The 476,922-nt window shown below is 44.2% G+C and overlaps 4 protein-coding genes and 2 long non-coding RNA genes across 11 annotated transcripts; 4 read left to right on the plus strand and 2 right to left on the minus strand.

The window, feature by feature from the left end:
* Positions 1-171,618: 171,618 nt before the first annotated feature.
* RNF38 (ring finger protein 38) lies at positions 171,619-367,765 on the plus strand. 3 transcript variants are annotated; one of them, XM_038402385.2, is made up of 12 exons: positions 171,619-172,016; positions 269,027-269,097; positions 319,048-319,241; positions 324,333-324,546; positions 327,784-327,951; positions 339,474-339,644; positions 343,279-343,440; positions 346,956-347,062; positions 349,094-349,178; positions 351,259-351,380; positions 352,546-352,645; positions 364,203-367,765. In XM_038402385.2, exons 1-12 carry the CDS (start codon positions 171,899-171,901, stop codon positions 364,263-364,265), a joined length of 1,575 nt encoding a protein of 524 aa, XP_038258313.1. In that variant the 5' UTR covers positions 171,619-171,898; the 3' UTR covers positions 364,266-367,765. The 3 variants fall into 3 exon arrangements, with proteins under 3 accessions (XP_038258313.1, XP_038258316.1, XP_038258314.1); XM_038402388.2 differs by lacking the exons at positions 171,619-172,016; positions 269,027-269,097 and adding an exon at positions 283,239-283,519; XM_038402386.2 differs by lacking the exons at positions 171,619-172,016; positions 269,027-269,097 and adding an exon at positions 283,595-283,735.
* A 3,001-nt stretch (positions 367,766-370,766) lies between these two features.
* Positions 370,767-401,709, minus strand: LOC119855743. Of its 4 annotated transcripts, none has more exons than XR_006281317.1 (5): positions 396,582-401,709; positions 387,950-388,145; positions 386,458-386,620; positions 385,932-386,010; positions 370,767-371,315 (listed from the first exon to the last, which is right to left on the minus strand). XR_006281317.1 is itself a non-coding variant. In XM_043514504.1 (5 exons), exons 1-5 carry the CDS (start codon positions 396,608-396,610, stop codon positions 371,174-371,176), a joined length of 645 nt encoding a protein of 214 aa, XP_043370439.1. In that variant the 5' UTR covers positions 396,611-396,624; the 3' UTR covers positions 370,811-371,173. The 4 variants fall into 4 exon arrangements, 1 of the variants encoding a protein (XP_043370439.1); XM_043514504.1 differs by lacking the exon at positions 386,458-386,620 and adding an exon at positions 383,006-383,197 and having other exon boundaries at positions 370,811-371,315; positions 385,932-386,017; positions 396,582-396,624; XR_006281318.1 differs by lacking the exons at positions 370,767-371,315; positions 385,932-386,010; positions 386,458-386,620 and adding exons at positions 381,275-381,571; positions 383,006-383,197 and having other exon boundaries at positions 400,775-401,709.
* Positions 401,710-404,622: 2,913 nt separating this feature from the next.
* On the plus strand, positions 404,623-447,004 carry TRIM14 (tripartite motif containing 14). The gene is made up of 7 exons (XM_038403701.2): positions 404,623-404,640; positions 406,623-407,180; positions 416,077-416,172; positions 419,462-419,695; positions 421,263-421,425; positions 424,281-424,373; positions 445,577-447,004. The coding sequence occupies exons 1-7, from the start codon at positions 404,623-404,625 to the stop codon at positions 446,110-446,112; spliced, it is 1,698 nt and encodes a 565-aa protein (XP_038259629.1). The 3' UTR covers positions 446,113-447,004.
* A 2,074-nt stretch (positions 447,005-449,078) lies between these two features.
* NANS (N-acetylneuraminate synthase) lies at positions 449,079-463,665 on the minus strand. Its single transcript, XM_038402389.2, has 6 exons — positions 463,413-463,665; positions 461,527-461,742; positions 454,091-454,190; positions 452,574-452,728; positions 451,111-451,377; positions 449,079-450,344 (listed from the first exon to the last, which is right to left on the minus strand). Exons 1-6 carry the CDS (start codon positions 463,542-463,544, stop codon positions 450,135-450,137), a joined length of 1,080 nt encoding a protein of 359 aa, XP_038258317.2. The 5' UTR covers positions 463,545-463,665; the 3' UTR covers positions 449,079-450,134.
* LOC122460192 lies at positions 451,333-453,159 on the plus strand. Its single transcript, XR_006281320.1, has 3 exons — positions 451,333-451,470; positions 451,592-451,884; positions 451,977-453,159. It is a non-coding gene; the product is annotated as an uncharacterized LOC122460192 (long non-coding RNA).
* Positions 458,039-458,386, plus strand: LOC122460193. The gene is made up of 2 exons (XR_006281321.1): positions 458,039-458,086; positions 458,291-458,386. It is a non-coding gene; the product is annotated as an uncharacterized LOC122460193 (long non-coding RNA).
* Positions 463,666-476,922: the final 13,257 nt, after the last annotated feature.

Consider the following 476,922-nt stretch of genomic DNA (forward strand, 5'->3'; position numbering starts at 1 on the left):
GCATATTAAAATCATGTCATTTTGTTTGTCCATATTCTCGGACTTTCTCACCAGGCTTCGAGCAGCCCTCCCTAATGATCCTTTTTTAAACTTGTAACATCATCCAAGGAGGGTCTCCCCAGTACCATCATATGCCAATATTCCTGGGTCCATGACCACCTTCATGTCAACAGCAGCCTATATTTCCCAACAGTTCCCCAAGAGTTGAGGTGCTGCACATGTACCATGCATCCTGGGCAGATCACTTTGGACAATCCAAAACTTCGTATCCTGTAGCCTGTTCATTTCAGTGGCCACAAATGTGGGATGATGTCTGATCCTATGTCAGTCCTCCAGCAGCTGTGCTCTAACACAAACCCCCTCAGACAGAGGCCAATTGGAATGAGTCAACCAGGTGCTCAAACAATACCTGTGCTTCTTCCTGAACCACAGTCAAGATAACTGGTCTGCATTACTCCTGCTAGCTGAATTTGTTTACAACAACACAGAGCACACCTCTACCCAATCCAGCCCCTTCTACTTCACCTATGGTTTTCATCCTTGTTTCCACCCCTCTATACCCTCATCCATAACGGTTCCCACTGCCTCTGATTTGGTACAGTGCATTCATGAAACCCAATCCACCTAGCAGAGCACCTGGAAGTGGCCACCTCAGCCTACAAACACCATGCTGACAAGCACCACCAAAAAGCCCTGCCTCTAAAAGTAGGCTAAAAGGTGTGGCAGTCCACAAAACACCTACAGACCAGTCAACCTGCATACAAATTAAATTATCAGTATGCAGATCCTTTCACCATCACTTAGCAGATCAACCCAGTGGCACATGCATTACAGCTCTGCCAGTCCTGGAAGGTCCATCCTGTATTCTACATTGCTCTCCTAAAACCTTTCCTTGACAATCTGTTCCCTGGCCAGCATGCACTACCTCCACCCCCGGTTCAAGGACAAGGCCATGAGGAGTACATCGCCCACAACGTTCTGGACTCACAAATGCAGAGAGGGACCATCTATTATCTGATTGATCAGGAGGGTTATGGGCCTGAAGAGCACTTGTGGGAGCTGGCTTGATATGTACACATCCCTGACAAAGTCCAGGCATCATCCTGAGAAGCCTGGGCTCATGGCATCTGGGGGGAAGTAGGTGTCAGGTGCCACAGGTCTCAAACCTAGGCTTGTGGGGTTGCTAAGCAAGAGACTTACCCTTTGTGTCATAGCACCACAAGGTCAGATGAGGGAACTGCACCTAACACTCCACCGCCAGAGGCTGGACTCACTGACTCAGCTGGGTCAAGTGACTAGCTGCAGACTGATGATTGGATACCACCAGGCATGAAGCTTTCTGTGCATGTCCTACCCCTTGTCTGAACAACTATTTGCTAGGCCTGCTGCTGACCAGACCCCTGAGACCACGTTCCTGCCTCCTCGCTTGGTTCCTACTCCTCACTCCTGTTACTGCACTTTATTCCTGCTTCCTCGCCCTAATTCCAGTATCTGCCTCCAGCTTGACCCTTGGCGAGACTTGTGACTCTGATTCTGGCTTAATCTGTGGCATGCTTCCAACTCCAACCCTGGCACTGAGCATTGACGTGGCTCCTGATTGACTGGATTGACCCTTGGTGTGACTCCTGACTCTGACTCTGGTTTGCCCTTTGGTGTGACTTCTGACTGCAACCATGACTCCACCCCCTGGCTCTGACCACTAGGTCAGACTGCCCTGTTACTGACCCTGACAAATGCACAGAGGAGAACGGTAGCTATGTAGAATGTTCCCACATGTGCACAGGGACAGGGGAAAGAGTCAGCAGAATAGCTGCTGTTTGTGTCATGTTCCCCTGTAAGACCTCCAGTACTTACAATGGTTAACACATTGCTAGAAGCAACAGTAACTCCCCCTCTGTGCCTTTTTATCACAGCACACAGAGGTTCTGTGGCATGAGGAGCTGGGTGAAACATGTAGCAATGCTATCAAGGCATGGAGGCAGGTTTCTACAGTGCCACAGGCCAGGGATACATGGGGTTATCCTACTAAATCTGCTCCCCAATTGCCCTAGAGGGAACAATGCAACGGGGCAGCAGCAGCTCAGGAGCCATGGGGCAGTCCTTCCTTTCAATGCCCCTTAATGTGTAAAAAGCAGGATTTGGCTCTAAGTGACCACTGCAAGCTGTTGCAAATGAAATACTCCATCTAATTTGCAGGTCTCTCTTTTCCATGTTCAGAATCTTTGCAGGTGTGTTACCAGCAATGGCCTCACTAATTAAAACCTTGGCACAGCCCATAAACCTGGTTGTTCTCCAGTAAGGTTTGAAAAGCGTGGTTAAAAAATAATCCAGCCGGTATTGAGAACATGTAAGATGCCTTTGAAAATGTGTGTGTTTGCCAGTATACCGGTTAAATCTACTAGCTGTATTTGATCTACTCATAATGGAACTGCCCTTGCAAAGTAAGATGTCAATCCAATTAAAAGGGAAATGTCTGGCTGATCCATCTCCTAAACAATTTAGCATGTTTCTTTGAAGCTAAGCAGGCATTCTGGAGAACAGCCATGTGTCCTTAACTCAGGGTTGTATTGTACCTCACTGGTAGCAGGATTAATCCCACTGATGTTCCAGGCCAAGAAACCAATTGATGGGGCACTTGTCTAAATATCTCTGGTATAATGGGGCAATTATTGCTGCTTCATCACCAATACTAGCTGATGGTTCAGCATTTCTCACCACCCTGTGGGATGTTTTCACTAACCTCTAATTATCTAGCAAACTTAATAAATGACATAAGTCTCCATGAAAGAACAGGAGTCACAAAATGTGGGCTATTCTGTTCAGCAACCTAAGATGCTTTTTCTTCTCTGAGTATAAGTACTTGAGTGAAAGTCCTGCACCTGAGAGGATGAATGCCCCCAGGATTTTAGATTCTTTGCTTAAATAATTCCATACCGACATTCTGTGTGTATAAAACTTAAGACTTGGTTAAAAAAGCTTTAAGGTTGCTGTGATGTTGTTACGGTTCAAAGCGTTTCAGTGGTGTCCAATCAAAAGCAAAAAATATAATTAAACTCTCTTTACTGAAAATCTACAACTTAAAGAAAAAAATTAAAAATCTGGAAACTTAGCAGTTCCGGGGTCCAGCCAGTGTTTCATTGCCATGTAATTCTTCACCCCTCCCCATCTAATCCCCAGCCTGACCCTGGTTTTGTTCTGTAATATACTGTTGGCTTTGTATGTTGGTTTTTTTAAGTGTGGGGTAAAGATTTCCAAAGGACTCTAGCCCCAGCTCCATTAAGAAGTGTAAAGGTGCGCACATTTTCTCAGTGTGTGGCACATGGGCGAAGGAGGATGTTTTTACCAAAGGAAATGGAATGACTTATGGTACAAGGCTTGTTGATTATATGGTGTTGGAAGGGCGGGTATGGGAAAGGATGTGCAGCTTTCAAGGTTTTATTTCTATCTCTGTGACCTCTGGGACTGAATGCTGTGTTTTGTACTGAGCACTGTTGGGTGTGTAAGTGCTGTAGCACACTGGAAATAGATCCCTGGATTAGGAACAGGGCTAGTACTATGTTGTTTTCAACTTTGCATATATTTTTGCACATTTTAGGGGCAAAGTTAGGTTTGGTAGGAGCTACTGAAGAAAGCTGTCTGTAGCTGTCAAATCCCACAAGGGGATTGACAGTAGCTCACGGGCAACTGGACTGTCCATGGAAAGGCCCCCCATCACGTCAATGGATCGGGCTCAAAATCAGCAAGGTGCCCTGATTATTTATTTGCTTAGGGTTGTCTACACCACAGTGGGAGGGTTGATTGCAGCTCATGTAGACATACTCGTGCAAACTTTAATCTTGCTAGCACAGCTAAAAATAGCAGTAAAGGCATGCACTTCATCATGAGTTTCAGCGCAGGCATTCAAGCACACCCGGCACCCTGGGTATGTACTTGCATCCCCAGCCCACAGGGTCCATGCCTGCATCTTCACTGTTATTTTTAGCTGTGCTAGCTAAATTAAAGCTAGAAAAGGTAGGCCTATCCCAGCTGCAATCTCGCCTCTGACTGTAGTGCAGAGAGAGACTTAGTCTCATTGAAATAACGGGTTGTTTTTATTCATTTTTATCATTTTAAAAGCAGTTACCTATGAATAAATGTCTGATTCTCAGAAAAAAATCAGACCAAATCTCACTATAAAAAATGTAAAAGGATCAACCACTTAATAACCTTATGAAAAAGTCTGATAGAATCTACCAGCAATTACACCAATATATTCTATAGAAATTATTCAACCTCTAGGATTTAATATATTTGCTATGAAATTTCTAAATCACCCTCTAGAATTTAATAGAGAATCCCTGCTATAGAACTGTATTGCTTAGATTGAAAACTGCACAGAGAAGTTGTTATTCCCTATGAACTGAAGTAGGAGTTTCCCATAAGAGGAAGATAGACAGCATCAACACTGGAAAATGACAAGTAACCTCAAGAAATACAGAAGCAATAATAAATCAAACAAGTCTTTGGACTGAATTCTTCTCTTGGATTGTAATTGCCCCTCCCATTGACTTGAATGGCAGCCACATGCACTCAGCCACATTGTTTCTTGACTTTAGCAAAGCTTTTGACACGGTCTCCCACAGCATTCTTGTCAGCAAGTTAAGGAAGTATGGGCTGGATGAATGCACTATAAGGTGGGTAGAAAGCTGGCTAGATTGTCGGGCTCAACGGGTAGTGATCAATGGCTCCATGTCTAGTTGGCAGCCGGTGTCAAGTGGAGTGCCCCAGGGGTCGGTCCTGGGGCCCGTTTTGTTCAATATCTTCATAAATGATCTGGAGGATGGTGTGGATTGCACTCTCAGCAAATTTGCGGATGATACTAAACTGGGAGGAGTGGTAGATACGCTGGAGGGGAGGGATAGGATACAGAAGGACCTAGACAAATTGGAGGATTGGGCCAAAAGAAATCTAATGAGGTTCAATAAGGATAAGTGCAGGGTCCTGCACTTAGGATGGAAGAATCCAATGCACCGCTACAGACTAGGGACCGAATGGCTCGGCAGCAGTTCTGCGGAAAAGGACCTAGGGGTGACAGTGGACGAGAAGCTGGATATGAGTCAGCAGTGTGCCCTTGTTGCCAAGAAGGCCAATGGCATTTTGGGATGTATAAGTAGGGGCATAGCGAGCAGATCGAGGGACGTGATCGTTCCCCTCTATTCGACACTGGTGAGGCCTCATCTGGAGTACTGTGTCCAGTTTTGGGCCCCACACTACAGGAAGGATGTGGATAAATTGGAAAGAGTACAACGAAGGGCAACGAAAATGATTAGGGGTCTAGAGCACATGACTTATGAGGAGAGGCTGAGGGAGCTGGGATTGTTTAGTCTGCAGAAGAGAAGAATGAGGGGGGATTTGATAGCTGCTTTCAACTACCTGAAAGGGGGTTTCAAAGAGGATGGCTCTAGACTGTTCTCAATGGTAGCAGATGACAGAACGAGGAGTAATGGTCTGAAGTTGCAATGGGGGAGGTTTAGATTGGATATTAGGAAAAACTTTTTCACTAAGAGGGTGGTGAAACACTGGAATGCGTTACCTAGGGAGGTGGTAGAATCTCCTTCCTTAGAGGTTTTTAAGGTCAGGCTTGACAAAGCCCTGGCTGGGATGATTTAACTGGGACTTGGTCCTGCTTTGAGCAGGGGGTTGGACTAGATGACCTTCTGGGGTCCCTTCCAACCCTGATATTCTATGATTCTATGATTCATCCAAGGACAGAATTTGGCCCTTTAAAAGGTCAGAGTGAATCTAGTGTGCCAAGGTGCATTTAAGATGAGATATTAAAAAAACCTCCCAAACAGTTAAATGACTTTTTAAATGCCAATCATGGTCCAAATTCTTCCTTCACTTGTGCTGGTGCAGCCCGACTGAAGCCGATGGACCTACAGACAGGTAGAATTTATCCCTGTATCTGTATTTCCTTTCCTAAGCAGATACAGATCCACTTCCCATTCCCTCAAACTTTCTGGAGGTTTGGATCCAAATTTAGATTTGGATACAAGCTGAATGGTTCAGACCTGTCCCCATAAATTGGCTCAAACAGAAACTCCTTGGGGCAGATCCTCAGCTGGTGTAAATTGGCATAGCTTCACTGAGATGCTAGGAAAATGTACACCCATTATGTATAGTCAGCTCAAATCTTTGGAAAGCTGTGATTCAGATCTGACTCCATATCCAACTCTATGACTTGTGCCTATTGCTAGTCCTAAATATCGTCTTGAATCTACCTAAGAACATATATACAGAATGGGTCTTTATGATCAGAGACATGAACCCAGTCTGCGATGCACAACTACAACTACGAGAGAAAGAAATTTGAAATGAGGTGATTTCTTTCGTTCTTACAAAATTGCCTCCTAGCTGCATTTATTGTTATTACTATTTGTATTGCAGGAGTGCCTAGGAATCCAGCCAGGGACCAGGACTCAGTTGTGCTAGGCGCAGTACAAACACAGGGGAAAAAAGATCATCCCTGTCTCCAAGAGATAGCAATGTAAGTATGGGTCAGCATTTTGTGTAAGTGCTACCAGCCACAGTCAGTAGGCTGATGCCGGGTCTTGGTAACACAGTGGGAAACCTAGCTCTGAAATGAGATGAAGAGGAAGGTGTGAGTTTGGACAACAGGAATGCTCCTGGGACTATCCAAGGAGCAGCCTAAGAAGCTGCTCACCTTCCCTAAATAATCCCAAAGCAGGAAATGAACTGTATTATTTGATTTAATAATGTTACATTAAATGACTTTAGTGTTTACTCTCTTTATTATTCCCCAAGCCGCACCACATTAGAGTCTCACTTTAAAATAAAGTAGCTGAGCTCTACACACACAGAAAGCAGAATGAGTTTCCCTAGCAACAAAAACCATGGGAAAATTCTGAACCCAGATCTTGCATGCTCAGGTTTCCATTCATTGCAGTGTATTTTTTATACTGGCTTGCCTGAGAAAACTGGAAACCTGGCATCCTGCACAACCTCAGCAGAAAATCAAGAGTAGAGCAAACAGTTGTGCAATCCATTCTCTGTGTGCCATGAGGAGCAGGTGATGCTGTTGTATTGACTGTGGTGCTGTGTGTTATGTTTCTGTCGCAGTTGGCCTGCTTTTCACCTGAAGGACACCTATTAGCTAAGTGAAAGATCTGAAGCTGAAGTGGATCCTGTGTTGTAAGAAGCAGAGCTAGGAGCCTCTTCAAAACCAGTGCAAAAAAAGAAAAGAAATCCCCAGCATTTCTTTCCAGCACTCCTCATTTGCGATATAGCTCTGCTATCAGTGTACAGCCCTTTTGTACACAGGAAAAGCAGAGGGTCTGCTCATCTAGTCTGGCAATGCTTCCTGCTGTAGACAGCATGCTGTGGCCCTTTCTGGGATCTATGAGCTTTAGGAATGTAGGGTTGTTTATTGAATGTTTCAGGGCTAGATTTTCAAAGCAGCTGAACACCCAAGAGTTCACAGTTTGGCACATTCTTCTTTCTTCTAGCTCTTATAACATGAGTTCTATTTCAGCTTCAGATCTTCTCAGTTAAATAAAAAGAAAACCCACAGCAGTGCCGCTGATTTGAAGGTATACATTGTCCCCAAATGTGAAATAGTTATGGGTGAGGACAAAGTCACAAAGTTCAGCCACCAGGTTTGCCGTGACATTATCGGGGATACTGTTCCTGACAGCTTGTAGCCCATCTTTGTGTGGAATGTTGGTATAGAGGCTTCTACATCCATAGTGGCCAGGATGGTGTTTTCAGGAAGATCACCGATGGATTGTAGTTTCCTCAGGCAGTCAGTGGTGTCTCAAAGATAGCTGGGAGTGCTGGTAGCGTAGGGCCTGAGGAGGGAGTCTACATAGCCAGGCAATCCTGCTGTCAGGGTGCCAATGCCTGAGATGATGGGGCGTCCAGGATTTCCAGGTGTATGGACCTTGGGTAGCAGATAAAATACCCCAGGTCGGAGTTCCAGGGGTGTGTCTGCACAGATTTGTTCTTGTGCTTTTCAGCGGCACTGCTATGGGTACTCGCATGACCCCACAGTATGCCAACATTTTTATGGCTGACTTAGAACAACGCTTCCTCAGTTCTCGTCCCCTAATGCCCCTATTCTACTTGTGCTACATTGATGACATCTTCATCATCTGGACCCATGGAAAAGAAGCCCTTGAGGAATTCCACCATGATTTCAATAATTTCCATCCCACCATCAACCTCAGCCTGGACCAGTCCACACAAGAGATCCACTTCCTGGACACTACGGTGCTAATAAGCAATGGTCACATAAACACCATCCTGTACCGGAAACCTACTGACCGCTATTCCTACCTACATGCCTCCAGCTTTCATCCAGACCACACCACACGATCCATTGTCTACAGCCAAGCTCTACGATATAACCGCATTTGCTCCAACCCCTCAGACAGAGACAAACACCTACAAGATCTCTGTCAAGCATTCTTACAACTACAATACCCACCTGCTGAAGTGAAGAAACAGATTGACAGAGCCAGAAGAGTACCCAGAAGTCACCTACTACAGGACAGGCCCAACAAAGAAAATAGAACGCCATTAGCCATCACCTTCAGCCCCCAACTAAAACCTCTCCAACGCATCATCAAGGATCTACAACCTATCCTGAAGGACGACCCATCACTCTCACAGATCTTGGGAGACAGGCCAGTCCTTGCTTACAGACAGCCCCCCAACCTGAAGCAAATACTCACCAGCAACCACACACCACACAACAGAACCGCTAACCCAGGAACCTATCCTTGCAACAAAGCCCGTTGCCAACTGTGTCTACATATCTATTCAGGGGACACCATCATAGGGCCTAATCACATCAGCCACACTATCAGAGGCTCGTTCACCTGCACATCTACCAATGTGATATATGCCATCATGTGCCAGCAATGCTCCTCTGCCATGTACATTGGTCAAACTGGACAGTCTCTACATAAAAGAATAAATGGACACAAATCAGACGTCAAGAATTATAACATTCAAAAACCAGTTGGAAAACTCTTCAATCTCTCTGGTCACTCAATTACAGACCTAAAAGTGGCAATTCTTCAACAAAAAACCTTCAAAAACAGACTCCAATGAGAGACTGCTGAATTGGAATTAATTTGCAAACTGGATACTATTAATTTGGGCTTGAATAGAGACTGGGAATGGATGAGTCATTACACAAAGTAAAACGATTTCCCCATGTTTATTCCCCCCCTCCACCCCCCACTGTTCCTCAGACGTTCTTGTGAACTGCTGGAAATGGCCCACCTTGATTATCACTACAAAAGGTCCCCCCCCCCGGCTCTCCTGCTGGTAATAGCTCACCTTAAGTGATCACTCTCGTTACAGTGTGTATGGTAACACCCATTGTTTCATGTTCTCTATGTATATAAATCTCCCCACTGTATTTTCCACTGAATGCATCCGATGAAGTGAGCTGTAGCTCACGAAAGCTTATGCTCAAATAAATTTGTTAGTCTCTAAGGTGCCACAAGTACTCCTTTCCTTTTTGCGAATACAGACTAACACAGCTGCTACTCTGAAACCTGTCAGTTAAATAAGTGTCCAGATTTTCAAAAGAGCTCAACTTCAGTTTAGGCACCTAACTCTGAACCAAGCAGCTCCCATGGGGAATAAAGGAGGATCCCTGCCCCTGTCCCTCCCACAATCCAGTTGAGGACAATAGGAGCTGCTTGGTTGCTGGGCTCTTTTGAACATCTGGCCAGCACTGTCTCTTTTGTTTTGGTTTTGGTTTTTATTATCTCTAATACGCAAGTAAAAGAGAAGATACGGTTTCACAGAACAGGATCTGATGATGAAGGGAAGAAATATAATATAAATATATTTATATTGAACACTTTATATTACAACAATAAATCCCTTATGCCTGTTTTGTATGGCTTAATTCTATTTATTGCACCTTCTGTATAAGGAAGGTGGAAGAAGTAGGGCCCATCATTATGCGACATGACATTAATTAGTTATCTTCAAGATTTAATAGTTTCCAAAAGGGACTTGGATTATCTTCAGATGTCTGAGCTGTTTTGTAGCCAGTAGATTAATCAGTCACAAGTTGCTGCTTCTGGTAAAGCTGTAATCCATTTCTCTGCTGTAGAATTCTTCCCTTATCTTCTCAACATCTGAGCAAATTGGTTTCATGATCACAACGCGCATTGCTTCTAAAGTACAGTATAAAAGGAAGCACATATGGTCTCTCTTTCATACTTCTAGACATCTGAGAAAGGAACAGTATGAGATTCAAGTAGCTTGCAGCCCACTCCATTTATACGCAGCTCCTAGATTTTGCAGTACATAAGCTTTATGCCACCTTTGCAACACCTAGATTCTGTGGTGCTAGGGGCCAGTTCAGTCCCAACCTAAATCACAGCATCCTGGGGATTGATCTAATTTATGGTGGCCCCCCCCCAAAGCTGCCTGCAGTGTTCTACAACCCAAAACGGCCATAATGCTGAACACTATGACCATGCCCCCTCTGGCTCCCCACCTCAGATTGGTGCACTGCCTCTGCTGAGGGTAGTGACGTGGGGTGCTTACACTGGCTCCATGCAGCATCTGCTTTGGGGGAATTCACTCCCGGTCCTTTGTAGCCCTTTTATGGCCCCTATACACTGCTGCAGATTAATATAGGGCCCAGCCTCCTGCTCTATAATGAATATCACTAATGATTAGAAAGTTACTCTGGAGGTGTGCAGAAAACTTCCCATGTGTGTTTGTATTGAAGTGCTACATGCCCAGAGCCTCTCTCACCCCTCCTCTTGTCACCCTCCGTGGAACTGTTGCCTCTGAAGGCGCAGCAGCGTTACCGAGGTTAAGCAGCAGTGCAATAGCTAAGAGCCAAACCCTAAGTAAGACGAGCAGGGTTTGGTCCCAGGAAGCCACAGCCTGGGAAGTAGGCTGCAGTGCAGCTGAGCTGCTGGAAGACAGTGCTTCTCCTTTGGCTTTTACAGCTATCATGAGCTTCTGGGGCTAGATAGCCCAGGCCAGTGTAATTATTACCAATTGAAGGGCCTGGCTTCTGCCTTGGGCAGGAAAGGAGAATGTTCACAAAAACACAGGATCAGCCAAGCGGGTGTGGGTTAGCATAACCCCACTGCTCGCTGTGCATCACATGTCCCCTTCTGTGCCCGATTCACTGTGGAGATGAGTGTGTTACAGCTGCTAGAACAAGAGCCTGGCTCTTTAGCTCATGCAGTAGTGATTCAGGCTCCCAGTTCAAACCCGTGTCAGCCAAGATGGTGGCCATCACCACTGCCCACAGCCTAACATTGGAAATTTGTCCATGGGGCAATTCATGCTCACATTCACTTATTCGCTGTGCCAGTGCCTTTCTCTCTTCGTGGCCCTCCATCCTACCCAACATGTCATCAGGAAACCCTGGGGTCTCTTTTCTCCCTCCCTCCCCCTGAGAAATGCATGGTGGGAAAAAAGAAGGGGCACAGTAGTGGTCCATTTCTCTCTGCTGTCCCCACAAAGTCAAAAAACGGAAGAGGAGAAGGCAGAGCGGGAGCCTGTTCATGTACGACAAAGCCAGCCAAAGTAGCTCCCAAAGTGCTGGCCTGTCTGGAGAGATGGGTTGTTTCCAAATTCCATGCAGTTCAGCTCCAGAAGGAAGCAAGAATCAAATCACTATAAAGTAACATGAACCAATACAAACAAAAAGAGAGAGGGAGAGAATCAAAGAGTAAGTATCCCAGGAGATGAAATCATCCAAGGAGCAGATTTACAGGTAAGTCATTTTCCCTTGGACAATCATGCACCCTGTTTGTAAGCAAAGGCAGGGCCCCATGCCACTACTACAGTGGAATCATCTCAAATGATCTAGTTTGCAATATGAAATATCCTCTTAGCTGCTCTCTGATTGTAGTTTGTGTAAGAGCACAGAGGAATAAGGTGTTAATTGTTTAATGTCTTTTTGTCCTGTAGTGGTAATGATGTAAATTTCCCCTTTGTGCTTTTAGAAGAGTTATTGTCCAACCACAGGTAATCAGACCCACGTCTATGGGTCTATGCCTCAGCACGCAGAACATAGAATTATTTGACATGCCCACCCTGGAGAATGGCTTGCCTGCAGGCATCTAGTGTTATAATAAAGGGTGCGTTCGCAAATGCTTGAGAGTAAATTAAGATTCTGTAATTTAGAAAGAAAGAAATGTTATATGTCAATTCTGAACCTCAATGGACATGTAAAGTCAGAATCAATAGAAAGAACTTTAAGCAGTTCAGAGACCCCTTTAACTTTGTGCTGAGAAATTTTCACCCCCCCCAACCCTCCCAGAAGCATCTAATAAGCAGTCAGAGTGACCTGCAAAGAAATACTCTGTACCTCTTTCTCTGTGCCTATTGTATTTCTGGGGTGCTTGTCAGGGGACCCCTGCGCTATCCAGATCAGCTTATTTAGCATTCAGCATATCCTCAGCTTTCCATGGTTCCAAGTTTGGGGGATTTTTTTGGTGGGGGGGAGGAGTCTCTCTCTAATCCCCCATTTTCTTCTTTCTGCTACTCTCTTCCTCCACCGCTCATTATTCTTTTAAGTCCTGCTGCCCTTGTAGGATTTTTGATCTTGGTGACTTTATCAGGGAGGACTTTAGCAAAGAGGTGGGTCTTGCAACTAGATCTGAGTCAGGCAGTGGGTGGGTGCGAGGGAGGGGCTGGGGTCAATGGGGCAGGTGGAGGAGTTAAAGAAGGATAGGTGAGAAACCAAGCTCATTACAGGAAAAGGAGGAAGAGGAGGAGGGAGATCACAATAGATCATGTCTTCCTTTGAAGAATCTAAGGAAGAGTGAAGGCCGCAGGGCTGGGAGCCTGCAAAGCAGTAAAGCTGTTCTTATTTTAGCTTCATTTTGAATTGAAATGTCCATTCTGCTTTGGTTTTCAAAACCCCAAAATATTTTGCTATTCCAATTTTGCGTTTTTTCTCTTTCTCTTCCTTTTCTACTGCTTTGCCCCTTTTCTGGTGGGAAAATAAACCCAAATGTCAAGTGAAGAAGCTGAGGAGGAGAGAGCAGCTGGCCAATGCAGGCGGTGGCAGTGGGCAGAGGTCAGGAACTCAGAGACTGGCAGATTAGAGGAGGAGCAGTGTTTTCTGAAGGCAATGGGTAAAATCCTGGCCTCGTTGAAGTCAATGGCAAAATTCCCATTGGCTCAAATGGGATCAGGATTTTACCCAGTGTTGGGTGAATGGCCATTGTGATGAGTAGGAGAATAATCCAGGACTGAAACTCAAGGAGGGAAGTGAGGGTAAGAAGCTGATGGGACATCAATGAGGAAGTTGAAGTCACCCAGGCTAAGGGCGAGGGATCATGTCGAGCAGAAGTGGGAAAGTCAGCTGCCTATATCAGTGCGGCATGTGATAGGGGAGGAGCTGAGAAAATAGAAGGTGACAGCTACACAAAATTGGATTTCAAAATCAGAGATGCTGTTCGATGATGTTACAACACATAAACACTGCTGTTGTGATGCACAGACATTTCACAGACTTTAACCTAGCAAATGTCTATTTGAAAAATAATACCTTGATCCCAGCTTCAGACTTGTCTGGTAGCTTCGAGCACAAAACAAGTTGTAAACTCCTGAAAACTAGATCTTGTCCTGTAAATGATGATCTTAACTATGTGCAGACTCTGCAACCTCAAGGCATGTGGAGCAGTCCCATTTATTTCACTGGAACTATTTGCATGAGTAAGAATCACTTGCGTGAGTAAGCGTGGTAGAATTAGGACCTCAGACCTATATCTTCAAAGGTATTTAGGTGCCTGACTCCTAAATAACTTTGAGGATATGGGCTGAAGTCTCCAGCGCAACTGCAAAAACATTTTATTTAAACAAGGGACATATATTATGTAAGGGTTTTTCTTAACCCTGTGGTTTCTTGTCCAGGTTATGACATCACAATCAAAATGACCTTCTTAGTGTCATCACTAATTTCCTTAGAATAGACCCTCCCAGCACAGTGTCTGAGCAATGGCCCTTGATTAGAGTGGGAGAAGAGCTGATCAAAAAAGAAATAAAAATTGTACATTTTGTTCAAAATTTTCTGGGGATTATTTTTGTGGAAAATTTTCTTAACAGATTTACTTTTTGTTTTGAGGCGAGGGAGGAACACTTCTAAACTGTTTTCCACTGGAAAAATTGAGGAGGGCAGTAAAGTGCTAGGGGGAAGTGATGGTTGGGTTTGTTTTTTTCCCACCACAACAAATTTTTTCAAAAATCTTTAGCCAAAAATGTTTGACTTGGCTGCAGCATATTCTTGGTCTGAAAAAAGAATGTTAATGGCAATTTTTTTTTTTTAGCAGCTCTGTGGCTACATCTATACTGGCGCTTGAGGTGTAATTTCCTGCTCAGCTTCACATACACACACCCTAGCTCTGACCAGGCGAGCACGCTCAAACTAGCAGCGTAGCTACTGCAGTGCAGGCCACGGGAGAGTCTAGCCCCCCTCAGTACAATCCTGCCTGGGACCCTTGGTACGTACTAGGGGGGCTAGCCCATGCTGCTGTTTTTAGCATGCTGGCTCAAGCAAAGCTAGCACATACGTCTACCTGCGCTGGAATTACACCTCCAGCTTCAGTGTAGATACCCCTTCGCAGAAGTTACTTGCCCCCCTTTGCGGGGGGAGGAGGGCAGAATCAGGTCCCTTGTAAATAAAACTGGCGTCTCCTGCATAGCAACCTGACAGTCCCAGTATGCTGGTTGAGACAAGCTCCCATCCCAGCCAGGAAGGGGTTAACAAGCTCCTGTGGGTGCAATCAGCTCAAACCAGCACTAATGGGCTTGTTCTGCCTGCAGAAGTGCAGCTCCTTATAAGGAAGGCTCCAAACCCGGGGAGGAGCAGCACTCAGAGGGAAGTAAAGGTAGAGCGCAGCCCTGCTAGAACCCACAGCATGGCGATGGCTGAAACTAAAGCTGCTGAGGCCCCTCTGCCACCTAGACTATCGCGCAGGAGAGTGACCATCTTTACTTCATTTCTTTCCTCTTCGGGTCAGGGATGCTCCCCTGGACTCACCCGTGGCTCAGAGGTTAGTACTCCGTAAGCTGCACAAGAGTAGCGGGGTGAACACAGACTGCTTAAGGGCAACAGGACTGTTGTCCTTTCCGTGTAGATTACCAATAGACCTCAGAAGACATGGAGGGAACTGACCCGAGACTTGTAGCCTGAGGAACACGCTCCCTCAGCGAGCCAACTCTGTAGTAACACAGAAGGTGTTGGGGACAGTGTAAGTGCATAGCTGCACCCCCAGGGGGCGCTCTCAAGGCACGGCCTATGACAGGCCATATAAAAGGACAGCAAAGATACCAAGATACGTGACTGTGCTCGAAAATATAGTCCATAGCTTAACGCCTGCTAAAAGAAGAATTCTCATTCCACATCAAACCCCTCAAGAACAGTGCTACACAATTGTCTGGTGCATTATTTAGTGGGAGTAAAAGAGGCTGTCATTTTCCACTGAAAAATCAGGTTGACCACAGGACGTTGGACTTGTCACGCTGCTCTAGTGTGACAAATACAATTGTTGAACACTTCAATCTACCTCATATATCATGTGCCCATCCTGGTAGCACCTGATAAAACCTTCCTGCATGTCTGGTCTTTTATACAATGGAAATTGTCCTTGAAGTTCTTTCCCCCAAGATCTTACAGTGAAAGGCACCTCTTGTCTCGCAGATGTGTGCTGTGCTACCCCAATATAAGGTAATTGCAGGTTTCCATATTCAGAATTACATTGTGGGAAGTGGGGAAAGGGGCGATTTCCTTGTAATTGGAACTTGCAAATTGACACATTCCATTTCCAAGGGCTACTTATTGGCAACAGCATTCAGACAACATCATCCTGCACATTTTGTCCTGTGTCGTCTCTCTGACTGCAGCCTGACATGCAATCCTCCCCGTTGCTTTTCTTCACTGCCAGCCTCCAGCACGGAAACCAACAGCTATGGACAGTCACGAGGTGAGCTTGGCAGCAGCCTTAGCCAGATGTCAAGCCATGGAATGTATTTTTTCTAGTACAGACATTTGTATCTTGGTATCTTCCCTGCCCTTTTGTGACGCTTCTTCTCTGGCTGTGTCCTAGCAGCTAGTTAGCTCACGTGAACTGCTTGGAAGGGAAACAGAGAGGAGGAATGAGGCAGGGTCACTTTGTCTCATCTAATCCTCCTGGAACCAATTTGCTTTTAATCACCCGGCGCTTGAGGGCAGTTTTTCATGTCAGAGTTGTGAAGATAGGTCTGTAAAGCTCACGTGGACCATGCTTAGATGTTCCGGGTTAGTGGTGCTCATCTGTTTTTGGTATAAATCTGCATCTGATAGCCTTGGAGCTACGACTACATCTGGGGCGTGTCACGCTTCTATTGGGGAATCAGGAGCTTTGGTGGCATGAGCTAAGAGGAAGTCCTTTTTTTCTTTCTTTTAGAAAGGCTTGGATAAGGCTTATCCAAGTCTTTTCCTGTTGGATGATGCATGAGAACGACAGGCAGGGATGGGGAGGGGAGGGAGTCCATAAGGTTAGATGATTTACCAAGGAAAAAGGATGTTAGTATTTAGGGAACAAGACCAACTGAGTTAGCATACATTGGCCAACTTCACAAAAGCTTGGCATTTACTGTACATGGTATGGACAAAATCCTAGGGACCAGAACCTCAGCTGGTGCAAATCAACAAAGCTCCATTGGGATCACTAGAGCTCATTTATTCCACCTGAGGATCTGGCCTTAGGAGTTCAAAACTCGGCAAGCTTCAAATAGAAGTTCTGGGTTTCACTGTTTGACCCCAAGCCTCTCCATATGTACCAGCCCCTCTCCTGGAGCCACTCTTGTGTGAAGATCCTTGACTCCCTTTCATCCCTGGGGACAGGAATGGGGGTGCCACTGTTCCCCTCATAAACAACATCTCTCCTGACCCTCTTCTCTCACTGTACCTGTGATGTCTTCTGGGGAGAGGGGGGCCAGTGCCATACAGGCTGCACTGCACAAACGCACAGGAATGGACAGCGCCTGCCACAAGTGGACACAGCAGACAGGAAGGATTGTTATCCTCCTTTTACAGCTAGGGAACAAAGAGATCAAGGGGCCTGCCCACAATTGCACAGGAAGGCTGCTGTGGCACCAGGAGGAGCAGAGTTCCAATTGCCAGCATCCTGGTCCACCGCCTTAGCCACAAGACCAGAGCTCCTTGGAGCTATCATTTTTTGGGGTGGAAAACTGCTCCTTCCCATCTGCTGTCACTGAAGAGTTTGTTCCCCCCACCGCATCCAAAGAGAAGGCCTCTTGGGACCTGGAGGTCTTGGTGGTGGTTTCGTCCTGTTTTAATAAACATCATAGTTTTAAAAGTATCCCAACGCCCTAGGCAGGACACCCACCCAGCGGGTGAACACAACTGCCATTCACATGTCAGTGGCTCTGGAACTGCTGAGGGGCTGAGGGGGCATGCCATGGTTTCACTGAGTTAAGGGGAAGCTGTGTCCCAGCTCAGTGGAAACTCGTCTCAGCTCTGTCTAGAAGCAGGGCGTCAGGACCGTGCCCTCTTGCTGGCATAGAGCACCCTCTTCAGGCCGTGGTGCACTGGCCATTGTAGAAGCAGGGTACCCTCTCAGTGCTAGATGGAGGTTCTGCCTGGGTGCTGCTCATGTGCCCTCCCGCCCTTCCCACCCTCCAGTGCAGAGCAGGTTGTGGCACATAGCATGGAGCCCGCCCCCTGGGGACCTTTTTATGAGGTGGTTGTGGTTCACCTACACTTTTAATGAACATTTCTCAGTGACTCAACCAAACCTGAAATTCATACCATATCTGACACATCAGTGCTCTCTTGCTGCCCTACATGCAGGACACTCAGAAACCAAATGAAGCTATGGTGTAAATGGGAACAATTCCACTGATTTCAAATCAGTAACATTTACAATAACTTACAGGATTTCAGGGGCATCACAGCCCCTTCCACCAGAGCTACTGCTTAGCCGAAAGAAAGGTCTTTGATTACTGAGTAGAGTACCAGAGTCAAAAGGAGATTCCAGAGGAGTCATGCAGAGGTAGAAGGGATGACTAAGGTCTTGTCTGCATGGGCAAGTTTTTCTGGCATAACCTAATATGTGAATTTAAACCACTCCAGTGATACCTGTATGACCCCTCCCCGCCACACCTATGTGAACACTGCTATTCCAGGTTAGCTGACATCACTTGGGAAGGGGTTTAAGCTAAACCAAAAAAAGACACTCTAATACTGGAATAAGCATATCCACACATCTGTATAACTATATTTGGTTTACTGGTTAAATTTTACTATGCAAGTAAGCCTTGTGGCCTGTAGCCCTAAAGCTGTGGTTTTCAGCCTGTGGTCTGCAGAACCCGGGGGGTCCAAAAACTATGTTTAAGGTTTCAAAAGGGATCTGCATCTCCATTCAAAATTTTTTAGGGGTCTGCAAATAAAAAAAAGGATGAAAACCACAGCCCTAAAGAGTAGAGAGCTCACTACTGACATCTATTGGTGGACAGGAAGAAGAGCAGGGATCCCTAGGGGCAGGAGCTCTCTACTGGCCCCTGTTGGTGAGCAACAGGAAATGATTGCATGGGGCAGGACTTATTTGCATTTCCATTATGTGACAGTTGGGGGAATTTTTGTTAAAATACAGTTAAGGTTTGAGGGCAATAAAATGCTATTATCCCTGTTGGGAAATAAAAGGACAAGAGAACTGCACCAACTGTGCCTGAAGTCAGGGGTCATCCTGACTGGGCAGTCGGGCAAAGTTGGGTAAGGGAGCCTATGGTGAACAGAAAAGGCGTTTCTTCCTTTCTGTGGGGAATGGCTGTTTAGTGGGGATCGTTAACATGTTCTATAGGTGTCTGATCTTTCTCAGAAGACTCAGAACAGACTCAGCTTTGAGACAGTTGACAGCTTTAAGTGGTCAGGGGAGCTGAGGTAGGTGGAGGTCCTGAGGGGGATTTGGCTGAAGCCTTGGGGTTTGTCTACACTGCAGTTAGACATCTGTGGCTGGCCAATGCTAGCTGACTTGGGCTCGTCAGGCTTGGGCTGAGAGGCTGTTTAATTGTGGTGTAGGTGTTCAGACTCTGGCTGAAGCCCAAGCTCTGGGACTCTCCCACCTCGCAGGGTTGGAGCCCAAGGTCCAGCCTGAGCTCAAATGTCTACACTGCAATTAAACAGCCCTGCAACCCAAGCTCTGCGAGCCTGAGTCAGCTGGCATGGGTCAGCGGCAGGTGTTTAATAGCAGTGTAGACAGACCAATGGAGAGCAGCAGCCTGCCTGAGAGACTCTAATAAATTTGTTAGTCTCTAAGGTGCCACAAGTACTCCTTTTCTTTTTGCGAATACAGACTAACACGGCTGCTACTCTGAAATCTGACTACCCAGTAATCAAAGCTGAAATCAGCTGGGTCAGGCGGTGGAGCCCCATGAACAGCCCGGGCAGTAGTTCCCCAAGGGGCACAGGAGACTGGACCCAGGAGCAGGCTGGGCAGTAGTTCCCTAAGGGGAATGGGAGACTGACCTGCCAGAATTTTGGACTTTTGCAGCTCAGGACAATAAACTGTAAGTAGGGAGCCAAGGAGGAGGGAAATAGCTAGAATGCATCAGCCACTCACAGCTGCCAAAGGAGAACTGAGGTTGGGGCTATTATCAAGACATCTGGGGGAAGTTTTACCTCATAGAGTTTGTTGACTTATTACTTGCTGACTTTCCCAAGCTTATTCTGTTGTCTCCTCTCATTAACTTCTCTTTGTTTAAACTCCTGGATTCTGTGCTCGCCCATGGAGAGGTATTGACTACCAAGATTTCTGGATGAGGGCTCAAGCTGGTGTTCTTTCACTTTTCTGATGGAACACCTAGAAGATGGAACCCAGCCTCTTTTTACTGCCAGCAACACCTGGCAGAAGGTTTACAACTGTGTAGATAAGGCCTAAAGCACCTTGGAAAAGATCTGTATGCCCAAACTTCGGAAGCAATCTGGGAACACAAAGCAGTGCTGCCCTATCCTGCAGTGTGGGACTAGGGCTGGCAGAGCTTTCCTCCAAGAATTTGCCTTTCAAAGGATTCAGGCTGGGATTGCCAAAGAAGCCAAAAGCAATTAGGCAGCCAGCTCACACTGAAAGCCCCTTGTCCCTCTTTTAAAAATCTGAGCTGGCAACTTTTAATATGAACGATAGGTGTGGTGTATGAAAACTATGTTAAAATGAAAAGGTGTCACTTTAAGAATATGGGGTTTGCTGGTCCTGCGTGCAGGCTAGGGGGCAGGGAAGCATGCAATCTGGGCCTAGCAGCAGGCAGGCTGCAAACAGCCAGCGTATAAATAGGTTGGGCTGAGCTGTGGCACTCTTTTCTAGGAGCAGCTTGCTTTGTGTCTGTCCGCCTGCCTTTGGGTTCTTGTGTGTTAGGGTTCTGGATTCTAAGAACTAAAGTAGTGTTACACTGCAATCTTCCTTCAAGAGTTCTTTGTATTTTTATCTAACGTGTGTGTGTGTGTGTGCGCGCGCGCGTGCGCGCTTGCCATGAACTTGACAATAGGATTCCCTCTTGGGGCAGATAAACTCTGCCCACTTCTGAGCTGTGCACTGTGGCTCTTTTCTTAGCCTCCTTTAGAAAAAAGAACCCAAATTGAGAGGGAACTTAAATACCAGACAGGGCTCCTGGACTGAAAATTCTGACGTGGAATTTGACCACCCTGAGGCTTCTTTAGGGCTGGGGTTTGGAATTTCAAGACAATTTCTAAGAAATATAGGGAGAAGGGAAAAGGAAGAGGAATTCCCCATGATGGACATTAACCATTTGAGAATTCATTATGAGAAATGCTCTTCTCATGCATGAGATTGTCACTATCTGTATGGATAAAGGGCACATCAGACCAAATCCCTTCAGTCCTTACCCAACCCAAACTCCCATTGATTAAGTGAGAGATCTGCTTGAATGTTAGAGAGTACTGACTAAGAGTTAAAGACGGCAGGATCTGGCCTGTGATTTCATCCTTAGGGATCTGTTCTGTCTAAGGTGACCAGAAGCAAGTGTGAAAAATTGGGACAGGGTGGGGGTAATAGGTGCCTATATAAGACAAAGCCCCTAATATAGGGACTGTTCCTATAAAATCAGGACATCTGGTCACCCTTTTTCTGTCCTGGTTTACCCTGTGTTTATTTCTGTAATGTTATATTAAACACAAGGAGCCAGTCTCGACCCTCATGCATAACTTGTGCAAGACTGGTGACATTGACAATCCCAGGGGTACACCCTAAATCAGATTTATGCATAGAATCAAAATCTGTAACCTGCCTGGATAAAGTGCAAGAGACAGGGTGATTCTGTTGGTGAAAGAGACAAGCAAAGAGGAGCTCTGTATAAGCTGGAAAGCTTGTCTCGCTTGCCAATAGAAGTGGGTCCAATAAAAGATATTACCTCACCCACTTTGTCTCTCTCTAATATCCTGGGACCGACATGGCTACAACAACACTGCAAAGGACAAAGTGAGTTCTGTCGAGCATTTCAGTCCCATGGCAGGTTACACAGTAATTGGCATCAACTGGTGTGGCCAGAGGCTGTCACTTTCTTTGCCTGTGTAGAGTGAGGCTCGGGTGACTATGGCATCCTTTACTTCCTTTGCAAACATCACAGACAATGAAATATTTTCTATTCTTATTCTCAGTAATCATTATAGATCCAGTCTTGCTCCTGCTGAAAAATGGTGAAACTCCCATTGACTTTAACGGTGCAGGATCAGACCTTAGAAGCAAATGCATCAGCCCCAATAGGAAATGACTTCAGGAATCTTAGATTTGAGTTGTGGAGCTGAATAATCTTCCTACATGGGAACAGCTACAATTGAACTCTACTGTACATACAGGATAATAATGCTAAACTACTCATTTCCCTTCACCAGGGTAATTCCCCTATAAACTAGAAAGCTTTTGTTATTCCATATTAGCAGCTGGGACTTTAGAGTATTACATTAATGAGGATTTTTGGAATGTGAAAACAGGAGCTCCGGTGTGTTGTTGGATTAAAACAAACAATGGCACCTTGATCCAGAACATGAAATATCAGAAGGTTGAGATGGGCTTTTTGACTGCTCCTGTCCACAGTCCCCTGGTGCAGTACAGTCTGACTTGTCACAATGATTGCAGTCAAAGGTCTTTGCCAAACTAATGGGAAATAATCTGCTATGATTTTTAACTAAGAAAAAGAACTCCCCTGAATTGTGTTTGGAGTTCTGTACCCAACACTGGAGAGAGGAAGAAAGGAAAACAGTGTTTGGGATTTCTTGATAGCGTCTCTTTTATATACTTCTCCCACCTCAACCCAGGAGGATGGATTAAAAGGACGACTATATTAAGTAACAATTACTTGAAGGAAGCCTGGGTTACAGCTGTGAGATCCAAGGTGTTATCACTTTTAGATGTCAAAATATGTGTGTGTTACACTTTAGATGAGCCTGTCAAAACAGAGCAATATTGCAAAACTGACTTGGCTTATAAATTTGCCGTGGTACTCATGCTAATGCAGGCTCAGACGTGGCGGGAGCTGAGCTGGACAGCTTTGCACCAGTCTAACAACATGACTAATAAAGGTTTATAAATATCTCCTGTTACTGGGCTGTGCATGGAGACCCTGAGAGTTCCTCATTATATTTCCTGTTTGCCCTAGCAGACTGAACAGCTTTCAGGCCTGTCCTCAATAACAATATGAACTCTCAAGGATACTGTGCCACATCCCATCCCATTTTCTTTCTTGAGATGTGGAAGAAATTTAAAATACTTCTCTGATCTGTGCCCAGGAATATCTGAGTAGAATAAGAAAGCCATGGGGACAATCAGGCCAATGATTATATTTTACCAAACCTCATTTAAATGCCATGTCCTCTCCCTACTTCCTTTCCTGTCAGTGTTCATTACTGAGAGGCTGTATTTGTATGGAAACAGATGCTCTCTTTTTTTCTAATCAACCTAGTACAGTCGGCACTGCCACCCACCATCCAGCGTCTGTTACATCACAATCAGTTCCATGCTGCTATAACATGAAGGAAGATTGATAAATACAAAAAGGAAGTGGGTTTTTCCTTATGCGTTTTGGGCCAGAGTCTGCTACCCATAGTCACATTTCATAGCAATGTACTCCACGAGTGCTAATCAAATCAACTGGACTTTTTCTGGAATAAGGTGCAGCTCAGTGTGAGTAAGAATACTAGGATCTAGCCCTTCACATGTATGTAAGTTTGGAATCAGTGCTGCAGTTTGCAATAATGCAGTGAGTGGAGCTGGTTAGAAAACTGACAAACTTTTATTTTAAAAAAATATTTTGCCAAATATTTTCCATAGAAATTTTTGGCAAAAAAAAAAGTGAAAGCCAAACGTTGCTGGCTGAAAACTGAGCACTTCTATTTGGAAGTGCTACCGCATTGCCTCATAGGCATTGGACTTCAAGTGCCTATTCTCCTCCATGAGCTAAATTTTCTGCCCCTACCCTTTTAATTTTGATATCAAAACCATTGAAAATGAAACTTTCTGAATGATTTTGATGGATCTTTGCTCCAAAATGTGCCAGGCTCAACCATGGGTGTAGTTTTGGGGGGGCAGAGGTGGTGTTCCCCCCCAAACTGAAAGCCTCAGGCAGGTGTGGAATTTGGCACCCCACACACGGCTCCGCTGGCCTGACTGGAACTGCCCCCCCCAACACCAAGTCATTGAGTCTGAAACCCTTGTGGACTTACACCCTTCTGAACAATAATTCCCCCTCTTCCTGCAGGAATCACTGGGTGACCAGCATGGGCTGTGTTATGTAGGATTCTCACAGTGGTCCTCTGGCCTTCAAATCTATTAATCATTTTTGCTGGGGGGGGGGGAAATGTTCACATCTTAGCAAAAAATGTTGTACTAAATAGGCTCATTTATGAGTCTGTAATTAAACTGTAATTAAACTAAAAAAATATGCTGTTTAGGAAAGACAGAAATAAAGGTAAAGGTGGTGGAGTAGCATTGTATATCAATGATGAGGTAGAATGTAAAGAAATAAGAAGCGATGCAATGGATAAGACAGAGTCTGTCTGGGCAAAAATTACATTGGGGAAGATAACTAGTAGAGCCTCTCCTATGATAGTTCTTGGGGTGTGCTATAGACCGCCGGGATCTAATTTGGATATGGATAGAGCCCTTTTTAATGTTTTTAATAAAGTAAATACTAATGGAAACTGCGTGATCATGGGAGACTTTAACTTCTCAGATATAGACTGAAGGACCAGTGCTAGAAATAATAATAGGGCTCAGATTTTTCTAGATGCGATAGCTGATGGATTCCTTCCTCAAGTAGTTGCTGAACTGACTAGACGGGATGCCATTTTAGATTTGGTTTTGGTGAGTAGTGAGGACCTCATAGAAGAAATGGTTGTAGGAGATAATCTTGGTTTAAGTGATCATGAGCTAATTCAGTTCAAACTAAATGGAAGGATTAACAAAAATAAATCTGCAACTAGGGTTTTTGATTTCAAAAGGGTTGACTTTCAAAAATTAAGGAAATTAGTTAGGGAAGTGGATTGGACTGAAGAATTTATGGATCTAAAGGTAGAGGAGGCCTGGGATTACTTTAAATCAAAGCTGCAGAAGCTGTATCCCAAGAAAGGGGAAAAAATTCATAGGCAGGAGTTATAGACCAAGCTGGATGAGCAAGCATCTTAGAGAGGTGATTAAGAAGAAGCAGAAAGCATACAGGGAGTGGAAGATGGGAGGGATTAGCAAGGAAAGCTACCTTATTGAGGTCAGAACATGTAGGGATAAAGTGAGACAGGCTAAAAGTCAAATAGAGTTGGAGCTTGCAAAGGGAATTAAAACCAATAGTAAAAGGTTCTATAGCCATATAAATAAGAAGAAAACTAAGAAAGAAGAAGTGGGGCCACGAAACACTGAGGATGGAGTGGAAGTTAAAGATAATCTAGGCATGGCCCAATATCTAAACAAATACTTTTCCTCAGTCTTTAATAAGGCTAAAGAGGATATTAGGGATAATGGTAGCATGACAAATGGAAATGAGGATATGGAGGTAGATATTACCATATCTGAGGTAGAAGCGAAACTCAAACAGCTTAATGGGACTAAATCGGGGGGCCCAGATAATCTTCATCCAAGAATATTAAAGGAATTGGCCCATGAAATTGCAAGCCCATTAGCAAGAATTTTTAATGAATCTGTAAACTCAGGAGTTGTATCGAATGATTGAAGAATTGCTGAATATAGTTCCTATTTTTAAGAAAGGGAAAAAAAGTGATCCGGGTAACTACAGGCCAGTTAGTTTGACATCTGTAGTATGCAAAGTCCTGGAAAAAATTTTGAAGGAGAAATTAGTTAAGGACATTGAAGTCAATGGTAAATGGGACAAAATATAACATGGTTTTACAAAAGGTAGATCATGCCAAACCAACCTGATCTCCTTCTTTGAGAAAGTAACAGATTTTTTAGACAAAGGAAACGCAGTGGATCTAATTTACCTAGATTTCAGTAAGGCATTTGATACTGTGCCACATGGGGAATTATTAGTTAAATTGGAAAAGATGGGGATCAATATGAACATCAAAAGGTGGAAAAGGAATTGGTTAAAGGGGAGACTACAACGGATCCTACTGAAAGTCAAACTGTCAGGCTGGAGGGAGGTTACCAGTGGAGTTCCTCAGGGATCAGTTTTGGGACCAATCTTATTTAATCTTTTTATTACTGACCTTGGCATAAAAAATGAGAGTGTGCTAATAAAGTTTGCAGATGATACAAACTTGGGAGGTATTGCCAATTCAGAGAAGGATCGGGATATTATACAGGAGGATCTGGATGACCTTGTAAACTGGAGTAATAGTAATAGGATGAAATTTAATAGTGAGAAGTGTAAGGTTATGCATTTAGGGATTAATAACAAGAATTTTAGTTATAAGCTGGGGACGCATCAATTAGAAGTAACGGAAGAGGAGAAGGACCTTGGAGTATTGGTTGATCATAGGATGACTATGAGCTGCCAATGTGATATGGCTGTGAAAAAAGCTAATGCGGTTTTGGGATGCATCAGGAGAGGCATTTCCAGTAGGGATAAGGAGGTTTTAGTACCGTTATACAAGGCACTGGTGAGACCTCACCTAGAATACTGTGTGCAGTTCTGGTCTCCCATGTTTAAAAAGGATGAATTCAAACTGGAGCAGGTACAGAGAAGGGCTACTAGGATGATCTGAGGAACGGAAAACTTGTCTTATGAAAGGAGACTTAAGGAGCCTGGCTTGTTTAGCCTAACTAAAAGAAGGTTGAGAGGAGATATGATTGCTCTCTATAAATATATCAGAGGGATAAATACAGGAGAGGGAGAGGAATTATTTAAGCTCAGCACCTATGTGGACCCAAGAACAAATGAGTATAAACTGGCCACCAGGAAGTTTAGACTTGAAATTAGACGAAGGTTTCTAACCATCAGAGGAGTGAAGTTTTGGAATAGCCTTCCAAGGGAAGCAGTGGGGGCAAAAGATCTATCTGGCTTTAAGATTCTACTCGATAAGTTTATGGAGGAGATGGTATGATGGGATAATGTGATTTTGGTAATTAATTGATCTTTAAATATTCAGTGTAATTAGGCCTAATCCCCTGAGATGGGATATTAGATGGATGGGTTCTGAGTTACCCAGGAAAGAATTTTCTGTAGTATCTGGCTGGTGAATCTTGCCCATATACTCAGGGTTTAGCTGATCGCCATATTTGGGGTCAGGAAGGAATTTTCCTCCAGGGCAGATTGGAAGAGGCCCTGGAGGTTTTTCTCCTTCCTCTGTAGCATGGGGCACGGGTCACTTGAGGGAGGATCCTCTGCTCCTTGAAGTCTTTAAACCACGATTTGAGGACTTCAGTAGCTCAGACATAGGTGAGGTTTTTCGTAGGAGTGGGTGGGTGAGATTCTGTAGCCTGCATTGTGCAGGAGGTCAGACTAGATGATCAGAATGGTCCCTTCGGACATTAATATCTATGAATCTAAGTAGTTTTGAATTTGATTGCAAATACTTCATGTGTAACTGCTCTGCATCTGTCTTCCTCTTTCACACCCAAACATTTTTATTTCTCTTTTACTTTATGTTAAAGATAGGGCTGGCCAACGATTAAAATAATAATTGCAATTAATTGTGAGATATAAAAAAAGTGGCAATCACACTTTTAGTTGCATTGCTTTATATTTTGATTACAAATATTTGCACTGTAAAAAAGATAAACAAAAGAAATAGCATTTTTCAATTCACTTCCAAGTACTGTAGTGCAATCTTTTTATTGTGAAAGTGCAAATTACAAATGTTGAATTTTTTTTATACATAACTTTGTTTTTGAGTGCAATGTAAACTTTAGAGCCTACAAGTTGAAGCATCAAGGGGCATATGAATGTTTAGCATATCTAGCATGTAAATATCTTGCAACACCAGCTACAACAGTGCCATGCGAATGTCTGTTCTTACTTTTAGGTGACATTGTAAATAAGAAGCTGGCAGCAATATCTCCTGTAAATGTAAACAAACTTCTTGTCTTAGCAATTGGCTGAATAAAAAGTAGGATTGAGTAGACCTGAAGGCGCCAAAGTTTTACATTGTTTTGTTTTTGAGTGCAACTACATAAAACAAATGTAGAATTATTATTTTTTTCAGTTTCACTTTCATTAAAGAGTGCACTACAGTACTTGTCTGAGGTGAATTGAAAGTTCTATTTTATCTTATTTACAGTGAAAATATTTGTAATTAAAAATAAAGTGAGCACTGTACACTTTGTATTCTGTGTTGTAATTGAAATCAATATATTTGAAAATGTAGAAAAACATCCACAAATATATTTATAATAAATTTAAATTACTATTCTATTATTGTTTAACTTGTGATTAAAACTGCAATTAATCGTGACTATTTTTTTAATCTAGTTAATTTGTTTTGCATTAATCACGTGTGTTAACTGCGATTGACAGCCCTAAGTAAAGAGATATGGTCTGAGATTCAGCCCAGTTTGATTGTATAGTAAACAAAAAAAAATGAATCTGTGCCTGCTTTTTAATGGTATGGTCTCAGGTATCGCTGATGTGAAATATCCCAAGGAGCCATCTAGAATGAGATGCAAAAAAAATGACTGCATTCTTGTCTGTGTAAAATCAACACAACTTGTGTCAACAGCATGGCTCAGTCCCTGGCCCTTCAGTGCTGAAAGCATTAGCCTCTTCCACCTATATTAGAGGAGTGAGTTTTTTAGCTGGCACCTGATTAACCTTTTCTGTGCACCAGCCACTAGGGGAGGACAAAGACCCACAATCTCCTAGTGTGCACTATGCACCCAAGTTTCATGAAATGACTTTCTCCTGGTAAATGTGCACACCTCCTTGACTTCATACTAGGGAATAGAGATGTGTGAATCTGCAGCTTGTGATGCAGAAATGAAATCTCTGCCCAGTGGCACATGACAGCAGACAGAACTATAAAAGGAAAAATATTTCTTCCTCACTTCGTATGTCCTTTATAGTGAATGTGCTGTCAGTGCAGCTGGCAGTTCTGAAGTGTTGGTGGTGACTATTTTCCTAGGAACCCATACACCAGTATTAGGCACTGTATCTCATTAAGAGTTACATTGAAATAGCCTTTATTCAGCCAGGCCTCCTGCAGTATGGTGAGTGGAACTGGGAAAAGAGGGTCAAGTTTCAGGAGGGACTTCATTTGGTGGGCCACTAGGAACTCAGGCATATAAAGGGGGGATAGGGCTCGTGAGACAATCACAGCATGTAACACAGGCCTCTGTGCATGCGCAGTACAGATTTCTCTCCTATAAGTCTGCTTGCCTGCTACATATGTTATTGCTAAGGAGACAGCTTTCCCTACTCCACTGCTCAGGTTGTGACTAGCTGCAGAGGGGAGGGAGAGCCAGGGCAACTCATCTGAAACTGCCCCCCCCTTGCAATGAGCAAGTGGGTAAGCTGAGGGCAGAGAGGAGTAATGAATGGGAGGCGCCCTGGCTGCACCTAGGGTTGCCAGCCTCCAGGATTGTCCTGGAGTCTACAGGAATTAAAGGTTAGTTTTTAATGAAAGATTATGTCATGTGATGAAACCAGCAGGAATACGTCCAACCAAAATTGGCAACCCGAGCTGCACCCCTTTACTAGCCTGTCGGAGTAGAGCTGGCGTGGCAAGAGGAAGCTCCGCAAGGAGTTGTCAAGTAATTTACACACACCCACCCAGCATGGGGCTAGCAGTGGAGGGACTATGACTAGTCACCATATGTTCTCCAGGCTGCTCCTAGAGCAGTTTAGCTCTGCACCACTCCTGACTGCGGCCAGATTGTCGAGTTACCACGTAGCCCCAAGACAAGCATGCCCAGCAATTGATTGGTTCTTCCCCAGCAGAGTGTAAAATATTCCCACAGCCTGGATATAAACAAATTGCAGGGCCACAGTTAGAATGAGCCACATTGGCACACTGGTTTAAAAGGGTTAATGTTGTTAGTCTTTGTCAGGTGAGAGACAAAGTAAACTGACTTGTTAGTCTCTAAGGTGCCACAAGTACTCCTTTTCTTTTTGCGAATACAGACTAACACGGCTGCTACTCTGAAACCTGACTTGGTAGTGGTAGGCTGATATGGCGAAGAAAGCAACTTTTCCCAGGAATGGGGAAGCTTTAGCTAAACTCTTCCAGGATGTAACTATTGATTCCTATTTGTAGTCCCATTCAATCAGTGGCTCAGATACTCTGTAATGTTGCACATCACTAAGGCCTCACCGCTCAGATTAGCTAGCAGATAAAGCATCAGCATAAGCCTTGGACTTTCTCTATTCATTTTTCAGATCAAAGGGTTCTGAGAACGCACCTCTCTGTGTGGTGGCCGATGTGTCGAAAGCAGATTTGCAAGGCCACATTGCACTACCGCTTTTGTGACAGGTGGCCTTCCAGATTAATTTTATAGGATTTCTTCAGCCCAGTTGGTCTCTTGCCAAATGTGTATAGGAACATCTTGTCCTTACATGAATTACGAGAGGCTTTTAGTAGAGTGGCATCTCTTTGATTTTTTTTAAAGAAACTAGAATTATTCCACATATTAATAGATGTCTTTTTAAAATCCAGATTTACCTATGTTCCAGCCTAGAACAAAGATGGTTTACACCTTTGTGTGTAATGTTTAGTCAACATGTCGAAGGCAAGTTGCCTGAGGGAAATCACAATATGTTGTTAGTTGCATGAACACTCAGCTCAGTCCGCTCAGGCCTATGGGAACGTCGAATTCACATTGGGCTTGCTCACAGGGTTAACTGATATTAGCCCAGGGATTCCAATACTATAGTTTATTGTCTCATTTGCATAGTTACTCTGGTAACTTGATACCCGTTCTTAGGCCCCATAGACGTTCAGATGGACTGCTGCATATAGTATATTCTAGTATTTGTATTGCTGTAACTCCTGGGAGCCCCACCATGGGCCAGGACCCAAGTTGTAGATGCTGTGCAAATACAGAACAAAAAGATCATTCGTGCCTCAAGAGGTTTACAACCTAAATATAAGTCAAGAGATGACTACAGACAGGTGATGGGGGGAGTACAAGGAAAACAACGAGACAATACTGATCAGCATGATGGGCAGTGATCTCTGCATAGCAGCCATCTAAACTGTTGTCACAGTTTTTTGTAGGCATTCCAGCAAAGCAGGGTTTTGAGGAATTATAATATTGATAGATTCTTAAAAGAGTGAGAAAGGTTGCAAAGTTTTGCAGCGGGAAGAATTAGCTGCTAACTTTCAGAGCTCCAAATGTTTACTGACAGAACTAAATGACTTCTTGTTTGCTCTTTTATGTAAAATGGGCCTTATTGGTCATTTTATCCTATTACACAGACTATTTGCAGTCACGTCTGCCTAAGCACTCCGAAGAGTTCTGCATACACTGTGTGATGCTCAGCTCTCCAGAGGTACTTCTATAAGTTGCACCCTTTCCACTTCACTCTCTTGTCTGATTATAGAGCCCCCTAGGCATTATGGTCTATACACACCCCAACAATGAAGGGTTTCAAGCGGGAGGCGTGGGTCATCACAGTTCACCATATGCTGCTGCTGCGTATCTGACCTTCATATCATCCCCACAAGCCACTTGAAGACTGATACTTCCTGGACACTGTTTCCTGGAAAATAATCAAGCTTCATTTTACCAACCTTCAGGATTCACCAATAGGCAGAGCCTATAGAAAGAGAGTTAAAGGGGGAATATTAGCTATTGGGAGTTTGGGTCTCTAATAACCGGACTGCTTTGTCTCAGCTCAATCACGAGCCACTCTTTCAGAGGTGTCGGATGGAGCCTGTCACACTACGTGCTCTTTCTTTCTCTGAGTTTCAGATCATCGTGCGAGAGATCTGAGCTGGGAACTGTGCACGAGAGTGAGTGTTTTAATTGCAGCATGTCTCCGTGCAGGGTCATGCAATGGTACTTAAGTCACAATGTAAGGCTTCTGCTAAGCTACATATGGAACTTAGGGAAAGCGCCTGCTCTATTGTTTAGTCATCACATGGGAAGCAAAACCTTTCAGGGGAAGGGTTTTCAGGGCATTCTCTACTTTGCTGACGCTCACTGTTGAATGAGATCCCAACACTCGCTCTGCCTCTGGCACCTGCTAAGAGCTGTACACCTGCAGGAAATGAACCACTGTATGGACTCCTGGCTTGTGCCAAGAAACCTATCTTAACATAAAGCACTGGAGGGATAGCAGCTGCCCTGTGATTTCTGAATGGCATCAGGAAATCAGCAGCTGTTTATTGACAGAAAGGATTAGTTATAATGACACAAGGAGCCCAGACGTTTTCTAGCCAGTGCAGCAAATTTACATTAACATAATGGGATGTCATAGCGCTCCAGGTTATGTGATCCTTTGGAGTTTACATATTTTCAGGGAAGGGGATGTTAATTTGTTATTAACTGTTTCTATCGGGGTGAAATTGATCCCAGGGGTAGAGTGTTAGCACGAGTCTTATGCCCCACGAGTCCTTGTACCTCTGCACAGAAGAGGGAATTTCAACGTTGGTCCCTGTTGCACCCTTTAAAAAAGTTTGCACCAACCTCCTTCCTGTAAATTCTCTTTAATTGGTAACATGACCCCCTTTCCCCATGTCTCCATTCCCCTGTCAAATCAGGATCCTGCTGCGTCTTCATTCTCAACTATTTGATTGTTTGAATAAGGAGTGCAATGATACAATAGCGGCACTATAACCTTGCCACAAGGTGATAAGTGATCAGCCAGTTAATGATGGCTTGATCAAGGGGCAGATGAGGACAACTGATACTTTATAAATTGTACCTATTTATTCCTTTGTCCCTAACTTTTTTGTGTGTTGCTTGCCTGCATTGTCCCTTTTGGCCAATATTTGGGGCCTTTTAGGTTTGTTTCCATTAAGAGGAGAAATGGTGTATTTTGGGGTGCAATACTGTTTATTTCTGAAGGATGTGTTTGCCTGAATGCAGGAATAACAAACAGCAGATAGTTTCCTTGCTCACAATTTCCAACCCTGCCCCTCCAGTCAGTCCTGTGGCCCAAGGAGCTCTGTCTCTAGTCCCTCTCAGGGCCACACTCACCACTGTTTCCCTCCCTGTCGGCTGGCTTTTTCCTGGTTTTCTTTTGGCTTTTTTCTTCTCTCTCGCACATGCACACACATGTATATGTGGATAGCCAAACAATCCCAGCCTCTGTGTTTGCAATTAGGAAACTCCTCAGCCTTAGCATCTTGCCATGAACCCAAATGCTTTGGATGTTGGCTTCTGTTTCCAGCTATCTCACTACATAAAGGGGTTTAATTGCTCCAGCTGTTTAGCCTAAAGAAGGATGATTAGCACATACCATGTTTTTAACCAGGTCTGTGATTGTCTATAGATCAAGACTTTCTTGACAGCAGCCATTAACATTTTCCAGCATAACATTGCTCAGATTGCAGGCTCCTTGGGGAAAGCACCTTGTCTTCCTCTATAGTTGTATAGTGCTTAGCCTAGTGGGGGCTTGATCCCAGTTGGTGCCTATATAGACATTACTGCAATATAAATACTAAACTGAACAACAATAATCAATAATGGGTGATAGATGCACTCAAAATCTTCTAAAGACAAAGTCATTGCCCCAAAAAGGCACTACCCCTCATCATCATGGCAACACTGAAGGGTGTGGCCTCCTTGGAAAATCAGTCTCTGGCAAGGTGGTCTCAGTGGTCTGACTGTATATTCAATTTATGTCCATCACTGGCAATCTTGTCATGCCACCGGCGCTTTTGGTGCCTGTGTGATCATTGGTTCATCCTTGGACCGCATGCTTCAGGATTCGTTAGTCTTTCATTCTAATAATACGTCCACACCAAGAAAGCTGCCGAAACTGAACCAGTGCTGATGGGGGCACCTGCTGAGTTTGGCTTCGAATATCCTCATTTCTGATCTTGCCCTGCCATATGCTAGGGAGCAGCTGATGGAGATCATGAGAATCTGGTGTTCTTCAGCCTTCCTCAGTGCCCACATCTCTCTTCCATGCAATAGAGTTGGTATAACTGTGGTTCTATAGACGGGCAGCTTCGTAGCAAGCTTGAGGCACTGTATAAAGGAGCTTAATTGCTCCTTCCTTTTAGCCTGAAAGAAGGGTTTCACTTGGGCAGCCACCCATGGAGGCTAGACACTAACTTTTTTGTTCATTAAAGAAAGCTGAGATGCAACCATGTCTTGATTCCAGGAGCTGGGGCTTTAAGAAAAACACCCAGTATTGCAAGATGTGGCAATGCTAGGAGGACCAGCTGGGCCTGGCAATCTGCAGCTCTGTCCTCTCTCCCCGCGCACATGTAGGAGGGGATGTGGCAGAGGGACTGCGGATTTAAGGAAGCTGGGATTGGAGCAGCCATTTGCAGTGTTTTGGATGTATGCATAGGTTGAAGCCAGGATTCAACCGATATGTGGAGGACATGCAAAGGATGCCCCAGTGGCTAGAGTGGTAGCCTGGGACTCAGAAGACCTGGGATCAATTTCCTGCTTTGCCATAGACTTCCAGTGTGAGGCAGGCAAGGGCACTTAGTGTCTCTGTGGCTCAGTTCCTCAGTTGTAAATGGAGATAATAATCCTGACCTGCCTTCCCAGGATGCTGTGAGGTTGAACATCATGCACATGCGCAAATACAGTGATAGTGAGATGCTCAGATACAGTGCTGATGGGGGCCACATAGGTAGCTGAGGTAGGTGGGAGACCAGATTTTCCAAAGTGCTCTGCATCCAACAACTCCCACTGAGGAACCTAAAATGAGCAGACAGATTTTATAAGAGCGCCACTCCCAGGCGTGGCTGATCAGCTGGTCTGCGGAATTTTATGGTGCACATAAATCTGTCTTTTGGAGAATTTGGTTCAGCAATTTAGGTTATATCTGTGCTACACTGGGATGCTGGGGTTTATTGTGGGGGTGCTGAAGGCAGAAACCATGTATTTGGATTGTTAATACTACTTCAAGCCAGGGGTGCGGTAGCACCCCGGTTCCAGGATCTATGGCGGTACAGTGAAAAGTCCAATAGTCTGCATATCTTCCAACAGAGCCATGCTATCTCCTGATGGAAAATTTGATGGCCATGTGTGTCTCTCCACTGTAAGTGTGTGTGTGGGTGGGTGGGTAGGTGGATGGGTGGGTGTGAGCTGGAATCAGGATATGTCCCATAGAAACCATATCGATTACAATGACTCTGACCTCTGGGCTCCTTTCTAGAGGCCAGTATCTGACCATTCATATTTGTGCTTTATCAATGAAGTGTCACTTACACCTGTGCAAAGCAAAGGCCTTGTGGGTGTGGAGTTCTACCATGATGGTCTACAAGCATGTTGCATATGGGTGTAATTGACGACACAAAGTGCAGGGCAGTGGAGAATCAGATCATCTGTTCTTACTCCAGCGGGACCTTTGCCTTAGGACCAAGGAAACACTGGGTCAGGAATTTAAGATTTGTCCTGAAGTTAGTGTGAGAGTGTGACGTCACAGCTGTGTTAATATCTCTTCAAGCTGCTCAAGTTTAAAGCCAAACTTAATGGAAGATTTTTAGAAAGGTATAAATAGAAAACCTCATGCACATGTAGAGTATGTTTTAAGGAGCCACTATGTGAGTGTGAATGCTGCTCTGTTCTGCTAACAACTTCTATTTGTTGATAGAAACAGAAAGCACGTACAGAGAGAATCACAACCATCTGCATTCAACCATCCTGCATGCTAGAGGATTTGCTAGGGCCTGCAGTAAGGGTGGGGCTTACTTTGGGGTTTCCTGTCCTCTGAACCTGGGATACTTCTCCAAACCTTAGACCTTTTTTCCTACTTAAAAATAAACAGGAAGGTCTCTTGATTTTATAGAAAGTGTGGAAGCTACTTAGACACCAGGCCCGTCTTTATTATTCTTCACCTTTAAAATTCAGCCTGACTTTGATGCTCATCAGGGGCTCAGTTGTTTTCAGGTTCTGTTCCCATGGCGCAGAGCACTGGAGACTGAGGCCCTAGCCTTTTACCGATTTGCATGGCCACCTTAGACATATGCATTGCAGCTTGACTTCAGCAGGAGCACAAGTGGGCTAACACTGTGTGCTTTTGAAAATCCCACCCTAAAATATTAGTGCATCTTTTATCTGCCAGGTGTGAGCCTATTTGGAGCACAAAGATACACTGATTTGCAGCAATAATCAGGGTAGCTGCACATGCAGATTGCCTGTTAGATCCATGTATGCTCATGTGCTTGATTTGCATATGCACGCCTACTGGCCTGCCACCATCTTTGAAAATCAGACCTATCTGTTTGAGCTGTCACATCTGAGTGAAAGGAACAGGAACACTCATTTGTGCCCAGAAACTACATCAAGACACAGCCCAGCTTCTTAAGAGTGTCCTCGGTTCCCTTGACAAAGATGGAACTCCGTGGGCTGAATATCTCCATTGTCTCCATCTGCCTGTGTCCAGAATCCTCCAGGTCTCCCACAGGCCAAACCATGGCAGAGTGCACCCAGTGATGATGAGTGGCTGTCAGTCACCTTGATTCCTGCCTCATACTGAACTAAGGGAAGCTGTGATTGAATTTTGTGGGCTGTGTAAGACATAACCCTCAGCCCGCTTACAAGTTGGGCAGTAGAGGAAGTCTTGGAGGGGAGATGGTTTGTCTTGGGTGGGGAGACTACCATCACACACTCACCTCCTTTCTCTGAGCATCTCCTACCCTTTGGCTCAAAATATATAGGCCTGGTTCTGACTGACCCAATGCACCCCACCCCTCGGTGCTGTCTTTAAGTTAACTGGTTTACAGTAAGATAAAATCAAAGGCCGAATACTTTCCAACACAGTTGAATGGCGGCAGCATACAGCCTTCTTTCTCCTTCTGAAAATGCCATTGGCTGTTCAATAAACTTAAAGAAATAAGTGGTTACCTTTAAGAGTGTTGCTGGTAGAATTGTTTGTTCGTTAATATTTACCATAATCATTAATCTCCTATTTCCTCCCATGCCTGTGTGTCTGCTTAGCTTATCACAACCTTGGGAACAGTGCCAGAATTTGCACTTACCCTGACCCTGTGAAATCTCTCTCCTTGCTTGCCTTGCTTATTGCAAATTCCCTCTTTTATGTTCTTCCTGCATCCCAACTTTCCAAACTGCGCAAGGCCAGAATATTCTAGGCAGCACTGACAGTGACACCCGTTGTAACTTTGCTACATTTAACCATTTGGGCCAAAATTTTCCATGCCGGGTGTCTGCCTCAGAATAATTTTTTTTTTTAAATTTCTACAAAAATGGGTCAGCCTTTTCCAAGGAGGCCAGGATAGAATACATTGTTTTACCCATGTTAAAAGAATTCTCACAACTATTTCATTGAGAAGCATTAGCCCCTCCATGCTCTGAAGCGAATACATGAAATTTGGTAGCTGTTGCACTGAGCTCAGAGAGGTGCCTTTTGCTGTCCCTGTGAAAATTATTTTCTTTTTGGCTGAATGATAAGCCTCTGAACTTTTTTCCCTTTGCATGTGCTCTGTTGAGCTGGTTAGATGCTTGCTGCTAAAATGTTTGGCCTTGCTATCCGCACTAAGCATGCTCCAGCCCCAAAGGGCCACCAAACTGTCAACTGCACTAAGTATGTTCCTCACCTTTGCTGAGCTCCCGGCAGGAAAGGCACAGGAGCAGAACTCCAGATGTGGGGGCACAATCACACCTTTGGCCTGGGGAATGTGCTTGAGGTTCAGAGCCAGGAGGAGACCATGAATTCTTGTCTCAGGTCCTCCAATGGCTGGTGTTAATTCTATACACTTCAGAGCTCTTATTACTGAGCAAGGCCCCACACCTGTACTTTAGGAGACAAGCAACTATGATTGGTTCATTTTACAAATAAGGTAATGGAGAGTCTCATTCACTCAGCCACGCTCCCTTTCAGCATGAATGTGGCAAATATATGTGCTTAGCTGTGCCACTAGATTCTATAAGCCACTCCCCTCCACAGCCAATAGTAGAACACAGGATTCCTGATTCCCAGCAGTCTTCCACTGTCAAAGTATATGTTACATTGCCCTCTAGTGGCTGGTCCACAAAGAGGATAATAATCTTCTACTACTACCTTTTACTCTTAGCTCAAATGATAGAGGTCTGTGCTGTGAATCAAAAGGTCCTTGGTCCCAACCCTGTTGATGCCCTATTTAGGGGGTCACTGTGGTTCTATATGATGCAATTTCTGTTTTTCTAGTTTGCTGCTTTTTTTTAAAAAAAAAGAATTAAAAGAACATTAAGGCTGCAAAGTGAAGCACTCCAAAGTTGCCCGTGTGCCCTGAACTTGGCCCATTTGTGCACTTGCACTATGCTACAGTCTTCAATTATTTGATCACATATTGTTTATTCAACAGGACCCTCTGCCTCATTCAGTGCCCAGGATGGACAGTGAATGAGGCAGCTGGTTTCAAGAAGAGTAAAGATGTGGTCTTGCAACTGAAGCACTGGCCTTCAACCCACCCACTGTTTTCTCGATATTGTTGAGGGTCATTTCTTCACATATGCAGGCTCATCTTGCAGATTCCTTTCCCCATGCATTAGTAAGTCATTTCCTCTCTTTAAGTCCCACCTTAAAGCCTTCCATTTGTCTTTATTTTATTATTATCTTTCACGGTCCTTTGTGGGTGCTCCCCTTGCAGGGTATATATAAAAATTTACGTTTTTCTATTCTGCACCAAGTTTGTTGGAGCTAAGGAAGTCATAGGTAAAGTAAGTAACTGTAAGTCCCATGCTGTAGGGCGTTTGTTGAACAATTTTGAATGTCTTTGTTTCAGCGTGAGCAATAAACAAAACTCAAATTTCAGACAAAGCTCTTGTTAAATTCAAATACCAGACTCACCACTCTGGAAATTACCATGGGAATTTTATTGAACATCTACACGCTAACTTTCTTTAACTGCATTTGGCTGGGCAGAGCTGTAAAACAAGGATATTTCAGACTCTTCACAATATTGTGCAGATTTATAAAACTGGCCACCTAAACTGCAGCTGTAAACTCTATCTCTGTGTGTGCAAACAGGTATTTGCATGTGCAAAATGAGTAATTGAGCACCTAACTGCCCATTTCTATACACAAGTGCCTGTTTGCATGTACAAATGGGTGTTTGGTGGGTGGAATTTTGCTGTCCAGTTCTGAAAACCTTAGCCTGTGAATTTGCACAGGGGGAAGGAATCAGGTGACAAGTGTTGCCACACCAAGGTATATCAAACATGTGTTGACCCATCCTGTCTGGACAAACATCCTCATAAACAGGGACACCATGCTGCTGACTGTCTCATCCACTGCATTATTATAGTATTGGAGCTGGATTCTTATTGCAGTTGCATGAGTGTAAACCTGTGTGACTCCATTATACTTTGCAGACTTACTCCAGATTTATACCTGTGCAACTGAGATTAGCATTTGGCTCCTGGTATACTCAATACAAAGCAAACCCTTTGAATCACTATTGGGGCAATCCCCTTTAAGTGAGATCACCCATACCCTGCTCATTAAATGAATACAAATCTGTTGATGACTGTAGAAGGATTGTACCTGTTTTCTGCCTGTGAGGCAGGGTTCTGCAGCAATTTAGAAGGCAAGATGTGGCACTGAATTGACTATGTTTCATTCTCAAGCAGAAAAGGATGTGGCTGACTACCTTGAACTATTGGCAATAATAAAAGAGCTAATTTTCTTAACACTAGCTCTCCCATCCCCTCACTGAGCAACCAAATGAAAATTAGCTAAGTGACAATCCAAGGAGGGGCACAATGTGAGAAATGAGACCTAACGAAGTGTGGGAAAATGTTTTTTCTGAAAATAACAGTTTTGTTCCTTTGTTTAATACTCAAACATTTCCCCTGTCAATGATGTACAGGGCAAGAAAGGGGAAACAATGGGAGGTCTGTCTCTGGACATGGAAAGGAAGCAGATCACTCATAATTAAGGGCTCTGGAAATCACAGAGAGGCGAGGAGGCACAGTTGTTACGTTGATCATGGCCAGAAATGGCAAAGTCCACACAATGGGATAGGGTAATTAAAAACACCAACAAAAATGGATGTTTTTCATCTCTAAAAATATATTTTAATAGCTGACAACATGACTTCAGAGGCATATATAAAACCTGAACTCATGAACAAAAGCCAGCATGAAATTTCCATTTTAAATGAGGGAAAATTACTATGACATAATACCAGTACACAGCCCAAGCTATGCTTTTTTTCCTTAGGCTCAAATGACATATTTCCATGAGGTTTAGTTCAAACCGACCCCAAAATTACCTCCTTAGGATCTTGATTTATTTCACATACTTATTATATAATTGAATCCTCCATGTTTTCTTCACAGAAAACAAAGATAGCTTTGTCTGGAGGGTTTCTGCGATGAGACTTAGATGGGCCTGACTTTTGATGAAAAACAGTGGTGCTTTAACAGCACTTTCTTAAAAATAAAACTGAGAGGCTGACGAGGAAATTGCATTTTAAATATAAATACTCGGGGTTAAAGATTTATTCAAATTCAGTAGCGAGGGTAATAGGAATTGAGAGCTGGTTTAGTCACAGTATTCCCAAAACAAAGACACATCCGCATTTCAAAGGGGAGCGAGAGGGGAAACGAACATACAAGCATGTCTCTTCCTCAGTCCCACAATTCAATGACTTTCACGTTCTGCAACAGCTTTCCCATTGCAGGTGAGACTGAGGCCACGTCTGCCAGGACACCACCCCAGCATTAACCCAGAGAGTACAAGCCTTCTGGTTTTGTAGATTTAGGGATTCAGGGTTTTTTAATGAAGTTTCTAGCCTTCCAAGTGTGAAACAAAGTGGTGTTGCCTTACTGAACCCTCTGCATAAAGTAGCAGGGAAAATAGGTCTGAGAGGTGTTAAGACACACGGAATTCAGGCACCTGTTTACTCTGAAACATAATGATCATGGAAATATTATCACCAACTCCTAGCATTTAAAAATCATTAGTAAGGCCACCCTAAATCATTTGATTTGCTTAAGAATCATGCCATTTTAAAAAATAACAAATGTTGGATTCTTTTTATGGGTTTTGAGCCTTCAGGGCAGGTGTTACATTTCAAGCTTTTTTCTGTAACCACGAGGATGAGAAACTTACTTTTTTCCCACCCAAAGGAATCTGAGATTCTCATGCAATCACAAGACTCCAGGAGCTTGTGCTCTGAGGAAAAAGCCAACAAATATCACGAGGCTCAAAATAGAATAATGAGAATTGGCAACACCAAAAAATGAACACTGTTAGCTATTGCTGTGCTGATCATTTCAGCAGAACCATCCAGTTATTCTGGAGTCATGGGGAGAGCTTGAATGAACTGATACACTTTCTTTTCCGTTCAATCTGACCAATGTGCACAGTTTGTGCTCAAAGAAGAGGTCCCGCTCAACATACTTTTGAGTGAGATCCTCCATTCCTCCTTGCCAGAGGATGGGGGCGAGGACAGAGGGACAAGATGTACATTTTCATCAGCGCCTTTCTATAATAAGGGGGGGAGAGTGCAAAATCAACCAAATTCCTCTGCAATGTCTGAGGGCTTGTCTACATGGAGAAGTTATACTAGTATAAGGTAAGGTGTGAATTTAAATGGCTATAATTCTACTGGTATAACTCATTGGGTGGACACTCTTCTTTTGGTGTAAGAGTGACTTTTTTTTTTTTGCTTTTGTTTATGTCACTTTGAAAGAGGTTTAAACTAAACCAAAATTAGCCACTTTTATTCCTTAAGAGTGTTTACATTGTGAGATATAACCAGCATAACTGTATCAGTTTCACTATACCAGTATTACTGGTAGACAAGGGCTGATTCTTTTCATTTGAAATCTGTAACACACTATGGTTTTGTTTGCATTTTCCCGCCCTGCCTTTACTTCTGCAACGTTTCAATTAAGGCCTTTCTAAAAAGATAGCTAGTTATACCAATGTGGAAAGTCCAGTGGGAGTCTGAAAAGGAGAGTGGTGAATAGAGGTGGGTGAAATATTTGGGCCAAAACTTCTTTGTGACTGAAAAATGCAGATCTGGATTGACTGAAACATTTCACAAATTCATGTCAAATTTGCCAAATTGTCTTGGTCCAAAAAAACCCCCAAACTTAAAAAATATTGAAACTTGTCATTTTGACATTTTCTAAATTAAGCATTTTGACTTTTCATTTTAAAATGTATTTAAATTTCATTAAAAAAATAAAAACACCTTTAAAATCACTTAGGGTTGAATAAAACATTTTTGTTTGACCCAAAACAATTTGTTTAATTCCATGTGGCCAACAAACCCAAAAGTCAGTTATTTGCATGCCTCTGCTGGTACATAAAAGGCTGGTCTGTGATAACTCATGTCAGGTTCACCCTTGCAACAAAAGCCAGCATGAACTTTAAATGGTCCTATAGGCACTGAATAAAATCCACTAGAGCTTATTTTAAGGACAACTCTAGGCCTCGAGACAGCTCACTCCCAATGGACTGTAGTTCATAGCAAATAAATGGGAATCCATCTACATAATAACTCTATTGAGTGCTTTGCCTCAGGACTGACCGAGCCTGGAAACTGAATCATGTGTCATTGCTAAAAGGGGTATTTTCTGGGTCAGGGTAGAGGTCAGTGATGCAGAAGCTCAAAGAGCAGCTCCCACCATCCTCCCCGGCTTGTGCATAAACCAGATAGCCGCTTCTAGTGCTGCTTTCATCAAGCAAAGCAAAGGAGTGACATAGTCACAGCCTCCTTCAACCCATGGGGCTTTGGCAGGTTTTATTGTACAAGGAAAGGGAGTAATGGGCTTTAATGTGATCTGATTTGTGTCAAAGCAGATTTAGGGGAAATTGTGTATGGGAGCAGGAAGCCAGGCATAGGGTTAACATTGGTTAAAGATTTCTACCCTGGGCCTTCAGTCAGCAAAGCTCTAACCTGCAAGTTACTAGGAACAATAATGGCTCATCTGGATCTGCAAAGTCAGTCTAGACTGTGACTGTAAGATCCTCTGGGCAGGCACTGGGGGCAGATTTTTAAAGGCATTTAGGTGCTTAATTCCAACTAATAACTGCCTTTTAAAAATCTGGCCCTGGGTTGTTGCTGTATTGCAGAGCACTGTGCACGCTGCTGGCACATAAAAAATGGTGAGAATAGTGCACTACTACTACTACATTACTGGTACACTAATAAAAGTAATTAGAATTTTTTAAACTCCAATTTTATTTTCATTTTGATTCCAAATTCCCAGGAAGCAACAGGCCAGTACCTATTGGGCCCAAATTTTAAACAAGCGGGGTATGTTATTGCATGCCTAATTTGTGTGTGCAATTATTATGATTGAGCAAGCACAATGGGAAAGTATGTCTGCAAATTATCATAGTTAGCCATTTGCATGTACTGGAGCAATGCCTGATCTGCCTACTTAGGCTCACTGATTGTTTAAAAATCAGCCCATAATATGCCAAGTGTTTAACATGTGCTGTAATTGAATAAACCATGTTTGGATTATCCATGTATAATTGGACCTACGGCGCATATGATGTATCCTATAAAAGTAGGTTCAACGCAAACACCTTCCTGACCACCATCTCCCTTTCCATTACTCATAGTTCATTGTGCTGTGTTCTGTGGCACTGCATTTACCTACAGGTCCATTACACATATGGCCACATAACCTTAAGAGGAAAGCTGCTCTATAACAATGGTAAACCACAACTATCTGTGGCTTGAGGCAGATCTTCAGTTTACTGAGAATACTGTACACATAAGCCTGTGTTTATCCCAGTTTTGTCTTTGCTGATAAGATACATTTACCATAAACCCCAAGCAGTTGTGAGCCTTGAATTTTGCAACTGTCACATACAGACATTAATCAACTAAGCTTCATAACACTCATATGAGGTAGAAACTGTGAGTATGATTATCCCCATTTTACAGATGAATGAATTGTGCCAGCAAGAGGTTACTAATGTACCAAGCTCTTATAGAGCACTTTGCTTCAGCAGATCTCAAAGCGATTTACAAAGGCAATCAATAGCATTACCCAGTTTTTACTGATGGGGAAACTGAGGCAACTTGACTTGCTGTGTGACCACTGGCTAAGCTGGGACTAGAACCCAGCACTTCAGAATTCACTCCAGTGTCCTATCCCCTAAGCTGCTCCGCCAGGGACTTGCACAGCCCTAGACAGCAAGTCCACAAGAAAGTGAAAAATAGAAACTGGGTCTCCCAAATTCCATTTTGTTTGTGTATCTAATCTGGTTCCTCTGGATGAATAGTACTTTCGCTTCAGTTTCTCACACAATAACATTTAATTATCAAGGGTCCTGTGCTTCCCATACGAGTAGCTCCCACTAAAATCAATGGGCCACTGAAGCCCAAGATATTTACTAGTATCCTGTGGTGAAAAAGGGGGGCCCCTTCAATTTCCTTATGAAATTAATACTAAGTAGTTATAACATATGGCAAGCCATGAATAGAAATAAATACAGAACAGGACAAACTCACTGCTGGCATCGCTCCATTGGCTTCATTTAGAGTTAGACCCATAGAAAAAGATCTGTGCACTAGTAATTGTGAGCAAATGTAGAATGCTAAGCACACTAATCTGTGTGATGACCACATGGTAACCACACTGGAACTGTCCTGTGCTATGCTCCAATAGTGACAACCTGGCTTCATTGACATAAATAGCAAAACGTACATTGATTTCAGTAGAACCAAGATTTCACCTCAAATATTTAAAGAATATCACAAGATTTTTTTTAACCAGAGAAAGATGATTTTATGAAGGCACACATAGAATGTTACACACACCTTCATATTTATCATTCAGATTATTGTAGAGAAAGAGAAAACCCTGATTTACCCCCAAACCAGGTCCATCTATGTACTGAATGGATAAGGTCCTGTGGAGAACAGAGCATTTGTTCATGTAATTAAAGTTTGCATCGTAGCACATACGCACAGAGGGGCAACTTAAGGTCATACAGGCATCCTTAATTCTGGCTTTTCCTAACTTTTGAGTGTTTGACTTTGCATCGTTAATAATGTTTTAAAAGTAGTTTTTGTGTGCGTGATTATATATATATAGTGCTTCACATTTTCCACAGCAGCTTACAAACATTAACCATGTTAATTAATGTTATTAATATCTTTTGTTAGAGCTAGTTAAAGGATAGTTTATAGGGCATGTAAGCATTTAACTATATTCATGTTACACTAGATTGGCCCACAGAGAGAGAAGAAAAATATTTAGAACTCATAAGTAGTTCAAAAACAAAACCCCTCCAGTAATCGCTTCCTTTTCAATCTTCAAATTCTGTACTTTGTCCAAGGCTGTCTGGAGGATGGGGAGGGAGTAAGAAATCTTGCAGCCGTAGAGCAGAGCACGTCTGATGCTTCTTGGGACAGCCAGGGCTGTGAGTCATCTTGTTGCCACCTGCCTCTTAGAGTGAGGGCATCTTGTCTGTGCCAGCTGGGTGTTAGCTCTTAACACAACCAGCCTGCAAGGCACTCAAGCGACCGCCTCTGGTCTGTATCAACCTGGCCTTTGACTTGCAGGTTGTCAATAAATTCACCCCAACCCCCAAGTCCCTTCCAAATTACCAGACCCTGATTCCCTGGTGATTCACTTTCACTCCCAGACCATACGGATATCATTTTCAATCTAGTTACATTATTCCTTCAGTATTACCCATATACCCATGTAACCATGATTATAAGTATCGATGAGTTACAAGCTTTCAGCAGAGACCTCACATGCTGTCCTTCGTGGATAAACACCATGAACACAGTGTACTGGGTGTATAGGAATTGCTTGTAATGAACAGTCAACACGTCGCCAGTTGGCACCATTGGGTCTCTGTATCACAGCATGTAAAACCCAGAACACTGAGTATGGCTGATGAATGATGGCTGTGTGATCTAGTGGGTAGGGCACTGGAGTGGGAGTCGAGACCTGGGGTCTGACTGAGGTAGGCACTTCCCACCTCGTGTTCCCCTTTCCCCCTGCTTGACTATTTTGTGAGCTCTCTTTGACTGCTTCTGTATGCCACCTCCAGACCAATAGGGGCCCATCTTGGTTGGGGTCTCTTGCTGCTACTGTAATACAAACAGATGATGATGATGTGAAAAGTCTTCTTGCTGCTTTGTTACAGATTCCATTCTGCTACCATGCCAGCTTTACTTAAAACAGTGTTTTTGTGGGTCTACGTTTGTTCATTTTATCTGTCATATGTCGTCTCAGTAACAGTCCAACCATGTAGATAGCATCCTTTAGACTACGATGCAGCCATATGCTGTTGTGTCAGGGTGGACCCTAAAAACATAGAAGAGTGAAAGTCACGTTTTATGCATACTCTGGCCCCAATTAAAAGTTAAGTAGCTCTGAGCATAGAGTGGCCTGAGAGAGGGAATATAGTCTTGCTGCCTAATTGGTCCTGCATATCTTTGTATCAAAAGATCTCATGACTGAGGGAAGGATGGGAGTGCAGGCTGCTATTGTCTAATGATCTCGGTGGCTCTGGGACCCTGAGCTACATTCTAATCCATGCGTGTGTGGTCAGAGTCCAGCAATGATCTCCTTATCGCCTCTGTCACCAAAACTATATGTGAGAAGCAAATGAAGACAGGGCTCAGTTGTACCTGCCTGTTGCCTGCGAGTTCCAGGAGTGGGAAGCTACCTTGTTTTTCTCTGTGAGAGCTACAAGAATAAGATCCCTGCTATTAACATTCAGCTGAAAGGGCCCGTGGTAAAATTTCCAAAAGCACCTTAGACCCATTTTCAAAAATGACTTAGGCCCAGATTCTCAAAGATATTTAGGCACCTACCGCCCATTGGATTCAGTGAGGACCTTTGAGGAGCTGGGCCTAGCACTTGGGCTCTTAAGGGCCAGACTTTTAAAGGTATTTAGGTGCCAAAGGATGCAGATAGACATCTAGTGGGATTATCAAAAGCACCTATTGAAATCAATGAGAATTAGTGTCTGGGTTCTCCTGAAAATCCCACGAGGCCCCTATCTGCATCTTTATGAACCTAAATACCTTTAAAAGCCAGTCCCTAAATCCCGTTGAAAGTCAACAGGATTTAGGCTCTGAAGTGCCTATGGGTTTATCTACATGGTACATTAGTTCGCAGCAGATGGGGTGTAAATTCTAGTCCTCCCCAGCATGTTGCACATCAGTTGTCAGTATGAACCCTGCTGGCACACACTAAAGTTCCCTAGTGCATGTTGATGTAGAGACTGCTGGGATTATATCAACCCGAACCAGAAATCTTTCAGTGCGTGCCAGCAGTGTCCACATGGATAGTTGGTGTACGACATGCTGATGTGCACTAGAATTTGCACCACAGCTGCTGCACACTACCCCACCATGTAGATAAGCCCTAAAATCACTTTTGAAAATGGGACTTAGGCTCCTTGGTCATACAGGTGCTTTTGAAAATTTTACCCCAGATTATAATTTATTTCTATAAAACATTGTTTAGTGACAGACTGTGCCACTCTTACTCCCCACAACTGGTAAGAAGTTACTCGTGTACTACTTGTGGTGTTATTATTATAATTATTCATTATTAGCTATTAATTTAACATATATATTGTGGTTGTACAGAGAGGCCAACTTCGTCAAGCCCCTAATGTGCTAGGGGCTGTACAGACACATAGAGTAAATGCCAGTCCCTGAGCTGAAAACCTATACCCTAAAACAGGCATAACAGGAAGAGCACACAAACCAGCAAGTGGGTGGGGGAATACAGGATAACAAAAACAACGTGATGTGCACAATTCTTAGCCATTCAGCCTCAGTTGTCCTGTAAGATAGTATTTAACATGAGTAAGGATCTCAGTCTGCCCTTTTTTTTACTCAGGCAACCACCCTTTGAAACCAATAGGAATTTGCCTAACAAAGGACTGAGGAAAAAGCAAGTATGAGCCTCCAGAATTTGTATAAGTTAAAATATTATCACACTTCTTGTGCCACAGCTGGCTGCAGATCAGAGTCACCATATTGCCCAGCCCCAACTGTTTAATCGTCGTGAGTCAGCACCCCCAAATCATGAGAGTGGCTTTAAAGTCATGAGTTTGGGTTTTTTTAAAGAACACGTTGGTTTCTTTTTCTTTGCCTGTTGGTTTTGAGCTGCCGGGGTTCACTCAGCTCATGTTCCCAAAGCTTTTCTCCACTGCCCTGAGGACTAGAACTTACCTTCTGAAGCATTTCTCCAGGTGGGAGAGGAGCAATTTCAAAGACTGAGATGAGCCAAAAGGAGGTGGCTGAAAACAGCCCTTTTGTTCTGCCTGCGGTGAGCTGTCACTCACTCTAACAAAGAAAGAGGGAAGACCACCAAGGATGCAGCAGCGTTGGCATGACTAGCTCAATGGAAACTGATGGGCCTCCCCATCCAGAGAACCGTGAAGCCAGTGCCAAAGCACTTCACTTTGTAGACATTAATAAGCTTATCCTTGTAAATGAAGGGCTGGGTCCTGCAACATGCTGGGCACCTCATCTCCAGTGGGAGTTGCAGGAGACTCGCAGCATCAGGCCCTTAAAAAACTGGGCTTCATCAAAAGTACTCCATGTCACACCATCTGAGGATTTCAGCTATGGTTTTAGGGGTGGGCCCCAAGCGGCGGTGTGTGGATTTAGATTTCAAATCTCTGAGTGCAGGAACGTTCGGACCTGGAAGTTTGGTTCATCCCATTAGAGAGCTATGGAACAGCTGTAAAATTGGGATCCAGACCCAGGTTCAGATTCCAACACCCTCTAGTGTCTGGCAATGATGACTTTTGGTTCAATCCCATCTTTAGTTAATAGGAATTGTGATGGGGCAAGGCCAGATGGCTATAGAAAAGTAGTGGAAGATAGATATATTAGCTCCAGGCTAAACAAATCCCTGGTACCAGGATAAGTGAAATGGCAGCTGCTCCAGGTCAATTAAGACACCTGGGGCCAATTAAGAACTTTCCAGAAAGCAGGGAGAAGGCTAGGTTGATTGGGACACCTGAAGCCAATCAGGGACTGGCTGAAACTAGTTAAAAGCCTCCCAGTTAGTCAGGTGGGTGTGCATGTCAGGATCTGTGGGAGGAAGTTGCGCTGTTGGAGAGGCTGAGTAGTACACACGATATCAGGCACAAGGAAGGAGGCTCTGAGGTAAGGGTGAAGTGGAGCTTGAGGAGGTGAGGGCTGCTATGGGGGAAGTAGCCTAGGGAATTAGACGAAGGTTTCTAACCATCAGAGGAGTGAAGTTTTGGAATAGCCTTCCAAGGGAAGCAGTGGGGGCAAAAGATCTATCTGGCTTTAAGATTCTACTCGATAAGTTTATGGAGGAGATGGTATGATGGGATAATGTGATTTTGGTAATTAATTGATCTTTAAATATTCAGGGTAAATAGGCCTAATCCCCTGAGATGGGATATTAGATGGATGGGCTCTGAGTTACCCCGGAAAGAATTTTCTGTAGTATCTGGCTGGTAAATCTTGCCCATATGCTCAGGGTTTAGCTGACCGGTATATTTGGGGTCAGGAAGGAATTTTCCTCCAGGGCAGATTCGAGAGGCCCTGGAGGTTTTTCGCCTTCCTCTGTAGCATGGGGCACGGGTCATTTGAGGGAGGATTCTCTGCTCCTTGAAGTCTTTAAACCACGATTTGAGGACTTCTATAGCTCAGACATAGGTGAGGTTTTTCGTAGGAATGGGTGGGTGAGATTCTGTAGCCTGCGTTGTGCAGGAGGTCGGACTAGATGATCAGAATGGTCCCTTCTGACCTTAGTATCTATGAATCTATGAATTGTACATGTCATGTTTCTAAAAGGTCAGCTACCATAGCTGATATTAGGGTCCCTGGGCTGGAGCCCGGAGTAGAGGGTGGGCCTGGGCTCCCCACTACCACCTTTTCCCCCTGATTAATCACTGAGACTGGGAGACAACAGAGACTGTGCAAGGAAGGATAACTTCTCCTCACCTCCCTCGCTGGCTTATGATGAAAATGGCTCAGTAGACTGTGACCCTTGTCTCTAGAGAGAGAAGGGTTACATGCAGGGTCATGGTGAGCCTGTGAGGCTAGCAAAATCCGCCAGGAAATGCGGGACCCACGGAGGCAAGGACAGAGCTTTGTCACAACTGCTGTCAGGAGTGGGACTTCGTACACAGCGTGGCGAAAGAAAGAGATTTTAAAAAAAAGTGCACTGGGGTTTTGGATTTTGTTTTTTATTTGGTTTGTTTGCTTTGTACTACAATAGAGGAGGCGGTAAGAGCTCTGGTACAAGCCATGGCAGCCCAGCAGGAGGCCACCCGGGTTCAGGCAATGGCACAACAGGAGTCTATGCGGCTACAGCAGGAAACTAATCAATTATTGATGAGCCAGGCGACCCAAGATCGTGCCCTCTTGAGAGAGGTGGTGGACCAGCTAAAGATCCTCACCACCCAGGCCCGGGGGTCCAACGGGATGCGAACCCTGAGGGCCACTGGTTGTCTGCCAAAGATGACGTCAGAAGATGACGTAGAGGCATATCTCCTCTCATTCAAAAGGACTGCTCAGCATGAGGCGTGGCCCCAGGAGTAGTGGACCAGCATTCTCGCCCCTTTTTTGTGTGGAGAGGCCCAGAAGGCCTACTTTGACTTGCCTGCCATGGATGCCACTGACTATACCCATCTGAAGGCAGAGATCCTAGCATGATCGGGGTAACGGCAGCGGTAAGGGTCCAGAGGTTCCATGAGTGGAAATACCAGGAGAACAAACCCCCGAGGTCCCAGCTATTCGACCTTATACACCTCACGTGGAAGTGGTTACAGCCCAAGGTGTGCAGGCCAGAGGAGATTTTGGAGACCTTGGTCATAGACCATTACATGCGGGGACTGCCGCCAGATCTCCACAAATGGGTAGGCCAGAACAATCCATCCACGTACGACGAGATGATCACACTGTTAGAAAGACGGATGACAGCCAGGGAACTGACCCGACTACTCAAGGAAGGCCCCTTTCGAAGCAAGCACCCAACCCTGGAAGGTTGGGCAGCCAAACCCCCGGGGAGTCCTAGGTGGAAGAAGGCGGGGGGGGGGCTGAAAACCAGCAGGAATCCCAGAAGGAAGGGATTGGCCTGAGTGGGGGGAACCCCAGGACTAAACCCCCTAACCCCTGGGATAGGGGAGTGATTAAAAGCAATTATAGATGTTATGCATGTGGGGAGTGGGGACACATAGCAGCACAGTGTCCCAGCACCAAGGAGCCTATGCAATGTAACTTGGGGGATTGGGAGGTCCCATGCTCCCTTATCCGCCTCGCGGGGGTCGCATTAGCCCTGCATAATTATACCAGGTCAGTGAGGATAAATGGAGCAGAGACTACAGCGCTTGTGGACTCTGGGAGTGCTATCACCCTCATATCGGGTAAGCTGGTAAAAAGTAGTCAGCTGCTATGAGCCAAATGCGTAGCATTGACGTGCGTGCATGGGGCTGTGAGCCATTGCCCCACCATTCCAGTGGAGATAGAGGTTCAGGGAAACCCCATTGAGGTGACCGTGGGCATAGTTCCTAAACTCCCATATCCTGTAGTCATTGGGAGGGACTATCCAGGGTTTGACAATTTACTCCCCCCAGAGAGGCTGGAGGGAGGTGGATCCCTGAGGACAGCGACTCGTCACCGGGGGAATGTCAACCCCCCATGTTCGCTGAGATTTCTCAGGATCTGTTCTCAGCCCCCTGAAAGACCCGGAAGACAAAAAAAGAGAGGAAGGCCGCGAAGGCTTGGGAACCTGGATCCTGACCCAAGGCCAGAAGACCTCCCTAGTAGGCAGATGGATGCAAGCAGCCAATAGAGAAACTTCCACCACAGAAGATGAGCCAGAAGCTGCCCCCAGCCATGACGGCAGTGAGCCATTGGAAGAAGCAGAAGCCGGCCCCTGGGAGCTTGGGCAGGTTAGTCCCGGGAGAGAGACTTTTGGGCGGGATCAGGCGGAGGACCCCAGATATGATAATGCCAGGAAAGAGGTGGCTGAGATTGATGGGATACCCGTGGATGGGAAGATCCGGGGTCCCGGACCTTACTTTATAGTGAAGAAAGATTTCCTGTACCGCATGGTGCAAATGCAGGAGCAAGAGATACAACAACTTCTGGTGCCACGAAAACATGAAAAAGCCATATTGAGTCTCACCCACAGTCACCTGTTTGGAGGACACCTAGGGGTAGAGAAAACACAGGCACGGATCCTGCGGAGGTTCTTCTAGCCAGGAGTACATGAAGATGTCCGGTGATACTGCATCTCTTGTCCGGAGTGTCAGTTACACAGCCCTCGCCTGCACTTGCGGGCTCCTTTGATACCTCTTCCAATAATAGAGGTTCCTTTCGAACGGATAGCCATGGATCTGGTAGGGCCCCTAGAGAAGACAGCTCGGGGCCACCAACATGTGCTGTTGGACTATGCAACCCGGTACCCAGAAGCTGTTCCCCTGCGCAACACAGCTTCCAAGACAATAGCTAAGGAGCTAGTACAGATCTTTACCTGGGTTGGGCTACCCAAGGAGATATTGACTGATCAAAGGACACCTTTCATGTCCAAGTTGATGAAAGATCTCTGTTCATTGCTCCACGTACAAGCCCTATGGACCACTGTATACCACCCGCAAACAGATGGCCTTGTGGAAAGGTTCAATAGGACCCTCAAGCCCATGATTAGGAAAGTGGTGAGCCGGGATGGGAAAGATTGGGATACCCTATTGCCTTACCTCATGTTCACCATCCGGGAGGTTCCGCAAGCCTCCATGGGTTTCTCTCCATTCAAACTATTATATGGGCGCCACCCTTGGGGCATATTGGATATAGCCAGAGAAGCCTGGGAAAAGGAGCCAAATCCCGGAAGGAACATAATACGCAGATGAGAGATCAGATAGCCCGAGTTACGCCCATTGTACTGGAACGCTTGGAGAGAGCACAGGAGACCCAACGAACCCATTATAACCACCAAGCGAAGCTTCGACGGTTCCAACCAGGGGATCGGGTGATGGTACTGGTGCCCACAGCAGAAAGTAAACTGTTGGCCCAGTGGCAGGGACCCTACGAAATAATCAAAGCCGTTGAAGAGGTGAACTATAAGGTGCGGCAGCCAGGCCGCCGGAAATCGGAGCAAATTTACCACATCAATCTTCTAAAACCTTGGCATGATCGAGAGGCATGCTTAGTCATGCTGGAGACTCTTCCCCAGGAGGATAACTTACACGAGCAAGTGAGGATATCATCCAACTTGATGCCGATCCAAAAGATCGAGGCAGCCGACATGATTAATCGCAACCGAGATGTGTTCTCTACAAAACCAGGGTGGACAACTGAGACCTATCACCATATCCGCACGATCCCCGGAGCCAAGGTAACATTGAGACCCTACCGAATCCCAGCATCTAAAAGAGAAGAAATCAAGGCCGAAGTAAAGAAAATGTTAGAATTAGGGGTTATTGAAGAATCTTACAGTCAGTGGTCCAGTCCCATTGTTCTAGTGCCTAAACCTGACAGTACCATGAGATTCTGTAATGGCTTTCGCTGATTGAATGAAATATCCCAGTTTGATGCGTACCCCATACCATGCATCGACGAACTGGTTGACCGACTGGGTAGTGCCTGATTCTTGACTACTCTGGATCTGACAAAAGGGTACTGGCAGATTCCTCTGACCAAAGCAGCAAAAGAAAAAACAGCATTCTCCACCCCAGATGGGCTATTCCAGTACACCGTCCTCCCTTTTGGGCTACATGGGGCCCCAGCCACATTCCAGCACCTCATGGATAAGCTGCTGTGCCCCCATGCTAGTTATGCAGCTGCATACCTAGATGATGATATCATCCATACGCCAGACGGGGGAACCCACTTGGAGAAAGTTGAGGCAGTATTGCACACCTTAAGGCAGGCTGGCTTCACTGCTAATCCCACTAAATGTGCCATAGGGCTAGCAGAGGCTAGGTACCTGGGATATATTTTGGGAAGGGGCATAGTGAAGCCCCAAACGAATAAGCTAGAGGCAATTCAAAACTGGCCCAGGCCGACCCGAAAGAAGCAGATCCATGCGTTCCTAGGCATGGTAGACTACTACCGATGTTTTATTCCCCACTTCACCACTAGGGCAAGTCCCCTAACAGACCTGGTGAAGGCCCGAGGTCCAGACATGGTAAAGTGGACTGACACAGCAGAGGGGACATTTACAGACCTTTGGACGGCCCTCTGTAATGACCCCGTACTCATAGCCCTGGACTTTAACAGGGAATTTATTTTACAAACAGATGCTTCTGAAGTGGGGTTGGGAGCAGTTCTGTCGCAAATGGTGGGAGAAGAGGAACACCCAATCCTCTACCTAAGCAGAAAGTTTCTCCCAAGGGAACAGAAATATGCAGTAGTTGAGAGAGAATGCCTTGCTGTCAAATGGGCTATGGAGACACTGCGTTATTACCTCTTAGGCTGGCGATTTACTCTTGTGACGGTACATGCACCCCTCCAGTGGATGCAGAGGAATAAGGAAAAGACTGCAAGGGTCACCAGGTGGTTCTTATCCCTCCAACCATTCCAGTTCCACATATGGCACAGGGCTGGATGCCACTATGGCAACGCTGATGGTCTGTCACGAGCATACTGCCTGGCGTCCCAAGTTGCCCAACTCTATGGTGTTGAGCAGACGGGGGGGAATATGTGACAGGGCAAGGCCAGATGGCTATAGAAAAGTAGTGGAAGATAGTTGTATTAGCTCCAGGCTAAACAAATCCCTGGTACCAGGATAAGTGAAATGGCAGCTGCTCCAGGTCAATTAAGACACCTGGGGCCAATTAAGAACTTTCCAGAAGGCAGGGAGAAGGTTAGGTTGATTGGGACACCTGAAGCCAATCAGGGACTGGCTGAAACTAGTTAAAAGCCTCCCAGTTAGTCAGGTGGGTGTGCATGTCAGGATCTGTGGGAGGAAGTTGCGCTGTTGGAGAGGCTGAGTAATACATACCATATGAGGCACAAGGAAGGAGCCCCTGAGGTAAGGGTGAAGTGGAGCTTGAGGAAGTGAGGGCTGCTGTGGGGGAAGTAGCCCAGGGAATTGTACATGTCATGTTTCTAAAAGGTCAGCTATCATAGCTGATATTAGGGTCCCTGGGCTGGAACCCGGAGTAGAGGGTGGCCCTGGGCTCCCCCTCCCACCTTTGCCCCCTGATTAATCTCTGAGATTGGGAGACAACAGAGACTGTGCAAGGAAGGATAACTTCTCCTTGCCTCCCTCGCTGGCTTATGATGAAAATGGCTCAGTAGACTGTGATCCTTGTCTCTAGAGAGAGAAGGGTTACGTGGAGGGTCACGGTGAGCCTCTGAGGCTAGCGAAATCTGCCAGGAAATGCGCGACCCACGGAGGCAAAGACAGAGCTTTGTCACAGAATCTTAAAATTATCCGCTCATTATCCATCTACAGTATTTAACTCTATGACCTAATGAATTCACAAGCTGACTACTCACAGTGCAAAGGAGTATTTTCTGTTATTTAATTGAAATTTACATACCATTAACTTCACTGAATGAATCAATGTTCTTGTAATATGGGCCATTGTGAAAAGGAGGGACTGATTCGTTTTTACTGTCCCCATCATAGGCTTATACTCCCAAATAACAATCTTTTTAAGAAACAGGTAAGGAAGATAACATGTTGCTTTTAAAACAATGTTAACAGGCTATTACAGTTGAGGGGGGGAACCTCAGGACATTTGTGCTACCTCTTTCAAAATTGTTAATTCCCAAGTAAAAATCTTTGAGATGGATTTAAGATAGAGAATACAGTATAGAAAGTTTTTATAGTAAATATAATAGATAGAAATGAAGGACATTCAGTTAATGCTGAAGGTCTCGTCTCCACTCTACCTGCTGCCCACCTACAGTGAGAAAACCTCACCAGTTAAAAAGCTTGAGACCCCAAACGAGATTGCGCTACATGTTGTACACACACATGATCTGAGCTAGTCCCTGTCCCCAAAGACTTTGAGATTGAAATAGACAAGACAGAAACAGAGCAGGGAAGTGACTTATCCAGCAGCAGAGGTTGGAATAAGGTGCCTGATACATTGGACCCCACTGAATTTCCGCCATGGCCAATAGGGGTTTGGTCCAAAGCCCGTCAAACTGAATGGAAAATGTTCCAGTGAGTTCATTTGGCTTTGGCTCAAGCCCTAGATGAATTTCAACGGTATGCTTACTAGTTGTATGATGAGAGAATATGCACCTAGCCATCACAGCAGGAAAATACTTGAGTTTCATCCAATTGCCTGCATTGCCATCCATGACTTAGGACGTATGATGGATATGCCATTTTAAAAATCTCCACCATGCTGCTTTAAGCCTCTGAAATAGTTCTCTGTGTAAGACTAGAGACAAGCCAGGTGTAGGGTGCTAGCAGCTTGAATTTCCTCAACATTCAGGGTGGTACTTCCCTTTCAACAATAACTTGCATGGGAGGAGGAAATAACTATGTGTGTATATTTTTGCCAGAACTTCTTGTATCTTTTTTAGCATTATTTTCTTTTCTACAGTAGAATTTATAACTGGATGCAAAACTTACATGCAAAAACAATATACAAAAAGCATAGCAATGTCATTGTAACATCCTTGTAAATTTGGTCTTACTAAATAGCACTGAAACTTGGAGACGTATTAAGGCCTTACTATCAAACCTCCAGGTTTTCATCAACAGCTGCCTTAGACAAATCCTCAGTATCAGATGGCCAGAAAAAAATCACAAATGAAAAACACTGGAGGAGGACGAAACAAAAACCAGTAGGACAGGAAATTACAGAATGAAAACGGTGATGGCTAAGGCATACATGGAAGAAATATCTGAACAATGTAATAAGACAGATATTATACTTGAACCCCCAGGGCAACCAGTGACAAAGTCAACCAAGAAAATTGTGGAAACACACAACAGAAACTGAACTGAAAGCTAAGACTGATCAGGAACAGTCAGCATGGATTCATCAAGGGCAAGTTATGCCCGACTAACCTAATTGCCTTCTATGATGAGATAGCTGGCTCTGTGGATGAAGGGAAAGCAGTGGACATGTTATTCCTTGACTTTAGCAAAGCTTTTGATATGGTCTCCCACAGTATTCTTGCCAGCAAGTTAAGGAAGTATGGGGTGGATGAATGGACGATAAGGTGGATAGAAAGCTGGCTAGATCATCGGGCTCAATGGGTAGTGATCAATGGCTACATGTCTAGTTGGCAGCCAGTATCAAGCGGAGTGCCCCAAGAGTCGGTCCTGGGGCTGGTTTTGTTCAATATCTTCATTAATGATCTGGAGGATGGCGTGGATTGCAACCTCAGCAAGTTTGCAGATGACACTAAATTGAGAGGAGTGGTAGATATGCTGGAGGGTAGAGATAGGATACAGAGGGCCCTAGACAAATTAGAGGATTTGTCCATAAGAAATCTGATGAGGTTCAACATGGACAAGTGCAGAGTCCTGCACTTAGGAAGGATGAATCCCATGCACTGCTACATACTAGGGACCGAGTGGCTAGGCAGCAGTTCTGCAGAAAAGGACCTTAGGGTTACAGTGGATGAGAAGCTGGATATGAGTCAACAGTGTGCCCTTGTTGCCAAGGAGGCTAACGGTATTTTGGGCTGTACAAGTGGGAGCATTGCCAACAGATCAAGGGATGTGATCATTCCCCTCTGTTTGGCATTAGTGAGGCCTCATCTGGAGTACGGTGTCCACACGACAAGAAGGATGTGGAGAAATTGGAAAGAGTCCAGTGGAGGGCAACAAAAATGATTAGGGGGCTGGAGCACATGATTATGAGGAGAGGCTGAAGGAACTGGGATTATTTAGTCTGCAGAAGAGAAGAGTGAGGGGCTTTCAACTACCTGAAGGGGGGTTCCAAAGAGGATGGATCTAGACTGTTCTCAGTGGTACCAGATGATAGAACAAGGAGTAATGGTTGCAGTGGGGGAGGTTTAGGTTGGATATTAGGAAAAACTTTTTCACTAGGAGGGTGGTGAAGCACTGGAATGGGTTACCTAGGGAGGTGGTGGAATCTCCTTCCTTAGAGGTTTTTACAGTCAAGCTTGACAAAGCCCTAGCTGGGATGATTTAGTTGGGGATTAGGTCCTGCTTTAAGCAGGGGGTTGGACTAGATGACCTCCTGAGGTCCCTTCCAACCCTGATATTCTATGATTCTATAAGACTGCAGCAGGAGACTGGCAAAGATGGAAAGCAGTGGTGAAGGCCCTATCCTCCACATGGAATAGAGAGGCATGAGAGAGAAGAGAGTAGCTCCAGTTGGAGTTTGCCACTGGAATGTTTTTTTTAGCCCAGATCCATAGTACTGAATATAATAATCTGCCCCAGAACTACAGTAGAAGATAAAAGAAGGGATGTCAAATGACCGTGTTGGTGTTTGAATCACCAGGTTTCACACCAGAGTGTCTCATAGGGTGTGTATACAGATTTGGGGTGTTTCATTGCTTCCTGAGCTCAGAGTGCAATCCCACTGGTTAGTAAAGATTTATACAAAATAAATAAATATACAAAGTACTAAATGATATTTTTAGTTTCACATCCATTTCACTTCTTAAAATTTTAGGGCCAGATCCCCTGCTTGTGTAAATCGGCAGAGCTCCTTTGGAATCAATAGAGTTGTGTTGCTGCTCTACCTGAGGATGTGACCAGTAATATTTATATTACCATAGCACCAGTAACGCCTAGAGACCCATTTATATGCAAATACCTGAAGAGGCTCTGCTGAAGTGCTCACCATTTAGGAAGGTAGCTTATTGCATACCTCTAATATAAGAGTATAGATTAGCTACAAAGTGTAAGGGAATAACATAAGATCACAAATTTAGGAGGAGGAAGGTATTGTTACCTGTAAAGGGTGTTCTCTGAACGGGTAAATTGTAATAAATCTGTAGTCTGTTCTCTCAATGCGTGCTTGGCAGGAAATCCCATGACATCAGAATTTGGAGGCCAACTATTGTCCCTTCTGTCCACAACACAGCATATGCTTCACTCCTCCCCAGGAGTCTAGCAGCTATTAGCGTCCCTAGCTGTCAGTTAGTTAGCAAGAGTGTTAATAGATGTAAACATGTATCTCCAAATCTATAGGGAAGGTGTAATACTTGGACAACTTGTATCTTTGGAGGACAACAGTTACAGATAAGTAATTACCTCTTCTCCAAAGGTGCCGATTGTAATAGAACCCTGCTCCTGACCAGAGATATCTCCCTAGCAGAAGGGGGACACACAGAAGGTTGGACCAAAGAGAAATCTCCAGACATGGCTCTTAAACAGCATACTGATATGCAGATCCCTGTGTGCCAAGTGCCATATGGAAGCAAAGTATCACAACCCCATGAGCTAATTAGAGAGACATTCCTCAGCCTTGAGGCATGTGAGGGCAGGAGAGCTGGGCACTTGGCCTGAGCATTTGCTGAGGAATCCGAGAGGGCAGCCTGGACTGGATCCAGAAGGACACGTCTGGATCGAAGAGAAGGGTCTGTTTGACATCATTCTATAGCACAGCGTTCTATCCAGGAATAACAGCACATGCCGGCTCAGTGACTGACGGGAGGTGGTTTGCATCTGCTGGGGCCTAGATTGGCCCCTAGGACAGGCTAGGTTAGCCCTGACAACATCCCTCCTTCTGGGGTTTACAGCAGCTGGCGATAGACAGAGCGCAGAATACATTTTCCTACTCCAGCACTCCCACCGTCCACCCCAGAACTCCCCTGACATGAGGGTTGCAGTGGGGGCGTCCCCTGCACTGGCAGTGTTCTCCAGGCAGGATTCTCACCCACAGGACTCCAGGAACTGGGGCTGTCAGAAAAACACCCAACATCATATGACTCATGAGAAAATCACGAGAACTGGCAACTCTTCAGCCCATCTCAAGCCCTGCTCATAGAGAGCAAACCCCAACCACCTTCTCCCACCTTCTGCTGTCTTGGTCTCCTTTTACTCAGTCCCCTTTTATTTTCTCTCTGGACCGTCTTGTCTCCATTTCTCACACTCCTGCCCCAGCCCTGCTCCCCTTGTTCCCGTTCTCTCTCTGGGGAATTGGTTTATTTCCACTAGAGTTGGGCTTGAACCAAAACCTCCAAGCTATTTGGAGGAAGATTGGGCAAGCCAGAATCCAAACTTAGATCTGGATCTAGTTTGCATCAGTCCCCTGTTATTATAAAAACCTCATGTTCTGAACATGCACAAGCTTGAAAGCTAGCTCCATATTTTGTGATTTCAGTACAATCCTCAGTACAACAAAGCTGATCTTTGTTTTCCTTTGTGATCTTCCTTTTATCTTTTTCCAGCCTTAGTGCTTTAACCTTCCTACGCTATTGCTTTGCAGTCTTTGAATATTGTATCTTTGCTCATTAGTTATATTACAAATACCTTTTTCTTTGCCTTTTGTTTTACTTATGGTCTTATCCTGTCAGTTTAGAACTAGAGGAATAGCAAATCATCCAGAACGCTCCTTTCCCCCCTTGTTAGCTGAGTGAGCCGGAAAAATATGTAAGGCGGTCCAGAGTTTTGTTTCCTTCACTTGCAGCCTTGCTGATTCCAAAGGGTGGTGATTTCAGGAAGTGCATCTTAAGGGACTGACCAGATTGTAGCAGCAATGCCAAAGTTACACTGGCTGTCAGGATATCTATGAATATTATAGAGGCCACACGTTGCAAGCCACTGAGCAAAGGATCTGGCAGTAACAGCTAGACACCTGACAGAAATTATAGCAGCAAAAGATAATGTCACACATCATTAATCCAACCTCATTAGAATTTTGAGATTGGAACCTTATGAGCCTCCCAAGATAAATCCTTAAAAATGAAACTAAGGTTCAAGACAGGCACTGGTTTTCTTATCCCTCTTCCTTGCCTTATTTCCATTACAATTGGATCTGCAAGGACGGACTCATGCAGTTGCACATTTTCAGTGGGGGTCCAGGCTGGTGAGGGAGGCCATCTGTGTGACCCCATATCAGGACCCAAACTGGGCAAGAGATGGTTTTCCCCTGAATGTTTTCAAAAGTTTGAAATCTTTTTCTTCCTTGAATTGGAGAAAAAAGTTGAAATCTTGAAAACTTTGCAAACTAAAAAAAGATTTGTGTGTTTGTTTCAGGCCAATTGAAACATTCATTTTGATGTTCACCTCTTTTCTTTTTTAATCTAATTTTAGTCTAATTGGCTTAAAGTTTGAAACAAACTCATTTTGAACAGGAAAAGCAGAATTTTAGTTTTCAAAATGTCAAAACCATTTCAAAAGACATATTTTGACAATTTTGAAACTTTTTGTCTCTCTTTTTTCGAGTTTGGAAATTCATTGAAACCAAACCTGTTTTGCAAACAGTTTTAGTTTCAATGAATCAGCACATTTAGATGAAAAATTGATTTGTTGAAAAATTCCAACCCAGCTGTCGTCAGGATCAGAGTCTTAAATGGTATTTTCCAGTTATTAGCGATTGTTGATTGGTGATTAGTTTTGACTAAGATGGCTGGGTCAAGTGAGATGACAAGATATAAGATATGTTGGCCAGAGAGTACAAGAACAAGTAGTCACAGGATAAAGACCACAAGGGCGACCTAGAAAAAGGTGGTTCGAGGTACTGAAGGCAGACATGAAGAAGGCTAGTGTCCATTTGGAAGACACACTTGGCAAGAACTCTTGGAGACAAAGAACAAGAGCCGTTGACCCCGGTTGACATGACAAGGCGAAGAAGTGTGGTGATAAGTTTCACAAGGAGACCTAGTTGGTGCTGTTGGTGGCTCATCACTTGGGATTTTCAAATGCCTCTATGGGATTAGGAGCACAAGTCCCATCAAAAGTTAGAGATTTGTGCTCCTAAATCACATAGGAGCTTTTGAAAATCACACCTACAGTCACATAAGTAATAATTAGAATAACAAGGTCAGGTTTTGATCCTCTGACTCATCTTGAATAGCACCTTTCTCTGCAAATAATCCCCTCAAAATCAATGGGACTGATCCAGAGAGAGGGGCTTGTGACCTGGTGTGCCTGGGGCAGCTCTCATTGGAAATGCCAAGGTCAGGGAAGTCGGCAAAAGGGAGAGCTGATATTCCCAAGACTGGTGGGTAACACTGAAGTTAAACACCCCAAACAGTCACAAACTGTGCTTCTGATCCCCACCCTGGTTATCAAGAAGCAAAAATAAAGGAATCACACAGCCCTCTTATTGCACTCCAGTTCTCTGACTCTCAGTCAGCACATAGGTCCAGTACAGTGAGAAGTTATTTAAAATACTGCTCACTATACAAAATGTTCTTCTGACCCCAAAGGGCCAGCCATATTGCCAGCTCAGTATTAGATTGGAAATACACCCAAAATACCATGCTGCCAACCAATCCTTTAGTGTCTGTCAAGATTCCTTCCCCACTCTGAACTCTAGGGTACAGATGTGGGGACCTGCATGAAAATCCCCTAAGTTTATTTTTACCAGCTTAGGTTAAAACTTCCCCAAGGTACAAACTATTTTACCTTTTGCCCTTGGACTTTATTGCTGCCACCACCAAGCGTCTAACAGATATAAACCAGGAAAGAGCCCGCTTGGAAATGTCTTTCCCCCCAAAATCCTCCCCAAGCCCTACACTCCCTTTCCTGGGGAAGGCTTAATAAAAATCCTCACCAATTTGTATAGGTGAACACAGACCCAAACCTTTGGATCTTAAGAACAATGAAAAAGCAATCAGGTTCTTAAAAGAAGAATTTTAATTGAAGAAAAAAAGTGAAAGAATCACCTTTGTAAAATCAGGATGGTAAATACCTTACAGGGTAATCAGATTCAAAACATAGAGAATCCCTATAGGCAAAATCTTAAGTTACAAAAAGACACAAAAACAGGAATATACATTCCATTCAGCACAGCTATTTTATCAGCCATTTAAACAAAACAGAATCTAACGCATATCTAGCTAGATTACTTACTAAGTTCTAAGACTCCTTTTCTGTTCCCGGCAAAAACATCACACAGACAGAGAGAGCCTTTGTTTCTCCCCCCCCTCCAGCTTTGAAAATATCGTCTTCTCATTGGTCATTTTGGTCAAGTGTCAGCGAGGTTATCCTAGCTTCTTAACCCTTTACAGGTGAAAGGGTTTTTCCTCTGGCCAGGAGGGATTTTAAAGGTGTTTACCCTTCCCTTTATATTTATGACAGTGTCTAAAACTAAAGGTTTATTATAAAGAAAAAAAAGAACAAGAAGAGAGTTGTTAAATGGTAAAGCAATCACATGCATACAAAGACTTCAAAGTCCATATATATCAGGTTCTTAGCAGTATTAGTGAGTCTGCTGGCTTGAAAGTCCCTCTGGAACACATCCACAGCTTGGATGAGTCATTCAGTCCTTTGTTCAGAGCTTTGGTTTGTAGAAAAGTTATTCTGGAGGTAAGAAGCAGGATTGAAGACAAAATGGCGATGATGCAGCTGCCTTTTATAGTCTTTTTCCATGTGCCTTGTACTTCCTGTGTCCCAAACACAAGCTGCACAGCACATGGCATAGAAAAGCCTTAGAGTTCTGTCCACTGGCATGCCCCTACTTGTCTTGCTGACTCATAAGACGTAGTCCCTGGCATTTCAATGGGTTCATTGTACCGCTGATAGCCCCTGATGAGACATCGAACAGGCTAGGCAGTGTTGATGCCAATCCGTCTGGAGGACAGAAACACAGCACAAGTTTGGAAATACAGATATACCATCCATAACTATAACTCACAATACAAAGGTGATACAAACATATTAGCAAGATCATCAAACTTGGCAAATCATAACATTTTTGCAGATACCTCACACGGCATATCTGGCACGATTCATTGCAATTTTATAATACTGATATCAACAGTATCATAAAGTGTCTCTCATATTCCATACAGTGTCACAGGGCTATCCAGTGTGAGTAGAGGGATCTGAATCTGGCCCTTGGTTTTTAATGGAAAATGCCAAGATAAGGCTAAATCTCACACTCGATCCCTGATGTCATTTGACCTCATCTTCTGCCCATCTCTTTTCAATGTGATTTATTTTCCTGTATGCTAATTTTGATTATCCTAAGAGTAAGTGCCTGCACTCAGCAAATCCCATTATTTGGATTTCACTTTTTAATGTCCACCTTTAATTTTCTATGGATGAGTTTTCTATTTGCACATGCTTGTAAATCTTGCTCGTTTCCAAGTAGCCTTCTGTCACATTTGAAGTTAAATTGTGTTTAGATCATCTCCAATGCTGGATGAGCTGTGGCCAGTCCAGTGACTCTAACAAATTAGCAAGATCTTATTTGTATGCTCAGCTGCACTTTGTTTTAGTCATGTTTATGCTAATACGTGTAAAATTTGCTGGCCTCTGTCCCTGAATATCCGTGGTATCTGCAACTACTTTAGCTCAACATTAATTCTGTTTGCACATATTAAATTCTAATGTATTTTCCTAGTGTGTTTTCAAATTTCAATTACTGCCTACACTGTCCTATATTGCTTTGGCTGTAGCTCAGATGTCTTTATAAATGACACAACTGATTGCTGAGCAGAGCTCTGATTTCTGAGACCCTTTTCTGCAGAAACATGTCAAAACAGAATAAACCAGTAATTTTATATTGTAAAAAAAAATCCAACATTCTATTATTTACTTGTTTCTCTTGTGTTATTTACTTCAGGAGGAGAGAAACAAACAGAGTTAGAATTCTTACATAGTCTATTAAGGACACCGTGGCAATGTTTCTATCAGAGTAAGGGCTTGAAACCTGATGTTTGGACCAAATTCCAGTTGTAATGGATTACATTCTGCCTACATCCCCCCACAGTTTCGATGGGATGAGATAGCCCTGCACTTCCTGCCGTAGGTTGTTTGGCTAGGCTGATGTGCATAATTAAACAGCTGCCAAATTCCACTGCAGGCTACATTTCAGTTGAAGTGATCCTTCCATTCTGTAGAGTGCAATGGAAAGTTCATCATTAAGAAGTCAACGTTTGTCACCTGTCACCATGCAGCGATACCTCAAATCACCGCCCAAGTTTATTTTCCAGCTATATCTACACTACAAGCAAAGGGTGTGATTCCTGGGCTCGGGTACACATGCTCATGGTAGCTGCCCTCGAACTAGTGCGAGTATAAATAACCATGTAATCACAGTAGCAGGGGTAGCAGCAGCAAAGGCATGGCTTAGAGGGGGTACATACCCATCAGTTTGAGGTGGGTTTTTCAGCATGGCTAGGCCGTGCCTCCATCATCAGTGAGGGGCATTGTGGGATGGCTTCTGAAAGCCAGTAATAGTCAATGTAAGCAATGCGGTGTCTACACTGATACTGCATTGACCTAATTACATCATGGAGTTGGAGTTATGAAGTCGGCATAGCAGGCGAGAGTGAAATTTTAGTGTAGATGCTCACATGGTTAGGTTGTCGTAAGCAGCCTTGTGTCAATTTAACTCTGGCCCTAAAACAAATGGTGCCCCCGGCGAAGAGCATCTTCAGAACGTCCCCTTCCATTTGTTAAATTTTTGGATCCTTACAACACCCTGAGCCCAGCGTCCCCAAAGCCTGGCACCCTAGGCAGTCACCTGGGTCGCTTGCCCCTAAATCCAGCCCTGTCTGTTGTGTAGACCAGGGCTTATACTCATGCTAGCTATACTCATTGAGAGCTAACATGAGTTATGAATACATGAGCCTAGGAATCACACCCCTAGCTCATAGTACGGACATAGCCTTACATAAAAGCTATGCATTCTACCTGCCTGATAACCACAAATAGCTGATGGCTTTTTATTAGAACTGGGCAAATAAATGATTTTTCCATTAGGCGCTGAACTGAAAAACCAAAACAAACAAATTTCAGTTCAGTTCAAACAAAAATGGGACTTTTTCAATTTTTCTCACAGAAATGAAAAAACAAAAAAAAATCATTTGGGGTTGAATTAAATGTTTCAGTTGACCCAAAATTAATCTTTTAAATAAGTATTGCTGAATTTTCTAAACAAAACATTGTTTCAAAATGAAAAGTCAAACATTTTAATTCAAAGTGATCAAAACAAACCATTTTGACTTTTTTTTGTGGGGAAACAAAAATGTTTTGTTATCAGCCAAATTGTTATCAGCCAAATTGACCCAAATTCACAAATAGTTTCAGTGCCCCCCAAAATGCATTTTTGGGGAATTTACCATTTGCCAAAAAAAATGCACCCAGATCTACTTTTTACTGGCTTTTGGGGTAACTTGGAAGCATGTTGGAATTGCCATGGGTGAAAAGTGCTAAATAATTGCAAAATCATCACATCCGTATGTTTCCCTATATATGTTGATTGTTGTGACAAATAAGAAATTGTTGGCATCCATAGATATTTTATTTCTACAGCAAGGCAGGAACTCCATTTAGATCCATGTGCTTTTTTGAACTGGCACTTATTCCTCCAGGTAAAGTACGGTAAGCCGTCTTAAAATCTGCTTAGGTGGCCTGGCCCTTTTATTCCATATAATACCTACTCTGCACTTAAGGAAATTTCACCTAAATTCCTCTGCAGACTGACCCTGACATACTATAGCTTAAGTGCTTGTAACTGACAGAAGCTTAAATAGACTTGCGGCATGCACAGCCCATTCTTTGTTCCTTTCAGGATCTTACGTATTTCAATAATCTCCCCCTTGGTGAAGAATGCAGACATGGTTTCAATAACTTTTAGAAATAGCTCAGATCCTTGACTGCCTGACACACGGTGAGGGCTCTTTGCTGCAGCTTTCCTGACTTTTTAGGTAATATTTTTCCCTTTTGTGAGCAGAATATATACACAATATTCCAAATGTAGGCTCATTTGTCCCATGTACAGGGCTGGGATATTTCTGAGGGTTTTCTAGGATCATTCTGGTTTCCCCCAATCAATGCTTAGTGTCATACTAAGCTGTATGTCCCGGTGTGGCCTGGTACCTACCTTCCTTGGGCACTTTTCAAAATCCCAGTCCTCCAGATCCTATCTGAAGGGGGTTATTTTTAGTGCAAGATGTTTCTCCTTCACCCGTACATTGGTATGTTGCCTTGTAACGTAAACCCATTGTAGTCAACAAAGGTTCTTCCATTAATTTAACTGGGTGTTTGTTAACATTAATGCCTAGCTCTGACATAGCCCGTTTCACCAGCAGAATGCAAAGGCTTTACAAAGATCAGTATCATTATCTCCATTTTATAGATGGGGAAACTGGGGGTGGGGGGAAGTGACTTGCCCAAAGTCACCCAGGAGGCCAGTGCAGAGCTGGGAACAGAACCAGCATCTTCTGGTTTCCAGTTTAGTGATCTCTCCACTAGGCAAAACCGCTTCTAATCCCAGGCCCTAGCACAACTGAGAGAGCCAAAATTACTCTCACCCATAACAAGCTGAGCTCTTTTTCCCCCCACCACTAGAAACAGAGGCAGGTTCAGGTTGGTTTAGGGATGAAGACTGGATTGAGCTCTCATGTTATCCAAACCAACTCTGCCTAATTCCCTCATACATATATGTATTAAATTTACAGCCTTTGCTTTGCTTTGCAATCTTTTGTAACTGACTTAATTAACAATAGCATACATAAAAGGCACTGAGGAAATAGAGGAAATCAGATAAACACCAACAAACAATAGAATTTAATGTAGCTTCTGTGGAGGAATCATCAGGGAGAGAACGTTTAATACTATATCAAACCAAGTTAATTGAGTGTGAAAGATAATTATGATGAAAGGGGTGATGGCACTGAGCAAAGATCATTATCCATATAGCTTCAAAACCATGTTTTTAAAAGGATAAATGTCAAATGAAATCCAGTTGGAGAGTCTAAGGGCCCATCAGGAACTAATCCTAAAATTAAATCTCTTTCTCAAGATAAAGTATCTGGGAATTTGAATATTAAGGGTAGACTGTCTTGTCTGGTCTTCTACAACTGAGTAAAGCACCCCCTCGCTTGTTTGGTCTATCTGGATTTTGGCTCCAAGATTGGTGTAGAACACAGCCTTGGCTTTCAGGACAATCTGCCCTCTGTGAGAAAGTGGGCGGGAAGAGAACAGGTAGTGGGTGAGGCTGGGCTCCACCCCCTCACTCACTGGCTAGAGCTGGTGGCTAGGTGTCAGGTTACATTTCTTTGCTGTTGTTTTGCAGATCTAAAGGGGATCCTGGGCGTGTTCTCCTCTGAACCGCTCCTTTGGATGGCCCGCATTCACCCAGAGGGATAGAGATCCACCCTCTAGATAAGACACCCATAGCACAGAATCCAGAGGATGATGGCTTTAGTTCTCTTAAGCTTATAAATCCTCCCTGGATTTTACAGAGTGCAAAGACAAGAGTTTTTCTTGCATATTACAAGCACCAAGAAGAAGAAGACAAAGAAGAAATAAATGAAGGAAATGCCTGATATAAATTTAGATTAGATAATGTAAGTAGACAGGTGTGTGTAGATAGATATTCTGTATGGATAGAGGGTAAGGCGCTGATTGTGCATTTTGTTGTGCTCAGTGGACTTCAGCACTCTGCCTGTGGGTTGCTCATTGCACAGAGTAAGGCTGGCAAGATCAGACTTCAAGTTCCATAGCTATTAAATTACAGGGCATGCTTGCAATTTGGAAATACAAATTGTTCTCGTCCACCTTGGTCTTCCCAGGACACCACATAGTCACAAATGTTTCCAGTTGATTATTTCTCTAGCATATAAGCTTTTACATTTGAATGTCAAGTAGGGAATTTGTCCAGTGATCAATATTTAATGGGGAGAGGTGCTCCTGGTGCTGTAGAATGCTTTTTATAGCAGCATGTGAGCTATGAAATATCGTGTGCTTTTATTTACTTCTTCTGCAATGCTTGTTGAATTGAAGCCAGATCCTGCCACCCTTACTTGTGTTGAGTAGCATCTTACTCCACATGATACTGCTCAGTGTGAGTAAAGCTCGCATAATCTGATCCTTAAATATTAATGATGGCAGAATCAGTATCAGAGTTGCTGTTGTAATTATTCTTCATATAATCTCCTTCCATCCCCTTGTAGATAGGCAATAGCATTAGTAGTAATACGGTGATGCAGACCCCCAGTCAAGACCCATTGTGCTAGGCACTGTATAAACACATCATAAGAGACAACCCCTTCCACAAGGAGCTTACATTCTAAATAGGACAGAGAAAAGATAGGTTAGACATTACAGAGAGGAAATTAATACACCAGGAGGGGGAGAATAAATCTGAAACACAAATATTCATTGTGAATGCCATTCACTTGGAAACCATTAATGCTGAGAAAGACATAGGTGTGTTGAGGCAAAAAGGCATATGACACTGTGGGGTTCATTTACACATGACAGGCCAGGAAGGTGATAGTTGAAACTGCAACAGGTCTTCAAACAATAAAAATCATGCACCCTTGATACCACGTGTGAGCAAGAGCATCTACCAGGAGGCTCTACAAACACAGCCCAGTTGTGTAGGCTCCAAGGTCATTTACTTCCAGGGGGCTGGCTTTATCAACAAGGAAAACACCAAGAAGATATAAAGATCAGCTCCAACTTTCTCCTCTGACTTGATGCTCCGAGAGCTCCTACCAAAGGACTTGTCAGCCCATACCCTAGATCCTCTGTCCCCACAGAGCCATTCCCACCTCCCTTATATACAGGAGGATTAATGAGCAAACTGCATCAGTACAATCCATTTAACCCATTCCCAGTAAGATCAGCAGGATGTGGGGAGGGGAGGGCGGGTGTTTCAGGCAAAGGCTGTGAGCCTGTTACAAGGAATTATAAAAAATAACAAGTGGTCACGAGAAGGCAAATCAGACACTCCTCTTTCCCGCACCTCTCTGCTGTGTCTGGTGTCATTTAGATGAGAAAATCTTTGGAGTGTAGATGCTGAGCTGTATCTTTGTACGGCGATGTGCCTAGTGTTCTAGCAGGCACTGTGAAATAATCAGGCAAGCAAAAGCATCCTTTGTAAGATGAAGTGAATGTGGCACTAGCACAGCACCTGATTGGGCAGCAGGTGACAGTGCACAGTGCCATTGCCTTGTCATACCTGTGTTAGGAGGAAGTGACTCCAGCAGAGAATTTAGCACAGGTTCATAATCATCTCCAGGCCCAAACTACATACTCTTCTGGCAGGCCTTTACAGACCTTTCTGCTGCTAGCTGCAGATTCGCAGTGTGAGCTGGGATTTGGCCTCAGTAGGCAGAGCTGCCTCAGCCCTAGGATTCAGTGGCTTGGGTCTCCCAGTTCCTTGCTAATACATTCTCATGCCAATCCCTAACATCTTGTCTGTGGTGTGTGTGGGACTTCAGGGTAATGTTAGTGGGAGCTGAAGGAGGAGAAGTGTATTGCGGCTGGGCTGGGCAGGGAGTTCTGTGGATGTTATTCCACTATATATTTTTGTATGCATATTTTAAAATGAACTCTGTGCCTGGAGCTCTGCATAGGTACTTGGGAGAGGGCGAGACAGAGAAAGTTAATAGATGTGTCGTGGCGCTCTCTGCTCCCGTTGTCTTCGCTCTCACACAGACTGCTCAGTGACCTTCCTTTTGAAGGTACCACGTTGCATGCAGCCGTACCATTCACACAGTCATTCAGCATAACTACCCCTTCTCCCAAGGGGTATGGGTGGGGAAAGTCTCTCTGCACAGACAGCTGCCTTTATCAGGCCCACCTTCTCTTTCTCTCTCTCTCTCTCCTGCTTCCTCCCTTGCCCCTCCTTCCTGTGCTCTTTTATCCAATCCCCTTGTTAATGGGCTAACTAGCTCATTAGCTACTCATTACCCCAACCTGATCCGGTGACAGGAACTCCTCTCCTTATTCAGGCCTTCCGCAGGGACCTACCTGGTTAAACGGTGGCCAGAGTGTTGGGTCAGTTGCTGATTCCCAGCACCTCTGCCACAGACACGTTCTTCCAGTTCCATGCCCAGCACCTTTCAATCCACATTATCTCATGAAGCAAAACGTATGGCCTTGATAATGCATCCACTTAACTCCGAGTCACCAGAGCTCACACAAGGCCTCATTCAGTCTGACTCCATCATTGGACACAAAGGACCATGTGCCATGACCTATGTACTGTGCAGCTTTTGGCATACATTTGGCACTAGGAACATAGGCACGGCCAGATGGGATCAAACCTGGGGTTCACCTCGTCCAATATGCTCTATCTAACCATGACAACACCAGATGCTTCATAGGAAGGTGTGAGAAATCCTGCTGAAGCCAGTGATGGGTTAATCTGCCTACCAGAGAAGCTTCTTCCAAACCCTCAATACTACAGGTTGTCTTAGGCCCTAAAACATGGGGGTTTGTGGTTGGGATTTTGAAAGGGGTCTAATGGAGGTCAAGTCAATGGGAGTTGGGTGCTTAACTCTTTAGGCTGGATTGCAAAGCCCAGCCAAGATCCTTCCCAAACATCATATTTTAAACCCCTACTATCATAATTCTGGATGGTCCCAGTGTCCAGGCAAATTTTGGATCCTTTCTGGAACCCTGCCAATGACCTCTTATGGCAGGGAGGTCCTCTGTATAAATGAAATAACAACATGTTAGGGAAGACAGCAGATGCAGATCTTCATGCACTGTACATTGGCCATACTGGCCTCCTGAGAGAGACATGGCTGTTACAACATACCTTTATAAGACACCTACAAAGAGCACAAAAGGACAGATTTTTAAAGGTATTTAATTCCCATGGGAGTTAGGAGCCTGAATGCCTTTAAAATTCTGGCCTTATGTGTTAGCATTTGCTATATCTGTTCATAAATATCTTTCCCCCAGAAAATCAATAGTGCCACACCAGAGTGAGCGGAATCCCCTTTTGCACATCTCTGCCAAATCCCCAGTGCACTGGAAATTTCATAGTTGCTAGTTTGATGCATTTTAGCCTCTTCTAGAAACGGCTCCCCTTCAAAAATGTAAACAAATAATGCCTCATTTTCTTTCTTCAGCTACAGGTAATCCTACCGTAACATTCAAACCCATATAAGGCTGCAAATGTCCTGGGATTACACCACATTATGCATGTTGAAGCCAGAATCAATAACTGGTAAAGGCAAAGTGTCATACATGAAATCTGAAGACACACTGAGACTAGTTTAATAAGGTTTGTGCAACAGCTTTACTTGAGGAATTTCAAGACGTAACACATAAGCGGCTGCCTGCGGAGAGGCCCAATATAAACAAGCCACTCCTCTCCCTGAAACTGAGTTTATTAGCTTGGAGAGCTGTAGTCTAAGAAGCGAGAGAATTTTTTTTGGAATGCTCTCAATTAAGTGACAATCTAATACCCTCAGACTCGCAGCAGACAGCAGGGAAAGCTTCACATGAAAAACCCCCCTGATAATAAATGTATCATCAGGCAGGTCTTTGGGCAGGTAGGCTTCATGGCTGACTCTATCTTTGCTCTTTGAGTGGGCTCTACAAAACAATATGGTAATTATGTCGATGTTAACACTTTTCAGAGTATAATCTTAGGGTCTGTGCTACCAGTAACAAGCAATTTCCAAACACAAATTGACATAGAAGACCCCCAAACTAGGGGGCCTGTTCTTCCACACTGTTGGTCTGGAAGAACAACCTGGCAGTCTGGCTCTGAGATGGGAAAACTGAATCTGCCCACGTGCACTCCAAAGCTCTGGCTTTATGTGGGTGGAGTGGATTTCACCTATAGCAGGTAAAACATTCCAGCCCCATAGTGCATGTCTCTCAGGGACATTTGATTCTTTATTGCAATTACATTGGCCTTTATGACACATGATATGAAATCACAAAAGAAACCAGAGGATCTTTAGGATAAGAAATGGTCTTGGAATGGTCATGAAGTCTTAATTTTCTTGTGTTTTGGGCCAATGTTGGGCAGAATGATTTGTGCCTGCTTTGGGGAAAGGGGGATGCATATTAACAAAATGTGTCAAGTATCAGAGGGGTAGCCGTGTTAGTCTGGATCTGTAAAAGTGGCAAAGAGTCCTGTGGCACCTTATAGACTAACAGACATATTGGAGCGTATTCGTGGGAGAATACCCACTTCGTTGGATGCATGTAGTGGAAATTTCCAGAGGCAGGTACAAATATGCAACAAAATGCGGTGCAACATACTTAATACACACACCTCCGGTGTTGGACATGACCAGGTGTCTACTTCTCTATGATGTCTTCACAGTAATCAGTAGCCACTAAATGATGCTATATTTGACTGATGTACCAGGTGACTTTCAGCTGCTAGGATTCAGTGTGTGTTGAGTTTCTTCAAAGTCTGTTTCAAACAGGCACCAAAGAAATGGACATCACTTAAACTAACACTATACACAATCTTTCCTTTCCAGTAATTCTAGAAAAGCTATTAGAATTAGATTAGAGCTGGTCAGAATGTTTAGTTTAAAATAATGTAATGACAAAAATGGCTTTTTTAGCATAATGAATGTTTCTGTGGGAATGTCTGGTTTTTGACTAAATTTGAGGTGTTTTGTTGAAAAATGAAAATAAATTTTTTTAAAAATGTAATTGGGCTTCAGCAACTGAAAATCAAAAAAAAAATCTGTCAGAAACTAAAAAAATTTCATTTGCCAAAAACCAAAATATTTTTGGTTTTTTTTCAATGAAAACGTTTGATAAAAATTCTTGATGAAAAACCAAAACATTTTTCTTTTCTGTCTTGATTCCCAGGAACAAAAAACTTTCCTTGAGCAGAAGTGTGATCTTTTTTCAGTTTCTGCTTTAATCAGAGTCAGAGCTGGAGCACTAGCAGCAACAATTGAGGGTTCTGATGCATTTCCAAATGTTTTCAGTTGCTCACAACTTTCAGAAATTTTCAGGCTTTGTGCTGAAATTTTCAAGGCCTGGTCTCTGCTTGGGGGTGAATTTTGTCAGAAATTTGAGTAAAAACACTTCATCCATCTTCATGATGATATGGAGTTACAAAACAACAACAAAACCTTTCCACGCTAGTAAAATCATTGCGATATTTTTGGACCAGCTCCGGTGCTGGAATGGGTGAGGCTACAGAGTGAAATTTGGCAAGGGAATAGCTCCTGGATCGGACAGGTGCCTTGTGCGCTGGTGAAAATGAGTTTGCATTTAGCCAAGTTAAGAGCATTTGACAACCAGTTTTATGTAAAAGTGCGGTAGTTTTGCTTTGAGGGCTGCACTGAGTACTGCACTGCAGCACGTTGCCAATTCAGACACAGATCAGGGACTCAGAAGTCCTGTTAACCTCATTCCTTGGCCACCTGCACTGTGCATTTAAACCTATGCAATGAATGAGATGGTTCCTGTGCAAATTTGTAAGCCTGCAAGCATGTCATTAAAGGCAGCCTAATGAACAGGCATGGGGGGGAGAGTTGAGGTAGCATGCAGCCTTGGCATTTCTTCATTTTGGAGTGCTTGGCTTTGCAGTCTTCACCGTCTCTGTAGCTAGCCTTGTCTCTGAAATTAGATCAGCCTGAGACATGTTTCCTGCCAAGAGACAGTGGCCTTCTCCCCTTCTTCTCCTGCACAAAGCTTTGGAATGCTGGGGGTTTTCTTCTCTTTGGGGGCTGAGATTGGTGAATAGAAACCCTGAGCCTTATTGTCAGTTGTACTTAGGCCTCCTTGCATCATTCTGGCAACATAAAGGGGCCTTAGAGTGTATAGAAGTAACCCCTGAGAACTTCCCCAGTGCAGGGGGTCCCCCTACCCAGTGTAGGGCTAGTAATAAGAGTGCCCTGCTCCCAGTTGGCATATGGAATTCTCTGTGGCATGTCAGGGATGGCTGGAGTGCACTGCTATAGCTCGTCTCTGCTTCCAAGGGAACCAAGGTTAGCAGAGGATAAAGCAGAGCGATCCTGAGGCTACTCTAACTTATGCTAGGGGTCAGGTAGGCCCCAGCCCAGCCCCAAAATACAGGATTGCAACAGCATCTTTACACCCCCAGCGCGGGAGCAGAGGGACTTAGAATCAGCCCCACTAGAGTTTACCACCTAGCTGTAAGCCGTGACCAACCCAAGGCCTGGTAGGAAAGCAGCTTGGGGAGCGTATTATGGAATAGTATTTGCAGGCACCAGAGCTAAGCTTGAGTCAAATCAAATCAAATCAAGGTCTGGTGCCTCCCGACATGGGACTGGAGCATGCCACGGGAGTCACTGTGCAGAGGAGAGCTCCGCACACAAACCACCCCTGCCTGGGCAGTGGGGACAGACCCTTTCACACTCACGCAAAGGTGCCCTGTGGGGCCAGAGATCTTCAGGGAAGTGGAGCCACTGGGGGGACTCCCTGCATCCCTTGCCAGCCCTGTGGATTCCCCTGCTTCCAGCCCTGTCACCCTTCCTCAGAAGTAGAAAATCCCAGGGCTGGGACCTGTCAGGGGAGCCTTTTGGAGTCACACTGACAGAACTGGGACACGGCTGTGGGTCTCTGACAAGAGCCCTAGTCCCTGCACATCAGCTGGATGGATCCATGCAATGATCTGGGGCAAGCCCTGGGAAAAGAACCTGGTTGCGTTCTCCTCCCTCTGACCCCCACTTCCCCCACAGTCAGGGCAGCAGTGCCTCACTGCGCTCGTTAGCGTCTCATGAAATAGCTCCGGTACAGTCCCAGCAGCTACCACGCACCTGCCACCTCCAAACCAGGCTGTTCAGGCTCAGCCAAGTGGCCTCTCTGTCCCAAGGGACTGCCTTTGGATCAAGTCCCGAGTGAGTGGGCGCCTTTGCTTCAGAATCCGCTCTGTGTTGGAGCTGATCCCTAGGTCACAACTCTGATGGGCAACTTCCCATCCTCCATCAGTCGCCACCTCAGGACACGGGCAACTTTTCTTTCCTGTTAGCTTGAGATTCTACAGCATGAGACTAGGCTCATTGAAGCCTGGGCTGCACATGAGACGCGATTGGCTTATGGTTCATATTGGATTATGGCACATAGCACAGAGCAGCACTTTCTACTCCCCAGGCATGGGCCATTGGTTTTTCAGTGGCGGGGGGAATGAGGGAGGCTTACTCTCCTGTTAGCAAACCTCAGAGAGACGTGCTGGTGACAGGGTTTGGAGGGGAGGAGGTTAAACGTGGGGGTGATGTATTGTAGAGGTAACACAGGAACAAAGCTCATGCAGACCCTTAGGGCTGCCTTTCTTGTCTGGCTGGAGTGAGTGGTGTGCTCTGAAACCCCATTAGCAAAGAATAAATAACAATAAGAGAGCACGCAGCAAAGCGATTTCATCTGCAGGCCACATCTCAGCACCAGCCAGCCCCTTCACTGCTCTTCTGCCCTGTGCCCTCAGGAATCAGACCCAGCCTCAGGGAGCCTCCTGAGGAAAAAGCAAATAGTTGCCCCTGTGACTTCACAGGACATATCCCCAGAGGCCCTGAAGCAGCAGCCAGCACTGCCTTAGAAGCATGATGTGTTTCCTACTTACTCTGCCGCTGATAAGTCCAGTGTCTCAAGGGGAATTGTAAATCTAACAACAACCAGTGAAGGACAAAAGGGTGTTGGTGCTCATCACCAAGCCAAGCAAAGCAGCAATAAAGCATAGCCGTGGAGTGTCACATAGACAGTTGCAGTTTTGCTTTTGATAGCCACAATCTTGGCCCGCACCAGGCATTGTACTGGGAATCTCCAAGATCTCCGCTAGAGCTGGGCAAATAATGAACTGTCCTGTTCACTGGCAATTCCCCAAAATCCCAGGTCCCACTCCCCCAAAAAACAAGTTTTGGGTTGACCCAAAAATGAAAGTTTTCAAAGTTTTCAGCAAATTGAAAAGCTGAAATTTAACCTTGTTTTGAACAAAACATTTCCCATGGATTTTGAGCATTTTTAAGGGTTTGTTTTGGGGATGGGGGTTAAAAAGGTTTAAAGATAATTGAAGGAAATCCAAGTGGCAAGTTGTTTTAAATGGAAAAATCCAATCATTTCCTATTGAAAGTGTGGACTTTTTCCAATTTTTTTTTTCCAGTAGGAACAATTCAGTGAAATTGACATGAATTTGTGAAGTGTTTCAGTGCTGCCAAACCTGCATTTTTCATCCAAAAAAACCCAGTTTGGGTTGAAAAATGTCTCCTGGCTCTAGTCTCTGCATCATGACCTAACAAAAGCCTCTGTCTCGGGCCTGTTCACCTCCTCGGGGAGCATCAGGTATACAGGGGGAAACGTCACAGACCCTGACCGGGGGACTGCAGCTGCACAAGGGAGGACAGGGTGCAAGAAGTCTTCCCCTCCTGTTCCTCTTCCCCCGCCTTACACCTATAGCCTCTGCTCCTCCTGTGATCAGTCAGGGTATTCTGGTTTGTGGGCTTGGTCTGGGTCAGCCTGTGAGATCTCTGCTCCTATTGGTGAGCAGGTACTCAGTCCTAATGACTGGGAGTGAGAGTTCGGTCTGGCCTGTTCTAAACACTCCTAATAATAAAATTCACTCATGAAGTTAGAACATTGCTAGGGCTTTTGTGGCAGGGGACAAGCGGTCACCACATGGGATAAGAAAGGCATTTCCCTTCTGGGTGTGCACCCAAGATTCAGAGCCACCAAGCTATGCACATAGATAGCCTGTTTATGCACGCCACCATCTTCCCTTCCCTTCCTTCTACCCTCATTCTCATTGTTGCACATCTTACATTAGATTGTAAGCCAGGGACGGTACCTTCTGATGCGTTTATACAGCACCTAGTGCAATGGCGCTCCGATTCTGATTTGGGCTTCAGTGTGCTCCCAGAATATAGATAATAAATCATATGATAATATCTACTATTATTATTATTATTGATATATTGTTATTAATAGTAATAATTGATATGTGCATTACTGTGGGATGGGTTTGCCTTCCTCCAAACGATCAGTTACTGGCCACAGCTGCAGGAAGGATGCCAGACTGGATGGATGAATTGTTCTGTGTTCCTGTGGCTGGTAAGCTTCAGGTTCCAGCATTTGTTCCAGTGACCCTTCCGGTACTGCGCTGAACTATTTCTAGCCCCCATTTCTTCTCTGTTTTGGCTAAACACCTCCTCTTTCAGGTTCCCCACTCTGGGGCGACTCTGCTGATTTCAGACCTGATGTAGGGTTGGTTGGAGGTACTCTCCACACAGTGCATTCAGTAACTGGTGATGGATTCCTCAATAGAGGCCAAAGGCCATGACAGCAGTAATCCATTCCCTCCATGGTCCCAGCCCTAGTTACAGCAAATGACTTGGCAACCGGTCGAAAGGCAGCTGATGATGACTAAAGAGCCAGACAGTTACCACAGTCTAGATGGTGTCCAGTTACATAGCTAAATAGAGGGGATGAGTGCAGCCGACATGAGACTCTATAAAAAGAGGGGTTTAGGATGGGCCAGTCCTGGGGACCCTGACTAGATCAAAATGAAAGAGCCAGAGAAAGAAAGGAGCATGAAAAGCAACAATAAAAACCCTCAAGAGAATAACTGGGGTTGCTTCCCAAGGGAAAGTGACTTACTGAAAGTAAGTGACTTACTCTGCACCGAACCCCTGACTCATCCTCCCCAACTGCTTATTTCCCGGTGATCTTAGGACTCTGGGGTCTTCAGCAATGCTCAGCTCAAGATGCCAGTAAATAGAAGATTTTAATTAAAGAGTTAAAGGGCTTTCTTTCTTTCTTTCAGCAGAAAAAGAATAAATGGGCCAAGGGAAGCCATGGAAGAAATCAGCTTTCTGAATGCAGAGAAACAGAGCAATTAGAACCTGTTCCCCAAAACTTAGCCTAGCCTAATATAAAGAGAAAGCATTGTGAAGGGGTTGTAAAAATCATTGCTCTCCTAACATTTTGGGTGGGGTTTTCCAAGGGGTTTAGGAGCACAAGGCCCAGTGACTTTGAATGGGACCTGTGCTCCTAAGTCAGTTAGGCCCTTTTGAAAATCCCACCTGGCTTTGTGTCTTTGTCCGTCAGTCTCCACATCTGGGAGTGTGACGCCCCTGCACTAGAGCTATAACAACAGTTACAAGGATGACTGTCATAGTGCGACACTGTCTTCCTCCCAACCAGCTTGCCTCAGCTTCAGACTAGTGCAAGGTCCCTGGGAGTTTCTTCTGCCCCTGGAAAAAAGTGATGTGAGGAGCAAGGCAGGTCTTAAAACCCCATCTCAACACAACCTTGCCTGTCAATCTTTTGGCAACTTCACCAGGAACTTAGTGGGGGGGCCAATTCTGATACCCTTCTTCATACTGCATGGCCTCCGAGTCCCTGCTGATTCCAAATTACGCCTCTACATGAGCAAAGATGGAGGAATCTGACCCTTAATGTGCATATAATTTATCTCTTGCATGCCTGCCTTCTTCCGTAGTCCCCTCTCCCTCCCCACCAACCCACACTACCTATTGATTTTCCTGATTTGCTTGCCTGTGATTACATTATACTCTTTTTTTCTTCTTTCTCAGTCTGAAGGAGATAAATTAGACTCTAAAAGCCAAATGAAACACAAGAGAATAGATGAAATACAACAAAACAGAGAGTGGAAGGAAAATTGTAGGCTTGTTTCTTTTCCTCTTGATATATATGTTTTTATTTCATTGTTCTTATTCACACCAGGCATATATATTCTCACTGCAGCCCACACAACAGTACAAATGGAGTGAACAATAGTCTCAAAATCCTTCTGTAAAGCACTTGAAAGTCCTTGTCGATTCTTTAGGGCATCTAAACTGGTCGGTTAGTATCCATCCTAGACTCGGGTCACACAGGGTGCTGTAATTTTAGAGCTGGGGGGCTAAGCCAAGGTAACATGACCTGCTGCACTAAGAAGTGAAGGTTTTGTTAAAGTTTTGGGAAGTGCCGATAAAATCACAGCCAGAAATGGAACAAAATACGTCTGTCTCCCACTTTCAAAACCAAGGCACCTGGAATGTGAAAGAGAACTCACAGAAGACCTCTTGGGGTTGAGGGAGATGATCTTCTATCATTCAAATGCTACTCTTCAAATGTTAACTTTAGACCTGCCAAAACATGGTATATAACATTTCTCTGGATCAAGGTGGGCCGAGGTGTTAAAACAAGGTGCTAACAAATGTAGGCAGGGCATCTGAGAATGAAATGATGGTAAATTTACTATCTGAGAGTGTACGGTTTTCATAAAAAGAAAAGGAGTACTTGTGGCACCTTAGAGACTAACAAATTTATTAGAGCATAAGCTTTCGTGAGCTACAGCTCACTTCATCGGATGCATTTGGTGGAAATGTACTCCTTTTCTTTTTTGCGAATACAGACTAACACGGCTGCTACTCTGAAACCTACGGTTTTCATGTTTCCATGTTGTTTCCTGACCCCATTGATCACATCAGGAATCATGATATGGCCTCAGCAGGTTTTGCAGGCTAGTTCTTTAGGTGAACCCCTAGGGAACACATGGTCCAGTAAAAAGAAAAGGAGTACTTGTGGCACCTTAGAGACTAACAAATTTATTTGAGCATAAGCTTTCATGAGCTACAGTTCACTTCATCGGATACAGTGGTCCAGTAACTAAGTTGCACACTAGATAATGCACAATGAGTTGCTCCACGGGTAGCAGAGTGAATTGCACTCGAGTTGCAAGGAGCAATTTTCAGAGCAGTGTCACTGGAGGAACTGAGAGAGAGGGATCTTAAAAAAACTCAAAGGAAGATATTCCGGAGCGCATAGATTTGAAAAACAGAGCGTTCTAATCAGTGATATCTGCAGCAGGCCTGATTCCACTCATATGTGCACAATTGTAAATCAGAACTCCATGAAGTGACACCTGGACACAGGGAATGGGGACTCCTGGGGACGGCACTTTAACAGACTCAGGTTCCCTGATATTGTGAGAAATTCTGGCCAGGGACCTGTTTTTGGGTCTGGAATGAGTAAGCAAGAGGGACACAGAGCAGGGAGCTAGGTATATATCGCATATGTCCCTCACTTCAGGTATTTTTATCTCAGGGTTTCACTCAAATTAATGTTGACAATGACTTACTTACCCTAGCAATGCAGAATCATGGAGTAGAGGTTTGAGAGAGAGCTAGTTACATCAAAGGAAGAATTCCCGCATCACATGACATTCCCTGCAGGAATCATTTTGTGTTCCCCTCATCTGGAGATTTTCTCACACCTTGGGTCTCACTTTGGAGTTTTGGCAGGGCGAGGTTACATTCGGGTCATGAGCAAGCTGCAGGGACACCCTCACAGTTGCAGTGGCATCAGTTCAGTGGTGAGGCGGCTGGGAACAGGTGGCTGACTTTTTATCACCCAGATATTCTCTTATGCAAGGGGAATCCTTGGCTGGCTCCTGAAGTGAGATTTTGGCCCATTTTTTGCCACAGACTTAAGGCCAGAAGGGAGCAATATGATCAATACGTCTGACCTCCTGCATAACGCAGCACAGAGAATGTCACCTAGTAATTCCTGCATCAAGCCCATATCTTGTGGTTGAGCTAGAGCCTCCATTTCTGCATGTACAGCTGGCATGCACCAATCATTTGGGTGTGCAGTTTTGTGCACTATCACTTGTGCACCTAAATGATGGATTTTGCATGTGGAAAACACATTCATGCTACTGCAAGTAAATTGTCATGCATATAAATCCTATCATTTGTGTGCACAAATGATAGTGCTCCGTAGTTACATACGTAAATGAGAGAGATTTGGCCCTAAACACCTTGATGATTATCCAGATTAATACATGCATATGCAAGGTCAGTGTGCTGACATGTTAGTCACTGCAAATGTATAATGTGGGATTAAGCACATAGGGCCTGATTCTCCAATGCCCCGCACATTCTGTGGTCATTTATATCTTTGCAAGTTGCAGTAAAATGATACCAGAGCAGACCAAGAGCATTTTACACCTGCTGTGAGCAGGTATAAATGACTATTCAAGGAGCAGAGGGGTGGAGAATCAAAGTCCCTAAATTGGATTTATTAGAATCATAGAATATCAGGGTTGGAAGGGACCTCAGGAGGTCATCTAGTCCAGCCCTCTGCTCAAATCAATAACCAATCCCCAATTTTTTCCCCAGATCCCTAAATGGCTCCCTCAAGGATCGAACTCACAACCCTGGGTTTAGCAGGTCAAAGCTCAAACCACTGAGCTATCCCACCCTAGAAACTAGGCAACACCTTTTGAAAACATCCCATAATGAAAATGCAGAGCCCCAGCTATATCAAAGTAAACCACAGTGACTTTGCTTGTATCTCTGTCCAGTTTGTGGCATTTGGTCAGTGACACTGTTTTAAAGATGTAAAGTTTCTATATGATAGACTGAACAAGGAGCATATATAATCTAACATACATTATACTGGAACTGACAGAAAGGCTTTAGGAAGTAAAGTAAAGGCAGTTTAAAGGATTAGTAATTTACTTGCTCCAAATCAGGGGTGGGCAAACTATGGCCCTCCAGATGTTTTAATCTGGCCCTCCAGTTCCCGTTGAGGAGCGGGGTTTGGAGCTTGCCCCGCTCCAGTGCTCCAGCTGGAGAGCAGGGTCGGGGGCTTGCTCCTCTTCGTGTGGCTCCTGGAAGTAGTGGTATGTCCCCGCTCTGGTTCCTACGTGTTGAGGCAGCCAGGGGGTTCCACACGCTACCCCCTCCCCAAGTGCCACCCCCCCACAGCTCCCATTGGCCGGGAACCACGGCCGATGGGAGCTACAGGGGCAGTGCCTGCGGATGGGGCAGTGCGCAGAGCTGCCTAGCCGAGGTCCGCATAGAAGCCGGAGGGGGGACATGCTGCAGCTTCTGGAAGCTGCTTGAGGTAAGCGCGGCCTGGAGCCTGCACTCCTGATCGCCTCCCATGTCCCAACCCCCTCCCCAATCCCTGATTCCCCCTCCCACCCTCTGAACCCCTTGGTCGCAGCCTAGAGCAACCTCCTGCACCCCCAATCCCTCATCCCCAATCCACCCCAGAGCCCGCACCCCCAGCCAGAGCCCTCACCCTCTCCAGCACCCAACCCCCAATTTCATGAGCATTCATGGCCCACCATACAATTTCCATACCCAATTGTGGCCCTCGGGCCAAAAAGTTTGCCCACCCCAGCTCTAAATCATGATCTACATACATTCATTTTAAAATGTTATTTTCTTGTAATTATTTGTGACAATTTTCAATTCTAATTTCAAAATATACTAGCACTTTCCTCGGGTCACACACATTTTCCCCCTCTGATCTCAGTAAAGCCAGGGGAGACGGGGAGATTAATCTTTTAATCATGCTATTGGCATGTTTTACTGAAAGAGGGTTCATGCATGGGAGATTTATTGTAAACTTTTTGCTGGGCTTTAAATGGCGATGCTTTGCTACTAAAGAAAATATAACCAAATGCAAACAGAGAGCGTTAAAGAGAAATGACATCTTTGAAACCCACATTGCCTTTCATCTACAATCATCAGGAATGAGCCAAATTATAAAATAAAGCTTTTTATTTTATATTCCCTGGATTCCTTTGCTCCTACAATATTCCAGCAGTTAAAATGCAGTCCTGCTGCTGACACTTGGAAGACTCATTAATAAGTCATATGAGGAATATTGTTCAATGACTTCCAGTTTCTCATTAGTAAATCAGAATCTGGTGTTATTCTGCCTGGACGGAGGGTGGGGGAAGGGGGAGGGTATGTCAGAATAAGCAGCCTTTGGCACATAAATCAGGTCACATCTTCTAAATGAAACCTAGAACAGCAGTCACTCACATGATTAACATTCTTCTCTGCACTGGAGGCATGAAAAAACATTAGGGCCTAAAGCATTAAGGTAGCCACCGTGCACATTTGCAATTTGTATTTTGCAAAGAAAAGCACTGTGCGGCTGAGTCCATATTTAATGAGGAGTGGGGGTGAGAAAGATTGGGAGCTGCCATGGGCAGAACAGACTTCTGTCCCAATTAACAGTAAATGTGGCTGCTCTTAGGCAAAAGCTGCTTTAAAAAAAAAAGAACAAGATGTTATTTATAGTGGAAATTTAAGATCTTATGAACAGTTTTTCCATATGTATATGGGCTCTATTCGCGAGGAAAGCCATGCAACTTTTGCTCGTTCAGAAGCCCATTGGAGAGGGCATGGTGCTGCATATAGCTCTCCCTCCTCCCAGCCTATTTAATGGAGGCTCAAGCCAGGCTAAGAACTCTGTTCTGGTGAGTTCCTCTGCTGGTTTGCTCTGAGAACCCCAAATGGGGGTGGAGACAATGGCCAAGTCCCCAGATGGCATATATCAACATAGCTCCATATGCTTCAACCCTACACCCACTTAGCTGTCCTCTACTATGTCTCGCATGACGAGGCCAAAGCGTCTCCTTTTGCAACGTGCAGGATGGTTGGAAGAGAAGATCCCTTCAGTTTCTTTGTCATTCAGCTTTACAGTCCTACCTGGACGCACAGTGAGCATTTTGTTCTCAGATTTTCTGCCGCCTTCCCAAAGAGATGCTCAACAACTGCATTTTCTAATAGACATGACTTTTCTTCTTTCTTCCTCTCATTTAAAATAATTTAGGGGCCTGCTTTGAGGACATGTAAAGGGGCCAGGATTTCAAAGGGTGGGTGCTCAGCAGATGGATTTGGTGCTCAGAACTGCTTTTCTGGCCACACAAATTCTTCCACTTATTTCCACTTCACAGTTAGGCCATTTTCATAGCTTCTTAGCGTCTAAGGCCAGAGGGGATGATTAGATCACCTAGTCTGATCTTCTGTGCAACATGGTCCATGGAATTTCTCCCTGTTCCTCTGGCACTGAGTCCAGTAACTTGTGTTTGACTAAAGCATCTCTTCCAGAAAGGCAGCCAGTCTTGATTTGAAGACATGAAGAGATGGAGAATCCATCACTTCCCTTGGTGGTTTGTTCCAGTGCTTAATCACCCACTCTGTTAAAAATGTGTGCCTGATTTCTAATTGGAATTTGTCTGGCTTTAGCTTCCAGCAATTGGTCTTGTTCTGCCTTTCTCCGCTAGATTAAAGAGCCCTGGAGTACCTGGTACTTTCTCCCCATGAAGGTCTCATGCATTGCAATCAACTCACCTCTCAATATTTGTTTTGATAAACTAAACAGATGGAGCCCTGTAAATCTCCCACTGTTGGGCATTTTCTCCAGCCCTTTGCATTGTGGGGAGTGACCATGGGCCCAATCCATCCCTAGTGTAATTCCATTGACTTAACGGGGTTACACAAGGCATGAGCTTGGCTCCGTAAGCTTAGCTCCAATTGCACAGCTTTGCCAAGGAGCCCGTCGTTAGTGACAACCTTGCCACATTAGCACTGCCCTCCTCCACGCCCTTCTACTGAAGAAACACCTGAGGTGTAAAGGATCAGGAGACACAAGGCTCATGGGCAGTAGAGGAGAGACAGCCTGGGACTGGTGGGGAACTCATAACAAGCTCTGGAGGGTGGCCAGCTAGCCCACAAGCTGTCAGGGCCAGGGAACCAGCAATCTGGCTCAGCGGTTAGAACCAGACTGAGGGGGCCAGGAATCAGAGCCAGGGGCCAAGGGTCGGCGCCAAAGACAGGAACCAGAAACAAGGACTGAAGCAAGAATCTGGAACCGGGAACTATAGCCAAGGTCAGATCCGGAGTCAGGAACCCGGAAGGGGACAAAGGCTGGAGCAGGCCAGGAGCACGAGCAATCATAGGTGGGGAATAAGCATTGAGCAGGCCTGCTGGCTCTCTTCAGCCAACCAGGCGGTCCTACAGCAACCTTCATCTACTTGGAGGCTGGCCTGGCTAGTCCTCAGACTCAGCTGGAGGGGCCTCGATCCTAACAGCAGCACTCAGTGTGAGAGGGACAGCAGGGCAGGTAGGCGATGACAGTGCTGCTGAGTGCATTGTAGCCCCGTCTCGTGCCATGGCCCCAACCCCACCCACCCTTGTGGTGGCAGAGACTGCTCAGATGAAAACTGTCTGCTGGGAAATCCGCCACCACGCCTCTTTGCTCAAACTCGACCTTCCCCCTTCCCACACTAGTGCTCCCTGGAGAGCTGGGATCTACCCTGGACGAAAAAGGACTCAGCTCCTACTTGTCCAAACAGAGAGCTCTGTGTGTAGGTCCTCTCCAGACACCACTCTTGCAGAGCTATGACAGCAGTCGCTGCTATTGGGGTGTGGTAGGGCAGCCCCAAAGCAGCAGATTTCAGCGCCAACAACCCACGAAGATGAATGGGATAGGTCACCCCTCTCAGAGAGATTGTCTCAGGCTCTCTGCAGACTCAGGCAGGTGTTGCATTGCTGCATCAGTCACATTTGGATCATGTTTCAAAGCTCTTCGTACCACCCACTAGGGCTAGAGACAATCTTTAAATGGAAGCGGAGATTCTGTTGTTATCGTGTAACTGCAGGAGTCGGGTCCCTAAGCATGGGCTGATAGAGCCTATGCCTTCATCCGGCCAGAATGGAAAAGTCATTTGAGTGTATACAGCAAGGAGTCCAAAGGCCATCTCTCTTAATAGCTTTGCTAGCCTCTCTCCAGCTGATTGAAAAGCAAATTATTTTTTGCTATCCGCTCCCCAGAGACACTTTCTGGTTTGGTCCCTCTATGGTGTCACCCTTGCACCTTAAAATGCAGACTTGAATGGGTGCATTATGCACTGAGTTGTGTGTGTGAGTGAGAGAGAGAGAGAGAGGGAGAGCTCTCACTGATTTGATCCAATGGACTAGTTTTTGAAAGGGGCCTTGGTCTGGCCTCCCATTTGCAACAATGAAGCATCCAAGACACGCAGCTGCAATTACTGCAATGTAGCTTTCTAATTACCAAAGTGTGCCCTTAGATCAGGCAGTTGTCTTTTTGTTCCATGTGCAGCCCCTAGCACAATAGGGTCCTGGTCCATGCTGGCACTACTGCAATACAAATAAATAAAGGATACTAATAATGAGTAAAGGACATCAGTGGTGCCTGTATTTATATGTGCCCATAAAACTGCAGGCACAAAGTGAGAGGATGCCTCTTGAAAACAAAAGCAGACCCTAGAGATAGAGATCTTTAGATATGTTGATATGCCACCCACCCAGGGGTTACTTGTAGCGCAAGAATGTTTTTGAATTACTGTGAGAACTTTGGGGAAATGGAGGGCCATGGACACCTATCACCGCTGTTGTTCCAGGTGAAGGGTCTGATAAGCATCTCAAAAGCATGATCAAGGAGTGCTTTAGTTTTACTAAAGTCTTTGGGCTTAATATAGTGGTGTGTGGGTGAAAATTAGAGGCCTGTGCTATGCACTAGGTCAGACTAGCTGATACAATGGTCTCTTCTAGCCTTAAAAGATCTATGAAACTGAGTGGAACATGGACTATGGGGTCTGTGATCCATCGGCAGAAGATTTCACCGTGAAACCATAGATCCACCCCAAATCTGATTATTTCGTTTAGTTTTGCAGGTTGTCACAATCCCAAACTTATGGCATTTAAACCTTCATTATGGGTGACAGAATGTGAAAACATTATTTATGGGACGTATTTAGTATAATAGATGGGATTTAGTTTGTTCAGAGAGGAGAGATGGTTTTGTGGTTCAGACACTAGCTGGGATTCAAGAGATTCTGGGTCAAGTCCCATCTCTTCCACAGACTCACTGGGTAACCGTGAACATGTCACTTAAGTCTAGATGTTTAAAGGTGTATTTAGGTGCCTAGTGTCCATTGAAATCAATGGTAGTTAGACACCTCATTACTTTTGAGGATTTGGGCCTTAATCTCTGTGCCTCCGTTTCCCATCAGGTCTCCCATCCTTAGTTTGTCTTATCTAGTTAGATTGGACGATCTTGGGGGCAGGGACTCTCTATCACTATGCATCCTTCAGTGCCTAGCACACTGAATGTAAACAGCAATGGTAGAGCTCGCAATGCTCTTGTTGTTTTTGAGTGGGCTCTGCCTTTCCCCCTCCTTTGCTCCATTCTCCCCACCAATCTGTGTCTAGCATGGACGATAAACACTGGAAAGGAGGCAGGGTCATCACGATGTTCTGATGTGGTTGTCTTTGCCTTGTGCATTTCCTAGCGGCTGGGATCTAATTTTGCAGCCTATATTGTCTTCAGAGATGTTCTAAATATTTTGACTGAACAGTCAAGACCTCCTGAAGGTCAGTGCAAGGGGTGACATAGGCTTCTGGGGCTGTTACCCTGTTGTGAACTGGGGCAGCATTCCTCTTGCCCTGTCTGCTCTGTCTCAGTGAATGTTCTATCTCGCTGTCCTGTGTCTTGTTCCAAAGCTCTCTATGGTTCAGCCCAGTGTGGGTTGCTGCTGTCAGGCCTGCTCTGGGGGGGCACAGCATTGTGGAATGATTGTTGCTTATGCTGGGACTTAATCACTACTTGGCGTACCAGCTGCTCCATGGGATGACAGGCTTCTCTCCAGGGATGCCTCCTTTTCCAGCACCCGCTGTTTATCTCCCATCCCTGCTACTAAGCATTAGACAGCCGCCTTTCCTTTATCTATCTCTCCCAACATGCCCTACTGCTGGGGGAGGGGGGCTTTTCTGCCTCATGCCAGTGAAAAAGGGCAGCTTCTTCATCACATTCACTGTGGCAGGAGCTCAACATTTTGCTCAAGGCAGGTCAGGAGCCTACTCTGAGCTTTTTGCCTCTCAATAGTGCAGCCCCATTTCACCAGCTTCCTACCTTCTCCTAGTAGTGCCTGGCTTGTCCAGCAGTTGAGCAGGTAGCAGTCAGCTCCCCGCATGCGCAGTTTGGTCTCACAGGTGTATTTTCTAATATAACAGTATTCTTATTTTCAAAGACATTTTTAATCCATTGGTGTATTTTTAAAAGCAAAACAACAACCAACAGCACAACATTACACAAGCTGCTCTTGGCCTCCCTGGGCATGCTTCTGTCCATGCAATTGATCAGTTGCTCAGGACAGACACTGGGGAGGCAGCTGAGAGCTCACGTCCCCACTGGGGTCTCTGATGCTTTTTCCTACATGGCCAGGACAAAAAGCAATCCCACACATTTTGTTTTCTCATAAAACCTCCCTGCAAATTGCATCAGACACGTTGTGCAGGATGTTCTACCCCTTCCCCAGCCACCTCCATGTCTATCTTGTCTCCACAGACAATAGTGTCTCATTGTTTCCTTGCACTCCTCCATCTGTCTGTATCTATCTGTTGTCTTTTGACTTATACTGAGTTTGGCAGCTCTTTGGGGCAGAGACTGTCTCTTTGTTCTGCGCCTAGCACAGTGGGGTCCTGATCTATGCATGGGGTGCTGCAATACAAATAATAAAGAGCAATTCAATTCAGAGCACCTCTCTTTAGTTGTCTCTCCCATTATAAACCATCAGACTGATCTGCTTCCATTCTACTCCTACTATTCCTGGACATCAAATTGTGGATGCAAAAGCTAGAGTTTGCTTTCCTATACCAAGCAATTAACCTCATGCCAATAGTGCTATTCTGCCTGTGTGAAAAATAGGGTGTCCATCCTAATCCATTCTGGTTTCACCTTTGACCTTGCATGCATCGCCAGAACAAGCAATCCGTGTGCATGAGCCCTAGAGATGTGCCTGTTCATTTGTCTGCCTGATGGTCCAGAGAGTCAGAAGCATCTGCGCTTCCCCATTTGTATTTGTAATATGTCTCTAATAACTGAATTTCTTCTCCAGTCCAGTGTCTGGGGTTCTGGCAGGAGTGGGTAGCTTTTGGTTAGCAATGAGGACCTGAGTAAAGCAATTCCTATTCCACTGCTGCTTCAGAATAAACATTCCTGTTTTATGAGCAGCACTCTCAGCCACTCTGAAACAGGGGCTCTCCTGGAGAGGGCGTATGCCAAAGATTGGGGGCAGGGGAGAGCTCTCCATGCCCTAAAGAGTTGCATGGAATCTGGGACGCTCATTTCCCTTTTTTTTAAATATGTCCCTTTTCCCAGCTTCATCACAAGACAAAGCCTTGTGAAATCAGGGAGTTTGATAACCCTGAGACTGCAGAGCCACTCTGCCTCAGCCTGGCACGAGAGTGACGCACGCGGTATACACTCCATTTCCCACCCTTACCACCATCAGGTGAGAATGAGAGCATGGCCTCCAGGATTCTCCCAGCTGCTGCTGACACAAAATTAAACAGGAAGCCAGATCTCCTTTGTAGCTGTTTGATACATCAGCTGACATTAAATAAGGACCAATGTGTGTTTAGTCATAGAACACACATACACACACACACACACATACACATACCCAAGCACGCACATACACCCTTTCCAACACAGCCCCTCTTGTGAACTTGTACGCAGTGCCTAAGGTGAAAGAGTATCATGAAGCTGTGGAATGATTAACAATATACTCTTCTAGTCCATCAGTCAGTCATCTGTCAAGCCGTTCTGCTTTTATGGGTGCAAATCAGGGGGTTTCACAAAAGCCCATGGAAAAGCTTTTAAACTCTTTTTCTGCCAGCTATTTTCAAATTAAAGCATAAAAAGTGCTGATAAAGTCAGAAATGACATTTCACTTTGTTATCTGCTGAGGAATCTATGTCCTTTGCTAGGCACTGATCATCTGGGCCCAGCCAAGCGTCATGGAGAGGCCTCAGTGGAGAAAGACCAACAACTTAGTCAACTTAGTTTTGACAGTGACTCTTATTACTGCCCTAAGGCACAGGGGCGAGCAATGGAGAATAGAGAAAATGTGGCATCGTTGTGACCTCATCCATCCAGAAAACCAAGCCCTTGGAGTGAGATCTGGCAGGGCTGCATTGGCTAGAAGAGAAAGACACCCCAGGCAAGGTGAAATTATAATATAAATTAAAGTCAGAGTGGGACTGCAACAGAAGGCGTCTCTTCGCCGAGTCCAATTCTGGCACCCTTACTCAGGCTGAATATAGAACCTGGCTCCATATGCAGTTTCTTTGAAATCAATGTAGCTATTCACAGAGTCAGGTGTTACTTTGAGTAAGGGTGCTAGAATGTGGCCTTTAAGGATTATGTCCCAGACAATATTGTATGCCTTGCTGCTGACTTGCTTACATGCCTTGATTGATATGAGTATTTCCCATCATCTTGCACACCAGAGTTTCGTAACAGAGATATATATTTTACACTCAAATATGTGCATGTGCACTCTGATAGATTTCATATCAATGCTATCAATAGACAGAGCCATGCACATGCATTTACAGTATGCCCATCACCATAGTATGCAGAGGGCATGAGCCAGATCCTCAGCTGGTGTGAATGAGCCCAACTCCGCTGCAATTCATGCCAATCTACACAGCTGAGGATGTGGCCCTCTGTACATCATTAAGGAATACATCAGTTCCATCTGAAAATGGATCGCTCCGCCTCGCACTGCTTCAGTGATAGCTTGTTCTTTGTTCAGTGGAGACAAGGAGGTTGGACTCAAGGATGCACACACATGGTTGTTATCCATGTATGGGGCTGACTATCGAGGAACTAATGACGAGGGGCCTGATTGAAAGCCCTTGATATCAATGAGAGTGCCACAGGCTCAGCCTGGCCTCTGAGGATCAGCCACCCTCCCAGCTGAGCCTGACCAGCTGGGGAGCAGGTAGCCTTGGGTAATGACTGGGCCCAGTTGAGAGATCTCAGCTGCAGGAGCTGTAGCAAGGGGTCTACAGCTTGGGACTGGCCTAGGTGGATGAGGACAGCAGGGGGGAAGGAGGCCAATGAGAGAAGGCCACCCATGGGTAGAAGGGAGCTGAGGATCCAGAGTAGCAGCGAAGACTTGTGATGGACTAAAGTTCAAGTCCAGGAGGGATGGAAGTGGTTCCAGTTTGTACTGCTGTTTGGGATTTGTTGGAGAACTCCTGATGGGGGGAGTCCTGTAAGCCATGGCCCTGAAGGAAAGGTGAAGCCTGATACCTTGGGGAGCCTGAGAGGAACACAGGTACACAGTGAGCCCAAGAAGGGGCTTTGGAAAAGGCCTGTGGACAGGTGGACATAGGGAGAAGCCCAGGAAGGAAGCAAGGAGCCTGAGTAGACAAACCTCAGCGACTTACTACAGGGTCCCTGGGCTGGAACCCAGAGGAGAGGGCGGGCCTGGGTTCCCCTCTTGGCCATTGGAAAAGGTGGTGCAAAGACCCCAGAGACCAGGGATGAAAGGACTGTTGGCTTGGGACTCGGGCCAAAGTCTTGGCAGGAGGCTGTGGGACTATTGTGTGCTGGACTTTTTGGTTACCCTGGCAGGGAAGGGACTGAACATGACCTGGCTGGAGGCTGGGTAATGAGATGAGGCAGGGGATGCTAGATGATGCCACACGGAGCCACAGGGGGTGCATTCTACAGGGAACCTCTGTGGGTGGTAATGGACTTTGAGTCAGGCCCTGTGTGTGCTGGAAGTGTGGATATTAGATATCCACAGCACTCTTACAGTGGAAACGGAGTTGCTAAAGCACTGACCTGACTTAGGTGCTTTTGAACACCCTCCGTTCCCTATCATTATTGTGAGAGATGCACACATAGACTGTATCTGGCACCAGAATTTATCCCAGTCATTGCAATAGATACTCTTGGTTTGCCTCGAAAGAAAACTACACGGATTTCCTTTCAAGGCAAACACCTTTGCCAGATCATCTTCAGCACTCCTGTTGCTTCTCTTCCTGGCGAGGTTAAAAAGGAAAGTTTAAGGAGGTTTTCTGCATCACCAGAGTGCGCAATCTCTGCTTGTCTATATGGCTCAATGACTCTTTTCACCAAAGTGACTCAGTGTGCCATGGAAAAATACATGTAGTTCCATGAGATTTACTGATCCATCAAGCAAGGACATCAATGTCACTCTTTAGATGATGCCTCAGTGGGTGGCTTTTGATTTTAGTGGCTGAGTGGGTGATTCCACTACTACTCGCTAAATATTCCCACCCAAAAGCAAAGCCCGGTCTCCCCAGAAGATGGGAGTCTGTGCTTGTCAATCCTGGATGTTCTCACTTTACAGACACCTGGTAAATTCTCTCTGGGCCTCAGACGTACGCAGTAAGTGATGATGGGGTCTGTAAGTGAAACCAATTTGAAAAGATTTTATTTCTCCTGAGAAAGCAGCGATTACCTCACTGTGCACTGACAGAGAACCACCCCCCACACCTGTGAAGGATAAAGTTAGGCAATCAATTATGTTACTTGGGCAAAGTATAGTAATAATATCCACTGACTCTATAACTCATGATGTATTAGTAGAGTCTGCCCTCTTCTCCTCTGTAACTATTTTTCAGTCACTGTGATTGACGGTCCCTCTGTTCCTAATCAAATTGCCATTTTTTGCTGGACTCCATGCTCTCGCAGTTCGCTCTCTGCCCTTTCATGAATGTACATCACTATTTAAAGGCAGACTTGCAATGGAGCATTGAAAACTGACCCTAGTGCATACAGAATGTTCCCATTAACCAGGCTCAGGGCCCTAAAAATGCATATAAACTAATCTTTCTAAAGATTCTTTATACGACCTTGCTTGATTCCATATCTGCTGTTGATACCATAGAATGCAACGTTCTGGGGTGTCACTAATATTGGAAAATTTCACAAATTAGAGATGGGCCCATGGCATCAAGTTTGGATACAGATGTGGATCCCAATTTTCCCACAGTTCCAAGGGGTTTGGATCTAGTGTTCTGGTTTGGGCCCATCTCTTGTAACAGGGAACATTTCTTCTGCACATGGCCTGGTATAAATGAGAGCATTTGTGTAAACATGCTGCTGATCTGGGGCTCACGCCGGGAATGAATGCTGACTTTGCCCACTAGACCCTCTTCCATGGCTCTATCGGCATCATCTCCAATCCAGGGACAGATAGAAGATTCCAAATGAGTTCTGCTGGCCTGCAGAGGTATGCAGGAACTCAGGTCACCTGAGGGCAGGCCTCCCTGAGCACAAGAATTTGCCATAAGGCTCTGACACTTGTAATCCACCCAAACCCATACAGCATGGCTGTGCTGGGTTCTTGTGTTGACCCAACTTGTTGACCCAACTTGTTAGCAGGTGTTAGAAACCTGCATAAAGCTGCTAGCTTTCCCTTTGTCTGGCTCTTTGTAGCACATTTATTCCCCTTTCATACGAACGAAGTAAGAATTGGGAGATGGAATTAGGGAGTTGGGACAGGCAAGGTCTTGCAGAGAAATCCTAGGAGAAGATAAGCTCCAGGAGGAACCTTAGACTGAGGTTTATCTTGTGGTTTTGTTTGTGGATTGCCAGAAAAGCTGAACCCCGGGGAGGGAGTAAATTTGGGCACAAAATCAGCGTCTGAGTACTCTGTTGACTCAGCCCATTCACACCATCCAAGATAGTGTGATTTGAAATTGTTCGCTATAGGTCCTTCCTTTTATTAGGTTTCAGAGTAGCAGCCATGTTAGTCTGTATCCGCAAAAAGAAAAGGAGTACTTGTGGCACCTTAGAGACTAACAAATTTATTAGAACATAAGCTTTTGTCAGTTACAGTTCACTTCATCAGATGCATTCAGTGGAAAATCTCCGATTGAAATGCATCCAATGAAGTGAGCTGTAGCTCACGAAAGCTTATGCTCAAATAAATTTGTTAGTCTCTAAGGTGCCACAAATACTCCTTTTCTTTTTCCTTTTATTATTTAGCAGAGGAGATATTCACAAGCTCTGTGTTCTTTTCAAGGGATTTGGTAACACAAGCTGCATTCATGAGTGAGCTCAGCATCATTGTAATGGTTTCTTAAAACTTTTTAAGACACAAACTTTTTTGCCAATGGGATCAGAAAGGACCTCTGAGCTGTCCATAGGGAATGCGATGCACTTCGCTATCATGGTGAGATGATGGGACACGGCAATTTTCCCCAAATATCAGTGGGCACTAGAGCTGGTAGAATAGCGTAAAATTCTGCTGGGAAACAGTTCACCATGTTAGAAACTGGGTTCAGGGCAGAGTAAAGGGTTTTTCTCTATGGGTGTATTTTCACTAGGAACAAGTTGTGTTCTTACCTTGTGTTAACTAACACGAAATAAACTCCTCATTAAGACAAGGCTGTTTGTAGTTTTAATACATTACCTTGTCAAGGCAAAGAGTATGAGGGTGTCTTGGGTTTCACAGGACTTGCTCACCCATATTAAAACTACAGGCTGCCCATCACACCAAATGTTCATGCCGCTGCACTGTTTGTTCCAGATAAACAGAGCAAATTTTGCCCAGTGCTGCAACACATCTTGAACAAATATCTTGTAGCTATCAAAAAACCTTTTGACTGATTGAAATGAAATAATGGGGCATTTCAGATGTCCTGAAAGAGTTTCTGGGACACCATATAAAAACCAGGACTGCCCCCCCCTAAAACTAGGGCATATGGTCCACTTTATTTGGATGGCATACTCCTGTCAAAAACAAATCTCCCCGCTCCACATATCACAAGCACAAGAGATTTCATATACTTGGAATAAGAAATGAACAGGGGCCTCCCAGATGACTGTCAATAAGGGGAGTATTTAATTGCTCTGCTGAAATCCTTGCTCAGCAGATTCAATCAGGGAACACATTCAGTGAATCTCATTGAAGACATTAAGGCAGATGAAAGCTCCTTTTTATCATCTTGTTCGGATACTTTGTATAGCCTCACTTTAGCTTTATCGCCAGCTGGCTGAAACCAGGTGTAGATCCTCTAGGGTACGGGATAGCTTCTATTGTAGTCTACCAAAGAAACAGTCTCTTACACTCTCATCGCTGATCCAAGTGCACTATCTCCCTACAGACAACATGATAGTGCCTGGACAAAACACTGTATGGCCTAACACAGCAAACCAAGGGTCAGATCCTCAGTTTTTCCGTGTCACTACACTGGCTTCAGTGGAACTACACCCATTTACACCAGCTGAGAATCTATATTGTGAGCTACGCTACATCTTAGGACTTTACTTCTTATCTCCTGGGATTCTCTACTGGCTCAACCCCTCCGCCCCCAGGATGGGTAGAAAGCAATAGAACTAAGACAGGGGGAGGGAAGTTGCCTTACCATTGCTTGCTCTGTGCCATGGGGAAGAAAACAATGATATAGCTCTAATGATGAATAGCAGTATTTTACATAGCACTCTACCCTGTCCGGAGCCGGCACTAGGCATAAGCAGGCTAAGCAATCGATTAGGCCCCGAGCCACGCAAGGGGGCCCCTATTAATTAGTCGTATGTGTTGGGGGGGGGAATATTCCTGCTTAGGGACTGGGAAATGTTCACATCCTCGCTTTGCAGATGGTCGGACAGAGAATAGGAACGACTTATTCAACATCATGTAGTAACTAAGTGTCCCAGCCAGGAGATGAGCCCAGTTCTTTTGATTTATTAGTAATAGAACTAGTCAAAATATTTTTACTTAACAATTTTTCATTGAAAAACTGAACTTTTTAAAAAATCAAAATGAAAAATGTTGCTGTGGGTTTTTTAAATTTTTTTATTTCATTTTTTTGTTATTTCCCCACCCCCCTTTTAGCCCCTCCCCGTCTCCCTTTTTCCATTTTTATACCCAACACAACAGAATGAGCAATGTCCAGGCAGGTAAAGGAGTTCTTGGGGTTTTCTCTTTTTTGTTTCTTTTGCCATTCTGTAACTTTTGAGAAATTCCTCTGCTTTGGAAACATTCCCTAATGGCCCAGGGAAAATGAAAAGAATAAAAAAAGAAATGATGGGGGGGAAAAAAAAGAAAAAAGCCCAGACTTCATTTGTTCTGTTGTGTTCAATAGGAAAAGGGAGGAGATATATTTGATGGGTGGGTGGGTAAAGAAAAAAAACAAGAAAAACCTACTAGGGCTCTTCTCAAAAGGGCACAACTATTTTAAAACAAAGAATGTTGGTTTTCATCCCCATTCTCCACCCACTCCCAAACGCCTCCTTCTGGTAGAGTCTAGAGACCAAGTTTGGAAAAGTTCAGGTTGAAGGTAGAGTGACCAGATGTCCTGATTTTATAGGGACAGTCCCTATATTAGCTGCTTTGTCTTATATAGGCACCTATTACCCCCTAACCCCAGCCCAATTTTTCACACTTGCTATCTGGTCACCCTGTCTGAAGGTGAATACTATGAGGGACTGAAAACAGGGTCACAATGGAAATGCTTGTGCAACTTTATCCTTTGGCATCACGATTAGCTCTCACTGGAGTATCGGGCTCTTTTATATCTGTAGATCTCAAAGCACTTTCCCAAAGCTATGGAATTATTATCTCCATATTACACTTGGGGTAATGAATCCACATGGAAGTGAAGGGATTTGCTGAAAGTGACAAAGAGCGGCAGTGGCGGAGACTCTTGATTCTGTTCCATCCTCTAGAGCACAGCTGTCCCTCTTAGCTTGTGGTTGACATTAAAAATGCCTTCCGTTTCCTCTTTATCTTATCCTAGGTGCTTCCATAACTTGGACTGCAGGAGGCATCATCATAACTTAGACTGTATGTTCTTTGGGCAGCGACTGTCTCTTTGTCCTGTGTTTGTACAGCACCTAGCGTGGTGTGTCCAGGTCCATGACTGAGAATTCTAGGTGCTACTGCGATACACATTAGTAATAATAATAACATTAAATATTTATCACACTTTTAAATAATGATAATAATAATAATAATAAACTAATTGTTTAAATAATTTTATCTGGCAGAGTTCAAAATAAGGTAACATGGTTAAACAACCAAGCCCCTCATTTGACCTGCATCTCTCTGCTGCAGAGAATCTCTCGGAGCTCTGAAGTGCAGAAAAGAACAAAAACAGAGAAGCCCATGTCACGGGCAGGCAGTGTTCCCCTTGCCAACTGTGCTGTAGCTGACCATTTGCCTGGTGACTGGCACATGGCCAGCTAACTAAGGCCTCTTTGATCACAATATCTTTATTTTTTCCACAAGAGTAGCTAAAAGCTTTCTAAGATTTGAATCTGAGCAAATGGGCAGGAGTAAAATGAACGATTGCAAACAATAAAAAATACCTGGTGCTTCAGCTCGCATGTTGGAAAGCAGTAGGGGCTTCTCAGTTTGTGTGGTATGGCTGATACAATTAGCAAAAGAAGCAACAAGAACTATCAAACTGTTCCATTTCTTTCTCACTCAGTCAACAGTGGTTTCCCCGTATTAACCATAAGCTGTCCTGTTTGCTGGCTTATGCAATGGAATGCATGCTGAGAGACTATTAATGAATATTATTATTAATATTAATTATAATTTGTACTAAGGTGACACAGAGAGGCCTCAACCGAGCTGAAGGCCCCTCTGTGCTAGATTCTCACATACTAGGCTGACCAGATAGCAAGTGTCAAAAATTGGAACAAGAGGCAGGGGTAATAGGTGCCTATGTGAGAAAAAGACGCAAAAATCGGGACTCTCCCTATAAAATCGGGACATCTGGTCACCCTATCACATACCCAGAGTGGGCGAGTCCCTGTCCCAGTGAGCTAGCCATCTACACAAACAAGACAGAAGACCGACAAAGGAAAGATTGAGGAGTACTTGTGGCACCTTAGAGACTAACAAATTTATTTGGGCATAAGCTTTTGTGGGCTATAACGCACTTCATCAGATGAAAGCTTATGCCCAAATAAATTTGTTAATCTCTAAGGTGCCACAAGGGCTCCTCATTCTTTTTGCTGTTACACACTAACACCACTACCCCTCTGAAAAAAAGAAAGATTATCACCTCCATTTTACACATGGAGAATTGGGACCCCTGGAAATTCAGCGAGCACTTGATGTTCGGCTCCTTTGACCATTCCAGCTGACATGGTCATTTGGTATTATCTGTTGTCCCCATCTTTTCACACAGGTCTTCCAGGAGGCCATCCAGAGATAGTCAAAACATACCAATTTTTTTCAAATGAAATTTGGAGGGAATTTTTAATTTCATTAAAATTTTTTTAATGAAAAAAACTGAATCTGAAAACCAAAAAATGTTTGTTTCTCAAAAGGTGTTTTCCTTTAAACAAACACACAAGAATATCAGTTTTCAGTAAAAATATTTAGTTTTCAAAAACCTAAATTTTGTTGTGCTGAAAACTGAAAATTTTTACCAAAAAACAATTATTTTCAGTGAAAACCATGAAAATTTTTGACCCAAAATGAAAATGTTGATTTTGGTAAAAGAAAGTTCTCAGTTCAAAAAAATGTTGACCAGCTGTGAGGTTATCCCTGCTTTGAGATCACGCCTCCTCCTGAGGTAGCCAGGTAGGCCACAGGAATGCTAGCAGGACAGATGGGTGGATAGCGAGGGAAATTCTAGACCCCTAGTTTTAAATCTAAAAGAAAGAACACAATGTACTTGGGGGAAAGCACTTTGCCAGACAGAGCTGTGTACTTAGTTATTGTTATTTAATTACATCTCCGAACAGCTCATCTGTGTTTGTTTAAAACTGAGATGTCCTAAGTACTACTAATGCTATCAGCACTCACCAAAGGGCCTGGACAGACTATTTCAAGACATCAAAAGAAGAGTGGGAATTAACTTTTCGGTGGTTGGACAGTTCTATGACGAAATTACTTGGCTCAATACTAAACCCAGTTTTTCTTCCATTCTCTGCAAATCCAGGATTTTTCCTGGCTAATTTCCAAGAGGTAATTTTCCCATTCCAGGGAAGCTAGTGTGCTTTTCAGGGCTGATCCAACACTAATTTAAGTCAATAGAATGGCGCCTTTTAACTACAGTGGGTATTGCAATTTGACCACATTGTTCCTTCCTCCCCAACTCGTCCCTTTAAAGACACAAATCCTGCTTTCATCTTTCGTTTGAGGCCAGCTAGAATGAGGTGTGCGCTACAAGCCACTGAGCCACAGGACATACAGGCAGATGCCAGAGAACCTGAACGAGTCTATGAGGCTACTGGATGGTGTTTGCTGGGAAAGGATCCCCTTAGAAAACAGGTAAAGTAGGGAACAAAGTGATTTTGGAAGTGAGAGCTCATTCTGGATTATTTAAATAAAAAATACATTTCCTGGTTGATACCAGGCAAAGCTACACAACAGAATAGCAACAAATACCTCAGATGCCTGACCTGTGCAAATGTACCTGAAAGTGACATAAAGTATATTGACAGGTTTCAGAGTAGCAGCCGTGTTAGTCTGTATTTGCAAAAAGAAAAGGAGTTCTTGTAGCACCTTAGACACTAACAAATTTATTTGAGCATAAGCTTTCGTGAGCTACAGCTCACTTCATCAGATGCATTCAGTGGAAAATACAGTGGGGAGATTTATATACACACACAGAGAACATGAAACAATGGGTTTTATCATACACACTGTAAGAAGAGTGATCACTTAAGATGAGCCATCACCAGCAGCATGGGGGGGAAAGGAGGAAAACCTTTTGTGGTGATAATCAAGGTGGGCCATTTCCAGCAGTTAACAAGAACGTCTGAGGAACAGTGGGGGGTGGGGTGGGGTGCGGGGGAGAAATAACATGGGGAAATAGTTTTACTTTGTGTAATGACTCATCCACTCCCAGTCTCTATTCAAGCCTAAGTTAATTGTATCCAGTTTGCAAATTAATTCCAATTCAGCAGTCTCTCGCTGGAGTCTGTTTTTGAAGTTTCTGAAGTTTTTTTGTTGAAGGATAGCCACTCTCAGGTCTGTAATCGAGTGACCGGAGAGATTGAAGTGTTCTCCAACTGGTTTTTGAATGTTATAATTCTTGACGTCCGATTTGTGTCCATTTATTCTTTTACGTAGAGACTGTCCAGTTTGATCAATGTACATGGCAGAGGGGCATTGCTGGCACATGATGGCATATATCACATTGGTAGATGCGCAGGTGAACGAGCCTCTGATAGTGTGGCTGATGTGATTAGGCCCTATGATGGTGTCCCCGAATAGATATGTGGACACAGTTGGCAACGGGCTTTGTTGCAAGGATAGGTTCCTGGGTTAGTGGTTCTGTTGTGTGGTGTGTGGTTGCTGGTAAATATTTGCTTCAGGTTGTGGGTCTGTCTGTAAGCAAGGACTGGCCTGTCTCCCAAGATCTGTGAGAGTGATGGGTCATCCTTCAGGATAGGTTGTAGATCCTTGATGATGCATTGGAGAGGTTTTAGTTGGGGGCTGAAGGTGATGGCTAGTGGCGTTCTGTTATTTTCTTTGTTGGGCCTGTCCCGTAGTAGATGACTTCTGGGTACTCTTCTGGCTCTGTCAATCTGTTTCTTCACTTCAGCAGGTGGGTATTGTAGTTGTAAGAATGCATGATAGAGATCTTGTAGGTGTTTGTCTCTGTCTGAGGAGTTGGAGCAAATGCGGTTATATCGTAGAGCTTGGCTGTAGACAATGTATTGTGTGGTGTGATCTGGATGAAAGCTAGAGGTATGTAGGTAGGAATAGCGGTCAGTAGGTTTCCGATATAGGGTGGTGTTTATGTGACCATCGCTTATTAGCACCGTAGTGTCCAGGAAGCAGATCTCTTGTGTGGACTGGTCCAGGCTGAGCTTGATGGTGGGATGGAAATTGTTGAAATCATGGTGGAATTCCTCAAGGGCTTCTTTTCCATGGGTCCAGATGATGAAGATGTCATCAATGTAGCACAAGTAGAGTAGGGGCATTAGGGGACGAGAGCTGAGGAAGCGTTGTTCTAAGTCAGCCATAAAAATGTTGGCATGCTGTGGGGCCATGCAGGTACCCAGCGCAGTGCCGCTGATTTGAAGGTATAAATTGTCCCCAAATGTGAAATAGTTATGGGTGAGGACAAAGTCACAAAGTTCAGCCACCAGGTTAGCCATGACATTATCGGGGATACTGTTCCTGATGGCTTGTAGCCCATCTTTGTGTGGAATGTTGGTGTAGAGGCTTCTACATCCATAGTGGCTAGGATGCAGAGTAGCAGCCGTGTTAGTCTGTATTCGCAAAAAGAAAAGGAGTACTTGTGGCACCTTAGAGACTAACAAATTTATTAGAGCATAAGCTTTCGTGTTTTTAGGAAGATCACCGATGAATTGTAGTTTCCTCAGGAAGTCAGTGGTGTCTCGAAGATAGCTGGGAGTGCTGGTAGCATAGGGCCTGAGGAGGGAGTCTACATAGCCAGACAATCCTGCTGTCAGGGTGCCAATGCCTGAGATGATGGGGTGGCCAGGATTTCCAGGTTTATGGATCTTGGGTAGCAGATAGAATACCCCAGGTCGGAGTTCCAGGGGTGTGTCTGCACAGATTTGTTCTTGTGCTTTTTCAGGGAGTTTCTTGAGCAAATGCTGTAGTTTCTTTTGGTAACCCTCAGTGGGATCAGAGGGTAATGTCTCATAGAAATTGGTGTTGGAGAGCTGCCTAGCAGCCTCTTGTTCATATTCCGACCTATTCATGATGACGACAGCACCTCCTTTGTCAGCCTTTTTGATTATGATGTCAGAGTTGTTTCTGAGGCTGTGGATGGCATTGTGTTCTGCACGGCTGAGGTTATGGGGCAAGTGATGCTGTTTTTCCACAGTTTTAGCCTGTGCACATCGGCGGAAGCACTCTATGCAGAAGTCCAGTCTGCTGTTTCGACCTTCAGGAGGAGTCCACCCAGAATCCTTCTTTTTGTAGTGTTGGTAGGAAGGTCTCTGTGGGTTAATATGTTGGTCAGAGCTGTGTTGGAAATATTCCTTGAGTCGGAGACGTCGAAAATAGGATTCTAGGTCACCACAGAACTGTATCATGTTCGTGGGGGTGGAGGGGCAAAAGGAGAGGCCTTGAGATAGGACAGATTCTTCTGCTGGGTTAAGAGTATAGTTGGATAGATTAACAATATTGCTGGGTGGGTTATGGGAACCATTGTTGTGGCCCCTTGTGGCATGTAGTAGTTTAGATAGTTTAATGTCCTTTTTCTTTTGTAGAGAAGCAAAGTGTGTGTTGTAGATGGCTTGCCTAGTTTTTGTAAAGTCCAGCCATGAGGAAGTTTGTGTGGAAGGCTGGTTCTTTATGAGAGTATCCAGTTTTGAGAACTTAGGCTTGAATAGAGACTGGGAGTGTCATTACACAAAGTAAAACTATTTCCCCATGTTATTTCTCCCCCGCATCCCACCCCACCCCCCACTGTTCCTCAGACGTTCTTGTTAACTGCTGGAATTAGCCTACCTTGCTTGTCACCATGAAAGGTTTTCCTCCTCCCCCCCTCCTGCTGGTGATGGCTCATCTTAAGTGATCACTCTCCTTACAGTAAAAAGAAAAGGAGTACTTGTGGCACCTTAGAGACTAACAAATTTATTAGAGCATAAGCTTTCGTGAGCTACAGCATCCGATGAAGTGAGCTGTAGCTCACGAAAGCTTATGCTCTAATAAATTTGTTAGTCTCTAAGGTGCCACAAGTACTCCTTTTCTTTTTGCGAAAACAGACTAACACGGCTGCTACTCTGAAACCTCTCCTTACAGTGTGTATGATAAAACCCATTGTTTCATGTTCTCTGTATGTGTATATAAATCTCCCCACTGTATTTTCCACTGAATGCATCCGATGAAGTGAGCTGTAGCTCACAAAAGCTTATGCTCAAATAAATTTGTTAGTCTCTAAGGTGCCACAAGTACTCCTTTTCTTTTTTATAAAGTATATTGTCCTTGATTCATGCAGACACCAACTACTGGCACCAGTGGCAGATCTCACACTGTTTATCTCTAACTTACACATTGTCACTGAGATCCAGACTTTTACCTGAGAGTCTGAACTGAAATGGCGAAAGGTCTGTTTCTCTAAGAGTCATATAATATCCTTGATCTGCACTTACAACGCCTGCCAATGTCATTTCGTGTGGTGCACGTGAATTTAGCTAGAACCTCAATATCTCCTGGGGTTCCCCCAAAAGCAGTCTGGCTTCAGACATCCCTCTGATGGGTGTCCACCCCACACAAGGCCTGAAGGGGTAAATTAGGCCCATTAACCTTAGGCTGCCCTTGGAGGAAACCTAGGGCGTGCTAGGTCTAAATGAAGATGAAGTCCCAGCTGCAGGGAGGAGCTGGGCAGGATCTAAAAAGAGAGGAAGTTGGCCGGCTGGGGGAGGAAACCTGAAGTTGCACACCCTGATACAAGGGGGAAGAGCAGGAAGCTGCAAGGACAGAGGAGGAAGGAGCAGTGAGGACTGGGAGAGTAAAAGCCCAGAGCTGCTGGGTGCAGGGTCCCTGAATTGGAACCCAGAGTAGAGGGTGGGCCTGGTTCCCCTACTAGCCATGGCAGCGGGGAGTGGACTGCCTGGACAGTTTGCCTCAGAGGACTTGCGATACCCCGGAACGGGGAAGAACTTTCATGTGACTTAGCCAGAGGGATAAGCTATGGAGAGGACAATGCATTTAGATCCAGGAGACTGGGGGGTTCAGTTCTCCACTGCCATTGTTCATGTGAGGGTGTTGTGTTACAGCCTGGGGACAGCCTGGAAGAAGGCATGAAGACGAGAGTGGAAGAAGGATAAAAAGAGAGCAGGTCAGCAAGAGGCTAATGCTGTGTAAAGTGAGATCTAACTAGCTCCACCAGTGGTCCACAGCCTGGGGAACTCTCTGCCACTTATACTCCTGTTCCTGCAGAGCAGGGAGGGCTTTTGTGTTGGCTCAGGAAATACTGGCTTGATCACTGGCTGTGTATTAGCAGGTGTGATGATTTGGGGAAACTGTCTCTGTACAACGTACATTGTTGTATGCAGTGTAGTTGTAGTTGTGTTGGTCCCAGGATAAGAGAGAGATTAGGTGGGGGAGGTAATATCTTTTATTGGACCAACTTCTGTTGGTAAGTGAGACAAGCTTTCGAGCCACGGACAGCTTTAGATATTACCTCACCCATCTTGTCTCTCTATGTACAATTTATGCATTCTGAGGTATTTTTATGAAATTGCTGTATCACTGAATGCGTCGGTGATATAGAGTCAGCCATATGCTATCAGGGCTGGTGCCACTTTTCTCCCAGACTAGGAACATTGGTGAGTCATTAACATGAGTGGCTCCCATTCAAATAGGAGCACCTTAAGACAATGGGATGGCTGAAGCCTAGGGAAACCAATTCAGCCTAAATTGTCTGCAAGGAGGGAGTTTGGAGCAGTGGAATTTCCCCAGAAAGGGGAAACAAAGAAACCAGGTGTTGGCTAGGATTTATAAACTCAGAGGAAATGCATCCGATGAAGTGAGCTGTAGCTCACGAAAGCTTATGCTCTAATAAATTTGTTAGTCTCTAAGGTGCCACAAGTACTCCTTTTCTTTTTGCGAATACAGACTAACACGGCTGCTACTCTGAAATCTAAACTCAGAGGGATTCAGAGAGCCACAAGGGAATCTTGGAGCAAAGAGAGAGGAACAAAAGGACATGCTTTTGTAGTAGAGGAGACCTTTTCTGACTATGGGATTAGACAAGGAAGCTGTGTGCACAAGAGAGAGATTCCATGATTTGGAGAAGCCCTGTTGCAAATGGGAGAAGAGGATCCTGGATATCCTAAAGGACTCTACCCAAACCTCAAAGAATGCTCCAGAATGGTGAGGAAACTGAGACAAGGAAATGTGTGTATGTGATTATTATTTTGTCTGGATCTGTGTAGCTCTTGTGCTGTCTAAGTAAAGAGTTACTGTTGTTTGGCACCTTTGGAAAGCCTGTATGTTAGACGCTCCCACTATTTCATGTCCCTGGAGCCATCAATTGTCAATCAAAGCGCCCACAAAGTTGGTGTTCCGGGCAAGGGTGTGCTTACACGACTGGGTGGACTTAAGGGGTGTGTGTCCTGCACTGGTCTAGGGATGGAGAGTGAGAGCAGCTGGGCTTCAGGGTCCTACTTCTGTGAAGGGGTAATAGACAGTCCATGCCTGGAAGTGTGCCAGAGATTCCAAAGAAAGAGATAGAGCTGGAGCCTACCAGATCCAGGGAAGTTTAAGAGCACACAGGTCCAGCTGTGTGGGAAAACACAGTAGCCTGGAGGGTAACCAGCCAGGGGAGCTTGACCAGAGCTGGACAGCAGGACACATCAGATCCCCTAGCTCAAAAGACTGAATGTTTTAAATGGCCCCTATTTCTAGGTTAAAGGATGTGAAGCAACAGTGAATACGCCAGCTGTTAGTTTCAGTCTGGTTCAAAATATTCAGCTCTGGGTCAGTGGATCCCTGGCTGCTCTTCCAGTTTCACCTTTCCTGTCGTCACAAGTTGTCACTATAGTACATGTGTTTCATTGCAGCATGCTCCTCTGGCTGGGGACCCCTTCCCACTCCAAGGGGCAACAGGGACGCCAAGTTTTGAAATGCATCCGATGAAGTGAGCTGTAGCTCACAAAAGATTATGCTCTAATAAATTTGTTAGTCTCTAAGGTGCCACAAGTACTCCTTTTCTTTTTGCAAGTTTTGAAAGCTGCCCTGTTTGGTCACAGGTAGGAAAATTCACCCCTGTGCAGCTCTTACCACCTAATTAGAGGGCTAAGGGATGTAAGTGGGACCTGAATGGTGTGAAAAGTTTGGCCACCTTCTGCACAGGGATGAATTTAAACCAAAACTGAATCCAATCCAGCACACCCCACATGGCTGTGGCCCCAGCCGGGGCCCTGACCTCCTTGTGGTGGCAGTCTGTGGAATGTGGCAGTTTACACCTCTTCGGGCTATTTTTTCAGGCTCTCTGCAGACTCAGCCAGGCATTTTTCAATCATTTCTTGGCATCCCAAAGAGCTACAAACATTTTGTTCACTGAAAGCTGAGAATCTGATATCATCACATTACTCCAGCAGCTGGGGCTCCAAACAAGGACCTTTGAGGCCTGTAAACATAGTCTAGCCCTGATGTTACCCATGGAATAAAAAGAGTGGCATAGAAAACAGCCTGAGGGAATGGACTTGGCTAGTATATTTTTCGATGGGCAAATGGCAGGAATTTGTAACTTGTCAGAACCACTGGAGTGGAGGATCAGGCCAAGTAATAAAAGACCTTTCCAGGCAGTATAGACAGAGAGTCTGATTCAGGTCAGAAGTGTAAAGCTGGAAGCAGAGTGTAAAGAAGCCCAGTAAGAACAATTTAACATAAAACCTGATAATAAGGGCATTTCATCAGACTACAAGACATTAGTGTATGAGGCAGGAGAAAAGGACAGAGAGAAAAACAGATGTAGTAGCACTGCCATGTAATACGTAGCTGGAGGAGAAAGTGGGAGTATTACAGGAACATATGGCCCATGAGATGGATCAGCTCTTAGTCAGATTTGAAAAATTAAATAAGCAAAATGTAGAGGACATACAGCAGACAACATTACTAGATACATGCATGGAAACTGAACTCAATGAGATCATGCACACTAAGACTGGATAATTTGTGCACTGCACTATCTAAAAATTATTATACTTGAAAGAAAAATTAACTGTGTCTTTATTTTACTGCAGTTAATGAGTATAAACAAACAGAATGGGGAGATCACATGACCTTGGGAATCCACACACTGCAGTCCATGTTAAAATACACTCCTAACCTGCCAGCACGATTGGAATAGTGTGGGCAGCATAGTCAACCCGAGGCAGTCACAAATCATGAATCAGGCCCCCAGTAGTCATGAGAATGATGTAAAAATCATGAGATTGCTAAAAGTGAGACATGTTAGCATACGCCCCGACTCCGTGGGGGCTCCAGCCCTGGAGCACCCACAGAAAAAAATAGCAGGTGCTTAGTACTCACTGGCAGCCAGCTCCCCCACTACCTGCCAGCACCTCCCGCCCGCTGGTGGCCCTACCGGTCAACTCCTTCCCCTCCCTCCCAGCGCCTTCTGCCTCCCAGCAATCAGCTGTTTCACGGCATGCAGGAGGCTCTGGGAGGAAGGGGGAGGAGCAGAGATGAGGCATGCTCCGGGGAGGGGGCGGAACTGGGCGGGAAGAGGCGGGGTGGGGGTGGATTCTTGGGAGAAGGGGTGGGGTAAGGGAAGGGCATGGGGAAAAACGGGCGTGGGATGGGGGTTGGGTCAGGTAGGGGAGAGACCTGGAGCAGAGCAGGGGTTTGAGAACCTCCCAGGCCTGGAGGAAGCTAGCGCCTATGCACACACACACACACACACACACACACACACACTGTCTCTCATACACACACACACACACACACACACACTGTGTCTCTCTCTCCCACACACACACACATACACACACATCTACCTCTGTCTCTCTTACACACAGTCTCTATGTCTCTCACACATACACACTGTCTGCATTACACACACACATGCACTGTCTCTGTCTCACACACATATACACACGCATAGTCTGTGCCTCTCTCACACGCACACAAACACACACTGTGTCTCACACACATACACATACTGTCTGTGTCTCTCTCTCACACACATACATACATACATACACACACACACACACAGTCTCTGTCTCACACACACACACACTGTCTCAGTCTCTCATACACACACATCTATCTCTGTCTCACATACAGAGTCTCTGTCTCTCTCTCTCTCTCTCTCTCTCTCACACACACACACACACACACACACACACACACACACACACAGTCTTTGTCTCACACATACACACACTATCTGTGACACACACACATACTGTCTCTGTCTCACACATATATCCATGCTGTTTCCATCTCTCTCTCTCTCTCTCACACACACACACACATTGCCTCTCTCTCTCTCTCACACACACACACACACACACACACACAGAGTCTTTGTCTCTCTCTCACACACACATACACACTGTCTGTCAGTCATACATTCTTACAACTACAATACCCACGTGCTGAAGTGAAAAAAACAGATTGACAGAGCCAGAAGAGTACCCAGAAGTCATCTACTACGGGACAGGCCCAACAAAGAAAATAACAGAACGCCACTAGCCATCACCTTCAGCCCCCAACTAAAACCTCTCCAACACATCATCAAGGATCTACAACCTATCCTGAAGGACGACCCATCACTCTCACAGATCTTGTGAGACAGGCCAGTCCTTGCTTACAGACAGCCCCCCAACCTGAAGCAAATACTCACCAGCAACCACACACCACACAACAGAACCACTAACCCAGGAACCTATCCTTGCAACAAAGCCCGTTGCCAACTCTGCCCACATATCTATTCAGGGGATACCATCATAGGGCCTAATCACATCAGCCACACTATCAGAGGCTTGTTCACCTGCGCATCTACCAATGTGATATATGCCATCGTGTGCCAGCAATGCCCCTCTGCCATGTACATTGGTCAAACTGGACAGTCTCTACATAAAAGAATAAATGGACACAAATCGGATGTCAAGAATTATAACATTCAAAAACCAGTTGGAGAACTCTTCAGTCTCTCTGGTCACTCGATTACAGACCTAAAAGTGGCTATCCTTCAACAAAAACAGACTCCAGCGAGAGACTGCTGAATTGGAATTAATTTGCAAACTGGATACAATTAATTTAGGCTTGAATAGAGACTGGGAGTGGATGGGTCATTACATAAAGTAAAACTATTTCCCCATGTTATTTCTTCCCCCACCCCACCCCCCACTGTTCCTCAGACATTCTTGTTAGCTGCTGGAAATGGCCCACCTTGATTATCACCACAAAAGGTTTTCCTCCTTCCCCCCTCCTTCCTGCTGGTAATAGCTCATCTTAAGTGATCACTCTCCTTACAGTGTGTATGATAAAACCCATTGTTTCATATTTTCTGTGTGTGTATATAAATCTCCCCACTGTATTTTCCATCGAATGCATCCGATGAAGTGAGCTGTAGCTCACGAAAGCTTATGCTCAGATAAATTTGTTAGTGACTAAGGTGCCACAAGTACTCCTTTTCTTTTTTCTCTCTCTCTCTCTCTCTCTCTCTCTCTCTCTCTCACACACACACACACACACATACCCACACACAGAATCTGTCTGTATGTGTGTCTCTCTCACACACCACTCGGTCTGTCTGTCATACACACACACACACCTATCTCTGTCTCTTACACAAACACACACAGTCTCTATCTCACACACACATACATATACAGTCTTTGTGCCTCTCACACACACATACACACACTGTCTCACACACATACACACACTGTGTGTCTCTCTCACACACATATATATTTTCTTGACACACACACAGTCTCTGTCTCACACACGCACACACACACACACACTCTGTCTATGTCTCTGATACACTCACTTCCCAACACATACTTCTTGTTGTTGTTACTTCTTTGTACTTCCTGCAATGCACATATATTATACTCTGTAATTTTATTTTTTCAAAGTGCTTTTATTTCAGTTTTTTGACTAGTCTATGCATTTCATAATTTTATTTCTTTCTTATGCTTAAATTTAATTATTTAAGTAATGAGTTCTAAAATGCCTAACCTATCTTGGCTGGAGTAATTATCCATATGGTAACTTTTAAAAAATATATATTATATCTAGGTGTTTTGTTTCTACTGGTGGTGCACAACCGCACTTACCTCGATATTGGTGCAAATAACAAAATTCATTCTGCACATGGATGGAAAAAATTAGAGGGAACATTAGTGCAGTGGCTACCCCACTGCTTCTGTGGGTGCTCCTGTTTTACCCCTCTTTAAAAACCTGACCGTGGGAGTCCAGTGGGAGAAAGCTCACCGTCTCTTTCCCTCCATTTATAAAGCTGGCAACCATATAGTCCTGATTCTTGCTGCCTGGAACTGCTCCATGAACCTTATCCAGGAATGGCATATATTCATGTGAAGAGGCACCTTGTGTCTGGTACGATAAATATTCTGAAAGTACATGCACTTAAATGTAATGTTATATAGTGATAATAATTCTGAGATTACCAAGATAAATTCAGCTGTATTGTGTGTCATAGTGTCCCAGAACACTGAGACATCATGTGACCTACCAGCAGGCACACACTATATTAAAAATATTAGGTATGCGAATGGGGATGCACTGTTTCAATATTTGGACCATCAATTGTAGTAATGTTTGTAATGGGAAAGGACAAGCTCTAATCAAATGTGATGTATAACATAAATACTGATTCATTTTTAATTGGCAGTCATAACTGTGACATTAGAAAGTTATATCTGGCACCACCACAAGCCTGCTGGAGTCAGATAGGATCATTTTGCTCTCGAAGGGTTTAACTGATAGAAGGATAGATGATAAAGACAAGAGAGAGTCAAATATCTTTGGAAAGACTGAAACCAGAGTCTTACAGAGGGAGAATATTTCCCCTGAGTACTTTTCCTAAGAAGACCATTTGAATGTGTGATCTTTGTATGTTGCGTTTTTAGACTAAAGATGGGGTGGATTTCACAGGGAACCCATCGTCACCACCGTTCCTTCCACATTTTAAAAGATTATTCATTTAACTGAGTGTAAAATTAAGCGGACTTATTTTTAAAGGGTAAAAGCCTGGGATCATGCAGAGGCCCAGCATCTCAGCGAGTTTTAAGTGGGACTGAAAGGGTGCATAAGCCTCATGCTGACCCTCTGCATGGGGTGAATTTCTCCCTATGTGACATTAGTGCTGCTAAAAACTCCTGACGGACAATGCTGGAAATGGAAGTCTTGTGTTTAGCATGGAGACAGTGCAGACAGCATTTTAGGTTTTTGCAAACAGCCCTCCAACGTGTCCTAACCTTCCTGTCAAGAGGAACCCAGAATGGGGTAAGAGTGAAGTTTAGCACAACCTAGTACAAACAAAAGCGCGTGTGTGTGTGTGATGTAACACTATAATTGAGATTTTAGCCCTCTTCTGTCCCCCAAAAAGGACATTCAAACTTCTGACTCTAACATAGTCCTACTCCAGCCCTTTGTACAAGTGTGATGCTTTGTAGCATAGTGTTAACTTTCAAAGGAGATAGGGAGGTTGCTTTTCCACCTGCTAAACTCCCCCTCCCACCTTACCTATCCAACAATAAGTCATACAAATGCATGCCTGCTGCAGCTCTCTCTTCCTCTCCCCCATGCAGCTGATAGAACTGCTCCAGTCCAATCTGCGGTTGTCAGACAGAGAGGGGCAACAGTTTGTTCACCACTGTGGTTAGCTCTGATGAGCAGGCTGGACCCAGGGTGCTGGCTCTCCTTTTTGTTTTCAGTTAGAATGCAACCAAGGACACTCTAAATATTTTCCAGTTGTGACTCTTCCATGAAAGCAATTGCTGTTGCTGCTATGGGGTTGATATATGATGGGGAATGGTCCATCTGATGTGATGCACGTGTGGTCCATGTTGCAAAAATTACTATTTATTCATTATATGTACTGCATTAGAACTGCAGGGATTAGGACCCACTGTGGTAGATGCTGTAAGCACAACTTTGAGAACTGCACTTCAGGACATCAAGGAGCTGCAGGCAGGCAGGATATCTTAGTGGTTAGAGCAGTGAACTGAGGCTCAGGAGACTTGAGTTCTGTTCCTGGTTTTGTCACAGGCCTGCTGGGTGACCTTGAGCAAATTAATTCACTGCTCTGTGCCTCTATTTCCCCATCTGTAACAATGGGGATAACGATACTGACCTCCTTTGGCCAGCACTTTGAGATCTTCTGATAAAACCTAGGGTTTTGTATTATCACAGAACGTGTTGCTGCTGGTTCAGTGGGCATATTCTTCCCTGTAAGTCAATATTGAAGCGATAAGCTAAATATGGTACTGTGTAAAAAGGTTTCAGAGTAGCAGCCGTGTTAGTCTGTATTCGCAAAAAGAAAAGGAGTACTTGTGGCACCTTAGAGACTAACAAATTTATTTGAGCATAGGGCCATCTTCAGATGAGACTTAAAACTATGGTCCTGATTATGTGTGGTTACTTGAAATATCCCAGAATCCTTTACCCTTTCCTTTTATTCTGCCATGACCTCTTCCCTTGTTTCCATTGCTCATCTTAAATCGGAGGGAGGCCAAGGTTTTCAGAAGTCACTAGTGATTTTGGGTGCCCAACTCGAGACACCATAAAGCTGCCTGTTTTTCAGAAGGTCTCTAGCACCCACCCCCTGAACATGGTCTCACGTTGGGCACTGCCAGCCTCACTAGCTGCATGTTGGCTTATGTTCTTCCTTCTGCTGCCCCTCATTCCCCTCCATGCCAGAAGGCCCTTTAAATCCAGCGCATCCATCTTCATGGAACAGAGCACAGCTGGCAAAGAATCCAGCATGACAACTTCCTTTATGGCTTTGTATTTGCCTTCTCCCCAGTTCACACTGTGCTCTTTGCAGCAAAGCAGTGTTTGTATCAAGTCCATTTTATCTCATTCACAATTAGAGTTGGGCATTTGATCTGTACAAAAATAATTGATCAATTGGTAAAATGTTGGTCAAACATTGGTCCAATATTGTGAAATAATGTCAAATATTGTCAAATACTAAATATATTAGAACAGGAACAACAGGACAAATGAGGAAGAGTTTATGGTCTCAATGGGCTTAGTCTTAGATACTCAAGCCTAATTATAGAAAAAAAACAAGTTACTTAACTGAAATTAATTTAAGTCAGAAAAATGCAAAACACATTGAGATGAAGTTCTAAAAAGCGAAAAAGTGGCATCATGATGCAATCAGAAAGGTAAGCTGCCATCTGTATCAGTGCATTCTTGCTGGAATGTTTGACAATATTTGACCATGGTCAAATAATAGACAGTCAATTGACGGACTTGCCAAGTTTATTTCTCACATATATAAGATAGTCCCTATGCTTGATTCTCTCCTTTGTCTCACTGACTATCCAACTTCTCCAATGTCCTGATGGAAACTTTACCAACAAAAAGAAAAGAAGTACTTGTGGCATCTTAGAGACTAACAAATTTATTTGAGCATAAGCTTTCATGAGCTACAGCTCACTTCATCAGATGCATTCAGTGGAAGTTTCTGATTCTCAAACTCCAACCTCCTCCTCCTCCACCTCCTCTTCTTTCACCATCCTCAACCACCATTGCCACCTTCCCTACTGCTGCTTCATTCTGTTTTCATGCCCTTGCTGCCATGTGACACCTCACACCTTATAGTCCTGGCCGTATCCTAAGGCTTATGACTCTTGTAAATCACTAGAGTGCCATTGAAGGCAATAGAGCTATACTGATTTACACTAGTTCAGAATTCCTCCTTACTACCACCTCTTCTCCCTTCTGTCACAACATTTGTCATATCTTCCCTTGTTTTCAGCTCTGTCCCTTCCTTCTTTCAAAAAGCTGGCCTTTCTCCTAGCCTTAAAACCCTCCTCTGGATCACACCCTCTATGCCAATTACAACCCTATTGTTCTCCTCCCGTTCCTTTCTGAAACCTAAGAACAGCTCTGTGTATTCGCACATTCCCCTACTCAGCATTTTCTCCTTGATCCTTGCAACCCAGCTTTTGTTCTAGTCATTCTACTAAAGCAGTCTCATTGGAGCTATTAATGACTTGCTTGTAGCTAAATCCAAATGTCTTATTTCTGTTCTGATCCTTGTTGAGTTAGCAGCTGTTTTGACACTGTGGATCACTCTGTTCTTCCTAGTCTCAGCATGTCTGCTTTCGCAGACCCTGTACTTCATTGCCTGTCTTCTGACTTATTTGATCAATCTTTCAGGGTAGACTGCTACAATAATCTTTGTCTCTCTGGCCCACTCTCATTGGGTGAGGTTGTCTCTTCTCATGGCCTAAATTATCTCTTGTACAGTGATCCCGCTCACTTGTTTTCCTCATTTCCTTCCTTTTCACTGTGTGACCTGACCTGTTTCATATTTTCATTTGGATAATTAATTTAAATTAGACAGGGCCAAGAGTGAAAATTCAGTGGGTGAAATCCTGGCTTCACTGAAATCAGTAGCAAAATTCCCATTGACTTCAATGACTTCAAAATTCCCATTGACTTTCACCCACTGATTCTTCTCTTTTCCACTTCCTGCATTTCTCCCCATCAGCAAGGTTCTCATCATTCCATTTGTCCCCAGAACCTTGATGTTGTTTTTAACCAGAAACTTTATTTCTCAGGTTGTTATATCTTGCATTTTCTAACCTCCTCATGTGTATTACTTTGGATACAGCCAGTTCCTGGCCCACACGTTGATCTCATGCCTTGATTAGTGCAATGTTATCTATGGTGCTTTTCTGAAAGCCCCTTTGCAGTCACTCCAGTCGGTCTCAAAGGTTGCTGCACAGAGCTGCCCATTGAAATTGCATCTCCTCTGTGCCCTTCACTCTAACCACTTGCATAGGACACAGTACTTTATGTCCATTTTAATGGGGAGGGGTGAATTTAGGGCCTCATCCAGCTGCCATTAAAGCCAATGGGAGTCTTTTTAATTACTTTAATGCAACCTGGATCAGGTCCTCGGTGCTTATGAAAGGTGCTATATTTACAGAGCAAGGGATAAAGTTTTCTGCTACACTAGAAGATCCTGAGTTACTGCTGATTTCAGAAGAACAATGACTTCTGAACTCTGCGCTCCTGTCCACAGAACAGGCACAGAAAGGCAGTAGCGGTCAGTGAATGCTTCCCACATGTCTCTCCACGTGTCTTGCCCTGACCTGGAGGGTCCGGTTCTTGACAAAGAGCTTTGTGAGAATGCAGATGGGGAAAAGGAATGAAGTAGATGCTCCTGAAAACTCCCTGGAGGCAGAGAAGCAGTTGTCTAACCCTACTTTCTGAGAAGGGAGCCATTTCAGCCTACCGTGTCTCTGAGGCAGGATAATAGCATACTAACTATCAAATCTGGTGGGTGGGCCCATAACCCGCGTGTGGACATTCTGCACCTGTTCACCTGCAGCAGGAGGTCCTCTGTCAGTGTAGCCAGCAACCTTCCCATTTGGTGTCTTGGTCAGAAGCCCAGCTAGGAGGAACCAGATGATTGCAGATTGGGCAGATGTAGCTCTAAGAAGCATAGAGCTAGCTTTACAGTTGCCTTATGGATGGGTGGTAGTGGGTGATGGGCTAAAGGACCATTAGAGAGATGCTTTCACTACATTCCCATGTTCCCTCTGCACCACAGTGCTCTCTGAGTCTCCTTCATGCACATGCGTATTATGGAGGCAGCTTTGGAAACAGTTCCTAGCAATTTTTCAATGAACTTGTGGAAAGGAGAAAGCTATTAGCTAAGGTATAGAAACCAGTTATTCACTGTCTGTCAGGGAAGACTCTTTCTGTGAGTTACGATGTACTTTGTGGTTCACTTGAAAGTAAATGCATTCATGGAGCATTTTGTATTATTATTGCATTATAAGCAAACTATTGTCTTTTGAATTATGGGCCAAAAGTCCATTTGCAGTAAACGATAGTGTGGCAAGAGTTCCAAGTGAAACTGGTATTGCAACAAATCAAATTTGGATGCCAGTCTGTGTCCAGTTGTCTGTAAGGTTTGGGTATTTGTTACTAGCTATTAATGGGCATTACACAAAGAAAACATCATTTAAAAATATTGTTGCCAGGTTGCATCCCAGTGAATCTGTTCAACCCTATTGTTTTGTTAAATGTTTCGTCTCCTTGCTCCTGTGTTCAGTGCAAAACCTGTCCACTCAAAACTTCCATGCTCCAAACCGGGATCTGTGCCATATACACATCAGGGACAGTGGTTTGTTTTGTTTTTAAAAAGACAAGGTGGCTCGATCTAAAAAGAACAATTTTGCTTCAGTGTATACCAATTCCATATTTTCCCATATTAAATGTGGCCAAATAGCAGGCTGTGTCATGCTGTAAGGCACACAAGGTATTCTGAGGACAAATAGCTGCTATGAAACAGCTACAGCAGAAGCCAAGCCAGCAGGGAAAAGATGGACAGTGTGTCCTATACCCATATGTACACATACAGCAAATGAGTTAATGGAAGCTCACAGAGCAATCGCTAGCAACCCAGAACATCATGTGGAAGATACATATCCATATTTGTAGGAATAAGTAATAGGTTGTTAAAGTTAATTGTGAGTAAAAACAGAGCTCTAAAAATTAAAGGGAGCAGTTGGCGCTTTGGGAGAGAATTATAATAAGAAAGAGAAGGACAGCAAGGAGGGCATTGGCAGAACAAAAAGGAGAAAGTGTCCCCTTTTGGTTGCTGTATGATATCACTCACATTGCAGAGAGCACAATCCAGAGTAACTAGGATAATACATGGAATCAAGGGGCTTAGATCTGATGGAAAACGATAAAATTGGGCTTATTTCTTCTTGAGAGAAGCCAATTAAGAATTCTCATGAAGTATTTCAATTAGCTGGCAGTTACTGTAGAAGTGTGCTCAATGCTTAAGGTCTTTGGAGAGATCAGAACGAGATGGACAAAGGTGTAAGTGAAGAGGTAAGACAGATACCTGCACAGAGGGTGGTGAGTAGGTGGAATGGAATCCTGTTGAAATGGGGGAGCCATGTACTGTTCCTGTATGAAAATAGAAGCTGGATGGGGTATACTCCAGTGTTGCACTCTCTATGGGAATGTTTTGCTGTTAATGCCTTTTCCCTCCCTCCCACCGGTGCCGTTCTTGTTGCATTGTGTTTGTCTGGTTTGCACGCTTGGTTTTTGTCAGCCCCTGGCGCAAAGCATTACATGTTGCAGATGAAATGATCTGGCACAGAGATGGCTGAGTCAGCATCAAGCAGTTGCAGACATGGCCTGCTTGTAGCCCTACGCTGCCATATCACCAAGGGTCTGACAGAGGCGCAGGCAGTGGGACTGTCTTGCCACCTGATGACGATCCTGCCCAGGACCCGAGGTATTCCGGCAGCTAGCCTGGGCTGCCGTGGCTACACCACTCTCTTTAGCGAGCTAGCTCCAATATCTCTACACGTGCTGTCCTGATTGCAGTGTAGACAGATCCTAGGGACTAGGGTGGGAGAAGAGAGATCAGAATGAGATCTACTGGCCTGCCGATATGCAGAGACCAGAAAGAACTGAGAGAAGTACTTAGTCTCCACTGATTTGAATCAAATAATAACTTCATAAACTATAAGAAACTGTTGTTTTTCCTACTCATGAAAGCAAATACTGAAGCTTTTTTGTCTTTCAAAATATTAGGCAATGATCCCAAATTCTGGCTTAATTTGTTCTTCCAAAATCAGGCTTCAGTGGTGCAAAGTGTCAAAGTTCTACTGGCTTCAGAGACTTGGACAGCCACCCTCATGCTGTGCCATGTAATCAGCAAGGGCCTAAATTGAGCTGGGCTCCCTGATGTGCCCTGCCAGTACTTTTTTTCCAGCTGTACATACAAGGGATACTGCCCACTCAGTGAACAGCCAGAGAGTGTAGCTTGCTCTGTGCTAACCGCAGAGGAGTGCTCCAATTACTCTTGATTACCCCAGCCAGAAGAAATGTTGCTTCTTCCAGTGCCCACCAAAGATCACCAGCCCTTCCATGTAGTGGGGTCTATTTACAGGGAGTTGAATGAAGGGGGCAGATCAGTCCCCCAGGACTGAAATCCTGCTATAGGGGCTTTTTGCTCCAACTGCAGTTTTTTGGGATGGTTATAATCCTCTTCAGCTCAGTAGTTCCAGACACTCCACAGCCCCTTGCTGAGCCCCCAGATGGAGTGTTCAGAGCTGCAGCCTCTTTAAAATTCTTCCTCAGATGATGGGCATCTGTCAGCAAAGAAATCACCCTGGTGTTAGGATCCGGAGCGCTCTGACAAGCTCAGTGGAGTCCTTTGACTCCCATGTATTGAAAATGGGCTCGGCAACATTTGTGACTCCCCTGCTAGGAAAGGGTAGCTACAGGCAGCCATATCGGGTCACCTTTGTAACTTGGACTATGCCCTCCATGCAGGACAATGTGAGACAGTAAGGCCCCTCCTTATCCTCCTGCGTGGGCTACCCAGATCTTGGGCCCGGCATGCAGGAATAAGTGATACAGCGTGCAGGGATTGGGGGAGATGCCTTGGCTCTACTCCCCGCTTGCTAATTACAGCCTCTGAGCCAGCCTGGGCAGGAGCACAGTAATTTGTTGCTGGAGACGTCAATCGCCCCCACACCCCACCCCCGAGCAGGGGGACTGTAACTCAGAGAGGTGTCTGTGTGTCACAGTGCCTCCAGGAGCTGCTCCTAGGGTGGTGCTGTTTATGCATCACTCCTTGCACACAGAAGTGTCTAAAGTAACAATCTAGCTCTTTATTATTTGTACTGAGGTAGCACCGGAGGCCCCAATCAGAGAGCAGGATCCCATGTTTCCAGGTGCTACACAGGCACGTAACAAAGAGTCTCTGCCCCAAAGAACTCACAATCAAAAGAGGCATTATGCAGTTGCTGGCAAGGGCATTAGGATTCTGCAAGGCCTAGCTGGCTTATTCCGTTCTGTTCTGCGTAGGTTCTTACACCGCACCCATCACGGGAGTATCTGAGCGCCTTCCAGCAGTGCATTAAGTGGTACGACTAATATCTGTCACACGGGTTCTCTCATCCCTCTCCAGGATGGGATGTGTGTGCAGAAGAGTGTCATGTGTTTTGGTGGGGCTGTTTTTCACTATGGTGGTTATTATTTTTAATATACACGTGTTGCTGTGTATTTATGTTGGGGATTGCAAGGTGAAAGAAATGAGCCTGGCCCTTGGAGTGGAAGATGATGAGGTTTGGGATGATACTTGGTTCCTGGAGGAGTTTGTTCCACAGTCCCAGACTGTCCCCTAAAAAAAACTGTTTCCCGCACAGATAACCTTTGCCCTTTGAGTTGGTGTGCCAGGAGATAGAGATTAGCAGCTGCAGATGCTGCTTTTCATGGGAAGCAGGCCCCAGTTGTTGGAGGACATCAGTACACAGGAGTATAGGAATTGCCAGGTTGGCTCAGCCCCAAGGTTCATCTAACCCAGTATCTTGTTTCTGGCAGTAGCCAGCACTGGCTGCTTCAGAGGAAGGTGTAAGAACCCTGCAGTGGGGAGATGCAGGATAATCTGCCCCCCATACTAGGTCTCATCCTGGTCTGGTAATAGTGATCATTTTAGGCACTGAAGCTAATATCTATAACATCTAATATCCCTTCTGAAACTTTATCGTTATTATTATTTAGTACTTTAATTCCTGTAGTAGTCAGCTATAGTGCATAATCCTTTACAGTGAAAGGAAATGTGGAGGATTATAAAGAATGACCTCATGACATTTATTTTAAAATGGTAATAGTTTATTATTAATTAAACTTATCCAAACCTCATAAAGAGAGAGTTTTATACGAGTGTGAAATTACTGCAAGTTGCCCTTTTCACCAGGGAAGAATATCTTTAAAATATCAGGGCCTGTCTACAGATTAACGTAAAATCTAGGTAGTAATTAAAAATATTTAATTTTAGAGCGGGAGAGTATTGTTATAATTTATAGGGAAGATAAAAATAATGCAAATTTGTGACAATGCCTTCCAGTGGCATGTAATGACATGTCACTGCAGAGATGTACAGTACAGAGTGGTAGGAGTATTCCTGTTACCAGAGCATATGTTTAATTTGAACCATTTGGCTGTTAATTCTGTTAAACAGTTAGAATGGGATAGAAAATATTTCTTAAATTACATGGATTTATTTTATGACAAGTTTGTCATTTATTGATATGGTTCAATGTAAAGAAGTTTTATAGGCCTTTTTGGGGTGTGGATTCCAACCCCTTAAAAGACCTATGAAATGAACCTTTGCCTGCCTAGATGGCTTTCTAATGCAATGGTCAGCTAGCGTACAGACGATGATGGAAACTGGGTTGTGGATCCTGGTCCACTAAGAACTGGACCTAAGGTCTCCTCCTGTCCCTGGAAGCCAATAGCAAAGCTATCATTACTTCAGTGACACAGGCTCAGGGCCTGAGGCTACATGTTAATGTCACACAGGTCACTGAACAGCTGCCAGATGGTAACTCCGCCAATCTGGACTGGATTCAGTGCCCTAGAGGTGAAAGGCTGCCTGTTTCATTATCAGCCCCCAGAGCCATCCACGCCCCAACCTGATCTGACAGTCAGTGCACATGTGTCTCCTATCTTAGTTTTTTCTCCCTTCAGTTAGTATGTGAACAAACTGGAGGAGTCCAAGCCAACTAGTAGGGAAAGAGATGTAGCTCTGTGTCACCTGGCCTGAGCACTTGATAACCCTCTCATACTCCAAGGCTACATCTACAGAGCATACTTCTTTCAGCGGCACGTAGTGTCCGTGGGTGTGTAAACCCCCTCCCAACTCAGGTATAAATAGCAGTGTAGACCGTTTGGCATGGCTTAGATGAGTGGAGTTAAAGACATGCCTGAAGGGGGCGGATGTGTGCGAGTACATACCACACATGCTTTCTACTCGCCTAAGCCCCACCTCCCCGTCTATGCTGCTATTTAGCCACGTAGTGTCCCTCGGCCTTCCATTGCTGGAGCCCTTCCCTGTTGCGGTGAAAGACTGTAGGAGAAGGGGTGGGCAGACTACGGCCCGCGGGCTGGATCCGGGGAACCGCGGCCAATGGGAACTTCGGGGAGGTACCTGCAGACGAGGGCCGTGCATGGAGCCCTCTGCCCCTCCTCCCCCAGGGGCTGCAGGGACGTGGTGCCAGCTGCTTCCGGGAGCGACGTGGGGCCAGGGCAGGCAGGGAACCTGCCTTTGCCCCGCTGCACGCTGCTGCCACCCCAGAGCCACTCCAAGTAAGTGGCGCCAGGCTGGAGCCCAAACCCCGAACCTATCCTGTACCCTGCACCCCAACCCCCTGCCCTGAGCCCCCTCCAGCACTCTGCACCCCCTCCTGCACCCCTGCCCTGAGCCCCCTGCTGCACCTTTCACCCCTCCTGCACTCCAACCCCTTTGCCTGAGCCCCTTCCTGCACACCACGCCCCCTCCCACACCCCGCACTTCTTCTTGCACCCCAACCCCCCTGCCCCAGCCCTACATTCATGGCCCTGCATGCAATTTCCATACCCAGATGTGGCCCTCGGAACAAAAAGTTTGCCTACCTCTGCTCTAGGAGCAGAGAAAGGCTCTGGCAGGGGGAGGCAGCGGGGAAAGGCTCTGGTAGTTCCCCATTGCTGGAGCCTGTCCCTACAGCAGGGAAAGACTCCCGCAGCAAGGAGCTCCCAAAGCCTTTTCCCATTGCTTCCCCTTTGCCAGAGCCTTTCACTGACACATGTAGCTACACACGGCAGTGTGGACGCAGCCTGCTTTTCACTGTGGCTACATGTATCCCCGTGGTGTGTGGCGTAAACGTAGCTTGAAGGTATTAACAAGAGAGTGTTGTGCCAATCAGTCTACGTGCACAATCCTGAGACATGTTTGGTGTTGTCTCGTTGACAGTGGGTGATATTCCTTAATGGGCATTGCAAGGGACATAGCCTGAGACTAGCTGGCAGTTAGGGATGGAAAAGTGGGAGATGAAACCCAGAATCCAGAATCCCATTGCAATGCTCAGATTGTGGGTGAGAACCTACTCCCCGATCTCCTTTTCCATTCCCCCTACCCCTCCCCACAGGCTGTTGTTGGCTAGTTGATTGTCCACCCCTACTCTTCATGTTCTTGGGACCAAGATCCTCCCCCTTACTCCTGCTTCTGCACACTAAGCAATGTAGAAAATAGGGCTTGTCCAGTGCTCAGTGAAATTAATGGAAAGACTCACTGGCCTCTGAGCATTGGAGGGTAGCAGCATGTAGGAGATCTTTCCTCCTAGACAGTCTTGTAGGTGCCCCATACATCGCTTTATTGTGTTTGTATAAATTTGTCTCCAGTAGAAGGCTGGATCGCTGTTCTGAGAAAATACATTGTGCTAAACAAGGCCAGAAACAAAGATTTTCTAACCTACTTGTCTAAAATTAAGCTCCTAAAGCCACATTTTGGCATCTAAATAAAGTTTGATTTTCAAAAAAGTGTTAGTCACCTACCAGAGTCTCGAAGTGAACAGGGACTATGGATACTCAGCATCTTTGAAAATTAAGATGCTAATCTAGGTGTTAAAATATGGGCTTCGGAGTCTAACTTTAGACAACCAGGTTTGAAAATTTTGCCCTACATTTTTACTCCTACCATTTATACAGTGCAGGATGTGTGTGTGGGGTCATACAATGAAACATGTGAAGCACAGAATAGCTTCCCTGTTCCGAACAGCTTTCGAGTTTGAGGCCCCTATTCAAAAAGCACTTAAACACATGCTTAACATAAGTGCTTTCCTGAAAAGGGATATTTACCTGAACGGGGTCATACATCCAAAAAACACAGTGTAGAGGAAATGGTGGCTGGCAGTTGTTATAGCTGGAGCCTTCATGCAGATTCTAGATTATTATAATACAATAAAATTGGTGTAGCACTGGCATAGGGTGGCTGGCCCCTGTAAATGAAGTAGGTCCAGTGCCCCTGGGCCACATCAGGTGCTCCCATTCTGGCCAGTGAAGAGGGCAGGGTGGCCCCTGGGGCTATAAAGGATCAGGGCACCAGGTGTGGGCAGAGGAAGGGAGAGACTTGGTGAGTCAAGGCTGCCAGAGTGAGTCAGGAAAAGGCAGAGGAGAGCTGCCTGGTCAGTCAGAAGGGGCAGATGAGAGCTGCCAGAGACAGATGGTGTTTTCTGGGGGAAGGCTGAAGGCAAGGACAGAAGCCAGAGGGGTCTGCTGGCTGACTTCCCCGAGCCAGGGCTGAAGGCAGGAGAAGCAGCCGAGGGAGTTGTCTGCTGGCTCTAAGCTGGATTAGGGATGGGAGAGGACTGAAGGCAGGGAGCTGCAGAGTGGCTTACCTGATGGGGCACAGTGAGAGGGTGGGGGTGGGGTGATGGGTGCTCGCCTGGTGACGATGACCTCCCAGCGGAGAGGCTGTGGGGGTTCCGGCTGGGAAGAGTGAGGTTGCGCTCCAGCTGGAAGAGCTGCGGGCAGCTGTCTTGGCAGGAGGACAGAAGAGGACTGACAGAGTCTGGGTGTGGCAGAAGGTGCTGGCATGTGGTATGTCGGGAATTGAGGGATGAGATGTCTTGGGATTCTAATGACTACTTGCACTGGGTTGATAAAGGTTTGGGGACTCTTGTTTTGGACTGTCTTGGTAATAAACCAGCCCCAAGGAGGGGTATTACTGAGTCAAGAGAGTCCTTGAGTTCCCTGAGAAGGGAAACTGAGGAAAGTGCACCTGTTGTGTTGCACCTTGCACAGGAGGGTGCACCAGAAAGGGCCACCCTCTGACAACTGTACAATCACATCTGTCTACAGAGCATGCTTATTCCATAATGGTAATTTATTGTAAAGTACAGAAAGTATTTTCCCAGTGATGAAGCGTACAATGTAAATTCATTGTCCTGCTAGACTTTTTGTCTGCCTATCAAGGTTCGAGCTATCTGTCCTGAAATGTGTTTTGTGCAATGAGAAGGCAGAGTTAAGGAGACTGTCATAGCCTTAATTCACTTTTTTTTTTAAAAAAAAGGTTTGTTTGTGTCTTACTTTTGAGAGATTTCCCAGCTAGATTATGACACTGTCAAGGGATTTTTCATTGTTTGCAAAACCTCTTTCCCTTCTTTGAGTAGCGTCCCTGTGGGTGCTCCAGTTTAGGTGTTGGTGCGTCCCTGCACCGGAGAGTTTAGGTAGCAGTGCTCGGTCAGGGCACATGTGCGCAGCAGCCGTCTTGCGGTGCTGTTGGTGCCTCATGTAGCACACGCACGACCTGACCCCCTCAGTTCCTTCTCAACCGTCCTCGGCTGCAGATGGAGCCCAATGAGAGTGCTGCCTCTCGAAAATCTTTAGAAAAGAAAATCGTTTACATCCTGGCTTTAGTGTTAGAGCTCTTAGGTGGTTTTAATTAGATTTTCCTTAGCCAGTTATTTTAAAAAAAAATTTTTTTTCCTTTTGGTTTTGGTTCCTTAGCTTAGCAATAGAAATAAAGTTTCCTTTAACCAATTTCTATATATTTTTTTCATCTCCCTTTCCAGTTGGGAAAAATTAACAAACGTAATGCCGGGCTCACCCAGTTTTAAGGGATGCAACTCTTGCCTCTGACGGCCATGCATCTTTTGTCGATTGCCTGGGGGAAACTCATATCCCTCAGAAATGTGCTCACTGTAGCAATTTAAAGCCGAGGGCACGGCGGGACAGAGATCTTCACCCTAAAACGATTTTGATGGAAAAGTCTATCCAGCCTCCTCAGAAGAAAAGAGCAACTGAGTCACAGAGCAGCAAAATTTCTAACAATGGCAATGCTCAGCCTTCCAAAACGAGCCGCGACCTCCCCGAAATGGGATACTCAGAGAAAGAGGAGTTCCCCTGCGAGGTCTTTGCCCTCGGTGCCGAGCTCATCCAGAGAGAGCACCTACGAGGCCCTGGGAACCTCCGACACCGTCCCCTCGCAGACCTCTGCCGAGCCCGACGCACCAACTCTGAATCAAGATGCCGTGTCTCCTCCACGGCACCAACCACCCTGGTGCGGAACCCAGCGCCGAAAGCACTTCCAACACCCATGCCGCCACCACCGGCACCGACTCATTCGTCGGCACCGACAGTCAGAGCCCAAACAGCACCAACTGCCACCACAAAAGCTGACCGCAATACAAAGGCACCAGCACAATTTTTGCACCAGAGGGACATAGCAGTCTCCTCGGTTCCGCAGTTGCCACTACTCAGCAGCGAACAATCTCCGGGCCAAAGAATGGAGCAGCCCCCCCGCATCTCCCGCCCCTCAGTGCATATACAGTGATGAGGAAGGGGATGCACAGGGCAGCCATTTCTCCTCTCAACACTCCTCATTGACAGAGAGGAAACCTCCATGGGAGGCTGCCAGTACCAAGCCTCACCACTCTGGACAGATGCATCGATGGTATGGGCAACCCTGGCCCTGTCCACCACTACCCTTCCCAATGCAGTGGCCTCCCTGGATCCGTGGGCTGCATATAGAGCCCACTACACCCGATCTCTCACCCCAGCCAGACGGGAAGTCAGATCACCTCCACTTTCACCAAGCAGGGAAACATCTGAAGTTCCCAAGGGAGGGATAGAGGAGCAAGAGCTGATTTCAGAGATTGAGCAGGAAGACACGTCACCTGCCCACAACTCATCCTCCTCACCTGATGAAGCCGTTATACCACCAACTCCAACGACATCTGATGACCTGAAGCAGTTTCAAGAACTCTTGAAAAGAGTGGCGGTGTAGCGTTGCGAGACTCACCCCTGTGGCGCCTCCTGCTAGGTCATCCAGGGAATTAGCTCACCAGCCTCCGGAACGCCTCCTGCTGGTGTCTCGCCTGTCGCTGGCCTTTATCTGGGGTTCTGCCCCAGCAGTATCCCCCCCAGGCTCTGGGTCTCCCCTCTCTGGGGAACCCCCAACCCCCCTAATCCCACCTTGCCTCAGCCTATGGGCTACTGCCAGTCACCACCTAGCCCCCTTTCACTGGGGCCGACTGCAGTCTGTATAAGCCAGTCATCACGGGGGGGGGGGGTGTCAGCCCTACTGCCTCTACCCAACCCCGGGCTGCCCCTTTGCAGCCTCGGAACCTGTTTAGGCCCGGCACAAGGCCCGGCACAAGGCCCTGCAGCCTCGGGGGTTTCCAGGCAGGAGGTCCCCAGCCCCTCTTGCCTTCCCCCAGCGCTGCCTCATCTCAGGTTCCTATTCAGCTCCCAGGCAGCAAGGTCCTTCCCTCTCTGCAGTCAGGGAGAGACTTCCTGCTCCAGGCCCACTGCCCTCTTATAAGGGCCAACTGGGCCCTGATTGAGCTGGTCACAGCTGCGGCTGCTCCCTTACTCAGTCTGGGCTTTTCTCCCAGCCCCTAGCCCTCTCCCAGAGCTGGCTTTAACCCTGTCAGGGCTGGAGCGGGTGACCACCCTGCTACAGGCCGCCAGCCAGGAGATCACATTAGAGGAGGTGCAAGAGAAACAGCACAAGCTTCTTCAAATCCTCCAAACATCTACCTCAGCCAAGATTGCTCTTTCAATCAATGAAGCCATAAGGGAGCCTGCAGAGACCATATGGCAGAGACCTGCATCAGCACCACCTACCAATAAAAGGGCTGACAGAAAATACTTCATCCCAGCTAAAGAGATGGACTTTCTTTTCTCCCACCCACAGCCCAACTCCCTAGTGGTGGAAGCTGCCAATCACCACAGCAAGAAACCCCAGTTCCGCTCAACATCATAAGGCAAGGAACATAAAAGATTAGACCTCTTCAGTCATAAAAGATACTCCTCAGCCACACTCCAAATTCAGGGTTGCCAACTATTCCACCCTCTTGGCAAATTATAACTTCTATAACTATGGCAAACTGCAGGAACTCATAGAGTATCTTCCAGAAGAGAAACGTCCCCAGCTCAAGGCCATCATGGACGAGAGACAGATAATAGCCCGCACTGCTTTACAGGCCTCAATGGATGTGGCAGACACAGCTGCACGAACAACAGCCACAGTAGTGGTGATGCAGAGAGCATCCTGGCTGCAGGCGTTGGGAATCCCGAAAGAACTGCAGCTGAAGGTGGAGGACCTTCCCTTTGACCACGAAAAACTCTTTTCCTCTAAAACAGATGAGGCCTTACATACAATGAAAGACTCTTGGGCCACATTACATACCTTAGGCATTTACACCCTGCCTAATAAACGACACCAATACACATCATATCAAAGAACAAGAGACATATCTTTCCACTGCCCACAACAGCAGCGTTTTGACCCTAACCAGAATAAACAGCGCTCTCAAAGATGTAGAGCCCCGCAAAATCAGGTCTTGTCTTCTCAACCATCAACAACCAAACCTCAATTCTGAAATCTTGGTTGAGGGTCTGGACGACCTCATCCAGACTATAGTGCTCTCGGACACTCCTACCCAAACTTTTGGCCACCGCTTATGCCCATTCTACCACGCTTGGGCAGCTATAACAATGGACCAATGGGTGCTGGAGATCATAAGATCAGGTTATGCCATCCCCTTCCTCTCCATCCTGCCCACCCTTCCCCATCCCTCTTCAGGGACCCCTCTCACGAGCACCTCCTACAACAGGAAGTGGCCCACCTCCTACAGCTGGGTGCCATGGAACGAGTTCCAAATCAAAACAAATACTCAAACTATTTCCTCACCAAAAAGAAAAACGGTAGATGAAGACCCATCTTAGATCTTTGGAAGCTCAACGAATTCGTATGCAACCACAGATTCAAAATGACCATAATCATCCCTGCGCTAGACAGGGGGGACTGATTTTTAGCCCTCAACCTCAAGATATATATTTTCATATTACAATACATCAGGTCCACAGATGATTCTTGAGATTCATGGTAGGACCCAACCACTACCAATACCAAGTACTAAGTTTTGGCCTCTCCACTGTCCCTCGAGTTTTTTTCAAAAATACTTGCGGTAATAGCAGCAAACTTACGATGAAGAGGGATGATGATCTTCTCATACTTCGACGACTGTCTACTGAAAGGTACGAACCAGGAAGAAGCAATGCACACAGTACAAACAACCACAGAACTATTCCACAAGTTAGTGTTGCAGATAAATACAAAGAAATCTACTCCAAACCCGACACAACACCTGGAGTTCATTGGAGCCTACCTTGGCTCCGTACAGGCCAAGGCAATACTACCAAACCCCAGGTTTGTGACAATGAACACACTCATGTCAATGGTCACCACCAGTCCACAAACCTCAGTGAGGACTTGCCTTCAGCTCCTGGGACATATGGCAGCCATGACGTTTGTCGTAAGGCACGCAGGACTCCATATGCGCTGTCTTCAGGGCTGGCTGAGCACTGTGTATATGCCCAGCAAACACAGCTTAAGCAAAAGAGTGACATTGCCCCAAAGGCCATCACGTCACTACACTGGTGGACAAAACCAGAAAATGTCTGCACAGGGATCCCTTTCAACAGGACCCTCCATCACTCATTATCACAACAGATGCATCCCTGATAGGTTGGGGTGCTCATTTGGATCACCACACCATACAGGGCAAGTGGTCAGGGATGGAAACTCAACTTCACATCAACCTCCTAGAGCTCCAAGCAGTACACAACACAAGCTGTCACTTACTTCCAATCATATAGAACAAATCAATTTGCATACTAATCGACAACATAGCATGCATGTTCTATATCAATCGACAAGGAGAGGAGTGCTCTCACTGTCTTTGCACAGAAGCCCTGAAGTTATGAATTGGTGCATCCACAATAACATAAACATCACAGCATTTTACCTACCAGGGTGCCAGAACACAACAGTGGACACTTCTCAGAGGAACATGAATGGGAAATACACAACAGTGTCCTCAAAATGATATTCAAGAAATGGGGCTACCCATCAATCGATCTATTTGCATCAGCAACAAACTGCAAGTGCCCACTCTTCTGTTCCAGAGCAGGCCTAACACCCAAATCACTAGGGGATGCCTTCCTCATATTGTGGAACACATCACTCCTGTATGCATTCCCACCAATACCCCTAATCTTGCGAGTCATTCACAAGATACTAACCGACAAAGCACACATCATTCTGATTGTCCCCACCTGGCCCAGACAGACTTGGTTCCCTCACCTGTCACGCCTAGTAGTGTGTGCTCCACAAACGCTTCCCTTGCAGATGGATCTTCTGTCACAGAACAGGGGCCGAACACTCCATCTGAATCCGGAGAAGCTCCTCCTCAAAGCATGCTTCCTATGTGGTTCCAGAATGGAGAACTAGACTGTTCAGAAAGAGTGAAACAGGTATTATTAAACACCAAATGATCTACCACTAGAAATACTTACCTCCAAAAGTGGAAGAGATTCTCGCTATGGTGCCAACAAAAACAAACAGATGCAATCACGGCACCTTTACCAACTATATTAGATGACCTACTAGAACTGAAAGAATCTGGCTTAACCATAAGCTCGGTCAAAGTACATCTAGCGGCCATTTTGGCCTTTCACCATAAGGTAGAGAGGACATCAGTCTTCGCTCACCCAATCACAAGACATTGCCTAGTGGGTATATAGGACATGTATCCGGAAATTCGACAACCTACACCACCATGGGACTTGGATCATGTACTCAAATGCCTGACCAGACCACTCTTCAAGCCATTAGCTTCCTGCTCTCTCCTACGTATGTCAATGAAGGTCTCATTCTTGGTGGCAATCACGTCAGCCAGAAGGGTCCATGAAATAGGAGCACTGATGGCCGGACCTCCCTACACGTGTTCACTCAAGACAAAATCATGCTACGACCACACCCAAAATTTTTGCCAAAAGTAGCTACATCCTTCCATGTAAACCAAACCATACACTAACCCAAGTTCTACCCTAAACCACACAGGGATTCTCAAGAGGCCTCTCTCCACACACTAGATGTCAGGCGAGCCATAGCATTCTATTTAGACAGAACTAAACCCTTCCGTAAATCACCAAGACTGTGTATCTCCACAACAGAACGATCCAAGGGTTGTGCGATATTGACTCAGAGACTATCTAGATGGATCTCCATCTGTATCCAAACCTGCTACCAACTACACAATAAGAGCCTCTCTCGGGCATCAGATCCCATTCTACACGGCTATGCCTACATCAATAGCCTTCCTAAACAATCTCCCTTTAATAGATATATGTAGAGCTGCCACCTGAGCACAACTTTGCTAAACACTATGCCATCACCCAAAGCACTGTCAGACTAACTATGTAGTTAGCCTTACCATGCTCTCAACCACTTCACATATAACTCTGAAGCCCCTACCATCCACTGTGGGGCACTGCTCTATAGACACCTAAGGTGGCGCACCCACAGGGACACTACTCAAAGAAGAAGTTAATCACCTTGTGCAGTAATGATGGTTCTTCAAGATGTGTGTCCCTGTGGGTGCTCCACTACCCACCCTCCTCCCCTCTACTTTGGAGTTCATGCTCCTAGGCTCCGTGGTAGAGAAGGAACTGAAAGGGTTGGGTCGTGCATGCTCTACATGAGGTGCTAACGGCACCATGAGACAGCTGCTGCACACGTGCACCCGGTCCGAGCACTGCTACCTAAAATCTCCGATCTCTGACACAGGGACACACCAACACCTAAAGTGGAACACTCACAGGGACACACATCTTAAAGAACCATTGTTACTCTGCAAGGTGAGTAATTTCTTCTTACTCGCTATTGCTCATAGTGACTTTATGGAAACTTAACATTGAAAAGTGTTTTCTTTTAGTAATTTCTTTCCCATGACTAGGAGCAAATGCTGCTTTGTGGCTGTTGGGTGGTGGTGGGGTTTTATCAAGTACAAAGACTACATATACTGGAGCTGTCACTCTGGGCCTGTTAATAGCACTGGGGATCAAGCACACACAACAGAGGCAGCACTGTCCTTGATGTGTCAGTTCACACATCTCTGGGTGTGTTCCCTTTCCCACTTTTATCACACATTGCGTTTTCACGCTCCCTTTAAAAAAATAGGTAGAAAATAAATGGATTTTTTTACAATTGCATGAGAAGGACGGAGAACAGCAGTGGGCTGGCATCATGCCTCTGGTTTCCAGTGCCTCTCACACTGTTACGGGCAGTATTGCCTTGGAGTGGGGTGCAGCTGCATTATAAAATTACTCTCTTATTAATAAAGCCAGCCTGTCCAAGCCCTCGGGACAAATGATGGACAATCGCCGCCATCAAAATCATTAAAACACTGTAAAGCACGGCCTAGAAAAATGAATATAAGGGGTCTGTTAGCCTCTTACTAAAACACAGTGGGCGGGTTTTGGTTGGCTAGCTCCCAGTACCAAAAGAAAGGGGAAGGGTTGATGGGAAATCAGGACCCTGAGACTGACAGTCGCCAGGAGCAATGGCAAGACGACAGTGCTCCAGGTCAGCCTGATTGACAGGGCAGGCAGACTAATGAGGGAGTCAGGAGGCCGGGGGGGTCCTGTCCTCTGTAGGGTGACCAGGTGTCCAGTTTTCACCGGGATCACCCTGCCGGGTCCAGTCAGCACCGCCGATTGGGCCATTGAAAGTCCGGTTGGTGGCGCTGTGGACTGAAGGCAAGCTAGTCCCTACCTGTCCTGGCATCGCGCTGCACCCTGGAAGCAGCTAGCAGGTCCGGCTCCTAGGTGTGGGGGCCACGGGGCTCCGCACGCTGCCCTGAGCACCAGCTCTGCACTCCCATTAGCCGGTTCCCAGCCAATGGGAGCTGGGGGAGCGGTGCCCGCAGACGAGAGCAGCGCGCACCTTGGAGCCCCCCCACTGCCTAGGAGCCGGACCTGCTGGCTGCTTCTGAGGTGCAGTGCAGTGCCCCAGGACATGCAGGCAGCCTACCTTAGCCCCCCCGCTGTGCCACTGACTGGGAGCTGCCTGAGGTAAGCCCGCACCTCAACCCCGAGCCCCAGTGCTCTGTCCCAGCACTAAACCTCCCCCACCCATAACCCCATGCTGCACCCCAAACCCCTCATCCCTGGTCCCAGCCCAGAGCCCACACCCCCAGCCCAGAGCTCGTACCCCTTTCTACACCCCAACTCCCTGCCTCAACCCACAGTCCCCTCCCACACTCCAAATCCTTCAGCCCCACCCCTCCCCAGCCTGGAGTCCCCTCCTGCACCCCGCAACCCCTCATCCCCGGCCCCACCCCAAAGCCCTCATCCCCAGCCCAGAGTCCTCAACCCGCAGCCCCCTCCCTCATTCCGAATCCCTCGGCCCCCATCCCCCAGCCTGGAGCCTCCTCCTGTATCTCAAACCGCTCATCCCCAGCCCCACCCCAGAGTCTGCACCCCCAGCCCAGAGCTCGTAACCTCTCCTGCACCTTAACCCCCAGCCCTGAGCCCTGACATTCCAGAGACACTGGTTGTGATGTCCCCGTGCCACAGAGCGGGGAGACGCGTTTTCCTTTAACCTTTCCCATTTTTTCCTTATTTTTTAATATTGATTGCTGTTTAATAAATTGTATTTGCTTTGAACTATATGTGATGATCAGGGGGTCAGGGAAGCGTCCAGAGCAGAGAGAGCACCCCAGAGTGGGGACACCCTAGCTCCTGCCCTAAGTGGCCACAACAAGATTGGGGGTTGAACCCCTGAGGAATCCAGGGCCCAGCCTCTGCCACATAGGAGAGTGGAAGGGGAGCCCTCGAGGTCAGGCAGGCCTCTGGGTAAAGGAAGTGGGAGCGAGGACTCAGATCCTTTCACTAGCCCATTCCACCGGGGTAGTGTATAAGCCAGAAAAGTTCCCTACAATAGTGGGACCATTCCCCCTCTTAAAAAACCAAAGCCCTATGTCCGCAGAGAGCTTGCTGAGCTCCCAAGCACTTCTGGGTGTGGTTGGCAGACAAGGATCAATGAAAAGGGGCAAAGGGCTCCAAACCTCTGCCCTAGACAGGGCCAGCTCTAGGCAACGGCAAAACAAGCAGGTGTTTGGGGCGGCGCATTTCTAGGGGTGGCATTCCGGCGCCAGCCATGCCGCCCCTAGAAATGTGCCCCCGCTGCCCCAGCTCACCTCCACCTGCTCCCCTGAGCGCACCGCCGCCGCTCCGCTTCTCTCCTCTCCCTCCCAGGCTGGTCGCGCGCGAAACAGGGCAGGCAGGGAGCGGTTCCTCTACCTCCCCCCCCGTTACTTCCTGCGCTCCCCCCCATCGCTCACCTCCGCTCTGCCTGCTCCCCTGAACGCGCTGGGAGGGGGAGGGGGAGCGCGGAGACGCGGAGCGGTGTCGTGTTCAGTGGAGCAGGTGGAGCGAAGGTGAGCAAGGGCTGGGGGGAGCCGCAGGAAGCAATAGGGGAGGGGAATGTGGCACACCCGGGGGCTGGGGATTTGGGGAAGGGGCGGAATTAGGGCGGAGCTGGGGGCAGGGGGCACAAAAAAAGCGGGGGCAGCCAAAATTTTTTTTTGCTTGGGGCGGCAAAAATCCGAGAGCAGGCCCTGGCCCTAGAGCCTTGTAGATGCCCTTCTGTGCACAGACCATGTGCTGGGGCTCAGACCCTCAAAGAGGTGATTTCAATGGAAATTAGATTCTCCAAGGGGATGGAGGTGCCTGGGCCTATTTTGGGGGGCGGGGTGGAGGGGAAGCAGATTGGGGAATTGAATTCTCTGTCTGATGTGCTTCCCTCCAGAGCTGGCAGATCTCAACACGGAAACCCACGTGTAGGCACTTCCATGAATTCCCCCTCTGCCTGCACATCTTCCCAACCTGTGGCTATGAGGCAGCTATGGCTTAGGGGAAAGAGCCTGCAGCCATATGGTTCCTGATGATTCATGCTGCTGGAGGGGCGAACGAATGGAATTGAAAGCCTGCCTGTCCGTGCAGAGGTCCACAGGTGCACACCCAGGTTGCCTCATGGACGCTGAGGTGTTGTGTGTTGCCACACAGTTTGAAGGCTGCACCCTACATGCTGTCTGCAAAGCCCTTTCTTATCCTGGTGGCAGAAAGCCTCTGAAATGCCACCAGCTTTAACTTGCAGAGTTTCCAGAGCACTCCTCCCCACTGAGTGGCTTCTTCACAGGAAGGGAGCATTTCACCCTAATAAATCAAGCCTTACTACTAATTAGACAAGTCCATGCCAATGTCTGGCCACCAGCTGGCAGACACAACAATACACACACACACACACAGGCATGGCAGAAAAAAAAAGGAACTGCTGTTCATTTTGGTTCTTTGATACAAATTTTGGAGATTGCTGCTACATATTAGTGCTCAGATATTCCTCTTCTTGTAAAAATACAGACGGGAGAGCCCCTGGGAACCAGGCCAGAGTTATATGTGGGATAAATGGAGACACAGAACGACATTAAATCTGGGAAATGGGAGCTTAAAGCCCTTCTATTCCATTCAAAATCCTAGCCTAAGTCACAACTCGTCAGTGACAGAACTGAGAGTAGCATCCTACTCTCCTGCTACTGCTTTGTCCCATTAGACTATGCTGCTTTAAAGCATAAATGCAGGTCTGGATAGTTATTATTAGAAATAAAATGGATGAGCCCCCAAAATTGGGCATGTTCTGTGAATTTTAATTAATTGATTTCCACATTCCTGACATGTTTTATAATAACTGTCTTTAACTCATCAGCAAAGAGGGGAGAAAATTATATCCTCCTTATGTTTCTTTCCTTCCTGTTCTCATACTATGGCAGGGTGTCTACTCCTGTGCAGAGATCATTTTGGTTTAGCTTTGGAGGACAGCCTACTATGGGGGGAAACAGCAGGACATTGGGAATTCCCAGTTTCCTTCTGCTGCTCTCGGAATCAGCCTTTCTGTGCCTGAAAAGGAAAGAGGAGAGTGGAATATTTTGGAAATAGTGAATTTTATATCACCTGCTCTCTAACAAATGTCTGGATACACCAGGCCCCATAGTGAGCTGCAGCTTGCGAGCATGGCATGCATGGGTTGCGGGAAAGGTAGTTTTCAGTCACCTTTGTGCCTTAGTATTGTGGACTCTGTTATGCTCACAGAGAAGTTAGATTAAAATAATCAAATATTCTTGCTGGAAGGATGCAATGTAGCGCAAATAGTTCACTTACTCGGGGCTACAGTCTATGGAATGAATTCTCCCAGGAACTCAGGACTATCACAGTCCTCCCAGTCCTGGTGCAAGGTGCATTTCTTTGACCAGCCTTCTCTAACAAACATGGAGGAGCATGTGCATTTAAATAAAACCCTACCCAAACCACCCAGTGTTAGTCGCCCTGATTAATGCACTGCACGAAGGGGCTCAGATACTGTGGTGATGGGGTGGGAGGGATAAGAACCTACAGAGCACAGATTTGGCCCCTGAGACCAACTTTAATCTACATGTTACATTTTTACATAAGCCAAAATACTGACTCATTTCAAGATGTTATTTTACTCAACTAGGAAAATGTTCATTGTAAACTGTAATAAAAAGGCTGAATTATTTTCCTATGAAAAAATATAATTCCTTAATTGCTGAATTTTTCAGTGTTCTGAATATGCCAAGGATTTGTTTTTAATCGACCTCTTTTAAATAGGATGGTCTTTCAATGTGGCAAAAGAATTCGCAGTGTAGCATCGCTCACTGAACTGTACGAGAGGGAGGGTGTAGATGTTGCAGATTAAACAAAGGCATTCTTTCTCATTGCATTGTTCCATCCAATCCCCTTTAAAAGAGAGTCTGCATCTTCTCGGTCTCATTGAATATTGGCATGGGACTGTAGTTGAGACCACTGTGTGCTCCATTTCAGATCTTGTTTATTGTACAAGGTCAGAATGGGAGGTCAGGTGCCATTCTTCTCAGAGAGAAAGTAAAAGGCTCTCTTTGAAGGGAGTTAAGAAACAGTGATTTTTTTTTTCACATCTTGCAGACATCAGCTGATAAAGGGCAGGCACAAACCTCCAAGAAATCCCTGGATGCTCCAGATCCTTTCCTCAGAACAGCATTTGGGGTGAGGATAACATAGGGGATGTGGATCGAGGGGAAACAGACAAATCTGGATGTAAATGATCTCCATGAGGAAAAACACTAGGGGTCTGAACCAACTCCTATTAAGGTTAGTTGTCAGACTCCTATTGACTGCCGTAGGCATTGGATCAGGACACAGAGAGAAGTGCTACAGAAATATGCTCCCTCTTTGTCCCCCAGCTCCTTTTTCCACCCGCAGCAACTATTGTGAAAACACAGTTTGGAAGGGACGCAAAACTAGTAGGAAAAGACTGAATTTGCCTTCTTCAAAAGCAGTGAAGACTGGACAGTTCCCTCTCATATACGTGGCTACTTCTGTGAATGCATTTAGAAAATGTGTTTGCAGGCATAGGTGCCAACTCCATGGGTGCTCCAGGGCTGGAGCACCCATGGGGAAAAAAACAGTAGGCGCTGAGCACCCACTGGCAGCTCCCCAATCAGCTCCTCACCCTCCCTCCCAGTGCCTTCCACCCAAGGGGCAGGCGGGGGCAGGTAGAGGCAGGGCAGGGGTGGGGCTTTAGGGGAAGCAGTGGAGTGGGGGAGGGACCTGGGGCGGAGCAGGGGTCGAGCACCCCCCGGCACATTAGGAAGTCGATGCCTCTGTTTGCATATGATTGAAATGTAATGGTTTAAGAGCTTAATCCTGTTCCCTTGGAAGTCCATAGCATAACTCCAGTGCTGGATCAAACCCTCAGGGCTTGTCTACACTTAAAATGCTGCAGTGACGCAGCTGCACCACTACCTATGTCGATAGGAGGGGTTCTCCCAACCTAAATTCTTCATGTAAACCAGGCCTAGGTCTCCCAGGATTTGTCTTGACTAGGAAAAATGATGACGTTTATGTTGGGATTAGCTAATGCACTCTAGCTAAACTTGGCCTCCACCTGTTCTGCATCTGCATTAGGAAAAAGGTTAACACCTTGAACTCAACTCTAGCTGGTCATAGTCTAGTCTAGGCAGGAACTTATATTACACGGGAGTCACACAGGGTGCTCTCTCTCATGGAAACATTACCTTTGTTCATTCTTGTTTTGCTATTTTCCTTAATCTAAAATAAAAACCACTTAGATCAAAAGTATACGATTATTATTATTTATTTTTTTAGGCTTGTTCTACTCCATAATAAAAATGTCCAGCCCAGACTCCATACGGGTCTAGTCAATCTGTTAAAGATACTCTATTACAGTAAATAGACTGTCAATTACCCTTGGATCCTGGGAGTAACATACATAAGAACAAATTTAGTTGAACTTTCCCCAACAGAATCCCTTCAAAAGTGCCCCCACATGCTTCTTCCCAGCCAAATTCGCTACTCACCTCTTTACAAACCAGAGAGGAAAGCTGGACCTTTCAGTGCACCTGAAGGTTTAACAAACTTAGGGTACTATGGAAAAACATAACACAAATAAACAACACATGCAAATCAGCAATTGCTCTTGAAACACTCCAGCCTATCTGCTTCTCACTTGTTTCACTACAGGTAGCTGTATTTTTTGACCAAAATATTTTTCCTATCAAAGAATGGAGTTTGTTGAAAATGAAGTTTTTCAGTAGAAAATGGTTTTTGATCTTTTTTTTCAAAGGAAGTTTCTAAATGAAGTGAAAGAAACACGTTTGTTTTCTGTGAAACTGAAATTTTTTGTTCACTTTGTTTTTTGAAAACTGAACATTTTTTCAAAATTCTGAGACTGAATTTTTGTTTGTTCTCCTTTCCTCTTTTTTTTTTTTTGGCCCCTCTGCAATAGAAAGAAGGCTGTCTAGGGTGGAAGACTTCCTTTTTTCACTCTGTACATTTTCAAAATTTCTTCTATTTTGGAAAAATGACAGAGGAGCAAAAGGAAAAATTAAACTCTGTAGCTCTGCCCACTCAGATTTTCTCCAATATATTGCACACAGTGGCAAAAAAAAAAAAAAAAAGGGGGGGGGTGGGAGGGTGTTAAAATTTGCCATTTCAAACACGATTTTATTTTTGAAGACCAAAACAAAATGAAAATTTCAATATGAAATTTGAAAACTTGTTCTTCATTTTGAAATTTTCCAGTGAAAATTTTTGAATTAAAACGTTATCTTCAAGCCTTTCCTCTGGAAAAAACTAGGGTTTGGAACCTGCTCTGTTGTTCACCTTCTGAACAAAAATCTCATTTGTAGTACTCTAATGGCAAAATTCAGTCCCCCACTGGCTAGTGGTTAAAAACTGACCCTGGGTCTGTGGTGGGGTGTCTACCCACACACAGGTGATGAAAAGGATAATGTGGCCTTCAGAGCCCAATTAACTTTCCTGGGGTTAATTGGAGGGTGGGCCAAGCCTAATTAAAGATGAAGCCCAGCTGAGGAGGAGCTGGGTATTGCTAGAAAGAAAGTAAGTCTGGAACAGAAGGGGCTCTAGGGAGAGATGGAGGAACTCTGCAGTCGCTGGTTTGGTTATAGAGTGATGTGGGGAACTGGAAGCCTCCTATAGACTGAGAAAGCCGGGAGTGGTAGTAGAGAAAGGCACTGTATTAGAACATGCTCCTGTGGCTGACCCTGACACAAGGGCACTAACCAGGTCTCTGGGGAGAAGCCCTGGGATGTGTTGATTGTTATGAAGAGCCTAGGAAGGGGCTGAGGAAAAGGCCTGAAGAAAAGCTAATAGTCGGCAGGAGTTGAGGGAGGAAGTGGCAAGGTGTCTGATGGAGAAGATCTTGGCTGTTCATCCTAGAATTCCTGGACTGGAACGCAGTGTAGAAGATGGGCCTGAGTTCCCCTGCCAGCCCTTGGGAGGGTGGCATGAAGTCCCTGGACATGAGCATGGTTTAAAGTCCTGAAAGAAGGGTGTATGGATCATGGTGCTGAGGACCAGATGTAAGTACTCTGGAATTTTTTTCATTGGATGTTGTGTTCCCCTGTAAGGGGTGACATTAAAATGTGATCTGGCTTGAGGGCTGAGTCATGAGAAGAGGTTGACCACTGCAGGGCCAAAGCAGCAATTGACAAGGGATGCTAGACAAGGGAAGCCTGATATACCACCCCCAGCTACATGCCAGCTGAGAGTTCACTCCACTACAGGGCACTGTCTTAGGATGTGGGAGACCGAGGTTCAATTCCCTGTTCTGCCATGGCTTGTATATGACCTTGAGAAAGTCACTTTATGTATCTGTGCCTCTGGTCCCTGTCTATAAAATGATAATGCTCCCCAACCCTGCTGGGAGGCTAAACACACTAAAAGGGTGAAGTGTTTTTGAGATCTACAAATGAAAAATGATGATCAATAATACAAAAAAATCTTATTATTGCTTTTATTTTATTATTTAATCCCTTCCCAAAGCCAGAGCTGCTCTGAGGCCTGCTACAGACGCAGAAGGTCTGACTGTAAACTGATTTAGGTATGTCTACACTACGAAATTAGGTCGAATTTATAGAAGTCGGTTTTGTAGAAAGCATTTTTATACTGTCGATTGTGTGTGTCCCCACACAAATGCTCTAAGTGCATGTAGTCGACGGAGTGTGTCCACAGTACCGAGGCAACCGTCAACTTCCAGAGCTTTGCACTGTGGGTAGCTATCCCACAGTTCCCACAGTCTCCGCCGCCCATTTGAATTCTGGGTAGAAATCCCAATGCCTGATGAAGCTAAAACATTGTCGTGGGTGGTTCTGGGTACATATCGTCAGGCCCCCCCTGCCCTCCCTCCTTCCATGAAAGCAAGGGCAGATAATCATTTTGTGCCTATTTTCTTGAGTTACCTGTGCAGACGCCATACCACGGCAAGCATGGAGCCCGCTCAGCTAATCGTCACTGTATGTCTCCTGGGTGCTGGCAGACGCGGTACTGCATTGCTACACAGCAGCAGTTTATTTCCATTTGGCAGCAGACAGTGCAGTATGACTGGTAGCCATCGTCGACGTAGTCCTGGGTGCTCTTTTAACCGACCTTGATGAGGTCAGGGCGCCTGGGCAAACATGGGAGTGACTCAGCCAGGTCATTTCCCTTTTAAGTTTCGTCTCTTGGCAATTGAGTCCTAACGGCAGTGCGCTGTCTTTTAATCAGCAGCCAGCAGAAGACGATGGCCAGTAGTCATACTGCACCGTCTTCTGCCGAGCACCCAGGAGATGACAATGGCTAGCGGTCGTACTGCACAGTCTGCTGCCAGCAAGATGTATAAAGATAGATGAAGTGGCTCAAAACAAGAAATAGACCAGATTTGTTTTGTATTCATTTTCTCTTCCCTCCCTCCGTGAAATCAACGGCCTGCTAAACCCAGTTTTGAGTTCTATCCTTGAGGTTTTGAGTTCTATCCTTGAAGGGGCCATTCAGTTTCTCACAAAGCCACCCCCTTTGTTGATCTTAATTCCCTGTAAGCCATGTCGTCAGTCGCCCCTCCCTCCATCAGGGCAACAGCAAACAATCGTTCCGCTCCTTTTTTCTGTGCAGACGCCATACCACGGCAAGCATGGAGCCCACTCAGATCACTTTGGCAATTAGGAGCACATTAAACACCACACGCATTATCCAGCAGTATATGCAGCACCAGAACCTGGCAAAGCGAAACCGGGCTAGTAGGCGACGTCAGCACGGTGAAGAGAGTGATGAGGACATGGACACAGACTTCTCTCAAAGCACGGGCCCTGGCAATGTGGGCATCATGGTGTTAATGGGGCAGATTCATGCGGTGGAACGCCGATTCTGGGCCCGGGAAACAAGCACAGACTGGTGGGACCGCATAGTGTTGCAGGTCTGGGATGATTCCCAGCGGCTGCGAAACTTTCGCATGTGTAAGGGCACTTTCATGGAACTTTGTGACTTGCTTTCCCCTGCCCTGAGGCGCAAGAATACCAAGATGAGAGCAGCCCTCACAGTTGAGAAGCGAGTGGCAATAGCCCTGTGGAAGCTTGCAACGCCAGACAGCTACCGGTCAGTCGGGAATCAATTTGGAGTGGGCTGTGGGGGCTGCTGTGATGCAAGTAGCCAACGCAATCAAAGATCATCTGATATCAAGGGTAGTGACCCTGGAAAATGTGCAGGTCATAGTGGATGGCTTTGCTGCAATGGGATTCCCTAACTGTGGTGGGGCCATAGACCGAACCCATATCCCTATCTTGGCACCGGAGCACCAAGCCAGCAAGTACATAAACCGCAAGGGGTACTTTTCAATAGTGCTGCAAGCACTGGTGGATCACAAGGGACATTTCACCAACATCAACATGGGATGGCTGGGAAAGGTACATGACGCTCGCATCTTCAGGAACTCTGGTCTGTTTCAAAAGCTGCAGGAAGGGACTGTATTCCCAGACCAGAAAATAACCATTGGGGATGTTGAAATCCCTATTGTTATCCTTGGGGATAATCCCTTAATTCCATGACTCATGAAGCCATACACAGGCAGCCTGGACAGTAGTCAGGAACTGTTCAATTACAGGCTGAGCAAGTGCAGAATGGTGGTAGAATGTGTATTTGCACGTTTAAAAGTGCGCTAGTGCAGTTTACTGACTCTGTTAGATCTTATCGAAACCAATATTCCCACTGTTATTACTGCTTGCTGTGCGCTCCACAATATCTGTGAGAGTAAGGGGGAGACATTTATGGCGGGGTGGGAGGTTGAGGCAAATCACCTAGCTGCTGGTTACGCACAGCCAGACACCAGGGTGGTTAGAAGAGCACAGGAGGGTGCGGTGCGCATCAGAAAAGCTTTGAAAACCAGTTTCATGATTGGCCAGGTTACGGTGTGAAAGTTCTGTTTGTTTCTCCTTGATGAAACCTCCCACCCCTTGGTTCACTCTACTTCCCTGTAAGCTAACCACCCTCCCCACCTCCCTTCGATCACCGCTTGCAGAGGCAATAAAGTCATTGTTGCTTCACATTCATGTATTCTTTATTAATTCATGACACAAATAGGGGGATAACTACCAAGGTAGCCCAGGAGGGGTGGTGGAGGAGAGAAGCACCGGGAGGGGTGATGGAGGAGGGAAGGACAAGGCCACACAGCACTTTAAAAGTTTAAAACTTAATAAATGCCAGCTTTCTGTTGCTTGGGCAATCCTCTGGGGTGGAGTGACTGGGTGGCCGGAGGCCCGCCACCACATTCTTGGGCATCTGGGTGAGGAGGCTGTGGAACTTGGGGAGGAGGGCAGTTGGTTACACAGGGGCTGTAGCGGTGGTCTGTGCTCCTGCTGCCTTTCCTGCAGCTCAACCATACGCTGGAGCATATGAGTTTGATCCTCCAGCAGCCTCAGCATTGAATCCTGCCTCCTCTCATCACGCTGCTGCCACCTTTCAGCTTCAGCCCTCTCTTCAGCCCGCCACTTACTCTTTTCAGCCTGCCACCTCTCCTCCCATCATTTTGTGCTTTCCTGCACTCTGACATTGTCTGCCTCCACACATTTGTCTGTGCTCTGTCAGTGTTGGAGGACAGCATGAGCTCAGAGAATATTTCATCGCGAGTGCGTTTTTTTCGCCTTCTAATCTTCGCTAGCCTCTGGGAAGGAGAAGATCCTGTGATCCTTGAAACACATGCAGCTGGTGGAGGAAAAAAAAAGGGACAGTGGTATTTAAAAAGACACCTTTTATAGAACAATGGGTACACTCTTTCACGGTAATCCTTGCTGTTAACATTACATACATAACACATGTGCTTTCGTTCCAAAGTTGCATTTTGCCTCCCCCCAGCACATGGCTAGCCCCTCCTCCCTCCCCTTGGCAAACAGTGGGGAACATTTCTGTTCAGCCACAGGCAAACAGCCCAGCAGGAACGAGCATCTCTGAACGTCCCCTTAAGAAAAGTACCCTACTTCAACCTGGTGACCATGAACGATATCACTCTCCTGAGGATAACACAGAGAGATAAAGAACGGATGTTGTTTGAACGCCAGAAAACATACACTGCAATGCTCTGTTCTACAATGATTCCTGAGTACGTGCTACTGGCCTGGAGTGGTAAAGTGTCCTACCATGGTGGATGGAATAAGGCTGCCCTCCCCAGAAACCTTTTGCAAAGGCTTTGGGAGTACATCCAGGAGAGCCGTGAATGACAGGGCAAATTAATCATTAAACATGCTTGCTTTTAAACCATGTATAGTATTTTAAAAGGTACACTCACCAGAGGTCCTTTCTCCACCTGATGGGTCCGGGAGGCAGCCTTGGGTGGGTTCGGGGGGTACTGGCTCCAGGTCCAGAGTGAGAAACAGTTCCTGGCTGTCGGGAAAACTGGTTTCTCCACTTGCTTGCTGTGAGCTATCTACAACCTCCTCATCATCATCTTCCTTGTCCCCAAAACCTGCTTCCGTGTTGCCTCCATCTCCGTTGAAGGAGTAAAACAACACGGCTGGAGTAGCGGTGGCTGAACCCCCTAGACTGGCATGCAGCTCATCATAGAAGCGGCATGTTTTGGGGTCTGACCCGGAGCGGCCGTTTGCCTCTCTGGTTTTCTGGTAGCTTGCCTCAGCTCCTGAAGTTTCATTTGGCTCTGCTTCGGATCCCTGTTATGGTCTCTGTCCTTCATGACCTGGGAGATTTTCACAAATGTTTTTGCATTTCGAAAACTGGAACGTACTTCTGATAGCACGGATTCCACTCCCCATACAGCGATCAGATCCCGTACCTCCCGTTCGGTCCATGCTGGAGCTCTTTTGCAATTCTGGGACTCCATCATGGTCACCTCTGCTGATGAGCTCTGCATGGTCACCTGCAGCTTGCCACACTGGCCAAACAGGAAATGGAAATTCAAAAGTTTGGGGGTCTTTTCCTCTCTACCTGGCCAGTGCATCTGAGTTGAGAATGCTGTCCAGAGCGGTCACAATGGAGCACTCTGGGATAGCTCACGGAGGCCAATACCATCTAATTGTGTCCACAGTACCCCAAATTCAACCCAGCAAGGCCGATTTCAGCGCTAATCCCCTTGTCGGGGGTGGAGTAAGGAAACTGATTTTAAGAGCCCTTTAAGTCGAAAAAAAGGGCTTCGTCGTGTGCAGGGTTAAATCGATTTAATGCTGCTAAATTAGACCTCAACTCCTAGTGTAGATCAGGGCTTAGGCATAGTCTACACTTAAAGTTATGTTGGAATAGCTATATCAGTTGTGGGGGAGGAATCCCATCTCAGACTGCTGCTCTCCCAGTCTCCCCCATCTGAGACACCAGAATAAGATGCCACTCAAAGCAGAGCGTGCAGACCACAACAGGCTTGCGTGTTGATGCAGTTATGCTGCCATGACCAGTTTCTTTTGTAGAATTGGTACAAATTATACTAGCTAAAGAATTCTTGCCTGTATAAGCTGTATTTCCACTCGGAGGGTTTGCTGGTGTAGCGATACCAATAAGGTTATCACCGTAAACCCTTTCTAGTGTACACAAGGCTTGAGTTAAACTAGTGCATAATCCACTGTGGAGACACTTAATTCAATATAAACCTGTCATAGTGGGTACAAAGGTGCTTTATACCAGTATAGCTTATTCCCAGCTAAAGGTGCAGGTGTCAGCTGAACCAATAGTGCTAATTCTAGGAACACAGGAATGGCCAGACCCATGGTTCACCTAGCCCAGTGTCCTGTGTCTGATAGTAGCTGACACCAGAGACATCTGATGAAGGCTCAAGAAGGCCTATGTTAGCCAGCTGTGGGATAATCTGCTCCTTGGGGGCAGGGAGGGTATCTCTTCCTAACCCTGTAAATATTGGCTTAGATGCTGAAGCATGAAGTTTTCTCTCCCTTCTAAAACTATCTTCTTTTCTAATATTTACATAAATGAGTCCTGATGGGGCTTTGCTGCTGGGTTTGTGGTGTTAACTAAACTGGTTTCCAATCTGGCTTCAGTTAAACCTGTGCAGCTTCCTTGTATAGATGCAGCCCACGAAAGGCATGGATTTGAAGGTAGGGTTCTTTGCTTGGTGTACAGAGATACCTCAGATACTGCCTTCCTGGACTCCTTCCTACCATTCACCTTACGTCTGAAGGCTTCTCTCAGGCCTGCTCTACACACGGTTTTGTCAGAGGGGTGATTGTTTTATTTTAACCAATATAGTTATATCAGTACAACATCTAATGTGGACATGGTTATACTGGTGTAAAGATGTCTGATATCTGTATAGCTTCCTCCCATAAATTTAAGCAATACTGTTAGAAGTGCCTTTTTCTGTTGTTCTAGCAGCATCCATGTTCAGGGGCCAGTATTGCTTTAACTACCCAGGTTTCAAACAGATATAGTGAAAAAGGTACCGAGCAGATAAGTCCTTATGTGCTTTCATCTTCTAAGGAATAATGTGTGCCATCATGGCCTAAATCACTGCTCTTTGGAAGCAGGGCTGTGCAGGGGGGAGAGAGGAGATGTGCCACCCAAGCTGTGTTAGGAAGGGGTAAAGGCAAGTGCCCCATCCAGATGTCCCATCTCCTACGCTGTTAGCCATCCATGGACCATTAGTCCTTACCTCCACGTGTATTCTCCTCCACAAGCAGCAAGCATGTGGCTGGCTGCCTGGATGGGGCCATCTCCTGTGTCTAGCACACCTCTGCAGAGGCAAGCAAACGTGGCCCCATGAGCATGTGCACTCATACATGTGCACTGACTGATAGAGGAACCGTGCTCAAATATAAGGCCCCACATTCTGGTTGCACTTTGTCTGAACACGTAGAAGCAACTGATGTGCAGTTTTACTGGTGGATGCTGGTGACAACAGGGGCTAGTCCCCCCAAAACTTCAGTCAGCTGCACTGAGCCCACAACTTGCCTGGAAAAGCAAGGCTGGTTGATGAGCAAATGGCAGGCACTGGGGCACAAACAGGACATTTGATAGCATTGGGAGGTAGCTAGAGTGAGACATGCACTTTGACTGAACCCAGCAAGAGGCTGGTTAACAAGGGGGGCCTCAGCTGGAGCCTTAATTACTCTGGGTTTCACAGCATTTTCATGACTATCTGTCAAAGGGGCACGGAGTACCACTGTCTGGGCATAGGGCCCAGTTCTGCTTCGGTTGAAGTCAATGGCAGAGAGCCCCTAGACTCCAGTGGGAGCAGGATCAGACCTCTCGTGAACGCTGCATGTCACCCCAAATACACACGCTGCTAGCTGCAGATGAGCAGGGTTCAACAAAATTCCAGTGAATGGCAGTAAGTTGTTAAGCATGGTTCACTGGTTAAGATCTTGGGAGACCCACGTGTGATTCCCTGCTTTGTAACGGGTTTCCTATATGAGAATCTGGGCTTTAGCGCTTGTCTAGGCTTGAAATGCTGTGCCCTTGTAGTGGTTCAATGTAGACCCTACCTATGTCGACAGGAGGAGTTCTCCAGCTGGTGTAATTAATTCACCTCCCCGAGAGGTGTTAGCTAGGTCAGGGGAAGTATTCTTCTTTTGACCTAGCAATGTCTACCCTAGGGGTTAGGTTGGCTCACCTATGCCGCTATGGGGCATGGGATTTTCACACCTTTGTGCGACATATATAACCCAACTTCCTTTTCTAGTGCAGACCATGCCTCTGTCAGAGGTGAATTAAAATATATTGGGGCCATGGACACAAAGAACATTTGGGCTGCCCACATCCCCTCCCCGCCATGGGGCCCTGGTCCACCTCTTCCTCCTTCCCCAAAGTTCAAACCCCTCCTCCCCCCAGGCCTGGACAGAAGCCAGGCCATGGTAAGAGCTGCCCAGGGAGCCTGGGCCACTGTGGGGAGCTCTGGACCCTCCACCTGCTTTGGGGGGCAGGGACATGGGCTGGGGGCTGGTCTCGGGCACTCCAGCCCCCTGCCTGAGGCAGATGCAGGGTCAGGGGCTCTCCACAGCTGCCTGGGCTTCCCGGGTAGCTCTTACCACAGGCTAGGGCAGTAGTCCCCAAACTGTGGATGCCCCCTAGGGGGACACAGAGGAACATTCGGAGGGCATGGCAGGGCCCAGCCTTGCCCCCAGCTCCACTCTGGTCCCACCCCAGCCCTGCCCCTAGCCCCAGATTGTGCTCTACTCCTGGCTGCACCCCCTCTCACAGCCCCGACTGTGGGCCCTGGCCCCGCTCCTGACCTGGCTCTTGGAAGGGAAGGGGGGGTGCAGAACTGGTAAAGGGGGGTGCGACAGAAAAAGTTTGGGGATCCCTGGTCTTGGGTGACCATATGTCCCCAGACATCCCAACCTTTTTGGCAAAACTGGGCATTTGTCCCATTTTTCTCTTCTCAACTGACCACCAGTTGACAAGAGCAAATGGAACAAATGCCCAGTTTTGCCAGAAAGGAGCTGGGGGAGGGGGTGAGCAGTGGGGCTTGGGCCAGCCCTGCATGGGGGAGCAGGGGGGACTTTGGCAAGTGGCTCTGGCCAGCTCCACAAGGGGGAGGGGAGAGGGCCAACTCTGTACATGTGGGGGAGGGAGAGGGTTGGGGGATCCTCAGCACCACACAGGCAAAGGGGCTCAGATGAGCTCTATGCTGTGGGGTGGGGGGAGTGAGGGAGAGGGGCTCACTCAAGTCCCAAGCAGGGGGGGCCCTTGCTCCAGCACTGTGCTGAGCAGAGGGGAGGCCCTTGGTTGAGGGCTGCACTGTGCCGGGAGGGGCCTTCATGAGCGTGGGGCTTGGGCACGCAGTGCTCAGCATAGGCAGCTCTGCCTGGGGGCAGGAGGAATTGCTCACCACCTCCACCGGCTTTTCTGGCTGGGCTGGAGGAAGAGGAGGAGCAGAGGCTGTGGCTAGAGTTCCAGCTGCTCCTGTGGGGCCCCCCCAATTGGTCAGGGCCCCTGGGCACGGGCCCCGTTGGCCCATATGGTAATCTGCCACTGCTCTCAGTGCCTCCATTCCCCAATGGGGATTATAGTCCTGCCCTACCTCACAGGGTGTTGTGAGAGGAAAAATACATGAAAGACTGTGAGGTGCTTTCAGAGTAGCAGCCGTGTTAGTCTGTATTCGCAAAAAGAAAAGGATGCATCCGATGAAGTGAGCTGTAGCTCACGAAAGCTTATGCTCTAATAAATTTGTTAGTCTCTAAGGTGCACAAGTACTCCTTTTCTTTTTGTGAGGTGCTTGAATTCTATGGACATGGGGCCAGATAGAGAAGTTGTTTCCTATGCAGGGGCACGTTTTTGCTCATTGAATGCAGTTTTGCATCATCAGGGATGTTTTTGTGCCAGTTACTAGAGTCCTGATTTATAAATATAGCTTTAGAATAGCCTTTTACATCAGTTTGTAACAATGATACAAACCATGACGACCCAAGAATAAGCGCTGCTATGTCTACTAGCAACACAGCTTCTTATACGGCAGGTTCTCACCTGCCCCAACCCAGAATATACCCAATTTACAGCCATGATCTGCCCAGCACTTACATGTGTGAGTAGCTCATTTGGGATGTCTCATAATGCGTAGGGTCAACCGAGTGTAAGTCTTTGCAGGAGCAGGCAAGCCCCAAAAGTACCCCATCCCACCCTCCTGTACCTATCCCCATTCACCCCAAAAGGCTAGGAAAAGGGCTTTTCAGGAACCGATTTGAGCTGTTTCACACCAAGAGCTGGGGGGAGTTAGTAAATGTCATAGAAGGGGGAGCCCTTCACTGAGAATTCTCTGCTTTCCCTTCTTTCTTTTGAATCCAAGGGGCAGCAGCTTCAGCATCTTCGCTGATCTCTGATAGGCACCACCCAGGCCATTGAGTGCTTTACATGTCAAAACCAACACCTTATAAACCCCCAGAAGCCACTGCAGATCATGGAGCACTGGTTGCATGTAGTCAGAATGAGCAACTGCACTACACAGCTGTATTCTCCATGTGCTTCTGTTTGAATGGATTCAAGGGGTAGTGCAATGCAGATGCCCGGCTCTAATCTAGGCTGTCTCTCAGTGATAAAGGCATGGATCACAGTAGCCATGTCTACATCCAAGAGAAGAGGTCGCAGCCTCCTGGCCAAAGGCAAATGGTAACCATTGTATAGGTTCACTTCACAGGGACTGAGGATTCAACAGTGACCCCTGCCTGCTAACACAAGTCATTGGAATGCCTGAGGGCATTCTGTGCCATAAAATTAAATTCTGTGCACAATATTTTAAAATTCTGCAAAGTTATGCAAATTTTATTTGTCAGATAAATGTGGAGGCTCCAGCATGCCAGTGGGGAGCCCAGGCCACTGGCTGCAAAGAGGTGGGAGATCACCCTGCAGCTCACCCTGGGACACGGACTCAGCGATGAGGCGGCACCCAACCCTGACACAGCGCAAGGACCGGGCCTGCCCCAGAAACACCCAGGGGCCCTGCCCCTCTGTGCCAGGTGTGGGCAGGCAGGCTCAGCAAGGCAGGGTCCACGTGTGGAGGGGTTTTGTGTGGGGGGATTCAGGTGTAGATTGAGAGGGTTTTGTGTGTGGCAATCTGGGTGCAGGTGGCTCCGTGGAGGATCTGAGTGTGGGGGGGATCTGGATGCACAGAGACTCGTGGGATGTGGGGTTCTGGGTGCAATGGTAATGGGACTCTGCAGCTGAAGGTGGTTGGGACTCAACAGGCAGGGTCTGGGTATGGGGGGGTAGAATTAGGCTGGGGAGTCTGGGTGTGGGGGGCTCAGTGGGAGGGTCCAGATTCTGGGGGAGTGGGGATCAATAGGGTGGGGATCCAGTTGCAGCTGGTTGGGGCTTTGTGCGGTGGGGATCTGAGTACGGGTGGCTTGTCAGGGTGGTGCAGGTGGGGTGCGGCTCATTGGGGGCAGTTCTCAGTGCAAGGGGATGAGGCTTGGTGGGAGGGTCTGGGTATGAGGACGTCTGGATGAACAGGGGTTGGGTGCATGGAGCAGCAGCTCCCTGTACAGAGATCCCTCCCCCTGCAGCTGAGGACAAATGGGTACAGGAAGTGGGGGTGGGGGGAGAATTTGTAGAGCTTCCTGCAGCTGGGGGAGAAATCTGGAGGTGGGTCTGACCTGGCCCTGGATGCCATGCAGGGGAAGAATAAGTCCCGTCCTGCCCAGCCAGGACTAGCAGCTAAGACCAGCACAGGGTAGGAGCCACCAGCCAGGTCTTCCCCAGTCCTGCTCCCTGCCCCACAGTGATTTACTTCTCTGCCAGCTTCCCTGGGCACCCGAAACATACAGCTGAGAAGGGTCACACGACTGCTCTTGTGGCTTCCCTTTGCTGCCCCGTCAGACACTCATTTTTCTGTGGGGAAGCAAAGAAATCGGTGGGGGACATAAATTCTGAGCATGCGCAGTGGTGCAGAATTCCCTCAGGAGTAACTATCTCCAAAAGTCACATGGCAACAAAGAGCAGAGACATCAACGCTCAGTGCTGCAAACGCTTTTACTATATGTGAGTGAGTTGTTCCCCTGACGTCTCTGGGACTATTTATGTGCATAGATGTACTCGTGCATAAATGTTTGCAGGTTGAGGCTCAAATGTTAAAGGTTTCTTCCATTAGTAAGTAGTCATCACTTCCTCTCCTCTTCTGTGTATTTCTGTTTCTTTGTTCGTCTCTGTCCTTCAGACAGAATAGCAAATCTGTGTACTTTCAAGGGCATTTTGCTGAAGCATAGCAAATAAAAAAATTCCCTTTAAAAAAGGAGATGGGCACAAAATGTGATATCACGTCTTGTTTAACAATATGTCATGTTACAGGATGTAATGTTGCACCTTAAAAGTGACCTGCAAAGGAGAGAATTTAGTCTTGTGCCCTTTTTGTGATGTATAAAGACCTGCAGGTCTTTTTTCTTCAGAAAGGTTTCAGAGTAGCAGCCGTGTTAGTCTGTATTCGCAAAAAGAAAAGGAGTACTTGTGGCACCTTAGATGAAGTGAGCTGTAGCTCACGAAAGCTTATGCTCTAATAAATTTGTTAGTCTCTAAGGTGCCACAAGTACTCCTTTTCTTTTTTCTTCAGAAAGATCTTTCTACTCATTTTATACACTAGAGATGCAGGTCTGTACTAACCTGGAAGACTCTATTGGCTTGTCAACACTTGCAAATTCTGCAAAGGCATTTAGCCATATGCAGCTGTCACAGTATTACTGATATTTGAAGCTGTACTGTAGGCTGGTGCTATGGATTTTAATACTGTGTCAGCTAGCCTAGGTCCTGCTTAGAACTGGCTAGCACGGTATTAGTATTAGTGACATGTGCATCCCACATACACTGTAGCTTACAATGGCACCAGTACCCCTGTACTTAACAAACTAGTAAAACGGGTTCCTGTAGATGGAGCCCACTATGGTGAGTGAGATAGTGGCATGGTGTAAGTGAAGCAAATGAGGGTCTGTCTTCACTGCAGAGTTAACTCAGGTGTTGCCCCAAGCCCCCGTTTGTCTAGTCACGAACACCCCTCCTGAGTGTGGTGGTGCTTTATACCCAGGCTAGCTGGCCCAGCAGGAGCGACAGGCTAAAGCCCAGGTGCTGCTCTTACTTGGGCTGGTAACCCGCATTGCAGTGAGGTCACAGGCAAACCCACTCCAGTGCCAATAGTCCTCCAGTGCCTTTCCACAATTCCCCTGTGTGCCCAGAAGGACAGACAAGTTCTCTTATACCCCAATTCTTTGGGAAAGCAACATAGCGTGGCTCGGGTTACTGTGGCACAAAGAACCATGGGCTGCAACCCCCAAAGACACACAGGTGAGTGCAGAATCGGTGAGGACACAGTAACTTGGGTAGGGCTTTGTAAGGTGGCTGGCCACACCAGGGCCAGGCTAACCTGCTTGCCAATCATCTGAGTTAAATCTGCAGCATAGATGACCCCTCAGAGGGGAAGGGGGTTTTAGTCCAAATTTTTTTCAACTCTTCATTTTGTTTTTCCTTTCTTTCTGTTAACACTGATTTTCAAGTCTACAACAGCCTATCACTTGGAGGAAGGAAGTCTTTTTTGGAAGGTTTAGCACCTGCACACCTATTACTGAGGTCTGAGAGCTAACAATACACATCCTCTGAAACTCCCAACAAGCATTCCCGTAAAATCTGGGAGGAGGAGTTGGCACCAGTTTAACTTGTCTCCCTCTTCATGTTGCACGTGGTGAAAGTCACATATGACACATTTTTCCTTTCGCTGTCCCATTTTGCTATCTCCTCTGCTGCTGTACTGTGCAAGCACTGTGGCCCTACTCCAAAGCCTATTCAATCTTGACTCCAATGGAGTCTTTCCATTCACTTCGGTGGGCTTTGGCTTAGCCTCTATGTGTGGCATAGACTGATCCCTTTCTTCCCTCTACACACTGGGGGTGAAACTTGAACCAGTGGCCTGTGCACTTCATCCTCACTTCAGTCCTTAATGTGGTGTTTCAGAGCTCCATAAGCTCTTATTGCAATTTTTAAAATGTTTACAGTGTCCTACAGTGTACTAGGTTCTCTACAGGACAAACCAAAAGCTTGCAATCTAACTCTAAACATGACACAACGAGTGGTGATACCAAACAGCAGGTAGTGTATGGAGGAAGAAGGACAGGGTTTGCAGCAATAAGATCATGTGGTTCTGGGCTGGATTGGCAACCTGACGCTGGCGGCTAGTTCTGCAGAAGCTACATTTTTACTGAAAGGGGAAAAAAAGGAGTCTCTCTAGCCCTTATGGTTGCAGAGAAAAAGTTGAAAGCTTGACCCGAGTGTAACCAATGCAGAGAAGCCTGCCTGAATCTGCAGAAAGCCTGAAACAATAGCTCTGAGAGCTGTGAACTGCCCTGTTAATTGAAATGGGGCTAACTCAGCTGCCCACTGATGAGGAATTTAATGACCTTAACTATTTCACTGCTGATCAGTGTGTAAAAGAGGAGAGGGAGTGTCAAATGTGTATAATCTACTGTGTGTGGCATCTGTTTGGTGCGTCAAGATTGGGCTGGGACTACCCCCCTTTTCTTTCCAATCTGACATGTCACCGTAGGAGGAAGAAACAGAACCTGGGGGTGAATGTGAGCACTACCAATGGAAGGCTAATCCCACCTTGCATAGGAGGCCTCCCAACCAAGCCTGCCCTATTTCGGGAGCAGCAGGGTCAGGTCTGCTCTGGACATGGGGATGGGATCAGATAGCTCTTGTCCTGGTTCTAGTGACTACTGTTCCTCCCTTTGCTGGGGTTGTCTGCAGATTCAGGCAGCCAGCGCTGCTTTGGTTATACTCAATTCATGTTTTCAAGCTTTTCTTCTTAACTATGAGGACTAGAAACAGGTGGGCTTGGGGAGGGGGAGTTGAAATGATAGCTGTCATTCTGATGTGATCACATGACTCTGGGATCCAGGACCGTAGGCATGTGCACACTGTGCCAGTCCCTTAATCAGGCCCTGCCCAGGGGTGTAGCCAAAGGGAGGACATGATCAGATTTTGAATGTCTGCATGCTCTGGTTTGAGTGGCATCTTATTTTGGTGTCTCAGATGGTGGAGAGTGAAGAGAAGGGCCTCGTGCTCATTCTCTGAATGGAGGTGAATTTCACCCTGGGGAAGGCATCTTGGTGCAGCTGGATCTAGGCTCCACGCCTGGGTCTGCCACGTGACCTGAGGCTAATCACTTTACCTTTCCATGCCTCTGTTTCCCCTTCCATCCTCTCTCGCATCTATTTAGATTGTACAGTACCTAGTACAATGGGGCCCTGATGTCAGTTGGGTCCTCCAGACCACTGGTTCTAGACCATGGCGGTACGCAGAGGGCTTCCTGGCGTAGGTCAACTGAGCTAGATATTTGCCTAGTTTTACAACAGGCCACTTAAAAAGCACTAGCCCAGTCAGTCAGAACAAACTAAAATTTCATACAGACAATGACTTGTTTATACTGTTCTGTATACACTACTCTGTATACACTATACATAGTGTAAGTACAATATTTATATTCCAATTGATTTATAATTATGGTAAAAATGAGACAGTAAGTAGTTTTCCAGTACTAGTGTGCTGTGACACTTGTATTTTTATGTCTGATTTTGTAAGCAAGTAGTTTTTAAGTGAGGTGAAACTTGGGGTATGCAAGACAAATCAGACTCCCACAAGGGATACAGTACAAAAGCGTCACAGCAAGCTACCACTGAAAAATGGCTTCATTTCTCATTTTTACCATATAATTATAAAATAAATCAATTGGAATATAAATACTATCATTACATTTCAGTGTATATATAGAGCAGTATAAACAAGTCATATGAAATTTGTTTGTACTGACTTAGCTAGTGTTTTTTATGTGGCCTGTTGCAAAACTAGGCAAATATCTAAATGAGTTGAGGTGCCCCTGGAAGACCTCTGTGTACTGCAATGGGTACACAAACTCCTGGTTGAGAACCACTGATCTGTGCTTCCTTGTAAATAAACAAAATTGAATCAAACAAATAACTGACTCTCACCAATTTGTCCTCCTAACTGGAGCAGCTTATAAGGTGCTCTGAATTTTTGGCTAACCGCTTGGATCAGAAAGGATAACCATATTAATTCTACACCCAAATGAATGATCTTCAATTGCGTAATGATAGGAGGTTCTTAGGACCCTGCAGATGACAACAGATGGACTCTAAAGAGTAAATTATGTCATGTGCTGCCACCCATAAATTAGTTTTTTCCACATCCACAGGCAAAACATTTCTCATCACCTATGTTCCTTGCTTCTGTTTGTTTACTAATAAACAAGTAATTGTACATGCTCTTCGACTGTGATGTTGCACAGCTTCGCTTTTCTTTTTCATTGCCTTACATGAGATGTTGCCACTTAGTGAAATCTGTTTCCTAGCTTTACATTTTTTTGTTGTTGCTGTTGTTAAAGATGAGTGTAGCTACATTAGATTGAAAATAATTAAGCTCAGCACCAGTACGTGAACCTAGAGAAGGGAACTGTAGGGTAGGCTACATGTGGATGTTCAAAGACTTCTGTAAAGCAGTTCAAAGTTAATTTGTATTAGGAAAATGTTGTCTCATTGGAGAGATAAGGACTCAAATACAGTTACATGCAATACAGCTGCCAATATTTGTTTCCTGCAAAATCTGTTTCCTTGAGTGACTCCTGAGGATCCCCCATTTTCTGGTCTCCACATTTCTAATTCTGCCCTTTGACTAGCATTCTTCCAGCTAAGGCCTATATGGGATTCTCCCTTTTGGAACTCATTAACACAGCTCCTTGTGGGCCCAATCCTGATGTCTGCTGAGTGCTTTCATTTCCTTTCAACCTGGAGTTGAGAATGTTACACGCTTGGCAAGATTGGGCCCTCACTAAACAATGACTAATCACCCTGTCTCTACAGTGAGCATAAGGGGTCTATGGGAATGGAACATATTGTGACAAAGTTCCTGCTTTACTTTGGTGGGTCTTGCGCTTATTGGCGGATTTGCTCACCTTGGAGTTTCACGGCAGCCCTCAGCGTGGCCATTTTTCTGAACCCACAGTCCAGGTCGACTCCTCCTGTGTCTGACCAGGAGTTGGGAGGATTTGGGGGGAACACGGGCCCACCCTCTTCTCCGGGTTCCAGCCCAGGGCCCTGTGGAATGCAGCTGTCTAGAGTGCCTCCTGGAACAGCTGTGCGACAGCTACAACTCCCTGGGCTACTTCCCCATGGCCTCCTCCCAACACCTTCTTTATCCTCACCATAGGACCTTCCTCCTGGTGTCTGATAATGCTTGTACACCTCAGTCCTCCAACAGTCCACGTTCTCACTCTCAGCTCCTAGTGCCTCTTGCTCCCAGCTCCTCACATGCACACCACAAACTAAAGTGAGCTCCTTTTTAAAACCCAGGTGCCCTGATTAGCCTGCCTTAATGGATTCTAGCAGCTTCTTGATTGGCTGCAGGTGTTCTAATCAGCTTGTCTTGTCTCCAGAAGGTTCCTGATTGTTCTGGAAACTTCCCTGTTCCCTTACCCCGGGAAAAGGGACCTACTTAGCCTGGGGCTAATATATCTGCCTTCTATTACACTCCTATAGCCATCTGGCCTTACCCTGTCACATATCGCCCCCCCTCTGCTCAACACTACGGGGTTGGGCAACTTGGGATGTCAGGCAGTGTACTCGTGACAAGCCATCTGAATTGCCATGGTGGCTTCCAACACGGTGTTGTATGGTTAATTGGAAAGGTTATAGGGATAGGAACCATCTCGTCACCCTTGCGTTCTTCTCTTTATTTCGCTGCATCCACTGGAGAGGTGCATGGTCGGTCACAAGGGTAAACCGTCGTCCCAGAAGGTAATAATGTAGGGTTTCCATGGCCCATTTCACAGCTAGGCACTCTCTTTCTTTCAACCATGGCATACTTCTGCTCTCTCGGGAGGACTTTCCTGCTGAGGTAAAGAACACCCAATCCTCTATCTCCGACCATCTGCGATAGGACAGGTCCCAATCCTACTTCAGATGCATCTGTTTGTAAAATGAATTCTTTGCTGAAGTCTGGGGCTATAAGCACAGGGTTATTGCAGAGGGCTGTCCGTAGATCCATGAATACTTTCTCTGTGGTATCTGTCCACTTCACCATGTCTGGACCCCAGGCTTTTATCAGGTCTGTCAGGGGACTCGCTCTGGTAGCAAAATGGGGACTAAATCTTCGGTAGTACCCCACCACACCCAGGAATGCCCGGACTTGCTTTTCTGATTCGGCCAGGGCCAATTTTGGATAGCCTCTAGTTTGTTTAGTTGGGGCTTGACCATGCCCCTTCCTACAATGTAGCCAAGGTATTTAGCCTCAGCTAGCCCTATAGCACATGTGGCTGGGTTGGCTGTGAGGCCAGCCTGTCTTAGCGTGTCCAGAACCACTTCCACCTTTCCTAAGTGCGTTTCCCAGTCGAGGGTGTGAATAATCACATCATCCAGGTGTGCCGCTGCATGGGGCCATAGGAGCTTGCCCATAAGACACTGGAAGGTAACAGGTGCCCCATGCAGTCCAAAAGGAAGAACAGTATATTGAAACAGACCCTCTAGTGTAGAGAATACCGTCTTTTCTTTCACATCTTTGGCAAGGGGAATCTGCCAGTATCCCTTTGTTAAATCAAGGGTGGTCAAAAAAATCGGGCATTGCCCAGGCGGTCAACTAACTCATCGATACGGGGTATGGGGCATGCATCGAATTTGGATATCTCATTCAGCCGGTGAAAGTCATTACAATACCTAGTGGTGCCATCAGGTTTGGGCACCAAACACAAACGGGCTTGACCACTGACCGTGGGACTCTTTGATGACTCCCAGCTCTTGGTCTGCCTTGATCTCCTCGCCTTTTGCTGCTGGGCCCGATAGGGCCTTAAAGTTACCTTTGCCCCAGGGTCTGTGATAATGTGGTGATACGCGTCGGTGGTCCAGCCTGGTTTGGTTGAAAACACGTCCTAGTATCGGTTGATCATCTCAGTTACCTCCTTCTTCTGGTTTGGTGTCAGATCAGTGGATATCCTGATCTGCTCCTGCATATTATTTCCCTGGATTGGGGTCTCTTGGGCCATTACACACGCCTCTTGTTGGTGCCAAGGCTTTAAGAGGTTAATGTGATAAATTTGTTCTTGTTTCCGGCGTCCTGGCTGCAGCATCTTGTAGGTCACTTCCCCCACTGGTTCAACCACCTCATAGGGCTCCTGCCATTGGGCCAAAAGCTTGCTTTCTGCTGTGGGTATCAACACCATCACCCGATCCCCTGGTTGGAACTGTTGGACTTTTGCCTGGCAATTGTAATGGGTTTGCTGGGCCTCCTGCACCTTTTCCAAATGTTCCTGTACAATAGGGGTGACCCGGGCTATCCGTTCTTGCATCTGCAACACATGGTCAATTATATTTCTCCCCTCATTGGGTTCCTCTTCCCAGATTTCTTTTGCAATATCTAGTATGCCACGGGGTGGCGTCCGTATAATAATTCAAAGGGGGAAACCCAGTTGAGGCCTGAGATACCTCCTGGATTGCAAACATAAGGTAGGGTAGTAGGGTGTCCCAATCCTTCCCGTCTCAACTTACCACTTTCCTTATCATTGCCTTGAGGGTTCAGTTAAACCTTTCTACCAGCCCATCGGTCTGAGGATGATAGACTGAAGTTCTCAGGGTATGTATATGGAGCAGCGTACAGAGGTCCTTCATTAGCTTCGACATAAATGGGGTACCTTGGTCTGTTAATATCTCCTTTGGTAGCCCCACTCAGGCAAAGATCCCCACCAACTCTTTAGCTATCGTTTTAGAGGCCGTGTTCCGCAGGGGGACGGTTTCTTGATAGCGAGTAGCATAATCCAGAACAAGAATATATATGTGGCCCTGGGCTGTCTTCTCCAGGGGTCCCACTAGATCCATAGCTTTTCGCCCGAAGGGGATCTCTATGATGGGAAGGGGTACTAACAGTGCCCTCAAGTGGGGAAGGGGACTGTGCAGCTGACACTCCGGGCAGGACGCACAGTACCTCCGCACTTCTTCATGTACTCCAGGCCAGAAGAATCATCACAGGACCCGTGCCAGGGTCTTCTCTACTTCCAAATGCCCCCCAAAAAGATGACTATGGGCCAGACTTAATACAGCATGCTGGTGTTTTTGAGGTACTAGGATCTGCTGTACATTCTTCCCCTGTACTGGTGCAACCCGGTATAAGAGATTCTTCTTCATTATGAAATAGGGTCCTGGTCCCTGGGTTTTCCCTTCCATGGGGACCATCTATTTCGGTTATCTCCTTCCTAATGTTGTCGTACCTTGGGTCTTCAGCCTGGTCCTGTCCAAAATTTCCTCTCCCAGGGCTAATCTGCCCGAGATCGAGGGGGCCAGTCTCTGTTGCCTCTACTGGTTCAGAGGTGTTAGGGTGTGGGTCAGACTCGGGTGCTTCTCCCTCCAGGATGGCCTCCTTTTCAGCTGCTTGGGTCCACCTACTTACGAGAGCAACCCTCTGGGGCCAGTATTCGGGTTCCCAAGGCCTTAGCTGCCCTTCTTCCCTTTTCCTCTTTCTACGCTGTCTGGGAGTGGAGAACAAATCTGGGGATATTTCAGAGAAGGTTGGGGGTTGACAGTCTACTGTGGATACCTCATTACTTTCAGGGCTTCCCCCTTTCTCCAATTCCCCTACCGGCAGTAAGTCTCCCAACCCTGGGAAGTCCCTCCCTATGAGCACTGGGTATGGGAGTTTAGGGACTACACCTGCTGCTACCTCAGTAGTGTTCCCCTGAATATCTATTTTTACTGGGATGGTGGAGTAATAACCAACTGTCCCATGGACGCATGTTATCCCCGTATGCTTAGCCCACAGCAGCTGACTATGCTTCATGAGCTTCCCCGAGACAAGCATGATAGCACTCCCCAAATCAAACAGTGCTGTAGTCTCTACCCCATTTAGCTTCACTGGTGTAGTGTACATATGTGGGGTTAGTGAGACCCCCACAAGGTGGATTAGGGAGCATGGGCATCTGCCCAGTTCCCCAGGTTACACTGTATAGGCTCCTCAGCATTGGGACACTGTGCAGCTATGTGTCCCCACTCCCCGCAGGCGTAACATCTGTATGGAGCCCTAGGCATTCCCTGGTCTCTTGGTTTGGATAGTCTAACATCACGATCCTCTTCCCCCTCAGTGCTCCGACTCTTTGTGGCTACTGGTGGGCCTTCAGCCCCTTTCTTTTTCCACCTGGATTCTCCTGGTGGCCCAGTCACCCAAGCTCTAGGGCTTGGTGCTGCTAGTTTAACCCAGGTTGCTTCTTCCTTAACTGGTCGGGTCAGCTCCCTCACTGTCCTTCACCTTTCTACCAGCGTGACAACCTCGTCGTAGGTGGAGGGTTCGTTCTGGCTTACTCAGGTGCGAAGGTCTGGCAGTAGTCCTCTCATGTACCGGCCGATGACCAGAACCTCTAGTATCTCCTCTGCACTCCGGGACTCAGTTCGTAACCACTTTTGTGCTAGATGGATGAGGTCATATAATTGGGACCGTGGGGTTTTGTTTTCCTGGTACTTCCACTCATGATATCGCTGGGCCCGCACTGCAGTCGTTACCCCAGATCTGGCCAGGATCTCTGCTTTCAGCTGGGGGTAGTCTGCCGCAGCCTCTTCAGGCAGATCATAGCAGGCCTTCTGGGCCTCCCCACACAGGAATGGAGCGAGGATGCCAGACCACTGTTCTCGGGGCCAAGCCTCCCCCAGGGCTGTCCTCCCAAAGGCCAGGAGGTATGCCTCTATATCATCCTCCTTTGCCATTTTCTGCAGCCAATTGCTGGCCTGCATGATCTGCGTCCCATCATGGCCACAGTTCAGCTCTGTAAGGGCCTTTACCTGGTTTACCAGTTCCCACAACATAGCCTGGTCTTGAGCAGCCTGATCCATCAGCAGGTGATTAGTCTCTTGCTGCAGCCGCACTGCCTCCTGTTGGGCAGCTGCCTGGACATGGGTAGCCCCCTGCTTGGCAGCCGTGGCTTGTATCGTGCCCGCACTAGCTCCTCCATTGTGGTGGAAAAAAAAATAAAAATAGACCCTCTCCCCTTCCCCCCCCCCCCCCCCCCAAACACCCTCCTTCTTCTGCCGCAATGTGGACACCAGATCCCACTTCTCACACCAGTTGTGACAAAGTTCCTGCTCTACCTTGGTGGGTCTTGCGCTTATTGGCAGATTTGCTCACCTTGGAGTTTCACGGCAGCCCTCAGCGTGGCCATTTTTCTGAACCCACAGTCCAGGTCGACTCCTCCTGTGTCTGACCAGGAGTTGGGAGGATTTGGGGGGAACACGGGCCCACCCTCTACTCCAGGTTCCAGCCCAGGGCCCTGTGGAATGCAGCTGTCTAGAGTGCCTCCTGGAACAGCTGTGCGACAGCTACAACTCCCTGGGCTACTTCCCCATGGCCTCCTCCCAACACCTTCTTTATCCTCACCATAGAACCTTCCTCCTGGTGTCTGATAATGCTTGTACACCTCAGTCCTCCAACAGTCCACGTTCTCACTCTCAGCTCCTAGTGCCTCTTGCTCCCAGCTCCTCACATGCACACCACAAACTGAAGTGAGCTCCTTTTTAAAACCCAGGTGCCCTGATTAGCCTGCCTTAATTGATTCTAGCAGCTTCTTGATTGGCTGCAGGTGTTCTAATCAGCCTGTCTTAATTGTCTCCAGAAGGTTCCTGATTGTTCTGGAGCCTTCCCTGTTCCCTTACGCCGGGAAAAGGGGCCTGCTTAATGTGGGACCCACACCTCTCTCTTTGATTGCTCTCCTGCATCCCTCTGGCCTGGATGGAGAGGGCTGATGTTGGTGCTGCTGCTAGGCCCTGGGCTCTGCCTATTGCTACTGCTGTAGCTGATCCAGCTGCTCCCCTGGCTAGGCTAGATACCACCCACACCCCTTCTCTGCGGTTCACCACAATCCCAGACACCTGCCCCTTTTGCGGCGTGAGGGATACCCTGGCACATGTCTACCTGGAGTGTGCCAGGCTGCAGCCCCTATTCCGGCTCCTCACCAATATCTTATTACGTTTTTGGTTGCACTTCTCCCCTCACCTTCTCATTTATGCACTCCCTATCCGTGGCCCCACAAAGTCACGGGATCTCCTGGTCAACCTCCTCCTGGCCCTAGCTAAAATGGCCATCTACAAAACCAGAGTGAGGAGGTTGGCCGACGGAGTCTCCTGTGACTGTAGGGCCTATTTCCGATCCTCGGTCCGTCCACGTATCCGGGCAGAGTTCCTCTGGGCGGCGTCCTCTGACTCCCTTGACGCCTTTGAGGAGCAGTGGGCTCTGTCCGGGGTTCTCTGCTCGGTGTCCCCGTCCGGTTCCCTTCTTTTGACCCTTTGACCGCACTCCTGTCCCTATTATTTTATTAGTTGTCCCCTGGAATTTTTTGGGCATCTAGGTCCTGTGGATCCCCCTTTTAGGCTGGGGGAGATCCTTTAGCAGTGGACGGGCTTCGCCCGCCCACTTCCCGGATCCCAATAAGACACCCCTTCTCTGCTACCTGGTTGCTAGCTGGCTGCTGGACCCCCTCCCCGGGTGCTGCTACTGTTCCAACTGCAGCCCCGGGGGGGGGCTGCTGGCAAGAAGGGGGGAGTGAGGGACCCCAGCCTTTGCTGCTGTGAACACCACCACTACCACCTGAGAGGGGTCCTTTCTGCCTGCCTGGATCACCACCTGGAGTTCCTGGAGCTGCTGCTGCTGTGGAATCTGCTGCCTGGAGCTGCTGAAGCCCCAAGGAGGAGAAGACGGGAACCATCTGCCAGTGGGGGAGCACCTAGAGACTTTGCAGACCACTGTGGAGGGGGCCTTAAGACTGAGTAATTTTCAAACTGTGCTCTTGTGGTGAGGGTCTTGATTGTATTTCTAGGGACACAGGGGGTGTGGTGTGGAGCTGTCCCCCGACCCGATCCATCTGTGTGTCCCCCCCACCCCCACCTGTACCACCACCGCTGCCCCTTCCACCACCTGCCGCTCCGTCACCACCCCAAGCCTCTACCTCACCCGCCACTGCCAAACCACCTGCTCCTGCTGGGGCGCCGGCAGTGGCGGGCACTGGGGTGACCTCTGTTACTGCCATGCCTCTCACCCCCTCGGACTCCGAGGGAGCCCCCTCAGCCGGCGAGAAGGGCCAGGGGAAGAAGAAGGGGAAGGGCCCTGCCAAAAAGACCAGGCCCTCCATGGCAGGGACTGTCCCCACTGCCACGGCCCCGCTACCGGTCGTGGCGTCCCTACCCATTGCTCCCTCCACCAGCTCTGCGGGTGTCCCTCCCTCGGCCCCCAGGACGTATACCCAGGTGGCAACGACCCCCCGCCTGCCACTACAGCATCTCTCCCGCCCACCACCGCCACTACCATCTGTAGCGGCCAAGGCCCCTTTCCCACCATGACCAGGAAGCATGGCGTCCGTTGCTTCAGACCCCAGTTTGTGGGTTTTCTCCGGGCGCTGTACGCTTCCGCAGAGTGTCTGGTCAGGCTCAACTGGACCATGACTGAACTGGTCAGCTTCGGGCGAGGAGTACGGCAGGGGTGCCCCCTCTTGGGCCAGCTGTACGCTCTGGCAATTGAGCCCTTCCTCTGTCTGCTCCGAAGGAGGTTGACAGGGTTGGTGCTGCGGGAGCCGGAGCTACGGCTGGTCCTGTCGGCGTACGCTGATGACGTGCTCCTCGTGGTCCAGGACCCAGGCGACTTGGCGCAGATGGAAGCTTGCCAGGCCATCTATTCGGCAGCCTCTTCCGCGTGGGTCAACTGGGTCAAGAGCTCTGGCTTGATGGTAGGGGACTGGTGACAGGTGAGCTCCCTCCCACCCACGCTTCAGGCCATCCGGTGGAGCGTGGGTCCGCTGCTCTATCTCGGCGTTTATCTTTCTGCCACACATCCCTCTCCGCCGGAGAACTGGCAGAATTTAGAGGGTGGGGTGATTAGAGCGGCTCCGGAAATGGACAGGACTACTCCGGTGCCTCTCCCTTCGAGGGAGAGCGCTGGTGCTTAATCAATTGTCCATGCTCTGGTACCGGCTCAACACCCTGGTCCCAGCACCGGGTTTCCTGACCAACCTCCGGACATCGATTCTGGAGTTCTTTTGGTCAGGACTGCACTGGGTCCCTGCAGGGGTTCTCCATCTACCCCTGGAGGAAGGAGGGCAGGGCCTGAAATGTCTGCTTACTGAGGTCCATGTCTTCTGCCTCCAGGCCCTGCAGAGGCTCCTTTATGGTGCAGGTAGTCCGGTGTGGAGCATACTGGCGCACGCCTTCCTGCGCCACTTCCAAGGGCTCCATATGACCGGCAGCTCCTTTATCTCCATCCGAGAGGCCTTCTACGAGACCTCTCCGGGCTGCCGGTCTTCTACCAGGACCTCCTCCAGACCTGGAAACTGTTTTCAACGACCAGGTCCGTGGCGGCCACTGAGGGGGCAGATCTCCTCGCGGAGCCCCTGCTACACAACCCCCAGCTCCGTGTGCAGGTGGCGGAGTCCCACTTGGTGCGCCAGAGCTTGGTCCTGGCAGAAGTCACAAGAGTCGGAGACCTCCTGGACTACGACTGGGGAGACTGGCTGGATCCCCTGACACTCGCTCAGCACAAGGGGCTCTCCAGACCTTGTACTCCCCGGCGCATACTTCAGGAGGTGAAGGCCGCTTTGCTCGGGTTTATCTCGACCGAGTCCTGCACGAGGGCACGCTCTACCTACCCTCTACCTCAGGCCCGCCGGATCTTTTAATTGGACCCCTGCCCCGTGGACCCAACCGACCCCCTCACCCCTTCACTGTAAGCCGGCTGCACGAGATGCAGCCGGTCTGCTTTCAAACCGCGCCAAGAAAACATCTATTCACGCTTGTGCTCCACACCCTACATGCCCTCACCCTCGTGTCCCATCCCGATACAAAATGGTGGGACCTCCTGCCACCTTTGGAGGGTGAGGAGCCCTGGTGGGCCAGCTTATATTCCACCTTAGTCCTGAGGCCCGCCGGGGATATCAGTTGGCGGCTCCTTCACGGAGCCGTAAGCACAGGCGTGTTCTTGGCGCGGTTCACCTCAATCCCAGACACCTGCCCCTTTTGCGGCGTGAGGGAAACCCTGGCACACACATACCTGGAGTGTGCCAGGCTGCAGCCCCTATTCCGGCTCCTCACCAATATTTTCTTACGTTTTTGGTTGCACTTTTCCCCTCACCTTGTTATTTATGCACTCCTATCCGTGGCTCCACAAAGTCACGGGATCTCCTGGTCAACCTCCTCCTGACCATAGCTAAAATGGCCATCTATAAAACCAGGGTGAGGAGGTTGGCCGATGGAGTCTCCTGTGACTATGGGGCCTATTTCTGATCCTTGGTCCTTTCATGTATCCAGGCAGAGTTCCTCTGGGCGGCGTCCTCTGACTCCCTTGATGCCTTTGAGGAGCAGTGGGCGCTGTCCGGGGTTCTCTGCTCGGTGTCCCCGTCCAGTTCCCTTCATTTGACCCTTTGACCACACCCCTGTCCCTGTTATTTCATTAGTTGTCCCTGGAATTTTTTGGCATCTAGGTCCTGTGGATTCCCCTTTTAGGCTGGGGGGGGGGGACCTTTAGCAGTGGACGGGCAAAGCCCGTCCACTTCCCGGATCCCAATAGGATTACTCTCCTATAGCCATCTGGCCCCACCCTGTCAGAATATATAATATAACCCCTTGTAGTAAGTTATATTAGGCTAGTGCATTTAGCTCCACTGCCCATGCAATATACTGGAAAGGAGAATTCTCTGTCTTGCACATGATGACAAATCAGAGCACATCATTGCAAGAGTTGTCAGTTCTTTAATTTCTCAAGTCTTCAACTATTTTAATTGGTGGTGGAGGGATTACAACGCTGGTTGTGCATTTCCCCTGGGGAAATGGCCCACCTTCTTTATTTGCCTATGGAGTTGAAAAATCTCTGTAGAGATGGGGTTGCTAATGAACACATTCACCATATCTTCTGGTTGTTTTCCCCAGCCTACCAGTGTCACAGCAGGGTTGGAATGAAACATTAACCAGACAGCCTTCATCCATGCCCCCCTCTCAGCCTGGACCTTGCAAAGGCATTCAATAGCACTAGCTGGGTCAGAGGATACAGATAATTAAAGCATTCAGGGTTAAAATCACCCAGTGCAGAGGGTTTACAAAAGGCCTTAAGCACCACTTGAGTCTTTATCATGGGGCTTAAGTGATACCTAGGATAGGTTCTTCTATGTGGTGAGTTTAATACTCAGTGAAACAATATCTAATATAATCATTTCCTATAGTGGATTACATTGGGAACAGTGAAAAGCACATTACAGATAAGATTCTGATAGAAGGTTGGGGATTTTTATTGATTTTATAGGACATATACTTCACTTTGCTCAATTATGTTTTTGTTTTTAAAAGAAATTTGTTAAAAATAGTTGCTGTGAGGAAAAAAATAACACACCAAATAATTACTCCCGATTTGTAGCAAAATTTTTAACATAAAATTTTCATTCTTCACCAAACCGATTAGCTTTGACTGGCTTGAAACTAAATGAAATGTTTAATATTTAGATTGCCATGGATTTCTGATCACTGCAGTATTGAGAGTGAAAAGGGGATTACATAGAAAAAGACAGACATGCTATCGCATTCTGGAGTGCAATCCAGAACAATGAGGGGTTGTCATTACCTGCCCTCAACCTGGGGTTGCCTCACAATGCTTTGCTGTTATAGATCCTAATCTGGGGTGCTTGCAAACATCCTAACAGCATGCATGTCACATCCTGAGTCTGTGTACAGCTACAGACTTGGTCCAGCAACTCTGACCCCTGCAGTCTCTCAGCAACACACTAGCCATGCTCTGGCTTCCACTAGCCTTGGTTACTACCTGCAGGGTGACCTCAACACTCCAAGTCCCAGATTTCCCCCCACAAACGTATATTGCACTGTCCAGCCCTCTCCTGGACAGTTCAGATATAAAAGGTCCATTGTCCCCTGTAAGGGGTCAATATCCAACAGTTTGGTAACTCCAACTGAAGTAGGAAACAATTCAATTTAAACATGATGTTGGATTAGTTTTGATTGAATAAGCTTGTTTTATTTTTTTAACTACAAACATAGATTTTAAGTGAGTACACGTAGTAGGCATTACAGAAATGGTTACATGAGAAAAAGAAAATGCTTTCTAGTAACTAAAACTTAACAAACTAGACTTTGGTTCTAGGTAAAATCCTTACCATGTGTTTGTGATGTTACACCCCATATTCTTTATGGAACTATGCTTATGATATGGCATAACTGAGATATATTTTAAGCAAGATGGGTCTTGTAAGGTATCATTAGAAAGGTTATGATTTACTGAATGTGATTATCCAATTTGTATGCATGTATCACTTCTGTATCTGAAGCTGGGAATATTGACTTTGTATCAATTACAACTGGATGTATATTTGGGGGAACGCCCACCAGACAGTAAGCAATCAGCCTGGATGAACCATTTAGAAAGGATAATAGAACTTTGGAGATACTAATCTCCCACCATCCTTAGGAGTTTCCTGGGATGTTGCTTTGACACTACAGGGTCATCTGATGATGTCACTTGGTACAGAGTCACACCTTGGTCACTGCTGGTACTTTTCCACTGGAACCAAAGGCTTCCAGCCTTATGTAAATTCTATTTATGGCTGGGAAGGAAGGCATTCCTGGCTCTCCATTTTGCCTGTCTGCCCAAGAAGAGGGATTGCTAAAAACACTAAAGGGAAGGCAAAAGGGGAGAGTCCAGACTGAGACAGAGATCCAGTCTGTAAAGAGAAATAACTGGAACTGTAAGCTACAGAAACTCTGCAACCTGCCTAAAATAACATTTAGGGTAAGAAATTACACTCAAGAAACAGGTTATAAAATGTATTAAGCTTAGCTCATGTATTTTGTTTTATTTGCTCAGTAATCTGCTTTGTTCTGTTTGCTATCCCTTATCACTTAAAATCTGCCTTTTTATAGTTAATAAACTTGTTTTTGTTTATTAAACCCCATTTGTGCAATTTCTATTGGGGGGGGACAAGAAGCATTGAGGGAAAGGGCGGATTCTTATGAGCTTGCACTGTATAAATCCCTGTACAACGCAAGACAATATACCTTTGGGTCTGGACTCCAAGGGAGGTGGGCACCTGAGTGCTGGGGCGTCCCTTAAGATGAGTCTTCCCAGAGCTGATCTCAGTGTCTCTTTCTGCAGCTGGGTGAGGCCCTGCCTGCATGAGGAGGCTTAAGAGCCTGGCTCAGCAAGACAGCGTAAAAGGGGGCCCAGGCTGGCAAAACAGGTGGCCCCAGTGGTATCCCAGTACATCAGGTGGCACCTTAAAGGGGGGCAACCCATCACAGTGTTCCCAACAACACTGCTAACCAAATTTAGCATGTCAGGATCCCTCCCAAAGTCAAAGGGCTGGTTCCTTTGTCATCTTAATTGAAAGGGAGAGAAAGAAAGAGAGAATACCTGGGGTGTTTTTTGCTCCTTAATTTTATAGTTGTCACTCTTTGAAATGCATTTCCCAAGGGTTAACCCTACATAAAGTTCCTTCCCACTGTGAGGACGGACACATAGACTCTCGTGGTGAAAGAGGTTCCAAATTGTTAAAATACAGATGAATCTGTTCCTGCCCGCCTCCCCTCGCCATTGCCAAAGAACGGCCACCTCACTGGTAAGTGCTCATCAACTTTGACAGCTGCCTTGAGGCATCAGCTCATCCTTTGTCTCTGACAAACAGGTTTACCCCTCCCTAGACTTGTCTGGTCAAATATTTCAGTCATGATTTCAGCTCATATTCATAACTTTACACACAACGTCGTTACACACATTTCACCATGTCACTGACCAGTGAGTCATTGGTTTGCAACGGATACCTCACAAGGCATATTTTGTACAAAGATTATTACTAAAGCATACAGGGTCTGACTATAGGGTGCATTTGGTCACATATTGCTTAGATCAGAAAACTATTGATAAATGGACCCTGTTAGTACCATTTTGTTAAATGGTGCATGGTACCAGTTGTCTTCATCTCAGAAGTGGGAAAATGTCTTTATGTAGCCATGCACTGAAAAAAGCCAGTTCTAACCCAACAGTTATATTATCTTAAAAAGTCTTGGCTTAAATTTAAACTAACTTTGTAAGGAAACGCAACTTAACTCCAGTAGTAAATAAACCATCATGCACCAGAAACTTTGTGGTTTTACAGTTCCATAACCTAGACCCACATATTAAAAGTACAGCTTGCCCTGAACTTCCAGATGGTCTGTAGTCTCCTCATTTCTACTGGAAAGACAAATATTTGAGTGCACATTAGATAAATGGCCAAAGCAGCTTGATAATGCAGAGCTATCCTTTCTTTACCTATATGTGGAGGTAAATTAATGGAGTGAGCCCCTTTGGAAACTTTGGTCTGTAGGAAAGAAATCCCCTAAGCTTTGACCCTACTCATTTTTGGAGGGCTTGTGAAAGGGTGAATCTGTGCTATGACTCAGTAATATGTAATATTGAAAGCACAGGAACAATTTAAAGCAACTACCCCAGAGGAATGGACTGGAAAATGTCGTCAATAGCTGCCCTCCACATTGTCCTTCCTTCTTTTGCCCTTCCTCCATAGTCTTCATGTGGTGGTGTGGATTGTGAAGGGGCCTGCTGGACACTTGGTTCTCAGCATTAGGCTGCAGGAAGCAGTAGTCCTGTCTGGCAGATGATGTAACTGTTGCCATACTTTAAAACGAAAAAATAGCAGAAGCCTCTTCCTACTCAATATATTGTACCATGTGTTGTGTAAAGATGGCATTGTTACAATGCAGTATGCAATGAATAAGATTTTGGTAAGTTTAGATAAAGAGCCAAAGTAAATGTCCTCATTAAAATACACAATGAATGTCTGCTTCCAGGTAGCAAATGTCATTCCTTTTTTTTCCTCTTCTTCTTCTTCTTCTTCAGTAAAATATCACTTTTTCATATTATTTTCTTTACTATCCCTGAAAACTGTTTTTTGAACTGCATAACATTGAAGATGTGTGCATTTGCTTTAACATACACAAGGATTTTTATTGCAAGGAAAAAAATACTCTCTCTAACCTCTTTGTATCTTCATGTATAAGGATTAAGATAAAGATGTTTTGTCATTGATATGTTACCAACACAATATGCTGTATATTGCAGAATACAGTCACATATTATAATTAAAGCTTACTGATTTATTAAACTCTCTATATAAAATGGGAATATCAACTTAATCCCTAGCACCAAGAGATAGTAAAGTGCAGGTTTGGAGAATTCTACTCCTTCCAGAACTAAAACAGTGTTTTTGGAAGCAAATCAAGGTAATTTAAAAGTCATGTTTTAGCCTGGCCAAACATTTCAATTTTATGTTCTTAAACAAAATTAACTGTTTGTCTTTCCAGACACCTTTCCTGATTGATTTTGACAGCAGAATTGGACATCACTATGCTAATTAAACATCTGGGATTATTAAATGAAAATTAATCTTCATGGCAGGAGCCTGCATTGGTTGAATGTAACCCCCATGAGAATTTGAAGTCCTACTGCACTCTCTGCGGATGAGAGAGCTCTTTCTTTGAAGGTAACAGTAATTGACCTGCGAGTCAGGCAAGAGGGTCTGAAACCACTAAGCGATTAAGCACACGCTTCTTCACCCTCAGAGGGAGGAAAAATTAAAAAGGGTGAGTTTTCAAGATTACTCTTTAGTCCTGAAAACCCATGCACCCCTGCCTTGCACTATGAAGCCACAGCAAAGTGCAAATTCTTCTATACGCACCACCACCCACGCCCCCATTAAAAATCAACCTTATAGTTAATTTTCTGTAACAACCCTGTCGGGCTAAATGCACTTTTTCCAAAGGGTTGCTCCCTGCCCCGGGTGCATGAGCAACACAAGACTCCTACGCCGCTAGGGGCAGGATTTCACAGCAGCGGGGCTCAGCGCCATGCACACCCCCCCGCGGCAAGACTCTCGGTTTCAAGGAGCACCCAGCAGTGGGGCAGGTGCTGTTCATTAGTTGGTGGCAGGGCGGCGGCAGCAGAAGCCAGCCAGCCCCGACCCGACCCTGATCACAGGCAGCTCTGTCCTCAGCCCCCGCAACAGCTGCTGGGTATTTGTAAATCATTGCTTCCTTCCCCTCCCCCACCGTCCCCGGCCCTGGCCCTGGCTCGGTCCGGTGGCTGCTCGCCCAACCCTGCCCAGCAGGCTGCCCCCCCCCCGCGCGTGACGGATGGAGAGCCAGCCCCGGAGCTGAGCAAAAAGCCCCGTGCAATCGCCCAGCCGCCCAATCGATCGTAGCAGCCGCCGCCCGCCTCCCCAGTGCGCCCCTGCAAAGCATGCCAGCTGCATGGGGGGAGGGCATCAGGCACAATGGTGCTGCAAACTTGCGGAAAGCAGCAGCTTTCGTGCATTGCACGCGTCTCAGGGCAGGGAGTGCCAAAGCGATTCCCTTCAGCTGTGCTCACTCACTCCCCCGGAGATGCTGGGGGGGGGGGGGAGGCCTTTAAGGGCTGCGTGTGAAAAAGGGGAGAAGCGAGAGCTGGCTGAGCACAAAAAGCTGCAGGCGGAATAAGCAACAGCCCGGGCTCCCCGGGCGGTGATTCCCTCCCCCGCACGGCTGGGAACAAAGGGGGGAAAGTGAACGGGGCTGATGATGATTCCGGGCTCTGCGCGTTTGGTCTGCTCAGGGCTTTCTACTGCTATTGATCTCTGCACATTTCTCCTCTCTCCCCCCGAGCAGTGTGCGCGCGCGCCTACAACTTCTCCCCGGGGCCCGCGTGCCAGCGCTCACCTGGGCGTGCAAAAGGCCCATGCCTGGAAAGTCTATGACTACGGGTAGCCCTCTGTTGTCCCCATCCCCTTCCCACCACTCAGACCAGATTAGATCATTGCATGGCGAGGCTGGGTTTATCACACACACACACACACACACGTGCGTGCCTGCCTGCACTACAGTATCCGAGGTCTGTGTACACGCATCTAGACCCACGCGTGTACAGATACCCACAGGCCAGCACACTTCGTTTTGTTTTGCCCTGGAGCTTTTTTAAAAGGGCGAGGGGGGAAGAAACATGACAAGTAGCTCTGGGTTCGTACCAGTGTCCCCGGCCCGGGCAGCTCGGGGGTTGGGCCAGTGCCCCCCACCCTCCTCGCCCCCGGCCCGGGCAGCTCGGGGGCAGGGCCAGTGCCCCCCACCCTCCTCGCCCCCGGCCCGGGCAGCTCGGGGGCAGGGCCAGTGCCCCCCACCCTCCTCGCCCCCGGCCCGGGCAGCTCGGGGGGTCACTGTGTGGAGCAGGGGGTGGGAAGCCCCAGCAAGGTTCCCGCCGATCCCCCCAGCAGCAGTGGGCAGAGCGGGGCGGGCTGGGCTGGACCCCGAGCGGCTAGCGCGGCCCCCCACGGAAGCGGCGAGGCCGAGCAAGCAGGAGCCGTGGGAGAAAAGTTGGCGGGTTGGCCGGAGGGGCGCCCCGGGCAGTGCCCTGGGCTGTGCCGGGGGACGCTCTGCCCCCTCGCCGGCGGGCCGGCTCCGAGCGGCCGGGCTGGGCACGGAAGTGGGACGGCGCAGGGCTGGCGGCGAGCGAGCCGAGCGCCCCGCGGTATAATTTATGCGGGGCGGCGAGGCCGGGCGGCGCCGCGGGGACGGAGCCAGCCCAGAGTTTCTTTCCCAGGGCGGCGGCGGCGGCAACTTCTCCCCGCGCCCGGGCGCGGCGGCGCCCCCCAGCAGGCCGAGGGACGCGCACACAAAGGCGGCTGGGAGCCGCGGGCGGCCAGGGAAGCCAGCCGGGAGTAGGCGCCGCCGGGAGGGGCGGCGGAGCGGCCGCCCCCTGCTCCTCGCCTGCCCTTCGCTTTCGTTTCCGCGGCGCGGCGGCTCGCAGGGAGGGGGCACCGCGGCCGGGCAGCCGCCTTTGTTTTCTCTCGCGCGCGGCTGAGCCCCCCCCCACCCCCACCACCCCACCCCCAAACCGGGCGCGGCCCCCCCCCCCCCCGCCGCGCGGCTCCGCTGCAGCCCCTCCCCCCCCCCCCCGCAAAGTAAGTTTCCCCGGCGGGCTCCTCCTCGCGCCCCGGCCTCGCCGGCCGGGCGAGCCGATGCCGATCGCCGCCAGCTCGCAGCCCCGCGCGGCGCAGCCCGACGCCCGCCTCTTCCCCCCGGCCCGGCTGCGGGAGCGGGACCCTGCCAAGCAGGGGGCCGCCGGCGCCGAGGAGCCTTGGGCCACCGGGCGCCTGGATCCCCCCGGCCAGGCCGGCGAGGCGGCCCCAGCCGCCGGGCTGAGCGGCAGAGCGGCGGCTCCTCCCGCCGCCCCCTTCCTCCCCTCGCCGCCGCCGCCGCCGCCCTCCTTCCCCTCCCCGCCGCCGGCCCCCGCCGCCTCGCCGCCCCCGGCCCCCTTCCTCCTGCTGGAGCCGCCCCGCACCCGCTCCCGGTCCCGCTCCGGCTTCCTCACCCTCGCCATGAGCGGGGCCGCCGCGCACTTCCAGCCGCCGCCGCCCCTCCACGGGCCGAGCCTCCCGGAGCAGGGAGTCCGCAGCCCCGCCGGCCACGGGCACCCCCGGGCCGCCCCCGCGCCAGGTAACGGGGAAGGGGAGCCGGGGGGGGTGATTGGGATGCAGGAGCGGTGGGGGGAAGCCGGGGAGAGGGTGTGTTGGGGGGAGTAGCGCATGCGAGGGGGGTGATAAGGGGTGTAGGGGGAGTAGGTGTCGGGCGGGGTGCAGGGGAATTAAAGAGAGGCTGGGGAGGCATTGCTTGGGCCATGCGGTGCTGGGGGCCTGGGCTATGGGGCACAAGGAGGGCTCCAGGGACAGGCTGCTGGGACTTGGGGTGATGGCGGGGGGTTGTTACAGGGACGGAAGAGTTTGGTGGTGCCGGGGGCTGCCGTAAGAGATCAGAGGAGTAGCAGCCCGCTTTGTTTTCCCAAAGTTGACACAATCTGTAACACTTCTCCAGAGTTGTTCAGCCTTGGCTCTTCCAAGCAATCGCTCTGTCTGTATCAGTCCCCAGAGGGAAGATGACATATGTCTGTCTGTCTACAGCGTCGTGGTGGGTGGGTGTATATAAAATCAAGGCATTAAACATGCTTTCTGCTTATTTGTGGGAAGTTTGGTGCAGGGAAATGGAGAGACTTCGTGTGTGGAGGCATTTGGCTACCCCGCACTCAACATAAATTGGGGGGCTTTTCTGTTTGTGCCTGTCCCATTTCTGCTGGGGGAAACCTTGATCTGATGAGGAGTTCAGCTCTGAGTTCACAGTTACTTATGGATACAGTGTTGTCACACAGACTGAAGCTGTGAGGTGATAAGTCCCCAGGATGACATAGTAGCAGCTCATACAGGGAGAAGAGAAGCTCAAGTCCCTAGGAAAATGACTTTAAAGGAAGTATCTTGAAAGAATACAATAAAGTAAATAAACTGGTTGTGATTTTATTCAAGTTTTGCCTTACGGTAACTTTCAGAACAACTGGAACTTTTATGACAGGTTTCAGAGTAGCAGCCGTGTTAGTCTGTATTCGCAAAAAGAAAAGGAGGACTTGTGGCACCTTAGAGACTAACAAATTTATTAGAGCATAAGCTTTCGTGAGCTACAGCATCCCATGAAGTGAGCTGTAGCTCACGAAAGCTTATGCTCTAATAAATTTGTTAGTCTCTAAGGTGCCACAAGTACTCCTTTTCTTTTTGAAACTTTTATGTTAATCAAAGTGAGAAATAGACTGGCCAAGATCATTGTGGATCTATGGAATCTGCAAGACTGCCCGGAGGAGATATTTCCTCTCCTTCTTTACATATGTACTCCCAATATTTGTGATGCTGGAATGATTGAATTGTCTGCCCAAAGGATACTGTTTAATTCTCTTGCTGCATATACTCTGTTGGGGTAATCTCTGCCACGTAGATTGTATTCTAAAAGTTAGGATATAAGCATTTAAAATTATTCCATCGTTTGTGATGTTTCAGGGTTTTTTTCTTAGTGTCAGATGCAGAATTATAAATTATACTATTGTGGTAGAGATTCTGTAGTTGAAATAGCACATCTGTTATTAATATAGTAATATATTGTCATCTTTATTTTTTCTAGCCTATAGCTATAGTAGGTCTTTCAATGTACTTGACATTACTTTCTCTTTACATTGGCTTCAGCTGTGGCTATGCCCTCATACAATATTTTGTTAAATATAGACTTGGAATCCTTTAACAGAACAACAGAACTTTGATAATACTACTCATAGGATATCCACTGAACATGAAGAAAAGGAGGACTTGTGGCACCTTAGAGACTAACAAATTTATTTGAGCATAAGCTTTCGTGAGCTACAGCTCACTTCATCCGGTGCATTTCTGCATCATGGTAGCCATGTGAGATTCTGAGATTGTTCATGGTGAGCGCGGACTACTGTGGGAAAGAAACAGCTAGGTAATAAAACTGAATTAGTGTTAATAACACATGTAAAATACTCTTATTTAATTTTAATGAGTATTTGTGACTGCTTTAATTTTTGCTGTCCAACAGTTTTTTGTCTTGGCATCAGAAAATCAGTTTTCCTAGGAATAGCATTTTGACTTTTATTCAATATAAATATTGAAAAAATGACAATTTTGGGGGAAAAAGTGACAGTCAGTTAGCAGTGATGCTTAGTTTTGAAAATATATGGGAGAGGACTATGGTGTCTATGTGTAAATCCAAAACAGAGGCTAACTCTTTAGGTTATCTTTCCCTCTTTCCTTAACTTCTAATAAAGATGCCAATTAAAATGGGTGAGTTCTTAAATTCTTGTATATCTTCGTAATGTGGAGATTATTAGAAGACATCCTTATTCTTTTGGAAACACCATCTGCCTGCTTAATTACCACTTTATATTGGGCATTTGACACCTGACATTTTAAAAAGTATTATTTATTTATTTATTTATTTGAAGAGTCGTGTCTGTTTCCTGTTAAAAATGGCTACGCAATATTACCCCAGTGAGGAATAGTTTTTGGCTGCTCCCTTCAACTTTATTTTGATGCAAAAATGTTAAGGCCTTAAATCTGCAAACACTTAAAAGCATGTGAGTGGTCTCCTTGACTTCAGTGGGACCCCTCAGTGTTTAAAATTAAGCATGTGTGTAAGTGTTTACAGGATTGGGGCCTATGATGTTTTTTCTTCTCAGAGTTGTGTATGGCAATAGGCTTTTTTTTTTTATTAGCCAAAACCTCTTGGTTAGATACTCATTTAAGCTATAGTTGCAGAGTTGTTGCAGTGAGGAAAGCTTGTAGGACCTGTGTATAAAAATAGTACTTAGAACTGTGTTAAGGCCAGATTCTTCAAAAGAGATTAGCTCCTATTTAAGGAGCTGTCTAATTGAAGCTGTTTTATTTTTTAAAAATCTGGCTATTTATGTTTACTGATCAAGACTTTGGTGGACAACTGATTAGTCTTACAGAAATACACTTTAAGGCCCCAATTATGCAAACATTTATGCACATGCTTAATTTTGCTACCATGTGCTGAAGCATTTGCAGAATCAGTGCCAAAATTTTTTGTTTTACAGTCGATAAAGATTTTCTGTTAGTCACATTATTGAAAGTAATAGTTTTCAATTAGTTTGCTCTTTAATCAAGTCTTTGTTCTCAAAAAATTGAAATAATGATATTATGAACTTCTATTTAGATTTCAATATTAAGGAAACTTAGTACATTTTACAGACTGTCAGAATCTGTCGCAAACCATTACTGCGCCCCCCTCCCCCCCAGTGTCTAGTGAAGTTTGATTTTTTTGTTTCTCATTTGTGTTTTCCCATTAAATATACATGCCAACAGATGCAAAGGGCTTTAGTCAAGATTGTCAAATTAATAAATGGGTAGTGGAATACAAAACATAGAGCTGAACTGCTGACTCTTCTTTTCATCCAGGAAATTGATCCTGATCTTAAGAGGCACTTTCAGGCAGAACTAGAGGAAAGTGCGTTACCTCTGTCACTGTAGGCATATCTTGTAATTGAAAAAGCTGAGAACAGGTAGAGACATGGTTGTCGGTTGTCAAGAGAGGTGTGGTTTTAATGGAAAATTTCAGTCCTCTTCACCTTCAGTTTTTTGTAAGCTCCCATCTGTAAAATTATTTTTGTTATTGTGGTATTTAGGGAGGAAGGAATCTTAAAAACAATATTAGAATAAAGTACTTTCAGTGAGTGGTAGACTAAGCGTTTTAAAGGTGGCTTTTCTCTGAAATGTTTCTACTTAGGAAAACTACGTTTTGGCTGACTCCTCGTAGCTGCACTAAAATCAATTAATGCTGCTTGCAATTTTCAGCCTTGTTGTTTTTCAATTTTAGATGGAATAGTTTTAAAACTACCAATTAATGATGTCACAGAATCACATCAGTCACCAAAGAATATTATTATGAGGGGTGGTGGGAGATACTTGTTTGGGCAGATAAGTAAGCAGCTGCTAAGAGTTTTAGTCTGGAGGAATTGAAACGGCTGATCAAAAGATCAGTGCCTGTTTTCAAACATATGCAAAACTGCAGGGTGTGAGGGGATGGACTTGCTTGTAAGAGTGCTGCCATTATTTGTATTGAAGTGAGTTGGAAAGCTCTTACAATTCATAGCAATTTTGCCTGATGCAGCTGTATATGCTAAACAGTTGCAATTTAACTACTGAAAACTCCCAATAAATTTCAGATTGTCACATGTGATTTTTTTTATGCCTTTAGTAGTTATCTGTGTGCAGTACGTATGGTTCTATTTTTGAATTGAATAGCAGTTACAGTGATTTTTATGGGAAGCATCATGCTTAAATCTTGCATACTCAGAGATATGGGTCTTCTTACTTGGTTACACTGGTTCCTTCACAGCTTTATGACCCTCTTAAGTAGAGCAAGATGCAAGGATATCTCCTTAGTAATAATAAATGAAACACGTTCAATACTTGGATTTGGTGGATAAAAATCTGTTCTTGCACCTTTTTATATTCAAGGCTAGTGTATTTTAGGTGAAATGATTGTAGTTTGACAGCAGTCCTTAGTGAGAGCTTGCTCAGAATTGTAAACCCAGAGTGTGTAATACAGCCTAATCTTTGGGTAGAAATTAGCTAGCTTGAATACTAAATTACAATTTACCTTTTGGGTTCTCTAAATTATTTAGTGAAAACCTTGGGAAGTAGGATGGGGTTTTTTTTTTAAAATCTTTAATTTCCGGTGCTTGTTATAAACAGCTTTTCAATAGAAATAAATTAACCACAGTATATGGAATTACCCATTTCAAGGGTTTAAGCATTTAGTATATTTTTAAGAATGTTAATGCCCCTAGCCAAAGGGAGATAGATTTCGGGATTGTTTTGGGAAATGTACACATTCATTTGTACACTTGTTTTTCATGATGATGATTGTTTTCAGATAATATGCACCTTTCCATAAGAGTCTCCTATGGATCATCTTGATAAGTTTCTCACTTAGCTCCTAGTTTCTTGAGCAAATTAAATATTTATTAATATATGGTGAATATAAATATGTTCACTCCATTGGGAAAAGATTCTGTGAAGACATGGTATACTAGGCCAGAGATATGCTATGTTGCTTTGTTGGAACATGTTAAGTTGATTAAAAGGTACAGTATGGAAGAGAGGTGATGGCAGTTGCTTGGGCTAGTTACTGCTGCTTTCCGATAGCAAACAGAAACTACTGACAAACTTATGTTTTTCAGGTTTATTTCCCATTATTTTGTTAGTCTGATAACAAGATGGCTCTACTTTAGGGTGCATTCTTTTTAAAACTGCAAGACAAATAACTGTAGAGACCCTTCAGGTTTCAGACAAACATAATGACATAAACCATGCTATTGCTACAGTTACTGGAATATGAATACCCTGAAAGTAATACTTGCTGGGGTAGAGTAGGGAAATCTTTCATAATTAAGAAAAATCTCTCTTCTATCCCATAGGACATACTCCTATTTAATATTGGGAAGGGGAAGAGCAAAAGTATTTAATTTTAAAATACATCTTTTGCTGTGCAACATCAATTTAGATTGCTTAACAAGTGAAAGCCTAATCCAGCAAGGTGCTGAGTAACCTCAGTTCCCATTGATTTAAGTAGGAGTTGAATGACCTTGCAGAATCAGCCTCTAAAACAATAGAGGGGCAGGCTCCTTGGGTGCAATGCCAAGCTTGCCAAGGCACAGGACAGGGCTGTGGTGTGCTGGCAGCCCATTTTGGATGGTACAAAAAAGGTCTCTTCTGAATATTACTAGCTATTTTAGCTAAAAACATGAAAACTGGTTAGCTGTAGAATATATAAATAAATTCGGGTTGCTGTATTTACCTATGGTGTAAACCCCCATCCCCGGATCTTGGCTACACTTGATAAAAGACTGGGTCAGGTGCTTAAGTCAACAAGGGAACTATTGCAAAGCTACATGTGAAGGTAATGAGCGTGAGTCTTCTCTTACACTTGTTTTATACTGGTGTAACTACATAGACTTCAGTGGAGTTATGCCTGCTTTACCACCATGTAAGTGAAAGGAAAATCAGGCCTAGTGTCTTATAGTTGGTATTAATTAAACGGCTCTATCCTTTTTGGTTTAAAAACTAGTACTTCCAATTAAGTTGAAAAATACAAAATTATCAATTACAAGTCATTTAATGAAATACAGCACAGCCTCAATGAAACAAAAGGTTTCAGAGTAGCAGCCGTGTTAGTCTGTATTCGCAAAAAGAAAAGGAGTACTTGTGGCACCTTAGAGACTAACAAATTTATTTGAGCATAAGCTTTCGTGAGAAGTGAGCTGTAGCTCACGAAAGCTTATGCTCAGATAAATTTGTTAGTCTCTAAGGTGCCACAAGTACTCCTTTTCTTTTTAATGAAACAAAAGTATCTGAAAGAGGCTCAGGCCCACCCAATGTCTAATAGCAACACTGAAAAATGCCTTGATGATTGAATGACTAAATTCAGCTATCCATAATTGTTCAGTACCCCTTTTGCAATTGGATAGTCATGGGTACATTCTTTAATTTAAGTATCGGGTTAGCTGTGTTAGTCTTTATCCACAAAAACAACAAGGAGTATGGTGGCACCTTAAAGACTAACAGATTTATTTGAACATAAGCTTTTGTGGGTAAAAAACCCACTCCTTCAGATGCATGGGAAACTCCTTGTTGTTCTTTAGTTTAGTTTATGAAACTTCCTTTTTTCCCTGTATGCAATTTAATATGTTTGAAATTCTGGTGCTCCAAAGTGTGTGTGTGTGTGTGTGTGTATGTCTGTCTTGTTGCTGAGACATAGTTTGTCTGAAGAGTGCATGTGCTGCTTGAATTCCTAGCTAATTCATTCCAGTTTCATATTACCTTTAGAAAATAAACCAGCAAAAGGTTTTGTACTTTTTCTGGTTTATCTGTATGTTGTGCTTTGGGCAGGTGGAGAGACAGAAATATTATGGGTGATGCTCTGCTTGCACATACTTAAGGTGAAAAATAGTATTGTCACCAAAGGGAGCAGGAAGAAATGCTTTAACAAGAGTACTAATAAGCATGTCTGTGAACATTATATAAATCCTTAGGGGTGGAGGGGGGGAACAGGTTCAATTTTTAGAAAGATTTTGCTTACCTCTTTATATTTTTAGTCTTGCCACTTCTCACCCACAAGATTATCTTGGCAAAATGAGGTCCTTATGCATACAAAATCTTTTAATTCATGATTTGATATGAAAGATGGTGTTTTAAATCTTGTTCCACTAATACCATTGCAACCTCAGCTTCTTTCTTAAAATATCTGAAACATGAGAATTACAGGTGGTTTCTTGTTTAGTTTCTAAAATGAATCAGAAGTTTAGGTGAAGAGAGTTTTGACTAAAATGTCAGTTTGCCCAACCTGAAAGGTGTAGTACAGAAGGAGGCGGGGACTGTATGGAACAGGTGAGAATACAAGATATTAAAGAGCTAGCCTTAAAAAGTTCGTGGTCTTTAATTAGTAACTAAATTATACTTTCCTCCCTTTCCATGCTTGTGGTTTACTATTGTGATACTTTGTTGATGCAGTTAGAGGTGAGATGGAACTTCCATTCTGTGCATATTTTTTCAGTGGCTTTTTATTTGCTCTATAGATAGATACCTTTTGGTTGAAATCTCTCATGCTTGTTCTGAAGTACTCTTTCTGTCTTGTGTGCACAAAGCATAATACATATCCATTTGGTTGTTTGCGCTACCTGAATGTGGAAAAACATTTTTTCAACTGGTGAGCAGTATTGATTGGTCTTTTTGTGCTCTGATAACTTAACAATATAGCTTTCTTTTAGCACTTATTTGACATGTAATGTAGAATGAGAAAATGCATGCTCTCTGTCCTGTTTGGAGGGAGGAGGGGGAAGTGGTTTTGAAATAGCAAAGTTATAGGTATTTTAAGAAGTATTTTGAGCATGCTGAGTGTTTTGTTTTCTCAACTTCTGACACACATGCATGGTCTAGTTGTTCACTTTCTTAAAACATACTCTGCCCCCACCTCCCCAACTGAAGGAAGTGAGCTCGCATCTGGCATCTCCTGTAGTTGCTGCTACCAATATGCCACCTTCTTATTTGGGTTGCTCTTCAGCCTGCTCACCAAGGTTCACTTGTGGCTTCAGTTTTGGCCCAGTGAAAAGGGATGTGTGTCATCAGCATACTGGTGACATAACACTTTCATAAATCATAGAATATTAGAGTTGGAAGGGATCTCAGGAGCTCATCTAGTCCAACCCCCTGCTTAAAGCAGGACCAATCCCCAATTTTTGCCCCAGATCCCTAAATAGCTCTGTCAAGGTTTGAACTCATTACCCTGGGTTTAGCAGGCCAATGCTCAAACCACTGAGCTATCCCTCCCTCCCAAACTTCAAAACATCTTGCTAATTTCTCCTGCATCCAAGCGAAGATAACCCATGTTCACCAGGCTGTCGAGTACCTGTAACAGTCTTGTTGGGAATCGTTCTTTCTTAGATGGACCAATAATGTGTATGTGGAGGCTTTTAGGCACATAAGAATGGCCCTACTGGGTCAGACCAAAGGTCCATCTAGCCCAGTATCCTGTCGTCCGACAGTGGCCAATGTCAGGTGGCCCAGAAGGAATGAACAAAACAGGTGATCATCAAGTGATCTGTCCCCTGTCGCTCATTCCCGGCTTTTGGCAAACAGAGGCTAGGGACAGCATCCCTGCCCATCCTGGCTAATAGCAATTGATGGACCTATCCTCCATGAATTTATCTAGTTCTTTTTTGAACCCTGTTATTGTCTTGGCCTTCACAACATCCTCTGGCAAATGGTGAAGAAATACTTCCTTTTGTTTTTTATGTTTCAGATCTTGCTTAATAATAGTGTTTGATTTGATTCTTGCTTAATAATCAGCTTGCCGTTATTCTACTGAGGGTTGTAATCTTTCAGCTCTCGTAAATTAAACCATTGGGCTTGGTCAGTAGTTGCACGGGAGACTTCCAAGGGAAAAACAAACTAAAAGGAGCTTTTAATGCAGCGTTGCTTGATTCTAATTGCACAAAAGTCGGGTACACTTATTTTAAGGTTTGCGCTTAATCTCCATTCCTCCTCCTTGTGTATATATATGGATTATAATAGGGCTGGGTAATGAATAGATGGACTGCAGGCCAAATCGATGCCATCAGCACTTTTGATCAGACCCCAAAATCTTTTTATTTGCTTACTATTATTATTGGGATTTTTATTACTCTCTCTGGAGTTTGGACCTTGACTGGACCTTGACTGAGAAATTTGGATCTTGACAAAAAATAGGCTACCTCTGCAATAGGGTCTTCCCTTGCATGATTGCACAATACTGAACAGAGCAATATGTTACATGAATGTCGGCAAATAATAAATACTTTACAACCGTTCAAAGAAATTGCACTGTAATAGTACGTGAATGTATGTAGTATTTTGTATTACAAGATATATCATGATCATGTCTTAAAGTACACTATCTTAATGCAAATGTACAAGGGACAGAATTTAACTTTGAATTTCATGACTTTTATTAAATTTCAGTTCTAGCTCATGGTCTACATACTCCCCTGTGTAGGCTTCTTTTTACATTTTTTTAAAGGAATAGCCTAAGATTGTGTATGTTATATACCATGCCATCCAGGTGTGGAGGGAGAATGGCTATGTAACCCGTAGGGGTTGTGGCCAGTAACACTCATTTAAAAGATAGAATTGCAGATTCTGTGCTGGGAAAGTTACAGACCACTTCATTACTACATGTGTGACAAAATTTGTAGTAAGTGACGACACGTAGCAAGGTGCAGCAAACTATTCCAGGGCTCTGGCAGTTCTTGGTGAAGTACTGCTCCCTCACCACGGTTTACAGCTTGCCCTGTGTCTATGAATGTCAACTGAGGTGTGTATGTATTTTTCCAATAGCAAGTTACTGCTGTTCAGAGCATAAATTTACTGTTTTCTGTAGTAGCTTAGTCTCTGATCCTATAGAAACTTTATTAATGTACTTTATGGATGGGAGTGGTCCCATTGATTTGGCTAAGAATCTGTGCAAATGTTTGCAAGATTAGAGCTATACTTTCTTTTCCCCTGCGGTAGCACGTGTTGTATTTTTAGCTTCTTCCTTACATAATCAGACTATTTCGCCTTTCTGGAGTTTGCAGATATTCTGGTGGATCTCTTGTGTGGGACCACTTTTTCTTCTCTTATAATTTCGTATGGCTGAAAGCCAAGCAGGAAGAAATGGTTTGTGCATGGAATTTGGAGGCAGGTTCTGTAGTAAAATGCTGCACTTTTTGGCTCACAAGCCATGGGAGCATATGGATGCTTCATGGTGCAGAAACTGTGCGTGTGTATTTTTAATACATGTATATTTATATTTCAAGCAAGGTTTTGATTTTATATTTAAAAAAATGTTTACAAAATTGATAGGAAAACAAGTATGGGCAGATACTATAATTCTCTTTAAATTATGCCTATGGATTAGGGCGTTTCAGGATTTTCAGAAATTCTTAATGCTTTATTTTTTAGGTGAGAGAGAAAGCTCTTAACCAATTAAGAGAATAGTGTAACAAAACTATCAAGAACATGTGACAGTAACGTTTATATTTGTGAAGAAGTTTGTTGAACAGTATGGTAGAAGCTGAAGTATCAATTTACAAATAAACAGGAAAAATATATATTGGATGTTCTTCATTGATGTCTATTACAGCTAGTAACAGAAATGGGGAAAATTCTTTCCTCTTTTAATGAAACTTTTAAATGTTTGTTGAAAATTTCCAGCCTGGTCTTGTCTGTTATGTCTTGCATGCTTTCACTACTCACTATGTAGTACATATATAAGCTTTTAAATTGTATTACTGTACTTAGATATATTCAGTAGGGTGTCCCATTAGTTTATGTTCATTTCTAATAGAAGAAAAGTGTTTTTACAAGTTGTTTTTAAGACACTTCATGTTCGGTGTATTTTTTAATATTCTTTATTAATTTGTGATATAACAAAACAAACAGTTCTTGGTTTCCATGATAATACTCTTGTGCTCCTTAATTCAAAGTATTGTGAGCATATCCGTGTGTAAGATGACAAAGCAATAAAGCACAAAAATGCAGGGTCAGCCAGATAGATCCCCTTTCCTGGGGAAAATTTTATCTCTTGGTCTCAGAAAAACAGATAACAAACATAAAAATGTAACACACAGATGTTTCTTGGCTCAGAGTTTACCCAGTCCTGGGTCAAAGAACAGCCTTCTCTCAGGTGCATCCCTTTGTTCCTGGAGCAGCTGCTTCTATGCAGCACCTGCATGAACCTGAGTTGCTATTAACTCCTCCTTTTCCAGGCACAGGGTAGGGTCTCTGAACCTGGTAATACTATGCTTTGAATATCAACCATATTTAGGAATCTGCTGCCAACAAAGGAGTATGTTCTTATTGCCCATTCAGTAGCAAATCTGAGCGCATGATGTCCTAATCCTCTGATGTCCCATCATTTGCAAAAAAAAAAAAAAAAAAAAGTCTCCTGTGTGAATAAAAGCTGCTTCAGTAAGTGTAGATAATGTCAATGGAGTAAAAAGAAAAGGAGTACTTGTGGCACTTTAGAGACTAACAAATTTATTTGAGCATAAGCTTTCGTGAGCTACAGCTCACTTCATCGGATGCATCCGATGAAGTGAGCTGTAGCTCACGAAAGCTTATGCTCAAATAAATTTGTTAGTCTCTAAAGTGCCACAAGTACTCCTTTTTGCGAATACAGACTAACACGGCTGCTACTCTGAAACCTGTCAGTGGAGTAGAACAGTTTGTAAACTGGAAACTCCTTTTTGCTGAATTTCAGTAGATCAAAAAAAGTTGATAGGTTCCCCTTTCCCACCCCTCTGTTTTTCCAGTTGCAGAGATAACAAACTTTGGAAATCTAGTCTGATGATACTTATGCTGTGTTTTCCTATCGTATTTTTAGTTGCATTTGCATAAATGACCATCTGAAATTGTTTTAATATCTTTGTGTGCCCTTTCCTTATAGAACTTGTTTTCTGTGGCAGGCTGGGATTGAGCTAGAAAAGTGTCTGGCAGATGATGATTCTACCTCCAATTCTTCCTGAGGCTATGACGCTTCTGTAACAGGGTGGTCAGAATAGGATTGAAGCTGGTAACAAAGAGTAGTTCTCTTACAGTATGAGAGGATAGTGATCTTAATTTAGTAACCTAAATTAAATATACCATTTTGGCATACCATAGGCGAAACAACAAATAAATACATATCAGTCCCTAAAATTGACAGATAAGTCAGATTGTCATTCCCTTATTCTTAAGGGTGTAGCATAGAGTCTCCAGTAGGGAATGCTAAGACTCCTTTTTCCTGTGATAGCTGTAGTTTAAGATTACTGACCCAAATAAATAAACCCACAGGAATTGTTTAATGATTTGTCTGGGTATTTTTGTAATTGGCTGGCTGGGTCAGGAGGACGTTTTTAAAAAAAGTGGTAAGGCTTTAAATCATAAAAAGGTATAATAATCTTGACTATTCGCTGTCTACAGATGGGTTCAACTTCTGAGTGCAAGAGAGAGATTTGCTAAACTGACTGGATTGTGTACGTGCATGTGGAGTCTCTTTTTCATTTATTTTTTAAAATTGTTGTAAAATAGAGTTTAGCTATTCAGAATAGGTATTCCCATATTTGAAAATCATATCACCCATTTTAACTGAAATTCTACTTATGGTGATTTATTTATTTTTGCATGGGAGAGTCCATTTACTTTTCTCTCTGTCTATAGGAGTAGTCACTGATCTACATAAACCAATTTAGACTCCTCCTAGACACTATTCCTGTTATTTCAGAAGTACCTGTAACAAGGGTATGGTATCTTAAAAAGCATTCAGATAAGTAAGTCAATCTCTTGTCTGTGGCTTCCTATCTGAATTCATGATATTTTGTTTTGAACTGATGGCTATGGCTAGAAATTCCATTACAACAGAGTGTTTTGGGCAGGAATGGGAGAAAGCACAAAACATAGAACACAGACTGCTTACAAAAGACCATACTACTTGTGCTGCAATTTTGCAAAAGTACTTCCTGGCTCCAAATGGAATGGTTGTGATATTCCAGCAGGGTCATATAACTGTTCCAAATGACTGATTCCAGTCTAAAGAAGTGTGGTGAAAGGCAATCTGTTTGTTTTTTCTAAACTTAGGATGTTTCAGAAGAGAGAAAATTGCCAGTCCACAGAATTCTGTTGCTTTAATTGAAGATCTTGTGTACTATTATTGATTTTGTAACTTTATAATACGCTGGCTGCTTATGATTTGACAAAAGTACGACCGGTACTCCTATTTTTGAGATGCTATCAATGATTACTACCACTGCCACTTGTGTGTTGTGATCCAGAACAATAATCTTGAGGGGTTTGTATGTCAAGCAAAATTTACCAAATGGGTTGTCCTGTGTTTTGGCTGCTCCTATTGAATGAGGAGATTCAGAACAAATTAATCTACATAAGAGAGCAGCAGTGGCAGATGCTTATATTGCTAACCAGTGATTGGCATAGTAAACTCAAAGGATTAGAGAAGAAATTTAGGTAAATGCTAAAATAGCAGAAGAATGGGGCCTATTACTTTCAGCTTCAGGGATCCCTGCATCAGCCACAGGTAAGTAGAGATGAGCTAGTGCTATGTAACTGAAATACCCCAGCAAGTGAAAGTGGTGGTGGAAGCTCTGATCTGTTCAGAAACCTGCCAAGTGTGATTTTATTTTAAAGTGGAGTTTCAGTTGGTATCAAAACTAATTATTTTGAAGAGAGACCAAGAAAGACACATTTCTTTTAAACACTGTTTGTATTTAGAGGTTTGCAGAAGGTTGGGTTGGGGAGGGAACTGGTGCTATCTCTCCTCCCCTTTCTTTTTCCCTTCTTCTGTTTTATGATGTATAAAAAGATCCTGAAAGGTTTCCTTCTCCCAGGGACTGTCTGTGTGGGGTGGGAGTGTTTTGGTTTTTCAACCTTAGATGTGTCAGGAATGTCAAGTCTCATCTTCCCGGTTTTGCTGGGGGACTCCCTTGGAGGTCTGAGAGGCAACCGTGGAGCGCTTGTACCCCTTAACCAAAGTGGCAGGGATGTTGAGCCTAACTGCAGCGTTCCAAATTTCTGTCAGTTGTTTGAGTTAAATCTGTGCAAACAGAAAAAAGAAAACTTTGAGAGAGGAAGCAATTTAATCAGTCAATCCTCACTTGAGCGATATCTGTGACATTATATATCTTCTAGTTATCCAGTCATCCATAGAGTTTTCCAAGTAAAGCAGGGTAGACAAGACTTGGTCATTTCTTACTTCATAAATTCAGAACAAAAGAATTAGGATTCTGTTTCTCATAAACAAAAAATGCACCCTTTTTTCCCTTGCAAAAAAACCCGTGTGAGTGTGTTAAAAGATGACTTGCAAAAGAAAAGGGGGGGGGGGTGGTGTGAATTATGCAATATGCCATATATAGCTAGACGTGTGGAAACTGGGCATGTTTTTGTCTGTGTGTGGAGGGGTAAGAAGAAATGAAAACAAGGGAAGAAGCTGAGTTTTCTGGAGAGTTTGAATCCTAGATTAACGTGGAGCAAATGTAATCTTAAAACATTTTGATGCCAAGAGACTTGCCGGTCTTCCCATTGCTTCACTTTATTTTATTCCTCTACATTAAGAGGAAAGCCCCAAATTTTTTCTATCAATTATGTCTTGGGGTTTTTTTGATGTAGCATTTCCTATCTGGCACTAACAAGAGGAGCATTTATAAGGGCATTTTCCTTCTTTTCATGTCTCTACCTCTCCTGCTGTTTACCTTCTCTTCCGGCGTTAGTCAGTCTTCCTGACAGCGTGAGGAACTTGGATTCAAGTTTAATAGTAATATAAAGAGAGACTACATTGTCCAGTTGCAGCAAAGAAATCTAATAAGATCCTGGGCTGCATTAAAAGGAGTATTATAAACAAGACCTGGGAAATCTTTATACCATTGTGCAAGGCTATGGTGTAGCTGCACCTTCAGGGCACTGCATCCAGTTTTGGGGCATTTTACTTCCATAGGGATATACAAATTACGGAGAATTGTCTGGAGAAGAGATACTAATGGGCAGTTCAGAACGTTTTAACTACAATACTCTGAAGAGCTTAAATCTATGCAATTGGAGAAGAGGTGGCTGTGTGGTTTATTGCTCCTATAAAGAGGAACCAAAATAATTGAGCAAGGATTTAGCTATCTATTCAGGCAGCAACAGGAAAAAAACAAAACTTCTTAAACAATTAAAGTTTATCAAGTACTGGCAGAACCGGTGGTAGTTGTGGAGGTTTTTAAGACAGTTTGGTATTGTGAGTGTCTTGGGTTATAATTTGTGATTTAGGGCTTGCCGGCACTAGAAAGGTTTGCTGTTTTAACTATACTGGGAGTTTCAGGAAGTGAAATAAGTGATAGTGGTATAAGGCACCTTTTATACCAATATAACTGCATCTATAGTAAGGTCTGTACTTTTATAACTGTATCAGTCAAAAATCCCACCCCCAGTTGACAGTTACATCAATCTAACTTTTCTAGAGTAGATCAGTCTTTAGATGTTTACTGTAATTGATTCTTGCTCATGTTTGCTTTGTTTTGGATCAAGAAGGAACTTTCCCTCCAAGTATATTAGGGCTCTTGGAGCTTTCCTCCCTTTCTCTGGAGCATTGAGCATCCTCTCTTAGAATCAGGTGGGTGAATCCCAAAGATATTCTCCTCACTCATTGTTACTCTTCTCCAGTGCCGCCTCTTTTGTTGTTGACTGGCTTCTCCTATGCATATATGTTCCTCTCAACTTTTCCCCTCTCCCCTGCTCACCTATCCTATGGGACAGGCTAGCGTACGCTGCTGGAATGGTCCATCTTGATGTGCATCATGTGTGTTGAAGGACAAAGTGATATCTTGATTCAGCACAGCACTTTCTTGCTGATTGACAGGGAGCCCTGCAGTCAGCCAAGATGTCGGTGCAGAAGTGAAGGCAGATGGCTTGAGGTTTCCTAGGCTATTGCCAATAACAAGGTTCTAAAAGGTATTCAAATTTTGCTTTAGTGAGTTGCAGCACAGTTTTAACACAGATGATCTCATGCCAAAACATTTTAGTTGGGATAGTTTAGTGGCTCTGTAGCTCAAACTGTAGCAGCTTGTGTTTTTTTTGATGTTTTGAAGGCCAAGACTATAACAGGGTTGAGGATAGGTCCATCAATGGCTATTAGCCAGGATGGACAGGGATGGTGTCCCTAGCCTCTCTTTGCCAGAAGGTGGGAATGAGCGACGGGATGGATCACTTGATGATTCCCTGTTCTGTTCATTCCCTCTGGGGCACCTGACATTGGTCCCTGTCGGAAGACAGGATACTGGGCTAGATGGACCTTTGGTCTGACCCAGTAGGGCCATTCTTATAGCAATGTCCATTGAAGTTGTTGGAGCTCTGGATAAATGCTAGCTAGCTAACTGCTACTGCAGCACTAGCATGTCTTTGTGAAATGCACAAAAATAGTGGCTGTTTTATTCTAACTTTCAGTGGTGGTAAATCATTTTTTTGAGAGAAAGAGACTGCTTCCCCATCTGCTAATCATTTAAAGTTGCATCAAGTTTTGAACACTTACATGAGAACATAAGTGTGGTCTGTCTAGCCCAGTATCCTGTCTTCTGACAGTAGCCAGTGTCAGATGCTTCAGAGGGAAGGAATAGAACAGGACAATTTTGAATGATCCTTGTTGTCCAGTCCCAGCTTCTGGCAATTAGAAGTTTAGGGACACCCACAGCATGGGTTGTGTCCCTGCCCATTTTAGCTAATAGGTCCATCAATGGTTATCTCCCATGAATTTATCTAGTTTTTTTTTTTTTAACCCAGTTATACTTTTGGCCTTTATAACATCCCTTTGCAATGAGTTCCACGGGTTGACTCTGCGTTTGTGTGAAGTAGTACTTTCTTTTGCTTGTTTTAAAACTGCTGCCTATTAATTTCATTGGGTGACCCTTGGTTCTTGTGTTATGTGAAGGGGTAAATAACACTGTCGCTGCACTATTCATGATTTTGTACACCTTGATCACACCCTACCACAGCCATCTCTTTTCTAAGCTTAATAGTCCCAGCATTTCTCTCTCCTCATTTGGAAGCTATTCCATGCCCCTAATAATTTTTCTTGCCTTTCTCTATATCTTTTCCATTTCTAATGTCTTTTTTGAGATGGGGCGACCAGAACAGCATGCAATATTCAAGTTGTGGCCATACCATGGATTAATATAGTGGCATTATGATATTTTCTATCTTCTTATCTATCCCTTTCCTAGTGGTTCCTAACATTGTTAGCTAATTTGACCGCTGATGCAGATTGAGCGAATGTTTTCAGAGAACTATCCACAATGACTCCAAGATCTTTCTTAATTCATAACAGCTAATTTAAATCCCGTCATTTTGTATGTATACTGGGGATTACGTTTTCCAATGTGCATTACGTTGCACTTATCAACGTTCAGTTTCATCTGCCTTTTTGTTGCCCAGTCACCCAGTTTAGTGATCAGAGGGGTAGTCGTGTTAGTCTGTATCCACAAAAATAGCGAGGAGTCCAGTGGCACCTTAAAGACTAACAGATTTATTTGGGCATAAGCTTTTATGGGTAAAAAACCCACTTCTTCAGACAATCTTCCACTGGACAATCTGAAGAAGTGGGTTTTTTACCCATGAAAGCTTATGCCCAAATAAATCTGTTAGTCTTTAAGGAGTCACCGGACTCCTTGCTGTTTTTCCAGGTTAGTGAGATACCTTTATAGCTCTTTGCAGTTGGCTTTGGACTTAACTATCTTGAGTAATTTTATGTAGTCTGCCAACTTTGCCACCTCACTATTTACTCCCTTTTCCAGATCATTTATGAATGTGTTGAACAGCACTGGTCCCAGTATGGAACCTTGGGGGATCCCGCTATTTACCTCTCTCCACTATGGAAACTGACCATTTATTTCTACCCTTTGTTTCCTATCTTTTTAACCAGCTCTTTTTAAGTTCTACAGAGGACTTTCCCTCTTATCCCATAACTGTTTACTTTGCTTAAGAGCTTTTGGTGTGGGACCTTGTCAAATGCTTTCTGAAAGTCCAGGTACACTATATCCACTGGATCACCCATGTCTGCATGCTTGTTGACACCCACAAAGAACTAATAGATTGATGAGGCATCCTTTACTAGATTTCCCTTTACTAAAGCTCTTTTGACTCTTCAACATATTGTGTTCATTTTCATGTCTGATCATTCTGTCCTTTACTGTAGTTTCAGTCAATTTGCCTGATACTGAAGTTAGGCTTACTGGCCTGTGATTGTTAGGATCACCTCTGGAGCCCTTTTAAAAAATTGGCATAACATTAGCTATCTGCCAGTCATCTGGTACAGAGTTTGATTTAAGCGATAGATTACACACCACAATTAATAGTTCTGCAGTTTTACATTTGAGTTTGTTCAGAACTCTTGGGATGAATACCATCTGGTCTTGGTGATTTATTACTGTTAAATTTATCAGTTTGTTCCAAAACCTCCTCTACTGACACCTCAACCTGGTACAGTTCCTTAGATCTGTCACCTAAAATGAATGACTCAGTTGTGGGAATCTCTCTCACATCCTCTGCAGTGAAGACTGATGCAAAGAATTCATTTAGCTTTTCCATATTGGCCTTGTGCTCCTTTAGCACCTTGATTGTCCAATGGCCCCACTGATAGTTTGGCAGGCTTTCAGCTTGTGATGTACTTAAAAATTTTTGCTGTTAGATTTTGTGTCTTTTGCTATTTACTTTTCAAATTCTTTTTTGGTCTGCCTAATTATACTTTTACGCTTGATTTGCCAGAGTTTGTGCCTTCCTATTTTCCTCAGTAAGATTTGACTTAGTTTTTCAAGGATGCCTTTTTGCCTATAACTACTTCTTTTACTCTGCAGTTTAGCCATGGTGGCATTTTTGGGGTCATCTTACTGTGTGTTTTGATTTGGGTATACTTTTGATTTGACCCTCTATTGTATTTCTAAATAGTTTCCATGTAGCTTGCAGGCATTTCACTCTTGTGATTGTTCCTTTTAATTTCCATTTAACTGGCTTGCTCATTTTAGTGTGGTTCCCCTTTTTTGAAGTTAAATGTTACTGTAGCGGTTTCTTTGTTGTTTTTGTTTTCTCCCCTACAAGTATGTTAAATGTAATTCCGTTATGGTCGCTGTTCCCTAGCGGTTCAGGTATGTTTACCTCTTGGACTAGAGCCTATGCTTCACTTAGGACGAAACCAAGAATGGCCTTTCTCCTTGTGGGTTTCAAGACAAGCTGCTCCAGGAAGCAGCCATTTATGGAGTCTAGAAATTTAATCTCTACATCTCATCCGGAGGTGACATGTTCCCAGTCAATATGGGGATAGTTGAAATCCCCCAATATTATTATTTTTTTTATTTGTTTTTGTAGCCTCTCTAATCTCCCTGGGCATTTCACAGTCATCACCACCATCCTGGTCGGATGGTCACTAAAAGATTCCTGCTGCTATACTCTATTCAAGTGTGGAATTTCTATCCATAGAGATTCTGTAATACAGTTTGATTCATTTAAGATTTTTACTATATTTTATTCTGCTTTCTTCCGTATATCGTGTTACTCCCCCACCAGCATGACCTACTCTGTCATTCCTATGTGTTTTGTAATACCATGTCCCATTGATTCTCATCCTTCCACCAAGTTTCAATTATATCTATTTTATTAATGTCTCCATTAAATGCCAGGGACTCTGATCACCCACCTTAGTATTTAGACTTCTTGCATTTCTATACAAGCACTATAAAATTTTGTTGATATTCATTTGTTTGCCTTCATGTGATGTAATTAAATAGGACTTTTTCGTTTCACTCGTTCTCTTCAGTTCCTTCCTGTACTTTATCAACTTCTATCCTCTCCTCTTTACTAGGATATAGAGTATCGCCTTTAATAAATCCTCCCCTAAGAGGATTGTCTGAACTGTGTGCTCCTCTGCACCTGTCGGCTTTCTTCCAGCCCTTAGTTTAACACTCCTCTCTGGCCTCTCTAATTTTATATTCCATCTGTCTGGTTCTGTTTTGGTTTAGATGGAGCCCGTCCTTCATGTATAGGCTCCTCCTTTCCCAAAAGCTTCCCCACTTCCTAATGAACCTAAATCCCTCCTCCCTAGACCATCTCATCCACGGATTGAGACCTGCAGTTCTGCCTGTCTTCCTGGCCCTGTACATGGAACTGGAAGAATTTCAGAGACTGCTACCATGGAGATCCTGGACTTCAATCTCTTACCTAGCAGCCTAAATTTAGTCTCCAGGACCTCTCACCTACCTTTTTCTATGTTGTTGGTACCTACGTGATTGTTGGTTCTTCCCCAGCACTGCACATAAAGTTCATCTAGATGTCTTGAAACCTTTGCACCCAGCAGGCAATGCATCATATGGTTTTCCTGGTCATCACAAACCCAACTGTACATGCTTCTAATATTTGAATCCCCCATTACTATTTATTCAGGGGTATTCTCGGTGTGAGAGGAAACTATGACCTCATCGGGAAGGAGGGTTCCAATCATGGGAACATTTTCCTCCTCTCCAGCTTGATGTCCTCCTTTCCTGAGACTGTCGTGCTCCTCAGCAGCTGTCAGAGTAGGGGTGGGTCCGTTCTACTGTGTCCCTGAAAGTCTCGTGGGTGTACCTTTCTGTCTCCTTTCACTCCTCTGGTTCATCCACTCTTGTCTCAAGAGCCCATACTTGGTCTCTGAGGGCCATGCATTCCTTGCACTGAATGCACACATAAGTCCACCACCTGCCCATAAGGCAGGTAATCATACATGCTGCATTCAGTGCAATAAACTGGTTAGCCCACACTCTGCTACTGGACTTCTGCCTACAATATTTTTACTCTTGCACGGTTTTTGTTTTGTTCTTTGTTTTTTCAGGGGGTTATTGGCCTAAGTTTGTTAGGTGTATTTACCTCATGTACTCCCTTGCAAAACTCTCATTTGCTAGCTTCTCTGGTGCTGGCTTTTAAACCCCTGTTCTCCCAGAGTATACAGTCCCGTCCATGTTGAAGTGTCCCAACTTTGAAGCATTAATTTACAGTCTGCCTCATTTCTTTTTAAATGAAAGGGGAAGGGTTTTGGTGAAGTCTGGGTTACCTTTCATGTCTAGAGGATTTTTTAGTACAATAGACTTTATCTGACCCAGACTGCACATAGCATTTTAAGAAAAGGAGTACCCGTGGCACCTTAGAGACTAACAAATTTATTACAGGTTTCAGAGTAGCAGCCGTGTTAGTCTGTATTCGCAAAAAGAAAAGGAGTACTTGTGGCACCTTAGAGACTAACAAATTTATTAGAGCATAAGCTTTGTTAGTCTCTAAGGTGCCACAAGTACTCCTTTTCTTTTTACAAATTTATTAGAGCATAAGCTTTCGTGAGCTACAGCTCACTTCATCGGATGCATTTGGTGGAAAAAGCAGAGGAGAGATTTACACACACACACACACACACACACACACACACACACACACACACACACACACACACACACACACACACACACACACACACACCACACACACACACACACACACACACACACAGAACATGAAACAATGGGTTTATCATACACACTGTAAAGGAGAGTGATCACTTAAGATAAGCCATCACCAGCAGCAGGGAGGGGAAAGGAGGAAAACCTTTCATGGTGACAAGCAAGGTAGGCTAATTCCAGCAGTTAACAAGAATATCAGAGGAACAGTGGGGGGTGGGGTAGGAGGGAGAAATACCATGGGGAAATAGTTTTACTTTGTGTAATGACTCATCCATTCCCAGTCTCTATTCAAGCCTAAGTTAATTGTATCCAGTTTGCAAATTAATTCCAATTCAGCAGTCTCTCGTTGGAGTCTGTTTTTGAAGCTTTTTTGTTGAAGTATAGCCACTCTTAGGTCTGTGATCGAGTGACCAGAGAGATTGAAGTGTTCTCCAACTGGTTTTTGAATGTTATAATTCTTGACGTCTGATTTGTGTCCATTCATTCTTTTACGTAGAGACTGTCCAGTTTGGCCAATGTACATGGCAGAGGGGCATTGCTGGCACATGATGGCATATATCACATTGGTAGATGCGCAGGTGAACGAGCCTCTGATAGTGTGGCTGATGTGATTAGGCCCTATGATGGTGTCCCCTGAATAGATATGTGGACACAGTTGGCAACGGGCTTTGTTGCAAGGATAGGTTCCTGGGTTAAAAGAAAAGGAGTACTTGTGGCACCTTAGAGACTAACAACAGAACGCCACTAGCCATCACCTTCAGCCCCCAACTAAAACCTCTCCAACGCATCATCAAGGATCTACAACCTATCCTGAAGGACGACCCATCACTCTCACAGATCTTGGGAGACAGACCAGTCCTTGCTTACAGACAGCCCCCCAATCTGAAGCAAATACTCACCAGCAACCACACACCACACAACAGAACCGCTAACCCAGGAACCTATCCTTGCAACAAAGCCCGTTGCCAACTCTGTCCACATATCTATTCAGGGGATACCATCATAGGGCCTAATCACATCAGTTTTTTCCACCAAATGCATCCGATGAAGTGAGCTGTAGCTCACGAAAGCTTATGCTCTAATAAATTTGTTAGTCTCTAAGGTGCCACAAGTACTCCTTTTCTTTTTGCGAATACAGACTAACACGGCTGCTACTCTGAAACCTCTGATATTCTTGTTAACTGCTGGAATTAGCCTACCTTGCTTGTCACCATGAAAGGTTTTCCTCCTCCTCCTCCCCCCCCCCCCCCCCCCCCCCCCCCCCCCGCTGCTGGTGATGGCTTATCTTAAGTGATCACTCTCCTTTACAGTGTGTATGATAAACCCATTGTTTCATGTTCTCTGTGTGTGTGTGTGTGTGTGTGTATATATAAATCTCTCCTCTGCTTTTTCCACCAAATGCATCCGATGAAGTGAGCTGTAGCTCACGAAAGCTTATGCTCTAATAAATCTGTTAGTCTCTAAGGTGCCACAAGTACTCCTTTTCTTTTTGCGAATACAGACTAACACGGCTGCTACTCTGAAACCTGTCATAGCATTTTACTCTTTCTAGTTCAGAATCTGACATTTAATGTGTACCAAAGACGTATGTGTTTTGTTTTGTTTTTATTTGACAAACTGCAATTCAGTTCAGCACCTGAGAGCATTTATTGAGACCTTTAGAGAAGGGTCACCCAAGTCTGTAGATCTTTAAACGATGACGTGTAACATTGCCCCCTATTCACGATGTAAAAAGTACAGTCATTGGGCTGGGCTTGAACAGATGTGACTGGGGCCCCTCTTGCTGGCATTTGGAAAACCTTTTTGTAACCCTGCTAAAGAGAGAGCAGTCTCAAAATCCTGAACCAGCCTAGGTGCAGGCAAGCATTTCAGACCGGGAGCTAGTAGAACTGCACAAACCTATGTATCCTACTTAACCTATGAGTTGACAAGTTTTATGTTTAAGTACATATGATTCTTCAAAAAGAGAAGGGAAGTGGGTTGCTTTATTTTTAATGTTTGAAAGAATGCGAAAAAGTAGTAAATGCATCCATTTTGATTTTAACACATCGGAATTTCAGCAGTTTTCTGCCAGATGTTGCATGTATTATGTTGCAAGAGTTTGAGTTTTGAGAAATTAAATCCTTAAATTATTCACTTAAATTTGTGTAGCAGCTAGCCCACAAACGCTTTTCCAGGAAGTATTGTGGAAAGGGAGCAGATGCGGTCAGATTTTGGGTGGAGGAAGGGAGAATAAGGCTGGTACTAAACTTGTAAATGTTTTTCTGCAAAAACTGTCCCTTCTTCGAGTGCTTGCTCATGTTGATTCCATTCTAGGTGTGCGTGTGCCCATGTGCACAGTCGGAGATGTTTGCCTTCGCAGTATCCGTAGGGTCGGCCGTAGCGCCCTCTTGAGTGCTGCGCTCGTGCACTGGTATATCAAGTGCTGCTGACCCTGCACCCTCTCAGTTCCTTCTTACCGCCTGTGACGGTTGCTTGGAGTGCCTTGTCTTGCATTGCAAGAGCGTTAGTGGTTCTTACTGTCCATTTTTCTGTCTCCTTTATTGTTAGTTGCTAGGTACTTAGACCTTTAAGTTAAGTGTTAGTGTAGTTGTTTAGAGAGTCCCAGCTGGGACTTCACCTCGGAGCAGGGCATGCTCCTTTCCCCAGGGTTTAAGCCATGTCCATTGTGCAGCCGGCCCATGCCCATTAGTGACGCCCTGTTTAAAGTGTTTGGGGGAGTCCCATGGAAAGAGATAAGTGTAGGATCTTCAAAAACTTCTGCCTTTGAACTCGGAAGGAGCGGGATATCCACTTGGGGGCCCTCCTCAGGGAGGCTGCACTTCGTCCTACCTCGGAGCCCTCTCGATCAGACTGCATGCTCTGTACCTCGGCATCGGCACTCAGCGCACCACCAGCACCAGAACCCTCCCAGCACCGTTTCCCCTCCCCAGTGCCTAAGAACTGGTCGAAGTTGATGGGTCTGCCAGCACCGCAGAAAAAGGGGGATTCAGGCAAAGGACCTGTGTCAGGCCATGTGCCCACCCTGGGGCTGCTCAGGGGTATTGCTGTGGGTCAGGCCTCCATGTCCAGCCAGGGATTCACTTCTGACTCCTGGGAGAGGCAGGGGGTCCGGGACCTAGTAGGGTCATTATAGCAGAAGCAGGCCCGGTGGCCAAAGTGCAAGCAGGTCGACTGACGCCGCAGACGCCAAGTCAGGTGACGTTCCTGGCCAGGGCCCCGGCATCTATGGGTAACTGGTTATGGGACCATCCCCTAAAGCAGCGGAGTGTCCCTGGACTGCAGGTATTGGTCCCCATCACCGCAGCCTCATAGCCCAGCACCTCAGCCTTGGTCCCCAATTAGGGAGTCCCTGTTGCCAAGGTCTCAGCCTGCAAAGCACAGGACACCTGAGTTGCGACACCAATCCTTATACCTATGGTATCATCAGGCCTCCTGTCTCTACTGACTCGGTAGACCTCCGTGGTGGTCTTGAGGTGCATCTCCTGGTTACAGTCACCTGGTCTGTCCCAGGAGATGCAGACTTCCCTTCAGGATCTCCTGTTTGACGGAGCAGGGCTCTTTTCAGAGCTGACCGCTGCACGGCTCCCTGGCTTTAAAGACTCCCATGCCACTCTCCGTTCCTTGGGCCTGCACACCCCTCAGCAGGCTAGAAAGACTTTGTCTGCCTCCGTTGAGGTCCTGGTGTGTCCCCCCCCAGTCTAGCTCCTACAGAAAGAAGGCTAGAGACAAAGGATTTAAATGGCGTCACCCTTCATCTTCCCGTTCCTCCATCCAGCCTGGTTCTTCCAGAGGCTAAGGAAACCAGAAGCAAGCGTTCGGCGGATGTGCCTGAGGATGGTGCCCCAGTCGCTTCCCAGGATCCACCCCCCTGTTCTCTCCTCAACCATCTGAAGCCCCCATTCTGGTTGGCCTTATCACAGCTGATCTTGGGCTGTTGGCTCAACATATCTTCGGGCTACACCCTGCAGTTTGTGGCTGACCGTCCCTCCCACCCCCATCTCTCTTCAGGGACCTTTCTCACGAGCAACTCCTCGTTTAGGAAATCGAGACCCTACTAAACCTGAGGGCGGTAGAGGAGGTCCCTCCAGGTCCCTCCCACTATTTCCTAATCCCAAAAGCAAAAGGGGGCCTTAGACTCATTCGGGACCTGTGCCACATCAAGAAGTCTCTCGAGGTTAAAATTTTTCGCATGGTCTCTCTGGCCTCCATTATTCTCTCCCTGGATACGGGAGACTGATACACCTCCCTTGACTTGAAAGACCCGTATTTCCATTTTCCCGGGTCACAGGCGTTTCCTCCATTTTGTGTTGGGCCACTGCCATTTTCAATTCACAGCACTGCCCTTCGGTCTCTCATCAGTCCAGAGAGCGTTTACAAAGTGCATAGCACCAGTGGCTGCTTACCTGAGGCACCGAGGGGTGCAAATTTATCTGTACCTCGATGACTGGCTTGTAAAGGGCCAATCCTGGGATCAGGTGCAGTGGCATCTTGATCTGGTTTGCTCCATCTGTCGCGAACTGTGGCTGTTGATAAACGAGAAGAAATTTACCTTAATGCCTGTACAACGCTTAGACCGCATTGGAGGAGCAGTCCTCAACTCTACTCAGCACAGAACCTTCCTCCCTGAAGCTCAGTTCCAAGCCCTGGCAAACCTGATCTTGTGCATGCAAGCCCACTCTCTCACCATCATTCACATGTGCCTACAATTGTTGAGCCACATGGCAGCCTGCACTTATATGGTCTGGCACGCACAACTCCACTTCGACGCCAGTCACGCCTGTAGGGGCCTGGTCTACGTTCCCAACAGACACAGCATGGACCATGTGGTCAGGATCCCGGGCCACGTACTGTCATTCACATGGTGGTGGAATCCTGCATCGGTGTTGGAAGGGTTCCCTTTGCGGCGCTGTCCCTGTCGGTGACCCTCGTCTCTGATGTGTCGAACCTGGGGTGGGGAGCCCACCTGGGCAATCTCAGCATGCAAGGCCGTTGGCCGAGTCATTATTAGTCCCTACACATCAATGTCAGGGAGCTCAGAGCAGTTGGCCTGGCCTGTCAAGCCTTCCTACCTCACATAGAAAGCAGGATGGTCCAGGTCCTGATGGACAATACAGTGACTATGTTCTATATCAACAAGCAAGGCTGGGCCAGGTTGTCTGCCCTTTGCCAGAAAGCCCTCAGGTTTGGAACTTCTGCGTACAACACGGCATCCATCTCATAGCTGCATGCCTCCCCAGGGCCAGGAACGCTTTGGCAGATTTGCCTCAGCAGCACTGTCTCGTCTTGCCACACATGGTCCCTCCATCTGGAAGTGGCCAGCTTCATCTTCCAGAGGGGGGGAACTCCTACCTGGACGTGAACAGGGAACTGGGAACAGGTAATGGCACCTTTTCTGCTCGATTAGGGGGATTGACAGAGACTCCCCGTTGGACACTTTTCTGCTCTCATGGTCGGGGCGTCTGTTGTACCTTTCCCTCTGGTGCCGCTGATTGACAGTCCTCATGAAAATCAAGCAGGACAGTCCTCATAGCGGTGGCTTGGCCGCGCCAGCACTGGTTCAGCACCCTGCTGGATCTCTCCGTGGCTGCTCCATTATAGTTGCTCCTCAGGCCAGACCTGCTATCCCAGAACTATGGCAGACTTCTACATCCAAACCTGGCGGCACTGCACCTGACTGCTTGGCTGCTGCATGGTTAAATGCGGAGGAGCAGGAGTGTTTGGCTGCTGTCCAGCAGGTCCTGTTAAGCAGCAGAAAGTCCTCCACCAGAGCAATGTACCTGGCCAAATGGAGGTGGTTCGCTTGTTGGTCTTCAGATAAAGGTATTCGGCCTGAGCGGGCCTGGCTGCAGTTGATCTTGGACTACCTTTTGCATCTCAAGCTCCAAGGCCTTTTCCTTTCATCTGTCAAGGTCCACTTGGCTGCTATTTCAGCCTTCCATCCGCTGATCGAGGATCACTCGATTTTCACCCAGCACATGACTGCCAGGTTCCTCAAGGGAATCGAGCGCCTCTACCTGCACATCCGGGACCCTGTTCCACCATGGGACCTGAATCTTGTGCTGTTACGGCTCATGGGACCCCCCCACCTTCAAGCCTCTGGCCTCCTGATCTCTCCTCCTCTTGTCCTGGAAGGTTGCATTCCATCTGCCCACTGGGTCTTGAAGATTAGAGCGCTTATCTCAGAACCGCCCTATATGGTCTTCTACAAAGCCACACCCAGCTTTTCTGCCCAAGGTGATCTCTCAGTTTCATACAGGCCAGGACATTTACTTTACCTGTCTCCTTTTTCCAAAGTTAGAGGAGGAGCACAGGTTGCATTCCCTAGACGTCGGGAGGGTGCTAGCCTTCTAAATTGAAAGGATCAAGCCATTCCGCAAGTCGACGCAATTGTTCGTTGCGGTGGCCAACAGGATGAAAAGTCCTCCAGTGTTCGCCCAAATAATTTCTTCTTGGATCACTGCCTGCATTCGCTACTGCTGTGATCAGGCAAAGGTGCCACTTCCGGTGACCATTCAACTAGGTCGCAAGCCTCCTCGGCAGCTTTCCTAGCCCAAGTGCCTATCCAGATATGTAGTCGTCTGTCCACACGTTCATGTCCCATTATGAAGTTACCCAGGAGGCCTGGGATGATGCTGGCTTTGGCAGAGCAGTGTGACAAGCCACTAGACTGTGAACTCTGAGCCCACTTCCGAGGATACTGCTTCTGAGTCGCCTAGAATGGAATCAACATGAGCAAGCATTCGAAGAAAAACGGTTACCTACCTTTTTGTAAGTGTTTCTCTTTGAGATGTGTTGCTCATGTCCATTCCATTACCTGCCCTGCTGCCCCTCTGTTGGAGTTGCTGGCAAGAAGGAACTGAGAGGACATATAGTTGGCAGCACCTAGTATACTAGAGCATGAGTGCAGCACTCAGAGGCACCGCAGCTGACCCTACGGATACTGCTAAGGCAAAAAACTCCGATAACTGTGCACGTGGGTGCGCACAAACCTAGAATGGAATGGACATGAACAACACTTCTCGAAGAACAACAGTTACAAAAAGGTAGGTAACCGTTTTTTCATGATTCTACATTGTGAATCAAATATAATGAGAACAGAGAGAGCTGGGGAGCTATTGATCTCAGTTTGCTGATTTCATGTGTTGTGCATATGGTTAAAGCAGGCATATCTGTTTGTGACGTGAGATGTGTATTTGTGGGGAGGGGAAGGAGTTACTGCTCATGTAGACCTCCAAGAACCCAATTGCAGATCTCACTTACATGGTTTTCCTTTGGCCTAGGGCTCAGTAAACAGAAGGTACCACAGGAAAAAAAGCAAAGGGTAGTGTGCTGAATGAAAGATTGATATCCACAGGTCACAAAGCCATTTTTCTTTCAAAGCCTGCTTTAAATAAACATTTACATTTCTGTTGAATAGTCAATGAGTATTTTCCCCTGCCATTATTTAGTGTGCTGCTAGCATACTGATGCTCTCAAAGAAGGGTTAAGAGTTCAGAACATGCACAATGATGATAAAATCCAGCTTCTTTGGGGTCTACATCTCTCCTTTTCTTGCATCTGTTTTCAGTTGTTCATTTGATGCTAGAAACAAACACCCCATGCATATGGAAACATTTGCAGGCATGCACACACAGAGTACATCTACAGATGCAGCCATCTCTGAATATTTTGGATGAATCTTATAGTTTGGCAGTGGTAATGTTTCTTGATTTCTAATCACCTCAGTGCATTATTTAAGAGAAGAGCGATGAAAAGAGTTACCATTGAGGAGGGAATTAGCTCTACAGCATCCTGGATTTACGTATCTGTTAAGTGCATTGTAAACTTTATAGGATTCTTTGTGGAAATGTGTAGGCTATATAACACTATTTGCTGATGACTACTGCTGTTAGGACTGGCTGCTGGAGCTGGTTCCATTTCAGTTCTAAAGACTACCTTTGCAAGGTCCTTTTAGCTCTTTGCTGCATTTAAAAATGGCTGTACTGACCTTTTTATTTATTTTTTAAAGTGTGCACGCATAACAGTTAGAATTACAGAGCTATGTGCCTGCTGTATATTTTATCTAATCCAGAATACTTCTCATGTGTACAACAAAAGCAAAATAGCAAAATAACAACCCACAAAGACATCTGTGAAAGCAGCCAGAGTCGTAAAAGGTTAGCCACTGATGTGACATGTTAGACCAAATATAATTAGAGATACCTTGCCTTCCTGTTCAGAGTTCCTGTGTATCCCTAAAGGGTTTAATCTAATATGGATGTGTTTATCACTATTGCATTTTCCATAGTTAAACTCTTATTGCATCTAAATGCTTTTTTGGTACCTTCTGTGGAGGGGATATGACACTTAATTTTAGAGGATGATGATCCAATTTCTAGCTAACGGGGGTTAGACGGAAACTTTCCCTAGGGGCAGGTTACTGCACAGTTGCCTACTGCCGTGTGTATGGCACCTTCCTCTGGGACTGCTACTGCTGTCGGAGGCAGGGTACTAGACTAGGTGGACCGCTGATCTAGTCCAAGTGGCATTTCCTCTGTTCACGTGATACAATTATTTTAAAATTTTAGATAGTAGCAAGACTCCACTCAGCTTGTCAGGTCTTTGGGGGAGGGCCAGTTTTGTTCAGTGTTTGTACTGCACCTAGCACAGTGGGGTCCTGGCCCATGATTGCAGCCGGTAGGCACTACCGCAATGCACATAATAAATCTATAAATGCACTGGGAGTGGGGGTGGGGTAGAGTGTGCGGGGCATGGTGAAATGAGTGGCAAGTGAGGGGGGAAACTTACACACGTTAATGAAAATAATACAAAAATTAAGAAAAACTTTGGGCCTAATATTAGCCACTGAATGATGCATTCAGTTTCAGTAATGCAGTGGGCACATTTTAACTGATGTGAAATTGAAATCTGCTACTGAATTCCAACTGTTAATTTACGTCCTGTGATTTGGATGCACATTCCCTTGTTAATAAACTTCTAGATAGAGACTACTCTTATGCAAAACTTATTAAAAATACTTAGCCCGGTGGATGTATAATGGGACACTGTGGAGTGATGCATCTTCCCCGCTGCATGCACATGGCTTGCTTTCTGAATAGCATTAATGTTTACAAGGGAGGGGATGGAGCATTGGAAGGGTGGGAATTAGGCATTTAGGGGGAGAGTGTAGTGAGAGCCTGTGGAGGAGGCTAGAACGGGATAGTCAATAAGGAAAGGTCAGTAGTAAGCAGGGTACAATCAATCAAGTTGGTAGACAAAGTTAAAAGGAGAAGAGTGAAAGAAGAAAGTAATAGAAGTAGGGAGACAGCAGGCACAGAGAAAGAGAAGACTAAGAAATGAATAAGCTCCCGGGTATTACTCTGTAGCTCTTACTTAGTAGGGAGGTTTTATGAAAGGCTTGAACTGTCAGCTGGCGTTTCCGTTTCTCCTCCCACAGTGGAACATATCATTGTCTGAGCTTGATCCTGCTCTGGCATAAGCAGGCCTGCTCTCAGAGTATGTCCTGGAGCAGGCCATTTGTGCAACACTGCTAGTGTACAAACAACTAATGCAGGTGAGCAGAGTGAATTCAACCACCTAGATTGTACTGCATGTGACTCCTGAGATCTATAGCCAGGCTATAGAGAATAAAACAAGGATGTGGTCAGGCTCTGGAGCAGGCTGTCTGGGCTCTAGGTCTTGTATCCCAAATTGAAAACAAGCTATGCAGCAGCCATATTGCAGATGACTAGTAGTTCCCAACTGGAGCTGGAATTACTGTGTACATGCAGAATTTGCTAAAGTCAGGTTTTGGATCCTACAAAAGTTCTTTCAATTCTAAAAACTATCAGTCGCCTAAGGTAGGTTGCCAACCCTCCAGGTTTGGCCTGGAGTCGGCATCAATCTCCCGGTGACTAGTGAAAGCAACCCAGGAGATTTTAATAGGCTATTTTAAGAAAATGACATTGTCATGTTGGGGCGTGGGGGGGAATCTCCCGGAATAACTTCCGTCAGAGATGGCAACCCTAGTCTAAGGGTCTATGCTCCATATGTTGAAATATCTTTATCATATAAAAAATCTTGTGTCGAACAAAAAATAGTGATCCATTTCAGAGGGGGTGGAAATATGAAACGTGAAAAGCTACATTTTAGAGATCCCCCAAAGACATGGCTTTTGGGTTATATCTATGGGAATTCAGGGTTTTAATTTGCCCCCCTGGAGGGCTCCAGAACAGCTCTTTCAGAACAAAAAGCTTCTCGATGGACTTATTCTGTTTTATAGGCTTTTTAAAAACAGTGATCAGAGAGAGATTGTTTTAGTTCATAATAAAGTCCACTTGCATGCAGTTTTTCATGAAAATCACAGCTGAGCTACTGTTCTGCTTCTTGAGGAAAATGCCACATTTTACCTATTAAAGTTTTTGTAAGTACAGAATCTCCTAATTTTTTATTTATTTATTTATTTTTAATTTACAGTGGAATCCTCTAATAGGAATTGATTTGGGCAGTTCCTGCCTTGATGGTTAAATATCAATGATTGTTACATCCAGATCCATAAGAGTGACTTTCTCAAAGCTGTCACATGTATATAAGCAAGAGTTCCATCATGCAAGGACAGAAGGAGCTCTGCTAGGTGTTTTAATGCCAGGCCAGGTCAGTCAAGTTATAATTGGCGCTGTCAGTTGAGTAAAAGATAATATCCTTCACCTATACCAGGTGACACTCAGAAATGTAAAAGGAGTACTTGTGGCACCTTAGAGACTAACAAATTTATTAGAGCATGAGCTTTCGTGAGCTACAGCTCCCTTTATTGGATGCATCCGAAGAAGTGACCTGTATCTTACGAAAGCTTATGCTTTAATAAATTTGTTAGTCTCTAAGGTGCCACAAGTACTCCTTTTCTTTTTACGGATACAGACTAACACGGCTGCAACTCTGAAACCTGTCAGAAATGTGTGAAATCCTTTTCTACCTCTGGGGTTATGAAAAAAAATTACTTCCAGTTTGATCTCTCTGCTATAAACAGAGCAAATGCATTTGCCCCAGTAGTAATTGATCCATAGAGCTGAATGAATTATGATTCCAAGTGAGGGGTCATTAAGGATTCATCTTTATTGTGTTTAAAAAAAAAAATCAACCATATGCCATTTTGGGGGAACTGTTACAATGCAGTTATCCCAAAGCCTGGTTTAAACACTGTTCTCTCTTGTATTGTAGACTGGACCATAACTGTGTTCCTGTCTCATGTTAGCTTTAACGCAGTTGAAAAGATGTTTTGAAATATGATTGAAGTCCCTCGACACTATTGTGTTTTAATTATGTTGTGGGTAAAGTGCTGTGACCAGGTCCATAAATATGGTACATGGTTGATTTCATAGCAGAGCTGGGCCCTAAAGATCTATTCTGCTGTGATGTTTGAGAGAGAAGGTCTGCTCCGGGGGGGGGGGGGCAAGAAAAGATGACAACATCAATGATTAGTGATCTCTGATGATATGCCAGTTACTCCTTTCCAGTTCCAGTATTGGTTATGGCTTTGGAACTTGTTCCAGCAGGCCAAGGGAGGAAGCTAGAATTCGGACCTTCGGGACATGCTGCAAGACTCCCTGTTTTCCTAAGTTTTCCTTGGGGAGATTTTGACTGACATCAATTTTGGCAATGGCATCGCTTTTGTCAAAGAATATGACAAGCTTCCCCTCCCCCCCCCCCGCTCCCTCCTCCTTATTTTTGACCATTTCAGAGAATCCACAAACCATTCAAGCTTCCTTGCCTACCTATTTCTGCACCATTTCAGATCCAGTCACTCAGATGAAGCAGGCATTAGTCCTGTTAGCAACAGCACGAGCACAGGTTTTGCCTGTACCAAGTGGTCCAAAGAGAAGTACTTGTTTGGGGGCTCAATCCCAAGGCTAACACACCTCTCAGGATGAAGCAGAGGGGTTTCTAACACTTCTGTTTTTCAGTCTGTTCTTTGCAGCCACCAGCATCATTGTAAGTGACATCACTTTTTTCCTCTGCCTGCATAACAGTTGGGTCTCTTTGAGGCATGGGATATGGTGCTGGAAATTGGGGGGGTTAAGTATGAGCATCTTTTATTGGTAAACTGGAAGTAATTTTACTGTGAGGAGGGAGTCTGTCAGCTTTGGGGAACTATTGGGAAATATATGTTTTGGACAGGCCCGAAGAACTAGATGAGTGCTTTGTAAATGTGCATAAATATTAACTGTAACTTTATTATGTGCAGCTTGGTTTTTGATTATTACTGTGACTCTGTGTGGGGAGCAAATATACTGGTAAGACCGGAGGAAAAAAGTCTGATTTCCTGTTGGCCTGCACCTCGTTTACACTAGTGTGAAGTAAATGTAAGACTCTATACAGGTGTGAATTGGGCTGAAGGTGTGGGTAGCATTTCCTCAGCCTGCCAGTTAAGAACAACATAAAACTGTGGTGGTGTGGTTGGATTGCTCTTGACTTCTGCACATATTTAAGTTCTGCTTTGTGCTGGATGGTTTTATGGAAAGGTCGCTCTTCAGGAGCCTGAAGCTATGGAGAACAGTGCCACTGAGGTAACATTTTATTACAAGATTACGTTTTTTCATCATTGCTACCAAAACCACAGACTTCAGGCCGGTGTCTGCCAGCCCACAATTACTAGTTGTGATTGTTGTAGCAATCTGCTCTATGACTTGTCAACGCTTTCAATAGGCCCTCATGGGTATGCTAGTATTTGTGTTGCTTCTGTTCTCACAGGCAGTTATCAAGTAGTAGAAAGTGCATTTAAGGAAAATGTTACATGAATTTTAGATGGCATTTCAATATTACTGAATAAAACACAGAAAATCTGAATATTGTTGTTGAGCCCCCCAAAGTGTGGTAGGCACTTGACAAATAAACATGATCAATACAGGCCCTGTCCTAAGATAAATCTCTGTCCGGGAAGTTTTTTTGGCTGATCTGTTTGTTAACATCATTCCACCATCACAATTGTTTTCAGCTTAACACACGCTCTGACAAGCTCTAGCACAGTTGCCAACATTGCCAACACAATTTCCTGTTATAATTGGGATAATTTCCCATCAGGAGAGAGTTGCTTCTGTTATGAAAATAAAATAGGATAAAACATTGGCAAATAGACACATGAGGATCTGTGTGTAGAAATCTAGAGCACAGCACAGTCATTTGACTTGAGGGACTAGCAGTGAAATGCTGTTTGAATCAGGTTGCTGGTAGTGCTTGAGTCATAAGGGCCAAGTCCTGCTTCTCATCCTCAAGAGATGGATCTCAAAAGAGGGAAAAGTGAGACCCAGGACAACTGAGGAAAATTAAGCAGGGCCATCATTGTTTCTGGTGGCTTCTGAGAGAGTTCCTGCATTGAGTGCACTTACTTCCTTTTCATCTCTGCTCTGAGATAGCAGGACTGGTCCCGTTGGAGGATGCTCTTGTGTGCTGCTACTGCTGGCTCATTTCATGGGGGAGGAGAGGCCGCATTTAAATGCCAGTGCCTTTTTAAGGCTGAGGCACTCACTTCAGCTTCTTCCTTCCCACATGCAGTCTTGCTACTGTTTCACAGGTAACTCATGCCATTCGTGTTTTTTATCCTACATTATGTTCCCTTGCATTCCACTCCCCCCACCCCCACTCCTTTCCCTGTAAGTGTTTCAGCCAGAGGGAACAGCAAAAGAATAAAAGGAAATTATTTGCAAATGACTTGTGCCCTTTTTCTTTCCCTCCTCCTCCCTAAAGTATGGATGCAATAACCAGAGAGAGAGCCCTGAGCCCAATAGGCTCTCCTTAAGGACACCTACCAAAATGGAAAACAGACTGAGCCCCTCACCATGTGCACCAGGTTTCTTCCTCCTGCCCCTCAAAAAAACCTCCAGCACTATACTACTCAGGTCCCAGATGTGTGTCAGTTGTGCCATTTTACTGGCTTTGGCTTTCCAAGTGCCTGAACTGTGAAGCCAGGAAGATGGTACATGGCTGCCATACTCCAGGCATGAGCAATCCAAAGAAATGTCAAGTTTTCCCCTCCCCACTAGAGATCAAGACCAGCCACTTGGTCCTGTCCCAGGAAAATCATGGACTGTGTAGGCTTCTAAAATGGAGTAATGTCTCTTTCCCCCTGTGCCATTGCACTCCATATGCTTTATGGAAACATGCTTATGAATATGACATAACTGGAATATGCTTCAAGCTAAATACCCCTTGTATGGTGCCAGTAGAAAGCTTGTAATCTACTAAGTGTGTTCATCCTATTTGTTTGCATGTATTTCTATATCTGGAGTTAGGAGAATAAGATATAAACTTGTATCACTGATGTAAACATATTAAGTGGAGGCCAGAAACAATCGGTTGTAAATGGCCTTAGTTACTTGAAAGCCTTCCTGTGTATCTGTGGGCCAGCCCATGGGGAATGGAGACTAGGGGTCTTACAGTGACATGTGACCATGTCACCTGATAATGAAATCCATCTTAAATGTGGTACTTTTCCATTTAGAAAGAGGGGTGGAGACCCAGAGAGAGAAAAGATGCCCGCCTTGTGCCAAAGCTATAATGGGGGTGGAGCAGGACAAAGAGGGGAAGTCATGAGAAAAACCCCTGCTTACCATCTGAAATGTCTGCTGGATCTAACAAAGACTGTACCAGGGGAAAAGATTGGGCCCAGACTAGGAAGGAGTCTAGTCTGTGAAAGAAGCTAATTGGAACATCTTTGAGGGTGAGAGATTGCCGATTAATCAATTTCTTAATGTATTAGGCTTAGACTTGCGTGTTTTGTTTTATTTTGCTTTGCAACTTACCACCCACCCTGGTCCAAAGCGGGCCAGAGAGAGGAAATGGACACTCTGGTGTCGGTATGCACTTCTTTCAGTGACCAGGACCCACGCTCTTTCTGGAAGGTCGGAGGCAGCAGGGTAAGCCTTGTCCCTGGCCGATAGAAATAGCGGTCCTCCCTTAGTGGGGGTACCCTGAAACATTCGATCGTCTGACCCATCCTCAGAGCAGAATGGTGTGCTGAGTCATCCTGGGTCAAAGCTTTCTCTCTCATGGCAAAGGGAACATGGAACAGATTCCTTCATGAATATCTTAGTCTTCCCACTAGCTTCAGGTCATAGCACAGAAGTCATGCAGGCTGCATGGTTGGGCAGCCTCCTCGCACCAGTGGACAGAGGTGAAACAACATAGATTGAGTAGCAAGAGCAGCCAGCCACTGCTGGTACCGTTAGTCTTGAGAGACGGCTGACGCACCTGTGAACTCTAACAGACTTGCAGTTGCATGAAGGTGTTTGAGTTTGTTCCTTTCCATCAGGCCCCACGAAGTAATGATGGGCAGCTGCCTCTCAAGGGCAATGGCTTGCACATCCTAAAGACTGCTTTTCTGTCACCACTTTTAACATCCAGGTGCAACTGCTAAGGGATTTCCAAAAACATTGCACACTACAAAGCCAGCAATATATTGAGGACCTGCAGCTCCGTGTCCTCCAGTTCCATCACAGACATCCAGTGTCTCAGTGTGTGTTAGCTATTAGAGCATGGCTTATGCTGGACCTAGAAGAGACTAGAGTAAGGCTGGTTGGAAGTGGGCTACTCTTCTAAGAACCAGTGAGCCATGGTTGTGAGTCATGGTCCTCTCTCTGTCCCGTTTCTTATAAGCTTGCCATCTTCAGATCTCACTGGAAGAACTGCCTGTTCCCCAAAGTATTCTCTGAGGGCTCACAGCAGACGTGAACTTGGCACTAATGTAGGAAGCATGGTTTAGCTGAAGAGTAGGATGGAGAATTGAGGATCTTGTAACCCCTGTAATGATTCTAGATACCTCTGTGAAAGATGCTTTAGAAATACTTAGTCAGATTAATTTGCTGTGTTCCCATTTCAGCCTTTGTTGTAGTGCCTTGCTCTAGAATTGTTTTTTTAAATGTTTTTTTCTCTTTCCCCAAACCAAAATAACCCATTAGTTCCTTGAAAGACGCAAACCCAAGAAATAGGACTTGAGTCTCAATTCTCTTTTCCTTTAAATAGAGACCAAAGGATTAGTCTCTGTACAGTAATGATCATTGGCGCAGTGTTACTTTTTTTTTTTTTGAGTGGGTGGTTTAGATAAGGTTCACAGTGTACTACTGTGGAAACGTGTCTCCTGAGTATATGGGATCTGGCAGCGGTCTATTATAGGTAGTTCTCTATGATCTGAAAGCTGTAGCTTTTGGAGGTAGAGTGACCTTTGTGCTGGTGATCGGTTAGTATGTTCACAAACTTTCAAAGGCGTTAACAGTGGTGGGAGTTCTGTTGCCTCTCTCCTGCTGTGAAAGGCATAAGGCAGCTTTAGAATCTTGATCTGGAAGATAAGAGGTAAGAAGGGAAGGTGGAAAAAGTTGCAACCAATAAATTGCTGGACTTTCATAAACATTCCTGCCATGGCAGTCTTAGCTGCCAAAGGAGCCTTCTCTGGAGATCAGAGCCTGCTGGCGCACAGCAGCTAGAGTGAGCATTGGAAGAAAGGCCCTAAAAAGTATTGCAATAAGAGCAAGGGGGGCTAATTTTGGATGACCTGAAGAAGAGCTCTGTGTAAGCTCAAACGCTTGTCTCTCTCACCAACAGAAGCTGGTCCAGTAAAAGATATTACCTCACCCACCTTGTCTCTCTGATATGCTGGGACCAACATGGCTACAACAATCATGCGTACTTGGATGGGTTAGTGGCAGATTTGCTCATCAAGGTTGTGAATGCTCAGAGGTTTTTGGCTGCCAATAAATCATACTGCTAAAGCAAGATGTTGAGTAATAATTAGTGCATGCTTCACTTTGGAAAATGCACAAGTTACCATTTAATACTTTGGGAGTTAGTGCAAACTTTGCTGTAGAAGGTTCAGTATGTTTCAATTTTATTTCTCTTTGGTTCTTGCTAAATCTATCTCTGAAGAGTATCCCTTATTGACTTATCATGGAGTGTCATGCTGATTGAGTAACGGGAATGCTAGTTAGTGATTTGACAAGCTGGCTTACGTGGTGCCAAATGGCCAGTCATTTGGGAAAAGAAGCTGTTTATGAAGTACTGCCAGTTTAACTCTGCAGTGGGTGGGCTGCTTCGTTAAGGTTTCATGATGTTAATAGCTTCAACAATTCATATCAGCATACTAGTGTAAATACTAGCTTTGATTTCTCTGGGTACCAAAAAGATTTTACAAATATAAGAATTGTGATGCAAAATACAAATCCATTTTCCCCCCTTTCAGTTGTTCCCCCTCATATGTTCTTGCTGGTATAATCTTTTCAAAATTTCCCTCCTAAATCTTAATAATTGTCCAGTGACCTCCGCATCTCTGTGCCCTCATCTTTCTATTTGTCACTCCATTCCCCATACTTTTACAATAAAATTCTTCCCCCTCCCACAACTACCCTTTTCAGCTATTTTCAAATCTCATCTACCTTTTCAGATGTGTGACACTTAGCTTTCTTGCTGATTTCCCCCAGCAAAAATAGTTTAATACAAAGGTGAAGAGTGTATGAAACTTCCTTAGTTTCTGAATGATGCTCCTATGCCTCTGCATAATTAAATTCAACTTCCCGATCCCCTAAATTTGCTCAGTTCTCTCTGAAATTTGGCCTTTGTTCCTCTTCCCTCCACTCAATCCATGTTTTTACCATATGTCGAGATGCCACTTATGAATAGCAAACTCAGTTTTGTTGGTATTTGCCTGTACAGTAGAACGTCAGAGTTACAAACACCAGAGTTATGAACTAAACAGTCAACCACACGCCTCATATGGAACCGGAAGTGTGCAATCAGGCAGCAGCAGGGACAAAAGAGAAAATGCAAATACAGTACAGTACTGTGTTAAATGTAAACCACTAAAATGCTGCTTTCCCTTTTTTTTTTTCTTTTTCTCTTCTGCATAGTAAAGTTTCAAAGCTGTATTAAGTCAATGTTCAATTGTAAACTTTTGGAAGAACAGCCATAATGTTTTGTTCACCGTTACAAACATTTCAGAGTTATGAACAACCTCCATTTCCGAGGTATTCGTAACTATGAGATTCCACTGTAATTATAAATCCTTGTATGCTACTGAATTATTTGCACCATTTTTTTTGTACTTTAACATCTATTAAAATAATATGGAGCATGGTATAAAAAATTTTAATTGCAGCTTGTTTTCAGTTTTGATGCAGGCACTTCAGAAAACGGCAACCTTTCCTAGGAAACTAGTTGCATCAGGATTTTGAGTAGAGTAGTTTAGACTGCCACAAGTTGCTATGTTCTAATGAGTTGCTCACAAGGTTACCTTCCACAGAATGCAAATGGCAATGACAACATACAGAGGCAAGGGGGGGGCGTAGAAATGCAGTTTCATTAAATTAGCAATATTTTTTTTAAGTAGAGTTAAACTATGATTCATAAAAGAAAGAGAAATCAATACTTTACTGTCTATATGAGAATGTACATATAAATATACCTAAACTTGTGACTGCACTGACTGTACCATGTTTTCAGCTTTGCTAAGAGCCTTAATCATAGTGACTGTCAATACAGACCATACCAGGTTAGTGAAGACCGAAGTTCTGTGCTATCCTCGTAAAGTAATTGGATATTGCCAATAGAGCTGACAATTTGGATTGCGAGAGTGGAAATAGCTTGCGGTATATAAAATATGTCCTGACGGTTTGTTTAGAGTTAATTGATTTTTTTGTGTATGCACTTTTCTGCTGCCATTATAGGTCCCGGTGTGGTACTTCACAGGGTTGATTTTTTTCACCAGAGAACAGGTTTTTTTAATAAATTTTTAGTGTCCCCAACAGTTGTTCATTGCATTGTTTGAGCTATATTGTCCTTGAATTGTAAGCATCTCAGAGCAAGACCTTTGTCATCTTTGGACAGGTCCAGGCACACTGTCAATCTGTAAATTTTAGGACACCTTTTTTGTGTTCTTTCTCTGTATTTTATGGACTTAAAACTTGAATCGGGATGTTCATGAGAACTTACTACTTGAGTCAGGGTACAGGGACATCTACAAATGCTTAGAGGGCTTGTATACTGAGCTCTGTTCTCAAAGTCTGTGTCTTAATTTCTAGTACAGCTAAGGGGTCAGAAGTTGCAGTTGAATGGGACACCAGTTTGCGAAGCATGTTGCAATGATAAAGCTATTTGTTCTTCACAGTGACTACCAAGAAAATTCTTGGGAGAAAATTTCAGCCACTTCATGATTGCTGAGTATAACCACCATTTTATTGTGTTTTATGGAACCATCATGTGAACGGAGGTGCCAGAAAAAGTCTGTAAAAGCAAAAGTAAGGGTGATTTCAAAAGGGATTGTTAGAGACTGTTGTCAACTTGAAATCTAATCAATACAAAGAATGAATGCATAAAGGAGGGTGAACTACTTCCCCTGTCAAAAGGTGTAATTTTTGCAATCCTCCTTTATTCCCTTTTAAAAATAAATGTTTTGCCTCCCCTGTTCCTGTGTGAAAGGCTCCAACAATGGAGGAAGCTGACTGTCATTTTTCCCCTTTGTAGTTGAAGCCCTGTCATAGGTTCACAATAAAATGGAGAAATACTTTCTCGAATTTCTTTCAATTGTAGGCTTCTTAGTGTTACAGGTAACAATTGGAGGTTTTAAAAGAATCAGGCAGAGGTGTGATACTACTTTTTAAGTTGATGATGCCTCTTCCTAACATGCATCACTTATACCCTGTTATGAGTCGTGCTTGTTGGGATGTCGTCTTGCCTCCACCTTCCCTGCCTCTCCCTGTGCGTTCCACTTCGTGTTGTTGTATCTGCCAGGGTAAGGTCACCATTGAAAGAGACTGAAATGAATAGCAGCAGAACAGATAGCTAAGTTCTCTGGAACAGAATTATGAGTTTTAAAAACCCAAATGCAACCTATTGGGAAAAGCAGTTCCTCAGACCAATTTTCTATTTTCTTGGAACTTGAAAAGTATGTTAATGAAGCACAGAGTACAACAGGTGAAAGCTACTTAATTTTATTTTAAATACTTCAAGACATCCGAACACATACAACATCTGTTAACAAAATGTTCTTGAAATCTTTAACTATTATAGACACAGGCTTTATAACAGGGCTAAATGCTGCTTCAGTTATTTTATAATTGTTTGATTTAAGACAAACTAAAACTTTGGACGATCGTTTATTTTTAAAATATATTTCACAGTTTTGTTTTTATGCTTCTCCCAAGATTTATAGGAGATGTAGCAGTAACTCCATAATTTAATTTGACATGCTTTATACTGTAAGTCTAACTTTTAAAAAAAATCGTATTTACAATGTGTAAAGTAGGTCATAAATGTGTTTTACCTCGTTCCCTCCAACTTTATCACTAAAGCTGTTCTGTGGTTGAAATTTTGCATGCTAAATCTTAGTTCAGAAGAGTTTATTATTTAATTTTAAGTTTACAATAGAATTCTTCTGTTCAGAGCTCTCGGAATATTTTTGGTTTGGGTGCGAGGGGAGGGGGAATCATTTTGGGTCAAACCAAAGTGAAAATATTTCAAATATTTTGGCAAAATGAAATGTCAAGTTTTTTTTTCATGTCAGCCCCCAAAACACATTCTGTTTTGAGGATTTTTTTAAAAATGTTTTAAAATGTTTTTTCATAAATTTAAGTAGGGCTGTGGATTAATTGCAGTTAACTCATGCGATTAACTAAAAAAAATAATTGCAATTAAAAAATTAATTGCAGTTTTAATCGCACTGTTAAGCAACAGAATACCAACTGAAATGTATTAAATATTTTTCTATATTTTCAAATATATTGATTTCAGTCACAACACAGCATACCAAGTATACAGTGCTCACTTTATATTATTTTTGATTATAAGTGAGCACTGTATACTTGGTATGCTGTGTTGTAATTGAAATCAATATATTTGAAAATGTAGAAAACATCCAAAAATATTTAAATAAATGGTATTCTATTATTGTTTAACAGCACGATTAATCTCGATTAATTTTTTTAATTGCTTGACAGCCCTAAATTTAAGGGGAGATTCCTAAACAAAAAGTCAGTGTTTCATTTTGGAAGTGCTGAAACAAATCATATCAACACAGGCAACCTTAGTTCAAACCTTTCCTAATTCTTGAGTGCTTCACTTTGCAATGTTAGCATTGTTTTATTGTTCTGTGTTATAATGGGAAAATACTATGGAGAAACTGGTGAATCCATATAAAGTATAAGGAAGCTTATTAGAACTGGCTCAAAACTACAAAAAAAAAAAAAAAAATTCACAGAAAACTGTTTGTTTTTTTCAAACCCTTCTACTTGCTGCTTATTTTGATACCCCTTGCACATAAACAAGCTGAAATAAAGTGCATGGGGTATGGTCGAAAAGATTTAGCTCATATTTAAATATAATTATCCTTTTTTTGTTTTGTTTTGTTTGTTTGTTTTTTGTTTTAAAAAGGGATAATTCTGAGGTTGGTTATACTTAAAATTGTCTTTTTTTAAAAAAACATATGCATACATATGCCACTTCTCTGCAGTGTTTGTTTTTAATTTTTATGAAACAAGAGTTCTTTTCTTGAAGGGTCTGTACGCTTGTGAGGCATATGAAGTTCAGAGTCTGTCAACTCTGTCAGGGTCCTTAGATTTAAATATTTTCTCTCATTTTACTAGACCTATTATTATTTAGATTGCATCAGAACATAGGAGGCCCAGTTATGCACCAGGACCTCCTTGTGCTCTACATTTGTGCAAATGCATAGCAGAGAGATGGTCCTTGCCCACAGAGCTTGCAATCAAAGTATAAGGTTTTGTACTAACAGCTTCTTCTGCAGAAGTCACTTCCCGTTCGTTATTCAAGGAAGTCATACTCTTGACTTTGCATTCCCTAAGAAACAGATTTCCATTCTATAAACTGAGAAAATCAGCTTTTATGATTCTTGCCAGAAAATCCACTAGCTATTGTTTTTTTTAAAAATTCATATAAAATATATGTTCTCACACATGCCTTTTTTTACTGTAGTATGGAGGAAAAGATGGGACTCCAGTCTCTCAATAAGCCTTCACTCGCTTGGCAGGTGATCTGCTGGTAGGTTAGCAGGTGTGAAAACATTTAGAAAACTGTTAAACAGTTTCCCCTGTGTCTTAAAGACTGCCCATTGAATGCTTGACCTGCAATGTTATGTATGCTGTGCACCTGCAACCACTTCCTGACAGGTACAAAACAGAATTGTTAGGAAAGTACTGCACCTTGCACTAAGTTCTGTTCTGTTCAAAAATGTATTATATGTATATTAATAGGGACAGGGTCAGCTCAAAATGGAGTTAGTTTTCCTCTCTTTACAAAGATCTATATGTTCATGCTTCCAAAATAAATTAGTTTAATGCTATTTTTGTTAAATTGGCATCAGTGGCTGAACATGGTTTATTATAGCACAGATACTAATGTAATTTAAGTGTGATTAAGGAAACAAAATCCATTAACTGATCTCATTTTCAGGCTTCTTGGTGGCAGAGGTAAATAAAGGAGAAAAATTAAAATCTTTGTTTGAATTATGGGATAACTTGGAGACCCCAACCAAGATGGGGCTGTTTTGTGCATTTGCACACTGCCTAGCATACTAATAGACAGCATTTGCTTTCAACCAGACAGACAAGAAGTACGAGAGAGGATGAATTTTGATCCTTATTATATAATGTTGTGAATTGAGGCATGCAGTTTGTTCTGGCTTGCCTAGTCACTCAGGAAGACTGTCAGGACCAGCAATGGATCTCAAGCTCTTTCCAGTCTTAACTATGAGACCTCCTTTTTTTTCACATCCATGTCCTCCTCCTTTTTTTTTTTTTTTAGAATGAAATATCAGGTTTTTTTAATTATTGGTATAAAGAGTTATTTACAAGTTCCAGCTTCAGACACATTTTCAGCAATTAAAAAAAAAAAGGAGAGTGCAGATGGCAAGAGACTTTCTGTGGGGTTTTACTTACTAAAATGCCCTGGATATAGTTTCACTTTCTGTCTTTGCTCAATATTGATTATCATTCCACCTGCCATGAAACAAGAACTGCAAGTTCTGTTCTTTGATAAACAGGGTGGAAGGCAATCCAGTTTCTCTGTAGTATAGGTAAGTACTTCAGGAACATCTGCTGAAATACTCAGATGTAACTTTTGCGATTCACTGAGTATTGGACTAAAAATGCCACCTCCCAGGGAAGGATTGTCCAGTGGTTAGGGCATTAGTCTGGCTGGACTACTAGCTATACTCTTTATGAAGTGGTAAATATTTTTCCTCTCCAGACCCTCCATCTTTATTCATAAGAACAAAATGTAATTCTTTGCAAAGGAGGGTAAATATCTCCATTTTTGAATGGGTAAACTTGGGCACAGGCTGGTTAGGTTATTTGCCCAAGGGGGGACAACAAGTTGGTGGCAAAGGTGGGAATAGACCCTAGGACTTCTAGGACAGGCAATTTCCCCTCTCTCTCTTTGGAGTGTGAACTTAGTCTCCACATTCCTTTCCTACAAAAGCCATCATGCATAGATTAGATGTGAAGAAGGTGCTGAAGTTTTTCCTTATCAAAACTTAAGAAACCAAAAATTACTTTTAGGACAGATCAATGCGATGCTTATCTTCCGGCAACATCCTACTAAGTAATAACATATGTGGTGTAATGCAGGGACGATACATTGCCCTTTCTCAGACAACTTTGGGCTCACTTCACCAGCTGTGTGGCAGCTGCCAAAATATGTTTGCACTGAGTTTCTCTAGCTGATGTCTCTGAGGTAGCCAACTGGGAGGAGTTTTGGTCACCATAACTATTCAGACTCGGAGGGTAGGTCACATACTTAGGTTGGTCAATTTCCCTGACTATTCACTGCAGAGCCCTCCCCCCCCTTTTTTTTTTAGTCTGTGACTGAGATTCCATGAAGGCAATTGAGAAAACAAGCTTATTCAGCTGTAATTGGAGTCTTGCAGATATATTGCTTCCAGAGCATGACACTCCACCCTTGCTTTATCTTTGGAGTTCTACTCATGACTCCTGTTTATAGATGCAGTCTTAATACCTCCTAGTGAATGCAGTGAGGTATGCAACCCCTGGAAGGTTTTGAATTTGTGCAGATTCATATGCTGTTCCAGGAGGCATACACTGTAAACACAGTATAGTCAGTGAATCCAGCTGTATAGCCTCTTCATGCACTTGCAGTGCAGATGCTGTATACAAATGAATATTTGCGCCTTGATAATTTTGCCTCATTAATTGTACAAGGTTTTTCTGATGTGGGGGGAATTTTGAAAACATACTGTGAAAAGTGATTCTGGAAAAGTGGCACAATTGGGTTTTGTGTTTGTGTGTCAGTGATTTCCTTATCAAATGCACTCAGTCCAGGGATGAAGAGAGATTTGCCTGACTTCCAACCCTGCAAAGTCAAAGTCACCCTGAGCTCTGACATCCAAGCTGGGTTCTTTCTGCATTTTACTTAATAACCAATAGTAAAGGTCCTGTAGGCCAAATTGTGCCCTTAGTTACACACATGCGGCCTTGTTACTTTTCCGTGGTTTTGCACAGGTGTAACAAACTGGAATTTAGTAAACGATTCTGTTGAGGATTCACAAGGGGTAGAATCTCTGCCACTTCTCCCTCTCTCTGAGCTGTGTTGGCTCCATGTTGCTAACTTGAGTAAAAACGTTTTTGTCACTGAAGTTAACAGTAGTGACTCAGCACACAGGAAGCAACTCTGTTGAGGTGAGAGTGTACCATTTTTATATAGATTTCAGAGTAGCAGCAGTGTTTGGTCTGTATCCGCAAAAAGAAAAGGAGGACTTGTGGCACCTTAGAGACTAACAAATTTATTTGAGCATAAGCTTTCGTGAGCTACAGCTCACTTCATTGGATGCATTCAGTGGAAAGGTATATAGCTACACTTCAAGGAAATGGTGGACCAACCCTTAAACATTCATTTCTAATATGTTAGTCTTGAATTTAGAGCACCACATCTAATTACATGGAATCCGTACTTTGAAGCTTTTGGTTTTTGAAGGCAGAATGCCAGATAATTATTGGTCAGTGATCAAATGAATTCCTTAAAACAAGGCATAATTTATTGGTATGACTCTGCAGTAGAAAATGTGTATGTGTATACTTTTCACATTGACTTGATCTGTGGTTGTACACCTTAAAGTCTTGTGATCTCTTACAAGCTATTAAAAAGAAGGGCCAAATAAAAATCTGGTGATTTTATTTCTAAATGAATGTTTTACTCCCCTCCAATAAAAAAAAAACCCAAAAGAGAGCTTTTTTTTTTTAAAGGCTTTATAAGGTTTCCAAGTTCTTGTGAGTGAAGGCTGCCTTCAGCTCATAGTCCCTTCTAACTTTTGTCTGCAGAGCAGCCAAAAATAATAGATTCTGCATACTTAGAATTGTGGGTCTAGAAGTCTTACCACAGCTCAGCAAGGTCAGCAAGTTTCTCACAAATGGTGCTCCCTTGAAGTCAAGACTTAAGAGTTCTGTATGCACTACAGCTATGGCTATCTACTAGCGTTAATCTCCACAGGAATATGTAAATCCCCCTCCATTTGCTTTTGAGGGCTGGCTATCTGTAATTGGAGGAATGTTTTGGTTGTGCATTTGACCTTGCTTCGGTATATCCCTGCTCATTTTCTTCCTCATTTGGATTATAGGTTTTATGTATGCTCTTCAGTATATATAGTTATATATCTTACCCATCTTTTCATGTGCTGTAATACATAGTTATATATATATTACTTACTGTATTTTTTTCACTCCATGCATATGATGAAGTGGGTTTTAGCCCACGAAAGTTTATGCCCAAATAAATGTTAGTCTCTAAGGTGCCACAAGGACTCCTCGTTGTTTTTACCTTTCTCTCTCTGTTTGGTGTGAGGAGGTACAATGAAGGAACCTAACAAGCCGAGGGAAGAAATTGGAACTGCTGGGTTTTCTTCCCTGTTTTCCAAATAGGGAGATAGCAGCATTAGATCCTCAATTGTTTAATCCTCTCCCCCTCTCAATCTAGTTCTATCTTGTTTCTTTCTGGACTCTTAACGTGCTGCTGCGTCATCCGTGGTCACCCACTCCCCAGCTCTCTGTCGCTATTCACGGGTTGTGTGCTTTTTGACTAGAAATGGCTGGAACGGCTAACAGAAAAAGATGGAGTTTGGCTATGGTATTCTTCTCTTTTACAAGGACTTGCTGTCCCCCAAGGAATTGGTAGTCACACTGGACCTATTCTTTTATACTCAAAAGACTGGCAGCTTCTCACTCCTAAGGGAGGTGAACCCTTTAGCTCTAACAAGCCATACAGGTCCTTCTTGTACCCAGGGCTGGTTAGCTTTTTTTAAGGCATTTTAAAGAAGTCTCATTGTTTGGAATATGGCATTCCAGCACTTTGGTCTAAACACAAACAGGTGCATAAGTGCTGGAGAGGTGGATTTGAAATTCTTCAAAGGTCACAGGTGAAGACTAATTCAGGTGTTAGATCAGAGTTTTCCTTCTGGAGCTGGTGAGCATCTTCCAGACTAAGAATAGTTTCCTGCTGCTTCTAACCATGAGCAGGTAAAACTCTGTAACTAGTGTTAGTCAAAAATTTTCAACAGAACAGCTATCTATCAAAAAATGCCGTTTCACCAAAATCAACACCGTTCGTGGAGTTTGTCAATATTGACAAACTTCATTGGTTAAAAGTCTGAACAAATCATTTAGACCAGGGGTGGGCAAACTTTTTGGCCTGAGAGCCACATAGAGGTATGGGGATGAGGGGTTTGAAGTGCAGGAGGGGCTCCAGGCTGGGACCAATGGGTTCAGAGGGCAGGAGGAGGAATCAGGGATGGGGCATGGGGGAATGTGGGCTCTGGGGTGGTGCTGGGGATGAGGGGCTTGGGGTACAAGAGTCAGCTCTGGGCTGGGATCGAGGGGTTCAGAGGGGGATCAGGGCTGTGGCAGGGGATTGGGGCATGAGGTGGCTCAGGGGTGCAGGCTCTGGGCAGCATTTATCTCAAGCAGTTCCCGTTAGCATTTTCCCCCCTCCGGCTCAAAGGGCCTGGACCAGGGTTTTTAGCTGCGTGGATGGATAGAAGAGGCTGTAAATTAAGTATTCCCTTGTGAGCATTCTGGGCTAGCATTTCAAAGAAACCCAGTATTCTTAAACATCTGCCACATACCACAGAACATCTAGAAGCTATACTGCACCAGAGATGTCAACTGACTCCTTTTTCAGTTGAATTTCTAAGTAGTTCTTTACTCCGAACTTTGAAAACTCACAGACATCCTCAGCCGTGTTCGTCTTCCCCCACTGCATGAAGCAGGAGTATTTGACAAAGGTCTTGTGTCCTTTTTTTTTTTTTAATGAAAGGCCTCAAATTTCTTCCAGAAATGATCTCAGGCTCTTTCTGTATCTAGATGTTTGGTTTCTAAATGTTGTAATAACTTAGAAGGCTTCATGCTCAAGCTGCCAGCATCTCAGAGCACAGTATATGCTTTGGTTTCAGATTTGTCAATGAAAAACTATTGTGTATCTCTCACCATTCAGTTTTTCCTTTCTGAGCTATCCCTGGAACAACTTGATACTGTAATATCCACACAATGATTTATCTTTCCAAATTGCCCATTGGCCACAACTGAGTTTGTTTGTTTTTTTTAGCAAAGACTGAACAATTGATGCAGTGCCATCACGGAGGCTCAACAGTACCCTCAAAGCCTTAGCAATTACAGCTAATATGTCCACTGTTCCAATTCATTGACCTGCGTGTGGATGCTACACTTAGTTTTGTCCATACTATAGAATGGTTGTAATGGTGAGTGCACTGTTTTTATATGTGATATATTCAGGCATATGCACAGGTACAGGTTTGATACTGACTTTATTAGAAGAAACTCTGGTAGCCTGCTGCACACACACATGTCCTGTGCTATTGTGCTGTGGCCCTTTTGCTAGGCTCTCAGATTACAATAATATGGTGACTTTAAAAGGACACACTTCCTATCCCTTTTTAATAACCATATAAAGTCTATGGAGTTCCTTTTTCATTCCTGTGCAAACTCCTGGTCCCTCCTCCAGGACACCGGTCATATCCCACGCTTTGGGAAATAATTGCTCTCATTGTCAAAACTCTCAGGAAGGTTTATCAGGGGGGAAAAAGGCAGTTTCTGATCCACATGTCTCCAGATCTCCTGCTTGTATCAGGTCAGGGCTCTTCCTCCTTCCTGCTATTCTGAACCTTTTCTGGCAGAGTGGCCCATCTTCCATAGCAGCCTAGAAAGAGGACAGCTTGGTTTGGCATATGAGAAGAAATATGTGAAGAATTTCCTTTTAAAGGGGAATTGTACTTGTGTCACCTTTGAATCTTCCAAATTTTCTTCATTGTATGGGACATTTTCTCTAAGAGCCTGTCTACATAGGAAGCTTAAGCCAAATTAACTAAAGCTGTGAATTCAAAGTGCATTAATTGAAGTGTGTTTAAACCCCTGTATGGATGCTCTAATTCAGATATAAAGTTGCCTTGCTTTAGCAAATGTGCTTTAACTAATGTGCTTTAAATTCACATTTTTAATAAATTTAGTTTCTTTCCCCAGTGACCCTGTATAGCCATGCCCCCAGTGATCTGCCAGCTTTGACCACTTCCAAATCGTGTTCATTCTCAACAGTGCCACTATGTCTTGAAAAGGGATCAGGGTAAGGATTTGGGACTTCAAGTTCTTGGTATTCTTTAAAACTGTGCGCTGAGTGTTAAAGGAGCTTTTGGAGGCCTTACAGATTTTTCTGTAGGTTATCATGCAGCTTTTTCCTGTTTCTTGATATCTGTAGCCAGGAATAGACATCATAATTAAGGTTACCACTTCTTGGAATTTTAACATAGTTTGAAAAAATTGATTTTGCTTCTCTCCCCGACCCCCCGCCCAGTTCCATACTTTGGTTCTTTTTACTCTCAAAGATGCATGGATTTGTGGTGATGGTACAAGTATGCAGATGGATAGCTATCTCCATTCACCGCCTGACTAGAGCTGTGTGTCGATAAGATAACTTTGTTTTGCAAAGGATTTGATATTTTGAAATTTGGTTTAGTTCCAATTTGGACCAAAACCCCCAAACTTCAGAATTCTACAAAAGGGAGTGGCGCCCCAGCTCTGGGCCGCTCTGCCGGATGGGCTTCCCCAGAGCCGTGGTCTCTGACTTCGGCGCAGTTTGGCAGGCAGACTGCTGAGGAGCCAGTGGATGAGCTGGGAGGAGATGGGTGGTTTCTGTCAGAAGCTGCCTTGGGTTCCCTCCAAGCTTCATAGAAATCCGAGCTGTCTCTGTGACACACTTGTTTTGATTTTTGACAAATCACCAAATTCCAAAGGGGATGGGTGGAAGATTTCAAGGGATTTCTTACCAGCTCTACTTGTAACCTTCAAATTAGCCCTTTTGGTCTGTTCCCCAATGCAGATCTTCCCACCTTCCACTATATATCCAGTAATAGAACCTGAAGCTTCTCCATTAATTTTCCTGTGCTTTCCTGAGCGACAGTGTTGTGACTCCAGAAGGAACTTTCTAACTGGAAGGCTAGTCTCGTTGTGACTTTTTTGAGAAGTTTCAATTCTTAAAGTGCTTCTACATTTCTATTAATGTTCTCTTTTACATCAAAGTTTATATTTCCATTCATTTAAACTCTGGTTTAAATGATTAAGACTGGGACTTTCAGCTGGGAAAAGAAATGACTAAGGGGGGATATGCTAGAGGTTTATAAATCATGACTGGTGTCATGAGAAAGTAAATAAGGAAGTGTTATTTACTCTTTCTCATAACACACAAATTAGGAGTCATCAAATGAAATTAATAGGCAGCAGGTTTAAAACAAACAAAAGGAAATATTTCTTCAAACAATGCACAGCCAACCTGTGGAACTCTTTGCCAGAGGATGTTGAAGGCCAAGACTATAACAGGGTTCAAAAAAGAATAGATAAATTCATGGAGGATAGGTCCATCAATGCCTGTTAGCCAGGATGGGCAGGGATGGCATCCCTAGCCTCTGTTTGCCAGAAACTGGGAATGGATGAGAGGGAATGGATCAGTTGCTGATTCCCTGTTCTGTTCATTGGCCACCGTTAGAAGACAGTATATTGGACTAGATGGACCTTTGGTCTGACTCAGTATGGCCATTCTTATGTTCTTATGGTTATTGTCACTGTTTAGATAAAGTTGCTGATATCTTTAGTCACAATTTGAGTCTTAAATTTGTGGGCTTTTTATCTTCTTACGCTCTCTCCTGATGTCTGTAACCTTCTTGTGAGTTAATGAGTTATTTTAAGCCCTGAGGTGAAAAAGGGTTGTGTATTGCTCTTGCTAATTAGAGAAACACTCTTAAATTTCTATTAACTGAAATTATTCTGCAGAGGGTAAAAGCTTTTTAAAAACATTTATCTATAGAGACTGAATAAGATGGGTCATGTCAAAATCTTTGTTTTCAAAATTTCCTAAGTTAAATATCCATGAAAGTAATGATTCTATACTATTGTGTAAAAATGTTGTTTTTCTTTGGAAATTGTGCCACAGAAAGCCATTGGAGATGAAATACAGGCTCATTAAAGGAATTTTTGCTGCACGGGGACCACTCTCCTGTCAGAGGTGTCATGTTATTGTCCTGCCCACAGGGCTACCAAGTAAGCTGTAGAATGTGATGGTAGTAATTTCTAATATTTCTGAATGGAAAGTGATAGATACTCCCAAAGTGCTGGTAACGCAGCTTCTGCTGCTTTATGCATATTCTTCAGGTGCAAACAATGGGAGCGAACACTGACTGACTCAGATTCTCCTGGGACCAATACACTTGTAAGCAGAGAACAAACCAAATGCAGACAGCAGAGTCTAAAAGGGCACGATTCAAACTTTCCAAGCATTGATGCATTGGTGCATTGATTAAAAAATAATAAATATTCTTTGGCACCATCAAATACGGGTTCTGAAAAATTGTTAAATATACTATCTTACAGTGTGTGAAGCAGCTGCCAGGGGCAGTCTCCCTGGAGGAACTGATATTCTTAAGCATGGCTTTGCAAACTAATTTTACTCCTGATTTGTATTTTGCTGCCCTCTAAGCCTCTTAGACTTCAGCTGTGTTGGGAAAATAGTATCTTTTCCATATCTTGTATCTTAAAATCTCCAAAAGGAAAAAAGACAGGACTACGTCACCTGTTCTGAGAAAAGTGGTCTATGGTGTATCAGACTAGATTCCAGATTCAACTAGAATCACACAGGCTTAAATAAACTTCTCTGTTCTGGATGTATGGAGTTGGTGTTTGTTGATCTATTATAAGTTATTTGATAGTGGCTCTTGGTGTAGTATTTAAGCCTTTTCCATCTGCTGTTTCTTTCTTCCCAGACATACTAAGGCCCCATGAGAGCTGAGGCCATTCAGCCCCTTGCCTGGCTTTGATGTAAGAATGCTGTTTAATTAGAAGAAATTTTTAGTTTTTGTTAGGATCCCCTGCAACTCTTAGCTGCTTCCCCATCCCTTGAAAACAAACGAATGTTGGGTGATGAGGGAGCATGGCAGAGAAGTGGATAACTCTGAGCCATGTAGGGAATAGCTGGAACCTCCTAAAGATTCCAGAGTTTGGGTTCATCCCTGTTGTAATGTTAATTCTTCTCTTGCCTGATGTCTGTGTCAGGTTGATTCTGTATGTTGTGATCTGAAACCATTTTTTTAACTTAAGCTATTAGTGATCTATTTTGTTCGAAACAGTACTTCATTTACTGGTCATTTGATTCGGTTTATTTTATAATATGGTGAATTCTATGTAAGAGAGTCCTATGGAAAAGTTTTCAGAAACTAGATGGAACTGATATTTATTTGCCAGATGTCTTGTTCTTTAGCTGTCATTGTCATTTTTTCCTCTCTCTTTCTGTAATTCACAGATATTGTATGGATTTATAGAAGTCTGCAAAAGATAATATGATACATTAGGTGTCGTGGTTAGATTCCCTCAACCTTACCTGAACAGAACTCAGGAAGAAGCATCATATGAATTCAGAATTCAGATCTCTGAGCAGGTTCTGTGTTGCATCCTCTTAAATTCCAGATGCTAATTTTAAGATAATTGTAGCTAGTCCTTCTTTTGGAGAGAGATAGCTGCATGTTCCATGCTGGGAACATATACATTAGAAGTAAGGCTGTCTGCCAGTTTTGGTAGTTTTGGGGAGAGGGGGCTGAGGGACATAATTTGGGGCCAATTGCCCTTGAAGGTGTGCTTCAGAGGATATTTAAAAAAAAAAGTGTTGTCATTCTTTTACCAAAACATCCTGTAAACAGGCGTGGGCATCAGGTTTTGGATAGGTTGTTAAAGTATTTTTTCATGCTTTGTTTTTTATCTTCATAAATATCAGGAATGTCAAGTCCGGTCTTCACTGGTTTTCTTGCATGTCTTAGAGCATATTGTGCTATCCTACTTTAAGTGACAGGATAGAAGTTTTGCGTCTGAAGAGAGACTTTCTCCAGCAGTCTGACTCAAAAATTCCCTCCTCTGTCACATGCTTACCTTTCATTCTCCTGACTCTGATGTTACTATTTCACTTGTTCTTATATCATCTTTTTTTTGTTTAACGTGTCATAAGTCTCCAACGTTTTGGGCCTTTTTGCATGTCATAAAGAAGCAAAAAAGGGGCATAAGCTAACTACTTTTCTCTGTTGCTTGTCATCTTTAACGTGATATTTTAACAGTGTATGTGTAGGGGGTAGACCTGTAAGTCTTTCAGTAGCTCTTGGGGTGAAGGCAAATTTTTTCTGTTCCTTGTCCAACACAAAGGAAGCCAAATTAGTCAAATCTAAGTTAGATAACTGGTAGTCTCTCAGGGAATACGGTGTTTTAATTCCTCAGGCTCTCAGATTTAGGAGATGAAGTCAAAGCTTCCTGCAGTTGTGGCTTTCCAAATAAGAAACTGATCACTCACACAATGTTTAATTTGTTTGATTTCTGGGATTTTTTTCGAGCCTTGCAATCACATTAATTTTTTTGGAGTGTGTCCACGAAATGTCATAAATTAGCATTTTTATTAGAAAACTTTAGAGTTAGAGGGACGTTTGTTAGCTCTAAAGAAAAAAAATCACACTTCTGTCTGAATTTTAGTTACTAGTACAAGTAACACACACAATTTCTAGACCTGGAAAGAAAGTACGGGTGCTGGGAGAAGTCTGTCTTTCTGTTTTGTTTACTTTGTGCATTTGAGAGCACTTAGTGTACAATCTTGTTTGTTTTTCCCCTCTCTGGTCTGTTGGTTTCCTGTGGATTTTGTGTGTGTGTGTGTCTTTCACACAGCAACAGTAGAGGGTGAGAAACGCATTTTCATATTTAAGAAAAAAAATAAAGATTGCAAAACCACATTTCGCAGGGATGGGCTCAGGTGTACGTGTTGGGAGTGAAAAATAGTTTCAGGTACTCTTCTGAAACTGACTAGTTTTAAAAATACATTTCCCCTGTGAACCCCTTGCAGAGATTCTTGGGCATCATGGTGAAAAGGGGAGAGCTATGATGCTGAGTAAATGAAAAAGTGGTTCTTTTCCCTTAGTTGGAAAAGAAGTTATTCAAAGTTTCATTATTGCCCTTGTGTAAAGAGGTGATGACTTGTGTAGTTTTCAAGTATAACTTTTGTAATTTCTGATTAAATTAGATCAAATAGAGATTGTCACCTGCATCTTGGGCAGTCCAAACAGAAATTGAAAGCTGTTGAAAGGAACTACAGTATCTTCCCAGGTTTTGTGTAGAGTATCAAGTAGTTTCCACATGGCTTGATGATGATTTTTCTAATATCATGGACAAGTTCAACCCTTGGCCCATACAGATATTCCTATAGTCAATATGTGCATAACCTGCTGTGCGATTAAAGGCTAAGAGCCTTAGCCTTTCCTTGTCATACTTGAGAAGATTTGTTCAAGCAGGTACCACACTGATGTATGGTATAAATGTCTAGATAATGTCTCTCTGTAGGCTGTGAAACCCTTCTTGAAGGTTGATGGGAGTTTTGTTTTGGAAGAGTCGGGTTGCACTCCAGCTGGAAGAGCTGTGGGCAGCTGTCTTGACAGAAGAAGACTGACAGAGTCTGGGTGTGGCAGAAGGTGGGGCATTGAGGGATGAGATGTCTTGGGATTCTAATGACTACTTGCAATGGGGTAACAAATGGGCTATGTGTTGGGTCAGGAAAGGCTGATGGTGTGGTACAAATATTAGCCGATCAGTTAATACCAAAGCGGCGTGGGTTCCGTATCTGGATTGGAATGAGTGACAGAATTCTGTCTTTGTCTCTGCCTAGAACCCTGATTACAGTAGCAACAAACTGAGGTTATGTTTACTAGAAAAGCAATTCTTAATGTGCCTCCCAAAATCCCAAGTAGACCAATGCAGTGCATGAGACAGAATGCTACATTTAATTTATATTTCTCCTCCGTGTTCCTTCGTGGCCATTTCTTCAAGTACATATGCTACATTTTGAACATGTGCAGGGAAAAAAAGAAGCATGTTTGCATGGGAGTGCTGCTGCAGAGTGGGTCTCATTTCTGAGGGGGGGGAGCCTAACATCAGCTCTGTTCTCTGCCTTGCCTTACCTCCCCACCCAAAAAGTCCAAAGCCAAGGAGGAGGCAATTCAAATCCTACTGAATTGTTTTACATAAGTCTTCAGCTTTTATGTTGTACTCTTGAATAACTAGCTACAAATATTTTGTGCCTCTTTTTTATAGTTAATTGGCAAAGGGTAGCATGAGCCTCACCTCCGATCTTCCACACGACCAGCCCAGGTGCTATCCTTTCTCAGATGAGCTCTCTTGCTGGCCTTGCCCAAGGCCTCCCCCACTGATAAAAACAACAAGGATGCTGCACCAGAAACTGTGTTGCTCCTACCAGTTAGTTCAGACGCATTGATACCACTTTGTGATGACAGTGCCCTGCATAATCAATATTTATTTCTTGTAAATAGAGAATTGTACCCTTCAAATATGATTAAATCGCCACTTTGAATGTACTGCTGAAGCTGTTTGCCCCCTTCGGGTGTTGCAGGGGCGTGATACAACCACGCCTTTGCAGATGCTTGGTAGCAGGCTATGTGCATTTAGTAATAAAAGGAGCCTTTGCCCTTGCACAGAGAGAAGAGAGGGTAGTTTCTAACCAAGTCCTTAGCTGTGTATTCAGGTATTGAGCTGCCTCCCCTAGCACTTTCAGGTCTACTTTCTGGGAAGGAGATGGTGTTGGGCCCTTGGTCTTCCAGCCTATGCTTGTCTCACCCTTGTGTATGCTGGACATCAACTGTTGGTCATTTTGGGGTGCTCTGTGCAATCTCCCTGCTCGCCGACTGCATTAGTGGCATGGAAGTCTGTTTGGTGGCTGCTCCTGTGGGTGATCCCCTCCTCTCCAGATACGCCATCAGATATCTTACAGCCTGCATGCCTGGGTGACACTCCTCCCAGCACCTTTTCCACCCTAACTCTCTCACTGCTCATACCACTCTTCCCTCAGCTGCTGTCTGCATCCTGTGTCACATTTAAGGGTATTCACATCGTCCTCTTGTAGCTGTTATAATGCATTCCCCAGTGTGAACTCTGTCATTACAGCATTCATTTCACTGGCCCTTTCCCTCACCCTCATGTGGCTATAATTACTCACATAAGCAAGTGCAGTCTGATAGCAGCATGGAAGAAAGACCCTCCAAAGAATTATACTGAACTGCGTCCTGATTTGTAGCTTTCTTTGCTCTCTGTTGCCATTGTTTTGTGGGGTCTTTCCATTTGCTCCCTGCTCCGTTTGTACCACATGGCCCTCTCTGCCCAACCCACTGAATGAGTCTGCTGCAGCCTGAGCTATTAACTCTGAAGGTTCTTGGTTCATTCCCTGGTGTGTTGGCCAAGATGGCATCCATCATGTGCACAGCACAGAATCATGCCTGGTTTGGGATTATGTATGTGCAATTAGAGATTGAGGGGCACACTATCGTAAATCGGCAAATGAATTGAATAAACACAATTTAGCGGGAATCCCAATCTTTGAAGTGTCGGAGTGTATCAGAAATCATGGCTCTAGCAAATTCTGCTTTGCTGCCGTGTCTGGATGTAAAAGACATAATGAAGAGCTAAACAACCTGTCAGTGCACCATAAGAGATGTTGCTACAGTAAATGCCTATCTAGACCCATGTCCAGGGTATTGGTATGTAATCTGGCCACACAAGACACTCAGCAAGACAGAGCAGAAATTGAATGACAGCTTTAATTACGAAATTCCTTGCTTCTGAGCGTGTTAGACTTGTGGTGAGATTTTAACATTTAGTCTAAGCATAGCGTTTAGAGAAGAAAAATGTTTCAGTCGATTTATCTTCTTACCAGTTCTGTCCTATAGCTCTATCAGATTAGTCTTGTATATGAATATAGTTACAGTTGCACTATAGCTTTAATCTCAAATGGTTTTTTGTCATTTACATGGAGACACTACCATTTACATAATTTTGAATCCTGATACTTCTATTAGTGTCAACTGAGCCATCTTAATTTCATTGCAGTATGGTATGTAATGGGAATCCTTCAGATTCAGAGTGGTCCAACCTTTTTCAGTACTGTGGGCCAGATGCTAGTTTGGGGGCACTTCCACAGGCCACATACAGAAATATAACCTCAGATTTCAGAATCAGATTACTTTTTTTTAGGGTTTAGCCTTTAAGGCAATAATGGGATTAAGAAGTAATACAATTAAATTAAGATGATAGCTTGGCTATTAATGAGAACCCTGAGGAAAAAGGCTTTTTTCCACACAAGTGTTGATATCGATATTAATAGTGGCAAGTCTGCAGCTAAGAAACTCCTTAGCAGGGGCCATAGGTTGGCCAGCGTTCAGACCCCCACTTAGTTCCTTCTGACAGAGACCGAAAATCAGAACTTCAATGACGTATCAAGGGAGAGGCGCTCCTACAAATTTTTCAGTGGTACGCATGCTCCTCCCCTCCTGGACCAGGGAGGAGATTGGCAACGGGCACACTGTGATCCGGGTGTGTGCTGAGACCCTGCTGCACAGGCCACGGGAAGGGGTGCCATCTGCACTGACCATAGTGGAGTGAGGAACAGGGGCACAGCCTCCTCACTCGCTCCCTTTGGCCAGCTCAGCAGAGACCCAGCAACCACTGCCTTCCCTCCTGGCTGTGCCCAAGACAGCAGTGCGGGCAGCCCTGCAGCCAGGGACCCACTGCCTGCCCAGGAGGTAACAGCCTGGGGCACCTGCTGGAATCCTGGCTCTCTGTGCCGGGAGGGGACTGGAGACCCCAGCACTTCCCCTGCCCCTGGTGGAATAGCTGTGGGGAGTTGCAGCCTGGATGCTGGGATTTGGCACCAAGTTTATTTAAGCTGCATACACAGTGTGTGCACTTGGCCTTCTCTGCTTTATTTCTGCAAACCAGGAGGAGATTGAAATTGACAAGAATCCTGCTTCCTTGAGCAGTGTGATAAATATCTCTCCTTTTCCAGAGCTGGGGATTGTTAACCCCTTCTGTGCTATGGCTCAGTGTATGTAAAACATTTGTGTGTTCTTTGGCATAGAAGTTAAGTGAGCTTGCTCTGTGTGTAATGCTGCCGTAAATAAACGAGGTATATTTGAATATCTGATACCAAAAAATTCCAGCAGTGAAACTATATATTCTAATTTAGTTATTCTTACATCACTTTCATGTGAGGATTAGTATTTGGATTTTGTACAGTTTGTTCCAGGTGGTACCTAAACACCTTATTTCAACCTTAAAGTGCAGGTTACTCTTGCTTTTTATTTTTAATAGAATTCTGGTTGGAGTGAAAATTCCTCTCTCCTTTAATCCTTGTAGTACTTAATTATAGGCAGAAGTCCAGTGGATATACCAATTGCAATCCTGGAGGCTGTTGTGCATCAAGGTTGTTTGCTAGCAAGTCTGTCCTCCATTCTGAGAATCTCAAAATTAATCTGACGGCCCTGACTAGCAGTATGTTCGCAGGTGTGTGGAGAAAATTTCTGGCTAGCAATGCTATAATGTGGGGAACCACTGATAACTTTTCCCCTTCTGTCAGAGAGTTAGTTTTAGTCCAATATCTTGGGAACATTGGTTAAGTAACTGTTTTTCTTGACGGGGGCGCTGGAGCAGTGTGTAGAGTGGAGGGGGATGGCTGAGAGCCATTGACCCAAACTGCAAACCCTGTATATAAAGGAAACCACTTCAAGCTAGGGGTGCGGCAGACCCCTCTCCCCCCACACCCCAATTCCAGTACCTATGTTTCTTGAGGTCTGGAGGAATGGAAAACATTTGTTTGTAAGGAGACTACTATGTGGGTGCCTAAACTTGACTACACAAAGACACATTAGCCACTTCAAGAGCATCTGGACTGTACTTGTTTTGAATCAGAAATGCCTGGGCCACAGTATTGCTGGCTCTTGTATCGTTCTTGGTTGTGGATATAAATTGCTTGTGTCTGTTTACCAGCAACAAAAAGCAGCAGTTGACCAGCTTTGTCTTCACCCTGCAATTACAGGGAGAGGGCAGCCAAGAATCCGCCATATATCAGGAATCTGTGGGTTGAATTTGGCCCTCGGGCTGCATGTTGTTCATTCCTGGTTTTATCGCTGACAATCTTTCAGTGAAGTCTCATTTTATTGGGCGTTTTGAAACAGGCAGAATAGAGAGTTTGAGAATCGCTCCCTCTGTACTTCATTCAGTAGGTTTTAAAATGTGAGAAAGTTGGGGAGGGAGTGAATCTTGGGATCTAAACTGTATGTGAAAAGTAAAACAAACCTACTTAGGACATTAACATAAACATACTGATCCAGTTGTAACATGTAAGAGAGGCACACCTGCAGAGTTCTGAAAGGAGACCTTGCAGTGACTTGAAATATGCAGATGCAGGTCGTGTGCCTATTTGTATAATGGGAGAGATTGTTTATCCCGAGCATTAAAAAATTGATAAACAGATTACCTCTGCTTGCAAAGTGAAAATATACTTGTGGTATGTTGCGTGTGTTTGCTTTTTTTTTGGCAACTGGAAGCTAAGTAAAGATGGGACTACAGGTAAAAGTGATTTTCAGTTTCCTTGGGAATTCTCTGTCAAACGGGAGGATCCCCTGCCCGTTTTCACTAGATGCTCGATGTCATGCCCAGCTTTCTTCCAACAGAGGACTAGCTGGAGTTCCTTCAGTTGGCTAGAGAAGAGGTGCCCCTGAGCAATGTAAGGCCTTGAATTGTCTGCACATGATGGCCCAGAGAGACTAATTTTTACCTTTGTAAATTCATGGTTTCTTTACAACAGTTGAGTAAAGATTCTTAGATTTAGTGAGACCCTCCTGCCACATTCAGAATTTTAGTCTGTCACCAGTGGAGCTTTTGCCAAGGGTGCTTTTCTTGGCACTTAAAGGCGCGTTTTCTTAATATTTCAGATTGATCTAAGATGCCCTTGGAGATTTTTCTAGCTTTCTCACTTTGCAGCTCACAGTGAAACTTGCTGTCTAAAATGGTTTTTCTTAACTTTTGTCTTATTTTAGTGCAGTTCAGTCTTGTTGCAAAAATGATTGTTCCAATACGTGGCTGCAAGTGTGCTAAGTCTGGCTGTGTTCCTCCTTAGCCGTGAGCAGATGAGATTGTTTGCACCCATCCCTCCTCTTCTCTCCCCTCTTGCCGTATGACAATTCCCCAGTTGCTTTTTGCTGCACAAGCACTAGGCATGTCTGGCTGAGGTTGGCCTTCTGGCCTATGATTCTTGCTGCTTTTGCCAGATGTAGGCCAAATATGCAGAGGACCATTACTGGAACAAAATGGAGCAAATGCCATGATTGTAACTTGCCCCTTCAGGCCTCTGTTTTAATCTGATTTTTCTCTCTCAATAAATTGGTTTTAATGAGACCATTTGAGTCTTGGATTGTATTTGAGGGTGAGTTGAGGGAAAAGGTGGTTTATCATGGAGCACTCAGCTGATGCAAGTTGCTAAGAAAAGTGCTTCTTAGTCACTGGGTGCAGTCAGTAGGAGCTCAGGGGAAGCCAGCTGACCATGGTGAGTGGCAGGATTAGAGGACCTCAGGTTGCCTGCCATCTGAAATCGGATTCCTGGCTCTTCCCTTCAATGGCACCACCCTTTTTAGAGTAATAATAAATTCTGCACTACCGGAGAATAAACCTTGGAGGCTTGTTTGCAGCCATGTCCCAGAAAAACCAATGTTTTCTGCACTGTGCTGTAGCTATGTCCCAGAAACTTACTCGGAATCCTCATCCGGCGTCAGTCACTGGCACAATGACTAGTAATAAGTGGGTTAGAATGGGCTAACTTTTGAGCTTTCAAATTTTGGAAGCTCTCAGCTGGGGAGCCAACATGGAGGGAAGAGGAAGTGGGAGTATAAATCTCCTCATCTGATCACTTGCCTTCTGAATGGCAGCTAAGGAAGAACATACCCAATACCTGCGTCATTTTGGCTGTGTCCTGGAAAAGCATTACCAAGTAAGAGAATTGGGTTTTTGCAGTGAGAATATGTTGAATTCACTAATTTCCTATCCCTGTATATTTTTACCTCCTGTAGAACTGATTCCTCTTGATGGAATTACTGGTTGGATAATGCATTTAGTGGGATAATGAATGTCTAACTTGGAATTTGTTTGGCTTGCCATTTATCTTTTCGTTCAGCTGTGCCTGTTACAAAGGTTTTCACAGGAGCGCAGTATCATTTTGCTTAAGTAATTTGCATTCTGAAAACTTAGTTTGTAAAGAGTAAAGTAGCTTGAATGCTTTAAAGGCAATGAGTATTGGGAACAGATCATTCAGAGATGATATTGCCACGGAAGCCAAAGAGACTTTTAAGTATTTGGCAATATTGAGAGTACTCGAAGTTTCAGGTAAATAGATTCCAACATGTTGACATGGAACAGTGACAGCCTGTTGTCCCATTTGTCTCTGATCAGCTTGTAGAATGTTGTTTATGACAAATGTTTCAGTCAGTGGCTATTCATCCACATCTCTCTTCTCTAATACTATTCCCATTAAGAGTTTGTTTATGGGGCCAAATATTCCCTGTGTGTCCAACAGTCTGTCTTGAGGGAGAGCACAGATACAGCTGAGCATGCCCAGGTCATAAGAAATCCTTTCAGCTCAACACACTTGGGATCATGCTTTACTGCTGCTTTCAGAATATGCCACTCACTGGCTGGTTGTGGTGTTCGCTGCTGATGGTAGCATACATGATTCTTGACTTGGCAGAGAAGCATGTCTCTGTCTCCTTTACATCAGAACACACACCAGAATGTATTTCTTAACACCCCTTTGTGTACCATGGTTGAATTCTGTCTAGCTGTATAAAAATGTACACAATCCACTAGAAGTGTGGATTTGTGGGGATGTGCTTCATTTCCTCCCTTGCACAGCACACAACTAAGGGGAAGGATTTAGTCCATAGTTTGAGAAATGAAAAGTATTTCAAAATAACAGTCTGGCTTAAAGGATCCTTTTGAAAAACTACCTGCATTTTGACATAGACCCAGTACAAGGTGAGTACTATAGTTTCAAACGATACCATTCAGCGAAACATGGTAGATGGAATTAAATTCTCCTGGGTATCTTCTGTAGTTTCTTTCTTGGTTCCTGTGTGAAAACACAATGTGGAATCTTTAGTCATCAAAATATTTTTCTAACTCTTCTTACTGCTTCATTGCTGTCAGTGTCATCTTTTTTTTAATTGTACAATGACAATGCCTTGACACTGTGACTTCGCAGGAGTAACATCTGGAAAGAGGCAGTGACTTGTGTGGGAGAATTCTTCCTTTGAAATTGCATTACATTTCGGGGGGAACATCCTTGGTCATTAACCTCAGATCTCAAAACAGGGTTTTACTTTGTGATCCTTGTTTAAAAGCTGCACCCATTAGTAACACTGCAGTTAGAAATTGCCTAGGTATGTCCATTACAACCTCCTCTATGGCAGAATTAATGACTTTGTGGCATACTCCAGGCAGTAGGAACTTGGCATTCAGGGTCTGAATCCAAGGAAATGTTTTTTTTAAATTTGGAAATGTGATCCTACTTTGATTTATAGGTGTGTCAGGTAATAGCAGTATAGTGTTTTGGCCATTGTTTGTGGTTCCTATAGCAGTGTTTTATTTGTGTAATAATTGCTGGGTCATTAATTCCATAATATGATCTAATTTGTTTTCATGATATGGACACAGTGTCAAATTTTACTTGAATGTTTGCTATTAGTTATTTTAAATCAAGTACAGGTAAAACATTTGGGGGATTCTTTGTTTTGACATATTATATAATTTTAACATTCTCTTGGGCTGGCTGATCTGCAGAGGTTGGAGGATCCTTTGCCTGCATAATTAAAATAGAGTGAGATGTGAAAATTTAGGGCCCAATCCTGAAATCAGCGGCACTATTTGTCTGAGTAATGTTTACAGGCTCAGGCCACTATTATGTGAACAGATATCTTGGTCAGCTTGTTTGCAGCTGAATCTGTCTGTTAGTCTGCATTATACTTTGCACATGATTTTTTTTTTTGATCAAGTTATTTTGCAATTGAAAGTTTTTATATGCTTCTGACTTGGCAGACATTTAACCTAGATCATGTTGCTCGTGTCCTGTACGCTCTAGCTTGGTATGGTGGTGTGGGAATATGTGGCTAAGGGGTGTGGTGTCAAGGAGGGAGTCAAGAAAGAGGTAGTGGATGGAGATTAAGGGAATATCTACATAGCAAAGAAAAACCTATGGCTGGCCTGGGCTCCAGCTCAAGCCTAGAAATCTATACAGCAATGAAACAGCCCCACAGCCCAAACTCTGCAAGCTTGAGTTGGCTGGCATGGGCCAGTTGCGGGGTTTTCTTTGCTGTGTAGACGTACCCTTAGAATATGACTGTTACTGTAAAAACAAAATTATGCTTTCCCTGGACATAGGGGTTCTAGGACTAGTTCTAATTAACTTTTTTTAAAAGTAGTGAGAAATCAGCTTTTTTTCTTTGCATTCAAATACTGTACTATTCCTGTATATGTCATGCTTAGAAGCTCTCTATCCCACTAGAGTCTGAATCATACCTAAGACCCTACCAAATTCACGGCCCATTTTGGTCAATTTCACGATCATAGGATTTTAAAAATAATAAATTTCATGATTTCATCTATTTAACCCTGAAATTTCATGGTGTTGTAACTGTAGGGGTCCTGACCCAAGAAGGAGTTGGGAGGGACACAAGGTTATTGTAAAAGGCGGGGGGGGGGCCTGCGGTACTGCTATCCTTGCCTCTGTGCTGTTCCTGGCAGTGGTGCTCCCTTCAGATCTGGGCAGTTGGAGAGCAGCGGCTTTGGGCCGGGAGCCCAGCTCTGAAGGCAGAGCCACCGCCAGCAGCAGTGCAGAAGTAAGGATGGCGCAGAAGTAATGAAAACATGGGCTGGTATTGCCACCCTTCCTTCTGTGCTATGCTGGCGGGGTGCCGCCTTTAGAGCTGCGTGCTTGGCCAACAGCCATCGCTCTCTGGCTGCCTAGCTCTGAAGGCAGTGCAGAAGTAAGGGTGGCAATACTGTGACCTCACAAAATAATCTTGTGGACCCCCCCCGCAACTCCCTTTTGGGTCAGGACCCTCAATTTGAATATTGGTCTCCCCTGTGAAATCTGTATTGTATAAGGTAAAAGCACACACAAGATCAGACTTTGGGAAGGAGGAGACCAAATTTCACGGTCCGTGATACGTTTTTCATGGCGGTGAATTTGGTATGGCCCTAATCATACCACAAAGCCTGCTAAGCAGCTTAACAGATATTAAATCAATATGGTTGTATACCGAGTAAATTGGGACAGACTATGGCCCAGAAACTGCAGTGGGATAGCGGTTCAACTACCCAAGAAGTGAAGGTGTTATGCTTTTGACCTAATGCCTCACAACATACCTAGTGCATACCCCAGTTGCTCATTAATGCAAATCGTAGGGCTAGCATCGCTGTAGTGGCACAGCTGTACAGATGTAGCAGCGCCACTGTAGTGCTGCTAGTGCAGATGCTCTGTGCCAATGGGAGAGAGCTCTCCTGTCAGCATAATTACTCCACCACCTCGATCAGTGCAGAGCTCCTTCCGCCACCATAATGCTGTCCATACTGGCATGTAGGTCAATGTAACTGACATGACTCAGGGGTGGCTTTTTCACACCCCTGAGCGACTTAAGTTATACCAAAGTAAGCGCTAGTGTGTACAAGCCCTTAGTTCTTAGATGTAGTGCTGGGAAACATATCCTGGCAGAACCCATGTTGTATGTGTTCTGTGGATAAATAGGATTTTGGCCTCGAGCTGCCAAACTGGCACCTTTCTCAAGGGCTAAATTATTCTGGAAATTTTTTAAAGGGATGATTTATCAAGTAATTGTAGGAGACGCTGAAGTAATGGAATTAGGAGAGCTATATGGGAGATAAGTTTATTAAGAGGGTGGATTTATCTAGATTATAAATTCATCTAGATATGTAAACTCTTCAGGCCAAGGTTCATGGTTTTTCCTGTGCCAACTGCCCTGTTGGTGCTTAACAAATAATCATGTTGAGATTATTTGTTAAATTACTTTTTATGGTGCCAGCAGGCACTTGACAGAGGCATAATGAAAAGCTCCCTACCTCATTCCACCTACCATAGGGAGTTTACAGTCTTAACACCTGCTTGATTGAGAGGTTTTGCAAGGGAGCTTCCATTTATTATTGAACTTGATAATCTTAGGTAGGACATGCCTTCCCACCCCCTTTTTTGGAATAAAAAAAATAAGAATTTTTTAGAGTCTGGCTTGTTTTGCCCAGTGACTCTCTGCCAACTCTTCGATGATCCCCTTCGGCTCACAGGAGATGGGGCGGAAGGGGGAAATGTTGAACTATGGGGGTTTATAACTGCTGGGGGGAGAATTGGTCTGAGGGAGGAGGTAGTTATGCTGCAGCCGCAGAGGGCAGCAGAGAAGGGAGATGCACCCAGAATGAGACTACAATCTGATGAGTGAGAAAATAGGGATGAGGCTCCAGGAGCTTGTGAGCAGGTGACAGTGCAAGACAACCAGGCTCCAGTTTAGGGCAGCAGGGCATGTGAGTGGAGCAGCCCTGGAGTTCGTCAGACAGAGATGCAGCCACTTACATCGGTGTGGATGAGGGACAGGGATGTTGCAGGGCCAGACTACTGGAATTCAGAGCACAGAGTGTGATAACATCCAGTCAGAGGCCATGGATGGAGGAGAGTGTGACCGGGAGTCAGGAAGAAGTGGGTAGATGGCTACAGGTAAACAAGAAGAGCAACAGGGAGTTCCTTTCTTTCATTAAATCTGGGTAACTTTGAACTAAGCCCCCATCAGGAGCAACACCATTCCTTGTTTCACAATGGAGGTATGGGGATAGAGACCCTGAGCCTGAGTGGGATTAGCTGCTGAATTCAAGGGGAGCTGAATACTCAGCATCTCTTGGAGTCAGACCCATGTAGCAAAGGGGTGTGTTCGGGGTGGACTGGGGATAAGGCTAGTGTAGCATGGTGCCATCTTGTCGTCCCTGCAGATACCAGACAGGAAGTGAGCTTGGAGAGAAACATTTCCTTCAGAATTTTATAGCTACGATTGCCTAGAAACACGTTTTAAGTGCCAAGATTAAAGAAGCTGGAAGCACCTTTATTAAATAAATCTTATACGAAGTAATAACATGAGTCTGGTTTGGTCAGCCTCTCTTTCCTCTTTGCTTGACCCTTTGGTACCTCTGTGCACTTACCCTCAATAGCGGGTTAAGGCTGATCAAATAGGAACCCTCCAGCAACTTATGGAGCATCTTCAACTCTTATTGGCTTATGTGGTAGTTCAGCCTGCTCACTGCTTCACGAGACTGGTTTTATATCATGGCAGTCCAAGTTCCTGCCAAAACTAAACAGTTTGTACATGGTGAAATAATAATAATGACTAATACTTAGCACTTGTATAGCGATTTCATACGCACTTAGCAAAGGTGGGTAAGCATGATCATCTCTATGGTATAGATGGGTAAATGAAGCACAAAGAGTTGAAGTGTCTTTCTCAAGGTCACAACAGACAGAATAAGAAGCAATGGTCTCAAGTTGCAGCGGGGGAGGTCTAGGTTGGATATTAGGAAACACTCTTTCACTAGAAGGGTGGTGAAGCACTGGAATGGGTTCCCTAGGAAGGTAGTGGAATCTCCATCCTTAAAGGTTTTTAAGGTCAGGCTTGACAAAGCCCTGGCTGGGATGATTTAGTTGGAGTTGGTCCTGCTTTGAGCAGGGGGTTGGACTACATGACCTCCTGGGGTCTCTTCCAACCCTAATCTTCTATGATTCTATGAACAGGCTAGTATCAGAGCTGGGAATAGAACCCAGGTTGCCCTCACCTAGGCCTTGTCTTGAACCCTGGCACGTTTCCTACAATATCCCCCTGGTGGGAGTACTAATGTATGGGCTCTTCGTGCCACAAGCATTTTTCCTGCTGTGTTGTCTAAACCCCTGGGCACAGTCCATGCTGACTTTCTCACCATTGCTAGCACAGGCTTCCACACACAACACAACGGTGGGCGATTTTATGAAAATGTGTACGTTGGCAAGGCCTGGTCTGTTATCCTATCAAGACCCTTACTGCCTCGCATAGCTAATAAGAGAGGACTTTCATTGCGGAAATGCTGCATAGGCTGTGCTCTTGTTGGTTTGTGGGGCTATCTTGGCTGAACAGCGCCACTTCAGTATTTCCTGAGTGGGCTGGAGTGCCCTGCTGCCTGCCCCCATCTCTGTAGTCAGCAAAGCAACTAGCTGGCCATGGCAGCTGGGGAAGGTGGCATGCATCTGCCTGAGGATGTAGGGTGCCATCATGCCTCATCGGCACATACATAGATTCAGCCTCTACCTTCTATATGCCACTTGGCAGTTGCAATTAAGTATTTCTTGTATGAGTTTGAAAGGGGTGGGGAAGTAAATTTGAAGGCTTCACAAGCTTTTGTGGTGTGAGCTAATTAAATGTTTGGATTGTTAAACTATTTATTTAATATTTAAACTATGAGCTGCTCAAGTTAGTGAGTCTGTTAGGTAGGATCAGATTTTATAAATCAGTCTATATTACCACTTAAACATAACAGTGATTTGTATTTTTGTCTTTAGTTATAATTGCACTGTTGCACTCTGTTAAGGGGTTGGTGTTGTATGTTCTGTGCTATCAGCAATTTTCTTTTCCTCCTAGAGAGAGAATCTAAATTTAGCAATTCGCACTTTTTTTAAAATAATTACATTGATGTATTGTTGGTTAGCGTATTTTCTATTTACTTATCTATGTGTCTGATCTTGCATCTTTACTTTTGGCTTTAGAAATATTACTGTAGATAGGATTATGATGGACTAAACTGCATTGCCAGGTCAAAGGTTTTGAGATTGGGGCTGCTAAAAATCTGAGAATAAAACTGAACCATATATTGCATGCATGGGGGGGGGGGGGAAGAATGCTCAAGTCAAGATCTGCCAAATTAATCTTCCACTCACAAATTTGTCTTCCTTCCCTTATGCTTATGCATTACAGTACACGCTTTAATTTATATGATCACAGTAGTTCTCAAATATAACATACAATTTTTATAGCCTTGCATACACGTCTAGCATCTTAAAGCACTATGATCTTTCTGTGTGTCTGTCAGCTCATAATGTCATTTATCTTAAATTTACTGGGTAGTTTTTTCTTGCATGACACACTTCAGATTAAGAATAATAACCTTAAATAATAGTGGACATTTTGCTTTAGTATATTGACTAGTTAGTTTTTTAGTTAACTGCTTTATTGTGAAATTGTGCCCAAGGAAGGCCGTTCTGCTGGTTGAAACAAAGATTTATAATGTTGCTAACTGAATTATTAATGTACATACCTTAGAGAAAGAGTTTATCATATTAAAATGTCTTATCAATAAAGAGACACTTAAGCATTAATAAGTATAAAAGAACGGGAATAATACTATGCATGTACTTGTGGTTGGTTGTAAAAAAACAAAAAAAAGGAACAGAAAACCTTGTGGTGTCTGTTCATACATACCTGGGTGGAGTTAAGTTTGCACATATATTAACTGTTTCTTGATTTTTTTGCAAAAAGAAAAGCAGTACTTGTGGCACCTTAGAGACTAACAAATTTATTAGAGCATAAGCTTATGCTCTAATAAATTTGTTAGTCTCTAAGGTGCCACAAGTACTGCTTTTCTTTTTGCGAATACAGACTAACACGGCTGCTACTCTGAAACTTGATTTTTTTGATAAGTACTTCACTGTGGAACTTCAGTGTCTTTGGTGAATGTGTTTTGTATGGAATTTCCTGGGTGTGTGTGTGTGTGTTTGTTTTTTAAAAGAAAAAAGATGGAGGGGAAGAAAAAGCATAGAAAGGAACTTTTTTCTAGGATTGAAAAACTCTTTTATAGCTTGTAAATATTGCATGTCAGTTCCAGATTGTGGAACTCTATAGCCAGGTACAATGGAAATACCTTTCAATGCCCCCAAGAGGGTGTCCCCATCCTGCAGACCTTAAATTAACAGGGGCCCTGCCTCCAACTCTTCACCCCTTACAAAAGCAATGGAGACCCTTCCCTTAGCTTCAGTTCTTACCAATTTTATAATAAATAGTTGACTGTGATATAACTTAGCTGCGCAGCTCAGCCTGCCTTAGTTATGCACTTCACAAACTTGGTACAAAAAAAACAACAACAAAACAAGAACAAAAACCTGCCTGCTGTAAATGCTCAGTATAGAGATTTCAGACACTCAAGAACTCTGGCAACTCCGAAGGATATCCAAGAGATCATGGCCAGGTGCTGCTCCTCAGTAAGAACTAGCGCCAGGCCAGATTTCAGTTTTTGAGTCTCATCTGTTTTGGCTGCTTAAAACAAGCAATTTTTTTTTTTGGTAACAGGGGGAAATGTATTTTCTTCTTGTTCAGAAATGGCTGAATCTTGTTTTCACTTGCCCTTTCCGCAAATTTTTCTCTTGGGTAGAAAAGAATCTTAGAAAATGTCATCCTGAATTGTGAAAGCTTCAGAAAGTTATGAGCCACTGCATACCAAATGGGTGTGGGGAAGGAAGATTTCGTATAGAAACCAACCTGTAGCCTTTAGCAGGCCTACTGCGAGTGCTACCACTAATAACTGACATCTAACTACAATGAAATATGTTTTTTAAAACAATATATATGTATTAGCTTCTACTTCTGTTTTAGTATTCCAGTTTACAAAAGTAACCCATCTTTCATGAGCTGACCTGTTTCTATTCTGTATGCTCTGAAGATTCTTGTATTGCACCCTGTTATCTCTGCATCTAATTTCTTTCAGGAAATGTTGGGTTCTTCAATAACATGAATTTGTTTTTCAATTGATAAGGTTTGGTAATGAGTGGAAGCAGGAAAGGCATGCTAAAGAATTACTGCATTTTAAAATCTAATAGGCAGCAGGATGAAGAAATGGAAAATGACTTAAACATGCTGGAAAGTTGCCTTATTAGTATTCAGTAACGCAGAGCAGGACTTTCTTTGGCACAGGAAAATAAGTCAGCTTAAACCCTATCTTTTCTCCCCTCTATCCTAGCATATGTATACTTGTGGGCATTTTTAGAGCATGCGATTGAGAATGATTTTATGCCTTGTAATGTCAGTGTGGACTCTTTATATAAACTGTAAACCATAGAGGACAAAGTGGCTGGACAGAAGTAATGTGTGGCTAGGTAAGGCATTAAGTTCTGAAGTGTGCAGTAACTATGAACATTGACAAGTTGCTCTCTCCAGTGGGAATGGTGGAAACTCAACTTTGTTGTTTGGTCTGGAATTCTTAACATAATTTAAATGGATTAAAAAATGAAAACCAGCAGAGGCTACTAGAAACAAAAAAGTAAATAGCAATTGGCAGTGGTTTTTAAAAAAATATTTCAATGTGGTTTGGGAAAACGTAAGTTGTGCACATTGTCAGTTAAACCATGTAAGCTTGTGATCTTATAGGTGGGACTGGTAGCACCACCTTTTATTAAGGTTGCCCAACACTTTCCATTACAAGACCCCGTTTTCAGTTGCTTATAACTTTGCCAAATTTTAACTGTTTGGGCTGATGTTTTCTATGCCAGATGTCTGTCTGAAGCTGATTTTTGGGGGAGGGGATATTTCGTATTCATCCACTTCTGGGAATGAGGCTAGGGAAAAATTCTGTGCACTGAATGAGGTGATGTCCTATGCAGGAAAATGCGCTCATATAATTTAAAGATAATTCATCCTCATAGTGCATATGCATTATGAGATTAAGATGGCACAGGCAACCATTTTTTATCTTTTCTCCCCAATATGTTGGGCATAATTGTCTCAATTTGATTTTGCTTGTTCAGTGAATTAAAATATTTCTGCAGGTTTGATGTTTAGTAGAACTATAGTGTCTAGTTGCTGATGGCCTTTGTTTGTGGGTTTAATAAAAAGGGGAAGGCAGAAGTAAAATGCTGAGTGTGAACATGCCCTTCTTGGAAACAAGTCTGGGACAGATGCTCACTAATTGGAGCGAGACCAAGAAAGATAGGTAGAGAGAAAGTTAATTTATGTTTGACGGGCCATGAAATAACTTTCTCATTTTGTCCTAGCAAGTCAGTCCAACTGATTATTAATGTGAGTTGCAGTAATAAGCACTTCATCTGCTGTAGGGAGATTGGGATAGGGGAGAGCTCTCTACATGGTAACAAAATGCTACTTAATATTGGTCCTTTTGGAGTAAGACTAGTTTTAATTGTATTTAGGGATGTGCCATTTTAGGAGACTAGCCATATTGAGATAGAGGTTGAGAATTTCCTAAAGATGTCCCTTTTAAAGATCTGATCATGCAACATGCATGGTAGTAACCCTGTTTCACCAGGTAGTCCTGTTGTTAATCTTAGGTTAACAAGGTCTTAGGCTGGTTCTGAAGGAAGCACTACTGCTTGAACAACGATGTTATAATCTTCGAATTTTCAAACTAATCACAAAGCAACAAAGATACATTTATTCTCAATTTTTGTCTCGAGTTTACTGACATTTTTATTATAAAAATAGAAAATTGGGAAAAATGGTCACAAATGTGCATACAGACAAGAGTTGTGTACTTCACTGGTTTAAAAGCTGTGAGAGTCAGCTAGAGTATGATCTTAAACATTCTCTTCCTCTCACACAGGCTTTGTGTGGTAGCTTTTTATAGCTTTTATTTTCTAAATAGATGTGTGCGCATATTCTAATAGGCAACATGCAAAACAAACTGAACGTTGGTGCAATGATAAAGGTAGCACTAAAAAGTCAAGAAGATGGTGAGTTAAGGTTGAAAGCTCAAGTGTAACTCTGCCCCCTTGTGCTCTATCAGTTAATATATGATCTCTTCATTATAAATAACTTGTCAATTAATCCATTCTACAGTTTCTTGTATAGCTTTGTGTAAAATAAGTTGCAGTACAGTACATACAAGTCTTTCTTTGATCAGGTGTCAGTGAGAGCTACAAAACAAGGTGAGGTTGAAGAAAAGTCAGTTCAGTAGTTTGTTATGAACATTTTAAAACTGAATGGCCTGGAGTTCAAGGCAGTTCTAGCTTTTATATAATTACTCACTTCTGTCAACCCAGTGACCATGACAGCCCAGTGTTAAAGTCATTATATTTAATTTGAGCTTAAAAAAGGAATGAAAATATTTTAAATCTTATTTATTTAGACCATCATAACTTTAAAAGTATTGAACACTGTTTTTGTTTTCAAACTAAGTTTACAGAGACTGAAGTTAAGAGTAAAGAGTCCCGAGTTAAAATCCTCATGTTGCGAACGGCTGACTGTGACCGTGAATAAGACATGGAACGATATTTACCCTCTTCCAGTAGAGATGTTCTGAGGTCTAGCTACTGTTCGTAGAGTGCTGTGTACATATCAAAGCGTCAGTGCCACTTGTGAGACTAAAGTTCTGTAGTTCCTTGTTCTCAGTCCTGTAGTAATTCCTTTAGTCTGTATGGGTCATAGAGGTTGGCATTGCTACTGCTGTTCCAAGTTAGTAGTTTCCCCGCCAAATTCTGAAAATGTAAATTTTGGAAGACTTTAAAGTACTTGTACATTGGGAGCAAAAGCACTTTGAGTTCAATCTTAAGAATTTCTCAGTGTCTCTGATTTTCTAAAGTTCTTAAGAATCTAACAGCAGATGCACCTGCAAATATATGAAAAACTTGTAAACACTATTAAATCAACTTACTTCAAAGTTAGTTTGTTCCTTCCAAATTAGCTTTTCTTGATGAAAACTGTAAAATAAGCCAGGTTCGAACGGGATTGGTTCGATCTATTGAGTTATGAATATGCAAATCTGTTTGCATCTTCTGAGAAGTCCTTTTTAACCCTACAAAGAAATGGTTTAAAGGATTATGCTCATAATTTATACACCATGACACATGCACAAATCGTCTTTGGAATTTATTGGGATGTTCTGAGTAGCTGAAAAAGTAGGTTTTAATAGAAGGTGGAATTCAACTTTGCTTATATATTTTCCTGCTTTGGAAGCTGTAATTAACTATATATGCATCCAAGTAACAGGAAGATGTGCGAAGTGATAGAAGACAGGAGAATGACAGTGAAAGTCCTCTCGTTTGGTTGTGCCCAGGTTTTGTGGTGTGTGTTCTAGCCATCATCACCTTCATGTTCTCTAAGTTAGCTTGATGATAATAAAACAGAATTCCGTGATGAGACCAAAAGTAAAATATTAGCTTGACTGGCAACTTTTATTTTACTTCCTGGACCTAGGGGATTTGGTTTAATTAAAACATAGCACAACTGTTGCTGAAATATCTGGTTTACAGTGTTTCAGTGTTTATACATGAGCATGAGCTTTTTTAATATGCATGTGTATCATCTAAATCTTTGGTCACTGAGACTTAACGGATGTTTAGTGAGTTGCTATTTCCTCTTGCGGATGGAGGCAGCTCAGCTGGAAGAAGGGGTAATAATACCGCCTCAGCAGCTATTAAACTTTCCAGCAGAGGGCAGTGTGCATGCCTGATTTGAAAGCCCCTTGCTACATGTTGGCCTTTTGGTAACCTTTCCCCCCAGAGCTGCTTTCTGTTGTGGTCTGCCCGAACCAACTACTGCAATTTATTTCTACTAAAATAATTAGCGGGCTTCATTCTGCTGCTGCACGGCATGTACACCTGTGTGTGCTGCTCTGAGGTCTGTGCGTGTCCCACATGCTGCGGAGTGAAACTGCCAGTAAGTTTCACTGTGGTACTTAGTGCAGAGAAACCACAAAGTGCGGTGGCACCTGGGACACATGAAATGGGTTGTAGAGGAGGGCAGGCAAGAAGGGGACTGACCTCGGGAGACAAGAAGCTGCAGCAGAACAAGTCTTGGAGGAGGGGCCAAAAGTAACAAGTTGGGGATGTTCTTCTGGTAAATGGTAGGTGAGAGAGGCCAAGTGGTCTTCTACCAGCCCTTAGAAAATACAGCATCAAGACAGACTCCCCTGTCCTGAAGGAGAGTATTGCAGAATGTAGTACTTCTGTAATACAGACTGGTTATGCAGCAAGTTATTACATTTACTTACTAATCTTCGTTTCCTATCCCTCCCTAGCTGCACATGGTTGATAAAAATCCCACTGTAGGAGCTATGAACCATGTGCAGTGGGGAAATGCGGAGGCACAGAGAGGAAAACATCCATGTTCATCTGAAAACTTCCTTTCTTTAAGTATTAAGGCCCTCTGATTTAGCTCACGGTGGGTCTGACAAGGGTTTCATAGTTTGGTAGCTCAGAGGAAATGCGCGCTCATGCTTTATGATGGGTATACTTCAAATGACAGTTTAAGTTGATGTAGGTCAGTTGAATACAGTCACAGTGGGCTCCTGTCCATGGAGATGCTGTCAGTAGGTTGGCTCCTCAGGAGGACAGGCTAATTAATCACTGTGCTAGTGTGTGACAGGTTTGGTTTTGATCCCCAGAGCTCCAGTCAGATTGCAAGACCCCCTGTAGGATATGTAGACCCTATTTCATAGAGAGAGGAAATCTTTGGTTAAGCAACGGAAACATTTTCCTAAAATGTGCAATGTGGCAAGTTCATCACTCTGTAAGAATCTTAACTCTGCCATTTTAAAGTATTATATATTTTTAATGTGATTAAATGATTCAGCAATGTTCCTTGACTGGGCCAACTTTTGATTATTTTTTTTTTAAATGACAAGGTATATGTTAAGTCACTATTCAGCATGTGCAGTAACTTGGTTTTCATGGGGCATTTTACTGTGTACACTGTTGGGTTTTCAAAAATTAAATATGAACTCTGACTTTAACAGTTCTTTAAATGTAGGGTTTTGTATGTTCATTTTATTTGGAGCCTTACATTAGCTGACAGTTTGCTCCAGGCAGGCTAGCTAGTACAGTTTATGCATATAAATCTTAAATGGAAATAGTTATATCAAATGTTGTTGTTGAGTTATTATGTGCTCATTAAAAGTCTTTGCTTATCCAGAAACGCTGAAATCTCTGGGGGGGAGGGTGGAATTCTTTTGATGTAATACTAGACATTTAACTTTAATAGCATTCTAAAGATTTAATTTTGTATAAATCCCCAAACCGTATTTTAAAAAAAGAGGTGGGAGGGGGGGTTGGAAGAACTAGAATCATTTTGGTCTCAAGGCCAGAGCCTTGCTAGATCGGTTTAATAAAGGGAAATGAAGTAGACGTCTGAAGACCAGCACCACTAAGGTCTTCGCAAGCATTTCAGAATAATGTATGACATTAGTACATTGGAAAGCAGCCTAACAAAATAGGGCCCAATCCTGCAAACACTTATGCATGTGAGAAACATTGACTTCAACAGGATCGCTCGCATGCTTAAAGTTAAACACAGAGTAAGTATTGCAGGATGTATTCGACCACGTAGCCCGGAATGACGCGCTGCGCCCAGAGTGTCTCCGCCCCCCTGCCCTGTGTTGATGAAGCAGGTGTCCTGGAAACTGACTATATGCCCAAGTAAGTGATGGCCAGACTCTCAAAAACAAAAAACACAGCTCCTGGGAAAGACTGCATCCCTACAGCCTCCTGAAAAAGCGAGATCCCAGCTGCCTGGTCCTCGCCACATTCTTCAACCAATGCAAGCGATTCTGCTGGACTCCCAGCTCCTGGAAGAAGGCCATGACGGTACTGGTGTACAAGAAGGGCGAGCGGGATGACCCCAGCAACTGGAGGCCCATCTCCCTCTGCTCCATGATATACAAGCTCTATGCCAGCTGCGTGGCTTTGAGGATCACTGAGTGGTCGGTGAGCGGGGGAGCCATCAGCTCTATCCAGAAAGGCTTCATGTCCTCAGAGGGCTGCTATGAACACAGCTTCATTCTCCAAACCACCATCGAAATGGCCAGAAGGGCGTGGAGGCAGTGCATGGTAGCGTGGCTCGACCTGGCTAACGCCTTTGGGTCTATGCCCCACCATCACATCTTTGCCACACTCCAGGAGTTTGGGATGCCAGAGAACTTCCTTCGTGTGATCCGAGAGGTGAATGAGGGATGCAGCACCACCATTCGCTCGGTCAAAGGGGAGACCACCGAGATCCCAATCCGGAGCGGAGTTAAGCAGGGCTGTCCCCTCAGCCCCATCATCTTTAACCTCGCCATGGAGCCATTGCTGCGAGCGATTTCCAGTGGTACAGATGGCTTCAACTCCACAGTGAGAGGGTGAGCATCCTGGCTTACACAGATGACCTGGTCCTGACCACAGACGACCCAGAGAGTTTCCAACGTATGCTAGATGCCACCAGTCGAGCCGCTGATTGGATGGCGCTCCGCTTCAATGCAAAGAAGTGCGCAACTCTCCACATCGACAGCAGCAAAAGGGACTCTGTGCAGACAATGGGGTTCCAGATCCAGGGCAAGCCCATCATCCCCTGGCAGAGGGGCAGGTGTACCAGCACCTCAGCACGCCGATGGGTTTCCCTGTCCAGCAGAAACCCGAGGACACCATCCAGGAGGTCTTGCAGGACACGGCCAAGCTTGATGCCTCCCTTCTACCGTGGCAGAAGATAAACGCCCTGAACACCTTCCTGATTCCCCGCATCTCGTTCGCCCTAAGGGGATCCGCCGTGGCGAAGGTACCCCTCAACAAGGCAGACAAGATCATCTGACAGCTGGTGAAGTGTGGCAGTTCCTTCCCCAGAGAGCCACCAATGAGCTGGTTTACATTGCCCACAGGCATGGCGGTGCCAATGTCCCTCGCATGGGCGACATGTGTGACATCGTGGTGATCACTCATGCCTTCCGTCTGTTGATGTGTCCCGATGCCCTGGTAAGGAACATCGCGGCAAAAGCCCTCCATGATGCGACAAAGAAGCGGATCGGCAGAACCCCCTCCAACCAAGACATCGCCACCTTCCTGAGTGGTTCCCTGGATGGTGAATTCAGACGGGACGGGCGCGACATCGCTTCACTGTGGTCCCGCACTGGCAATGCCACACATCGCCTGGGGAAGCACATCGGCTGCAGCTGGGAATGGTGTGAGGAGCACCAGGAGCTGGGAGTCCGACGACAACACCATCATCACCCCGAGCGCCAGGGGCATGCTGGAGAGGACCCTGAAGGTAGCTACCTACTCACTGTACATGGAAACCCTGAAGTGTAAACCAGACCAGGGTAAAGCCTTCGAACTGACCAGCAAGTGGGACGCCAGCAACCACTTCCTTGCCGGAGGTGGCTTCACCCATTTTGCTGACTGGTGGTTCATCCACCATGCCCGGCTCAACTGCGTCCCGCTCAGCGGAGCCGTCTGCCACGGGAACCGAGACAAGCATTGCAGGAAGTGCGGCTACTCCGAGACCCTGTCCCACGTCCTGTGCAGCAGCAAGCACCACTCCAGAGCCTGGCAGCTGTACCACAATGCCATCCAGAACCGCCTGGTGAAAGCCATTGCACCGCGCCTGGGAGAGGTCGCCGTGAACTGCGCAATCCCCGGTACTGACAGCAAGTTGCAACCTGACGTGGTAGTCACAGACGAGGCCCAGAAAAAGATCATCCTCATCGACGTCATGGTCTCCTTTTGAGAACAGGATCCCGGCCTTCTTACGAGCTCGGGCTTCACAGCTGGAAAAATACGCCCCCCTGGCTGACACCCTGAGAGCAAAGGGCTATGAAGTGCAGATGGATGCCCTGATCGTCGGAGCCGTGGGCGCTTGGGACCCCTGCAATGAGCGTGTGCTGCAGACCTGTGGGATTGGTCGACGCTACACATGGCTCATGCGGCGCCTCATGGTTTCAGACTCCATCTGATGGTCCAGGGACATCTACATCGAACACATCACCGGCCACCGACAGTACCAGGAGGTGTGAGCTGGTACAACATCGTGCATCAAGTATGAGAAAGGGACCAAGAGACTTTTTCCATTGGAGCATATGAACTGGAACCATAAACTCACTGAACATTAAATCTCACCAAATGAGAGTAAATCCATCCTCCTTATCGTATCCACTCCTTATACTCTACACGTGAACATAGCCATTATATGAACAATACCACCCCCATATCTCAATGTCTGTACTTTGACCCATTAACCTTTTACCCCCAATCAGGAAGATTGCAGATTATGTATTCCTTACGCCACCCATTCCTAAACCGAACTTTGCACCCCTTGATAATCTGTACCTTATTCCTTATTCCCTCGTAACCAGAAACTTCTATGCTTAAACTCTGTACTGTTTTCTTTTTATTTTAATGTCATCTTAATAAAATTATTAAATATGTTCTTAGAGGGTAAAGGCATAAAACAGTAACTTCTCCACAGAAAATAAAACTATAAAAAGAATGAACCAATGCACCTGAAGTAATGGGTTAAAAATTGACCTGATAGAACTTTACTCATACCAACTGGCTTAGTAAGGCAGATGGATAGAGCTGGTTTCCACTGCAGTGAGCTGGGAGGAGCAGTTGAGACAAAATGCCTCCTGTACTTGGAAAACAAGGTATGTGCTTGTCTACATGTAAATGGAAACTGAAATAACTAAACTGGTTTAAATTCATACCTTTAGCTATTTTGCGCAAGTCTGTGTGTGGATGCTCTTACTTTGAATTAAGAGTGTCCTGTGTTGAGTGAATTGAAATTGGTAAATAACTAAGTTCAGTTGAAATAAGCTGCTCTTAATCTGCAATAAATGTCAGATTTGCACTGAATAACTAAAGGTGTGAAATAAAACCAATTTAGTTATTCTGATTCTGGTTTGTGGGTGAACAAGCTCTCTGAAGGCTCAGTATTCAGCGTTCTTTCTCAGATAACTGCTCCCTTTTAAAAACTTTTATATATATTTATTATTTTCATTACATGTTAGTTTTAAAATCCTAAATATTTCTTTTTGCTTTTTTCTTGAGCTGCTGTGCTGATGCCACTCCATGGGAAGGGGGTGGAGATATTGGGGGAGGGGAGTGTCTCGGGTTTACCTTACCATTCAATGCAGGGGGTGCTTTCCAAATCCCCAGCTCATTGGTCATCTCATTCCCACTGCCCTTGTCATTCCTCTTCACCCCCCTCACTTGTACATTTTGGGCAAGCAACCTAATTACCAAATCAGTGCTGAGTCCCAGGTTTGGATGCTGGCATTCGCAAATCCCAGCTCCTGCTGGGCAAGGCCCAGTACTGTTGTTATGGCTTTGGAATGGTAGCAATAAATATTTGTTACGTTTGAAATACTCTTGTTTAGAATGGTGCTGCCATAAATCGCTAAAAGCCATCAGCAGTAAATAGCAAATGGTATTTTATGGTGGGAGGAAAGGCGGTGGAGCCATATCAGAATCCAAGAGTCTGGGGCCAGTGATGGCATCACTTGAGAGAGGGCTGGAAAAACCCAGGAGGAGGAGTAGCATGCCTGCATGTGCATGATGAAGGGCAGCAAGGGGAGAAGAAAGGGGAGACCTGGACTTGACAAGTGCTTCCCAGACTTAAACTATGTTTAGCCCGATCCAGCAAAGAACCCCTAGCTGCAGCGGAGAGGCAGCATCAGTTACTTGGCATCTGGGTAGGGAGGAATGTCTGGGATTAAATGTATAAGTAGTGTTCTCCAGTAACCCCAGGTTGTCCCTGGCAAGGACTTGGCGTTTTGATTGTTTGAGCTGAGTTCTGGACTGACATGCCGATGCCTGCTTTCTGGCTCTGCGCTGAGAGTGCCTGAAGGGGTGCTGCCATCAGACCATTTGGAAACACTAGCTGTGTAACAAGCACATACCACTTTCCCACCACTTTTTTACTCCATCGGGTACTTGTTTTTTTTCTTTTTGGGCAAAAATTTGAAAACTGCTTTTCATCATCCCCTCGTAGCAATCTTCTCCAGGACGGGGGTGTTGAGGGCATCCTGGAATGGGCTGTACTCTGTTCCTGGGCTGCGTAATGGCCCCTTGGGGTGCTGTCAGCCAATGTAACTTAGAACAGCCCAGAGGCTGCTTGCTCAGTTGTGCTGGGGACTGAGCTGACCCTTGGCTGCATCCAGGATTTGGTACCACAAAGGTGGGTTTAAACCAAATTTCCCCCTTTCACATCAGTCCAGACCCAAGGATCGGGCCCCCAGTTCTCACCAAGCTGCCATTAAGTTCCATGGCTGCATCACGATCCAAAACTATTTGGTGGTGCAGGAAGTCAGAAGCTGCTGAGGTCTGGGTTAGGGATTTCTTCCCTGCTGACCTCCCTCCCAGGTGAGAGAAACCCCCACTGAGCTATTTGTAGACTTCCTCTCCTCCTCCTCCTCCTCCTCCTGAGGCATATTCTTGCAAATCAACCACTTCAGAAAAGTAATAGAAATATATTTTTTTAAAAGAAAAGAACCTGCTGGAAAAGCATCTCTACTGCCAAAACTAGGTTGGATTGCTTGGAGTCTCAGAGCACAAGCTTTAGCCAGTGCACCTGTGCATCATGATTCATTATTTCTCTCCCCTCTGCTCACCTCCTCCTAAGGAGTACGTTTTCAGTGAATTGTGTTTGAAAACCTGTCCAGTGTCTGCAGTGTTGTGCTGGATGAAAGAGGGCACAGGTGAGCTTGCAGGATAGCCAGTCCATCAGTTGACACAGTGTAGATGGGTTTCAGAGTAGCAGCCGTGTTAGTCTGTATTCGCAAAAAGAAAAGGAGTACCGGTGGCACCTTAGAGACTAACAAATTTATTAGAGCATAAGCTTTCGTGAGCTACAGCTCACTTCATCGGATGCATTTGGTGGAAAAAACAGAGTGTGTATATAAATCTCTCCTCTGTTTTTTCCACCAAATGCATCCGATGAAGTGAGCTGTAGCTCACGAAAGCTTATGCTCTAATAAATTTGTTAGTCTCTAAGGTGCCACCGGTACTCCTTTTCTTTTAGTGTAGATGGGGTACATGTGACCATCTTTGACCTTGCACTTCAGGGTCATATTTTGTTACTATTTTTTTTTCTTTCCTTTTGCTATAGAACCTTAACAGGCACGATGGAAAGACAGTACAAGTATCTGGAAAAGGTCTGAGGTTTGCCATAGGCTCTGCTTTTGGTAGTTCCCTTAAAGTGTGATCATGTATGTATTTTTAAATGGACCAACATTACTTGGTCTCACTCCAACCCTGGAGATTTCCAAAGAGCTGTACTTTTTGGCAAACATTTGAAAATCGCTTTGCATCTGGTATCTGATGATCTTCTGCTGTGGCCACTAGATAGTATTCTTGAAAAATACACTTGTTGAGGGAAGGGTCTGTGCACCCTTCCATTACTTAAAGATGGGCAGCACGCTTATGAATTTATCATGGGATAGATTGTCAGAGTGGTGCACAAGGGTTTTAGATGGGCAACGCATGCCCCACCCACAAAAAAGTATCCTCCATGACCAGACATCTAGAAACTCAAAGCACCAGTATAAATTTAAAAAATGATTTAACTGAACTTTATCTCATCATTTTTTGCTCTCTGTAGTTTTTATATAAAGGCCTCCCAGGTTAATTCTGTCTCTGGTGTGATGGCCAAAAAGCCTTCAGCCCTGGGGCAAGGAGTTAAAAAGCTTGGTAACTCTGTTTTTCATGTCACCACCTTCTCTGTAAACCCCATTTTCCTATGATTTTTAGTGTACCTATTAAAAGTGCCATGGAGATTAATTCAAAGTCCAAAGTTAAGAGAGTTTTCTTTCTATATATGCTATGTATAATATATAAAGGTTTTGGAGTCTAAATGAATGAGAACAAAGGATTCAAGATATTTTGGATTTCTTTTAAAGTGAAAATATTTTTATTTTGAAACTTTGACCAAGCAACTTTTCTCCTACTTTGCAATTTTTTTTATTTATTTATTTATTTTAAAGATACTAACTGCTTGGATCAATGTGTGTGCACAGCAGTTGGATTTATATGTCTCATGGAATCATGACCTGATGAGCCAATAAAGATGGCACTATTGATTCTTGCAATGAAATGCTTCCTTTTCAATGGGATGAGTCAGAAAAAAATTCATTTCACAAAATATGGTTGGATGGGGGGAAATGTACAACTTTCAAATATATATATTCTTGTCAAAATAAGCATTTTGTTGACAAATCATAAATCCTTCCTCTATTGAAGTAAGTAAAATAGTTACCTGAGTAGAAAATTATGCTTTTAAGTCTCAATACATATTTACATGAGCCTAAATATAAGTTTTATCCAGGGGACTGGAAAATCGCTAGCTTATGTAATTTAAAGACAAAATTGTTTTTCAGTTGTTACTTGACAATAGCAGACAGGAAATGAAAGATTAGGACTGATGCTTCAATCTAAAGCTAACAACAGTGAAATGATCTCTCTCTCCCCTCCCCCACCTTTCACAATGAGTTGAATTAAGAAGTGTGTTCATGCTCACCTTAACACTGAATGTCTTGGATCTGGTTGTTTCTATCACAATCATAAAAAATCCTCAGAAGAGCAGTTGGTGTGTTCCCCCCAAAGGTGACTTAGCCTTTAATCATCTCCCTCTACACTTCATCCCTGAGAAACTTGATTGGAATACGTAGATTTAAAGATGACGTGCTCAGGAAAAAATTCTTTGCTCCTTTTTGCTGCTTGAAGGCATGGGAGGAAAAAACTAAAGAGAAGCATGGGGTGGTTTTTCTACTTGTTTTTTTCTTTATAGTTATCATTAAGGATACAATTCAGTCACAGTGGTCCTGAATTCTGTGACTTTCCGGGACTGCTTCTGGGGCAGGGCTGAAGCAGCAGCTAAGGTTGGGTCAGCACCCTTGGGGCTGGAGCAGCTGCTGGCAGTCAGCCCTGGTGTTGCTGGAGCAGGAGCAGCATCTCTTGGGGCCGCCTGAACAGCTGACCAGTAGCTAGCCCAGGGTCACTGGAGCTGTGGGGCTAGAGCAGCTGCAAGCCTTTGACCGTGCTCTACTTGTCCCCTTCCCAGGTATTTTTAGTAAAAGTCAGGGACAAGTTGTGGGCTTCCGTGAATTTTTGTTTATTGCCTGCAACCTGTTGCTGATTTTTAGAAAAAATACCTGTGACAGAATCTTAAACTTTAGTTTTCATGGATGTCAAATGTGGGTTTTTTTGTTTTACTGGAGGACTTGTTAGAGATCTTGGAGATGTGGAACATGAGTTTTCTCCTCCCTTCATTGAAGGGGTATTTGAATATTTAACAGGCATCTTTTCTCCTTTTTTCAAATACCCACTTCTTCTATGTAGCTTATTAACAGTACCTAATATAGGATAATCATCAAGTTACATGTATTTAGTCTTGCAAGCAAATGCAATGTTGTATTGCCCTTGCCCTATCCCCCTGCCTGTGGGGGGTTGGCTTTTCCTACTTTCAATTTTACTGAGACTGTGAACTCATCTGGGCAGGGACTTGATCTATTCTGTCAAGCAGCATGCATATTTGTGCAGCTCTGTAAGTGAAAAAAATAACAGAGCTTTGGAAAGAATTCTGCTTGCGAGTCATATTTTCTGTAGTCCCTTTTTTGTTACTACGGACACTTTGTATGAAAATATCTTGTTTTTCACTAGTTCCTCTGCTCCTCCTGGCTGTTCCTTAACTGAATTCATGTTACCTTTCCAGCAACTGGTTGTAATGTCATAATTAAACAGTGGATTATGACTTCAGATGGAGGATAAACTGCAGGAGCAGATGAATTATCAAGAAGCTAAGATTCTGCTTTCTTGTAAATGTCTCCAGAACTATAAAACCAGGAGAGAATTATTTGTAAATAGATTTTGTTTTTCAGTTTTAATTTCATTTACATGTTACATGCCGCAAATATTCCATCTGTGAGAAAACGTTTATCTGTAAATTGAAAGTAACAGCACAGATTTCTTCACGTAGCAAGCAGGAAGAAACGGATATAACTTTCTTCATGCTGAATTTTAATCCCTTTCCAATAAGCAGGATTGTCAGTGTTAAAGGTCAGGTTTCCCATTGAGAACATCCAGCAACAGACTCTCACAACCAGCCTGTCACAAGTATTGATTTCCCCCCCTCCCCCTTTTCCTCCAGCAACCAGCTTTGAGAGTATCTTTTCGCTGACACTACATAATGACGTTGGAGAGCCCAGAGGAATGTACTATTTTAATGTACTAAGGGGTTTCTTGTCCGTTGTAGCTAAGAATTTTCAAGGACCAGTACCAGCCACCTTTCCCCAGTAGCAAAAATCCAAAACAGCTTTGCTAAGAATTAAATGTACAGATGTGGCCAAAAAAGCATCTCCTATTGTAACTTGAATTCGCAGCTTTGAACATACTTGTATACCTATTAGGCCAAATTTAGCCCTGGTATAAGCAGACACAACTTTGTTGACTTGAACAAATTTGTGCCTGCGAACACTAAGGCTGAGCTTTATCCGTATTTATAAGATCACATTGGGAGCCATGTTGTTTTTGCATTGCCCTAAGGGGGTGTTAATGTTTTTGCCATTAATTTAATATTGTTGGTACCCAAGGTAAAATAGCCACAAAACTGTGAGCCTGATGACAGGAGAAGTAAATAAAAGAATTCATTATAATGTGGTAGTTCTAATTGCATGAATTTGGGATGGCCCTATAATGCACTTGTGGTTTTGCTGAAAGTGAGTAATGTAGGTTATCTCAAATGAGTGCCAAGAAAACCTTTTATACTCTCACCACACTCATGTGTTCTTCGTTTGCTACATACTTTACCAAACACATTTTAGAAATGTTAAAAGTGTAGAAACATTTTTGCTGCTATTTTTCATTTTCCACTTCCTATAAAGATCAGAGCGCCTTCGCTATTATGAGTCTGATTGTACCGGAGAACAGTTATAACTAATAAAATGTAGAAACCCCCTAAAATGACCTAAAGTAACTTTTTATATAATTACACTGTGACTTTCAGTACTGCCGATCCAGAGTGCTGAAAAATGGAGTCAGACCCCCCCAGAATCATGAAACTGGCTTAAAACAGTGAGATGTTTAAACAGTAATAAATGTTGGTTCCTTTTCTTTGTCTTGTTTTGCAACCTTTAGTATTCATTCACATCATGACTTCAAGCTTTTCTCTTAATTTTTTTTATTTTTGTTTTTTAAATTATAGCTGTGATTCTGAGGTGGTAAAATCACTCCGGAAGCTAGGTCTTTAAGAAAAACACCAGATTTTGCAAGGTGAGACAGTAATATCACCAGCACAGAAGTAAGGATGGCATAGTATGGTATTGCCACCCTTACTTCTATGCTGCTGCCTGCAGAGCTGCGCCCTCAGTCAGCAGCCACCACTCTCTGTGGTTGGCATCTCTGGACTTCTTGGGTGTGTTGACATAGCAGGTGAACGTGAGTCTCCCAGCCTGGGTAGATGGACTCATGGTAGCGCCGCTAAAAATAGCAGTGTGGCTTGTGTCGCAACTTAGGCTCTCAAGCCCCCTCAACCTCCTGAGTTTGAGCTCAAGTGGCTGGCCTTAGTCTGCCAGAGCTGCCATGTCCACACTGGTAATTGTAATATGCTATCTCGAGCCCTGCTAGTATGAGTGTGTCTGTCCAGACTGGGAGGCTTGCTCCCAGCTGCAGTGTAGACATACCCCTAAGGTATATTACCTCAGGATCTACCAGGGCTACAAGTAAGTTCTGTGTGTCCTGTTGGAAATTCCTGAATCTTCAGTTTTCTATGGTATGGCACCCATTTTTAGCCCTGATGGGTCACCAGATATCTGATCGCAGACCTGTTACTGACCCAGGAACTCACTGTTGTAGTTCATGGGCCTTGGGGCAGTCTAATTTGGGGGAGGAATTCATATTGGGGAGGAAAACAGGACATCTTCTCTGGCAGGCTATTATTTTACATTAGATGTGATAGCTGTTTGCAGCTACTCAGAGGCTCCATCTACCCTTAGAGCTGGGGTATGATTCCCAACTCAAGTAGACATACTTGCACTTGTTCTCATTGAGCTAGTGTTCTAAAAACAGTAGTGTGGCCATGATGGTACGGATTGGCTGCCCCCAGTAGAAATCCACCCGGACCCCTGTGGATGTACTTGGGTAAGGTAGCCTGTGCTGCTGCTCATTGCTGTCCATGTCACATTGTTGTTTTTGGTATGTTAGCTCAACGAGAGCTAGTGTAAGTACGTCTACTCGAGGTGGGTGTGTCTACTCCCAGTGTCGATATAGCCAGAGGTTTGGAATGTGAGTCGTCGTCTGTCGTCTTGGGAAGATGAGTTGGTCAGAAGTAAATGATAAATTTATGATGCAGTTTACCACATAACTTTGCAAATTATTACATGGATTGGACTTTCACCTAAGTGAAACATCAACATACAATAGCTTTTATTCGTAATTCTGTGTGTGGACAATAAATATCAGACTGTGCTCCCCGTCCTGTCAAGAATTACTGTTTTGTTAGTAAATTACATATGCATGAAACTGCAATTATTAAACTTTTCCAACTAAAAGAAATGATCAGGTTGTTGATTTACTAGTGTACTAGTGCTTTCAAGCTGTTTCTCAACTGGTAGCATGTTCTTCTAGTGAAAGGTGACTCCCCTCCACCCCCCCATGAGAGAAACTTCAACTACTCCGAGTACTGCATGTGTTAGAAAATGTGCTTGTTGCCCTGTTTTTTTATTTCCTAGGACTCTGCATTTAATGTGCAATGTTCTCTCACTTGTATGGGGTGCGTATGCCATGCCATCAAGGACGGAAGATTACAATAATTAGGGGCTACTATGAATTATCACTTTAATTCTCTTCTGCCTCCTCCCATGTTTTTTATCACGTCATAAAATAAATGGCATAATAAGTTTAATGTATTATTAGCAGTAACATCCCTATTGTGTATGTGCATGTTTCTCATCTCTGCTGGACAAACTGCAGCCAGAGGACTTCTTTGCAGGAGTCAGAAGTTGCAAATACAATGTTACCGGGGGTGGGGGAACCAAACCAAACTTCTGTGTAGCTTGGGAATGGTGTTTTGTGGATTGCCTCTTGGTTAGAAACAGATTTACCATAGAGGCTTATGACTAGATTGTTCTCTTCTTACTTTTCTCCTCTACTTTTATCCCACCTCCCCACTCCTTTATGCTCTGAGCTATAAAAGCATTGGTTAAATAGTCAGTCTTTCTCACTGATTTTAGGGATACCAGAATATTCTCAGTGCACCAGAGTTGTGTGGTTTATAGGAATTTTTCAAGTGCATTTGATCTCATCTGTAACTAACATGAAGTGCTATATATGTTCTGAGATTCACCAAGGCCAGTTTCTGAGGCACTAGGACGTGGAAAATAGGAAAACGTGTGGGCCTTTTGCAGCAGTGATAATTGCAGGTCTTCTGTAGAATTCTACGGCGCTTGCTTTAGCTTTCATCATTCCATGACTATAGTATTGCTCCCTGGCTTCAGAATTTATTTAACCCTTCAAGTATATTTGGACAAATCCCTCAGTCTCTGGATTCTTGTGATGCATGTGCAGCAAGCAAACAAGGATTTACGGTGCCCCTGGCTAGTGCATTTTTGATGTTGATCTTGCATATGAGATTTCTGAAATGTTCCAGTAGTATCACAGTCCTTTAGCCTGGAACTGTACCTGTGACTAACTGCTCTTAAATGAAATACACCGTAGGCCTGGTTCTTAACTGAATCAGTTCACTTTTTTTTTTTTTTGGTGGTATTATGAATCCTTTTTGCTGATTCCACCACAAATTATATCATTACATAATACATGGTAGTACAAAAGTGTGTGTGTAAATGGAATATCAAGAAAGCCAGGCTACTTAGTGCCAAGTTTCCCACAGCATTCTTAGCGCTGTCCGTTTGCACATATCCATTTGTCAAAGAAAAAGGGGTAAACCGTGAAGTGGCAAAATTTGCAGACTACTAGTAGTTTGCAAAACTACTTAAGATAGTTAAGTCCAAAGCTGACTACGAAGAGTTACAAAGTGATCTCACAAAACTGGGTGACAGGGCAACAAAATGGCAGATAAAATTCAATGTTGATAAATGCAAAGTAATCACATGGGAAAACATAATCCCAACTATACGTATAAAATGGTGGGGGTCTAAATTAGCTGTTACCACTCAAGAAAGAGACCTTGGAGTCATTGTGGACAGTTCTCTGAAAACATCCACTTAACGTGCAGCGGCAATCAAAAAAGCGAACAGAAAGTTTGGAATCATTTTAGAAAGGGATAGATAAGACCAAAATATCGTATTGCCTGTATATAAATCCATGGTACACCCACATCTTGAATACTGCATGCAGTATGTTGTTGCCCCATCTCAAAAAAGATATATTGGAATTGGAAAAGGTTCAGAAAAGGGCAACAAAAATGATTGGGGTATGAAATGGCTGCCATATGAGGAGAGATTAATAAAACTGGGACTTTTCAGCTTGGAAAAGAGACGACTAAGGGGGGATATGGTAGAGGTCTATAAAATCATGACTGGTGTGGAGAAAGTAAATAAGGAAGTATTATTTACTACTCCTCATGACACAAGAACTAGGAATCACCAAATGAAATTAATAGACAGAAGGGTTAAAATAAACAAAAGGAAGTACTTCACGCAACGCACTGTCAACCTGTGGAACTCTGCCAGAGGATGTTGTGAAGGCCAAGACTATAACAGGGTTAAAAAAAGAACTAGATAAGGTCATGAAGGAAAGGTCCATCAATGGCTACTAGCCAGGATGGGCAGGGATGGTGTCCCTGGCCCCTCTTTGCCAGAAGCTGGGAATGGGCAACAGGGGATTGGTCACTTGATGATAACCTGTTCTGTTCAGTCTGTCTGGAGCACCTGGCATTGGCCCCTTTTGAAAAACAGGATATTGGGCTAGATGGACCTTTGATCTGACCCAGTATGGCCGTTTTTACGAGGGTCTTTTGTTACATGATCATTCCATACTGGGCAGTATGGCATGTATATATTTGGGCTGACTCTGTGATGGTACTTGTATGTCAATTGATGAAAATCTTTGAGAGGTTGGCTAGGAAGTTATCCGGGGGAAGGGTATGGGGGGAGAGTAGAGTTCAGCCTGCCAAGCGATATTGTGTGTGACAGTGTATATGCATGCATATAAAATAGAAAATTTCTAAATAATTAAACACACAAGCCTAGAGTAATCATACATACAATAAAAAGTTCATTTTAATATATAAAAATCTAATGGAAAAGGATACTCCATGCCTTAGACTTGACCAGGTGGGAACTTCTGTCACTCAGCCTCTGAAAATAGTGGCTTGTATAGTTATTTAAAAGAGTAAATGTAAATATGCTCAGTAAGCTAGATTGTCAGATCTGGAAATTGAAGTCTCCTAGCTATAGAACTGGAGAAGTATGGACAGCAGGAGGGCAAGCTTCACTGCCATTGCCACGTGCTGTGTATTCACCCTGACCTGCTTAGTCCACATCTAACTGGCCTTGCCAACAAGGATGCCAGGTGTTCTTGGTGGGCTTTGCAATGTGAGCACACATCCTCTAATAACTAGAGTAAAAACCACTAATTCACTTTACGCCAGCTGCCAAACCATCCTTGGAGTGGTTGCCAGGCTAGGCTCGACAAGAACTATGAATAGGGCCCCACCAAATTCACAGCCGTGAAAAATGTCACAGACCATAAAATCTGGTCTTTTGTGTGCCTTTATCCTATACAGATTTCACAGGGGAAACCAATGTTACTCAAATTGGGGGGTCCTGACTCCAATGGGAGTTGCAGGGGGAATCGCAAGGTTATTTTAGGGGAGGTCACAGTATTGACACCCTTACTTCTGCGCTGCCTTCAGAGCAGGGGGTCCTCAAAGCGGCAGCTGTTGGCCAAGTGCCCAGCTCTGAAGGCACAGCAGTGCAGTAGTAAGGGTGGCAATACCATACCATGTCAGCCTTACTTCTGTGCTGCTGCTGGCGGCAGCTCTGCCTTCAGAGATGGGATCCTGGCCAGCAGCCACCGCTCTCCACCAGCAGCACAGTCGTAAGAGTAACGGTACCACAACCCCCTCTACAATAACTTCGTGACTCCCTCACAATTCCTTTTTGGGTCAGTACCCCTACGATTACAACACCGTGAAATTTTAGATTTAAATATCTGAAATCATTACATTTATTATTTCTAAAATCCTATGACTGTGAAATGGACCATAAATTTGGTAGGGCCCTAGCTGAGCCTAAAGCTGGAAGGTTCTTTATGCCATTGTCAGTTCCCTGAGAGACCATTTCCCCTGTAAATATGCACTAAAAACAACAAACATTACTTGATTTTGTGTCACATTCAGAATATATATGACAGTTCAATATGTGGAGGTGAATTTCTTGCCTTCTTAAGTAAGGCTGTACTCTTATTTCATCCATATCACCTAGACAGGCCAGAATATTATCAACAAGGAGTGTGAATTTAGGATCACTTCAAACCCTGCTTGTGAGCACAGTTGCTAATAGTCTTAAATAGGCTCTTGCAGCTGGGTCACGTTTTTAATTCGGATTCTGAGAATCAACTGCCCCGCCCCTCCCATCTCCAAAAGGTAACTGGTGCCAACTGTGTAAGCTCAAGCCCCCAAAAAAGTGCTACTTTGACCCTTTTATCTGGGATTAGTGGTTATTAATTAAATTTATGTGCTGTTCAGTCTGTATGAAATAAATAATTTTAGATATGGTAGAACTATCATTTTTTGCAGAACAACAAGGATCCAACACATTTATTTTTTTTGGACCGCCTCTTCCCCCTCCCACCCCCCCTTTTTTTTTTTTTTTTAGTAAATTTTGGGAGAGAAAATTGCAGGATTATTTAAAAACTTGACTACCATTCAACCTGTGGACAGTTCTCCCATCCTGGAACTAGTTTGTGTGTACATGTGTGTTTCAGTCTTGCAGGAAAATATTCCCTGGACCATGTGCACATTCCAACTTGTTGCAAGGGGGTGGGTGTGTGTAATGCTCAACAGACCTTGCTAAATTTTTTTTATTTGAAAATTAAGAGATAATATTTTCAGGTGAGATCTTTGTAACTTACTCTGATGCTCAAGACACCTGAATAAAATAATAGTCATTAGCAAAGTAAAATTTCATACCAACGAACTCAGGCCTTGATCCTGCAGCTGGATTTGCTGAGGTATAAGAGGTTATCGGCTTGGTTCAAGTAGCCAAATCAGGGTCTTAATTTTCACTTGAGTATAGGGCTGTCAAGCGATTAAAAAATAGAATACCATTTATTTTAAATATTTTGGATGGTTACTACATTTTCATATATATTAATTTAAATTACAACACAGAATACAAAGTGTACAGTGCTCACTTTGTATTTATTTTTGATTACGAATAATTGCACTGTAAAAAACAAAACACCTTTTTTTTTTAATTCACCTCACACAAGTATTGTAGTGCAATGTCTTTTATAATGAAAGTTGAACTTACAAATGTAGAATTATGTAGAAAAAAACCTGCAGTCAAAAATAAAACAATGTAAAACTTTAGAGCCTTCAAGTCCACTCAGTCCTCCTTGTTGGTCAGCCAATCACTCAGACAAACAAGCTTGGTTACAATTTGCAGGAGATAATGTTGCCTGCTTCTTGTTTACAGTGTCACCTGAAAGTGAGAACAGGCATTCATGAGGCACTATTGTAGCTGGCATTGCAAGATATTTGTGCCAGATGCGCTAAAGATTCATATGTCCTTTCATGCTTCAGCCACCATTCCCGGGGACATGCTTCCATGTTGATGGTGGGTTGTGCTTGATAATGATCCAAAGCAGTGCGGACTGATGCATGTTCATTTTCATCATCTGAGTCAGATGCCACCAGCAGACGTTTGATTTTCTTTTTTGGTGGTTCAGGTTCTATAGTTTCCACATCAGAGTGTTGCTCTTTTAAGACTTCTAAAAGCATGTTCCACACGTCATCCCTCTCAGATTTTAGACAGTACTTCAGATTCTTAAACCTTGGGTTGAGTGCCGTGGCTATTTTTAGAAATCTCATCTTCTTTGCGTTTTGTCAAATCTGCTGTGAAAGTGTTCTTAAAATGAACATGTGCTGGGTCATCATCCGAGACTCCTATAACATGAAATATATGCAGAATGCAGGTAAAACAGTGCAAGAGCCATACAGTTCTTTCCCCAAGGAGTACAGTCACAAATTTAATTGACTCATTATTTTTTTTTAATGAGTATCAGCAGCATGGAAGCATGTCCTCTGGAATGGTGGCTGAAGAATGAAGGGGCATACGAATGTTTAGCATATCTGACACGTAAATACCTTGCAACGCCGGCTAGAAAAGTGCCATGTGAATGCTTGTTTTCACTTTCAGGTGACATTGTAAATAAGAAGCAGGCAGCAGTATTTCCCGTCAGTGTAAACAAACTTGTTTGTCTTGGCTATTGGCAGAATAAGAAATAGGACTTAGTGGACTTGTAGGCTCTAAAGTTTTACACTGCTTTGTTTTTGAGTGCAGTTATGTCACCAGAAAATATTCTGGTTTCAGAGTAGCAGCTGTGTTGGTCTGTATTCGCAAAAAGAAAAGGAGTACTTGTGGCACCTTAGAGACTAACAAATTTATTTGAGCATAAGCTTTCGTGAGCTACAGCTCACTTCATCGGATGCATTTCGATGAAGTGAGCTGTAGCTCACGAAAGCTTATGCTCAAATAAATTTGTTAGTCTCTAAGGTGCCACAAGTATTCCTTTTCTTTTTTAGAAAATATTCTGCATTTGTAAGTTTCACTTCCATGTTAGAGAGAGAGCACTTCAGTACTTGTATGAGGTAAATTGAAAAATATTATTTCTTTGGTTTATCATTTTTACAGTATATATATTTGTAATAAAAAAATATTAAGTGAGCACTGTGCACTTTTGTATTCTGTGTTGTAATAGAAATCAATATTGAAAATGTAGAAAAACATCCAAAAATATTTAATAAATTTCATTTAGTATTCTATTGTTATAAGTTGTCTTGGCTTCACCACAATTCACCACAATTAATTTTTTTTAATCATGATTAATTTTTTTGAGTTAATCGCGTGACTTGACTGCAATTAGTTGGCAGCCCTACTTGAGTATAAAAATGAAGCTAAGTAAATTGCCTTCTAGACTTAAGAACTGAGTACAGACCTGGAGCTTGCCTGTTTTACAGCACCTTTAAAAAAGATATTTGTGTACATAATGCATTAAAAGTAGTTCTGCTGCTGTTCTACTGAGTGTATTTAAAGTTTACTGTATAGCTTTTGATATACAATGTTAAGAAATATGTCAAGTTTAAAAGAACATAAAAACACAAATGTGGAAAAGAGAAATTATAAGCATATGACATTTTTGGACAAATATTTAACAATACTTTTCAGAACATGGGCTTTTCAGAACATAAGGTGAGATTGGCATGCTAGCAGAATTTTCTTGTGGATGTAGTTTGGTTTCTTGCAAGAATGTTAGGTTTGGTTTGGTTTTGTGGTGGTATAAGAACACTTGTTAGAAGAAAAAAGTGTTTTAGGTGGTGAGGAAACATACTTTGAAGTTTGTCTAGATTAATTGAATTCAGCCAGCATGTGCAACTTTAATCTTCTGGACAGCAAAACTGGAAATTTTATGAAACTTGGAAATCCCCAGGCCAGCATTTAAATGCAGCCATGACATGAACTGTTTCCCAGTAGGTGTGATAAAGTCGGATAGTCTGAAAGTGGTGTGATTCAAGCCTAAAACGATGCAAATTGGCTGTGTTCCATCAATGAACAACATCCAGAGGCCAACTATTGGATAGGGCTCAACTGTTTTCACCCACTGTTAGGGTAGTGGCTATATGATACCACACTGTGTTTTCCATACTCTTTGCTAGATCATAAGAAAAGAAGAATATGTAAAAACAGTAGAAAAGGAAACCTAAAAACCCCCAAGTTATTAAAATTCCTGTGGCATAATAGCAGTAGCAATTGCTGTGGAAATACAGACCATTATATATTCTGGGTGCACAGCAGCATAAGCTACAAGAACATACTCTGCTTGGTTTAAGAATGTGGGAGAGGGGACTAACTCTTCTTCAGTCTGCTTTTTCCTCTTCATGGAAATTTCTTGTTTTTTCTTAATGCAATGTGAAAACTCTCTTGAATGCAATTAAATATTGTAAATGCTTAAGCAAGAGCAAGTAAAATAGTTACAGTAATGAAGAATGAAACACAAAAATAAAAGATGGTTATTCTGAAAAAGTTGTGATAATGGGAGAGATGTTTAGAGAGGTCTTGCAGTAGTAGTCACTTCTTGCTAACTTCCTGTATTTGTTAAGCAGGCTTACAAGCTTTCAGAGGGTTCGTCTTATGGCTGGAGCAGTGTGTGGACTTCAAAGCTCTATTAAACACTATGGTTGTGAAATGGTTTATAGCTTGGAGTAGTCTTTCAAAGTGGGAATCTGTGCGCTGTCCTTCAAAACTACAGCAGGAAAAGAGGGAGGAGAGGGGCTGAAAGAAGTTCTGGTCTGAAGTTCTGCCCAGGAAGCAGAAAGACAGTAGTTTACAGATGAGATTTTTCCATATTTTAATAACGTTTCTTGTTCCATGTTGGGAAAAGCAATTTTTGTCCATTGCTATATGACATGCAGGCTCAGTACATGTATTCATTTGCATGTTAGTTGATAACTGTTTCAGGCCTCTAATAATTCTGATTACGAGCTTGGGTTTTTGCCTACTTTGTTTCTAACATGACTCCGCAGTTCTTCAGATTGCAACTGGTAAAAAGTAAAAACCCAATCATCTGTGCCATCCCAATGTAGCTGAGAGTCCCAGTTTTCCAATGGTATAAACCCTGTGTATCTCAACACCAGCAGTTCCTGAAAACTGCTGCTAAAATCATGTTGGAATTGAAGATGACAGGAGGAAAAGTCGAGGCAGAAATCCGAATGGGATTATAAAGGCTGATGTGTCATGACCTATATGAGAAATAAAACACTTGCCTGGACCAGAACAAATTATTTTGGGACTAGTAAACTTTGCCAAACTTTTATCCTAGGTCAGTGATCAAAAAGAAAATATTCTGGCACTGTAATATGGTATGTTCTGATAGAATAAAATCCTTTTACCTTAAATAAATAAATATCTGGTAAGGCATACTAGAATGATGTCACTCTAGGGATGGTAATAGAAGAGAATGGAAGGGAAAGGTTTGCTAAGCAGGTAAATGACAGCCTTCATTTGTATTTGAAAAATGAATATGTGCTTGTGGGCTCGTGAGTTAGAGCAATTTTTAAAATAAAATTGGGTTTGCATGTTAGTCACTGTGTTGCACATTTTAATTTGGCTTTGTTAAACTCCAAAAAATTGAAAGGGAACATCAGCAGAGTCTCTTCTCTCAATTTGCTACGCCAGATTGCTTTAGTGGGGATATTACTGTGCCTTTTTCAGGGAGGAAACAAATGTATGAAATAAATAAGACTTTACAAAACGTAGCTTGCACTGTAAAAGGATTTAAGATTTTAAGAATTTAAGATTGCGCACATAAATGCGTATTAGGGTGAACTCCAGTAACTGCCATCCTTCTTATAAACAAGTCTTGTGGTCTTGCACAAGTTTAAGTCCTTGCCAGGGTTGATCTGCACCATAACCTGCCACATACAAGAATATGGGTAGGAAAGACTTGCACAAAGCTCTTGGGGGGGGGGGGGGTGGATTCCAACCTGAACAAGAATCAGAGTAGCAGCCGTGTTAGTCTGTATCTGTAAAAAGAAAAGGAGTACTTGTGGCACCTTAGAGACTAATGCTCTAATAAATTTGTTAGTCTCTAAAGTGCCACAAGTACTCCTTTTCTTTTTACTGAACAAGAATGTTACCAACAAAATGATGATTCTTTCTGCCTCTTGGTCCTAGATATTCTGTTGTTTGTCTTAGCAGAAGGAAGTATTCTATTTCTTCCCCAAAGGGTTAACTACCCATTGTGTTAATAACTGGGTAACCTAGTAGAGGGGGGACGCTACTGTAACACAGTGTGTGTAGCTGTTCTTGACTTATGTTTGTTGTGTGTATTTTGCTGCTTTATGGCATATGTTTGTTTTGGATTAATGAACAAGTACTAATTTTGTTCTGTTTAAATGTTTAAAAAAATCTTGGAGAAGATATTTCTGGTACATAGTGAAAAATGTCTCTGCTGCTTATCCCATCATCAGAATTAAATACAAGAGCTGACATAGATGTTTGGCAACTAAATCTCTCTGCTGTGTGAAAAAATTCTGGCTCCTACACTTGTCTGTATTTATTTTTAGTATTCCTAGGGATTGGGTTTCCAATTCTAATTATTTTTTTTTCCTGTCCCCCCCTCCCCTTTTCTCCTGTAGGTAGTAATGGTGCTTCCTTCCAATGCCAGTCAATCCATCAAGACCACATTTGTAATGATGACAGTGATAAGGTGAGATCTGTGTAAATTTCTCCTTTAGGGAAGGTGCATGTCATTCTTTTGCAGATTGCATTGCTTTTATAGACTAATGGTTGTTTTCCAGAGCCAAAAGCTAACTTTATATGAAATACATGTTACAATCTGAAATATCTCTGGTCTTTTAAGAAAAATGTATATTTAACTCAATATGATCTTTTAGTTGATTAAGGAGACACTAGTCTTGTAATCTATTTTTTTTTCTGCTTCCATTCCCCCATTGTTCTCAATTTTTCTGGTTTACCACACTGACACCCACAGGTAATAATGGGTGGTGATTCCCCTATTGGCTTTGTTATATACAGCAGTAATGTCCTATTACTTGTCATTTTGTGACTTGTGAAGTTTGAGCTAGCTTAACATGCTGAGAAGAATATTCCATGTGTGCTGTAGGTTTTCTCAACCTATCTCGTGTTTTAGAGATAGGAATTTATTTTTTCACACTGCAGCTTCAAAATATCAATCTCTACCTGGCAGCGTGCAAGTGTTTTCCTAACCTTTTGGCAAGAGATTGTGTTCATGCACTAGCTTTAAGTTAATAAAGATGTTCACTGATATTTTTTGTTAGAAATGTTCTGTGAGGGGTTGGATTAGTTATATAAATGATACAAATACAAAAAGAAAAATTTCAGATTGGATCATTCTCAAGTCAGATGGGGGAGCGGGGGGGTTCCTTAAAAATTTTAATGTCCCTTTCAAAGTAAATGAACGATGGGCCACTACATAGTGCATGTAAATGGTACTTTGTCATACTTGTAAATACTGTATATAAGCTCCTGTCTGGATAGGAGTTGGATGGGAGATGTACACTAAATTCAGAATTTAATTAAATACAAAATTTGGTAGGAACATCCCAACTCTAGACAGGCCTGTTTGCTCAGCTGCACAGTTTAAAGGATATCGGTTAATGTGGTGCTATTATGTACAAATGTAGACTCATAGTCTTCCTAGCAAGGGAATTTGCATACAAAGTCCTGTCTGTCTTGCTAGTTGCATGTCCCTCAGTGTGATCTGAGTACTTGGGCCAATCTTTAGAGGTGTGGTACAGGTAAGCCTCTTCAGAATTATGCAAATATTGGACAAAAGTGCTCAGCAGAATATGCCAGGATTTTCTAAAGATTCCGTTTGGTTCTGCAGTCCTGCATTAAAGTCAAGTTAGCATGGTTATTTTCCCTGACTTCTTTTTCAAAGTTTGTGAGCTCCCTTTAAAACTAAAAAAGAGACATTTTAGTTTAACAGCTTTACATTCTGTTGATATCTTGTCTCCTCCCCTTTGTTATAGATGGTTCTATCCTTCATGCTGCTGCTGGTCTATCTGTTCTCAATGGGAGTAGGAGAAGGAAGTATATAGAGCGTTCCAGCTTAGCCTTCTGCAGCTGGTACATTTATTTGTTCTCTATGGAATCTTTAATGTCCTCTTTTTGGACCAAGTTCACCAGTTGCACAGCCTGAGAGGAACTCGCAGGGCTGGAGGGCATTTATAATGATGGAATGACAAAAGTGGTACATAGAGGATTCATAGGAGGAGAGGGAAAGGGGGACTACTGGAGTTGGAGATGTCTTTCAGTGTCTGATATGCAGCCAATACTCACCAGTGGGTCTACTAGTGCTGTTTCTGTGGGCAAACAACATAACAGTGGTTGTTTTTAAATCTAATCAATCCTCTCATCTCCTTTAGTCTCATAGCTCACTCTTACTTCTGGTGAATCTTGGCACCAGGAGGGTCTATGGATGGGGAACAGACAGTGGTAATAAAGGTTTCAGAGTAGCAGCCGTGTTAGTCTGTATTCGCAAAAAGAAAAGGAGTACTTGTGGCACCTTAGAGACTAACAAATTTATTTGAGCATAAGCTTTTGTGAGCTACAGCTCACTTCATCGGATGCATTTCGATGAAGTGAGCTGTAGCTCACAAAAGCTTATGCTCAAATAAATTTGTTAGTCTCTAAGGTGCCACAAGTACTCCTTTTCTTTTAGTGGTAATAAAGTTCCCTTCCTGTGTACCAATGTCTAGTGGCTAAGGTACAGAACGCTTTCTTTACATTGCTTCCTCCCTTCTGCTGCTGAAAGTGAGTCCCCCAGGAGTGACCGCCTCATGGGAGATAACCTAATCTGTAACAAGGAAATGGAGACCAAACTGAAGGATGAAAACACACAGAGTAGTTAAAAATGTTCGACAGTTGTTTTAAATGCAGTTAGGTGTTTTGCTTTGAAGGTGCTTCGCAGCTGTTTAAATTGCAGCCGGGAAAGATAGCCTGTTAGACTCAGAAAGGTTCATGACCATTTCCAAGTCACAGGATGTGAGGCACCTCCACAGCATTCAGGGAGAACATAAAAATGTCCTGGCTCTGTTTGTCGGGCTGGGTTAGATGGGGAGGCTGGGGGGGGGAAAGAAAGTGGGAAACCATCCCTCCTCTGTGTATTGCTCCTATGCAAGATTAGACCTCATACTTGTAAAAGTTGAGTGGAGTAGATCTGTTCCAAAGAGCATGATGAAGTGTGCTATTTTGGAAGCACCGAGGAGAAATGTTTTCCTCCAAATGACAGTCTTATGGAGTGGGGTCTTTGATTGTTCCTCCAATTTCTAAGCGCTCTCATGGAACCATCTGCCTTGCACTTTGTGTTAGAAACTGGTAATCATGTAGTAAAATGGCTGCTTGTTCAGGAAAATTGTGAACATCCCTGACAATGCACATCTGTGCCAATGCATACTGCATCCACCTTTTTATTTTTATAGGGAGGATGAAGAGAAAGCACTGGTTCTCAGTTAATGGCATTGAGGAGTATGTGTTAAATTTACATCTTTCCTTTGTTATAATCATTCATAGAATTTTTTTATGAACATATGTGGTGCTTTTTTTTTTTAAAGTTGGTTACATTATTACTTTTTCCTTTTTTTTAAATACATCCTCTAGCACAAATGCATGAAGTGACAACTCGGATTTTTGGTTTGGGGGGATTTTTTTTAATGTGTTAGATTCTGATCCAGAGCTGATGTGAATCAGTTTGAAAATAAGAGGTCTGATTGCACCATCATTCGGTGGGGGTAACTCCAGTTAACAGTGATGGGAATATCTCTTGAATGCAGGATCTATCCTTAATTTACAAGCAGAAATACTACTCATAGTAGACTGGATACAAAAAGTAGTTTTTTATTTTTTTAAAATAATATATAAAAAAGAATCCCCCAGGATAGCCGTCCACATCTTCAACTTCTGCTAACTAATGCACAGAAGTCTCAGTAAAGTCCTACACTGCTCAGTCTTGTATGTGATCACATCACCAGTCAGTGCACTATATGAGAAACTTAGGGTATAGCAACTGACTGCCAGTTTTGTATGTGCATTTTGCAGTAGCTTCTCCACAAATCCTGGTATACATTTCTTGGAAAGCAGGTGATATAGGAAATGTTCTGTGCAACATACACTAAATGAATGTTGCAAATTTAATGAAAACTATTCCCAGGCTTCCAACCCAATTATTTGATTTTTGTTGACTTGGCTACATAGGAATCTTGAATACATGTTCAATCAGATCAGCAGGAAACCAAAGACTAGAATTTTTCAAGTGTGGCCTCACTGTATTAAAAAATGAATAATTGGCTAGAGCGTTATTGGTAATATTAAGAATCTGTTTAACTTTACAGGTTCAAAAAGAAGCATTTTTGCCACTTCCGATAAAATCTTTACTTCAATCTGTGATATACTATAATTTCCTTTTTATATGCAGTTTTAAAATGACTATTATGGAGACAAGTCTTAAAATAATTGCTGTTTTGGGGGTGGTTGGGGGAGTTGAAGTGTAATGTATAAATCAAAGGCCCATTTTTTCATGTTAGTAATGTCTTTGATTCTTAGAATGACTAGTCATTCATATTTAAACCATTAATGTGCTGTTCATTTAAGAATGATTGGTGTGATTTTGGACTAAGACTGGAAGTGTTGTTACTAAAGAAACAGAATTTTGTAGTCTAAGCTGTTCAATCAGTTCATGTGGGGGAAAATATTTCAAAAAGGACCCTTTATTACTGGAAACGTTGCTGGTTTTGTTTTAAAACCAAACAATGATTTCCCCTTGAACACAAGAAAAATGTTCTTCACAGTGCATTTTCAACCATATTCAAAGCTATTTGGTTTTTTTTCTTCTTGCCCTTTATTCAAAAGGATGCACCCCAAGGTAAGATGAAGTGTGTGGTCTCCCTACTTACAGACAGCTTGTGTTAATGAAAGAACAGGACCAACCTGACTTGAGGTTACCTGTTTTTTCCTTGTGTTTGCAAGGGTTTGTGCTTTACAGCATGAAGCGAATCGTAAAATGCAGCTTGTCATGATCATCCTGTGTTTACTTAGACAATGTAGCACCCAGTCTTCAGAAATCCACTGCGGCCTGGCAAGTTGAGAGAGGTTTAATTTTTGTAATGATATGGAAATATTTAGGTATTGGGCAATGATTGATTATTTATTACATATATGTTTAATTTTTTACTATTCTTATTTGTAAACAAATCATCCTCCAAACCTACAACTTGTAATGCACAAACTCTACTTGTGGGAAATCTCCTAAGAGAACTGACCCTTTTATCAATCCCCCACTCCCTACCCAAATAAAAACAAATAGACTAACCAGGAATAGTGGGGAAAAAAATAAAACTGTGAGAGTAATCTTATGCAGGGGTTCTTGCAATAAAATTTTGGTGGCCTCAGAGTGCGGCCACCAACTTTTGCTAGTGGCCGCTCTGACAGTTTTTCTAAAATAGTTAGTTTAACCTTAGGAAAAACAAATAAATATGCACATATACATCTCCAAATCATTGTAACTTATTTATGTAGGGTTGGGGTTTTTTTGCAGACTCAATAATAAAAACAATGTACAGTTGTTGCTATTCTTTACTGGACCTAAACAGAATAGAAACACAATTTGCATGTTCTTGTCTTTTTTTCTTATTGTTTCTTTTGCTTTTTTGGTTGCCTTTTTTTTTTTATTGAAGATTTGCTAGCTACTAAGTCTGCTGTGAAAAGTGATATTAACAAACACACAAATGTCACTTTTCACAGCAGACTTACTCAGCCCTGGCAATTATGGGGACAAATTGAGCCCTGGATGGGGAGGTGGGTATGGAGGCAGCGGGAGCCAAGGGTAATGGGAGGGGTGGTGAGCTTGGGGAATAGAGCCCAAAGCCCTGTGGCTGGAGCCTGCCACCCCAGGCTGAAGCCCGACCCCACTGCCCCTTGAAAGGTGGGGAACTCACTGGCTGCCTGCTCCTCCAGCTTTTGTCTCCAGAGGGGCCACTGCTTTGCCCTCCCACCAGTAACCACCCAGAAGGTTGTGGCCCCAAGAAAAGCCCCTGGTGGCCGCATTTGAGACATGCTGACCTAGTGGGTCTGCCTGCATTACAGTCTGCAGAACCAGGCCCTAAATAAGGGACAGATCACATGCATGCATATGAAAATCCCATTGGAGAAATCTGGAAAGCAGCCTTCAGCATTTTCCCTATATTATTTATTGGTTGGAGGAAAAGAAGTGTTTGGATAAGTTTGCTTTCCGACAGAGACACACCCTCTTTCCACCCCGCCTTCCCCTGGAGAATCCATAAAAGGCAGAGCATGCACACTCCTGGAGAATCCAGAAAAGGTAGGGCATGTTAACTCTGAAGTCCAGGGAGGGCAATTTAAATATTAGCATTTACTATTTCATGCTATTGGCAGTGTAAGTTGTACCTGTGTTTGGTCGCAAGATCCACGAGACAAGGCGGGTGAGGTAATTTATTTTATTGGTTGAGCTTCTATTGGTGGAAGAAACAGGCTTTCAAGCTTACACAGCATTCCATCACCCACCTTGTGTGTGTGTGTGTGTGTGTGTCTCTCTCTCTCTCTCTCTCTCTCTCTCTCTCTCTCTCTCTCTTTCCTATTCATTGTGTAAGAAACGTCCAACCACTTTGGGATTGTCAGTAGTGTAGCTCTGCTCCCTCCTCAAATCTGACCCTAATTGAGAGTATTTAAATGCTAATGTTAGGTAAGAGCTATTCATATTTTTCTTTTTTTAAGAAACAAAGATCTGAATAACAATGCTGCTGGAAAACATTACTACAATATTAAGTCCCAGAAAAATGTGTAGATGGACAGTATAAAATTTAAGATGTCATAAGTAGTAATTCATCTGTTTTGAACATATGCCATAGTTTCAATTCTTTTTTCCAGTTAAATGTTTACATTAATGTATTACTGTTTTGATGTAAAATACATACCATGAAAAATGCAGAAAGTGCTACAGTCAGGTTAGCAGTGGAACCTTAACTTTTGCCTTTCCTTACATATGTGGCTTTGACTATCCAATTTTAATGTTGTATTAATGTAGTTTTGTGCATGTGTTAAGCTAATATTTCTTAGTGCTTTATCTTGTATAGTTTTAAGTATCCTCCGGAGTGGTGCTTATGAAACTTTTATGGAAACCTTTCCTATAGTTATATACATCTTACTATTGGAAAGGAATATCCTTGTGTCCGGTTAGTCACACTAAATTTTCCCTTCCTTGAGAACTGAATGAAATCCTGCTTTATACCCTCTCATACCACCTAATTAATTTTTCTCCCTACTTGGTGCCTACATCCTTCAAATATCTAAGATCTTATGTCTCCCAAATGATACCTAATCTTTCAATCCATTTTCGAGTGAGTTCTCCAGACCTTAAATAACTGTTGTTGCTCTTCCCTGCACTTGCTTCAGTTTACCTATCTTGTGGTACTGAGATGCCCAGAAGAGAGAGTTTTCTGGGGGCCATATCTTCCTCGTTGTGCATTTTAAAAAAGTGTGGAAATGGAGATTTCACCAGAAAAAGCTCTAAAGCGTCTAATCAAGAATATCCTCCATATTCTACCTTGGTGGAGCAAGACCAGGGGTTAAGCTAACAGAGCTGTGCATCGCTCAGGCTTTAAAAAGCAGTTCAGGAATCCATTTCAGAATCCTAATTTATTAATGGACCTACTTACTTATCTGTAAAATAGGAATAATTACACTTACTCACTTTCTGTGAGGTGCACTGTGATCTACTGATGAAAAGCAATATATAAATTCTAAGTATTATTTTTATTCTCTGTCTAGTATTCCCCTTCCCCCAAATTATCATTATAAAAGCTCTTCCTGTTCTACTTAACTCATCCTCTTATTTTTTGCTCCTCTTATCTTTTTCCTGCAAGTCTTAATTGACTCTATATTATTGTTGGGTTTCCTTTTCCCTTTTCCATTTCCTATGCAGGTCTGGCAGATAGTACTCTGCTCTTCATTTATTGATTTGACCCTCTTGCATGCTGTAGTGAACTATTGACTACTGTTGTCATTTTAATTTTGGATATCCTCCAGGGTTTTTTGTTTTTACGGGTTGCACGCAGATGTAAAAGCTGAGGAGTTTTAATGTTCACCTCTTATCTGTGACCTGGGTTGGTTGTTGTATCAGTTGCTGGATGCTAGCTTTGAATCCTCAACAGATGGGAACATAATGGTCTTCAATAGGTGCTTGCTGCCTGGCAGTGTTTGCCTGAGAATCCTTCTCTGTTACCAGGTGACGATCCTGCTAGAAAATATTTGTTTCATTGACCCACTGTTAAAAGTGCTCCTGACCCTGTCTGAATATAAGGGAGATGGGAGTCACTCAAGAGAAAGAGAAGACCTAGGTTGTGAGCTGAGAGGAACCTTGAGAGGAGCCAAGAATAGAGAAAAGGCTTGGATTGTATTTTGCGTTGTTTCATTTTGAGTTCCTTTTTTAATAAAACCAACCCCTAGGAGGATGATATGCATTTTGAGGAAGAGTTAAGGTTGAGTGAAACTTTAACAGAATTTCCTGACTTTTGGGTGATTGAAATAGCATTCTGTGTGTCTGTGTCTGTGTATCCAAAAGTCAGGAAATTCTGTTAGTTTCACCCAACCGTAATTCTCTCTACATTTATTCCTCATAAAAGACATGGAAGGAGTTAGTTGTTGTGCCAGACTCTCTGGAAGATGGAGATACGCAGCGTTGCATAGATATAGCTTTTGAGGGTGATTTTTAGTTTAGTTGCTGAAGCTCATTTCAGTTTACATATAATATAAAGAGTTTTTTACTGAAAGAAAGTGGGGAAATAACTGACAATGCTGTTTGAGCCCCAGTTCTATGGGCCCAGTCCTGTGGATTTTGAGCACTCCAGATCAGTGGATGCATGTAGTATGCAGGACTTTTCTTTAAAAAAAATTTTTTTAAATGGATTTGAGGAAGAACAGACCAAGAATGATATAGAAAAACCTCTATCACAGACCTAAGAGTGGCTATACTTCAACAAAAAAGCTTCAAAAACAGACTCCAACGAGAGACTGCTGAATTGGAATTAATTTGCAAACTGGATACAATTAACTTAGGCTTGAATAGAGACTGGGAATGGATGAGTCATTACACAAAGTAAAACTATTTCCCCCATGGTATTTCTCCCTCCCACCCCCCCCCCCACCCCCACTGTTCCTCTGATATTCTTGTTAACTGCTGGAATTAGCCTACCTTGCTTGTCACCATGAAAGGTTTTCCTCCTTCCCCCCCCTGCTGCTGGTGATGGCTTATCTTAAGTGATCACTCTCCTTACAGTGTGTATGATAAACCCATTGTTTCATGTTCTCTGTGTGTATGTATGTATATAAATCTCTCCTCTGCTTTTTCCACCAAATGCATCCGATGAAGTGAGCTGTAGCTCACGAAAGCTTATGCTCTAATAAATTTGTTAGTCTCTAAGGTGCCACGGGTACTCCTTTTCTTTTTATAGAAAAACCTGTAAAATGGTTTAGCTCCTACTAACTACCAGGATATTTTCCCCTCTATCACATCTATACTGATTTTTCTTGGAACTGCATACGCAAGAACGTGGCAATTGAAGAGTAACATTTACCGATGTGAAAAGAAACCTTGAGGGAAGAAAAAACATTTCAGTGTCTTAAAAGAAATGATGGAAGACTGGGAAAATGAGATTGTCTATAACAGTAGCTTCTGGCACCTTATGTCTTCACTTGACTTATTAAGTGTTCTGACATTTCAGTATAGTGTAGAGCTGAACTATTACTGTCCCATAAAATGACTTGGGTCTGTAAATGAAAAGGCTGTTTTGTACATCTTTCTAAATTAAATGACTTACCTGTGTCAGAGGCAGGTTTCATTGCCTTGTGCTTTGAAAGATGAAGAATTTTTTTAAAATACTGTTTAGTAATGTTCCCTGGGAGTGGGAGGATTAGGAAATATTGTATATAGCTAGTGAAAATTACAGGGTTTTTTTTACATTAGACTGAAGCACATTCAACGTTTGCTATGTATTCTGTGTGAGAGGCAGGACATGTATGTCTTAATTTAGTGATAGATATAAACATCTTCGTATTGTTGTACAATGCTTTCCTGAATGGGAGCATAGCGAAAGCGATCTGTTAAGTCAATGTTTCCCAGACTTTTCAAAGCTAAGTCATCTTTCAAGAAAGCATAACCATTCTCATCCCTCACATCTTAATTTATACATCATCTGCATCCTCCCATTTAGTCCTTCAGGCCCCACAGTTTAGGGAACGTTGACTTAAATGCTCCCATGCATATGAAGAAGTGGATTTTTTACCCACGAAAGCTTATGCCCAAATAAATCTGTTAGTCTTTAAGGTGCCACCGGACTCCTTGTTGTTTTTGTGGATACAGACTAACACGGCTACTCCTCTGATACTTAAATGCTCCCAGTTCTCATAGCTGATTGCTGCTGTGTTCTTCATACAGTGGCTTGATCTGGTAGTGACCATGCTGTGAATCAAAATTATGTGATGCCAGTGGACTGGAGGGGATGTCCCAACAAACCATCATGTGAAATACTGGACTGTGAGAAAGGGGAACAAGAAAATGTGCTGCTGTGGAAACTTGGAAGTGTAGACTGACTTAGTTTCATTTCACTCTCCATTCAGTCAGCACAGTGAGATGTTGCGCTTTTGATACAATCAGGTGCCTATTCATTCAGTTCAAAACCCCACTAGTTGAGTCAATAGAAGTTACCTCTTTATAAGACAATGCTAGTTATCTTATGTAGCTCCCATTCTTTCTTCAGGCAGCATTTTGAGATTTAATTAAATCAAGGCTTTAATTTTGTTGTTTTAGGAATGGTCTCTGGTATTTTATTCTCTCATCCCCAAAAAGTCCCACAGATACATGGGGAGGAGAAACAAGAATTTTAATGTTTACACCTTAGATCCCTCTTTTCCCTCACTTGCCCCCTTTTCCCCCTAGGTCAGGGACGGTCGGTCGGGGAGGAGGCCAATATGCAAGGTTATTGTGGTTTGTAAATGTCAGAGTACTATAGAAGTTCAAAAAATGATAAACCCCAATAAACACAGTAAGTTGGGAGAGGTGGGGAAGACCATTAAATTGTCACAACTGTACTTGGAGGGAATAAGCAGTTTCTCTGCAATGTCAGGTCAGCGCTTTGCCTTTCCTGGTGTCCACTGCATAGTACAACCCTCTTTCTTCTTGTCTAGCATAGGTACCACTGGTTCCCATTGAGACTGGCAGATGGTTGTAGATGCTCATTAGCAGCTGCCAGGAGAGGCAGGTCTTGCAGAGAGCTCCCTGCAAGGTTCTCCATCTCCAGTCACCAGAAAGGAGTTGAGGGAGAAGACTGCCTGGCCAGCTGCCAGGCTGCTATAGGGTGTTGGGAATGCAGAGGAGTGAAGTATGAAGTCCAGCAGCATTCAGCTGGGGAGAGTGATTGCAAAGGCAGGCTTAAAAAAAAGCACAATCACTGTGGCAGCAGGCTGGTTTCAAAGCCCTAGTGTTGATCGTCAGTGGCTGCGATCAGCACTAGTTACTTTGCACTACCCCAATACTCAAGAGAGGAGTCTCTAACCAGAGGTCACCATCTGGCATCTTGTCAGTGACTTGGGAAAATGGCACAGAGCAAGCAGTGATACTCTCTTGATGCACAGTGGTCAGCCTTTATTTGGCTGACATGAAGAATAGACTTTAGGAAGGCTTCAAAGAGTAACGATCTCAAACATTTTGTTGGTTTCTTTCCAAAATGACCCTTCCTTAGATCAACTGGGGGGACATGTATGTCAGCCATTTTTTCACAGCTACCTCTTCTGTCAGTGTAAGAATAGAGGTAAATAATTTGAATGGCTCTGCCTAATAGAACAGTGGAATGGGAGAATCTGTAAATCAGACAGGAGCAAGAAAATAGCTTTTTGCTGTGAGATTATTTTTAACTACCCCCAGAAAATGGCCAGAGAAAAGGAATCCATCCAATACATTTGCTCTCTCTCCCACACAGTTACTTTCTGTGCTTGTTAATTTTTAAAAATGATATGGGTACCAGTTAGAGAAATCTGGAGTCAGACCTTCACTGAGACTACTTGAAAAGAACCCTTTCCACTGCACCACAGATGTTGGGAATTATAATGGCTTTGGCTATCAGTGCCTTAACCAAATATTGTAATACTATAATCCTTCAAATTTACACAGTAGATTGTCATTACTTCAGAGATTTCCCCCCATAATACAGTGGAAGTGAATGAACATGTATTTTGAATATACATGTGGACTTTTGCTCTTAACTGAAGTTTTTTCCCACCAAAATCATTCCTAGTTCTTAGATTCTCCATCACTGACAATTATTAAATCCAAGATTGTTTGTTTGTTTTTCTAAAAGATCTGCTCTAGAAATTTTTTGGGGGAAGTTCTCTGGCCTGTGCTATACAGGCAGTTAGACCAAATGTTCACAATGGTCCCTTTTGGATTTAGAATCTGAGAGTAGCTAGACTGGTGCATTGCTCAAGTCTAGTGAAGTAACTGTTACTGTACAGACACAAATGAGTTTTTAGGATTCTTTACTGTGGTGGGTTTGCAACTCGGTAATAGAAATCCTTCTGTTGACTTCAGTGGATGTTAGATCATGACCTCAATTTTCTGAACAGAGCAGGTCTACTTTTCTGAGATATAAAAAAAAATGAGGAGTCCGGTGGCACCTTAAAGACTAACAGATTTATTTGGGCATAAGCTTTTGTGGGTAAAAAACCACTTCTTCAGATGCAACAGGTATGTCTGAGGTAAGTCAATCTCATGCAGAGCAAGAGATCTGGGTAACTAATGGTCTTGTATTATTAATCATTGCTGAAATTAGGTTGCTAGAACAAGGGAGGTCACACTTATTGGGCCTGATTCAACACAACAAATATCCATTTTCGACAGCATCCAGGCTATTTTTTTCATTTTTGGAGAAATGGGGAGGAACTGATCTTCTGTAACATATGGATGTTGGACATTAAGCAGAAAATGTCTTATTCAGCATAAAACAGAAGAGATAAAAAGATGCGATACCCAGGAAAAAGCTTTAATATGCTGAATCTTTTGGCTCCCAAATACAGGTGGAGGATATTGGATCCACTTCTAGAAAACTTTTAGGAAAAAAAAAATCTGGCTTGATTTAAATGTCTAATATGTGTGAAGGGTATCATGATTGTATTCCTCTGTTACATTTGCACATTTTCTACCTTATGGAAAGCCAGAGTAATATAGTCTCTTTCCTGAGGTCAGACAGCTTTTTTTGGATATATTATTTCCTCTCTGTGATTGACAATAGGTTTTGGTCAAAGCACCAAAATGTTAAGTGGTTGTCCAACTTTCAAAAAAGACACACCAACCTTCCTCCCCATTCTTTACTTTAGTCACACTGAATGGGGGGAGGGGAGAGTATGTTAAGTGTTGTATTGCCTATTTCTGGCTAACCCTGGGTTTTGCTAGGAAGACCAGTTGGTTACCCATGAATACATTCTGTCCCTACTGTCATTGTCTTCTGTGAATCATGACTGCCCACACCACAGTTATCTTCTGCACCTGCATATGCTATTGTGCCCGTACAGTGCACTGAAGCAGCTTGTAAAAGAGAAAATGTTCTCTGTTTACTGTTCTTGATGGGTAGAAATTACATCTAGTAGACTTTCCTTCATAGTCATGCAGATTTAAGACTTTTTCCTTTTTTTGAAAAAGGAATCTGAAATCAGCTCAACCCCAAGGTCTCATTCTTTTGTCTCTTGAAAGAGAGTTGCTACTTTTGTGCCTTGTATGAGAGATTCCTAATAAACTCTGGATTTTAATTTTTTGAATCAAGTTGAATATAGGAAGTTGACATTCCTTTCTGTAAAAGTGCAGTAACCCAAGAGTAACTTTTTTTCAGTGCAGATTTAATTTTTTTTTTTTTTTTTTTTTTTTGGAGGAAGCCTGGTATACACTTTTCTGTACCAGTTGTCCATCTGCATTGAATGCCATAATTGGACAAAACCATGGTTTCTTTAACTTTTTTTAAAATAACATTTAAAAGGGTATGCTAAGTTCTATGTTTGTTTCTCAATGCTGACTGCGTTTTTCATTTAAATGACAGTGCCACTAGGCATTTAGGGCTACGGCTAGGGGTCTGAGAGTCAAGCAGCGTATTTTAAAAAGTTGTGTGTTGTCTGAGAAGTAAAAGATGTTCCCAGCCACTGACAAGTCCTTACAGGCTCAGTCCGAGGGAAGCGGTTGCTGTAGTTGATACAGGCCTGGCTCAGGCAATGATCCTCTTACAAGGGGCAGAGACGCTGGCTCAGCCTGGGGGGAGGGGGGGTGCACAGGGCTGGGTGAATCTATGGGGCCTGTGCTGGTGTTTCTGGCAGTGGTGCAGCTGCTCCTGGAGAGGGGAGAGGTCTGTGTGTAGGAATGTCAGAGAGGGTGTGAAAAGAAAAGGAGGACTTGTGGCACCTTAGAGACTAACAAATTTATTAGAGCATAAGCTTTCGTGAGCTATGACTTGGGCCACTCCTGGGGCTTGAGGGTGGAGAGACCTGGAAGTGTGACCCCAGGCCCAGGTCCTGGCCCCAGCCCCCTATGGGGGGTGGGAGGAGCCTAAGTGGGGGTGCTGGGGCTGGATCAGGACCCTGGGGAGGTGCAGTGAGCAGGGAATGGGGTCCTAGCCCCCTGCAGGGCGCCCTGGGGCGGGGGTCCCTGAAGTGTGACACCCCTTCCCCCAAACTGGGCTAAGGGTCCCGGGGGCAATCAAACTCAAAGGGGCGGAGCAAGGGCTTGTCCCTCAGGCTCCGCCCCCTTCTCTTAAAGCGGCAGGGCAGCCGTCCGACGGACACCAGCCTGGTCGCGGTCCGCCCTCACGCGCAGGCCCAGGGCGCCTTGCTGCTGTTGGCGCGTGCACCCGCCCTCCTTCAGCGTGCTGCTGTGGAACGCGTTGACGCCATCGGTGTTCGCACGTCGCTGCGGCGCGCCCCCCCCTCCGCCATCGCACGCCTCGAGCGAAAACAAAGGGCGCTCCGCGGCGCTTGCGAGGAAGGGGGCGGGGCCCGGGTGGCCCCCTCCCCGCGCCCTGATTGGCGGGCGGGGCAGCCAGGTGGGTGACGCGCCGCCGTTGCTGGCGGGGCGGGAGCGCGAGCGCCCCTGCGATGGCAGGAAGGAGATAGGCTGACGCTCCCGGAAGCGATCGCGCGGCGGCGGGGGTAGGCGGCGCAGGCCCGGGGCGGGCGGCGGCGGGGACCCGGACCATACGCGAAGAGGCGGCGGCGGCGCGTTGGCGGTAGCCGTGGGGCGGGCGGTGGAGCGGCCGCAGGTACCGAGCTCTGGGCTGGCGGGGGGGAGGGGACGGCTCTGCTGCGAGCCCGGAGCTCGGCGAGTTCCCTCCGGTGTGTGCTGCCGGCTGGGCCGCGCGGGGTGGGTGTGAGGTGGAGGGCGCGGCGCGGGGCGGGGCCCGGAGCGAACCCTAGTGCACGGGCCAGGTACCTCAGCGGGCGGCGGCCAGGCTGGAGGTGTCGCTCGGAGGGTCTCGGCTTGTAGCTGGTATTACAGAGCTGGGGACCTAGCGCCCTGCTCCTGTGCCCAGCGTGGAGTTCCCCGGGCCGTGGGAAGGGGGGGGGACAGAGCCGCTCTGGGAAACAGCCCCTCCCCCCCCGTGACCTGTCAGCTCTGGGGTGCGGTTCCCCTTCCCTCGCACCGCACCCGCTCTTGGTGCGCCTCTCCCCGCGTAACTCAACTGGCATTTCACAAAGCAACGCGTGTTTAATTGAGGGGGTGAGGAGAGAGAAACAATGAACAGGGAAAAGTATCCCGTGAGGCAATAGAAGGGAGGTTGGTGTGTCGGTGATATAAAGAGTTGTTCGATGGTTTCTGCAAGGAATATGGATCAGTTACACAATTTTCCTTGCTCGCGTACTGCTCCGTTTAACTGAAAATACACCTGTACTTGGGGGGGAAAAAAAGTTAAATCTTTAATTTAGGGGGTCTTGTTAATTGAGATGATCCATGTGATCCCGAACTTGTCTCAGACCCCATAGAGCTGTAATAGGGTAAATGCACCCGTGCAGTTTGCATAGTATATATTGAAGTGAAGCTGTAGCTCACGAAAGCTTATGCTCTAATAAATTTGTTAGTCTTTAAGGTGCCACAAGTCCTCCTTTTCTTTTTGCGGATACAGACTAACACGGCTGCTACTCTGAAACCTGTGATTATGCAAGGCACTGAATTTAGCCGTATAGAGTGGAAATCTGTCAAGGATGAAGTGAGCTGTAGCTCACGAAAGCTTATGCTCTAATAAATTTGTTAGTCTCTAAGGTGCCACAAGTCCTCCTTTTCAGTTTGCATAGTGTCACTCTAACATGACTTAAAGTGGATTTTTAGAGGAGAAAGATATAGTCATCTGAGAAACGTATGGATTTTTTTTTTTTAGAACGTTTTAAAATTGCTTCTATACGTGAGGCAGATGCACCTGGTTAACTAATGGGTCTTGATAGCAAGCAAACTTTTTTGATGATCTTTGCTATTTCCTGCCTATGCATATCTGGTATGAAAATGGACTATAAAAATGGCATTGTGAGCTTACAGATTGCTCTCAGTGATGTCTAGATCAACTACAGTATGTGTAGGCATGGAAAAAATCAATTTTTTAAAATAATTTTGACAGATATATTTATATTTAAGCTTTTTTTCAATTTTAATCAATTTACTTTTATCACAGTTGCATAAAATTATGGTGGGTCAGATAATTAATAACAGTAGATGTTGAAATTGAAAAAGTTAAAGCTTTGATTCCATTGAAGTAAAAATTGTCAACATATGTCAAAATATACAAAGAAAATGACCTTAAATCACACTCGTGAGTTCTCAAGCACCAATTTTTCTTTTTGTCTATCTGTAAATTTTAGTGATCATTGATGGAAATATTTTTGTCGGTATATGTATGGTAAACTGGACAATTATCAACATTTACTGATAAATCTAATCTTTCCAACCCTAAATATATGCTGTTTTACGTACACAAATACTTTTGCTGTCTTCCAGCCCAGCAAACTCACTTGGAGATCCAAATCTTGCTGTGTTTTTTTTTTCTGGCTCCTATATCTTCAGTAATAAAGATTCAGTGAGCCAGATTCTCTTCCCAGTTATATCTGTGCAACCTTATTCTCTTCATTAATTTGCACAGGTGAAACTGAGGCAAAAATATGACCATTCAGTTGGAACTTAATTAACATTTCTGTTCATATGGAAGACAGAATATAGTCAATCTTTTCTGATGTTCTAATTACTCTGCAGGGCTAATGAGTGCAAATTTGTAAAGCTTTTTCATCACTAAAGGAAGCATTGTTGCCACCATTAGGGACCACAGCTCCATAGGAGAGGAAACTGCTGCTTTTAGAGCTACCACCATGAGGGTTAAGGTTCTCCAGTGGAAGAGGAATATCCAAGAGGATGGGAATCGGGCAACAAGTGCAAGGGAGAGAGGAATAAGGGGATCAGTCTGCTGAACGTGTGCAATTGGGAGAGAGAAACTGAGTAGATGGAAAGGAAAGTGAGATGAAGAGCAAAGGCAATGTGATAAATATCTTTCACTGAGGGGGAAACACCTCTACTGTATTTAATAGTTAAAATGGTATATATAAATATTCCAAGTCATATCTGGAAAATAATATGATCAGTGGTAGTTGCCACAAAGATGTAACCTGATCATGAATGGGGATCATGGTTGGGAAGGGAGGTGGCTTCTGATAGATTATCACTTGATGTCATTAAATCAAGACTGTGTAACTTTTTAAAAGATAACCTTGCCCCATAACTTCTGCTTGAGTCAGAGTGTATCTAGCCTGTGTTATGCAGGAGGTCAGACTGGAGATCTAAATGGTCCCTTCTGGCCTTAAAAAAAATTTACAAGAAGAACTCTTTAATAAGACAGGGTTCACACTGAATTGAAGTTTGAGAACTTTTGTTACAAAGTGTATTTTCTTTATCTCTAATTGTGGATGGGATTCCTATGATTTTTTGAGGCTTCATTTAAAACTAATAAACCAAAATCATCATCACCTCTGGGCAATACAGACCCCCACTGTTTACAATACATGGGTTTTCATTAAAAAATGCAGGCTGAACAGCTTTTCCTCTGTATCTGTGTTGATGCAGTGATGGTAGGAGCTGTTGTCTCTTGAAGCTACACGTTTTTATTTCCCTGGGAGATATTGACCCAAGTGGGATAAGTGTCATTGGAATGACAGTGACCTTGGTGCTCGTTTTTAAAGCTCATGGATGGTCTTATCTAAAATTGTTTTCATATGTTATGGTTTGCATAAGCTCTGAAGATGACTTTGCCTGTGACATCACTTTGAATTATAGACATTAAGTTGCTTTTAATTCTGCTGTAAGAGAACACTTCATGAATGATATGGATTCTAGCCCAAAAAAAAAAAGTTTCAGAGTAGCAGCTGTTAGTCTGTATTCACAAAAAGAAAAGGAGTACTTGTGGCACCGTAGAGACTAACACATTTATTTGAGCATAAGCTTTTGAAGTGAGCTGTAGCTCACGAAAGCTTATGCTCAAATAAATTTGTTAGTCTCTAAGGTGCCACAAGTCCTCCTTTAAAATAAATAAATAAATTATTTTAAAAATAAAAAGGTGTTAGTACCGTGTAAAAGTTGTAGTTAGGCTCACAGGTTGGGAAATAACACCTGGCTCTTATGTATCACTTTTCATCCATAGATCTCAAATGAGGATTACAGTTGAACCTTACACAGTATGGTCTCCAATCACATGACAAGACTACTTTTAAGAATTTTTTGCTCACATACAGCTAGTAATATTAAAACGTAGTTTTTGTATAGTGCTTTTTGTCAATAGATCTCAAAGTGCTTTATGAAGGAGGTTAGTATCATTATCCTGTATGGGTTAAGGGGCTAATGGATCTAGGATCTTTGTGTGTAAGTATATGTGGGATTGATGGAGGGTTTATCATTTAATCTGTCTCCTGCAAGCATTTTTCTATTTCCAGATGCAGGAGGGTGAACCACATTTTAAAGTAATCTATGCAGTCTGGAGGACCGGTGTACTGAATTAAGAATGGGGAAATAGTTGGGGTTTCTCATAATTGGGGTTTCTCATAATTGACAGTCTCGCACACAAGTGCAAACACACAGTTCCACTTTTCCTTTGGTTTCAGAGTAGCAGCCGTGTAAGTCTGTATTCGCAAAAAGTAAAGGAGTACTTGTGGCACCTTAGAGACTAACAAATTTATTAGAGCATAAGCTTTCGTGAGCTACAGCTCACTTCATCGGATGCAAGTCTCTAAGGTGCCACAAGTACTCCTTTACTTTTCCTTTGGTCACTAGGTAACTCTGCAAAGTACATTCTGCTTTAATAGGTTTTTCAGTTCCAAAATTTTCCTTCTGGTATTTGTTTTTCATCTCTCTTGAATGCTGATCTGGAAGTTTACAAGTTATATAATTTGCATATATAATTACAGTTGTCTTTTGTCTGCAGACAAGACCAGCATCCTACCACGACCTCTATCTATGATGGCTTTATAGGTTTGGTTCTAAGAGTCTTTAAAGCATGATACTTTGCTTGCAAACAAAGGAGACAAATGTAATACACAACCAAAATTATTTTCAGAACATCCGTAATGGGTGTTACTAAGCTATGGCTCAGTCTTCCTTGGGCTGGCTTCCTGGTAGGAAATTACCTGCAGGGTCAGGGTCCTACTCCCTTTAGGCTGCAGTTTGCAAACATAGTTTTCTTTTGGTAGCTTATTCAGGTTTTGCCAGAAGCTCAGAATGGGTGACTGTTCTGTTCATTCCCTCTGGGGCACCTGCCATTGGCCACTGTTGGAAGACAGGATTCTGGGCTAGATGGACCTTTGGTCTGACCCAGTAAGGAAGTTCTTATGTTAAGTGAGATGATGGCTGTGCTCCTCATTTGTTTTGTTGGGTTTTCTGGGATTTTTTGGAAATGCCACATCTAATTTTGTAGTTTACTTTTAAACTGCTGGGCAGATATCCCCTAATTTTAGATCTTTTTGATCTCATCTACTGTTTGCAAGACTGTTGTTGAGATAATACATTTGTATGCAAAACGAATATTAGTTAACAGCTGAAATAAATTTTATGGTGGTGTTTGTGTAAGGTGAATTTCAAGTTTTATTTCAGGAAAAGGTTCCAAAGAGAGAACTGTTCAATACAGTTTATTATCATCATCTGATTTACTTTTTTATAAAAAGGAAAATGTTGACACTTTTGTGAGGAATTGCTCACAATTTCCTAGAAATGTCTTTTGTTGTACAGAAGCCTTCTATTTATTTTGAGAGCATATAGGACAATTTTGGTATTTTGGTAACTTTTACTGAAATACTGTACCTTACTGCTTGAAGTTGTTTGCATATTTTGACCGTATGTATAGCAGAGAGTCAGATTTAATATACTTGTAATTTTCTGATGTTTGATTCCTGTTTCTTGCTTCTAAAATACCATTATAACTGAATCTACTTTTACCACAGTTTATAGCTTAACTTTTATTCACCTTGTCAAAAGGGAGTTTGATACAGAAGGGAACAGATGAGTTAGGATTTTGGAAATTCTTGTGCTTGGGACATTTTTGCTACAAAGCACTCCTAAAACTGATGATGTGGTTCTGTTTTTTGCAGCAAGTATACTGACATGCATAAACCTCATGTTTATAAAAAATAAACATTTTTGAAGCATAAATACAAATCTTCTTTGGAACTAACCTCTACAGGAGGGCCATCTTAGTTTATGCTGGTGTACAAACATAATAGTTTCCGGCAGGTAAGACTACATGATTTTGACCACTAAATTTAGGGGGGAAATTGATGCCCACTTATCTATATTTATTTATTTGTTAAAACAAGAACAAGATGTCCTCATTATTTAAAAGTACAACAAAAACTGATACCCAAATATAACAATGCATTATAATTCTATCTCCAGCAGTTCCAGTGCCTGAGGGAAAGTTTAGCTTTGCAGTTTGCTGACAAGGTTTTGGGGAGTAAATGCAAAAGCCAGAGGCCCTCACGGAAAACACCTAGTCAACAACTCCTTCCTAATGGGGCTTCAGCTTGAAAATCTCTTCTGACCTTCATTGGGGTGGGGAGGTGCAAAGAGAGAGAGAGGTGGTCTCAGGTAGGTAGATTCAAAACTGTTCAAGCTTTGTATCAAACCAAAATCTTAAACTTATCAGCACTAATGCTTATGGGATTGCCAGTTGAGTGGAAGTTCATAGATTCCAAGGCCAAAAGGGACCATTGTGATCAAATCTAACCTCCTGTGTAACACAGGCCATGGAACTGCCCCAAAATAATTCCTAGAGCAGATCTTTTAGAAAACTATTTAGCCTTCATTTAAAAATGATCAGTGATGGAGCATCCACTATGACCCTTGGTAAATTGTTCTAATGGTTAATTACTTTCACAGTTAAAATGTATACATCATTTATGGTCTGAATTTGTCTAGCTTCAACTTCCAGCCACTGCATCATGTTATGCCTTTCTCTGCTAGGTTGAAGAGCCCATTATTAAATATTTGTTCCCAGTGTAGATACTTATAGACGATAATCAAGTCACTCCTTTACCCCTGTTTGTTAACTAAATAGGTTGAAGTCTTTGAGACTCTCACTGTAAAGTATGTTTTCTAATCCTTTCATTATTCTTGTGGCTCTTCTCTGAACCCTCTCCAATTTATCAACACTCTTCCTGAATTGTGGGCACTCAAACTGGACTGTAGTGACTGCACCAGTGCCAAACAGAAGTAAAATAATCTCTCTACTCTTACTTCAGGTTCCACTGTTTATGCAAAAAGTTTGAATATACTTGTAGCGAGGTACTCTGCTTACCGAGTTGGCTGTTGTATTCAATACCAGGTTCAGTTTCCTGATAGTTTTAAGATGTATCCTTACTTAGAGTGCATTGTAATGTCTTACCTTGAGGTAACAAAGGCATGGATCAGTAAACAATGGTCGCAACCTCCTGGTAACACATGAGTGATATCCTAACTTGATTAGATAGAAGCTGGATGTCCAGCCAGACCCCTGATTTGTGAATGTGACCAATAAATGGCAGACTTGGCTCCCTTTCAAACAGGCAGGTAGTATTCTTGCCTTATTTTCTGACTGATTTCCCCAGATAGTCAGCATCACTGTAGTTTACTCTGGATTAAGCTAGTTACTTCCCATTCATGCCTCAGTCTTACCCAAAGACTGAATAAAGCTATTCAGTGATTTGGCCAGGTCAGATGAAATGGAGACATAAAGTAGTGTATCGTAAGCATTCTGAAGACACCACAGCCTATGCCCTCTTTAATTCTCCCAGTGCCCTGGCCCTGCCATTATATAAACAAAAAAAGTGACAAAATCAAATCCTGTGAAACTTCACATGAGCTTTCCATATATGTGGCATTATACATTGGGCAGGTTGTGCCAAAACAAGTAAGGTTGTGCCCAAAGAGCTTTGTCTGAAACCAGTGTTTAATGCATATCTGCATGAACGCATTATAGTACTTCCATTTTTTTTAAACTGTTCCAATTTGGGGATTTGATATTGCCAGTAATTTACAAGGGAAAAGGCTCAATTTTATTTTAATCACAATTTTTGTGAAGTTTATAGTTATTATACTTTGTTTATAGTTATTAATCGGATTATGCAATCCATTATTATCTCACTGGAATTAATCATGCTGGGGTTAATTTCAGGATTGTTTCTTCCCTCCCTCAGACTTTCAAGTGTGTGTGTCAGTTTGATTTTGTTACCGCCCATATCCATTTAATAATTTAGAGTTAAAAACAGAAAATTGTAGTAAATCTCCTTCCAAAAAAAAAAAATGGTACCCATGTTCTGCCCCTCTTTCTCTTAGGTTTCTGTTTTCCATTGCAGGTTGGGTCTTTTTTCTTATATTTCCATATTTGTAGGTTAGTTCCTTTCCATTCTCTTGCTTTTTTTTATTGTTTGAGCATACTTTCTATTTCAGGAGTATTGCGTTTCTTCCTGATGCATGAGTTTTCCCATCTCAGTGTTGAGATTAGTCTCAATAATTAGTGTTGTCCTTGTATGCTGCTTTATGATGTATGGAGAGAGGCCTGAAAATGTGTGTTGAGTGGTTGAATGTCAAATATGGTCTTACCTTGGTTTTGGAAGATTTATTGTGGATCTGAGGTGTTCACAGTGGGCTTTCTTATACTCAACAGTCTTCAATTAAGTTAAGCCTAGGGAAGAAGCTAAATTTTAACTTGACTAATTTAGCACATGCTTATGTATGGCTTGCCTTGTCTTGACTGGCATTTAAGAAGATGTTACAACAAGCTAGCTAAAATGACCTAACATTACGCATTTAAATCCCAGTCTAGACAAAGCCTAAGGGAACAAAGGACGGAGTATGGTCCACATGCTACCATGAAAGCCTTGCCCACTCTCTCTCCCTCCCCATTCCACTCTTCTCTCCACAGAAGGACAATGCCTAGGCTTCCTGCATAAATGCTTCTGTACCCTTGAACTCCAGTTGGGAATGGATGGGTTTCTGCTTTCCTCAGATGCCAGTAGATCATTCTAAGCAAGTCGCTTTGCCTGATTTCTTGGTGCCCTCTGCTCAGTCCTATCAAGATGTACTAGAAGTGGTTGTTTTTCTTCTTCTCAGCAGTGAAGCTCCAGTTGCAGCAGCTCTTTAAAGACACTCACTGAAAACAAAGGGTGGGAAAGGGAATGGAGCTGAAAACTCTCAGTACCTCCATCCTGTTGGTAACTACTTCAGGACCAGTAGACTGGGGCTGCTGGGACTGCCTTTCACCTTGAATGGAAGAAGCAGAGTTGTGGGGCAACTTCTAGCCAACTCACCTGGTCTCACATCTAGAGGCTTGGCTTTTCAGCAGCAAAATGTCCAAGAAGGCAGTTTTTCTCTCAGCTTGACACACAGGACTACAGAATTCAGTATCATCAGCCAGAGCCTTTGTCTCTGCTTTTCTTCCTAAAGTGATACTTGCTTTGCCTAGGTCTTTGGCAGGGACCAGGTGTTAGTTCAAAAGGGCTAACTCAAGCTACTGCTTTCTGAACTCCCCCTACTGTTAGCAGTATGTCCCAGGTCACACCAGCTCCAGTCATCTCGCTCCTGATAGCTCCCTTGGTTTTTTCCTGTGGGTTTCTCTCATCCAGTCAGTCATCATGGTTGCACAGGATATCGCTGTCTCAGCTGCAGCACTCTATTCACCCCTCACTCCTGAAATCACTGTGTTCTCCTTTGTCCTAACTTTCTCCTGGGCATACTCAGCAGACTGCAGAACTGCAGCTCCCTTCCCTTTCCCAGAGCCTTTCACCTCAGTCTTGTGTATGGCCCCTTCAGCTCCTTCAATTTCTGGTCCTCCCCTCCATGATCTGGAAGGTGGAAGAAATGAGAGCAAATTATTCCAAAGGGGACAGTAAGCATGGAGAGAGCAACTCCTGGTGTGAGTTCTCGTCGTCAAGGAGGTGGAACATCTGGGAAATCTTCAGCACTGCTCTGAGGAAAACGTGCTCTCTGAAGTGAGTGCAGAAAATAAGACACGGTGGGGGGGTAATAGGAGCCTATATAAGAAAGAGACCCAAAAATCATGACTGTCCCTATAAAACCAGGACATTTGGTCACCCTACCCTTACAAGAAGCAAAATCTCAACTAGTATCTCTTTTGCAATTTGCATTTTTGCACATTTTCCAGTTATGAAAAAGTGTAAGAGTGTGTGTGTGTGTGTGTGTGTGTGAGAGAATGTGAGTGAAGAGGATTCAGGGGGCCATGAGGGCTTGAGTGAGTCTGGGATTCTAAGACTGCCTAGTTTAGAGCTCTCTTCTTCCCCCTCCCCACTAATGCTAGGGAGGGGGAGGCTTTCTCTTTCTGTCCATGTCACTCCATACATCTGTTAGGTTTGTAATATAAACTTAGTAAGAGGTTGAAAAATTTACTTGACTTCCCTTAGCCTGAGAATGGATCATATTCACCAGAGTAAAAAGAAAAAAAATCTGTTCAATCACACGCCCTCACAAAGCACATCCCTTCTTGAAAGTTAGAAGACCTGCAGGTGATCCATTTTTCAGGGTATGACCCTCGTATTCAGTGCAGATCCACCTCTGCGTTATTTAGTTTTGTCAAACCCCATGTTTTTTACTTTAATTTTAAAAAGTGACTCTGATACTTTTCCCCAACTTCCTATCACACTTTTTACTTAAGCATTGCTGTAGTGTCTTGGTTAAAGATGTTATAGTGTTGCCTCCCAGCGCAGGTTATGTGGGAACAGCAAAACCAATTCAGGCTGCAGCCAGTGATTAGCATGTTTGTAGTGATTATGTCACTAATTCTCAGAAAAAGTCCCAGGAGCTACTGAGGGCAAAGGGTGTGTCCAAAAAGCAAACTGGAAGGAAGAATAAGACTGATTTAAAAAAATAAATAAATAAAATTATTCAGGCTAACACAGTGTCTTTAACATTTAGGCCGTTACCTACAGCTGATGAACTCCAAAAAGAGTGAAACCCTTTAATATAGGTCCTGTAGTACTGGCCTGAAGACCTGCTTTCCAGATAGGCTTTGTCTACATGACAAAACATTACCATGTTTAAATGTGATTTTTTTTTTTTAATACAGCTGGGTAACACAATTGTGACTGTGCCATCAGTGTAGGCAGGAATGGGGCTTGTTCAGCATAGTGTAAAGTCTAACCATGCCTACTGGGCATTCTGAGGATTACTTGTGGTCATCTGCACTGACTGCAAAAGTTGTCAGCATCACATTAGCCTACTTAATTATGAAAAATTGTTTAAAAATGTCTTTATGTAGACAAAGCTGTAGTATGGTGGGGATTGGGAGAGAAACAAAGGAAAAGAATTTGAGAGGATAGGATGAAAGGAAAGAGGAATATGAGAACAGGAGAGAGAGAGAGAGAGAGAGACCTAACCTGACTCCTGATCTTGACCCCTTATGCAGGTCAGCTCCCCAGTCTGCTTTGTAAGTCCAAATGTGAATGCAGTCTGTCAAAATAGCTGCGTTGGTAGCAATATGCCAGTAGAAGTCTTGTTGGTAAAACTTTCTAGCATAGACAAGCCATTATTCCACATGGGAAGGAGAATAAGCTGTACTGGTTAAAAGCACCTGTATGGTGGTGTAATGTGTCCATCCTAGGGGTTGTATTGGTATACTTGCATCGGTTTAAAAAAACAACAAGACCTAATTGAAATAGTTATATTATTGCAAAGCCTATGTGTAGACCAGGCCTTAGAATGCAAGTAACTGTCACGCTGCTAATAAGTGTATTTGCCCATCCTGCTGTTCCATAGTTTGGAGATATGAGGAGTCTAAAAGTAATTAGAACGGTTCTCAAAATTGAATGTCACCTTATTCTTTTGAAACCCAGTGTCTCTAAAACACTTTTCTACTCCATACGGCTAAATTCAGTGCCTTGCATAATAACAGGTTTCAGAGTAGCAGCAGTGTTAGTCTGTATTCGCAAAAAAGAAAAGGAGTACTTGTGGCACCTTAGAGACTTAACAAATTTATTTGAACATAAGCTTTCGTGAAACACTTTGTTCTATTTGCACCAGACTTCCCTCCTTCCCTGCTCCTTAGGGAAAAAAATTACCCTTGGGAAAGATGTGCAGTGTAAAATGTTGAGCTAGATTAGTTTTTAATAATATTAGCAAAGTTACCAGGGAGCGGCGTCAGTAATACTTAATGGTAAATTAGTTTTAGCCTTAACAGAGAAATGACCACACTCTCCATAATAAATTATAGATTTTATTTTAAATTGTGGAAATTTAACTTTGTCCTGACGTACCAGAATTGGAATTCAGGATTCTGTGTATACCCAAGAACTACTGTTAGCATCATCTCCTCTGTATTGGTTTAGGTGGTGGTGATGTCAAAAAGGTGGACACTTGAATTCCGATCTTCGTAGATAACTTGACGATGAGCTGTTATATATGAGCTCCAAACTGTAAATATAATTACACAAAAACACGTTTTGGTAACTTTTGCTGTATAGCTTTTAAAACTGCAGTTCCTTCAGAGAGAGAAATAGTTTGTAAGTATTTAATGGTGAGATGTCAAGTGTTGCTTTCTAGCATAGTGTGTTTAATTTTAATTTTTCAGGAAGTTCTTGCAAAAGGTGCAGTTTTTGTTTTCAGACTATTTAGTTTACATCATACCATCCACATCATACTGAAATTGATTTAAATGTTTCAAGACTGAGACAATAAATTGAGATTTAAAGTTGCAAATTTAGCCAGTCTTCATAAAAACAGATTGCTTGCCTTTCTTTACTGTTAATCTTGGTTTTTATTATTATTAATATTATTAGAAAGCAGTGTGTTTAAGGAAGTATGGTTGATTATCCAAATCACAGTAATAAAAAGAATAATTTATGGAAAATACTAGGTAATAGTCTCTAATTAGAAAAATCCACCTTGATGTAACATTAAAATAAACAAACTTTACCTTTTGTTTCTGTTTAGCACTATTGAAATTGGTTTAATTCATTTCTTTGAAAAAATAAGGAATGCAAAATATTTTTATATTTCAAAAGATTTGAATTGCTGTTTGCATGCAGCAATTTGTATTTAAAAGGAATCCATTCAGTGTTCTGTCTTTGACATGCAAATACCATTGAAATTCAATTTGAAGAACTTTGATGAGATTGCTGTGCTTTTCTTTAATTCTTGTAAGTTGCTTTAGCATTAAAAAAAAATAGTTGCTTCAGATGTAATGCATGTGTTCCATCTTTATATGTAGTGCCCTTTTTGTTGTACGAGTATATACATGGAAAATTATTAAATACATAACTTTGGTGATTACCATTTGCTGATTCTTTTTTGTTAAGGATATTTATGCATTATACCAACAAATGGCAATCACAAGGTTATGTATTTAATATTTTTCCATGTATATACTGAATGGGAAACTAAATTTTTAGATTAAAAAAATTTAACAGTTCCTATGTTGTCTCACCTTTCTTCACATGCAGCAATTAAATATTCTAGCTTTTAAATGTAAAATAACTGACAATCAGGAAACCATTTTTTAAAATGTTAAAAATGTTACTATAATGGACCACTGCCCTAAATGCTAGTTATTCTTTATTTTTACAGTAAACTTTTTAAAAAGTGTATTTGGTTTTGAATTATAGTTAAATCTTGAACATGCAGTTCAATATAACTTGCAACTTATGAAAAGAATTGGCACTGTTAAAGCAACAGCAATGCCAACAGAAATCCAGATAATATTCAAGGTTTAATAAGTAATACAATTTGTATTCAAGGTACCAGGGTGTTCTGATAGTGGGTGAAATGAGGGGGGGCATCTCATTTTACCTTTTTGGAATGCTTGTTTGCTGTAGGAGGATGAGTGTTGGTGCTGAATGTCTTATTTTGTTAAACATTTTTTAAAGAATAACTGTGTTCCAGAATATTAAAATGCTAAATTGACATTTTTATGGGCATTTGAAAATGCAGTGTTAGGACCAGCCAGCAGAGGACATCAGTCCTTATGCTCATGACCCGAAGTGTCAGTAAATCTCAATTTAAATATATAAACTAAAAAAGCTCTGTTAATGAGGCACAAAAAAGTAGATACTTTTGAGCTTTCTTGATATAGCTGATCAAAATGTGAACAATGAACAGTTCAAATTTTGAAATGTAAGTGATGCTACAGTATGCATCAAACAGAAAAGGTTCTGTATTTTTAAACCACATTATTTCTTTTATTATATATGTAAATTTTCACCTATTTTAGTATCAAAAGATTTTAATTCATAGAGATTAATAAGAAAAATGGCACATGTAAAGTGCTAACAAGGCACAATGAACTTTATATTTAGACTATCTGTAATTAATATTGTAACTTGATTTCCATTCCGAGTCTGATTTTTAACTTCATCATAACATTCTGTAAGCAAGACTTCTTTCTAACTACTGTCTGTTACATGTATTCCAGCTGGGGCGGATCTCTCAATCTGCACATATTTTTATGCTTTTTCTGTGCAAGTCCTGCATGGGAGTTGCCATTCTCCTGCTGCCTAAGAATAAGCCCCAGCATGGATGGAGAAGCCATTGATTGGGGCTTGATTGCTTCTGCACTATTAATAATGAACCTGATTTGTGTAGCTTTTCCTTTGGTAGCACTGCAGAGTGCTGCTCCCAGTGATGGATAGTCTCAATGTGTGGTAATGGCCAACAGAAGTGCTGAGTAAGTGGCCTGGGAAAGGAAGAACAGTTCAGAATTGGCAGGAGCCACAAACATGCTTTGCAGAGAAGTACCAACATTGCTAAATCATATGGAACCTATGTCTACCCTACAAGTCATACAGCTACGCTGCTGTGCGTAGACACTTACTCCAGCAATAGAAGGGATTTTTCTATTGCTGTAGTAAATCTGCCTCCCCTCAAAAGGTGGTAGCTAGGTTGATAGAAGAATTTTTCTGTCAAAATAGCTGCAGGGGGGTGAGTTTGACCTAATCACGTCACACAGGGTATGAAACTTTTTACAGCTTTGAGCAGTGTAGATAGGTCAACCTATGTGTGATAATCTGTTCATCCTTTTTACAAGACTGATAAATTTTGTACAAAGTATGCCTTGAGGTATTTGAAAACACATAATCCGCTGAATATTATTGTCCTAGTAAAATGTGTTTGGGGACATTGTATGTGAAGTCATAAAATTCTACTGTATGAGACATGTTCCAAGTCTGAGAAGAAAGCTTCAGACGAGTTCCCCAGAGACAAAAGGCAAGCCAGCACCTCAGCCAGGTGTCAGCATAATCAGATTGACTGTCACCTGATTAAGTAGCTATTCTTTGGCAAGAAGAAGGTTGTAAACGAGAAATTTACATCTTGGCAGTGGAATAGCTGGAGGTTCCCATATAAACAGTCTGGCTGTCGCCCTGTACCCCAGCTGGAGATAATTCTCAAAGTGGAGGAAAAGATGAGGAACAGAGGCCCCAAATCACCTCTATCCTCCCTTTCTTTCTACCCATAGCATCCACAGTGCCTGAAGGACAAGGAAACGAGCAATGTACTCAGGGAGGGGTCCTTGCTGAAAGGTATTCAGCCAATAAGACTGCAGAAGAACATGAGAGCGATCCCTTTGCTTTAAGTTCACTTAGTTTAGCATCCACAGTGCCTGAAGGACAAGGAAACGAGCAATGTACTCAGGGAGGGGTCCTTGCTGAAAGGTATTCAGCCAATAAGACTGCAGAAGAACATGAGAGCGATCCCTTTGCTTTAAGTTCACTTAGCTTGTTAAGTTAGGTATTAGTTTACATTTTACCTTTTATTTCTTTGTAAGTGTTTCTTCTGACTTTTATGCCTCATTACTTGTAATCACTTAGAATCTATCTGTAGTTAATAAATTTGTTTTATTGTTTTATTTAATCTAGTGTATGTTTGGATGGGAGTGTTTTGAGAAGCTTCATTTGAGGTAGCAGGATTTATGCATATTATTTTCTATTAATGAAATGGTGGACTTTTTATGAGCTTGTATTGTCCAGAAGGAAAGAGCTGGGCAGTTCAAGACGCACGTTTCTGGGGACAAGTCTGGGACTGGGAATATACTGATGTCACTCTGCAAAATAATTCAGGACTGGCTAGCTAAGAGCATTCAGATGAGTGAGCTGGGAATAGTTTGTGCTAGAAGCTATGTGAGAGCAGACCAAGAGTGGTTGGTCGCACAATGAAGCAGCGTAAAATGCTCCCCAGGTTGGAGAACTGAGGGGACACAATTGCCTAAAGTCCAGATTGTACCCTAAAGAATGTCACCACTATGTTTTAGGTATAGATCAGGCCTAAATCATGGAGGAGAAAGGGTTCGTTGGGGGATGGGATCCTGAGGTGTAAGGATGGGGGTGACTGGGGAATAAGTTGCAAGATAAAAGAAAATAAGCAACCACATAAAGAAGTAAAGCTAAAATATGTTCCTTTATCAGACAATCCTATACCAGAAACAAGCCCAAACAGACACAATTCCAGCACGCTCTTGTTGTAAATCAGAATCTAATATTATTGCTGCTACTCCCCCGCAACCAAAGTCCTGTTGGGATTCAGTGGTGAAGTTCCTGTCCCTTTCAGCTGAAACAGGATTCCCTTTTGTACTTAGGTTCTCTTTGTGATTGGTTACAAATCTTTGGAGGAGTACATTAGAATTTCTTTTTTCTTCAGTGTGCCCCCTGCTCCTCCAGATCCCTCAACTTTACCTCTCTCCATGTTCACCTCAGGAAACAGAACAATTTAACACTCAGTCAGCACTCAAAAAATGGGAGCCATCTCCCACTTCCCTCTAGTGGGGACTGGGTGTTTGTTCTAGATGGCTTATTCCTGGGATCCAGTGGGCTGTGGTGGTGGAGGACTGAGTATGCATGTAGCCAGTTTGGCCCGAAGTGGCTGAATTGCTTCGTAAAATACCGGAAGTTGAGCATGCAGTATCTCAGTTTCACTTAGCAGCCATAAATCCAATAGGACTATCTTGTTTGTGTCTGTCCTGAAGGAAGCATACTGTATAAGCCTAGAAATAGTCACTTTATTCACAGACTCCCAAACTTGCAGTTTTATCCACTATCACAAGAACCTTGCTTTTAAATTTAAGTTTATTGCATATATTTGCCTTTCTTAGTAGCTCCTTTTAAGGCTTATTTAGGGCTAGAATTTTGAGAGCATATTAAAAGGAAATGTCTGGTTTTATTTATAGATCCCAAGAGCTTTTCACCTATCACGCTGAGATTTAATATGATTGCACTTTTTTTGTTTCACACCCACAATAAAGAAAAAATTAGTAATATTAATAAGAACATTGTTTTACAACCAAAAAAAACTTTTATTTCATTTGGTTTGTAGAAAAGGTGTATATATTTAAAGTCGCTGGCAGTGCACTCTGGTATTGTTAGATGTGTGATGGATAGAAAACGGCTGAACTTTGTTCTTTGTGGTGGGCCGGAGGGGACTGACAGCTTATATGCAGTAAAGGGGAAACATTAAAGAAAGACATGGAAAAATAAGAACATTGAGTTACATTATGCAGACTAAAAATAAATAAATTGGGAATACAGACCTTTATGCTTCGGGATATAAACTGCTCATGAGGAAAGCTTCTTGCTAACCTCATTTGCAGTTGGTTTATTTCATAATTGTCCGTGATATGATTTCTTATTCCAGCTATGTCTACACTGGCAATAGAACGACAATTTTTTTTGTCTTTCAGAGGAGTTAATACCCCCACTCCGAAGACAAAAGTTTTGCCACCACAAGTGCCAGTGTGAATAGCACATTGTCGACAGGAGAGTGGGTACACTGTGTGATTGATTTTTTTTTTTTTTTTTTTTGTAGCACGGCTGTGGCAGCACAGTCATGTCTCTAAAAGCTGTGTAGTGTAGACATAGCCTCCTTCCTCTAAGGCACCTGGCACTGTCAGGGACAGAATAGACCCCTGGACTGGTGTGATCCAGTATGACACTATTCGTTGTTAATGGATACTGATCCATAGTGAATAGCCTTATTCTACAGATTTTTTTTCTTGAGCTAATCTTCACAAATATTTTGCTGTTTGCACTAATGTTGTATCCATGTAGGTCCCAGGATATTAAAGAGACAAGGTGGGAAAGGTAATATCTTTTATTGGACTCAATTCTGTTGGCGCGAGAAATGAGCTTTCAAGCAGTTGGCTGTAGAGGTGTTAACTGCTCACTTCACCTTGTATTTAGGTGTGACATTCTGCGTACCTTTCCCAGACCTGAAAAGCTCTGTGCAAATTTGAAATATTTTGCTAGCAGACCACTGTTTTCCTACAATATTGTTTTCAAAGACTAGTTTGAACAATGTTTTCCATATATCAAAACTGTCTCACTTCTCAATGATATTTTACCTCTTGGGAGAGAGAACTGCCTTTCTCCATCTTTCTTCTCCTGTTGTCCCTCTGTTCTAATAGTGAGATCACAAGATCAAAAAATTTTGCAGGGACATGTTACTGGCATTAATATCAGTAGCCTGGTTTGTTTATAGACTAGTTTTTTCCTGAGCTGTGAGAGCTTGGCTTATCTTGTTGCAGAATTATGCATGTTGACCAATACAGGTGAGCTGCCAAAACAGGACTGTCTTGCCCAGAGGAAAAAATGCACTCAGGTGTGAATCCTAGAAATTTAGGTGAAAAAGACCTGTTTAGGAGGGGTCTGAATAATCTTCTGAGCATGTGATCATGGTGGCCAATGTGCCAGACATTAAGGGGTTTAAACAGTTGGGTTTCTTGCTGTGAACCCATGTTGCACTCCAGCTTTCCCCACTTCCTCCATCCTCAAACTCAGGAGTACATTGACAGTAAAGGGGTACTTAACTAGTGGTAATGTAGGCCTCACTGGGCCATCATGGCAGGTGCATGGATGTTAAGATAAAGTGGCCAAGAAAAGTGATGATGCCATATTTTCAAAAATATCTGGACTTATCAAAAGGGAACTTTGTTCCCCACTGTGGTTTTGGGTGACCCCCATGTAACTACTTTTGCTATGGTTCATGAAGCCAAATAATTAGATGTTGTCTTTTCAGCCATACACACTGCAGATGAGGGTGGTGATGCAGTTTGCTTCTTGAGACACAGGCACCTGCTCCTTAGGCTTGTTATATGGATATTTTTCCTTATCCCTGTGTCACAGAGGCTCCTTTGAGTGTGTTTTAAGATTCGTCCAGCTCTCACCACTGCACATACAAGATGGTGCACAGACATACAGTTTCTCATTTTCTGCTTCTGTATGGATGGATTTCAGAGTAGCAGCCGTGTTAGTCTGTATTCGCAAAAAGAAAAGGAGGACTTGTGGCACCTTAGAGACTAACAAATTTATTTGAGCATAAGCTTTGTTAGTCTCTAAGGTGCCACAAGTACTCCTTTTCTTGTATGGATGGAGAAGCTAGGGGTTCCACTTGTGATTCTCCCTCACTCACCTGAAGAAGTACTTTATTTTCTGCCTCTGGCCTTGCATCAGTACCAGTAGGGGGAAAGGTTTGTAAAGGGTTTTGGAGAGAGAGCCAATGTTCCATGAAGCACTCAGTGCTGAAGTGGAACCCAGTGCTAAGATCAAAAGGGGGGTGGAGGGGACGACTCCTGATATGGCGCAGTACGCACTGTGACACTTCTTTTTTCCTCTCTGAAATCTATAAAATCAGTAGCAACAAAACAAAGACGACCTTCAGGTTCCAGAAGTGAACTTTTTGTGGCACAACCTTGCTTTCTCTGTGGAAATGTCTTGACTCGTGATGACAGGTCAGAGAGGAATATGTAGCCACTGAAATATTTGCCAGTTGCAGTTTTGCATAATATAGGTAGAAGCAAAAACAATGTTCTACAATGGAGTTAGGGGCAGCAGGTCTTGACACCACTTAAGTACAGTAGGCCAGACAAACCGTTTGCATGTGGGCTATTGCTTCTGTTAGCACAGCTTAGCTGTTAGTGTGCTGTATACATTAAAAATGCTGGGCACATAATTTCAAAGTGATAGGGGCAAATTGAGGATGGATCATGTAGATCTGCAAACTAAATATTACCAGTTGTGTTTTTGTGACGGCATTTCTTGTTACCGCTTTCTCTGTCTTAGATGTGAGCTTTATCAATTATCCCGTTGACTTGATTTGTATGGTGTGGTAACTGCATATATTGATGGGGAAATAATTAGTAATTGCAGCTTCATGAAGTATCTGTGCTTTGGTGGTGGACTTCAGCTGTTTATGTGCTAGTTTCACATGATTTATTAACTTGTATTAATTAGGTTGAAGGAGTTTAAGGTCAGTACAGCAAATCGCATCCCTATAAAGAAAACATAAATTATACTGTATTTTAAAGTCTTTCAGAATTTACTTGTATAATAAACATGGAAGCCAGCTGTAATGTCCAGTTAGGATAACAGATTTGGCCACAGTGGCAGCAGGGGTTGTATAATAAGAGGACATAATGCATGGCTTGGAGATTCCAGTTTTCTTTTCCTCATCCATGTAATGCGTTGGAATATCTTTGAAATGGGCATAAGTGAGCTGGAAGGTTAGGGCAGTCCAATATGTGGTGGTGGTCTAAGTCAGTGGTATATATTAGACAAGTGGTGGAAGAACAGGTGAAGGGCCTAGCTGCAGGGACAGTTGTGCAGTCATATTTCCTTCAGCCTTTACGTCATTAAATATTTCTCTCTGGAATTCAGTCCTCAATTCTGATATCCCTCTTGTTTATAAAATAACATACGCTGGACTATCTTCCTGTCTGAACCTAGCCTGTTTACAGAAGGTCTGGTCTTGTCCTCCCTGACCTGTAGCATTCTGTTGGACTTTTTGCCTCTTCCCTTGGATGTCCAGGAAAAATTCTTGTCGGTTTTTTAGTTTTCCTTGCTCTCTGGCCAGTGTTCCACCACTTGGCATCTTGTACCCGAGATCCCCCACGCTCTTCCCTGCTCCACGAATTCCTTGATGCAGTACTGGTCTCTACAGTGAAAAATAGAGGATGTGGTGTTAACTATAGCACTGACTTGTCAATACTTTGAAATACCAAGGAATGCAAAAAAAGTAACCATTTCAGTTCTTCTCAGTTTACATACCTTCCTACAAGATATTTAATTAGAGATTGATTAAAATTAGATTTCTCTCACATGGGTAACAAGTGCGGGCTATAAAGGCAGGAGGGGGAAAGGATTACTGTGAGTGTAGCCAGTGGAAGGGGACATTTTTGAGTCCCAGAAAGGGAAGTCGACTTTCTTTGAAAGTGAAGAGGGGAAGGCTGTTAAGTTTACATTCATGGGCTTATATCAGAGGCCTAGCTCTGGGAATGACATGGTTGTGAGAGCTTCTGTGGGAGTGTACTGAAATATGCATTGCCCCAGATTTGATGGGCAGGCTAGACAACTGGCTTTTGTAAATGATTTGCAGACACAGATTCAAGGCCTGGGGGAAAATAAGGGCTAAGATTAATTGATATCTCTGAAGAAATCTAGCATTCCTTTGGTGTCTGGCAGCAGGTAGGAAAGGTAGTGCAATTATACCTTCAACCCTTGTGACCTGTGTTGTACTGTAGTTTGCTATCAAATTATACCTGGCTGTTTTTCATGCATTAAATAGAAAGTTAAGGATGAAATATGATTGTAGGTAGATAAGAACAGCATGCTAATTAGATGTCCCAGTCAGGTGCCGGGATTGATGGATAAAATATCATGCAAATGCTTTGTTCATAGTGGTTTTGTGCAATAAAATTCTCTTGTGTTCACAGTTTGCACATTGTGTATACAGCTTTTTATTGTGGGGTGATTCTGCAGGGATAGGCACTGGGGAACATGTTTGGGGTTCGAATGAAAACTTTTGCCCACATGCAAAATGACATCCACCCATTTAACACTGATAATGCCAAGCATCAGTCTTTTCAGCATTATTTTTTCCCAGATTTCTCCCTGACTCCGCATGTATGTACTTAGGATTACGCTCACACCGATTTTTTTTCTCTTACATTTTTCCAAACTAAATCTCACTTTATTTTATACCCACAGTTTTTTGTGTGTCCTTTTGTATTTCCATTGTAATGGATGTTAACAACTTTCTAATTTAGTAACATCTGCAAATCTTATTGTATGTTTACTCTTTTCTCCAGATTAATAGAGAGATTTTATCAAACTATTGCTGACATCAATCCCACTGGTACTCCACTGTATGCTCCCTAGCACCCTAGGATTTTTCACACTGCCAACCAAATGAAAGCTTAGTAGGAAGTTTGAGGGGCTCAGTTACTATAATGATGGTGCATACTACAAGTACCTAAACAGATATTGTCATTTATCATTTTTTGTCTTTTAGTCAGTTTTCAATCTATACAAGTGATCCTACCCAAACCAGTATGAATTTATATTTTAATTAAGATTTTGAGACCATATCAAATGCTTTATTAAAATACAAATGTAGGACATCTGTTGGTCACTTCCTCCACTAATTTTGTTTTTAAAAATCAGTCTTATCCTCTCACTTATTATTTTTATTTGTTTACTTATTTGGCAAGCACTTAGCTTTTATGTTTTTTTTGTTTTGTTTGCGGGTTTTGTTTTGTTTTGCTGTCTGTATCTCCTACATACAGGTCCGAGTGCAGTTTGACTCATTTTTATCCTTAACTACACTTTTAAAATGTAGGATGTTCCTTACAAGTAAATTCCCCTTACTCCCCCACCTCTTCCCCTCAAAAGAAAGTTTTCTGACTTTTCCAGGTTCTGTGTCCTCCAAGTTGACCTATTATTTCACCTGGTCAGTTGCTCACTATAAGATGTGACAGAATTGATTGCCTGGGTTACTGTTTGCATGGCCCTGTGGCCAATGAGAAAATGCAAGCAGGTATTGCAAGGAAAATGATTGTTCTTATTCTTGTGTGCATTTCAATGGCATGCTTTTTAAAATCTTATTCTTCAACTAAGCCCTAAGTTATCCTCCAGAGGGACACTATATTCAGAGGGTGAAAATGGTGCAGTGTTGTTCTTTGTTATGCAGCTTACATTTATTTAAATTAGTTTATATGTTTCTGAGAGATATGACAGTATTTGAGACTAAACTAAAGGTGGGTGGAGATTTTCAGGGAAGGGAACATTTTAACACTTCTGGAAAGAGTTGTAGAAAGAACAATAGATGTGTTCTAAAGGAGTTGAAGAGGAGCAGACACCCTGTAAAGTTGTCACCTGTTGAAAGTTTTGCTAGATCGCCCTTGTCTGGGGTGGGTCCCAAGCTGAAAATACTTTCAGGCTGACGGAATATCTTTTTTTGTGTCAGGACTTGTCCCTGCAGGAAAAACTTCTAAAGATTGCAGTTTGAGAAAGCAGAGTGAATAGAGTGAAGGGAGAGTGACACGGTAACAGATACAAATAGAAGGGGCATCTGATCTTGTTCTCTGTTTTGAACCACTTTTAAATTAAAGTCCAAACTTGGGTCCTCCTTGTGACAACAGAAATTAGGAATCCTGCAGAAGTAGCGCCCTTAACCCATGTGGAGAAGGATGTGCATTCCACTGTTCTGTAGTGACCACCTCAGACCAACTAAATATCAGAATTAATAGGTTCAGAAGCAGCCTCATAAAGCCCTTTCCAGCTAGCATAAAGGTTTACATACTGCATGATCTTTATCTAGAATGGGCTATCCAAGAGGAACTCCCTGATAGCCAGGGTAAGCCCCCTGGTGGGCCGGGCCAGTTCGTTAATCTGCCCTGTCCGCAGGTTCGGCCGATCGTGGCTCCCACTGGCCGTGGTTTGCCGCTCCAGGCCAATGGGGGCTGCGGGAAGTGGCGCGGGCTGAGGGATGTGCTGGCTGTCGCTTCCCACAGCACCCATTGGCCGGGAGCAGCGAACCGCTGCCAGTGGGAGCCACGATCGGCCGAACCTGCGGACGCGGCAGGTACACAAATTGGCCCGGCCCACCAGGGGGCTTACCCTGGAGGGCTGTGTGCCAAATGTTGCTGATCCCTTAGCGAGGCTGTTCTCAGGGGTGACAGATGACAGAACAAGGAGCAATGGTCTCAAGTTGCAGTGGGGGAGGTCTAGGTTGAATATTAGGAAAAAACTATTTCACTAGGAGGGTGGTGAAGCACTGGAATGGGTTCCCTAGGGGAGATGGTGGAATCTCCATCCTTAGAGATTTTTAAGGTCCGTCTTGACAAAACCCTGGCTGGGATGATTTAGTTGGGTTTGGTCCTGCTTTGAGCAGGGGCTTGGACTAAAGACCTCCTGAGGTTTTTTTCCAACCCTAGTCATCTGATTCTTCTGTGATTAAAATCTACCTTTTATAGTTGTTAAATTTATTTCTTGTTTAGAATATAATCCAGTTTGTGTAATACATAATTGGGGGGAGGAGGTGGTAAGAGGTTGTGCATACCTTCCTCCACGTTGAGGGAAGAGGCGGATTTCATAATATACCTTTGGGTCTGCACTCCAAGGGAGATGGGCACCTGAGTGGTGGGGCAAATCCCTTAAGCTGAGTCTTCTCAGAGCTGATCTCAGTGTTTGTGATGATCTGCAGTTGAGTGTGTCCCTGCCTGTGTGTGTGCTGGAGAGGGCTTAAGACCGTGGCTCAGCAAGACAGGTTAAAAGGGGCCCATGCTGGCAGAATAGGCGGGCTCAGTGGTATCTCAGCACATCATGTGGCATCTTGAAGGGGAGCAACCCATCACATCTTCCTTAAAAAAAACTGATAAAAAGAAAACTTCGGTAAAATTGAGGGAAAGGGGATAGAGGAAGGACAGGAAAGACGGTAGCTTTAATATTTTGCTGGCTAGTAAGTCAGATACCAGGTCATTGGTATTTCAGTAGTTTGATATGATCACTATATTTTCCTCACTACTGCGCCCCAAACATCCAGATAATGTTAAAACTTCATAAAGGAGCTCTGATAACAGTATTGCCATATGATGTTGAATATCTGCAAACACAAGACACTTGCTGTGTTAACTTTATCTTCCTGGAGTAGCGATATCTTTTTTTTAAATTCAGATTTAGTGCTTCTAATTTTGTACAGAAAAATCTGAATTTGGAATATTTAGCTGTTAATTTCTTAAAAGCATCTGATTGCCTATAATCTTCATAAACTTTATTTTTTAGTCGCTGATACAGATTGCAATTTAATTACCAAGACCTGCTAGGTTATGTGTTCTGATGGTTTAGTGAAGGCTGTGCTGTAAGACTATGAAATACAAGTATCTTCAACTATGCAAAAACTGACATAAATCAGTTTTATTTTGTAAAATTCCATCCTTTCACTGAATAATTAATTCTTTGTGGAGAATAAAATAAATATATTACACTATATTTTTTGTAAAAAGAAAAGGAGTACTTATGGCACCTTAGAGACTAACAAATTTATTAGAGCATAAGCTTTCGTGAGCTACAGCTCACTTCATCGGATGCATTTGGTGGAAAAAACAGAGGGGAGATTGATATACACACACAGAGAACATGAAACAATGGGTTTATCATACACACTGTAAGGAGAGGTTTCAGAGTAGCAGCCGTGTTAGTCTGTATTCGCAAAAAGAAAAGGAGTATTTGTGGCACCTTAGAGACTAACAAATTTATTAGAGCCTAAGCTTTCGTGAGCTACAGCTCACTTCATCGGATGCATCCGATGAAGTGAGCTGTAGCTCACGAAAGCTTAGGCTCTAATAAATTTGTTAGTCTCTAAGGTGCCACAAGTACTCCTTTTCTTTTTACTGTAAGGAGAGTGATCACTTAAGATAAGCCAGCAGCAGGGGGGGGGAAAGGAGGAAAACCTTTCATGGTGACAAGCAAGGTAGGCTATTTCCAGCAGTTAACAAGAATATCTGAGGAACGGTGGGGGGGGGGAATAACATGGGGAAATAGTTTTACTTTGTGTAATGACTCATCCATTCCCAGTCTCTATTCAAGTCTAAATTAATTGTATCCAGTTTGCAAATTAATTCCAATTCAGCAGTCTCTCATTGGAGTCTGTTTCTGAAGCTTTTTTGTTGAAGGATAGCCACTCTTAGGTCTGTAATCGAGTGACCAGAGATTGAAGTGTTCTCCAACTGGTTTTTGAATGTTATAATTCTTGACGTCCGATTTGTGTCCATTCGTTCTTTTACGTAGACTGTCCAGTTTGACCAATGTACATGGCAGAGGGGCATTGCTGGCACATGATGGCATATATCACATTAGTAAATGCGCAGGTGAACGAGCCTCTGATAGTGTGTCTGATGCGATTAGGCCCTATGATGGTGTCCCCTGAATAGATATGTGGACAGAGTTGGCAACGGGCTTTGGCATCCTAGCCACTATGGATGTAGAAGCCCTCTACACCAACATTCCACACAAAGATGGACTACAAGCCGTCAGGAACAGTATCCCCAATAATGTCACGGCTAACCTGGTGGCTGAACTTTGTGACTTTGTCCTCACCCATAACTATTTCACATTTGGGGACAATGTATACCTTCAAGTCAGCGGCACTGCGATGGGTACCCGCATGGCCCCACAGTATGCCAACATTTTTATGGCTGACTTAGAACAACGCTTCCTCAGCTCTCATCCCCTAATGCCCCTACTCTACTTGCGCTACATTGATGACATCTTCATCATCTGGACCCATGGAAAAGAAGCTCTTGAGGAATTCCACCATGATTTCAACAATTTCCATCCCACCATCAACCTCAGCCTGGACCAGTCCACACAAGAGATCCACTTCCTGGACACTACGGTGCTAATAAGCGATGGTCACATAAACACCACCCTATATTGGAAACCTGCTGACCGCTATTCCTACCTACATGCCTCTAGTTTTAATCCAGATCATACCACACGATCCATTGTCTATACAGCCAAGCTCTACGATATAACCGCATTTGCTCCAACCCCTCAGACAGAGACAAACACCTACAAGATCTCTATCATGCATTCCTACAACTACAATACCCACCTGCTGAAGTGAAGAAACAGATTGACAGAGCCAGAAGAGTACCCAGAAGTCACCTACTACAGGACAGGCCCAACAAAGAAAATAACAGAACGCCACTAGCCATCACCTTCAGCCCCCCAACTAAAACCTCTCCAACGCATCATCAAGGATCTACAATCTATCCTGAAGGACGACCCATCACTCTCACAGATCTTGGGAGACAGGCCAGTCCTTGCTTACAGACAGCCCCCCAACCTGAAGCAAATACTCACCAGCAACCACACAACAGAACCACCAACCCAGGAACCTATCCTTGCAACAAAGCCTGTTGCCAACTCTGTCCACATATCTATTCAGGGGACACAATCATAGGGCCTAATCGCATCAGCCACACTATCAGAGGCTCGTTCACCTGCGCATCTACTAATGTGATATATGCCATCATGTGCCAGCAATGCCCCTCTGCCATGTACATTGGTCAAACTGGACAGTCTCTACGTAAAAGAATGAATGGACACAAATCAGATGTCAAGAATTATAACATTCAAAAACCAGTTGGAGAACACTTCAATCTCTCTGGTCACTCGATCACAGACCTAAGAGTGGCTATCCTTCAACAAAAAAGCTTCAAAAACAGACTCCAACGAGAGACTGCTGGATTGGAATTAATTTGCAAACTGGATACAATTAACTTAGGCTTGAATAGAGACTGGGAATGGATGAGTCATTACACAAAGTAAAACTATTTCCCCATGTTATTTTCCCCCCCCCACACCCCACCCCACCCCACCCCCCACTGTTCCTCAGATGTTCTTGTTAACTGCTGGAAATAGCCTACCTTGCTTGTCACCATGAAAGGTTTTCCTCCTTCCCCCCCCCCCCCCCCGCTGCTGGTGATGGCTTATCTTAAGTGATCACTCTCCTTACAGTGTGTATGATAAACCCATTGTTTCATGTTCTCTGTGTGTGTGTATATATCAATCTCCCCTCTGTTTCTTCCACCAAATGCATCCGATGAAGTGAGCTGTAGCTCACGAAAGCTTATGCTCTAATAAATTTGTTAGTCTCTAAGGTGCCACAAGTACTCCTTTTCTGTTTGCGAATACAGACTAACACGGCTGCTACTCTGAAACCTATATTTTTTGTGATTATGTTGGGGTCTAATACAGAAGTAGTAGTTTTCTGTAGTTTGATAGCACTGAATTTGCAGGAGGAGGAAGATTCAGGATCTGTTTTAATCTAAGATGTGGGATACATTTCTTTTAAAATAAAAAACTGAAAATTTTGTAAAATACAAAACCTTATATTAAAGTGACACTTGCTAAACCTCCTTGCCCTGCTCATAATTGACAAAGATGTCAGCATCCGTGTTGCAGTCCTGTCAGTAGCATTTTTGGCTCCTATTGGTCTGTGAGATGAGCAGTTCTCCATGAGCAGCAATGATGGATATCTGCTCAAGTAGAAAATCCATGTATTCCAAGGCTTTGGGGTTTCGCGGCAGGTTTCCCACAGTTTTTGCTATGTTCTATACGAGCTAAGCCGGGGTGGCCAAACTTACTGACCCTCTGAACTGCATATGACAATCTTCAGAAGTTTGAGCGCCAGGGTGTGCCTGCTGCGGTTAGGGGCTTCTGCCCCACAGGAGGCATCTGTGGGGCTCGGGGCTTCAGTCCTGCTCCTGCTGAAGCCCCAAACCCTGGCAGGTGCATCCCATGGGAATAAAGCCCTGAGGACCCCCCCCCTCGGTAGAAACCAGTACCCCACCACCCTGCTGCAAGGCAGAGGTCCCGAGCTCTGTCTCTTCTCCCCCTTCCCATCCCAATCTGTAGGTGGGGAATGGGGGGGGGGAGTAGAGGGGGTTCCGGGAGCTGCACTTTAACTGTAAAAGAGCCGTATGTGGCTCACGAGCCGCAGTTTGACCACCCCTGAGCTAAGCCTTCATTTTAAAAATTTGTAATTTCTGATTGTAACATCAGGATACAAATCAATGCAGTAATTGTCTTGAGTCTGCAGGCTGAAAATGAGGTACAGATGTCTCAATTTAATTCAGTTTAACTGGTTGTCAGAAGATCAAAATCAGATTCAAAGTTCAACATAGTTTTGAACTTTTTCATGTCATGTTTTCCTGTAGGAGAAACACCTAGCTCTAATGGTCTTTATTCATTAAACCTAGACATACCTATCACATTTTTGATTCCTTTTATTTGAAAGATCTTTCTTTAGGAAGACGTTTCAAATTTTGAATGTATAAATATTTATTTATTTGAAGGCGTTACAGTGCTTAAAAACTAAGGTAAAATGATATTTTGCTGTATGTCATCAGTTTCTTTAAAAAATTTTCATGGGACTCTGCGACTTTGTGTACAGCATTGTATAAACTATATTCAGAAACATTTATTCCATCTCTAGTCTGTCTGCATGCCAGTGCAGGCCTAAAAAAAGTACACTCAGCAGACTCAGGTGGGCTCTGACCCCATGACATCTTGCAGCCTAATCAAGGATTGTGCCCCTAAACCTACAAACCGGATAAGTGTGGTCCAAAAACAACAATCAGTCTCTTCTGTTAGGTATTGCCTCCCTCCTTTACTGCTCTCAGGAATTCACTCCCAGCTCTTCAGCCTTCTTTAGTCACATGGCCCTAGGAAGAGTCTATGTTGATCTCGTTCCCTCCACCTGGGGTCCCTTACTGTCTTATTCTGTGGGCATTTGGAGATGGCTCCCTTCTGCCTCCTAGCAGTGTCTGGGATTATTGCTTTAAGAACCCTCTCAAGCTGGCTCAACTGCAGCTCTGTCATCCGTCTGCTCTGGGATGCAAAGCATTTATCTCACTGGTTCATTCATTGACTCTTCATGCTGCCAGTTCCGTTATTGAGACACATGGGTAACAGATCCAGTGCATAAGTGCACCCTGGGGTGAATAAATTATCGAAGTTTCAGTGATTCTCAATAGCAGGTGCTGCAGTGCAGGTTTAGGGGATGGAGAGAAGGAAACAAATGGACTTTCCCTGCCATCCCCATTCTCTCTTGCAGCAAGTAAATTTGAAGCCTCATTTCCCTGACACTAACTAAAATTGAAACCAAAGACTTTGTGGAGAACTGCAGGATAGACTCAGCTCACACACTCAGAAGCCAGGCCTGAGGGTTGTGGTGCAGGGTTTCCCTTCTGGGTAAATCTGTAGTACCCATCTCTGCTGGTATGTGCAGGGGATCAGGGAGGGTGAGGCATCTTGGACCTTGTCTAAGTTTTGTAACATTTTCAAGCTGTCACCTGGCGCACATCGCACACAACTACTAAGATACAGAAAGCTCCACATAACCTTTACAACTTAAGGGGGAAAGGAGGCTACATCAAATATTATGACAATATTATTGTCTTGGTAAAAACTTCTGCTTTTATAAAAAGCCTAAACTAGCAACTTATCCTTTCTCATAAGAGCACAAAGATGAGCAGCGTTAACATAAATTACTCAGAATGGCTATAAAACATATTCAAAAGTATAACGAATGGTCACGTCAACAATGTATCAGGATTTCACTCCAATTCATACTAAATAGTATCAGAGAAGGACACATTTTACAAATGGGTTTAATTCTTTGCTCAGTAGTGACATGGCTTGCTACTGGTGTCTCTATGTGATAAGGTATCATAGTGCACGGCAACAAGGGAAGGGGTATAGATTTGCTAGGGGAACATTAATTGTGAATTTCCTGACTCTTGTGGATTTAATTTCAACCCTAATTCTGCCTTGGCACTAAACTTCATCTTCTTTCAGTGGTAACATGGGATCTCTATCTTGAACTCTTTCTGGCATTGGTGCTTTGACCTATGAAATGTTATGTGTTTTGTGCAGATGTTGCTTGCTCTTCTAGAAATTCATGTTTGAATCGATGTCATCTTTTAGTTCCTGGCTTTTGTCAAGTCAATTTTTAATTTACGTAATAAAAATAAACTGGATCTTCCACAGCTATCAGGCCCTCATCATTCTGTTCTTGCTGCTTGTTTGGCAGCAGCAAAATCAGACAACACAGAATGGCCTGTCAGCAAAGGAGGTAGTTCAAGGACGCTGAGCTGGCCTGTTGAATATTGGCATGAAATTTGGGGAGATGTAAATGTTGCAACAAATGTACAAATATAGCAATGCATTTGCCAACTTAGGGTTTTATAGACTGCAAAATTATACTGTTTGTGATAGTCTCTGCCATACATTTCGTGTAATTGAAATGTAAATAGATCTTAATTTGTATGGGATTTGTTTCTGCCACTAATTCCATGTTACTTTTTGCAATATGCTCTTGTAACCCTGTTACAATCATTTTATGAGAATTGGTTTCTTAATTAAAGCCAAGAAAAAGTACCAGTTTTTTTCTTAATGACACTAATTTATGAAGAAGTTAGGATTTAGCTTTAGGTTATTTTTTTTTCCAGTTCAGAGAAACATAATTAGGTTTTAAACTCATTCTTTTATATGTAGTTCAGAAAATGATTTTATCGTTATTTTCTTTCTAATGGCAGACAAGTTGGAATGGAAATACTGTTGCTTAACATAAAAGACAGTTAGCATATGTTATGGAGTTTGGAGTAGATGTACTAAATAGTAATTTGGAATGATGAAAGGTAACCGCCTAGCAGCTTGTTAGTTTGATACATCTCTGCCATCTCCTATGAGCTCATGAGCTGTTTTGTGTTTGGAGTGTATCTCTTCAGAGACAAAATAATCAAAAGAACCAGTGTTCCAGGATAAATATGCTTTTCTGGACATTTGGTAGGGGGCGGGGTAGGAGTATTTAAGAGTAAATTTAGTGCTAAGGAAAGGTCCAGACACATGGCATTATCAGTCAAAGTTTGTTAGCCAAACAATAGCTTGAAAACGCCTCTCTGTCACCAACAGAGATTAATGCAATGAATACCTGTTACCATTCACTAGGCTTTGCCCCCTCTGCCAGCTCACTGAACCCTTTTGTCTCATCCTCCCATCTGCACCTGTTCGTTTTTCATATGGTACTCTATAGCCTCCAAGTGTGCCTGGCCTTTTTGCACTATTTACTTGTCGGTACATATGTCTCTTGGGATCTGACCCAGTCACCCGAAGCATACAAGTTCCTGTTTCCAAGACTGTCTTTGAAAACTCTCATTTTAGCCATCAACCATAGAACCCTGCCTTCATGGCTTACTTCATTCTTCACAACACGTTAAACATCAAGTTAAAAATCAAAGTAGGCACTTGAAGCATGTCAGAGGTACTGCTTACTATGCTTTTATGCTGCACCCTTTTCTCCTTTCTTACCACTAGTAAAGTTAGGCTGTTGGTGGTTTGATCTGGAAGAGGGTTTTGAATGTACAATGTTGAGGGAGATCAAAGAAGCAACTAACTCAGTGAAATGGTAATAATGGGAAACGTCAATTACCAACATCCAAACTTTTAAAACATCACAATGGGGCAACGTTTAGGGAAATGGTTGCTTGATTTACTAGAGTACTTCTTGAAATACCTAGTCCTAAAGCACACAAGAAAGAGTTTTTTCTTGACTTATTTCTAACTGAGATACAGAAGTTGGTCAAAAAAGTAATTACATGTTAACAGCTGTTGGTGATTATAATTTAAGTACTGCATCCTCAGGGAGGAATTTCATATAAAAAATAAACCTGTCACTATGCACTTAGCTTTAGAAAGGGGAGATGGGGGGAAAAAGGGAGCTGATCAAAAAGGCCTAAAGTAAAAACTTAGGAAAGTAAAATCCTTAGCCTAAAATAGATACAAAGACTGTGCATATCCCTAAACTGAAAAGGAAACAGGAAGGTAAAAGAGATGTGGTTAATTGTCGGAGATGAAGAGTATTCAAGCCAAACCAATATTCTTCCAAAAATGGAAATGCAACATTAGTGAAACTAATAAAAAAAAAAAAAACCCATAAACCATGGCAGATGAAATATATACATATGTTTAATTTATGAAGACAGGGATTTTTGGTTGGTTGAGTTCAGGAGTTGAGTTGGTTGAGTTCAGGATCCTGACGCAGGGAAGAAAGGTAAGCAGCAGGATACGGACCCTGGACTTCAGGAAAGCAGACTTTGACTCCCTCAGGGAACAGATGGCCAGGATCCCCTGGGGGACTAACATGAAAGGGAAGGGAGTCCAGGAGAGCTGGCTGTATTTCAAGGAATCCCTGTTGAGGTTACAGGGACAAACCATCCCGATGAGTCGAAAGAATAGTCGAAAGAATAGTAAATATGGCAGGCGACCAGCTTGGCTTAATGGTGAAATCCTAGCGGATCTTAAACATAAAAAAGAAGCTTACAAGAAGTGGAAGGTTGGACATATGACCAGGGAAGAGTATAAAAATATTGCTCGGGCATGTAGGAAAGATATCAGGAGGGCCAAATCGCACCTGGAGCTACAGCTAGCAAGAGATGTCAAGAGTAACAAGAAGGGTTTCTTCAGGTATGTTGGCAACAAGAAGAAAGCCAAGGAAAGTGTGGGCCCCTTACTGAATGAGGGAGGCAAGCTAGTGACAGAGGATGTGGAAAAAGCTAATGTACTCAATGCTTTTTTTGCCTCTGTTTTCACTAACAAGGTCAGCTCCCAGACTGCTGTGCTGGGCATCACAAAATGGGGAAGAGATGGCCAGCCCTCTGTAGAGATAGAGGTGGTTAGGGACTATTTAGAAAAGCTGGACGTGCACAAGTCCATGGGGCCGGACGAATTGCATCCGAGAGTGCTGAGGGAATTGGCGGCTGTGATTGCAGAGCCCTTGGCCATTATCTTTGAAAACTCGTGGCGAACGGGGGAAGTCCCGGATGACTGGAAAAAGGCTAATGTAGTGCCCATCTTTAAAAAAGGGAAGAAGGAGGATCCTGGGAACTACAGGCCGGTCAGCCTCACCTCAGTCCCTGGAAAAATCATGGAGCAGGTCCTCAAAGAATCAATCCTGAAGCACTTAGAGGAGAGGAAAGTGATCAGGAACAGTCAGCATGGATTCACCAAGGGAAGGTCATGCCTGACTAATCTAATCGCCTTTTATGATGAGATTACTGGTTCTGTGGATGAAGGGAAAGCAGTGGATGTATTGTTTCTTGACTTTAGCAAAGCTTTTGACACGGTCTCCCACAGCATTCTTGTCAGCAAGTTAAGGAAGTATGGGCTGGATGAATGCACTATAAGGTGGGTAGAAAGCTGGCTAGATTGTCGGGCTCAACGGGTAGTGATCAATGGCTCCATGTCTAGTTGGCAGCCGGTGTCAAGTGGAGTGCCCCAGGGGTCGGTCCTGGGGCCCGTTTTGTTCAATATCTTCATAAATGATCTGGAGGATGGTGTGGATTGCACTCTCAGCAAATTTGCGGATGATACTAAACTGGGAGGAGTGGTAGATACGCTGGAGGGGAGGGATAGGATACAGAAGGACCTAGACAAATTGGAAGATTGGGCCAAAAGAAATCTAATGAGGTTCAATAAGGATAAGTGCAGGGTCCTGCACTTAGGATGGAAGAATCCAATGCACCGCTACAGACTAGGGACCGAATGGCTCGGCAGCAGTTCTGCGGAAAAGGACCTAGGGGTGACAGTGGACGAGAAGCTGGATATGAGTCAGCAGTGTGCCCTTGTTGCCAAGAAGGCCAATGGCATTTTGGGATGTATAAGTAGGGGCATAGCGAGCAGATCGAGGGACGTGATCGTTCCCCTCTATTCGACACTGGTGAGGCCTCATCTGGAGTACTGTGTCCAGTTTTGGGCCCCACACTACAAGAAGGATGTGGATAAATTGGAAAGAGTACAGCGAAGGGCAACAAAAATGATTAGGGGTCTAGAGCACATGACTTATGAGGAGAGGCTGAGGGAGCTGGGATTGTTTAGTCTGCAGAAGAGAAGAATGAGGGGGGATTTGATAGCTGCTTTCAACTACCTGAAAGGGGGTTTCAAAGAGGATGGCTCTAGACTGTTCTCAATGGTAGCAGATGACAGAACGAGGAGTAATGGTCTCAAGTTGCAATGGGGGAGGTTTAGATTGGATATTAGGAAAAACTTTTTCACTAAGAGGGTGGTGAAACACTGGAATGCGTTACCTAGGGAGGTGGTAGAATCTCCTTCCTTAGAGGTTTTTAAGGTCAGGCTTGACAAAGCCCTGGCTAGGATGATTTAACTGGGACTTGGTCCTGCTTTGAGCAGGGGGTTTGGACTAGATGACCTTCTGGGGTCCCTTCCAACCCTGATATTCTATGATTCTATGATTTTTGAAGAGTAAATAGCCACAGAGAGAGACAATAAATGTTTTAAATATATGTGAAGCAGAAAGCTTGCAAAAGAATGAGTAGGTCAACTGGATTATCAGAGAGTAAAAAAGAGAAATTGAGGCAGACAAGTCCATAGCAGAGAAGCTGAATTTTCTCTGCATCAGTTGCCTTTCCACAGAAGATGCTGGGAGATAATTACCCAATACCTATTCTGTCAGGTAATAAAATTTAAGGTGGTGTCAACTCAGGTGGTACTGGAGCAATTTGGCCTCCTATAGTCAATTAGAATTCTTTGTGTCAGAAAATTTTAGGTGGTCAGATCAGGAAAAAGGTATCCAACCAGATAACTTTTTAAAGTAAAAATTACATTGATTTAGCTGATGCTTTTGTCAAATTTTTTTTACACTTGTTAATTGCCAGTCTTGCGCTTACAAGTTAAAGGACAAGAGACGCATCTGAGCTGAGTTAGCAAAACTAAAATTGGCTGCAATACAAATCAGATGTCTAATAAGCTGTATAGTGAGCATCCTCCTGGTGGAATGGGGTGCACATGCTGAGCTCGAACTCCACATGGCAGACTATTTAATGATTGACAAATATGGATCCTATTAGCATGAAATTGGTGCTTAGCCAGTAACATTTTTTGAAGATCCCATACATTTTAAAAAAAACCTCACTCTCTTGAAACAAGCATTTTTTAGCTTTGTATCTCTGGCAACTTTGTTTCTCCCACAACATGAGAATTTTTAAAATATTGCACTGAATTCTGTAATAAAAATGTATTTGGGATGGGGACGCCATAAAATAATTGTAGAATCCATTGCCTTCATGATGTGATAACTAGACATTTAACTTCATGTGGTGTTTTTGTTTTGAATGTATATGGTCTACTTCAGTTTTTTCCTCCACAGATGTAAACTGCAGTAATAAAACAAAACAGTGTGTGTGGGGTATGACTCACTCAGGTGCGTTTATTTTTTGCATTTGCATAGAGTGAAGACAGTCCGAGTCCTAAGAGACAACGCCTTTCTCATTCAGTCTTTGACTATACAGCCGCATCACCAGCCCCATCACCGCCAATGCGACCATGGGAGATGACATCAAATAGGCAGCCTCCTTCAGCTCGACCCAACCAACATCACTTCTCAGGGGAACGATGCAACACACCTGCACGCAACAGGAGGAGGTAAATGGATTAGTCAGGTTGTGGAGTGGTTTCTTGCTAGCCTGTCTGCTGATTCACGCAAGACCTTTTTCAAGGCAGCAGTGATTCATTAGCATTAGAAGTGAAGTATTCCTAGCCGAAGACTGCTAGTTATACAAGACTATATGATAAATACTAATTTTGAAAAATTTGTTGATAAATATTTGCTATTATCGCTGCTGAAAACTGGTATTGGAAGTAATTAATGAGGTCAATGAAGTCTTCCTATAATTTTGTGTGGACATGTGCAGTTTGAGAGGGTGGTTGCTCCTTAGCATTTTCAGTCAGAATCCATTTATTTCTCTAATACTGCACATTACATTAGTGTGTCAGAAAATCAACCAAAAACTAAAGATTCCTATTTCTGGACAGGCTACTACTACTAGTAGTAGACTAATTATTTTTATAGTGCAATAAACGTGCATGACACTTACACAACTTACAACTTTGTCTTTCCCTAATAAACGTGCAATCTAATTTCAAATTATACAGAATCATAGAATATCAGGGTTGGAAGGGACCTCAGGAGTCATCTAGTCCAACCCCCTTCATGAGAATGAATAAAACTGACAAGGTTGATGCAAGTAGTATCATGTGATTGCTTAGATGTGTGGTGAATGTATTGCAAGGTTTTTTACTTTTTTATCTTAGTTTAGTTTTGGGCTATGGTTCATAAGCCTCTTTGAAGCAGAGTTTTTAGAATAAGCTCAATTAGTCATGGAAGAATAGAGTTTTGGGTGGCTATGTTGAACTGGTGCCTGCACCAGTGTGTTGTAAAGCTTAAAAATAAAGACCTCTTCACTATTCCAGTTAATTATCCAAAACACAAGCGTTTGCTCCCTCACAATAGGTTTTGGAACTGTTTGTCACCTAATACGAATTTAAAACACATTTCCCTATGTTTGCTTCAGAAAAAAGTGATACTTTACATTCTCCAGCTTTAGGAGAAGCCACACATTTTTATGAATGCAAAAACCAGGATTTGAGACCAGAAATAGACTCTCTTCTATCCCCAAAGTTAAAAATTGTCAACTGGCATTTTGTTAGTTTACTGAAGCTATAGCACATTGTTACTTAATTTAAAGAAGTCTTTTAGGATCACAAATCCTGGAAGCTTCGGGTCACAACTTGCAAAATTATATTTGTTTTCATACAACCAGCAATCAAAACTAATAATGCAAGTCAATGAGTTGATTTCTTGGATTATTGCATAGAGAGAGGCAGTGGGGTCCAGTGGATAGGCAATTGTCTTGTGATTCTGGAGACCTTTATTTTATTTTCAGCTCTTTCACTGACATTCAACTGTGAACCTCTGTTTTACTCTCTTGTTTTCGGTCTTGTCTGTTTAGACTGTCACCTTCTCAGGGCAGGAACTCTCTGTACGGTGCCTAGCACAGTGGGCCTCGAACTTGCTTGGGGTTTCAAGGCACCATTGTAATACAAATAAAAAGTAGATTACTAGTAAAATAAGTTCAATAGGCTTTTACATAATTCTGTTTAAAAGTGAAGTTAATTTTCCCTTCTTCTGATGAACTTGCTTCAAGTTTTATCAGGTTTAGTCTCTGTCACTATGTATATCCATTAATCTGTTACCATTAATCAAAACTGGTGTGTGCTCTGACTGGAGACTGTTTTAAAGCTGTCTGTCACCAAATGGCTAGCAAATACATCAGTATTGCCAACACCAAGCATTTAAAAAAAAGTTAGACCCCAGAAAATCTTGATTCAAAATAAGCTTTCTTTGTTACAGGTTTCAGAGTAGCAGCCGTGTTAGTCTGTATTCGCAAAAAGAAAAGGAGTACTTGTGGCACCTTAGAGACTAACAAATTTATTAGAGCATAAGCTTTCGTGAGCTACAGCATCCGATGAAGTGAGCTGTAGCTCACGAAAGCTTATGCTCTAATAAATTTGTTAGTCTCTAAGGTGCCACAAGTACTCCTTTTCTTTCTTTGTTAGTCTGCCTTCTTCCCTCTACAGGCTCAAAAATCAGCTGTCATCCCACTTTGTGATTATTTAGGTTCAACATTCACCCGTACATACACAGTGGAAGCAAAGGTGGACTTCCCTCAGCTGCAGGGAAAGGGTCTGCACAGTTTGCTCTCTACTATTTGGGAAGATGGAGCTTCTGTGTTTTCCTCATCCATCCTTTCCCTGCCACACTCCAGCTTCCATCCCCATTCTTCATACCTCCCCTGATATGTAACACACCACCTTCCCTCTGCCTTCTTAGTCTTGTACCCTCATGTTCCTCCACATCTGCTCCATGGCAGTAACTCTGGTACTCTACTCCCTGATTGAGAACATTTAAAAAATTACTGGGGGAAAAAAGTACTTATGTGAACAGCTAAATACAGAGAACAGGAATCTCTAGTTACAGACAGTTGTGATTTGTTGTTACTGGCTAAGACCTGCATGCATCTCGTTATATTTAGTTTTTGCTCCGTTTCCTCAACCTTTGTTCATTTGTTTGGTCCACAAATTATGCTTTGTCTTTTAAGTTTTTAGAGACAGACTGTCATTTACAATTTTTTTCTATTACCCAGCACAATGGGGCCCAAACTGGTTGAGGCCTGTGAGCACTACTGCAATATGAATGTTAAGTGCAAGTTGTGACTACTTTGCATGAGACATTCCCAGTAATTCCAAGTTAGTCATCTGCTAGAGTTACACATCTGGAAGTTATCTCAGAGTTTCACCTAAGGAAAGGGACATTTCTTTGCAATCTGACGTGTATCTGATCACCTAGGAGAAGTCTGTTTTGCATCAAGTTCTGTTTTTTCCAGAGTACTACGTTCTGTGCTGCCCATAAATCAGTATATAGAAAAGTGCCCAAAAAGTGTTGACAGTTTTTGTTTTTGTTATGCTTTGTTTCCTTCTGGGTATTTAACAGAAGTAAAGCTTGACCTTTGGCACTACTTGTGGAAAGGTAAAGGCAGAACTGAAGCTAAAAATGCTACAGTGTCTAAAGATAAATGGCAGGGGAAACTAAGGCATCTCTGCTGGGTTTAGTTTTTTCAAAATGTTGAAACTGCCATCAGTGACTTTAACCACTCCAAGAACTTTTCCAAACCCAAGTCCTTCCTTCATATGATGTTATAGCTTTGCACTGATGTTAGCTGAGGGTTGGATATGTGCTACTGTAAACAGTCTGATTTATATATGAAGTTTAAAGGTGCATATAAAGGAAGTTTAAATCTGAATTCACTAAAACTGAAATCTTGCTACGTGCATTAAAGTTACAAAAATTATATAGGTCTGTCTTATCTATAATGATGTACAACCGCAAACAAGTGGATTTTAGTTGTAATGCAATTTTTAGACATTTAAAAGCAGTCACTAACATAAAGCATACTTGAATATCTTGGGCAAGTTGATTTATATTGTAACTGACTGTGACATAGTACTGAATGTATACAACCTTAAAGCTAGATTTGTATCTGTGCAGCTTTATTTGATTGTCTTGTGTGACTATGGAAAGCACTGGGGGTAAATCTTTCCAGATTACACCAATAATAGCTATGTCAGCATAACTTTATTATTAGTTATGCAGAAATTAACAAACACACTATAATAGATTCCTAAAATGGAAGAATACAAGGGAAACATTTATCTGCTTATAAGATTTAAATCAGCAAAGCTCTCTGATACTATAACACAAGTAATTACAAGCAGGGTTGGTAACAACACTTATTAAGGTTACCTGACAGTTCCCATTATAAGACACTGTTTTCAATTTGCCAAACTTTAATAATTTGAGCTGAAATTTTCCATCCTGGAAAAGTTTTTGTCAGGGTGATTGGGGGGGGGGGGGGGGGCATTTCAACCAAAACAGTTTCAGCTGTTTTTGAGAATGAGAGTAAAAAACGTTATTTTGCCCATGTTAAAACATACTGGTGTCTTTTTCTTTGAGAAAAAGTACGCCATGCTTTGCAGCAGAGACTTGAAATTTGGCCAGAGGGTGGCCTATGTCAAATGTGCCTTTTCCTGTTCTTGTGAAAATCTGCCCAAATTTATATAAGACTTGGAAAAATTGCAGTTTGCATATGCTCTGTAGAAACTTGCTAGAGCACAGCTATTTCCCAAAGATTTCATCTGCAATGGGCATGCTGCAGTGACCAGGCAAGTCATCACTTAAACTAAACTTCTTACAGGTAGTCATTAATTGCTCAATTTCTGGGTGCTGACTTCAGACCCTGACATCTGATTAGCAGAAGGCCTGAGCGCACTCAGTTGCAAATGAAGTCAATAGAGCTGTACTTTGATCACCAAAGAGCTATGTTATGCTTCTTAATCAGATCTTAGGTGTCTCAAATTGGGCATCCAGAATGAGTGGATACTTTTTATATTAATCTGTCATAGTTCCACATCTGTAAAATGTGGATAATACCACCACCTTAGCTCACAAGGGTGGTGTGAAAATAAATGAAAATTGGTGAAGCATTCAGCTACTACAGTAAGTGCCATAGAAAAAGCTCATGAAGAAATTAATAATTCTATCTTCAGAGTAGGGTTTGAATAGTGTGCAGTAAATAAGGCCTGGGCCTACACATTGAATAATGAGGAGAAAACAAAATATTGAACAGCTGCTCATTTAGTGAGCACCATCCATTCTGTGCGCTGAATGAGTCAGGGCTCCTGTAGGGGGGAAAAAAGTATGTGATCATATCCTTGTAGACTGTATCTTCATGCATATATACAAGATTGCACAAGCAACCATAATCCTGGCATTTTCTAACTGTTGACTGCTTGACTTGGCAACCTTCATATTCTTTTAATGTATCTTGTGTCTACAATATCTGTATAAAAGTGCTTATGTTAATTTAGCTTATGCTGGTTCTCCTGATTGACATATATTGGTATAGTCACTGTGTATTGAAATAATTGCATGTGTACTAAGGCTTTTATCAGTATACTACTGTCGGTTTAAAAAATAAAATCACATCTCTAGCCGACATAATCTTGACAGAACTATCTAGTATAGACTTGTCCTCAGTATTGGATTATGTATGACATTGTTTGAGAGAGGGGCCTGTGGCAGTTTGTGACATGTCTTCCCATTTAATGTGTTCCCAGTCCTCCTGTTAGACGCCAGAGAGCGAGAAGGGATCGCCTGTCTCGACATAATTCCATTAGTCAAGACGAAAACTATCACCATCTCCCCTATGGACAGCAACAAGCAATAGAAGAGCCCCGAGCCTTCCACCCACCGAATGTATCCCCTCGTATGTTGCACCCAGCCGCTCATCCGCCACAGCAGAATGCAGTGATGGTTGACATTCATGAACAGGTGTGAGAATGTTGGGTGAACTCACTAAGGACACTGATTTCTCTAAGACTTTTTCAAAAAATCCAAGTAGTTGGCATTGAAGATAGAACACTGTGGTAACTACTGCTTGCCATTTGTTGTGGCAATTTCTTTCAAGAGTCATAATGGTGCATTAGTAACATACAGCAGTGAAAATATCATAAAATATTGGTTATAAAAAAAATCAAATAAAGCCTAACAGAGAGTGAAAGTTACCGATTTGGCCAAGGCAGCCATCGGCAAAGTTCCAAAGCCTTCATATCACACTTTTGAAACATAATTTTTCTGCTTCTGAAGTGAATTTAGTTTGAGAGGGGATGTGGTAGTTTATGAAGTAGTCATTCATAAACACTGAAATAAAATGCATATCTTTAGCTCTAGGTACTTTTACAAGATTAAAGTAGATAATATAAAAATAGAATTCACAATGCATATAAGCGACTGCCTTCATGTGGATAGGATCTGATAGACTACTGTTTTCAGCCCCAAATCTGTTACTCTATCCCTAAGCCCACTTCCTCCCCAAATGCCCCAGAAAGAAGTTAATTTTGCAGCATATCCCAAAAATTAAGTTTTATATTGTGAGATCAAGAGGTAGAGCAGTTTCCAGAATCAAGGACCCTCTGGAGAAAATGTCCCACTCGCATAGCCCCACCCTCTTCACATCAAAGGGCCTATAGCCCAAGTGCATTTGTTGACTGCAACTGCATAGCATCACATGGGGAGGGAGTTGGCCTGTCAGGTAGCCAGGTCGCAAACAGTTTAGAGCTTTATGTTAAAATTAACCTTTAAAACCTTTAAAACCTTGTCTGTAAACTAATGTGGTCAGTAATGGATAATGGATTGCTGTGCAAAGTTCTCCTCAATAAGCAGACATCTACATAGTGCACCTGTGAACTTTGAGTGTACAAGTTAACAGTCCTTTTGGCTGTCTCAGAATTTTTTTTCCTTATGTCTGAAAAGTGATCAGTTTGCTGGAGCACCTGAAAATGAAAACCAAATTTGTCCTCCCACTCTGGATGATGAGATTACATCAGCACATGTCTGGGGGAAAACAGATCCCACAGCACTGCTTCTGTGTCCTCTCTGCATCTTCTATGACCGGTGTGCCAATGTTGCCAAGGACTAGTCGCCATGGTTACTTGTGGGTCCTTCATGCTGGTCCTTGACACTGACTACTTCAAGGAAGGGATCACTTTCTCCTGGATGCCATGGTTGGTCTGCTCCATGAGAGAAGTAGTCCTCTCCTGACTCACATCTGGCACTGCCGTCAGTGCCTAGCAGGCATTGCGTAGAAACCTCTGCTAACCCTGCTACAAAAAGTCTGCAGTAGTGCCAGAGCTAAAGGCCAAAAGGCCACTTAGACTATCTCCCCGCAATGTTTTTGTCATAGAGGTATGCAAGACTGAAGCTTGGAGTTCTATTCAGTCATCTGTATAGTGATACTCGTTTGGTTCTGTAGCAGATCAGGAGAGCTGTTGTCTTTAATTTATATTAGGGCTATCAATTAATTGCCGTTAACTCAAGCAATTTAACTCAAAACAAATTAACTTGATTAAAAAATTGTGATTAATTGCAGCTTTAATTGCACTGTTAAACAATAATAGTATACCCTATTTATTATAAATATGTTCGGATGTTTTTCTACATTTTCAAATATATTGATTTTCAGTTATGCTAATGAAGCATGAAAGGGCATACAAATGTTTCGCATATCTGGCATGTAAATACCTTGCAATGCTGGCTACAACAGTGCCATGCAAACGCCTATTCTCACTTTCAGGTGACGTAAATAAGAAGTAGGCAGCAGTATTTTCCGTAAATGTAAACAGACTTGTTTGTCTTAGTGATTAGCTGAACAAGAAATAGGACTGAGTGGACTTGTTCGCTCTGAAGTTTTACATTGATTTATTGAGTTCAGTTACGTTAAAAAAAAATTCTGCATTTTTAAGTTGCACTTTCATGATAGAGATTTCACTACTGTACTTGTATGAGAAGAACTGAAAAATACTTTCTTTTAAAGTGCAAATATTTGTAATAAAAAATAATACAAAGTGAGCACTGTACTTGTATTCTGTGTTGTGACTGAAATCAATATATTTGAAAAATGTAGAAAACATCCAAAAATATTTAAATGGTATTCTGTTTAACATTGTGATTAAAACTGGGATTAATTGTGATTTCTTTTTAATCTTGCAATTAATTGCGATTAATTTTTTTTAAAAATTGAATAATTTTTAATTTATTTTTTAATTTTAATAATTTTTAAATAATTTATATTTATTTCCACCTGTGTACTGGTTTGTTCCTGCTTGTTAATTCCCCAAGAGCAGGATCCAGACAAGTAATTCATGAAGGAAGAAGAAGGGTTTTTCAAGATAATTGCCTTTTATGGTCCACACTCCTTGTCTCTCATTCTTTGGAGTCTTTACTGGAGATTTCTGATATAGTGTAAGGAAACCAAGCGTGGTGGGGGCCCTCTGTCTTTGGTGCCCTCGGGTTTGAATGTTGAGTTCTATTAGATGTTGCTGTTTCCCAGCCCTGGGCATTTTCAGACCAGGGGTTTGGGTCCTTATTGGCAGTTACCTCAAAGCACCACAATTACAGGTATGTAATCTTTCCCTTTCCAGCTTTTAAATTAGCCTTTGGTTTTATCCACTGTTCTGTTACGTTTATTTTAGACATTGCTTGAGCTTTCACCTTTGAGTGGGAATATGCAGAGATGGTTATCTTGGGGGAGAAAAAATTATCTGCATTTTTTTCTTCAATATCTCTGTGGAAAATCATTTAGTCACTCTTCCCATCAGAGTTTGGAAGATTGTTTAGCTACTTGTCCGTTTTTCCTTCTGATTTTAATTGGCTTTTATGTGGGAGTTACTGCCTCCTTTTGGAAAGGAACTAATCTGAACGTGAAGGGGCCCTACAGAACCTGAGATATACTGTTTGTGTTTCGGAGGATTTAATGTTTTGAGTTGAGAGTTCCCTCCCTGGCGTTGTTCAGGAAGCACTGATGTAAGAGCAATAATCTATTGAGGAGGATATTTTTTAAGAACAGGAATTACAGGTTTGTAACTTTCTTTTATACCCTCAGTGTAAAATGTGATTTTTCTGGTATTGAGGTGAAAGTTTGCCATTTTTAAATGGCAAACCATAACTGTTCAGAACCCTCTGAATTGTGTAAAGTAACAAAATTACTGAAAATTGTTTGTTTCAATGCAGATCCACCAGGGCACAGTCCCTGTTTCCTACACAGTAACAACAGTGGCACCACATGGGATTCCACTCTGCACAGGCCAGCACATACCAGCTTGTAACACACAGCAGGTCCCAGGATGTTCTGTGGTTTTCAGTGGACAGCACCTTCCCGTCTGCAGTGTGCCTCCTCCAGTAAGTAGGTTTATCTAATGACCCAAGCTTTCATCTCCAGTGTGTGGGGTGGGCCGCCTGGAGCTTCACAGCTAATGTGGTTTTTCAGTTTGCATCAGAGAAATCCACTCATCACTGGGGCAAAGTGTGGGTGTATAAGCAGATCTTTTAGCTTGATGTAGAGTTGCGTGTTTTATGTTTATGTACTTTTTTTCATAGTGGTGTAGTATTTTCTTATATTAACCTGTTTTAACTAAAGTCAGAACTAGCTTAGGCTCCAGTCTCTGGACACTCATCCATAGCTTCACAAAACAAGTTCAGAAATTTGGAGGAAAGGGTTTTTAAGTTAATCAAATAGTAGGAAGCCCACTAAAATAATTGACAGGGTGTAAGAGGCCCCCTCCCCTCAGAGGGTGTGCACGCATATACAAAATCATCCCTTCCAGCTATATCTCTAAAATCAATAATTTGTGTAAATACTAGCAAGATTTAAAAAAAAAAAAAAAAAAAAGACTAACACAGGCCAAAAAGATATCTCAACTATTTGGAAACACATTAACAAAGAAACTGTCAAAACATCCTTGTTTATCTAATAACCCTGAATCTCCCACATTGCTGGGAGCAGAATAACTGACTTGCCGAGATAACTCTTTCCTGTCTCAGACCTGAAATGGTACGAAGAGTTCATCCAGATACCAGATGAGGATAATACCATCCAGCTACATTAAATGCATACCACCTTGCTGTCAGAGAGAGAATTATCATTATGTAAGTGCTGACAGTGCACTCAGTATTGTACAAGAAACAAATTAAGTAGACGCCGCCCTGAGGAGTTCACACAATTCAGAAAACTGCCTTTTCATGTGTGTTTTTAAATAAGATAATAATGGAAAGAAACCATATGTTGTGTCTACACCCCAGTAATCATTTGGGACATATAGACTGCAGAGACACCTTTGTGTGGGCAGATGCATTTCTCTCAGTACCAATTCTTCTGTACCAGTCACACTACTGTGCACTTCTCTAGCCCCCACTTCCGTACTGATTCATTTTTTTTTCTACACAGTTAACTTTGCTTCGCAGTTCTAGAAGTTATGAAAATGGGGTGACTTAACATCGTGGTTTAGGGTGTGAACTAACATTGTGTAAGAACCTTAATTTTCTGAGTAAAGCGCTTTCCTGACTTCAGAGTTGATTTCTCAACTTTAACAATGCATAAATAAACCTTTGAATATGTAATATTTTTATGAAGGGTATATGCAGAAGCATATCAGTCCATTTTGCAACATTTTTTTAACATATGAACGTTGACAGCCCCAATTCACACCAGTATAACTTTTTTTTCCTTCCTTTTCAAACAGAATATTCATTCCCTTTCTAGCTCCTGTGTGCTTCAGAGTCTGTTTGAGCAGTGAAAATTGCTCATATAATTTGTAAAAAAAAAAAAAAAATTATGGGCTTGATTCTCATTTACACTAAAGACACTCTACCTTGTAAATTACATTCACAGCTATTTCAAGACCCTTTACACTGCCAGAGCAATCTATTTCAGAAGCTGCTGATGCATCTAAGTTGATGGACCAGGGACAGCAGTTTTAATTCACTTTATTAAGACCCCATTCACTCCCCATTGGATATCATCTTCAGCTTTCTGGCATTCTGTAATTTTCAGATGCCTGTTGGTAGCAGTTCGTCTTCATCGTTGTTTCTTTGCTGCGGCACCTCAATCCTATGCAGGGAGTAGGAGCTGTCAAAATTGAGGTAATTTGTTACATGGTCAGAGTGCCAGAGAAGCAGAGAGGAGAACTCTCCTACAGCCAAGCGCTACGATATAACTGCATTTGCTCCAACCCCTCAGACAGAGACAAACACCTACAAGATCTCTATCATGCATTCTTACAACTACAATACCCACCTGCTGAAGTGAAGAAACAGATTGACAGAGCCAGAAGAGTACCCAGAAGTCACCTACTATAGGACAGGCCCAACAAAGAAAACAACAGAACGCCACTAGCCATCACCTTCAGCCCCCAACTAAAACCTCTCCAACGCATCATCAAGTATCTACAACCTATCCTGAAGGACGAGCCATCGCTCTCTCAGATCTTGGGAGACAGACCAGTCCTTGCTTACAGACAACCCCCCAATCTGAAGCAAATACTCACCAGCAACCACACACCACACAACAGAACCACTAACCCAGGAACCTATCCTTGCAACAAAGCCCGTTGCCAACTCTGTCCACATATCTATTCAGGGGATACCATCATAGGGCCTAATCACATCAGCCACACTATCAGAGGCTTGTTCACCTGCGCATCTACCAATGTGATATATGCCATCATGTGCCAGCAATGCCCCTCTGCCATGTACATTGGCCAAACTGGACAGTCTCTACGTAAAAGAACGTATGGACACAAATCAGACGTCAAGAATTATAACATTCAAAAACCAGTTGGAGAACACTTCAATCTCTCTGGTCACTCGATCACAGACCTAAGAGTGGCTATCCTTCAACAAAAAAGCTTCAAAAACAGACTCCAACGAGAGACTGCTGAATTGGAATTAATTTGCAAACTGGATACAATTAACTTAGGCTTGAATAGAGACTGGGAATGGATGAGTCATTACACAAAGTAAAACTATTTCCCCATGGTATTTCTCCCTCCCACCCCACCCCCCACTGTTCCTCTGATATTCTTGTTAACTGCTGGAATTAGCCTACCTGCTTGTCACCATGAAAGGTTTTCCTCCTTCCCCCCCCTGCTGTTGGTGATGGCTTATCTTAAGTGATCACTCTCCTTACAGTGTGTATGATAAACCCATTGTTTCATGTTCTCTGTGTGTGTGTGTATAAATCTCTCCTCTGTTTTTTCCACCAAATGCATCCAATGAAGTGAGCTGTAGCTCACGAAAGCTTATGCTCTAATAAATTTGTTAGTCTCTAAGGTGCCACAAGTACTCCTTTTCTTTTTGCGAATACAGACTAACACGGCTGCTACTCTGAAACCTATATAGATTAAGTCACAGTGTTAAGAGCTGCTAAGGAGCAACTGATTGGAGGTGCACACACCTATTTGCCCTCCCATTGAAGCATCTCTGGGTTTTATGCAGTCTTGTAAAACCCATGAAACAGCAGAGGACAAAGAGGGAGAAGTCCAGCTGGAAAGCAACTACTCCAAGGAATTAATTTTCAAGGAACCCTCCAGAATGTTTCAAAATCTGACCTAGGAGAGCACAGAGAAGAAAATCTTTAATTGAAAAATGCTCAGAGTGGTGTAATCTGATTGGAGAAGCATCTCTATAGTCCCAGTGCACACGTTGGATAGAAGATAATTATATGGGTTTGGAACCATCTTTACTTAAACTGATTGCTGCCTTATCCATGACATTTTGTTACAATACTATTTTATATTCAAAACATAACAAATTTGCCCATAAAACAGTCATAAAATATTGTTTAATCTGCTCATGCAAGGGGATACATCAGTTTCATCGTGTATATTCAGTTCAGTGAAATCACTATATTAAAAGAATGTAACATTCGCAGGGAAACATGAATGTGAGGAAATGGTTGTCTCCCCATATTCAGCCCTGCCCTCTTGTGCTCATACATTACAGTAATTTTTAATCACATGACATCATGGTATTATTTCCACAAGACTGCTCTCGCTCAGTGCTTATATCTGTGACCAATCAAAACAGATTTTTCACCTGACAATCAAAATGTGTTGTCTGTCTCAAATTTCAGCTTTTTAGCTCCACCTGTAGATATTAGAATTGTTCCCAAAAAAGGTGGTTGTTTTTTTTTAAATGTTAAGTCAGCTTTTCATTGCCTTCATGTAAGAAATGAAAGAACTATGTTGGCATACTTTTTTTTTTAAACCACCTTTGGGCAAAGATGAGATTTGGAAATTTTTCAGCCTGTAAAATTAAAGCTTAACAGCTTCTGCAAGGCATTTGACTTGGTACCATGTGGCATTTTGATTAAAAAAGAGAAAATTATGCAAAATTAACAGCCAGTTTTTAATCCATTTAATGTGTGCTAACTGAAAGATCTCAAAATGCAATGCAAAGAGGGAAACCTCATAGAGAGCATGTGGTGATTCTAGTGAGGTCCTGCAGGGATCGGTTCATTGCCCTATGCTATTTAATATTTTTATCAATGACCTAGAACAGGGGTGGCCAACCTGTGGCTCTGGAGCCACAGGTGGCTCTTCAGAGGTTAATATGCGCCTCCTTGCACAGGCGCTGACTCCGGGGCTGGCGCTACAGACACCAACTTTCCAGAGTGCCAGGGGGTGCTCACTGCTCAACCTGCTGCTCTGTCCCAAGCCCTGCCTCCACTCCACCCCTTCCCCCAACGCCCCTTCCCCGAACGTGCTGTGCCTGCCCTCTTGCCCCCTACTCCCCAAAGCCTCCTGCACATGCAAAACAGCTGATCACAGCAGGAGTGGGGGAAGGGGGAGGCACTGGAGACGAAGAGCTGATGGGAGGGCTGCTGACATATTACTGTGGCTCTTCAGCAATGTACATTGGTAAATTCTGGCTCCTTCTCAGGCTCTGGTTGGCCATCCCTTCCTAGAAGAAAACATAAAATCATTATTGAAAGTTCGTGGATGACAGAAAACCTAAGTGGTAAATAATGAAGAGGACAGGTCACTGATAGAAAGCTACTTGGATTGCTTGGTAAGCTGGGCGCAAGCAAACAATGTGCCTTTTCATAGGTCCAAACGTAAATGTGTACATCAGGGAACAAAGAATGCAGGCCTGTACTTGCAGGCTGAAGATTTTATCCTGGGAAGCAGGTGATTCTGACAAAGACTTGGGGGGGGTCACGGTATATAATCTGCTGAACATTAGTTATATTACCTCTGTGTTTGGTACTTGTACTCGCCATAGTAGTGGCCTACTTACGCAGAGGGAGAATAATGATATTCCCGTACTTGGATGACTGCCTGCTGAAAGCACCAACGCTGCAGACAGCCATAGATACCACTCAACGTATGATAAAACTCTTCACCTCCTTAGGACTTTAAATAAACTTACAAAAGTCCACTCAAACAGCTGTCCAATGCCTGGAATTCATTGGAGCGAACCTCAACTCCCTCGAAGCAACTGCCTCCCTTCCAACAAAACGTTTTCTGACTCTACCACCTTAATCTCAACAGCGCAGAACAGCCTGCAGGCGTCTACCAGAACTTGCCTGCAACTTCTAGGCCACATGGCCACCACGACATCTGTCGTCCAACATGCAAGGTTACACATGTGGTGCCTTCAAGCCTGGTTACGGACAAATTATGCTCCCCACAGGCACAGCGTAAACAAACTCCTCGCCATGCCCAGTGTGGTCAAGGACTCCCTGCAATGGTGGACCAATCCAGACAACGTCTGCAGGGGTGTGCCGTTTCAGCCGAATCCACCAGTGCTTACCATCACCATGGACATATCCCTCCTAGGCTGTGGGGGCACATCTACGGACACCTTCTGTACAGGGGCCCTGGTCTCCAGCGGAGTCCCAGCTTCATATCAGTCTGCTGGAACTACAAGCGGTTCAAAATGCCTGTTCTCATTTCCTACCACTAATCCAAAACAAAACGGTACCGATCCTCACGGACACTGTAGCCTGTATGTTCTACATAAACAGGCAAGGGGGAGCTCAGTCACATTCCCTGTGTGTGGAAGCCATATGTCTTTGGCAATGGGGCATCAAATGCAATCTCCATGTTATAGCTGCCTGAACAACACAGCAGATGCCCTGAGCAGGACCTTTTATCAAGATCACAAATGGGAGCTGAACACACAGGTCATCCGAGATATTTTCCAAGTGAGGGGGTTCCCAATGATAGACTTCTTTGCAACTGCCCAAAACTCCAAATGCCCCCAGTTCTGCTCCAGAGCAGGACTCGGTTGACACACTCTGGGTGACACCTTTCTCATCAAGTGGAGAGCCCCCTTCCTGTATGCCTTCCTGCTCACCTCCCTCCTAGCCCGTGTACTCCACAAGATAAAACAAGACAGATCCAGAATGATCCTAATAGCCCCCACATGGACACGACAAATGTGGTACCCTTACCTTCTCCACATGTCGGTCTGTCCCCTATGCATGCTTCCGCTTCTGCCTCGGCTTCTATCTCAAATAACCTCCGTTACTGCACAAGGTGAGTAGCTTTCTCATCTTTAACGGTGAGAGTAATTAACTATCAGAACAATTTACCAAGGGTTGTAGTTGATTCTCCATCACTGGCAATTTTTAAATCAAGATTGGTTGTTTTTCTAAAAGATCTCCTGTAATTCAAATAGGAAGTAATTCAGGGAAGTTCTGCTTTGTGTTATACAGGGGGTCAGATCAGAGGGTGGGCTGGGCATGCAGGGTCTCTCTCTCTCTCTCTCTCTCTCTCTCTCTCTCTCTCACACACACACACACACACTCTCTCTCTCTCTCTCTCTCTCTCTCTCTCTCTCTCTCTCTCTCTCTCTCTCTGCCTATATTTCTGCCCAGAGACGCCGTCCTCAGGGCAGACGTGATGCATGGGTGGGGCATGCAGGGTTAGCCCTCTTCTCCCCTCCAGAATTTCTGCCCAGCAGGAATGACAGGGCCAGGCCCCAGTTCCCTAACTGGGGAGGTGGGAGAGCCCTGCAGGGAAGCACTGACTGACGGGCTGGTGCTACATCCTGGGCCTGCGCCAGTTGCCCTGCCACTGTGACAAGGAGCATACCGCTGCCCCCCACCTTGAGTGTGAGGCTGCAGGTACCCCCTCCAGACCCCCCCAACAGTAGCCCTCCAGCACTCCCTCCTTTCCCCCATTTTGTTTCAGTAAATAGAGTGGAATGCTTTGGGTTAGTTTTTAAAGTGATTTTGGGCTATTAATGCAGTAGAAATCTGGCAACCCTGGCGCTGGTCCCTGAGACACCTGACTCCTCAGAGTGCAGGGCAGAGGCTGGGGGCTGGCTGCTGCTGAGACTCACTGCCAACTTCTCCCCTCCTCAGACAGGCCTGGGCTCAGCAAAACTGCCACGGAGCTTCCCCGGGTGGGCAGGGCACAGCAGCGGAATGCAGGGCTCCCTGGCCATGCTGCGGAGGATAGAACACTCGCGCCTGCTTTCTTCAGCATCCACAATGCCTCTCCCCTGCTCACCTCCCCTGCACAGCGCTGATTCCTGCCTCCTCCTCCCAGTACACAACTGGCTTTAGCCCTCAGTGCCCCATGTCTGCCCCTCACCTCCCCTGTGGAGCTGGCTCTAGCCCTCAGTGTTCCACAACAATACAATATTTTTGTATTAATATAAAGCATATCTGAAATTTCTGAAATCAACAACTTTAAAAATCCGGAATTACTATTTCCTCATTGCCGGAAAACATTGGCCCTAGATATAAGCAAATGGAAAAGGCCTATTAGAATGGAAATGGCCAAGCATCTTTACCTGTAATGATCACTACACACTCCAGCTTTAATATGTAAATATAATAAAAACACAAAATGAAGTAAAATAGTCTGAAGCAAGAGGGGGGAGGGATAGCTCAGTGGTTTGAGCATTGGCCTACTAAACCCAGGGTTGTGAGTTCAATCCTTCAAGGAGCTGTTTGGGATCTGGAGCAAAGATTGGGGATTGGTCCTGCTTTGAGCAGGGGGTTGGACTAGATGACCTCCTGAGGTCCCTTCCAACCCTGATAATCTATGATTCTATGATAACATGTTTTCTCAGTGTATTGTGAGGTAAGCTATCAAGATATTATTCTCAATAGTGAATAATAGTGGTTGTGTGTGGATAAGATCAATATTCATAGGTTTTAAGGCCAGAAGGGACCATTATGATGATTTGTTACACAGGATGTTAGACTAGGCCATAGAACTTTACCCATTAATTCCTGCATCAAGGCTGTAACTTCTGTTTGAAGTTTTCTAAAAGCTTGTAATAGGTATCTAATATTTATTTAAATATGTCGTCACTGAAGTCTGTTTTAATATGCTTCAAGAATCTCCACCAAACTGTTGTACTATAGTACTTAATGTTGTAGTATATAAATTAATCTTCGGTTATTCAGAGAACCAATCCTCAGTTTATGGTATACAATAAAATTTCATTTGCAGAACAATAACCTCTTACCACAATATAAGACTTTGGGCTACCACATAAATTGCATTGCAGTAGATGCTGGTGAATAATCAAGGACAGTTAATAGTACATTTCAGGGGAAACCAAAATTCAGCTCAAACTAATCTCCTGGAGTATATCAGCCTCTAGTAAACATTGATTTTTGGGAGGTCATGACCTCAGTGATGCCTACACAAAACTTGACAAAGGTTAGGCTGCTAGAGTACAAAGACCACTGCCCATCATGCTGACCACTATTGTCTCATGTTTACTTGTACTCCCCTGTTCCTAGCCATCTGTTTCTTGTCTTATACATAGATTGTAAGCTCCTTGGGCCAGGGACTTGTCTCTCTTGTGTTTGTACAGCACCTAGCATAAAGGGGTCCTGGTCATTGACGAGGCTTTTGAGCACTATGGTAATACAAATAATTAGTAGTAGTAATAGAGTGAGGTTGATTACACCTCCAGTACTGGCATTTGCTCATAAGCGACATCTCTTTACCACCTGCAGAGTCAGTATTGTCAATATATACAGTGTGTTGCGTGTTGACATCACTCCTGGGCCTGCAGAGGTGGAAGTGTGTTGGAGGCAATGTTACTGAGCCATTGGGGACCGATTCATGGCACCTTCTAGCAGTTCCCCTCCAATCAGTAAACAAAGTGCTGTTTGTTTTGCACATATTTGTATTGAGACAGAACTGTCAGTTGTACTGCTGTACTGAAAACCTGCTTTTCCTCATTCTTAGGTTCTCCTCCATGACCTTGCCTGCACAGAGCCATACTGCAGGAGTTGTGTGCCTCGCCATGGCACCTTTTTAAAAAACCTTTGGCAGTTCAGGGTGTATATGTGCTCCTTTAGCCTTGTATTCTATTGTGCAGGGGTATGAATACTGCAACCCTTTCAAGATGTCCCTCAGTTCCTCTCTCTGCCATCTAGAGCATTCATAAAATGTTGTAAAAATTGTATGTAAAAGTAGAAAGGTTTTTTTTGGTAGTTTTAAAAACTTTGTAGTTTGATTTTATTGCAGTTTTCTTCTTCCTGACGATGGCCCCCATTAACATAACAGCAGAGCACCTCAAATCTTGAATGTATTTATCCTCACAGTACCTCTGTGAAGTAGGGTAGTACGATCATCCCCATTGTACAGATGGGGAACTGAGCCACAGAAAAGCTAAGTGATATGCCCAAGGTCATGCAGGAAGTCTGCTTCCTTTACATTTCTGAAGTCCCAGACTATTGCCCTGGTCCCTAACCACCAATCGTCTTTCCTCTGGGACAACGCTTGTTCCAGCAGAAAGACTGGATTTTGTACCCAGCGCTCAAACTGCTTCACTTGACAACATGATGGGTTTCTAGGTCAAGGTTACTTTCTTCTGTTGGAGTGTGAAGAATCTAGGACCCCTTTCACTAGAAAGTGTTATGCTTCTAAGTGCAATTGGTGTTGAAGAGACTTCCTCTTCTTTGATGTCTTGGCAACAGTTATGACTTAAGAAAAGGAGTACTTGTGGCACCTTAGAGATTACCAAATTTATTTGAGTATAAGCTTTCATGAGGTACAGCTTGCTTCACCGGATGCATCCAATGAAGTGAGCTGTAGCTCACAAAAGCTTTTGCTCAAATAAATTTTAGTCTCTAAGGTGCCACAAGCACTCTTTTTCTTTTTGTGGATACAGACTAACACGGCTGCTACTCTGAAACCTGTCAGTTATAACTTTAGTTATGGCTATTTCTGCAAACAATGTTTTTAAGAAAGGAGTGGCTTTTTCCATTCCCTGGCGTAACAAGTTAAAGGATTTTACAGTCATGACGCTTCCCATCTGGAAGCCTTCTGATTCCTGTGACTTGAATTTGGTTTCCACTAAAACTACCATGAGTCTTTCTGAGTCCATAGGACCTTTCTCTCTCTACCCCTTTTCCCCTTGTCTTAGGACTGTCTGCTCAACCAGGAGAGTCTTGGAGCTGAATTCTGATGGTAGTCCTGCCCTGTATAACCTTCATGTCTGTCTCAAGGCCTGTATTTTTCCAAAGCCCCATAGCCATACTGAGGGAAGTGAAGTCACTTCCCGTGGATATCAAAATTTCTGTCTCTCCTTAGGAAGCCTAGCAGTCCGTGGCCTCTGGAAAGCTAAAGATCAGGCCATCTCAACTGAAGGGCTGTCTTAAATGCATAAGACTGTGCATGTGCTCCCGATAGAAGCTGGCCTACATTTTGTATCTGATTTCCCAGGGTTCATTCACTAGGGAGTATGGCTGCTTCAGTGGCAAGTATCCACAATATGTCCTTAACAGAAACCTTATGGGATTCCTCTCTGAAATTCATTCCACACCTTCACAAATGGGGATTCTCTCAATCCTGTGTCCAGACTAGATGCTTGTTTTGGGAGGGGGCAGTGCTTTGATCGCTTTTCAGTTAGCAGTGCTCCTTAGCCCACCTCCTGAGAACGGTCTGAAAAATTCAGGGGAAAAGGAAAACTTTGGACTATTTTTTTTTTCCATTTTAAGATGAACTGTAGAGCTGGTTAAACTTTTTCAAATTTAATTTCCATGAAATGTTTTCCTTTCCTCAACCTGCTGCCCTTCTCCTGAGAGCATACTAACTAGTGTCCTGTAGCATGCCCTGGACAGGCAATTTCAAAGGAGAGAAGAGGGGCTACCTTTTACAGAGCTTAGGGTTTGTTACCTTCACAGAGCCACAATGACACTTTCCTCTCCTATGCTTCAGAAGTTAAGGATTCTAGAGGTAGAGAAGAACTGAGCAATGCTTGGGGTTGGAATATTTATACCTAGAACTTGAGACAAGTTGCTGCTTAACTGTTATAGCTGTGTTGATCCCAGCTGAGTGAAGTAATACCTTCTATGGGACCAACTTCTACTGGTGAGAAAAACAAGCTTTCGAGCTTACGCAGAGGTCTTCTTCGAGTGACCTGATGAGAAGCTCTCTGTAAGCTCTGAAGTTTGTCTCTTTCACCAACAGAAGTTGGTCTAATAAAAGATATTACCTCATCCATCTTGTCTGTCCCTTAAAATGGTTGTGTAATCATGTAGTTAGGCATGTGGTTCTGAGGAGGCAACACGTATGGAGAATAGAAGCTACTGGGGTAAGTAACCCCTACCCTTCTTGTATTTCAGTCAGAAGTCCTGCCTGATCCTGCGAGATGCGGAGCACCTTCAACTCCTTACCTTCATCTGAAGTGAAGGGTACTCAGCACCTTTCAGGTTTTGCCTGTGATATCAAAGCTCTGAAATAAATCTCAGTTCTTGAGTGGAAGTATCTCTTTTGCCACGTTAGGGTTATATAAAAAAATCAATGCATTCTGAGGCAAGTGGTACATTTCCTTTGAACGCCACTTTTAGTGAACAACGAAACTATTACAAATTAAAGGAATATTCAGGTTAGAAGCAGAATTGTAAAATTGTAAATGTGGTCTCTTCTTTTCTTTTACAGATGCTTCAGGCATGCTCAGTCCAACACTTACCAGTGCCATACGCAGCATTTCCACCCCTTATTTCTAGTGATCCATTTCTTTTGCATCCTCCTCACCTCTCTCCACACCATCCTCCTCACCTGCCACCGCCAGGCCAGTTCGTTCCCTTCCAAACACAACAGTCACGGTCGGTATGTATCATATTTTACTAACTAACTTTCCTAGAATATTTGCTGTTATCATTCATCTGGCTTTATGGTAGGGGAAAGTGGGTGCACCTGACACGCAGTAACTCTTACAGGTTTTTGATGCAATGGCAGAGCTTCCTAAGCAAAAGTCCATGGCCCATAAGAATATCAGATGCAAGAAATTACAATCACCTTTGTCTTAATAGTATTTCCCAGGCCATGTACTCTCTTGTTCCTCCTTTACTCCTGTCAGGAGAGCCTAAAATAATGTTCACCTTTTTCATAGATTTTCTACTGCTTCTGCAGTTTTTTCTTCTCTCCTGGGAGCAGAAAACAAAGTCTAAGTCGAGCAGTGGTCTTGGCGGAACAAAATCACAGGTTGCTTCCTAGAAAGAAATAGGAGAATGTGAGGAGGAATTTTCCCTTTCTCCTCTCCTTGCCCCCATCCAGTTACCTTAGACAGATTTTTTTAAATTGCGAATTTCGATGGAACAAAGGAGAAAAGCATAGTGCCTTGTGTCCTTGAAAATGCATTCCAGAGAACCTAGATATTTTTTGGATATGGTTATGGAGCCCTTCCACTCAGGGAAAGCTTAGTGGAAAGGGTAACAGCTCCATGATAGGGGTCCATACAGAAGTGGCGCTTAGGTGACCTTATTTTACATATTTCACCTAACAAAAAGTGAGACTTCATAATCCCCGTTTATTAACTCTTTGGAGATTGTGGACAGGCATCTATATCCTCCTAAAGGCTTGTTTGGCTGGCACTTTAGAAGATGCCAATATTTCATTAATACATGAATACAAAAGAGCAGTTTCAATACGATCAAGTGCTCAGGCCTGTGCCTGCCCCTTATGGCTGAACCTCTGAATCAGGTGTGGTGTTACACTTAGATCAGATGACTCCAGTATGGTAGGGCTTGACAGCTCCTATGCCATGCCCACAGGGTTACAATGAGTGCCATAGAAATGCCTACAGTGTAAAGTTTTGTTCAGCTGAACAGGGGACAGAATTTCCCATTCCCTTTGTTTCCACACAGTGATTTCCTCTGTTGTGTTTCGTGAAGTGGGTGGAGCTATCTACCTGCAACCAGGAAATAAAGAGGCAGTTAGTAAGACAGTAGGGGATTAAGAATTTTTAAAATGTTGAGACCAAGATTGATCTGATCATTGGGCTGACCTTTCTTAATAATAAAAGTAATATATAATATAGCAACTCTTTAGATTAGCATATCTAGCCTCAACCGCTGTTATGCACTATTTATGAATTCCTCCTAAAATTGTTTTTTGGGCTGGAACTTACGATGCTGCTTCTCTGCCCGGAAATAATTTAAAACAGAACTGAAAATCTGTTGAATTTATTACCAGTGTGTTTGTGGGGGGGGATGGGTAAAATAAGGGGTGCCTCCTACTCTTGACAGTTTCACTTATGGTCCTTTACTTTGTTGTTGCTGCCAAAGAAAGACCCACCGAAGCAGATTTATTTCCCTTTTATAGGTAGATAATTGACTGGCTTCTGAGGTTAAATGCCACAAAGTATCGTTGCAGGGCTAATATTAGCGTCTTTCTAATTAAATGATGTCGCAAACAAAGCTCACCATTGTGAGGATTGCTGACTAGAACTTGTATACATTCATTGGGTTTAATAACCTGGGCACCCCAAGGGAGGATTTTGGTGCCCAAGTGCAAGGGGTGGGGAGTGGAAGGGGGGGGAGTGGAAGCCTCTTATTTAACAAGTGATCTCTTTGTCACTAGGTAAAGGGAGTGTTTTTAAAATGCCTTATGTAAAAGCGATACAAGATTGACATGGTTATGAAAGCAACCAAGATAAGACACAAGCTCAATACAGTGTGTCCATACCCTGTGTTTTAGTGGCAGGGGAATGGGGTTTGGTGGAGGAGGCGTGGAGGGAGGATAACAGTTCTTTCTTCACGTGCAAACAATGAGCTTTCCAATAGGAAACATTTTTAACTTGCTCAGGCACATAGCGGAAGCTGAAGGCATCTAGAAATATGTAGATAATGGATTTTATAAGGAAATAGTAGAGAACTGGAACCATTTTTGAGATAATCTATGGATTAGGCACTTCTTTGTACTAAAGGAGTAGGGTGTTAAGATATTGCCCACCAATATGTAGCCTACTGATTCAGAGGACCATTATTAAAGTATTTCTGGATTCCAGTAGTGATTTTACGTGATTCATTTGAATAATCTGTTTATTTTAGATACTTACCTGGCCCCCACAGCACCTCCCACTCTTCAGTGTATTTATTTTCACAGCCTTCCCATGAGGTAGGGGGAAGTGCAGTTATTCCCATTTTATAGATAGGGAGCCAAGGCACATGGAGACAGTGGATTTCCCCCAGGTCACACAGGATCTCTGGAGCAAAGAACTGAGCATGGGTCTCCTCTGAGTCCCAAGCTCACATCCTGACCATCTATCCACTCTAAGTCCTTTACTGCAGTGGAATATTTTTTTGAAGAACTTGCATTGACTGAAATGTTTCTGTATTACTGCGTACCCTTGTGATTTTCTGTGTACCTTCGTGAACCTCTCTGGTTGCTGATTTAAAGGGGTTATTTTTTACTATAGATCAGGGGCTCTCATCCTATTTACCATTGTGGGCTACATATGCAGCTGTCTGTGTTGTGTGCCAAATCCATGCAATATATATACTACTTGTATGACCCTGAGGATGTGACATGGGCTGCAGCTGTGTGCTGATTGTGCCGCGGTTGAGAACCATTGCTATAGACTGTGGCCAGAAGGACAAAAGAACTCGGAGCCTCTTGCTAAAAGTCTTTCATTTGACGTTTCACAGCTAGTTTTATTCTAGTGCGTGAGGAGAGCAGTCTGCTGCTCATATTCTTAGGGAATTACAGTAATTTTCATGGTTAATTGCCAGTTTGCAAATGTCCTGGCCTCTGAATGTGACTAGCTGGGAAATGTTACTATATACTAGATCATGGGTTCCCAAACTGTGGGTACGTGAGACATCTCGGAGGAGGGGGTACACGGGAGAAATTGTGTAATGGTGGGTTTTATTAATTTTATTTTTTGCATTTTCATAATAGGCTACTCAGACAAAGCTTAAAACTCTGGGAATTTGTTGTATAAAATATGGTAGTTAATTTACTTCAAGATGTACCTATGAGAACACAGATACAGAGACGCTGATGTACAAAGTCCTCACCTCCAGTCACCGTACATTTGCCCAGCAACTATGCAAGTTAACTGAACTCAGAACTTAGGTTTTTTTCAGTTGTATACATTTCTCTATATCTGTATATAACAGTGAAATATGGACAGATGGTTAAAGACAGGTAGCGTTAAGAAGACCTCACAAAGTATCAGTGATGAGAAGGGTAGGGGTACATGGGCATTTAGTATATCTGAAAAGGGGATGCACTATAAGAAAAATTTGGGAACCTCAGTACTAGATCCTTATTTAACCCCTTGGGGGATAGCTAAATGGTTGTTTTTCCACTAGTGTTGAGGACAGAAGCCATGAATCCAGTCAGTTCTGTTTGTTCTGTAAAAAGATGACAGCAACCAGGGAGCACAAAGCTGTAACCTTGTCTCATCTGTGGGGAAAAATTAACTATCCTAAATACAGCAAACACTATTTCTTCTTAGCCACTTCAAAGGATAGAGAACGAAGTAGAACTGCTTGGAGAACACCTTCCAGTAGGAGGTTTTACCTACCCTCCCTCAGCCCATCCACCAACATTGACTCCCTCAGCCCCTCTCCAGTTCTTAACGCACGACCCTTTACACCAGGAGGTGTCCTTTGGAGTAGTAAGTATTGCTTTCAGCACTTCCCTCTTCCTCATGCTATGCTTCTCAATTCATCAATACCCTGGCATGGGTGGTGGTTGTACGTCACAACTATTTTATTTAAAAATAAAATCAGATTACTGGGTAGAATTTTGTTAGAGGCTGTCACTGCATAATGAAATTTGTTTAATCTCCATGTCTAAACAAGTCAAAGGTAATTTATTAGTGACATCATGTAATGGTTTCTGATAAATATTAACTGTAGAGAGCCTGTCATGCCAGTTGCTTAGAAAAGGTTTTCTGTTCCAGCACAATCTGCTACTTCTACTATACAACCATAGTGTTGAAATGCTGCACTTGTTTTGTAATGAATTTTTATGACACTTAGGTATGTCTGCACTGCAGTTGGGAGTGTGCTTCCCAGCTCGGGTAGGTAGACACATGCTAAAATGCTTAAAATAGCAGTACAGTTGGGATAGTCTGGGCAACGGCTTGAACTCACTGCCTGAGTGTGCACCCAGGTGCTCCAGATGGATTTGTACTCTGATGGTTAACCTGAGCTGTTGCGTATGCTGCTGTGGTTACACTGCTATTTTTAGCATGTTAGCTCAAGTAGAACTAGCATGTGTCTAATCTGCCTGAGCTGGGAAGCACACTCCCAGCTGCAGTGAAGACATGTCCTAATTGGTTGGGTATGGACATGTTCCACAGCAGGGTGGACAAAAAACATTTTTCAAGTTAAATCATGTTGCTAGTTCATTAATTCCCATTTTATCCTCTTGAATTGCTGCTGTCAGTCATCTTATGCTTGTTTGTTTTAGTTTTCTGGTGGTTAGGTAAAATCTGAAATTCTTTAAAGATTTTTTTTCTGCTAAGAAATTTCACGCTTAAAATGCTTACCTATACAGAAAAAGGCAAGTCCATGGCCTCGTTAATATCTTTATTCTGAGACCTAATCAAACATTAAATGGATAAGCAAATAGTCCATGCTACATTCACAACCACTCCCATCTTCCAATACGTTGAACATCCAGTAGTTAAGAAAGCTAAAATGTTTTGGCCAAGTTATACTCCTCTGTCAGGGTTTGTAGTCTGAAGTCAATCGGAGTTGTGTTCTTAAGTCACGTAGCTGCTTTTGAAAACCTTGCTCTTGGGTGCCTAAAATGGGCTTTGGCCTTTGTGTATAAAATGTTCACTATCACTTTGTTAATGTATTGAAAGTGTAAATAATTTTTCACTGTTAGCACTGAGCAGTTTTGTTCTGAAATAATATTTTAATAAAAACACAATTTAACCCTGGATCCTGCAACCATATCTGCACATATTTATTTTTAAGCACATAAGTAGTTTCATTGAAATCAAAGGACTATTCATTAAAGTTACATATTTTTGTAAGTGTTTGCAGCATCAGGGCCTTCATTTTCAGTATCTTTTTTTACCTGTAGTGCCTTGATTTAATTTGCTCCACCCTGTTGCCCATGCTACTTCATTTATGTGTGTTGGCGGGAAATAGGGTTTTCTCAAGTACAAAGCTCAGCTTTGTACAGTTGAGGAGGGATGGGAGCAGGGTGATTGTTTTTGATTAGCAAATTATAGAACTATCAGTTTTCCATGAGACTTTAGATTTGTTGATTTGTACTGTTTGGGACAGGGAAGAGTAATCTTTGACGCTTTATGAAAAATGATAAATGACTCCTAAATGTTAAAATTTATCCAGTATTTTTCATACTGATTTATTGAAAAGTTAAAGTTTGATGCTACTTATGTGAAATAGAAAAGAAAATGAAGTATTAAAAAGTAATTAGTCAATGGTGAATGGCTCTATTTCTGATTTTCTTGTATTTTCTTGACTTGGAAATAAGAGTAAATGAAGACACACACAACCCATTTTGATAGTGTTGGTACTTGTACTTGGTACTAGGGAATAAAATGAAAGCTTATTGTTTTGGAGTAGAAGTCAAGTATTTAAGGTGAAGTATTTGTGGGAAAGAATGAGAGATTGCTATTATGTGTCAGTGTGTCAATTTATTGTCATAAATTTTGGGTTTTAAGTATGCATTATATATTTATATCATTTGTTTTAAAAAATTTCTCAATTTAAAAAAAGGAGGATCAGGTATTTTTAGGGACCTTCTACTAATTGTAGTTCATTTGCATGGATGGCACAAACATGAAGGATGACTGACAAAGTGCCATCAAAATCCTTCAGTGATCTTTCCCTTCAATAAATAAATTATTCAATACTCTTTAAATGTCACTTCAAAATAAGTGGCAAAATTTTACCATGTTTGCCCCATTTTAATAGGCAGAGTCAGAAATGTTTGCACAATGGTACCGAGGACTAGCCTATTCTCATTCCCATTTGGGAATAAACTATACTATAAGTAGGGACCTACTAAATTCACTGCCGTAAAAAACACATCACCACCGACTGTGAATCTGATCTCCCCTGTGAAATCTGGCTATTGGAGGGGAAGCGCAGGGCTCCAGCTGCTAGTCCTGGCCAGGCTGGGGAGGGACAGGACTTCCTCTTTCCCTGCAGGGGCTGCTTCAAGAGCTGGGTCAGACCCACCTCTGGGAACCTCCGCTGCCTGCAGGAAATTCCTTGGCTGCTGGTTGGGACAGCACCTGACCCGGACAGGAGGCTACAGATCCAGCTGTTAGCCCCTGACCCGGACAGGAGGCTACAGATCCAGCTGTCACCCCCGCACCTGGACAGGAGGCTGCGGGTCGAGCTGTCAGCCCCCAACTGGTAACCTGCCCCTCACATACCTTGGACCCTCACTTCTGCGCTGCTGCTGGCAGTGGCACTAGCTTTAGAGCTTGGCACCTGGCAGGCTGCCCAGCTCTAAAGGCAGTGCCCCTGCCAGCAGCAGCGCAGAAGTAGGGGTGGGAATTCCACGACCCCCTACAATAGCACTGCAACTCCCCACCCTCCTTTTGGGTGGGGACACCCATAGTTACAACACTGAATTTCAGATGTAAACATCTGAAACAGTGAAGTTGACTTTTTAAAATGCTATCACTGAAATTTACCAAAATGGACTGTGAATTTGGTAGGGCTCTAACTGTAAGGAAACTCTATACTAGTATAACTGTGTCCACACTAAGGCTTGTGCCAGGGTAACCATATCAGTAGGTCGTAAGATCACAACTCTAACCAAGTTTCAGAGGGGTAGCCGTGTTAGTCTGTATCAGCAAAAACAACAAGGAGTCCTTGTGGCACCTTAGAGACTAACCAAAATAGTTATTCTAGTACTAACCCGGTTTTTAGACCAGGCCTTAGAAGGATTTTAAAGACTATTTTGCATGGGTTACCCGTGTACGTTGTATATCTCAGCCATTTCACACAGAATGATGGAAGCTGCATAATTAGGAATTCTTGTCTTAACAAAATTGTTTGTGTTTGAATAAACATTTTAATTTTATTTGGTAATGTGTTTTAAAAATCAGTTCTAATAGTCCAAATTTCAGTTAATTTAAATATACTAGTAAACTGTGCAAGAAAATACTGAAGCTTTTCTTCCTCCTCACAGCCTTATCCACCCTTTATGCCTCGAAGACTCACAGGGCGCAGTAGATATCGATCCCAGCAGCCAATACCACCACCCCCTTATCATCCCAGCCTGTTACCATATGTGCTGTAAGTTTTGTGCAGCTTTTTGTAGCTTGTTAAATAACGTTTTTAATATACTTTCATTTTTAAATGATCCCTTTAACATAGGCCTTATCCTGTCCTCAGCCCAACACTGTTCCCTTTCAGGCATAGCACGTAGCAACACCTGTCCTTAGTTTGCCTCAACATTCCCATGTTTCTTCTTTCAGTTGCTTTTTTCAGTTGTTTTTAACTTTCTTACATGTTTACCTTTCATATCCAAATTTCCCACATTTGGGCTTTGCCCACAAGCAAAAACAGTTGAGCCACTTTCAAGGATGAACAGAGTCAAACACTTGCTATTATATTTTTTTTTTTTAAGTGTTTGCATCCTCTTGCAAACAGCGCTAGCGCTTCAACAAGCAAATGGTAGAAATGTGGAATTGGATGGGGACATAGTCCCAGAGTCACTCATGGGTCTCTTCCTGATTCTGTGGAAGGCTGTAGAGAGTTGGTCCACCTGTAACAGTATATAAAATATACTTGTATGCTAGGTTTTTGTACTTATTTTTTGTTATGCGGGTACATGTTACGTTCTGCAGTGTCCTTACAATGGGATAAAAACTTAAGTGTTCATACTCAATTCAAATCCAACAGTCTTTATTCAGGGATAAATTGCTTTGCTTAGTTTGAAACAGTTTTATTGAAAAATAATGGAACATTACATCCTGTTACTTTTTCTTATTGACTGAACTGCTAATCTGTTGTAGATGCTGAATTTCTGTCCTGAATCCAATCAGCCATTTCTTTAAGAGGGTGGGGAAGAAACAAAATTCAGGGATTGTGATGGGCCTACAGAACTGGGTAGGGCCCCTTTCTGCTGGAATCGGGTGGATCAAAAGTCAGATTCCGCGTGCTTTGTTTGTTCTGTGGATGCTGCTTCTGTTTTTGAGCTGAACATAAAATGCTTGGAAAGAGAAGATGAATATTTGTATTCTTTCCTATATCTGAAAGACAACATTGAAAAAGCTCATCGAGTTTCAAGTCTTTTGTTGGATTCCCAAACTTCCAGTTTCTTTCACTATGAACACTCTGCTGTTCCAGTCTCTGCTAAATTACATTTGAATAAATGATCCAATGAACTTGCAAAGCTTTAGATCACTTTTCTTGTAGAACTTCCCCAGATGCTGTGCCCTCCTGACTTCCCCATCCCTGGTGACTTAGCAAAGTCGAGAGACTGCTGTAGTCTGTCTGAGCCCAATGAGACCACATTTACAGTGCTCTAGAAATCTTAACTTGTGAATTTCCCTACTCTCTGCTGTAAGTTTTAAACTATAATGATGAATTTTCTTAATTTTTGGAATATATATTGCTTGTTTTTAATTTAAAAAAAGAAAAAAATTAAGAACAGAAAAATGAGCACCCCAAGCTTGATCTCATTTCCCAGATGCAGAAACCCCTCTGTCTTCTCCCTGGTCTAAATTCCTGTAATATACACATGTATTTGTGAATGTGCAGTGGGAGCTATTCTCAAAATGTGCAAATGAACCAACTTGCATACTTATTTACATGTATTTGTGTATTAGAGAACTTAGGCTTTTTGCATTGCAGAGCCACATCAAGTTTGGGGTTACTTGTCTTTGGTCATTTTTTTGATCTATTTTAAAAGCTGAACAGATCGAAACCAGAAGTTCTGTTCTGAATTTTAGTTATCAATGCAATGATACTAGTTAGGAGGTAAGGTTTCTATGGGAACATTGACTCGTAGGTATCTGAGACATATAATCTTATAAATAGCAATTGAAGATATTCTACTGTGTGTCTCATGTGCCATGTCTTGGAGTTAACTTTGCTGTGAGTACCTTAACTGTTGAATTGCCTGAATTCTAATCCTTTATTTAATGCATTAATTTAATATTTCCATTTAATTTCTAAAGCATATTCATTTTAATAAGTTAACAAGATTACAGGTGAAGAACATTGGGCATAACTTTCTGAAAGAAAGTAAAAGTGTATTGTTTTGGCCAACTGTTTAATTTTATGTATAGTAAATCCTATCCCTGATTGATCTTCCTGCAGATCAATGCTTCCAGTGCCACCTGCAGTTGGACCAGCTTTCAGCTTCGAGTTGGATGTGGAAGATGGAGAGGTGGAAAACTACGAGGTTGGTTTATGATGTGCAAATATGTTTGGGGAACAGTAGTTAACTTAAATGATGAATTTATATTGACTACCAATCTTTTTTTTTGGGGGGGGGGGGGGGGAAGAGGGCTTCTAAATAAATGTTATGTCTGAAAATAGAATCTAGAAACACTACTTTATGCCTGTTGTATTGGATGTTAAAAACTAAGATGTTACACTTTTATTTTGTTAATATTTCTTTTCAGAACCCTCCCAGACTACTAATCATTAATTGCTCAGCTTTTCATTCTAGATTTCACTTTTTTCTTGCATTTTAATTGATTTTTAAATATTTTACAGAAGTAAAGTAATTACATTGTGCCAATAATGTCATGTAGTGCATTTTACATGACTTGCTAATCGATGTTAGCTTTACACATTAATGCTAATATTATAAAATGAATTCAGCTAAATGTGGAACATAATGCTTACAAAATTTCATCATGCACTTTGTTGCCTTAATATTAAGGGTACTGTCATAAGTAACAAGTATTGGAAAAAACATACCAAGAAAGTTACAGGTTAAAAATCCTAACCTTTGAAATATGGAAATAAGGTATAAAAGGTGTGAACTGGAAGAGTATATAAATATGCAAATATCATTTCAGTTGATGCATTCTCTAATACAAATATTGATGTGAAAATAAAGCAGTAAACCATCATAGGGTGTGCACTTAGATGGCCTGTTGGTTTAGGAAGTGCACTGATAACCTAATGTACAACTTGAAGTAGCGTATTGTTGTTGGAGTATAGCTTCGTTCTTTTTAAAACCATTCTTCTATCTCAGTCCTGGCACTTGGGTTATAGTTCCTCCCAGCTAACAGATGGACAGTGATATGTCTTAAGTTTTTCCTTTCTCTTCCCTCCCCTTCCTCCCTGCTCTCCCCCAGTTCCCTGAGCTTAGAAACCCACTTCTCCCTTTTTCTGTTCCCCAGGAACCTTGCTGCCTAATTAGTAACAGATGGTGACCAGACAGCTACTTTAAGTTTTCGGCGACTTATTGAAACAGTCAGGCTGCAACTCTAGTGAGGGTTTTTGTTTGCTGCTGCTTCCCCCCCCCCCCCCCCAACAGAAAGTGAGAGCTGAAATGGCAGCTGTGCTGAGGGGGAGAAGTAAGAAGGCAGTTAAAAGTTTTCTCCTCATCTGCCTCTCCTTTGCAGCTCTTCCCACTGCCTGCCTCTCCTTTCCCTTGATCCATCACATCTGTTCTGCATCCTAGCAATGGTGCAGTATTTCCAGTGTGATATGTGTGAGCTCCTCTGGAGCCGTTGCCGTGCAAGTTAAGAGATTGGATGATCTTGTGGTTAAGACAGTAGGCTGGGCTCAGGAGATCCAGATTCAGCTTTCACTTCTGCCTGTGTGAATGACTCACCTAATTTCTCTGTGCCTCAGTTACCCTGATGGTGAAGCTGAGTTTGCTGCTTCCTCACTTCCCAAGGATATTGAAGATAAATCCATGTACATGGGAGAAGTGAAGTGTTCTGATATCGTGCTCCATAGTGAAGCCTATACATGAATAAAAATATTCTACTGAAAGAGTCTGCCCAGTTCAGTGTGACTTCATCATTCCTTGGAAGCTCAGCACATAATCTCCAGATTTGAACTCAGCTAGGCAAGAAGTGGGAGGCAGAGGTGTTGTCCCTTAAAAGTATAGGTCAACCAGGTAGCAATATACAGTCAGGTTGGACACCTGTTTCCTCTGATTATTCATACTATTTCAGTTTTTTTCTGTCTAAAACAAAATATTTATCATGCTGTGAGTGCAGCTGCAGGATGGATTAAGAACTGGGTCATGAAGATTTAGATAACCCAAACAGAGCTTTCTTATACAGTTCAAAAAGTACTTACCTGGGAGCAAACTCTGAAAGGAATGTTTTCCAAGAGCCTGTAATGTAAGGGAAGGGGAGATAAAGATTCTCAATCCCTCTTGCTAGAACTTTGGATGAAACTGTATGGTGGGATAGCGATAACATTTTATGTCAAAAAAAATAAATTGCAGTTGTAGGGGAACTGGAGTTCCTTTGAACAATGAGTGTAAAAAGCACAAACTCCTCTTTCTGCAGGCACTGCTAAATTTGGCAGAACGATTGGGAGAAGCCAAACCGCGAGGACTGACAAAAGCGGACATTGAACAGCTTCCATCTTACCGGTTCAATCCAAACAACCACCAGTCAGAACAGACTTTGTAAGTGCATTACTTTGGCCTCTCAGTTTAAAATGCATTATCGGTCATTTTGATCCTTAGGTTGGAGTCCATGGTAGCCAGTATTGTAACACAAGTGCTCAAAATGCACATCAAATCGTATGTGCCTTTTTAAATTTTCCAACCCAGATAATAATTACCCTAACTTTGGAATTTGGGATGTTTTAAGGATTAAAATGATGAGTAGGTAAAGTTGGAACAGTTTTTAAAAGTTGCTTGCTACATTAAAGGGACATCGTCAACTTGAAATTTACCCTATATCAAAAATAGTTTCAGGCACTGTCCCTACCTCTGAATGCCCTTGCCAGTTTTTGTGGTTTATGCATTTTCCTATTAATCTGTTTATCTGTTCTATTTGGAAGACCACACAAACAAAAGGAGAAAATGTTATACATGGGAGGCAGTGAAAGTGACCATACACAAAGTGCTGTCAGATATACGAAGTAAACAAACTGGAAGGAAAAAAAAATTGCCTTTTTTTCAGTCTTCTAGTTACAACAGTCTTGGGTATTATTTGTAACGAGAAGTAAGGAATAGATTTTCAGGTAGAAATGTGATTGTTTTTTGCTTTAAGTTGACGATGTTTCAACCATGATTAATCTGTTTTGAAAAAACATATGACTGAACAGAAATATAAATTAAAGGGAGAATTTCTAAAAAGAAGTAATCCTATCCAAAGTTCACACTTTAAGAGGGGAAAAAAAAGTGGCAGCTCATAATTAGCCTTTTTATATATAAATATTTTAAAAAAAACAAAAACCTATCCTAATATTAAAACTGAATGAAAAGTACTTAAGGGATTTGCACTGACTAATCTTCAGCAGCTCATTGCAAACTTTAATATTCTTATGAATCACTGTAACAAAATCTTGCTAGTGCTATTGATTGGAATGGTGAAGATCCTGTGTGGTGGGAGCGTTAGCCCTTCCCTATGCTGAGGTTTGAAGCAAAAGGTACACAGCATTGGATCAGCTTTGTTTACACTGGCACAGCCAGTCTACACTAGAGGTTTGTACCCATGCCGCTCCATCAGTGTAGCTACCCCTACTGAAAACCCCACTGCAAGCACAACCTATAAGTTGTCTATAGAATGTCAATTTGTTGTTTGAATAACAAATAACTTCAAACTCTGCAATCTTTTTTTTAGGTGCGTAGTATGCATGTGTGATTTTGAGTCAAGGCAGCTACTTAGAGTCTTACCTTGTAACCACGAGTTCCATGCCAAGTGTGTCGATAAATGGCTTAAGGTAAAAAAATAAAATAAAATAAAATAAAATAAAATAAAAAAAAATGTTTGTGAGAATTTATAATAGCCTAGTTTGTAGTTGTATTTATTTTCAGTTGCGTTTCATCTCTTATTTTTCCTTTCTGATATTTAGGCTACAAAAGCCAACAGACTAAAAGTGCTGCCTCCTTTTGCAGTAGCATTATTTTCTAATAGTTGATGAAGGGAGATTATGTGAACTCTATATCAAAACTAGTGTCGTTAAAAAAACTGACATGAAGAGAATTATCTTGACCAACAAATTTAGTTAATTTTCAGTTGGACGTAACCATGCCTGTATTAATATAATTTTATGATAAAGTAGGAAAGTTTAAAGTAGAGTATGGGATTTGTGAGTAGTCCGAATACTGCTTATGACTCTTGCTTAAGCAGAATTGATATTAACCAAAAGTGAAACTGCCAAAAATCTTTCTATATCTTTATATAAATGTAAAGTCTGGGGGCAGGGGAAAAAATGCATAACTGGTCAAATTTCTCACCAAATTAAGGCTTTACACATGAGATAAGATATATATCTTTCAAAACAAGTTATTTTAAAAAATTTGATGAATATAAAAGCAGGACACCACCACAAGATCAGAGATTAGGACAACACCATACAGAAGGTGCAAAGTGTGGGTACTGTTAGTTAGGTAGAAGATGATATAAAGAGACAGATCTCTGCAAGCTGCATTATCCAGACCTACTCCCAGCAAGGTATTATTTCCCATCTTGTCTCACATTTTTAGTATTTTGTTCTATTTGGATTCATTTATTCTCTATTTTAATCTTTTCCATTATATATCTCTGGTTACAGCAACCCAATGAGAGAGAGAGAAATAAATATGAAATAATCATTAGAGATAATACAGCCACTGTCTTATATTGTATCTGTTTTAAGATGCACTTTCTTTAAAAACATGGCGCAAGTGTCTAAGCGGTCTTTTTGCTTTGCTGACAAGTGCATTCTTAGATCATACACAGCCTAACATAGAGAGAGTACTACATTGGTAGGCTTCTGAGGGTCAAGAAAACAGCTGCTTTATCATGCTTACTGCAGAAAGCTTTAGTGTGGTAGTCAGTAGTAGTCTAGTTGATGAATCTACCTTTTCCTGAATAATGAGTTCAATGGTAAACAAATGTGCATGAATAAGAGAGACTGGGATTTAGAGGCATGCTACTAGATCAGATACTCGTGCTCTGAGATTGTGGAACGGGTGCCCTAAATTAAATTTAGGGCCAAACGTAACTTCAGGTAGTCTAAAGCTTTTACAAAACCTAAGACCAGTAAAAATGTTTCCATACATTTATTTAAATTTCTAGTGGAAACCGTTTGTATGCAATAGATGTTCTGCAATATTCTGAACCCAAACGTTGCAGCATTATGAACTAGAAACTTAAGTATAAATGACTAATGTTTTTAGCAGCACACTGAGAAAAATGCAAAGAATAAGGGTTGTGCCTACACTAGATGTTTTTACTCAGGCTTCGTCTACACTTGCAGATGGAAATACTGCACCATTGCCAGGATGCAGAACGGAGGTGACTGATCAAGGCAAAGGAGACCAGGCAATGCAAAGAGCTGGAAAGGAGAGGCAGATGAGGGGAAAACATCCCTCTCACTTCTCCCTCTCAGCACAGCTGCCCTTTCAACTCTCACTTTCCGTTGGGTGGGGGGGAAAGGCAGCAAACAAAAACCCTCACTAGAGTTGCAGCCTGACTATTTCAATAAGTCGCCGAAAATTAAAGTAGCTGTCTGGCCACTATCTGTTACTAATTAGGCAGCGAGGTTCCTCGGGCTCGCACATATCAGCCCTAAGAGACAGCAGCAGGGAAAGCCCTGCCGTTTGTTCACGCTGTCAGCTCTAAGCGCAGTGGCATGTCCACATTAGCAGCTCTTGCAATGCCACAGAGAGCAGTGCATTTTGGTAGCTATCCCAGTGTGCAAATGGCTGCAGTGTGCTTTGGAAGGGGTTTGCAATGGCTAATGGGGAAGGCACAACATCATATGATGCAGGTTTCCCAATCCCATTGTTCCTGGGCATCCTACTAGATTGCCAGCTGCTTTTCAAATGGGGGATGGAGTGTGACAGGGAGTATGTTGTGTGTATGTGGGGGGAGAGACTGTATGTTTTGAGGGCAGTGTTTGTCAGCATGCTGTCTTGTAAGTTCAGACAGCGGCAGGGGGAAGGGGAAAACCCCGACATCAGACCTTACCCCCCACCCCTCTCTCTCTCTCATACGCACACATGCCTGCCTCTGCATCAGGAGCTTTCCCCAGTAATGGTTTGCTTTGTGTCCCAGAGCAGATAAGCATGCCAGCTGTCAGAAACGGAGCTTTGAAAGGAGATATCTGCATGCCTGTAGGCAAGTTCAAAACAATGATGAGTGGCCACCTGACTTCAAGGGATTATGGGATGTTTCCAGAGGCTAGTCACAGCACAGTAATGCAACACGTCGTCCACACTGACACCCCAGCGCTTCAACCTGGGTGCAGAAAGCTCTGTGCTTCTCGTGGAGGTGGATTACCAGGGGCGCTACAGCCACAGAGTCCAGGTGCTCTAAGTACCTTGCCAGTGTGGACTCCTCAGGAGTTAGGGTGCTCGGGGTTGATTTAATGTGCTCTAACTTGCAAGTGTAGACAAGGCCTCAGTGTTTGACAATTAACTGGAGATACTTAACATGTTTGTACGGGCACTCCCCATATATTCCATCCCACTCTTACCAGTTTTCATGCATTTGTAGCCTAGGCCAAATGTGTGGGAGGTGTCAACACCAGCCTTTGCAAATGTGTTAAGTACTTCAGGTTAGTTGGCAATTCAATTGTCTAGTGAAGACAAAGCCCTAAGAAAACAGTATAGTGAAAAATCAGATTTTGGAAATGTTTCCAGTAGCAATGATGTAAGGTGATTTATTTACTGTAGATAGGGCCCCACGAAATTCACAGCCGTGAAAAATGCGTCATACAGTGAAATCTCGTCTCCCCCTGTGAAATCTGGTCTTTTGTGTGCTTTTACCCTATACTATACAGATTTTATGGCGAGACAAGCATTTTGCAAATTGGGGGTCCTGATGCAAAAGGGAGTCACCGGGGGGGTCAAAAGGTTATTGTAGGGAGGGTTGCGATACTGCTACTCTTACTTCTGTGCTACTGCTGGTGGTGGAGATGCTTTCAGAGCTGGGCGACAGGAGAGCAGTAGCTGCTGGCCAGGAGCCCAGCTCTGAAGGCTGAGCCGCCGCCAGCAGCAGCACAAAAGTAAGGGTGGCATGCCATGCCAGCTGCCACCACTCTCCAGCTGCCCACCTCTGAAGGCAGCAACACCACCAGTAGCAGTGCAGAAGTACGGGTAGCAGTACTGCAGCCTCCCCATACAGTAACATTTTGACCCTGGTCCCTCCCACAACTTCTTTTTGGGTCAGGATCCCTACATTTACAACACTGTGAAATTCCAGATTTAAATAGCTGAAATCATGAAATTTACAATTTTAAAAATCCTATGACCAAAAATTGACCAAAGTGGACTGAGAATTTGCTAGGGCCCTAACTATAGATAAGGGGATTTGATGATGGTGTCCCTTAAACAACTTAAAAATCACTTCAATAGAAACTTTTGTACCTATTTTTTTTGTTACTGGTAACATCTCAAGGTTGGTCTACGTTAGAAAAATGTTACTAGTCAGTGTTGGTTAGGACTGTGATTTTTTTTTTTGATTTTTTTTTTTTTTAAAAACCAGTCGTTCTACTGGTATAGACCTGAATATGGATGCAATTATACTGGTATAAAGATGTCTTATACCATTATAGTTTGTCACTTCCCAAACTGGAATAAGCTATACCAGCAATATAAGCACTTTTATGCCAGTATAATTGCATCAACACAGGGTGGAGAGATGGTGTTGCTTTAACTGTTCCAATATAATTAAAGCAGCAAACCTTTTTAGGGTAGAGAAGCCCCCAGGTGGTTATAACTGGAAGAGATCAAAAATTAAATATTTTCCTTTTGTCCATTTTATATTCTGTGTGCATTTGACAGCTTTCTTTGTATGTTGTCAGTTTCACTGTGTTCTTTGAGTAATGGTCCCTATTGTGTTTCACTGAGGGTTATACGCATGCATTTGGAGCCAGAGATTTTGAAAGTAGTACTGTCTGTTGGTCCGCACATGCACCCTTGCTCCGCCTCATGGTTTTGTCTAAGATGATAAAGGGCAGAGTGGACCGACGGCACCCCTCAGTTTTTCTCACCGCCACATGGTTTGAGTCGGAGTCTCTACTGTTCTCTTGCCTCTTGTGACGCACTTGACTAAAAAAAATGGTTTTATCCTGTGTATAGTTAGTATGTTACTTTTTTGTAATAATTTTAGTGTTAGTAGTTGTTTTTAGGATTTTAAGGACTTTGGAATGCTGTTTTACCGGTCGCCGCCACCACCCCCCTCCCCCCCACCTCCATGCCTAGATACTGCCAAAGATGTCGAGGTTCAAGATCTGCACCTCCTGCCCTACCTCATTTTCAACCAGTGTTGAGCACCTTTACTGATGCCTTTACTGCTTGGGAGAAGCCCCGGTTGCATACAGGTGCAGTATCTGCTTCTCCTTCCCAAGCCGTACCCAGGAAGGCTGGGCTCTCCGCCTCACGAAGCACTCACGGAGGTTGTCATCAGGCTGCAGTCAGATCCAGGCCGGGGAACACCAACTCTCCCCTTCCCTGTCCATACACCTGCCTGAGCAATCTAGGAGTGCGCCTCCTACTGCAGAGCACTATTCTGGTTCCGCTGGTACCTGTGCTATGAACCTGTCCTGGGGCCTAGTCGTGAGGCAAGGAAGCATGCGCATAAGCATGGCAGTAAGCCTTTCTCCAGGCCCAAGAAGGATACTGCTCTGTCCACCAGTTCCCAGCCATGCAGAGGTGGCATGTTCCAAGGCTCAGAAGCACAGTAAGAAGCCACACAGAACGTCTGATCTGCCCACCGAACTGCAGACTCCTTCCAGATCAGCACCGCCAAAGTCAAGGGAGCCTTCGGTTCCTAGGCAGTTCTCCTTTTCAACACCCGTTCTGGCTCTGGTTCCAACTGCAGAGAGCGTGTCACTGACACTGGGGAGACTCGAGTCTGCTCCCGAGTCTCATGAACTCTTGCTTTGGCAGAGGCAAGGTCTCCACACCTTCAAGTGCCATTTCCTCCTAGGAGAGTATGCTTCCTCACATTAGACTTGCCTCTTTCAGGCCACGTTCCCACCTGCTCCTCAACGGCTCCTGCGGTTCCAACAGCACCGTCATTTGAACCGGGCTCTGATTTCTCTGCATCAGAGAACTCGGACAGAAAGCAGGGTCTGCCCCTCCTCTATCATCAGTATGCCTACCCTAAGGTCCCGCCGACTCAACGGTAATACCCTCCCTTTGCCCAGCCCCGGCGTCACTAGTATCCCGCTCCTAGGGACTGAACACAACAAGCACTGGATCCACCTGTTGGCCATACTGGGGATGGTGGCCGCAGTATCTGCCATTGGAATCTTCCCACTCTGCTTGTGAGGAGTCTCCAATCTCGCCCCTTTGATAGTCATCGAGCAGGTTCAGTTCAACTATTGAAGGATGCACCACTTAGTCCAACTCCAACGGTACTGTCGGAACTGGAGTGATTTCCCTCGTCATCCCCTGATGCCATGGTGTCTTCGACTCCCTCTTTGTCCCTGGTTGACTACCTCCAATTTCAAGAACTGCTACATAGGGTGGGGATTTCCTTCCACATCCCACTGGAGGAAGTACAAGACAGGCATCACCAGCTTCTTGACATCGTACACGTCTCAGTACTCGCCAGAGTGGCTCTACCGATCAATTATGCCATTCTTCAACCAGAACAGACTGCATGGCACACTCCAGCTAGCTGCAAACCCATTCTCAACGGGCGGAAAAGCGGTACTATGTGCCTCTGAAGGGGTCTAATTTTCTCTTCTCTTGCTCCTCAGCCAATTCCCTCTGTTGTTCAGGCAGCAATGGAACAGGCTCAGCAGCAACACGCATGCTCCACCCCAGCAGAGAAGAAGGGCAAGCGACTGGACCTTCTAGGTTGCAAGTTCTTCTCCTCTGTTAGCATACAATTCCACATTTCCAATTACTTGGCTCTGTTCATCAAGTACTGCTTCCTTACCTACAGCAAGTTGGCGGACTTCACAGAAAACTGCCCCAGCAGGATCAAGCTCGCTTCCAGGCTGTCCTACAGGAAGGGAAATTGGTTGAGAACAACACTCCAGGCTGCAGAGGATGTGGTGGATACCTTCTTCATGCACAATGGCTACAGGGATCGTCATGCATAGGGAGTCATGGTTACGTTTGTCCAGTTTCGCAAGGGAAGTCTAGACCACCATAGAGGATCTCTCTCCTGTTGAGTCTCGTCTCTTCTCTTCAATCAGAAGACTGACTCCCTCAAAGACTCCAGGGGATCTACACATCAGCACTCAAATGCAAATTTTACAGCCCACCTGTGACGCAGCAATGTAGAGGTCCCCAATTCTTCCTCCAGCAGTCTTATGAGTCTCCTTGCAAATGGCAGAAGACCCAGTGAGCTGTCATCCTGATTCATCTTCACAACCTTCAGCGTCTCAGACTTAATCTTTGCAGAAGCATTATTTCAGCGTGCAACCAGAGATCCATCAACTACCCTGTCTCACATTGTGCACCCAACCCACCCCCTTGTGGTGACATCTAGCATTCTTTTTACCAGCTTGGAGTGTGGTAACAGACAAGTGGGTCCTGGATGTCCTTCAACATGGCTATACAGTTGAGTTCACAACACAACCTCACCCACATCCTCTGCCCCAGCCGTGCATCAGGAACCATTTTCACTATAGTATCCTTGCCCAGGAAGTGGACTCCCTATTGCAATGAGGAGCGATAGAACCTGCAATGTATCATGGTGGTGGGTTCTATTCCACCTATTTCCTGGTCCCCAAGAAGAAGGGTGGGTGAAGGCTGATCTTAGACCTCGACCGTCTCAACCATTTCATATGCAAGCCAAAATTTCGTATGGTCACCCTAGCAGCCAGCATGCCTTCCTAAGAAGGAGGCATGTGGTGTATGGCTCTTGATATGCGAAATGCTTCCACGTGGATATCCATCCTGCCCACAGTTGTTTCCTGAATTCACAGACTGCCTTTGTCACTTCCAGTACATCTACCGTTTGGACTCACCACTGCTCCACAAGTTTTCACCAAGGTTTTCTCGGTAGTGGCGGCCCTCGTCTGGTGCGAAGGGGTCCTTACATTCCCTTATCTTGACAATTGGCTGCTGGCAGCAAGATCAAAAAAGAGAAGCTTGAGCCTTGACCTCCATGCTGCTCACACTCCTCTCCTCGCTGGGAATGAGTGTACATGTCAATAAATCAACTTTGGATTCACACAATTCCTAGAAATCCCATATCAATGTGATCTCGGCACACGCCTACCTGCCGGAGGACAGGTTCCAGACCCTACAAGAGCAATTTCCATGGTGCTCTCCAGTTTTTTTGTTCTGGCCAGGACTTGCCTTTCTGTTCTTGGCCACCTGGTGGCTTGCACATATGTGACTGCCTTGGCCTATCTCTGCTTCGGCTGTCTACAGGTTTCAGGGAGTCTGTTCCCCCACATGCTACACCATGGACTTTCTGCTGTGGGTTCCCAACGATATCTCATCCCTCCAGTGGTGGATGGACTCAGGCCGGATCTACACTGGGATGCCATTCTTTGTGCCGTCCCCATGAACAACAATCATCATGGATGTGTTGCTTGTCGGATGGGGCGCTCACATGAGTGAGCACATTGATTCAGGGGACCTGGACTGGTCAGGAATTTCGGATTCACATCAACATCCTGGAACTTCTGGCAGCATTCCTCTCATCTGTCTATTCCAGTCACGTTCTCACCATGTTGGACAACACTACCAGCACCGCAGTTTAGTACATCAACAAGCAAGGCGGTATGAGGTCACCCACGCTTTGCGTGGAGGCCGTTTGTCTTTGGGATTGAGAAGCCCAACCTGAGTGCACCTGGATGACTCAGAAATCAGAAGACAATGAAAAAGAACCCACGTTATTTTTTCCAAATCCCATGATTTTTAAGCCACTCATAGTATATTTTGTTTAGGCCTGATTCCTGATTGTTGAACACTTGGGTTTGGCAATACTATGTGTTATATTTTTAAAAATCCCAAACCATAAATAAATAATTGTAATCCATCTTGATTCTGGTGACATTATCAAAACTTCTGTTTTTGTTACAAGGCTTTCACAAAAAGCCCTTAGGTAGAACTATTCAGTTTTAAATAAATGGTATTTAGAAGATCTCATTAGAAAGTTTCTTTAAAATAATTTTGAGGAAAGCTACAGTACATCATTTAATGTGAATGCTTATGTTTGAGAGAATTAATTTGCCTCAAGTAACTGCACATTAAGTGAAGTTTCCATTTATAACCTGCACTTCAGTATGCACATCCAGTTCCTACTTAAATCATTGAGAGTGATGTTCAAATAAGGAGTAAGGGGACTAAATTCCATGAAACATATGCATTTAACTGATTCATTACAGTAGAGAATCCTAAAACATGGGAAAATGCTCTACTGCTAAAATTTGTAGAGCTGTTAATATAGCATTACAGGAACATGAATAATTTGACTTATGTTGATATTAAGATATTAGTTATTGTTTGTTATAGAATTAGTTTTCTATAATTTGCTTTCAGTAAACGACAGTGTATTGATACTACCACTAGATGTCCTATTTAATAGTACAAATAGCCAACATTGAAATATAATCTTGATGAGTATATCTGTTGTTCAGCTCTCAAACAGTATAATCTAGGAAAAGATGACAGTTTCATTCTAAATTAGATGGATTAGTTGCATTATATCTAGAATAGAAGGGTGGAGAACAGATACTTGCTCTGCTATGCTTAAAATCTATATTGACATAGTTGTGTCAGTCAAGGTTGTGAAAAAAACACCTCTCCAGTGACAGTGATGCCAGCAAGGCCCTCAATAGAGAGAGAGATGCCAGCACAAAACATAAAAGGGGAGGTGGTGTTCCCACACTGACAGGAAAAACTCCTCTATTGGTATAGGCTGCATTTATGCTAAGGGACTGGGCTGACATAGGCTCTGCAGTGTACACTTAGCCAAAGGTAAGGTGACTGAATTCCCTCAAATGGTTATGAAACCATAATGATACAGGAAGAAGTGCACTTGGGTTTTGTGTCTTCAGTTTTCAGCACCGTTTCTCATTTTCCCCCTAAAATGTCAATGACACTCTGATACAAGAAGGTGTAGGACAATAATGGTTACTTACAAATGTGATGGAGAGAAAAAATATATATATTCATTTTTGGTTGCACTAAGAAACGAACATTTTTCTACTAATTATGAAAATACTCAAAACTTGACCACTTTATAGACATTATTGAAAGTCCAACAGTTCACTAATCATCAACGCTGCTGCTTTGATTAAAACCTTAGTGCACCTGTCTAAATACTGTAGTTCAAATTGCAAATATCAAATTGGAGAAGAGTGTCTGGGAGTCTAATTTCTCTTTTTAGGGAAGATTTTAATTGCAGACGTGATCTGCAGAGTATTTTTGCAATATTGGCTTGCCTCTTTGTAAAGACAGCCTGAAAGTGTTTTTCCCTTCATTGTTAAAATTTCTTCAGCAGTATCAGGAATGTGAGTCTGAACAGTGATGAGCTGCTAAAATCTTAACAACCGGTTCCCTCCTCACCCCATGAGGGGGTTGTGGTCCGCCCCCCGCGACTCCTGCCCTATCTAACCCCCCGTGTTCCTTGATGCGCCCGAACACTTCCCCATCCACCCCGTCCCCTGACTGCCCCCAGAACCGGGCAGGAGGGTCTTGTGGGCCACCATAGTGGGTGTCCACCTTGCCCCTGAGAGCCAGAGGGACCTGCTGGGGGGCGAGGTGGGGAGTCCCGGCAGTGCTTACCTGGGGTGGCTCCCGGGAAGCATCCGGCAGGTCCCTCTGGCTCCTAGGGATGGGGTAGCGTAGCTGGGGGATGAGCAGGGGGAGTGGCCGCTCCCCCCACTGATCACATCAAAAGTGGCACCTTTGGCGCCAGCTCCGTGGGTGCTCTGAGGCTGGAGCATCCACGGGGAAAATTTGGTGGGTGCAGAGCACCCACTGGCAGCACCCCGCCCAGCCCCAGCTCGCCTCATCTCTGCCTCCTCCCCTGAACGCACCGCCCTGCTTCTTCCCCCCTCCCCTCGGCTTCCCACGAATCAGCTGTTCGCGCGGGAAGCCTGGGAGAGCTGAGAAGCAGGCGGCGGCTTCGCGCTCGGGCCCAGGGAGGCAGAGCGGAGGTGAGCTGTGGCAGGGAGTGGTTTTCCTGCCCCCTCCACCCCCCCGGGTTACCTGTGGCCCTCCTCGCCTCCGCCCCCCCAGCCCCAACTCACCTCCCCTCCACCTCCCTGGGCCTGAGCGCAAAGCCACGGCCTGCTTCTCAGCCCTCCCCGGCTTCCTGTGCGAACAGCTGATTCACGGGAAGCCAGGGAGTTGGGGGAGCACAGCAGGGTGGCGGGTTCAGGGGAGGAGGCGGAGGTGAGGTGAGCTGGGGGCAGGGAGGGGAGCTGCCGGTGGGTGCTCTGCGCCCACCAAATTTTCCCTGTGGGTACTCCAGCCCCGGAGCACCCACGGCGTCAGTGCCTAAGATTGCCACTTTTGGCCAGTTAAATTTAGAAGTCCTTTTAGAACGGGTTGTCCCGTGAAGGGCTTCTAAATTTAACAACTGGTTCCAGCGAACCGGTGCGAACCAGCTCCAGCTCACCACTGAGTCTGATCTTCCCTGATTTTGTTGCGGGTGGGTGTTGCAGAAAATGTGCACTTAGGGTATGTCTGCACAGGTATGGCAGTGATTTTCAGACTCCCAGTCTACAGACTCAGGCTCTCTCTGCAGTACTCAAAACAGCTATGCAGGGTTTTGGGCTCTGAAGCGCATCCCCCTCCCCAGGCTTCACAGAGTCCGGCCTGAGCCCAAATGTATACACAGCTGTTTTTAGCCTGTAGACCAGGGCTCTAAGACTCACTGTCCCACAGGGTTTTGGTTGGCTATTGTGCCATGTGAGTGCACTCTCCTTAATTGAAGGATGGCAGCACTCATTCTTGAACAGACATCTTTGTACATGTAGTTCTGTGTACCGTGTTCAATAGGTGTTGTTAAAACCAATATAACTAAAACTCTTTTCTCTTCCCAGCTGCTCAGCTTTCAGTGTCTTGTGATGGCATAATGTCATCATTCTCCATAATTCTTCTAGAAAATTCTCATCTCTTCCAATTTGTGGGTGTTTTTAAAAAAAAAAAAAAAAAAGGGGGGGGGGGCAAAATTTTAAGTTGACAGACCTCTCAGGCCACCTTCACACATAATAAAGAAGCCAAAAAGGGCACAAATCCAATTTATGTTCCTGTTCTGATTCCATTTTGGATTAGCACATGCCTGTTGTATCGTGTGGTGTACGTTGTTCTATAAATAAGCATCCTTGTCAATGCACTAAATCTTGTTTTACTTTTGTTTCATAGGCAAATCGTACCTGCCCAATTTGTAGAGCTGATGCTTCAGAAGTGCATCGTGATTCAGAATGACCAATCTAAGAGCACAATTCTAGTTTGGGTGTTCCTAGTCACATGTATAGACGAACTATCCATCGAACTTACCCGTGTGGCTGCCAGCCTTCCCTTTACACAAAAGGGTCAATGGACCTTTTTTTGCACTGTGTGATTTAATCAATTATAAAGCTTATAATTAGTCTTCACAATTATGGGATTGTTATACTAACCGTGTGATTGGAACTCCAAAGATTTTATTTTCTTTAGCTTAATTTTGTGTGTGCACTAACATTCCCTGGTTTTTGTGTGATCATTCCGAGTGTTGCTGCGAGATTACCGTGGACGTGATCTTTTAGCATGTGCTTTTATAAAAAGTGGTAGCTCCAAACAATTATAGCAATCTACCTTATATAGAGCCTTCAGATACTGTGAGTGGTAACGAATGGTGTTGGTGGGAGTACGTATGTGCACACGAGAGTTTGTGCGGGATGTGCTAGTGTGTGTTTGCGTATGTCTGAGAACCTATATACCAGCATGTACTGAGAACGTATGTGAGTAGTATTAATTATGCTGCAATGTATAATCTTGTGTGTTATTTAAACAGTACTAGTACTGTACACTGGTTTCTTTCCTTGTGTTTGCAGTTGCACACTGAATGCTAAGGGTGCAGCAATTATAGGCATTTAATATTTCCTCCCCAATGTACTTAATGGTATAAAAAGACCTTTTAACTTTTATTCAGACAACTGTTATTGCTTCCCCTTCACTGGCGGTTGTAAGTGTACCACTAAAGAGTGCATTGATTGCGCAGTACATGACTAATCTTGTTTTTAGCTCATGTCATAAAATCCAAATTTTACATTTGCTGATTTACTGCTAATTTATCAATAGTTGCAGTATCGCACAAAATCAGTTAGCAATATTAACATTGTCAATTGATCATTTGAATGTTGATGTTTTTCTGTTTTCCTTTTTAATTCCTCTAGCCAGTTTGAATTATGTTCAGTTGATTTCAGAATAGAGGTCGGGTCTGAAGATGCTGAAGTAACATATTTCTCTCCATACGCAGAAGCTGAAAGGACATTGAGAGTCTTGTGCAACAGCTCTTCACATTGTTGGCCATTGTACTTGCTAAGTACATAATCTTTTAGTTTATAAACTTTGGCTTTAACTCATTTATGTTCTTTTTCATGTATAAGGGAGTTTGTGTAAGTGGAAGAGAGGCTACCTTTTTAGTCCTGCAACTTTATGAACAAAATATAATTCTTAGCGTTTGCTCAGAGTGGAAGAACTTCTAACTTTTGTCCTTGTACCACAGTAAGTTTTTGTGGTCATTCACTGCCTGGTTCAGATGGCATCGGATGCTTCTTCTACCCTTCCCTACTAGGTAGTGAGCTTTTGCATGAATAAAAAACTCCCTTGGTTTTTCTATTAGTAGCCAGAATATTCACATTAAGAGAAGAGTGTGTTAGTACACAATCAGGAACAAATAATGCTGTGAAACAGGAGTTAACCTCCGTTCAGCTGCCCTGCAAATGTTATAGCTGGATTATTGAAAAATTGGCTTTAACATTTCAGACTGTTAAAGGTTTTAAAATTTGTTCTTCAGTAAAATATTTAGGTCTATGTATACCATAGTTATTGAAGAGATGCTCTGTTTTGCATCACTGTGCTTTCTCCTAAATTTTGTGTCATTACTTTGGTTGCAGTAGCACAAGTGGCACAATTAGCAATATTGCTGTAACTTGCTGCCACTCTCAGCTTTAAGTTTGTGTCATTTCTGATGCTTTTGTGTGCTGCTATGCTTTAGTATCAGTTATATTTTCAGACAGTGTTACATGTTCTCCATGCTGCTTGCCCTTCTTTGAAGGCTCTACAGACCAATCACAGCTTGTGGTTCAGTAAAACAAAATGAAAGCACAATTTTGCCCATGTTTCAGATGCTATTGCCTCTCTTTAGTTACACAAGTAGAACGAAAAACTTGCTTGTCTGTCCATATGTCAGTACCTAACACTAAGTAAATCAAAATTATTACAAAATATACAGTGTACAACAACTTTAAAATGTTTGTTTTCCCCTGGATGTGCTAAGGAATGGAACTGTCACAACATGTCACCAAACAAGTTAAATCACATATAGTAAACTTTATTTTTGTAACGAATGAAATCATGTGTTTAAAAAGAAGTGTATGCCACACATCTTATAATACTTAGGGTCTTTTATATAGCTGCAAAAAAATTTCTACCTGTACAGATCTAACCATAACAAACACTACTACACTCAGTATTCACTTTGTTGAAGCATGGAAATAAGGCACTTTTCTAAGTTAGATAGAAATGCATAATTAACAAGGCATATTTTACTAATATTGAGGTAAAGTAGTCCTCTTTCCTGAATTGGAGAAATCTTGATATATAATGGCCCTCTTTCCTAGTAAAGTTCTGTGACGCAGTTGGAGAGTTAGGAGGCAGTAGGGTCTAATTTGGTAAAATACTGAATTTAATCGTTGCACTCTTGTGGCTGATCTCTTCTGGAATGTTTTTCGTTTGCATGGGACTCTTGCAGATGTGTGCAGACTTGCTTCCTGTGGTTAGTGTGTATAAAAAGCACACATGCATGTGTTCTGAACCAGCTCAGATTGGCTACAACAGACTTCATTGTTGTGGTTGTCAGGTCAAAAGAGGAGGGGAAGGGGATTCATGCTCAGCCTTTACTGCCATGTGTTATGCACATTTGTGTCTAATTCCACAGCCTGCAGTGGTGCCTGGCAGCACCAGAATACAGTAAAAGGTTTATGTTGATTGCCTCCTCTCTTCCACCCCCCCTTTCCCACCTCCCTTCTAAAAACAAAAAACTGTTGGCTTTACCATGTAGGCACTGCTGTTTTTTGCATGAATTGTCAACTTAATTTGACTTTGTTCTGGTTTTTAATGGATACCAAGGCCTACAGATCTCTCCAATCTCTCATTTTGTGGGTTTTCTTTACAGAAAGTTTTTTGTGCAAAGTAATTTTTTTTGTTGTATACAGTTTTTGTACAGTCTCTTGAATGTGATTTTCTCAACTGTTAACATTTACACTTTTTGTAATACTTGGAATGGTGGGATCTACCAATGTGTTGGGTTTTTTTAAAACTTACTGAAAATGCATTTTTGACTGAGTTATCTTTAGGCCTTAATAAAAGAGCTGTGTTTTTGCCCCCCTTTGGTACATTGTTACCTCATTTTGCTATTTTTGTGTTTCAGATTTGCTAATGATTATGAAAGCTTATGGGTTTTGTTGGAATCATATTTTGTCAAGTGTTTTCTTTAAATCATACTCTATTGTATCAGTTAACATGTAGTTTTAAATGTATTATAAATATCTGTAACCAAATCATTTGAAGGCTTGATAAATTTTTAACAAAATTTGTACATTTTTTATGAGAGTTACTAGTAATGCTTTACTAAGTAGTGCAATGAATTTTTATTTTTAATCCCTGTGCCCAATTTTGGAGTTGAGAGAGTTGTTCAGTAATAAATGTATGATGTACACTTAGTTTTGTCCTGCCTCTTGTTCTCCTGTTTGGGGTACATTGTTTCCTCTTCTTAGTCTCCATATTTCTATTTTATTGTAAAACTTTAGAGCTGTACCACTTTGCAACTGGAATTAGTTTTTTTGTTTCTGAGTAATGCTCTTCATATGTAAACCAAGAATTTATTTTCTTTCAGACAAAAAAATCAATATTTGGTTAACGTGTCTGCTTTTAGAACTCCCAGGAAGACGAGTTCAGAGAGCTGCAGTATATCCTGTTTAAAAATATTAAAGGTATTTTCAGCAGCATTGTCCTACATTAAATGAATGTGCAAATATGTATAATTGACAGCGTTTTCTGCCTTGAGATCATCTTTCTGAAGGTTTTGCTTAACAGTAAATGTGTCATCAGGAAAATGTGATTGAAAAATATTGGGCACTTGGACACTCCTCTGGCATGTTTTAGGTGACGGTCTTAGTGTTTTACAAACTAGATAAGCTTTGCAACACTCCTGTGAGGTAACATCATCTCCATGAAAAATAACAAGGAGTCTGGTGGCACCTTAAAGATTAAGGCCTTGTGTACGTACGAAATTAGGTCGAATTTATAGAAGTCAGTTTTGTAGAAAGCATTTTTATACAGTTGATTGTGTGTGTCCCCACACAAATGCTCAAAGTGCATGTAGTCGGTGGAGTGCGTCCACAGTACCGAGGCAACCGTCGACTTCCAGAGCTTTGCACTGTGGGTAGCTATCCCACAGTTCCTGCAGTCGCCGCCGCCCATTTGTATTCTGGGTAGAAATCCCAATGCCTGATGAGGCTAAAACATTGTCGTGAGTGGTTCTGGGTACATATCGTCAGGCCCCTTTCCCTCCCTCCATGAAAGTAATGGCACACAATCGTTTTGCGCCTTTTTTCCTGGGTTACCTGTGCAGATGCCATACCACGGCAAGCATGGAGCCCGCTTAGCTCACCGTCACCGTATGTCTCCTGGGTGCTGGCTGACGCGGTACTGCATTGCTACACAGCAGCAGCTTATTGCCTTTTGGCAGCAGACAGTGCAGTATGATGGGTAGCTGTCGTCGATATAGTCAAGGGTGCTCTTTTAACCGACCTCAATGAGGTCGGGGCGCCTGGGCAAACATGGGAGTGACTCAGCCAGGTCATTCTCCATTTAAGTTTTGTCTCATGGCGATTCAGTCCTGCCAGCAGTCCTACTGCACCTTCTTTTAATGAGCAGCCAGGAGACGACGACAGCCAACAGTCATACTGCACCGTCTTCTGCCGAGCACCCAGGAGGTGACGATGGCTAGCGGTCGTACTGCACAGACTGCTGCCAGCAAGATATATAAAGATAGATGAAGTCGATCAAAACAAGAAATAGACCAGATTTGTTTTGTATTCATTTTCTCCTCCCTCCATGAAATCAACGACCTGCTAAACCCAGTTTTGAGTTCTGTCCTTGACGGGGCCATTCTGTTTCTCGCAAAGCCACCCCCTTCGTCTATTTTAATTCCCTGTAAGCAAACCCTATAAGTCATGTTGTCGGTCACCCCTTCCTCCACCAGAGCAATGGCTAACAATCGTTTCGCACCCTTTTCCCTGGATTGTCCGAGCAGACGCCATAGCACAGCAAGCATGGAGCCCGTTCAGCTCAGTGCAGCAGTTATGACCATTGTAAACCCCTCAAGCATTATCTTGCAGTTTATGCAGAACCAGCACCTGAAAAACTAGGCGAGGAGGCAACTGAAGTGCGGTGATGAGGACATGAACACACTTTTCTCTAAAAGCGCTTTCCCCCGCAATTTGGAGATCATGTTAATGGGCAGGTTCATGCTGTGGAACGCCGATTCAGGGCCTGGGAAACCAGCACAGGTGCGACCGCATAGTGTTGCAGGTCTGGGATGATTCCCAGCGGCTCCGAAACTTTCGCATGCGTAAGGGCACTTTCATGGAACTTTGTGACTTGCTTTCCCCTGCCCTGAAGCGCAAGAATACCAAGATGAGAGCAGCCCTCACAGTTGAGAAGCGAGTGACAATAGCCCTGTGGAAGCTTGCAACGCCAGACTGCTACCGGTCAGTCAGTAATCAATTTGAAGTGGGCAAATCTACTGTGGGGATTGCTGTGATGCAAGTAGCCAATGCAATCATTGAGCTGCTGCTATCAAAGGTAGTGACTCTGGGCAATGTGCAGGTCATACTAGATGGCTTTGCTGCAATGGGATTCCCTAACTGTGGTGGGGCCATAGACGGAACGCATATCCCTATCTTGGGACTGGACCACCAGGGCAGCCAGTACATAAACCGCAAGGGGTATTTTTCAGTAGTGCTGCAAGCATTGGTGGATCACAAGGACATTTCATCAACATCAATGTGGGATGGCCGGGAAAGGTTCATGACGTTCGCGCCTTCAGGAACACCGGTCTTTTTAAATGGCTACTTGAAGGGATTTACTTCCCAGACCAGAAAATAACTGTTGGGGATGTTAAAATGCCTATAGTTATCCTTGGGGACCCAGCCTACCCCTTAATGCCCTGGCTTATGAAGCCATACACAGACACCCTGGACAGTAGTAAGGAGCTGTTCAACTATAGGCTGAGTAAGTGCAGAATGGTGGTAGAGTGTGCATTTGGATGTTTAAAGGGTCACTGGCGCAGTTTACTGACTTGCTCAGACCTCAGCGAAACCAGTATTCCCGCTTGTTATTGCTGCTTGCTGTGTGCTCCACAATCTCTGTGAGAGTAAGGGGGAGACGTATATGGTGAGGTGGGAGATTGATGCAAAACGCCTGGCTGCTGAATATGCGCAGCCAGACACCAAGGTGGTTAGAAGAGCACAGCAGGAAGCACGCAGCAGAGAAGCTTTGAAAAAGTTTCATTTCTGGCCAGGGTACTGTGTGACACTTCTGTTTGTTTCTCCTTGACGAAAACCCGCCCCCTGGGTTAACTTTAATTCCCTATATACCACCCGCCCTCCCCCCTTCGATCACATCTTGCTTGCAAAGGAAATAAAGTCACTATAGTTTAGAAAACATGTATTCTTTATTAATTGATTATAAAAATAGGGAGATAACTCACAAGGTAGCCCGGGTGGGGTGTGGGAGAAGGGAAGGAAAAGGCCACTTCAAAACTTGTTGAATGACAGTCTTCTGTTGCTTGGGCTGCCCACTGGAAGTGGTTGGGTGCGTGGAGCCTCCCCCCCCCCCCCCCACACCATGTTCTTGGGCATCTGGGTGAGGAGGCTATGGAACTTCGGGAGGAGGGAGGGCAGTTAAGCAGGGGCTGCAGCGGCAGTCTGTGATCCTGCTGCTGTTCATGAACCTCCACCAGATGCCGAGCATGTCCCGTAGTAATCCCAGCATTGCCTCATACCTCCTCTGATCTTTCTGCCGCCACCTGTCCTCTTGTTCATCGGCCACTGTCCTGTACTCTGCTATTGTGTCCCTCCATACAGCTCTGTCAGTGCCGGACAACTGCATGAGCTCAGAGAACATTTCATTGCGTGTGTGGTTTTTTTCACCGCCTTATCTGAGATAGCCTTTGGGACAGAGGAGGGAGGCTTGAAACATTTGCAGCTGCGGGAGGAAAAAAAGGGAGTGAAGTATTTAAAAAGATACATTTTACAGAACAATGGCTATACTCTTGGTGAACAACACTATTCACATTACATAGCACATGTGATTTTTGGTACAAGGTCGCATTTTGCATCTTGTATTGAGTGCCTGCGGCTTTGGTGTTAGAGATCACACACACAGGGCCGGGCAACAGAATTCGGCTTGCAGGCGGCCATGGTAAGCCATAGTCTTTCGGCTTCTGCAACCTCCATAACAGCAGCCCCCTCCTCTCCCATACCAAGCAAAGCCCATTGAGTTGGCCATTTAGTGCTGTAGTTTTCCTGTTAATGTGCAGCAGCAGAAACCAAACTAACCCACCCACCCCCCCGCCATCCAGTTCTCTGAGATGATCGCTTTACCCTTTCCCCCACCGCGTGGCTGGTATCAGGGAAGATCCCTGCTAGCCAAATGCAAACAGCTCAGCGCCAATGCCCACCCTACCACCCCCCCGTGTGGCTAACTGTGGGGAGGATTTACTTTCAGCCACAGGTAAACAGCCCAGTAGGAGCGGGCATCTCTAATGTCCCCTTAATTAAATTCCCCTATTTCAACCAGGTTTCAGAGTAGCAGCCGTGTTACTCTGTATTCGCAAAAAGAAAAGGAGTACTTGTGGCACCTTAGAGACTAACAAATTTGTTAGTCTCTAAGGTGCCACAAGTACTCCTTTTCTATTTCAACCAGGTTACCATGAACAATATCGCTCTCCTGAGGATAATACAGAGAGAGAAAGAACGGATGTTGCTTGAATGCCAGCAAATATACGCTGCCAGGCTTTGTCATGCAATGATACCAGATTATTTGCTACTAGCATGGCATGATAAAGTGTCCTACCATGAAGGACGGAATAAGGCTGCTCTCCCCAGAAACCTTCTGCAAAGGCTTTTAGAGTACCTCCAGGAGAGCTTCATGGAGATGTCCCTGGAGGATTTCCGCTCCATCCCCAGACACGTTAACAGACTTCTCCAGTAGCTGTACTGGCCACGAATGCATCCCAAGTCCTCAGGGCTCTTTAATCATTAAAAAACGCTTGCTTTTATAACGTATTATATTTCAAAAAGTACACTCACCAGAGGTCCCTTCTCCGGCTTGGTTGGGTTGGGAGGGTATTTCAGTCAGGGTGATAAAAAGATCCTGGCTGTCGGGGAGAATGGTGTGCTGGGTGCTCTCCCCAAGCTCATCGTCGTCATCCTCATCTTCCCCGTCTGCAAAATCCTCATGCATGGCATAGAATACCCCATCATGGGAGTGCACGGACAGGGGTGGGGTAGGGGTTCTAAAACAGGCTCCTTGTACTGTGTAATACTAGACCTACACTGAGTGGCATTCTGCCACTGAATTATGCAGCACTCTTAATTACAAAATAATTAACCTTCAGTTTTATTTTAAAAAATTATAAAATTCACCACTGGGTAAAAATGACAAAAAATCCATATTATTTGCATCTTAGCAGAGGGATATTGCTCATCACTTTGTATTTCCACAGTTGGAAAACCTGGGACAAATGCAAAGAGCTAGTTCACAAGCTGCTTCCCTCTACACCCCTAAAGGAGAAGCAAATGAAATTGTTCAGGCGCTCAATTCAGGATGGTGAGAGAGAGAGCACTGTTTAGAAGACCTATCCACTTTCTGACTAAGCCTACCCCATGCCTGAACTGTGACCTTCCTGTGTGGTCTCCTGGGGTATATCTACACTCTTCCTGGGAGCCACAGTAGACAGACTCAACCTAGCACACTAAAAATAACTGCAGATATTTGCAGCTTGGGCTCTCAAGCCCACTCAGCACATGTGGCTAGCTGGAGCAGCAACATCTAAACTGCTACATTTAGTGCACTAGCTCAAGCAGAATGAGCACAAGTCTGTCCAGCCAGGCTGGGAGGCTTGCTTCCAGATGCAGTGTACGCATACCCCTGTTGGTGGGTGCCCCAGCTGCTTGGGTCCCAAGACTCCAGTTTCCCAATGGCTGAACAATGTGCCCCAATTAATAGGCGCCCCCACATACACACACCAGGCTCAACAAAAGTCAATCCTGCCCCAGTAAAGCCATGTTGGGGCACCACTCCAGTTTATACACACATTTATAAATGAATGTCCCCAGTATACTTCTCTCAGCCTGTAACCTCGTTGTTCTGCTCCTGGTTTCATCTAACGTTTCCTAGAGACCTGGGATGACCAGCAATGGCTGCAGAATGTCCAGGTGCTGAAAGCCACTTTTCTGGAAGTCTGTGCGGCAGTTACCCGAGAACTGCAGCACCAGATGTTGACATGAGAGTTCCTCTCAGCATGGAGAATCCCAGAAGAAAGGTTTCCAAATCCACCTAAACAGCCACTAATGGGAGAGATGGTTGTAATTCAGCAGCGAATACTTGCCTGATGATCCTTCGGCAGTGTTGTCACTCTGGCTCGCTTGCTATATGGGATGCCTAAGAGATCTTGGTGGTGTAGCTGACTGTCCTCTTCATCGGGGTCTATGGTTGCCTGAGTGATTTCTTAAGTTGTCTGCCTCGTCATGGGCTGTGGTCAAACTATGTCCACCATGTGCTGGGTTCTTGGGCAAAACTCTGGCCTCATGGTAAACACACATCCTGCAAGCATTACTGAAGAACGTGGCTTTGTCTTTGGTGTGTTTGTAATTCTGCTGCAGCTACTTGGCTTTGGCATAGCACTGGTACATGTCCCGGCAGTGCCCTTTTCCCTGCGTTTGCTTAGCTAGCTGCTTCTAGATCTTGGTATTCTGATGACAATTGGAAAGATGAGACTGGACATGCTTCTCTCGCCAGACAGCAGAGAAGTCCAGGAGCTTCCTGACAGTACCATGCAGAAGCATGGGGCCTGGCGGGGTGGTTGTAATGGTCTTGGGGTCTGAGAGCCAGTGATGAGCTGGAGTCACAAACAGATACACTTGTGTGTGTTTCAGCATTTACACTGGGGTGATGTCATGCCAAGATGATCCCAGAGCAGAGCGCACAGGTAACCAGACAGGCCAATCCAGATGTGATGCAATGCAATGTGGGATAGCAGTGTGAGGACTACCTGAAGCAGTACAGCCAATTCAAAATGGGGATGCATCCACACAAACCTTATATAACTCATTCCAAAACCGTTACATTGCTTCCAAAGCAGATTAATTGTAGCAGGATAAGATGCAAGACAAAACAAAAGATTAGTTGGTGTGTGGATGCAACATAATTTATGCTGAAAAAAACTAAAGCTATCCTGAAAAAACATTCCCATATAGACAAGGCCTAAGTATCTATAGCTACAGGCACTTGGATTGTATAAAACTCTTGTAACGTCTCCCATCTTCTGTCTGCCACATACTTTCTCTCCCTTCTTGAAACCCACTTCTAGGAATACTTTCTTTTCTGCACTTTTTCCTCTCATGAGCTGCTCCTCAGCATCTTGTTTATCTTATCACATTCGGGCAGGTGGTATGTTTTACCCTGCCAAGAACTTAGTAAATTTATGGAGAGGAATGAGGGGATTTTGAATAATAGGAATACTAAGCAGCTGGAGAGAGTAGACGAGAATAGCTTAATGTGCAATAGGCCACATATGCTAGGTGAACAAGAAATCAATAGTGCTGTTGAATCCTGATCACATGAACATGGTTACAAGTTGAACAAACAAAAGGAATGTGGTGTATGTTGTAAACAGAATTCATACTCTGTGTGGCTCCGTGGAACTTGAATGAATTTGTCCCCGTGTCTTGATATCAGTAAAACTTTCAATGCAGGCTTGGGTGAGCTTCTGAGAGGAAAGTCAGAATGATATTGTTTGGTTAGTGCAATGTGGAGTGGATACAAAATTGACTGGGTGATGGAAGCCACAAATGGAAAGTTTTCATAACCAATCAAACATCAGACTGGTGGTGGGGCTGTATAAAGGAATGATAGAGAAGGACTGGGCCCCCTCTTGTTAAATATCTTCATAAATCATCTGAAGAAAAAGTAACTCATTGAAGGAATTTGTGGCTGAAAGCCAATGACCACAGGAGGATCCACAAAAACCACATGGGATAGAAAGAAATAGCAGAAGGACCCTAGGGAATTTAGAGAAACAGGCAAAGATGATGGAAAAGTGAGGCACGTGTGGGAAAGGAATACCAAGTGCAAATACAACCTGGCTAGAACACAGCGAATGTACATTGCCTTTGTCATTTGATTGCAAATTGGCCTTTCCTCCTCCCAATCCTTCTAGTGTCCAAAGTCTCTGGGCAGTCAAATCTAAACTTCCCAGCAGCTATCACGTATGTGCCTTCACCTGGTGTGAAGGTTCCTCCAGCAGATGCTAACAACTTAGAGAATGGGTTCTAGATAGCATGTGAGACTGTGAGCTGTCCAGGGACCCACTCTGCACCCATGTCAGACTGTGGCCTTGTGGACATGCAGCCATGCAGCATGGGTATTCATAGATTCCAAGGTCAGAAGGGACCACTATGATCATCTAGTCCAATCTCCTGTGTAACACAGGCCGGAGAACTACCCTGAAATAATTCCTAGAGCAGATCCTTTCAGAAAACCCTCCAGTCTTGATTTAAAAATTGCTAGTGATGGAGAATCTACCATGACCCTTGGTAAGTTTGTTCCAGCGGTTAATTACCCTATTAAAAATGTACACCTTATCTCCAGTCTGAAAATTTGTCTAGCTTCAACTTCCTGCCATTGGATTGTATTATACCTTTGTCTGAAGAGCCCATAATTAAATATTTGGCCACCATGTATGTACTTATAGACTATAATCAAGTCTCCCCTTAATCTTCTCTTGGTTGAGCTAGATTGAGTCCGTCACTAGAAAACAAGTTCTTCTTCGAGTGCTTGCTCATGTCCATTCCATATTAGGGGTGTGTGCTCGCCATGTGCACTGGTGCCGGAAGTTTTTCCCTCAGCAGTATCTGTAGGGGAGCGGCTCTGGTGCCCTCTGGAGTGGTGCCTACATGGCGCAATATAAGGGGTGCTGCTAGTTACCCCGACCCTCAGTTCCTTCTTTGCCGCCAGTGATGGTGCTGGAACTTCTGCTTCAGCTAGCTTTCACTTAGTTCAGTGTATCATGAACGTTTCTTGTAAAATGGTTGTATATAGTTTAGTATTTACCCATAGTGTTAGTTCTAGTTAGTTGGTCCTGGACGGGACTCAACCTAGGGACGGGGTATGCCTCAGTTCCCAGGCTTTAAACCATGCAATTGTTGTAAGCGGCCCATTCCCATTAGCTGTTTAAAGTGTCTAGGGGAAGGACACATAAGCGATGTATCACATCTGTAAGTTGTTCAAACCCAGAACGAAAAAGTAGAGAGACATCCATCTCAGGGCACTTCTGATGGAGTCAGCACTGTCCTCAGCACCAGAGCAGAGGTCCAACTTGGCCCCAAACACCGCAGCATTGGTATGGAACGCACCACCGGTGCCGCCTATGAGCCGGCACCGATACCCCTCCCAAGCCAAGGAGCCCAAGAGGTCCACAAGGGGAAGATCTCCCACTTCTTGTAAGGGAAAGGAGAGGGCCAGAAGAGAGACAAGACCCGCGCTGGGCAGCTCAACACCTCCTTCAGAGAGTAGAGCCCCAGCTCAAGTTGAGTGGTCTAGCCCTGCCCGCACCATGCCTGCCACACCAGGGGTTGATAAAGACCTCTGTTAACTTGAAGTTCCGTCGATGCCTGAGGCCCTGCAGGCAGTGCAGGAGATCCTGATACTACTGGTGCTGCCCACACCGGCTCCGGCAGTACCCAAACCCAGGAGTAAACCCACCCTGGGACCCTTCCAAGTGTCCCTGCCTCATCAGTGCCGCTCCCCATCGCGGAGCCGTCATGCCTCAGACTTTGGGAGGCAGGCTCAGAGGAATCATAGAATCATAGAATATCAGGGTTGGAAGGGACCCCAGAAGGTCATCTAGTCCAACCCCCTGCTCAAAGCAGGACCAAGTCCCAGTTAAATCATCCCAGCCAGGGCTTTGTCAAGCCTGACCTTAAAAACCTCTAAGGAAGGAGATTCTACCACCTCCCTAGGTAACGCATTCCAGTGTTTCACCACCCTCTTAGTGAAAAAGTTTTTCCTAATATCCAATCTAAACCTCCCCCATTGCAACTTGAGACCATTACTCCTCGTTCTGTCATCTGCTACCATTGAGAACAGTCTAGAGCCATCCTCTTTGAAACCCCCTTTCAGGTAGTTGAAAGCAGCTATCAAATCCCCCCTCATTCTTCTCTTCTGCAGACTAAACAATCCCAGCTCCCTCAGCCTCTCCTCATAAGTCATGTGCTCTAGACCCCTAATCATTTTTGTTGCCCTTCGTTGTACTCTTTCCAATTTATCCACATCCTTCTTGTAGTGTGGGGCCCAAAACTGGACACAGTACTCCAGATGAGGCCTCACCAGTGTCGAATAGAGGGGAACGATCACGTCCCTCGATCTGCTCGCTATGCCCCTACTTATACATCCCAAAATGCCATTGGCCTTCTTGGCAACAAGGGCACACTGCTGACTCATATCCAGCTTCTCGTCCACTGTCACCCCTAGGTCCTTTTCTGCAGAACTGCTGCCGAGCCATTCGGTCCCTAGTCTGTAGCGGTGCATTGGATTCTTCCATCCTAAGTGCAGGACCCTGCACTTATCCTTATTGAACCTCATTAGATTTCTTTTGGCCCAATCCTCCAATTTGTCTAGGTCCTTCTGTATCCTATCCCTCCCCTCCAGCGTATCTACCACTCCTCCCAGTTTAGTATCATCCGCAAATTTGCTGAGAGTGCAATCCACACCATCCTCCAGATCATTTATGAAGATATTGAACAAAACGGGCCCCAGGACCGACCCCTGGGGCACTCCACTTGACACCGGCTGCCAACTAGACATGGAGCCATTGATCACTACCCGTTGAGCCCGACAATCTAGCCAGCTTTCTACCCACCTTATAGTGCATTCATCCAGCCCATACTTCCTTAACTTGCTGACAAGAATGCTGTGGGAGACCGTGTCAAAAGCTTTGCTAAAGTCAAGAAACAATACATCCACTGCTTTCCCTTCATCCACAGAACCAGTAATCTCATCATAAAAGGCGATTAGATTAGTCAGGCATGACCTTCCCTTGGTGAATCCATGCTGACTGTTCCTGATCACTTTCCTCTCCTCTAAGTGCTTCAGGATTGATTCTTTGAGGACCTGCTCCATGATTTTTCCAGGGACTGAGGTGAGGCTGACTGGCCTGTAGTTCCCAGGATCCTCCTTCTTCCCTTTTTTAAAGATGGGCACTACATTAGCCTTTTTCCAGTCATCCGGGACTTCCCCCGTTCGCCACGAGTTTTCAAAGATAATGGCCAAGGGCTCTGCAATCACAGCCGCCAATTCCTTCAGCACTCTCGGATGCAATTCGTCCGGCCCCATGGACTTGTGCACGTCCAGCTTTTCTAAATAGTCCCTAACCACCTCTATCTCTACAGAGGGCTGGCCATCTCTTCCCCATTTTGTGTTGCCCAGCACAGCAGTCTGGGAGCTGACCTTGTTAGTGAAAACAGAGGCAAAAAAAGCATTGAGTACATTAGCTTTTTCCACATCCTCTGTCACAAGCTTGCCTCCCTCATTCAGTAAGGGGCCCACACTTTCCTTGGCTTTCTTCTTGTTGCCAACATACCTGAAGAAACCCTTCTTGTTACTCTTGACATCTCTTGCTAAGGAGTAACAAGGAGCCATTTTCGGTCTCCGGAACATGGGCATCAACAGCAGGATTCAAGGCGCGGTTCGCTGGTAACCTGAACTCTTCTGTACAGCCTATCCTAGACTACCTGCTTCATCTTAGGAATCAGGGCCTAGCACACTCTTCCATTAGAGTGCATCTTGTGGCCATCTCTGCTTTTCACACACTGATCCAGGGCCAGATGGTGTCTTCTCATGACATGACGGGCAGATTCTTGAGAGACCTCAAGACGCTCTTCCTGCAGGTACGGACCCCTGTCCCACAGTGGGATCTTAACTTGGTCCTCACCCTTTGAGCCACTGGGCTCCTGCTCCCTTTCCCACCTGTCATGGAAGGTTGCTTTCCTGGTGGTGGTGCCATCAGCAAGGCGAGTCTCTGAGATTAAAGCCTTGATCTCAAAACCACCATACACGGTATTGTACAAAGACAAGGTCCACCTTCCATATGAGCCAGGACATCATCCTCCCAGTGTTCTGTCCCAAACTGCACAAGACCAGTGAGGAGGGGGGTCTTCACGCACTGGACGTCTGAAGAGCCCTGGCTTTTTACCTAGAGCATACCAAGCCTTTCCACAAGTCAACTCCACTCTTCATTGCCACAGCGGATAGGATGAAGGGCCTTCTGGTGTCCTTGCAGAGGATTTCCAATTGGATCACCTCTTGCATACGGACCTGTTAGAATCTGGCGGGGATCCCGCCACCGCCAATTGTCAGAGCCCACTTGACTATAGCTGTGCATCCTCGGCTGCCTTCCTGGTGCACATCTGTAGAGCCACGACATGGGCCTCTATCCACACATTCCCAGCACATTATGCCATTGCTTAGCAGGCCAGAGACAACACTGGGTTCAGCAGAGCTGTGTTGCAATCTACATGTCTGTGGCCTCCTTCCCACCTCCAGAGGTACTGCCTGGGAGTCACCTCATATGGAATGGACATGAGTAAGCACTCGAAGAAGACAATGACCTTTTCAGTAACAGGTGTTCTTCAAGATGTGTTGCTCATGTCCATTCCACAACCTGCCCACCTTCCCCACTGTCGGAGTGCCCGGCAAGAAGGAACTGAGGGTGGGGGGGAGCCGGCGGCATCCCTTATACCGTGCCATGCAGGCGCCACTCCGGCGGGTGCCAGAGCCGGTCCCCTATGGCTACTGCTAAGGGAAAAACTTCCGGCACCAGTGCATGTGGCGAGCACACACACCTACTATGGAATGGACATGAGCAACACATCTCGAAGAACACCAGTTACGAAAAAGGTAACTGTCTTTTTTTTTTTTTTTCTAGTCCTGTAATCATTCTCAGGACTCTTCTCTGAACACTTTCCAGTTTATCAACATCCTTGAATTGTTGACACCAGAACTGGAGGCAGTATTTCAGTGCCAAATACAGAGGTACAATAACCTCTCTACTTCTATGCAAAATTCCTGTTTATACATTCAAGGATCTCATTAACCCTTTTGGTCACGGCGTCTCCCTGGGAGCTCATGTTCAACTGATTATTTACCATGACCCCCAAATCTTGTTCAGAGTCGCTGCTTCCCAGGACAAAGTCCCCCATTGTGTAAGTATGGCCTGCATTCTTTGTCTCTAGGTGTATATGTAACACCGACAGACCCCAGTAGTCAGTAGGCGGGATCAAACCTGGGGTCTTTGGAGCTTAATGCATGAGCCTCTACTGCATGAACTAAAAGCCACCTGGCTGTTAGCTAAGGCTTTAGAGCAGACTCATTAATCACTCTCTAAGTGATCTTGATGCCACTAGGTGGGACAGACCACCACACCCAGGAGGTGTGTGGGTTACATATACATTTAGCCGTATTAAAATTGATATCGTTTGCTTGCTTCCAGTTTACCAAGCGATTCAGATTGTTCTGAATCAGTAACCTGTCCTCTTCACTATTACCACTCTTCCATTTTTTTGCATCATCTGCAAACTTTATCAGTGATGATTTTATGCTTTTCATTGATAAAAATGTTCAATAATATAGGGCAAAGAACCGATCCTTATGGAACCCCATTAGAAACACTCCCGTTTGATTCCTCATTTATAATTACATTTTGAGATCTGTCACTTAGCCAGCTTTTAATTCATTTAAGGTGTGCCATGTGAATATTATTCTAGTTTTTGATCAAAATGTCATGTGGAACCAGGTGAAATGCCCTACAGAAATCTACGTATATTACATCAACCAAACGTGTAATCTCATTTAAAAAAAATAGCAAGTTAATTTGACAGCATCTGTTTTCCATAAACCCATGCTGATTGGCATTACTTTTTATTAAGAGTCCCGACCCATATCAGACACTCCATTCTTCTTCGAGTGATGGGCCCCATGTGTAGTCCACACATGGGTGTATATGTGCCTGAGTCCAGAAATTCTTGAAAGCAGTATTCACTGACATGCACATGCGCAGAAGCTTCCTTCATACTTCCGACCGAGGGCATAAGCGGCTATACAGGTCCACACCTCTCCAGTTCCTTCTTATCGCAGCATGACCTCAGACAGAATTTTGTGTCCTCCTTCATTCTGTGCATAGCCTGTAAAGTAAACTCTTTGTAACTAGTTTTGATATCTTCACTTAGTAGTTATAGTTAGTATAGGATAATCCGTTTTCCCCTCCCCCAACCTGTGCCCATGCTGCCTTTGGGGAAAATCCTCCCTGATCCCAGGAATCTCTTGCTCCTTCTCCATCAGTGATGAGCATTGATAGTCCCTGTATTGCCTGGGTGAGGCACATATCTCTGTGAAGTGCAGGATCTGTTGATCCTTCGCACCCACAGCTTGAGAGGACTGAGGGCTCTGACTAAAAAGGTTCCTGATGGAGGATTCTACAAGACGGCGCTCCGACTGGGCCTGGGAGACTCCCCTGTACGTTGGCCTCAACTAACCAGCAGTGCCCTCAAACAGGAGTCTTGGAGTGGAGCCTTTGCCACCGAAGGCCAAGGACTCCCCCTGCAAGGCTCCCCATGAGAATAAGGGCACTCTCACGGGCATAAGGACAGATCCCTGCAGAGGATTGTTCATAATAAATGCGTTTCCTCCTGGGGCCAGTACCAGTTGGGTGAGATGTTGCATATTGACCCCACGGAACCAGCTCCGCCAAAGACCCCTAGGCTGGGGGGCAAGGTACGCGAAAAAGGATCTGCAACATCTGGCGGTGACTGCAATCGGCGGAGGTAGCTGCACCAGTATCTCTGCAAAGGCACAGGTGCCCCAACACCCAAGAGGCTCCGCTTACCATCCTTCTGTCTATGAACCCCTCACCCTCCAGGACAGCTGGTACCAATTCCCTTGGGGGCCACCATGACTGATGGATCCCTCCTTCTGGCCTCATTGGGGCCCTTGGGACCCCTAAGGCAGGTGCCTGGACCCTTCGCAAGAGTTTTACCATTCCTCCCCCTCTTGTCAGCCAGTTCCATTAGACTATGAGGAGGAAGAGCTGGAACCTGTTCTGATGGGGGCCTCATCATCATCATCATCTCCAGACAATGCTGTCACTCCATTGCCTTCTCCACCGGATGACCACCATCAGCATCAGGAGCTGTGGCAAAAGGTTGCTAGTGATCTACAGATCCCATTAGAAGAGGTCCACGGCCCTCTGCCCTGTCCCTTAGACACTTAGAGGGACGGGGTGGCCCTTCCAAATAACGAGGTTATATTAGAACCAACCAGAGCGGTTTGGCACACACCAGCATCTTGTGCCCCTACACCAAAAGGAATCAAAAGACATTATTTTGTTCCTGCCAAAGAAGCTAGCTTTTTTTCCCCCTCCCCCCTCCATCCTGTCCCTAACTCATTGCTGGTACAGGTGGCTATGGAAGGAACTTGGTCGCACTACCAGAAATCCATCCTGGCAGATAAGGGCTCAGAGATTGGACCTCCTGGGAAGGAAGGTGGTCTCCTCCATAGGTCTTCAATTTTGTATAGCTAATTACCAAATTTTATAGGCAAAATAAGTTTTCAACACCTACATCAGGCTTGCAGACTTTAGGGACAAACTTCCCATGGAAGACGGAGCCCAGTTCGTCCTTTCTGGATGAGGGGAAGCTAGTAGCCAAAGGTGGCTCTCCAGACTGCAGTAGATGCCACAGGTACAGCAACCAGATGTTTGGCCACAGGATGGGTCATGTGAAGGGACTCCTGGCTCCAGGTGGTTGGGTTTCCTAGAGAAGTCCAAAATACCATCCAAGAATTCCCCTATGATCCTTGGGGATTTACATTCCAGCCCCCAAGAGGAAACATCAGAGCCAGCCCCTTAGACTATGCCCACCCCCTTTTCATGCTCCATATTACCAACCTCCACCTAAGCCTCTGCGTAAACAGAGGCTTCAGAGGTCCCATTTCTCAGCTTCCTCTGCTGCCACAGCCTCCACTTACTCCCAACCGCAGGCCAAAGGCCATTTTTTGACATGCAGATCGAGATCCGCGTACCACCACCAATGCCATCTACTTCCTCTTCTCATCTTTGGAGGCCGGCTTACTTTCTTCTCCCACAGTGGCAACAAGATCGCTGCAGACAGTTGGGTCCTGGAGATTATCCATCAGGGATACTCCATGGAGTTTCTGGCATTCCTGCCTCACAAACCACCTTCCCTATCCCGCTTTGGGGGACCACTCTCACCAATTGATTCTTCAACAAGAGGTGAAATCCCTTTTATGCCAGGAGGCAATAGAACGTGTCTCACCTCAGCATCCAGGGAGAGGGTTCTATTCTTCATATTTCCTAATCCCCCAAAAGATGGGGAGTTGAGACCCATCCTGGACCTTTGGCAACTCAACGTCTTTATTCAAAAGCTGACGTTCAGGATGATTACGCTGCTATCTATAATCTCCTCCCCTCAGAGGGAATGTGGTTTGTGGCTTTCGACATGAAGGATGCATATTTTCACGTAGATATTCACCCATCTCCCAAGAAGTTCCTGCGCTTCATGGTTGGCCAAGAGCACTGTCAGTTGTGTACCCTCCCCTGTAGGCTCACTACAGCACCCCCAGGATATTCACAAAAGGTTTTGCCATGGTAGCAGCCCAGATGCGATGCCAGGTCTATATTGTGTTTCCATATGTGGATGACTGGCATCTGGTAGGCCAATATTATCAAAAGTCGGGTCAGCAACATGATCTCTTTGGCATCTTCTTGCTACCTCAGGTTTGCATAAATGAAGAAAAGTCCATTTTGTCATCCACAAGGACGATAATTTTTATAGGAGCGCAGCTGGACTCTGTTTCTGTGAAAGCATTTCTCCTCTCAGACAGGTTTTATCCAATGAACAACCAGGCCTCTTGCATCACATGCAGACTATGAGCCACAATGCACTGGTGTCTTTCTCTGTTAGGCCACATGGCTGCATGCACCTACGTGACACTGTCAGACTTATCTGAGGTGCCTGCAAGCTTGGCTCAACTCAACCTACCGACCAAGCAGGGATTGTATTGACTCCAACGTTGCTGTCCCACCAGAGTCCTCACCTCCCTCACTTGGTGATCCAACCCAGACAAGGTCATGGTGAGGACTGCCTTCAGCCCTCACATATCAAAGGCCACCATCCTGACACCTCCCTTACAGGGTGGGGCACTCACATGGACCCGCACGCTTCAGGGTACCTGGACCCCAACAGAGAGCAGCCTACATGTAAGCTTACTGGAACTGAGGGCAGTCCACCTTGCATACGAGGCTCTTCTTTCCCCCCCTCCCATAGGCCCACTCCATGTACAGATAATGTCAATATTGCCACAGAGGTCTACAGAAACACGCAAGAGCGAGATCTCGTCCACTCTGACTGGAAGCAATCAGGCTTTGGAACTGGTGAAACCACATTACAATGCAGGTTTCATACCTCCCAGGTGTCCAGAACTCTCTGGCAGACAAGTTGAGCAGGAGCTTATCTGCAGACCATGAATGGAAGATCCAAGAGACAGTTCTAACATATTCGCATAATGGGGAACTCCACTATGGGACTTGTCAGCATCCCAGATGAACAAAAAGCTTCCCATGTATTGCTCTGGGGGAGCTATAGATCGTGATTCCCTGGGTAATGCTCTCCTGCTGCCCTGGATGGATGGCCTCAAATACACCTTTCCTCCCATCCCCCTTCTACTACAAGTTGTTGTACGGAAGATTCATTGTGACAGAGCCACAGTCATCCTTCTAGCACCCTACTAGCCCAGACAGTTCTGGTTCACAGAAATCCTAAGAATGTCCACAGGCCCCACTATCAGGATCCGCCCATTTCAGGATCTCCTAACTCAGGATGGGGAGAAGATCAAGCACACCAACCCAGGCTCACTCTGCCTCATGTTTGGATGGATGTTGGAATAGAACTCTCATGCTCCGCCCCGTTCGGGAAATCCTTAACCAAAGCAGAAAGGATTCTACTAGAGCCTGCTACCTGGGTACACAGCAGCACTTTTTCACCCTGGGTACTTCACAACCAACATTCGCTAGAAGCCCTGGGTATTCCAGTTATCCTAGACTATCTCCTCTCCTTAAAAACGTCAGTTGGCTGTGAGTACACCTAGCAGTGATTAGTGCCTTCCTCCCTCCAACAGAGGAATGTTCTCTCTTTTCATACTTGGTTACTGTGATATTTATGAAGGGCTTGATCAGGACTTTCCCAGTGATCATCAAACCTACCCCTCACTGGGACCTCAACCTTGTCCCATCAACACTTTCAGGTCCACCCTTGGAACTGATGGCAATATGTGCCATGATCCACCTGCCCATGAAGATGGCATTCTTAATGGCCGTCACTTCAGCCAGAAGGGTCATTGAGATAGCAGCCATGATGGCAGACCCTCCTTATCCAATATTCCACAAAGAGAGGGTTTCCCTTGGATTACACCCCAGATTCCTCCTCAAGATTGTGTCTGAGTTCCACATCAATCAATCAATACACTTACCTGTATTCTTCCCCAAACCCCATGATTCTTCCAAAGACTGGACACCTCACTCCCTCGACATCAGGCATGCTCTGGTGTTCTACGTGCTAAGAACCAAACCCATTAGGAAATCTCCGAGACCATTTGTTGCCATAGCAGAAAGATCATGTGGGCAAGTCGTATCCTCACAGAGGATTTCTAAGTGGGTTTCGAGATGTCTTAGAATGCTACAAAATAGCAAAACTTCCTGTTTTGGGGATATCACAGCTCACTCCACAGGAGCACAAGTGCCTCCACGGCATCATTATCAGACGTTCCACTACAGATTTGCAAAGCAGCAACTTGGAGTTCTGTCTAGGTGTTCACCACTCACTACACTCTAACACAAGCTGCAACTATGGATGCAACCAGAGGGATGGCAGTACTACAGGCATCTCTTCTACCACCTTCCTTGCACCTTTCTCCAATCTGAACACTGCTTGCCAGTCACCCACCTATGGAATACCTATAGGGACCAGCACTCGAAGAAGAAATGGAGATTATTTACTGTAACTGGAGGGTCTTTGAGATGTATGGTCCCTATCTTCATTCTACTACCCGCCCTCCTTCCTCTCTGCTTCGGATTCGGTTGCATTGTGGTAACATTAATAGTCCAGGAAGTTCCTCAGCCAGCTCTTTTTAAACTCTTGGATGAAAGTTATCTGGACCTGCTGGTTTTAAAATGTCTAATTTTAGTACCTGCTGTTTAACACCTTCCTGAGACAATAGTGGAATGGAAAGAGTGTTATATGACATGACTACATAATCTTTTTTCCCAAATATAGAACAGAAATATTTACTTTTGCCTTTTCTGCATTATTGATAATGGTATTGGTCCATGGTAGAATTGTTAAAATTATTTTTTCTCCAATATACTTTAAAAACTCCTTATTGTCCGTAGCTCTGCTGGTCATAGATTTCTCCTTGTGTCCTTTTGCTTCCCTGATCGAGTTTTTACAATTCCAAGCTTCTGATTTATATTCATTACTATTAACTTTCCCTTTCTTCCATTTATTGTATTTTTTTTATTTTTCATAGTTTCCTTCACTTCCCTTCTAAACCAGGTTGTTTTCTTAACCAGTACAGCTTTCATCCTCAATTGTGGCTTTTTGGGTATCTAGTAAAATGTTCTTAAACAATTCCCAGGTATCATTCACATTTTTCTGATTAAATTCTTCCTCCCAGCTGATTTGGCTCATAACTGCTTTCAGTTTTGTGAAAATGGCCATTTTAAAGCACCAAGTATTTACATCATTGGTCTAGACTTTATACTGTATGCACATTATAAACATGATCAAGCCATGATCACTTGCACCTAAGTTACCATTCATTTTTAGTTCTGTGATCAGTTCCTCTTTATCTGTGAAGATGAGGTCTAACAGAATTCCCCCATGTTGGATGCAACACTCTTTGCGTTAGGAAGTTGTCTATAACATTTAGAAATTCTGAGACTGTCTTAGTATTAACACAACATGCCGGGGGAACTCTGAGAGCAATTCTCCCTCCCTTCCTTCTTTCCAGTTCTCCCCACAGCTTCTCCAGGGCTGGCATGACTCCACATAGGCCTGAACACTGGGATGGACAATGGTGCCACAAGCTGCTAATCACAGTCGGATGCTTTTAATTTGCATTCATCTGCATATCTGGTTGCTGCTTAAGTTCCATTGCGGTGCACTGGGTGCAAAGTTAATCAGTGTTTACTTCCAACCTGTAACTGTTGTAATAGTAAAAAGAGAAAAGGAGTACTCGTGGCACCTTAGAGACTCACAAATTTATTTGAGCATAAGCTTTCGTGAGCTACAGCTCACTTCATCGGATGCATTCAGTGGAAATTTTCCACTCAATGCATCCGATGAAGTGAGCTATAGCTCACGAAAGCTTATGCTCAAATAAATTTGTTTCTCTAAGGTGCCACAAGTACTCCTTTTCTTTTTGCGAATACAGACTAACACGGCTGCTACTCTGAAACCTGTGGTAATAGTGTCATTTGTTTATCTTACCAGTCTTGGAAGGAGGATCTCAACATGCCATCTGGTAAGCCAGGTTGATACGATTAAAGGCACATTTCCAGTTACTGTCCTTTCTGTCCTGGAGTAAGAACCAGAGGCCACGTTTCCAGTGAAAACCTCAGGATGTCCCATAATAGGCTCCCCCACTGTGGTGTGGCATCTGCTGCTTTTTATCATAGTGTTTTGTCTATGGGAGCAAGAGGAAGATAAGTGTAACATACACCACTCTCCCATACACTAAACTTAGCATGGCACTATAACACAATGCAGGGTATCCTGACGCCACCATGCTTGTACATCAGCTTTTCCTTTCAAAACTAATTAATCCATTAAACTTTTTTAAATTAAAGGGGGTCATAGTACAGGGATGTTCTGAAGTAGGTGAAGTTGTTTAGGGAATACACTGCCTTTTACAGCATCCCTGACCAACCTTAGCAAAGGGATCTGATTCCCCAAAAATGTCGCTGTTTCTGGTATTTTGGTTTCCTTTCCTAAATTGTTTTTGTATGAATCTCCCTGGGTATTCCTCTGATTTTTCCAGAACAAATTAATGCACTAATTGGGACAAGAAATGTTCCTGTTAAACTATCAGCATTAAAGTTGCCATACAAATATGGTGGCATTGGGATGCCCATAACTAGGGATGTGGATTTTTATTTATTTTTCCTGTTATGGTAGCAAGCCCAACTCAGATCAGGGCCCCACAGTGCAAGGGGTTTACTATGTACAAACATGTAGAAAGGGGCAGTCCCTGCCCCAAAGGACACCCATCTCAGTAGACAAGAGGTGGGAGAGGGGAGTAGTGTTCTCCCTGCTTTATAGAGAAAACACTAAGGCACGGAGAGACAAAGTGACTGGCACAAGGTCACACAATGTCGGTGCCAGAGCTAGCAATTGAACTGGAGCTCTGGAGTTCCCAGTCTGATACCCTACCCATAAGTCCATGGGGTGTTCCCAGGCAGGAAAAGCAGCTGAGGCACTATAACTTTTATAGACACAATACTGAGCACTGGCAAAGGGATGCCAAGCCACAGCTCGAGCCAGGGTTCAGACTCTGAGTGGGAACTGGGTGTGCAGAAGTCAGATGGGCTATGGATGATTGCTGGGGTGGAGGGGAAGAGTTGGATGGAGTGCTGCTTAGAGGGGGAGGAGTGGGGAAAGGGAGAGGCTGGAAGTAGGGGAGAAGCAGCTCAGACTCCCCCCGCCCCATCCCGTGGTTCTTTGGAGACAGCATGGGGCAAGGTGTGAGAGAGGACGGAACAGCCTCAGGGAGAAGGAAGCCTGGTTTCTGAGAGCTGGAGAGGTCATGATAGCAGTGATCTTAGCGATAAAGCAGGGCAAGGTGGGCCTGGGTATAAGGCCAGAGGGACAAGGTGGGGAGGGTAAGGATGGAAGTGTGGGCACCATGGTGGGGGAGCGGCAGATGGCTGGAAGATCGCTCAGAGGGAAGTTGGCTGGGAAAGTGAACTCCGTGGCAAACCGGAAAGGCCGCATATGCCTGATAGCAACCAAATCAATACAGCAGCACATGGTTTATAAATGGGTCGATAGGGCAAGGAGAGGACAGCTGGCTGGGTTAATGATTGAGCAGGGTAGTGCTGGGCTGGTGGAAAGTGTGCCAACAATCACCACTGGGGTAGTGAGCTGGTGATGTTGGCAGGGGGCAGGTCACAGGCTGCGGAGGGGCTAAGTGGCTATGGATGAGGTGGGGCAGCTGCCCTGCTCCCAACCTTGAATGTTATGCTGAGTAAACAAGTCACATCTTGGTCCTGTTTATTCTCAGGGTGAGGGTGGGGGGGGAGTGTTGGTGTTTGGCCAGGACACAGGGCCAGTTTCTGGCCTGGCAATGCAGAGATGCCCTCTCCCTCTTGACTGATCTGAACAGGGAGCGGTTGCAATGCCACTCCTCAGCTGCTCAAGTGGAGGGAGGAGGATGGGGGCTTGCATGTTTGTTCCAGCATGCTGTAATAAGTGTCAATGGCTCCAAGGTGTTTCCCTCCCCAACAGCTGAATTCAAACGGGGCTCACCACAGAGCCAGGACTGAAAACTAACCCTTAGGAGGGGAGAACGGACTCCCAAGGGATGGGCCCCGGAAGGACCACGGCTGTCCCTCCTGTGGCAGCACTGGGCTGGTCAGAGACTGATGCACAAATGAGAGCCCTTCCCCTTTAGCTGATGTTGGGTGTGGAACTTGCAACAGGAGCCATCTTGGGGAGCTCTCAGAGTCTGGCCTGAGTTTGGCACCTCTGACTGGGGAGAGGGGGAACTCTGTGCAGGGACAGGCCTGAGGGGCCAAGAGCTCTAGCTGGGAAGGACTCTGCCTCTGAGTGCTCGTCCCAGAGACACACAGGTGCCAGGCGGATTGAGATACCCACCGGGCCTTATTGCCCCCTGCTCTTTGTGTCAGTGTGTGGGCCTGACTCGTGGCTGGTTCTGTTTGTTGTTGTGTGATTGAATTCCCAGGATCCCCCACAGGCTGGGAAAGAAGGTCCCCGTGTATGAGTGCCATGCCTGTGGGGACCCAGCAAGGGCTAGGCGCTACCTGCAGCACTCCCTGCCAGGGCTTGTGGGGCCATGGTCACAGCAAACCAATTGCCGTGCCCCGCTGCTTACACGGGCTCTGAGCCTGAGGCTGTCTGAGGGCAAAGGAGGACTCAGTGACGGATGGTATGATTAGAGAGATTCCTACAAATCCTCTTACTCTTTCTTTCCTGACACTCCCTGGTTGTACAGCACGGAGGACAATGGGACACTGACCTCAGCCTCCTGGTGCTAAAGGAATACCAATACTCTGTCCCACCTTAATACTTCCTAGGTCTGGGATATTGAGCATCTTCATCATCTCAAAAATCCTGAAATAAACTGGTTTGCAAGAGAAATCCCTTTTGAGGCTGTCACTTTTTGAAGATGACAGGTTTGAATGGACACAAATCAGACGTCAAGAATTATAACATTCAAAAACCAGTTGGAGAACTCTTCAATCTCTCTGGTCACTCGATCACAGACCTAAGAGTGGCTATCCTTCAACAAAAAAGCTTCAAAAACAGACTCCAACAAGAGACTGCTGAATTGGAATTAATTTGCAAACTGGATACAATTAACTTAGGCTTGAATAGAGACTGGGAATGGATGAGTCATTACACAAAGTAAAACTATTTCCCCATGAAGAAAAGGAGTACTTGTGGCACCTTAGAGACTAACAAATTTATTTCCCCATGGTATTTCTCCCTCTCACCCCACCCCCCACTGTTCCTCTGATATTCTTGTTAACTGCTGGAATTAGCCTACCTTGCTTGTCACCATGAAAGGTTTTCCTCCTTTCCCCCCCCCTGCTGCTGGTGATGGCTTATCTTAAGTGATCACTCTCCTTACAGTGTGTATGATAAACCCATTGTTTCATGTTCTCTGTGTGTGTGTATATAAATCTCTCCTCTGTTTTTTCCACCAAATGCATCCGATGAAGTGAGCTGTAGCTCACGAAAGCTTATGCTCTAATAAATTTGTTAGTCTCTAAGGTGCCACAAGTACTCCTTTACTTTTTGAAGAAGCTGTGATGATGCTGTCTAGATGTTACTCTGGCACTACAGCACACTGTATGTGTCCAAATTGAAAATAGTCTGGCATTTCTGTGTGAAAAATTATCACTTTGCAGTTGTGTGCTTTATGGGTGTGTCGACAGGACTTTCACCTTCATGCCTTGGATGGCTAAACGCTAGCCTGGTTTCGTCACTTGATCTTGTTGAAACTTATCCAAGTTGTAAACATTTGCAGTGGGATAATTCTGTTGTTTGGTGTTGAATTATAACCCAAGCTAAAGGCCCAAACTCTTCCAGGTTTGAGTAATGTTACATGCATGACTAGTCCTGTTGCTTTCTCAAGTTGGAAGTGGGTGAACTTAAGACCACACTGAATGGATAATAATTTGTGGCTTGCATAATTGTTTTGGATATTTTATATTCTGTTGAGAAGCCAAACTACCTAGGTATTAAACCTTGTGGAATTATGAGCAGCAATAATACATTCTAGAGCTGTGTAAAGCCAGTGAAAAAGTTTCCATGAAAATTCACATTACATTTTTCACCAATTCAATCAGTGTAGGTGTGACTGAAAGTACCCCTGTATTTACACCTTACACGCTATTATAATCTTTGCACAAAATATGCTTTGTTGAAGTATCATTGATAACTACTAACTCTCTAGTCAATAATATCATGGTGAAATGTATGTAGCAACATTATATGTAAGGCTATGATTGAAATCCCTGGTATTATGGTCTTAGCACATGTTCAAAACCACGCAAGCAGAAGTATTCTGAAGGAAGAAATGTGTGTTTACATACCTCAAAATATGCTCCAAAAAGAAAGTCTAGGATATATATATATATATATATATATATATATATATTAACATGCTCAAAACAGTCTTCACCAAATAAGGACACTCCACCAGAGAAGCAGATCGCATCAAGAAATGAGCCACCCAAATACCCTGAGAGAGCCTGTTTCAATACAGAAATAAAACTCCCTCCGACTGCACATCCCCAGTTATCACCTGCCACCCCACACTGGAACCCATATGGGTTGTCATCAAACAACTACAACCCATATTTGATGGGGACCCCACCCTGAAATAAATCTTTCCTGAATTCCCTCTCTTGGCCTTCAAACAACCCCCCAACCTCTCCAAACTCATCAGAAGCGGCTCCCCACAGACAAGGACACACCAATTCAAAGCGGCAGCAGACCATGCCAGAACAACACATGCAAAACCTGCAGACATCTCTCCATTGCTACAATGATCAAAAAACCCCACAGCATACTTTTCAAGATCCATGGGTACTACACATGCCTATAATGTGGTGTACCTCAGTGTACCTAAATGCCCTAAGTGCACTAAATGCCCCAATAGAAACTATTTGGGTGAAACCAATCGCCCCGCTCTCGAACTCACACAGGAAAATAATACGACTTCTTATCGCCTGTGGATGAACACTTTTCAAAAGGTGATCACACTATATCTGACCTATCAGTCCTCATCCTCAATAGAAATCTGCACAACACTTTAAAAAGATGAGCTTGGGATCTTAAATTCATAACTTTGCTAGACACTAAAAATCATTAATTGAATAGAGAGACTGGATTTATAGGTTATTACAACAATCTGTAACACACTAACAACCTCCACCCCCTACCCCCTTCCTTTCCTCCCTATGATTGGAGCAGTCACTTTGAATGGTCCTTTGAAACGTGTAAACTACTTATGCTGAACAATCTTTTTCACCTTGTATTTAGCTGTGACACTGTGAGTACCTTTCCCAGACCTGGGGAAAAGCTCAGTGTAAGCTTGAAAGCTTACCCCTCTCACCAGAAGAAGCTGATCCAATAAAAGATATTACCTCACCCACCTTGTCCAAGATCCTGGGATTGACACAGCTACAACAACACTGCATATAAGAGCAGAAATGTCAAACAGTGGGAAGCTGGAGAGGATTTGACTCCTCAGTCTTCTCTCTGCTCCGCACATTCTCTGCCCGGCACTTGGTGGCTCTGGGCAGTAGCCAGTGGCCCCTTTTCCTCCTTGAGAAAAGTGGGCTGTTCAGTTTCTTTAAGTCTAGAACACTGGATACATTAACCTATGTTTCCAATAAGAATCTGTAGCTTTGTCCTTCACTTCTCTCTCTCAACCGTTCTTAAGGCTTTCCACAGAGCAAAGCCCTCCGCACTCCACATCATGTCACAAACATCAAGGATTTCTAGTTGTCTTGGTTGCAGCACTTAATTTGGAAGGGATATATCTCGACCTAGTCCTTGGTGAGTGTGGGAATTCTGGAGAGCAGCTGTGATTTTTCTAGTCAGCCAGAGCAACTATCAAGGTCTTTCCAGGAAAAGGTATTTTGCCAGGAAAGCTGCTTTCATTTAGGGAACTGATCTGAGCTATACCAGCTAAAGCATTTTTTTGTTTATATACGCTGTGTCTACACTAGGAGGGTTTGCCAATCTAGTTATACCAGTATAGCTGCACTGGCAAACCTTTTCTAGTGTAGACCTTGGTTTGGGGATAATTACAACACCTGATAAGGCATTTTACCTTTAAGCTACTCTGAACCTTACATCGATCTTAACATAGTTTTTTCTTTCAGAATTATTTACTGAGCCCTCAGTCAGACCGCATGCTGTAAAAATTATACAGGAAAAGACAGACCCATGCTCCAAGGATCTTACAATCCAGTCTGGACAGAGAACTCCTTTCAGACACACACAGCCCCATTTGATCAGGTGACATTCAGAACTCGGTGTAGTGAGCTTATTTTTTTTAATCATATACTTTTGGAGGGCATGACCTGGATGTTCTGTCCATGTCCCTAGTGTGCTCTTAAGTCTTTTGTGTGTTGAGCTGGTATTTATGTGAAGTCTGCCATTTTAACAAGTGGATTATTTTAATAAGGCACTGAATATAATGTGAGGAATGTGAAAAACTCTGAATTGCACACTTCTGCTTAAGTGTATTTTTAAACCACCCTGCCTGCATTTTACAATAATCATCCCCAAACCCTTTCTTGAGAGAGAGAAACTTGCTCTATTTCACGAACCAATGGCCATATAATTTAGAAACGTGCTTAAAAATTCAACTGTACAGAAATAATGACAATACCGCATTGAAAATGCCACATCCTGTAGAAAAAGTGTTTACTAGTAACTTTTTAAAAAAAATAGCAAGGAGTATATAAACTAATATGTTTCTTATGCCCACCAAAAACTTTCCACTTTTTTAATTAAGAAAAATGAAAGTAATTAACTCAGAAAAATAATTCTCGCCTTCATTTATTTTCCTAATGAAAATGTTTCGGGGGTGGGGGAGAGTACAAACGAAAAGTAATCAGTATAAGTTAAAATTGGACCTTCAAAGCTTTTTTTTATGTTTGAAGAAAATAAAAATTTAACATGAAAATTAAGCTTTTGCAGCACTATTGAAGGCACTTTAAAGGCCTTCTAATCTTTTGTAAAATTAAATTACTTAAAATACACAGACTCACAAAAGAGATCCCAACAGGTTAGCCTGACCCAGAATGAAACTGCAGTAATTAAAATAAACATTCTGTTCCTCACCCCACCACTTCCCAGCACTTCCAAAGTGGTTAACCTTGAAAAATCAACTAATTATCCAAAAAGAGTCAGGATTTTGCTTGGGTGAAGTTTCAGTCTTTGAGTTCACACTGGTCTCATACAAGGGTATGAACCCTGGTGAAAAATGCCATTGACACACATTAGGACTGCAAACCAACGCATCAATCCTGCACACACTTACGCATCTGCTTGATTTTGCTAATGTGATTAGCCCCAGTGACTTCTCAGGTCAGTAAAGTTAGGCATGTGCATAAAGGTTTGTAGGCGCAGACTTCAGGCTGCTCACCATTAAAAGCAGGGAGGAAGTTAGTTTTAAATAGAACTGGTTGGAAAACTTTCATTTAAACATTTTTCTATTGGAAATTGCCGTTTCGAGAAAACTACATAATTGTATCAATTTTGACACAACTTGGGTTTGAAAACAATTGGTGGGGAGGGAGTTTTAAAATGTCAATGTTCCATTTCAACATTTTGGGAATTAAAAGTTTTGTGTTTTTGTTTTGAAACAACTTTTTGCTTTGCATATTTGATATTTAAAAGGGTTGAAATAGAAACAAAACATTTCAACTGACCCAAAATGAATTTTTTTTCAGCATTTGGTTTTGTGAAAAATTGTGAAATTTTAGCTTTCTGTCCTGATTTTAGGATAAAATATTTAAAAATCTCAAATTTTTAAGTGGGACGGAAAATCCTTTTTCTTATTAGTTATACTTTGAAATCATTAAACGAATGCTGCTTTGCTTGCTATGATTTCGAAGGACCATCCTATTGTCCTCTAATCAAAACATGGAGGAAAGCTGATGGCCTGGGAGTTAAAGCACTGAGCTGCGACTTAAGAAACTTTGGGTTCCATTCCTGGCTCAGCCACTTACTCCTTGTCTGGCAGCAACCACTCGCACGCAAATGCTTAAGTACCTTCCTGAATCAGGGTCTTAATATCTCTGACTCTATTCTCCATCTGTAAAATGGATCAAGATACTTCCCCACATCACAGAATGCTGTAATGCAAGGCATTCGGATACTGCTGTTTATAAATAAGAGGTTTTATGTATTTTTAAATATTAAAATATATTCTCATCGCTTAGAAATCCTTAAAATTCTTGGAACATTTATTAATGCAAGATCAACTCATTGATCCAGCTCTTTCTGATGGCTGTTGACCTACAGCAGGGGTCTCAAACTCAAATGACCACGAGGGCCACATGAGGACTAATGCATTGGCTGAGGGCTGCATCACTGACACCACTACCCTCGCTGCCCCTGGCTCCGCCCCCACTCCACACCTTCCATGAGGCCCCACCCTGCCCCAATTCCAACCCCTTCCCCAAAGTCTCTGCCCCCTCCCTGCCCCCAGGGGGTGCAGGGTATGGTGGGGGCTCAGGCCAGGGGGTTGGGGTGCAGGAGGGGTGCAGGGTGTGGGATATGGCAGGGGGCTCAGGGCAGGGAGTTGGGGTACAGGAGGGGTTTGGGGTGCGTGCTCCGGCCCGGCTCCGCTTACCTAGAGTGGCTCCGAGATGGCAGCAGCATGCACCAGGGGCAGGGCAGGCACCCTGCCTGCCTGGCCTGGCCCGGCCCCGCTCCGCTCCAGGAAGCAGCCAGAACCAGGTCCCTGCAGGGTGGGGTGGGGGGCAGAGGGCTCTGTTTTGCTCTCGCTTCCAGGTACCTCCCCCGAAGCTCCCATTGGGACATATGAGGGTGACAGCTTGGAGGTGCTGCTGGACCCAGCCGCATGAGTCCAGGGACATATAAGAGGTCAACTTGGGAGTGCTGATTAACCCAGTCCTCTCAGATGCTCTCTGTTAGTGTGCGTGTGCATGTGTGTGTCTCTATCTGATTCTGGGGCTGGAAGAACCCAGCCTAGGGAAACCTAGGTCCTGCAGGATAGCTCCATTGGGAGGGAACTTATAGCAGGGAGAGGTAGAGCTCTGTATGGGAACACAAGCAGTACATTGATAGAATTACAGAATCCTCTCCCCCCACAGAAGAGTAACCCTAATGAGCATACCCCAAAGTAACGGGCAAATCTGGTAACAAATTGGTGGAGAATGTGGGCAGCACATGACCCTAATCATATGGTACTTGTTGAGTAGTTGCTCCAGAGTGGGGAAACTGAGGCACAGACCTGTGCAAACTCTCTCTTCCTTTTTCAGACTAAGCTCCTTCAGTGATGTTCCTCTCTCATAGAATATTTGGTAACATCCTGTAACTTTTAAGTTAAGAAGCGTGCTTAGAATAACAGTAGGACCGTGCAATAAGGAGTTAGGGTTGTGCCTTAAAAGTAAAAATTTTAGAGCAATACTGTGACTGTGTGAAAGGGCTTTTGGTAGGGATCATTAGTGAGATAAAGGAAGTAGAGACAGCTAAAAAAACCCACCTTGGCTGCTCGCTTGAGACAGGAGAAAACCAACAGGTTAGAGAGATGGGAAATGAACAAGGGGAAAGGGGGTGCTTTAAGGGTGAGAATCCCCTAATTGAAGCGAGTCTGAACTTTGAACAATATTGCACAATCTTTAAGCCACGGGGTAGCACAAAGGATGCGACTACTGCATGGGCATTATTTTATGCATGTCTGGACATGGGTGAAATGGTAAAGGCAAGGCAGGAACTGGAGCTGGAGAAAAAGCAGTTACAACAGTGTTTGAACAGACAGATGGGTGTGAATTTATAGCAGAAAAGCTTAAAATGGTGACTGTTCTTAAAAATATGCAAGAGAGAGAAGAGACCAGCAGGAATGCAGAACAGTATAGCAAAGAGCGAACACACACAACAGTTTTGTTAGAAGAAGTGAGAGTAGCAACTCGCTTCCTGGCAGATGAGAATAAGGCAGCCAAGGTAGCAGCAGGCCATCAGAAGTGTGAGGCAGAGATTAGTAAATTGCATGCCGAATTTAGTGCCCATAAGGAGGTTGTAACAGCTGTAAGGTTGAGAGAGGATTGCAATTTGGAACCCCCTGGGAAAATAGAGAGACCCCCTAATGCTGATCCCAAAAACCCATTCAACTCTGATTGGCCACACATGCATAATATTGCCCCTGTTTCCACCAGGGAGGTTAAACACACAGTTGCAAGAGCCAATCTTCCCACGATGGAGCTGGTCACGGACTTAGTAAGATGGTCTCCTTGTCAGGCCAAGGCTATTGCCGAGAGACTGGGGCCACTGAACTGTGACACTGCCGGCTTGCGTTTGGCAAATGTACCCCTCTGCTGATGGCATGGACTTAACCCAATTGGCTCAGTTATACGCCTCTCCTTGTGATGAAGATGCTCTGGACATAGGCATAGGTTCTTAGGAGTGGACTGCCCCTGGACCCTGGGAATGGATGATAAATGCTCTCAAAATATTACTGCCTCCTGCTTCCCTCAAGAAACTATATATAATGGAAGAGCAGAAACCAGGAGAGGCCCCCGAAGCTTACCTAATTCAAAAAAAGATGCTGGCAGCTCTCTCTGGGTCATTACCTGACAGAAGAGAATGGGATTGTTACTTCCCATTATCAGGAACCCGAATTAGTACAGAGCACTTAGGCAGGACTAAATTCTCAGACAGAAATGGTCATGGGGGCTGTGGAGGTAGAGCACCTAACCTGGAATGAACTAGTGGCAAAAATCAAACAGGCAGGGGATTTGCTGCGAGAGACTGATGTCTTAAAAAGACAAATCAGCAGAAAGACTACTTCAGAGCCAGTGCAGGCTATCACATTTGTGAATAATGGTCCTCACTCTGCCAGTCGCCCTCCCAATTCTAATCCCCCTACCTCCCACAACCCTGGGCAGCGCCGGGAAGGGGATCCTTAGGAACATGATTTGGATGGAGCTGGAGAAGTTAGGGGAGGATATGTTAGGGGAAAATATGATAGTCAGCCCCTCAGCATCCTGATTAATTGTCTCAGGTCATGGGGAAAAGAGTTAATGCAGGGAACGCTCCCCTCCCCGGCCCACTACCCTGGTACGGAGTGCGTCCCCCACGCCTAAGGTTTGGAGGGGAGGGATAGCTCAGTGGCTTGAGCATTGGCTTGCTAAACCCAGGGTTGTGAGTTCAATCCTTGAGGGGGCCATTTAGGGATTTGGGGCAAAAATTGGGGATTGGTCCTGCTTTGAGCAGGGGGTTGGACTAGATGATCTCCTGAGGTCCCTTCCAACCCTGATATTCTGTGATTCTACTCCCTGTCAAAACCAGATCCCTGCCCCCTCTTCTCAGTGGAGGCTCTCGAGGGAGTCGGCTGATCAGTAGGGGAGCCCGGTTCCCTGCAGGCCTCCCCAGCTAATCGCAAGATTTCAGTGCGACATATGGGGCAGACCCACTGTGAGGGTTACAGTGGGGAACCCAGGGATATTAGCCCAATTGCTAGTGGACATTCTAAGTTCTCAGTGGATCTCCGGAGGGAGACCCAGTGATAAACAGGTTATCAAGGAAAGAACTGGGGACACCTGGGTGACTCACACAAAGGGACATCAGAAGAAGCACACTGGAACAACCGAGCTGATGCCTTAGCCAAAACTTCTGCTACTAGTAACCACACTAGAGACACAGACCAGGTAGAACAAATATAGGCAGTAACTACTCGGGGAAAAACTTTAGGTAAAGGAATCTTGATAAAGATAAAGATATCTTGGACTTAAGTACCCTTCAAGCTGGGGCTACAGAAATCCAGTCCTTAGCCAGGACAGAGAAAGATTCCACAGGAAAATACAGGATTGAGCAGGTTGGAGATGTCTGGTGGGCAGTGGATGCAGGTGGTCAAAGGTACTGGATAGTCTCCAGCCAGGTACCTGGGGACCTGATTCAGTTTGTGCATGAGCAAGGGCATAGAGGAAAACAGGAATATTTTAAATAGGGTTAAAGATACAGGGTGGTGGCCAGGCATGAAAGCGGATATAGATACGCGGTGTGATAATTGTCTGCAGTGCACCATGGTTAATGCTGATCACCAGGTTCAAAAAAATGCATTGGGGCACCAAAGAATAGAGGGTCCCTGGTCCCAGATTCAGATAGATTACATAGGCCCTTTACCCACCACCAGTAGAGAGAATAAATACTGCCTGGTAATAGTAGATCCCATCTCCAAATGGGTGGAAGCCATTGCTACTAAAACCAACTCTGCCTCAGTCACTGCTAAGCAGCTCTTTAACATAGTTTTCTCAAGAATGGGAATTCCCAGAGTAATTGATTCAGATTTGGGATCCCATTTTGTGGGAGATGTTATGCAAGAGCTATGTAAGGTTTTAGGCATTAAGCAATGTTTCCACATAGCTGGACATCCTGAGTCCTCTAGACAAGTTGAATGAACCAATCGCATGCTAAAGGAAGCTTTGAGAAAACAAGTAAAGAGCTCAGGGAGTGATGGGGATGAAAAGCTACCAATCCTCTTAATGGCTCTAAGAAGCTCTAAGGCAATACATGGGTACCCTCCCTTTGACGTTATGACTGGAAGGGAAATGCGTATGCCTGAAAGTTGGTGGTTGGGAGTAGAACTACCTAGTGCCTGGGAAGGGAAGGTGGTAACAGATGAATGGGTACAAACCTTAGTAGAGACGATAGCTGCTTTACACAAGCGAGTGGCAGCACAGCTAAGCATAGTACAGCAAAACATGGACAAAAACTAGGCTGGGGAAAACCTCCTTTGATATGGGAATTAGGCCAACCAGTAATCTACAAAAAGTTTTCAGCAAAGGAGCACTCTTTGACACACACCTGGCACGGCTCCTGCTTTAGTGTGAATCGGGCCATCCCCAGCGTTTATCAGGTAACAATCCTGTATGGAAAAAATGAGAAACACTGGTGAAAATGGTTTCATTCCTCACAGCTCAAAAAGTGGAAGGATAAAGCACCTGACCCTCAAGAAATATCATAACTGTCTTCTCCATCCTGCCAGCCACCCTTCTTGGCTAGCAAGAAGAAATGGCTTGGGGCCATTGGAAAATACATGTCGGGTGGGCTTGTCAGTGCCTACCCTGATGTTGAGGCAGGAAAAGTCCGGAAAAGTCCTTGATTGATTATGGCCATCTTCACATAGGTCACTGCTTCATGTTCACCTGCAATATTGGTCCCAGATTCTCCCCGTGTACATGGGGGAGTGTAGAAGTTTGTTCTCTTCTATGCCCCCTCACAGGTCCCGAACACGAGCCATTACATCCCACTGTTACACCAGTACACTGCTGTTCATAAGTGTCTGCAGTCTGATGCGGTCCAGGCTCTATGCTGTACTTGTGATCCCTCTGAACCTCTGGAGGTGCTGGCCAGCTGGAGCCCAGGAAGTAAAATTGCTACTGTGCTACATGCATGGATTCTATGGGAATGGGAGCAACCCCCTGGCCCTGCAGTGTCGCTACCAGTTCTACGCTGTTGGCAACTCCTCGGGTTGCCCCTGGGAAAGCGTTGCCAATTGCATGCAGAGTGCCACTAGGAAGTCACTCAAGTTTTATTATGAAACTAAGACCACACCAGACTCCGTCCCATTCTTCTGTAAGCCGCTGTGGTCTTGAAAGGGACGTACACCACCAAACGCAACCTGTGATAGCCTCCTGGGTGGTGGAAGGTGATTGCTTCTCTCTCTCTCCTTCCCCCTCGTGGGTGTTTTTTGGCTTCCTCATTCACTCTGCAGCAATGCTCCTTGTACCTAACCTAAAGATCCCTGCAGTGCCCCCAAATCCTGTGGGGTTTGCTCATCAAGTGGGTCACTACCAGAACAAGTCTAACGTGAAAGTGGGGATAGGGATGCGCTGAACCTGGGGCATATGAGGGTGGCAGCTTGGAAGTGCTACTCAACTCAGTCTGCTGAGTCCAGGGGCATATAAGGGTGATAGACTGAAAGTGCTGCTTGACCCAGCCTGCTCAAGCGTACTCTATTCCGGTGCTGTGCCCATGGCACATGAGGGTGATAGCTTGGAGGAGCTGTTCGACCCAGCGTGCTGAGTCCAGGGACATATAAGAGGTCAGCTTGGGAGTGCTGATTAACCCGGTCCTCTCAGACATGCTCTGTTAGAGAGAGAGAGAGAGAGAGCATACCCTAAAGCAACTGGCAAATCTGGTAACAGTGTTCTTAAAATGAACATGTGCTGGGTCATCATTTGAGACTGCTATAACATGAAATATATGGCAGAATGCAGGTAAAACAGAGCAGGAGACATACAGTTCTTCCCCCAAGGAGTTCAGTCACAAATTTAATTAACACATTTTTTTTTAACACGCATCATCAGCATGGAAGCCAGGCCTCTGGAATGGTGGCCGAAGCATGCTAAACATTCATATGCCTCTTCATATGTGGCATGTAAATACCTTGGAACGCCAGCTACAAAAAGTGCCATGTGAATGCCTGTTCTCACTTTCAGGTGACATTGTAAATAAAAAGCAGGCAGCAGTATCTCCCGTAAATGTAAACCAACTTGTTTGTCTTAGTGATTGGCTGAACAAGAAGGAGGACTGCGTTCACTTGTAGGCTCTAAAGTTATACGTTGTTTTGTTTGAGTGCAGTTATGTAACAAAAAAAATCTACGTTTGTAAGTTACACTTTCATGATAAAGAGATTGCACTACAGTACTTGTATGAGGTGAATTGAAAAATACTATTTCTTTTGTTCATTTTTACAGTGCAAATATTTATAATAAAAAATAACGATATAAACTGAGCACTGTACACTTTATATTCAGTGTTGTAATTGAAATCAATATATCTGAATATGTAGAAAAACATCCAAAATATTTAATAAATTTCAATTGGTATTCTGTTGTTTAACAGTGTGATTAATTGCAATTAATTTTTTTGAGTTAATCACATAAGTTAACTGTGATTAATTGACAATCCTAAAATAGACTTTAAAAACTACACCTCGCTCAGACCAGAACTATACAAGCAATTTACTACACAAAGAAACAGACAGGCTTTAAAAAAAAATCCTATTAGCCAAACAAAACCTGCAAGCTGCTGGCCTACACTGAAAAGCCCTATGTGTATGTACTTAATATTGTGTTTACTTTGAGGCTGGAAATGAAAAGCGGCCTCCTGCCTGAGTTTCCTTCAGCCTGACTGTCCCACTGCTTACTCAAGTGATTTCTGCCTGTTGGGTGGAATGCACGTTGCTAGTCGTATATGCACTCTCCCTGACGGGAAACTCTGAAGTGCCCATTGTTAGTGTTTACAAGGAAACTGAGACAGGAAGCCTTTTTTTTTCTTTCTTTCTTTCTAGCCTACAGTTCTGATGGCCTGCTAGGTCAGTGCACGCAGAATTTATAAGGGCAGATTAGAAATTTGTTGTTGCAGGGAGGGGAGTGGTACATTTGCATAGGAGCCTTCCTTATTACTGTTTAACATTCTGAGTCCTTCCTGTGCTGTTAGATCATGCACAAACTCCACCATTCCTGTCTATCCTGCGCTGCCCTCGCATGTCCTCTGTGTTAAGTTCCAGTGTTTGACACTGATGGCATTAATGCTTTTTGCAAAGCACTTTCACCAACTTCTTCACTTGGCCGTTGAGTATCATCCCCATTTTTAGAACAAGCATACTGAAATACAGAGAGGTCATGGGACTTGCCCTAAGCCACACAAGAAGTTGCTCTCAGAGCTGGGATTAGCACTAGCAAAGGGCTGGCAGTGGCTTCTTAGCCCCATTCACAGCCTGATGGCCAGGCAGATGTAAAGGTACCCAGATGATGAGAAGCAAGGACAGCTCCCATTCACCTTACTCCTCAGCATGGACTGCTCTGCTGCTTTGACCTTGCCCTCTCCCGCAATTGTTCCCTCTGGGTGAAATTCACCACAGTGCCGAATCACCATGAGGCTGGCTATGGGACATTTTACACCCTATGTTGAAGGCTTTGCTGGCCCTTTGCACAGGGGTGAAACCTCACTGATCAGAAGCTTCCCAATACACGTTGCAACCATATCTGGTTAGAGATAACAAGACAGGTGCATGACGTTACCAGCCAGAGGATTTTGTTAAGGTTGAAAGTACGTATCTGTGACTTGAAGCATTAAAGACCCAACAACAATACAGGAATTATACAAAAACAGTATCTAAAACTAGGACATTCAGAATCCAGGTGACAAGAAACTTACAAGAACTCTGTAGTTTTATTATAAACATCCCTCCCTGTCCCCTAAACCCTTAAATAAGGCAGGAAGTCTAGGTTAACGTTAACGTCCCCAAGCCCATCACTATTTAAAGAGGAAATTCAGAATTCAGGCTGTCAAAATGCCTGAGAAGATCCTGCAAACATCAGAAACTCCAAGACTACCTTATTCTTCTCAAACAATTTCATATCGAATAAGTGACTAGAAACTTTAGAACCTCATACTCTGAGGTTCAGCGGCTGTGCTAACTAGCCATATGTACTTCATAGAAAAGGGTGTGCTTTACTAATCTCTGATTAGCCAAGTAGCTTCTGACTTCAGTGGGAGTTCCACCCACTTTCACTCCATATTCTCATTAGTTTATGGTATTCTTTCTGCTCTTCTGTATGTCCTCATCTTCCTGCAGGCACTGACTACCTATACCATATACCAATTTGGTGTCTAAGGCCCCAGTCCTTTAAACACTTGTGAACATGCATAACTTTACTCATGTGAGTAATGCATACGTGTTTTCTGAACCAGGGCCTAATTTTCTATTTTCAGCATAAGATTTTAGTTCGATCTTCAGATGTCTGTGTAAGTCCCTCGTGAAGCCATTTTGGCCGCTACTTGTTCCTTCCCCTTGCTCCTTTGGAGGAACTGAATTCTGCTTTTCCTTAGTGATCAGGTGTTTTAGGATTCTCCCACCTCTTTCACACTCATTAATTTGCATGCTCCTTTCTAGTACTACACAATAGTTGCATTTGACCCTTGCATTGCTTCATTCTGTGAGCCTGCTTCTGATTTTGATGAATTCATGTAGTTTGGGGTGAGTGGTATCAGACTTCCCTATTATTCTTTGTCAATTCTCTATTAGGAAGTAGATTTAGGATTAGTAGGTAGATTTGGATCTATTAGATCTCTTTGTTAGTTTTTCTACATTCTGGGTTCTACATAAACTCTTTGCATGTCTGTCTGTATTTGTTTCTTAACAGACATTTGTGGGTGTAGTCTCGTGACTGTGTGGTTTCCTGTTATCTTACTTTTCAGAGTAGCAGCCGTATCCGATGAAGTGAGCTGTAGCTCACGAAAGCTTATGCTCTAATAAATTTGTTAGTCTCTAAGGTGCCACAAGTACTCCTTTTCTTTTTGTTATCTTACTGACTTTTTCGATGTGTGCAAGTCCTCTTAGAGACTTTTTGGTCCTGATTCTTATTGAAACTTAGGCCCCTTTACCATTGCTCAGCTAGTGCAAAGGGCCTTATTTACAGCCAGGCCCATTTATGCTCCTAGAGTGGCACAGAAGTCCGTTAGTGTCAATGTAAATCAGGTCAATTGTGGAGCCTTGTGCACATCTTCCCATACTGAGGAAGCACAGAGCTGACTAAAAAGGATGTTTGGAAATTCCATTAATATAAATCCTATGTTGTGATGGAAGGATAGCTGGATTTAGAGATTAGGAGCAGGAATGTCTGTGAGGATGTTTGAGTACAATACAGATGTGTCTGATAGGGGCCTATATTATATCTGGAACAGTAACATTCAGACTAGGAATGTAGGAATTCCCAAACTGGTTCAGGCTCATGGTCACCTAGTCCAATATCCTGTCTCTTGCAGGGGCCAGCACTGGACACTTCAAAGAAACATGTAAGAACCCCTCAGTGAGCCTCCTGTAGGACTCATCCTGATATCTGGGGGGTTATATATGGGCTTAGCCCCGGAAGCATGAACATAGCATCTCTTCCAAAAATCTGTTAGCATTAATTAGGATAACTCGGATTATTCCCTTTGTGGAGAGTCTCTACCCTAGAAGGGGTTTGCCATCTGGCAACTCCCTGTAGTGGAGACGCACTTTATACCTGCAACCGATTGGATGGTATCATTTATACCAGTTCCCCCAGTGGGACGAGCTCTATCTCGGAAGAGATTCTGTTACCAGTATAACCGTAAAAAGAAGAGGAGGACTTGTGGCACCTTAGCGACTCACAAATTTATTGGCGCATAAGCTTTCCTGAGCTACAGCTCCCTTCATGGGATGAAGTGAGCCACCGCGATGTGGCTCAGGAAAGCTTAGGCTCCAATAAATTTGTCAGTCTCTAAGGTGCCACAAGTCCTCCTCTTCTTTTTGGCGACTAGAGCCTAACAGGGCGGCTACTCTGCAACCTGTGTAACCGTGTTTCTAGGGGGGCGACCATGGCATTGCCAGCAAAAGGGTTTTGTTCAGAGCAGGCCGAGGGGGGCCCAGGTTGTGAGGGACGCCGTTTTGTGGCAGGCGCTGAGCAGACGGGACGAGGAGGGGCGCTGGGTGGCCTGCAGCCCCCGGCCAGGGTCGCCCACCCCCGCCAGCTCGCTCCAATAGCAGGGGCTGGGGCCACGTTTCCTCTCCAAGGGCTTGCGCACGCAGGGCCCGGAGAAAGGGCCTTCGCTCCGATGTGGGACGCGGCTTTGAGCCTGGGCGCCCTGAGGCCGGAGCCCGGGGGCTGGCCCCCCGCAGCGCCGAGCCCGCGAAGAGCGGTCTCTCCCGGCCACGGACCTGCGCGGGGGCCGGCTGGGAGCCGGGGGCGAGGCCCGGCGCGCTCCGCGGCCTGAGGCGGGGCCCGGGCCCGCCCCCTCGGGCCGGCGAGTTTCGGTTCCCGGGCCCGGCGGGAAGGAGGCGCAGCCCGGCCATGGCGCAGCCCGAGTCCCAGCGCGGCGCCTCGGCCCTGGGCCCCCGGTGCGAGCTGTGCCCGGCGGGGCAGCGCGGCGCGGCGCGGCGGAGTGGAGCTGCCTCACCTGCCTGGCCTCCTACTGCGGGGCCCACGTGCGGCCGCACCTCGGGGAGCCCGGCGGGGCGCCCGCCTTCCGCGGGCACCGCCTGGGCCCGGCCGGGGAGGCGGCGGCCGAGCTGCGGGCGCTGCGGGAGCGGGGCCGCTGGTGCCCCGAGCACCGGGAGCGGCCCCGAGAGCTGTTCTGCGCCGACTGCGCGCTCTGCGTGTGCGCCCTGTGCCCGGTGCTGGGCGCCCACCGCGGCCACCGCGTCAGCCTGCTGGGGCAGGCCGCGCAGGGCACCAAGGTAACGGGCGGGGCGGGGCGGGGGGTATGGACCGGGCCAGGACCCTCTATGGACCGGGCTCCTGCCTGGCGTCTGCCCCTCTCTGGCCTGGGCACGCGCCCCTGCCCGCTGCTTCATCCTGTTCCGACTGGGCCTAGTGCCTGGCCCTGGCTCCCCCGGCACAGTCCTGCCTGGTACCCCGCTGTGTAGACGGGCCCATCCCCCTGCATTGACCCCGCTCCGCGTTACTGTGGGTGGAGGACAGGGAGCCTGGGAGTTTCTGGTGTCGGGAGCTTGTAGGACTCCCTGGGGGGAGAGCGCACCCAGGGCCACCCCCAGGAGCCCCGACCCAGGAAGCCTGTCTTGCAACCACCATTGACCAGAGCAGGCTCCATGTGGTGCTCTGCCGGCAGGCTGCATTTGGGAAGCACCGTCCATCCCTTTCTCAAGGAGATTGTTTAATAGATCTGATTCTGGGACGGTAAAGAGCATGAGAAGTGGATCTCCTTCATGCCTCAGATACCCTTTAAGCAGAAAAAGCCCTCCGTCCCCCAGACACTGAAACAGTTTTTCCTTACGCTTTCCAGAAAAGTTACTCTTGGGTTGGAAAGTTTCAGATTCAAAGGAGAATTTTTCAGACAGATCTGAGCAAGTGAAAATGGGGGAGGAAAGAATAGTTATCTTATTCAGAGGGTTTCAAAATATAAACCCAGCGGTCTCAAGTTAAAATACTATGGTCCTGTTTCGCCACTGCTTTGTGTAAGCGGGGGAATGGTCCCGCTCTTGTGGGGAACTTTCCTGGCTTCTGCACTACCCTGGTGAAGTGGGCTAGCGAAAGGATCTGAGTCCTCGCTCCCGCTTCCTTTACCCAGTGACCTCCCTGCCCTTGAGGACTCTGCCAGACAGGAGAGTGGATTGGGAGTCCTTGATTGCCAGTCCTCCTGTCTGGCAGAGTCCTCGTAACCCCAACAAGGCTGGGCCCAGGATTCCTGGGGGGCTCGACCCCCCCCCCCCCAACCCTGCTGTGGTCACCTAGGACAGGGGCTAGGGTGTCCCCACTTCGGGGTACTCTCTCTGCACTGGGCACTTCTCTGACCCACTGACTATTACATACAAGTTAAAGCAAATGCAAGTTATTTAATCAACAATTAATTGTAAAAAGAATAAGGAAAAATGGGAAAGGTTAAAGGAAACACATCACCCCGCTCTGTGGCAGGGAACATCACAAACAGTGTCTCTGGAATGTCAGGGCAGTTCACAGTCTGCTCCTTGTAGGTCCCAGGCCCCTTCTCAGGCCCTGGCTGTGCTGCAGGGATGCTGTGGGTTGGACACTTGCTCTGGTGGTGGCCACACACTCTCAGGCTCTAAGTGGTAAGACCCTTCTTCCCAGTGTCGCCCCTGCCCTGTCGGGGTTACGATCCAAGCCTGGCCTCCAGAGCCTCTTGGCTGAGGCGTCTCCCTGTGCTGGGCCCACTGCCCAGGGTCCCCCTCGCTCTCCCCAGCTGCTCACCGTACCCAGTTCCGGACGGCTCCAGCCCCAGCTGCACCACTCGGTCTCTGCACTGCTGCTGCTCTGCCTCCAGCTGCTTGGGCTGCTTCTTTGGCCCCTCTGGCTCTGGTTGCTACAGCTCTGCTCTGAGCACAGGTCTGCTCTGCAGGCTGCTTCTGTGACTCTGCTCCCAGCACTGACCTGCTTCCTGGGCTGCTTTTCTGGCCCCTCTGGCTCTGGTTGCTGCAGCTCTGCTCCCAGGGCAAGTCTGCTCTCTCTGGGCTGTGCCTCTGGCTGTGGGGCTGCAGCTCTACTTCCAGGACAGGGGCTGCTCTCACTGGATCTGGCACAGCTCAGCTTTGGACCCCGCTTTCTCCTTAGCTTGACCCCACTCTGTCTGTCTGACCCAGGCAAATCTAGCTCACACGGAGGACGGGACCTCCCTGGCCTCCTGATTAGCCTGTCTGCCCTGTCGTTCAGGCTGACCTGGAGCATTGGCCTCTCCCCATTGTTCCTGGGGGCTGTTAGTCTCAGGATCCTGATTCCCCATCGACCCTTCCCCCTTTTTAATACTGGGAGCTAGCAACTAAAACACCCCCACTGAATGTTAGTAAGGGGACAACAGTCCCCTTACATTTGCGCGTTGTATAGTCATTTATACCTAAGCAAAAGGAGTGCAAAGTGGAGTCAAATGCTAACTATTCTGAGATGCTAGAGTTTGATGTGTACTTTGCACCGATGTAAATGACTCTTGCAAAGAACTTGGCAGTGGAGAATTAATCCTTTGGACTAGAATCAATCCGGCTGCTTACCTTGATGCTGAAATGGGAGCCTGAGCTCTTTTGAACATCTGGCTCCTGATTGTGAGTGCTGAGCTCTTTGGAACTTCTGGCCCTAAATATCTAGCCTCTGCTGACATCTGCTGGTTTGTTGGTGATAGAGATTTCATTTTTTGTCCGTGGATTCAGTAGAAGAGAAAGAGGCACTCTCCAGGAAATAAGAAAAGGAGTACTTGTGGCACCTTAGAGACTAACAAATTTATTTGAGCATAAGCTTTTGTGAGCTACAGCTCACTTCACATAGGCTTTGTCTACCCTGGCAAATTGTCGACAAAACTTTTGTCTTTCATGGGTGCTTAACCTCCCCTCCCCCCCCCCCCCCCCCCCCCGGCAAAAGACAAAAGTTTTGCCACAGCAAGTGGCAGTATACTCCTGTCGACAAACTGAATGCTGCTTGTGGGGCTGGAAGTATTTTGTCTGCAAATGTGATGACAAAGAGCATTTACACATGCCGACTTTTAGCGACAGGGCTGTGTCTACAGTTAGACAAAACAGTTAAAAGCTGTTTGGTGTAGACAAGCCCTAGATGTAGTTGGTGAACTCAGACATTGGCACACTAGCCTGGGTTCTGGCACTGTAACCCCCTAATTTCCATCCAAGCTGTCTCTTCAGACAGCATAGTCAAATACGCAGACTGAATACATTGCTGGTCAAAATTTTGTGTTGCTGTGCGAGATGGGCTCCTGACATTCGTATTGGAGACAGAGTTTTAGCAATGCTCCTGAAGCAGTGCGGTTATTTTGTTTATCCTCTGTAAGAAGTGAAGACCTCACAAGCAAATGTATGCTAGGACTCAAATCAGAGCATTGCAGAAATGTTCTCCAGGCAGTTCTGAGTACTCACTTATGACCAGTGCAGCAGTGTGCATGTGTGCGCGCGTGCGCTTGGATTTGAAGCAGGGGGAACGGCATATGTGGCAGGAAATTCTGCAGGTCCTCCTCTCGGATATTCCACTGGATCATAGAATCATAGGACTGGAAGGGACCTCGAGAGGTCATCTAGTCCAGTCCCCTGCACTCAAGGCAGGATCAAGTATTATCTAGACTATCCCTGACAGGTGTTTGTCTAACCTGCTCTTAAAAATCCCCAATGATGGAGATTCCACAACTTCCCTAGGCGAATTATTCCAGTGCTTAATCACCCTGACAGGAAGTTTTTTCTAATGTCCAGCCTAAACCTCCCTTGCTGCAATATAAGCCCATTGCTTCTTATCCTGTCCTCAGAGGTTAAGGAAAAAATTTTCTCCCTCCTCCTTGTAACAGCCTTTTATGTACTTGAGAACTGTTATCATGTGCCCCCTCAGTCTTCTCTTTTCCAGACTAACCAAACCCAGTTTTTTCAATCTTCCCTCACGGGTCCTGTTTTCTAAACCTTTAATCATTTCTGTCGCTCTTCTCTGGATTCTCTCCAATTTGTCCATGTCCTTCCTGAAAAGTGGCGTCCAGAACTGGACACAATACTCCAGTTGAGGCCTAATCAGCGCTGAGTAGAGCGGAAGAAATACTTCTCATGTCATGCTTATAACACTTCTGCTAATACATCCCATAATGATGTTTGCTTTTTTTGCAACAGTGTTAGACTGTTGACTCATATCTAGCTTGTGATCCACTATGACACCCAGATCCCTTTCCGCAGTTCTCTTTCCTAAGCAGTCATTTCCCATTTTGTATGTGTGCAACTGATTGTTCCTTCCTAAGTGGAGTACTTTGCATTTGTCCTTATTGAATTTCATCCTGTTTACTTCAGACCATTTCTCCAGTTTGTCCAGATCATTTTGAATTTTAATCCTATCCTCCAAATCACTTGCAACCTCTCTCAGCTTGGTATCATCCGCAGACTTTATAAGTGTACTGTCTGTGCCATTATCTAAATCATTGATGAAGATATTGAACAGAACCGGACTCAGAACTGATCCCTGTGGGATCCCACTTGTTATGCCCTTCCAGCATGACTGTGAACCACTGATAACTGCTCTCTGGGAACAGTTTTCCAACCAGTTATGCACCCACCTTATAGTAGCTCCATTTAGGTTGCGTTTCCCTAGTTTGTTTATGAGACGGTCATGTGAGACAGTATCAAAAGCTTTACTAAAGTCTACCGTGTCCCCCCCATCCACAAGGCTTGTTACCCTGTCAAAGAAACTATCATGTTGGTTTGACATGATTTGTTTTTGACAAATCCATATTGACTGTCACTTATCACCTTATTATCATCTAGATATTTGTAAATTGATTGCTTAATTATTTGCTCGATTATCTTTCCGGGTACAGAAGTTAAGATGACGGGTCTGAATTACTTGTCAGGAAGACTCGATTTAATCATGGATTTCTTCATAAAAGTGCATTCTGGAATATGCCGCTCAAACAGTTTCACTTTTGTTTCTACTGCCTGTCCCTCCCGTCTCACATTTTTTTCCAGACTTCTTCTCCTTGTCCAGATCTGTTCTCCCCCCACCAATCTTTTATTCATTGAACTTTTTGAAATTTTGCAATTTTAGAGAGAGGCAAGGGATTGACTTTGTGTTCACAAATTTGCAGCGGGACAATAAAGTTGAGGTCTGTTGTTTCTCACCTCTGTATATTTATTTATTTATTTATTTTAAAACATTTTTGTTGTTAAAAGTTATCATCTCTGGAGACACAAATCCACAGTTTGAGAACGCAAAACTAAGCATCTCTGATAGTATCTTCTAGACTGAGCACTGAATCCCATTGGGTAGATAGAAAGATTAACCTAAATAATCTATACAGAAGCCTCAGGAACCCCATAAAATTGGGTCCCTAATCCATGAACTATTGGAACTCATTTACAAAACTTTCTTAAACATTACATGAATATATTGTCTCATACTATAGAATTAGAATTTATAATCCCTATTCCATGATGAGATATCTTTGAGCTATAATGTATCTTAATTAAAACTATCTTTTTTCCTCAAAAAGCATTTATCAAAAAAATCTGATTAAAAAAATTAAAAAATCAGATTTTTCTTGTATTTAAATCATTGATTTTTATCCACCCTGTTTTGATGGCAGATTACTCCTGTGCCCCAATCAGAGGTCTAATGGGACTTCTTTTCCTCTGCCCACAGAGGCCAAGAGTTTCAAGCCTGAGTGCCTAAAGTTTAGGCTCCTAAATCCATGCCTAGCTGTTTAAGTAAGTAGTTTGACTTTCAGCAGTGTCAAGCCATGCCGCTTAGATACCTAAATATGGACCCAGGAGTTTAACTTTAGGCAACCAGCTTTGAAAATCTTAGTCAGAGGAGACAGTGGTGTCCATGTTGGCCAAACAACGCAAGGTCCTACACTCAACTTGATAGCATTTCTCTGTTTGTCTGCATATAACACAATAATTTTTGAACACTGCATCTGATCTCTTCCAAAACTTAAGGGAAAATTCTAGGCCTCAGTGGGCAGAAGCCTATTGATTTTGATAAAAATTGGAAAATGAGAACAGGGAAATAAGAAACCCACAGAGCCTCTGGCATGCATATCCCTCAGCTTTAACCAGGTCTGTAATTGTCTATAGATCAAAGAACTAAAGAATTAACACCTTTCAGCATAACAATGCGGCATGCCTCTGTCTCAGCTCTGCCCTTCCTCCCAATGCAGTTTCAAATGTCAGCACCCTGAATGACCAATTTCCAGACAGAAAGGAAAGAAGTAATGTATCTAATGACAAGTTATACACATGGATAATTTGAGGGGGATAAGAGAAGAGCACCTAGATGACCTAATTTTGTAGGGAAGGAGGGATGTAAGGAAATCGGCAGGTGTATAGAACATGCTGATCTGATGGTACCTCTTCTGTTTTGTCCTAGTGCGGAGCACTGCTATTAAAAAGCACCCATTTCAGAGGGAGCTCTGTGTGGGGAGCACTTGTATCACAAATATTTGAAACTAGGCTCTTCAGTCTAGCAGAGAAAGGCATAACAGTCTTATGGCTGGAAGTTGAAGCTAGACAAATTCAGACTGGAAATAAGGTGTGAATTTTTAACAGTGAGAATAATTAACAATTGGAACAATTTACCAAAGGTCGTGGTAGATTCTCAATGACTGGCCATTTTTAAATCAAGATCAGATGTATTTCTAAAAGATCTGCTCTAGGAATTATTTGGGGGCAGTTCTCTGGTCTGTGTTACACAGGAGGACAGACTAGATGATCCCAGTGGTCCCTTCTGGCCTCGGAATCTATGAATGAATCACTGTGTGTGCAATGAGCTCAGCCTGCAGAAGCAATGAAGTGCAGGACATCCTGTACCAGATACAGCCAAGTGGTTATTTTCTCATTCACTCCAATAAAATGTTAGTTGAATTTGGTTTGTTTTAAACAGAGCATTGGTTATAGACATGGACTATAAAGTGGATAGACAGCTGGCAAGATCAGGGATCTCAAACTCAAATCACCACAAGGGCCACATGAGGACTAGTACATGGGCCCAAGGGCCGCATCACTGACACCTTTTAATACTAAGATACAAAAGCCCCTACCTCTGTTCCCGGCATTCGAAGCATGTCAAAACATTCATATTTGTGTTACTGTTACCCATCGTAAGCCTTACCTTTATATGTATATTAGGATAATTCTGCTCTTCTTTTCACACTCTCTAGCTAATTTTTCTCTGTGTGTTTACACATCACAAGTTAAAACTCTGCTATATCTCCAAAACTGCAACATGTCCGTTTCAGAGTCCACTGAAGTTCCCAATGCTCAAGGCCACACTTTTGGGAGTTTTCAATGGCATGATGTTTACTGCTATTAATTTTGATTGTTAAAGGTTTCTGAATCCCTTATTATGCTGTATTATTAGAGTGAAAGTAACAACGTGAAAGGGTTACTTGGGACATGGTATGGCTCTTAACAGCTTAAATTGTGATTTTAAACGTAATAGGTAAAAAAAATAACTTAAGGGCCTCCTCATACAAACAGTTCTCATGACTCCTGTAGGAATCCATGTGGAATGGGGTCTCTATGAATTCTGGGAACAGGCTGATGGGAGATGTTCCAAGCCACAAAAGGGCAGATACGCACTCAGGCCCAGATTATAAAAGGTATTTAGGCGTAGCTATGCTCAGCATTGCAACACCTAACTGATTTAGGAATCTAAATCCTGTCATTGATGGAATTTAGACTTCTAAGTGCCTAACTTCCTTTTGAAAATGAGATCTAGGCTCCTAAATGAGATCAGTGTTCAACGCTGAGTGCAGCAACACCTAAACAGCTTTAACAATCTCGGCCGTGATGCCCATTGACTTCCAGTGGGAGCTGGCTGCCTTAGAAAACCTCCACCTTAATCTCTGAGGGCCAGATCTCAGACCCTTACTCATAGGGAGCAGTACTTTACTCTGCAAATAGCCTCACTGAAATCACCAAGGCTCCTCACAGAGTAAGGTACTAACCAGTGTAAGGTTTCAGAGTAGTAGCTGTGTTAGTATGTATCAGGAAAAAAAAACGAGGCGTACTTGTGGCACCTTAGAGACTTAACAAATTTATTTGGGCATAAGCTTTCATGGGCTAAAATCCACTTTTTTTAGCCCACGAAAGCTTATGCCCAATACATTTGTTAGTCTCTAAGGTGCTACAAATACGCTTTGTTTTTTTTAACCAGTGTAAGGATATCAATATCTGACCTGAATTAGTAAATGTAGTTCAGCCAGTAAACAAAGACATACTTTAAAATATTGAACCATGTTAGGAAAAAAATCAATATTTATCCTTTTTTAAATTACTCACCATCGCTATGTCTTACAATCATAGAATCATAGGGTTAGAAGGGACCGCAAGAGTCATCTGGTCTAGCCTCCTGCCAAAATGCAGGATTTGATGTGTCTAAATCATTCAAGACAGATGGCTATCCAGCCTCCTTTTGAAAACCTTCCATGAAGGATCTTCCATGACTTCCCTAGACACTTTGTTCCATTGTCCTACTGTTCTTACAGTTACGAAGTTTTTCCTGAGATTTAATCTAAATCTGCTATGCTGTAGTTTGCCAGCACGTCCCTTGGCCCGTGTCTCTTCCCGCAGCCCCCATTGGCCTGGAGCGGCAAACTGCAGCTAGTGGGAGCCGCAATTGGCTGAACCTGCGGATGCGGCAGGTAAACAAACCGGTCCGGCATGCCAGGGGCTTTCCTTGAACAAGCGGTGGACCGGCTTTGAGAACCACTGCTCTATACTATGTCCTAGAGCAGAAAACATCTATTGCAACTGAAAAGTGTGACACATATTCACTGGATTTTGAATCCAGGCAATAGTTCCCTGGGTGATTTTCCAAATGAAAATGCTCAGCTGGGATCCTTTAACTGCTAAACACATATGCAGGTGGTATTATTTCTGTCTGAACAAGAACAGAGATTTCAGGGTGAAAAACAGGCTTTCCCAGTAAATTTCCCTATGTCTTGTAGAAGTGATATCAGATGGGCAGCTTCAATATTCAAATACGTGATCTAGTTAACAAGTATTGATATTTACCTTGTATAAACACGTTATCTGGGGAGTTTGACTATATTCTTCTGCTGTAGAAAGAAAAATGGATAATTACGTTTGTAACCATTGTTTATGACCAAGTATGTATTTTATTTTATGTGAACAGGAATTCATGACAAGATACTTGAAGGAGCTAGAATTGAAAAAAAACCAGGAAGTTGGCAATATAAGACATGTAGAACAAGCTGTTAATGACCTTAAGGTAAAGTGGAAACTTGCTCATTAATCATGGAGTAGCAGCTTTCAGATGCTACCCACGCTGCAGCCTAGACAGCTGATTAACCACAAGCATGGTTTTCTAGAGCGAAAGTAAATTTGCTGTCAAGTTTATCTTGTAAATGTTGTGATTAACTTCTCTGTTCCCAGTATTTTGTTACCTGGCAAAGGGCTTGTCTGTGTGGGAAGATTATATAGGTATAAGGTAAGGTATGACTATAAACCACTGTAGTTATGTCAGTAATACCAACTATGTGGACACCCACAGAAGAGGGCCTATTAGCAGTTTAGTTTGTCACTTTGGGAGCGTGTGATGGGTGTTCCCGGGGTGCAACTTGGAACTGGGGTACTGCTGAGCCCTCTGTCTCACCAGCCTGGGTTCCCTCCCACGCTGTGACAAGCTGCAGACCCCTCCAGGTCTTGAACTCACACAAACATTCATGGATAGGGACGCACCCAAGTCATATGAATGATTTTGCCAGTCATTCATGGACCAACAATAGAGAGGCCTCAGCCAGTTCCCTCCAGCCTAGGACCCCAGAACTGTACCGTCTTGCCCTGGTCAAAAGCCTGACCAATGTAAGTTTATTAACCTGTCTGCCCCTCCCTCAATATGGAAGGAACATGACACAAGCTTTTTGTTAACTGAGCTAAGATTTTTCATACACTTCACTCAAACCATGCTGTTTTTAGGTAAAATGTAAAACAAATATATTAACTATGGAAAGAGAGATTTTTAAGTGATTATAAGTAATAAGGGTACAGGTTAAAGTAGATTACCTAAGAAATAAAACAAAATCGCAATCTGAGTTCTGTTAACTAGCCAGGATTTGAATCAAGTGGTGTCTCACGCTGATAGTACAAACACTTTCAGACATAGGCTGGAATCCACCTTTCCTGCCTGGACCCTCTCCCCAGTCAAAGTCTTTGACCTCTAGTCATGTTTCCAGGTGTTGAGTTATGGGGAGTGTGAGGCCAAGTGATGATGTCCCTTCCCCTCTTTCATGGCTTCTGCCACGTGGAGGGAACTTCATTGTCCCAAACAAAGCTCCCAGCCCAGTTTGTGGGGAAAAGTGCAGGCACAAGATGGAATCCAGTGTCACATGATCTAGTCACATGCCCTTGCATGCTTTGATGAGTCATAGCAGCCATTATCCATATATTGGCTGAAAAGTTCACAGGAAAGCCCATGGGTGTGGATAAGCTTCTGACATCTCTTGTGTTTCTTAATGAACCATCACCTTGAATAGTCCACTCACAATGTGCTGGCTAGACTGGATGTAAACTACCTTGGGGAATGTCATCTCTAGAGCAAACACATTTGAAATAGTGATACATAGTCAATATTTATAACTGCAGATACAATGACAGCACATACAATCCAACAGGATATTAATGTTCAACAGATTAAGACTTTTAGAATGATACCTCACAGGGCATACTTTGTACAAATCATATTATAATCCTCTCACCATGGTAAATATGAGGGCACCAGGGCATTGCTTTGGAGTACAGTGTGTCACAGAGGGGTTTAAGCTCAACTGAAAAAAAACAGTCATGCAGAATAAGAGTGCCCACATGGGGAGTTATATCTGTTTAACTGTACTGGTTTAACTGTTAAAAGTTTCCCATGCAGACACGCCCAATGTCTTTCTTCACACAACGCATAGTCAACCTGTGGAACTCCTTGCCAGAGGATGTTGTGAAGGCCAAGACCATAACAGGGTTCAAAAAAGAACTAGATAAATTCGTGGAGGATAGGTCCATCAATGGCTATTAGCCAGGATGGGCAGGAATGGTGTCTCTGGCCCCTGTTTGCCAGAGGCTGGGAGTGGGCAACGGGGGATGGATCATTTGATGATTACCTGTTCTGTTCATTCCCTCTGGGGCACCTGGCACTGGCCACTGTTGGAAGACAGGATACTAGGTTAGATAGACTCTTGGTCTGTCCCAGTAAAGCCGTTCTTGTATTCAGTGTCAAATAGCAATCATAGTCAAACTGATACAGAGGGCTTGTCTACACTACAGAGTCATGGCCAATATAGCAATGCTGGCAGCGCCCCCTAGTGTAGACACAGCATAGCCACCAGAAGGAGTTCTTCTGATGGTATAGCTACGCCACCTCCCAGAACGACATTAGCTAAGCCGAGAAAAGCACTCTTCCATCGGGATAGTTGTGTACCCCAGAAGGTTTGCTGGCATAGCTACATTGGCTGGGGGGGGGGCGGTTAATTTTTTTCAAATTTCTAGTGAACATAGCTGTGCTGGCAAACTGGGCGTAGTGCAAATCAAGCCATAGACCCATATTGTCTGTTAGGGAGAATTATCCAATCACTGCCCGCCTCAGAGTGACATCATAGCTTCAGCTCTGCTGCAGAACAATGTATTTCCTGTAGGCACCTGCACATGGTGCTAGCAGATGCGGGGGCTCTCCTGAAACAGAAATCCTGCCCCTAGTTTCAATTCTGCAATCAGCCACTTGTTAGTGGAAGCGGAACATATGTATCTGGGAGAGCTGTACTGAAATAATTACAAACAGCAAATGATGAACCTCCTCAGCTGCTGTAAATTGATATAGCTCTGTTGAAGTTAATGGAGCTACACTGATTTACATCAGTGAGGATCTGACTCCTATAAAAACAGGAAACTATTACTAATTCTCTGTGGAGAACTGTCGGTGTACTCAGCCCTGTACAGGTAGAAATGGTCCTGGGAGCTTACGCTCTGAAAGCATCTCCATAGTGTACCCAGCAAATGGCTATTAGTGCGATCTGGAGACCTTTCCATGTTGGTTGGACATTGACTCCGGTTGTCCCTCACATTAAGATGCCCTCATTCCAACAATTCTTTTTACCTAACTTGTTTGATAATGGGACATAAAATATTCCCTTTCAAGCATATACAGAAATCCAGTTCCCACATCTGCCAGTCTTCTGGAGTCTGCCTGGTGTCACTCCAGACACTGCTAGCTAAGGGCTAGATTCTGATGCCCTTTCTCACAGTGAGTAATATCTTACTGTGTGAGTAGTCCCACTGAAGTTAAGATGCTGTCAATGAGAGTAAGGGTATCAGAATCTGTCCCTGATCCTTTTCTCCCAGGACAAAAGCAAGAAAACCCCAAACAAGTGTGGTTGTCTGGACTGTGGCCTGACCATTTTTGTAAAGGAAAGCTACAGATCAGTAAAACTTTGGGAATGTAATTTTTAAAGTCTGACAGAGAAACATCGGAGACGCTTATACTCTGAATGTGTCTGCCATTCTGTTTTTATTTGTAGGCACACGCCTCGGCTAGTAAAGCATCTCTGGCAGGGAAGTTCACAGAACTCCGGCTACTACTTGATGAAGAGGAACAGCTGACAAAAAAATTCATAAATGAAAAGACTCAACGGGCCCTCATGATGTATGATCAGCAGATAGTGTCATGTCAAGAACGAATTCAAATCATAGAGAGCTTCTCAAACCGAGTCAGGGAGATCCAACAGCGAAGTGATCCCATTCAGTTATTACAGGTAGCAGTGTACTCTCTTTCTGCCTCTGACATTTAATGGTGAACCACTTTGGAGGCTTATTGTATTTGCTTCTGTAGATATATATGTACAAAGTGCCTTATCCTCTTTTTACCCCTATTACTGCCTCTCTGTTTTTGTGAATAATCTAGCTACTGCCCTTCTAGTTAGTATTACCCACACAGTCACGGTTCCATCTTTAGACTGGGTTTAGAATGCAGGGGTTCTCGCAACAAAATTTTTGGTGACCTCAGAGTTCAGCCACCAACCCTTGCTGGTGGCCACTCTGACAATTTTTCCTAAAATATTTAATTAACTTTAGGAAAAACAAATAAATGTGTACATATACACGTCCAAATCATTGTAATTTATTTATGTCGGGGTTTTTTGCAAACTCAATAATAAAAACAATGTACAGTTGTCTCTGTTCTTTACTGGACCTAAACTGAATAGAAACACAGATAAGGTGCTTTGCATGTTGTTGTCTTTTGTGCTGGTGGTAGTTGTTTCTTTGCATTTTTGGTTGCCTTTTTTTTTTTTTTTTGCTAGCAAGCTGGGAGGCAGTGGAAAGTGATATTAACGAACCTATAAATATCACCTTTCACAGCAGACTTACTCAGCCCTGGATGGGGAGGTGGGTAGGGAGGCAGTGGGGGCCGGGGCGATGGGTGGGTGAGGGGTAATGGGAGGCAGCGGGGGCCAGTGGCAATGGGGAGGGTGGTGAGCCCAGGACCAGTGCCAAAAGCCTGGGGCTGGAGGACACAGCAGAGGCCAGCAGTAATGCCAAAGCCCAATGGCTGGATCCTGGGGTCCCACGGCTGGGGACGCGGCCAAAGCCCAGGGCCTGAAGAGGCAGCGGGGGTCAGGGGTAATGGGCAGAATGGTGAGGCTGCGGGATTGAGCCCCTCTACCCCACCCCCTCGCAATCACCACCCAGGAGGCTGTGGCCAGAAAAAAAGCCCTTAGGGCGGCATTTGAGAAACACTGGTTTAGATCACTTGGATCTTTACCATTAAGTAAAAGAGAGGGGCTAAATTATACCCATTTTTTGAATATCCCTGTACCTTTTTACAAGGTCAACACCTCCAGCCCTCTCCCTGTGCCACTTCACTTTAGGCACCTGAAGAGGAGCTGAACTCTTGGCAATCTGGCCTATGCATGCTGCAGGGGTAGAAAATTCAGGAGCCTGCCCTTGTATTTTCTGCACTCAACCCTAACAAGGCTATAGGCAGGCCAAATTCCCTTCGTAATTCAACATTTCCCCCAAGATTGCAGTAGTACCCAGCTCTGAACCACCAGAGGAACTCCTTTCACTGGGATGCAGACTGGCTGCACCAGCACTTGGGTCATTGCTGTTGCTTTAAGCAGGCCAAACATGGGGAGAATTAAAGGGCTTGGTTATCATGGACCGAAGGTTTTGCTGATTGTTTTTGATTTATCCCTGCATGCTGGAGAAAGAGAGTGCAGATTTGTGGCTCCACCTCAGCTTTTGAGCATGGGTGTGGGTTTGGAGAGGGAATAATGGCCAAAAGGTATTGCCTAACTCTAGGATTTGATTTTGTGTTCGCAGGACTACACAGCATCAGAAAAAGAAATACAGGAGCAGAGGGTTCCGGCAGAACAGTGGCACCCAGTGCCTATGTCATTTGAGCATGTTATGAACCATTACAGGGGCTTGGCAAGAGCTATTCAGTCTGTTGTGCAGAAACCTTTAGAAGCTCGACTTAAAGAAGGTACCTTTGACAGTGCCGTGTTTTCAACTCTTTCGATTTTGCAGGCTCATGCTGTCTGCTTATTCTTTGTTCACTACTGGCACTCAGGCAGACAGTCACCATGTAGCAATAGTAAATGTAGCCAAGGGTAAATGCGGGTAACCTTTTACCCGCTTCTCATTTGGCGAGTAAGGAGTTTAGCTTAGGTTAGCTTTACCCACTTTGCCTTTTACCTTTACACCACTGCCATGGAGTCAGTACAATCTGAACATGCATTACTGTTGCTCATTTTACATGACACATGCAATGTGTGTCTGCCTATCGCTGGCAGTTCTGCAAAACCTTATTGGTCTTGACTTTTCTGTTGCTCTTTTTGGCCAAACTTAAATCAAGGTAGTTTAGATGCACGTTTCATTTCCCAAAAGCCACCAGGATAAATGGTTCTAGCTTCGGCTTCTGTCTAGCTACAAACTACTGAAAATAGGGACTTAAGGCACAATGTGCTGGGAACTCTCAAATCCCAGTGTCTTCAGTGAGAGGAAAGGGTGCTGAGTGACAGCCCTTCAGAACGAGAGAGCCAGCTCACAGAACTTACTGCTGGGAAAGGCCTGTGAAAACCTCTGTCCTTCAGTAGCGATGGAACTTACACTGTCACCTTGGGGAGATTGTTCCACAATCTCACTGTCAGGGAGTTTTTCTTGATAGTCAGCCTAAATTTTCTTGTTACATTTTGTCCCATTGCTCTTTTAGGGCCCTAACTATTTCCGTTTCTGTCTTTGGGGCTGGCATCCTTCATGTATTTGTAATCTTGTGTCCTCCCTTTAATCGCCTAGGGTGACTGCAGCATGTGTAGACATACCCAAGCTAGCTTTGATCTAGCTAGCTCCAACAACAATAGCCCTGAAGACATGGCAGCATGGGCTAGCTACTTGAATACATACACAGGGTCCCCGGTGGGCTTGTACAGCCATGCTGCTGCAGCTTCACTGTGATTGTTGTGCGAGCTAGTTAGATCCAAGCCAGCTCTGGAATGTTTACTCCTGCTGCAGTTACACTTCTGATTTGTAATGCAGACATCTCCTCCAAGCTAGCCATATGTAGTTTTTCTAATCTTTCCTCCTGAATCAGTCCCTTCTTCTTTTTCCTGAGTTGTGAATAGTAATGTAGACCCCAGTAAGATGTTCCATTAATTCAGATTATTCCCAGAATTCCTTTGTATCTCACTGTAACCTATTGGTGAGTGTGTATGCCGGTCTCCCTCTGTGCCAATCCATAGAGAACAGAGCTGTTACAACCCTCACATATACACTGTACTACAGCCATCACATGTACAGTAAATACCATCCGCATGTTTAGGAATGCTTTAAATGCATACGCAGCTGTGTTAACATGTCTCATGCCTGTTTTCCGTGTTCCAAACAGATGGCTATGCCAGGACACTTTCTAGTCTTTTGTCTTCTGCTTTTGTTTTGGATCAACTCTGTTTTCTTCCCTACTCTGTTTGTTTGACGTGCCCCATGGCTGAGTTAACTCAAAGACCTCCCAGTCGCCCCCTTTTATTATTATTATTTATTATTATTCATGGCGTTATTTATTACATGTATTGCAGTAAAGCCGGTGAGCCCGTCATGGACCAGGACCCGCTGCGCTAGGTGCTATACAAACACAGATCAAAAAGACAGTCCCTGCCCCAAAGAGTTTCGGATCTAAGTAATAACCTTCCTAGTTTAAAGTTCCCTAAGAAGGGCTGCCTAATTTGAACCTAGGAGGCTCAGGCTCCTATCGCTGCACAGTCTCACTCCTAACTACCCTGTGGCTAGCCCAGTGCATAATACAAGGTTATACTCCCTAATATCTTTAAATAGCAGTGCTATAACAAAAGATATTCTCACCAGAGTATTGAATGCATTCTGAACTGTAACACTTTTTGAGATAGCTTCTTTTGTTACATGTGGCTTATATGCATTTCTAAGGACAGGCCACCCCTGGTGGAATATAGGGCCATGAAGAACAATAACCTCCTCACCCCAGCCATATGGAAACCCCAACTGTTCATAGATTCATAGGTTATGAGGCCAGAAGGTACCATTAGATATCTAGTCTGATCTCTGGTATATCACAGGCCGCCCAGTTACCCCTGAGTTGACCCCATTGTGAAAGATGCACTAGACAACATTGAGTCAAGTATGGCATGATACAATAGGATAGCTTCAGGAACAGTGGGGAATCCTGGAAGTTTATTGGTGATGTAATGAAGGGAATGAGTGATAGTACCATGTAACTGCCTTTGGGATCACAGCACCTTTGCATAAATCATCAACTGTCTGGCTACGTTCCATTTCACAATCATCTGTATAGGAAGAATACACTCTCTGCATCCGATGAAGTGAGCTGTAGCTCACGAAAGCTTATGCTCTAATAAATTTGTTAGTCTCTAAGGTGCCACAAGTACTGCTTTTCTTTTTGCGAATACAGACTAACACGGCTGCTACTCTGAAACTCTCTGGTTTGTTTGTTTGTTTTTCCTTGATGCTTAGAAACCAGAGATTCAGTCCTGTAGCATGATTAGTGAAGTGTGTTGCATACCAGACTCTCTACTGAGTGGCTCTGTTGTGTGTTATGCATATCCATGCTACCAAATGGACTTAGGATGGGAAATAGAATTTTGTACAAAATAAACTCCTCTGCCACTAGTAAAGATAATTTATAGTAATTGTCAGCCAATCAACTTGGAAAAAGGGAATGTGACATTTTGCCTTGCCTAGGTTGCTGTTAGAATTTAAAGCACTTTTCCCTGCAAACTCCCTTTATAAGCAGCAGATACGTTCTTCTTGGGAAAACATTTTCTAAACAGCCTCTTTTCATTTGTACCTTAGACGTTTTCAGCAGCCTTAATGCCACTTCCAAGAAGGAGCCTGGTACAATGCTGAAAACAACGTCTACAGTTGATAGATCGCTATTTTTAAAACGTAAGTAACGCTAAACCAAACTTTCCTGTGTTCCCAGAACTAATAACCAAGGTTAAGATTTTCAGAAGTGCCTTGAGTTTGGATGCCTCAGTTTTTGGGGACCTAACTTGTGACACCTTCAAAGGGGGATGCTCAGTACTTTCTGAAAATCAGACCCCTCTAGGGTGTCTCATGTCAGGAAACAAAAACTGCTGTCACTTTTGAAAATTGTGACCCAGCATTTATATTTACACCTGCAAGCATATGAACTGGCTAGTGTATCTAATGTAGCTTCTTTAGATATTCATATTCTGCACACCCTTGTGATAGTTGCCTTTCTTAGGGCTTGTCTACATATGAAAGTTAACGTGGAATAAGGTAGGGTGTGAATTAATTAAACTCAGAATAAGGCACTATTATTCTGGAATAAGAGCAGCTCCACATGGAGTTTATCAGGAATAACTCCCTGTTAGGGAGCTTATTCCTTCACCCGCTCACTTCCCTGGTCCTTCTCGCATGAACAGAGAGCAACAATACCCGAAGTCCAAAGGTGCAAACAATTCAATGTTTATTGGGGTGAACTTCCAGCAAGCATGATTCCAGTTTCCTTCCTTAGTGTCCCCCTTCCCAGCTCTGACACCACAGAACCTTACACCTGTGTCCCTGTTCCCATTCCTGCCCTTAGCCAAACATGATTCCAATTTCCCCACCCCCATTCCCTGTTCCCATTTCCCCCACCCACCCACCTCCTGATTTGACTACAGACTATATAGTAAAACTTGAGTTCTGCTTAGCTATACCTTAACCAATCATTTTACTGAAATTTAACTAACCAATCCTTACATATTCTAACATGATTATTTAACCAATTATATCCCACCACCTTAATTAGTTTACATCCAGCAAAATTAATTATACAGCAGACAGAAACAATCACAGAACCAGACAGAGATTATGCAGACAAACAATAGGGAAATGGGGACTACAGTGATAGAACAAACACAGAAATGAGGATTTCACATCCCAGCTATTGATAAGTGAGTTCTTGCCAGGCAGGATGCTATCAAACTTGTTTCCTTTTACATCTTCTAGTCACTTCCCTTTCTCTGGAGGCGATAGGCGTTATCAGGACAGGATTGTATCCTAACAGCCCAATAGCACCTTATTTCAGTGTGACTAGGTTGGAATGTGAGGAGGTGACGGTCGCTTCCCAGCTTATGGCTGCCTCTGCTGCTTAGCGAAAGGCTTTAGCCTAAGAACAGGGCCTCAGACTGTCACAGGAAGAGAAGGCTCTTACACTGGCAGACAGTGACTTTGATTCTCTCTTTTATACCTCTAGAACTAGCCAAGTGATAAGAATACACCTAAATTCTTAGAGTATAGGCCTTTACAGACAGGCCTGAATATCTGTATCCTAACACTCCCCATGTAGACAAGACCTTTCAGAATGACATGGGGCCGCCATGTAGCCTATTTGGTGGTGTTTTTTTGGTGGTTCTCTCTTTCCGAGAATGCAGAGGAAGGCTAAGAAGTAAATTGTTTAATTTATTATTATCAGTAGTGTTGTTGTGGGAAAGTTCTAAGTTTTGGATTTTATCCGGAAGATGGTTGGTTTTGTGGCTACTCCAATTTCAAAGCCATGAGCCAGTCATTGAGAAACAGCTGTCTCCTGCTCTTCCAAGTTTCACCCTGGTTGTTAAAAATTCCATTGTTCTTGATGGCAGAAGGTCAGAGTAGCCTGGACCCCACCCATTTTGGTCCATGAATCTCAGAAGTAGAACCTTGAATCTACACTGGGGGGTCAGTGGAGTGTTGGGAGTGAGAATGTGATGTACTCACGCTGTCCTGTGTTGCTTAGCTGCTGGATGGGCTGCCATATTCTGAATCGGTGGAGCAGTCTTGGGACTGATGCTGTCCTCTCAACCCTGTTGCACTGTATTAAATTGGCCTGCAAACCATGACGTGGATCTCTCTGGCTAACATGCATGGCCCCTGGCCAGACAGAGATGGAAGAATGGGTTTCCAGCAGCAGTGTCAAAGCCTCTCTATTGAGAATTATATGTTCTTGGATAGTTCTCTGTCCATTTGCACCACTTCAGTCTTGCCTGGAGTCAGATAATGTTTGCTGCTTTTCATCTAAACACTGATCTTGCTTAGGCACTAAATCTGCTGGGAGGTGTTGCTCTGAGCATTTGATATTAAGGATAAGCAGAGATAGGTGTTGTCAATCTGTGACTTGGATCCATGATTTGAGTGATTGGCATTTTGCATCTTTCTGTTTCAAGAGATGTGTTTGCAGAGTCAGGAAGACAGCACTGCATTGGTTTACATTTGCTTTGCATTTGGGAAGTTATCTTTGTAATCCTAAGGGTTAGAAATACAGTTTCTTGGCTACCCAAAGCTGACAATGATGGATTGTTAGGGGAGGTGTTTACTAATCCACCAGCCGGTGGAGCTTTGAAGTCCTAGTCACAAATAACACTGTGGATTATTAAAATTCTTCTAGTTGTAGTAGTAATACACTTTACCTTTCACCAGTAACACACAAATAAACAAACAGCATTTCTCCATTTGGAGAATGAAAACAGCCAAGTTCATTTTGTATTTTCTAGTCAATTTCAGCACTTTGCTGGAATTTTGAGCTTAACCCTGCAGTGGAATGTTTGTGCGTAAACACATATGTATGCACACACAGTCTCTCTCTTTTTTTATCCCATGGAAATATTTAACTTAGGTTTTACATTCTTTTTTTATCTCAGATTTTGAGCACTGACAGTATATCCCTTTAATTATTTTTACAACTTTACAAGCTGTAACTAGAAAAAGAGTAACTGGAGCCAGACTTCTCAACTGCTTCTCCTTTTGAGGTCCATCATCCATTTTAGTCCCAGAGTTACCTGCATTCTGTACACATTTGACATCCCTTCATGTTTTATTGCTGAAAATTACTGATCCCAGCAATGCAGACTTGTTGAGCCAGAGGTTCCTGAGAGAGTTATTTACACCAAGCGAAGGATTCCATTGCTTGTTACATTTCCTCCAGGAGTAATTTTTTTGTCTCCCTCATCTGGTATCTGTCACAAATTGCATCCTACATCTGGGCCTTGTTAGGTGTAACAAAAGGTATGTCTACACTACGAAATTAGGTCCAATTTATAGAAGTCGGTTTTGTAGAAAGCGTTTTTATACAGTCGAGTGTGTGTGTCCCCACACAAATGCTCTAAGTGCATGTAGTTGGCGGACTGTGTCCACAGTACCGAGGCAACAGTCGACTTCCGGAGCTTTGCACTGTGGGTAGCTATCCCACAGTTCCCGCAGTCTCCACCGCCCATTTGAATTCTGGGTAGAAATCCCAGTGCCTGATAGGGCTAAAACATTGTCGCGGGCGGTTCTGGGTACATATCATCAGGCCCCCGTTCCCTCCCTCCCTCCGTAAAAGTAAGGGCAAACAATTGTTTTGCATCTTTTTTCTTGAGTTACCTGTGCAGACGCCATACCACGGCAAGCATGGAGCTCGCTCAGCTAACCGTCACCGTATGTCTCCTGGTGCTGGCGGACATGGTACTGCATTGCTACACAGCAGCAGTTTATTGCCTTTTGGTAGCAGACAGTGCAGTATGACTGGTAGCCATCATCGACGTAGTCCTGGGTGCTCTTTTAACCAAACATGGGAGTGACTCAGCCAGGTCATTTCCCTTGTTTCATCTCATGGCGATTGAGTCCTACCGGCAGTGCACTGTCTTTTATTTTGCAGCCAGCAGAAGACGATGGCCAGTAGTCATACTGCACCGTCTTCTGCTGAGCACCCAGGAGGTGACGATGGCTAGCGGTCGTACTGCACAGTCTGCTGCCAGCATGATGTATAAAGATAGATGAAGTGGCTCAAAACAAGAAATAGACCAGATTTGTTTTGTATTCATTTTCTCCTCCCTCCCTCTGTGAAATCGACGGCCTGCTAAACCCAGTTTTGAGTTCTATCCTTGAGGTTTTGAGTTCTATCCTTGAGGCGGCCATTCAGTTTCTCGCAAAGCTACCCCCTTTGTTGATTTTAATTCCCTGTAAGCCAACCCTGTCAGTCGTCCCTGCCTCCGTCAGGGCAACAGCAGACAATCGTTCTGCGCCTTTTTCTGTGCAGACGCCATACCACAGCAAGCGTGGAGCCCGCTCAGATCACTTTGGCAATTAGGAGCACATTAAACACCACATGCATTATCCAGCAGTATATGCAGCACCAGAACCTAGCAAAGCGAAACCGGGTAAGTAGGCAACATCAGCGCCGTGACGAGAGTGATGAGGACATGGACACAGACTTCTCTCAAAGCACGGGCTCTGCCAACGTGGGCATCATGGTGCTAATGGGGCAGGTTCATGCGGTGGAACGCTGATTCTGGGCTCGGGAAACAAGCACAGACTGGTGGGACTGCATAGTGTTGCAGTCTGGGACGATTCCCAGTGGCTGTGAAACTTTCGCATGCGTAAGGGCACTTTCATGGAACTTTGTGACTTGCTTTCCCCTGCCCTGAGGCGCAAGAATACCAAGATGAGAGCAGCCCTCACAGTTGAGAAGCAAGTAGCAATAGCCCTGTGAAAGCTTGCAACGCCAGACAGCTACCGGTCAGTCAGGAATCAATTTGGAGTGGGCAAATCTACTGTAGGGGTTGCTGTGATGCAAGTAGCCAACGCAATCAAAGATCTGCTGATATCAAGGGTAGTGACCCTGGGAAATGTGCAGGTCATAGTAGATGGCTTTGCTGCAATGGGATTCCCTAACTGTGGTGGGGCCATAGATGGAACCCATATCCCTATCTTGGCACCGGAGCACCAAGCCATCGAGTACATAAACCGCAAGGGGTACTTTTCAATAGTGCTGCAAGCTCTGGTGGATCACAAGGGACGTTTCACCAACATCAACGTGGGATGGCCAGGAAAGGTACATGACACTTGCATTTTCAGGAACTCTGGTCTGTTTCAAAAGCTGCAGGAAGGGACTTTCTTCTCAGACCAGAAAATAACCATTGGGCATGTTGAAATGCCTATAGTTAATCTTAAGGACCCAGCCTACCTCTTAATGCCATGGCTCATGAAGCCATACATAGGCAGCTGGAGAGTAGTCAGGAGCTGTTCAACTACAGGCTGAGCAAGTGCAGAATGGTGGTAGAATGTGCATTTGGACGTTTAAAAGCATGCTGGCAGAGTTTACTGACTCGGTTAGACCTCAGTGAAACCAATATTCCCACTGTCTTACTGCTTGCTGTGCGCTCCACAATATCTGTGAGAGCAAGGGGGAGACGTTTATGGCGGGGTGGGAGGTTGAGGCAAATTGCCTGGCTGCTGGTTACGCACAGCCAGACACCAGGGCGGTTAGAAGAGCACAGGAGGGCACGATGCACATCACAGAAGCTTTGAAAACCAGTTTCATGACTGGCCAGGCTACGGTGTGAAAGTTCTGTTTGTTTTTCCTTGATGAAATCCACCGCCCCTTGGTTCACTCTACTTCCCTATAAGCTAACCACTCTCCCCACCTCCCTTCGATCACTGCTTGCAGAGGCAATAAAGTCATTGTTGCTTCACATTCATGCATTCTTTATTAATTCATCACACAAATAGGGGGATAATTACCAAGGTAGCACAGGAGGTGTGGTGGAGGAGGGAAGGACAAGGCCACACAGCACTTTAAAAGTTTAAAACTTATTGAATGCCAGCCTTCTGTTACTTGGGCAATCCTCTGGGGTGGAGTGGCTGGAGGCCCCCCACCACGTTCTTGGGCGTCTGGGTGAGGAGGCTAAGGAACTTGGGGAGGAGGGCGGTTGGTTACACAGGGGCTGTAGCGGTGGTCTGTGCTCCTGCTACCTTTCCTGCAGCTCAACCATACGCTGGAGCATATTAGTTTGATCCTCCAGCAGCCTCAGCATTGAATCCTGCCTCCTCTCATCACACTGCCGCCACCTTTCAGCTTCAGCCCGCCACCTCTCCTCCCGGTCATTTTGTGCTTTCCTGCACTCTGACGTTGTCTGCCTCCACGCATTCGTCTGTGCTCTGTCAGTGTGGGAGGACAGCATGAGCTCAGAGAACTTTTCATCGCGAGTGTGTTTTTTTCGCCTTCTAATCTTCGCTAGCCTCTGGGAAGGAGAAGATTCTGTGATCCTTGAAACACATGCAGCTGGTGGAGAATAAAAAAGGGACAGTGGTATTTGAAAAGACACTTTTTATAGAACAATGGGTACACTCTTTCATGGTAATCCTTGCTGTTAACATTACATACATAGCACATGTGCTTTCGTTACAAGGTCGCATTTTGCCTCCCCCCACCGCGTGGCTAACAGCGGGGAACATTTCTGTTCAGCCATAGGCAAACAGCCCAGCAGGAATAGGCACCTCTGAATGTCCCCTTAAGAAAAGCACCCTATTTCAACCAGGTGACCATGAACGATATCACTCTCCTGAGGATAACACAGAAAGATAAAGAACGGATGTTGTTTGAACTCCAGCAAACATACACTGCAATGCTTTGTTCTACAATGATTCCTGCGTACATGCTACTGGCCTGGAGTGGTAAAGTGTCCTACCATGGTGGATGGAATAAGGCTGCCCTCCCCAGAAACCTTTTGCAAAGGCTTTGGGAGTATATCCAGGAGAGCCACGAATGCCAGGGCAAATTAATCATTAAACATGCTTGCTTTTAAACCATGTATAGTATTTTAAAAGGTACACTCACCAGAGGTCCCTTCTCCACCTGGTGGGTCCGGGAGGCAGCCTTGGGTGGGTTTGGGGGGTACTGGCTCCAGGTCCAGGGTGAGAAACAGTTCCTGGCTGTCAGGAAAACCGGTTTCTCCACTTGTTTGCTGTGAGCTATCTCCAGCCTCCTCCTCATCGTCTTCCTCGTCCCCAAAACTGCTTCCAGATTGCCTCCATCTCCATTGATGGAGTCAAACAACATGGCTGGGGTAGTGGTAGCTGAACCCCCTAAAATGGCATGCAGCTCATCATAAAAGCAGCACGTTTGGGGCTCTGACCCGGAGCGGCCGTTTGCCTCTCTAGTTTTCTGATAGGCTTGCCTCAGCTCCTTAAGTTTCACTTGGCACTGCTTTGGGTCCCTGTTATGGCCTCTGTCCTTCATGACCTGGGAGATTTTCACAAATGTTTTGGCATTTCGAAAACTGGAACGTAGTTCTGATAGCACGGATTCCTCTTCCTATACAGCGATCAGATCCTGTACCTCCCGTTCGGTCCATGCTGGAGCTCTTTTGTGATTTTGGAACTCCATCATGGTCACCTCTGCTGATGAGCTCTGCATGGTCACCTGCAGCTTGCCACACTGGCCAAACAGGAGATTGAAATTCAAAAGTTCGCGGGCTTTTTCCTGTCTACCTGGTCAGTGCATCTGAGTTGAGAGTGCTGTCCAGAGCGGTCACAATGGAGCACTTTGGGAGAGCTCCCGGAGGCCAATACCATCTAATTGCGTCCACAGTATCCCAAATTCGACCCAGCAAAATCTATTTCAGCACTAATCCCCTTGTCAGGGGTGGAGTAAGGAAATAGATTTTAAGAGCCCTTTAAGTCGAAAAAAAGGGTTTTGTCATGTGGACGGGTGCAGGGTTACATCGATTTAACGCTGCTAAATTCGACCTCAATGCCTAGTGTAGACTAGGGCTTAATGAAGCCAATTCAGTCTCTTTTTGTTATCAGTGTTTCACCAGTGGATGGCCGTAGAGACTGCCAAGAGGAATTGCTTTAGATGTATTTTTTATAACTATTTATTTAGGAAGTTTTAACAGGTTTACAAATCATTGCTATGTAAATATCAGTAACGCAACAATAAAGTCCGCTTCTTTTTCTGTTTAGAGAAACGTTCTGCAACAATTAACATCCACTGCAGGCAGACATTGTTCTCTCTCTCTAACCAGGGTCTGAAGGAAGAACAGCGGTACAGAGCTCGTAGGTTTGCTCTCCAGGCAGTGTGCAGCAGTGGGTTCCTCTGTACTGATGCTGATAGTTAGCCCAGGACAAAACCCTTTTCATTTGGGTTGCAGAGTGGTCAAGATTGGAGCTGGTTGGGAATTTTTTGGTGAAAGTTTTTTATGGGAAAATGCTGCTGATTTATTGAAACCAAAACTTTTTGTGGAATGTTTCTCAGATCCAGAATGGCATGGGGGGTAGACCCCAGATTAGCCAAGTTGTTAGGGCCCCTGTGTTTGGGGAGCCCTGGGTTCAGGTTGCTGTCAGTTGTTGGCTGTTGGTGTGTGCTCTCTGTGTGCTGCACAGATAGCTGAGGTAGCAGAGCTCGATAGAACGGCCCAAGGAAACCGACTCAGTTCAGTAGCAAAGGTGCCCCGCCAGGTTAATTGTCAACGAAGCAGAGTAGTAGCACCCGGTAGACTCTGGGGATATTGCGCCTGTGACAATGGACTCGGCTCAGTGAGCGGCAGGACTCGCTGCTCCTCCTCGGCTGGACAAAGACACCCCCTCTGTGACCCCTCTATTATACACTCATACAAACAAGTTGGGTATTGCCCCGTCAAGGCTGATTTCCCCACTCTGGCACTTTGAGTTCAGAAGGTGGGGGCCCGCAAGGATTCTAAAAATTAATACTGGCTACTCCAGACCTGTATTAAACTCCCAAGGTTACAGCTTTTCTCTAACCCTGGATGGGTAGATGCTGCCACTACCCAAGTGCAGAAGACGCATTTGGGAATTCCTTCCTGTGGGGTACCCACAAGCCCTTCTCCCCCCAGGAAGAACTGAGAAAGAAAACAAAGGAAATCAGCTGTTGCCATGAGCTAAGTAAACAACATATGCACAAACCTCTTAGGGATACAAAAATCCAATCCTATTCTTTAAAAAGGTAAATGTTATTAAAAACAAAAAGAGAGAAAATACATCTGGAACTTAGGCTTTTTGCTAAGTTTAAAAAAAAAAACAGTTACAAGGATTAAGCATCAAGATCGCTTCTTGAGGTCCAGCTTAAAGGTTACAAGCAATCCAAAAGCACCTAGGGTTAGCACAGAGGAGTCCACAAGTCATAAAGAAATAAGAGAGAGAAACCTCATTGTGTCTCCCTAGACATTTCCTGATCTGCTTACATAGCTGTGGTTTCAAATGAGTAGTTTCTAGGTATGCTCTGATTATTTTCATATCTGCCTCAAGCATTTACAGCATAGCTCCAATCCTATACCTGTTCTCCAGGAGAACAACCAGCCAGACAAAGGGGGAAGTTTTTTCCCAATTTTAAGAAGTTCTAACCTTCCCATTGGCTCTTTTGGTCAGATGCCCTTCCTTTTACCTATGGACTTTTTTTAACCCTTTACAGGTAGAGCGAGTAGAGAACAACTACTAACAGGGATTTTATAACTAACTGGCTAGCTGGGTGTCCATAAAAGGGAGCTACCCTTCCCCCCCCCCTTGATTTATCATAGCTCCTCTGACATAGTTACACCCTTTACCTTGTACATGTGGGTTCAATCAAAACATCTCTATCCATCACCCTGCCATCCTGACCTTATCCTTAGGACAGGTCATTGTGTCCCTGTATTATCTTTGAGGAATGTGTTTACACCATACTCTTGTATCAGGGTTTTCTAGTACTATCCTTCTGGAATGTGTTTAAGTAAATACTTAGTGCCCTAGGAGTGCTTGCGTTTTTGCAACACCAGCCCTGTTCTTGCCAAGTTCATGTATCAGATATAGAACCTGCAAGCAGGCATCTGCTTTGTAACAGGGCCTGACTTTAGTTCAGACCTCATACCAGGCTCCTTATACCAGACCTAATGTCTCAGGCTCTCTCTTTCTACTACATTGGTCTTTCTTCTGTTTGATTAGGAGCAGGTACTTGAACCTGGGTCTCCCACATCCCAGGTGAGTGCCCTAACCACCAAGGCGTGTACAACAACTGATTGTGCTCAGCCCTGTCGGAGCATAATGGAAGACATAACCCTCAGCCCAAGGAGTTCACAGCCTAAACAGGAAACAATTCAAACACACGTGCATGAGTGATGTGACAGGGTCAGGCCAGATGGCTATAGGAGAGTAACTGAAATACCAATAGGCCGGCCCCGGCCTCTCTGCACAGAGGGAGGCTGTCACTGTGGCTAAATGATGGTCAGAAAATGGGGCCGACCAGATGCTGGAGGAGTGGGCTCGTGAAAGATGGAAGCGTGATAAATAAATGCGGTTCAAACGGGAGTGGCTTGACTGATGGGCCTCTACCCGGACAAAGGTGAACGTGGAAGTGTCATCCGGGTGGTAGTCGCGCCAGACGTCCACCAGGGAGTGGTGTTCGACTATCTCTTGGAGGATGGCGGCGGTGGCCGGGCTCTGCTCGGTCCCCGAGCGGTCTCGCTCCTCGAGGGGATGTTAAAGTCCCCTCCCAGGACCAGGCACTCCCGAGGATCCAAGGTGCCGAGGAAGGTGGATGCCTGCTGATAGAATTGCAGCCACTCCGGGCTTGCTGCCAGGGCATAAATGTTAACGAGGTTGACTACGAGCCCCTCCATTCGGACCGGGAGGTGCAGCAGGCAGCCCAGCACAGCCTCGGTGACCCCCAGCACCTCGGGCCGTAGGTCGGGGGAGAACAGGGTCACCATTCCAGCCGTACGAACTGTGAGATGGCTACGTAGACCCTGTCCCCCCAGTCCAGCCGCCAGCTGTCTTCGGTGGTCGGATCAGTATGGGTCTCCTGCAGGAAAACCACAGAGTACCCCCCCTCCTGAAGGAAGGAGAGCACCTGGGACCTGCGGAGACCCATCCTACAGCCGCGGGTGTTCAATGTTGCGATGGTAAGAGGTGCCATGAGGAGGGCTGGTGGGGGATCCTTGCCGACTGGGACGCTCGCGGCTCCAGATGGGCCGCGCAGCAGTCCGTGACCTACCCCGTATGTGAGTAAGGAGTCACGGAAGAAGCGGACCTGCTGGTAGGCCATGGCGCCCTGCCTCCCCGTCCTTTTACCCTCCTCCATGAGGGCCCTTGCGGCCTGGAGGATTTGATGAAAGTCCCCCTATCGCTGGAGAGCAAGCTGTATTTTGTTGCGGGAGCCAAGAACATCTTCTAAAAACTCCCGCAACTCCTCTCGTAGCACATGGGGGGCTGGGGTTACTGTCTCCTGGTTACTCCCCGACGGGGCCCTTGGTACAGCCCCATGGCCCACCGAGATGGGCAGACAGGGTGCGGACCCCCGCCGGGGCTCCTGATGGGTTGGCGCCACTAGGCCCGCCTGGAACCCTGGGGCGATAGGGGGCAGCGGAGGGAGGATAGCAGCCCCTGGTGGGTCGGGACGAGTAAACACAAAGGCTGCTCCCTGGGTGTCATCGATTGGAAAAGGGAAGGAGACAGCCCCAGGGGCAGCAATAACATCTCGGGAGATGGACGGGATAGGGACAGGGGCAGGGTTATAGGCGAGATACTGGGCGGGTGATGCCGGGTGCAGGCTCTCTGGTGGATTTGGCAGCCACGGCATCAGGAGGTGGACTCTCTTCTGTAGGTCCCCCTCCTGGGAAGGAGGTCGAATGCTCCCCACCAATGAGGAGTGCCCCTGGTGGCTCGGGTCCCAGCCGCGTAGCACTAGCTGTCACCTCAACAGGCTCGGTGGCCCTCAGCAGGGTGCCATCTGCAGCCAGGTTGATGGAGGAGTCCAGGGGCTCCTCGGAGGTGGGAGCGGAAGCAACGGTTAGGGGGAGGGAGCATGGGGAAAGGGGGGCTGGAGTGAAGTCGCCTATATCAAGGCCCGCTGGCATAGGGTCGTCCTCCCCCTGGGTGACCGGGGTCAGACCGAGGGCCTCGATCTCCTCATATATGGATGGGAAATCATTTTCCGCCACCCCGGGATTCTCCCCGCCAGTACCTGACGCGATGGCCGCCTCGGGGCACACTGAGGTTTCAGATGGTGCCAGGGGAGGGGGGGTTCTGTCGGGGGCCTCAGAGGGGAGGGGCTCCCGTGGAGGGGAGATACTGCTTTCCAGTGCTGCCATGTTTTCCCCAGCCGGCTCTGGTGGATGACAGACAGGCCCCCATTCCTGGTCTCCCGGGGGGCCTCCGCATCCGATCGGAGGAGCAGAGCTTGAGCCTTCCGCTTGCCCCGCTTCCCCTGGACTAGGGCCCAGCCCTCCATGGCACCATCCAGGGGCTGGCTAGCAGGGGTTGTGTCAGGGGGCAGAGGCGATGGCTCAGGGACTCGAGGGGGTAACGGTGGGGCAGCACAAGGGAGGGAAGATTCCCCTTGGGGCGGGCCCTCTCCCATACTTGGCGGTGTCCCTGCCGCACCCTCCTCCACAGGCCCCGCCAGATTGCAAGCAGCGGGGGTGGGGTTCTCCCGCTCGTCTGGGCATAGTAGGGGAGGTGCCCCTTGGGCCCGAGGGGGAGCAATGATGGACTGGGAAGGAGGAGGGGCGGTTTCAGGCACCGGGCAGCCAGGGGCGTCGGCGATGACGGGGCTGGTGCCCTGCTGGGGCTCGGGGGTCCCAGATGCCCCTCCTTGCCGGGCCAAGGGGCAGTCCCTCCGGACGTGCCCCATCGCCCGGCAGAGGTAGCACCGGGCCTCCCCCGTGGAATAATGCACCCTGTAAGGGGTCCCCTGGTAGGGGACTAGGAAGGACCCCTCGAGTGCCTCTCCGTCACGCGCCGCCGGCGGCAGTTGAAGCTGCACTTGCCGGCGGTACGAGAGGACGTGACGGAGGGCGGGGTCTTTGCAGCCCAACGGGAGAGGGCTGATGACAGAGATGGGCTTTCCCAAGGTAGAAAGGGCGGGTAACAGGGCGGCATTGGGGAGAAAGGGAGGGACGGAGGTCAGGACCAGGCGGACGCCCAGGTCCTCTAGCGGCTCTAAGGGGACGAACACGCCCCCCACCGCCAGGCCCTTCTCCACCGCCTCCTGGGCGGCGGCCTCCGATGCTAGGAAGAAGACGACCTTGCCATACATTTTGGAGGCCGCCACAATGGCCGTGGGCCCCACCGCCCTCGCCAACGCCCGCACATAGGTCTCCACGTGGGGCGAGGGGGGCACCAGGAGGCAACGGACGCCGTGCTTCCTGGTCATGGTGGGAAAGGGGCCCCGGCCACTATAGATGGTAGCGGAGGCGGTGGGCTGGAGAAATGACGTAGTGGCAGGCGAAGGGGCTGCCGCCACCTGGGCGTATGCTCTGGGGGCCAGGGGAGGGGCACCCGCAGAGCTGGTGGAGGGAACAGCAGGGAGGAATGCCCCAACTGGTGGTGGGGTCGGGGCAATGGGGGCAGCCCCTGCCATGGAGGGCCTGGTCTTTTTAGCGGGGCCCTTCCCCTTTTTACCCTGACTCTTCCTGCCGGCTGGGGGGGCTCCCCCCGAATGTGAGGGGGGGAAGGACGTGGTAGCAGTGGAGGTCACCCCCGGTGCCCGTCGCTGCTGGTGCCCCAGCGGGGGTGGTAGCAGATGGTTTGACAGCGACAGCGGAGGTAGAGGCTTGGGGGGGGGTGACTGAGGGGCAGGCAGGGGAGGGGTAGCTGGGACTGCTGGAGGGGACTTGAGGGGGTTGATATAGGGGGCGAAGCCCGTCCACTGCTAAAGGATCCCCCCCCAGCCTAAAAGGGGGATCCACAGGACCTAGATACTCAAAAAATTCCAGTGGACAACTAATAAAATAACAGGGACAGGAGTGCGGTCAAAGGGTCAAAAGCAGGGAACCGGACGGGGACACCGAGCAGAGAACCCCGGACAGAGCCCACTGCTCCTCAAAGGCGTCAAGGGAGTCAGAGGACGCCGCCCACAGGAACTCTGACCGGATACGTGAACGGACCGAGGATTGGAAATAGGCCCCACAGTCACAGGAGACTTCATCGGCCAACCTCCTCACTCTGGTTTTGTAGATGGCCATTTTAGCTAGGGCCAGGAGGAGGTTGACCAGGAGATCCCGTGACTTTGTGGGGCCACGGATAGGGAGTGCATAAATGAGAAGATGAGGGGAGAAGTGCAACCAAAAACGTAATAAGATATTGGTGAGGAGCCGGAATAGGGGCTGCAGCCTGGCACACTCCAGGTAAACATGTGCCAGGGTATCCCTCATGCCGCAAAAGGGGCAGGTGTCTGGGATTGTGGTGAACCGCGCCAAGTACACGCCCGTGCTCACGGCTCCGTGAAGGAGCCGCCAACTGACATCCCCGGCGGGCTTTGGGACTAAGATGGAATATAGGCTGGCCCACCGGGGCTCTTCACCCTCCAAAAGTGGCAGGAGGTCCCGCCATTTTGTATCGGGGCGGGACACGAGGGTGCGGGCGTGAAGCACGAGCGTGTAGAGATGTTTTCTTGGCGCGGTTTGAAAACAGACCGGCTGCATCTCGTGCAGCCGGCTTCTAGTGAAGGGGTGAGGGGATCGGTTGGGTCCACGGGGCAGGGGTCCAATTAAAAGGTCCGGCGGGCCTGGGGTAGTGGGTGGGCGGGGCGTGCCCTCGTGCAGGACCCGGTCGAGATAAACCCGAGCAGCGGGCGGCAAAGCGGCCTTCACCTCCTGAAGTATGCGTCGGGGAGTACAAGGTCTGGAAAGCCCCATGCGCTGAGCGAAGGTTAGGGGATCCAGCCAGTCTCCCCGGTCATAGTCCAGGAGGTCTCCGACTCTTGTGACCTCTGCCAGGACCAACCTCTGGCGCACCGAGCGGGACTCCGCCACCTGCAAACGGAGCTGGGGGTTGTGTAGCAGGGGCTCCGCGAGGAGATCTGCCCCCTCGGTGGCCGCCACGGACCTGGTCGTTGTAAAGAGTTTCCAGGTCTGGAGGAGGTCCTGGTAGAAGACCGGCAGCCCGGAGAGGTCTCGTGGAAGACCTCTCGGATGGAGATAAAGGAGCTGCCGGTCGTATCGGAGCCCTCGGAAGCGGCGCAGGAAGGAGTGCGCCAGTATGCTCCACGCCGGAGTACCTGCACCATAAAGGAGCCTCTGCAGGGTCTGGAGGCGGAAGACATGGACCTGAGTAAGCAGACATTTGAGGCCCTGCCCTCCCTCCTCCAGAGGTAGATGGAGAACCCCTGCAGGGACCCAGTGCAGTCCTGACCAAAAGAACTTCAGAATTGATGTCCGGAGGTTGGTCAGGAAAGCCGGGGCCGGGACCAGGGTGTTGAGCCGGTACCAGAGCATGGACAGGACTAGTTGATTAAGCACTAGCGCTCTCCCTCGAAGGGAGAGGCACCGGAGTAGTCCTGTCCATTTCCGGAGCCGCTCTATCACCCCGCCCTCTAAATTCTGCCAGTTCTCCGGCGGAGAGGGATGCGTGGCAGAAAGGTAAACGCCCAGATAGAGCAGCAGAATCAGCAGTTGTAGCAGGGAGAGCCCAGGACCTAGCAGCAGCCGCTGCCGCCGCCGCCCTCTCCCTCCTTCCTCCAGGCCAGAGGACTACTGGAGTGAAATAAAAGGAAGAGATGTTGGTCCCAAGTTAAGTAGGTCCCTTTTCCCGGGGTAAGGGAACAGGGAAGGTTCCAGAACAATCAGGAACCTTCTGGAGACAATTAAGACAGGCTGATTAGAACACCTGCAGCCAATCAAGAAGCTACTAGAATCAATTAAGGCAGGCTAATCAGGGCACCTGGGTTTTAAAAAGGAGCTCACTTCAGTTTGTGGTGTGCGTGTGAGGAGTTGGGAACAAGAGGCACTAGGAGCTGAGAGTGAGAACGCGGACTGAGGTGTACAAGCATTGTCAGACATCAGGAGGAAGGTCCTATGGTGAGGATAAAGAAGGTGTTGGGAGGAGGCCATGGGGAAGTAGCCCAGGGAGTTGTAGCTGTCGCACAGCTGTTCCAGGAGGCACTCTAGACAGCTGCATTCCACAGGGCCCTGGGCTGGAACCCGGAGTAGAGGGCGGGCCCATGTTCCCCCCAAATCCTTCTAACTCCTGGTCAGACACAGGAGTCGTCGACCTGGACTGTGAATTCAGAAAAACAGCCAAGCTGAGGGCTGCCGTGAAGCTCCAAGGTGAGCAAATCTGCCAATAAGCTCAAGACCCACCAAGGTAGAGCAGGAACTTTGTCACAGTGACTATATAAAGATCAAATCACAAAACAATCCAGCTTGTTAAAAATTCTGAGCACTTGTGTCTCTGGCTATCACTCAGGCTTTGTGGACAAAGTTATTTGCTAAGAAAGCATGTGAGTGCTGCTTTGGGTGAACACCTTTAATAAGGTGTCATTTTGCCTTTTAAAGTAAGGGCCAATAAGGCTTTAACGAGACTAGGAAAAACGTCAAACCAACTAACATGAGCTGGCTAAGCCCAACCTAAACTCGACCACCTTTCCTTGTCTAGAAAAAGCTTAACTTTTTAATAGACAGTGTAAAATGACTTTGACTTTGGAAAACACACTGATATACATATATGTAAACACATACTTTGTGCAAGGAAGTAGCAAATTGGCTCTCTAGACGTATGCATCTGTACTGACTGAAAATTTGAAGTAAAATACTACTAAATCAGAATGGTAGCATATCGCACCCACTTTGGACTTAGCTTGCACTGGTGTAAATGACTACATGAGGTCATTGGAAGAATCAGGTCCACAATGTGTATATGTATAACTATAGTGTGTACACACACAAAGCATGTGTTTAAAATAAAAAATCTGTTTTTCTGCCATATTCTTTATTACAAAGGCTGTTTGCATAAAAACACCAAGCTTTTGCTGTTTATTCCTCACTTAGCCATATTGTATTAGTTTCCCCTTCTATAAAACTAGAAAAATTATACTTGCCCACTTTTGTCGATAGCTTTGAGATCTAGGGCCAGATCTTCAGCTGTGTAAATTCACACCTTTATTCTGGCTCTTGCTTGTGAAAAGTACTGTGTAATTACTATATATCACTAGTTATTAACATCAGTGCCCAGATATGTCATCACAGTATTATCATGTGTGACACTAAAGGACAGGTGGATGTTTTAAGACCACATATCCTATTTACAAGCAAAATAATCTTCAGAGTGAGACAGGGAAGAAAAATAATTCAGAAAATATGGCATGCAGCAGCAAAACCATTACTAATTAGAATGTTTACCTAGTTTTCCATGAGGCATCTGAGCCATGTGGGAACAAATGATACAGCTAGATTCTTTCTGGAAAGTATTAAGAGAGACTGCTAGGTTGGGGAAGACGCTTAAGGAAATCGAGGCTCAGGTGATCTTTAGTGGGATTCTGCCTGTTCCTAGAGAAGGGCAACAAAGGTTTGACAAGATTATGACTATCAACAGATGGCTTAGGCAGTGGTGCCATAAGGAGGGCTTTGGGATGTATGGCCACTGGGAGGCATTCATGGACAGAGGACAGTTCTCTCAGGATGGACTTCATCTGAGTAGGGAAGGAAATAGACTTCTAGGATGGAGGCTGGCACAACTGATTAAGAGAGCTTTAAACTAGAAATTTGGGGGAGATGGTTGGGAGATGTCCAGGTAATCTCCACGCCGGATTTTAGCATTGAGAGGGAAGAAAATGAAGTAAGAAAGGATACAGCCATGGGTAGAAGAATGTATATAAGGAGGAAGGGCAGTGTGGATACCAGTCTAACAGGTTATACTGGCTGTAGAATGACCGTACCTAATAGGGTACAGAATGTGAGCGAGGCTAAACAGCAAAAATTAAGATGTTTGTACACCAATGTGAGGAGCCTAGGTAACAAAATGGAGGAACTAGAGCTACTGGTGCAGGAAGTGAAACCAGATATTATAGTGATAAACAGGAACATGGTGGAATAGTAGTCATGACTGGACTACAGGTATTGAAGGGTATGTGCTGTTTAGGAAAGACAGAAATAAAGGTAAAGGTGGTGGCATTGTAGCATTGTATATCAATGATGAGGTAGAATGTAAAGAAATAAGAAGTGATGCAATGGATAAGACAGAGTCCGTCTGGGCAAAAATTACATTGGGGAAGAAAAGTACTAGAGCCTCCCCTGGGATCGTGCCTGGGGTGTGCTATCGCCCACCGGGATCTAATTTGGATATGGATAGAGCCCTCTTTAATGTTTTTAATGAAGTAAATACTAATGGAAACTGTGTGATCATGGGAGACTTTAACTTCCCAGATAGACTGGAGGACCAGTGCTAGTAATAATAATAGGGCTCAGATTTTCCTAGATGCGATAGCTGATGGATTCCTTCATCAAGTAGTTGCTGAACCGACTAGAGGGGATGCCATTTTAGATTTGGTTTTGGTGAGTAGCGAGGACCTCATAGAAGAAATGGTTGTAGGGGACAATCTTGGTTCAAGTGATCATGAGCTAATTCAGTTCAAACTAAATGGAAGGATTAACAAAAATAAATCTGCAACTAGGGTTTTTGATTTCAAAAGGGCTGACTTTCAAAAATTAAGAAAATTATTTGGGGAAGTGGATTGGACTGAAGAACTTATGGATCTAAAGGCAGAGGAGGCCTGGGATTACTTTAAATCAAAGCTGCAGAAGCTATCCATCCCAAGAAAGGGGGAAAAAATTCATAGGCAGGAGTTGTAGACCAAGCTGGATGAGCAAGCATCTCAGAGAGGTGATTAAGAAAAAGCAGAAAGCATATAGGGAGTGGAAGATGGGAGGGATCAGCAAGGAAAGCTACCTTATTGAGGTCAGAATGTGTAGGGATAAAGTGAGACAGGCTAAAAGTCGAGTAGAGTTGGACCTTGCAAAGAAAACTGAAACCAATAGTAAAAGGTTCTATAGCCATATAAATAAGAAGAAAACAAAGAAAGAAGAAGTGGGACCACTAAACACTGAGGATGGAGTGGAGGTTAAGGATAATCTAGGCATGGCCCAATATCTAAACAAATACTTTGCCTCAATCTTTAATAAGGCTAAAGAGGATCTTAGGGATAATGGTAGCATGACAAATGGGAATGAGGATATGGAGATGGATATTATCATATCTGAGGTAGAAGCAAAACTCAAACAGCTTAATAGGACTAAATCTTCATCCAAGAATATTAAAGGAATTGGCACATGAAATTGCAAGCCCATTAGCAGGAATTTTTAATGAATCTGTAAACTCAGGGGTTGTACTGTATGATTGGAGAATTGCTAACATAGTTCCTATTTTTAAGAAGGGAAAAAAATGATTCGGGTAACTACAGGCCAGTTAGTTTGACATCTGTAGTATGCAAGGTCTTGGAAAAAATTTTGAAGGAGAAATTAGTTAAGGACATTAAGGTCAATGGTAAATGGGACAAAATACAACATGGTTTTACAAAAGGTAGATTGTGCCAAACCAACCTGATCTCCTTCTTTGAGAAACTAACAGATTTTTTAGACAAAGGAAATGCAGTAGAACTAATTTACCTAGATTTCAGTAAGGCGTTTGATACCATGGAATGCCACATGTGGAATTATTAGTTAAATTGGAAAAGATGGGGATCAATATGAACATCAAAAGGTGGATAAGGAATTGGTTAAAGGGGAGACTACAACGGGTCCTACTGAAAGGTGAACTGTCAGGCTGGAGAGAGGTTACCAGTGGAGTTCCTCAGGGATCAGTTTTGGGACCAATCTTATTTAATCTTATTACTGACCTCGGCACAAAAAGTGGAGTGGGCTAATAAAGTTTGCGGATGATACAAAGCTGGGAGGTATTGCCATTTAGAGAAGGATCGGGAAACGATACAGGAAGATTTGGATGACCTTGTAAACTGGAGGAATAGTAATAGGATGAAATTTAATAGTGAGAAGTGTAAGGTTATGCATTAATAACAAGAATTTTAGTTATAAGATGCAGATGCATCAATTGGAAGTAACGGAAGAGGAGAAGGACCTTGGAGTATTGGTTGATCATAGGATGACTATGAGCTGCCAATGTGATATAGCCATGAAAAAGCTAATGCAGTCTTGGAATGCATCAGGAGAGGTATTTCCAGTAGAGATAAGGAGGTTTTAGTACCATTATACAAGACACTGGTGAGACCTCATCTGGAATACTGTGTGCAGTTCTGGTCTCCCATGTTTAAGAAGGATGAATTCAAACTGGAACAGGTACAGAGAAGGGCTACTAGGATGATCCAAGGAATGGAAAACCTGTCTTACGAAAGGAGACTCAAGGAGCTTGGCTTGGCTTGGCTAAAAGAAGGTTGAGGGGAGATATGATTGCTCTCTATAAATATATCAGAGGGATAAATACCGGAGAGGGAGGAATTATTTAAGCTCAGTACCAATGTGGACACAAGAACAAACGGATATAAACTGGTCATTGGGAAGTTTAGACTTGAAATTAGACAAAGGTTTCTAACCATCAGAGGAGAGAAGTTTTGGAATAGCCTTTCAAGGGAAGCAGTGGGGGCAAAAGACCTATCTGGCTTTAAGATTAAACTCAATAAGTTTATGGAAGAGATGGTACGATAGGATAACATGATTTTGGTAATTAATTGATCTCTAAATATTCATGGTAAATAGGCCCAATGGCCTGTGATGGGATGTTAGATGGGGTAGGATCTGAGTTACTACAGAAAATTCTTTCCTGGGTATCTGGCTGGTGAATCTTGCCCATATGCTCAGGGTTCAGCTGATCGCCATATTTGGGGTCGGGAAGGAATTTTCCTCCAGGGCAGATTGGAAGAGGCCCTGGAGGTTTTTTGCCTTCCTCTGTAGCATGGGGCACAGGTCACTTGCTGGAGGCTTCTCTGCTCCTTGAAGTCTTTAAATCATGATTTGAGGACTTTAATAGCTCAGACATGGGTGAGAGGTTTATCGCAGGAGTGGGTGGGTGAGATTCTGTGGCCTGCGTTGTGCAGGACGTCAGACTAGATGATCACAATGGTCCCTTGTGACCTTAGTATCTATGAATCTAAGTAGAAAAATTAGTTCTAAGAAAAAAACTTTTCCTTAAAATCTACTGCAATAGTTGGTATTTTATACTTATTTGTTGTTTAATGTACTGAATTTGGTTAAAATTTTGTTCTCCCTGATATTGTGTCCTCCAGACATATGCAAAGTTTCCTTGGTCACATTTTAATAATAATATTTTAAACCAGTTTGTAAAAAAAACAGGACATTAATCTATAGTTTGTTTTTAGGGCCTCTCCCTTCACACGTTTCTTAAACTACAAGTAATCAAAAATGCAGTTTTCCTTAAACCCCCCTCCCTTTTTTTTAAGTTGCATTTTCCCAACTAAGTTACAATCCTCTACCATAGTCAGTTTCAGTGCTCTGATAGACTTGTCATCTTCATAGGAATCAGGCCTGACTTGTCTCAAGAGATCTCTATTAGTCACTCACGCAAGTTTCAAATAATTACATGTAACATACTTATGGTTTTGGTTCTAGATGCGAGATCTCCAACCCTGGAATACGATAGCCTTCATCCCAGGTTGAGTTTGTCTGAGGATCGTCTTACAGTAAGTTGCAGCTGGAGGAGGAAATTTTACCCTTCTAGCCCCCAGAGATTTGATAAGTTATGGCAAGTCTTGAGTAAAGATGCCTTCTTCTCTGGGAGCCATTACTGGGAAGTGGACGTGCTTCACGCTGGACAAGGATGGTGGATTGGAGCAGCGTTCCCTTCCATCAAGAGACATGGAGACTCTGAAACTTGTCGACTAGGTTGGAACAGAGCATCCTGGTGTATAAAAAGGTTTGACCTTGAATACTGGGCATTTCACAAAGGAGAGAGGACCCTGATCCTGACACATGACGATCCCGAACGAATTGGTGTTTTCCTGGATTATGAGGCTGGCATCCTCTCGTTCTATAATGTAACTGATGGTATGGCCCACCTGCATACATTCCGCTGCAAGTTCACAGAGCCTCTTTACCCAGCACTTAGGCTATGGGAAGGTGCAATAACAATCTGCAAACTGACTTAGGAAGTGATGGGACAAAGAAATGGAGCCTGCTTTTCAATTATTTGTGTGTAAAACTACTTTAAAAGGAATTAAAATTAATTCTCCCAGATTACAGCAACCATGCTGTAAGGTTTTAAAGGGTGTAGCTACAGGTATATTTCTGACTCAATATTGATCACAAAAATGTGATTCTCAGTACCCAGTTTAGATAAATACTCAGGTCCTTGTCAAATACCCTAGAAGGTACTATTATAGAGTGATTTTTACATGATTGTATTTTTGAAGTGCTCTTCTGCCATTTATGAATGGCATCAGGTTATGGAATTGTAGGAATCCTCCTCAGGGTGTCTAAAAGACTAAAGCAATTTTACACTGTATTTTTGTAGTGGATTGTGGCTTACAAAATAAAACTGTCCTATTTTAAATTACATGATAGCTATCCTAATTTATGCAGCTGACATTTAGAACAGGAGCTAGCAGTCCATTTTATTAAACTACTACCCTATCTCCAGCTGGCTGTAGAGATTACCATCTTGCCATAGGTATTACTCTGATCTTGGTTTATGTAAGATACAACTTTTAGTTTAATTTTGTTATTTGTCTGAATTTGGAGAACAGATCCAGTAACTGAAATAGCTCATGGTAAAAAGCTTCCCAGAACAATCGAAGGATTGCTTTCACTGTTGCCTAAAGCTCATTTCAGATTTTCTGGGAGTAAGGGCTTCTATATCTACACTAACTAGTGTTGTTTGGCTCCAGTAACTAGACCTTGAATTGAGCTGATTTAAGTAGTACAGCACACTTGCCCCTGGGGGAAGCCTGTCCTACTGTTTTACAATCAAATTTTCCGTAGATGCACTCCTCCAGAAATGCACACTTGCAGCTGTTCTGAAGGTGGCCACCCTTCACCCATATACCGAGAGTGCTGAGGGAATTGGCGGCTGTGATTGCAGAGCCCTTGGCCATTATCTTTGAAAACTCGTGGCGAACGGGGGAAGTCCCGGATGACTGGAAAAAGGCTAATGTAGTGCCCATCTTTAAAAAAGGGAAGGAGGATCCTGGGAACTACAGGCCGGTCAGCCTCACCTCAGTCCCTGGAAAAATCATGGAGCAGGTCCTCAAAGAATCAATCCTGAAGCACTTAGAGGAGAGGAAAGTGATCAGGAACAGTCAGCATGGATTCACCAAGGGAAGGTCATGCCTGACTAATCTAATCGCCTTTTATGATGAGATTACTGGTTCTGTGGATGAAGGGAAAGCAGTGGATGTATTGTTTCTTGACTTTAGCAAAGCTTTTGACACGGTCTCCCACAGCATTCTTGTCAGCAAGTTAAGGAAGTATGGGCTGGATGAATGCACTATAAGGTGGGTAGAAAGCTGGCTAGATTGTCGGGCTCAACGGGTAGTGATCAATGGCTCCATGTCTAGTTGGCAGCCGGTGTCAAGTGGAGTGCCCCAGGGGTCGGTCCTGGGGCCCGTTTTGTTCAATATCTTCATAAATGATCTGGAGGATGGTGTGGATTGCACTCTCAGCAAATTTGCGGATGATACTAAACTGGGAGGAGTGGTAGATACGCTGGAGGGGAGGGATAGGATACAGAAGGACCTAGACAAATTGGAAGATTGGGCCAAAAGAAATCTAATGAGGTTCAATAAGGATAAGTGCAGGGTCCTGCACTTAGGATGGAAGAATCCAATGCACCGCTACAGACTAGGGACCGAATGGCTCGGCAGCAGTTCTGCGGAAAAGGACCTAGGGGTGACAGTGGACGAGAAGCTGGATATGAGTCAGCAGTGTGCCCTTGTTGCCAAGAAGGCCAATGGCATTTTGGGATGTATAAGTAGGGGCATAGCGAGCAGATCAAGGGACGTGATCGTTCCCCTCTATTCGACACTGGTGAGGCCTCATCTGGAGTACTGTGTCCAGTTTTGGGCCCCACACTACAAGAAGGATGTGGATAAATTGGAAAGAGTACAGCGAAGGGCAACAAAAATGATTAGGGGTCTAGAGCACATGACTTATGAGGAGAGGCTGAGGGAGCTGGGATTGTTTAGTCTGCAGAAGAGAAGAATGAGGGGGGATTTGATAGCTGCTTTCAACTACCTGAAAGGGGGTTTCAAAGAGGATGGCTCTAGACTGTTCTCAATGGTAGCAGATGACAGAACGAGGAGTAATGGTCTCAAGTTGCAATGGGGGAGGTTTAGATTGGATATTAGGAAAAACTTTCACTAAGAGGGTGGTGAAACACTGGAATGCGTTACCTAGGGAGGTGGTAGAATCTCCTTCCTTAGAGGTTTTTAAGGTCAGGCTTGACAAAGCCCTGGCTAGGATGATTTAATTGGGACTTGGTCCTGCTTTGAGCAGGGGGTTTGGACTAGATGACCTTCTGGGGTTCCTTCCAACCCTGATATTCTATGATTCTATGATACTAGCAGGGTATTGTGAGAGGAAGCACCGTGATGCTGTACAGCTCCCATTTGGAAGTCGGAAGCATGTAGAAAAGGACCATCTCCACCTTAGATTCTAGCTGCATTGTCACTTCCACTGCAGAGCTTATGGAGCTGGGAGATATTACTTTAACTTTCTAATTTCAAAGGCACTCAATTATTGCTGCTTAATGAGGACAGTGTTTTAACACGCTCGCATGCAAGTGGGTTGTTATGCACACCCACCTTTACAAATACAGTAACTTTGAGAGCAACAGTTATGAGTGGTGGTTTGTTCTTTTCCCAAATCCATAATACTTAAACTTCAGAAGGATTTCTTAGATTGTATCCACAAAAGTCCTTTTACTAGTGTAGACCCACCTGTAGTGCTTTAACTACTGTATTCTCTAACCTTGTGAGAGCACAGGCCTAAAACACACCTTGGATTCCAATGCCAGAGGCACACCTACAATAATCTCATCTGTATTGTAGTGCATGGAATATTAAGAAAAATGCAAGGGTTAGGTCTCCTTGTTAAAATGAAATGGCAAAGTAGCAGCTTTTGTTTGACAAACTTGATTTATTTTTGTTTTAAGTTTTCAATAAAAATGTTTATTTTAACAATCATTTAGTATCATCTTCTATTAAGGCAAGCATACTGAATCAACTGAAGATCATAATCATGATTCATACAATTTAAGCAAGAAGCTGAATGAAACAACCTCTTCCCATCTTAAATGTATAGCCATACAGTCTCCTAGCACTGCAGTAGTACGTTTAAGATAAACATTAAGCAGCCCACAACTCTGCTTATATTGTCAAGGTGTCAAAGATACCCAGAGTCAAGAGGTAGAAAGTTCCATCAACATCATTGATAAAAATGACTTTAATTCTAATAAGGTTATTAAGGTAATTGAAGAGTATGACCTGCCGCCCACAGCTGCCATTTCTTCTAGCCTATAACCCTGCTTCCTTCATGCAGGAGCGAAGCAGCAGCAATCAGTTGGCAAGGAGCAAGGGCTGCTGTAGCAGGAGGCTGCAATTCTCACTGTAAAGGAGATGATGGGGAGGCAAGGCAGCCGGGAGACACAAATGAGTTGTCACAGTGGAGCAGAAATGCTGTATGTAATTCAGTCTCTAGTATTAGATGATTGAAAGGTGTTTACCAAAAAAAAAAGTCCCTGGGAATATTTACTGCATAATTGTCTAATGAGAGACGTTTCTGCTAGGATATTTCTACTGAGACTGGTATGTGCATATTGACATCTTAGATGTTCACTGAAATAAACCCACACACTCATCTTCTCACCCAAATAACCATTACCATGAGATCATGACAATGAGCAGTATACAAGACATTTCTGAACAGGCTCTTTGGTGATGTTGAAGATTATATCCTTTTTTAGCACAATATTACACAACTTCTAATAAAACTGGGTTCATAATTTCATGCAAGTTTGCAGCAAATATCTTTTTGCCAACGTGACATAGAAATTCTGTTCAGATTCTCATACCTAAATCCCTTCATTTCTAATCTACCATGCTATTAATTCTGAAGAGTATGGCTGCTGGTCTGTACAGCATGTTATGAACAAAACAGAAGTGAATGCTTACATTTAGCATTTCACTTTTTTAACATGATTTTCTATTGCATCCTCAGTGATTGTTTCATCTTCTTCAATGTTTATTTTGACCTTTTTGCCAATCAGATCAAAAATTTCTTCTGGGAGGTATCCTTTAGGTTCTCCCACCTTCACTGTGAGCATGGCAAGAGTCAGCACCGTACCTTCAGGGATAGTCACTTTTGCCACCACAGACTTTCCCAGCTACAGAAATACCAACAGAAGAGGGTTAGTATATTGAGCCAAGTGCATTCTAATTCATAAAGTACCAAGGACAAGTGAAAGAGATGGAAAATGAGGTCTTTCTTACCAGCTACAAAGAAAACTCACTGACTTTCCTCTCCCATGTCTGCTCTACTTTCAAATGCACTCACTTCAAATCAGTTTAGCAAAGATGTCTTAGTATGGAAATCTTCACTGTAAATATAGCTGAATGCCACATTGTACTGAGGGTACAGGTGTCACCCAAATGCTTTCTAGAATCAGGGGTGTGAATGACTGGGGTTCTTCTAGTTAGAGTGAAGAAAGCCTGCTGCCTTCCTCCAGACTGGTCAGGTTACTAGAGGAGAAGAGGTCTACGGATGCCTACGGCTCAAGCCTGACTCTACCAGAGGGCACTGTAACCAACCTTTGGTTAACTGGAGCTGCACTGCACTTGCCCACCTTGGCAAGATTATCAGTAGAAATATTTATATGCTAACAAAATTAAATAAATTAATTATACACAGTAGTAAGTCTGTGCTAAGAAACAAACTCTGGAGTGTTACCAGTGTCTACACATGAATGCTGTTGCTGCTATCAGCAGCAAAAGAGTTTGAGATGGGGAGGCAGAAGGAGCAATATGAATGGGAGTAGAAGAGGATCTGCAGTAAGTTTGCAAGTGGCTTCTCCTACATACCAAACAAAGAACAAGTAGTTGTCAGTCTAGTTGGCCTTTAGTTACATGTGAATTCAAAAGGAAAAAAGTTACCTTTTCATTACAGGCCATTTCACAGGGCAAGAGCTGTTTGACTGGAGACCCCATTGCCTTTTCCACCAGACGGATCGTTCTCACCAATTCTGCCAGTTCATTCGGCTCCAGGGATGCCTGGTGATCACTTCCTTTCCATGTTTTGTCCAAAGTCACATGGCGTTCCAGTACTTTAGCACCCATAGCAACTGCTGCTACTGAAATGGCTATTCCAGTCTCATGTCCAGAATAGCCAATGGGGATATCTGGAAAAGCTGACTGATATGCCTTGAATTACAACAAAGTTGATCTGAATTATAAGGATATCAATTTCAGAGTCATAGAGAGCAAATGTAACAATGACTATAAGTGAATATACAGGTTTCAGAGGAGCAGCTCACAGCATCTGATGAAGCGAGCTGTAGCTCACGAAAGCTTATGCTCAAATAAATTTGTTAGTCTCTAAGGTGCCACAAGTTCTTTTCTTTTAGTGAATATACAGACAACTAGTGTCATAAAACAAATGGTTGGCTGTTTAACAGGTAAATCCTTCTTTCAGTTAACATGAACTAGCTGCACTGCACTACTGACTAGCCTGATTTTGTTTAAGGGGTTCACTGGGACAACCAGCATGAGTAAGGAAGGGTTGGCTCATTGTACCTTAAAACTTCTCTGGTGCTTTTCCTAGTTAAGTTGTATCCGTCAGCACCTAAACACCAAAGATAGTGGGTTACACTAACAATGTGTCTCTCTGTTCCCATCCAAGAGTCAACTGGACTGAACCAATTTAAAAATGTCTATAAAATCCTTTGGATACAGATTAACTTTAAAATAAAGCACCACACATAACATTGCAGCAGAGGATACTTCAGACCTGATCCTAAAAGTGCTTATATATGCACGAGTAGTCTCACTGAAAACAATGCAACTACTCGTGCATTACGTTATGCATGTGCTTAAATATTTTCCAGTTTTGCAAACATTTATTTTCTTACTGCAGTATCCTTAGTAATCACAAATGTCCATGTGCCTACTACCAACAGGAACATACTATCTCAGGGAACAGATGCATTTTAGTCACATTCTTGCTTTTCATTGGAAATATTTTTAATTAAAAGTTTTCTGACCTGACCTACTATCTAGGTTCTTAGTGTCTGATTGCCTACACATTTTTGTTTTATGCCACGTTAGAGTGCAGGCACAAGATAATATTTCCATGCATATTTCACACCCAGCACTGTTTAAGTGTGCATATATCGACTGATAATAAATAAATCAAATTTCTTGATGCCACATTCTGCCAATCAGGGCTCCAGCAGAAGCTTTTACTTTGATCCTTAGGGGAACTAGAAAAATATGATATTTTCTGCCCTCCCAGCAACAAATACGAGCATCACCAAGATCTAGGAATCTAAGTAAAAATGCATTATTTCATCTGTGCCCTGCCTTCTCTATACACTGTACATTACATATGATTCACTGACCGTTATCACATGGAGGTTGACATCTTCAGGCTGAAGAGGGTAAGCACTGGTGCACTGGAGAATGCAGAAGTTGGGATTGATCGGTTTCACAAGCTGATAAACCTTGTGCATTGTGTCCATTGACTGCATCCCACTGGAAATTACCATTGGGCGACCTAGCCGGTAAAACAAACAGGGTCATTTTTCTCCCAAGGCTTCATGACTTAAGGCTAATCTATATATGGAAGTTGCACTGGTTTAACATAAGATGTGAATTTAAACAAATTCGGTTAAACTAGTGCAAAATGTTGACTACTGCTATTTCAGTGCAAGAATAGCTTATTTTGATGTAGCTGAAACTTGTTCCAAAATGATTTAAGCTAAAGCAATATAAGGCTGGTTAAACTAAACTAAGTGTGTCCACATAGCCTTTTGTACCAGTTTAACTAAATCAGTTTAAAAAAAAAAATCACACCTTTAATTAAACAAGTGCAACTGTGTGTGTAGTGAATCCCTTAGGTGTCATAGCTACTAGATCACCGCACCTAAGCATTTGTCAAGAATTTTATTTTGCTGTCTGAAATTAGTTAAACTAGAAAGAATGTTATGCCAGCAATAAAAGCACCATGTCTGTTGTTCACTTAACGCTAAAATACACTGCAAGCAATTGCATTCTATTTAAAGATGCATGACATTAAATTTGCCTGATTGCTAAAACTGATGCTGTGACAAGTTGAAGGTATGTCTGTGTTAAATTGCTAACTCCATTTTGTTTCATGGGCTCTAAGCCAAGAGGGGAGAGAGCACGGAGGCAGCTGGAACCCAGAACGCTCCTAGCTGAAGGACATGGGAAAAAGAGGAACAGAGACTGTTTTAAAACAGGGGAGCTTCTCTAAGAAAGGGGCCAGACCACAGAGACATACAAGATGACCAGGCTAAGGAGGCAGGACAAGCTGACTAGCCTATGGATGCTGATCACACCCAGGACTCATAGGATGGGTGAAATCAGGGGTGGCACTGCATTTAGGACTCTTTGTTATTTTCTAAAGATCTCTCTCTCTCTCTCCTGTACTTTGTTAAGAGTAAATTGTTTGTGATTAAGAAATCCCGTTGCTATGCCTGTGTTCCTTGCTTTCCTGTCATGCTGTCACTGAAGGGATAAATAAAGCTCAGAGTGCCCACAGAGAGGTGGAGCTTGGATGGAACATATACAAGCAACTGGGGGCTAGGGAGAGCTAGGTCACAGGTTTTGGGGTCTAAAGTGGCTGGACTGCAGGGACCCACTGCCCAAGAAGGATGTTAGACATGCACTCTACACCTGGGAGTGTGCCTGAGAAACCCAGAGCTAGAACCAGGGGCTTAGAAATATGTGGGCTCCAGCAGCTAGCTTCATGCACAACAGACTGGTGGTCCATTTAGAGAGTGAGCTTGGGCCAGGGTGTAACAGACGATATCTAAAGGAATTCACAAGGAGACAATTTGAAACTGAGAAGTTACTGAAACTGTCTCAAGTGGGAGGGAAATGGTTTACCATTTACCTTTCTTTGCTGTTTTTTCCAAATATGGAAAATTGTTTGTATCCCCTGATCCTACTTTAAAAAATGGAACATCCAGTTCATGCAGAAACTCGACCGCCATCTATGAAAAGAGAACACATTTTTTTTTTTAATTCCTAAAATTACCAGTCCCCCTCCTACTCAACATCAACAAAGAATCACCCACAGTGGATAACTAAGCTCTTCTTTTCCATAAGAAAGACTAGGAAATTGTAACAAAAGTACTTGGTGTTCAAGGCTATGCACACACATACTCCAATGAAAACGTATCCTTATGGTATCAATCACACCACTTTCCACTCCCGGATCAGGGACAACATATTGAATGCATGGGGCCAAATTCTGCAGACTAACACCCTGTGAAACACCAAACAGCACTGAATTTGGCCCAAGAAGTTTAGTCTAGCAAGATTAAGTATAGTGTCTACAGTTGAAAATGCATCCGATGAAGTGAGCTGTAGCTCACGAAAGCTTATGCTCTAATAAATTTGTTAGTCTCTAAGGTGCCACAAGTACTCCTTTTCTTTTTGCGAAAACAGACTAACACGGCTGCTACTCTGAAAAGTGTCTACAGTGTGACTGAATTTACTGGTCAGGAAAGGTGCTGGATAGATAGAGCTAGAGACTGATATCGGCTATCCATGAATTGCTTTGAGATCCTTGGGCTACATCAAAGTATCCACGTTGCTATCCACAGAACGAGCAGCAAGAGCACTAGCTTCACCACATCGATTTGCCAGTGTGCTTCCACCATGAACCCAGCTCTAGGCATCAGAGAGTAGTGCAGTTTCCAGGTGTTTTTAATCTTTGGCCTCTCTCAAGTGACATTAATCAGATTCAGCTGAGCTGGTGATTTTTGCTTCAGGTGGTAGTGTAGCCATGATATCGGAGAGGTGGGGGAGGTAGTATCTTTTGTTGGTGAGAGAGACAAGCTTTTGAGCTTACACGGAGCTTTTCTTCAGGTCTGGGAAAGGCACTCAGTGTATCACAGCTAAATACAAGGTGGAACCATTTTTTTAGCATATGTAGTTAAAGTATTGTAAGAGACTGTTAAGGTGAAGTGGCCAGTTAACATTTCCACAGTCAAAAAAAGTTAATGGGTTACAAGCTGTTGTAATAATAAAGACACTAGCTTTATGACTTAAATCCATGATTTTTAGTGTCTAGCAAAATTATGAATTTAAGCTCTTAGGCATTTCTTTTGAAGGTATTAGGCAAGTTCCCTTTGAGGATGAGGCCTGAGAGGTCAGAATGGAGTGATCACTTTGTGAAAAGCGTTCACCCAGAGGTAATATGGTGTTTTTGACTTATTTTTCTGTGTGAGTTCATTGTAGAGCATAGTGATTGTCTGGTTTCACTCACATAGTTCTTACTGGGGCATTTAGTGCACTAGATGATATACACCACATGTTGTGATAGGCATATGTAGGACCCAATGATTTTGAATGGTGTGCTGTGGGGTGGGGATGGGGATGATTGATCATCATAGTAGTGGGCGTATGTCTAAAGGTTTTGCATCTGTTATGGAGAGGGTCTGGGTGCCTCTTTGAGTTGATGCGTCTTGGTCTATGGGGAGCTTGCTGGTGATTTTTGTGATGTGGAACTTTGTCCACTAGGAATGGAGTAAGATCAACTTGTTTCACTCATCAAATGGTAACAATTTTCAGCCAGTTATCAGCCTGGGCTGGATTTGAATCAATGACCCCAAAGGTGAAAGGTATCACCAACCTTCTGAAACAGTGATCAACTCCTCTCTTAGGACTTTGTTTTCTGGAGGCCCAGATGTAAATTACCAGGTGGATGCTTTTGTTTATAGAATGCTTTCATTCTAAAGAGAAGGGATCCCCCCACCCCCGCCATTTTTTAAAATAAAGAAGTCAGAATAGAAAATGTTACAAGTTTCAAAACTATTGAGAGGTTCTATAATTGTATATTTAAGAGCTGTTTATTCAGTAGTTGGAGGATAGCAAGAGAAAAAATTATTCCTATTATGGGAAAAATTACTTCAGAACTGTTAAGTGGCATCTGGAAAAAATGTTACCACCCTAAATAGGAAGACAGAAGACACTTCTATTTCATAAATGCAACTAAGAAGATAAATATAAAGCTGCACCAGAACATGTGAAATATTAACAGCTTTTTGAAATGTTAATTATACTCAATCCTCTTCTAAAAACTTATGTGCTGCAGACAAAATAATTCAGGTATTATCAGAGATCATGCAATGACTGCCATTACAATTGTAATTGGCCTCCTTAAGTAGAGGAGTCATCTGGAGGAATTAAAAATAAAACCATCATCAGCAGAGCTGTTACAAAACTCCTCCACACTTGCTCTGTTTTGGGAAGACATTAGAATAGCTACACAACTTTGTCAATGCTGGAAAGGACAGCAAATTCTGCAACTCATTCATTGTAGTTATGGGGTTTATTTAGAGGCTAAGACCCGGATCCTCAAAGGTATTTAGTCATCAAACTTGCATTGAAGTTAACAGGAGTTAGGTGCCTAAATATCTTTCAGGATCTGGGTCTAGGATTTATGCCAGAAAGAGGAAAAACAAAAGCAACTATGATCTATTCTAATTTGCCCCGCCTCTATGATGCTAAATTAAATTTTGTGTGCTTACACTGTTGTAGCTCTCCATAATTATTTGAGCTAAATAAACAAATTAGATTTGTGTCCCCCTGTTACCATTGAAAGGGCTTGGGGAAGATTACACAAAATAGAGATATGGAGCCCAGCCCTTCTTAAGCATAACAGCTATTTTCTAACTCTATGCTAATTTTCTAAAAATATATGATCCAAGAATTATTTTGGGGAAATTCTGTGGCCTGTGTTACTCAGGAGGTCAGATTAGATGATCAGAATGGTCCATTGTGGCTTTGGAATCTATGAATCATTTCTTATGAAAAGTTGGCAAGTCGTATGGGAGAGATTCAAGGAATAGGAAATAACCTCGAGTGACGCACACGGTGCACACAGAATGGTTCATTGGGACTCTGTTTTATCTTCACTACAAATTGGAACAGAGTAAAAAAAAAAAGGAGTCACTCACTTCTTTTATATTTACTTTACATTAATCAAAATCTCTTCCTCATATCATTAACAACTTAACTCTACATCTTCTATAGCACAAAATTCTATTTAGTTATGTTCAGTTTATATTACAAATTGAAAAATATTTCACTGCATGAGGCATTTACAGTCAAAACAACAGTCATGATGAGAGCTGCAGGCAGCTTCTTAGACAAATACATTATGCATTTGTGCCTATTCGGGTCAAGATTGTCAATTAAAATAGGAGGGCTGTCTCAGTCACAAGATAGCAGTATCCAAAGTAAAAAAGAATTTATCTTGGAAGGTGCTAAGCAACTTCAGCTAGCCATTGGGAGATGGAAGGAGCTTGGCACTTCATGATAAGTGTTTCACATTTTGTAGATCAAACACCAAATAATGAAGGGCGGGGTTTTCAAAAGTGTCTTTGAAAATCCCACTTTAAGATCCCAGATGTAAGAGCACATGAGGGATTGTTGGGTTTTATTTGTTAATGTAAAAGTTCACTATCCATTATTTAGCAAGCCTCCTTGACTTGAAGGCAGCATGAAGTGACCCACACAGTATTTTTGCTCATCTGTTTCTAGGCCAAAATTGAAAAGCAAAAAAAGTTTATCAGGCACTTCAGCTGAAAAACACTGAAAATGAGACTATACCTGTTAAATTTTCCGGTTAACAGTTTTCAGCTATACCTCATGTTCAAAGGATTATCTGTTATCAAGATTGTGCGCGCAACTCAAAGCTGCAGAAGCTATCCGAAGCCTGTATCCCAAGAAAGGGGAAAAAATTCATAGGCAGGAGTTGTAGACCAAGCTGGATGAGCAAGCATCTTAGAGGTGATTAAGAAGAAGCAAAAAGCATACAGGAGTGGAAGATGGGAGGGATCACCAAGGAAAGCTACCTTATTGAGGTCAGAACATGTAGGTATAGAAGAAAAGGAGTACTTGTGGCACATTAAAGACTAACAAATTTATTTGAGCATAAGCTTTCGTGAGCTACAGCTCACTTCATCGGATGCCATTTATTTAACTAATAAATTTGTTAGTCTTTAAGGTGCCACAAGTACTCCTTTTCTTTTTGCGAATACAGATTAACACGGCTGCTACTCTGAAACCCGTCATTATGTAGGGATAAAGCGAGACAGGCAAAAAGTCGAGTAGGGCTGAACCTTGCAAAGGGAATTAAAACCAATAGTAAAAGGTTCTATAGCCATATAAATAAGAAGAAAACTAAGAAAGAAGAAGTGGGGCTGCTAAACACTGAGGATGGAGTGGAGATTAAAGATAATCTAGGCATGGCCCAATATCTAAACAAATACTTTGCCTCAATCTTTAATAAGGCTAAAGAGGATCTTGGGGATAATGGCAGCATGACAAATGGGAATGAGGCTATGAAGGTAGATATTACCATATCTGAGGTAGAAGCGAAACTCAAACAGCTTAATGGAACTAAATCGGGGGGCCCAGATAATCTTCATCCAAGAATATTAAAGGAATTGGCACATGAAATTGCAAGCCCATTAGCAAGAATTTTTAATGAATCTGTAAACTCAGGGGTTGTACTGTATGATTGGAGAATTGCTAACATAGTTCCTATTTTTAAGAAAGGGAAAAAAAATGATCCGGGTAACTACAGGCCAGTTAGTTTGACATCTGTAGTATGCAAGGTCTTGGAAAAAATTTTGAAGGAGAAATTAGTTAAGGACATTGAAGTCAATGGTAAATGGGACAAAATACAACATGGTTTTACAAAAGGCAGGTAGTGCCAAACCAATCTGATCTCCTTTTTTGAGACAGTAACAGATTTTTTAGACAAAGGAAATGCAGTGAATCTAATTTAATCTAATTCTAGATTTCAGTAAGGCGTTTGATACCGTGGAATGCCACATGTGGAATTATTAGTTAAATTGGAAAAGATAGGGATCAATATGAACATCAAAAGGTGGATAAGGAATTGGTTAAAGGGGAGACTACAACGGGTCCTACTGAAAGGTGCACTGTCAGGCTGGAGGGAGGTTACCAGTGGAGTTCCTCAGGGATCAGTTTTTGGACCAATCTTTTTATTACTGACCTTGGCACAAAAAGTGGGTGTACGCTAATAAAATTTGCAGATGATACAAAGCTGGGAGGTATTGCCAATTCAGAGAAGGATCAGGATATTGTACAGGAGGATCTGGATGACCTTGTAAACGGGAGTAATAGTAATAGGATGAAATTTAATAGTGAATAAGAGTAAGGTTATGTATTTAGGGATTAATAACAAGAAGTTTAGTTATAAGCTGGGGATGCATCAATTAGAAGTAACGGAAGAGGAGAAGGACCTTGGAGTATTGGTTGATCATAAGATGACTATGAGCTGCCAATGTGATATGGTTGTGAAAAAAGCTAATGCGGTTTTGGGATGCATCAGGAGAGGTATTTCCAGTAGGGATAAGGAGGTTTTAGTACCATTATACAAGGCACTGGTGAGACCTGGAATGCTGTGTGCAGTCCTGGTCTCCCATGTTTAAAAAGGATGAATTCAAACTGGAGCCCGTACAGAGAAGGGCTACTAGGATGATCCGAGGAACGGAAAACTTGTCTTATGAAAGGAGACTCAAGGAGGTTGGCTTGTTTAGCCTAACTAAAAGAAGGTTGAGGAGAGGTATGATTGCTCTCTATAAATATATCAGACGGTTAAATACAGGAGAGGGAGAGGAATTATTTAAGCTCACCACCAATGTGGACACAAGAACAAATGGGTATAAAGTGGCCACCAGGAAGTTTAGACTTGAAATTAGACAAAGGTTTCTAACCATCAGAGGAGTGAAGTTTTGGAATAGCCTTCCAAGGGAAGCAGTGGGGGCAAAAGATCTATCTGGCTTTAAGATTCTACTGGATAAGTTTATGGAGGAGATGGTATGATGGGATTTTGGTAATTAATTCATCTTTTAATATTCAGGGTAAATAGGCCTAATCCCCTGAGATGGGATATTAGATGGATGGGATCTGAGTTACCCAGGTAAGAATTTTCTGTAGTATCTGGCTGGTGAATCTTGCCCATATGCTCAGGGTTTAGCTGATCGCCATATTTGGGGTCGGGAAGGAATTGTCCTCCAGGGCAGATTGGAAGAGGCCCTGGCAGTTTTTCGCCTTCCTCTGTAGCATGGGGCACGGGTCATTTGAGGGAGGATTCTCTGCTCCTTGAAATCTTTAATCCACGATTTGAGGACTTCAATAGCTCAGACGTAAATAAGGTTTTTCGTAGGAGTGGGTGGGTCAGATTCTGTGGCCTGCCTTGTGCAGGAGGTCGGACTAGATGATCAGAATGGTCCCTTCTGACCTTAGTATCTATGAATCTATAACTGAACTCAGCAACTACAACAGTTGAGGATTACAGAGGGCTTTTTTATGTCTTTAGACACACACACACACCCCTTTGATGGAAGCAGTAGAATTATAGGCTTCATGGAGAAAATGTGTTTATAGGAGAGGACTTGAAGGCAGAGTGGGTAAGAGACTGTCAGACAGGATCAGGGTGTTTCGGGAAGAGGGAGTTGGATGGAAGGATTCCTGACCAGAAAGTAGGAAAAGACAACAAAAGGGACCATTAGTTTTGTTGTTTGGGTTATGCAAAGGGGGTATGGTGGGTAGCAAACAGACAAAACTGCAAAATAACAGCAGAGGCTCAGATGAGAAAGGCCTCGACAGGAAAGGAATTTGATGCAAAGTGAAGGCTGAAGAAACCTGAAAGGAGGAGCTGACCATAGACAGGGTAACATGTAATTTGGGAGAGTTGCCAAACTTTTTTATAACCAGGTTTAAACTGATAAAGATCAAGTTATTCAGAATTCTGGCTGAGACCTTTTCTTTAACTTGCTCCATTGTGTGTTGGCACTTCAGCATATGAGAAAACGTATTTGAGAGACATTGGGTAGGAAACATATGCAACTGTAATTGGGGGCTAGTCTACACGGGCTAGCCGTGGCAGCACTTTCATGTGGCTTGTGTGGTCATGGCAGAGCACTGGGAGAGAGCTCTCCCAGCGCTCTAAAAAACCCACCTCCATGAGAGGCACGGCTCCCAGCACTGGTGCACTGTTTACACAGGTGCTTTACAGTGCTGAAACTTGCTGCACTCAGGGGGATGTTTTTTCACACCCCTGAGCGAGAAAGTTGCAGCACTGTAAAGTGCCAGTGTAGACAAGCCCCAACACACAATGGGACTGATTAAGGACAAAATTGTACATTGGTTCTAATTTTCATTTGTTTTGTAGTTTAGAGTCCAAACAGACCCTTGATATTAGTTTAACATACGAATCACACAATACAACTGTATTAATGCAAGAATTGCATTTTGCTCTCTGTCCCACTATAGCTCATGTACCTCATCCATGCCAGAGGCTGTGAAGTAGATGCCTATCTCCTTTGCATACTTTTGCAGCTCTCGATACTGGTCATGACTGAACTCCAGGTGGCGCTTGTGCTCTCCATAAGTCTTTCCCCAGGAGTGTTTGGAGGTATAGGGCCTCTCCAGGGCTTTTTTGTTAAATTTGTGCTCCAACTCACTTTTCTGGAACTTGGCACAGTCTGCTCCACACTCCTGAAAAACATATCATCTTAGAATCTGCACAGGATAGGTGCCACTGAATCTATAGTTCATAAGTACTGCTGAAAAGAAATACACAGAACCAAAGTAACAGTCTGGCTAAGGATTCTCATTTTGAGACTTATTTTCACATATAGCAGCGTCTTCTATCTTTGACAGAACTAACGAAAGTAACTGTGTGAGGGTGTCCATAAAAATAATTGAGGATCGCATGCAACGAAGACAAACATTTTTAAAAACCATGTATGTGTACTGTAAGCTAATCACATCAATTACTTCCATCTTGAACATCAGCTTTTATATGGAAAACACTGATCCTCTATAGACAGCAATCATTCATACAACAAGCATATATAGTATAGGTAGATAGTTCCTTTTCAAAAAGAAAAGGAGTACTTGTGGCACCTTAGAGACCAACAAATTTATTAGAGCATAAGCTTTCGTGAGCTAATAAATTTGTTAGTCTCTAAGGTGCCACAAGTCCTCCTTTTCTTAGTGTTCCTGTAACACAGCTTGAGAGAAATCTTTTTCAATGTGACACGTCACCAGCTGGGAGAGGACTGCTGTCCTGCCTGTAATCTTGTGGGGCACCTAGGCCAGCTCAGAGCTCCACTGTGCCAACCAATGCCCATGGGCTCTCACTGGCCTGCACCCCCAGGGCTCCTTGATCCCTGGAGAGGGTACGCGGGAAGGCAGTGACACTACTAGGGAGCAGTGCTGAAACTCACTGCTCACAGGGAGCAGTGAATAGGACACTCCATCCCCTTGCAAAGCTTCGGGGGTCACCCCCACCCCTGAAACCTGCTCCCCCTCCCCCCCACACCCTTGCCCCCTTAGAGACCCTTCAACACAGCATGCCTGCCCCACCCCTACATCCCCCAGCACCCTAGCTCCTCCCCAAGCACCCCTACAGAGCCCTCGCCCCTACAGACCCTTCCCCCCCAACCCCCACCCACTCCCCCAGAGCCTCTGCTCCCCGCAGACCGCTCACGCCTACACACCCCTCCCCCAGCGCCCTCCGACCCCCAGCAACCCTGCCCCCCACAGACGCCTCCTGACCAACACTCACTCCCGCAAACCCCCTAGGCCCCACCCCCCAGACCTCCCGCCGCCCGCCCCCCATAGAGACCCCGCCCCCCTGTCCTCCCGCCGCCCGCTCCCCATAGAGACCCCGCCCCCTGTCCTCCCGCTCCCCATAGAGACCCCGCCCCCCTGTCCTCCCGCCGCCCGCCCCCCCATAGAGACCCCGCCCCCCTGTCCTCCCGCCCCCCATAGAGACCCCGCCCCCCTGTCCTCCCGCCGCCCGCTCCCCATAGAGACCCCGCCCCCTGTCCTCCCGCTCCCCATAGAGACCCCGCCCCCCTGTCCTCCCGCCGCCCGCCCCCCCATAGAGACCCCGCCCCCCTGTCCTCCCGCCCCCCATAGAGACCCCGCCCCCCAGACCTCCCGCCGCCCGCTCCCCATAGAGACCCCGCCCCCCAGACCTCCCGCCGCCCGCTCCCCATAGAGACCCCGCCCCCCAGACCTCCCGCCGCCCGCTCCCCATAGAGACCCCGCCCCCCAGACCTCCCGCCGCCCGCTCCCCATAGAGACCCCGCCCCTCTGTTCCTCCTTCCCTCCCAGCAGAGCACGGGCCCCTTCAGCCCCGCCCCGGCCGCGCGCACCTTGACCATGCGGATCATCTGCTTGGCGATGGCGAGGTCCCCCTGGTGGTTCTGGCCGATCTCGGCGATGATGAAGCAGGGCTGGGCGCCCCCGACCCGCCGGCCCGGGCACAGCTCGAACTCCAGCGGCATCGCGGGCGGGCGGGCGACCGAGCGAGCGCGAGCCCCAAGCACAACGGCCGCCAACCGCGACTGCCACCGCCGGCAGGGAGCCCGGGCTCCGTCACCCCGGGCCTCAGCCAATCCCCGCGAAGGAACGCCGACGCGGCCCCGCCAATCAAAGCGCCTCATGCGCGCACGGAAGGGTGGGGCTAAGGAAGGTCCGGTTCCGGTTCCGGTTCCGGGTCCGGCGGGTGTGTCAGCTACGCGCCCTTTGAGGGGCTGGTTCCCTAGGCAACGCAGCGCCCGCTGCCAGCCGGGGCCTAGCGGGTGCCAGCCCTTGGGGGCGCATTGCACAGCGGTGAGCGGGAGGCCCGCACGATGCCGAGACAAGCTCTCAGGCAGGACTCTGAAGAAGCTGGTCTTTCTCAGCTCCAACCTGGTTAGGACAGAGTTTGGCCCTTCTCCCAAATTCCGTTACCCCGTCTATGGCCAGCTCCTTCTTTCAGGTTCCTTCAGCCTTCACTTTGCGTCAGATTCCTTTCCTGCCAAGGCCTTTCTCAGCCCCGCCCCGGCTGCAGCTTTGCAGTTTTGTCCAGGAAATTGGTGCCGGTGTGGGAGTGTTCCCCAGACAGTTTAATGAATGGGCGCTCGTTGTTGGAGTGGTGGTGGAAATCTATGAGGGCGTTTAAACCATTTGCCCAGTAAATATCTGAGATAGGGCAATGATGATATATCATTTATATCCTGCTGTATTGGTCCAGAAATTCTTCGAGGTGGTCCATGAAGAGGTTGGCATATTGGGGGACCCTTACCCATGGTTTTGACAAAGTGGTTTTTTCGTTGAATGTAAACTTGTTATGGGTGAGGATGAAATGGATGAGGCTGGTGATGCGTTTGGAGTGGATATCTGAGAGTTGTCCATTATTTTGTGAGGGATAAAGAAAAGGAGGACTTGTGGCACCTTAGAGACTAACAAATTTATTTGAGCATAAGCTTTCGTGAGCTACAGCTCGCTTCATCGGATGCATTCCGCTGTAACTCACGAAAGCGTATTGCTCAAATAAATGTGTCAGTCTCTAAGGTGCCACAAGTCCTCCTTTTCTTTTTGTGAATACAGACTAACACGGCTGCTACTCTGAAACCTGTCATTGTGAGGGATGTTGGTGTATAGGGATGTGACTTCCCTGGTAGCAAGGATTACCCTTAATGCAGGAATGGATGATTTTTTTTAAAGCCAGTCTCGTGATTTCTTGGGAGGAGGGGGGCTGACATGATTTTTAATGTTTCCAGTTGACAATATTGACACCACCAGTGAGCCAGGCAGTTTAAACACTTAATGCCCCACCCACCCTCCAGTTGGTCCCCACTCTTAGCCTTAGTTTCAGAGTAGCAGCCATGTTAGTCTGTATTCGCAAAAAAGAAAAGGAGGACTTGTGGCACCGTAGAGACTAACAAATTTATTTGAGCATAAGCTTTCATAAGCTACAGCTCACTGTTGAGTTCCTTTGGAGGATGGAGGAGGGAACTATTTGTGCTCGGACGAGTGACTATTGAAATGGTGTCCTCTAACTCGCCAGCCCCACTCCCAGTATGTGTTCAGAGTCCTGGCTGCTTACTTTAGTCACAAAAGGACAACGTTACTACTTTTTCCTGCAAAGGTGATGCAGCTATGGGAGAGCCATCTGGATTCTTTTCTGGCTCACATGTCATAATCAGAATGGTTAGCTAATGGGGACAGAATTGTTAATAAGAGGGGCATGATACAATTATATGAAATAATATGAATGGAAAGATTACATTGGAATTTTTTTAAACCCCCCTCCCACACATACACACACAAGCTTTGGTAATTGAACCACTTGTGATCTATCTGCACTTCCTAAAGATATTTGCAGTTAGTTCAAACAAGCTAATAGATGGGGGTCTCCTGATACATAGATGGCACACTTCCATACATATCTTTCTACCCCAAACGTCACACTCTAGTCTTGACAAAGCATGGTTTAAAACAGATGGGTTGTTGCTGGAACCTAGGACCTTAGAAATATTAGATAAGATTCTTCATATTGTACATTTCTGAAATTTCAAATATCTTGTCAGTCATGAATAAGGCCCTTTGTTTTCAGTTTGTGTTTTATTTAATTTTTCCCAGGAATTTATCGGTGTTTATTATTATAACAACAAAAACTGCTGAAAATCAGTGCAAAAAGTATTAATAATTGTTCTGGATAAATATTAGGGTTTATTTTGGTGGACAGAAGGACAGATTTTCATTTTTCTTCCCATTTTAGTGTGTCAAATCTTTAAACTTGTCTGCTAACAGCTTGAAATGTGTCTGTGGTGAGCGTGAGATTCATCAGTAGGTTCAGATGCGCATACACTTCAGAGCTTGCATGCGAGCTTGTTTGTTTATTGGGTGTATCTTCTAGACTAATACATAGCCTTACTTCAACAGGCAGCTTTGCATATACTCACAGACTAATGTATTGTAATACATATATCTCATGCAATGTATTGTATTCTAATAAAACAACTTATTTTTTATATATTTGAATTATACAAAAGTAGGGTGAAAATCAGAAAAAAATGAATACTACTTTTTGTAAAACCCAGAATTTTTTCGGTAAAAATCGGTTTAAACTGAAAACAAAAGGGTTTAGTCATGAATCAAGTGAAAAATAGCAATTATGCCAGCTCAGCTTTAAGCATCTACTAGATACATTTTTAAAGACATCAGCATTTGATCCTATTCGCCATGACCCCTTATTGGCAGGACAAATGCAGTAAAAATGATCAAAATCAATAAGCTTACTCTCAAGCATCTAGCCACAGTGTGGTAGGTTACCTGGCTAGACAGACTGGTCTGTTCTGATATGTCAGTTGCTGCAATATGTATCAGCAATTTGGATCATTTATATTATATTTTTATTTTATTTTTCACCGCTCAACAGTAGAGTTAAGGCTGCCTGTCCTGCATACAATGATATGTATACCATCACTTCAGGTTGGCTTTCGGATATGCTCCCATTGCACTATGGACTCAGTGCTTACCCATCAGTAAGGCTACGTTTTAGTCATGGGTAGTTTTACTAAAAGTCACAGGCAGTAAACAAAAATTCACAGCCTGTGACCTGTCCATGACTTCTACTATATACCCCTTGGGAAGTTCGGGGGAGGCGGGGACACCATGGGTGCCGGGGGGGGGAAGGGTGGGCAGCAGTGCGTGTCCCAGGCCCCCTGCTGGTGCTGGGAGGGGGTAGGGAGCCTTCCAGCCCTGCCAACCTGGCTCTGCGTCTGCCCCGGAAGTAGCGACAGCTCCTAGGCAGAGGCGTGGCCAGGCAGCTCTGCGCGCTGCCTCTGCCCAGAGTGCTGGCTTTGCAGCTCCCATTGGCTGGGTACCACAGCCAATGGGAGCAGCGGGGGCGGTGCCTGCAGGCGGAGGCAGCACGCAGAGCTGTCTGGCCATGCCTCCACCTAGGAGCTGAGCAAGGAGGATGTAGCCGCTTCCGGAGAGCCCCCCAGGTAAGCGCTACCCAGAGCCCACCTCATCCTGTCCCATGCCCCAACCCCCTGCCCCGTTCCACACCCAAACTCTGCTGCTGGTGAGGGCAGGCCTGAGATTGCCCAGCAGTGGACAGTGCGACTGGCACAGGGGCTGCCTGAGCTGCCCCTAGGCCAGACGCACCGGCCGCTGCAGAAGTCGTGGAAAGTCACGGAATCTGTGACAAACTTGCAGCCTTACTCATTAGTGTGTGTGTGTGTGTGTGTGTGTGTATATATATATATATATATATATATATATATATAAGTAATTGCAGAATTCCTCCATCTCCTCAGAAAGAGGATGGGGTGAAAGCTCCTTCTGGCTTTTTGTTTTTGCAGCCCTGACCTACCCTCTTCACCTGGGCCTGATTCTCCACTGCCTTGATCTTTGTGTAGTTTTTCCAGCTGGGTGAATTGGGAGGGAAGGAGTGTAAGGCAGCCTAACATACTGATGGAGCTGGGCCCTGTTCCATTTTACTCTGCTCCTGCATGTCTCAAAGTATTTTAGGTCCAGTAATTCCAGGCTGGGCTCTTTATTTGCAGATTTAGTACCAAAGCTCTTTTCTACCAATGTTTGAAGGTTTTATTTCAGAAGTAAAGGTGATGTAAGGAAAATACTCCTCTTCCATGAGGCTTCACTATTCAGAATGTAGCAAGAGAAACATACTAATGTCTAACTTACTTTCCACCCAAAGAATGATGACATTGTAGGCATTTGGATTAGTGAGATAAAAAACTAATTGTTATATATGTACAGCAGGTTTCTGAGTCAATACATGTCAGTTATTCAGGTCAGCTGTGTTAAGAGAAATAATGAGCAGTATATTTGCTTTTGTTGGATGTGGTAATGTTTTACTGGCATTTAATGCATTTTAACCTCAGGAAAAATGAATGTGTCATTAATCACAATGTGCCAATTCAATTAGGGTGGATGTGAATGTGAATTGGCCTCGTTAGCACTGACCTCCCCCACTCAGTAAGGCAACTCCCATCTTTTCATGTGCTATGTATTTATACCTGCCTACTGTATTTTCCACTCCATGCCTCCGATGAAGTGGGTTATATCCCACGAAAGCTTAAACCCAAATAAATTTGTTAGTCTCTAAGGTGCCACAAGGATTCTGCGTTGTTTTTGCTGATGCAGACTAACATGGCACCCCTCTGAAATCTGTTTTAAGTGTATTAATGGAGTGTTGGTGAAAAGTACTGTATTGACAGCTCTGGGGAGACAACTGCTCTGTGTATCCATCAACACATTACCTTGAAACACAACTATCTTTGTGTGAACTCAGGCTTTGTCTACACTGCACTTTCGTCGGTAAAATTTTTGTCGTTCAGGGGTGTGAAAAAAGCAAACACACCACCAAACAACAAAAGTTTTTACTGACAAAAAGCTATCGGCTTTCTCCTGCCAACAAAGGAGCTCTCTACTGCCGACAAACTGCGGTTATATTGTGCACCTTTGTAGTGGTACAGCTATAGCGACACACCTGTGTCACTAAAAGGTGCATAGTGTAGACATAGCCTTAAGTACTCATAGAGTAAGGTACTAAAAGGAAGGGTGGTGGAATCAGAACCTAACTAAAATTAACAGGGCAAAGTTTATAGTGTGGTTCATCTGCATTTATGTTACCTCTACTTGTTTCTGTTATGTATACAGAATTACTATTCTTTAAAGCAGTGGTTCCCAAACTTTTTACTTCGTGGCCGCCGCCCCCCGGCCCATCCGCACCTTCCTCCCCCTCCGGAGGTGGGGCCAGGAGCAGGGCCACGGCTCTGGGATGGGGTACACAGACAGGGGTAAGAGGGCTGAGGCTGGGGCCATAGCTGGAGGCAGGAGCAGGAGCCAAGCCTCGACTGGGGGCTGAGGCCAGCAGCCGGTGCCCCAGGTGTAGGGACAGGGCTGGCAGCCACGGCCGGAAGCGGAACCCCGGGAGTGGGGCAGGCAGCCAGATCCCCGGGAGTGGGGCAGGCAGCCAGATCCCCAGGCGTGGGGCAGGCAGCCAGGACCCCGGGAGTGGGGCCAGCAGTTGGAACCACAGGCGTGGGGCAGGCAGCCAAGACCCTAGGAGCAGGGCCAGTAGTCTGAACCACAGGCAGGGGGCAGGCAGCCAGGACCCCGGGAGCAGGGCCGGAGGTCGAAACCACAGGTATAGGGACAGCAGCCGGGACTTTGGGCACCGGACCAACAGCTACGGCTAGGATTGGAGCCCCGGAAGCAGGTCCAGCAGCCAGGACCCTGGGTATGGGGCCAGGAGCGGAGCTATGTGGTGCTCCCTCCCCGACCCCGTGGGGGCTGGCCAGGCCTTCTGTGACCAGACGGCAAGTATGAAAAATCGAGACAGGAGGTTAGGGGTAATAGGTACCTATATAACACAAAGCCCCAAATATCGGGATTGTCCTTGTAAAATCAGGACATCTGGTTACTCATCCCGGGTCCCAGCCATGCCCCCCCCCCAGATGTTCCTCCGCGCCTCCCTGAGGGAGCATGCCGCACAGATTGGGGATTTCTGCTTTAAAGAGTAGTGCTGTTGAATATAAAATTAAGCTTATGTTATACATTACACTTTTGTATGTTGATAATAGGGCATAGGTAGCCCAAATTGTTCAGCCTTCAACAGGCTGCATTATATCAGCAATGTAAAAGGGATCTTGGAGTCTGTTACCTTGAGAACTTTCAAATATACAGGACCAAATTAAGCAGGTGCAACTTCCAATGAAATCAACAGGAGTTGTGCCTACTTAAACCAGAGATGATTTTGGCTTATAGAGGTGGAAGTGGCATAAATGGAGAAACTCTTGCTGTGTAAAGGTTCAGCACCCCAATGTAGCCAACTTTCATGATTTTATTGGGAATATAGTGTGTAAGAATAGGGTAGTAGCCATTTAAATAGTTTGTGAGCTTCACCATTTTTTGCATGTTTTAGAAGCTGCCAGAACCAGCCAGAGCAGCAGTGTGTATATGCAGTGAGACCTTGCATGATGCGTACATTCAGTGAACAAAGTTATCTGGACCCTGTACTTCCCATGTAATTCCTTTATAGCATGTTTATTATGTAAAGAGCAAAAGACACAACGGTGAATCTTGCAATATTATTTTTTCAAGGGTTCTCATGAATTTCTTCAATAATGTGTAGTTTTGTTTTTATCCAAAATGTCAGCCCTCCATGTTCCTACCTATGGAACTAAAGCCACAGTCTATCCCTGAGGATGGCCAAGATGGCTGCCCTGTCCCTTTGACCTTTTAAGGGAAAGCAAAGCTGTTCCCAGCAGAGATGGCCTCCATTCTCCCATTGTTTTCACCCTAGGGTGGGACCCAGGCTGGCTTCAGGGAACATGGTGGCTTTTTAGTCACCCTGTGAGGGCCAGGTAGGGAACAGGAGAATGTGGAGGTGCCAAGAATGAGTTGCCAGGAAATGGAATGTGTTAAGAAACTAGGCAGGAATGTATCCCAGTCAGAGTTTGGATAGCGGGAGGCAGAGGGGAATGTGTGGAGTGGGAGGCAGGCTGAGGGGTGCAGGGGAATGTGGGGAGCAGACTGAGGGGGTTGCAGGGGAATGTGGCATGGCAGAGAGTGATGGGTAGGGGAATGTGAGAGGGAAGGAAGGAAATATGGGGTAGGTGAATGTAGGAAGTAGTAGGGAATAAGGGAACATGGGGAAACATGTTGGGGAACATGGCACGTGAATGTGAATGGGAAGCTTCCTGCCTTGTCTAGAGAGGGAGTGGGAGGAAGGGCATAGAATGGCAGCTCCCCAGAGTTGCCAGTTTTGGCTGGACATATTCCTGGAGGTTTCATCACATGACATAATCTTTAATTAAAGATTAATCTTTAATTCCTGGAGACACCAGGAAAATTCTGTAAGGTTGGCAATCCTCCGTACCCAGAGGATACAGAAAGTAAGCACAGTCCTCTCGGCGGGTGCAATGGGGACATCTGCCTTTTTGAGAAAGTATTGAAGCTTGAATATTGAACCCGAGACGGTCACACACAAATTGAGGGTGTGATGCTTCCCTAGGTGAAAAAAGCCGGAAAGCACATGAGAAATAACATGACTTTTTTTTTTTCAAAAAGGCTCCTAATTTTTTTTGAGATCTGACTCATACTTTTCAAAGGCTTGGAGTCGGCAGTATTGGGAGATGTGTGATAGTAGCCACATTCCAAGCAGTGGAATCCCCCTGCATACAATTACTTACTGCTGCTCTCTCCTTTTAATGAAAATTTGGAATATTTATTAATTGTCCTTAATGAGGTAGTTAATCTACTCCCCTCTGTGATAAGTAAATGAGAACATCTGGATGCTGAGCCACAGACAAGAGCTGCTGCCTGACACAAACTGCTGGTGAAGTGTAGCATGGGGGTGATGAATCAGTGCAGGCAAGTGCAGTGAAATCTTGATTAAAAAAAATTTAGAAGTTGACTAGAAAGAAGAGAAAAATTCAGTGATGTTCTGGGTGTGGCTGACAGGTGTGTGGGCAGAGGGAGGTGCTCCACAGGGACAGTAGCTGAGCTGGCTGGTGTACGCTTTTAAAACTATTAGTTACACTTGTCCACTTAGCAATTAGCATCATTAAAGGTTGGCAAAGTACTAAGAGGTCCAGGTGAATTAGGTCCCTATGTTCTAAAGGAACCAACCAGGAATATAATGTTGAAGGTTTCTGATATCTCACTGAGCAAAGGTTCATACTAGAAAGGGCCAAATGTAATTCACTTATGTAAGGCCCAATCCAATAACCACTGACGTAACTGAAAAGACTCCCACTGATTTCTCTGGGGGTCAGATCAGGCCCTTAGGGTGGAAATAAGGGCACACCATGGAGTGGCTGTTGAAAGCTTTCACCTGACATTCATAGTGAGGCTGATCTTGGAAATAGTAATATGGGGCCAGGTTGGACAACATTTCGCTTTTCAAATGGTGTTCATGGGGCAGCTTGCATTGCCACTGCATGTATTGCTCAGAGTCTCTGGATATAGGGACTGATCCTGCAAAAAGCGGAGCACCTTCAACTCCCATTAAAGTCGATTGGAAATGAGGATTCTCAGTGTCCAGGGCCGTCCCTAGCCATTTTGGAACCCTACACAGCTCCCCCACGCGGTGGCATAGGGGTGGCCCCAGGCTTCCATGGGGGGCTGGCCCCAGGTCTCCGCGGGGAGGCAAGAGCAGGCTTGGAGGGTATGATGGAGCAAGGAGTGGGGAGGATTGACCTGGAGATGTTGCAGGGGAGTTTTACTGGGACTGTCTGCATTGGTAATGGGATAGCAGGGGTTGGCTTCGCTAGAGGGACGATACCTGAGCCTATAACCTGAGCCCAGGATGAGGGGAGGCGGGGCAGGGTTGGGGCCAGGTGACACCTTTTGCCCGGGAAATTGGACAAAGGCTGGAGGAGGAGGCTGGGGGAGACTGCTGGAGGTGGTTTTGAGTTTGGAAGTGGACTGGGGAAACAGAGGGAACCCCAGGGCTGGGGTCTAAGCTCCCTGCCCCCCAGATGGACCTGACTGAGGGGGTCCTGTTATCTGTATCTACAAGCTCTGATTTGGACTATGTTCCTGTTGTCTAATAAACCTTCCATTTTGCTGGCTGGCTGAGAGTTGCAGTGAATCACAGGAAATGTGGGGTGCAGGGCTCTGACTCCCCCACACTCTGTGAAGGGGGGAAACCGCCACCCGCAGCACAAGCCGGCGGAGTGGGTTGGAGCCAGGTCGCTCCACTTCCTGCCTCCCGGTGATTGCAGGACGGGCCTGACTCCGCGCTCACGGGGCAGTGGGAAGTGGAGTGACCCGGCCCAGACTGCTCTGCTCTGGTCCCTGGCTCCCAGCCTTGGACTGGGGGCAGAAGGAAACCGCTCCCCAGCACTCACCGGCGGAGCGGCTGGGAGCCGGCAGCACGGAGCAGGCTGGGGCCAGGTCGCTCTTCCATTTACTGTCACCCAGTAAGTGCAGGGTGCTCGACCCCTGCTGCAGTCCTGAGGGGAAGGGGCGGGAAGAGGCTGGGCTGGGGCAGAGTAGGGGCTTTGGGGAAGGGGCCGAGTGAGGGCGGGGCTGGGGTGGAGCAGGGGCGGGAAGAGGCAGAGCAGGGGCTGGAGCAGCATGCAGCTGCGTAGGGCACCAAGAAATGTGGTGCCCCAAATTTCCTGGTGCCCTACGCAGCTACGTACTTTGTGTTTGGGTAAGGACAGCCCTGTCAGTACCTCTCAAGATCAGACCCAGATAGAAGCATTTATTCTTCAGGAATGTTAATTTGTCACCTTTCACACACATTATAGACAGCCAGACGGCTCTGCCCATAGTTAAGGTTGCCTGACACTTTTCTTAAAAGACCCGGTTTTCAGTTGTTAAACTATATCTGTTTGGGCTGAAATTTCCCAGGCTGGGTGTCTGCCTCAGGCTCAGTTATTTTTCAAAAATAACAGTAAAAACCAGCCATTTCTCAGAACAAGATTAGGAAAAATACATTATTTTGCCCATGTTAAAAAATTCTTACAGTTGTTTCATTGAGAAACTATAGCACTTCCATGCTTTCAAGCAGAGACTTGAAAATTGGCTGGAGCATCGCTTTCAGGTCAGGGGTGTGCTTTTTGCTTTTCCTATGAAAAACTGCTCAAATCTGGCCAAGTTTTGAGTCTCTGAAAAATCTCGGTTTGCACATGCTCAGCAGAGACCTGTTAGAGTTTGACAGCTAAATTCTCCCCCATCTGCACTGAGCATGCTCCATCCCCGGTGCCTTGGACTGTGGTGGTGGAGTAGGACTTTCCCTGAAGTTCCTCTACAGCCAGGAGTTACTGTGGTCCTGGACACAAGGAGACCTTGGTGCCCACAGCCCAGGCAGTAACAAGGAGAAAGAGGAATGGGGGGACAGGGATTGGGATATGGAGCTGAGGGGGAGGGACTGGGACTCGGATGAGGCGCTGGGGTGGGGACTGGCATGTGAAAATGCTGGGTGACTGGGATGGTATGTGGCACTGAGTAGTGATGGGGGAGATTGGGACTAGGACAAGTAGCCAGGGAGGGGCAGGGCCGTCCCTAGCGGGGCCCAGGGCAGAAGTGACGGATTCATCTCTTCTGGGACCAACCACGCCGACCAATCACACCGGCCCACGGTGCCCCCCAAAGCAAGGGGTTCAGAGTGGTTGCCCTGATTTGCCCTACCCAAGGGATGGCTCTGGGGAGGGGTGAGGGGAGATTGGACCTATGACAGGGCTGGTCATAGGGGCAGGCAATCAGGGAGCCAACATTTGGGAGCACCAAATCATCAACAAGGTGGGGTGTTTGGGGGAGGGGTAGGAGGCCTGTTGGGTGATAGAGGGCAGGGCTGAAAACATTTTTTGCCCTGGGCAACAAAGCACCTAGGGCCCTGCATGGAATAGGGATACAGGGAGACTGGGCCAAAGAACCGAGGTGGGGTAAAGGGGAGACTGAACTTGGGACATGGAATCAAGTGTGGGATGGGGGGAGGCTGGGACTGGGAGAAGGACAGGCTAGAGGAGATGGGGCTGAAAGGGTCAGGCTTGTGGGTATCAGTGGCAGAAGGGTCTGTAACCATTTTTTTCCACCAAATGCATCCGATGAAGTGAGCTGTAGCTCACGAAAGCTTATGCTCTAATAAATTTGTTAGTCTCTAAGGTGCCACAAGTACTCCTTTTCTTTTTGTAACCACTATAGCTCACTCGTCACACAACCTGGAGGAGAACCAGGATCCTGAGTCTCACCATTCCTCTGCGGTCAGCAAATAGCTATGAAACTCACTGACAAACCATGTGCCTCATCTCCATCTAGTCAGTGCCTGGCCCTCATAGAGGATGATGGCTACTGGTATCAGTCTGTCAGCTCAAGTGACATAGGTCTGTGCAGTGGATTTGTAGGTCCTAACCCTGCTGATGAGCCATCTGGGTGTCAACACGGTGCCAAGTGACGGATTTTTTGTTTTTTCAGATTGCTTTTTTTAAAATCCAGAGGAAAATATTGCCCCACTATTAAAAATGTACACCTTATTTCCTGGTTTTGATTGTTTTCCTTCTTGTTCCAGTAGGTGGCAATATGCTAATTTTAAAAGGAAATCAATTTCCTAGAGGAACTGAATTTGACAGTCCATGAGTTGAGTCGCTTGGTTTTCATGAAAAGAAAAGGAGTACTTGTGGCACCTTAGAGACTAACAAATTTATTAGAGCATAAGCTTTCGTGAGCTACAGCTCACTTCATCGGATGCAGTAGCTCACGAAAGCTTATGCTCTAATAAATTTGTTAGTCTCTAAGGTGCCACAAGTACTCCTTTTCTTTTTGCGAATACAGACTAACACGGCTGCTACTCTGAAACCTTGGTTTTCATGATTAGCTTTTCCATTATAATGCTGTAAAACCATATAGTTTTGCATTTTTGTTATACTAATGTGAAAATAAACATTAAATCACATTAGATTGTCAGCCCAGAAAGCCCCTGGGGCTGCAGGAAGCCTCTGGGCCTGAAGGTGGGGGAAAAGGACCAGGCAGAATCTGGGCTTGGTTCACCAAGTTATTGTCTATACACAAGTCTTTGTCACACAAGGCCTTGTCTATACACACACACCCTACTGTGGACGCACTTATATTAGGCCTGGTCTACACTATGAGTTTATGTCGAACTTAGCAGCGTTAAATCGAATTAACCCTGCACCCATCCATGCAATGAAGCCATTTTTTCCGACATAAAGGGCTCTTAAAACCGATTTCTGTACTCCTCCCCAACGAGGGGATTAGCGCTGAAATCGACATCGCCGTTTCGAATTAGGGTTAGTGTGGACGCAATTCGAAGGTATTGGCTTCCAGGAGCTATCCCACAGTGCACCATTGTGACCGCACTGGACAGCACTCTGAACTTAGATGCTCTGGCTAGGTGTACAGGAAAAGCCCCGGGAACTTTTGAATCTCATTTCCTGTTTGGCCAGGTGAGCTCATCAGCACAGGTGACCATGCAGAGCTCATCAGCACAGGTAACCATGCAGTCCCAGAATTGAAAAAGAGCTCCAGCATGGACAGGTATTGGATCTGATCGCTGTATGGGGAGAGGAATCCGTGCCATCAGAACTACGTTCCAAAAGACAAAATGCCAAAACATTTCAAAAAATCTCCGAGGCCATGAGGGACAGAGGCTACAGCCGGGACGCAACACAATGCCCTGTGAAACTTAAGGAGCTCAGACAAGCATACCAGAAAACCAAAGAATCAAACAGACACTCCAGGACAAAGTTCCAGACCTGCCGCTTTTACGCTGAGCTGCATGCAATTCTAGGGGGGGCCGCAACCACTACCTTACCCCTGTCCGTGGACTCCGAAGATGGGGTACTCTATGCCATGCCTGAGGATTTTGCAGATGGGAAAGATGAGGAGGACAAGCTTGAGGAGAGCACACCGCACACTGTTCTCCCCCACAGCCAGGATCTTTTTATCACCCTGACTGAAATACCCTCCCAACCCAACCAAGCCGGAGAAGGGACCTCTGGTGAGTGTATCTTTTGAAATATCATATATGTTTTAAAAGCAAGCATTTTTAAATGATTAATTTGCCCTGAGGACTTGGGATGCATTCGTGGCCAGTACAGCTACTGGAAAAGTCTGTTAACGTGTCTGGGGATGGAGTGGAAATCCTCCAGGGACATCTCCATGAAGCTCTCCTGGAGGTACTCTAAAAGCCTTTGCGGAATGTTTCTGGGGAGAGCAGCCTTATTCCGTCCTCCATGGTAGGACACTTTACCATGCCATGCTAGTAGCAAGTAATCTGGTATCATTGCATGACAAAGCCTGGCAGCGTATGGTCCCGGTGTTTGCTGGCATTCAAGCAACATCCGTTCTTTATCTCTCTGTGTTATCCTCAGGAGAGTGATATCGTTCATG

This window comes from Dermochelys coriacea, chromosome 5, assembly GCF_009764565.3.
Source record: "Dermochelys coriacea isolate rDerCor1 chromosome 5, rDerCor1.pri.v4, whole genome shotgun sequence".
Taxonomy (NCBI): domain Eukaryota; kingdom Metazoa; phylum Chordata; order Testudines; family Dermochelyidae; genus Dermochelys; species Dermochelys coriacea.

What these genes read in the sequence shown, in the direction of transcription:
- RNF38 (XM_038402385.2), top strand. Translation starts at nt 171,899, where the DNA reads ATGAGCGGGGCCGCCGCGCACTTCCAGCCGCCGCCGCCCCTCCACGGG. An exon ending in AGGAGGTGTCCTTTGGAGTA is followed by an intron (nt 343,441 to 346,955) that starts GTAAGTATTGCT and finishes TCCTCCTCACAG; the next exon opens with CCTTATCCACCCTTTATGCC. An exon ending in GTGTCGATAAATGGCTTAAG is followed by an intron (nt 352,646 to 364,202) that starts GTAAAAAAATAA and finishes TTTGTTTCATAG; the next exon opens with GCAAATCGTACCTGCCCAAT.
- LOC119855743 (XM_043514504.1), bottom strand. Translation starts at nt 396,610, where the DNA reads ATGCTGCTGCCATCTCGGAGCCACTCTAG. An exon ending in CCATCTCGGAGCCACTCTAG is followed by an intron (nt 388,146 to 396,581) that starts GTAAGCGGAGCC and finishes TTGCTCCCATAG; the next exon opens with ACAAAACACTATGATAAAAA. An exon ending in AGATCCTCCTTCCAAGACTG is followed by an intron (nt 386,018 to 387,949) that starts GTAAGATAAACA and finishes TTTGGTTCTTAG; the next exon opens with CACGTAGAACACCAGAGCAT.
- TRIM14 (XM_038403701.2), top strand. An exon ending in AGGCCGCGCAGGGCACCAAG is followed by an intron (nt 407,181 to 416,076) that starts GTAACGGGCGGG and finishes TTATGTGAACAG; the next exon opens with GAATTCATGACAAGATACTT. An exon ending in AAGCTGTTAATGACCTTAAG is followed by an intron (nt 416,173 to 419,461) that starts GTAAAGTGGAAA and finishes TTTTATTTGTAG; the next exon opens with GCACACGCCTCGGCTAGTAA.
- NANS (XM_038402389.2), bottom strand. Translation starts at nt 463,544, where the DNA reads ATGCCGCTGGAGTTCGAGCTGTGCCCGGGCCGGCGGGTCGGGGGCGCC. An exon ending in GGAAAAAACAGCAAAGAAAG is followed by an intron (nt 452,729 to 454,090) that starts GTAAATGGTAAA and finishes TTTACCGGCTAG; the next exon opens with GTCGCCCAATGGTAATTTCC. An exon ending in AAATGGCCTGTAATGAAAAG is followed by an intron (nt 450,345 to 451,110) that starts GTAACTTTTTTC and finishes GTATTTCTGTAG; the next exon opens with CTGGGAAAGTCTGTGGTGGC.